This window comes from Rana temporaria, chromosome 9 (assembly GCF_905171775.1).
Source record: "Rana temporaria chromosome 9, aRanTem1.1, whole genome shotgun sequence".
NCBI lineage: Eukaryota > Metazoa > Chordata > Amphibia > Anura > Ranidae > Rana > Rana temporaria.
The window spans coordinates 112,219,966-112,796,681 of NC_053497.1; the positions used below are offsets into that span (position 1 = coordinate 112,219,966).

The 576,716-nt window shown below is 44.4% G+C and overlaps 5 protein-coding genes, 1 long non-coding RNA gene and 1 other non-coding gene across 16 annotated transcripts; 3 read left to right on the forward strand and 4 right to left on the reverse strand.

The window, feature by feature from the left end:
• Nucleotides 1-398: 398 nt before the first annotated feature.
• Nucleotides 399-109,613, reverse strand: SNAPC4 (small nuclear RNA activating complex polypeptide 4). 3 transcript variants are annotated; one of them, XM_040324149.1, is made up of 24 exons: nt 109,518-109,613; nt 106,616-106,750; nt 104,459-104,496; nt 97,283-97,414; nt 94,397-94,522; nt 89,974-90,052; nt 82,461-82,542; nt 79,327-79,431; nt 76,946-77,018; nt 74,677-74,841; nt 70,938-71,085; nt 65,406-65,512; nt 64,154-64,245; nt 63,059-63,153; nt 56,309-56,397; nt 54,984-55,454; nt 46,440-46,532; nt 43,648-43,849; nt 31,335-31,405; nt 30,473-30,595; nt 24,110-24,137; nt 17,278-19,523; nt 9,794-9,899; nt 399-2,689 (listed from the first exon to the last, which is right to left on the reverse strand). In XM_040324149.1, the coding sequence occupies exons 2-23, from the start codon at nt 106,740-106,742 to the stop codon at nt 9,801-9,803; spliced, it is 4,791 nt and encodes a 1,596-aa protein (XP_040180083.1). In that variant the 5' UTR covers nt 106,743-106,750; nt 109,518-109,613; the 3' UTR covers nt 399-2,689; nt 9,794-9,800. The 3 variants fall into 3 exon arrangements, with proteins under 3 accessions (XP_040180083.1, XP_040180081.1, XP_040180082.1); XM_040324147.1 differs by lacking the exon at nt 109,518-109,613 and adding an exon at nt 106,864-107,000; XM_040324148.1 differs by lacking the exon at nt 109,518-109,613 and adding an exon at nt 106,864-106,998 and having other exon boundaries at nt 17,290-19,523.
• A 197-nt stretch (nt 109,614-109,810) lies between these two features.
• Nucleotides 109,811-157,380, forward strand: STKLD1 (serine/threonine kinase like domain containing 1). The gene is made up of 19 exons (XM_040324150.1): nt 109,811-109,989; nt 111,459-111,545; nt 114,838-114,882; nt 117,567-117,641; nt 121,029-121,133; nt 124,470-124,540; nt 126,313-126,428; nt 132,265-132,377; nt 132,476-132,636; nt 132,898-133,028; nt 134,454-134,531; nt 137,944-138,054; nt 138,142-138,282; nt 141,630-141,758; nt 143,695-143,820; nt 143,905-144,033; nt 144,129-144,269; nt 148,896-148,975; nt 156,793-157,380. The coding sequence occupies exons 1-19, from the start codon at nt 109,975-109,977 to the stop codon at nt 156,847-156,849; spliced, it is 1,911 nt and encodes a 636-aa protein (XP_040180084.1). The 5' UTR covers nt 109,811-109,974; the 3' UTR covers nt 156,850-157,380.
• A 1,855-nt stretch (nt 157,381-159,235) lies between these two features.
• Nucleotides 159,236-167,689, reverse strand: REXO4 (REX4 homolog, 3'-5' exonuclease). Of its 4 annotated transcripts, none has more exons than XM_040324156.1 (9): nt 167,591-167,689; nt 164,723-164,965; nt 163,081-163,388; nt 162,310-162,462; nt 161,931-162,124; nt 161,566-161,654; nt 161,081-161,155; nt 160,795-160,869; nt 159,236-159,895 (listed from the first exon to the last, which is right to left on the reverse strand). In XM_040324156.1, the coding sequence occupies exons 2-9, from the start codon at nt 164,930-164,932 to the stop codon at nt 159,767-159,769; spliced, it is 1,233 nt and encodes a 410-aa protein (XP_040180090.1). In that variant the 5' UTR covers nt 164,933-164,965; nt 167,591-167,689; the 3' UTR covers nt 159,236-159,766. The 4 variants fall into 4 exon arrangements, with proteins under 4 accessions (XP_040180090.1, XP_040180092.1, XP_040180089.1 ...); XM_040324158.1 differs by having other exon boundaries at nt 164,723-164,963; nt 167,588-167,689; XM_040324155.1 differs by having other exon boundaries at nt 164,723-164,963; nt 167,584-167,689.
• Nucleotides 167,690-167,731: 42 nt separating this feature from the next.
• SARDH (sarcosine dehydrogenase) lies at nt 167,732-353,051 on the forward strand. Of its 3 annotated transcripts, none has more exons than XM_040324151.1 (21): nt 167,732-167,795; nt 178,461-178,788; nt 190,941-191,119; nt 197,888-198,067; nt 198,287-198,410; nt 210,312-210,412; nt 212,776-212,880; nt 215,323-215,452; nt 218,406-218,492; nt 219,901-219,991; nt 223,743-223,884; nt 227,745-227,828; nt 232,521-232,634; nt 252,145-252,283; nt 257,337-257,450; nt 263,419-263,566; nt 274,637-274,730; nt 304,730-304,892; nt 315,482-315,650; nt 316,908-317,043; nt 352,060-353,051. In XM_040324151.1, exons 1-21 carry the CDS (start codon nt 167,763-167,765, stop codon nt 352,183-352,185), a joined length of 2,787 nt encoding a protein of 928 aa, XP_040180085.1. In that variant the 5' UTR covers nt 167,732-167,762; the 3' UTR covers nt 352,186-353,051. The 3 variants fall into 3 exon arrangements, with proteins under 3 accessions (XP_040180085.1, XP_040180086.1, XP_040180087.1); XM_040324152.1 differs by lacking the exon at nt 167,732-167,795 and adding an exon at nt 171,462-171,587; XM_040324153.1 differs by lacking the exon at nt 167,732-167,795 and adding an exon at nt 175,645-175,664.
• An 11,038-nt stretch (nt 353,052-364,089) lies between these two features.
• DBH (dopamine beta-hydroxylase) lies at nt 364,090-522,127 on the reverse strand. 3 transcript variants are annotated; one of them, XM_040324160.1, is made up of 12 exons: nt 521,904-522,127; nt 470,794-470,940; nt 469,609-469,866; nt 466,898-467,074; nt 454,390-454,492; nt 440,728-440,894; nt 426,569-426,712; nt 425,505-425,543; nt 407,718-407,777; nt 384,743-384,870; nt 378,270-378,429; nt 364,090-365,466 (listed from the first exon to the last, which is right to left on the reverse strand). In XM_040324160.1, exons 1-12 carry the CDS (start codon nt 521,991-521,993, stop codon nt 365,332-365,334), a joined length of 1,608 nt encoding a protein of 535 aa, XP_040180094.1. In that variant the 5' UTR covers nt 521,994-522,127; the 3' UTR covers nt 364,090-365,331. The 3 variants fall into 3 exon arrangements, with proteins under 3 accessions (XP_040180094.1, XP_040180095.1, XP_040180093.1); XM_040324161.1 differs by lacking the exon at nt 521,904-522,127 and adding an exon at nt 518,838-519,208; XM_040324159.1 differs by lacking the exon at nt 521,904-522,127 and adding an exon at nt 512,637-513,042.
• Nucleotides 507,228-508,453, forward strand: LOC120913858. The gene is made up of 3 exons (XR_005743579.1): nt 507,228-507,613; nt 507,868-508,050; nt 508,142-508,453. It is a non-coding gene; the product is annotated as an uncharacterized LOC120913858 (long non-coding RNA).
• On the reverse strand, nt 520,966-521,069 carry LOC120914786. Its single transcript, XR_005743793.1, has one exon. It is a non-coding gene; the product is annotated as a U6 spliceosomal RNA (small nuclear RNA).
• Nucleotides 522,128-576,716: the final 54,589 nt, after the last annotated feature.

The window sequence follows — 576,716 nt, forward strand, 5'->3', positions numbered from 1 at the left end:
TTATTAATTTATATGTTTACCAGCGATGAATTTATGCATATACTCTAAAGTTTCATATATCTGTAATTACACTTTTTCTGGTTTTTGCTTGCATACTGTACGTCACTTTAGACAAGCTTAATTTTTTGCTTGCATACGTCACTTTAGAAGAGTTTACTTTACTTGCACTTTTATCAGAGCCTTCATACAGCTCAGTATCACTTTAGAAGAGTTTATTTATTTGCACTTTACCAGAGCCTTCATACAGAGTAAGGGTCACCCCATCTGTGCAATATTTTTGAACAGCGCCACTTCCCTTCCCTTGAGGTTTCTATATATCTATAATCAACTTCATGAAACTTGAGACCAGTGAATCATGCTATAAAAAAAAAAAGGAAGGACGGACCAGGCAACAGGTCTTGTGTAACTGAGAAAATTAATCAGCCCTTTAATTAAACAGCTGTGCAACTTCCAGGTACAAAACAAACAAACAAATCTTTTCACCAGCCAGTGCTGCAGAATTTCTCTTTCCAGACTCTGCCTGAAAACAGTGAACGGTGAACATATGGAAATATTAACATTAACAACAGAAACAGTGTCACACAACAAATACAATTATACCTTTGTCAGGTAAGCAAAGCATGAAAACTGGTCCATAACATAACGGACTTGATGAACTGTATAGCCAACGGACCTGTTCCTTTTTTCGTTTATTTTTACTATATAAAGAACAAAAGAGAGGCTCAGTTCTGAAGCACTAGAAAATCAACATCAGCTGCATAAAGCATACCTGTCAAAAAATAAAAATAAACAAAAAGGTTATTTTGTGCATGTTTCTGATTTAACTGAACTATGGTCCCACCATTTCAGACTTTTTGTGTAAGCTCCATCTACTAGGGCCAGGCTCCATCTGTTTGCTATCCCAGAATTGAATGAGGATGGTAAGAGGGCAATCAGTGGATGCTGTAAAGCATTGGGCTTGGAGTCAGAGGAAGAGGCTAAAGGCCACAAGTAGGCAAGTCCAGCAATAGTGAAGCAGGATCAGAAAACAGCACACAAAAAGCCTTATTGACTAATGCAAAAGTGGGTACCCATTGATTCTGCTCTTAGGAAGGAATTTTCTTTTTAAAGTTATTTTAATTTTTTTGGGCATAAATATGGGGTACCTAACTAGTCATAATGGACCATAATACATCATGCTGCTGCCCTGAAAGAAAACACCACCCTGGCTGGCGAGACAGACTAAACAAATTGTATAATTTTATTGGTTGACCTGAGGCTCATGCCCATGTATTAGCACTGTGAACTTCCATATCGATAATCACAAGAATGGTTTACCAGACACAACCCACTTCCCCTAATGTATGCCCTTATCCCAATGACAGGCTATCTCAGCATGGTTGTCAGGTTGCAGGATCACCGACAGCCACCCTGATCTTAGGAAATGGACAAAGCTACCATCACAGCCAAGGTTGGCCCTATGTGTTGCAGTTTGAATGTACAAGCTCTTGAGAGATCTAAAAGGAACTTGTACAATTAGATTCTTACATGTGTGGTCAACTTAAAAAGTCCCTCTTTCATTTATGCATTTCTTCACATAATATAACTATGGCTGGTGATCCTCTGTTTCAGTCAAAGAAATACTTCACTTTTAGTAATAAAAGTTTTTTTTCCCTGTGGTGTAAATCTCTGACTTTTCTTCCTTACTGACTTATGTTCTGCTGTTTAAGTTGCCTATCAAAAGAAAGCGCTAGTTACATGTGAGTAACATGGGACATTGTGGTAGCTGCAAGAGAATAAGAACCAGTTTCTATGGGCAATTTTAATCGGGAACCCAAGAATTGGATGTCGAATTTCTGTAACGGTCTCCTAAAAGAGGTTGCTTCAGTTCATTCAGATCATCATTTAAATTTAATTTAATAGAACTGACATAAAGATAAACTAACAAAACATAATATATACATTAGCAACACAAAATAAACATTTCTTCTTTTTTTTTTTTATGTGTACTCAGAAATATGTAGACCCTGCCCTCTGAAAATGATGGTTGCTTTAGTACTCTGCATTTAGTATTTTCTGAGATAGTGACCCAGAATACATATGCAGGTAATGAGATCTTGAAACCAGACACAGTAAGGGACTTTGCATTTCCAGAATGAGGTCAGCAATTACAAATTACATGATCCCTCAGTCTAAGCTTCCTTAGAGAACTGTCAGAAGTGCAGCATTTCCAGTAAGCTGCCATTTTGTGGCATAATGTCTATGCCACAGTTTATCAGAAGCCACTATCGTACTGATGTTCCTAACATTTCAGGCAATGGGCAGCTACTTGGCTGCCAATATTCAAGGGACGCTAGACCTGGTCACCCTTAGGGCTGTCACTGCTCACAGCAATTAAATTCTCTTTTAAAAAAGGACAGTTCTTCCTTTAGTAAATTTCGATGACTTGGTCTTCTGTGTGCCAGTGATGTCATTACTTCTTAAATTGAAAAGGTGACAGACTTAGACCTAGTTCAGTCCCATTATGGCTGTTGGCCCAGGCAAACGTCAAAAGTGTCAAATGATTCAGCTTCAGTCAACAGACTGCACTCCAGCAGAAATACAATGAGCTTAAATTGCTGGTGAATGTAACTCCAAAGTAATCATGATGTGTCCAGCCCACTCAGTCTGCAGTACGACTACACCATACAAAGCCTTCCTTTTTTGTTTCCTACAAAAGAGCAAATAAAAAAAAACATAAACAAGCACCCAAACTGTTCAAAGTAGGCTAGACTAGACTAAAAAGCTAAGCATCAGCCCTATCTCTATCAAGAATGAAAATCAAGCTGACATGCCCAAGTAAACCTGCAGTGGAAGGACAAAAACTAGGACTCATTGATAGACATTGCATGTAAGCCCTGGTTCACGCTGGTGTGATTTGACATGTCAAATCGCATGTCAAATCAGTGGCATTTGCCGGCAGTGACACCGGTCTAATCAGTACGTCGCCACATTGGCGGCACTGCACCGATTTCAAAAAGTTGTTTCTGTACTTCTTTTTGCGATTACGTCATGCAATTTACATTGACATCTTTGTTTCTGCACAGATGTCTCTGTACTCGCTGCAGAAATCGGGACTGACAGCGGGAGTGAAATCCTGCAAGTTCAGCTGAACTCGTACGGCTTCATTTCCGCAGCCCAGTGTGAACCTGGGCTAAAGGTTTGTTTCTCCCACATCAACCTGAGCCCAGATGTCACTCTGCAATCTTCTACAGAAACAGGACATCTAGAATTTGACAGGCTGTCATAATACAACTTTTTATTTGGGCAACTTTTTACAGATGGGCAATTTATAACAAAGCATTTTTGCAGAACAGGTGAATGCAGAAAACTACACACAACTGCTGTGTAACAAAAACGTTAAGGAAAAAAACGGTCTGCTCTCACTACTCTTTATAATTGCCCCTAAAAGGTAGCAAAACATGAATTGCATCTAAAGAGCCAATCCCATGGTGGCATCAAGTCACGTGACTAATGGCCAAGTTCACACCACAATTTCTGCATTCAGTATATGTTTCTACATGCATGTTTTTGATGCATTTATCTGGTGTGTTCCAGTGCCTTGATGCGTTTTTCTGTGTTCAGAAAAAATGCTGCATGTTCTATATTTATTGACTGCACTGGAAACGCACTGCACTGGTGTGAACTAGGGCCATTGGAATACATGGAAAACACTGTGAATGCGTTTTTGATGTAAATTAAAAACACTTTTTAGCTCAACATATTTGTTCAGCTTCCCAACGTGCCTATGGTATATGGCCAAACATATGTGAACAACCCTTGGAGTAAGAGAAGAATGGCAAATGGAAAAAAAAAAAAAAAAACATACATAATATCCTAGGTGGATGAAGCATTGGTCCGACGCTGCATCTGTCCCCTGCTGATTTGAAGACTGAAGAACTGAGCAATCAAAGACCGATGATTGAATATAAAAAAGTAGTGCTGAGCTGTTGATAAATTTATATGCCAAATATAAAAACACACAAGAATTAAAGCAATGATAATAAGTGCAAAATAATGTGCAAGTGGCAAACTAATTAACGTACCAAACACTAGAGTGTCAAAATAAACCTCAAATGCTGAAGAGGTATATAACGCAATGCAAAAGAATCATGGAAAAAATGTCAAATAGTACAGAATCACATCTGCTGTGTGCAAGGTGATGGCTTCTTCAGTGCCTTCTACCAAGTTGCAAATGTGCAGAGTGATGGCTCTTAAGTGCCTTCTGCCAAGGTAAATGGATGGCCCATCACTCTGCACATTTGCACCTTAGTAGAAGGCACCAAAGACGACATCACCTTGCACACATCACTTTTTATGTGCGATTGCACATTTTGGACTTTTTATTTTCTTAATTTTACTATCAATTGTATTATTTGAAGTTTTTTTCCATGATTATTTTGCATTGTGTTATACTGTATACCTCTTCAGCATTTGAGGATTATTTGGACACTATGGCCCAGATTCTCAAAGAAGCGCCTATCTTTAGGCGGGCGTAGCGTATCTCAGATACACTATGCCGCTGTAACTTACAGTGGCAGGTCCCGTATTCAGAAAGGACTTGCGCTCTAAGTTACGGCGGCGTAGTGTAAATGGGCCGGCGTAAGCCCGCCTAATTCAAACTAGGCTGGTAGGGGGCGTGTTGTATGTAAATGATTGGTGACCCCACGTAAATGACACGCATGCGCGCGAATGCTCAGTATCACGTCGAATTTTCAAAGTAAATTACGCCCGCTCAATGCTTAGTCGACGTGAACGTAACCTACGCCCAGCCCCATTCACAAACGACTTACGCAAACGACGTAAAATACGACGCTGTTCGTACGTTTCCGATGTCCATACCTAACATGACTTACCCCTGCTTTATGAGGGGTAACTTTATGCCGGTCCGACGCCTTACGTAAACAACGTATCTTGATACGCTGAGCGCACTTACGTTCGTGAATCGGCGTATCTAGCTCATTTGCATATTCAACGCGGAAAATATATATGGAAGCGCCCCTAGCGGCCAGCGTAAATATGCACCCCAAGATACGACGGCGTAAGACTTACGCCGCTCGTATTTAGGCAACAGTGAGGCGTATCTGATTCTATGAATCAGGCGCAAAGATGCAACGCCTCACACTCAGAGTTACGACGGCGTATCTGGAGATATGCCGTCGTAACTCCTTTGTGAATCCGGGCCTATATTGTTTGGCACTTTACTTAGTTTGCCACTTGCACATTATTTTACACTTTTCACTTATGATTGCTTTTATGCTTCTGTGTTTTTATACTTTTGAAAATAAAATGTATCAACAGCTCAGCACTACTTTTTATATTCATGCACACTTGGGTCTTGGTTTTACCTTTCAGTGTTTTGTAGCAGTTGATTCATAATTAATCCCTTCACAGCTGTCATTGAGCTGTTGCACAGTAGCGCATGAAAACTCTTTATATTTATAAAGACCGCTGATTGCTTTAGTTCTTGGTCTTCACTGAGCAGAGCCAATGACCGCCAGCCACTGGCTCGCTTTACCGTGCAGGGAGTGGGAGTTGCTGGCTTAATCCCCCAATGGCTTGCCGAGGGCTCATCCAACTGCCAGTCCAAGCATCTGGGAGGACCTCGACACTAAAGTAGGAATAAATCTAGCACCTAGACCGGTTGAGTGATGTCAACAGCAGACTTTAGCCCGCGGTCAAAGGAGTACAGAACAAAGTGCACTCCTGTGACCCACAAGAGAAGTAGGGCCAAAAGAGCTTTAATGCTACAGTATATAAATATAGTTTATATAATTGTGTGCATCCAACCTTTTGACACCAGTTTGCGGAAGGTCTTTCATGGTTTTAGAAAGACTGTGCCCCTGGCCACAAAGTCAGCCCCATAAAGACATGGCTTGATGAGTTTGGTGTGGATGAACTTGAGTGGTTTGCACAGAGCTCTGACCTCAACCCTAACATCTTTATTGTAAAAGTGGCAAGGCCACTTTATAGTACTAATATCATAATCTTTTAACAGTGTGGGATATACAGTGCCTTGAAAAAAGTATTCATACCCCTTGAATCAAAAACGTAAAACCTATTTTATTGGGATTGTATGTCATAGACCAGTGGTCTCCAAACTGCGGCCCTGTGGCTGAATGTGTCCCTTTGCCTGCCTTTACCCAGCCCTAGGGATACTACTCCTCCCACTTATTTGAGACCCTTTTCTGCCAACTGACACCAAGAATGAAGTGCACCACCTCCCACTGACACCAATGATGGGGCACCATTTCTCCAAATGATAGGGTACTATTCCTCAAAATGATAGGGCACTGCTCCTCCCCCTAAAACCAAATGTGGTGATGTTTACTCCTACTGATGCCAGGCAAATTTCCGCTACCACTGGCCCTCCTAAAGTCTGAAGGACAACTGGCCTTTGTTTAGAAAGTTTGGAGACCCGTCATAGACCAACACAAAGTGGCACATAATTGTGAAGTGAAAAAAAAATAAATGGTTTAATTTTTTTTACAAATAAATATGTGGCGTGTATTTGTATTCAGTCCCCCCCCCCCCCGAGTTAATACTTTATACAACCATCTTTTGTTGCAATTACAGCTACAAGTCTTTTTGGGTATGTCTCCATATGCTTTGCATATCTGGAGAGAGTGAAATGTTTGCCCATTCTTCTTTGCAAAATAGCTCAACCTCTGTCAGATTGGATGGAGAGTGTCTGAACAGCAAGTTTCAAGTCTAGCTACAGATTCTCAATTGGATTTAGGTCTGGAATTGACTGGGCCATTCTAATACATGTCTATGCTTTGATCTAAACCATTCCATTGTAGTGCTGGCTGTATGTTTAGGGTCGTTGTCATGCTGGAAAGTGAGCCTCTGCCTCAGTCTTTTGCAGACTAGGTTTTCTTCCAAGATGTTTGCTGTGTCGTCCACATGGTTTCTCGAAAACTGCAAACAGGACTTCTTACGGCTTTCTTACAATGGCTTGCTTCTTGCCACTCTTCCATAAAAGCCAGATTTGTGGAGTGCACAACTAATAGTTGTCCTGTGGACAGATTCTACCACCTGAGCTGTGGATCTCTGCAGCTTCTTCAGAGTACCCATAGGCCTCTTGGCTGCTTCTCTGATTAATGCTCTCCTTAACTGGCCTGTCAGTTTAGGTGGACGGCCATGTCTTGGTAGGTTTCCAGTTGTGCCATACCCTTTCCATTTTTGAATGATGAATTGAACAGTGCTTTTTTTTTTTATAACCTAACCCTGCTTTAAAAGCATCTCCATAACTTTATCCCTAACATGTCTGGTGTGTTCCTTGGCCTTCTAAATGCTGTTTGTTCACTGAGGTCACGCATGGGCCTGCAATAGCATCTTATAGAGCAGACGTATACCTACTGCAATTTGCGCAGCCGTGTCAACCTGCTGCAGTATAACTGCGGCGGCTGGTCGGCTCGCGGGTAAATACCACCAAAATAAAGCTCTATTCGTGTGAATAAAATGCTAAAAATTTCACATTGTTAGTATAGCATGACTTCAGCAATTGTCATTCAAAATGTGAAAGCTGAAAAATTGCCTATTTAACAAACATGTTATACATATCTGGCCTGTTACAGTAGTTTTGCACAGGGCAGCCTGGATCCTCCTCTTCTCTGGTCCTTCACAGCTGGCCCCTGCCTCCTGTCCCTAAAGCAGGCAGCTCGCTTTGGGGGCACCCGAGCCGAGTTGCAGCTCCATGTGTCCATTTAGACACGGAGATGCCGTTCAGCTTCACCCCCTCTCTCCCCTGACTGGCTAACTGATTGATTGACTGTGGGAGCCAATGGCGTCGCTGCTGGGGCTCAGGTAAGTATTATAGGGGGATGCTGCACACACAAATCTTTTTATTTGAATACATAGAATGCATTAAGATAAAAAAAAACTTCTGCCTTTACAACTCTTAACCTTTCCTAAGAGACATACCTACTGAATGTTCTAGTTGCCCTACTTTAATACTTTGAGTCACCGACCCATCACAAGTATGCTACTGTTAATGTCAGAGTAATTTAGGATTATTTTTTTTCTTATCCTGAAGCCACATGAAGGGTATAGCACAGCACATGGTAATAATGGTAATAAAAAGAAACAAATGGTGGCATGTACAGTGTCTTGCAAAAGTATTCACCCTCTTGGCTTTTTACCTATTTTGTTAAATTACATCCTTTAGTTCAATGTTTTTTTAATCTGAATTATATGTCACAGATCAGAACACAATAAGTTGGTGAAGAAAAATTAGAAAAATATATACAACTATTTTTCAGAAATAAAAAACTGATAATTGGCATGTGCATATGTTCTTCAACCCCCTTTGTTATGAAGCCCATAAAAAGCTCTTGTGCAACCAATTACCTTTAGAAGTCACATAATTAGTGAAATGTCACATGTGTGCAATCTAAGTGTCACATGATCTGTCATTACATATACACACCTTTTTGAAAGGCCCCAGAGACTGTGCAACACCTAAGCAAGAGCTACCACTAGCCAAACACTTCCATGAAGACCAAGGAACTCTACAAGTAAGGGACAATGTGGTCGAGAAGTACAAGTCAGGGTAATGTTATAACAAAATATCCAAATCTTTGATGATCCCTAGGCGCACCATCAAATCTATCACAATCAAATGGAACATGGCACAACAGCAAACCTGCCAAGAAATGGCCGCACACCAAAACACCTGGACCGGGCAAGGAGGGCATGAATCAGAGAGGCAGCACAGAGACCTAAGGTAACCCTGGAGGAGCTGCAGAGTTCCACAGCAGAGACTGGAGCATCTGTACATAGGACGACAAGAAGTCGTACGCTCCATAGAGTTGGGCTTTATGGCAGAGTGGCCAGAAGAAAGCCATTACTTTCAGCAAAAAACAAAATGGCACGTTTTGAGTTTGTGAAAAGGCATGTGGGAGACCCCCAAAATGTATGGAGGAAGGTGCTCTGGTCTGAGGAGACTAAAATTTAATTTCTTGGCCATCAAAGAAAACGCTATTTCTGGCGCAAACCTAACACATGACATCACCCAAAGAACACCATCCCCACAGTGAAACATGGTGGTGGCAGCTGTGGGGATGTTTTTCAGAAGTCGGAACTGGGAAACTGGTCAGAGTTGAGGAAAGATGGATGGTGCATACAGGGATATTCTTGAGCAAAACCTGTACAACTGTGTGCGATTTGAGGCTAGGACGGAGGTTCACCTTCCAGCAGGACAATGACCCCAAACACACTGCTAAAGCAGCGCTTGAGCGGTTTAAGGGGAAACATGTAAATGTGTTGGAATGACCTAGTCAAAGCCCAGACCTCAATCCAATAGAAAATCTGTGGTCAGACTTAAAGATTGCTGTTCAAAGTGCAAACCATCCAACTCGAAGAAGCTGGAGCAGTTTTGCGAGGATGAATGGGCAAAAATCTCAGTGGTACGATGTGGCAAACTCATAGAGACTTATCCATAGCGACTTGGAGCTGTGATAGCCGCAAAAGGTGACTTTAGGGGGGTGAATAGTTATGCACATTGACTTTTTCTGTTATTTTGTCCTATTTGTTGTTTGCTTCACAATAAAAATAAAATAAAAAAAACATCTTCAAAGTTGTGGGCATGTTCTGTAAATTAAATGATGCAAATCCTCAAACAATCCTTGTTAATTCCAGGTTGTGAGGCAACAAAACATGAAAAATGCCAAGGGGGTGAATACTTTTGCAAGGCACTGTAAGATTGCAGATCAATCCATATATTGTTACGTGTAGGTATATCTGATATAAGGCATCCCTGTTTATCACATACCAGAGTTTCAGGTTACCGGTCGGCAGTAAACACTTCTTCTGGTTACTATCCTTTCAGTGTTGTCAATGTTGCTTGAGTTTTCAGTACTGCAAATCAACGCTGTCTCCTGTTAGAAAAAGAATACACTTAAAAGCAGTTCATTGTACTTTATATAAAATATAACCTTGTGTAAATCCGTGCTAAATAAAAACTGAACAACAATTAAAAACAGCTGCTAGCACAGTTTAACAGATAAATAAATGTAAATAAATAGTGCAGGGCTCAAATGGTATAAAGTGACAGTCCAAGTATAAATCAATGCAGAGGAAAGTTGAAGACCTCCACCACAGCTTCAGTGTGCAGAACACACCACACCACCATGCTAATAATCTTCTTACCAGATGGTAAAGGCAACAGGAGTTGTAATCATACAATGCAGTGGGTTAATGGGAAAACGATATTCCAAACCAGATGGATCGATCAGCATAACATCAAGAAATTCCAAGACTCGGACAATGGATGGATATATTGTGCAATCATCACATGGAATTAACCAATGAAGAGAAGGAAAGCAAGAATAGTGAAGCCCGTAAGGTAAAACATACTAAAATGTATTGTAGTCTACTTACAGGTGTACAAAGATCATCATGACATAAAAAATATGCGGCTCTCAAAGTGCTTGTATCAGCCAGCCTGACATGTTTCATCCGAAGTTGGATATCATCAGAGACGTGGCCAATGACACAAGCACGCCCATATATATATGTAACATCCTGGCAAACCAAGTGCTTGTTAGGTCAGATTAGAACGGCCATCAGCTGTGCATATTAAAGCACAATCACAGGAGGAAGCAGGAAGTGATACAAGTAACTGGCAGGAAGTGATGCAAGTAACTGGCAGAAAATGGAAGCACCAATCCGATCTGCATGACAACATCCGGTGGGCGGGAACAGGCCGTCCATACCAGGAAATTATGTAATTTGGAATGCCGATCGGCTGTGCTTGCGTTCCAAGGAAGAAACCAGAACATCAACAAAGAGGGACTCACTGTCTGAACACAGAGCATCCATAGAAACTCACGACAGACAGCGTAATCCCCCATATGCATAATATAGCCCACATAATCAGCATTAAAAGTTTTGAAACAATATTTTTGCTCATAAAATGACGCTACAAGAACACAATAGGTAAATGTACTATGTAAAAGGGAAAATAATGCCCATTAAAATACATACAAAACAGCACCATCTAATGGGGAGGAAAGAAATTACTCATTTGCATATATAAATATACAAAAAATGTACATAAAAAGGGGGGAGGCCCCCCACTATGTGCTGGAAATTAGTGTAATGTTGAAATTGCGTGTAGACACTGCCCACTAGTGTCAACACCGCATATGACAGGAAGTATTTAAATAGTCATTTAATAAATCAACTAAGTTATTTAATAAATCAACTAAATTAACTATTATTAATAAAGCAGTTACACCCCTTTCGGCATGAATATCGACTGGGATGTTAACACTTAATATCGTATATGCAGCGAGTTTCAAGTTTAGAAATTTCTCGCTTGGACATACTTCCTCGCCAATGTGGAGTAAAACGATCAATGGCCACAAAAATGGTGCCCTTAGAATTTTTCTTATGGCATTCCAAATAATGGCGAGATACTGTATGTTTCGGAAAACCTTTCCTGATATTGGCAATATGCTCGTTCACACAAAAAAAAAAATGCCAGTTTCAATCTTATACCACTGGCAGGGTGTTTGACATCAACACTTTTATTACCTGCTCCTCCTTGAATGTTGTTTATCTCCTGATTTGTCCATGCGGCCTTCAATATGTGGGCCGCAGGACACGTGCTATGCACGTTTGTGTGAACGAGCATATTGCCAATATCAGGAAAGGTTATCCGAAACATACAGTATCTCGCCATTATTTGGAATGCCATAAGAAAAATCCTAAGGGCACCACTTTTGTGGCCATTGATCGTTTTACTCCACATTAGCGAGGAAGTATGTCCAAGCGAGAAATTTCCAAACTTGAAACTCGCTGCATAAACGATATTAAGTGTTACACCCCCTTTCGGCATGAATGTAAGTGTAATTCTGTATAAAAGGTTTACTTGAGCAGTAAAAACAAAAGAAATTACACTCACATTTCAGCAATAAAATCAGGCAAAAAATCTGTCAGCAATAGGATCAGTGGGAACCCGCTGATCCTATTGCTGACAGATTTTTTGCCTGATTTTATTGCTGAAATGTGAGTGTAATTTCTTTTGTTTTTACTGCTCAAGTAAACCTTTTATACAGAATTACACTATGTGCATCTCTGCTTTCTTTTATATTCCTTCTCCTTGAGCTGTGATTTTGAACCACTCATATGGGTCCAAGTCAATACACATCATAAGCTGCTATTTGGATTATCCTTTTCCTGGTACGGTCACTATATTGCACCGGATCTCTCCCTCCTGTCTACCATCTAGGACACCTCTGGAAGTCGGATACCATCTATTATAAGCTTATATGACCCATTAGGTGTAAACCTATTTGGGTCCACTAAATCCGGTAAGCCTCCAATCATTTCCTGGTGGTGGATACACTTCTGATTGTCACTCTTATGTGTATGAAGACAAATCACTTCACTGCTGATTGATTCACCAACTGTTGGGACTTTCTATTATCGCCTAAGAGACTTTACATACAAGTCTTTTTCTTTTCTTTTGTGGACTCACGATTTTATATTATAATATTACCTTGGGTACCTATCACTAGGTTTGATTTCCATCATCCCTTATCACACATATATTTAGCGCTACACTTTTTTGTTTTATTCTATCAACTTTCCCCTGCATTGATTTATACTTGGACTGTCACTTTATACCATTTGAGCACTGCACTATTTATTTACATGTTTTTGTTTGCTGAATCCACAGACTGTGCTAGCTGCTTTTTCATATAATACATTGGTTCACCTTTAGTTAGCGCAGATATTTGTTCACATAGTTTACAGTTTAACAGATACCAACCTACTCATACAAAGTGCAGTGCTTAAAAAAATAAAATAAAATTGATTAAATAACGTATTTAATATTATACACACACGCACCATTATATATATAAAAAATAAACAGTCCTGAAAAATTCATGGGTAAGTGATGTGTATGAAAAATAAAAAGTCCACAAATGTGCAAAAAGAATGGTGTTCTCCAAAATATAAGGCAGGACCAGTCTTTCAAGGAAGGTATAGTGCCCTCCCCATTATCTATGCGAAAAAATAAAAGCTCACAACTCCAATCGCGTACTGCGATCCACCAACCAAAATCTGCTCCAAATACCCAAAGCCAGATACAAGTCCAAGGGAGAAAGAAGATTCGCGGTTCAGGGTCCCAGACTATGGAACGCTTTACCAACCAGCATTCGGTTGGAGGAAAATCACCTAGCGTTCAGGAGAAAGATCAAAACTCATCTCTTTTGATATCAAAGGAGACAGGAACAACAAGCGCCCAGAGGCGATTTGGTTCGCATGTGCCACGCTATATAAGTTTTTCATTCATTCATTCATTCATTCATTCAGGAACGGGTTTTCCCAAACGTCTAATAGAGTTGGAAGTGAAGATGACTGCTTACCAGATGTCAAGGCTTTCAAACTAATGAAAAAAACTGAAGCACTTTAGGGGATAAACCCCAACCAAATTCACACTGTTTGGACAGATGACTCTTGGCTCCTTGACTGCTCTCTTAATATAAAAGAGGGCCTATATAACATAGAAGATCATAGTTTAGTATGTACGGATAAAAGTTTATTAAAAATATAACATGGTACACTCACATTTCAGAAGAAAATGACATACATATCTATCAAAAAAGTTGCAGCAAGTAAAATGTCGGCGACACAGCCCTTCCAGTCAGTGGCCGGCACTGACCAACTCTTTTCATCATACATTTAAAGTGGTTGTTAACCCACTTCTATTAAATTATCCCATCCTCTCTGCACCATTATCAGAAGCGTCCTTGTAAAAAGGGGTGGGCACATTGTATGAGCAGAGAGAGGAGGGGGAGAAGAACACAGGAGAAGAGCAGGATGCGGCTGACGTTATCATGCAAATAGACCACGGTATCAGGGGCTCAACAGCCATGATTATTGTGGTCCGTTTGCAGAGAAGAGAGCAAAGCTAGGCAGGATCAGCCAGGTAAAGGTTAAGGCCCCTTTCACACTGGGGCGGGAGCCGCAGTGACGGTATAGCGCCGCTATTTTTATACCGTTGGATTTGCAGCGGGATTCGGCCGCTAGCGGTGCGGTATTAAGCCCCGCTAGCGGCCGATAAAGGGTTAATACCGCTCGCAATGTGCCTCTGCAGGGGCGCATTGCAGGCGGTATTGCCACGGTTTCCCATTGTTTTAAATGGGAAGGAGCGGCGAAGGAGTGGTATACACGCCGCTCCTCTCACCGCTCCAAAGATGCTGCTGGCAGGAGATTTTTTTCTCTCCCGCCAGCGCATCGCCTCAGTGCAGGAGCTTTTCAGGAGGTATATCAGCGCTATTTTTAGCGCTGTACCGCCTGAAAAACTCAGTGTGAAAGGGGTCTAAGTGTAGCGCTAATTAAATATACGTGTGTAGATAGTTCAATAGTTGCATTAACAATATGTGAAAAAAAGTTGCATTTACAATACAAAACAAAGAATTAACTCTGTGTCCAAAAATGCACCAAGTGAAGATAACACCTCAAACAGTAAACATCATATTGTGCACATTGAGTACACAGATAAGTGGAAAAAAAAGTCCAAAAAAAAATGGATGTATTCAACAGACTTCATCTGAAGACTCCAACATAGATTTAAATGGGTTGTAAAGGTAAAAAAAAAAAAAAAAAAAATCCCTAAATAGCTTCCTTTACCTTAGTGCAGTCCTCCTTCACTTACCTCATCCTTCGATTTTGCTTTTAAATGTCCTTATTTCTTCTGAGAAATCCTCACTTCCTGTTCTTCTGTCTGTAACTAAACACAGTAATGCAACACTTTCTCCCTGGTGTGAAGAAAGCATCTTGAGGGGGGCGAGCAGGAGGGTCAGGACGCTCTCTACTTTGCAGAGAGCGGGCGCCCTGACATTCCTGCTCGCCCCCTCAAGAGGCTTTCTCCACACCAGGAAGAAAGCCTCACATTACGATGTTGAGTTACAGACAGAAGAACAGGAAGTGAGGATTTCTCAGAAGAAATAAGGACATTTAAAAGCAAAATCGAAGGATGAGGTAAGTGAAGGAGGACTGCACTAAGGTAAAGGAAGCTATTTAGGGGGAATTTTTTTTAACCTTTACAACCCCTTTAACCCTCTAAATAGAGACAGAAGTATCAGAAGCACCACCACCAATGATAGGGGGAGGCTTGCCAGATATCAAGGACCTGGAGAGGTGTATATTTCCCAAGTCGCAAAATGCTTATATGTCAGTCAACTCGATGGGTGCAGCTAATCCTGAATCCAACCGATAGCTTGGCCACAGCAATCACAGACACCAAATAGAACGAAAGACAAATGCAGTATTCTCATATGGGAGACAGAGGTTCAGTACCCAAGTGCCATATGCAATATAACAATAATTTTATATTTTTGGGTTAACAAATGTGTTAACATCCTCAGGAGTGAGGCTTTTTCCAGCATATATTGACCTCCCTCATTTTTTTTATTATATATACACTTTATATTTTTTTATTAAAAATGTATAATTGTTTTCTGTACCAATTTTGTTTTGCCACAAGATGGTGTTCTATTTGGATGCATTATTTATTCTTGACACGTGGGTTGATCTCCTGCTAGTCAGCCAATTAGCTGTATCTGAATCTAGTATGGGTCCCCCTTCTTATGACTAGGACAATAATGGCGTATGATGACTGGTATTACCCATTTTTTTTAATCAAAATTTACTCGCAACCGTTCTGGGCGGAAGGAACGGCACATTCATCTAATGCTCGCCATTTTCTAAATGACTTGCAGGACAATTTCATGGGTCAGATGGTAAAAGCACCAACAAGAAACAATGCGTTACTAGACCTACTGATTAACAATACAGATCTGATCATGGCTGTAGAAATACGGGACGACTTTGGAAACAGCGATCACAGGTCAATTATTTTTAGCATGAATCACACAAATAGGAATACAAAGACACTGAATTTCAAAAGAGCCAACTTTCAGAAACTACGCTAGACAATACTAAATGGAATAAAATCCTAGAAACAAAGAAAAAATTGATGTGCTTTAGGAGCATATTAAAAAAGGGTATTAACCAGTGCATCCCAAAGGGTAATACATTTAAAAGAGCAAATTAAAGCCCTGGGTGACTTAACGCTAGGGATGTCCCGATACCGATACTAGTATCGGTATCGGGACCGATACCAAGCATTTCCCCGAGTACTTGTACTCGGGGGAAATGCTCCGATGCCTCAGCCGATACCTGGGCAGGCAGGGTAGTTGCAAGTCTTCTCCCCCCGTGCCATCTTTCCCCCCTGCTGTGCTCTTTGCCCCGTGTTCCGTGCTGTGCTCTTTCCCCCCCAGTGTTCCGTGCTGTGCTCTTTCATCCCCGCGTTCCGTGCTGTGCTCTTTCATCCCCGCGTTCCGTGCTGTGCTCTTTCATCCCCGCGTTCCGTGCTGTGCTCTTTCATCCCCGCGTTCCGTGCTGTGCTCTTTCATCCCCGCGTTCCGTGCTGTGCTCTTTCATCCCCGCGTTCCGTGCTGTGCTCTTTCTTCCCCGCGTTCCGTGCTGTGCTCTTTCATCCCCGCGTTCCGTGCTGTGCTCTTTCATCCCCGCGTTCCGTGCTGTGCTCTTTCATCCCCGCGTTCCGTGCTGTGCTCTGGACTGGCCACACGGTATTTGTAACATCACCAAGATATATTTGGCAATTTCCAATTATTCTATTGATAGCATGTGTATGTCCATTGTAAGCAACCGATTTTGGCCTTAATTATCTTTGTAGACTGGCCACACTGTTTTTGTAACATCGCTAAGATATATTTGGCAATTTAATTATTCTAACGTTTCTTTTCTGTATAAATAAATGTAATTGTTTATTGTAATTGTTATTGCACCGTTATTTGTTTTTTTAATTTTAGCTGCAGATGTATGGGTTGCTTCTTATATAGACAAGGTTGTACTCACTTATTTGATGTATCACTAAGCATGTAAGTGAGGTAGGTAAAAGATCTCTAGGTCACTTACCAACTATGTAACTATGAAAATGCCTCCTACAAGCTTTAATAGGAACTGATACAAGTCACAATGCTGCGATATTCTGCTGATGAGAAAAAGGTATTTATCTGTTTATATTTACTAAAATAATTGCATTTCCATGTTCTGTGGATGACCAGATATAGTGAATGCAGGTTCTGGGTTTAGTAATAATTTAAGTAAAAATAGCAAGTATTAAATCAAGAAGAAACGCCAAAAAGGGACAACCATGAAAATCAATCCTGACCTTGGCACGTTTTTTGTGTTTTAAGTAAAAGTAGGAAATACCTTTAATCCTACCTGTTCTGCAAGCATTGGTGCGTCCTTTTCAGATATATTGCCCGATGAATCTCCTTCTGCAGCAGCATGATTCCCCTTATGTGTAGCCTCAACCATTGTCGTTTCACTGTTCATTAAATCCTCAATGTCCTCATCACTGTCCTCTTGCTTACTACTAACATGAGTTGGTGGAAGAACAGCTAGGAACCCAGGAATGGTAAACGCAGAGAGGAAACGCTGTTTAATAAGCTGGTAGGCCAAATTGTCCTTAAGCCCCTCTTCCACCATATCACAGACAGTCGCTTGCATTTGAGGTGAGCCAACCTCTGTGATATCTGAAAAGGGCAACAATTTAAAAGCGTTCTCTTCCAATGTTTTTTTCTCCAACAGAAGTCTTGAAAAAGTTTTGAGAGTGCAGATAGAAGGAGGCAAATAAGGAATTGTCATTGTTTGCTTTGGTACTTCCACCCCTTGCTTTCCCTGAAGCCATTCCTTCACGCTTGTCTCTTCTTCTAAAGAAATTAGTTTAAAATCTAAAATCTTTTGAGAGTTTGTGATCCGCTTAGAGATATTTGATACAGGATTGCGCTGTGGATCACTTGTCACATTTGCTGCTTCCTCTCTGGAAAGATTTGTTGGCAAAAGTTTGGCTAGTTTAACAATAGGATATTTTTGTGGCGTGAGTTTAAGCTGACTTGCCTTGTCAGGAAGCCCTGGAGAAAGGGCAACTTTTGGCAAAGTGCTTTCCGGCTGTGTTTGGCTTGTAACTAAAGAGGCCACAGAAATGCCTTCCTGTTTTGAGGAGCTTGTAACAGGCACCATCTGAGATAGCATTGCAGAAGGCTTGGATAGGGCCAGTATTGGCAAATGTGAACAGGCCTCCTTTTTTTCGCTCACATCCTGTGAAAATACTGTTGCGTCTACCTGTGTTAAAGAGCTGGATAAACCTGTGTTAGACGCACTGGATGGCGTAAGAGTTGGCAAACAAGAATCAGTCAGCTGTGGTTGGCTTTCAACCAAGGCATTCTTAGTGCCTTTGTCTCTTAAGGAACTTGTAGTGGGAGGCAAAGTTTGGGATAGCATCTTTGAAAAATCAGATGGGGCAGTTTTAGACAAACATGCTTCAGCCACTAATGGACTGCTATTAGAGGTGGCAGCAACATCTTCATGGCTTAAAGAACTTGTAATAGTAGGTACGGCAACAGGTGACATCTTGGAAACTTTGATTGGGGCAATAGTTGGCAAATGAGAATCAACCATCTGTGGTAGACTTCCAACTGAAGAGGCCACCACAGTGCCGTCTTGACTTAAGCGACTGGCAACAGCGGGCAAGATTTGGAATGGCTTCCTAGATGTTTCACATGGGACAAGCATTGTCAATTGATTGCCAGATGCTTGAGGGAAGTTAACAATGGAAGAAGATGTTACAATGCTTTGCTCGGTTTTGGAGCTAGTGGTGGCAGGCAAAGGTTGGGCTGGAACATACAAACTTTTTGATGGTGCATTTGTGAAGCTACTGTTGGACGATTCTGTTACAAAAGGCCCAGTGGCAGCAGTATTCAATGTTGTGCTTACAATTCGGGGGCTCTGGTTTCCAGATTGCTGGGTTAAAGTTGGTAGAGCTTGGGTTGGGATTGAAATCAAACCCTGAGGAGTAATCAGAATAGTCATGGGAAGTGCACTGAAGTTTGGTGCGGGGGACACTGCTCTGATTATTTGATTAGGCAATGGCTGAGGTGATGGTGGCATACCCGATAGCCTATTCTGAACATTTCTTTGAACATTCGCATTTTGGGGAACTGGAACATTTCCTGTAGGGCCTGCCACTAGTCTGCTAATGGGTCCACCACTGACTAGTGACATCCGATTGAAAGAAGAATTGTTTGTTACAACCTGGCATGTTGGCACAGGAGAAAAGGGCCTAATGGGCCAGGAGTTATTCTGTGAAGTAGTTGGAGACACAGGCAGCACCATAGTCTGGGGTTGTACTGTAGGGTTCACAGAATGTTGGAATTGTGGTAGAACCAGGATATTTCCAGACAATACTGAGGTGCTTTGAACAGTTTTGGTGGCAATTTTTTTTTGCATTCTTTTTTCTCTTAGCAATTCAGAGACTGTTTTCATCTTAGGGGCTGGCACATCAGATCTCACTCTGGTTGATTTGGAACGGCGACATTTCTGTAGGGGTGGTGATGTAATTTCTGTTGTAATTTGGGAAACCACAGGATTGGGCTTCTGGTCGTTAAAAGATTGTACTGCAATTAAAAGAATACAGCAAATATAAGAATGGTATATTTGTCTTACTGGCAAAAATAGGATTTTTGTACTCACCGTAAAATTATTTTCTCTGAAGTCCATGGACGGACACAGCTTGCTTATACTCTTGACTGTAGGGTTATGTCCCATCTATTAGGAGAGGACTAGGCAGACATGTTAATGGTTAAAACATGTGAACTTTAGCAAAGCTGAAACAGCCCTGCCCAGGGTGCAGTCCCTCTGGTCATAACCCCTCACACTGCTCTCTGAGCAGCTCAGTTCATCAAAAAGCAGTACAAACTCAAAAAATGGAGGGGTGGGTGCTGTGTCCATTCATGGACTTCAGAGAAAAGGATTTTACGGTGAGTACAAAAATCCTATTTTCTCTTTCGTCCATGGACAGACACAGCTTTCTTATACTCTTAACTGTAGGGACGTCCCCAAGCAGTGTCAGAAACGAGGGGTGGGAACAGCAACCAAAACTTAATCCCAACACACTATAGCTCCTCAACGGAGGAGATGTAACCTCAAACTGCTGCCTGCAAAACTTTGCAGCCGAAGCAGGCATCCACAGATGCACTTGCATCAACCTGGTAAAACTTAGTGAAAGTGTAAACAGACGACCAGGTCCCCGCCTTACACACCTGTGAGACAGACGCTTGATGTCAGAAAGCCCAGGTAGCACCAATTGCCCTGGTCGAATGCACCGTGACAAGAAAGGGAGGCTTTCAGGGCGTAAGCCTGAATCACGATCTGTCTGATCCACCGAGAAATGGTGGCCGACGAGACAGCCCAGGCCTTTCTTTGGACCAGACACCGATACGAACAGTGAGTCTGACCTCCGGAACTGAGCCGTAGAAGACAGATACATTCCCTAGACGTGGTACATGCTCTGCGGGTGTAACGCAACCTCCTTGGGATGTGACGGTCGAGGACATAAGGATGGAAGTAGAATGTCCTCATTCAGATGAAAAGCGGAAACCACCTTCGGAAGAAATGAAGGCTGTGGACGTAGCACCGCTTTATCTCTATGGAGGACCAAGTAGGGGGACTTGCAAGACAAGGCCGCCAACTCAGAAGCACATCTGACAGATGTAATGGCCACTTGAAAGGCAACTTTCTGAGAGAGCGTTAAGAGAGGAAAATCTCCGATGTTCTTAAAAGGAGGTTTCTGAAGCACCGAGAGCACCAGGTTCAAATCCCACGGAGGTAAAAGGTGGTCGAACAGGAGGAGCCACATGTCGAACCCCTTGCACACACGTACTCACCAGTGAGTGGGACACCAAGGGTCGTTGAAAGAAAACAAGCTTCGGATCCACTCCCTGCTGTAAAAACAGCAGGATCCAAGAAACAGAAAATGTACGTGGATGCCCCCCCATCTCTTCACACAGAGATGTAGGCCTTCCACGTGCAATGGTAAATCTTCAGAGAAGAAGACTTCCGAGCCCTCAGCATGGTGGAAATAACTGAATCCGACAGGATCCGGTCTCAGCACCTGGCTTTCAACAGCCATGTCGTTAAAGCTAACGACTGTAAAGCAGGATGGAGAATGGTACCTTGCGACAGAAGGTCCTCCCGCAAAGTCAGTCGCCAAGGAGCATCTGCCACCACGTATACTAGGTCGGCGTACCAGGGACGCCGAGGACAATCTGGGGCAATTAGGATCATTGGGATCCCCTCGGATTCCGCTCTGTGGAGCAGACGAGGAAGCAGTTTTAGTGGGAGAAATGCATATATCAGCCAATACTGTCTCCATGGGGCCACCAACACGTCTGTCACGTCCGCCCAAGGATCTTTTGACCTGGCCATGAACCTCTGGAGACTTAGATAGTCCGCTTGCCAGTTTTCTACGCCCGGAATGTACACATCCGATAGAGCCAGAACGCTCCGTTCCACCCACCTCAAAATGTAAGCGACCTCCGACGCTGCATCTGAGATTCTTGTTCCTCATTGATGTACGCCACTACTGTGGCGTTGTCCGACTGGATCCTGACCAGACGTGCCTGTAGGCTCTGCGACCATGAGAAGAGGCACAGTTCCAAAACATTGATCGGCAGGCGAGATTCTTCCTGTGTCCAGCGATCCTGCATCGACTGAACACCCCAGACTCCCCCCCCCCCCCCCCAACTGGTCAAACTGGCATCCGCCATGATCACTGTCCAATGAAAGGGAAGGAACGACTTTCCGGCATGAAGAGCCGGAGATCTCAACCACCAGACCAGGGAAGTCCTGACTAGGTGGCTCACCCGGATTTGACAATCCAGGGACCACTGAGACTTGTCCCATTTGGAGACAGGATCTCCTTCTGCAAGACTCAAGTGTGGAATTCAGCATACGGTACTGCCTCAAAGAAGGCTACCATGAGACCAAGGACTCGCATGAAAAAGCGCAGCGAAGACCACCTGCGGGACACCAACAGCTTCACCGCCGTCTGAAGAGTCTGCAACTTTTTCAGAGGGAGAAAAACTCTCGCCTCTGAGGAGTCTAGAACCAGACCCAGATACTCCAGGCGCTGAGTCGGTACCAACACCGACTTCTGGAAGTGCAGCACCCAGCCAAACTCTGAGGGTCTGACTGGCAATCGCCACATCCTCCTCCAATTCTGAGCTTGAGGAAGCTCTCAGAAGCAGATCGTCCAAGTAGCCTACGATAGCGATTCCTCGCTGTCTCAGCAGGGCCGAAATCGGGGCAAGCACCTTGGTAAAAACCCCTGGAGCTGATGCCAGGCCAAAGGGAAGAGCCACAAATTGATAGTGGTCTTCCTTTACCGCAAAGCGCAGAAACCTCTGATGCCCGACATATATGGAGACATGCAAGTATGCGTCCTTGATGTCCAAGAACACCAGAAATTCCCCTGGATGGAGCGCAGCGACCACAGAGCGAACTGATTCCATCCTGAACTTCCAAACCTTTACGAAGACATTGAGAGCCTTGAGGTTCAGAATAGGACGGACTCCATCCTTCTTCAGGATTACAAACAGGTTCGAGTAGAAACCCTGAAACCTTTCCCGCAGTGGCACGGGTATGATCACCCCACAGCTTAACAAGTCCTGCACTGCCCCAAAGAGGGCGTCTCGACGAGCCGGAAGGAGAGGAAAATAATCTGTTTGGTGGACGAGAATGAAATTATCTTGTACCATGATGAAACCTCTTTGCAGACCCACTGGTCAGAAATCAGGGAGGTCCACCGAGCCGCAAACTCGCGCAGATGTCCCCACACCCGAGAGTTGGGCGGGGGCAAATCTTCATGCTGTCGCAGATTTGTCCATAGGCTTGCGAACCCAGTGACATTTTTGTCCCCCAGCTGGCCCTTTGTTCGCCTGAGGACGCCTGTTTGCGGGTCCTAACTGACGAAAATACTGCTTTTGCGTGGGAAAAAGAGGGCCCTGGCCTGCAGCGCGGCACTCTTCCTTTTCTGGACTGGAGGAGGCGTGTGCTCTTACCCCCTGTGGCATTCTTTATGATTCCATCCAGAGAGGAACCAAATAGCCTCCTGCCCTGGAAGGGCAAATCCGCCAGAGCCTTCTTGGAAGCCTGGTCTGCAGACCAGACCTTAAGCCAAATCAGACGCCGCAGAACCACCGCAGATACTGAGGCTCTGGAGATCAAGGGAGCTGCATCGCAGACATACTTGAGGCCATGCACTAACTGGTCAGCCAGTTCCACACAGCCTGGAGGAGCATGATGCTCTTCCAACTCCTGGTGCAATAGTCTTGCCCATTCAGTAAGTGTCTGACACCAGCACCGTAGCCAAAATAGGCCGTAATGCTGAACCCAGCATAGAGAACATGGACCGAACTACCGCTTCGGACTTCCTGTCAACAGGGTCCTTAAGGGCAGGGGTTCCCTCAACCGGAATCGTGGTTGCCTTGTTCAACCTGGATACCGGAGGGTTCACAATCGGGGGAGATGCCCACTTTTTAAAAAGTTCCTCAGGACCATGGGCCCATAATGGAGCCAGGTCCTTCTCTACTAGGCAGAAAAAAGCTGAGCTGCTCAGAGCAGTGTGAGGGGTTATGACCAGAGGGACCGCCCCCTGGGCAGGGCTGTTTCAGCTTTGCTAAAGTTTACATTATTTAACCATTAACATGTCTGCCTAGTCCTCTCCTAATAGATGGAACATAACACTACAGTCAAGAGTATAAGGAAGCTGTGTCCGTCCTTGGACGAAAGAGAAATATAGATTTTGGCTGTACATACATTGATTTGTTTTTTCAACAATGTGAAAAAATAAGAACCTCTTGTAGCCTACAGCTAGCCACAGACAGGCTGATGTGTCTGAGCATTTGGAAATAAGAAATCCCCTGCATTACCAAAACCAGTATCTGCTTCTTGTGCAACACTTCCACTATAATGATGAATGGCAGGCCCTGTTAACTTCCTCTTCACTGGAAGAGGAAAATAGTGGCTCCATTACACTGGAAATTGTCAACAAGTTGAACTTTTATGTGCAATGAAGTGGTAGCTCCAAATAGCCTGATGATCAAGTAGCTCTCCACCACATGGCTCTGCAAGCTATACAGTACACTTGTGTCTCTGCCTCTCACTATTGACATATATGCATAAATAAAAAACACATACATACCCAGAATGCTCTTTGGCGACAACGGAGCCTAAAAAAAATATATATCAGAACAAATGTAATAAACTCTAGTGCACTGGAAATATAAAGGACAAAATAGTAATTTTAGCGGTATATGCTACAAATGTTTAACTGTCCGTCAAATGTTATTTGGTTTTAATAGTAGGACTGGTTATAAACCGAACCCCCCCCCCCCCCCCCCCAAACAGTAGAACCTACCTGATCCAAATTATAAAGAAATGGTGGCCACACAAACTGCATATACTTACCTTGCTTTGTTAGCCTGTGCTCTATTCAGTTGCCAGAAGCAGGGAAAGGAAACAACGTACAACCCCACATCACAACTTGGGTTTACACAAGGCTGAGCTTGCTCTCTCCACCCTCACATGACAGTGTAGACTGCTGGAGTCTACCACCAGGTTTCAGCGCTGTCATGTGGGAAGGAAAGAGGGTGAGTTTAATGCTCCTCATACCCAGAGGTAAGGAATAGTTTCTCTGCTCCCAGTGGCTTAAGTGGGAGGGAGGGCAGGAAAAGTGTGCTGCTGGTGGGGCCACCCTTAAAGGGTATCCGTACCGTTGCTCCGCTTAGCAAGGCACAGTTCATAGCTCGTTGTAGGGTCGGATGAGGGGAAGGTTAAGTGGTAAGATCTGCCTAAGGATTGGATTGAGGTTAGGGGGATCATGTTTCTTCTCTAGCGCTTTTCAACATTAAAAGCCCTACAGAGAGAACTATTTTGCATCAGGTTCCTGGTGCCTAAAACAAAACATAACAGAACGTATTGAACATATGACATAAGTGATAATGTAGCATATGGTATCAACTACAAAAAATAAATAAAAAAATAATTTACGTTTTCCTCATTGTATCAAAGAGTTAAAGTAAAATATCGGTGTACGAGAAATGGCTCTCAGAGGATGCCATGCCTATGTTCAATGAGGTGGGTAAATCTATACCACGTCAAACCCATGTGTTCATTGTAGCAGTTTGTAATACTTAGTACTGTAAAAGAGGGTTGTCACCAAATGCTCACGGATACTCAGCATGTAAGGCTTTGTTGTTTGGGTGTCGTTAAATGGTTTTAAGAATCCTCAGGTTGGAGGTAGGTGGGATCACATATTAGCAGGGGTGTATGCATAAGTCAGAAGTGTATAAGTGTATGGCACAGAATCCTATCCAAGGGTAAAGGATATGGGTGGATAGGGACAGGTGTTCCTGCCTTTTCCCTTGCCCTCTGGTTAGGGGTGTAGGCAGATGAATTTAAGTCAAGCATTTAATATAGTCGTTTGTCGTTCTAAAATGCTGCCAGCAAGACTAGGTTTTCCTGAACTTAGCCGGAGTGTCTCTTGCTTCGTGGATGAGTTCCTCCATATCAGCATTTTTTTGTATATTTGTGAACCATTCTGAACCTTTATTCCAACACACTCTAAAATTTCTGCAAGTGAATGGTAGAATCCGCCTGTAGGGTACATGGTTTACATTAAAATAAACACAAAATGAAAAACAGTCCGTTCAGCAATGTACGATGCAACATTTGGTATACTAGATGTGAACAGGACTTCCCACCCTGCCACAAGTTGGCTTGTAGCTGGTAGGAACATACTTCATAATACATGGCTGAGCTCATGAAGTGTGTGCAGGGTTGTGCACATCTGAGAAGTGAACCTGTGAAAAATGCAAAAATCTGACATGGGTTTTGCAAATAGACTATGCAGACATTTGAAGAACAGTAGTCTGGTTATATTTATTACCCTGCAGTCAAATTCTAGGGAGAATTACATCCGCACAGCATTCTCTGCAGCTCACACACAGAGCAAAAGTTGAAATGAAGAAGAGACAAAAGCATTGTTAGTTTTTTTTCCACCCAGTTGTCACAGGGACAGAAGGTGAGGAGAAATTATTTAATTGGGACACCTGTTCAGGTGACAACCAGAGAGGATTTTCCTTCCCTTGTGGAAATCTCCTTATTTTCTGTTGTGTCTCTGCTACTGGGAATGAAGGGAAGTCTCTCCTGTGGAACTAAGCAAAAGAAAACTTGACGGGGTTCTAACCATCTCTCTCTCTTTATCTACACACACACATTCCTTGTGTAAGGATAAGAGATGCTTTATTTCAGTGTCAGGACATTCTGTAGGATAAAGTGACCATATTTTTTAAATGAAATCCGGGGACATATTTTTTCTTTACTAGTAATGGCAACAATCAGCGACTCGCTGCCCGTCGCCGCCCGCCTCACAGCCTGTCAAGTCTTACTCTTCGGGCTGGATGGGGAGCGGAGGAAGATCAGTCCGCCAGGGAAGGCAAGGAGATAGGCATGTGGCTGGCCAGGATTTGAGCCAAGGCAGAAGAACATGCAAACGAAGCTGAATGGGCATGCGCCCAAAACTGAAGAAATATTTCCTCCGCTCCGACCAGCACATGATCATCAGAAAGGGGCACAGATAATGGGAAAAATACAACCCCCCTATGCTAGTAGGCACGGCGGAGCGGGGGTGTGTAATTCAAATTTTTCTATTTTAATTCTGCACTGAAATCCAATCTGGGGACAAAACCATTCACAGACTTGGTCCGGGGACAGTGTCCTCAATCAGGGGACTGTCCCCTGAAACTGGGGAATGTCTGGTCCCCCTACAGTAGGAGAGAAGAAATTACTGCATATTTAAAAAAAAGTACAGGGCCTAATCAGTGCCAGCATTAATATCAGTGTAATGCCTCGTACACACGGGCAAACATGTACGATGAAAACGGTCCGCCGGAACGTTTTCAGCGGACATGCCCGCCCGGAGATTTCTGTATGATGGCTGTACACACCATCATACAGAAATCCGCGCGTACACGATACGCGTTGACGAGGCCGCGCCGTCGCCGCGACGATGACGCGCGCAGCCCTGGAAGTTTAATGATTCCACGCATGCGTCAAAAGTCATTCGACGCATGCGAGGGATGGCGGCCGCTCAGACATGTACGGTAAGTCTGTACAGACGACCGAACATGTCCAACGGGCAGGATTCCAGCGGGCATGTTTCTAAGCAAGTTTAGAAACATTTGCCCGCTCGAAAACGGTCTGGCGGGCAAATGTACGCTGGAATCCTGTCCGATCGGCCGTACACACGACCGAACATGTCTGCTGAAACTGGTCCGCGGACCAGTTTCAGCAGACATGTTCGGTCGTGTGTACGGGGCCTTACTGTTACAGCTTTTGGTGCTCTCACATTTTGAATGACAAATACTCAGTCATACAACACTGGACCCATATATTATTTTGTCCTTTTTTTTCACACAAATAGAGCTTTCCTTTGGTGGTATTTAATCACCATTTTGGGAAATATGGGAAATACTGCCCCCAGAGGCCAAGTATGGCAGGACAGTCAGTAATATAATCTATTGAGGAAGATTGTCATGTGAACACTGATTGGTCCAAAAGCAAATGGGACTGGCAATGGGGGGGTTTGAATGAGTGATGACTGAATTTAGTAAAAAAGGTCAGTTTCAGAGAGCTCAGTCTCTTTTCACTGCAAAGCCTTGCCATGAGGCTGTCTCTCAGCCATTTTGGGAAATTTCTCTGACTGATGGCTTGGGTCTAAACTCCATGCGGCCCAGACCCCTTTTATCATCCAGAACCAGCCGAGTGATAAGTATCTTTGATGTTCTTTTGTATATATACTCTGCTGTTTAATGTGTGAAGTATTCCTATTTTCTTGGAAAATAAATGAAGTGTCTGTCTTCATAGTTAACATTATATCATTAGGCCTAGCATACTCTGGTAGACTAGCAGTTATAGGGATAGACAATGATACATATATGCAATAGCTATATAGGCTACAATAGAGTGTATAGCATTGCAACATTTTTACTTCATAAAGTTATGTACAGTTCATGCCAAAATGTCACATATTATATTATTATTGCACTACGTTCAAGCGTTGAGGTTTACTTTACCTTCTAGCATTACGGGGTTAAACTGATAGGTTAGGTGAGGTCAAATACAGATCTCACTCCAGTGGCTGGTCTACAAATCTCTATGTTTAACCACTTCAGCCCTGGAAGATTTTACCCTTCCTGACCAGAGCACTTTTTACAATTTGGCACTGTGTCGCTTTAACTGACAATTGCGCAGTCATGCAATGCTCTACCCAAACAAAATTTGCATCCTTTCCCCTTTCCCACAAATAGAGCTTTCTTTTGGTGGAATTTGATCACCTCTGCGGTTTTTATTTTTTGCGCTATAACCCAAAAAAAAAACACGACAATTTAAAAAACAAAAAAACTAATATTGTTTACTTTGTGCTATAATAAATATCCCCCAAATTTAAAAATAAAAAGGTCTTCATCAGTTTAGGCCAATATGAATAATTTTTTTTCTTTTTACCGGGAAAAAAAATATCGCAATAAGCGTATGTCGATTGGTTTGCGCAAAAGTTATAGCGCCTATGGGAAAGATTTATGGAGTTATTATTATATTTTTTTACTAGTAATGGCGGTGATCTGCGATTTTTAGCGGTATTGCGGACGGACAGATCAAACACTTTTGACACATTTTTGGGATTATTGACATTTATAGAGCGATCAGTGCTATAAATATGCACCGATTACTGTATAAATGTCACGGTCAGGGAAGTGGTTAACTGTGTGTTCTTTCACTGTGTTCCAACTGTGTGGGGATGGGACTAACTAAGAGAGATTACAGATTGTCGTTTCTACTTTGTAGATAAAATAAAATACAATACTTTGTAGAAACACTTGATCCGTCTCCTATCCTCTGACAGCACAGGGATTTGTTTACACACAAACAAATCCTCGTGCACACGATTGCACGTGGCTGGCAGCGATGGCCCCCCACACACACATCGGGTCCCCCGCTGTGCAGCAGGCATATATATATATATATATATATATATATATATATATATATATATACACATATACACACACACACACACACACACACATACATACACACACACATATACACACATATACACACACACACACACATATACACACATGGTATTTCGCACAGGAGAGGCATTCTGCCGCAGTATATCTGCGTGAGCCGGTCGGGAACCGGTTAACTGCTTCCCGACCTCTGCACCCCGATGTACATCGCATAAATGGCAAGGGTGCCCACAAAGACATACCATTATGTCCCATCTTAATCCCGGGGTAGCGGGTGCGTGCTGCCTTCCGGTGGCCCTGCGATCGCGACGAGGAGCGGCAGAACGGAGAAATGCCTATGTAAACAAGGAGCAGTGATCTCTGTCATGTCCTAGGTAGCCCATCCCCCCTACAGTTAGAACATGCCGAGGGAACACATTTAACCCCTTGATCGCCCCCTAGTGTTAAACCCCTTCCCTGCCAGTGACATTTATATAGTAATCGATGTTTAGCTCTGACCGCTGTATAAATATGTCAATGGTCCCAAAATAGTGTCAAAAGTGTCGCAGATAAACGCCATTACCAATAAAAAAAAATATATAATAAATATGCCATAAATCCATACCCTTTTGTGCAGCTATAACTTTTGCGCAAACTAATCAATATACACTTATTGCGATTTTTTTTTACCAAAAATATGTAGAAGAATACATAGCGACCTAAACTGAGAAAGACATTTTATTATATATATTTTTTGGGGATATTATAGGAAAAAGTTAAAACATTGCTTTTTTTTTTCAAAATTGTCATAAAAACCGCAGATCAAATATGACCAAAAAAAATCTCTATTTGTGGGGGAAAAGGGACATCAATTTTGTTTAGGTACAACGTCGCACGACCACGCAATTGTCAGTTAAAATGACGCAGTGTCGAATCTCAAAAAATGCTCTGGTTATTAAGGGGGTAAAATCTTCCAGGGCTGAAGTGGTTAATACAACAACCTAAAATATAAAAAAACTGCAATAATTGCTCAAAAAATTTGCTAGCTAGAAATGCTAATAAAATTCTCAAAATACTCTACATACACAAAATGACCCTGAGGAATTGACAGTCTAGGGCAGGCCATAGATGATGCAATTTTCTTTCCTGCAACCACGCATAGAACACAGTCAATGTTGGTGAATCCCTCCCGCAGAGCGATTGTGTTCTTCTAGCAGGGATGCACAGGGATCCATCCCAGCTGGGAAACCGTGATTATTGCTAGCAGCTATAGCTGCTGGCAGTAATTGCATGTAAAATCCAGCATTGTAGTTGTACCAAAGTAGATTGATAGATACAATCAGTCTGTCCATAGATGGCTCGAATCACATCCAGTCCCTGCTGAACTGAGATTCGAACCATCTCTGGCTGACTTAAGATGTCCATCTGTTATATAGGTAAATAGGTGTGCTTCTGACATGGTTTTTATTTTTCTGATGTGTGTCTTTGCTTACCGAGCCTGACATTTTTCTGGCTGTTTTTTTTGTAGAGTTTTTGACCCTTTTGAAAAACTCAGATTCTTCACGTTTCCGCTGCTGGATCATCTGCAGACAGCCTTCTGCATCTATCTGAAAATACTGTAAAATTAAGCCAAAGGTTTAATTTATTTCAGGTATTTATATGGCGCCAACAATTTTTGCAGCGGTTTACATATATATTGTGCATTCACATCAATCCCTGCCCTCAAGGAGCTTATAATTTAAGGTCTCTAACTCACATTCATACATACACATACTAGGGCCATATTAGACAGAGCCAATTAAACTACTCTTGTGTGGGGGAGGTAACCGGAGCACCCAGAGGAAACCAACACAGGCATAGTGAGAACATGCAAACTCCAAGCAGGTAGTGCTATGGTTGGGATTCAAACCAACAATAGTCCTACCATCTTGCTGTCCAATTCTTGAATATTTTTATCATCGATTTTCCAATCCTATAGGAAAGGCCTTCCCTTCTTCCATTTTTAACAGGAATTCATTTAAGATCTCCTCAGAGTACCAGGAGCTTATTGCAGCTTTATTTACAATCAAGTTTGTATTAGAGGAAAATACTGTATATATCTTTCAAAAAACAGCTGACTGTCCAGAAACTGTTAAAAGAATAGTGACATTTGTTACATTTTTTGAATCGGCTCAATAGTAACATGGATGGCAAAAAAAGAAGAAATCCTGACAGGGTTTCAGCCATTCCCTAATCTGTCCATAATGAAAATAAATAGCTATATGTGTAGTATAAGTGTGAAAAATCAACCTATAAAGAAGATATAAGACATGGAACACTTACAAAAACACAATAAAGATTACACCAAACACACACCTGAATGAGGAGGGTGAAAATCGGAGTGCTGGTCATAGTCACACAACTCAGTTTTTTATTGACCTCATCGGCTGTAAGAGAAAAAAATTCATTCAAGGTGAATATCAAGTTAAAAAAATAAAAATAAATGTGAAGTAAATATTTGCAACATATTCATATGCCCAAGTTTTATCCCCTGAATATCCTACAAGTACAGAAAAATACAAGTTGATTTGCTAGGTATGCACTCAGCACCTAAGTTGTAGGCTGCTAACACGCAGCAATTTTGTGAACCGAGTGGTGTGAGCCCCCCCAAGTTGCATTTTGCTAAACTACTCAACCACTCCCACTCTCAGATTTTCACAACATAAATGCTAATCTGCAGTCCTAAGTGCATTTTTGAGCCATTGAACCAGAGGGTGCTCTGTACGCGGATGACCTCCTCCTCTTATGACACAGGACCATCTTTGGAGGGTACCCTACAGGTGTTAAACACATTTGCCCAAATTACCGGGTTGAAGGTGAACTTGCCCAAGTCCCTCTTATTTCCCAATCGACCCAGCTGCCTGTGCGGGGGCCTCACCGGATCTTCCACTCGTATGGGTAGAACAGTTTCGATACATTGGAGTTGAAACATCTGGGAAAGCCACTGATTATAGGTCTCTGAACGTGTCCCCGATACTCCAGGGGGTTCGGCTAAAGCTAAAGGCATGGGAGTCCCTACCTCTATATCTGTTTGGCCTGTATTAACCTATATTAAAATGAAGGTTCTGCCAAAATTTACCCACCTTTGTCTGGGGCCCTCAATCCCCAAGGTACAAGTTAATCACACTGATGCGCCCTGCCTCTTAAAGGTGGACTGGCATTCCTAGACTTCCATAAATATTTCCTGGCCACCCAACTGGTCACTGCGGTGTGGTAGCTGGACCAGACCAATTTGGTAGTGCTACTTGAAGCGGCTGTGGTGCAGTCTCTCCAAGCTCTAAAATTTCTACTTTTCCGTGGCCCACTTGCCCCGTATGCACTAACCCCATCTATGACCGCTACCTTGCGGGCATGGGGAGCTGGTCTCAGACTTGAACGATATCCCGCAGAGGCACATTCTCCAAATGATCCACTATGGTGCAACCCCAACCTAGCTCAGAATACGATTCCTGAGCCCCAGGCCTGGACAAAATTTAATATAAAAATACTTTCCCAAATAATTCATGGCAACTAATTCCAATGCTTCTCTTACACTCTAAATGTAATATCCCAGAATCATATTTGTTTAGACATCTACAACTCTCCCATGCCTTCAGCTGCCAGTTCTCCCACACTAACCCCCAGCTCATACAAGCCTCTATTGAAGAGGCCCTGAGGCTGGACTGCACCAAAAAAATAAAATAAAAAAATAACTTCTCAGATATACTTGCATCTCCTAATGCCGCATACACACCATCACTTTATGTGATGAAAAAAAACGACACTTTCTGTGAAGTAAAAAATTACGTTTTTGAAACTTCAATTTTCAAAGACGAAGTTGCCTACACACCATCGTTTTTCTCACAATGTTCTTGCAAAGTGAGGTTACGTTCCACCACGTTTTACCATTGAAGCTCGCTTCATAACTAGCTTCTGGGCATGCGTGGATGAAAAAACGTCTTAGAAAACAACGTTTTTTGCTACACACCGTCAATTTCTGTGAAGTAAAAAGTGCACTTTTGAAAAACGACACATAAAATTGAAGCATGCTTCAATTTTTTTTGGTCGTTTTTTACAATACATAAAACAACGTTTTCCCCCGCACACAGTCAATTAAAGTGACGTTTTTAAAAACTTCGTTTTTTTTCATCACATAAAGTGATGGTGTGTACGCGGCATTAGAGTTTCACTACCAGATCTGGAGGAACTCAGAGCCCGATGGCTCTAGGACGTCCCGGAACTCGACCGGGATGATATCTGGGACTTTCCATTCCAGTCCTTGGTCTCCATTAGAGACCGCCTGATACAGTTTAAGCTGATCCACCGAGCGTACTTTACCCCCTATAAGCTACATAAATTGGGCTCCAATTTTTCCCCGGAATGTTGGAGATGTGGGGGAACCCCGGGGGACTTTACTCATATATTCTGGCTCTGCCCAGCTATCACCGAGTTCTGGAATGAAGTAATGTCATGCTTCTGTCTAATCAGTGCTATCCCCTTACAGCCTTCTGTATCAGTCTGCCTGTTGGGACTTGTCGAACAGTTGATTCCCACTGTCGCAGGATGCACCATGGTGAGTTTTATGGCAGAAAAAGACACCTACGATTTTTGCTTTTTGGAAGCAGCTGATGAACGAGAGCCTACCCCTGTACAAGGATACATACTCCAACAGAGGCTGTCCTAAGAAATACCAGAAAGTGTGGTCTAAATGGTTAGAGGAACCATCCATTGCATAAATGGGGGCAGTAGAATCTGAGTAAATAGCAGCCCCCATTGTCGGAACCCCTATATAGCAATACCTTCTCCACGAAGGTTCGTATTTGTGAGCAAGTTATGTTTTATGTCATTTGCGATTTGAACATATGTAGGAGCATGAGGTTGGCAACTACGCTAAATTTCACAACACCATTTGTGGGATCCACACCCCGTTTAGCGTAATGGTGACTGACGTTTGATTGAAATGTGAATATCTACCAATGTAAACTTATGTAACCCATGTGGGGGTCACTATTGTGACATTTTCTTGTGTTTGTGTTGTTCGCCTGTATGTGTCTTTAACACCAATAAAAATATATATATTTTTTTTAAGGGCATCTCTGAGATAACACAGGAAGCGTGGACAGATACAGGATATTTCTGACAAGACCAACAGTTATTTTGCACTTTTCAAACAAATATAACAAAATCATCCAATTGTATATTAAGGGGGTGGTAACCCCCCCTCCCCCCCCCCCTGCAAGACAAAGGCATACTAGCTCATTATGAAATAAAAATAATTACCTTAGACCGAAGTGCCCGCGGCGGTCGCCGTGGACAGCTCCGGCTGGCGATATCGCTCTGGGAGTTCTGTGATTGGCCAGAGCCACGATGACATCACTCCCGGCACTCTAGCTGAAGCAAGGGCATGAACGTGCCATTGCTTCAGTGCGCATGTGCTGATGACGTTGGCACATGCTAATACAAGGGAGATCTAAATCGTGCAGGTTTAGGAGATATCCTGGGTAAAAAGTGGTCTGTAATGGTTTACAACCACTTTAAACAGGCCACAAAAGGAGCAAGAAGAGAAGTTCGTTGTTAGTGTTTACATATACTTTCTATCCCTAGAGAACCGCTGTGCGTTTTTTTTTTTTGATGCAAACAGGTCCACTTGTTCAGGCCCCCACGACTTGGTGATAAACGAAAAAACTTCTGTATTCAAGCTCCACCCTGCTTCCTGAATTTTCCATCTGCTCAAAAAGTCTGCTACTTTGTTTAGTGCGTCTTCGAGATGGACCACTAATGAGGAGAGTAAATGATCCTCCGCCCACTCCAGGATTTCTATTGAGAGCAACTGAAGAGCCTTGCTTCTTGTGCCCCCGTTTGTTCAAGTATGCCATGGTAGTGGCATTGTCCAATAAAATATGCACATAGGACCCCTGGAGGTTTGGAGAGAAGGCAGCCAATTCTAAGGTGACTGCCTTTAACTCCTTCCAGTTTAAGGACTTTTCTTTCCTCCGTTCAAGACCAAACTCCTTGTACTAGATTCTGATTCCAGTGGGCCCCACCATCCCCAACTGCTGGCATTTGTTGTCACTCTTCTTTCGGTCAGGAAAGACCATAGTAAGCCTTTTGACAAAATAGACTGACCTCTCCACCTCCAAAGGGTCCTCTTGACCCTGGTGGGGAGCTTTACTTTTGTGTCTAAGGTTTCTGGACTGTGGTGCCAAATTCTTAAGGGAAACCTCTGGAGAGGCCTGAAATGTAGCCTTGCCCATTGAATGGCCAGCATTGTTGAGGTTAAGGTTCCCAGGGCTGACATAACCTTACAGATCCTTACCTCCTGATTTGTCTGTAGCATAGCTGCTACATTTATGACCTTGTTTTTCTTCTCTTCCGCAAGAAAGATTCTTTGCTCCACTGAATTTATTTGATAACCTAGAAATTAAACCTGCTGAGCCAGATTGAAGTTTGATTTTTGAAGGTTCACAATCCAACCCAAGGCTTCCAAATGACTGCAGGCCTTGCCCGGTTATTCCTGCAATTTTTCTCTCGGAAAAGGCAAAGAAGAGGCGCTTGTCCAAATAGGGGAATACCACAATTCCCTGAAGATAGAGCGGGGCGAGGGCTTCCGCCATTATTTTTGTAAAAATTTGTGGGACAGATGAAAGACCAGAAGGGAGGGCCTTGAATTGTAAATGCAGCACTTCATCTTTACTACCAGCCTGAGGAACTTTTGAGACTGAGAGGCTATAGGAACATGCAGGTATGCATCGCTTGATGCCATGAAGCATTCCTGACTGTAAAGATCGAGTCCATGCAAAATCTTCTGTATGGGACCGACTTGTTTATTGGTTTCAAGTTGAGAATGAGAGGGATGCTTCCAGATGGTTTCTTGACGTTCCTCTGGAGATACTCGTATCACAACCCCCTGTTGCATCAGATCCTTTAATAGGTTTTTCATAGCAAGGGCTTTAGATGTGTCCCGTGGTAGGTTTTTTACATGGTATCTTTCTGGAGGAGAATTTGAACACTCGATTTTGTATCCCTGGGACAGCATGTCTAGAACAGGCCTCGACAAAATCCGGGTGCCCGACCGCAATTGTGACCTGGCACCTGGGAATGCTTAAGCCTGCATAAGGCCACGGCCTCAATTACTGGCCGGCGCGGGGCACGATCGTGGCGGGCCCGCGCCTGCCGGTAATTGAGGCCGCGGCTTTGCAGCCTTCACAGAAGGAAGCTGAGGCCTGCAGAAGGCCACGGCCTCAATTACTGGCCAGCACGGTCCAGCCAGTAATTGAGGCCGGGGCATTGCGGCCTTCTGCGGGCCTCAGCTTCCTTCTGCGATCTGGCGCCATCTTGTGGTGGCCGTTAGCATTACAGGTTACATTACATTACAAGTAGCAAAACAGCAGTTTTTCACTGCCATCTCCTTCCCTCTAATTAGAACCCCCAAACATTATATATATATTTTTATTCTAATACCCTAGAGAATAAAATGGCTGTCGTTGCAATACTTTCTGTCACACCGTATTTGCGCAGCGGTCTTACAAGCGCACTTTTTTGGGGAAAAAATACACCTCTTTTAATTAAAAAATTAGACAACAGTAAAGTTAGCCCAATTTTTTTTTATATTGTGAAAGATAATGTTACGCCGAGTAAATTGATACCCAACATGTCACGCTTCAAAATTGCAAGAGAAAAAAAGAGAAAATTTTGCAAAGAAATATTTTTTCTTCAGAAATTTGGGCCAAAATGTATATACTCTTACATATCTTAGGTAAAAATAACCCAAATTAGTGGATATTATTTGGTCTCTGTGAACGTTAGAGTCTACAAGCTATGGTGCAAATCATTGAAAAATTATCACATCTGATCACAGCTGATGTACTGACGTCCTATAATTTCTTGAGATCCTAACAAGCCAGGAAAGTACAAATACCCCCCAAATTACCCCTTTTTGGAAAGTAGACATTCCAAGGTATTTAGTATGAGGCATGATGAATTTTTTGAAGTTGTAATTTTTTCCCACAATTCTTGGGAAAATTAAGATTGTTTTTTTTTTTTTTTTTACACAAAATTGTTTTTTTTTAAAGTTTTTTTTACGTTGTTTACGTAAGGCTTTTTCCGGCGTAAAGTTACCCCTGCTCTATGAGGCGTAGCCAATGTTAAGTATGGACGTCGGGCCAGCGTCGAATTGTGCATAGTTTGCGTAAGTCGTACGCGAATAGGGCTGTGCGTAAGTTACGTTCACGTCTAAAGCATTGACTATTTGTGGCGTAATTTGGAGCATGCGCACTGGGATATTTTCACGGACGGCGCATGCGCCGTTCGTTAAGAACGTCAATTACGTGGGGTCACGGCTAATTAGCATACAACACGCCCCCTACCAGCCTATTTTGAATTACGCGGGCTTACGCCGGCCAATATACGCTACGCCGCAACTTTAGGCGCAAGTTCTTTCTGAATACAGGACTTGCCTCTCAAAGTTACGGCGGCTTTCCGTATATGAGATACGCTACGCCCGCCTAAAGATAGGCAGATGTTTCTGAATCCGGGCCCTAATCTCTCAACTACCTGTTACACTTTTGAAGGCTCTGGAGCACCATAACAATGGAAACCCCCACAAAATGACCCCATTTTGGAAAGCAAACACCCCAACGTATAATCTATGAGGCATAATGAGTCTTTTGAAAGGTTCATTTTTTTCCAGATGTTTTTGGAAAATGTGGAAAAAAAATGAAAACGCATTTTTTTTTTTTACACAAAGTTGTCCATTTATAAGATATTTCTAACACATAGCATGTACATGGCAAAAATGACACCCCAAAATATATTCTGTTACTCCTCCTGAGTATGGCAATACCACATTTGTGAGACTTACACAGCCTGGCCACATACAGAAGTCCAACATCCAAGTAGCACCTCCAGACGTTCTAGGAGCATAAATTACACACACAAATTCCTGCCAACCTATGACATTGTTGAAGGTCCTTCATATTTCTAACCCATAGCATGTACTGTACATACCAATTACAAACCAAAATACATTCTTCTGAGCAAAGAAAAGATTACCTGCGGTCTTAGTAGTGCAGTGGTCCACAGAGGAGAGCATCGGTCCAGGTAGCAGGCAGATGTGGTCAGTAGCAACGGAAGGATCGTCCATGCACCATGCAGGAATACTGTCCATAGTACAGGCCGCAGGCAGAGATATGGTTAGTGCAGCCAAAGTATTGGTCCAGGCAGCAGGCAGGACCATCAAGTTTAGGGCCTCGGTCAGAAAAGAATGGGGACAGGGGTAGAGGCTTCTCTCACCCAAATGTGAGACCCCTGTGTAGCAGGGTGCAAGATCAGTCCAAGGGGCAGGCAAAAACATGGTCAACAAGCCGAGGTCAGTGCAACTAAAAAGGCAGAAATAGATGGTAGGCAGAGGCATAGTCGATACAGTCCAGGGTCAGTTCATGTGAAAGGCAGAAACATGGCAAATAAACAATGCAGATGGCAGGCAGAGGCATAGTGGATAAACAGGCCAGGGTCAGTTGAGTTGAGGCACTAGGTTGGTTGGTTGAGGCAGCAGGGAAATCAGCACAGAAATAGAAAAACAGGGAAGTGGCAGTCTATTAGAAATTTGAGTTAATAATTTTTGAAAGAGTGATAATCGCTTGAAGCATGGTGTCATACATAGGCCAGGTTGGGAGGGACAGTCGGGGCAATGGTAACTGGTGTCTTTTCTAATTCCACGTTTGCTGCACACCCGACATTTTTTTTTTGGCGTCTTCTTCCGGTTGCTGATGGTGGAATATTGTCAAGAAAATGGCGCTCATGCAGTCTGCTGACACAATCGGAGTGGATTCTTTGTGGGGCGGAGCCTTGCTGATAGATCAGGGCAGTGACAATATTTTCGATATATCTGATAAAGGGGATGGGCATTTCCGTTGAATTTTGACAAGTAACGTACGAATTATAAAAGGGCCATATGGAAAAAGTATATTGCAACTTTTTTATACCAGAAAATAGACTTTCGTATTGAAAGATAGGGCTGCATCATTTGATCGTTTAAATGCACCAATGCCCCCCCCCCCCTCCCCATGTACTTATTGTATTTGTTGATACAGCAAGGCTTTTGAACGGTACCGGGTCTCCTGTGAAGTTCCACTGAGGTGTCATTGTGGATAGTCGACATGATGTAAACATCTTTCTTATCCCTCCACTTCACGGCCAAAACTTTTGTTCCTCAGGCTTGCCGATTCCCTCCTTTGTAGCCTTGTGGTGACTAAACTCTGTGGGAAGCCTTTCCTGTTTTTACGTGCAGTACCACAGGCCAAAGTTTTATTCAGGAATAGCTGGCGAAAAAGGGGCAGACTGGTGTAGTAATTGTCCATGTATATGTGATACCCCTTTTGGAAGAGTGGGAATGCCAACTCCCATACAATTTTCCTGCTTATTTCCATATACGATGGACACTCAGGGGGCTGCAGCTTAGTATGAGTACCCCTGGGCATAGTATGATTTGGGGTTGTTTCGTATGTACCGACATGCAAAAAGATTTGTTTGGTCTATGATGCTTTGAAGGAACTCATCAGGGAAAAATAAATTAAATTAAAAAAATCGATTTCAGATAAATCTTCGGTGTTGGCCTGCACACCTGGCTGTGCTGTGAAAGGGGGGATTGTGGCTGACCCTGTGCTAGAAGGCAGGCACAACGGGTTGGCCAAGCCATCCAGAAGATGGGTTTGGGCCCTACTTCCTCGGCGTGGAATTCCAGAGCTTGTACTGGGCCTTTTGCTGATTGGCCACTGGGGTGTCCGGCGCTGCTGGTAGCTGCCTGGGGTTCAGACCGTGGTCTTTTTGGACTGACTACTTCCTCCTTCGATTCGGATGTACTGATTTCGGGGGGCTTGTATTCCAAACCTGAATGGAAACTGGAATCAGAACTGTAATGGGGCGGTGAGAGCTCCCCGCTGCTCTCATCGGTCTGGGTTAGCATTTGCTATGCCTCTTCTGGGGTGTATAATTTTCTGGACATGGTGGCTGTATGACAGGGCTGCACGACAGGGACTAATTGGCTGTACATCAGCTAGAAATTGGCTGCAGGGCTCACGGGTACTCCTGATGGGGGGGATGGGTACTCCTGATGGGGGGGATGGGTACTCCTGATAGTGGCAATGGCTCCTCCTGTATAGGCAAATCAAGGCTTACAGGGGAGGAAGGTACCGTGCAGGCACGGCTAGAGCCTTCTGTCTCCGGCGGTGTTGCTTTCTTGCTCTTAGCCCCTGAACCCTTTCTAAGGCAAGACATCTTTCCAAGCAAAAAGCCAAAAATGCATATACTACAAATGCATATACTACTGTGTTCTGCATTAAGTATGCAGAGCTGCTGGCCTCTGGATGCTTTCTGATCCCTGTGTGGGCGCCATTTTCAAACAAAGTGGCATGCTCGCGCCTGTGCACGCGCCAGACCTCACTCTCCTCCCCGTCAAAGTACGCCCCCGTGTGGGCGCGGCCAAAACCACAATGGCGGCTGCCTGGGAGCATAGCGGGCTTCCCCCTACTTTGCTGGGTCTCTTACCGGCGTCTTTCAGGAGAGGAGTGGAGTGGTGGCCATCCTTGCAGAGCTCTGCAGCTGGGGAAGTGTGCTTGTCCTGCGGATCTGACACTTGTACAGAGTGAGGTGAGAATAACTCAGCTCTTTACTCCCTCTAATGGCTGAAAATGAGAAGACAACCACTCTAATTTTGAAAAAGGTCCTATAGAACAAATCTTAGGCTCCTTTTTCACTTACCTTACCCCTGCCGCAGGTTTAACTGCTGAACTTTGCAGACAGTACCAATATTCCCCCATCTCAGCGGGTTTTGTGTGCCAACCTTCAGGGGGTATGGGTTCCTATTTAAAGGAGACCTCTTCCCTGGGCCTTGTAAAGGACTCTGACCAGGACTTTTAGCTGCTATAGCGAAGGTGCTGGACCTCAGTGCCCAGTCCTCCGAAGAGAGACATCACTGGCGACGCCTCATACGTGAGGCCTGGATCTCATCCAGTTTTGGCGTAATAATCTAGCGTCTTGGATGGACCCAAAGGCGTAGCTCCTTTTAGCCCTCAGGGGCCTTGGCCGAGCTTCCTTAGCACATTCTCCACGCGTCCACACCTTAGACACTGGCGAAAAAACTGAGGTACTTCCCTGATGGGAGGGGCTATATGGAGGGGAACTGTCTCTGATTGGTTGTGCCAGTGTCCCATCACCTCTGGTGACCATACAACCCATTATGTAATGACTATGGCTCTGTGTCCTGTGGTGTACGACAAAGAAAACATATTACACACAAGTATAAATAGCATTCTGGTTCATGTGCAACTTGTTATTCATTTTAGAAGACATTGAAATATTAACTAGTAAACTCCTTTTTCCTGGTCCATTTTTTATACATATGATTTAGGTTCATATCTCCCAGTTGCTTACCTACAATGGGAGATTATTGTTAATTATTCACAAACCATGTTGTTGCTTCTAATCGAACTGTTTATTTTGGATGCAAACCCTTTAGGCCGGTTCACACTTGTGCGTTGCAATTTTGAGCTCCGGTTTCTTTGCCAAGTTCTCAAACAGTTGTTCAGCGGTTCATTTGCGTTTTAGCTGCAGATTTGCTGACCTGGGAGAGGGGAGGGAAGTCTTGCCGCTGTTATCATGAGGGGGAACTCCACGCCAAATTTGAAATAATTTTTTTTTTTAATAAAAAAAAACGGCATGGGTTCCCCTCCATGAGCATACCATGTTAAATTAAAAAAATGGCGTGGGGGTCCCCCCAAAATCCATACCAGACCCTTATCCGAGCACGCAGCCCGACTGATCAGGAAAGGGGGTAGGGACGAGGGAGCGCCCCCCCCTCCTGAACCGTACATGGGGGGTGGGTGCTTTTGGGCAGGGGGCGCCCTGCGGCCCCCCCACCCCAAAGCACCCTGTCCCCATGTTGATGAGGAGGACAGGGCCTCTTCCCGACAACCCTGGCCATTGGTTGTCGGGGTCTGCGGTCAGGGGGCTTATTGGAATCCGGGAGAATAAGGGGGGCCCCCAGATTCCGGCCTCCCACCCTATGTGAATGAGTATGAGGTACATTGTACGTCTAACCATTCACCTAGTGGAAGAAAAAGGTCAATAAAAAAAATAAAAAAAACACACACTACACAGGTTTTTAAAGTAATTTATTAGGCACCTTCGGGGGTCTTCTTCCGACTCTCCGGCCTCTTCTCCTGCTCTCCAGTGCCTTCTCAGCGCTCTCTGGTTCTCCTCCCGCTCTCTGATGCTTTCTTCCTTCTGCCGGGCACCACCGTTATCTTCTTCCATCTCTTTTACTAGCGGGGGCCCGGTCTTCCTCATCGCCTTCTTCCCTCTTCTCGACATGTTGACTCAACGCTCTGTCCTGCTGTAATGCAGTTGCACAACGACTTATATAGGCATGGGGCGTGGTCACCGGGTGAGGTCACCCAGTGACCCCACCCCTTTATGTCGTCACAGTTCCGGGGCATGATGGGACTGTGATGCCATAAAGGGGTGGGGTCACCAGGTGACATCACTCGGTGACCACGTCCCATGCCTACATAAGTCGTTGTGCACCATGCAACCGGCATTACAGCGGGACAGAGCGGCGAGTCAACATCTCAAGAAGAGAAAAGAAGGCGATGAGGAAGACCGGGCCCCCGCTTGTAGAAGAGCTGAAAGAAGATAGCGGTGGTGCCCGGCAGAAGGAAAAAAGCACCGGAGAGCGAGAGGAGAACCGGAAAGTGCAGAGAAGGCACCAGAGAGCGGGAGAAGAGGCCGAAGAGTCGGAAGAAGACTCCCGAAGTCGGAAGAAGACTCCCAAAGCTGCCTAATAAATTACCGTGTAGTGTTTTTTTATTTACATTTTTCTTCCACCAGGTGAATGGGTAGGGGTATGATGTACCCCATATTCATTCACATAGGATGGGGGGCCGGAATCTGGGGGCCCCCTTATTAAAGGGGCCCCCCTGCCCGCAGACCCCGACAACCAACGGCCATGGTTGTCAGGAAGCGGCCCTGTCATCAACATGGGGACAGGGTGCTTTGGGGTGGGGGGGGCCGCAGGGCGCCCCCCTGCCCCAAAGCACCCACCCCCCATGTTGAGGGCATGCGGCCTAGTACGGTTCGGGGGGGGGCGCTCGCTCGTCCCCACCCCCTTTTCTGACCGGCCGGGCTGCGTGCTCGGATAAGGGTCTGGTATGGATTTTGGGGGGACCCCCCATGCCGTTTTTTCGGCATAGGGGTTCCCATTAAAACCCATACCAGACCTAAGGGCCTGGTATGCTCATGGAGGAGAACCCATGACGTTTTTTTTATTTAAAATTTGGCACGGAGTTCCCCCTCAGGATTCCTGTTCAGAACAGAACACATGTGCGAATCAGATGCGTGCCCACAGAAGATAATGGGCCTGAATTCGCACCTGAGCCGCACCGCAATGCCTAGAAAACGCACACGTTTTTAGGGCAATGCGCAGTGTGAATGCATCGCACATTATGTGAACCAGCCTCATTAAAATCAATGTATTTTATAATGTTATGCAAATTGGATGTGGTTTAAGCCACAGCCAATTCGCATAGATGGTGTGAACCCTGCCTTAAAAAGAATTAAAAAAAAAAAAAAAAAAAGTGTGTATTTAAGGGCTTACCCCAAGTTCTTCCTCTAAAACCCCTTCCACGGTTTGTTGAAATCGGAAGAAACACATTTCCTACCCAACGCGTCACTGCACAGAGCAGCTTCCGATCTACTGATGCTTTGTACAGACGTGTCACAGCCAACTGCGACAAAGACGTGCTGGAATCCTTGTGCTGATTACCATCTGAATCTGAAGGAGGCATTATTCTTTGGATCTAACAGATAAAAAAAAAAAAAAGGAGTTAAAGTATATGAAGCTTTTTAGTTTTGGATAGCATAGGAAACTTTTAAAACACCTGCGTTTTTCCTTTTGTGGTCTGTGTCCTATTTGGGAGATTTGCCTTTGCTTTCTGTCCCAAAGAGACTACAGGAAGTGAAAAGGAGATCTTTTCAATGTAAGGGAAATTTGTGCCTAGATTGTTGTCATTACGACAGGTCTTCTCATCGGAAAATGTGCCCTCACCTGTTCCAATGACAGCTCTATCTTTGTGGATTTGCCTTCTATTTCTGTGCTAATGATTCCCCCCTCAGTGGGAGAAAAGACAGCAATAAAAACCTAGCAGGGATCATAACTCTTCCCTACTCAATGCAAAATTTGAAAAAAAAAAAAAGTTTTTTTTGGTTTTACACACATTTGAAGCAATTAACAGCACTGAAAAACATAAAAACATGAGACATAAGCTGTGTCACAGAATAAAATGTAGCACTACCCCCAAGGAGCTGCTGGTTTAGATTTGGGCCTGCCTTTACCCTACTGTTCCATATGCTCGTTTCAGAGAACCTAATTGAAGAGTTGACCACAAAAATGTCGGCACCAAACACAAAGTCTCTTTCAAGGTTTTTATTGAACAAAGTCCAACAGAGGGCCAACAGAGGGGTAGAGGGATGGGGAAAGACTCAGGTATCTTTGCTTTGCGGATCACGGGTACAACTTAAATCCAGAGGATTAATTCAGTTCCACACTGGATTCAGCCACCACCAGATAGGCCTACTCTCACTGGCCTAGCAGCTGGTGCAAAGCTTGCCAAAGTCTCTGCCACAGACTTGATAAGTGTTGTCAGGCCGTTCCTCACGATCTTCTGCCACAAGATCGTGTAACCACTCGCACACTTTGTATAGTTCCAATAAAGTACACAACTCACTTTCAGCCAGGCCGGCAGCACCGTGAGGTAAATTTGCCAGGATACGTCCTTCAATTGAATACCACTGGTTCAGCTTCCTCCCGTAGGCAAGGTAGCGAAGGACCATCCTTGGATTTTTAGGTCCCAGAAACTCCTGGGTCTACTCTCAGTTGCGAGGCCTTGGACCAGCTGGCCCCGAGGCTACGATACTGCTCACACATCCCTGAGGCCAGGAGGGCCATCAGGTCAGGATCAAATACCCCGCCAAAACGGCATCTGTTCCTTAAGTACCCCTCCCCAGAATGTACATCGGGTTGACCACGCCCTCTGAGCTGCTTCTGGGAAAGAGATACCCAATGCATCCAGCCTGCTGCCTTTCCAACCTTGAACCGTGGTAACACCCACCGTCAAGGGGAAAATTGTGCAACCCAGCTGAACTGAAACAGAACCAACAATTTAGCATAATCCTTCCGAGCCAAACTACTGCTCAGACAACTAAAATTTAACACATAGCGCCTACTCAATGGGAGCATGGTGCTACAAAAACATGGAATAAAATGAACTACAGAGGACAACTTGTTCCTTCACACTTCTCTGAATTCCTCCTCTTGGTTTGAAAAATAGCACAAAGACCTAGGTATGCCACATCTGCCATCCATGTGACTGCAGTCATACTGTCAACCAAGGCCTTATGTACACTGCTGCTGGTAAATGGACGTTTAGGAGCAGTTAGGCATTTTTTTCAAACTGCTCCTGAACTCTCCTCTATGTTATCTAATCAGTACATGTACACAGAGTCGTTTACAGTCGTTTCTAGGTTGCAGAGTTTAGAGGCATTTCAAGCACCAAAACGCAGTAACTCGCGTTTCCTTTAATGGCGTTTTTCATTTTTGGCTATTTTGAAACGCTTCTAAATGTAAACACGCCATGTAAACGTGTCAAAACTGACGTTTTAAACGTGGGTTACCATCTGTCAAGTTAAATCGTTCAGGAGAGGTTGTAAAAATGTTCAGTGTACATGAAGCCTAAAGCCTCGTACACATGATCGGATTTTCCAACAGGACTTGTGTGATAACAGGCTGTTGGCGGAAAAAAAAAAACGTCCGTTTGTAGGATCCATCGGACAATTGTTGAATTTTTCACGGACAAATGTTGGACAGCATGCTTTCAAATTTTCCGCAAACAATTGTCTGTTGTCGGATTTTCCGATTGTGTGTACATAAGTCCGTTGGACAAAAGTTCAAAGTACAAAACACGCATGCTTGGAATCAATGCTCACCAAACACAACATTAGCATGCCCAAAGGGTGGAGCTAAAGAGCTGAAAAAACACATAGTTTTGTGTTTGTTGGCCGATAATTGTGTGCCGTTTGTATGCAAGACAAATTCCTGGCCAACGCCCTTCGGACAAAAGTCCTATGCTTTGTCTGCAGAAAATCCAATTGTGTGTATGAGACTTTAGGGTCACCCTGCTGCTTTTTTTACTGGTTCCAAAATGGCACATCTTACTTCTAAAATTGTATGTTTGACAGTTACTGAAGCAGTGCAGCCTGGAACCCAATATCAGACACTTCTAAAATAAAGATTTGTGAAACATTGGGAAGACGTTTGCAAACGAACACAATCTTGGGAGGACAGAATACCTGGTATAATTATTGGTGTGCAGTTTCTGTAGAGAGACCCACCTGTTTCCTTTCACATTCTTGTGTGTTCCTCATAAGAATTTTGATAAGATCTTCTTCCAGAATCTGCAGAATTTCATGTTCTTTCTTTTCTTCCTGGTGACAGAAAAGCAGTTCAATGAAAAAGTGCAATGGCTAATGAGTAATGTCTTAAAAAAGTATATTGTTTTTTTCTTAAATAATTTTTTTTAAAATACTTTGTATAAAACATTTTCATTGAATAGATATGTATTGCTAGGTGAACACCTGAACATAATCTAGAAAGCTAACTTTTCTAATAAGGCAGCACTGAGCCATCTGCATACTTTTTGGCAGCATGTGTATAACTAATTAAAATGTTTGTCTTTGGCCTGGTTCACACCAGGGATGGACTGGCCATTGGGACTACAGGGAGTTTCCCGGTGGGCCGATGGCTCAGTGGGCCGGCTTCAGTGACAGCGGCCTGAGAGTTTCTCACTTCTGCCTAATCTTGTCCCATAAGGGGGGGGCACCAAACTGATTCTTTGCCCTGGGAGAAATAATGTCTAGCTTCCCCACTGGTACTGCCTATAAGAGTACCAGTACCAGCCGTTCTACTCTAATAAAGTAAAATGGCTAGTGGCTAGTGAAGGGGTAGAGGGGGCTTGGGTGGCCGGGGCGGGCTGCGGGAGTTGTCCGGCCGCTGTGGGAGAGACCTGTCAAAGTGGGCCAGTCTGGATGAATTCCAGGGCCAAATTTTTGTCCCAGTCCAGCCCTGGTTCACACTGGTAAGATTTGAGATGTGAAATCGAATCTCAAATTGGCGGCATTTGCCGGCAATGGCACCGGTGTGACGGCGCTGCACCGATTTCAAAAAGTAGTTCCTGTACTACTTTTTGCGATGTCGGGCCGCGATTTACATTGACATCTGTGCAGAAACCTGCACAGATGTCTCTGAAATCGCGGCCGAAATCGGGACTGCCAGCGGGAGTGAAATCGTGCGAGTTTAGCTGAACTCGCACGGCTTCACTCCCGCAGCCCAGTGTGAACCTGGGCTTAGTCCTGGTTCACATTGCAGAGATTTAACATGTCAAATCGTATGCCAAATCGGCGGCTATTCCTGGCAATGGCACCGTCCGAAATCAATGTGACGCTGACTTTGCCGGCCGCACCGATTCCCAAAAGTAGTTTCTGTACTACTTTTAGTGACTTTGGGGTGCGATTTCAATAGACATCGGTGCAGAAACCCGCACAGATGTCTCTTAAAATCACCCTGAAGTCGGGACTGACATGCGGGTATAAAATTGTGTGAGTTAATTCCTGCTGTCAGTGTGAACCTGGGCTTTAGGCAAAAAGGAAAGGATTATGTCCCTCAGGAGTCAAAGAGAATACAGCTTGAATAATTGGTACATGTAAGTATAGTAAAGTATAACTAAAAAGGCAAAACTTTTTTTGGATAGATTGCAAAAGGGATTAAAACACCTGTCAGGGTTTTTTATTGCTGCCTGTGCCCCCATTAGGAAGGTTCATCATCTATTTGTCCGATTTACCATTTTTATTGAAGCTGAAAGTAAAAGAAAATCCCAAAATGTTGAATTGTCACCAGAACCGGAATAGAGGGGACATCTTCCAATGGAGAGACTAGTTTCAGTGACCCCAATGACAACCAGGGATTCCTTCACTTTGAATGGATTTCCTTTCACTTCCTGTTTTGGGACAGGAAGTTAAATGGAAATCTCCACAATGAGACACAGATGGCAAAATAATTGTCTGATGCTATACTTCCCCCTCAAAAGTTTGCCTTTGTTCTACTTTATTATGCAATATTTCAAATTTACTCAATGGAAAAAAAAATATGTAATTCATTGTACTGAGCAAAATAAAAAAAAAATGCATTTACAAAGGCTCCTTATTTTGATAGGACAGTTATCAGACAGAATGGCCTTGTGCCAAAAAACATTGCAACATAGGGGGTTAGTTACGAAAGGCAAATCCACTTTGCACTACAAGTGCAAACTACTAGTGCAAAGTGCACTTGAAAATGCACTGAGTGAGTAAAAAAAAAAATTATATAGTGCTGCACATGCGAACTGAATCGCCTCTGGGCGCTTGTTTGACCACTTCTCCTTTGACCTCAAAAGAGATGGGTTTTGATCTTTCTCCCAAAGGCCAAGTGGTTCTCCTCCAACCGAATGGAGGTTGGTAAAGTGTTTCAAAGTCGAGGGCCTTGGACAGCAAATCTTCTTTCTCCTTTGGACTTGTATCTGGTTTTGGGGATTTGGAGTAGATTTTGGTTGGAGGATCGCAGAACGCGATTGGGGTTGTAAGCTTTTATTTTTTCGCATAGATATTTGGGGGCATTTCCCAAAATACATTTATGCGTCAGACAGAGTGCTTTGAAAGTGATTCTGTCTTTCACTGGCAGCCAGTGAAGGCTTCTCAGTGAGGGTGAGATTGATTCCCACGTTTTTTTCCCAGTCACAAGTCGAGCGGCTGTATTCTGAACGACTTGTGATTTGGTACTTTGGGAGTGCGAGGTAAAGGGCATTTGCATAGTCAAGTCTGGAGTTAACAATTGTTCCCACCACGACTGCTATGTCTTCTTTAGGAATAAATGGAATAAGTCTGCGTAGTAGGCGCAGCAGATGGTGCGATCCGCTGACTACTGACCCTATTTGTGCATCCATTGTCATGTAGGTGTCGAAGATGACTCCGAGACTTTTGACTTTGGTGCTAGGGGTGATGATTTTTCCCAGAATGGGCGGAGGTGTCCAGGTTGTTGCCAGTTGATTCTTTCGATTGGCGTGAAACAGGAGAAGTTCTGTTTTCGAACCGTTGAGTTTAAGATAACTCTTTGTCATCCAGTTCTCTATCAAAGAGGCATTTCTCTAGACCGAGATGATGATCCTTTTTGTTGCAGATGCGAAAGTACAATTGTGTGTCTTCCGCATAAGAGTGGTAGAGCAGCTTTTGGCTGCTGATGATTTAAAAAAGACGGAGAACATAGATATTAAACAGCACCGGCGACAGAGGGGATCCTTGAGGGACTCCGCATGATACCGTGCGTTTTTCAGAGGTGAACGGACCCAGTTTCACTACTTGTGATCGGTTTTCCAAAAAGGAGGAGAACCAGGATAAGTCACATTCTGCGACTCTGGCTACTTCAGCTAGCCGAGTCAGTAAAGTTTTGTGGTCTACCGTGTCAAAAGCTGTGCTAAGGTCCAACAGTACTAGAAGACAAGATTCTCCTTCGTCTGCTGCCTCGAGAGCATCATCCCATATTTTGAGCAATGCTGTTTCCGTCCCGTGCCCTGGACGGAAACCCGATTGATAAGGATCGAGCAAATTATGGGTGTCTAAATGCTGTTGCAGCTGTTGTACCACTACTTTCTCCATTACCTTGGAGAAGACGTTCAGGCCTGTTAAGGAAACGACAATGTTCAGGGTCTTTGGGGTCAAGGGTGGGTTTCTTTAAGATGGGTTTGATTATACCTTGTTTCAACAGGGTGGGCACTATGCCTTCCCTGAATGACTGGTTAATCAGCTGCTTGATAGGTGGTGCCAGAATATCGGCACATTCCTTGAGCAGTTTGGTGGGGATAATATCATTAGGCGCTGTGCTATTTCGCAGGGCACTGATGATATTTTTTGTGGCCTCGATGGAGATGGGTTTTAGAGTAAACATTGTTGGTTGCGGCTGATTTCTGTGGGATTTGGGCAGTTGACTAAGGGGGGGATTGAGGGGGGTACCGTTTTGCTGAATGCTTTCATGGATCCTTTCAATTTTGTTAACGAAATGATCCGATAATTCATTGCAAAAATTCTTGTGAATCAGAATTGGGGGCTTCAAGACAGACTGGATTCATGGTCTGGGTGACAAGCTTGAAGAGTTTGCGGGGACGGTTTAGGGCATTGGTGATGATCTTGGAAATATGATTTTTTTGTCCTTGAAAATTTCTTTGTGGTATTTTTTTGTTATTTCCTTGTAGATGGCGTGGTTTTCGTCTGTAGTGCTTCTTTTCCAAGCTGCTTCCGCTCTTCTGCGTTCTTGCTTAAGCAACGACAGCTGGTCGTTAAACCAGCTGGAGTTGTATTTCCGGATGCAGGTTTTGTGTTTGGGCGCTACCAAGTCGGCTGACTGTAGTAGAGCTGTGTTAATGGCATCCAGGGTTTCAGTGGCTGATGTGAATGGAGTTCCGAATGGAGCTTCTTCTGAGATCTCGTCCAGTGCATTGTCACTGGTTTTGGTGTTTTTGTTAAAGGGGCATTTTTGGTAATCATGAATTTGATTACATGGTTGTCTGTCCATGGTACCGGTTCATTTTCCAGAATTTTTACTTCCAGATCTTGTCTAAAAATAAGATCAAGCGTGTGACCAGAAGCATGTGTGGGCCCACATACTAGCTGCTGCAGACCTAGTCCTTCCAAGTGGTCAATGCAAGCGACGGCCATGGGATCCTGTGAGGAGTTGGCCCAAAGGTTGAGATCCCCAAGCACTGAAAGTGCAGTCGCTGTAGATCCGAGGGTGACATGCAAGAAAAATTTTAAAAAAGCATTTTAGCTTGCACATGATTAGCTGATAAAATCAGCAGAGCTTCCCCTCATTTCAGATCTACTCCTCAGATTTACAGCGACTACACTTCCAAATGCACTTTCAGTGCAATTTCAAGTGCACTTTGCACTTGTAGTGCAAAGTGGATTTACCTTTCGTAAATAACCCCCATAGTGTCACTGAAAGACTTTTGGAGTTCGTACAGGCCAGAATATATTTTTAAAAGAGCTTCTTTTACCTAATCTCTGTACACAGACAATCAAATATGATTAGTAGAGGACAATGGGGGTTATTTAACTTAAGGAAAATCCACTTTGCACTTTGGAAGTGCATTCGCTATAGATCTGAGGGGAGGAGCTGATTTTATCATCCAATCATGTGCAAGTTAAAATTCAGTTTTTTATTTTCCTTGCATGTCCCCTTCAGATCTACAGGGACTGAACCTCCAAGTGCAAAGTGAATTTTCCTTTGTATTGTGTATTGTGGATCCAACAAGCAAATATACCCAAGCGATTTCAAGCACGATTTGAGGCTTCAGAAGAAAGTTTACAGCTCTCGACAATAGAATTTTTTATATATTCAATGGTGCTTGTTCACATCTGGGCATAGTGGTGCTTGAAGCATGTCAAAAAAGTACATAGGCCTCTTTTGGGGCAGAGTTGCGCATTTTAGCCCCAATGGACTTTAATGGGAGTACCAGAAAAAGCTAATTTTTCTTGCCTAGGGAGCCTAAACAAGGCTTTCCATTGGCTAAAAATAGTAATATAGTAATAAAAGAACTCAAGTCAGGAATATGCACACCAAAAAAATAAATAAAAAAAAGCTCAAAAATGTCTGTACAAACCCTCAAAAAAAGGTAACAAGCCATAAATACGACCAAAGATGATCAGCTCCAGTGTGCATGAAGCCTAAGGCTGCAGTTTATTGGCGTTTTGGCTTTTTTTTTTTTTAAAGCCCATAAACTGAACTCTATGTTAGCCTACGTGCCCAGGCTTTTTCTGAACGCCCAAAATTGGCGTTCAAAGTGCCATTTTTCAGCGGGAAAAAACGCTAAAAAACGCTCAAACACTGGCGCCAGGTGAGGGAATCAGGAAGTGAAGCGCTCCGGCTTCAATGCTCGATTCCCTATGGCAAATGCGCGATTCGCGCAGCGCCATCCTGACTGGTCCCCGTTGTGTTCTGGGAGCCGAGTGTTTCCCAGAACACAGCGGACGGGGAGTGACGTACTCCCCGCAGAGAGAGGACTCCCGGAAGTGGGTACAAATACCTGTCTTTGACAGGTATCTGAACCCCCCTCCCCCCTGAAAGGTGTCAAATGTGACACCGGAGGATTCCAATGAGCTATGGGGTGGAGCTCCGCTTTAAGACCCTTTCACACTGAACGCGCTGGCCGTTAGCGCTAAAGCGCTGCTTGCTTTAGTGCTGTTGAAGTGGCGCTTTTGGCCCGCTAGCGGGGCGCTTTTAACCATAAAAAAAATGGGTTAAAATTTCCGATGGAGGCTCTTTACCACGTGATCAGCCTTGTCCAATCATGGCTGATTACGATGTAAACAGGAAGAGTCGTTAATCGTCTTTTCCTCACTCGCGTCTGACAGGCGTGAGTAGAGGAGAGCCAATCGGCTGCTCTCCTGAGGGAGGGGGGGGTCTGTGCTGTGCTGTATGCCCATCCAGGACCGCCAGGGATGCCCATCACACTGGACCACCAGGTATGCCACCCTAGACCACCAGGCAAATGCCAATCAGTGCCAAGCCAACTGCCAATCAGTGCCCATCCCCAATGCCTGCCTGTGATGCCCATCAGTGATGCCCATCGTCAGTGCCCCTCACCGGTGCCACCTCATTGGTTCTACCTCTTCGGTGCCACCTTATCAGTGCCCATCAGTGAAGGAGAAAACGTAAAAAAAAAAAGAAAATCAAAAAGTGTCGGTCTTTTTTCATTTGTTTAGCAAAAAATTAAAAAACGCAGAGGTGATCAACTACCACTAAAAGAAAGCTCTATTTGTGGGAACAAAATGATAAAAATTCTGTTTGGGTACAGTGTAGCATGACTGCGCAATTGTCATTTAAACAGCGACAGCGCTGAAAGCTGAAAATTGGCTTGGGCAGGAAGAGGGTGGTATTGAAGTGGTTAAGGTTAAACCTCTTTTCTTCTAATTTTAATGAGTGACCAGATGTCTTGTTAAACTCCCTTCCGCCAAAAAGTTTTAGCCCTATTGTGGGGTCACCAGTATGGTATTTGTAAATTGAAATCATATCCCCTCTCAAGTGTCTCTTCTCCAGAGAGAATAAGTTCAGTGCTTGCAACCTTTCCTCATAACGAATATCCTCCAGACCCTTTATTAGCTTTGTTGCCCTTCTTTGTACTCTGTTTATTCTGTTTGCTTTGTTAGCAGCAGCTTGGCATTGCACGATTCTCTCCCACTGTCCTCTAGTTGCTCTCATGTGCCTTTCCTTCCAAGATCTTGTCACTCCTCCTGGATGTACCCGAGCCCCAGCTCAGGGTCCCCACACCCCCCAGACTTGGGAGCTCCCCGTGGGCCCCGTCAGCCTCCACGCTCTCTCACTCCAGCTTTTCCACCCAACAACTCCTCCCCAGCTGGGATGACCCCAGGTATTTAAGGAGGCCTGCAGGTTGGGGATTGGTCAGAACTCCCTAAAACACCCCAGGCAGTTCCACCTCTCCTTCCAGATCTTTCTAACAAGCTCTACAAAGAAGTGGGAGGGGTCATTGATGCTGCCTGTGAGTCGCCAGCTGCTACCCTGAGCCACCCTCAGCCCAGAATGAAAACAAAGGCCTGCATCAATTTACCTACTCTGCCAGAAAATCCTCACTCTAGCACCTACCGAACTAGAGGGTGCTACACTAATGCGAGTGTTCTGTTCTATTGACTTAATCTCCTGAAGTAGGGTTCTGCTTAATGTATAACTTATTAATACCAAAAGGCATCCAATGGTGTGGGAGTGGATCATGGTTTCAGACATCAGGTAGGACACCTAATATTTACAGAATAAGTACAATCTGCGTTTACCAAGCTCCTTTACGCTTAATTTTAACGCATTTGCGTGCAGGGGTATAGGAAGTCTGGGTATATAAAGCACTTCACAGTTGACATGCCAGCATTCAGATGTGAGGGAAGTCATAAGGTTGGTGTGCTTGGGCACATACCTGTCCAGCCTTCTGAACCCAGGGAATAACCTTCCCTTATTCCATTGCCCTTAAGCGGGATTTCTTTTACCCATCATGAAACTGTCCTAATCTACTCATTTCACAGATTTTCCGATTCCATTTTTAAAGAGTACTCCACATAGATCCTGCACCTGAAACGGAGAAGGCAGGGACATAAGTGGAGCAAACCTTCTGATCAGCCTCCTGATCCAGCCAAGTTACTCTTATCAGTCATAATGAAGCAGAGGAAAAACGGGCTGCAGAACATGGCATTTGGCACAAAGGTCTTGCAGTCAGTGGTACCGTCCCAAGGTAGGCCTGCCTGAAGATTACTTGATTATCCTCATGTGTTGCCGTCATGGAAGGTGCAAGGAGAAAGATGATGGTTAGACTTACCGGTAATGGTGTTTCTACGAACCTTCTAGGACAGCAGGCCTACTTCCTGTCCAGTAAGGGCGGAGGAAAGTGTATTCAATAGTTGGCAAGTACCTAAGTGATTGAAGACCCCTTGTGAATCGGTTGGGAGAATTACTTACAACAACTGAGGGACATGGGGAAAAGTGGGGCATTTCAACAGCTGTAAACCGATTGTCTTTCCTGTAGAGTCTTTCATCTCTCTCATATGTTGCTGTCCTGGAAGGTTCATAGAAACACCATTACCAGTAAGTCTAACCGTCGGTTTTTAAACGTAGAGCAGCTGCTCCTCCACCTCCACGCCATCGTAATCTGGTTTTGACTATATGTTCCACCGAAGATGAACTCCCCCACTGTGGTTAGCAGGGATATTAAAAGTAAGTAAATGATATATTATATAATTATATAGACCATAGATGCTCCTTAAAAGCCAATCTTGCATTTTAGCTAAAATTACCTCTTTCAGGAAGTCCTCAACGGTCTCAGTAACTGTGTCGGTGGATGGAGGATAGGCAATACCCTTCAAAATGGTGTTGAATTTAAAAGTGCTCTCTTTCCTCTTTTTCTTAGTTCTTGGTGGCTTTTTGTTATTAGAGGCAGCAGAGTAGACATGGAGGTTCTTGCCCTGCAAACCAGGGCTCCTTTTCCTGGGGATCCACAAATCCAAATCTGGAACAGACTGGAGCAAACTGGAGATCTCTCCTTCTCCGAATTGGTCCATCAGCTCCATGGCTTCATCCTCACTCTCGCTGCTGCTGATGACAATGCTTTCACTGCTACTGCTACTGCTATCAATGCTAATCTCCTCATCACTTGCCATCTCTTTTTTGATCGTATTTGCCTTTGGGGGCTTTTGTGGCTTTGGTGATTTTGGTGGGTTTTTTTTTCTCAGCCGTTTTAGTCTCGGCTTTTTTTTTCTCACCCTTCCCTGTAGAGAGCACAAGTAGAAATAGCAAACAAAAATGTAAGCATATCTAAAATCAAGAATAAAAATGTAATATATTGCAGCTTACCAGTTTTGTTATATGAGGTGGCTGCATTGTTTTTTTTCCCCTTCAGTCTTTTTTCTTAAAATTTTCCTGATGATCTTGTAACACTTCCTGTCCTAGGGTCACAATGTTCACTCACTGTGCCATATCTGCTATGGAACAACGTTGTCACTGAGGACAGGACTACAGAACATCTTCCCCCTTTTCTTAAAACCAGGAGGTGGGGAGGTGTTCTGTAAGCATAGGGGAAGAGGAAGAAGAGGAAGGAGGATTATAGTTAGGAATTACCTACATCAAGCAAGATCTGTGCTTGATTAGCTGCATTGGAGGGCAGGGGAGGGTATTGGAGGGCAGGGGAGACATGCTTTGTAACAAAGGGGCTTGTTAGCCCCCTTGCAATAGCGAGGAAGTTAAATGAAAAAAAAAAAAAAAAAGTGAAAAAAAAAAAAAAAAAAAAAAAAAAAAAAAAAAAAAAAGTAAAAGCCCCCATAAATACACATGTATGCAAAACACACACTTAAGGCCCGCACGTGTATGTAAACAGTGATTGTGCCACCCTTTGCTACAAGATTAACTCTAAAGTGATAACTTCTAAAGGCTTTTACAGTATCCCCTATTAAAAACTTTAGGTACCAGTCGATTTTTTTTGTCATTTTACAAGCACACACAATTTTGAGTCTTGACATGTTTGGCATTTTACCAATAAAATTCAAATAATTGTACTTTTGTCCTAAAAATATGAATTTTGTAAACAGCTCCCACAAGGACAGGCCAAAGGAGAAAATTCCCATACCTTAAAGTAGCCTATTAAATGCTTCCATTTGCTGAGACACTGTGATGAAGTCCGGTTTGGCACCCCCTTGCACACTTCTGCCCAGTGACCTGCGAGGGTAGAGGAAAAGCAAAAATAAACATACTTACATATATGTAATCAAAGTATATATCTACAGAATATTAAGCTATGTGTAACCAAAATGGTTTTATTTCAATACAGGCTGGAGGTTTAAAATCACTTAATGTGCATCTCGTTGTACAATTTTGAAACCGCTGAGACTAATTAACTCCAGGGCATGTGCTAAAGTAGCCATCAACCCAGTGCAGACAATCACTATGGCCAAAGATCCTGTAAGTGGAACAAGATCGGGCAAAGATGTTGGTGGCCAGTGAAGGAGCTCAAGCACTTCATATCAAATATTTGATAACACTGCTGCGCTACCTCTTGTGTAATCAATCTAATGTGCAACGAATTCTAAATAATTATAGGTTGCTGCAACCACTATTGTATTTCCACAATCACTAATGAATTAAATAAAGTTGCGATGCTGCACTAACCCTTATATAAATCAACTGTGCAAATATTATACCGATTTATTATTTCTTTGTACAGTACCACTACAAATCATATGTGCACCATAATAACTTGTTAAATAATATACACTCCAAAGCAAATATGTGCATCATAATAAATTGTGAACAAAGAAATACATAGAATAGGATTTTTATACTCAACGTAAAATCCATTTTTCTGAGTTCATGGACGGACACAGCAGCAATTGACCTTAGGGTGTTATCCTTCCTTCTAGGAGATTGACTAGGCAGAAAACAGCACTTTAAGTGTTAAAACACTTCTCACAGCACCTCCCAGGGGGCAGGTCCCCCGGGTACATCCCTCTCTCCGCCTCATGCAGCCCCAGTTCGAAAACAAGCAGTACAAACAAAGGAGGGGAAGGTGCTGTGTCGGTCCATGAACTCAGAGAAATGGATTTTACGGTGAGTACAAAAATCCTATTTTCTCTTCCGTTCATGGACGGGCACAGCAGCAATTGACCTTAGGGACGTCCCAAAGCAGTGTCAAAAATCAAGGGGTGGGAAAACACAGCAAACCAAACTTCACCCAAAACAAACCAGAGTTCCTCAACAGAGGAACTTCAACCTTAAACAGCCGCCTGTAAAATCTTGTGGCCAAAGGAGGCATACGAAGATGCACTCACATCCACCTTGTAAAACTTTGAAAAGGTGTGGACTGACGACCAAGTGGCTGCCTTACACACCTGTAAAACAGACTCTTGATGGCGGAAAGCCCAAGAGGCACCAATTGCCCTGGTCGGTTGCGCGGTAACCGGGAAGGGGGGCGCCTGCCCCTTTAGGGCATAGGCCTGAAGCACGACCTGTCAGATCCACCTAGAAATGGTGGCCGACGTACCTTTCGGCCCACCGGAGGATGTGCGCGACTTCCGTCGCTGCAGCCGAGCTCCGTGTGCCCCCTTGATGATTGACATATGCCACGGCCGTGGCGTTGTCGGACTGGATCCTGACTGGACGGTCCTGCAGACCCAGAGACAACTTGGAGAGGCACAGCTTGATCGCCCGGAGCTCCAGGACATTGATCGGTAGGCGCCCCTGGGCTGACTGGACACCCTAGACACCCCTCCAGCCAGAGAGACTGGCATCCTTCGTGACCACTGTCCAATGGCACGGCAGAAACGATTTCCTGGTCCGAAGTACCGGAGATGCAAGCCACCACACTAGGGAGGACCTGACCAGCCGGCTCACCCGGATCTGGTAATCCAGAGACGAAGGGAGCTTGTGCCAACGCGACAGAATCTCTTTCTGTAACACTCGAGTGTGGAATTGAGCATACGGAACCGCCTCGAAAGAGGCCACCATCAGACCCAGAACTTGCATGCAAAAGCGAAGCGACGACAACTTCTGGGTTGCCAACCGCTGCACCGCAGATTGCAGTGTCTGTAGTTTTTCCGTTGGGAGGAAAACTCTCGCCTCCGAGGAATCCAGGACCAACCCCAGATATTCCAGTCGTTGGGACGTTACCAACACTGACTTCTGGACATTCAGTAGCCAACCAAATTCCCAGAGGGTCTGGCAGGTGATAGACACATCCTCTTCTGAGAGCTTCCTCAAGCTCAGAGTTAGAAGAAGGTCGTCCAAGTATCCTACAATAGCGATGCCGCGCTGCCTCAGCAGGGCCAGAATCGGAGCGAGCACCTTGGTGAAAACCCATGGTGCCAAAGCCAGGCCGAAAGGGAGGGCCACAAATTGAAAGTGGTCCTCTCTGACCGCAAAGCGCAGAAACCTCTGGTGCCTTGCGCATATGGGGATATGCAGGTACGTGTCCTTGATATCCAAGGATGCCAGACTCACATCTTCGATCTCTACCTCTCTAGTGGCACCTTCCCCTCTAAAACATGTGCAGATCACTCACAAACTTAAAAAGCTCTCACTAGACCCCATCAACCTGAACAACTTAAAGACCCATCTTATTGCTTCCACTCACCTCTAAACTTTGTCTACAACCGTCTTAGCTCCTACCTCAGTGAAAATAACCTTTTTGACCCCTTACAGTCTGGCTTTCATAGCAACACTCCACGGAAACTGCCTTACTAAAACTCACTAACGATTTACCAACTGCTAAAACCAACAGCCAGTACGCCATACTCGTACTACTTGACCTCTCTGCGGCCTTTGATACTGTTGACCATCCGCTCCTTCTCAAACTCCATTCCCTTGGCCTCCAAGATTCTGCTCTTTCCTGGTTCTCTGCCTACTTATCGCAGCGCTCCTCCAGTGTTACTCTGTCTCCTCCTCTCCATTGCCCCTTTCTGTGGGGGTCCCCTTCTCTTCTCTATTAACACCTCTTCCCTTGGTCACTTGATAACCGCCCTCAGCTTCCAATAGCACTTATACGCCAATGACACCAAAATCTGTCTTCTCCTCACCTCACTCCTTCAGTCTCCTCTCGCATTACTAACTTACTAACTGACATATCAGCATGGATGTCGCACCACTTCCTTAAACGAAATCTCTCTAAAACTGAGCTATTAATAAACCCCCCCGCCCGTGCCCCCCTTCATGACTCTAACACCCCATTCACACCTCCGCGACAAAACGCCCGAAGCTCGTGCCGCTGGAGGGGAGAATTCCCATTGCTGTCTATGAGATGGTTCACATCTCATAGACGCCGTACGCCTGAAAAAAAGTCCCGGACCCTTTTTTTCAGGCGGCATTGGCGTTCGGCCATACAAAGCAATGGGAAGGATTTGTAAAAAAAAAAAAAAGTTACACTATTCGCGGCAAAATACGCCACGTACGCGGCGTTACTTGTCGCGGAGGTGTGAATGCAGCCTTAACAATTCAACCATCAGTCCCTCCCCTCAGGCCAGGGTACTAGGTGTAATCCTAGACTCTGACTTGTCATTTCAGCCTTAAGTCCAATCCTTGTCAAAAGTTTGTAGAATTCACCTTCGTAACACCTCTAAAATTGGCCTCTTAACAAATGAAACCACCAAGCTCCTCATTCACTCCCTTGTTATCTTTCGTCTGGACTATTGCAACTCCCTTCTCATTGGCCTGCCTCTCCATAGGCTATTACCTCTTCAGTCTATCATGAATGCTGCCGCCAGACTTATCCACCTTAAGAACTGATCAGTGTCTGCCAACCCTCTCCTCCATTCCCTACACTGGCTCCCAATCACAGCAAATAAAATTAAAAATACTCAAACATTAATAAAGCCATTAACAACTCTTTAACCCACAAGTCAAGTCTGACGCTACAGGTAGTATGAGGCTGGAGTAACAGTAGGAGGTAATTTTTTTCCGAGTCTACTCCAAGGAGAACATCCACTAAGTATATAGAATTTCCAAATTGGGACTGCAGTGCGTGGGGGAGCAGTAGAAAGCGAAACATGGAATTGCGCAGGTCAAAGGTTAGTTTAAGATCCTGAAACGATTAAACTCCTGCATTGTTCATTACCTGATGGAAGATATATAACCCCTTGGTTAATCCAGAGATCATTGTCTGGCAGGGTGAGCAGCTCTGGAAGGTTAAAATGATCCCAAAGTGGCGTGTGAGCCTGAATGGGGGAAGCCTTCAGCTGGCGCAGTGCCAGCGCCCAGATCCTGCAGTGGTGGTAGTAGACCAGTCCCCTACATCCCCCTATTTTGGTTAAATTGTGCGAGTCAATAAACAGGATCTGAAAGGGGTGTGCAACTTGGGTAGGGGCTGCAGAGCATGCCAATATGAGGTACCCAAGTTTGTCTTCCTTGTTAAAGTGGAAGTGGTGGGACAGTTGAGCATCCTGGTAATAAGCGTGGAGATCGGGTAAAACAGTTCCACCCAAATCCGTGGGAGTTTTTAGGATTCGCCGAGATAACTTATGATGGGAAAAAAAGAAAGAAAGAAAAAATAATTGCGCTAAACCAAAATTATTTGATTCATGTGAAAACCAAACATGTGTGGGCATCAGCCCAAATCGTGTATCATATATGACTGTGACAACACTTCAATAATATAAAACAAGTGTGCTAATGACCCAGAACTGGGAGGCTCAGACCACCCCAACTCTGAGTGAATGAGGTGTTATTGAACCCTAAGTATCACAACACCATAAGGTTCTCATAAACCATACCAGTTATAAACAGAACAGGTGTAGATGTAAAGTGCTTCAAACATAAAGCCCATAAAGTCCAGAACTGAGAAAATATAAAGTCCGTGAAGAATTCAAATGGAAAAAGACACCCGTGTAAATTCCAAGGAGCTGATCCTGAGCACCATATGTGAATCCACCACCAATTGCAAGGCTGCTTACCAGAAATCAGGGCCCTGCCGTACCACAATCAGCATATCGCTCCACTATGGGGGCTAGATCATGTTGTAACACCACCAATTGAAGCTGGAGATTGATGTATCCGTGACAGAGTAAAGGATCATACAGGGCTCAGCAGCGGGTATATAAAAGAAAACAAAGCTCCACATAGCATAAAACCAAGGCGATTTATTTTAAAAACTAAATGAAGCAGGTAAAAAACTCACATTTGAGTAGACATAAAAATGCATTGGCCTGTAACGCCGGCCGGTCGTTTCCAGGAAATAAGCCACTCGTATTGAGAGTACAGCGATTAGGGGGATGACGTCAGCACGTCGCTTGCTCCGTCCGACGCGTTTCGTGATAGGTCACTTCGTCCCAAGACCTATCACGAAACGCGTCGGGCGGAGCGAGCGACGTGCTGACGTCATCCCCCTCATCGCTGTACTCTCAACACGAGTGGCTTATTTCCTGTAAACGTCCGGCCGGCGTTACAGGCCAATGCATTTTTATGTCTACTCAAATGTGAGTTTTTTACCTGCTTCATTTAGTTTTTAAAATAAATCGCCTTGGTTTTATGCTATGTGGAGCTTGGTTTTCTTTTATATACCCGCTGCTGAGCCCTGTATGATCCTTTACTCTGTCACGGATACATTAATCTCCAGCTTCAATTGGTGGTGTTACAACATGATCTAGCCCCCATAGTGGAGCGATATGCTGATTGTGGTCCGGCAGGACCCTGATTTCTGGTAAGTAGCCTTGCAATTGGTGGTGGATTCACATATGATGCTCAGGATCAGCTCCTTGGAATTTACACGGGTGTCTTTTTCCATTTGAATTCTTCACGGACTTTATATTTTCTCAGTTCTGGACTTTATGGGCTTTATGTTTGAAGCACTTTACATCTACACCTGTTCTGTTTATAACTGTTATGGTTTATGAGAACCTTATAGTGTTGTGATACTTAGGGTTCAATAACACCTCATTCACTCAGAGTTGGGGTGGTCTGAGCCTCCCAGTTCTGGGCCATTAGCACACTTGTTTTATATTATTGAAGTGTTGTCACAGTCATATATGATACAAGATTTGGGCTGATGCCCACACATGTTTGGTTTTCACATGAATCAAATAATTTTGGTTTAGCGCAATTATTTTTTCTTTTTTTCACATGTTTTGTATATTTACACCTTAATTGCTGCTTATTAATCCGATCCCTGCATCTCTCTTAGCGCAGTTGTTCCCATATTTTTCTCGTAACTTATGATGGGAGTTGCCCCAACTGTCTGCAATTTTAGTTCATTTTGTATCAAGTCAACTGTATTTTTGGAGTATTAACAAGCCTTAAAATTACATTTTATTTGCATTTTTCCTTTCATTCCTGTCAGCTTAAAAGTATATAGTTGCAGAGGACTGCAGTGATGTGAACCATCTTTTTGACCTCAAAGCACAACTGTAAACAAATCTTTTTTTTCTTCGTTTTGAACAGACCAGGAAAGAGTGAGTTTTTGGATTGTGGTCTGGGTCCCTAGCAGAGATATCCATCTTCACTACTTGGTAACAGGTCAGTGTCACAGTGACGGGTTCATTCCCTGATGGCAATAGATACAGCAATACTCATTTAGTAGAGTGGAGAGTGGTTGGAAAGTCTGTCAGGTTTTAATTGCTTTCACTGTTCTCTGTATTTTTCTATCCTAATGACAGAGGCAGCCTTTCATTTCTTGTCGTTGTGTCACCAGGACAGGAAAAGAGTGATATTCTAAGTGGGGGCACAGACTACAACAAAAGTTGCCAGATTTTCTAACTCTTATCCAGTTGAAAAGGAAGAAAATGGTTTTGGCAGAAGTTGGACTTGTTTTATATTTCCATGTCCTGCAGCGCAAGCATTATTCTGCGGGAAACTGCACAAGTATGAACAGGCTGGATGATAAGGGACAGAAACTCACCAACACCATACTTGGCTGTAAGTTCAACAAGTTTATCCTTCTCCTCCGTGTCCCATCTACCCTTCTTAATATCCTTACGAAGCCCTTTGACGTACCTACAGGATTAAAAAATAAATAAATCAATAATTGCTATGGAAATGCCAGGAAAGCTTTAAGGCTTGCTTCCATCATATAAAGCAGCCTATTTTCTCCTGCTTCTATTCGTGTTCCACATGACTGCTTTTGCTTGAAGAGTGCAACTGCTGCTTTTTGAAGCAGCTTCCATTTCTCTATACACCACCCACAACATACTGTATATATAATTTAGTGCTGAACCTGTACTGAGAAAATGTGGCAATTGCTAGGCTTCTCCTAAAAATGCTACTTTCCTGTTTTTAATATTTTCTGATTCACTGAGGTAGAAAAAACATGCAGGTGGTGATATCAGAACAAGGGGCGTACCTACAGGGGGTCACAATTGCAACCCAATCCCATGCTTCAGGGGACTTGGGCGGCTCCCCTGTACACCTGGATAGGAGGTGTGGCATATAAAAGAACTGATCCTCCTCCCGGGAATGTGTCAGGATGGAAAGTGGTGAAGGGGCCAGTAAATATGTAATTTCACTATTATACGTGTCCATTCATTCTGTGCAGCTGAGACTGCATTCATGGAAATTAAGTGTCTGCAATCGCCTTTCTCTGCCTCAAAGATAAAACACCAGAGTTCTGTTTGAACCCCTGATATTTTGCCAGGCCCTCCAATGGTGCTCCCAATTTTTTTTTTTTTTTAAAAGATAATAAATTAAAAAAAAAAAAAAAAAAAATGCTGATGCCAGTGGCAGCACTACCAGGGTCGCAAAGTTTGCATTGGGCCCGGGCAATCTGCCACCAGGTTCGGAAGAAAGGGCCCAGCTGGGGGTCAGAGTGGTCATTCATGGTTTCTTGCATCGGGGTCATGAAGGTTCTAGTTACGCTTCAAGTAGGCGTTTGTTCTAGGTCAGTAACAAACAGTAAAAGGTGTCCCATACACACTGGCTCCTATCCATGTAAAGAGGAAATCTTAAAAAAGGTTACAAACATTACATGCCATTAATAATGTAAACGATTGAGTCTTACCTCTCCCGGCACTGGACATCGCTCCTTCCCGGAACATCAAATCGAATTTTGTACCATCTCTCACCATATTTAGCTACTGCTTTTAACAACATCTAAATTGGGGCAAGAAAATGAAAAACGTGCTATGGAGACCTTAACATTCTCAGAATTCATGCTCTTTTATTAAAGGAAAACAACTGCTTCTGCAATTCCAAGCACAAATGCAACAAATCAGTGAAAGCATAATGCTAAACAGTACACACTGCAACTGTGTTAGGATTAGAAACTTGGCTTGGTTTGCCATAATCTGAGTAATCTGTGATCCACTAAAAACTAAAATTCAGAGAGCATCTCACACAATTATTGTTTGTGCTGTGTAATGCCCTCTCTTCACTTTCTGAATCACTACTCACATTCAAACTTCCAAGGCAGGTTTGAATCTGATTAAAGTGGAGGTTCACCCGGAAATAACATTTTTTAACCTTAGATTCCTGCTCATTTTGTCTAGGGGAATCGGCTAGTTGTTTTAAAATCGAAGCTGTACTTACCGTTGTAGAAAGCGATCTTCTCCGCCGGTTCCGGGTATGGGCTGCGGGACTGGGTGTTCCTATTTTGATTGACAGTCTTCCGACGGTCGCATCTATCGCGTCACGATTTCCCGAAAGTAGCTGAACGTCGGTGCGCAGGCGCAGTATAGAGCCGCAACGACGTTCGGATGCGACCGTTGGAAGCCTGTCGGAAGACTGTCAATCAAAATAGGAACGCCTGAGCCGCACCGACGTTCGGATGCGACCGTTGGAAGCCTGTCGGAAGACTGTCAATCAAAATAGGAACGCCTGATCCCGAAGACCATACCCGGAAGCGGCGGAGAAGATCGCTCTCTACAACGGTAAGTACAGCTTCGATTTTAAAACAGCTAGCCGATTCCCCTAGACAAAATGAGCATCAATCTAAGGGTAAAAAAAAATTTATGGGTGAACTCCCGCTTTAAATTATATTCTTTGTACTGATGTTTTGGTACAATCGGGCTTAAACCAGATATAACATGATAAAACTGTAAAGAAAACGTTATTGCTCTTCCTTGAAATCACAATAAAAGATAGGGTTTTCCCAAAGTCCTTATTCGTTGCACAAGTTATTGACTCGCTAGCTCTGACAGAGGTCTGCACTACACTTCTGAGGTGGTATTAATGGCATCCCACCAATGTCATTTTACTTTCACATTCTACTTTAGATGCAAGAGTAATATGGCTGATATGATGGAGCTACTCACTTCATCTTCCTCTTTGGTCCATGGGCCTTTCCTCAAACTGGGATCCAGGCACTTTGTCCATCGATACAGGAGCTGCAAACCGTCTCGACCCTCCATAAAATAAGAGACTAAAAAAAAAAAAAAAAAAAAAAAAAAAAAAAAACTTACTGGATTTCATAAAAGTAAAAAAAAAAAAAAAAAAAAAGAAAAAAATCTAGACTACACGCTATTCATCGACTTGCCACCTCCAACTGTATCAGATGTACCTAACCACGGTTTGATTTTGTACATGTAATTTGGACCTGCCAAATAATCACCTGATACTGGAGGCAAGTGGCGGACTTACTCTCCTCTGTACTTTCCACCCTTGTCCAATTGATCCCACAAAATCTGTTTACTTCTCCTGTTCACTGTTGTATCCTCTCTATTTGAACTGAACTGGTTTCTTGACCCCTCTTCTCCACCCCACAATCTGTATATATTAAGGATTCACCAATATCACTTTTTTAGGACCAAGTACAAGTACCGACACATTTTTTCCAAGTACTCACCGATACCGATTACAGATCCCCTTTTTTTTAATGTAATGTCAACGTTTGTGTTTCTGTCCTTTTTTTTGTAAATAAGTAAATAAGTAAATATTTCTCCCTCACTAAATGTGCGCTGATGAGCACTCATGAGTCTGCACTGATGGGCGGGCACTGATGAGGAGGTACTAATAGGATTAGGTGGTACTGTTGGACACTGTTGAGGAGGCACCAATATGCAGCACTGAAGTGATAGGTGGCACTGATAAGCAGCACTGGTGAGCCTCGATAGGCGGCACTGACTGATGGGCAATTGGCTGGCATAATGGAGACAACTAATATTTAAAAGGATTCAATTCTGTAGTGCCTGTTCAGTCAGAATCCGCGACCCATCATATTCGGAGATGGAGCGACATTCCATCAGAACTCGGCAACGCCCATCTTGGCACACCCTAGTCGTAGTAAGCCTGCAGTCAGAAGGTAGCAGCATACATCTTGTTACACCCATGCCATGGCGTTAGTGAACTATGAGCTGGCTGTAACACAATGTGTTCTGCCTTCTTCTGACTGCAGGGGCCGAGTGCAGGGTTTACCAAGATGGCCGTTGCAGTGTTCTGACGGAACGTCACTTCCGTTACCGAATGTGACGGGTCGTCGATTCTGACAGAACACCGGGCATTGGGAACATAAGCTGGCCCTGCCCCGGCCAGCTTACCTGCCACTGCTACGAGTATGTTCACACCCTCTCCACCCACTGACTTCCGGGAGTGATGCCTCTTCTTTCTCAGGTATCGGGATTAAGCATCAGAGCATTTGCTTAAGTACAAGTACTTGTGCAAAGGCTTGGTATCGGCACTGATACTAGTATCGGTATCACCCTAGTATAATTTTACCCTAACTTCTGCCCTCTCCTTATTACTGCATTCATCACCTCCTCCAAATTCTAATCCCACATGCTAATAAAACCCCCAGGATGCTGAGACATGTCCTCTCATATAAATCACATTCTCATATTCCCTCCCTCACCCTTCTGCGACTCCTAACCTCCGGAGACATATCCCTAAACCCTGGGACTCCATCATTTAATTGTACCCAACACACCCATCACCCAAGACCCTCTGGCAGCAGCAGCAATCCACACAATTTAGATTCCATTCCTCTCATTCACAAAACAAGCCTCCCCTTCTCCTGCCCGCTCTGTCTGCAACAAACTCACCTCTGTTCATGACCTCTGTCACTTACTCCTTTAATCTACTTGCCGTTACCGAAACGTGGCTTCATGAATCCGACACAGCTTCTCCTGCTTCCCTCTCCCATTGTGGCCTTCTCTGGACTCGCTTCCCTAGACCTAGTGGACGTAAGGGAGGTGGAGTGGAAATACTCCTATCCCCACACATCACCTTCCATATAGGCTCACTGTATAGGTCCATTTTCTCCCATTTCATTAAGAATTGCTGTGGTCTACCGACCCCTGGACTAATATCAACTTTCCTTGATAACTTCTCTGCCTGGCTGCCCTACTTTCTCTCTTCAGAAATTCCCACAATCATTCTCAGTGTTTTCAACATTCCTGTTAATACTAACACTCCTGCTACTTCTAAACTTCTTAGTCTAATCACCTCAATGAGTACATGCTTCTACGAACTCTGGTGGCAACACCTTCAACCTTGCATTTTCCTACCTTTGCACTCTGTGCAAGCTCTCCAACAATCCTTTTCCTCTCTCTGATCGCCACCTTATTAAGTTTCACCCTCTCCCCGTCTTCCACCACCTCCCTTGCCAACCAACAATTACCCGTAGAAACTTTCGTCATTTCAACCCTTCCCTTCTGTATTCTGCTACTGACCACCTCTATAACACCCCTGTCCTGCCCCAATCTAGCCACTTGTGTCTACAGTAGATGCCTGTCCTCTGCCCTGGACAAGCTCACCCCCCCCCCTCATTACACACAGAATAAGCCCCCGACACCTACAATCCTAGCAAACAGATGCCACCAAGTGTCTCAAAAAACATAGCCGCGCTATTGAGCATCTGTGGTGCCGGAATACGTCTCACAAAGACTTCAACCAATACAAATCTGCCGTCCAAAATACAATGTTTGCCTAAATACTGCCAAGCAGACCTATTTTATCACTCTCATTAACTCCTCAACCAACCAGTCACCATCAACTCTTCTGTACATTTAAGGCTGGGTTCACACTGGAAGGGTTCACACTGGAACATGCAGAGGTGCCCAGCATAAGTCCGGTGCGTCTCCATTCACTGTTTCAGGTCTGATTTCAGCCCGAATTTTGGGCTGAACTCGGACATGAAACGGACCAAGATGCACAGGGCTCCTTTGCAATTTGCACCAGAGCCACTGCAGAGATGTGTGAACCCGCTCCATAGAGAGCTGGTCACAATCTCCTGCTATGCAAATTAAATGCGGGGAAAACCCCTGCATAAGTGTCAAACAAGCCCAACTCATTACTTTGCCCCCCACTGCCTCCACCAACTAACTCAATCACTGCCCAGCCAATCACTTTAAACATTTTTTTTTTTTTTTTTTTAATGACAGCTTACCTATAAAATCCTTTTTTTGGAGTACACCACGGGACACAGAGCCATTCATTACATAATGGGTTAAGGGTCACCAACGGTGATTGGACACTGGCACAACCAATTAAAGACAGTTCCCCTCCATATAACCCATCCCATCAGGGAAGTACCTCAGTTTTGTAGCAAGCAATAAGGTTCCCATAAGAAGGGGGGGAAATCTGTGTCCCGTGGAGTACTCCAAGAAAAGGATTTTTACAGGTAAGCTGTTATAAAAATCCCTTTTTTTTTTTTATCGTACACCACGGGACACAGAGCCATCCATTACATAATAGGACGTCCCAGAGCAATGCTCAATATGAACGGTGGGAGACACAGATCAAGGCTCGAAGGCAGGCTCCATTTCTTGGAAAACTTCTCCTCACACATCCAAAAACTTCCTCCCCATTGGCTTACATTTAAATAGGCCAGTTCCTCCGTTGGCTGCCACTCACGCAATGAATTAAATTAAAAATACTAACAACAACTTACAAAGCCATCCACAATTTGGCCCCCAGCTACATCACTAATCCCAAGACCTCCAGCTCTCTAGTACCCTTGTTACCTCCTCCTATGCTCGCCTCTAGGAATTCTCCTGAGCCTCTACCATTCCCATTCCCTACCCCAATCTGACAGACAGACAATCTCCAACACTATGCACTTTTAGGCGATCCCTGAAAACTTCTCTTTAGAGAGGCCTATCCTGCCTTCACCTAACTATACTTTTCATTTCTCCATTACCCATCCTTCACAGTTATTACCTTTTGTATCACTTGACCCTCCCTTTTAGATTGTAAGCTCTAACGAGTAGGGCCCTCTAATTTCTCCTGTATTGAATTGTATTGTAATTGTACTGTCTGCCCTCATATTGTAAAATTGTTGGCGCTATAGAAATTCTGTATAATAAAAATAATTAGACCTCTAGAAGAACTCTATCCTAGATACATGAAACACCATTTTTAGCCCGTAAATAATTGGCCTTAAATGGATGCAACCTGCCCCACCTCTGGTGTGTCAATGGGTACACGCAGTAAATCAAAGTATACCATGAAAAGTTTGATTTACAAACATAAGGGGTAGCCCCGGAAGCACAAAAAAATTATATATATATATATATATATATATATATATATATATATATATATATATATATATATATATATATATATATATATATATATATATATATATATATATATATATATATATTTTATCACTTTTATTCCTATTACAAGGAATATAAACATCCCTTGAAATAGGAATAGTGTGCGACAGGTCCTCTTTATGGATAGATTCGGGGTCAATAAGACCCCACATCTCTCCTCCAGGCTGGGAAGCATGAGATGGTAAAGAAAAAAATAAATAAATCACGATCTCATGGTTTCAGCCGCGATTGAGGCTTTGTTTACTACAGGGTAGCTGGACGTGACGTCATAGCGTCGCGCCCGGGCCTTCGACGGTCATAGAGATGACCGGTGACCATTTGGTCTCCGGAAATCTATGCTCTTCATCCGGCGGCGGCCGATTCGTTCCCTGGGCCTCAGATGGCACGAGAGAGCCCGGAGAAGCACTGGATGGTGGTGGTGGTGGGGGGGGGGTGTCCCCTCCTGCTGCCTATAAGAACGATCAAGCGGCGGAATCGCCAATATGATCATTCTTATAGTGCGCAGAATCGCCGCCTGAAAACAGTGATATCTGAATGATGCCTGTAGCTGCAGGCATCATTGAGATATTCCCCACTGAAGTCCAGGACGTCATTTGAGGTACTGTGGTATGGAAGTGGTTAATAAAAGTTGTTTTGAGATAAAAAAATAAAAAAAACACACCACACACACATCGCTGTCTGTAGTTGATAAAACAAAATATAGTGCAGCGCAATAAATAGTCCATATAAAATTATCCAGTGATGAAAACTTGTGTGTGAGAGCAATCAAAGAGAGCCTCCTTATGTGCAATGATGGATGACAGACAAGAAGTTAAAGCCGTGATTACAGCCCATCCACCACAGATATTCAAGCCTCTCACCTCACAGACTTGACCTGTAAAAGGTCACATAGCTTTTGACCCACACCTGGGGTACCGATCACATACGATCCAGCCGATGATCTCTCCAGACATGAGGGAAAAGAAAAATAATCTAATGCTCTCCGTTTTACAGGTTTATTTTCAATATAATAAGAAGAATCCTACTTACAAACATAGTACAGCCGAGTGCAGACAAACGAGCATTGTGCAATTACTGGTCTCTAACCAGGAAGATGGCCACACAGGAGTTTATCACCACTGGATAATTTTTAATAGACTATTAATTTATTGCACTGCACTATATTGTTTTATTATCCGTTGAGGATTATCCTCGAGTGTCAGCTAGCAATTCTATGTGTATTTAAATGTATTTTTTTTATCTGCGCTGAATATTTGATGTTTTTTTTGATGAACATTTAACACTCACTTTTTTTATAAGGGATGTGTTCCCCAACCCTCATTCGCTGGACAAAATGTTTCAACATCTCATCTTCCTCCTTGGTGAACTCACTCCGTTTAAAGGCTTTGTTATTGCGCTGGAATGTCTGGAGACACTGGAACGCTGTCCGTTGGGTCTGTAGGAAGGAAGACAAAGATTTACTGGTCTGTACAGTCTTATTTCTTTCAGGGACTACAGGGCTGAGATTATCTTATATCTGCTGAGCTCTCATCAGTGGAGTCCCTGGAAGATATAAGAAGGCTCCAAGTGATTCAACATTCCACATATTTCAGCAATTTTAAACTCGTTTAGGACACTTGACACGTGTCTACGAAAATGTCCTTCTGCCATGCTGCCGCGACCCCCTTCCAACGCCTCAGCAGATTTTGGCTCTGATTAAAGTGATTGTAAAGGTTCATTTATTTATTTATTTTTAAATAACAAACATGTTATACTTTCCTGCTCTGTGCAAAGGTTTTGCATAGAATGGCCCCGATCCTTCTCTTCTGGGGTGTCTGGGCGGCACTCCTTATTGAGTGCTCCCATGGGCAGAGCGGCATTCCATGTGGGCACTCATACAGGTGTGCTCCCGAGTCCTGCTGCTGTGCCCATTGACACAGACCGCAGGACTCTGCCCTGCCCCCGACTCCTGTATCACTGGATTTGATTGACAGCAGTGGGAGCCAATGGCTCCCGCTGCTATCAATCTATCCAATGAGGACCTGCGACAGCGGCTGGGCTCTGCCTCAGCGCTGGAACGAACGGGTTAAGGTAAGTAAAAGGAGGGCTCTGGAGGGCTGCTGCAGCACAGGTGTTTTTTCACCTTAATACATTCTAAAATCTTGAAACGTTATAACCTCTTTAAGTTGCTGTGTACATGGAGGATCCCTAGCAGCTGCTGCTATCAAAATACATTTTTAACCAAGACCCCTTTCACACTACTGCGACTGGAAATTTGCACGATTTTACAGAGATTTCGCGGCCGCTATTTTAGAAAATGCCTGTGTAAACTTGAGGTCTATGGTCCTCAAATTGCATCAATGTTGGACCAAAGTAGTACAGGGACTACTTTGAAGTTGTTGCGACTTGAAGTCGCACATATATGAATGGCACTCATTGGAAATCATGGGATACGACTTGTCATGCGGCCATAGCCGCTCACTGTATCACTCGGCGCTTCACTGGATGTGATTGACAGCAGCGCCAGCCAATGGCTGCGCTGCTCTCAATCCATCCGCTCTAGCCAATCAGCAGCCAGGCTGAGCGGCGAAGAGGATCCCGGGACCGCGCACGGGACTTTCGAGGGGTCAGATGTTTTTGCACCTTAATGCATAAGATTGCATCAAGGTGAAAAAACATTTTCCTTTACAACTCCTTTAAAAAAGGAACCTGTGAAGTAAGGAATAAAATAAATAAAATTTGCCTTGTCAACCCAAAAAAACTCCTTCTCTTCCCTAGTATTAAACACATAGGGGTTTATTTACTAAAGGCAAATCCACTTTGCACTACAAGTGCACTAGGAAGTGCAGTCACTGTAAATCTAAAGGGAAGATCGAAATGAGAGGAAACTCTGCTGATTTCCATCATCCAAATCGTGTGCAAGCAAAAATGCTGTTTATTTTCCTTGCATGTCCCCCTCAGATCTACAGCGACTGCATTTCCAAGTGCACTTGTAGTGCAAAGTGGATTTGCCTTTAGTAAATAAACCCCATAATTTCATTTGTAAATAACTTTGCAAAGCTTTGTACCAGAATCATAATTTTAGTGTCATTTAAAAAAAGGGATTTTAAAAGGCAATTCTTTTTTTAAAAACTTTAAAATAACAAACATGTCATACTTACTGTATATGCCCTGTGCAGGGTTTTAATCTTCCTCTTCTTGGGTTCCCCTGCCGGTGCTCCTGGCCCCTCCCTCCTGATGAGTGCCCCCAAAACAAGCGGCTTACTGTAGAGGGTCCCAAGGAGGCTCGCTCCCAAGCCACTGCTCTGCGTGCCCCACCCCCTCTCTCCCCTCATTGGCTTACTGGCTGTAATTGACAGCAGCGGGAGCCATTGTCTCAGCCAATGAGGAGGGAGAGTCCCCGAAGAGCCAAGGGCTATCCTGCACATGGCTGAATGGCGATGGGGCTCAGGTAAGTATTAGGGGGGCTGGGGGACTGCTGTACAGAGAAGTCCCCCCCCCCCCAAATATACATTTTTATTGAGGGCCAACAAAGGGAGAGACCTATATTTACAACCAATATATAGTTATCATGTAATTTACAGACACTCCATGCAGTCATTGATAATACAAAGAACATTGCACAACCGTATATTGCGAGGCATAAACTGCAGTTGGTGAACACCACAGAAAATAATGTGTGCCAATGTATGTGTAAGTGTCCAAAAGCAACAGGACCCCTCGACTTTTTCTCCTTTTCCTAAGAACTGCAGAATGAACAACATATGGAGAAAGAGGGGATAGAAACTAGAAAACAAAAAAGGGCCTTACATCTCTGACTAAGCCCAGGCAATGACAACTGATATTATCCCATTTAATGAGAAGGACCTTACTGGCCACTATAACATTGTCACTGAATAAGAGAATTGTAGTAATCAAGACTTAGCCCAGATTTCAGACACCAGTAACAAAAGGAAACCAGTTTCAGAGGGGTGCATGGAAGAGGCTTAGACAACTAATAAGGCTAATAGTATCCATCTTGTAAAGTCAGCTTTTAGGCAGAACTTTCAGTTTTAAAAGGCTTAAAGGATCACTAAAGGAAAACATTTTTTTTGCTGAAATGACTGTTTACAGGGTATAGAGACATAATAGTTAAAGTGAAGGTTCACCCTATAAAACATTTCTAACACTACATCCAGCGCCGTGCTGCACATAAAATGACACTGACCTTTATTTATTTTTTGGCGTAGATATCGTTTAGCCGTGGAATTCACTGCGGCTTCCGGGTAGGGAATCCCGCGGGAGTGGGCGTTCCTATTGACATGCCAATCAATTGGCATGCTAAACGACGGCGCACACAGCGCGTCACAACTTCCCAAAAGAAGCTCGGGTCGGCTCGGCTCTATTCGGCGCCAGTGCCGAATAGAGCCGAGCCGACCCGAGCTTCCTTCAGGAAGTCGTGACGCGCTGTGTGCACCGTCGATTGGCATGTCAATAGGAACGCCCACTCCCGCGGGATTCCCTACCCGGAAGCCGCGGTGAATTCCACGGCTAAACGATATCTACGCCAAAAAAAAAATAAAGGTCAGTGTCATTTTATGTGCAGCACGGCGCTGGATGTAGTGGAAGAAATTTTTTATAGGGTGAACCTCCACTTTAACTGATTCCTTTTAAAAACGATTAAAAATAGATAAAAATCAATCATATAATGTGCCTCTTAGATGCAAAAATGAAACTGAAAGTAGTTTAGTCTTTGCATGTTATTTTATGCCTCTGTGCTGGACAGTGCCATAGAGAGTCATGGCTAGGAAAACTAAACTCTCCCATGACTTTTTTCATACGGAGCCAGACAACCAGGAAGTGTCCAGAACAGAGCAGTTTTACAGCAACATCAGAGCAAAAACAAGCAAAGAGGACATGAAACCAGGACTGCAGTAAGGTAAAGGAAGCTATTTAGCTAAAAAAATTCAGTCTAGTTTGTTAAGCTTATCTGTGGAAAGAAAACAAACATATTCTAGTAGCAATCTGAGTGGCATTATATTTTTGTCTGTAACTGCTGAGCACTGACCCCCAATTCCTGTGCGATCACTTGCCAGTCAACAAAGTTATGAGCCATTGCTATCTCCTTCAATTTTTCGATCTCTGCTTCTGTCCAGACCTCTTTGTTGATGTGCGGGTGCTCATAGTTGTGCCAAATATTGCACAGTCGCTCCGGGGTGTGAACTCCTTCAAACTGGACAGGAATTATTGGGTGAAAAAAAAAAAAATTGTTACACAAAAGCACGGAAATTAAACCTATTGCTAAGCTGAATGAACTATTCTCAGACATCATCCAAAAAGCCATTCCTTTTGTCTTGACATTTCTGGGCACTGAGAGACCCTAAACCTGGGTAAAGCCCTGTATGCCATTTCTGACAGAGATGGAGCTCTATGATTACCACCCAGTATCTGAAAATGCAATGCGATTATCTTGGACACCAAAAAAAAAAAAAAGGAAGAGGTTGCACTGGGACACTGAATTCTAGGTAAACTTTATAGAACACCCAAGAGAAGATTGCCAGGAACAAAAGGAAATGGGAAAACATTTATGTGATCTTTATAAAAAAAGCTCCAAACCAGTTCCCTGCATGCATACAGCATTTTTTTTTTTTTACATTTCATACATACATTTGTATAGCCGAGATAACATTGCTCAAGCATCTTGGCACTCTTAGACCGGCCATAGACTGTGTTGATGGGGGAATCAAGCAAAATTTGCACAGACAGTATTGACAGGGGAATCCTTACCACCAAGCCACTGTATTCTCCCGACGGGGGAAGCCGTCCCCGCCCATCAGGAGATGGCGATTATTGCCAGCGGCTTTAACAGTCACTTGCAGTTATTAAATGTAAAATCAGACAGGCTGGTTGTACCCAAGTTGGTCGATCAATCTACTTGAGTACATTCAGCCTGCCCATAAATGGTTTGAATATTGTCCGGTTCAGCAAGAGATTTGAACCGTCTATTGCTGGCTTAAGCCGTTCAAATAATCTTCCTTCCCAAAGCAGATTACACAAATGTTCCTGCCACAGTCAGACACTATAATTATTTGGCAAGATATAGATTGTTATTTTTATTCCTGCAACCACGGGTTGCTCGACTCCTCGATTCCCCCATCAACACAGTCAGAGTTGATGGGGGAATCCCTCCGGTGAAACTATTGTGTTATTTCGGCGGGGAATCGCAGGGAGCCATTCCTGCCGGGAGAGCACAATCATTACACCCAGCAGCTATAGCTGCTGGCAATAATCGCGTTCTAAAAATCTGACATGCTGGTTTATACCATGGATCGTCCTGGGTACAATAAGCCTGCCCAAAGAAGAATAGAATCTCGGTTGGTCACTAAACTGAAATTCGATTAGATCAGATCTATCTATAGACAGCTTAAATCGTATTTTTATAGCCATTTAAAGAATACCAAACTATTTACTCAGGAGGCGTTTACATCTGAATATCAGGATTATAGTGGGACACAAACACACACCTGATCAAAAGCTTATGTTTTTGAATTGTTGCAGGGAACCAGAGATGTGTTAGAAGCTCATACCAATTTGAAGAAACATGCATACTCCTTGCGGATAGAACTCAAACTAAAAGAGACCCAAAATGCCATTGATGACAGACTCCAATACTGAACAATGAAACAGTTCTATCCTTTATCTTTCAAAGATGGACTTTTCTAGGCCCTTGTAAGCATTCCGATTTATACCAGCTGCAAAGCGGGTCCAGAGTTCGGGGGGAGGGAGTGAGCTGTGTGCAGAGTTCGGGGGGGAGGGGGTTAGCTGCGTGCAGAGTTCAGGGGGGGGTGAGCTGCGTGCAGAGTTCAGGGGGGGGGGGGGTGAGCTGCGTGCAGAGTTCGGGGGGGGGGGGGGCTGCGTGCAGAGTTCAGGGGGGGGGGGTGAGCTGCGTGCAGAGTTCAGGGGGGGGGGTGAGCTGCATGCAGAGTTCAGGGGGGGGGTGAGCTCCGTGCAGAGTTCAGGGGGGGGTGAGCTGCGTGCAGAGTTCAGGGGGGGGTGAGCTGCGTGCAGAGTTCAGGGGGGGGGGGGGTGAGCTGCATGCAGAGTTCGGGGGGGGGGGGGGTGAGCTGCATGCAGAGTATGCAGGTTTTAGCTCTTTCACAGGCTGTCCACTTACACCCCTCCCCATGAAATAACATGGTGGGCCACATTCAGCCCGCAGGCTGAAGAAATATTTTTCTACATGACTGGAAAATACAATGGCACGTCCTGGCGATGGAATACACAAACCCCTTTAAATGTTCAGTTAAAGAATAACACTTAACAGCAAGACCACTTACATTGATGTTGGAAATTTTGTCCCAATCGTGGGAATCGGTTCTTTGTCCCAGCAACACATCCTCCTTAAGTTGGCTAAAAATAAAAATAAATTAAGTGTTAAAGTGTTTGTAAACGATAATTAAAAAAATTATGGTTATACTTACCTGCTCTGTGCATCTTGGCTTCTCCGCTTCTGTGTGCCCACATAGAAAGCTGCTTTCTATGGTGGCACACCTGTTTGACCTCTCCCAAACTGGGCTGTGTGCAGCCATAGACACAAAGCGAGGCTTTGTCTCACCCCCCCCCCCCCACTCAAAGGCTCCCACTGCTGCTTCCGTGTCCTCTAAAGAGAGAATCATGCTGCTGCAGACATGCTACGCGTTACGTAACTGGTCACGTGACATAACGCGTAGGACAATCAGAGACTGGAAGTGACATCAATGCGTAAGTGAAGCCTGGGAATTTTGTATTGAGACACATTTGAAAGTTTTAAGTATTTTGAAGTGCATTGGATTTTAATAAAACTTTTAACCTAATCATAATGCTACACAATAAGAGGCTTTTTGATATCTCCCCATATATGAGAGAGGCATGTGGGTAACATGAATCTGATGTGGTCTTAAAGGCACAATACTCCCAAATATTAAATCCAGGAGGAGGAGGTATTAATGGAGAGCCCCCTAGCGGTACAGAGGAGGAGGTGGCAATTATCTGGGAGGATAATCATATGCATGCTCTATTACATCCAACTGAAGTTGAGAGTTATGAGAGGATAGAGCACCAGGGCGGCACATAGTGTGCGATGGTTTCAGGCACTTATTTGGAAACACAAAATGTGGATTAATTTACTGGATTTTTTTGCACTATTATATATGTATAATTTGATTGAATTACATAAATTATATATTACTGGACTTCATATTGAGATCTCACACCATTGAGTTGGATACAAGTATATATTTTTTAGTTATCGCATTTATTCATTTAATTTATTCATCTAATGGTGATACCATTTTTTATTGTTTATTTTGAGCACTGAATCTGAGCAGCGCAGCACCCATCATATTGTCACTTTATCTAAACCTAGTGTGGGAACAGGCATTGATGCTAGCAGCAGCTCCAATATAGTACACCACAAATCTCTATTAATACACTTCAGAGCTCCACACGTAATCTATAAGGTAGTGCAGGAGTAACATTTCCACTAATATAGAAGGATTACGAAGAAACACCTACTTTCCTTTAAGCGCAATTTAAAGTATAAAAAACTAAAATAAAAACAACAGATAGAAAAACAAAATGTCAGCACTGTAGAGTCTTTAAAAAATACATCTGCATACATCTATAGACCACTAAAATAGGGCTCCAACCATACACATTTCACTGCAAGTCAGTAACGTAGGGTTCTAGTTCTCCACCAGGTATTTCCTGCTGCTGAAAGGCCCACCAAACACATCCCTACTAAGGATGAGCTCCAGCGTGTTCGCATAGAACACGTGCAGAGCCCGCCAGGAAGTCTGCACAGCGCTGTGCTAATCACAGCCAGGGAGACATTTCCCGATGCTCGGCTGCAGAGATCGGGAAATGTCTCCCTGGCTGTGATTAGCACAGCGCCGTGCAGACTTCCTGGCGGGCTCTGCACACGTACTATGCGAACACACTGGAGCTCATCCTTAATCCCTACTATATATGAGGTCAGGGGACAAGACACAGAAGACTCATTGGAGGGTGGTTAAGCATGTCACATTGGTTGGAAACAACGCTTCCTGTGCCATTATAATGGTGCAGGAAGCTGGTGTGAGTGGTGAAAATGGTTTTCAGAGTGAAAACTAAAATGTAGGTTCCATACCAAAATGACAAAGTCATCCTGGCAATTTTCAGCATAATACACTGCAGCAGATGCTTCCCAAATTGTACATGGCATACAGGATGTGAACTGTCTTCCAGTAACCTGCTACATAGCTCACATGCCTCGCACTGCGCATGCAGGGAACATACTACATGGCAGAACACACATAGCAGCTGAGTGGCAAGGGGCCAGCAGAGTGAACTAAAGGAAACAGCTCCAATTCTCTTGCCCTCTATGCTGTGCCTGGACTAGACATGCCATTAAAAATGGACCAGATCGTTTCCAATTAACAAGAGGGCTTGTGCCACCTTTGTAAAATTAGGATCAATATCGGCTTTATTTTCTCAATCTAGAACAGTGGTGCAGGCTTTGTTAATTGCCCTCATTGTATACAGATTCAAGGAATTCTTCTTCATGGGTGGAAATGCTGACCAAGTGCTATGCCATCTTCCCAACCAATGTAGTTATGATCTGGAGATAATCCATTGCATTAGGCACATTGAAGTTTCAGTTGTGCTTCTAAGTAACGGAAAAAGTATATGAAATTCTCACTTGATATCGTCCATTTCACTCTCTGCCTCTTGGATCTGCTTTGTTAAAATCTTCTTCTCAATGTCGTTTTTGGTATTATCGTACTTCTGCTGGAGATATTCTATCCTGCAGAGAAACATTCCCAGTTAATTCTTACAAGAAATACATCTTAATTAAAAAACATATCAGTTGGCTAAACAAATAAAAATATGTTCAGTATGTTACACTTGAAAAAAAAAATCAAAAATGAATAGCTCCAGACATGACCAGAGGGAGTCTATAGCAGTATTAAACCCAACAATAATATATATATATATATATATATATATATATATATATATATATATATATATATATATATATATATTATATATATATATATATATATATATATATATAAATATAATATTTTACACACACACACAAATAAATAAAATAAGTAATCAGCTGCATTGGTTTTCTTTTTTCTAAGCATTTTCTCCTCTGTTTTCATTTGCCAATCTGGCCAGTAACACACCCACTGTATTCAAGTGCCCTCACTCTGGATGAAGAAGCAGCTGCAACAGAGACCATTTTTGACAGCAGCATTATCAGTCTTGGGTTGTGTTAATTTGCCTTAAAAAGTAAATATACCCCTCAAAAATGTCCAAATTTTGTCATGTTACAACCAAAAACTTGAGATATTTTGCAAAGAAGAATGGGAAAAAAATGTCACTCTCTACATGTGCAAAGCTGGTAGAGACATCCCCAAAAAGACTTGCAGCTGTAATTGCAGAAAAATGTGCTTCTACAAAGTATAGACTCTGAATACAAATGCACGCCACACTTTTCTGATATTTGTAAAAAAAAAAAAAAAAATGAAAACCATTTATAATTTTCCTTCCACTTCACAATTATATTTCACTTTGTGTTGGGCCATCACATAAAATCACAATAAAAGCCATTTACATTTTTGGTTGCAACATGACAAATCGTGGAAAATTTCAAGGGTGTACGAATATTTTTTCAAGGCATTGTAGATATATTAGCAAGTTTAGATACACTAACAAATTGAGGCCAAACTCTAGCTAACAGTCGTTAAGAAGTTACAGAAACAATTTTGTTCCTTTTGGGATAAAGGTTTTACATAATAAATAAATTCTGATCATTCTAAGCACCTCTGTTCTGTTGAAAAACTGTACACACGATCGGATTTTCCGCAGACAAAGCGTAGGACTTTTGTCCAAAGGGCGTTGGCCAGGAATTTGTCTTGCATACAAACGGCACACAATTGTCGGCCAACAAACACAAAAATACATGTTTTTTCAGCTCTTTAGCAACACCCTTCGGGCACATTCTGCTAATGTTGCGTTTGGTGAGCATTGCTTCCGAGCATGCGTGTTTGTCATTTGGACTTTTGTCCGACAGACTTGTGTACACGCTTGTAAAATCCGACAACTGACCGTTGTTCTTGGAAAATTTTAAAGCGTGCCATCCAACATTTGTCCGCGGAAAATCCGCCAATAATTATCCGATGGAGCGTACAAACGGTCAGATCTTCCGCCAAAAGCCTGTCATCACACAATTCCCATTTGAAAATCTGATTATGTGTACGAGGCTTTACTGACTAAATCACAGTGAAAATAAAAAGAAAGCAAGCCTAAGAAAACTATTGCAGTCACCACATCAAAGAATTGTTAAGCTGCAATATAAAAATGGTTTACTTTTGGGTTTAATACTGCTAAATAAAGGGATAAAGGGCAAAAGGAAGTAGCAATGATCTTAAAGAGGCATTCCAGGCAAACCTCTACTAAATACAATATTGAAATATTATATGGAAAACCTCCCTACCTTTTAAAGTGCTATAAAATGGTAGAAGGTTTTTTTCACCTTAAAGCATTCTATGTATTAAGGTAAAAAACCTTCTACATGCATTTACCCACATAGCCCCCTTATACTTACCAGAGCCGGATATCGATTCAGCAATGTTCATGAGAGTAGAGGCGGTGTCTGCTTTCTCACTCCTTATTGGCCATTGGCACCTGCTGCCATCAATCAAACCCAGTGACGAGGGAGCAGGGGTGGGGCCGAGTCTTGCTGTCTGTATCAATAGATGCAAACAGCAAGTCTCGGGAGCAGGCCAGCACGAGTGTCCCCATAGCAAGTGGCTTGCTATGGGGTCACAGGACATATTCCCAAGTGGCTTTCTAGGGGCGCACTCAGCAGGGGAGGGAGGAGCAAGGAATTTCGGTGGGGGACCTCAGAGGTGTGGGGCTACTCTGTGCAAAAACTATTCCACAGAGCAAGGAAGTTTAACATGTTTGTTATTTTAAAAGGAAAACAAAAATATATATTATGTTTATTATCACTTTAATTCTGTCTGGCTAGTACTGTAATTTACAGTCTTGGCATGTTAGTAGTTTCAGCTTTTTCCACAATAGTTCACACACCTACACACAAAAAAAATACTGTGCTCTAAAATACAAAAGGTTCCTCATATGTTATTTTGCCTATGCACATGTGACATGCTTTTCCGGTTTATGTATCTGTTGTGTCTGTATACTCGACATTGATATGTATCCTTGCTTGTGGTGCATGTTGCACCAATTATTCCCATGTATGTAATCCTTTTTTTTTTATGCTCATTAAACGTAGTTTTTGATTTAAAATACAAAAGGTAACCTGTGACTGGAAAACATATGTAAAACAGACAAACGATACATTTTTGCATTGGTTGGCGGCCCGGGTTGAGGGGGAAGAGGCCCTTCTCAACATGGAGACAAGGTATGGATTGAGGGGGTCTCTAATGGAATTTGTTTTATTTTTGGCTGAGATCCCCCCAAAATCCATACCAGACCTGAAGAGCCTGGTAGGGATTAGGAAAAACTTGAAAGCAGTTTATCTTTTATGTCGGCCCTTTCTTTTGTTTACATTCTGCTGTCGGTGGGGAATCCAACACTGACAGCAATAATGAGACATGGTTGTTAAGGACGCCAGTGCATGGATGTAAAAAAATAAAAAAATGGATGAAAAACTGATGTAAATTGAACTGAATAATGATGTAAACTGAATCTGTTTTTTCTTTGAAAAAAACTTGACTGAATGGTTGACGCCCATGTGAAAAGGAGCCATAGGTGGAAACACAATAGAATTATAGCTTTTATTGCAAGACTTACTTAAGCATTTTGGGCTGCAGCATCTTCTGTAATGTGTCGCTGAAAATAGCTTTTTTCAGTTCCAAATCATCTGTGGGCTTCCCTGGACAAGCAAACAAGTGTAGTATAAATGACACAAACATTTTATCAATGAAAAAGTGCATCTTATGTCTTCAGTTTTAGCATTTAAATGGTTAGAACTCCTGTTGGGTTTTTAAACAACAGTACTTTGAAAAAGTTTTAAGCTGGTGTGAAGAAATGCTGTAAAGTAAGAAATATATTTTTTAATCAATTTACAAAAATGTGAAGCGAGAGAACATAAGAAAAATCTAAATCAAATCAATATTTGGTGTGACTACCCTTTGGCTTCAAACAAGCACCAGTTCTTACATTCGCGCACTTTGTACACATTCACAAAGTCAGGGATTTTGTAGGATTAGAGTCAGGTGTATGATTAAAGCGGTGGTTCCCCCTTAAAAACAACTTTTTTTTATTCCACTGCCCCCCCACATTACAATCGAATTAAGGCTCTTATTTTTTTTTTTGCTGCTGTACATACCTTGATACAGCATCTTCACCCGTGCATCCGGGTTGCGAGTCCTGCGGGAGTGGGCGTTCCTCACATGCTGTTGATTGACGTTTTGCCCAAAAACGAGCTCTCCCCCCGTCGCGTAAGCCGCGTCACGATTGGCGAAAGGAGCCGAACGGCGATGCGCATGCGCAGTATAGCGCCGACTCGCCGTTCGGCTCCTTTCGCCAACCGTGACGCGGCTTACGCGACGGGGGGAGAGCTCGTTTTTGGGCAAAACGTCAATCAACAGCATGTGAGGAACGCCCACTCCCGCGGGACTCGCAACCCGGATGCACGGGTGAAGATGCTGTATCAAGGTATGTACAGCAGCAAAAAAAAAAATAAGAGCCTTAATTCGATTGTAATGTGGGGGGGCAGTGGAATAAAAAAAAAGTTGTTTTTAAGGGGGAACCACCGCTTTAACCATGTATACCAAGCAGGTGCTAATGATCATCAATTTCATTTGTTGGTTGAGGCTGGGTTCACACTAGTGCGACACGACACTGGTCCTACTTTGGATCAGACTTTGCCCTGCGACTTGAAGCGACATACGTCCGACTTTCAATGAACGGAGATCCGACTTGGATCCCCGCCAATACTAGGCACTGTTTGGTATATATCTTGTGGGGGAACTCCACGCCAAATTTTAAATTAAAAACCGGCATGGGTTCCCCTTCCAGGGGCATACCAGGCTCTGATATGGATGTAAAGGGGAACCCCCTACGTTGATAAAAAGACCCTTATCCGAGCACACAGCCTGGCCATTCAGGAAAGGGGGTGGGGACGAGCAAGCCCCCCCCCCGAACCGTACCAGGTCACATGCCCTCAACATGGGGGGCTTGGTGCTTTGGGGCAGGGGGGCACCCTGCGGCCCCCTAACCACCTTGTCCCCATGTTGATGAGGACAAGGGCCTCTTCCCGACAACCCTGGCTGTTGGTTGTCAGGGTCTGCGGGCGGGATGACGAGATCCTGGCCCCCCACCCTATGTGAATGAGTATGGGGTACATCGTACCCCTACCCATTCACCTGGGGGAAATAAGTGTCAAGTAAAAAAAAAAAAAAAACAACACACTATACAGGTTTTTATAGTAATTTATTAGGCAGCTCCGGTGGTCTTGATCCAAATTCGAGGGTCTCTTCTCCGGCTCCCCGGTGCCTTCTGCCGGGCCCCTCTGCCCTCTTCTTTCAGCTCTTTTACTAGCGTTGGCCCAGTCTTCTCCCCTCTTTTCTTCCGATGTTGAAACGACTCTCTCCCGCTGTAATGCCGTGTGTGCGCAACGACATAAATAGGCATGGGGCAGTGTCACTGGGTGATGTCACCTAGTGACCCCGCCCCCTATGACATCACCACCCGGGGGATGATGACACTGACGTCATAGGGGGTGGGGTCACATCAACCGGTGACCATGCCTAAATAAATTGTCAGCACAGCTGCCCGCCTTCCTTGTATACACAGCGTGTGTGAGGTAAAATCCGTGAGGTGCACTCCGTTCAGAAAGCCAGTGCTAGAGACTTCCCAGGAGACAGACCCCCCCCCCTCACAGAAAGCGGACCCCGGCCCCCCCCCCCGACAGGTACACTCCGATCGCAGCGGGCCCTAGGGCAGGAGGGGAAAGGCGACAGAGATCAGGGAAAGGGAGAACCCCTTAACCACTTCAATACAGGGCATTTTCACCCCCTTCCTGCCCAGACCAATTTTTAGTTTTCAGCGCTGCCGCACTTTGAATGACAATTGCACGGTCGTGGGACGTGGCTCCCAAACACAATTGACGCCCATTTTTTCCCACAAAAAGAGCTTTCGTTTGGTATTTGATCACCTCTGCGGTTTTTATTTTTTGCGCTATAAACAAAAGAAGAGCAGCAATTTTGAAAAAAAAAAAAAAAAAACACCACTGTATTTCCGCATCTGCAACAAAAAGGATCGTTCTCTTGGACTAGAGAAATGCCTCACTCTAATAGATAACTGGATGACAAACAGTTATCTTAAACTCAATGGTTCGAAAACAGAACTTCTCCTGTTTCACGCTAACCGGAAAAATCACCCCGCGTCAACATGGACTCCCCCACCCATTCTGGGTAAAACTATCACCCCTAGCACCAAAGTCAAAAGTCTCGGAGTCATTTTCGATACCTACATGACAATGGATGCACAAATAGGATCAGTAGTCAGCGGATCCCACCATCTGCTGCGCCTACTACGCAGACTCACGCCCTTTATCCCGAAAGAGGACATTGCAGTCGTGGTGGGAATAATCATCAATTCCAGACTCGACTACGCAAATGCCCTCTATCTAGGACTCCCCAAATACCAAATTACTCGTCTGCAAGTCGTTCAAAATACGGCCGCTCGACTAGTGACTGGGAAAAAACCATGGGAATCAATCTCACCTTCACTGAGATCCCTTCATTGGTTGCCAGTAAAAGACAGAATCACTTTCAAGGCACTCTGCCTAATACATAAGTGTATTCAAGGCAACGCCCCCCAATATCTATGCGAAAAAATAAAAGCCCATAACCCCAATCGCATTCTGCGATCCACCAATCAAAACCTCCTCCAGATACCCAAAGCCAGATACAAGTCCAAAGGAGATCGAAGATTTGCAGTCCAGGGACCTCGGCTGTGGAATGCACTACCAACCACCATCCGACTGGAGTCGGACCACTTGGCCTTCAGGAGAAAGATTAAAACCCATCTCTTCTGAGGTCAAGGGGTTCCTTACCCATGAAATGGATACAGCGCCCAGAGGCGATTCAGTTTGCATGTGTTACGCTTTACAAGTCTCTCTCTCTCTCTCTCTTTTTGATTTAATAAATATCATTTTTTTTTTTTTTTTTTTAATAAAATAATGTTCCTCAGTTTAGACCGATACGTATTCTTCTACATATTTTTTGGGGGAAAAAAATAAATAAAATCGCAAAAATTAATTTGATTGGTTTGCGCAAAAGTTCTAGCATCTACAAAATATAGAATAGAATTATGGCATTCTTATTTATTTTTTTACTAGTAATGGCGGCGATCTGCGATTTTTATTGTGACATTGCGGCAGACATATCGGACCCTTTTAACACATTTTTGGGACCATTCACATTTACACAGCGATTAGAGCTAAAAAAAACTGCACTGATTACTGTGTAAATGTGACTGGCAGGGAAGGGGTTAACACTAGGGGGTGCTGAAGGGGTTAAATATGTTCCCTAAAGTGTGTTCCAACTGTAGGGGGAGGGGATCGATGTGTGTTCCTCTGTACTGGGAACACACATCGGTCTCCTCACCACTGACAGGACATGGATCTGTATGTTTACACACACTGATCCATGGTCCCGCCGTGATTGCGGGCAATCGCGGGTGCCCGGCGGACATCGGGCACCGAGTCCCGAGCAATGTGGCGGGGGCGCGCGCGTGCCCCCTAGCCGCCCGGGAATGCAAGGACGTCATACGACGTCCACTCTAAAGGAGGAAGGGTTCTCGCTGACGTAATTTTACAATGACTCAGTAGGGAAGGTGTTAATCCCGGGAATGCCCAGCTGTTCCATCCTGCCGAGGCAGGAGGAACCATACTTACCTATCCTTGCAAGGACATGCTGGCGCGTCCCTGACAGACCCACAACCGATGGTACGGAGTAGCTGTCAGCCTGGTCCACTGTGAGAGAGACAACAAAACAGCCCAGTCATGTGTGGACCCTGGAGCAAAAAGCCCACCGGCCACCCCAGGAGTCATGAGGTATGTCATGGCAGACCCAGCGCTTAGCTAAGGTGTGCTCACGCTCGATGGCTGGACTGGGAAGACTACAAGGATCTATATATCCAGTCTGTCACCCAGCCTGCAGTTGATAGAACAATCTTAAAACAAAATAAAATAAACATTTCTTCAGGGCGCTGGACCCAAAAAGGAGCCACGTCCTTCTCCTCTGCTAGGCAGAAAAAAAACTGAGTCTGCATGCTGCACGGTGGAGGGTCATGTCCGGAGGGACCGCCCCCTGGGCGGGGCTGTTCAACTCTGTTAAAGTAACAAGTATTTAAATATCTAACATGTTCTGCCTAGTCCTCTCCTATGAACAGGAACATAACCCACTTGTCAAGACTTGAGAAGGCTGTGTCCGTCCATGGACGATAAGAGAAAAAGGGTGGAGCATATAACATGTTCAAAAAGAGAACTTATCCTTTAACCACTTCAGCCCCAAAAGGATTTACCCCCTTAATGAGCAGGCCATTTTTTGCAATACAGCACTGCGTTACTTTAACTGACAATTGCTCCCTTGTACCCAAACAAAATTGACGTCCTTTTTTCCCCCACAAATAGAGCATTCTTTTGGTGGTATTCGATTACCTCTGTGGTTATTTTTTGCGCTATTAAAACGAAAAAAACACCAATTTTGAAAAAAAAAATATAAAGAAAACAATATTTTTTACTTTCTGCTATAATACATATACAAAAAAAAAAGAAGAAAAAATATATTTAGATTTATGGCATTTTTCTTTATTGTATTGTTTTATTACTAGTAATGGTGTCAATCAGTGATTTCTAACGGGACTGCGACATTGCTGCGGCCAGATTGGACACCTAACTGACATTTTTGACACTTTTTTGGGAACCAGTGACCTTATTACAGTGATCAATGCTAAAAATATGCACTGACATTGTACTAATGACACTGGCAGGGAAGGGGTTAACATCAGAGCCGATCAAGGGGTTAAATGTGTTCCCTGTTTCTGTTTTCTAACTGTATGGGGGGACTGTATAACTGTGGAAACACACAGATCTGTCTTTCTGCTTAGCAGGAAGACAGATCTCAGTGTCATCCCCTGAGAGAACGCATATCTGCCTTGTTTACGTTGGCAGATCCCCGTTCTGTCTCTGCGGGGAACGATCTTGGCTGGCAGACACAGAGTCCGCCGGAACCGCTGATTGGCTCCCCCACTGGCCAATCAGAGCCCGCCCACGAAAGCTAGTGCACGAATCGCCGTACCAGTACGGCGATTTGCGCAGATAAGCTACCTTGCTGCAATACATCTGTGGCGGCTGATAGGCAAGTGGTTAAAGTGGAGGTTCCCCCTAAAAAAAAAAATTCTAACACTACATTGAGCTGACTGATTACACTGCGGGTATGCTGTTTTTTTTTGTTTTTTTTTGTACATACCTCGTTATCGCCGTTTCATCCCTCGGCTTCCGGGAATGATTCTTTTGGGTCTGGGCGTTCCTAGTTGATTGACGTTCCTCCGACCGACGCATACTTGACGTCACGACTTTCCGAAAGAAGCCGATCGTCGCTGCGTAGGCGCCGTATAGAGCCGACTCTATACGGCGCCTGCGCAATGATGTTCGTCTTCTGTCGGAAAGTCGTGACGCGCAGTATGTGACGGTCGGAGGAACGTCAATCAACTAGGAACGCCCAGACCCAAAAGAATCATACCCGGAAGCCGAGGGATGAAACGGCGATAACGAGGTATGTACGAAAAAAAACAAAAAAAAACAGCATACCCGCAGTGTAATCAGTCAGCTCAATGTAGTGTTAGAATTTTTTTTTAGGGGGAACCTCCACTTTAAGAACTATCTTCAGCATAAAGAACAAGGAGTCCTAGAAGTGATGGTTTGACCCCCACAGAGCCCGGATCTCAACATTAAGTCTGTCTGGGATTACATGAAGAGACAGTAGGATATGAGGCAGCCTACATCCACAGAAGGTCTGTGGTTAGTTGTCTAAAAATTTTTGGAACAACCTACCTTCCGAGTTCCTTCAAAAACTTTGCAAGTGTACCTAAAAAAATGTATACTGTTTTGAAGGCAAAGGGTGATCACTAAATATTGGTTTGTTTTGGATTTCTCTTATGTTTATTTACTTTTCATTTTAACTTATAAAAATAAACTATTAACACTTCTATTTCTAAAAGCATTCCTAATTTACAGCATTTTTTCACACCTGCCTAAAACTTCTGCACAGTAGAGCATGTCTCACTGGGAATGTCCCTTTACTTTCTGCCCTGGAGACTCAGCATTAAGTGAGCAGAAACTGGTGAGAAATCCTCTTTTAGACAGCCGTTACTGAAATAGGTGTCCCCATTGAAAGATTTTGCCTTCTTTCTGTTCCCATGGATTTGACATAGCTATTATTCTAGCTGAGAATGGTCACCAGGACAAATTTAAAGTGGCTGTAAACCCTTACAACTCACTTTATGCTATAGGTAAGCCTATATTAAGGCTTACCTGTAGCTACCCTGGATATCTCCTAAACCTGCACGGTTTAGGAGATATCCCCTTGTCTGCATGTGCCGAGGAGATCGTTGTGCTGTTGCTTCAGCTAGTCATGCCGTTACCGGCGGCTCTCGTGCGCAGGAGTGACGTAATTTAGGCTGCTGCCAATCACAGCGTCGGAACCGCAATACCCAGAAGAAAGCCCCGGGAGAGAAGTCAACTGCCAGGGGGGGAGGACGCTGTGGGGGCTCTCGTTTGGAGGTAATCCATAATGAGCTAGTATGCTATGCATACTAGCTCATTATGCCTTTGTCTTGCAGGGTTCTTTTATTGGGTTTACTTCCTCTTTAAAGAAGTAGGACCAAAGCTCTTTTGGCCCCACTTCTCCTGTGGGTCACATGAGTGCACTTAGTTCTGCACTCCTTTGACCCGTATTCAGCCGACAGAGGGCTAAAGTCCGCTTTCAGCTGACATCATTCAGCCACTCCAGACTCTGGAGGGATTCTGAATTTAACGTCAGGATCCTCAGTTTCCTGACAGCAAGGAGACAGAGAGAGAGATCTCTTCAGCTGTGACCATTGTATTCTGAACAATGACTGCATCTGCCCGGGTGCAGTGTTGTTCAGCAGACAATTTTCCATCCAGCGTCTTTGATTTTTTAGTAAGGGGATGTTGGGCAGGAGGGGCCAACAGGGTCCATCAGGAACCAGCTGAAATTTGCTCTGTGTATAACCAGCTTTAGAGGAGAGAAGGAGGGAATGTGTTACTTACAATTCTTGTGAACCAGTTCATTAAATGCTTTTACAATATGGAGACTTCTTTCTTTCATTTCCTGATTAGCTGGAGGCCCCTGGGAGGAAAGTTAAAGTAAAGCAATTCTAGAATTTACAGACCTTACACATATTTATCATTTGTATTTCACACACTTTATTATAGCAAGCCACATTCATTTTAAAGCGTTTATTACCCTAAATAAAATAAAAAAAGTACTTGTGCTGTGTAATTTGGCCCAGTGTAACACCTGAAATACCTGGCTGATCCTGCCTGGTTCTGACCTCCCATTTGTAAACTGACCACAGTTTATCATGACTGCTGAGCACTGACACAGTGGTCAGTTTACGTGCCTCTGTCATCTGCAGCTCTCCTGTCCTCCTCTTCCCTCTCCTCCGCCCCCTCCCTGTCTGTCAGCTCCATGTCCGTGCCAGGCCCATACCATCCTGCTACTAAAATTACAGTTCGCAATTCACACTATGGTCTCTATTTATTAATGTAATCTGCCAGTGTCTGTGCCTTCTAAAAAAATAAAATGCAGCTATAAACCTGATTTCAGAGCGCCACTCACGTGACAGTGGGGTTAATCTTGGCCCCGCCCACTGCAACTGTCAGGCTGAGAGGGGAGAGAGCCAGTCGATCACAAGCGGTGCTCTGAAATCAGGTATATAGCTGCATTTTTTTTTATAAAAGCACAGACACAGGGGCAGATTATATTAATAAACAAAAGTGTGGCGCCAAGTGAGCAAGTGAATAGCGTGTAAACCTGGAAGGATAAAATAGGCAATGCAAAATTTAATGTGAACAAAACCAAAACATAAAAGTCCACAGTCAAAAATGGTAAAGTATACAAAGAAACACCCGCATGAAGCGCTACACCATAAGGACGGTAAACCACAGTGTTGTCAGTGGTTAAAGAAGTTTCACTAAAACACAATCCGTGCAGCTGTCAACCACTAAGGAGACATGGGCAAAAAGCAAAAGAACAAAAACATACAGCGCACAAGGGTTAAGTGAATGTCACTTTATAGTTTGTAATGTGTGGAAAAACATATATGCATGAAAAATTGAAAAGTTGAAAAAAAATTTAAAAAATTGAAGTAGCCACAAATAGCACACAGGAAAATAGCACATTAAAATTTTTTAATTTTTTTTTAAAAAAACTAATAACAATAGTCCGCATAACATAAGCAGCAGTTCACGTGGAGATGGTAGAGTGAAAACACATACACTTCGGGGGAGATGTTAGGAATGAATCCAGGTAGTGTGCATACACTTGTATGCAGAGGTAAAACAATACCTCAATAAAAGCAGCCGCTTCTACGTCTCAATGCAGGGAGATGGAATCCGTTGGTGGGATGATGACAGCCACACTGGGAGCAGATGTAGAAGTTATATCCATGCAGAGATGGATACTGCCATTTAAAGACCACTAGCTCAGGGGCTGATGGAAAGGAAACCTTCCTCGCAAACAGAAATCTCCAGCAGCAGGGGAAGTCCTGGAGGGGAGCCACCAAGCCGGTTCAGTGACGCAGCCGCGTCACACGGGAGCGAGGAAAGGGGGATGGTAGCCTGATAGAGTCACACAGAGAGCAGGAGGTGTCCGGACACCTTCGATCCAGCGTCAGGTGACTCAAAGCACCAATCAGTGTGGGCAGAAAACGAGCAGTAGAGATGCTGGGGCTAGAAACTGAGGACTACATGACCCAGGGCCTTATTATGAAGACTAAATTTAGAGAGAAGGGGTACCCTCCAGAATTATTAGAAGATGCTTTTAATGCTAGTATCACCATCAATAAAATTAATAAGGTCAGTAAGGATAAAGTTGAGAATAATGTAAGGTTCATTTCGACATTTAACACTAAACATAAAAATATAATAAATATTATCAATAAACACTTCAATATTCTTCATCTTGACCAATATTTGTCTCCCATTCTTCCATCTAAACCTGAGATTACCTTTAGAAGGTCCCGGACCATCCGGAACATCATTGCACCCAGTGAAGTACCCAAGATCAACCCCACCCGCCCATTAGATATTCGGGCTTATTTTAACAATAAAACCGGCATTTTTAGATGCGGCAAAAGGGGTTGCCTTACTTGTCAGTCCATTCCAAAAGGTGGTCCTGATACTATTAAAACCAAAGATTGTGTGTTCCCGATCAGCCAATTCCTTACTTGCTCTACGGAATATATCGTTTACATACTACGCTGTCCATGCAATTTATTATACGTTGGACGTACGATCCGTACCCTACGCATACGTATCGGAGAACACAGACGCCTGATCAAAAAGGGCTGTGATAAGCATAGTGTCCCTAGACATTTTTTGCATGTCCACAATAAAGATTTTAAGTGTTTGGAGGTTTTTGCTATTGAGTCCATCCCGTTGGGTTCTTTGACTGAGAACGAAAGATTTTCCCTCCTATGCAAGAGGGAAACTTTCTGGATCTTTCGGCTGGGCACTTTGTCGCCCGGTGGCCTTAACGAGGAGTTGGAAATTCTCAGCATCACTAATTAACCTAGTACACTGGGTACACACACTATTTTTTCCTTTTATTTATTTTTTCTTTTTATATTTCTTTTTATTATTATTTTTATTTTTATTTTTACTTAATATATTTTTATTTTTATTATTATTTATATTTTTATTTTTATTTTACTTGATTTATTTATTTTATTTATTTATTTATTTATTAATTATTTATTTATTATTTTTTGATTTTTGTGGTATAGGCGGTATATATGGAGTGAATGTATGTATGTATAGTGTTTTATCATTATTATTTTAGTTTTATTCACCGTCATCATTATTATCATTCTTTTTCATTTTCTTTTCCAGTTTTTTTTTTTTTTCATTTATTTTCCCTTTATTATTAATTATTATTATTTTTGTATTGAAGGTATGTCAGACTATCTTCTATGTATGTACATATGTTCTTCCATGAGAGAGATTATTATATACATATATGTCGTGTTATACATATTATATATACTCTATTATATGTTTTTAAACGTTTTCATTAAAGTGGTGGTGATGGTAGGGTTAAGACTATGAATCCTCCCCCTCCCCCTCCCCGTGCTATTGTCCAATGGGATTATTCCTTCCCCTTTATTAACTAGATGGTGGAGCCTGTCCGTGACTTTGATAAAGCGTCCTGGCACGCGAAACATGTCAGTCACGGCTCACCAGTACAATCTTTGATGCCCCTATATGTTTGCAGCAAGCACACTGCAGCTGATTTGTAGTGCCGACACTCGGGAAATCCTCTCAGTGACACTAGCGCCAGCATCTCTACTGCTCGTTTTCTGCCCACACTGATTGGTGCCTTGAGTCACCTGACGCTGGATCGAAGGTGTCCGGACACCTCCTGCTCTCTGTGTGACTCTATCAGGCTACCATCCCCCTTTCCTCGCTCCCGTGTGACGCGGCTGCGTCACTGAACCGGCTTGGTGGCTCCCCTCCAGGACTTCCCCTGCTGCTGGAGATTTCTGTTTGCGAGGAAGGTTTCCTTTCCATCAGCCCCTGAGCTAGTGGTCTTTAAACGGCAGTATCCATCTCTGCATGGATATAACTTCTACATCTGCTCCCAGTGTGGCTGTCATCATCCCACCAACGGATTCCATCTCCCTGAATTGAGACGTAGAAGCGGCTGCTTTTATTGAGGTATTGTTTTACCTCTGCATACAAGTGTATGCACACTACCTGGATTCATTCCTAACATCTCCCCCGAAGTGTATGTGTTTTCACTCTACCATCTCCACGTGAACTGCTGCTTATGTTATGCGGACTATTGTTATTAGTTTTTTTTTTAAAAAAAATTAAAACATTTTTAAAAAATGTTAATGTGCTATTTTCCTGTGTGCTATTTGTGGCTACTTCAATTTTTTCAACTTTTAAATTTTTCATGCATATATGTTTTTCCACACATTACAGACTATAAAGTGACATTCACTTAACCCTTGTGCGCTGTATGTTTTTGTTCTTTTAAAAATGGTAAAGTGTTCACGCTTACCAGATTCGATGGACCCGTTTCACCCACCGTATAGCACGTGGGTGAAACGGGCACTCTTGAGGGAATGACCTCAAACAGGAACTCCCACCACTGGAAAAACGGTAAGAAAGGTTCTACCCAAAGTTGAATGAGGACTGTCAGATATCCATGATGGACTCCAAAACATGCTCACTTAGCGCCACACTGTTTGGCTAGTGACGTGTTGGCTGCTTATTTTGTTCTCTATGTATAATTTTTTTTTTTTTTACAGATTGCATTAACAGAGGATAGTGTGAATTGCAAACTGTTGGTTAACAACCCCTTTTAAGAGATGCAAAATGCAATTACATCTCACATTCTGATATAGGCAGCAATATCCCAGGTAACGCAAGTAGGTAGGTGGGAAATCCTTATAAAAACACCTACCAATCCACTGACTTTATCCTTAAAGTATGGTTTCATGAAATGGCCCAAAGCCAGATTTAATGGGTAGAGTTTATTGGTTCCAGCCCTTTGAGTCTTTCGACCAGCGAGTTCCCACATTAGCTCCTCCTGAAATGATAAGATTGATTTTCAGATCTGCTAATTTGCAAAAGTTTTATCAAAAAATGTTAACAAAAATACTTTATACAATGGAACGATGCTTGCTTCAACGTTGCATAAAAGAACATGGACAGGCAGAAGTCTTATGGCGAATAATAAAAGCCTTACTGACAGCAGGTGGTGAGAAATATGTCCAATCTGGGCAGACAGTGAGACACAGCTTATTAAGAACAGCAAACACTTCCTAGACTTTTCTTCAAAGAAATATAGAGACTTTTTTCTAGTGGTTGGTAGCACGCTAAAAGTGTAGAGCATTTGTTTGTTTGTTTTCTTAATAGCGATATAATGATAATCTGGATATTATTTGAAAATACAAAAGATTTCATGTTAAAAAAATATATATATATTTTTTTTTTAACAGAAAAAAAAAAAACATGTTTAATCTGCAGAAAAAGAATTGTAATATAGCACAACTATACAATTTTTACTATATTTGTTACAGTGATTGTAATGCAATTATTTTAGTTGAAGCTTTTGTCATTTGATCATCTTTCTTTATCTATTGGCACTTAGGCCCCTTTCACACTGGGGTGGGAGCCGCGGTGGCGGTATAGCGCCGCTAAAAATAGCAGCGCTATACAATCAGATTTGCCGCGGGATTCGGCCGATAGCGGTGCGGTATTAACCCCCACTAACGGATGATAAAGTGTTAATACCGCCCGCAATGTGCCTCTGCAGAGGCGCATTGCGGGTGGTATTGCTGCGATTTCCCATTGTTTTAAATGGGAAGGAGCGGTATACATACCGCTCCTCTCACCGCCACAAAGATGCTGCTGGCAGGAGATTTTTTTCTCTCCTGCCAGCGCATCGCCTCAGTGTGAAAGCCCTCCGGCTTTCACATTGAGGTTGCTGTGCAGGAGTTTTTCAGGCGGTATAGCAGCGCTATTTTTAGCGCTGCGCCGCCTGAAAAACTCCTCAGTGTGAAAAGGGGTCTTATGCATGTGGGTTTATTTTTGACAAATTGTATTAGCGCTTTAGTCACTTTTTATATACAATATGAAGACTTGCTGTAATGTCTGAAAAACCTTTAATAAAAAATGAAGTTTAAAAAATAAATAAAAAAAAAAAAAAAAAAGTGTAGAGCACTTATAGATTGACGATAGACCAGTGGTGGACAATTTTTTTGATATGGGGGGCCCTCAAGTGTGGCCTCTGATGTCACCAAAGGGCTGCCCATACCATTCAGTGAATATTTAGTGTCAGGGACAGCGGGTACACAGCAGGATATAGTCAGACTGCAGACATGCTACAGGAGATGGTCAGAGACTGCAGATATGCTACAAGAGATGGTCAGAGACTGAACAGGCTATAGGAGTTTTTGGAGACTGAGGACAGGCTTTAGAAGACTGTCCTAGACTGGAGACCCATTACATAAGGTTGGGCAACAGGTAGATAAAGAGGAAATTCATTTTGACCTTGCGCCCTTCTTTAGATCTGCCGGACAGCAGTTTGTACCAGATTCCTTAAAGCAGCTGTATTGTCCGCTTGGTCATTTTTTTACCTACAGCCAAGCCTATAATAAGGCTTAGCTGTAGGTAAAATGAATATCTCCTGAACCTGCACGGTTTAGGAGATATACACACCTTTCATGCAGCCGCTTACACCAGCTGCGCATGTGCGCTGAAGGTCCTGCGGCTCGTGTTGGAACGAAGGACTCATGCGCGCATGCGTGGGAGTAACGTTATGACGGATCCAGAAAGTCACAGCGGCAGAGCCCACGAACCCAGAAGAGACGCTGAGAGAACATATCGGCCCCCTCGGCAATGACCGGGGTCAGCTGCGGAAGCTTCGTTCTACTGCAAGTTTGCTAGTGTCTTGTGGGGTTTTTTTCCGGCAGTTTACTACCGCTTTAAAAGGCTCCGGTCACAAAACCTCATGCTTCCACTCAAATAGTTCCCTGTGCACTGGCTTATAGCTCACTGTTACAGTGAATGGAAAATTGTTAATTTTCCTAAATGATAATTGGATGATGTGGCCATGCTACATACTGAACATCAGAGCAGCACTATTGCCTTACAGTGCCACAGGTCCAAGACTAGCAAGGATATTGCTTGGAATACGCAAGTTCTTCCTGATTCTGTTTTGGTTTCTTCCCACAATCCAAAAGCATATTTATACTTTAATACATGTCTGAACAAACTGGCCCTAATGTTTGTCTTTGTACCTATAGGCGGCTATTAGGCTGTATGCTCCTTCATGTGCAAAGACTGATGTGAATGGTTTAGCGTACTCTGCTTTATAAAAATGCATTGCTACAAATCAGTAAAATAAGTATTTCTACAGCATGCAGATACCGCCACCCACTGTATTCAACTCTAATGTAATGTGAATGAAAGACTGGCTTCAAAACAAAACCCAGCCTGTCATGCCCCGTGATAGGTTTCACCCACATTGGGCTTAACGGTAGAGGTATGATTAGGCCCAATGTGGATGAAACAGAGGGCATGACTGATGGACTGGGATCTAAGCTAAAGCCAGTTTTTCATTCACCTTACATTGTAGCTGAATACAGTGTGCGGCAGTATCTGCATGCTATATTAAATTCTGGAGTGAAATGTGCTCTATTTCTGCCAGCACTTGAATACAAAGTGTAAACTTGGGAGACACACTGCAGTCTTGGTGCGAGCCAATCTGTTTTGGCGTTTGAAAGTATTTCTAGAATTATACATAAACGAATCCCTCTGTTGCCACCAATAACCCCCACAATACCTGCTGCTCCTTATTCTGTGCGATCAGCACTTCCAGTTCTTGCAGTTTCTCCTCTATTACGGCTTGGTACACAAGGTTCATCTGCAGGCACATCTCTGCCGAGCTCCCACCATCTTCCCAGGCGACATCATCCTAACAGAAGGAGGAAAAATGTCATAGAATCAGAGGCAGATAGAATGGGCAAGCAGAGCACTAAAAAGGAAAAATGTGAATCTGCGCTACAGAATATTTGAAAATAAGGTATATAATATAATAAGTGTGAGGGGCTGCCCCTGCAGAAAAATCCCCACAGAATGGAGAAAAAGTGTGAAATATGAGAAGCAGGTGGTGGCGCCAACCTTAAGTGTAGATTAAATATCAAAAAATAATGAATGTTGTATGGGTGGTATAATAAAGCCAAAACAAAAACAAAAAACAACAAATTAGTTGCGTGGTGATCCAAATAACAAACTGTTCAAAAAACTATTCAAGAAACAAAAAACTCAAAAAGTGTTCAAGTGCTGAAAAATCATTCCATCTCTGCTTCATGCAAAATTGAGTGAATCAATAAATATAAATATAAATATAAATATAAAAATAAAAATAAAAATAAAAATATAGTGCAGTGTGCTTTCAACAAACAGTTTCCATACTGTCAGTAAAAGAGTCTTTATGCAAAAAATCATGCAAAAATAAATAAATAAATAAAATATTAAAAGTGCTGTGTGCTTCTTCCACGTGAGAGCAACGTAGGTATAAATCTTCTGTGCAAAAAAACCGTGCTCGCTCCCTATGGTCCCGCACTCACCAGATACTTGAACCCCTACAGGGGTAACAGGCGTTCACAGTATAAATACTGACAGATCCCTGGATCTTCCCAGAATCTAAAATTCCACCGCTCAGAAGAGGAGGAGACAAATGGATTGCCCAATAGTGTGATATCGTTTTTAAAAAAGGAACAATTTTTATTCACATTATACAGGGTACTCACAATTTGGTAGAAAGGTTAATACACATAACATAAAAACGTGCTGTAGCTTAGAGTAGCGTCTGCTCTACCGGTTTCGTCGATCTGACGTCATCTGGAGCGCCAGATGACGTCAGATCGACGAAACCGGTAGAGCAGACGCTACTCTAAGCTACAGCACGTTTTTATGTTATGTGTATTAACCTTTCTACCAAATTGTGAGTACCCTGTATAATGTGAATAAAAATTGTTCCTTTTTTAAAAACGATATCACACTATTGGGCAATCCATTTGTCTCCTCCTCTTCTGAGCGGTGGAATTTTAGATTCTGGGAAGATCCAGGGATCTGTCAGTATTTATACTGTGAACGCCTGTTACCCCTGTAGGGGTTCAAGTATCTGGTGAGTGCGGGACCATAGGGAGCGAGCACGGTTTTTTTGCACAGAAGATTTATACCTACGTTGCTCTCACGTGGAAGAAGCACACAGCACTTTTAATATTTTATTTATTTATTTATTTTTGCATGATTTTTTGCATAAAGACTCTTTTACTGACAGTATGGAAACTGTTTGTTGAAAGCACACTGCACTATATTTTTATTTTTATTTTTATATTTATATTTATATTTATATTTATTGATTCACTCAATTTTGCATGAAGCAGAGATGGAATGATTTTTCAGCACTTGAACACTTTTTGAGTTTTTTGTTTCTTGAATAGTTTTTTGAACAGTTTGTTATTTGGATCACCACGCAACTAATTTGTTGTTTTTTGTTTTTGTTTTGGCTTTATTATACCACCCATACAACATTCATTATTTTTTGATATTTAATCTACACTTAAGGTTGGCGCCACCACCTGCTTCTCATATTTCAAGCAGAGCACTAAGTTGTTTCTAGCTGATGTAAACATACAGTCTCCAAATAATATGGACCTTTGTAAAATGCAAACAATTAAGCTTAAATTATAACTAATCAAGATTTATAAAGATTCACATTTTCCCCTAAATTAAGCAATACTCATTTTATCCGAGTCTTCTCTGTTTGACAGACACAGTGAGAATGTCACTTGAACTCTGACAGCTGTTGCCCAGTCAACTACACACCACCCCCAGCTCCTAAGAGTGCATAACAGTGTCAAATTAAAGAATGATGTGGACATGTCAATAAGTATGGGGCTCTGCCATTTGCTGATCTTATACACACTTTGAGACAATGTCTGAGGTCAGCGACTTGACACAAGCAGCAATAGCCAGATTCTATGTAACCTCTGACCCCCTGCCTCAAACTAATGAGGCTTTATCAAAGCACAGTCAATTATGAAGGCAAATATTCAACAGGAAGTGAGTGAAATCTCTCAAAAGAGAGGGTAACTCCCTTGTAAGACAGTTGTCACTGGAACAGGTGTCACGATTTCTCCTCAGCTTCTGTTCTGACGACAACTATACAATTCTGAATGGTCACCGGGACAAAAACCAGCAATAAATATCTTAGAGGGGTTAAAATTATAACAACATTTATACATAAATATATCTTTAGTAACCTCATGATAACTGAATATATCAAAGAGTGCTACAAATGCAGGAGGTATATTTATCCTGTGATTCCCATCCAGTAATCCAATAAGAAAAAAAAAAAACTTCCAGATGCCACCTATAAGCCACTAATTGTCTACTGGGCAGTCAGGCCTGGTTCACACCTATGCATTTTTTAGTGCATTTTCAGTTTTGCAGAAACACACTACAGTCCATTTACCATGGTTTCCTATGGGTCACGTTCACATCTGTGCATTTTATGGACCGGGGACTGTTTACTGGCTTTTGGTTCCATAGACTTCAATGGATCAAAAAAGTGTATTGAAAAAACACAAAATGCATATAGCTATTCTGGTCAACGGTTTTTCATTGTATCTGCAAGGTCACTACTGTAGCAGTGCCACTGTCAATAGACGTATGCATCTTAGGTCTAGTTCATTTGCTAACTACCTCCAGGGCATATTGTTTTATGCACACAAGTCCATACTCCTTAAATGGAAATCTCCCCAGGCACCTACATTAGTTTATTGGAAGTCTATTGTTGATAAAACAATCACATTGTACAAATTTACTTATGAACCTAGTGGATGCCCGCAAAAATTCTCCAAGGTGTGGGATATATAAACAGAGTCCAGGGATACTGTTAAGTAATCGGCAATGCCTCCAAAGAAAGTGTTGTCTTGCTTCTAAATATTTCTCTTGCCGGGTTTTATGCACTGAGGGACAATCTGCTTTGCATCTTCCAGCTACGTTGAAGTCTTCGTAGGCCTTGGTTGCCAAATACCTTGTGTTGATAGGTTATAATTGTGTTTTGTTTTTGTGTTTTGTTTTTGTGTCCCCCCCCCCTTTTCATAGGCTTTGTTGGTGTAATCTTTAAACTTTTTTATATTATATACATACATATACAGTGCAGACCAAAAGTTTGGACACACCTTCTCATTCAAAGAGTTTTCTTTATTTTCATGACTATGAAAATTGTAGATTCACACTGAAGGCATCAAAACTATGAAGTAACACATGTGGAATTATACATAACAAAAAAGTGTGAAACAACTGAAAATATATTTCATATTTTAGGTTCTTCAAAGTAGCCACCTTTTGCAGCAGACACATCTCTAGAACTGTTAAGAGGAGACTGTGTGAATCAGGCCTTCATGGTAGAATATCTGCTAGGAAACCACTGCTAAAGAAAGACAACAAGCAGAAGAGACTTGTTTGGGCTAAAGAACACAAGGAATGGACATTAGACCAGTGGAAATCTGTGCTTTGGTCTGATGAGTCCAAACTTGAGATCTTTGGTTCCAACCCCCGTGTCTTTGTGCGACGCAGAAAAGGTGAACGGATGGACTCTACATGTCTGGTTCCCACCGTGAAGCATGGAGGAGGAGGTGTGATGGTGTGGGGGTGCTTTGCTGGTGACACTGTTGGGGATTTATTCAAAATTGAAGGCATACTGAACCAGCATAGCTACCACAGCATCTTGCAGCGGCATGCTATTCCATCCGGTTTGCATTTAGTTGGACCATCATTTATTTTTCAACAGGACAATGACCCCAAACACACCTCCAGGCTGTGTAAGGGCTATTTGACCAAGAAAGAGAGTGATGGGGTGCTGCGCCAGGTCACTACCTCTTGAAGCTCATCAAGAGAATGCCAAGAGTGTGCAAAGCAGTAATCAAAGCAAAAGGTGGCTACTTTGAAGAACACACTTTTTTGTTATGTATAATTCCACATGTGTTAATTCATAGTTTTGATGCCTTCAGTGTGAATCTACAATTTTCATAGTCATGAAAATAAAGAAAACTCTTTGAATGAGAAGGTGTGTCCAAACTTTTGGTGTGTACTGTATATTAAAACGCAAAATGCACCTAGAATATGCAAACTGCAACCTACATAGGTGTGAACCAGGCCTTAACCACTTCTACACCGAGGACATCATACGACGTCCTCAACTTTTTTTCCTGCGATATCTGAATGATGCCTGCAGCTACAGGCATCATTCAGATATCACTGTTTTCTGCCGGCAATTCTGTGAACGATAAGAATACGATAAGAATATATATCTTATAGGTGGCGTAAGGGGACGTCCCCCCACTCCTGCCGCCATCCGGTGCTTCTCCGGGCTCTCCCGTGCCATCGAGGGACCGGAGAACTAATCGGCCAGTGCCGGTTTACGACGATAGAGATTTCCGTCATCTCTATGACCGAAGTAAACAAAGCCACAATCGCGGCTGTCAGCATGAGATTGTGACTTTTTTTTCACAATCTCATGCTTTCCAGCCTAGAGGAGAGATGTGGGGTCCTATTGACCACACAATTCTCCATAAAGATGACCTGTCACAATATATTCCATTCTTTGTAATAGGAATAAAAGTGATAAAAAAAAAAAAGAAGTAAAAAAAAATAATAATAATAATAATAATAATAATAATAATATGTAAAACGCCCCTGACCCCGGTAGCTCAGAAGCAAACACGCATGCAAGAACAGCCCACATATGTAAACGCCGTTCAAACCCCACGTGAGGTATCGCCATGTGAGTTAGAGCGTATGCAACAATTCTAGCACTAGACCTCCTCTAACTCAAAAATAAAAACCTGTAAAAATATTTAAAGCGTTGCCAATGGAGATTTTTAAGTACCGAAGTTTGGCGCGTGCCAATTTTAAAGCATAACATGTTAGGCATCTACTCAGTGCAACATCATCTTTCACATTATACAAAAAAATTGGGCTAACTTTACGGTTTTGTTATTTTTTAATTCATGAAAAAGGCGTTTGAAAAATGATTGCGCAAATAACGTGCGAGATAAAAAGTTGCAATGACTGCCATTTTTCCCCTAGGGTGTCTGCTAAACATATATATATTATATATATATTATGTTTGGGGGGTTCTGACTAATTTTCTAGCATAAAAAAATATGATTTTTAAATGAGGGAGAGAAGTGCCAGAATAGGCCCGGTGTTGAAGTGGTTAAACACAATATTAGGCAGAGCAATGTTAATTCAGCGCCACACATATTTTCCTATTTAGGTGTGATAACGCCTATAGAATACACATACACACACTACCTCAAAAAAGTGAGTACACACCTCACATTTTTGTAAATATTTTATTATATTTTTTTCATACGACAACACTGAAGAAATGACACTTTGCTAGTAGTGAGTGTACAGCTTGTATAACAGTGTACATTTGTTGTCCCATCTACATAACTCAATGCACAGCCATTGTCTAAACTGCTGGCAACAAAAGTGAGTACATCCCTAAGTGAAAATGTCCAAATTGGACCCAAAGTGTCAATATTTTGTGTGGCCACCATTATTTTCTTTAACCTTCTTGGGCATGGAGTTCACCAGAGGTTGCCACTGGAGTCCTTTTCCATTCCTCCATGATGGCATCACAGAGCTGGTGGATGTTAGAGACCTTGCGCTCCTCCACCTTCCATTTGAGGATGCCCCGCAGATGCTCAATAGGGCTTTGGTCTGGAAACATGCTTAGCCAGTCTATCACCTTTACCCTCAGCTTCTTTAGCAAGGCAGTAGTCACCTTGGAGGTATGTTTGGGGTCGTTATGTTGCCCCAGTCTCCAAAGGGAGGGGGATCATGCTTTGCTTCAGTATGTCACAGTACATGTTGGCATTCATGATTCCCTCAATGAACTGTAGCTCCCCAGTGCTGGCAGCAGCACTCATGCAGCCCCAGACCATGACACTTCCACCACCATGCTTGTCTGTAGGCAAGACACACTTGTCTTTGTACTCCTTACCTGGTTGCTGCCACTCACGCTTCACACCATCTCAACCAAATACGTTTATCTTGGTCTCATTAGACCACAGGACACGGTTCCAGTAATCCATGTCCTTAGTCTGCTTGTCTTCAGCAATTTGTTTGCGGCTTTCTTGTGCATCATCTTTAGAAGAGGCTTACTTCTGGGATGACCAATTTGATGCAGTGTGCGGCGTGTGGTCTGAACACTCACCGACTGACCTCCCCACTACCCCTTAAACCTCTGGAGCAATGCTGGCAGCACTATTTCCCAAAGACAACCTCTGGATAGGATGCTAAGCAATGCACTCAATTTTTTGGTCGACAATGGTGAGGCCTGTTCTGAGTGGAACCTGTCCTGTTAAACTGCTGTATGGTCTTGATCACCGCGCTGCAGCTCAGTTTCAGGGTCTTGGCAATCTTCTTATAGCCTAGGCCGTCTTTATGTACAGCAACAATTCCTTTTTTCAGATTTTCAGAGTTCTTTCCCATGAGGTGCCAGTGACCAGTATGAGAGACTGATGGCGATAACACCAAATTTTAACACACTTGCTCCCCATTCACACCTGAGACCTTGTAACACTAACGAGTCACGTGACAACGCGGAGGGAAAATAGCTAGTTTGGCCCAAGTTGGATATTTTCACTTAGGGGTGTACTCACTTTTGTTGCCAGCGGTTTAGACATTAATGGCTGTGCGTTGAGTTATTTTCAGGGGACAGCAAATTAACACCATTATACAAGCTGTACACTCACTACTTTACATTGTGGCAAAGTGTAAATTCTTCAGTGTTGTCATACGAAAAAGGTATAATAAAATATTTACAAAAATCTAAGGGGTGTACTCACTTTTGTGAGATACACTGTGTATGTAATTTATCTATACAATATACTACTTTATACACTCAGCAGAAAAAAAATAAACAGCTTACTGTCTGACAATCGCCATCAAATTGTTCTTCAAGATCATCTGCAAATAATGAATAACAAACAGGTAAATCATTCCTGTAAAAATAAAGTTAACCCCCAAGAACATCCATATACCACTAGTGTGCACAGAAACACAAACAAGAGAATATCAAACTTTCACTGCTGATGCACATTATATCATAAAAATGTGTAAATACCACAACGCTGCCCAGAAGGAGAGGGCAGCAAATGAGGGAGGATAATATAAAACATAACAACTGTCAGTAGAACAAGAAGTGACAAAATGGAGACCTACCCTGGTGACAACTGCCAAAAGGTGGAAATTTGGGGAGATTGGATTTTACTTCAAAATAAAAGGTATAACAGTGTGTGACTGTGGGTGGACATTAGAACGTAAGCTCCTTTGGTGCAGAGCTTGATGTAAATCGGTCAGCATTCTCTGTACAACACTGTGCAAGTATGATAAGCGTATCATGCAAGTATTATAAGCGTTATAATAAAAGTGTGACTGTAGAGGGGACAATGATGTATAAGCTCCTCTGGTGTAGAGACCGATGTAAATAGTAAAATGTTCTCTGTACAGCAGCACAGACTATGTCAGACCAATATAAACGCAGAACAGTGTGTGACTTTGAGGGGCACATTAGAGTGCAAGCTCCTCTGGACCACGGACTGCAATTGTAAGATGTTCTCCATACAGTAGCGCAAAATATGTTAGAAGTGTATAAATGTAGAATAATACTAGTGTGTGACTGTAGTGGGGACATTAAAGTGTGAGCTCCTCCCATTTACATTGCAGAGACCAATGTAAATGGTAAAATGTTCTCTGTACAGCAGCATGGACTATGTGAGAGCTATATAAATGAATACCAGTGTGTTTTAAGCGGAGTTCCACCCACTTTTGAAAAGTGGTCTTAAATAAAAAACACCCCTCCACCCCTCGTTTCGGGATATTTAAAAATATTTTTCTATAGTACCTTCCGTTGCAGCTGGGCCACGGCGCAGGATGTCATGGCCTCTTCTGCAGCGAGCCCCCCCCCCTCTGGGACCTGTGTCCCAGAAGACAAGCTGGCCATTCACAAAGTGCCACGCGACCCACGCATGCACAGTAGGAAACCGGCTGTGAAGCCGCAAGACTCATCTGCCAGTTTCCCTTAGGTAGAATTGCGGCACCTGCACCCAATCCAATGGACAGATCGGGCTCGGTGGGGGCGACATTGCAGGCTCCCTGGACAGGCAAGTGTACTTATTAAAAGTCAGCAGCTACAGTGTTTGAAGCTGCTGACTTTTTTTTTTTTTTTTTGTTTGTGGCTCAAACTCAGCTTTAGCCCAGGTTCACACTGGGTTAGATTTGCTTCGATTTGAGATGCGATTTCACATGTGAAATCGCATCTCAAATTGGCTGCATTTGCCGGCAATTGTCGGCAGTGACACCGTCCTAGTTGGTGCGACGCCGCATCTGCGGCGCTGCACCGATTTCAAAAAGTAGTTCCTGTACTACTTTTTGCGATTCCGGCCCGCGATTTACAATGACATCTGAGCAGAAACCTGCACAGATGTCTCTTAAATCGCGGCCGAAATCGGGACTGCCAGCGGGAGTGAAATTGTGCGAGTTCAGCTGAACTCGCACGGCTTCACTCCCGCAGCCCAGTGTGAACCAGGGCTCAAGGGGGAAATGAGTTTAAGCTCCCCTGACAGACAGACTAATTTACATGGTAAAACATTCTCCTTACAGAAGCACAAAATGCACGAGAGCTATATAAATGTATAATAATAACAACAACAGTGTGTAACTGTGGTTCAGACATTAGAATATAGTATAGAGAAACACCTGGAGTATCGCTTCAGCTCCCTTGGCATGGCTGCCCGGTACCAAGAATTGTAACTCACATAAAAAGCTCACCTAGCTTATAGGACTTTTACCAAGGACTTTGTCTTGATCCACACGGCACACCACATGCACTTTATTGTACATTATTATTAGAATATAGTATACTGCTCTGTTGAAGAGACTGATGGTTTGATGCTCTCTGTATAGCATCACAGTAGACGTATGATATATAAATGAATGAAACAAACATTCTTTTTGCTCTGCCTTACTGCGCCCTCTCGTGATTTTCCTTAATTTATAAAATACACAATACATTTAGTTTGCTCACCATCAGAATCGTCAGAGTCAGACACATCCACACTAAGTGCTGCAGCATTTGGACCCAAACTTCTCTCAAGTGCTTCAATCTCTCTCTGGATTTTATCCTTTTCTGCCTTCAGATCAAAAGCAGCCATGGTGCCTGCTTCAAAAATAACAAAACACAATTAAACAGTATAAAATGCACAATGCAATGCTTCTTTTTAAAGCAAGTTAGTTGAAGAGCGAGGACTGGGGGGTTTCCTGTAGCAGGCCTACCTTGCATACACTGGTGTGTGACTGCTTGAGCAGCACTGTGGCATTCTGGGTAATCATATGCAAATAACAGTGCAGTGTCAGGCTCAGCCAGCAGCATCCATGTGACTGAGCAGATGGTACAGCGTGCAGACGGAGGGCGTGGTCTGCTTCACAGATTTGCATACATTACCCACAAGGACTTGCAGTTTTTGCTGTCTCCTTCGCAGATGAGAAAACACATTACAGGCTGTAGAGAGAATAAGGAAGTGAGACTTGCTTGGAGATTCCCCCCCCCCCCATTTTTAAATCTTTTTTGAGGAGGAGAAAATAGTTATATATCTGCAAAGATCACAGCAAAGTTTAAGGCTGGATTCACACTTGTGCGGTGCGAATTTCAGCGCTGTTATCTCTGCAGAGAGATAAGAGGAGTGTTCAGCAGATCAGCTCCGTTTTAGATGCGAATTTAGAGACCCGAGGGAGGGGGTGGGGGGAAGTGTATTGAGCTGAATGAGAGAAATCCTGAAGAGAAATGAACACATGTGCGAATCAGATGCGTGCCCATAGAAGATAATGGGCCTGAATTCGCACCTGAGCCGCACCGCAATGCCTAGAAAACGCACAAGTTTTTTTAGCAATGCGCAGTGCGAATGCATTGCACATATGTGAACCAGCCTCATTGAAAACAAACAATGTATTTTATAATGTTATGCGAATTGGATGCCGCAACTAATTCGCATAGGTGTGAACCCGGGCTTGTTCACACCACATACGTGCATGAAAACAGATGAGAAAACTGCACAGACGTCAGTTTACCTCAATTTTCATGTACATGGACATCAGTTTTCATGTGCGTCAGCTATGTGCCCTGTTTTTTTTCTTCAAATGGAGTAATGTTACTATTTATATAGTGTGGAAGTTTAAATAAAGCTTTAAAAAAAAAAAATGCCCCTTTACACCAAGGTTGATGTCATGTCAGTTTTTTTCCCCCATGCAGAAAACTGCATACATGTTGCAGATTCCTGCGCGGAAAAAATCTGCACAGTGTGGTGTGAACAGAACACATAGAGAACCAATGTTTTTTTTGTTTAGCCCTTGCAGAACGCACGCAGAAAAACTGACGTCTCGGCACCAGGAGCTCCCTGGCACGAAAATATTCGAAAAGCGTTTACACTGTACTGGAAAACGTGCCTGTGCACATGAGCCCCTCCGGCTTGGTTCACACTGTGACATAGGATCCGACTTGTGAGACACAAAGGGGGTTGTTTACTAAAGGCAAATTCACTTTGCACTACAAGTGCAAACCACAAGTGCAAAGCGCACTTGAAAAACGCCCTCCCAAAAGCCCCTGCCCATTAAAAGGAATGGGGGGCGCTTCGGAAGCACTTTTTGTGTGAACCTCCGCTTTAAATACAGTGGGCTGGATTCAGTAAGATCAGCGGATCCTTCTGCTGGCGTAACGTATCTCAGATACGTTACGCCGCCGTAAATTTGGGCGCAAGTTCCGTATTCAGACAGCACTTGCGCCCTAAGTTACGGCGGCATAACGTATGTGGGCTGGTGTAAGCCCGCCTAATTCAAATGGGGATGTTGTGGGCGTGTTTTATTTAAATTTAACATGACCCCGCTTATTTTACGTTTTTTTGTGAGCGGCGCATGCGCCGTTCGTGAAAAAATCCCAGTTCGCATGCTCGAAATTACACCACAAGTCGTCATTGCTTTAGACGTGAACGTAACTTACATACAGTCCTATTCGCGAACGACTTACGGAAACAACGTAACAATTTCAAAACTCGGCGCGGGAACGACGTCCATACTTAACATTAGCTACGCCTCATATAGCAGGGGTAACTTTACGCCGGAAAAAGTCTAACGTAAACGACGTAAAAAAAAGCGCCGGACGTACGTTTCTGAATGGGCGTAAATACCTAATTAACATATTCCTTGCGTAACTATACGGAAGCGCCACCGTAAATATGCAGCCTAAGATACGACGGTGTAAGACACTTACGCCGGTCAGATCTTAGGGAAATCTATGCGTAACTGATTCTCTGAATCAGGCGCATAGATACGACGGCCCGCACTCAGAGATACGACGGTGTATCCGGAGATACGCCGTCGTATCTCCGTTCTGAATCCAGCCCAGTATTTGGAAATCGGACAGACTGTTTAGATGTTAAATTTTTAAAGCAGCAGCAAACCTCCTGACCTTACATGGTTGCTCATGTGACATAACACCTCTGATTTTCACATTTAACATGTAAACAGTCTGTCGGATTTACAAACACTGTATTTAAGCACATAAGCTCCATTTTGTGTTGAAAATAAGTGTGAAATATAAAACTCCAGTGGGTGGAACAAGATGTCCGCTTGCCCCCTTCACAATTTATCATTACTGTGCAGGAGTGTGGGGTGTAGCAAGATGGCGGCGACAGAATGTCACTTCCGGAGCATTCTGTGATGGGGAGCCGAATATGACAAGACACCGGCCTGGATTATGTGTCCGGGTTTTAGGCGGACTGAACCCTGGACACATAATTCAAAACCCGGACTGTCCAGGTGAATCCCGAACAGGCAACCCTCCTCCACAGCTTCACTGTTCACAGCTCACTTCTGTACCTCTTTCTTTATCCACCACAACCTCTGCACCCCTCACCCCCTTCATCCTTACAGCTCACCTCAACTTTTTCTGCTCAGTTCCAGAGCAAGACCACCTGGCTTTACCGCCTAAAGAGGAAGGGGTGGGGTCTATATTTCCACATACACAAGCACGTGAATGAGCCGCAGGATTTCTTTATTAATGAGTCGCGAAGCTTTACACATACCTCCCCCCCCCCCCCCCTCCTTCACGGCAATTTCTATGGTCAGTCACTGTTTCTTTATTTAAACGAGTAATAAAACAAACCACGCCTCCCTGAAATCTGTACCTCTTCTCCTTTGACGGTGAGAGGCTGGACAGCCTGTCAATCAGAGCGGCGGGGCGTGACATTTTTGCCAGTCTTCTCCAAGGTAACGACGGAACGCTCCGAGTCTGTGTGCGGCTGCTCACAACTGTTTCCATAGTAACGGGTCGACGCTACGTTCCACGGAGGCTGGTGAGGCCCAAGATACCTAGATTGTGATTAGTGATCGGCAATGGATAGATACAAGGTAATAATCCATATAATACATCCTGGGCTGAGCTCAAGGGAGGCACAAGCCAGAGTCTGCCTTCACCGCTGCTGTGCCTTTTCACTGTCTGCATGGTCCAGCTGTCTGCTGTCAGACCTCTTCCTCCTGATGTGTCCAATGGGTCCCCTTCTCACAGGATGGAGCCTACATTCTGTGTTCCCTGAGGATTGTGACCTCTGTCATCGGTAATCTCCATAGATGAGTCCTCGATCATTGGGCTTCCTACTCAGGTGGAGGGTGAACACTGAATCCTAACAACGAAATTCTTTGAAATGCTCCCTTTGGTCTGTTAAATACACAATTGAAAGGTTTTGTTACATCTGTTCAATAAGTGCAAAGGATACCTGTTGATCCTGCCAGAAATCCAGTGCTGTCCTGCGCGGTCTTATCTCAAGCAGTATTCTTAGCCTTGCCCAGGTCTCTTCCACAGAAGAGGAGGTGTTCTGTAGTCCTGACAGGCTTTCTGTTCTAGGGTGACAACACTGCTCCTTCATAGATAAAGGGGGTGAGCGTTGTCACCCTCGGACAGGAACTGTGGGCCAGATTCACGTACAAGAGCGCCGGTGTAACGTAACCCGTTTACGATACACCGCCGCAAGTTTCCGGTTTTAGTGCCCGACCCACAAAGCACTTACCTGGAAACTTGCGGCGGTGTATCGTAAAGACGTTCGGCGCATGGCAGGCCAATTCAAATGGGCGCGTGCCATTTAAATTAGGCGCGCTCCCGCGCCGGACCTACTGCGCATGCTCCGTTTCGCAATTCCCGTCGTGCTTTGCGTGCAGTGACGTCATTTTTCGAACGGCGACGCGCGTAGCGTAATTCCGTATTCCCGGACGGCTTACGCAAACGACGTTCATTTTTAAATTTCGACGCGGGAACGACGGCCATACTTTATACAGCAATACGATTGCTGTGTAAAGTTAAGGCAGGTCAAATAATGACTAACTTTGCGACGGGAAACTAGACTAGCGGCGATGTAGCGAACGCGAAAATCCGTCGTGGATCGCCGTAACTCCTAATTTGCATACCCGACGCTGGTTTATGACGCAAACTCCCCCCAGCGGCGGCCGCGGTACTGCATCCTAAGATCCGACAGTGTAAAACAATTACACCTGTTGGATCTTATGGATATCTATGCGTAACTGATTCTATGAATCAGTCGCATAGATAGAAACAGAGATACGACGGCGTATCAGGAGATACGCCGTCGTATCTCTTTTGTGAATCTGGCCCTGTGTTCCTAGCAGGATCGGCAGGTGATAATAAAAGAAAAAATAAAGTGAATTCAGCCAGCACAACTAAGGATATAGGTAAGCTGCAATATAGATTACATTGTTGTTCTTGGGTTTATATGCATTTAATGACCCTTTTTTTTTTTTTTAAATGTACATACTGTATTTACATATGCATGAGTCTTATATACCCTTAATCATTTGTGTATTAACAGGTGCTGGAGGAATGGCCGCCTGGAGCATTTGGGGTGACCTGTCTTGTGGAAGAGCCAGTGTCACAAAGGAAATTTGCTGTTAAAAAGGTTTCAAACACATCTATAGATAATATACTGACTTTCTGACTGCGTTCTTCAGGGATGAAGTAAACAATTTCACTTATGCTGCTTTCACACTGAATAAAAGATGAAAGAGCCCCTCCTTTCACTTCAGGCTCCTGCAGTCCCCTTCCAAGCTCCTCCCCCCCCTCTCCGTGCTCCTCCACCCCTTTTGTCCTAGATCTGTCAGGATGGAGAGCGGAAAAAGGAGCCAGTAAATATGTCATTTACCGACTCCTTCCTTTTCTGAATGAACAGTCAGTGACTCTGTCCATTCATAGCTGAGTATTGTAAACTGTGCTTACAATGCTTCAGTTTATGAATGGAGAGGAACCGCGGTCTCCTGTCCATTCATCTGCAGTGCAGCTTAGGCTACAGAGAAAGGGACTGGGGAATATCTCACCAAAGCTCCCCAACAGGGCTGATAAAAAAAAAAAAAAAAAAGAATTGTAACAAATATTTAAAAGGTTAAATTGTAAAAATAATAAAAAATAAAATAAAAAATACACTGACATTGTCCACTCCCCCCCCACCCCCCCCAAAAAAAAGGATTGGTAAAAACAAAAAAAATTTTTTAAAAACTACTGACACAGTCCACGCGTCATCAGTGCTGCATATTAGTGCCACTAGAAAGGGGGGAACTAAAGCGCTAGCCAATAACCCAAAGTGAAGAGTGGAAAAATAGTGACTTAAAATGAAATAATGAATAAATTAGTGCTGCTCAAATCTAAAATTGCAATAACAACAAATGAATAATATGAATAAAGGTGATTGATGAGCGCAAAAATTAATAGTGTAAAAAATTCAATAACAGTGAAACGTCCAATGAGGAATACCTCTAGTAAAAAGTAAACTCCAAAAGTGATGCAAAAATTAATACCACTTAGGTAACAAAGGTGACAAGTAAGCACAATGAATATAAATATTTTCAGTGTGTAAGTAAAATACTAGAAATTAAAGCAGATTGTGGTAAAAGTTCATGTGTAGCAATTCCAAAAAAACAGGAGTGATTAGAGATTCCAAAACGGTGACTGGATGTCCATGCAAAGTGATGACAACAATCCACAAAAAGCAGCTGAGCTCACAGTGCGCTTACCTCACCCACATGCAATAACAGCATGGTATATCCACAGATGGAATGTCTCCCGAGAAACAAATCCTCCTCACCTTTCCTGTAGTGACAGTAGCTGGAAGCCTGTGTGTTATGGAGATAGAGTCCTTCTGGCTATGTCTGCAGATGCGGTCTTCACAAAGATGGAGGCTCCGTGTGCAGAAACCACATTCAGATGACCCAAAATAAATGGAAAAGAGCTCCAATAGTGAAGTAATTCCAGATGGATTTAATAGCGTCCACAAAGTAAAAACAAAACAGGGTTCAGTTGAACAAAATCTGAACCAAACGAAACAGCGAGTGAAAACGGCTGTGTGATCGGGTGGATTCGACACTTCCGGTCACGTCTTACGTCACGTGACTTCATCAGAGGCTCTGATGCAATAACAGCATGTGGGTGAGGTAAGCGCACTGTGAGCTCAGCTGCTTTTTGTGGATTGTGGATTGGATTGGATTTTGTGGATTGTTGTCATCACTTTGCACGGACATCCAGTCACCGTTTTGGAATCTCTAATCACTCCTGTTTTTTTGGAATTGCTACACATGAACTTTTACCACAATCTGCTTTAATTTCTAGTATTTTACTTACACACTGAAAATATTTATATTCATTGTGCTTACTTGTCACCTTTGTTACCTAAGTGGTATTAATTTTTGCATCACTTTTGGAGTTTACTTTTTACTAGAGGTATTCCTCATTGGACGTTTCACTGTTATTGAATTTTTTACACTATTAATTTTTGCGCTCATCAATCACCTTTATTCATATTAGTGCCACTGTTACATGACATTAAAAAAAAGTATCAGTAATCGGTATTGGCGAGTACTTGAAAAAAGTATCGGTACTTTAAAGAAATGGTATTGTATCGGGCCAACCCTATTCAAAACGCTATCAATTTTTAATATTTTTCAAAAACTCCTATGGCACACCCGAAAATTTCATGCAGCACAATAGTTTGCCACGGCACACAGTTTGAAAATCACCGCTTTATGACTACAGTGTGCTCATCTTCTTCTATCCAGCAGGATAATGCACCATATCAAATATCACTACTGGTTGTCTTGAATAAGGATGAGCTCCGGCGTGTTCGCACAGTCCACGTGCAGAGTCCGCCAAGAAGTCTGCACGGCGCTGCGCTAATCACAGGCAGGGAGACATTGTCCCGATGCTCGGCTGTAGAGATCGGGAAATGTCTCCCTGCCTGTGATTAGCGCCGTGCAGACTTCCTGGCGGACTGTGCGAACACGCCGGAGCTCATCCATAGTCTTGAACATGATAATGAGGTCACTGTACTCCAATGGCCTCCACAGTCACCAGATCTCAATCCAATAGAGCACCTTTGGGATGTGGTGTAATGGGAGATTCGCATCATAGATGCGCAGCCAACAAATCTGCAGCAACTACGTGATGCTATTATGTCCATATGAAGCAAAATATCTGTGGAATGTTTCCAACACCTTGTTGAATCTATGCCACAAAAAATGAAGGCACGAGGGTCTCCAACCCGGTACTAGCAAGTTGTACCTAATAAAGTGGCCAGCTAGTGTACTTGCCAATAGATTTCAAGGGGCAAACCCTCTTCATCAGAGCATAGTTCCAACACTATAGCTCCTTGAAACACCTCAGAATGAGCGATGCCTAGGTCTTTGCTTAGGTATTCGTAAAGCATTTCCACACCTTGACCCGATTTTCACTTGGAACATGTTCAGGAAACATTTGATGCATCTTCTATAGTTTTGCCAGTGGTTTATTAGCTTTAAACTTGACACAGGTTTATTTTAAGGCACTCTTAAAGTATAACGAAAGGCACAACTTTTTTTTTTTATACTTTTGTATAGAGCAGAGAGGGATTTGTCTATACATTGGTTGCCTGTAAAATCCCACCACAAGAGGAATGTCAGGATATATAATAATAAGGGATGATAGCAATCACACCCCCAGTTATATGAACTTCTTTTTTCAGAAAAGAGGTCTGAGCAATTTCTTGTGACCAGCATTGCTGACGTGGGCCATATCTGATAGGGCATTGCAGCTTTAGATACTCATTGAACTGTACGGCTATCCGGTTCCAGGGCAAAGAAGCCATATGCTGATAAAGCCTTCTTTTTAGAAAGGTGATTTGCTTAATAATACATGTAATAACATAAAATCTTTTGTATCATTGACAGGTGGAATGTCTAGATGAGCAGGAAGGCAATCTTGCCCTAGAAGAGGTAATTTGCCAGCGGGGACTGTAACAGCTAAAACTTGTGTTTTTTTCTTTTAAGAAATGCCGCAGTCATTCATAAACATTTTGTAGTGAAACTGACATGACATTTATCTTGTACAATTGACAATATAAATCTATATGGTTGCCAGAATGGTTATTTTTTTTTGTCTGCCGTAGTCTACTTTTATAAAAAGTGCACTTATCAGTTTAAACCTCTCCAACCTAAAGTAACCTGAGTTGCAGCCGTAGGATGGCCGATCCTAGGCAGGATGCACGGGGTGCACCGCACCCAGGCGCCGCAAAGGTGGGGGCGCCAAAGCTCCAAAGTGCTCCCCTCCCTCCACCTTGTCTGTGTCCAGAGACGGAGAGCATGTAGCGGGTGCTGCGGTTCCCCATCCCGCTTGCTCTCTCTGCTGGCAACTGACAAGAGTGCATACCTCCCGCTGTCCCCAGAATCCGTGCTGGGTACCACAGCTGAGCCTAGTACCGAAACAAGTTCTGGTACTAGGCTTCACTAATTAATTCTGTCTGGTGCGCATGGAGCAGTCTCCTGTCTGCCCCACCCCCTCTGCGTGTGTCGGCTCTTCTCCCATAGGCAGTGTGATGAGAGGCTTCTGGGTTGGCCGGAGCTGCTGCCAATCATCCTGTGCACTCCCGGAAATGCTCTCCGAGTGCCACCCACCAAGTAACCAAAGATGCCACATATGCCCCGCCCCCCTGCAATGTGCTTCTGCTCCCCGTGCCCGAGCTACAGGGATCTATTGGACAAGTACTGTTCTATGGGGACACCTGCTGTGGGGGGGGGGGTCTGATTTTGACACCTGCTGTGGGGGGGCTCTGATGGGGGACACCTGCTGTGGGGTGGCTCTGATGGGGACACCTGCTGTAGGGGGGCTCTGATGGGGGACACCTGCTGTGGGGGGGGCTCTGATGGGGACACCTGCTGTGGGGGGGCTCTGATGGGGGACACCTGCTGTGGGGTGGCTCTGATGGGGACACCTGCTGTGGGGGGGCTCTGATGGGGGACACTTGCTGTGGGGGGGCTCTGATGGGGGACACCTGCTGTGGGGGGGCTCTGATGGGGGACACCTGCTGTGGGGTGGCTCTGATGGGGACACCTGCTGTGGGGGGGCTCTGATGGGGGACACCTGCTGTGGGGGGGGGCTCTGATGGGGGACACCTGCTGTGGGGGGGCTCTGATGGGGGACACCTGCTGTGGGGTGGCTCTGATGGGGACACCTGCTGTGGGGGGGGGCTCTGATGGGGGACACCTGCTGTGGGGGGGCTCTGATGGGGGACACCTGCTGTGGGGTGGCTCTGATGGGGACACCTGCTGTGGGGGGGCTCTGATGGGGGACACCTGCTGTGGGGGGGCTCTGATGGGGGACACCTGCTGTGGGGGGGCTCTGATGGGGGACACCTGCTGTGGGGGGGCTCTGATGGGGACACCTGCTTTGGGGGGCTCTGATGGGGGACACCTGTTGGGGGGGCTCTGATGGGGGACTCTGATGGGGGACACCTGCTGGGGGGGAATCTGATGGGGGACACTAATGAAGACTTCTTAGGGGAGCATCTCTGTGTTTGATTCATAGCCATAGAAACATTTGTAAAGGGGAGGAGTTAGTAAGATGACCATTTCTGCACCCAGGCGTCTGTGACCCTAGGATCGGTCCTGGGTGCAGCTAAGTATATGGGGTGGTGGAGGATGGGTAACTTTAGGTCAGGTGGCAGAAAGAATTAGTTGAGTTTTTGTGAAAGTACAAATATCCTTAAAAAATTAGACAGCCAGTATGTTCCTTGTTAGAAGAGTATGAGGGATAAATGTGAGGCAATTATGACCCTACAATATAAAACAATTACTGTATGAGAACAAAAATTGGGTGGGACTTTACATGTACAGTACCTTGCAGGGTCTAATAAATACGCATACCAAAAATGGTTAACCACTTCAGCCCCAGAAGAATTTACCCCCTTCCTGACCAGAGTACTTTTTGTGATACGGCCCTTCGTCGCTTTAACTGACAATTTGCGCGGTCGTGCAACGTTGCACCCAAACAAAATTGAAATAGAGCTTTCTTTTGATATTTAATCACCTCTGCGTTTTTTATTTTCTGCGCTATAAACTTAAAAAAAGCCACAATTTGAAAAAAAAAACAATATTTTTTACTTTTTGCTATATTAAATATCCCCAACAAATATATAAAGAAATCATTTCTTTCTTTAGGCCGATATGTATTCTTCTACATATTTTTGATAAAAAAAAATCGCAATAAGCGTATATTGATTGGTTTGTGCAAAGGTTATAGCATCTACAAAAATAGGGGATAGATTTATGGCATTTTTTTTTATTTTAATTTTTTTTTATTAGTAATGGCAGCGATTTTTATCATGACTGCAACATTATGGCGGACACATCGGACACTTTTGACACTATTTTGGGACCATTGTCATTTATACAGCGATCAGTGCTATAAAAATAAAATTTTAGTTCTCATTCAGTCTGTTCCTTGGTTACAGCATAACCCTCTATGGTTCAAAGATAGAAATACTGCACAGCCTAGAGACATGTGACAGGAACAATTTTGCTAGGAAAAATTGTGTGAAGCCTACTATATCATGAATATCTGTGCTTCCTAGGCATATATCAGTGCATATTTGGTTTACATTTTCTCTCTTTCTACTGTACAGACTCTGTCACTCCTGGAGCTTCAACACCCCAATATCTGGCCATATAAAGAGTTTTTCATGGTCTGGGATAATAAGGTAAGGTATTCACCTTACTGCAGATCATCCAAATAACGTCCTCCAGCTTTTGCTGTAAAGGCCTAATTCACACCATTTCTAGTTTTTTTTGCAGATTTGCACTACAGTATGTGTTCCATAAGAAAACCATGTTAACCACTTCAATAGCTTTCAGCGCTGTCGCACTTTGAATGACAGTTGCGCGGTCATGCAACACTGTACCCAAAATAAATGTTTAGAATTTTGTTCTCACAAATAAAGCTTTCTTTTTATGGTGTTTTTTTTAAATATAAAAAACGATCTGCACTGGTGGCACTGATAGGTAGCACTGGATAGGCAGCACTGATGAGGAGCTACTGACAGGCATTATTGAGTGGCACTTTGATGGGGCACTGACAGGCATTTCTGACAGGGCACTGATTGGAATATTTGTGGGCACTGATCGGCACTGACATCCGTTTATTATGGGGAGAGGCTGGCAGATGTTGGGCACTGATTGGCAGCTGATGGGAACCTTTTGATGGAGGCTGTGCTGATAATCATTGTGCTGATTATAAGCACAGACCCCCCCCCCCCTCTGACAGGGAGAGCCGACGATTGGCTCTGCCTGTCAGCATGAACCAAGGAAAGACATTTACCGGCACTTTCTGGTTCACGCGATGATCAGCTGTGATTGGTCAGAGCTGATCACGTGGTATGAAGCCTCTGTCAGAGGCTTCATTCCACGATCGGAGTTGCGGTGTGTCAGACTAACACACAGCACCACCGACTGATGCGCGCCCCACGGGCGCACGCCGGCTCTGTTATCCTGATCATGTCATATGATGTCCGATCAGGATAACACAACCACTTTTCCGCCGTCATTCTGCTATATGGCAGACGGCAAGTGGTTAAAGAGGTTGTATACTCCGCTTGGACATTTTTACCTACAGGAAAGCCCATAATATGGCTTACCTGTAGGTAAAATTAATATCTCCTAAACCTACACGGTTTAGGAGATATTCACCCTGCATGGAACCGCTGACGCCAGCTACGCATGTGTAGTGAAGGACTCCCGAAATGGAGGACTCCCGCGCGCATGCATACTAGCACATTATGCCATTGTCTTGCAGGTTTTTATTTTTTGGGGGTATTATTCTGTTTCTTTTCTGCAGAGCATTTAAATATTGGAGTGCTTAACCGCTTGCCAACCACCTCCTGCAGATATATGTCAGCAAAATGGCACAGCTGCGCAAAGCAACGTACAGGCATGTTGCTTTGAATTTGCTGCCGGCGGCGCCCGCACGCCCCTGCCGCAAGTTTTGTGACCGTGCCCACGGGACCCACAGACTCAATGTCCGCCGGTGTCCCGCGATCGTGTCACGGAGCTGCAGGACTGGGAGCTGCCTGTGTAAACAAGGCATTTCCCTGTTCTGCCTTGTGGCAGGACACTGATCTACTGCTCCCTGTCATCGGGAACAGTGATCAATGTTGTGTCACTAGTAGCCCAGCCCCCCACACAGTTAGAATCACTCCCTAGGACACACTTAACAGCTTCCTTGCCCCCTAGTGGATAACCCCCTTCCCTGCCAGTGTAATTTACACAGTAATCAGTGCATTTTTATAGCACTGATGGCTGTATAAATGACAATGGTCACAAAATAGCATCAAAAGTGTCCGATGTGTCTGCCATAATGTCGCAGTCACGATAAAAATCACAGATCGACGCCTTACTAGTAAAAAAAAAAAATTTGGGATAAAAATGCCATAAATCTATCCCCTATTTTTTTAGACGCTACAGCTTTTGCTCAAAACAATCAATACACGCTTATTGCGATTTTTTTTTTTTTTATATATATTTTTTTATACCAAAAATATGTAGAAGAATACATATCGGCCTAAAATGAGAAAGAATTTTTTTTTATATATATATATTTTTTGAGGATATTTATTATAGCAAAAAGTTAAAAATATTGTTTTGTTTTGTTTTTCAAAATTGTCGCTCTTTTTTTTTTTTTTGTTTATAGCACAAAAAATAAAAACTGCAGAGGTGATCAAATACCACCAAAAGAAAGCTCTATTTGTCCGGAAAAAAATACGTAAATTTTGTTTGAAAGCCACGTCGCACAACCACGCAATTGTCAGTTAAAGCCACGCAGTGCTGAATCGCAAAAAATTGCCCGGTCATTGGGAGGCCAAATCCTCTGGGGCTGAAGTGGTTAAACGGTGTAATTAATAGTGCAGCGCAATATAAATACAATTAAACCAAAGTGCAAAACACAGTTGTTATACCGATAACAAATTAATCATGAATGGTGCATAAATAATGCAAAAATCAGTCCAAAAAGTGAAAAATTCCAAAGGAATAGGGTGACAACCACTCCAAATCTTCACCGGTGACTTTAACTTTAAATAAGTGATCCCTCCACCGTTAAGAATGGCTACTCTCACCTTAAGGTATAGACCCCTGTTTTACCAGGCAGTCATACCAGCAGAAATCGATAGACAGATTGGTGCAGTATGTGGATAACAAACTTCTTATGCTCGGCAGCATTGAGATTGAGCATAAGAGAAAAAACAGATCCAAGTGCTCTCTGCTTTAAAAACGGCTTAGGTTTATTAAAAAGGCATTAACAGGCTACTCACATTAGCCCGAAAGGCAAAACGGCAGAAAAGAAATACACACAACATGTGTCTTCTCACAGATGGCAGCAAGCGACTTCAGGCTCCTTCCCCCGTACACGTTACGTTGTAGCAACTTCCTCAGCGGGGCGGGGCCACAACGTAACGCGTACGGGGGAAGGAGCCTGAAGTCGCTTGCTGCCATCTCTGAGAAGACACATGTTGTGTGTATTTCCTTTCTGCCGTTTTGCCTTTCGGGCTAATGTGAGTAGCCTGTAAATGCCTTTTTAATAAACCTAACGTATAATCTTGGGCTGTTTCAAAACTCTGATTACATCGCCAAAAAAAAACTGAAGCAGGTGGGCAATTTTCCAAACACTTTCTGCTGGATGACAAGTAGGAAATCTTTTATTTATTTTTTATATAGTCATGGCCCACGTCGTCTAATTTCATAAGATTATTTTGTTTTCTTATTCCAAAAAATAAAAATTGTTTAAAGAACACATTTCCATTGTAGTTTTATCAATTTTATTGCATAAAAACTTAAGAAACTTGCAGATTTAAAAGCAAATCCTCATTTGTGTGATTTACCAGACACATTTTTTAGACTTCTTTTGACCCAGTCTTGATATAAATAAAAAAAAAATAGGTGCAGAATTAATTTTTGGGCCTAAAATTACGCCAAAATCAAGGTTTCTGATTATTTTCTAGTCTCTTGCATCAAACGGTATTATTCAAATGTGTTTGAGAACTGCAAACTTGGTTGTAACATTTTGCATTAAAATGTATCTAATATGATCTCTTTAGAGCTCCTCGCTGTTTTTTTGTATGGTGATGGATTACTGTGGTCAGGATAATCTAGCTGATATTGTGCATCTGAACAGGCGACAGCAAAAAAAAATTAAGGACAACGTAAGTAGTTACATTAAAAAAGGATGTGCACTATGGTATTAATGAATGTAATTACAGTAGCTTTAATGGAAGATTATTCATTATAGTGCTTGGGTATTCTTGCTGTGAAATTAATGGGAATAGTCCCTGTGAAACAAGTGTCACTACATCACACAGCATTATTAAAGCAAATGATAAACTGTGGCACATTGTTTTTAAAGAAAAAAAAAATCACCTTCACTTTGGCAATAATGGAAATAAACTAAGTAGAATTTTAACTAACTGACATTACATGGATTTTATTGTGGGTTTGTACATATTTTCTGTATTATGTTCAGGACTCGATAAAAAAAAAAGAAGCAAAAAGGTAAATATAACATAATGCTTAATAATATTTGGTATTCTTACAGCCAGTCAACAGGTAGCACTTTAGTGTCCTTTTTACATGTTTTCCACTTTTTCATTTAGTAAAAAGCCTGTTGTTTAAAAAGAATAATAGCTGAAAGGTACATACACAAGTTATTGAATCAGAGTGATGATTGCAACTTTAAACTTTCAAAGGTTGTCAGAGGTTTCAATGAGACAGAATATCTGAAAGGATACAACTAGCACAGGGCTATATATATATATATATATATATATATATATATATATATATATATATATATATATATATATATATATATATATGTGTGTGATGTCTCATTATGTTGTGTACTATTTGCTGTGATGGTTTGGGGTGTGACTGTATTATTTTGCCTATTGTGGCTGTCTGCCTGAACTATTATGGTACGTGTAAGTGTCTTGCTGTGAGGAAAGAGGTAGGGGGGATTGTTTACTGATGAGAAGTTTAAACACACCTGACCTTTGTATCCATTGTCATTGGACAGTTTAACCCTCCCTGTTTTCCAAGGGTGGGGGGGAAGTGTTTTGAAGTTGTAGAAGGGACAGAACACATAAAGTGGAGAGAACATTGCTGCTCACCCCGATAAATGCAATAGAGAAATTTTCCCAGTTCGGTTTTTTTGGCAGCTCAGGTGGACAAAAAATGATTTCAATGTAGTAAAAAATATAGTATTTATTCACATATATAAAAATTCCTTTATCAAAAAAGTAGGGCAAAAAATGGGTTGCATGATAGAAAATGAGTTGCGGCATAACAAAGAGACATGATTTACATGTATTGTATTAAACAGTACACAACATTACATTTATACGGCTGATAAAATATGTTGTAGTATAAACTGTTCCTAACGCGTTTCGACCCTACTGGTCTTCTTCAGAGGTTTGTAGTGTTGTGACTGAAAGGGAACACATATAGATTAAACATCTCATAATCTTTAATTTAAATTTTTGGTTAAAAAAGTAAGGAACCCTTTAAAACCGCCCACCATTACATTCATATGGAAAAACCTTTAAATAAAGGAGAGAGGGGTGGAAAAATGGACATGATAATATAACTATACAATATGAGGAAGTATTTAAATTTATTATTTACCATTAGTAGAAATGTAAAAAAGGTCTCGATGTAGTAGCTCAATGTTGGATAGGGGTGTCCGATGGTCCCCCCAGGGCTGGTCCGATCCCCGGATATCATACACATGCGTCCGCACCGGGGAACCCCATTTGACACAACAGGGGGTCACCCCCTGAAAATGGAACCAGTGTGGAATGGACCGACAGAGGGGGGGAGGGGAACACAGCGGAGAAAGGGAAAAGATGACCTGCAACAGAATAATGTGTATTACAATTCTGAGGCTATGTATGTGTGTACATACATGGGGGATATCTATAGGTAAATGGAGGTGCCAAGGGATATGGGCCCTAAAATTGGTAAGTATTGGAAGGTAATTGGTAGGGTATAGCGAGGAGGATGCCTCCCTAAATAACCGGGTATGTAACACAAAGCACTCCCAAGGAGGGGAAAAAGGGGAGGGAAAAAAAAAGGGGGAAGAGAGAGGGGGGAAGAAGGGGGGGAAAAGGGGGGGAAAAAGGAGGAAGGTAAGGGAAAGAGGGGGAGGGAGTGAGTGTGAAAAGAAGGGGGATGTTAGTGGGGAAAGTGAAAAGGGGAGTGAAGGGATAAGGGAGTAGTGAAGGGAAGGAAGCAGAAAAAAGAAAGAGGAAGTGTGAATAAAAGACAAATGTGAAGGAAATAGAAAATATGGATTTAAATGGGGAATATGGAAGGAAAAAATGATAATAAGGGGATGGGGGATGTAGTGTGGGAAAGTAGTGAAGTGAAGGGAAAGAAGAAAAAACATATGGGAGGGAAAGAAAAAAGGAGAGAAGAAAGAGAAAAAGAAATTGAGTGAAAGGGATGGGGAGGGAAGAGAATAAGAAAGGGAAGAGGAAGGGGGAAGTGGGGATGTTGGGACAGTGAATGAAAGTTGGATCTTTATAACATGTGCTTGAATAAAGTAGTCTGTTGGTTTTTACCCTACACTGAGGTGTTGTCTGGTGACTAGGAGGAGGGGGGGGGGGGGTGAGAGCCTTGGATGGTGCTGGTTCTGGACAGAGGAGGCATTGACGGCAGGCCAAGTTTTGTTTGAGGACAGAGGGTTCGTCACAAGAGTTATCTATGTTTAAGAATGTAGTCCTAATGCCATTAATATGGGTAATCACTGTGGTAGCAATGGGAATATATGCTGTGACACAGGAGTTAAAGGGGAGTTCCACCCACAATTTCACTTTTTAAATATAAATACCCCTGTAATACACAAGCTTAATGTATTCTAGTAAAGTTAGTCTGTAAACTAAGGTCCGTTTTGTTAGGTTGTTACAGCATTTAGATGCATGTATGACTTCCTAGATTTCAGCTTTGCATATCTCGCACATGCTCAGTGCACAAGCAATGTAATAGGTTTCAGTCAGGTTTGCAAGGACTACTGGGAAACATGATGCCTATCCCAGAAACCCTTTCAAATAGCCTAGGCAAATAAGGAGGAGGAAGTAATGAAGGACTACAAAATAAAGATATTTACAAGCAACAAATTAAATAAAAATTGTCCATTCTGAACACTATGAGGTTAGAGCATGCAGCACAGACAAACATAAAAAAAATGGGTGGAACTCCACTTTAAATGACAATGACATTTATGCTAACAGTCCTAGAAGTGCCAAAGTATTAATATTGGAGTGCAGATGTGCACTGGCTGTGGTTATAAATATGGACAGTATCTACAGCATGTGAATATTGGTTTTGTGTCCTTCAGGTATGTTACAACTTTCATCTGATCTGGTAACAGTTACAGTAGTCTGCTATTGTATTCTGTAGTCAACAACTATACATTATAAATGAAAAATAAATGAAAACCATGAGTGCTGTTTTTTTGAGATCTCTCTTTTCTATCTTTACAGATTCTTCAGTGTTTGCTTGCTCAGGTCCTTGATGCTCTCATTTACATTCACAAAAAGGCTTTACCCCACAGGTACCCTTTTGGTTTTAATCATCAGAGTACTTCCTTGTATAATGTATAAGTCACCTGAGTTTAGGGAACCCATAAAGTGAATACTCCAAAAACAGACAAGCCTCAGCACTCCCTCCATCTTGCATCCTACGGTACATAGGCACTGTTCCAATTGATGCTGCTCTCCTTGAGCAGGGAAACGCCAAAGCACTACGAGGTAAACAAAGGAGAGCACAAACACCTAGTGCATTACCTTCAACACCATAATGATTTATTAAAAATCCAAAAACAGACTGTACTCACAAATATGAGGTAGACACAAGGATATAAAATCACAACTCCAGCATGGTGGATAACCAGATCACTGTAGTTGGAAACCTGGCACGTTTCTGGAGACAAGCCCCTTCTTTAGAGCTCAATGGTCAAGAGCTATAGCCAGGCTATGGACATTTAAAGCGGTTGTATACTCCACTTGGACATTTTTACCTACAGGTAAGCCTATAATGAGGCTTACCTGTAGGTAAAATGAATATCCCCTAAACCTACACAGTTTAGGAGATATTCACCTTGCATGCAGCAGCTGAAGTCAGCAGTGCATGCACAGTAAAGGTCTGGCGTATTGTGCCTGAAGTTGCTGATACTGACGTGGCCTCATCGCAACTGCGGCCACTCACAGCGCCGGAGCCTGTGACCCCAGAAGAAACAGCGAAGCAACATGTCAGTGTTGACCGGGTCGGGCTGCGGGAGGTTCCTTTCAAGGTATTTCATAATGTGCTAGTATGTGATGCATACTAGCACATTATGCCTTTGTCTTGAAGGTTGTTTTTTTTTCCCTTATTTTTTTTTTTTTTTCCAGTGGTTTACTACCACTTTAAGGCTTGTTCACACTGCCCGCATGCTAAATGCTCAGTTTGCGTATGTGAGCAGCTGTCCGTTTTTACCAGCAGTGAGGGGCCGGTGTGATGCATTGCTGTGCAGCGACATGCAGTGCCTTTCTGTGTAATGCAGTAAAATACTACATGTAAGCATTTTACCACAACGCTCTGCACCACACCTTCCTGCTGCAATGTAGTGTGAACAATTGTTTCCTATGTGCCCTAGCAGTGACTAGAGTTTATCCGGTGCAGAAAAAAACACCAGTCAGTGTGCTAAGTGTAAATGAGCCCCTAAATATTTACATATTAAAGCAGAGCTAAAGTGCCAATTTTAATGTCTGCAGTAAAATAAACCTTCCTGCTTGCTCGCAATCTATTTTGGAATGTACACAATTCTGCACAAGCGCAGCCCTGCACCCAAAAGAAGGGTATTAGATGCTGGCGCCAGCAAGGCATGTCAGACTGTTAAAAGAAGGGTCAACATAGGGACTTTAGTTCTGCTATAATTTTCAATGAGCTTTAAAACAAGGCCTAACTGGCCGGTGTAGCTGCATCCACTATGAAACATTGCTTCCTCAAATTTACCAGAGGTAGCACAGAAGTCATTCAAGTGGTTCTTAGCATCTTTGCTCCCCCATTCCAGAAGTTACTTAGCAGCTTTCCAGCCTTCTAGGGACAAAGACAGTTATAACAACCTGCAAGATGTACTCACCCTTTTCCCCATTCCTGTAACAAAAATGTTTTATTACTCTCTTTACCATATTGTAGACGTTTTGCTCAGTGACCACACAGGAAGTGAGGGAAAATCTCCCCAATGGTTACAAAAACAGAAATTGTTACCCTTCCTCACTCTACCCTAAACTAAAAATAAAAAGGGTTGAAGTTGTGCTCAAAATTTTTTGCTGTCTTCTGACCCAGAAACCTCAAACCCAGCAACATCTTTGCAAAAAACAAGGACACGTTTGTGATAAGTGATTTTCTTCCGGAAACGTTGGTGACAGATGAAGCAAAGGTGAAGATAAGAATGGATCCTGGTAAGAGCATTGCAAAAACACATAATTTTCCTTAACATCTGGCAGAGTTTTCTTAATGGGGCCCCATACCTCCAGGTAGTGGCGACTTTTTGGTTCTGAAAGACGCTTTTCAGAGAACTCCACTAACTGTATTTATAACAAAGGCAACAAATAAATTCTTATCATTTTAGATTTTTTTTTCGGTGAAAACAATGTTACTGTGTATGCTGCACCTGTCTGTTTGACATCTACATTTGTATTTTTTTGGTCAGTCCTACTTTCCAAATAAAATAACTAAGCAAGTGTAACCCAGAAATAACACTCAGCTTTTACGATCCATAGCAAGGCTTCAATGCTAAGTGTAAAACTGTACTGTTATTAAGAATTACATAGTGGAGGGAGTTGCCTGAAATAGTAGATATTTTAATAACAGCTTACCTGTAAAATACTTTTCTTTTAGTACACCATGGGACACCGAGCCTTAAGCCCTGTACACACGATCGTTTTGTCCGATGAAAACAGACCGATGGACTGTTTTCACCGGTCAAACCGATCGTGTGTGGGCCCCATCAGTTAAAAATCCATGCATGCTCAGAATCAAGTCAACTCATGCTCGGAAGCATTGAACTTTATTTTTCTCAGCACGTCACCGCGTTTGGACACAATGAGATTTTTGACCGATGGTGTGTAGGCAAGACTGAGGAAAGTCCGCTTCATCGGATATCCGACGAAAAAATCCATTGGATTAGATTCCATCAGATATCTGATCGTGTGTACATGGCTTTAGTCATTACATAATGGGTTGTATGGTCACCAGAGGTGATTGGACACTATCACAACCAATGAGAACAAGTTCCCCTCCATATAATCCCTCCCATACAGGAAGTACCTTAGTTTTTGTAGCTAAGCAGTAAGGATCCCATAGAAGGGGGGGACCTTTGAGTCCCGGGATGTACTCAAAGAAAGAGCTGCTAACTCCGATACCCTTCTAGCAGAAGAGATAGCAATCAGAAAGACCAATTTGCTGCTTAAAAGAATCAAAGGAATATGGCAGATAGGTTCAAAAGGCTGCTTTTGCAGAACTGATAATACTAAGTTCAAATCCCAGGGACACAACAGGGGCGACTTGACTGGCAGATTTATCCGCAGTACTCCCTTAATGAATGCCCGGACTAGGGAATGAGATGCCAATGGTCTCTGAAAAAAGACTGATAGAGCCGATATTTGACACTTGATGGTACTCAGGGCCAAATTCATATCCACAAAAGGCGAGAATCCTACTTATGGCATCCTCTGGAGTCACACCAGGAAACATATGCCTTCCAGACTCTGTAGTAGATTATCCTGGAGGCTGGGTTTCTCGCATTAATGGGTGTAGAAAGAACTGGACCCGAAAGCACTTGTTTCTTCAAAATGTGGGTCTCAGTAGCCAGACCGTCAAATTTAGCTTTTGTAAGGAAGGGTGGAACACTGGTCCCTGTGACAGCAGGTCGTGACGTAGTGGAAGCACCCAAGGTCTTCCTACCACCATTTTTATGATCTCGGCATACCAAGACCTTCTGGGCCAATTTGGGGCCGATATGAGTACTAGTATTCCCTCCTTCTTGATCCTGCACAGTAATCTCTGTAAGAGAGAGATCAGGGGGAATGCATAGATCAGTGAAAACTGATTCCAAGGAATTGTCAGATCATCCATTCTGTAGGCCAGCGGATCTCTCATCCTAGACACAAAGTTGTCCAACTTTCTGTTGAGCTTGGAAGCTAGCAGGTCTACATCTGGAGTCCCCCATCTCTGGCATATTGCCTGAAAGACATCGGGGTGGAAAGACCACTCTCCTGGTGACAGTTGCTGGCGACTTAGATAGTCCGCTTGCCAGTTTTCCACCCCTGGAATGAAGATTGCAGAAAGACAAGGAACATGTTTTTCTGCTCATATCAAAATCAGATTCACCTCTTTTGGAGCCTCCCAGCTCTGGGTGCCTGCTTGGTGATTGATATAAGCTACTGCAGTAGCATTGTTGGACTGAATCCGAACCGGGTGTCCCTGTAACCTGTGTGTATAGGTTATGAGAGCTAAGTATACTGCCCGAATCTCCAGTATGTTGATGGGCAGGCTCTCCTCGGTTTTGGCCCAGGTACCCTGGGCTGAAGCTTCTTCTTATACTGCTCCCCAGCCCAACAGGCTGGCATCCATCGACGCCACCTTCCAGGTGACTGGGAGAAAGGACCTTCCTTTCCGCAAGTTTTTGGTCTTTAACCACCAACTGAAGATTTGGCACAGGCGCATGGGTAGATCCAGGGCTTGGCTTCTCCTGTTCCAGACAGCCAGAATACTGCCCTGCAGTAGTCTCGAATGAAACTGGGCGTAAGGAACTGCCTCAAAGGAGGCCACTATCTTCCCTAATAGCCTCATGCAAAGGCGGTCCCTTCTTCGTCCTGACTTTGTGGATCAATTCTCTTAAGGACTTGATCTTTGGTTCTGGCAGTAATACCCCGCTTTGGGCTGTGTCTATGATCATGCTCAAATACTCTACCCTTCTTGGGGCTTGTAGAGAGGATTTCTGTAGGGTTATGATCCATCCTAAATGCTCCAGGTATCTCACTGGATTGGGCACTGCATGTCACCGTTATGCCCTGCGCTCTCAAGTTTGCCAACAGTGGGGCCAGAACTTTTGTAAAACACCCGGGGTGCAGTGGCCAAACCAAAAGGCAGAGCCACAAACTAAAAGTGGTGATGCTCTACCACGAATCTTAGGAACTTTTGGTGAGTGGGATAAATAGGCACATGTAAATAAGCGTCCTTGATGTCTATAGACGCCAAATACTCCCCGCCTTGTAGGGTGGCGACCATGGACCAAATGGTTTCCATTTGGAAATGGCGAATGTTCAGAAACTGGTTTAGATCCTTTAAGTCCAGAATGGGGCTGACGTCTCCATTTGGTTTTGGAACCACAAAGAGGTTTGAATAAAACCCTGCACCTTGCTTTTCTAGGGGGGGACTTCCTTGATTACCCCCTGAGACAGCAAATGATCCAAACCTCGGAAGAAAGAATCTTTTTCCTGAAAATTTGGAGACCCCTGAACTTCGGAACCGATAGGGTGGGGTCTCTCGAAATTCCAGCTTGTACCCCAGGGATACAGCAGAAACCACCCATTTGTCCTGGATCTCTGTCTGCCAAGCTGCTGAAAACTTCCGAAGCCGCCCCCCCAATCAGCGGGGGCGCCCCTTAATGAGGAAGATTTGGGGCTTTGCTTATTAGCTCTTTGCCCGCAGTGCTTCCTGTTCTTCTGGGCCTGGTCCTGGTCTTTAGCCTTCGCGGCTGTCTGAGAATGCTGTCGCCACTGCCTGAAGGCAGATGTTCCAGGAGCTGGGGAGAGAGAACGCTTAAAACAAGGACGTTTCTTTTTCTTTTTCTCCGGCAATAGAGTAGTCTTGCCGCTTAAAATCTTTTGGATAAACTTTTTCAAATCATCCCCAAAGAGGCGTTTACCATGGAAAGGAAAGCTGGTCAACTGCTTTTTGCATGGGGCTTCCGCTGACCAGTGCTTCAGCCAAAGAATTCTGCGCATGTGCACCAGCTGGAGCAAAAGGCGAGATGCTTGTTGAAAAGGAATCCCTGATAGCATCTACTGTGAAACATAGGCTCTAGGCGTATTCTCCCAAATTTGATCTGCTCCGGAGGCAGATATTTCAGCCCCTGTTTCACCTGATCTTTTAAGACCTGACACATACCCACTGCCGCCACAGCAGGTTGAGTCACTGCGTCCACCAGGAGAAAGGAAGACTTCAGTAAAGATTCCAACTTTTTCCTCAGAAGGATCTTGTCCACTGGACAAGTTAAGCTTTTATTTACACAAGAAATAGCCGCATCCACTGAAGGCAGACTCCACTTCTTGGTAAACTTCTCCTCAATGGGATAGAGAACTTCAAACTTCCTAGGAGGAGAAAAACGCCTAACTGAATGTTTCCAGTCTGCGTAAATCAGATTCTTCAATAAAGGATGAACCGGAAAGAAACATGCAGCCTGTGGGGATTTTAATGAACCCAGAGAGGAGACAGGTGAGTCAGTTAACTCAGAAGACGGTAACTTAAATGCAGAGCGTACTGTTTCAGTATAATATTGCACTTGCAATTTTAGAACCTGGGAAGCAGAAGGGAGATCTGAAGTAACAGAAGGAGCTCTGCTTCGCTTTATGTCCTTTTGCGAGGACTTTGCGATTTAATGAAGCGATTCTTCCTTCTAAACTGTTCAGGGCGACTGCCAAAGAGTCCTCAGTGACATATGCAGGCCCAGGCACTATAGGAGAGGCTGTTGCTCCTGATGGATTTAATGGCTCATCCTGTACAGGTGCATCATAAATTACCAGAGAGGAAAGTACCAAGCGGGCCCAGCTAGAGGCTCTCGTCTCAGGTGGCGATGCTTTTGTGTCTTTTTTAGTCCCTGTTTTTTTCCTTTTTGAAGACATATTACCAAGCAACACAGCCAAGGTACTATCAACTGCATATACTCCTCTGCTAGTTAAGCCTTTTACATACAGTATTCAACTAATCACACAGTTTCATGCCCAGTGGGTGTTCTCTCCTAGGGGTGCCCAGATAACCAACCACATAGAGACCTTACATGCCCTTTGTAAGCCACTGTGTTCCCGATCAGGGGAGAGCTCAGGTTAGAGAGGCTTTACATGTGCTTCTGCCTGCTTGAAAATGCTGTGGGATAGGTGCCCTTGCACGTGCACGCTCACAACCCCCCCCTTCCTCCTTGTCCCTATAAAGCACGCCCCTGTGCCTTAAGGGGGTATGGCGGTCTCCTGAGAGGCATAAGGGTCTCCTGCATTATGGCAGTGAAGAAAGAACCTGGTCGCTATCCATGGCAGAGCTCTTCAGCGGAGAGTGTGCTGTCTGAAAATGACCTGACACTGTCTGGAGCTCTGGTGAGTAAAACTAAACTCTTTACTCCCTCAAGTGGCGGAAACAGAGAAGACACCCACTCACAAGGAAAAAGTCTTTAAGATACTTTTTTCCTGCTTATCTTATCCCACCGCAGGTTTTGCTGAAAATCAGACAAAAGCCAATCTTCACCCATAACGGCAGGCAGGGATATGGGTTCCTACTTAAAGGATGCCTCTTCCCTGGGCCTTGTAAAAGACTCTGCCAGGACTTTTAGCATTTGTAAATAAGCGAAAATGCTGGACCCTAGAGCCCAGTCCTCCAAAGAGAGACATTACAGGCGACACCTCGTGCACTAGGCCCGGATACCATCCAATTGTGGCGTAATAATTTAAGCATCTTGGACGGACCCGAAGTAAAGCTCTTTTGCCCCAGGGGCCTCTATGGCAGAGCTTCCTTTAGCACATCCTAATCGCGTCCAATCTTCTTAGACACTGGCCAAAAAACTAAGGTACTTCCTGTATGGGAGGGGTTATATGGAGGGGAACTTTCTTATTGGTTGCGCCAGTGTCTGATCACCTTTGGTGACCATACAACCCACTATGTAATGACTAAGGCTCTGTGTCCCATGGTGTACGATAAAGAAACATAGTTTGTGAGGCTACTGGAGGAGTCTCTATTACATGCTATTCTATTGCAAGGAAAGTAGGTAAATCTATGAATTAATTGCATTTTGAGATTTTAGCTGCTTTTTTATTGCCTTTAAAAAGGGTCTGTCATGTTTTACCAAGCATACATAAGTATGGTTTCAGCCATGTTGGGCTTACCAGAGGTAGCCTGCTTGGTCAGTTAAAGAGATAACTGTATAGAAATGTAGCTGTGCGTAGGAAAATGTTTTCAGGACTATGGATGACACAGCCATGATTTATTTATATATTGACATTTTATTTATGCCACCTTTAATTACAGAGCAGAAGGTTTTCATGGCCCCGGAATCTGTCCATTGTATATACAGTGAGAAGTCGGATGTTTGGTCTTTGGGATGCATTTTGTTGGACTTGATGACGACTTCTGTCCAATCTGTATGTTCTTTAGAATCATTGTTTTCCAAAAATTAACTCCACCAGTCTGTGTTCCTAACATATCAATGAAATGCTGGTTTATTTATGCTCTGGCACAGGATCGAGACATTACTGATCTGCTACAGATGGTCAAGGTGAACTCGTCATGCCTGGGCACAGTTTTTGAGACACTTCAGGGGTTAGCTGGTTACCCAGAAGATCTTTGCTGCCTGTTGCAAAACATGCTAAAAAATAACCCTGAAGAGAGATCATCAACTAAGTGAGTATGGAATACTGAGACTTGGTGGGCAGTACAGGTTTGAATAATGGCCTTTCTCTGTCTGCATGGAGTTTGTATTCTCTGCTCATGTTGGTGTGGGTTTTCTCCAGGTGCTACAACAATCCAAAAACATATCAGTAGGCTCCCGACCACATTGATCCTATTGTATCTGTATCACCATGACAGAGGCATTCGATTATATACTGCATAGAGAACTGATCTTTCTCACCATACATGTACACTAACAGCTCTCATCCACAGAGATTTGGTGAATGAACCCTACATCAAGAAATGCTTGGCTCTGGTTGGCTCTCCGTTGTCTGGAGTGAAGAAGACACTGCCCCCTTCTATTTTAGATCAGCTTGAAGAAAACAACGTAGAGAGCACCCTAAGTAAGGCAGCAATAGAGGAATCTGTGTTCTGTACAGAAATAGCCAGCTGAAATTTCTTTAAAAACCAACTCTTCCTTGTTTCCAGTTCTGTTTGATGGGTTCTCCTGCTGACACATAATAACTTTCATTCATACTTAGTAACTACATGTGCATGGGCATCCGCTGAAATTCTTTCAGGGGGGGCGCGCTTCAGCAGCGGCGATACACAGTCGCATTTTACCCTTTCTTCAACTGCTAGCGGGGGTTAAAAGCGCCCCCCACGTTAAAATGTTAAAACACCCCACTGTGCCCCCTGCATCTTTCAATATCTCTTTGTCACTACTGTGTACCCCCTCTCCACAACTGCACCTCTGGACCCCTTTTTATTACACAGCACCTCACAGCTCTGGACCCCTTTACATTACACAGCACCCTGCACCACTGGACCCCTTTACGTTACACAGCACCCCACAGCTCTGGACCCCTTTACATTACACAGCACCTCACAGCTCTGGACCTCTTTACATTAAACAGCATCCTGCATCACTGGCCCCCTTTACATTACACAGCACCCTGCATCACTGGACCCCTTTACATTACACAGCACCCCTTTCCCTTGACTGAAACACTATACTATATTGACAGTATATTTATTTCAGGTCTAAAAGAGAAACCTTTTGGAATGAGGGACAAATGGATTTGATTCCAGAAGAGGGAAAGGCACTCTAAATAAGGGACAACTAGAAACTATGCCGTAGGCTACAACTCTGTGTTGTGTTTGCTCTGCGTTTCCAGACTTGCTAAAAACACATCAGAAAATAGTCTAGTGTTACCTGTGGCAACAGATGTTGGCGCAGACAAAGCACAGGCCTGGTAAACGATATAAAATGGCACTCCCCTCCCTCTGTCCTCTGGCGCTCGTATCGTGTGTCACAGAGCTGGGTCTGTGTGCAAGGTCCCGCCCCCCCCCCCCAGTTTGGCTCGTGTTATAGGCGGAACACTAGAAGACTAACAGATGAGCCAAACTGACATACGATACGAGCCCTGGAGGACAGAAGGAGGGGAGCGCTGCAGTCGCCGCCTAAAGCGGCCCCAGGGCCAGTTCGGCCCTGCTCCTGGCTCTCCCTGGTGATTCCAGGGGGGGCAAACGACCCCCCTTGCCCTATGGAGCGCACACCCATGTACATGTGTCTATTGGGCCAGTCATACCTGTTCACTATCTTAATTCTGCTTAGCAATGCTGAAAAGTGGTTGTGCCTTGCTGATATTTTCACATAAACTATATGAAATAATATAAATATTATATTATTAACTATATATAACAAAAAAATATATAAAATAGATCAAAATGTGTTGGTTCTTTGACTATGAGAGTTTCCATCAACACAAAACTTTAAAGTGCAAAAAAAACTGGCTAACTGGGAGCATATGTGATCTTTGTTCCAGAATTCATGCAAAATTATGTGGAGTTTGAAGAGGCCCAATTATCAGCACTAAGCGTGTTGGCCAGATATACCAAGGGTGGTAAGTGACCTCAGGCGTTTATAATACAGGGGGTGGGGGTCCAGGGAGTCTGAATACAACCAGAATTGATAAAAGTTACAATTAATGAAGTAACATTATATGCAGTAACAATCACAGCTGTGTAAGTAAAAATCTCTACAGTGGTACAGAAAATTAGACCTTAGACATCTATTTAACCTTTCAAAAATAGTCAGACCCTGTAATACGCCATGTTAGACACATTTGATAATTGTTAGATTTATTGGAATCCTAGGAAGGCAGTTGTTGAAAAAAGATTCCCCATCACAAACTTTTGTTTTGGATAGTGGAGAATGCTTAGAATATCTGCCAGGTTTGTATTACATATTGGTAAGATTTCCCCTCTCCTCCCGTCATCAGGACAGTAAATGAAGGGGAATTTCCCACACAAGGATACAGGTGGGTTAATTTACTAAATCTGGAGAGTGCAAAATCTGGTACAGTAACCAATCAGCTTCCGTTTTTTTTTTTTTTTTTTTCTTGTCAAAGCCTAATTGAACAAGCTGAAATTAGAAGCTGATTGGCTACCATGCATAGATGCTACATATTTCACACTCTCCAGTTTTAGTAAATCAACCTCAGGGAACAACGAAAACTTGACTGAGGTCCTCCACTATATAGAAGGGGCTGCTAATATACAAATTAGCTGATCACCCAAAACCAGGCAGGGAGAATAATTTGGTTTCTGTGTCCACCCTGCTTAAATTTCATTGGTAGTCAGTGGATGCATGGGGGCCGATTTACTAAAGTTGGAGAGTGAAAAATCTGGTGCAGCTCTGCATAGAAACCAATCAGCTTCCAGGTTTTGTTGTCAAAGCTTAACCACTTAAGGACCCCTCACTTTATATATACGTAATTTTTTTAAAGATGGATATCTCGGTAACGGCAGCAGCCGCTGCCACAACCGAGATATCCATCTTTTCAGTGAGCGGTCCTCTAAACAAAAACTGTGGTCTCCGCGGCGGATTCGCCGCAAGATTTAAGTTATCGGTGGCGGTGTCGCCCCTCTTCCGCGCCCTCCGCCGCTTACCGGAGCCGTCGGCAGCTGCGGAGGCGATCGGGTCCCTCCTCCTGCTCGTCTGGGATACGAGTGAGGGCAAGATGGCCCCCACCCGTCTCCATAGCATAGCAGGGCGGAAGCGACGTCAAAACGTCACTTCCGCCCATGCTTTTTAAAGGGACATTTTCTTGTTTTCATTTTTTCGAATGACAATTTTAATTTTTTTTGCATTTTAGTCTAAATATGGGATCTGAGGTCTTTTTGACCCCAGATCTCATATTTAAGAGGACCTGTCATGCTTTTTTTCTATTACAAGGGATGTTTACATTCCTTGTAATAGGAATAAAAGTGACCCATTTTTTTTTTGTGTAAAAATTAATAAAATAAATAAGAAAACAAAAACATTTTTTTTAAAGCGTCCTGTCCCGACGAGCTTGCGCGCAGAAGCGAACGCAAACGTGAGTAGCGCCCGCATATGAAAACGGTGTTCAAACCACACAAGTGAGGTATCACCGCGATCGTTTGAATGAGAGCAATAATTCTAGCCCTAGCTCTGTAACTCAAAAGATGCAACCTATAGAATGTTTTAAACGTTGCCTATGGAGATTTTTAAGGGTAAAAGTTTGACGTCATTCCACGAGCGGGCGCAATTTTGAAGCGTCACATGTTGGGTATCATTTTACTCGGCGTAACATTAGCTTTCACAATATAAAACAAAATTGGGCTAACTTTACACTTGTCTTATTTTTTTAATTAAAAAAAGTGATTTTTTTCCAAAAAAAGTGCACTTGTAAGACCGCTGCGCAAATACGGTGTGACAAAAAGTATTGCAATGACCGCCATTTTATTCTCTAGGGTGTTAGAAAAAGAAAATATATAATGTTTGGGGGTTTTAAGTAATTTTCTAGCAAAAAAAAATGTTTTTATCTTGTAAACACCAAATCTGAAAAACAGGCAAGGTCCTTAAGTGGTTAATTGAACAAGCTAAAGTTATGCCTCGTACACACGATCAAAATTTTTGATGGAAAAAGTCAGACGGAATTTTTTCATTGGATATTCCGACCGTGTGTATGCCCCATCTGACTTTTTCCGTCGGAAATTCCAACATGTTCTCCTTTTTTCCGACAGATATTCCGTTCGCCTGTATGGAACTCCGACGGAGAAAAAAACATGCATGCTCGGAAACAATTTGACGCATGCTCGGAAGCATTGAACTTAATTTTTCTAGGCTCGTTGTAGTGTTGTAGGTCACCGCGTTTTTGACGGTCGGAATTTGGTGTGTCAGTGTGTATGCAAGACAGCTTGAACGGAATTCCGTCGAAAAAACCCGTCGGAGTTTATTCTGATGGAAACTCTGATTGTGTGTACATGGCATTAGAAGCTGATTGGATACCATGCACAGCTTCTGAGTGTTCCAGTTTTAGTTAATTAACCCCTCGGTGTGTCTGTGCCCACCCATCATTAAAGCGGATCTCCACTCTAAAGTGGAGTCCCGCTGATCGGCACCCTCCCCCCCTCCGGTGTCACATTTGACACCTTTCAGGGGGGAGGGGGGTGCAGATACCTGTCTACAGACAGGTATCTGCACCCACTTCCGGCCCTACGATACGGGCAAAAGACGGGTTTTTCCCTTGCTTCCCGTCCGTCCCCCGTTGTATGCTGGGAACACTCGGCTCCCAGCACACAGCGGGAGCCAATCGGCGGGCGCAGCGCGACTCGCGCATGCGCCGTAGGGAACCGGGCAGTGAAGCCGGAGCGCTTCACTTCCTGGTTCCCTCACCGTGGATGGAGGGGGGAGCAGCAGGGTGACGAGCGATGGCTCGTCATCTGCTGCGATCGGCGCTGGACTCCAGGACAGGTAAGTGTCCTTATATTAAAAGTCAGCAGCTGCAGTATTTGTAGCTGCTGGCTTTTAATATATTTTTTTAGTGGCACATCCGCTTTAACAGCTACATCAGGCATAGGGGGGAAGTACCATGTATAGCTTCTAATGTTTCAAAACCTGCCATGTTTTATGGCTGTTTGAAGTGTTGTAAATTGAATTAGATTTCATAAATAGTGGTTATTACTTTAGTCCTGTGGTACTGAGGTCTTGGGATCAATTCCCGCTCTGCTTTGCATTTCATTAACATACTGCTAGGTTGATTTCCATCTCTGTAAACTGGCCTAAAATTAATTTTCTGTGGAAGAAAAGCCTGACGTCCGCTTTAAAACTGGCAAGAAACCCCAATGGGTAGTTCCAACATCTGTCCAAAGGGCTGCCACGACTTGACATTAACGCAAGACAGATGGTTTTTCGGGGAGTTATTTTTTAAATATTTTGCTACCTGATATGTTTTTATTGTGGATATTTCTACGTCACTACAGGGATTAACAAAGGTTTTCATCTTTCAGGGCCTCAGGGGGAGATGGTACAGCTAGTCTCACAAGTGATAACGACACACCGAGATTCTTACCATGTGCAGTTAGAAGGCAGCAGAATCCTCCATCATCTCATTTCACAAGGTGATCCATCCACAGTGTGAACAGAAATTGTTGACATTTCTGCAAAATTCTGTTACAAATGGTGACTATGGGGCTGTTTGTTTTCAGGGATGGAACAAGGAGACATCGAGGGATATTTGACCAGTGACCATTTTATCAATATGCTGGTGGAGACAGCAAGTCTTTACTCCCATGATGAACAGCTACTGTCTAAAATTCTCAGTCTGATGACAATGCTTACAGTCAGTGGTGAGCCAGACAATGTAAAATGATGAACACTATCAGCTATATTCTATAAGACAGTCAAGCGGCGTAACTTGATTTTTTATTTCTGTGTGTGTCTGTGGTTGTTGCTTCTGTTCCAAATGTCCAGTTACTTAAGTCATTGCCTTATGTTATGTTGGCTATGCTGTCATTCATCATGATATACTATGTTGGGGCACGTATATCAAGGTAGTATTCATAGTACAATGCCTGCTCTCCTATTGCATTTGTGCTTTGTTCATGCATCTTTTTCTCTACTTAGAACTGTTTTCTTCTGAGAGCAAAGAAAAGTATCAGCACTTATATGTGGAGGAGCAAGTAATTCACTCTCCTTCCTCTAGTGCAGGCATGTCCAAAGTGCGGCCCACGTTCCGGTTTTGATTGGCCCGCCTGGTTATTTGGACATATATATCTTTTGTGGCCCCCAAAGATCTCCCAGCACCGGGGCCACAAAACATGTATATGCCTTGGAGGGGACAGGGAGGAGGCGGGACGCGCCGTACACACATAAGAGAATTTCCTGTTTACGGCGGCCTCTGTAATAGGCGCTGCCATTGGACGACTGTTCTGTCCATCAAAGGAGGCGGGACTTTTTATCAAAGAGGCCGCCGTGTAAACAGGAGATTCTACTGTAGGTAATATTTGGCGCTCGTGAGTGCATTCCTGGTAATGGTGGGTGCTGCATTCCTGGCAATGGTGAAGCTACATTCATGGCAATGGTGGGTCTGCAGATGGGCACTTGTGAGGCTGCAGATTGTCACTGACCCTTATTTTGCTTCACAGTTTTTTATTTAAAATAAAAAAAATCCTGAAACTTCCCCCTTAAAATAAAGGTGCGCGTTATATGCCAATAAATACGGGATATCCAAATAATACGCCCAAGCTCATCTCTTTACTCACACACAGCCACAAAGGCAGGAGAATTATTGCTGGGCAGTGTATTAGTGTTTGAACGAACACACCTAGACCAAATTTATTGGTTCAAAGAATGTCAGGCAAAATGGTCGGCCCTCACGCATGTTCACTTCATTAAATCTGGCCCTCTTTGAAAAAAGTTTGGACACCCCTGCTCTAGTGTGGCAGTGCTAATGCTTGGTGGTTGGCCCAACACTGTCACATAGACCAGCCCTGTGTAAGCGCCAGTTAGGTTTAACTCAGAGCTTACACAAGTTTTTTTTTTATCCTTGGTCCTGGCAGTGAAAGAAAGTGGTAAGGATGTAAAGGGAAGGTAAGAGTGCAGGGACCAGCTTTAAAGAGTAACCCTACTTTTGTTGAGCAAAAAAAAATTGCTGTAGGGTAATCGTCGTACATTGCCAGGATGTTAACAAACCTTGTCGTAGAGTCCCAGGTTTTGTTGCTGTTCCTTCAGAAGCCATTAACCCTCGGGGGGTATCTCACCAAAACTTACATGTTTGTTGCAGGAGTCCCTAAAATCTGGCTTGTATCTGTGTGCAGACTTCTGGGAAAATCAGTGAGCCAGTAACACAAACAACCTAATTAAATTTTTGCCATATTGCATTACATTTTACACAAACTGACAGCACCGCAGACTGAAAAGGAATGGTCATTTTTTTTATAACAGTAAATTGCAACATAGCTTGTGTAGCAATTGTACATGCCATGTTGTTTTTTGTTACCCTTTAAAGTGAGCCTGCATGGGCAAAACAAAGGTTCACATTAAGCAAGATCCCTTATGTATATACCCTATGTTGTCAAAAGTATTGGGATACCTGTCTTTACACGCACATAAATTTTAATGGCATCCCAGTCTTAGTCTGTAGGGTTCAATTATCAGATGGCACACCCTTTGCAGCTATAACAGCTTCAACTCTTTTGGGAAGGCTGTCCACAAGGTTTAGGAGTGTGTCTATGCGAATGTGTGACCATTCTAGCAGAAGCTCATTTGTGAGGTTGGGCACTGATGTTCGACGAGAAGGCCTGGCTTGCAGTCTCTGCTCTAATTCATCCCAAAGATGTTCTATGGGGTTGAGGTTAGGACTCTGTGAAGGCCAGTCAAGTTCCTCCACCTCAAATTTGCTCATCCGTGTCTTTATGGACCTTGCTTTGTGCACTGGTGTGCAGTCATGTTGGAAAAGGAAGGGGCCCTCCCAAAACTGTTCTCACAAAGCTGGGAGCATTAAATTGTCCAAAATGTCTTGGTATGCTGATGCCTTAAGGCCCCGTACACACGAGGGGATCTCCGCTGAAAACGGTCCGCCGGACCATTTCCAGCGGAGATTTCTCCTCCGGATTAGGATCCGACGGCTTGTACTCACCATCGTATCAAAATCCGTGCGGAATTCATCCGCGGTGACGTGTCGCGCCGTCGCCGCGATGATGAAGCGGCGACGTGCGCGACGCCGGAATGTAAGTACTTCCACGCATGCGTCGCATCATTACGACGCATGCGAGGTAGGGGAGCGGACGGATTGATCCGGTGAATCTGTACAGACCACCGGATCAATCAGCTGGACCCGATTCAAGCGGATAAATTTCTTAGCATGCTAAGAAATTTATATCCGCTTGAAATGGATCGGGCCGAGGAATCTCCGCGGATAAATATCCGCTAGGCCGTACAGACGACCGGATTTGTCCGCTGGAACTGATCCGCGGATCAATTCCAGCAGATAGATCCGGTGGTGTGTACGAGGCCTATGAGTTCCCTTCACTGGAACTAAAGGGCCAAGCCCAACCCCTGAAAAACAACCCCACACCATAATCCCCCCTCTACCAAATGATTTGGATCAGTGCACACAGCAAGGTTCATAAAGACATGGCTAAGCGAGTTTGGGGTGGAGCAACTTGACTGGCCTGTACAGAGTCCTGACCTCCACCCAATAGAATACCTTTGGGATGAATTAGACTGCGAGCCAGGCCTTCTCGTCCAATATCGGTGCCCAACCTCACAAATGCTCTTCTGGAAGAATAGTCAAACATTCCCATAGAAACAATCCTAAACCTTGTGGACAGCCTTCCCAGAAGAGTTGAAGCTGTTTTAGCTGCAAAGGGTGAGCCAACTCAATATTGAACCCTACGGACTAAGACTGGGATGCCATTAAAATGCATGTGTGTAAAGGCAGGTGTCACAATACTTTTGACAATATAGTATATCTTATGTAGTTTATGTTTTAACTGTTGTTGTGTCTGTTTGTAAGCATGCAACTGTAATAGGAAAAAAGCTTTAGTGTTTTTTTTATCCTGCTATGGAAAAGCTGGAATTGTCTTGACTGAAAACACTTTTGTGTGACAACCAGTATCTTTATTGTTTAACTACAAAGTGCCATTTTCATAGTAAAGGGTTAATTTCCATAATGACATGCTGATTTCATTAGAGATGGCAGCAGAGATGTTGGCAAGAGTGGGATTCCTTCCAGATCTGATAAAGATTACAGAACACTCGCTGGAAAACAGGGAGCTGTGTGTGTCCTGCTGTGCCCTGTTCTGGAGTCTGGCTATGACTGGTGAGTAGAAAATGAATATCCACAATCAGCTCTAGCACTCTGGATCTATTCAGGTCCCAGCGCAAATCACACTTAGGTACTTTTTACAACGAGAAATGGCAAGCATTTCATCAATTTATGATCAATAAGAAAGACGCACATGGGAAAGGCAGTTCACAAATGAATTCAAAGACTGAATTACGTCAAAGTCAGATATATGCTTGCCCCAGCTGTAATGTATTATCCTGGACCTACTTTATTGATCTGTGTAGCAAGTTTTGTTAAGTTCATTTAATTTCTGTATGTGTGTGTATGTATGTGTGTATGTATGTATGTATGTGTGTATGTGTATATATATATATATATATATATATATATATATATATATATATTTATATGTGTGTATGTATATGTGTATGTATGTATATGTGTGTGTGTGTGTGTGTGTGTGTATGTATGTGCATACATTAGCTGTTTCTTTATGATTTTCTATATACAAATAGTTAACACAATTGGGAGCCTAGCCATGCCTACAGATTGAACCCAATAGGGGTAGGCTGGTACAGGCTACCAAATAATGTATTGTTATAAGAACAATCTTATGAACCAAGGTAACTCGGTTGGTTACTTAGGATTAATGTGACAATTTTAATCTGTACTGTTAAGTTAATACTTTCAATAAAAATCTATTGTTAAAAAAAAAAAATGAATTCAAAGACATTCCCCAGCATTCCACCCTGCTAGCAAAGGGGACCCAAGTCACAATTCTTATCCTGCTTCCAAAGTGTAATATATGTATAGATGTCCCAGGAGTATGCAGTAGAAGACATGCATGCTAATCACATATGGTACTATCAAAGTGCCCCTCCAAGTGCAGACCTATTGAAACTTATTTCAAGTTTTATAGGACGCAGAGAATGATTAAAACAGATTTTTTACTGTAACTCATTGGGGAGATATCCCCTCACTTCTGGTCCTGGGGACACAATAGGAAGTGAGAAGAAATCCCCTCAAAGATAAGAAAAATCCTCTCTTAACCACTTAAGCCCCGGACCATTTCGCTGCCCAAAGACCAGAGCACTTTTTGCGATTCGGCGATTCAGGGACTTTTTTCTGGTTTTTGGTTCCATAGACTTCAGTGGATGAAAAGCATGGATTGAAAAATGCAAAAATGCACCTGCAATATGCAAACTGCAAGCTGCATAAGTGTGAATCAGGCCTTAGGCTCGATTCACTCCTATGCATGTTGTTTTTGAGCCTTTTTGCAATGCTTTTTGCGGTGCTTGCTGCGGTTTTTGACGTGCGTTTTTACCGCGATTTGCATTTTTTTGCCAGTAATTTTTATTTTTTTTACATTTCCTTTAACAACCAGGTTAAAAAAAATGCAAAACGCAAATCGCGGCAAAATCGCGGTACTTGCGTTTTGGATGCAGGTCCATTGAATTCTATTACATGCAAAACGCTGCTTTTTGCAGGAAAAAAAAAGTCCCTGACCCTTTCCAAAAACGCAGAGGCACAAAAAAGCATTGATGTGAACATGTTCCATAGGAAACCATGTTAAAAAATGTCCCTGCATTTCTGCAAAATGCATCAAAACAAGCATTAGTGTGAATGGAGCCTTAGTGCTGCTGTGCAGGTAATGACAGGAGGCTGAAATGGATACAAATGCAAACACTTATACCAGTTGTATTTAGAAAAATAGGAAATCGCCATTGCAATACACACACACACATATATATATTTTTATTATTATTTACATTATTTATAGAGCAGAGAATCTGACATTCACCAAACATTCACTGCAGATGAATCTTCCTGGTGCATTTCATTTTAAATGACAGTGACTAATTCACCACCAATGCTGAAAGTCACATTCACCGTTTTATAAATGTGCCCCTATATCTTCATAGAATTCAGTTTTGCACCACTTTTATATACATCTTTTTTGCTGTCACAGAGATGGCATCAGATGATGGCATGAAAAAAGCAGTGCCACTAATCACAGCACTAATTCAGAAACATCCCAGCGATGGACAGTTGGTAGAATCGGCAAGCCCAGCCCTGTGGATTCTGTGCCTGAAAGGTAGGTTGGAAAAGCAGAGGGCACATTTGGGTAGAAATGCATTATTATGCCCATTCTACAAGTGTTTTGCCTAAAATCTTACAGGTCACGTGATGGAGGATCAACTTGAATCTGTTACACTATTGCTCCTGGAGTGCCTACAGATACACATGGAGCGCCCTATTCTCGCCAAAAATGTTTGCTTGGCATTGACAGGTCTAGTGATAAACTCAGGTACTGTACATACCATCTGTCTGTAGCATCTTCCCAGAATCCTTTGCATATGGGCTGTATATTCCACAGCGTGATTTTTCTTTTTGTTCTTAAAGAACTGGCTGCTTATCGTGTTCTGGTGCCTCTATCTGGGAAAAATGGTCTCTCTCTGATTAAGGAGCTCTATCTACACTACTCTGATGACCCAGAAATTGTAGAGAATATCTGTCAACTCTTTAACCAGATCGCTAATTACGGTAAGAATCATCTGTATTTAAAGTCGAGTTTCCATCCCAAATTTTTTTTTTCATTATTGTGCTCATTAGACCTAAAAAAGTAAAAAAAAAATCTGGAAATGCCTGTTGCTATGCGGTCCCACGAAATCTGCCTTTGAAATCACCTAGGATTCTGACATCATCTCCCTCTAATGCTCCTGGGAAATTTGTGTCATAATTTCCCAGGATGCAGTGCGCTGTCCAATTATCACTCCCCATCCAAGACTTCCAGGAAGTAAGTGCGTGTAGGCTTCACACTGCCCACAAGCAAAATGACAACGGTGTGGACATAGTTTTATAAACTATCTTTTTTAAATATCTATGCGGATCGGCGGCGGATTGTAAAATAGTAAGTGACCGGATTTATATTATAAAAACGCAAGATGAAAGGACATACATTTAAAAAATGCTAATTGTGGTTGGAACTCCGCTTTAATTTATATAAAATACCTGTGCAAGGAAAATGATAGTGTTGCTTGCATCAAGCAATCAAATGTGTGACTTTACTGTGATTAGAGAAACAAAATAGCAAGCACCTGATAGGTGCTACAGACAACAGCATTGTTATGCCGCGTACAGACGATCGGACATTCCGACAACATAACCGTGGATTTTTTTCCGACTGGTTTTGGCTCAAACTTGCATACACACGGCCATAGAAATGTTGTTGGAAATTCAGATCGCCAAGAACGCAGTGACGTACAACCCGTGCGCCGGCACTATTTAAGGGAAGTTCAATACCAAGCGTCTTAGTAGAAGTTTTGGTGAGAGACACTTCACGCTTTTCAGCCTAGTGCTTTTCAGTCCATTACAGTGTGACGAATGTGCTATCCATAGGTGTGTGCAGCCTATTGCATTAGGGTGTGCACCCCAGACCACAAACACACATGCATGTGTATCGGCAGAGCAGTGGAATGTTTTTAATTTTTTTTTATTATTTTTATAACATTTTTTTTAGGACCCCTGTTGGGAGGCTTTGGTGAAGTGTTAAGGGTTAAAAAAAGACCCCTAATGTCTCTCACTTTTGAGACAGAGAAAGGAATTGAGGACATAGATTCATCAGCCCCTTTCTCTGCAGCCTCAGCTGCACTGGACAGTACACGAACAGGAAGTGGCCTGTGCTGAGGAGCTTCCTGTTCATTCCCAAACTGAAGCATAGTAAACATAGTTTACTTTGCCCAGTTAACAATGAACACAAGAGCAATCGGTACAGATCACTCACTGTGTTCATTTAGAAAAGGAAGGTGCTGGTACATCAATATTTACTGGCCCCTTCCCCTGCACTTTATCCTGAAACATCCCCCGCAGCAGCCAGTGGGAGAGGAGAAGAGAGAAGCTGGAAGCACTTCAGGGTGGTAACAGGGGGCACCAGAAAGCAGGGGGGAATTGGCATCACACTTGGTGATTAGGGTGTGCCTGGGCACACCCTGCACACAATGTGCGCACGACTATGGTGCTATCTCCATTATGAACTCTAGTTTTACCAGACCAAGCTCTTCCGTCTTGTACTTTATTCAGCACATGGGTGGGATATTGTGCGTCGGAATTGTCCACATACGATCGGAAATTACAAGAACGGATTTTTTGGTTGGAAAATTGAAAACCAGCTCTCAAATTTTTGTTGTCAGAAATTCTGACAGCAAATGTCCGATGAAGCCTACACACGGTCGGAATTTCCGACAACAAGCTCCCATTGAAAATTTGTTGTCGGAAATTCCGAGCGTGCGTACGCGGCATTACTGGGCTGCAGTTTTTCTACCAGTACAGTATATAGGATAGCATCTGTGACTTTAATGATGTATTAAACACTAAACCAAAAATGTAAAATAAAAAATGGAATACCATTGCAGCTTACCAATTGATAAATGTGGTGGCTGCATTAGTTTTTTTCTTTTTAGGCTCTGTTTCCACACTTTCTTTATTAGAGTGCCCCCACTCTGGATGTAGGAGCAGAGCAGACAGCAGCATTGTCATTTTGAGGGAGGGTGGTGTTAGATATTCCAGCAGATTTAGATACACTAACAAATTGAAGCCAAACTCCAACTCGCACTGCAGTTACAGCAACTGTTTTTTTGGGGGGCATAATGTATAAATAAAAGCTGATCATTGTAAGCACCCCTGTCAGTGGTAAATGGATTGTCTCAACAGTGTTAACTGCTACATTTGCAGGAAAGCTTGTTGAAAAAGAAGAGACTTACTGGCTAGATCACCAGATAAAAATAAAGCCTAAAAAAGAAAACAAATACAGCCATCACATTTAAGAATTGGCGAAATGCAATCTAATAAATGTTTGCCTTTGGGTTTAATACCCCTTTAAAGCAGTAGTAAACCCTGCTTGGTCATTATTATCTACGGATAAAAGGCATTCCTGTAGGTAAAATTAATATCTCCAAAACGTGCGCTGTTTAGGAGATATTTACCCTGAATGCAGCCAGTAACATCACCAGCACATGCGCTCTGTGCCAGAACCGCGCATGCTTGGGAGTGACGTCATCGCAGCTCTGGCCAATCACATAGTGCACAATCCCAGAAGAAAAGATTGTGGGAAGATGTCAGCCCTCTCAGCGTAGGGTGACCACATTTCCAAACTACCATTCAGGGACACCCTCCCTTCCCAAAAATCAGCATGTGCTGTAACGAATCACAGCACAGTGATTGGACACAAGAGGCAGGATTTATGATTTCTCCAATCACAAGCAGGGGGCGAGGATTGTGCTCCTCCAGGTATTCCCGGCCAGGACAAGTACTGTCAGTGAGTAAAGCAGTGATGTGGTGGCCTTTTTTTGGGGCATCAGATTGGTCCGGGGGGTGGCTGTGTCAGTTTCATTCCGGGACACTGTATTGTACTGGGATGAAGGTGCCCGGGACAGACCTGCAAAATGTGAGACTGTCCCGGGCAATCCGGGACACGTGGTCACCCTATCTCAGCGGTGACAGCACAACGCTGGAAGGCTTCGTTCCAAGTTGAGTATTTCATAATGTGCAGGTGTTTTTTTTTTTCTACAACAGCTGTGGTTTACTACTGCTTTAACGCTTGTGAATCATGCTTTCTGAAGATTTTGGTACAAAAATGTATTTTCAAAATCAGTAATTGACCGTGACCAGCCATTGTAGTGCAACAGTTACTGTATTGTGCCAGTCACAGGAATGGAGAAGTTTCCTAATTGGAATTCATTTGTAGCCCCTCTGCTACCCTACATCTTCTATCTGTATCTCTTTACGTATTATAAAAGTTGTAGGGGAAAAAGTGGGTGTTGGGTGGTAAATAGCTTAGAAGGAGACCTTCGATACACTTTTTAGGAAACCTGTACTAACTAGCCATCTAGTTGATCCAATAGCTTCAATATTTTTTGAGTCACTAACCGAAACCCAGTGTGCAGATCAATAATTTTGAGAAAAAGAATAACCAATAGCGACCAGATTGATATTTCAACAAGAAAAACTCTTTAAGAAAATTGGAAGTGCTTTATCTCCCTATCTCATTTATTCTTACACAGTCTAATCACATTCTGTGAAGTCACATTGCAGACTTTTGTGAAGATTTCATGTTATCAAGGACTTAATACTATTTGGTGACTGTTGTGCTTACATATGCGTGCGCACAGGGTGTGCCGGGTGTGCCCAGGCACACCCTATTCACCCCATGCACATTAGTGTTATCACTCTGTGTAGCAGCAGGAACATGGGAAAGATCTCCCTCTTACTGGCTCTGCTATAAGAGAAGTGTTTATGCTCTTCTCTTTCACTATTCCGGCAGGGAGATCAATGTGCCGGGGTCATGTATATGTAGACACATACACACGCATGTGTTTTTGAGCTTAAGGGTGCACACCCTAATGCAATATGCTGTGCACACCTATGTGTGCTTATTCAGATGGGCAGCTAGAGAGGCAGCTGGACTGCATCGGATGCAACAGCACTCTGTGCTAGGCCACATACAAACTGGACAATTAGCTGTGTCCACTGAACCACTGTCCTTGGATACAAAGTGTGTGCATCCAGGGTTGGTCAAACTCTCCGGTACAGTTAAAGATGTTCAGCCTTAAAGGGGTTGTAAAGGTAAATGTTTTTTCACCTATGCATTAAGGTGAAAAAACATCCGACAATACCGAGCCCCCGTTTTACTTACCTGAGCCCTCAAAAGTCCCGTGCTCGCCCCCGTCATCCTCCTCGTTTCTGAGCCTGGCCGTTGATTGGCTACACTGGATAGATTGAAAGCAGCACAGCCATAGGCTTGTGCTGCTGTCAATCACATCCAATGATGTGGCGGGCCAGGGGCGGGGCCGAGTGATACAGTGAGCGGCTATAGCCGCCAGCTGTATCACGGGAGCTCGCCCGCAGGGACTCAACACCATACTCGCTCGCATGAAGGTGTTGAGTTCTTGCGGGGAGGAGCTGAGACAGCCGCTTAGGGACCCCAGAAGACCAGGTTCGGGGACACTCTGTGCAAAACGAGCTGCGCAGTGGAGGTAAGTATACCATGTTTGTTATTTAAAAAAAAAAACCTTTAATGAAAAACAACTTCAGCTTCACTACTGGTATAGATTATAGGACAAGAGCCAAAGTTACATCAGCAGTTACTACTCTGCCCTCTTGTGTCTCTTGTAGGAAGCACACACTCCGAGTTATGCTCACAACACATGAAGGAACTGCTGATGGAAATTAAAGATCAGTACGAGTCTGTGGAGGTAAGGAAATTTCAAGTGTAATGAAAGCATTATAGAACTGCTTTAAAGCAGAAATATGCCACTGTGGGTGCTTTTGAACAGCATACCTGAACACTATAGCAGACTTACCTCCCTCCAGCTATGTGTTTACTCTCAGCCTCATCACTCCACTCCTTTAGTCTTCCTCCTGGTCTTTAGTGTTATTTACTAAAGACAAATCCACTGTGCACTTGAAAGTGCAGTCGCTGTAGATCCAAGGGGGACATGCAAGGAAAATAAAAAACAGCGTTTTAGCTTGCACATAATTGGATAATAAAATCATCAGAGAACCCAGGTCTGAGATGTTTAGTAACATAATGGGGTTAAAAAAACAAAAATAAGTACAAAAAGAGCAAATAATCACTACTGTAAGGGGTTCATTTTTTTACTGTTGGACAGTGAAAGTAATATTTACAGTAGCGATTTGCTTTTTTGTAGGGCTAATTTTAGTTTTTTTTAACCCCATTATGTTACTGGTCGATTATTCAATTATGAAAATTGTAATTTCATAATCGATTAGTTGTCGATTGTTTCGGCCCATCACATAAAATCTCCAAAAAAGTACATTTACGTTTTTGGTTGAAAAGTGAAAAAATGTGGAAAACTTCAAGGGTTATGAATACTTTTTCAAGGCACTGTGCGTATTTATTTGCGCCTGCAACCACCTCACTTATTGCAATAATTGCTTCAGATGAAGAGGCGCTGCTGCTGGCTGTGTTTGTCATAGCCTTATGTAAAGTGGCAGAAGGTATATAACCAAGTTGCTTCCCCCTATGTTCTGCCTTTGCCAGCAATGGCTTTTAACACCACTTGCATACTTGGAAAACATGCAGGACTCTGATCACATGGTTGGATCTGAACCGATAACCCCAGGGAACTACTGCACGAGCCCCCGCCCAAAAATGTCCACTTGGACTGGGAACCCACGTTGCCTTTGGCAGTTCCTGTCAAGGGGGTATGCTACTTCCAGTCATGGCCTTTGGTAGGCACAGAAGGAGAAAGGGAACCAAGCTACCACCTTCTTCCGAGGAGTGGTCTTGGAGGGTCATCTTGCAGAAAATCCTACTAGCTGCTCCCAGTGGAGCCAAGTAGGTAAAGATGTGGGTGGAACAAAAAAAAAAAAAAAGAGATTTTTAATACAGCTTACCTGTAAAATCTTTTTCTTGGAGTACATCACGGGACACAGAGCGGCATTCATTACTATATGGGTTATATGGAGTACCTTCAGGTGTAGACACTGGCAATCTTCAAACAGGAAATGCCCCTCCCTATATAACCCCCTCCCATAGGAGGAGTACCTCAGTTTTGTAGCAAGCAGTATGCCTCCCAAAATGGTCCTCAAAAGAGGGGTGGGAGCTCTGTGTCCCGTGATGTACTCCAAGAAAAAGATTTTACAGGTAAGCTGTATTAAAAATCTCTTTTTCTTTATCGTTACATCACGGGACACAGAGCGGCATTCATTACTATATGGGATGTCCCAAAGCAATGCTTACAATGAGGGGAGGGAGAACATCTCCAAGACAAAAGGATTTAATTTAGAGATATACTCAAATCATAATAAATCCAACTTATTTGAGAAAAATAATCTTAAATTTTAAATTTAACTCAAAAAAAGAGGAGCCCCCGGAATCCGAGGGTCTCAAACTGCAGCCTGCAGCACTGCCTGCCCGAAGGCAGTATCAGTATTCCTTCTTACGTCCAACTTGTAGAATTTTGTAAACGTGTGGACAGAAGACCAGGTTGCCGCCTTGCAAACTTGAGCCATAGAGATCTGGTGGTGTGCTGCCCAGGAGGCGCCCATGGCTCTAGTAGAATGAGCCTTTAATGATACTGGAGGAGGCAACCCTTTCAAGCCGTAGGCCTGAGTGATTAATTGCTTAATCCACCTAGAAATGGTGGACTTTGCAGCTGCCTGCCCCTTCTTGGGCCCATCCGGTAGAATGAACAGCACATCTGTCTTCCGGATCTTCTTTGTAGCTTTAAGATAGGCCTTCATGGCCCTGACAATATCCAAGGTATGCAGCAACCCTTCCTTTCTGGAAGTAGGTTTAGGGAAGAAGGATGGTAATACCAAATCCTGGTTCAAATGAAAACTGGATATGACCTTCGGAAGGAAGGAAGGATGAGGGCGGAGAACGACCCTGTCCTTATGAAAAACAAGATATGGTTCCTTACAGGATAAGGCTGCCAGCTCCGAAACTCTTCTTGCGGAAACTATGGCAACCAAAAATACTAACTTCCTTGTCAGTAGAACCAAAGGAATATCAGCCAACGGCTCAAACGGTTGTTTCTGTAAACTTGACAGAACAAGATTTAAATCCCACGGACAAAGCGGGGATTTAACTGGAGGTCTAATACGTAAGACCCCTTGAAGGAAGGTTTTAACCAGCGAGTGGGTGGCCAGCGGCCGCTGAAACCACACTGACAGAGCAGAAATCTGTCCTTTGATTGTGCTTAATGCCAATCCTTTATCCACTCCTAGCTGGAGAAAACTTAATACTCTATCGATGGTAAATTTGCGAGAAAGCCATCGCTTGGACTCACACCAGCCTACATAGGCCTTCCAGACCCTGTAATAAATCACCCTAGAGACCGGTTTCCTGGCTCTGATTAGGGTAGAGATTACTTTCTGAGACAGACCTCTACCCCTGAGAATCAGGGATTCAGCTTCCAGGCCGTCAAATTTAGATGCCGTAAGGCAGGGTGGAGGATCGGACCTTGCGATAGCAGGTCTGGCCGTAGAGGAAGAGTCCAAGGGTCTCCCACTACCATCCTTAAGATTAGTGAGTACCATGCCCTTCTGGGCCATGCTGGAGCTACCAGGATGACTGGTATGTGCTCCACCCGGATCCTGCGCAGCAGGCGGGGTAGTAACTGGAGCGGGGGAAACGCATAAAGAAGTTTGAACTGATGCCAAGGGCAAACCAACGCATCGGTTCCGCAGGCCATCGGATCCCTTGAGCGGGACATGAACCTGTCTAGTTTCTTGTTGAGTCTCGATGCCATGATATCCACGTCCGGCACTCCCCATCTTTGGCAGAGTGCTTGAAAGACCTGTGGATGCAGAGACCATTCCCCCGGCCATAGAGTCTGGCGGCTTAAGAAGTCCGCCTGAAAGTTGTCCACTCCGGGAATGAATATTGCCGATATGCAGGGCACATGAGCCTCTGCCCATAGGAGAATCAAGCTCACTTCTCTCTGAGTGGCCTGACTCCTGGTCCCCCCTTGGTGATTTATGTATGCCACTGCCGTGGCATTGTCTGATTGAATTCTCACCGGGAGCCCCTGCAATTTCGACGTCCAAGCCCTGAGGGCTAGTCGAACAGCTCTGAGCTCCAAGATGTTGATGGGTAAAAGCTTCTCTGGCTTTGTCCAAATACCTTGGCGAGTGGAACCATCCACAATCGCTCCCCAGCCCGTCAGGCTGGCGTCTGTGGTCACTATCTTCCAAGCCACTGGGCTGAAAGACCTCCCCTTCAGTAGATTCTGAGGGTCTAACCACCAACACAGACTTTGTCGGACTCTTGATGAGAGAGGCAACGGGATATCCAAGGCCTGTGGCCTTCTGCTCCATGCTGACAGGATGGCTGCCTGCAGGATGCGAGTGTGGCTCTGGGCGTATGGCACCGCCTCGAAAGTAGCCACCATCTTGCCTAGTAATCTCATACATAGGCGAATAGTCGGTTCTTTCTTGCTTAGAACCAGTAGGATTAATTCCTTGATGGCTTTGACCTTCCTCAGAGGTAGGAACACCCCTTGTTGTTCTGTGTCTAATCTCATGCCGAGATATTCCAACTGCCTTGTGGGCTGGAATGCTGACTTCTCTCGATTTAGGACCCAGCCGAACCTCTCGAGGTATTGGACCGTGAGGGCCACTGCTCGTTCCAAGCCGGGAGACGAGTGGTCTATGACTAGGAGGTCGTCCAGGTATGCTAGGATCGTGACCCCTTGGATCCTTAGCTTGGCTAGGATTGGAGCTAGAACCTTCGTGAACACCCGGGGGGCCGTAGCCAACCCAAAGGGAAGTGTCACGAATTGGAAATGACGCGAAGCCACCATAAAGCGTAGATATCTTTGATGTGGCTGATAAATTGGAACATGAAGGTAGGCATCCTTTATGTCTATGGACGCCATGAAGTCGTCCTTTTGGAGTGTGGCAGCTGCTGACCGCACGGATTCCATCCGAAATGAGCGGATTTTTAAGTATGCATTTACCATCTTTAGGTCCAAAATTGGCCTGACATCTCCATTGGGCTTTGGGATGATGAATAGGTTGGAGTAGAAACCCAGCCCCTGTTCCAGGACTGGTACCTCCACTATCACTTCCTGGGAAAGTAGATGATCTAGAGCCGACCTTAATGCGGCTCCTTTCTCCAGATCGTTTGGAATCCTCGACTCCTGGAAATGAGGAGGAGGAAACCTTAGGAATTCTAGCTTGTAGCCTGTGGCCACGGAAGACCGTACCCACTCGTCGGGAATGCTGGCTTCCCAAATCTCCGAAAAGAGTCGCAGCCTTCCCCCCACCTTCGTGGGTGGGGGCGCCCCTTCATGAGGTAGACTTGGGGGCTGGTTTTGCCGGCTTGCGAAACCACTGCCTCTTGCCCCTAACAGCCTGTCCTCTTGATCTGCTGTTGAAGCCGAAGTTTGTTCTTGCAGGAGGCCGTCGATACTGCTTGGCATTAGAGGGCCCCTGCCCAGGGGAGGACTGTCGTTTAAACGCAGGCCCCTGAACCCTCTTCTTAGTTGGCAAGAGAGTACTCTTGCCGTTTGAAATGGTCTGAATGTATTTATCTAAGTCCTCTCCGAAGAGCCGTCCTCCATGGAAGGGAAACCCTGCCAGGAGCTTCTTGCATGGGGGCTCAGCCTCCCAGCTTTTTAACCATAAGAGTCTTCTCATATGGATAAGGGATAATGATAAACGTGACGCTTGTTGGATAGAATCCTTGATTGCGTCTACCGTAAAACATATGGCTTTAGGGACATCCGAAAATTCTTCTGCCTGCTCGGCAGGAATAAGTTCAAGCATTTGTTTAAATTGATCCGATAAAGCTTGAGCGACTCCAATCGCAGCCACGGCTGGCTGTACTACTGCCCCTGCAGAAGTGAAGGAGTTCTTAAGTAGGGCTTCCAAGCGTCTATCAACTGGATCTTTGAAAACCTGTACGTTTTCTACAGGACATGTTAACGATTTGTTAACACATGAGATGGCTGCGTCTACTGCAGGAGAAGCCCATTTCTTGGAAAACTTTTCTTCCATAGGATATAAGACAGAAAATTTCTTAGGTGGAAAGAAAACCTTGTCTGGTTTGTTCCACTCTTGGAACAAGACTCCCTCTAAGAGAGGATGGATCGGAAACACAGCCCTGCTTTGAGGCGCCCTCAGTGAGCCCAAAGCTGAAACCGTCGATACCTGGAGATCTGGTACAGGCAGGTTGAATGCCTTATGGACCAAGTCCGTCAAGCCCTGAATCCACCAGCTCTCCCTCAGGGAGACTGCCCCAGACTCCTCTGTATCCGGATCTTCGATCCCTGAACCTACTTGGTCTCTGTCCAAGAGGTCGTCCAATTCCCCAGAGGAAAGGACCTCCTCTTCCGAGGGTCCGCGCACGGGTGACGGAGATCTATTCCGCTTACTACCCCGCATGGCTGCGGCTATCATTTCTCCCATGCTTCTCCGCATCTCATTTAAAGAGGCGAGTAACACCTCTTCCGTGACCACCTTAGGGTTGGGTTGACTCGCGTCAGCTCTAGCCCCAGACCCCGATGGCCCAACGGCTCCCTGTGGGGAAAGCAGCGGCATAGCTCTATCCGAGACCTCAGACTCTGCGGGGGAATCCCCACCTTTTGTACCCTCTGATCTTGATGCCATAGTACAATACCGAGGTACACCTGCTACTTATTGGTACCTGGGACTTATAATAGTTAAATGCCCAAACACCTGTTTGGGGAATAAAAAATGTTTCCTCTACCCTAGATGACACCTTTTTTTTTTTTTTTTTTTTTTTCAAAGAAAAACTTTTCTTCTTTTCTTTTTTTTTTTTTTTTTTTTTTTCAATCTAGGCAAGAAAAAACATTCTATCCCCCTGAGTAGTATTGCCAAAGAAAAGACTATGAGATGGAAAAGAAAACCAGCCTATTCCTAGGCTAAACCACAATCTTCTGAAGACTGTAGTATTCTTTCTGGCCACTGTGTGTCCTCAGCGCCCGTGCTTCCCTCCAGTCCTTCCTCCCTTAAGCCAGAGAAATGAATGAGCTGTGGCATCTAAGGAAGGGCCGCCCCTTCCTTTAAACCACTGACCCGCCCTTCCCCCCCAGCTAAAACGGCGCCAAATGCGTCTATAACACGTGCACGCGCACCGCGCGCGCGCCCGCGACGGGGGGTTGGGAGGAAGGGCCTCTCTGTTCCTGCAGCCGCAGGCCTGTGAACACACGAGGAGGTCAGCGTTTTGCCTGCCTTGCAGGCATGAGGGAGAGGACTGGATAGAGCATCGCCTGGAGGCTTGCAGGTAAGCATAGCTCTCTGACACACACATACACTTGTACATAAAAGGCCCCACTCACAGCTTTTACAACACTACCAGGGAGGTCACTTTTTATGGGGAACTATAACATATAGAGCCATCCTATCTTCATGATATGTGACTGGTTTGCCAGATGCAATGCATAACCTTTAGGCATGTCCCCTGTGACCTCCCAGAAAAAACTTGCTAAGAGCCAAGCCCCGCAGGTTTTTCCCCTTACTTACCTGCTCCATGCCGCAGGACTTTGCCAAGCAAGAGGTCCAATCTTCCCCCATCTCCGTGGGGATGTCTAGACCTTCAGGCCCTGGGAACCTTCTTCTTCCATGAAGGATCCACTGTCCTGGGCCCATACAGCACCCTGGCAAACAGAAAACATTAGGCGCCCCAAAGGTTTCTAAGTTCTGGGCCCAGGGTCCAGCTCTCTTAAAAAGAAAGCATTATGGGCTATACCCCAAGGGTTTGGGGTCCGGTTACTGACCACTTTAGCGCGCAGGCTTTTTTGGACAGAACCGGTAGCTCACCTAATCCCAAGGATGCGGAGGCAAGCTAAACCATGACTAACACCTAAGACACTGGCGTAAAAACTGAGGTACTCCTCCTATGGGAGGGGGTTATATAGGGAGGGGCATTTCCTGTTTGAAGATTGCCAGTGTCTACACCTGAAGGTACTCCATATAACCCATATAGTAATGAATGCCGCTCTGTGTCCCGTGATGTAACGATAAAGAAAAAAGCCAGAGAACAGAGACCTCCCTCACCCAGATGATGCATCTCTTCCGTCCGGAGGAAACACCAAAAATTTACTAGTTAAGCAGAGGGACTGCCTTTTAAAGTGTAATGGTGATGCGTTTCCTGTTGAAAGCGGTGCTTCTCTCATGGGCTGTCTCGGAAGACAACTCTAAAACAGTGCAATTGGACACGGAGCCACACAATGAGGTTGAAGAAGTGGTTAACCTTATACTGCGCAATTTTTTTTTCACTATCAGGGCAATAAGGATGTGGAACTCTCTTCCATAATTGGTGGTGGCAGCAGGGAGTATGTATATTTTTAAGAGACTTTTGGATGTGCATTTTAAAGAACACAACATACAGGGATATGGCAAATGTGCACCTACACAGGTTGAACAGGATGTACCTTACCTACTGTGCAACATAGAAAGCAATTACCTGCGCCTCTGTTTTGTGTGGAAACTGAGAAACAGCACAAACATGTATGAGAACGGTTAATAAATTGTGATTCTGTAGTGCTGTGCCTCTTAAATTTTTTTTTTTTTTTAGGAGATTGTAACACTGGTGGAATCAACACTTTCCAAGATGGAGAAAACACTTACTTAAAGCATACAACCAGCTACTTTATGTGCAAAATATCCGAATTTTTTTTAATATGATTTTTTTTTTATGGGCTTGGTTGTACCCAAGAAGTGACATTTTGTGAGGATGTCTACTCTACTATTAAAGCCCAACTCCAGCCAATTATTTTTGTTTAGTTTTGTATAAAAGTAGAGAAAAGGGAGAGGCTCAGTCTGGTTTTTGTCTGTCTTGCCTCTTGGGAGGGTTTTTCTTTAAAGAAAACTATGGGAAATCTCTTCAGTGGGATTATAGATTACAACACAACAATTTTTTTTTTTCTGTAAAATGTAGAACAGTTTTACAATTTACTACTGTCCTTGTTTTCCTTTCCCAAGGGCAATTACTCGCCTCCTTTCTAGTCATTCTGTCCTGCAAAAGGATGACAATCTCAGAGTCATCAGTTAGTAAAACATTTTTATTTCACATAATACAATAGAAACAGTTATCAGCTTCTTTAAAAGGCACAACATCCACCTTCAGTTATTAAAAATATTTTCGCCAAGCTGTTCCCCCCCCCCCCCCCCCCAAAAAAGATAGATGCACGGTATTATAAGGATGTACTGGAATGTTGCTGCTTCAATAAAAATATGGCACCTCTTCCAACCCACTCTGCTGAAAACTAATGTTATAGGAACAGAACACCTGAAATTGGAATCTCAGATGTGTAGATGCTGCAAGCTGAATGACCAACCATTTGTTACATACACTATATATATATATATGGAATGAGATTGGTTTTCCAGCTCCAACCACTTTTTAACACCAATAAAAGGTATATATAAAGTCTGTGCTTTTATTTTATTTATTGTGAGAGAAAATCTTAACTTCTTAGTTACTTCTAAGTTACCGCCTTAACAATGGATTACACTTTTCGCAGTGACAACTGTCTAAAGCCTCGTACACACGATCAGTCCATCCGATGAGAACGGTCCGAAGGACCGGTGTCATCGGTTAACCGATGAAGCTGACTGATGGTCCGTCACGCCTACACACCATCGGTTAATTAACCAATTGTGTTAGAACGCGGTGACGTAAAACACAACGACGTGCTAAAGTTCAATGCTTCCAAGCATGCGTCAACTTGATTCTGAGCATGCGCGGGTTTTTAACCGATGCTTTTGCATACCAACGATTGGGTTTGACCTATCGGTTAGGCGTCCATCAGTTAATTTCTTAAAGCAAGTTCAAATTTTTTTGACCGAAGGTTAACTGACCGATGGGGCAACACACGTTTGATTTGGACCGATGAAAACAGTCCTTTAGTCAGTTTTCATTGGTTTTGACCGATCGTGTGTACGTGGCCTAAGAGGCAATTTACCTGACTTTGAAGAGATTGCCTCTGACTTACCGTTTAAGGACAGGAAGTGAAAGGATATCTTGTGAATAGGACACGCAAAATTTTATGTTACAAATCACGATTTAAAAACTGAACTTAAAACCAATTTTTTTGATTACGAACAGATGTCTGCAAGTGGAAGACATGATGGTGGAATGTGCAAGATCTGACAAGCTGTAGTTCCCTGACCATTGAAACGGCCCAAAACTAAAAGATAAATCTTCAAAGAAATCCAGGAAATTTATATAAATAATAAAAAATAAAAAAAACAATTTACAGAAGTCCACAAAAACGTGTTGTATATTGCTAGAAATTGGGAACACCTGAGACTTAAATGGGTAGTACATCCAAAACTAATATTTCAGTGTTTGGAGGATGCTGGAGTTTTAACCAACAGACAGTTTCTTTTTTCCTTTCTTTCTCTTTGGGATTTTGTTGGTGAGATCTCTGTACTGCATACATTGTAAGAGGTTCCCACCATCCCTGTTGGATTTTATTTAAATATTAAGACGATTATAGAAAGAGTTGAAACGCAACAAAAACTCATGTGGGCAGGAACAGGGCCAGAATGTATGTCAGGGAGAGCTCACTGTTAAATTAGGCAAAACACTTCAATTTATATAGAGTAAATGCCAGCGTTTTTTTGTTTTTTTTACCATCTGTGCCATTTGGGGGGTTGCATTTTGCTTCCTGTCCCATTACCAACACAGAAAATCCCTCCAAAGTGAGATAATCTCCCAGTCAGAATTAGTGTTCCCATTGGAAGATTTCCCCCCAATTGTTCTGGTGACAACCTAAAATTTTAGATTTTCTTTCACTCTCAGTAATAATGGTAAAACAGGACAAATAGAGAATTTAAACCTTGCCAACGGGGACACACAAATGGCAGGTTTTTCAATTACCTACAGTTTTCCTTAAAAATCTACAAGAAAAATAGTAAGCTAGGGGCTGACTTAGTCAAATAGATTACACTTACAAGTACAAATTCCAATTTGGGTGGACTGTCCCTTTAAAAAAATTAAACCGTGAAGCATGTAAATCTGAGGTTCTGCTATATTGTTACAGCGAGAAGAAAATACATTCCAAGATTCACTTGAGTGACATCTTACAAAGCAAATAAAAACACAGACACAATATGGAACTGTATAAGCTGTGGTCAGTATGTAGAAAAGAAGGTCTCACAGTCCGGTTCCTGATTGCAGCTGTTACTGCACATACTGAGTCTTCACAGTTTGTAATTTATATAATCCCAAAAATGGGCATTTCATAAAACATCACAAAACCCAATTCGTGAGTTGGCTGTGTTCTGTACATTATCTGTGTTAGCTAGGAAAGAGTGTGGTGTTGGTGTTTTTTGCCTCCTTGTTTCCTTTGATCTTTTAAAAAAAAACATTTGAAAAAAGTTCACTAAACATTTCTTCCATCACAAAATTCACAGGAGTGACACACACCCTTCAGATGTATCAGTTGTGAAAGGTGCAGCAAAATGACATAGGGGAAGAAAGATGGTGAGAGTCTAGCAGCTCATCCAAATGGGTCAACAGGATATAAACTGTCCAGCCAGAGCTAGTCAAGGGAAGTCTGTTCAATTTTTTTGGGTTCCACTTTAGTTTTGTTGTATTTTTCTTTAATTCCAGATTCCCAGTTCTTCTTCTCCATGGTGTATAACCTCATGGCAGCCTGCGCATCTTGCACCTAAAGCCAAAAATTAAAAAAACTGTATTTAATGGTGAACATCTATACACTTTCATTACAGTTTCCAGTTAAAAAAAATAATTATTAGCAAGGCAGCACAGTTTTTATTTTTGGGAAAGGTTTTGTCAACTACATATACATTTTGGAATTGTAACAAAGTTCCAACTTTAGCTTTTAGTGTTCTTAGATAGTTGAGAATACATCTGGCCCCAGGGATCCCCTGTCTAAAATCCTATATGAATCTAACAAAATAAATGTTATCAAACTCATGGGCTGCCCTCCTGTACTAATTTTGTAACTGTTACTGTAATAAAATTAAGAATACATATCTAATGGTTATTTTTGGGCTTTGTCCCAGACTAATAATCTTTTTGTATCTTGGTAAAACAAAAATAAAAACTTTAAAAAGGGGTTGTAAAGGTACAATTTTTTTCCCTAAATAGCTTTCTTTAACTTAGTGCAGTCCTCCACTTGCCTCATCCTTCGATTTTGCTTTTAAATGTCATTATTTCTTCTGAGAAAACTACTGGAGAGTCAGGATGCTCTCTACGTTGCAGATAGAGAAAGGAGCGGTGTGTTAGTGGGCGTCCTGACTCTCCTGTAGTCTAAGGGAGGGGGCGAGCACAACACTCCACACCGCAGAGAAAGCCTCGCATTACTGTGTGGAGTTACAGACAGAAGAACAGGAAGTGAGGATTTCTCAGAAGAAATAAGGACATTTAAAAGCAAAAGTGAAGGAGGACTGCACTACGGTAAAGGAAGCTATTTAGGGGAAAAAAAAAATAGTACATTTACAATCCCTTTAAATGCAAAAAATAAAATAGTTTAATGTTGTCAAAGCCACAGATTTAGCTTCAGCATTACGGGAGGGGGGCTGCAAGACCTGGAACTTGACTTACCGAGGAGTGTTCACCTGTCTGTACTCTGACATTGAGGATCTTTTCACATAGAAGTTTCAAAGATGGACGTCCACTCTAGCAGAGAAAAAATAAAATATTTGGAAGGGTCTGCTTTATACGATGGTCAATACTATTCATAAGAATACAGCTAGAAATGGTGACATCACTTTAATGTTTTTTTATAGTAAAATTTACAACTCCTTGCTGAACAAAACATCCCCCCATTTATGCTAAAAGTAAGAAAGCTAATGCCAACACACACACGTCAGTATATAGAACGACATACCTTGACCTCTTTTCTGAAGGGTTTGTACTTTTGGGTGTCTCTGGTGGCCTTTTTAGGATGATCCAAAAAGAGGATCTGAAACAAAGAGAATGCAATTACAAGATTACAAGCTACTAGCCAAAACAATATAGAAATTGTACTACAGTGGATTAGAACAAAGGTATCCAAGGACACAGCCTAATGAGCATGACATAAGAGCGAATTGTCCACAAATACACTTGTAGGTAAAGTACAAAACTATTCCCATTTGCCTGAATATATAATCAGGCAGGCCCCCACATATCATAGTTGTTGGCAGATCTAAAGGAGAGTGTACAATCATAAAACATGTCCGTTTAACTTTAGTAATGCAAATCCTATATGACCAACTTTTACGGTAAAAAAGTAATTTTTGGTAAGGTCTGTTATATTTGTTCAAACACACATATGTAAACAGTGAATCCAGTATTGAGGGATAACTTACTGAGCAGCAATAAACAACCCACCTTCAAGTCATTATGCACAGCATGACCAACCAAGATACGCCCCCTAAGGATTTCAGACACTTCTTTCTGTACAACCTTAAAATCTTCACCTGAAACACACAAAAAAAAAAAAATCTACTAGTTAGTATCTCAACTTATTTAGAGGTAAACAAGGACAGCCTCTCAAGTGTCTAAAATTAGGGTGCAGGAATACAAAGTCACAAATCACATTTGACTGTTTTTGCTTCAATGAACTGCTGAAAGGAAACACCCAAAAAATAAAAATGACAAGGTTTTTGACTAGTCAGTCATGGGCTACTTATTTACAATGAAATTGAGAATATCTATACCATGCAGCTTTCTGTCTAATGACCTAAAGTTCTTACCATTCTTAATATTCCCAGGCCGGATGCCACTGAACTCTGTCCTGTAGTCCGTAACACGTTCAGTGGGTCTGACATACTTATCATAAATGCACTTGCCAAACTGATTGACGATAGACACCCGGGCAACTATGCTTTCTTCACCATCTGTGCCCACACCAACCATCTCACAGTCTATTGCAACTGTCCTGGTAAGCCTGTGAAAAAACAAATGCAATCACAAGATGTTTGTCGCCAAGCACCTCACTGTGTATTCAACATTCACTGCTTGTTCTAGGCCAATGGTTCAGAAAATATGGAATCCAATGACAGCCAGACAACTAGCATTTTCAGGAGGTCAGCCCACTTATTGCTCTTAGTTCAGCTTTCTCCTGTAGCTTACCCCTCAAATGCTCGATCTTTCACCAGGATCATGTCTACTGCATCAGACTTCTTTTCCGGCAAGCCTTGCATCTTGCGGGCAATCTGACCAGCTTCTGGTCCCAGCGCTGCCTCTATGTCATCCGGATCCACGTCATCAAACCAGAGGTCAAGCCTATAAACCAAAGGCAGCACAGTGAGTAAAGTAGTTAACATTCTTGCAGCACCAGAGGTGCAGAGTTGGACCCCCAGGACAATGAGCACACTGACTTTGTATTGTCTCCCTCTGTGTGGCAAGTTAATTACCATTAACCCAAACTAGACCTAGTGTGTGTAACTGTGGTGGAGACATTAGAGCAGAAATGTCTCTGGTACAGAGACTGATGTGACTGGTTCAGTGTTCTCTGTACAGCACTACAAAATATGTCAGAGCTATATACAGTAAATCGAAATTGCATGAGACAGTGGTGGAACATTAAAGTGTAAGCTCACCTGAAGCAGAGACTGTTCACTGTTCTCTGTACAGCACTCAGGAATATCAGGGCAATATAAATGAATAATAATAATAGTGTGTGACTGTGGTTGGGACATTACAGTGTAAACTCCAATGGTGCAAAGAAGTTTAGTATTGCTTATAGAACCAAAGAATATGTCAGACATATAAATGTACAATTTTAATAGTGTGCAAGTGTGGTGGTGGCGGCATTTAAATATAAGCCTTCCTGTACATTTGGAAAATAAGCTTAGTTCAGAACTTAATGGGCCCAACCATTGTAATGAAAATAACACATACTTTGGTGTCTCCGGTATGCTTGTTTCAGCCGCTTTCTTCTTGTGATGTTTAGAAGGTTTTTCGTCCCCTTTTGCTTGCAACAGCCTTCTTTTCTCACTTCCCTTGTTTATAATCCCAGCATTCTCTGTAGCGCTCTTTGGTTTTCTGTCATCAGTTGGAACCTCTTTAACCGTGGAGACACTGGAGGCATTTTCTTTAATTAGTGGGTCAGCCTTCTGCCTTCCTAACTTTGGCAATTTTTCCTCCTTTTTAAAGGGCTTTGCTGGTGCCGATTCAGTAATAGTGCTGCTCTTCTCAGATGTCAGTAACTAAAATAGTAAATAAGAATAACACACTGAAATAACTTGTAAAGATAACCTGTTAGGACAGCAGTTACCTGGCACAATGGGGTCTCCCATCCCACGATGGAGGCCACCACTGCCAGGTTTCCAGAAATAATGCTAGTTCTGGGGAAGAGGGCACCACAAGCATTGGGGTCCTCCTGCACCTAATGGCAGCCTCTATCCTGGCAGGTAGCCTTGAAATAATAATCCCATTACACATATGTATTACTGCAAAAGTCATGAAAGCATTTTTTTCCCCCTAGTTCAGATAGTGTAAGCACTTGATATCTGTGCTCAGTTGCCACACACCCACACAAGGCTGGTATCAAGCTTACATAGGGAGCTCCCTTCTTCATTTCAAGGTGCCTTAAAAACAACAGTTAATCCTTACCAGCTCACTTACCTTATCAGAGCCATAAAAGGCAGATTATAAAGATTACAAATAATAAATCTAATTATGTATTATATCACCAGTTTCAGGGTATACATCCAAAATAGATTGTCAGTATGTCTGTGTAGGGACTAATGTATCCAGATCATAGTATAGCTAGTCACATTCAACTCGTCTTGTAATAAGTAGCAACATTTTGAGATAAACATTTCTTCTGTTTTACCAAACAGGTCCAGTTAAATGCGACTGACTACTACTAGCAACAGGTCCAATATGACTTTTTTGAAAGTAGCAACATTGTTAAAAGGGGTTTTAAAGGTACAAATGTTTTCCTTTACCCTAGTGCAGTCCTCCTTCACTTACCTCATTCTTCAATTTTGCTCTTAAATGTCTTTATTTCTTCTGAGAAATACTCACTTCCTGTTCTGTCTGTAACTCCACACAGTAATGCAAGGCTTTCTCCCTGGTGTGGAGTGTCGTGCTCGCCCCCTCCCTTGGACTACAGGAGAGTCAGGATGCCCACTAACACACAGCTCCTTTTTCTATCTGCAACTTAAAGAGCGTCCTGATCCTCCTGTAGTCCAAGGGAGAGGCCGAGCACGACACTCCACACCAGGGAGAAAGCCTTGCATTACTATGTGGAGTTACAGACAGAAGAACATGAAGTGAGGATTTGTGAAGTCTACATTGGGTAAAGTTGGGAAAACCTGGCCTGCAAGATCATAGAAACTAGTGTTCCCAGAACACCAAATGAGTGAAAACAAGCCGATTTAGGAATTGGGATGACCTTGGACATTACAGCAATTCCTGGATGAAAATTAACTCATAAAAGTCAAGACCTGCATGCATTTCAAGGCTTCATTTTTTACTTTAGCCAAGTTTAAATACCACTAAAATTATCTGTATAGTAAATATAGGCCATACTCACTGCCTGTAGTGCCTTCCAGTTAGAAGAAAAGTCTTCTGGCTTCTTTGGCGGAAGTATTGCAGAAATCTTTTTGATCTCAGCCTGCTGGGTGGCGATGGTTGGATTGTTCTTCCAGAATTTCTTCTTTTTCTGTTTTTTGGTACGTTTAAGTTTGTTTTTTTCCTGCTCCCCAGAAGATGGTTTGTCCTTTTTCACTTCAATCTTCCCCATCTCTGTCCCGTCATGGGTGACAGATTAATATCTGGAAGTTCAATATAGAACTGTCAGTCATAAAACTTTTAAAACATATTTATGTCTCTAGCTAGTATAAGCTGCAATAGGCATAACCCTCATACCTTCTGTTCCCCATTAGATGTAAACTGTAACTAAAGACACTCATAGCTCCTGTTTCCTATTAGATGTAAGCTGTAATAAGCAGGGCTCTCATACCTCCTGTGCCCAATCAGATGCAAGCTGTAATAAACAAGACCCCTATAACTCCCGTTTCATATTGGATGTAAACTACAATGGGCAAGACCCCCACATCTCCTGTTTCCTAATAGACCGTAAGCTGTAACGGGAAAGGTACATATAGCTCCGGTTCCCTATTAGATGTAAACTATAATAAGAAGGAGCCTCATTGCTCCCATTCCCCATTAGACTGCAAGCTGTCCTGAGCACAACCCTTATAGCACTTATTTCATTTTAGATTTAGCTGTAATGGGCAAGAGACTCATTATTCCTGTTACCTATTAGATGTGCACCAATCAGTCAGAACATGAAGACCACTGACAGTTTGCCCCGACTCACACCAGTGCTACTTCTTGTGAGACTTGACGGCTCAAAGTCGCATGACAAGTTGCACCCCATTTGCAGCAATGGAACCATTCAATTTTGCAGCAACTTTGAAAAAGGTTCCTGCACCTTTTCTGTGTGACTTGCATCGACATCTGTTAAATAAAGTCGCACGGATGTCATCAAGCTGCACATGAAATCACACTGATAGTCAGCTTTGAAGTCGCACTGGTGGGAACCAGGTTTTAAAGTTAACATTGATTATTTCATTACAACGGCACCTGAAAATTGGCGGGCAATATTAGGCAGCAAGTGAACATGTTGTCCCTGAAGTTGCATTGCCGCAGACCAGTCAGGGCACTTGTGCTGACCCCTGTCCACAGCGCAAATCACCTACAATAGACACGTGAGCATCAAAACTGGTTCACTGAGCAACGGAAGAAGGTGCTCTGATGAATCACAGATGGTCGGGTGTGTGCATCCTTTACCTGAGGAAGAGATTGCACCATGATGCACGATGGGAAGAAGGCACACCAGCAGAGGCAGTGTGATGATTTGGGCAATGTTCTTCTGGGAAATCTTGGGTCCTGTCAATTATTATTCATGTGGATATTATTTTGGAGTCCATGCTTTGACAAGTCAGGGCTGTAAACCAGTGGTGAATTACAGGGGCGGGTATTTTTTGGAAGCACCCGATTAGAGCCATAGGCTCCAATAGGTGTCAAAAATGGTAAACAGCAGGCGCCATGCTGGCCATTCGCTGTTCACTCAGCTGTGTGTTAGGAAAGCAAATAAATCGCTTTCCGAACACTGACCCGCCTCTCAGCCAATCAGGTAGCCGGGTCTGTTACCTGTCTCTTGATTAGCTGAAACAACAGGCGCTGTGATTGGACGCCGCCTATCAGGCATCCAATCATAGGAGAGAGAGTGGGCGGGAGAAGACATCTAGGAGACCACCGCTGCCCATCCGAGACAGGGTAAGTGGCGGGCAGGGTCCACAGTGGCAACAATTAATGGGCACTGCAAGGCTGCAATTGACGGGCACTGCAAGGCTGCAATTTATGTTTTTTTTTTTTTTTTTTCCAGAATGTTTCAGTTTGTTTGCGCCCCCCACAAATTTGGAGCACCAGCCGCCACTGCTGTAAACGGTCATAATATTATGGTGGATAATCATGTCATGGCCGATTGGTGTATACAGTAATATAAGGTGACCAGATTTTTAAAATGAAATCCAGGGACATATTTTTTCTTTACTAGTAATGGCAACAATCAGCGACTCTCTGCCCATCGCCGCCCACCTCACAGCCTCTCAAGTCTTACTCTTCGGGCCCAGGCTACTACTGGATGGGGACCGGAGGAAAATCACTCCGCCAGGGAAGGCAAGGAGTTAGGCAGGCGGCTGACTAGCATTTGAGCCAAGGCAGAAGAACATGCGAGCGAAGCTGAATAGGCATGCACCCGAAAACTGAAGAAATATTCCCTCCGCTCTGACCAGCACATGATCATCAGAAAGGGGCACAGATAATGGGAAAAATACAACCCCCCTATGCTAGTAGGCACGGCAGAGCGGGGGGGGGGGTGTCATTCAAATTTTTTTATTTTAATTCTGCACTGATTGTCTTTGAAATTGCCCCTGCCCCCTATTAAATCCAATCTGGGGACAAAACCAGGGACAGACTTGGTCTGGGCACAGTGTCCTCAATCAGGGGAATGTCCCCTGAAACTGGGGATGTCTGGTCACCCTACAGTAATAGGCAGGACGAGACCTTCTGTTCCCTATAAGATGTAAGCTGTAATGAGAAGGATCCTCATACAGCACTTCATACCCTCACACTGGAAATATTACAATTCAATGTCTCAAAATATGTAAAGAAACAAAAACTCCTAAAAGAAAAAGTAGAAATACCAGCTGATCAGAATAACACATACATACTGTACAGACACACACATGTAAAGCTCCATTCAAAGAAATTGCACCAACGAGAAACATTAGATGAAATCTAAACTCATAATAATAGAAATAGATGTAATATATAGAAGACACAATACAATATTCGGGTCCCCTGTGCAGTTTGCAGACATCTCACCTACAGTATGTGCAGCTCCTCACATTGCAGATCTACTCAACTTCCCAACAACACATGTGACATGAGAAGACCGGAAGCCGCCGGCCAAATCCCTCCGTGTACAACACGAGCTGCAGCAGTTCAGTTCCTCCAGCACTTTGGTATGCAGGAGACCTCTGCTGGAGGACTGAGATTACTGCATGCATTCTGGGAACCCCTGTTGGAGGAAAGAGGTAAGAGTGGACTACATATCTGGGAACCCCTTGCTGCAGGATACAGGTGATAGTGGGCTGGATATACTGGAACCCTGCTACAAAATGTGCCAAATCACACTGTCCAAAAACGTGCCAAAGTTGGCTTCAAACATGGGTAGAGGAGTTACTTTGGCGTGTTGTTAGTGCGGAGGGCAGCCCATATAGTTTAATGGTGTTGCACTAAAAACATGTCAAATAACCCGCAAAAAAAATACATGTTAAAAGGCGATACTCCTGTTTTCCTAGATGTGAGCAGGGCCTTAAAGGGGTTGTAAATAAGGATGAGCTTCAGCGTGTTCGCATAGAACACGTGCAGAGCCCGCCAGGAAGTCTGCACGGCGCTGCGCTAATCACAGCCAGGGAGACATTTCCCGATGCTCGGCTGCAGAGATCGGGAAATGTCTCCCTGGCTGTGATTAGCACAGCGCCGTGCAGACTTCCTGGCGGGCTCTGCACGTGTACTATGCGAACACGCTGGAGCTCATCCTTAGTTGTAAAGGTACAATTTTGTCGTGCTCGCCCCCTCCCTTGGACTACAGGAGAGTCAGGACGCCCACTAACACACAGCTCCTTTCTCTATCTGCAACGTAGAGAGTGTCCTGACTCTCCTGTAGTCCAAGGGAGGGGGCGAGCACGACACTCCACACCAGGGAGAAAGCCTCGCATTACTGTGTGGAGTTACAGACAGAAGAACAGGAAGTGAGAATTTCTCAGAAGAAATAAGGACATTTAAAAGCAAATTGGAAGGATGAGGTAAGTGAAGGAGGACTGCACTAATGTAAAGGAAGCTATTTAAAGCGGAGGTTCCGCCGTTTTTTTTTTTTTTTTTAAGTCCGCAGCTACAAATACAGGAGCTGCTGACTTTAAAAAAGGACACTTACCTGTTCAGCGGGCACGCGATGTCAGCAGCCGAGGGTGAGCAATCGCTCGGTCCTCGGCTGCTTCCGCCGCCATCCTCGGTGAGGGAATCTAGAAATGTAAAGCTGTTAGGCCCGATTCCCTACTGCGCGAGGATCGCGGCGCGCTGTCACTGGTCCCCGCTCTCTCCTGGGAACAGTGTTTCCCAGAAGACTGCGGGGGGAGTGACGTCACAGGCTGGATTCCCTGCGGGGATCAGACCCGGAAGTGGTGCAAATATCTGATCCAAAAAGCAAAGGTTAATTTTTTGTGTGAACCTCCGCTTTAAGAAAAAAAAAATTGTACCTTTACAACCCCTTTAACCTCTGACATCATAGTACATGCTGTTCTGGGTGGAAGTAAACAAAATATCACAAATTGTGCAATTTCCAGTTTATTTTTTTGCTGTACACCCTTGGTGCCAAACCTGTGGCCCTTTGGTACTTGTTGCGTGGCCCTGAGATCCCAGCAATAAGTATTTGTATTAGGGATGAGCTTCGGCGTGTTCGCATAGAACACGTGCAGAGCCCGCCGGGAAGTCTGCATGGCGCTGCGCTAACCACGGGCAGGGAGAAATTTTCCGATCTCTGCAGCCGAGCATCGGGACAATGTCTTCCTGTCTGTGATTAGCGTATCGCCGTGCAGACTTCCTGGCGGGCTCTGCACGTGGACTGTGCGAACACGCAGGAACCTATCCCTATTAGGGATGTATGAAAGGGATAATTGTGGTGAACTATTGCACCTTTCATATATAAGCTCACCCATAGGCATGCGCAAGGGGTGTGCCTGGGCATACCCTTATTACTACGTGCGGTGCCGATTCCCCTACTGCCCAGACTTCTCCCCACGTTGCCCTGCAGTGCTGCTTGGTTTCCCACCGGAAGCTGTGAGGGATAATTCAGGATGGAGAGCGGGGGAAGGGGCTGGTAAATATGTAATTTACTAGCCCCTTCTTTTTCTAAATGAAAACAGTCTCTCACTGTGTTCATTCATAACGGAAGCATAGTAAACTGTGTTTACTATGCTTCAGCTTGAGAATGAACAGGAAGCCGCATGGCACAGAGCATATCCCATTCATTCACTGTCCAGTGCAGTGGAGGCTGCAGAGAAATGCATGTGTGTTTGAGCTCACCACACACATTACAATCTGATTGTACAAACTCTTAGATTTACCAACAAGTATATAGTCAAAGAGCCTGTCTGATTAGATATAAGTTGATTAAATAAATGTAGGTAGGCTCTCATGTTGCATAGTTTTGGTAAATCTAAAGTACATTGTACAGTCAGATTGTATCGTTTATGGCAGTGATGGCAAACCTTGGCACCTCAGATATTTTGGAACTACATTTCCCATGATGCTCATGCACTCTGCAGTGTAGTGGAGCATCATGGGAAATGTAGTTCCAAAACATCTGAGGTGCCAAGGTTCACCATCACTGGTTTATGGTGAGCCCAAGCATCATTTAAAGTCTGCAGCCTAATGGCCCATACACATAATCCAAATATCGGACGAAAACGATTGTCTGAGGAAGAATCGTACGATTTTCGGATCGTGTGTACACTACTGTCGAGAGCCAATCACGACTGTTCATCCGATATTATTCAATCGGACAAGCACGAAAATTTTCCTCGTACAATGCCAGATCGTACGATTTTCGTTTAGTCAGTATAATACAATACAAATACATTACAACACATGACATCACTTCCGAATTTTTTTTTCTGTCGTACGAGAATTTTCGTGACTTTAATAACCTATTCAATTTCTACTTGCGACTATTAAGCGAAAAAAGTCGTACAGTCTGTTGTACGATATTCGGATCGTGTGTACGGGCCATTACATTGAGTTCTGCAGCATGTCTCCAGTCACCAACCAAACCTGTAACATCTTTACAGCCTCAGACCATCATTTCTGCTGCTTTTACACTGCTCCGTTGAAAAAAAAACCGCATCAAATGCATGTTTTTGGTGCGTTTTGAAGTGCGTTTTCTGGGTGCTTAATACCCAGCATGCACCTGTGAAACTTGGACATGTGACATAAAAAATGCACACGTGTTTTTGATGCGTTTTTGCCATGTATTTAATCCCTTTCAATTGGGACCTGCGTTTTTGGTGTAATTTTTTAAAACGCACCAAAGTGGCAGCATGCAGGACTTTTCAAAACACATCACACCTGCAGCGCAGTGGTGTGAAGAGTCCCATAGGATATAAAGGGATTGGGAGTGATTTACTAAAGGAAAATCCACTTTGCACTACAAGTGCACTTGGAAGTACAGTCACTGTAGATCTGAGGGGGACATGCAAGGAAAAAAAAAAAAACAGCATTTTAGCTTGCACAGGATTGGATGATAAAGTCAGCAGAACTTCCCCTCATTTCAGATCTTCCCCTCAGATCTACAGCGACTGCACTTGCAGTACACTTCTAGTGCAAACTAGATTTGCCTTTCGTAAATAACCCCCATTGTGTCTTTGAGAACAGTAAAAACGCAGCAAAAACACATGAGTGTGAAAGCAGCTTTCCCTCAGTATGTCTGCAGTCTCTTGCAGTCCTTCCTAGCATTACACATACTGGACATTATTGGTGAAGTCCAGAGCCACAGCTGAGGCCCCCTATGCCTCATAAGTTGCCAACCATTGATTTACACGGTGGCCTCTGACATGTTGTCAGCTTGTGCTCAAGGCTGGCTGTATACGTACAGGGCCACATCCTACTGGCTCACATAGGAGGGCCGGGCCCAGGGGTGGGAGTATTCTATTTAACCCTATACTGGAAGGCATTGGGCTTAGTCGACGTAGACCAGTCATAGTCGCATTCAAACCCTTTCACGTTGGTTTTGCAGATTCTGCTGTTTGGGGCTGTCGGCTTCTGAGACGGTATGTGAACCCCACACTAAGGACACGCACTGTTTAATCAAATCGCTAATGTGGTGGCTGCACAGGGCCAGGTCCGCTCAGTTGTGGGCTGCCTCGTGGAGACATCTGGTCTTACAAACATAGGAGGGGGGGAAAAAAGTTTGTCACTGAGAGCTACACACATAAGGAAATATTTTCTATTTGCCTGACATGTTGCATAGCATAATGCTTCCTAAAGCTGAACTCCAGGCAGATATAAAAGACACAAATTATTGCAGTTTTTTGTAATCATTAATACATCATTAAATGTATTTTTTTAAATTATATTAGTATAAGTGCCTGAATTTGATCTGGAATCGGCCCTTGTATAGCAGGTATGTGAATAAAAAGCATCAAGGGAAGCCAATTCATATGCTGACAAGAAGCATGCTGATAGGAGGAAAAAGCAGAGTGACAGAGCAATGAGCCCCTGCGTGCGCAGCTTCTCTTTTCACTGTCCAGTCACAGATTGGGGGGAGTACATGATGACCCGACTCAGAGGAAGTGGGTTTATTGATACTCGCTATCAGACTGGAGACATCTAGTGGTAGAAAAAAGTACTGCAGGGGAAATCTCTGTATTAAAGGTAAATATTGCAGCAAAAGCCGTTTTTTTTTTTTTTTTTTTTTTTTTTTTATATTTAATGGCCTAACTCCTTAGGGAGCTATTTTTCCCATCTGCAATTGCTACACCTTGCGAATAAAGATGTCAATCCAAATGATTAATAGGTTGCCTTCATTCCTTTGATTGTATTAGCAACCAAAAGCAGGTTGAAAGTGCCTGAAAATTGCTACGTTTGCAACACCTTGCAATCTTATCAACTGACAATGATGCAATACAAAGTTTATAATATTTTCCCCAAGCTTTTGAAAGGATGATATTCTCCCTATTAAAGCAGCTGAACACCAAAACTGTACTAGAATACTGTAGATTAAATGTATATAAAAAGGGTGCAGCACTGAACACTAGAAATAATATTAAATACTAAACAACACGTGCTAAACTTCAGAAATCACATTCCATAAACATTGTGCATATCCTGATCACGTATCAAAATCTTATATAGTAATTGCATGATATAAACTATTTACAAATAAAATAAATAAACTGTCCCAAATGTCATAGTCCTTTTGTACACTGTGACGACCATAATCCATTTGAAAAACTGTTATATTTTTCAGTCATAAAAGTGACGTGGACTACAGTACACCTCCTCCGCCTCTGCCTCTGTGCTGTTGCAAATGATCCTCTCTGTGCAATGCACCCACTGGATTTTCTTGAACCCTTAAAGAGATAGTAAACCCTGATGGGTTTTACTTCCTCTTTGGTTCTCTGCAAAATAAAACCATACAGGGCTAGTATGCATCCCATACTAGCCCCTAATGTGCCACTCATCTGAAAACAAAGCACATGATGTTCCTAATGTACCCGCTGGTAGCCACGTCCATCTTCACCCCTCTTCCTTCTGGGGCCGTGGACTCGGACTCTATGACTGTCCGGAGTCGCGTGACGTCACTCCCACGCATGTGTGCAGGAGCCGATGGTCATGGCACGGACCCTGTAGAAACGGCACTATCGTGTCCTTTCTTTAGTGTGCATGTACCGATGATGTCGACGCAAGCGTAAATGGTAACTATCTCTTAAACCATGGTAGTTAAGGAGATATTTCCAGTACCTACAGGTAAGCCTTTTTATAGGGTTACCTGTAGGTAAATGTGGTATGTAAGGGTTTACAACCACTTTAAATGGTCTGCAATAGCATTTTTTGCTATGCTTGTGGGCATACCCTGCCAACTATGCTGAGTTGTGGGCGGGACCAGGCGGAGACTTCGGTGTGCTATCCTTTGTCACTACACACTGTTGCCTGCTGTATGTTGCATTTAGGACAGACGCTGCCGAGCCCGTGCCCTGTCTACCAGTTTAGCGTACCTGTGTTGTTTTACTCCCAGTAGAAGAATGGGGTCACACTGTGCACCTAGAAGGGACCTCATGCGTGCACTTGTTAAAAAAGAAGTAAACTGTTTATTTTTCTGACCTGCAAAGTAAAGGCGTAATGTGCTAGTATACATTGCATACTAGCACATTATGTGAAACTTGCCTGCAAACGAAGCCACTGGTGCAATGTCACTGCTGGAGGCCGCATCCATCCTCACCCGTCTTTCTTTTGGGTCCGCAGACTCCGGCTGTGTGACTGGCCGGAGCCATGTGACGTCACTCCCACTCATGCGGGTGGCCTTTCCTTCAGAGTGCATGTGCCGATGTTGTCATCGGCTGCATATACAGTAAATATCTCCTAAACTGTGCATGTTTAGAAGATATTTACAGTACCCATAGGTAAGCCTTATTATAGGCTTACCTATGGGCGCATAGGTAACTCTCTCCTGGGCCAGCTACTAACTAAAACCATACTTCTGTAGGCAACCTGCCTACATGGTATCCCACTTCTCTCCTCCAACTCCATGTTTACAGTTGTACAGCCCCTTCCCTAAAACATCCAGGCTTCCTCCTCCAGCATCACCATCAGGAAACAAGATACCAGATATTCAACAAATGTGTAGTACCCTTTATTAGAAAAAAGTGCACACTTATATTAAAAAGTGCCTTAAGCCTCATACAAACGATCGGATTTTAAGCGGACAAAGCGTAGGACTTTTGTCCGAAGGGTGTTGGCCGTGAACTTGTCTTGCATACAAACGGCAAAGAATTGTCAGGCAAACAAACACAAAACTACGTGATTTTTCAGCTCTTTAGCGCCATGCTTTGGTTACCTTCTGCTAATGTCGTGTTTGGTGAGCATTGATTCCGAGCATGCGTGTTTCCGACGAACTTGTGTACACACGTTCGGAAAATCCAGCAACATACATTTGTTGGCGGACAATTTTAAAGCATGCTATCCCACATTTGGAAAATCCGACAACAATTGTCCGATGGAGCATACAAACAGCGTGTCTTCACACAATTCCCATTGGATAATCCGATCGCATGTACGAGGCTTTAATCCTGGCTGGCACAGCATACAAAGCTATTACAGCCGGTTCACACAGGGGCGGCACGACTTCGGGGGCGACTCGGCCAGGCGACCTGAAGACGACTTCCAAGGCGACTTGCAAAATGACTTCTGTATAGAAGTCAATGCAAATCGCCCCGAGTCGCCCCCGAAGTCGTACAAGAACCTTTTTCTAAGTAGGAGCGACTTGCGTCGCTCCTATTAGAACGGTTCTATTCACTAGAATGGGACGCGACTTGTAAGGCGGCTGCGTCGCCTGACGAGTCGCCCCAGTGTGAACCGGGTCTTAGGGAGCACGTCACTTTTATGACTGAAATATATACCGTGCTTTTCTACTGGGATGTGTTGGTAATAACAACAAAGGCCTAAATTATTAGATGTTAATTGAAGGGATTGCACCAAAGGATATTGTACAATCAGATGCAAAGTTTATTTAGCCTGAAAATTTAAAAGGCTGAATGGGCGCTTTTAATTGCTGGATTAAGCAGTCAGGATAGATGTAACCTGTACTTTAGGTACTGAGCCCCTCTGGTCTCTGTTGTGCACCTGTTACATAGAGCACCCTGGATCTGTACACTGATAGCCCTCTATTGCGACCTAAACTAGGTACATACAGTACATGCTGTGTTTGCAAATTTGTAGTTATACATCAACTAGTTTAGTGCTAAGGATCGTTCCTGTCCGATCTTACCCATAGGAACGGACACTCTAAAGTCCACACCACGGTCACACACCACTAGGGCCGGTGTGGGTGGAAGACAGTTATTCTATCAATAGGAATTTTTAATGTGAAGGGAAACCAGGGCACCAAAAGGATGCCCAGAGAAACATGGGGTGGGGGTTTCAAGCAGAGAGAACCCTTGAAGCGAATTGCAGCACTGCTAGCCACTAAATATTATCATCCTGATGAAGTGTGAATTCCTGTGCCACTTCCATACCCCAAGATATATAAGAACCCATTTAGTGAATTAACTTGGCAGTGAGCTTGCCATTTTGGGTAGACACTGTTTTCAGCAAACAATTTGCCCTTCGTTAGTACCATTTATTTACCTGTAAGTAATGTTTCATGTTGATTTTTAAATCTTTTCTTATTTGCTGTTCCATATTTTCATGATTGCATTTTATAGGTATGTAGATTTTCCCTCCTATGGTCATCTGTATGCCAGGTATTGTGGTCTGAAACCTGACTAAAGAATTGCTGTGACAAAATCAAGTCCACGCATTCTGTTTCCAGGCATTTGATTTGCAATAAAGGGCAGAATTGCTAAGCAAAAACACGGACTGTATATGTATCTGCACTGTATAGGTACTTATTTACTAACTGTATGTAGAATGATGCACACTGATACCATTATTAACCTCAAGTAAATCGCATGAATGGCTAAAAAAAGTTGCAGGTTCTCTTAAAGGGAATGTACATACATGCATAACTTCAAAGGATACTTGGCATTCAGCAAAACAAGACTCATGGCTGCCGCCACCATGTGCTTGTGTGTGTGTTTACCAGGGGAGGGGAGGGGCTGGAGACAATCCAATCAGAGGACATCCAGTGAAATGTCTCGCCTGATTACACAAGCAGGCTGATATGCCTTGCTGCAGGAGAACTACAAGCTCCAGCACTTAAAGCAAAATTACAGTTTTATGGCACAGGTTTAAAACTAAAAGGCAGGCTAGATAGCGAGTTAACAATTTTTAAATAGTACAGTAAAACCTTGGTTTAAGAGTAACTTGGTTGAGAGCGTTTTGCAAGACAAGCAAAATGTTTTAATACAATTTTCCTTGATATACAAGCGATGTCTTGATATAAGAGTAGCGTCACTTCACAACTGAGTATAAAAAAGAAAGGAGGAGTCTCTCTTGTAGCAATATGGTTACATTTAATGAAGGTACAACATTCAGCAACTTATTGCTACACTTAGAGGTGCCTCTCTTCTCTTTTATACCCTGTAAAAAAAATGCTTTGATATACAAGTGCTTTGGATTACAAGCATGTTTCTGGAACGAATTATGCTCGCAAACCAAGGTTTTACTGTATTATGCATATAATAGGTTTGTGCAGGCTTCTGAAATGCTTTAGAAAAAATGCTTCAGGCTAACAATAATGCATTTCCTGCATAGAAAGCTATTTGCCAAGTGTAGATGATTTGTAACAGAGATTTAAATATTTATAACCTTATGGAAAAAAAATGCAAATTCAGGCACATTTTCCTTTTAAAGCCCAAATGATCTGAACTTTATAAATGCTCCCCTATTTTAGCAAACATTATCTGAACATTTGCCACTGTACTCCTCCCTGACTATGACAGTATAACTTGTGCAGGAGCAGAGCGGGGTGAGCTGAGAGATATAATGTGAACGTGATTTTTTTATTTTTTTTTCTTGATTCAGACCTGTCCAGACTCCAGCTACAACACACAGAAGTGGAGGAGTGGAAATAGTCCACATGTGTACCTGGCTGATGGTGGCAGGTCAAGAAAAGATTTCCAACATGTTAATTGCTCACCATTTAATTATAAATAAGAATAAATACATTTTATTTACATAGTTGGGGCCCATTCATACCTGAGCGTTTTGTAGCCTGAAGCATGAAGCTACAAAACGCTAGAGGGGAAAAAATGTAACCCCTTCCCTTCCAGTCACATTTATACAGTAACCAGTGCATGTTTATAGCACTGGTCGCTGTATAAATGTGAATGGTCCCAAAAATGTGTCAAAAGTGTCAGATGTGTCCGCCGTAATGTCGCAGTCCCAATAAAAATCGCAGATCTTCTTAACAAAAAAAGAAAATCATAATTCGGCCCCCTATTTTGTAGGCGCTATAACTTTTGCGCAAACCAGTCGCTTATTGCGAATTTTTTTTTAACAAAAATACGTAGAAGAATACGTATCGCCTAAACTGAGAAAAAAAATCTTTTTTTTAAAAAAAATTGGGATATTTATTATTGCAAAAAGTAAACAATATTGTGTTTTTTTTATTTTTTTCAAAATTTACGCTTTTTTTTTGTTTATAGCGCAAAAAATAAAAACCGCAGAGGTGATCAAATACCACCAAAAGAAAGCTCTATTTGTGTTGAAAAAAGGACGCCAATTTTGTTTGGGAGCCACGTCGCACGACCACACAATTGTCAGTTAAAGCGACGTAGTGCCGGAAGCTGAAATTTTGCCTGGGCAGGAAGGGGGTATATGTGCCCAGTAAGCAAGTGGTTAATACATAAAAAAAGAAAAGAAAATAAACACCATACCCACAAAAAAAAATCAATAGAAACCAGAAATGTTTTGCAATTCTATCAGCGTGGAGGAGAATTCCAGTCCGAGAACCTAACAATAAAAGGACAGATTCACGCAATTTGGGTTAGTTTTAGGAATAACTAGCAGGTTAAACAATGGGACCTAAAAAAACATTTTATCATTTATAAATAGTGTTACGTTGTTTTATAATCTGGGTTAGGAATGTAGCGTTAATTATCTGTTGGAGGTCTACAGTAAGCTCACATTCTTCGTAGACATGGTGAAGAACATCCATGATCAGATGGGTTGTGTTGGCATAAGGGATGGAGGAGATGGCACTGAGCAGCAGATGGAATGTGCCAGGGTCACATGACTTCACTCCAGGGCAGATATCACGCTTTGAGGAAAATGACTGATTGCAAATCAAGGTTTTTATGTGCTCCAGATTGATCAGATTAGCTTCATAGAGGACTTCTGCAAAGGAGTATTCTACTCGTTCTATATAATCCTACAAAATTCTTCTGTTTTCTATGAATTTCTGCTTACTGTTGCCACATTGAAAAGGGCAATCCATGCATTTGCCTTTTTAAGGAAATAACATTGTTGTTATTATGTTTCAGATAGCCATGCGGTTACTAGGCAGAGCCGTACAAGCTGCAGCAAACTACCGGCTACCTGTCTGCTTTAGGTACAACCTACGAGGTCTCAGCAGCAACACCACCAGCCAGACAACAGATAAGAGCGTACCCTACACCACAACATTGAAGGAAGAAGGCGCTGCCAAAAAGGGACCAACAAAACCTTTACCTCAGTCTGCTGAAGTAGTGGTCATTGGTGGGGGCAGTCTAGGATGTCAGACCACTTACCACTTGGCCAAAATGGGTATGAAGAATGTCGTTCTGTTAGAGCGGGATCGGCTTACCTCTGGGACAACATGGCACACAGCAGGTATGGATTCTTTATAATTGCTACTAACAGGCAGCCATAATGGTTTAAGAAAGGATGTGGAACAATAGAGAGTGGTTTGTTCCATTTCTTATCATAAAAGAGGATATCTTTTCAAGCATAGCTGCCTTGCTGTTCACAAGTTTACCAAAGGATAGCGCAGGCAACCTTTTCCTAGCCTAAAATAGCTGAAAGAACAGACCACCAAGACTCATGATTGAAAGGAAGGATTGGCTTTTGCCTTTAATGAACATTCAAACTCTATTCCCCTAGTCCAGCCCTTTTCAACCAGGGTTCCTTGAGGTTTCTTCAGGGGTGCCTTGGCAAAATGCCCAGAAATTGCCCAAAAATGGATACAAGCCAGCAGATGGATCAAGCCTGCCTTTTAGTTATCTCTATAGAATTTTCTTGTTTCTCCCTCATCTACAGATCTGTAAACTTCAGCACTGTAAAGGCTTTTGTCAGCCTGCCTTCCTCTTTATTTGCGCCATGCCATCAAGGCTGGAAATGAAAAAAAAAAAAAATTAATGGAAGAAAGTGACATATAGTTTTTGAGACCAAAGGAAGGGGAGAGTTTTTAATAAGGCAGTGACTAGTCTGGGCTTCAACAAAATGGCAGCCCCCAGCAAGAAAAAACATTGGCAGCATAAATGTTAATGTGGAATGTGTGTTCTTTTGTTAACCTCTTTGTGCCCACACTATAGCCAAAAGAAGTCTACAGCGTGGGCCTAATTTGCTGGGAGGGCATCCATGTACGTCCTCCCATGCATGAACTGCCTGTGTGCCCCGCTGCTCCGTTATCAACGAGACTCAGCTGATCATAGATCGGAGAAGGGGGCTAATCCCGACCCCTTACTACGTAGTCAGCTAATGATGGTAAACAGAGCCGGTACTCGGCTTTTTTTTCCTCAGGAAAAAGGAGGAGAAAAAAAAAGCCAATCACTGACTTCTGTCAGAGGGACATTGGTCCCGAACACGGAGAGCCACTGCTGCCTTATCTGTGCCCTCCAGTGCCACCTACCTGTGCCCACCAGTGCCACTTACCAGTGCAAATTAGTGCCGCCTCATCAGTGCCCATTAGTGCTGTCTTATCAGTGCCGCCTCATCAGCGCACATTAATGAAGGAGAAAAATTATCTGTTTGCAAAGTTTTATAACAAACTATTTTTTTTTTTTTTTTCTTTTAAATATTCAAAATATTCTGTCTTTTTTTGTTTGTTTAGTAAAAAATTTAAAACCCTAGTAGTGATTAAATACCACCAAAAGAAATCTCTATTTGAAAATAATTATAAAAATGTAATTTGGGTACAGTGTAGCATGACCGCGCAATTGTCATTCAAAGTGCGACAGCGCTGAATGTTGACCTGGGCAGGAAGGGTGTTTAGGTGCCCAGAATGCAAGTGGTTAAAGAACATTGTTCTCAAACTATCATGGGTAAAGTTCTGCTTTAATAAAAAGCATGGTAATGTGACTTGACACAATAGAACAGCCAATTATGAGGAGGGGCCTAAGGGTTTTCTGTCTTCTTCTGGATTAGCTGCTTGTTAAGATTTTTTATTGTAGTTGAACACAACATATAAGTGTTTCTTTTATCCTGACTTATAGTGTAAATGTTTACAGGCTTTTTATATAGCTTTTGCTCTATCTTATTTTTATTATTGTTTTATGTGTAAAGACTTGTAGACGGGAAGGGAGCTCTTGTTAGCTCATTGCATTTGTGCTGTTTCTCTATTAAGTGAAACTCCAGACAGCTATAAAAAGACACAGATTAATACAGCTCTGTATTCATTAATACACATTTACATCTTTTTTTTTTTATTTGAAGCAGTGTAAGTACCTGAATTTGTCATGGTATCAGTCTCTTGCAGTCCCTGTACAGCAAAGACTGAGGAAGGAAAAAGCAGCAAGAGGTGCCAGTCATAGGGTTGCCACCTGTCCGTGATTCACCCGGACAGTCCGGGTTTTGAATCTTGTGTCCGGGTTTCAGGTGGACTGAAACCCGGACACATTATTCAGATTGGGCTGTGGCTCCCCAAGTAACCAAGATAGTCTCACACAAATCTGTTGCCATCCGGGAGCTGCGGGCAGCTGTCTGGGAGCTGGTTCAGCATCACTGGGGGGGCAAGGTGATGATGTCAGCAAAACAATTTGGCCACACCCACATTTTGCTTCGGCACGCTATGCGCACCACATTACTACTCTCCTTGGGGCACCCAAAGTGTTCGGATTTGGCTTGAAGAAAAGGTGGCAGCCCTAGCCAGTCAGTTGTGCTGCAGTGCTAGGAGTATGATGATAGAAGAGAGCCAAGGGACAGAGAGATGGCCTCATAACTGGGCTGCTTCTCCAATAGAGGCTATATACGTCCCTTTCCAGTGGCATTTGGGTTAAAATGCCACAAATACTACAGCTGCTGACTTTTAAAAGAAGGACACTGTAACAGTCAGGGGTTAACGCCGTTAACGATATTCCCTTCCACCCAAGACACGACACTATCCAGCAGACGAACACGACCCATAGGATTCCCCAGAAACGATACACACACAGCTCTGTTCTCTGGTTCAAACCAATAGATACTTTAATGGTAAACTCCAGGCTTCTTATATACAGTTTAGGAACCCCAATGAACAATGGCTTAACTCCACCCACAACATGACACAAGGAGCCCAATACACATCTTTAGTCAGACTTTTTGGCACCGAGATAATCTACATGAGCTAATTAGCTACAGCTGACAAGTCAGACATCAAGACTCCGACTTCTCTCACCTGCTATGCAATACACATTCCTTTAGTAAACATCTGACCTTTAGACTTAGCTAACTCACAACACAACTTATCATCAATAGAACTTCACACAATACAGTGTCAATTAGCATAACACAATGAAAAGGTCTTTAGAAGCCAGACTAAGGTTAGTTTACATCACAGTAGCAGACTTAATTACCCCCTTAACAGTCTGTGTTCCCACATGGATGAGTCACTCTTCTATTGACCTGTTGGGTTTAGAATCAACAACCTGTAATTAGTTCTTGCAGACATTCTTGAATATATTGTGGATTACAGACCCATGTTAAAACAATCCAACATATGTCCCTTATTTCCTGGCTCAATCTGTGTAAGAGCTTCTGGGTCCAACGCCCCTTCCGTTACAGACACTGAGGCCTTGTACTCACGACCGGATCTGTGCGCTGGAAACTGTCTGCCCGACAGTTTCCGGCGTACAAGGCTGATTTGTGTTTTGTTCCGCTGGCGTGTACACACCAGCGGACCAAATTCCCGTCGTACCGGAACGCGTGCACGTAAACTACGTACGACGTCACTATAAAGGGGAAGACCAAAGTTAATGGCGCCGCCCTCTGTTCCTCTTTTGCTAGTTACGTGTTTGCTCGTGTTAGTGAAGGTTTGGTTAGAGCTGATTCGCGCTTCTCGGTCTCCAGGCTTTGACAGCGTGTATTCACGGGTTCAGTGCGTGTGCTTGCGGTAACGTAGTTGTCATTCGGCTATAGGCAAGCAGGTTGTTTCTGCTTTAGCAGTTGCATCCTGTGCGCTCGTATCTGTTTGTCACGCGTTTGTCGCAGGTAGTGCTGGATTTGCGAGTGCTTTCTGTTTCAGTGTGTTCTTGACTGACCAGCCGGCCGGTTTGAAGCCATGATGGAGCAGCAGCGTCAATTTTCGCGAGTTGGTGCTGTTTATGGGATGGCTGCTGGATATGTTCATTTGTCCAGTACTTTGGCCAGAAACAGGGGGCGGAGGCGTTTCTGGACCAAGAATTGGTTGCGCCAGCGTGACCAGTTCTCACATATGCCTCTGCTTAGGGAACTCCAGGAGAATAATCCTAATGACTTTAGGAATTTTCTCCGCATGACGGACCCCGTATTCAACCGTCTGCTGGATCTTCTGTCCCCCTATATCACGAGGCAGGACACTGTGATGCGCCAAGCCATCACGGCCGAGCAGAGGCTTATTGCCACGTTGCGGTACCTGGCGACTGGGAGGAGCCTGCAGGACCTCAAGTTCTCGACAGGCATCTCTCCGCAGGCGCTTGGGGTCATCATACCGGACACGTGTGCTGCCATCATCAAAGTTATGCATGAGGAGTATATTAAGGTAAGTTTCCTGGCTCTAATAATGTGTCCAACTAACTTTATTTTTATTTTCCCAGATATGCTGTGTGTTTAACTAACGTTACCTTTTCTCCCTATGCATGTTGATATCAGCTTTACATGTTTTATTCTTGGCCTACCTGCATATTTGTCCATTACCCAATATTAACCTGTCCAGCATGCTATCCTAGGGACAAACCCACCTTGCCATTTTTTCTAACAGGACTTTTTGGTTTTTGTGCCCCCCCCCCCTTCAAACTTTTATTGTCCCCATCAGAGGGCTGTGGAGTCTCTTAATGAAGTGGCCCTATATATTTCATTTCCCAAATTCTCCATGCACATTTTTCTAATGCAATTTTAATACTGTGAACTGTCACAAGGATGCTTGTAGGATGTATTTGTTACAAAGTACTAAATCTCTAATTTTGTTTGTCCCCACAGCTACCCTCCACACCACAGGAATGGCAGTCTGTGGCTTCCCAATTTGCCCAGCGGTGTGATTTTCCAAACTGCGGTGGAGCAATAGATGGGAAACACGTCCGCATTGTGCCCCCACCCCGCTCGGGGTCGTACTATTATAATTACAAGGGTTATCATAGTATTGTGTTGATGGCGGTGGTGTCGGCACAGTATGAGTTTCTATATGTGGACGTGGGGAAGAACGGCCGGATGTCTGATGGGGGAGTGTTCGCACGGACTGATTTCTATGATCGTCTCCAAGCTGGTGGTCTGGCATTGCCACCAGATGAAGATAATGTGGAAGGACTTCCGTTTGTGTTCCTAGCGGACGAGGCTTTCGGGCTTGGTCCTCACCTCATGCGGCCTTTTCCCCAGAGGACCCTCACCTCAGAGAGGAGTGTGTTTAATTTTCGGTTGGCCAGGGCTCGGAGGGTAGTCGAGAATGCCTTTGGGATACTCACCAACCGGTTCCGCCTGTTCAGGACATCGATACATCTGGCGGAATATAAATTGGACACCGTTGTATTTGCCTGCTGCATTTTGCACAACTTTTTACGCAGGCACTCCCAGACGTACCTACCCGACATCGGTTCTGAGGCAAGACTACCCTCAGATCCCCTTCCCGGGCTGGACACTGGTCGCGCTGGCTTGGCCCCCCAATCAGCTCGTGAGGTACGCGACAAATATGTTGAGTACTTCATGGGTCGGGGGGCCATTGCTATGCCAGATCATATTTCTTTCTAATTCGGCCCCCAAAGAAAGGAATATTCTCAAAAATAATAAATAATTAGACCATTGGACTTTATACAGTTGTTTGTCATTAATGCTTTTTCTCTTTTTCTGTCTTCCTGGTTCTCTAACTAACTTCTTCAATTGTAATGCATAATTGATTTCTCCACTTTTAGTAACTAACCACATTTTGCACAGTATTCACTCATCTACAAACAGGGTATTGAGTCTAGAAATAAGAAGCAACTCCATTTGTAAATGTTGAGGTCAATTTTTTTTAATTTTTGCTTGTTCATGACCCCAAAAATAATTTTATATTTTTTTCATTACTCCCTGCTTTTGTACTTAGGAGTCGTCAAAATTTTTTTACAAATTTTTTTTTTTTTTCAGGTAATTCAACCAAAAATATTATGCAGATTATACATTTATTAACAAGTTCACTTTTTTTTTCCTCAAATATAGTTAGATTTATTGTTTACATATATATATATATATAGATTATATTTGGTGGGGTGTTTACCGCCTTAAATTTTTTTTGGCCCATATTTTTTAGGCACAAAAAACAATAATTTTTTAACCATTTTTTTTTTTTTTTGGTGTTTTTTTCTAAAAGAAAATTTTTAGGTGAGAATTTGGAGTCAAATCTCTACTTCACTAAATTCAGTGATTAGAGAGAATTATAATTCTATATATATATTTTAAAAATTTTTTGGCGTTGTTTATTCTTTATGGTCTAAACTTTATAGTATCCCAAAATGTTCAACATGGTCAAAAAGTAACAAAATCAAATTCCAAATATATAAAAACTCACAACAGCAGTCAGTCATGGTGTGCTTTCACACTGGAACACGCCAAAATTGGAAGATACACACATTCAGTGCAAACTCGCCAAATGTCATTGGTTCAACAGACAAATGGCCACATGTGCTATCTGACATCATGGGTGATCAATGTCTGTGTTTTGTGGGAGCAAACCCTTCCTCTCAACTACTTGAGGATGGAGGAGGGGGTTGGACCCACAAAGCACAGACATTAGATATTCTGTGATGGCAGATAGCACATGTTGGCACACTGTGTGTGTATCTTCAAATTTTGGCGTATTCATTATTCAAACTGTAAAAATGTTTGTGGGGGCGGGGGATGGGCGGGGGGTGTTTCAGTCTTTGACACGGCCCATCATGTCAATAATGTTCTTAAAATTAGATTCGATCACCATCATTCTTTGCCGCATATTGTCCATTTCCGTGCTGCATTCCAAAAGGACATTTGTTACATTCTGTTCCATGAGAAACATCCTTTCACGCATATTGTGCATTTCAGTGCTGCACTCCATTACCTGCTGAATAATTATAGCAGCACTTGCACGTGAAAATATTGGCACACCATCCTCCTCCCCTAAAACAAAAAAAAAAAATGGCATTTACAACATTATTTTTCGATGAGGCCTATCTACATATGTTTTTTTGAATCAAGCTAGGGTGACACTGACCTGATGGGCTTCTCCTTTCCACCTCTTCGACATCTTCTATCACTCCTCCTTCTTCCACCACCTCCCCATCATCTTCAATCACTCCTCCTTCTTCCACCACTTCCCCATCATCTTGGACTCCTCCTTCATCCATCAATCCACCTTCTTTCAATTCGCCAAATTGTTCTTCCGCCACTTGCCCTTCATCTGCTATGACTTCTAAGTCCAAAATTACTTCTTCCTCCTCTCTTCCTTCCTCCTTTCTTCCTTCCTCCTCTCCTTCCACATCCTCCTCTCCTTCCACATCCTCCTCTCCTTCCACATCCTCTTCTCCTTCCACATCCTCCTCCTCCTCCACATGTTGAGATGGAAGATTTTGGCCTTGTCTGGCCCTCTCTGCCTCCTCCAAATGCTGGCGACTTCTTTCCCCTGAAATAAACCAAAAAAAATGTAGACTCATCAGCACACAGATATTGGAGAGCATAAATCGCACACATTGCTTAGAAGGTGCTTTCATTTAGTTACTTTTATCTTTCACCAAACCTACATTTTGCAATTACTTCTATATGGCAAGCTCTGATCCTGCCCCTTTTTAGCAAAGTGACACACATGGATGTCCCCCCTAAACTGTATTTCTGGGAGACCCTACCAAAACCCATTTTTGATTTGGGGAGACACAGGTGCTCTGCATTGCAGATGTGAAAACATCTGCTTTATTACCACTGTTTTTAGAATGAATCCTGTTTGCCTTTCCCATTCTCATACTTTTTTTTTCTAGAACTAGCTTTTACACAATGTTTACAAACAAAGTTTTTGGCCAGTGAGCCATGTCCAGGTGTGTTGTTCCTGGAATAACCGAGCCTTTCTGATAAACTATGTGATGTTACGTTGTTTACTAAGAACACTGTTTGTAAATATGTAGTTATTTATGTCCTAAAAAATAAATGACAACATGTCTTTAAAATTACAAGCAGGCCAAGGAGGCAGATGGTGAAATATACATGGCAACACATTATTGCAGACAATCACCCCCCCCCCCCCAACCCCAATATATATTTACTTACTTTTACGCAGAATTTTAAGTATTTTCTTCATCTGATGTGGCTCCCTCAATTTTAAGTCTGACCATCGTTTCCTCAGCTGTTCCTTGGACCTGGTGATCCCAAACATCCTCTGCATTCTCCTCGCCACCTTGTCCATAATATGTGCCTTTCGGCGGTTAGGGGTCTTGTATGGCCCTAATTCACCATCATAGTCCTTCTTTCGCATGATGTAAACTAACTCCACCATTTCCTGGAACCGCATATTAGTGGCTTTATATCTTCTTTTCCTTGATCGGGACGTCCCTGCCTCTGTCCCTTCACTTGTGGCATGAGAGCATCGTGCCCGCTCGTGTGACATCGCCATCTTTCCTTTCCCACAGAGATTATGGGCGTGGAAAAGATGAATTCTTACGCCATGGGCGGAGAAGAGGGCGGCGTTTAATACATACGCGGAGTGTAGAGAATGCAAACAACGTGTTTACGTCCGTTACGCGGAGAATCTTCGAGCGCATCCAGAACATACACAGTTAACGCCATATTTCCTAAACTCATTGATTAGGGGCCTCGCAAAGGTGACGAGGGCGGGGTTTCATAAATACGCGGAGTGTTTAAAAGGTTTACGCCGTGATTACGCATCTTACGCGGTAATTAGGCGAGCGTGAGAAACGAGGAGCGAGAGACAGGAAGGTAAGGAAATTAAAAATGTGATCAGCAGAGGCCTTGAAAATGTAGACACATGGGATGGGGGTTTGGGCTGTTGGTTGCACCCTTTTTAAGCTATTCTGTCTATGGGGTACCACAATGTTATTTTGGTATCCAAATGCTTTTGGACACCTCACAAAATAGAGATGTGAACAATGCTGTACCTCATTGACAAGTTTTTGAATGGTGTATTCAGATCAGGCAAAGTATTGTTCAAGTGTTGGTTGTACAGAGGTCATTAGGAAGTGTCTTTTATGTCATCCATTGTCAGGGGCATGAGATTTACACATGAAAGAGTGCCTAGATGAAAACTGTCATTTGTAAGCATTGTTTAATTTAATATATTTAAAATATTTACTGCAATGTGAACAATGGCTCTGCATCTAGCAAATCAATGTTTGGTACAAGCAATGCGGCCGAGCTGCCAATCATTGTTTAAACAAGAGAGACTGTGTTTGGAATTAGATATAGGTAATAAATTTGAAGACACATATTAGATCAAGGTCAACGCTGATCCTTTGGAATATTTATGTTTCTGTGGTTTATGTTTTTGTAATCTAGACTCAAAAAGAAATATAATTTTGCTAAAATTGCAATGGACCTCCTACAAAGCAAGGAATCTATAGAGGCCTTACTTCAAAAATACCAGGAGACGCCCATCCTGTGGAATTCAAAACACTCGTTATATTGCAATAAAGAGGTACGAGCGGCAGCACTAGAAGAGCTAGCAAATTATATGCAAACTTGGGTGCCAGGATGCACTGCCAACATGGTGAAGGATAAACTTGCCAACCTCAGAAGCACATACAGGAGAGCATACAAAGCTAATAAAATCAAAAAATCTGGAGCAGCAGCAAGACAAGCAAAGGAACCCAAACTGTGGTATTATAAACAGATGGCTTTTTTGCGGGACGAAATGGAAGGCAGGAAAACGATGTCCAGTCTTTCTTCCAACCTTTCCTCCATGCTACCTTCCAGCGGACCTTCCCCAGATGACCACAGCCCTGCAGAGTCGGAGGAAGAGGGCCTGGCTGACAGAGATGCAGATCTGCCACCCTTCGATGAGGAGGTATAGTAGTTTCCTCTATATTTATGGCGTAAATAATTCTTGGTGGATTAATGATTAGATATTGTAAAAAAAAAACCAAGCTGGAAAAAAGCAAACAAAAAGGTGTACAGACAAATAGGTGTCAGGGATGACAACTGCAGGGGTCAGAAGTAGAGTGTATTCAAGTAATAATGAACAGAAAATACTGAACGAAAAACATGAAAATGAGTGTGGTTTTATTTAGCGAAATTGTAAATAAATTCTTTTTTTTTCCACACAGGAAGAAGAGATCAGCCAGGAGGTGGCAGATCCTCAGGTGTCTGTCAGCCAGGAGGAGGCCGGGGTCAGTGGCAGCCAGGAGGAGGCCGGGGTCAGTGTCAGCCAGGAGGAGGCCGGGGTCAGTGGCAGCCAGGAGGAGGCCGGGGTCAGTGGCAGCCAGGAGGAGGCTGGGCCCAGTGGCCTGCAGCAGGTCCACCCGGCCAGGAGAACCACCACCAGCCAGTCTTCTCCCCCCCAGGTGAGGCCATCAGGCCGAAGGAGGCAGTTGAGGCCTGTGGAGGAGGCAAGCCTCCGCATGATCCAGGAGGCAAGCGCCATCATGAGGGCCCCCCTCAACCCCACAGAGGCCTTCAGTGCCTCATTGGCCCATGATTTAAATGAAGGGGAGGAGGACCAGAGAAGACTGGCAAAGGCCCTGATGAACCAGGTCCTTTGGTGGATGCAGAGGGGCCTGCTGACCCCAGACACTGGGCTATGTGACCCGGCCCGGCTTGCGGAACACCATCCTCCTGCTGCCACATCAACCCCACCTGCAAGACCCCGTGTTCGATCCGCTGGAAGGCTGCCTGGAGGGAAGGCTGGAAAGAGGAGGAAACGTTGATTTTCTGCCTTCCATTTCCTTCCACATAAAGGACATCTTGTTTGTACTACCACAGTTTGGGTTCCTTTGTTTGTGTGCTGCTGCTTCATATTTTTGTGTTTGGCTCCTGAGGCTTGGAAGTTTATCCTTCACCATGTTGGAAATGCAAGTTTGCATATAGTTTGCTATCTATTCTAGTGCTGCCGTTCTTTTTATTTTTTGTGATGACATTTGCCTGAATAAAAGGCCTTTTGCTTTCATTTGAAAACATGTCTATTGTTTGATATACTGTGGGGATTATTAGGCAGCAAACCTTTAATAAATATACAATGGGTAATTTACAAAGGACACACTCCTTGGGGGGTGGGTACATTTGGTGTGCCAACATGGTTTAATATTCTCTAATGAAACACCAAAAAAAAAAAAAAAAAATTAAAAAAACATGTAAAAAAAAAATAGTTTAAATGGTGACATAACTAGAAACAAAAAAAAAAAAATTAAAAAATGAACATTCCTTTACAAAAATGACTACTCTAAATTATGGAGGACCACCAACCAAAACACACGTCTGGCATAGAAAACATTATTAAAGGATTACATCACAAGCAAGAAATGTGACATTTCAGTATGGGACAACTCTATTGAAATTGCATCAGCAAGAGAACGGGGTTATTCTAGCAAGAGAAGAATTAAGAAAACGAGGCTTTAAAATGTGGTTTAGTGCGCCTTTTTAAGACATTGTTCTCTTGCTAGAATAAAAGGTTTCTAATGACGAATGTGCCATATCCCAAAGAAACGCGAGTTTTACCTGAACGAGCGCTCCCGTCTCCTCATTTGGACTGAGCATGCGCGGGGTTTTTGTACGCTGCTTTTGTGTACAGACGACCGAACATGTCTGACGGACACGATTCCAGCAGACTGTTTTAAAGCAAGACCAGGAAACAGTTGTTCGTTGGAAAACGGTCTGGCCGACGATTGTTTGCTGGAATTCTGTACGTTACTGCCTACACACGAACGAACATGTCCGCTGAAACTGGTCCGCGGACCAGTTTCAGCAGACATGTTTGGTCGTGAGTACGAGGCCTGACTTGTCCAGGGGGCTCGCAATGTCCTCACCCGAAGCTGATCCGTTCCCTTGGCTCCAGGTACAGGCGCTGACATTGCTAGTAAGGCAATCGAGAAGTAAAGCCTTGCGGCTTCACAGCCTGGTTCCCTACTGCGCATGTGCGAGTCGCGCTGTGCGTTCTGAGTGGTCCCTGCTGTCTTCTGGGACCTGTGTATCCCAGAAGACAGACATGGCATAGATCATCGCAGATCCTGCAGCAATCTTTTGTCGGAAGTAGGAGCAAATACCTGTATTAGACAGGTATCTGCTCCCCCTGAAATGTGCCAAATGTGACACCGGAGGGGGGGAGGAATCCAGACAACGGAAGTTCAATTTTTGGGTGGAACTCCGCTTTAAATATAATCCTTTAGCAAGTAAAATGGCTCCCATATATGTATTTTATCTGTAATTTGCCTGGAGGTCAGCTTTAACAACTGCTGAGATAAAATCTCTGCCACACAGTGATTTCATTGTTTTCGGCAGACTCCAAATTTATCATTGTGAGAAGAAGCAGTAGAGCCCAACCGCTGAACAGCACTGTAAATATAATCTGAATGTTTCTCTTAAACCCCATGGTATTTTGAGTCCAGCAGGTGTAGAGGCTGCCCCTTGCATGACCCACAACTTTTTCTGTCTTTCAGGTCTCTTGTGGCAGCTTCGGCCCAGTGACGTTGAGGTGGAGCTGCTGGCGCACACACGTAAGGTAGTCAGCGAGGATCTGGAGCAGGAGACTGGACTGCACACCGGGTGGATCCAGAATGGCGGTCTGTTCATCGCCTCCAACAAGCAGAGGCTGGATGAATATAAAAGGCTCATGTCTGTAAGCATTTATAAAATCCTGCCAAAATGTATCTGCTGTAAAAGTCTTGTAACTACACCCAGTGCTGCAGATTGCTGGCTTATGGAAAAGCAGTGCCAAAATGAAGTGATTTGTGCGGAAAGCTTCTGAGTTTGGAACAATTATAAACTGGAGTATGTTGGTGGAGGAACTGGAGGTGCTCCAAACTAAGGAGTTGTCTCACCTTGTTTTCTGGGTCACTGGAGACACAAGCAAGAATTCCATCCTATATTTACTCTGGGAGAGCCCTTTCACACTGGGGTGGTGCGGGCATTAGCGGTAAAGTGCTACTAGTTTTAGCGGTGCTTTACCGCTGTTATAGTGGTGCTTTTTGGCCACTAGCGGGGCGCTTTTAACACCTCACTCGCGGCCAAATTAATAGCGCCTGTGTTGTGGCACTGCGGAATTGCTTTGCAGACGCTTTGGCAGTGCTTCACATTCATTTCAATGGACAGGGGTAGAGTAGGAGCGCTGTATACAAAGATGCTGCTTGCAGGACTTTTTTTTCCATCCTGCAAGCTCACCGCTCCAGTGTGAAAGCACTCGGGCTTTCACACTGGTGTGGCTTGAGAAGTGCTTTTCAGGCACTTTACAGATGCTATTTTGAGCGCTAAAATGCCTTAAAAGCGCCCCAGTGTAAAAAGGGATTAGGTCCAGAAAAACAGAAAAATACTCAGTCCTTTTCCATTTTTTTCTGGACCAGGATGGTAATAATGTAAAAACACACAAGTGCATTTAGGCCCCATGCACACGAGACGCTGGTAAACGCGTGTTCAGAGGCATTTGGACAGCTTTTTCAACTGCCCCTGAACACATTCAATGTTATCCTATGTGTCCATGCACACAGTCTCGTTTATTGCCGTTTTTAGGCAGTTGTGTTTAACCTCGTTTTTCCAGAAGCAAAAAAATGGGTTCAGACGCAAACGTTTTCCACAACTTGTGGCAGGTGAGGTGGCCAGGTGACATGGCCTGGTGACGTGGCCAGGTGATGTGGCAAGTGGACAATCCACAACTTGTGGCAGGTGATGTGGCCAGGTGACATGGCAGATGACGTGGCCAGGTGACGTGGCAGGTGACGTGCCAGGTGATGTGGCAAGTGAACAATTCACAACTTGTGGCCAGGTGACGTGCCAGGTGACATGGCCAGGTGACATGACAAGTGGACAATCCGCAACTTGTGGCAGGTGACGTGGCCAGATGACATTGCCAGGTGACGTGGCCAGTGGACAATCCACAAGTTGTGATGTGGCAAGTGGACAATCCACAACTTCTGCCAGGTGACGTGGCAGGTGATGTGACCAGGTGACGTGTCCAGTGGACAAGCCACAACTTATGGCAGGTGACATGGCCAGGTGATGTGGCAAGTGGACAATCCACAACTTGTGGCAGGTGATGTGGCCAGGTGACGTGGCAGGTGACGTGGCCAGGTGATGTGGCAAGTGAACAATTCACAACTTGTGGCCAGGTGACGTGCCAGGTGACATGGCCAGGTGACATGACAAGTGGACAATCCGCAACTTGTGGCAGGTGACGTGGCCAGGTGATGTGGCAAGTGAACAATCCACAACTTGTGGCCAGGTGACGTGCCAGGTGATGTGAACAGGTGACGTGGCCGGGTGACGTGGCCGGGTGATGTGGCAAGTGGACAATCCGCAACTTGTGGCCAGGTGACGTGGCAAGTGGACAATCCACAACTTGTGTCAGGTGACGTGGCCAGGTGATTTGGCAAGTGGATAATCCACAACTTGTGGCAGGTGACGTGGCCAGGTGACATGGCCAGGTGATGTGGCAAGTGGACAATCCACAACTTGTGGCAGGTGTCGTGGTCAGGTGACGTGGCAAGTGAACAATCCACAACTTGTGGCAGGTGACATGGCCAGTTGACGTGGCAGGTGACGTGGCCAGGTGACGTGGACAATCCACAACTTGTGGCAGGTGGCGTGGCCGGTGACGTGGCAAGTGGACAATTCACAACTTGTGGCAGGTGACGTGGCAAGTGGACAATCCGCAGCTTGTGGCAGGTGATGTGGCAAGTGACACGCTATATACAAGTACACTGCTGCTCTCTCAGCTGCTACTCACTCTGGTCTCACAAAATGGCTGAAATGGTTAAATAATACTGATTTTTGAGCTTAGGGAGGGTCTTATGATGTCTCTTAACTAAACACTTATAAACGCAAACACGGTAAAACTAAGCAAAATTTGCGGCTAAACTGGCATTTTGCATGGGGCCCTAATCCACCTGCCCATAGAGCTGCGTGGAGCTTCCAATCAGGTCCGCATGAAAAAACTGACAGGCTGACCTGATCGGAAAGCCTGTGTGAAAGGGCCCTAAAGGAATACTCTGGAGTTTATTTATTCATCAATCTTACCTTGGTCAGCTTAAAGAGAATGTGTCACTAGCAGGCATCTATAATAACTGGAATCTCCACCGCTGATCTGTGGTAATAGTGCAACATTTGCTCTTGTAGAATGCTGTGTGTGCTGTTTTCCACTTGTATTCTCTCCCTGTTAGAACAGACAGGTCAGGCAGCAAGACTCCTATTGTGTCTGACCTGTCTCCCCCGCCTGAGATTATGGCTTATGGCTCACACACACTATCCGGAGAGCTGGGAGAGGGTAAAACTGCCCATTAACGTTTTTTTTCATGTACTTCTGAGAACACCTTAATTTGACATTTGAGTGTCTGTAATCAGCATTGACCTCAACCAGACTATAGGACAGCCTTACAGCCTGACATTATGCCTGACATATGGCATGACATTTTCACTTTATCAGGAAGGACAATGCAAGAAAAGAACAAAAAATAAAGTCTTTCAATTTAAGATTTGAAACTCAAATTGTTACAGCTGTCCTTTTGGGGACACATTCTCTTTGAATTAGGCTAACCCACATCTATAAAAATGTATAAATAAAAAGCTTTGTAGATTCCCTATAAGGTAGTCGGAGACATTGGACCCTTATGTTGATAAATTGTATCAGGCAGCAGTTTGACTCCTAGACCAGCCTTTTTCAACCAGGGTGCCTTCAGGTTTTTTTAGGGGTTCCTTGGCAAAATACCTAAAAATTGTATACAAGCCAGCAGGTGGATGAAGCCTGTCTTTTAGGTACACAAGACACAGGTTTTCAATCTTTACATTACAACCTTCTGGTCACTAGTGTCATAACAACCAATGACGTCATGGGATAAGGAAAATCGTCAGAGCATCCTTGTTTGTACCTCTCCATCAGCACTAGGGTCACAATATCTGAGTGAGGGAGAAGAGAAACATTGGCACATTAGTCAGTACCAGTGTGCAAAGGTGTGTTTACTTTGCAAGAATAAATCATCTCTAATGTTGGGTGTATTATGGGGTAGTTTAACAAAGGGCGTCCTAACTTTGCGGCGGCGTAGCGTATCGTGTTTACACTAAGCCGCCGTAAGTTAGCGAGGCAAGTACATGATTCACAAAGTACTTGCCTGCTAAGTTACGGCGGCGTAGCCTAAAGCGGGCGGGCATAAGGGCGCCTAATTCAAAATCGGCTGATGGGGTGTGTTTAATGTCAATTTGGGTTGACCTGACGTGACTGACGTTTTTTTTTAACGGTGCATGCGCCTATTGGTTTCGACGTGGACGTAAATGACGTAGATCCCTATTCACAGACGACTTGCGATAGGACGGCGCAAGCCGTCGTATCTTAGATAGGTTTAAGTGTATCTCTGTTTGAGAATACACTTAAACTTAGGTCGGCGCAGATTCCGAGTTAGGTCGGCGTATCTACTGATACACCGGCCTAACTCTTACTGAATCTAGCTATATGTGTGTGGATGTGCCGCGATATGTAAAACTATTAGTTTTGTTTTTTATATTTCAGAATGGGTGCCTTGAGATGCACAATTTTAAAGGATGCCTTGACTGAAAAAAGGTTTTTAAACACTGTCCTAGACTGTGTTGAGCATGTTTAGCTGTTTGTGCATGTTTATACAGGGAAGGGAAATTGAACAATCTGGCGATTCAGTTCTGCATGTTTATAGGAGGTAGGCGTAAAAAAAAAAAAAAAAAAAAATCAGCAGTATTTCTTTGTCTTGATGATTGCTGCTGCATAAAGAAGCACATCTCCCTGTCTTATATGTGTGCTCTCTGGCATAATATAGTTTAATGCTGATATCACACTCGTGTCAGTTACAGATCAATCAAGCCGCTAATTGTTTACACGTTAGCTTCACACCCAGCTGAGCTGCGAGAAATGTTGTAAATGGCGTCATGTAAATTGCTACAGTTTCTCTGCACGGCGCTAAAAGGTCTCCTGTACCGCAGGTGTGAATTTTACTGTGAAATACTAGTAGAAATTAGTTTTAAAACAGCCCCTAGTGATGTGATGCAATATTTTATATACTGTGATAATAGCCAGAGCTATAACAATTGTCAACAAACACAAGGAAAATACTTTTCTCGTCGTCTTGCACGCACGTTCATGCGTGGTCCCTTGCATTTCGCTTTCGACAGCGCTACAAAATGCACTGGAACGTGCAAAAGGTCACAGTGGACTCGTTACTTTTGCAAATCACACTGCACAGACCATATGGTACTGTGGCACCATGTGATATGTTGGCCACAAAAGTGCTGCCTTTGCAAGGTGTGTTTGGGGTGCTTTTAACAATTAATTGGCACCCACACAGAACGCACCTTTCCCACATCACATTTCAGGGTGAATGGGCCCTTAGGGCGGGTTCACACTAGCGTGCTATGTGATTCACACCGCACTGCAGTGCAAATCACATGCGATGTCCGTGTAATGTGATTTCAGCCATACAGATAGTATGGATGAAATTGCATCGCATTTGGACTAAACTCACACAGGACCCTTTTTTTTTTGGTCCGCACCAGAATAGGTGTTCACATATGCGATCCGAATCATGTCTGAACTGACAGTTCGCAGTGCGATATGCGAGCTGAAATGGGGGTGTCATTAACAATGTATTGACACTCACCAGCAGTTTGCATATGGCAGTGTGAACTGTCGTGCGAGTCAAGTGCGATGCGGGAACCCGCAGTGGATTTGCAGGGTTCCCGCATCGCACTAGTGTGAACCCAGTCTTAACGAAATGTATGGATTCTGACATTGCTGACCTTGACTGAAAAATTTGCCTTTAGGCTGGGTTCACACTAGTGCGATGCGGGCACTCATACGAGCCGCCTCTGTGTGTCCATAACTGCACTCAGAAGGCTTTTTACCTTAATGCAGAGAATGCATTAAGTAAAAATAAAAAATACCTCAGCCTTTAGATCATGGAGTCCAGTGTTGCCTTGCTTGAGGCATAAGTAGTGTCTACATCTCTGTTCCCCAACACTGCCATCTTTCATGGGATCCAGTGCATGTGCAGACACACTCCAAGTCTGTAATGTCTACGGAACCTGGCAGAGGCCCTGCAGCATGTCTGCACATGCACCACACCCCCTGAGCATGCGCAGATGCACTCCTGGTTTCTGACAGTTCTATAGCATGCCATAGACTGTGTGGTGCATGTTTGAAAGATCTCTCAATCTGCTTCTGGAAGTCTTATGTTGTGTGTAGGGGTAGGGGTATGCATGAGAAGATTAAAACTCCAGGGAGGCACCGTCCCCGCAGAATATGAAAATTCAGTACAAAGTACAAAATAGGGTGGGACTTTAAATGTGCCTCGCGGGGTTTAGAAAAAAGTAAATGAGTATGGCCACACTTATGATACATCTGACCAGGATCTACACACACTGGACCAAAGTAACACTAATCCTGGTCAGATGTATCATAAGTGTGGCCATACTTATTTACTTTATACTAAACCCCGCGAGGCACATTTAAAGTCCCACCCTATTTTGTACTTTTTGAATTTTGGAAGTCTATGTCACACATCCCTGAAGGCACTTTACAAGATTTTGCGCATTTGCAAAAGATCTGTGGCATGTCTGCGCATGTGCCAGGCCCCACTATGCCGTTCTGGCCTAGACTGGGATTTAAGGAGCAAATATATAATTAAAAAAATAAAAGTAGATATTAAAAAATGTAAATAAGTAATTTAAAGCGCAACTCCACTTTTTTTTTTAAAACATTCTCCTCTGGGTGATCATGTACATTATAAGGATTTCAACAAACTTTGTTTCAGATTCCTACTTTGTTTTTATTTTACTTGCTCAGCGGAGATTGCTCCGCTGATCCCAGCTGAGCCGGCGGATGACAGGGCGGTCCCCGCCACACTGTGCAGGGACCGCCCTGTCTTTTCTCCTCTCTCCTCTATGGGGGGATCGGATGAACACGGACCGTCTGTAACTCCAATCACACAAGCAGAAAATTATGTTTTTTGGGGGGCGTTCTGTACACATTATTTGTACCGAACACCTCCAGGTAGCTATATTGCATTGCATTTTCAGAAAATTACAGTGCTGTAGATTGAAAAGAAATTGTAAGTTTTAATAACGTTCGATTACAATATGACTTGTGTCGCAATTGTATACGCTATATTATTTTTTCTTTATTTGCTAATTTTTTTCCCCATGGAAGTGGAGTTACCGTTTAACAAGCACATGAAAATATCCAATGTCAAAAATGGCTAATACTACCTGGTAAGAAACAAGTATGTGTGTAGGAACAGAGCATTTTGCCCACAGGACATACATTTATGGAGAAACCCTTGTTCTCCAGCTAACTCCGAATGTGGCAGCACAGTTGTTAAAATACTTTGTATCTCAAGAAATGTTTTGGGATTTTAACTGTCAGTTTTGTCATGTATAGCTGGGAAAGGTTTATGGCGTGGAGTCATACGTCTTGTCGCCAGCAGAGACTAAAGACTTGTACCCGCTCATGAATGTGGACGATCTCTATGGCACCTTGTATGTTCCAAAAGATGGGACCATGGACCCCGCGGGTACCTGCACCACCCTGGCCAGAGCATCGACCACCAGAGGCGCACAGGTATGATGTTGTGTGATGATGTCCTGTGTCTGTATGACTGCAGCAGTCATTGGCAGTCATTGGCATGAATGCAAGGCATTTTTAGAATGGACAAACTGCAGAGAGAGCAACCCACTGTAATCTGTGCACACCAGTCCTGCCCCTTGCTTTCCTTCTCCTAATCTAAGTTCTGCTGTACAGAGAGTGACAGAGGATTAATGTGACAATCTGCATTTCTAGGTCATTGAAAATTGCCCGGTGACTGGAATTCAAGTGAAAACAGATGACTTTGGTGTAAGAAGGGTTGTGGCCGTGGAGACGGAGTATGGAACGGTGCAGACACCCTGTGTGGTGAATTGTGCAGGTAATGGAAAGTAGAGAAACACAGTTGTAAGTTTATTTCCTTAAAACTGCCCACATTTGTTACAATCAGATTGTACAATCTACCAAGATTAATGCAGAAATCTAAATGCGTTTGTGTGATCATACTTATAACCCAATACAATTTATTTATAACATTTTGAGGGGTTTACAGTATATGAAAAAAGTGTTTGGATAAGCAAAGATTTTTTTCAGACACCCTAGCCAGATTTGTGATTTCGTTTTTCGTTCTGTCAGTTGTTTAATTTTTTTAACCATTCAGCCTTTACCCAGTAGATTGCACAGATTGCAATATGTGGCCAGTTTACTACAAAAATTTGGCCTAGTTTACACTTCTGCTTGGTGGCAGTAAAAAAAAGGTGGCTAATCCATGTTTTTACATAAACCAACCTTGATCCTCCTTGACTCCCCTTACAGCTGGGGGAATCAAGGATGGAGAAGAATTTAGGGGTACTAGTAGATGACAGGTTGTGCAACAGCATGCAGTGCCAAGCTGCAGCTGCCACAGCCGGCAGAATATTAGCATGCATAAAAAAGGGATAAACTCCAGGAACAAAACCATAATTCTGTCACTTTATAAAACTCTGGTCAGACCTCATCTGGGATTTTCAGTCCAGTTATGCTCACCAGTCTTCCGAAGGGATGTGCTGGAGAGGGTCCAGAGAAGGGCAACGAAACTAATAAGGGGACTGGAGGACCTCAATTGTGAGGAATGGCTGCAAGCACAAAATGTATTCTCGTGGGAGAAAAAAAAGACGCTTAAGAGGAGATATGATAGCGATCTAGGAAATAAACTATTTAGTCATAGAGGGCTAGATTCAGATAGGTTAGCGGATCTTTAGATCCGCTAACCTATGTGATTTACGTTACGCCGCCGCAATTTTTTGAGCCAAGTGCTTTATTCAGAAAGCACTTGCCTCTAAAGTTGCGGCGGCGTATCGTAAATCCCCCGGCGGAATTCAAATTCTGCGGCTAGGGGGCGTGTACAATTCAAATCAGGCGTGTCCCCGCGCCAATCGAACAGCGCATGCGCCATCCGCAAATTTTCCCAGCGTGCATTGCTCCAAATGACGTCGCAAGGACGTCATTGGTTTTGACGTTAACGTAAATTAGGTCCGGCCGTATTCGCGAACGACTTACGCAAACGACGTAAAAAATTCAAAACTCTGCGCGGGAACGACGGCCATACTTAACATAGGATACGCCGCACTTACCCCTCCTATAGCAGGGGTAACTTTCCGCCGGAAAAAGCTGAACGCAAACGACGTAAAAAAAAAGCGCCGGGCGGTCGTTCGTTTCTGAATCGGCGTAAATGCTCATTTGCATATTTGACGCGTAAAAAATACAGAAGCGCCACCTAGCGGATCTTAGGCATATCTATGCGTAACCTGATTCTATGAATCAGGCGCATAGATATGACGGATTGGAGGAGAAGCGGTTTAACCTTAAACTACGTAGGGGGTTCTTCACTGTCAGGGCAATAAGGATATGGAACTCTCTCCCACAAGTGGTGGTGACTGCGGGGAGTATGGGCATATTTAAAATACTTTTTGATGTACATGTTAACCACTTCAATACAGGGCACTTTCACCCCTTTCCTTCCCAGGCCAATTTTCAACGCGCTGCAATTTCAATGACAAATGCACAGTCATGCAACTCTGTACCCAAATTAAATTTTTATCGTTTTGTTCACACAAATAGAGCTTTATTTTGGTGGTATTTATTCACAAAAAAATGGAGAAAAAAAAACAATATTTTCTACTTTCTATTTTAAAAGAATTCCAATAAAATCTAATTTTGTCAGAAATTTAAGACAAAATGTATTCTGCTACATGTCTTTGGTAAAAAAAAAAAAAAAATCCTGTTAAGTGTATAATAATTGTTTTGTATGATCACAGACAGATGATCATGTACAGATGATCAGACATATGTGTGCAGATGATCATTGGGACATATGATTTTACTGGGACATATGTAAGGGACAGGTGTTTTTACTGTGTGAGGAGAAGAGAGCTGATCGCCTAGCAGCCGGCTTTCTATTTACGTCACATGGTGGCTGTGATTGGCCGTCCTGTGATCAGGAGGGCCAATCACAGAGCCATGCTATGAGTAAGCGCCAGTAGTTACGATGTGAAACATGTCAGCTGTTGATTGCATCTTTGGCTGTATGTTTTTTTACCAATAAAGAAATCGTTGTTAGAGTGCGGCCATCCGGATTAAATTATTTTCTATATGCTATTTTGCATACTGAGCCAGTACCATCATTTGAGGAGGAGACGTTTTTTGTGACCCAGACACCTGAAGCAGGTTCTTTTCCCACCGATGGAAAAAACAAGATGCGCTATACAAAAAAAGATTTTTTTTTTTAAAGGTCATAACATAGATCAGTGTCCATAGATGATCTAAAACGTAAAGAAAGTCCTGATCCCCAGTGAAGTGAAGGAAACAGAAGAAACAGTCTATAAGTGTTGATCTAAGGTTGTGGTGACGATCCAATAGATAGAAAAACCTCCACCATAAATCAATATGTCTGCTTACCAGATAACCAGCGGTCTCTTAATTAAAAGAAGACCCCAGAAGGCGTGTGGGTAAACACTATGGCAGTTGGAATGTAGAAAGACTGAATATCATGTACACCTCCGTCTCAAGCCAATCGATGGAAAATTGGGGTCCCGATTATCATGGAAGACACATAAGGGCCACAATAGTGTAATAACGTAGGTAACATTTATTAAAAAGAAGAAAAAAACGCACTTACATATAAACGATATAAAATAGGCATGTCAAATTTGGAGCTCCGGCCGGAAGCCAACCAAAAAGACCCGTCCAAGTAGGTAGGGAAAGGTGCAGTCAACGGGGGGTGATCCGATACGACACTCGTTCCGCCCGACCGGTTTCGCGAAAACTCGCTTCCTCATGGGGCACTTCCTCACAGTGCCCCATGAGGAAGCGAGTTTTCGCGAAACCGGTCGGGCGGAACGAGTGACGTATCGGATCACCCCCCGTTGACTGCACCTTTCCCTACCTACTTGGACGGGTCTTTTTGGTTGGCTTCCGGCCGGAGCTCCAAATTTGACATGCCTATTTTATATCGTTTATATGTAAGTGCGTTTTTTTCTTCTTTTTAATAAATGTTACCTACGTTATTACACTATTGTGGCCCTTATGTGTCTTCCATGATAATCGGGACCCCAATTTTCCATCGATTGGCTTGAGACGGAGGTGTACATGATATTCAGTCTTTCTACATTCCAACTGCCATAGTGTTTACCCACACGCCTTCTGGGGTCTTCTTTTAATTAAGAGACCGCTGGTTATCTGGTAAGCAGACATATTGATTTATGGTGGAGGTTTTTCTATCTATTGGATCGTCACCACAGCCTTAGATCAACACTTATGGACTGTTTCTTCTGTTTCCTTCACTTCACTGGGGATCAGGACTTTCTTTACGTTTTAGATCATCTATGGACACTGATCTATGTTATGACCTTTAAAAAAAAATTTCTTTTTTTGTATAGCGCATCTTGTTTTTTCCATTTTATGTTATTACTGTACAATATTTACAGGAAGGTGCAGCTTTATCTACATTGATTTTGTTTATACACGTGTATTATTTATGAGCATTAGTTTGTTCATTTTTATATCTATTAGCGCAGTTGCTCCCACAAATTTTTTTCTTTTCCCACCGAGCCCTCCTGCCGATCTCAGATGCGCCGTGTCCGGGTAAAGTTGCCACCTCATCCCTTTAAACCCGAACACATATGAATTACACAGGTTCTGAGGCTAATTTAATGCAGATAAGGCAACAAGTGAGTTTAATTACCACATTAATCGGCCACAGAACCTGTGTAATTAATATGTGTTCGGTTTTAAAGGGATGAGGTGGCAAACCTATGTCCGGGTGTCAAACGCAAAGGGATCTTGCGCACAATCTCTCTCCTTCTGAAGGACGTTCTTGAATGTCAGAAAACGCCCACCCGGCTGTATATGTGCAGTGGCCGGGTGGGAGGTGGTTAAAGGACACAACATACAGGGATATGGGAAAGCATTATAGACACTGATGCACATGCACCCACACAGATTGAACTAGATGGACTATTGTCTTTTCTTTATCGTTACATCACGGGACACAGAGCGGCATTCATTACTATATGGGTTATATGGAGTACCTTCAGGTGTAGACACTGGCAATCTTCAAACAGGAAATGCCCCTCCCTATATAACCCCCTCCCATAGGAGGAGTACCTCAGTTTTTACGCCAGTGTCTTAGGTGTTAGTCATGGTTTAGCTTGCCTCCGCATCCTTGGGATTAGGTGAGCTACCGGTTCTGTCCAAAAAAGCCTGCGCGCTAAAGTGGTCAGTAACCGGACCCCAAACCCTTGGGGTATAGCCCATAATGCTTTCTTTTTAAGAGAGCTGGACCCTGGGCCCAGAACTTAGAAAACCTTTGGGGCGCCTAATGTTTTCTGTTTGCCAGGGTGCTGTATGGGCCCAGGACAGTGGATCCTTCATGGAAGAAGAAGGTTCCCAGGGCCTGAAGGTCTAGACATCCCCACGGAGATGGGGGAAGATTGGACCTCTTGCTTGGCAAAGTCCTGCGGCATGGAGCAGGTAAGTAAGGGGAAAAACCTGCGGAGCTTGGCTCTTAGCAAGTTTTTTCTGGGAGGTCACAGGGGACATGCCTAAGGTTATGCATTGCATCTGGCAAACCAGTCACATATCATGAAGATAGGATGGCTCTATATGTTATATTTCCCCATAAAAAGTGACCTCCCTGGTAGTGTTGGAAAAGCTGTGAGTGGGGCCTTTTATGTACAAGTGTATGTGTGTGTCAGAGAGCTATGCTTACCTGCAAGCCTCCAGGCGATGCTCTATCCAGTCCTCTCCCTCATGCCTGCAAGGCAGGCAAAACGCTGACCTCCTCGTGTGTTCCAGGCCTGCGGCTGCAGGAACAGAGAGGCCCTTCCTCCCAACCCCCCCCCCCGTCGGCGGGCGCGCGCGCGGTGCGCGTGCACGTGTTATAGACGCATTTGGCGCCGTTTTAGCTGGGGGGGAAGGGCGGGTCAGTGGTTTAAAGGAAGGGGCGGCCCTTCCTTAGATGCCACAGCTCATTCATTTCTCTGGCTTAAGGGAGGAAGGACTGGAGTGAAGCACGGGGCGCTGAGGACACACAGTGGCCAGAAAGAATACTACAGTCTTCAGAAGATTGTGGTTTAGCCTAGGAATAGGCTGGTTTTCTTTTCCATCTCATAGTCTTTTCTTTGGCAATACTACTCAGGGGGATAGAATGTTTTTTCTTGCCTAGATTGAAAAAAAAAAAAAAAAAAAAAGAAGAAAAGTTTTTCTTTGAAAAAAAAAAAAAAAAAAAGTGTCATCTAGGGTAGAGGAAACATTTTTTATTCCCCAAACAGGTGTTTGGGCATTTAACTATTATAAGTCCCAGGTACCAATAAGTAGCAGGTGTACCTCGGTATTGTACCATGGCATCAAGATCAGAGGGTACAAAAAGTGGGGATTCCCCCGCAGAATCTGAGGTCTCGGATAGAGCTATGCCGCTGCTTTCCCCACAGGGAGCCTTTGGGCCATCGGGGTCTGGGGCTAGAGCTGACACGAGTCAACCCAACCCTAAGGTGGTCACGGAGGAGGTGTTACTCGCCTCTTTAAATGAGATGCGGAGAAGCATGGGAGAAATGATAGCCGCAGCCATGCGGGGTAGTAAGCGGAATAGATCTCCGTCACCCGTGCGCGGACCCTCGGAAGAGGAGGTCCTTTCCTCTGGGGAATTGGACCTCTTGGACAGAGACCAAGTAGGTTCAGGGATCGAAGATCCGGATACAGAGGAGTCTGGGGCAGTCTCCCTGAGGGAGAGCTGGTGGATTCAGGGCTTGACGGACTTGGTCCATAAGGCATTCAACCTGCCTGTACCAGATCTCCAGGTATCGACGGTTTCAGCTTTGGGCTCACTGAGGGCGCCTCAAAGCAGTGCTGTGTTTCCGATCCATCCTCTATTGGAGGAAGTCTTATTCCAAGAGTGGAACAAACCAGACAAGGTTTTCTTTCCACCTAAGAAATTTTCTGTCTTATATCCTATGGAAGAAGAGTTTTCCAAGAGATGGGCTTCTCCTGCAGTAGACGCAGCCATCTCATGTGTTAACAAATCGTTAACATGTCCTGTAGAAAACGTACAGGTTTTCAAAGATCCAGTTGATAGACGCTTGGAAGCCCTACTTAAGAACTCCTTCACTTCTGCAGGGGCAGTAGTACAGCCAGCCGTGGCTGCGATTGGAGTCGCTCAAGCTTTATCGGATCAATTTAAGCAAATGCTTGAACTTATTCCTGCCGAGCAGGCAGAAGAATTTTCGGATGTCCCTAAGGCCATATGTTTTACGGTAGACGCAATCAAGGATTCTATCCAACAAGCGTCACGTTTATCATTATCCCTTATCCATATGAGAAGACTCTTATGGTTAAAAAGCTGGGAGGCTGAGCCCCCATGCAAGAAGCTCCTGGCAGGGTTTCCCTTCCATGGAGGACGGCTCTTCGGAGAGGACTTAGATAAATACATTCAGACCATTTCAAGCGGCAAGAGTACTCTCTTGCCAACTAAGAAGAGGGTTCAGGGACCTGCGTTTAAACGACAGTCCTCCCCTGGGCAGGGGCCCTCTAATGCCAAGCAGTATCGACGGCCTCCTGCAAGAACAAACTTCGGCTTCAACAGCAGATCACAAGGACAGGCTGTTAGGGGCAAGAGGCAGTGGTTTCGCAAGCCAGCAAAACCAGCCCCCAAGTCTACCTCATGAAGGGGCGCCCCCACCCACGAAGGTGGGGGGAAGGCTGCGACTCTTTTCGGAGATTTGGGAAGCCAGCATTCCCGACGAGTGGGTACGGTCTTCCGTGGCCACAGGCTACAAGCTAGAATTCCTAAGGTTTCCTCCTCCTCATTTCCAGGAGTCGAGGATTCCAAACGATCTGGAGAAAGGAGCCGCATTAAGGTCGGCTCTAGATCGTCTACTTTCCCAGGAAGTAATAGTAGAGGTACCAGTCCTGGAACAGGGGCTGGGTTTCTACTCCAACCTATTCATCATCCTAAAGCCCAATGGAGATGTCAGGCCAATTTTGGACCTAAAGATGGTAAATGCATACTTAAAAGTCCGCTCATTTCGGATGGAATCCGTGCGGTCAGCAGCTGCCACACTCCAAAAAGACGACTTCATGGCGTCCATAGACATAAAGGATGCCTACCTTCATGTTCCAATTTATCAGCCACATCAAAGATATCTACGCTTTATGGTGGCTTCGCGTCATTTCCAATTCGTGGCGCTTCCCTTCGGGTTGGCTACGGCCCCCCGGGTGTTCACGAAGGTTCTAGCTCCAATCCTAGCCAAGCTAAGGATCCAAGGGGTCACGATCCTAGCATACCTGGACGACCTCCTAGTCATAGACCACTCGTCTCCCGGCTTGGAACGAGCAGTGGCCCTCACGGTCCAATACCTCGAGAGGTTCGGCTGGGTCCTAAATCGAGAAAAGTCAGCATTCCAGCCCACAAGGCAGTTGGAATATCTCGGCATGAGATTAGACACGGAACAACAAGGGGTGTTCCTACCTCTGAGGAAGGTCAAAGCCATCAAGGAATTAATCCTACTGGTTCTAAGCAAGAAAGAACCGACTATTCGCCTATGTATGAGATTACTAGGCAAGATGGTGGCTACTTTCGAGGCGGTGCCATACGCCCAGAGCCACACTCGCATCCTGCAGGCAGCCATCCTGTCAGCATGGAGCAGAAGGCCACAGGCCTTGGATATCCCGTTGCCTCTCTCATCAAGAGTCCGGCAAAGTCTGTGTTGGTGGTTAGACCCTCAGAATCTACTGAAGGGAAAATCTTTCAGCCCAGTGGCTTGGAAGATAGTGACCACAGACGCCAGCCTGACGGGCTGGGGAGCGATTGTGGATGGTTCCACTCGCCAAGGTATTTGGGCAAAGCCAGAGAAGCTTTTACCCATCAACATCTTGGAGCTCAGAGCTGTTCGACTAGCCCTCAGGGCTTGGACGTCGAAATTGCAGGGGCTCCCGGTGAGAATTCAATCAGACAATGCCACGGCAGTGGCATACATAAATCACCAAGGGGGGACCAGGAGTCAGGCCGCTCAGAGAGAAGTGAGCTTGATTCTCCTATGGGCAGAGGCTCATGTGCCCTGCATATCGGCGATATTCATTCCCGGAGTGGACAACTTTCAGGCGGACTTCTTAAGCCGCCAGACTCTATGGCCGGGGGAATGGTCTCTGCATCCACAAGTCTTTCAAGCACTCTGCCAAAGATGGGGAGTGCCGGACGTGGATATCATGGCATCGAGACTCAACAAGAAGCTAGACAGGTTCATGTCCCGCTCAAGGGATCCGATGGCCTGCGGAACCGATGCTCTGGTTTGCCCTTGGCATCAGTTCAAGCTTCTTTATGCGTTTCCCCCGCTCCAGTTACTACCCCGCCTGCTGCGCAGGATCCGGGTGGAGCACATACCAGTTATCCTGGTAGCTCCAGCATGGCCCAGAAGGGCTTGGTACTCACTAATCCTAAGGATGGTAGTGGGAAACCCTTGGACTCTGCCTCTAAGGCCAGACCTGCTATCGCAAGGTCCGATCCTCCACCCTGCCTTACGGCATCTAAATTTGACGGCCTGGAAGCTGAATCCTTGATTCTCAGGGGTAGAGGTCTGTCTCAGAGAGTAATCTCTACCCTAATCAGAGCCAGGAAACCGGTCTCTAGGGTGATTTATCACAGGGTCTGGAAGGCCTATATAGGCTGGTGCGAGTCCAAGCTATGGCTTCCTCGCAAGTTCACCATAGATAGAGTTTTAAGTTTTCTCCAGCTAGGAGTGGATAAAGGATTGGCATTAAGCACAATCAAAGGACAGATTTCTGCCCTGTCAGTGTGGTTTCAGCGGCCGCTGGCCACCCACTCGCTGGTTAAGACCTTCCTTCAAGGGGTCTTACGTATTAAACCTCCAGTTAAATCCCCGCTTTGTCCGTGGGATTTAAATCTTGTTCTGTCGAGTTTACAGAAACAACCGTTTGAGCCGTTGGCTGAAGTTCCTTTGGTTCTACTGACAAGGAAGTTGGTGTTTTTGGTTGCCATAGTTTCCGCAAGAAGAGTTTCGGAACTGGCAGCCTTATCCTGTAAGGAACCATATCTTATATTTCATAAGGACAAGGTCGTTCTCCGCCCTCATCCTTCCTTCTTACCGAAGGTCATATCCAGTTTTCATTTGAACCAGGATTTGGTATTACCATCCTTCTTCCCTAAACCTACTTCCAGAAAGGAAGGGTTGCTGCATACCTTGGATATTGTCAGGGCCATGAAGGCCTATCTTAAAGCTACAGAGAAGATCCGGAAAACAGATGTGCTGTTTATTCTACCGGATGGGCCCAAGAAGGGGCAGGCAGCTGCAAAGTCCACCATCTCTAGGTGGATTAAGCAATTGATCACTCAGGCCTACGGCTTGAAAGGGTTGCCTCCTCCAGTATCATTAAGGGCTCATTCTACTAGAGCCATGGGCGCCTCCTGGGCAGCACACCACCAGATCTCTATGGCTCAAGTTTGCAGGGCGGCAACCTGGTCTTCTGTCCACACATTTACAAAATTCTACAAGTTGGACGTAAGAAGGAATACTGATACTGCCTTCGGGCAGGCAGTGCTGCAGGCTGCAGTTTGAGACCCTCGGATTCCGGGGGCTCCTCTTTTTTGAGTTAAATTTAAAATTTAAGATTATTTTTCTCAAATAAGTTGGATTTATTATGATTTGAGTATATCTCTAAATTAAATCCTTTTGTCTTGGAGATGTTCTCCCTCCCCTCATTGTAAGCATTGCTTTGGGACATCCCATATAGTAATGAATGCCGCTCTGTGTCCCGTGATGTAACGATAAAGAAAAAGAGATTTTTAATACAGCTTACCTGTAAAATCTTTTTCTTGGAGTACATCACGGGACACAGAGCTCCCACCCCTCTTTTGAGGACCATTTTGGGAGGCATACTGCTTGCTACAAAACTGAGGTACTCCTCCTATGGGAGGGGGTTATATAGGGAGGGGCATTTCCTGTTTGAAGATTGCCAGTGTCTACACCTGAAGGTACTCCATATAACCCATATAGTAATGAATGCCGCTCTGTGTCCCGTGATGTACTCCAAGAAAAAGATTTTACAGGTAAGCTGTATTAAAAATCTCTTTTTTTCAGCTTTACCTACTAATGTACCTAAGTAACTTTTGCATATACCTTGGCTTTTTGTCTCACTGACAATGGCCACCAGTACAAATAAAGAGGATGAATCTCCCCAACAAGAACAGAGACAACAATAAAAGCTTGACAGAAGTTCAAGCCTTCTCAAATCCATCAAAAACTTTACAGTAATACAAAGGGAAGCTGAAGTGATGTGGTTTAACCACTTCGTTACCGGGCCTATTTTGGCACTTCTCTCCTTCATGTAAAAATCAAAATTTTTTTGCTAGAAAATTAATCGGAACCCCCAAACATTATATATTTTTTTTAGCAGACACCCTAGGGAATAAAATGGCGGTCATTGCAACTTTTTTTCTCGCACGGTATTTGCGCAATAATTTTTCAAACGCCTTTTTTTAGGGAAAAAAACTGTTTCATGAATTAAAAAATAACAAAACAGTAAAGTTAGCCCAATTTTTTTGTATAATGTGAAAGACGATGTTCCGCCGAGTAAATATATACCTAACATGTCACGCTTTAAAATTGCGCACACTCATGGAATGGCGCCAAACTTCGGTACTTAAAAATCTCCATAGGCGACGCTTTAATTTTTTTTACAGGTTACTATTTTTGAGTTACAGAGAAGGTCTAGTGCTAGAATTGTTGCACACGCTCTAACGCACGCGATGATACCTCACATGTGGGGTTTGAACGGTGTTTACATATGTGGGCGGGACTTGCATGCGCGTTCGCTTCTGCACGCGAGCGACTGGGACAGGGGCGTTTTAAATTTTTTTTTTAATTATTTAATTATTATTTTTTACTTCATTTTTTTTGTTTTTACACTTTTTTTGAATTTTTTTTTTTTTGATCACTTTTATTCCTATTACAAGGAATGTACACATCCCTTGTAATAGGAATCACTGTGACAGGTCCTCTTTATGGAGAGATGTGGGGTCAATAAGACCCCACATCTCTCCTACAGGCTTACAAGCATGAAATCGGTGAAAAAAAAATCACCGATTACATGCCGACAGCTGCGATTGCGGCTTTGTTTTCTTCCGGGTACCGGGCGTGACGTCATAACGTCGCGCCCGGTCCTCCGACGGTAATAGAGATGACTGTGACCGTCTGGTCACCAGTCATCTCTATGGTACACCAACGAGCGCCGGCCGATTCGCTCTCCGGGCCCCCGATGGCACGGGAGAGCCCGGAGAAGCACCGGATGGCGGCGGGAGGGGGGGACGTCCCCTCCCGCTGCCTAGAAGAACGATCGAGCGGCGGAACCGCCGCTTTGATCATTCTTCTGGTGCACAGAATCGCCGGCTGAAGACTGCAGGCATCATTCAGATATCACCGCACAAAGTCCAGGACGTCATTTGACGTCCTACGGGTCTCAAGTGGTTAAAGATGGCAAAAAACATCAGTTAGTGTAAAAAGCTCATCTGCAACTTATTACAGAAATAATGACAGAATTCCAGATGACAGCATTTTATTTACAAATGGCAGAGAAGAATTTAGAGAAACAGAAGAAAAGATCCAAACAGCGGGTGTAAACTGCTATATTGGTAAGGTCGGGGATGTGTCTATGAGGTGGCTATTCTTGCAAATTTCCCAGAAGTGGATTTACATTATATATGCTATATATGTATATTTATATTTTTATCTCCTAGGAGTGTGGGCCAGAACTCTTGGACAGATGGCTGGAGTGAACGTCCCCCTGGTTGCTATGCACCATGCCTACGTGGTGACAGAGAGGATAGAAGGAATACAGGTCTTGTGCTGTCTTTATTTGTGTCCTCTCGTCCTAGTTCTACGTTCTGTGAGAAATATGAGCTGTCATTATGTCAACACACCAGAAACTACGCTGCTCAGTTATGTTAAAATTATAACCAGAGATGCTCCTTTAATTAGGTCATCACATATCGCCTGGACATTTATCAATACCCACAATGCACTTGTTGAGGCAGAGTGGCAGCCATGTTTTCAAAATTTAAAAAAGGCCAGACAGGAGACTGAAAGACAGGAAAATGTGTCACATGGACAGACAAAGAGGCAAAAAGAGTGATATTAAAGGCCAACATGTTTCTTAGATGTGTGTGGAGTGGGGGAGGGTTGGAATTCCTGTCAGTTTCCTCACTGGGGAGATGTACCCTCACTTCCTGTCCCAGTTGAGTTTCACCAGGAGGAAAAGTAATGCTGTTTTTCTATTTTGAGGACAGAATCAAGAACAAATGTAAATAAATTTAGTGGAGTGAGGAGGTGTTGGCATATTTGTCAGTGTTTTTTTTTTTTTGTTCTGTGTACCTTCCCTATTTCTTGACCCGTATCACAGAACAGGAAATGAGATGAAATCCAACCAAGAAAGAAAGAAAGAAAGAAAGAAAAAAGGAAAGAAAGAAAGAAAGAAAGAATTTGAGAGAAAAAATATATATATAATTTTTTATTGACTGGGGAGAGTGTATATCAGGGGTGTCCAAACTTTTTTCAAAGAGGGCCACATTTGATGAAGTGAACATGCTCGAGGGCCGACCATTTTGCCTGACATTCTTTGAACCATTAAAATTGTATCTAAGTGTGTTTGCCCGAGCACTAATACACCGCCCAACAAGAATTCTCTTGCCTTTGTGGCTGTGTGTGGTGAAGAGATGAGCTCAGGCGTGTTATTTGGATATACTGCATATATCTCTTTTGTGGCCCCCAACGAATCCCAGAGCCCTGCTCAGGACTAAGGTTGAGCTTGGGCGTGTTATTTGGATATACCGTATTTATCAGCGTATAACACGCACAGGCTTACCATTGCCATGAATGCAGCCTCACCATTGCCATGAATGCAGCCTTACCATTGTAATCAATGCAGCCTCACATGTGCCATGAATGCAGCCTTACCATTGCTATCAGTGCAGCCTGATCGATGCCCATCTGCAGCCGTCTCTGCAGGAGGGGAGGGGGAGGGACAAGTGCCGTCAGATTACAAACAGGAGAATTTCTTGTTTACTCGTGGCCTCTTTAATACAAAGTCCCGCCTCCTATGATAAACAGAACAGTCATCCAATGGCATCCCAGGAAACTGGACTTACTATTACAGACGCCGCCGAGTAAACAGGAGATTCTCTTTTTGTAATCTGACGGCGCACGTCCTGTCCCCTCCGAGGCAGCGCCGATAAATACGGTATATATCTTTTGTCCCAGGGCACATGTGAGGCTGCAATGGCTATATATATATACACACACACACACACAAATCCCCAGGGGGGCCGCAAATCGTGCCTGGTGTATATATATGTATGTGTGTGTGTGTGTATATATATATATATATATATATATATATATACTGTATATATATATATATATATATATATATATATATATATATATATACACACACGCACACTCTTCCTAGTCGAAAAAAGGGGGCATACCCTAATCCAATAGGCTGCACACATCTGGCCAGATCACTATGTGAGAATAAAAGGAAAAAAAACGAATGCAGTCATCACATTTAAGAATTGGTAAACTGTAATATAATAGATGTTTGCTTTTGGGTTCGATGCTGTTTTATGAATTCAGTGCCAACTCTCAAACATCAGTCATGACAGGGTCTCTTTAATCTGTAATATCTATCCACCTGGATGCCCCTACATTTGAAGGATGAAGACCTTTTAGAGCAGTGGTCATCAACCCTGTCCTCAGGGCCCACTAACAGGCCAGGTTTGTAAGATAACTGAAATACATCACAGGTGATATCATTTGCTGCTCAGTGATTGCAGTATTCTAGTCTGCATCTCCCCAAGGTAATACATAAAATCTGGCCTGTTAGTGCGTCTTGAGGACAGGGTTGATGACCACTGTTTTAGAGCATGCACTGTTAATAACAAGTCACCAGTACCAGCTCTAATTTCTTATCAAGTTCCCTTTAATCTGTAATATCTACCCTTCCCAGATGCCCCATGTCGTTCCGCCAGTTTCCACCAGCTGCTTGCGTTACATTCGCACCTCAGCCATTGCCTCTGTCTTGCAAGTGAAGCTTTTTATTTACCGAATTTTCCTAGGTTGCGATGTTTGGGAAGCTCTCTGCAGATTACAACCTGTCTAAACTCTTGTTCTTCAAATCTCTTCCTGCTGTCTTATTTTTAGAACATGCCAAATGTGCGGGACCACGATGCTTCGGTGTATCTGCGTCTCCAAGGTGACGCTCTGTCCGTGGGCGGCTATGAGTCAAATCCGATATTCTGGGAAGAGGTGAGCTGATGGCTGTCACATATTCGAGATGAAGAGGGCTGAGGAAGTGCGAGTCGTGCCGCTGCTTTCTGTGCAGTCAGCGACATTTCGTATTATTATCCGTTATTACCGTATGACCGGTCTACACCTCCGGCCCTGCCTCGCATAGATATTCCTCTTCACTGAGCAATGCCATTTTTATTACTTTAGTAAATTGTGGTCTCATTTATCATTGTGGAAAAAACAGACCTCAAATGCAGAATTGTTTTCCAACAACAACATAGGATGTAAAGCCAAAGCTGTAATGAACTGTATGGAAAGGCAGAGAGGCTGAAGCAAACATGTGTCCACTGCAGAGATCACCTGAGTGATACTGATTGTTCCAGCATAATTATGCTTTTCAATTCAGCACTTAAAGTGCAAATAATATGTTTTTTGGACAGTTTTATTGTACTTTTTAAAGTTTTACCTGTTTATAAACTGATGTTAGGAATTATTTTTAAACTTGGTTAAAGGCAGAAGTTTTTTTTAACTTAAAGTGGTTGTAAGCTCTCAAGGTTTTTCACCTTAAAGCTGTCTAAGCATTAAGGTGAAAAACCTTTTGTGCTGCAGCTCCCCCCCAGCCCCCTCCCCTTTTTTTATTACCTGACCCAATTTGATCCAGTAATGTGCATGAGTTACAGCCGCTGTCAGTCTCCTCATTGGACAGATTGATAGCAGCAGGAGCCATTGGCTCCCGCTGCTGTTAATCAAATCCAGTCATACGGAATGGGACGGGGCAGAGTTTCGCTGCCTGTGTCAATAGATGCAGCAGAAGGACTCTGGAGCGAGCCCACACAAGTGCCCCCATGGAAAGTGTCTCTCCATGGTAACGTTTGATGAAGAGGAGGAGCATGGAGCGCCGACAGGGCACCCCAGAAGAAGAGGATCGGGGCTGCTCTGTGCAAAATGATTGCACAGAGCAAGGAAGTATAAACACTTTTATTTTTTTTTTTAAAGCAAGTGTGTACAACCCCTTTACTGCAGTCTCTGCATCCATTTGTATGCAACCCCCCCCCCCCCTCTTTATACTTACTTGAGCCTAATCTCTATCCAGAGCAGTGGCTCTCTCCTCACTGTACAGAGAGGCAGCAGCAAGAGCTTTTTGCTCCTGCTGCTGTCAATCGCAACCAGTGAGCAGAGAGAGGAGGCGGGGCTGAGCCATGCTCTGTGTGTCAATGGACACAAAGAGCACGGCTCAGGATTGAGCCTACACGTGTGCCCCCAAAGCAAGCAGCTTGCTATAGAGGCACTCAGAAGAGATGGAGCCAGAAGCCCTGGCAGGGGACCCGAGAAGAGGAGGATCGGGTTGCTCTGTGAGGGACATTGCACAGAGCAGGTAAGTATAACATATTTGTTAAAAAATAAATAAAACATTAGGTGTACATTCAATAATAGTTTAGGTCTCATGCAAACTGTAAAAATTGCATTTCAAAGCCTTTTTTGTTTACGGAACTGAATGCAGGCAGGTTTATTGTTTATGCACTTCTCAGTGTATTCTCACATTGGAAGCAAAAGTGGGAGGATTTGAATTTCAATTTCACATTATAAAAACATATCTTAAGGCAAGCATTTTACTGAATATTTATGCAGGAACTTTTGTTCCAGAAAAACTTTGCCTATATGATCAATAAAATTATTTTGACCGCAGGCATGTAGCTTCATACTATATCTGTAATTTTACAAAATGCATACTGGAAAGCACATTGGGAATTTCAAACAAGAACCTGGCACTGGCTGAAAGTTTCTTAGCAGCCTGTGTATAACTGACAAACCTAGATAGATCTACTTCTTGTGTTGGGAGAAAGGGAGGTAGATATCATTCAGCTGCGTGTGGTATGATCTTTCCTGCATTGACATTTATTACACAGCTCTAGGAAGTGTAAAACTGGTGCTTTGAACTTAAACTCCCATATACTGTATGTGTGCTCCTTATTCACTTTTTAATTAATGTGACCTCTTCTGCACTCCATGAACTTCAGTGTCTTCATCAGTGTCTTCCCTACTGCAAGGCTGAACCTTCTCCATGTTATTTGTGTATATTCTTTTCTGCACCCCCTGCCCCCCCCCCCCCCCCAATGTCATCAGTGCATGTACTACTGAACCCCCTGCACCTTCCCCTTATGTTATAAATATGTCCTCTCCTTCATAACCTGCTCCTTCTCCCCATGTTATTGGTGTCTCCTCTACTATACCCCTTCACCTCCCTTCCAGTGGTCCTATACTGCACCCCCTTCACTATCTCTCCAATATCAACAGTGTATCATTTGCTGTACCCCTTGCACCTTTTTCCCCAATGTCTATCGATGTCTCCTATAAGTTACCCCTTGCACCTTCTCATCAATGTCATATTGGTGTCTATTCTACTGCACCCCCTGCTCCATCATCTTAGTGACAAGTAATTACTCTGTTTCCTCTTGATAGGTCTCTGACAGTTTTTCCTTTGGCCTCTTTGATCTGGACTGGGATGTCTTCATGCAGCACATTCAGGGGGCTATCAACAGGGTTCCTGCCTTGGAGAAGACTGGAATTAAGTCTACGGTGTGCGGCCCAGGTGAGTTACAGCTGCTGTCAAAATTGACAGTGCACCATTTTCAAACAAAAGTCTACTTGTGTGTACCCACTATTAGAATTTCTGTCAATGTTTTAAAGCTTTTTGTGCCCCCCCCCCCTTTTTGGTAGCAGCAGCAACCCCCACTTCTGCAGACAAGACCTTTGGCAGAGGGGCAGAGCTAGCTTTCCCGTACTACACCTGGGCCCACAAGCTCAGCAAGGGGCCCAGGGACAGAGAGGGGACTGTTTAAATAGCTTTGGGCATATGCGGGCTGTAGGGGGGGGGGGTGCGCTGTCAAGCGAGCTGCATGGGGGGGCCTTATCAGGTGGGCTGTGTGAGGCCCCCGCAATTTTTAATGGTGGTCCCCAACTGCAGGCATCACAAGAACAGGAGGTAAAGAAAAATCTTCCCAATGGGGTACAGACAGATATATGAACCTGGCAGAATTGTTATCTCTTCCCCACTGCATCCAAAACCTCCAAAAATGTTGTGTTCATTATTTTTTTGCATTGATGGTGTTCATTATTCTAATCTTGATGTTATTGCGAAGTGTCAAGAATGTCATTGGTGCTTTAAAGGCATGCTGACCCTGAGAGCCAGGACATTTTGGAATAAAGAAATGGAACTCAAAGGAGCAAAGTTAAAGACTTGTATTTATTTCCTCCAAGGTGGACTGAAACCACCAAAACTCAGTCAGGAATTATGGCAGAGAGATCTTATTGCTGAAGTATCCTTATTCTATAATAAGACATGGGCTGACATAGCCCACCGAGCTTCACCTATAGATAAAATTCTACTTTTGACAATTGACCCATCAGCCCTCACCTACCTGAACCATTAGCACTATTAATGTATATCATACCTGTAACATGTTAAATGTTTGGGGCTGAAAGAAAATACACAAGAGGGCAGTATTTCACTGGCGAATTTCAGGGATCACAGCAATCATTCGAACAAACTAAGCACATAAACTAAAGAGAAAAAGTTTTAAGGTTCAGTTGCAGAATTGTGAAGAGTATGGAGGGCACTTGACTTCTAATTCTGAAAGCAGGAGCAAGAATGGTGTGTTGATCCGAATGCCTGACATTGGGAATACTCTTTAAACCTCTGAAAATGCTTAATGTTTCAATGGAAAGATTGCAGTGTATGGGTATATTTGCTCTTCATAGTTCATATAGAAGCTCTGTTACATTCGAGCCTGCCTGGTGACATTACTCCGATCATCCATTTATCTGTAAATGCTATTCGTTATTTTTGCCAGTCGGAGAGGAGTTCTCCCTTGGCTATGCCTTGCAGGCTTATTTTCTGTCTCGGTCACCAATATGTAGGTCACATTTCTTTTTCTAACAGATGCGGCCTGACACGTACATGGGAAGTGCTCTTGTCCAGAAAAGCACAGTGTTACCGCTGATGGAGGTAATGCAAGAGCTAGGAGACAAAGGTCTTCTGTGTATGTGTCTGTCCGATTCTTCAAAAAAAATCTTCTGCTGCATTTGTCTAAAGCAGCCTTTCTTAACTTTTTTTAACATAGCGGAACCCTTGAAATATTTTTCATGTCTTAGGTAATCCCTGCTAAATGATTACAGTTATGCATAAAACAATAAAGAATGTAGTGTTTGGGGGCCCCTCAAGATAGAAATAAATAAAATTAAATAACAAAAAAGTGAACTAAACTTAATGATAAACTGCATCTGTTCTAAAAAAATATATAAGGTTCCAAAGAAGACACTTGTCTTTTTTTTTGTTTTTGTTTTTGACTGTAAGAATACATATTATTCAGGTAATTGGAACTGGGAAGTCATACATCAGTTATGCATCACACTACAATATTTACAAAAAGTCTTTCTTTACGCAGTTAGCATTTGCAAAATCTTTACCAGCAACTAACTCATCAAACTGAATCATTTTGAAGACACTGCCACCTGACAGCCAGTAGGCACAGGACACTTAGTCTTTCATGGGTCATCGTGGTTCTCAGATAATTCTTATTCAGTGCTAGTTTTATATTTATTACTTTTTTTTCTATAAAGGAACTCTGGGGCCCCCTCTGTTGGTGGGGCCCTGGGCCATTGCTAAATCTTCCAAGACTATCAGCTCGCCTGGCACTGTCCATGACACCAATATAGGGGCACGTATACAAAACATAAAAGACATTAGGACCACTGTGTGAGCATGCCTCCTTTTGCCCCCTTATAATTTCAGCACTGCAAACAACCATGTGGTGGAAGTGTCTACCTTGTGGGGCATATACTGCATGGATTGTTACAAACAGTTGTTGGTAAATCCAGATGAGATTGTACAATTAGATTGTAACCTGAATGATGAGCTGTAGTCCAATTTAATTATCTTAAATTTGAATTTTGGGATACAAAAGACTTTTTCTTTTTGTACAAATGAATGAAATGAAATATGAGAAAAATAACTTTTCTTGTTGACTAAATTGATAAATATAAAATCTGTCTAATTATCCCAAATTAATGACTAGCCCTAGATAATCCCTAACCTACATACTAATCACTAACTGCATATGAACACAGTGTTTTATTCACATGGTTCAGTCCTGATGAGCTATGGCTTGCTGTAGAGGAGGCATGCTCACACAGTGGTCCTAATGTCTTTTATGTTTTGTATACGTGCCCCGATATTGGTGTCATGGACAGTGCCAGGCAAGGTGATAGTCTTGGAAGATTTAGCACAGGAGAGGGTGCAAAAAGAGCAGGACTTGCAATTCATGCTGCTGAATCAGTTCACAGCTCATGTTTTGGTGAGAGGGGGCACTTTGACCTTGGGTGCTTGTCCCACCACTGATCTTGGCAACCTTGTACACATAGGTGTATTCTTCAGTCAGGTCAGTAAACATTCAGATATCGGAGCTAGAAGGAGAAATGAAATTGTAGAAAAATGGACATAAACCAAATATGTTAAGTAAGCCATACTATGCTTTATTTCATAGAATCCTTCACTGCTGACCACAAGCCTCTCCTAGGAGAGTCCCCCGAGGTGCGAGGCTTCTTCCTGGGCTGTGGGTTTAATAGTGCAGGTAAGTGATAATGAGGAGCCCCCAGGTTTGGTTCTGCAGGACAAATGCACATGGCACTCTTAGCCCCAGTCAGTCTTGCTGGTATGTAATCCCCAACATAATGTCAGTGAGTCTTAAAGTTGCCACACACAGTAACTACACTCACCCATATTCATTTGCTGCACCAAGTATTACAGGCAGTTCAAGGTTCTTGTGGCAGTGAAGCTGAACTTATCCATCATTTCTCTTTCCTGCATTTAGACTGAAGCACATGGGTAAGCAAATGGCTGATTTTTTTCTTTCTTTCTTTATTCTTTTTTATATAGAGGGGAAAAATGTATTTTGATTAAATGATCAATAGAGAGAAAGCCAACCTGTTTTGGTGTTTGGACAACAGGGATTGTGTATTGTAGAATCTGTGAATGTGGCTGGACTAAACTGAAAAGCAACATTAGTTATATCTACATTTTTGGCCACTGGCTCCAGGCTGCACAGACTACCGGTGGCAGAACTTTGTTATATAATTTGTTCTGTTTCCTGTATACTTGGCTGTGTCTAAAGACCCAACTTCCACCTACTGATGGTATTTCTGAGTATCCTAAGCTAATCAAAGCAAAATAGCTTGATCAAGTGGATGGTTTTGACAATAATAGAAGATTGAGCTCTTTTGTTTGAAGCTTTTATTGCTGTCTGTGTCCCCGTTGGGGGACACCCTTTTTAACTTTGTTAAACGTTGTAACTGAGGCATGAAGTGAGGATAAATCTCCTTGATGGAGGCACAGACTAAAATATGTTAATTAAAAAATAATCCTTCCACACACTACCCAAAAAAAAGGTTTTCATCTGAAGTTTGGACCTCCTGAAAATAATAGTTGCATGTACCTGGGAGAAATATTTTCAGGCACTGACCTGTAACCAAGTATGCAAAGGAGTTCTAAATTTGACGACTGCGTACTTGTTTCGGGTGAGTGATTCCAAAAGTATTTGCGTCAGAGACAGCCTGACAGCTAGCATTTTCAGATGGAGGTTGACAATGGCATATGAGGGTTTACTGCTAAAGTTTTGTACATCTGAGTTTGATCACTCAGCCCCTCAGAAGAATGTTGTAAAAAGGGTTTTCCGTGGGTATTAAGCTCAAGTCCAAAGTGCCAATCATTAAGGCAATACATTTCCCAGCTACGCCTTGGGACTTTACTTCCAGCTCCCTCTGCACTGAACTAGTTTTACCTGCAGCATGGCTTATAGCTACTGAGTACAAAATGGCACACACAGAATCTGATTGGTTGATATCAGCAATGCAGTTCCTGTAAATCGGCCACATTCTGCACAATACTGCTTACCATATTTTCTTCTAGAAGTGCCCTTGAATCAGTTTCTCGGAAATCCTGTTAGGATGGATTTTCTCTGACAGCTCCTGTGGTCTCCACAGGTATGATGCTGGGCGGTGGATGCGGGAAGGAGCTGGCGCACTGGATAATTCATGGCCGCCCAGAGAAGGATATGTACGGCTACGACATCAGGTGGGGCATGTCATCTCCGCAGGGCTCATGCATCTTACAGGAGAACAATTGTGCAACAATGCATGATTGCTTAAAAGAATAGTTCTCCTGTTCCTAAAGTGGACCTTGCATCAGACATTTTTTTTTTCATGTTATGTTTATGTGTGCTTAATAATGTGTAAGTGAAAGACTTCCATGTATTTATCACCTTTCACAGCACTCTCACTGACATTGTTTTTATCCGTTGTTCTCTCAAGGAGAATGGCATCATCTTTCTTATGGCATATTCAGGGGTGAAATTCTTGAACTGGGATGGTGGCTCAGAGTGACTTTTTACTTTTTGGCTGTGATCACAAAGATCTGATATAGATCAGCCCCTGCTGCTGCCTCACTCTTTGTAACTTGAGACAAAGTTACTATGTTGCCATCTGATCAGTGGGTAAGAGAAGAATGTGGAAATACTTTCTCCTCCCTGCAGCAGAGGAGAGGTACTTTCAGTTAATCCTAAAGTATACAAATGGGCTCCAAACCACAAAGTATGAGTACAGAGTGCCTTTAATTGTTTGTAATACAGTCACATATAAACACCAACACGTTTCAGGGACAACAAAACTTCCCCTTCATCAGGGTTCTGTCACACCATCAGCATGACTAGGCCTCACTTTGAATAATTCCCAGTGTCTTTATTTGATGGCCCGTTGTAGGCCAGGGCCTGCAGTACCCCTCTGTGGCAGCAACCGATTCACTTGAGAAGATTAAATATAGGCGGACTACTGATCCCAATAAGTCCGATTGCAAATCCTGCCCACCCTCCTGGCTGCAGCGACTTGACACGAACTCCCACAGTCTCTCCCTCTGGCATCCAACTCTCCTGGCATGTCTCTTCCAGAGCTTTCCACTGTGCTTTCCACTCACCGACACCTGCCCTGGATCCTTCCTGAATGACTTTACTCCGGATGTGCTGACCAACTGTCTCCTCCAGCTCCGTTTCAGGACAGCTCTCCATGTAAGGAGAGGCTCCCTCCCAGCTTCCCGCCAGAAAAGGGGGTTTCCTCAGACACTAAAGTCTAACACTCCATCATCCAGTTCACCCAGCCGACTACTCCTCCTCCAGCAGGCTGACCATGGGTATGGGTAGGAGGCCTGCCCCCTGCCATTCCTAGTTGGGGATTGATCAGAGCTCCTCACAAGCACCCCATGTCACTCCAGCTCTCTACCCTGCCCCTTTTCCAGAACCCTCTCCCTTGAAACAGAGAAGGGGCCCAAGAGCTGAGGCACATGTCAGTCACCTACTGGTACACTAAACCACTCCCCTGCCCCCAGATCAAAACGAACAGGCCTGACTCGCAGTATAGGCCTGCCTAAATTTACCTGCGCTGGCAGCTTGCACAAAAAACTACACTAGCACCTACCTACCTAAGGTAGAGGGTGCTACAGATACATATATACTGTATATAAATAAAATATATCATTATCACATAAAATGAACTTTTACATATAGTAAACCTCTACTATTCATATCACCCACACAAAACGCTATATTTGCAAATATAGCTTTTTTTTTTGTATGCTAAATAGCTGTTTTGCAGTGTGATGTTATTGAAGATGACCTTTCTGTAATATTTTTATTACACCACCAAAATTCCCTTTTTATTTATTCTGAGCAGAGGAGCTTGTAAATAAGAATCCACAGAGCAATCTTCCACCTGTTTCTGTTGTTGGCTCACTGCCTCTTCCACAAGTCAGCACATAGAATGAGTTCTAACTACATGCAGCTTGTTATGAGGAATATGACATCTCCTGCAATGTCGTTAGCTGTCCTACTAATTTAGTCTTTGATATAAATGCACAAGACCACTAGGGAAGGGCAACGTTCTTTACAGCATGTGATCATTGAAAGGGCAGAATCCCTTGCTTAACATTGGCACGTGGTATACTTTTCTCAGTATCTACAGAACAGAACTGTTGTTTTGGTGCGCCATGCCTCAAACTGACAGATGCAGTTGCATACATTAGACATGTGCCATTTGTTTCGGTCCAGATATGCATTCAAACAATTTTATGGTTATTCTGAGAATCGGATGTATCCAAATCTCCAAATGAAACAGTAATGAATTTCATTAAAATTCATTACATTTCATATATTCATTTTCTAACGAATTCCAAATTTGGATTTCGACCAGAAACCCCACACCAAATAATAAAAAAAGCGCATGATGTCCCCCCCCAATTTTCATACCAGTCCCTTATCCGAGCATGCAGTCTGGCAGGCCAGGAAAGGGGGGGGCGAGCAAACCGGGGTGCTTTTGGGGCAGGTGGGCTTTGCCCCTGGCTATTTAAAAACTGGCAGACGGCGGAACTGGCAGACGGCAGAAGCCTTTATCGGAACCAGAGGTTTTTTTTCCTTCTGGGCGGTGGGCATTGTAATTTGTGATTGACGATGGATCTTTACCGGGGGACATTTATTTCTGACTTCTTAATAAAAGGAATTGTCAAAACTATGTACCCCATACTCATTCACATTGGGGGGGGGGGTGATCTGGGGGGACTTCCAGATTCTGATAAGCCCCCTGCCTGGAGACCCCCACAACTACCGGCTAGGGTTGTGGGGAAGGCCTAGGCCCTTGTCGTCATCAACATGGGGACCAGGTGCTTTGGGAGGGGGGTTTAGAGCCCCCCCATGTTGAGGGCATGTGGCCTGCTATGGTTCAGGAGGGGGGGCTCGCTCGCCCCCCCCCCCTAATTTTCTGGCTTGCCGGGCTGCATGCTTGGATAAGAGGAAAATCAGGAAAGTAAGGGAAAAGTTGTTGGGTATTATCTGTAGTGATTTCCTTTAAAAAAAAATGTTTTTATGTAATACTTTAAAACCCAGAAAAGTTGGATTGATTTACAGATAATAATTGCAGCTGCCAATTAACTGACAGTTAATTACCCCGGAAATCACACTCATCCCTCGCTATGCACATTTAGCCCCTGATCTCTTCTTTATTGCGCAGCCTTTATTAACGCCCTTCTCCATCGGCTGGACGGTGCTCAGCAATAATCGCACAGCACAGTAAAACTTATCATTAAATCTATTTCTTCCCTAGAGAAGCACTGTCTAATTATGCCATAGGCTAATGATGGAGATGAGGGAATTAAATGTGGGAGGTGTAGTCGCTGGATGGATGTCCTTTCCTTATTTGCAATTTTCGCTTATACGCAACACAAGACAATGCTCAGGAATTTCTGACGAGGCCAGAATTCAGGAGATGTGACAGCCAGGGTCATTGGTGACTCCCAGAATGCTTTGTACCACCCTCGAATGCCTTTGTTTGGTCTTTGGAAGTCAGCGAAAGCTACAGTCATAAATAATGATAATTACCATTAATGATACTCTGTAGGAGAGCGCAGTATACTGTATTATAAAGCCTGAGCGCACAGACAAAAGATTCACAAACCAATTTAGAATGAATCACACTGAAAGGTTGATTTTATTATTTTTTATGGGTTTATATAAAAGGACAAATGTTAAACTGTAGTTTACTTATGTAATCCTTTTAAAAAGTCATGACATTGCTTTTTCCAGTTCAGCTACTGAAATATCAAAATTCTGTCTATAGATTGTGTTTCCATATACCTTCTAAAATTTTAAATCAAGGTTTCAATGGAATTACCTGTTCTAAAATCTGATGAAGGTACCAGGCCAAAATTTAGGGTAGGCATCATCCGTGTTCTGTGTTCTGTGCTAAGTGTATGGAAACATGACTTCTTCTATATTTATGTTCTTCAGGAGATTCCATTACTCATTGACCAATCACAACCGCTGGATGCGAGAACGCAGCCACGAGTCCTACGCTAAAAACTACTCTGTCGTTTTTCCGTATGATGAGCCTCTGGCTGGAAGGAATATGAGGAAAGATTCTCTGTATGAGGTAAAGAAGAGAAAGTGAACAAAGAATATATATTGGTTGAGCACTATTGGGCTTGCAATCTTTACTTGCAGAAGGTACCAAATACTTTTTGCCGCAATAGACATTAAAGGGTCAATCCACACAAAACTCATATTTTAGTGTGGTAGATGCTGGAGTAATTGCCCCATCAAAATAGTTTTGTTTTTGGAAATGTAGAGAAGGAATACATCCACTGTCATGTTTTAACTGCTGTTTAATTGGTTAGAGAGATTTACTTGTCCTGGTAAAAAACTGTTTCACTGGACAGGAAGTGGGGTAATATCTCCACCTGCAAGATAGACAGAAATTGCTGCCGGTGTTCCTGTTGTACAGTAGTTTTTCCCTCAATTCTTGTCCAGGGAAACCAATGTCACCTTGATTTTTATGGGGGGACAGAGGGGGATATCTCTCTAATGGAGCCCCACATGTTTGTATAAACTTGTTAGTGACTCTAACTTTTCTACACCCTATCCAAAACCCCCCAAAAAAATGTGGATGGATACAAACTTCAAGGGCTCATTCACATTGTTGCATTGTGGTTACCGCAACACATGCATTCTGGTGGGTTGCAATGCCATTTTTATTTAATGCCACCCCAATGTATGTAACCAATGCACCTCCAATAACTACTGTGCATTGTAATGTGTTGTATCATAAAAAAAATTGTACAGGTCTGGTTTGGGGTATCTTAATGCAACTCGCATTAACGCACGTCATGACACATGCTAGCGTGCATTTTTATTGCACCACAATACAGCAGTCATTTCTAAGTGGGTTATAAATCACCTGATTAGAGATTTAGAGATATTTCTGTGTTGAATTCCAGCTGGGGCTGTGGCCATTATAAAGGGCTCCCTATAGCCCTGGTGGATTTTTTATTCTATATGGTGGTGATGCCAGCAAGTGACTCAGCAGATCAGACTCCGGCTTTATCACTTTTGAATAAACAAAGTCTGATTAATGAAAACAAATTTATTGCTTAGTTGTAATAGTTGCAAAATGTATGTTTATTATGTTTTAATCTATTTGTATACCAGTTGAGAGGCTAAGACAAACCACTGTCTGGTATCGGCCCCATAATTTAGAACAACAAAATCCACTATGGAACAGGGAGAAAAAACAACAGGACTTTGTGATACCAAAAGAATGTGTGGCACATGTATTAAGCATAAAAAACAAGTATTTATTGAAAATTGTTAAGTGACCCCTATAGACTACAAATAAGGGGAGATATCTAAAATTGTCAAACACTTTGAGCATTGAAAAAAAACGTCATAAAGCATAGTAATGGTCCTGATCGCAGGATTCCGGGGGGCCCTGGAATCTTACGATCCGCACTATTACTATGCTTTTATGAAGTTTTTTCAATGCTCAAAGTGTTATATAAATTTGTCAATCTCCCCTTATTTGTATACTATAGGGGTAACTTTAAAAAAAATTCAATAAATACTTGTTTTTTATGCTTAAAGTGTTTGTTAATCCATATTATAAAGTCTATGCCTCTATTAGAGCCTGGCATAGCACACGGTACCTGTCTTTTTTTAAATGATGCTTCTAAATACTTGTTTAGAGCTTTCTTCAGGCCGGTCACATGACCTGCGGCCGCTGTACAGCTCCAATGGATGGCTTCTGCAGGAGTGGCCGAGATCTCCCTCTGACGTCAGAAGGGAAAATCACATGGCTGCTCAGCCCTTCCTGCAGTAGCCCTGGAAACGGGGCGAGAGTCATGTGACCGGCCTGAAGATCAAGCTATCAGTATTTACAAGCCTCGTTTTATATAAAAGATTGATACAGTGTGCTATGCCTGCCTATTATAGAGGGGCTGGCAGTGACAATTTTAAGCTTTTTTTATTTTTATGTAAAGCCGGGGGGGGGGGGGGGGGTCGAGACAAAGACACAGGCACAGAGATGACGGGCAGGAAGGAGAGGGTGAGGGGGAGAGATGAGAGCAGAGAGGTCAGCTGCGCATGAGGAAGGGACGTATTCTGACCACAGGAAGCGGAGGGATCAGAAAGTGGCAGATTACACTGCACAAGCACTGTGCTGTTTAATCTGCTTTAAGGGACCAGGATCTGTATTTTAAAAATTTTTGGGGTTAACAAACACTTTAATATACAGTATGTGCCATACATTATTTTGGTATTGAAAAGTCCTGTTGTCTCCCTCAGTTCCCTTGTGGATTTTATTGTTATTATGTTTTTTATAATGTATCACACGGAATTAAATTGGGCCTCGTACACATGATCGGACTTCCATCAGACAAATCCGTGGATTTTGGTCCAAAGAGCATTGGCCGTGAACTTGTTCTGCACACAGACAGCAGAACTTTTTAATCAAACATACACCAAATCACGTGGTTTTTCAGCTCTTTACCGCCACCCTTTGGGCAACTTCTGCTATTGTTGTCTGATCTTTAGCATTGGTTCCGAGCATGCGGATTTGTACATTGGATTTTAGTTGAACGGATTTGTGTACACATGATCGGATAATCTGAGGTAACAGATTTATTGCCAGACAGTTGGTGAGCATGAACAGCAACAATTGTCTGATGGAGCATACACATGGTCTGAATATCCGACACAACACGTCCATGAGACAATTATTGTCGTAAAATTGGATCGTGTGTATGGGCCTTTACAATGAAAACTTTTAATTCAACTTCAATGTGTAACACATAGGAAACACAATTCTGATCATTTACTTTCCCTCTCTGCTATGCTTATGTTTAGCTCCTTGCATCACAGGAGGTGTGTCTCACAAACAGGCATATTTAAAGGCAGGGTTCGACAAAATCTGGGCGCCCGGTCACAATTGCGACTAGAATTGGCGACCTGGCGCTCGGGGAAGCGAAGGCCGCGGCCTTAATTACCGACCGGCGCGTCCCGACGCGATCGTGCGGAGGGGAAGGTGGGGTGCACGGAGACACAGGATACCCCATTTTTTATTCTAACACCCTAGAGAATAAAATTTAGTTGTCCTCAGCATTATAATAATAATACAAACAATTATATTTGACAGTCCGCACAGTAAAGTCTGGACACCGTAGTTGCAGAGGCAGTAGAAAAGACTTGGCAAACCCTGATACCCAACTGTTATGATACTCTATCAAAATAGAAAATTTGGGGGAAAAAAATCACAAACCTTAAATTTAAACCATAGTTCCCAGTTGCTTTGATGAACTGTAATAATCACCAAATCCAACCAAATATTTATTTTACCTAAGTTCCTTTAGTGTGGGAAAGCAGTCTTTATGAAACTTGACATCCTGAAAAAAAATTACTGTGTCCCTCCCCCTTTTTTTACATCATACTGAAGGAAAACCAAACGTTGCATGGAGCACAATATGGAAAGGTCCTACTGTATTCTAAAAGCTAAGAATTTTTGTTTTTAGTTGCACAGCTGTGCATGAGATATGTTTCTGGCTGTTAGAGACATGAAAAATCCTATAAATGTTTTTTTATCACTTGCTTAGATCCTTAATGTTAGGTTTTGAATTTGTGTGTGCTTGTTAACTGAGTCGCATGACCATACAATATTTTAATAAAGCCACAAGATGTTTTTATTTAGTGATCATTTTATATAGTAAAATAGTCTTATGTAAAAAGTCATCCTTCCTAAAACACAGAGCAGGATAAGGCTGTCAAAGTAACAACCCAGTACTGCTTATTGTACTGGGAAAAGGGGAATGGTAAGACCATGGCTCCAGCCACTATTTCTTTCCTCTAAAGCCCAAGTCGGATGCCTTATCTGCCTTCTATATCAACCTTGCCTGACTTTTAGCCATTGTATTCTTTATCTCAATATCATTCCAAGTAACACCCTGTATAATGTGATCTCCACAGGAGCTGCTTCATCAGGGCTGTGTATTCCAGGAGCGCCATGGCTGGGAGAGGCCAGGATGGTTTTATAGAGAAGGGTTGGCTCCGGTAAGTTAAATGTCTGGTGCAACTGCATCTGCTGTGTTTTACTGCTGACAGATAACTGCTTTTAGGTTGAATGCCTAGAAGATGTAATCATTGGGGATGGGCTGAACGGGCCCCTGTTTGGTTTGGACCCGAACGTTCGAACACCACAAAAGTTGGGACCCGAATAACGAACCTCATTAAAGTCAATGGGACCCGAACGTTGAATATCAAACGTGCCCATTTTGAAGGCTTAAATGCAAGTAATTGGGCATACAATGGTTATAGGGGTTCGGGTCATGCCCTGGGGTATCAATAAAAAAAAAGTTTGTGAAAAACGTCATTTTTAAATGAGCAGTGATATTTTTTTTTATTTTTTTTTTATTTAAAGTGAAAGCCCAAAAATGAAAAAAATCCTTCTGATATAGTGCCTGGGGGATCCCCTTAGTCTAACTGTAAAGTGGCAGATCTGTATAATGTCTGGAATCTGCTGCAGCAATAATTGAATTTATAAAGCCAAAAGCAATTACATTTTTTTCTGCACGCTGCCTTTATTTTGCTCAGCAACAGCTGGGGAGCCAGTGTGTATGATTAGGCCACAATGTAGTGCACTGGGAACAAGATTAGAGATTTTTTGGATACATTCTGATGTCACTTTGACTAAAATTGGTCTTTGGGTGTCGTGGCCAACGCTGTATCCTGGCTTAGGCCAACAAGGCCCAGGCCTAGGGCAGAACTTTTCAGGGGGGCAACACAGAAAGAGTCCCCACCGGCTTGTGCTACACTGTTAGGCCGCATACACACGGTCAGTCCATCCGATGAGAACGGTTAACGGTTAACCGATGAAGCGGACTGATATATGGTCTGATGTGCCTACAGTTAAAAAAACGATCAAGTCCAACGCGGTGACGTAAAACACAACGACGTGCTGAGAAAAATGAAGTTCAATGCTTCCAAGCATGTGTCGACTTGATTCTGAGCATGCGCGGGTTTTTAACCGATGCTTTTGCATACTAACCGTTGGTTTTGACCTATCGGTTAGGCGTCCATCGGTTAAATTTTAAAGCAAGTTTTAAAATTTTTGACCTAAGGATAACTGACCGATGGGGCCCACACACCATCGGTTTGGACCGATGAAACGTTACTTCAGTCCGTTTCCATCGGTTTTGACCGACCATGTGTACGCGGCCTTAGTGTAATGCAAGCTGCTTCTAATTTTGACTGTTCTATCAGCTTGGACAACAAACCTTCCTCACTGTGCTATATGATTTCTGCTATTCCATTGGCATGGTTATATCTTCTTAGTCCTCCTCCTCCATAAAATTATCAAAAAAGTAGAACTATAGACAACACTTTTTTTTTTTCATTTTGGATGGAGTAAGGGGGGGGGGGGGGTTTATAGCCCGTCAGTTTATTTTTTACCATTCCTGTCCCATTGCAGAGATTTCCCTTCACTTCCTGCCCGATAGCTAGGAAGTGAGAGGAAATCTATGCAAATTAAGGGAATCCATTGCCCCCCCAGGCCCTAAGAACTAGTGTCCCCACTCAAAAATTTCAGGGCAATCTTAAACAGAAAGGGATGTGGCATTGACAGGAAGGGGTGGGTCTTATTTAAATTAGGGAGTGCACGAGTTTAGTCAGGCCTAGGGCAGCACAAAACCTAAATACACTATTGGTCGTGGCGCCTTCCCACAGTAACCCTATAGAGATAATCTTGATGAAAGCAAGAATTTGCCTTGCTGTAAAAAATTGCTATGATATGCACCTGTTAGACAGGTACTATAAAATTGGTCTTTGACCACCACGTCCACCTTTGCCTGTGGACACATTTGTTGCTGGCCCCATTACAGTGCCAAGGGAACGTCTGCCTCCCCTTGTTGTCCTCCCAGACATTATTGGGGTCGAAGGGGGCAGTGCTTATAAGCAAATGTAAAGGAGAAGTTGAAATCTGTACGTAGATGCACTTTAATTAATGTAAATAGGTGTTTGTTGCCCTTTAATTTGAGTGCTCACACTACACTGACACACTCCATGGATGCAATATAATATACTGCAATATAATGCGCCAAACATACAGTGACCAGAACTATATGGCGTTAAACTGGCAGTAATGCACAGAAGTAAATGGCGTTAAACTGACAGTAACGCAATCCAACAGACAGTGTTCAACCGTCACTACACTGACGCTATCTGAACTGTCCCTACCCTAGCTATACACTAATGTCAATATTACTGACACAGTCTCACTACACTGAAATTATCTGAGCTGTCCCTACTCTATACTAATCTATGTATAAATGACACAGTCTCACTACACTACAGTGAAACTATCTGAGCTGTCCCTACTCTAGCTACACACTATGCAAAGCTGAATGATGGTCCTACTCACTACACTCACACTATCCCTAGACTAACACTAAACTAATATTCTACACTGACAATTGAAGCAAAATAGCACAGTAACTAACTAATGGCACTGAACAAAGCCCTGTTCTATCTCTCTCCATGCCAAAATCACACTGATAATGGCTGCAATTGCAAGAATACTTTTATACTTCGGGGCGGGAATGAGCCATGATTGGATAAAGTCATGATGACAGTGTCCAATCATGACTCTGACAGTGCTCTGTGCCCCGATTGGTTGAAGTTTTCACTGCTTCAGCCAATCAGGGCTTGCAATGCACTGTTCAGCGCCGCAATGCATTGCGGTCGGTTCGGGGGAAAGGGGCGAACAAACGGTTGAACGTCCCGAAAGTTTGGCTGTTTCCTGAACAACCGAACAGCGAAAGTTCGCCCATCCCTAGTAATCATAGTACACCTCCAATGATCTGTGTTTGTGGTTCCTATACATTTGCTTCCATTGTTCGGGATACAGGTTTAGAGCAACAGTGTAACTGTTGGCCATATCTCTCTTAGAATCTGCTATCTTCAGCTGCAAAGCTGAAGCACTGCAAGGCTTAAGTCTAGTACACACCACAAGTTTTTATTTTTTTTGTTCGAACTGCAAAAAAACTGACAGCTCATGTTGGAGCCACTGTACTAACAATCCAATGTCAGTACATCAATCTCCCCTGCTGTTCTATTGTCTTCTGACAGTATACGGCGCCCCCCGCCAGAACTCTCCGGTCAGCTCCCTCAGCCATTATCTGGTCGGAAGACTTTTTTCGGTCATGAACCTTCGACAGAAGCCAGCAGGCTTCTGTCGGGCGGTTTCTATTGAACCTCCAGATGCCAACATTCGGTCTGTGTGTACTAGGCTTTAATCTGACAATGTTTAGGCCATTTCACCTGTAACAACTAGTCAAATTGTACTGTGAATTTTCTGATCTGCACTAGAAACATTGAAGGAGGAGTCCACTGCAAGAATTCCACTGCCAGCTGTATATCCTACAGTCATCTGATTGCTATGATCACTAGGGCTCTTTCACACGGAGCGGACCGTTTCTGGGTCCGCTCCGTGTGTCTCCATCGGCTCAGCGGGGATCCCCGCTGAGCTGTCAGTGGATAGGGCGGTCCCCGCACACAGTGCAGGGACCGCCCTGTCTCAGCTCCGCTCTGCCCTATGGGGAACCGGATGCAGACGGACCGTCTGTCCGTCTGCATCAGTTCCGTTCCGCCGGACGGAAGAAAAATAGGGTTTTCTTCCGTCCGAAAACCGGATCCCGACGGATGCGGACGCTAGTGGATGCTCCATCCGCTAACGGACGCGATCCCATAGGGATGTATTACAAGTCCGTTAACGGATTGTAAAAACGGACAGGCGGAGTGGACGTCTGAAAGGGGCCTAAAAAGGATTCTGGTGGTCTACAGCAGGGGTCTCCAAACAAGGTCAACAAAGTCCAGTCTCTGTTGACTTCCATCATCCAATCATGTCCAATCATGTGCAAGTAAAAATTCTGTATTTTTTTATTTCCTTGCGTGTGGTTGTGTATACCTTTCAAAGTGAAGCTTTGCCTTGTTTGCTATACTCTGGAGCAAATTTCCTTTACACGGTTTGTTTTCCTTTAGTAAATCAACCCCTTTGTATCTAAGCTAAGATGCAATTGAGCAGACATAACTTCTGGCCATCTTGCTGTGTCTGGGCCCAGCCTCACCTCTACATCATCATGACTGCATGAAGCACAGGAAGGAGAGCTCTCAGTGGTTCGCTGGTTTGTTTAAATTTTGACCTACTGAAGATGGGGAGAGGCCTCACACACATCTGCAGTTTCAACTGTTCTGCATGTGAATGACTGTAGAGGCACAGGGACAACAAACACAATCAGTGTTTTATCCTTCATGTTTTTCCCAAATTAGCTTATTATTCTATAGCAGCGGTCTCCAAACTGCGGCCTGAGGGCTGGATGCGGCCCTTTGCTAGCCTTTATCCGGCCCTTGGGGCACTATTCTGCCATATGATATGAGGTACTATTCTTCCCACGGACACCAACAATAGGGCATATTTCTTTCGCTGATACTAGTGATGGGGCACTTCTCCTTATCCTATTGATTACTAACATCAAGGCCATGTTTACCCTTACCGATGTTGGGCCAAGGAAATTTTCTACCCCCAATGGCCACAATCCGGCCCCCTTAAAGTCTGAAGGACAGAAAACTGGCCCTTTGTTTGAAAAGTTTGGAGACCCCTGATCTATTGTAATGTAGTAATTATATAAACAGCTAATGCTTTTAGTTATTTTTTAAGTCACTCTTTAATTTTTTTTTTTCTCTCTGTAGGTTCAAGATTATGATTATTATGGAGCATATGGTGTTCAGCGAAACAAGGATTACACATACAGCACACTTCTGGAGAAAGAGTATACGTTTGACTTTCCCCCACACCATGATGTGGTAGGTGGGAACAGGGGTCTGGGAAAGTGTGTATGTGTCGGGAATGCGTATTTAAAATACTGGCCACATTATGGGCTCAGTAAACAGAGATGACCCAAGGATGGGAAATCGGAAATCATCCTATAATTCCTTAATTCTCACAGAGCTGTCAGTCATCTATTTAAAGCAGAACTTCAGTATTTTTTTTTTAAACTTTCCATCTATTAAATCTTCTGCCCTTGTTGTTTTAACTTTGGATCGTAAAACATTTTTTTTCTGACAGTAAATACCTTACACAGCCCTCCTCTGCCAGGAAGGGAGGAGGGAGGGCGAGTCATAAGAGAGCCAATGACAGCTGCAGAGCTGAAGGTGTGCCTCTGTGTGTATGTGTAAATCCAGGAAGTGAACAGGCAACAGTGTCAGCTGCCCACAGTTAAAATGGTTGTAGCTAGACTCAGTGGAGGGAGATTTCTGCAGCAAGTACAGAATCAGTCTATATAAAATAATATACAAAGTGGTTGGAGGGAAGCTTCAGAATGACAAAGATGTTTTTATTACAAATTATGTGAGCAGACTGCAGTTCCTCTTTAAGGAATCCTAGCTGTTTGTTGTCTTCTTTTCTTCCTACCTCTTAGGCCCCGTACACACGATAGAATCCATCCGCTGAAAAATCCCAGCAAATGGGTTTCAGCGGATAGATCCTATGGTGTGTACACTCCAGCGGATCTGTTTCCGCGGATATTTCTCCCCTGGGATGGATTCCAGCAGATCGAATATTTGCTGACATGCCAAACAAATCCATGTGCTGGAATCCATCCCAACGGATGGATCCGCTGGTCTGTATAGACTCACCAGATCCATCCGTCCGAAGGGATCCCCCGCATGCGTCGTAATGATTCGACGCATGCGTGGAATTCCTTATATGACAGCGTCGCCGCGTCATAATCGCGGCGACGGCGCGACACGTCTTCGCCAGAGGATTTTGGCGCGGATTTCAATGCGATGGTAAGTACACTCCATCGCATTAAAATCTGCTGAAATCCTCGAGAGGATTTATCCGCGGAAGCGGTCCGCTGGACCGTATCCGCGGATAAATCCTCCCGTGTGTATGGGGCCTTAGAGACTTAGGGCCAGATTCTCAAAAGAGATACGCCGGCGTATCGCCTGATACGCCGTCGTATCTCTGAGTCCGCCCGTCGTATCTATGCACCTGATTCATAGAATCAGTTGCGCATAGATAACCATTAGATCCGACAGGCATAAGGCTCTTACGCTGTCGGATCTTAAATGCATTTTTTTTTCGCCGCTAGGTGTCGCCGACGTCGTTTTCCCGATCGAGTATGCAAATTAGCAAAATTCGCGAATTCCCGAACATACGCCCGACCGACGCCGTGAAGTTACGACGTTTACGTAAGTTTTGCGACGCGTAAAGTTGCCCCTGGGTATATGAGGCGCAGTCAATGTTAAGTATGGCCATCGTTCCTGCGTCAAAATTTGAAAATTTACGTTGTTTGCGTAAGTCGTCCGTGAATGGCGCTTGAACGCCATTTACGTTAACGTCGAAACCAATGACGTCCTTGTAACGCAATGCACGTTGGGAAATTTTAGGGACGGCGCATGCGCAGTACGATCAGCGCGGGAACGCGCCTAATTTAAATGATCCACGCCCCCTACCCGGATCATTTGAATTAGGCGGGCTTGCGCCGGAGGATTTACACTATGCCGCCGCAACTTTACAGGCAAGTGCTTTGTGAATCAAGCACTTGCCCGTAAAACATGCAGCAGCGTAACGTAAATGTGATACGTTACGCCGCCGCAGATTTGCGCGATTATACGTGAATCTGGCCCTTAGTAGCCTGGGAACCCATTCTCCTGAATGAATGGGCTGTAAAAACAATAGCTCCAATGGGCGTGGAAAAGCAGACCAGGAGCAATGCTGACTGACAGTCAGCATCACTCTGCTCGGGGAGGAGTGAGAACCGAGCCATCGGCGGTGTTCGGTTCTTAGTGTAGAGACGCCGGGGGACAGCAGCCGCATCGGTCTGATTCTCTATCCACCGAGGTAAGTAGTATTAGCAAAAACAAAAAACAAAAACATCCTTCTCTTTTAATAGTGTCAGATGGAGAAAAAGTGTCCCCTAGGACCAGATAAAGGCAAGCAAAAGGGCTGCATCTTGCCCCCAGGACACAGTTTGGAAACCACTGGCTTATATTATAACATGTTTTATATTAAAACAAACATGTAAAAAAAATCTAATCACAGCAAAAACATCTGAAAAAATGCACTCTGATAATACACTATTCTTTCTCTTTAACCCTTTACTTAACCCCTGAACTGAGACGCTAACACCTATCCCTTCTCAGGCATAATTTTAACCACGACAATAGAAGTGGAAAAGGTTTCCCTTATGATGAAAGCGTAACACAGCTTGTGGCAAACTGTCAGCATCAAAATCTTGGCCTAAAAATGAAATGAACCAGTGTTGATCCAAGACAGGAATCCTTTCTTTAAAAAGCAGTAGCATACATTTGTAAGTCTTTTTGTAACTTTTCCAAGTGACCAGCTGGATACGGTGCATTCTTGCTGTCGCGCTTTCCTTGCTGGCGCTGTCTTCATTACCCCTAAAAATAGCTTTTTCTAATTATTCCATTCCTTGTTAATTTAAAGCAACGACTTCCCCTCCCCACAGCTCGCAGATTGCCGAACATTTGGCCTGCTATTTTTTCCTGCCTGACAGTTTTGTTTCGGCATGGGAAAATTAAACCTCTGAAAATTGTCACTAATTGTCGTCACATTAATAGAGTTCTGTGACCTGCTGAAAATCATTCAGCCTGCAAACGAAAAAGGATCGGTAAAGCTGAAATGACAGTTACATTACATTATGCAGAGGAGCTGCTGATAACATTTAATGCATATAAAGTTTCTCACTCGACAAAAGGAAAGGAGCAATTTGGCATGTATGGCCTTTTTCTATTCCATCCATTTGTTTTACATTTTCTGCCATTTTAAGCTAAATGAAGCATAAGGCCTGGTTCACACCTATGCATTTTTAGCGCTTTTTGCATTTGGCATTTGGCAGATTTGCAGATTTTACAGAATGTGTTCCATAGGAAACCATTTTAAACGGACTGTAGTGCAAAAGGCACAAAAAATGCATAGGTGTGAACCAGGCCTAAATTACACCTATCATTAGAAAGGTATGAGCCATTGATTGGTTCCTCCTGAAAACCTAATTTGGCTAGCCTTGCTAGTCTGGCTTAGATATCTATTTGAATTGAATCACAAACCAGGAACTGAGGCTAAAGTAGCCTCAGCAGATATGGGATTACTATACAGGAACTAGAATAGAATAGAATAGAAATAAAATAATAAAATAAAATAGAATGTTTGTATAATTTGGGAACCTTTTTAAAGGATGCTATTAAAGTAAATGGAGTAAAAAAGTACAGAGACTGCATTTGAGATGAAGAGTAAAGATTTTGGGCCCCCCAAACCCTTGCTTGTGATTTATTACTGTAGCACTTAACCCCACAGGAGCCACTAATGATGGCGGGTTCTCTTTTTTTGCCACAGATCCCTTAATTGCTCGATATCTTCTGACACACTTGGTTGTAGACTGATCCCGCGTACACAAGATCGGAAATTCCGACAACAAATAATCGATGTGAGCTTTTGGTCGGAAATTCCGACCATGTGTAGGCTCCATCGGACATTTTCTGTCGAAATTTCCGACCACAAAAAATTGAGAGCTGGTTCTCAAATTTTCCGACAACAAAAGTTCTTGTTGGAAATTCCAATCGTCTGTATGCAATTCCGACGCACAAAAATCCTACGCATGCTTGGAATCATTGAACTTAATTTTTCTCGGCTCGTCGTAGTGTTGTACATCACCGCGTTCTTAACGTTCGGAATTTCAGACAACATTTGTGTATGTGTATGCAACACAAGTTTGAGCCAACATTCCGTCGGAAAAAATCCATGGTTTTGTTGCCGGAAATTTCGATCGTGTGTACGCAGCATAAAGGTCGTTTTTACACCTGTCTGACCTAATGCCGCGTACACACCATCACTTTATGTGATGAAAAAAAACGACACTTTCTGTGAAGTAAAAAATGACGTTTTTGAAACTTCAATTTTCAAAGACGAAGTTGCCTACACACCATCGTTTTCTCACAATGTTCTTGCAAGTGAGGTTACGTTCCACCACGTTTTACCATTGAAGCTTGCTTCATTAGTAGCTTCTGGGCATGCGTGGATGAAAAAACGTCTTAGAAAACGACGTTTTTTGCTACACACGGTCAATTTCTGTGAAGTAAAAAGTGCACTTTTGAAAAACGACACATAAAATTGAAGCATGCTTCAATTTTTTTTGGTCGTTTTTTACAAGACATAAAACGACGTTTTCCCCCACACACAGTCAATTAAAGTGACGTTTTTAAAAACGTCATTTTTTTTCATCACATAAAGTGATGGTGTGTACGCGGCATTAGAGTTAGTAAGCCACCACCAATAGCAATGCACAAAAATAGACCACAAGCAACTTGGAGGTAAATTAATTAGATGTATTAGGCAATGCAACTAAATGAAGCCCAAATCAATAGTTCATTATACCAACTCAACAACACTATAATAAAGGGACGATCAATGGCCCACTAATTGGCACTCAAATTACTATACCCAAAGTAAACTGAACTATAACAGGTGTAACTAGAGTCTCTAGACCGTATCGGCTAACTCTGAGAAATACCAGGGTCCAAGTGTGCACTGTAGGATACTCTATCAAGATGGCAGAATGTACCTGGCTCCTACTAGTTCATGTTGCTTGGCTTCTGGTGGGGCCCTTCTTTAGGTGATGCACTGTCTCTTTAAGAGTGTTGGTGGTGAATGAAGGTGTGCGGCTGAGTGGTCTCTGTGGTGTTAGCTATGTGGGGTGAGTTAAGCTCACCACTCCTGGCAGATGACTGGTCTGGTCCCAAAGACTTTGCAATCAGCAGGTTGCAACAGTCAGGTCCCACAGGGTACAGTCTCTCTGCTTCTGGATATGCAATGACTCTCCCTCTCCAGCTCAGTCGGCAGACACAGAATGCAGATCCGTCCTCTCTCCCCGATGCAGGTGGACAGGCACAGAAACATTTCCGCTTGGCTTCCCTCCTTGGCTTTGGTCCATCAGGCTGAGAGCACAGACCCCAACTATAGGTCCACATTTTTATCTATCCTTGCTGGACTGTCCTAGTCTGGATCAGATGGCATGTGAAAACTGTGACGCTCTCCTCCTCCAGGTGCAGAGATGTGTGGAAATTGTAGTCCACCACCTGTTAGCCCTCATTGGCAAGTGTGGTGTAGCATTCCTTTAACCACTTAAGGATCCCTTCACGCTGATTTACGTCAGCAGAATGGCATGGCTGGGCACATCAACGTATATGTACGTTGCCCTTTAAGCCCAGCCGTGGCCGCGGGACTCGCGGACCCGATCGCCGCTGGAGTCCCGCGACCGGTCCCCAGAGCTGAAGAACGGGGAGAGCTGTGTGTAAACACAGCTTCCCCGTTCTTCACTGTGGCGCCGTGATCGATCGTGTGTTCCCTTATATAGGGAATCACAATCGATGACATCACACCTACAGCCACACCCCCTACAGTTAGAAACAGACATGAGGTCACACATAACCCCATCAGCGCCCCCTTGTGGTTAACTCCCAAACTGCAATTGTCATTTTCACAGTAAACAATGCATTTTAAATGCATTTTTTGCTGTGAAAATGACAATGGTCCCAAAAATGTGTCAAAATTGTCCGAAGTGTGCGCCATAATGTCGCAGTCACGAAAAAAAATCGCTGATCGCCGCCATTAGTAGTAAAAAAAAAAATTTTTATAAAAATGCAATAAAACTATCCCCTATTTTGTAAACGCCATACATTTTGCGCAAACCAACCAATAAACGCTTATTGCGATTTTTTTTTTTTACCAAAGATAGGTAGAAGAATACGTATCGGCCTAAACTGAGGAAAAAAAATGTGTTTTATATATTTTTGGGGGGTATTTATTACAGCAAAAAGTAAAAAATATTGCATTTTTTTCAAAATTGTCGCTCTATTTTTGTTTATAGCGCAAAAAATAAAAACCGCAGAGGTGATCAAATACCACCAAAAGAAAGCCACGTCGCACGACCGCGCAATTGTCAGTTAAAGCGACGCAGTGCCGAATCGCAAAAACTGGCCGGGTCCTTTAGCTGCCTAAAGGTCCGAGTCTTAAGTGGTTAAGAACTACAATTTCCAAAATCCATGTCATCTGCACAGCCAGTCCTCCTTCCCCCTGATTGGCTCAGCCTTGTTGCAGGAGGAGGGGAATAGGGCGAGCAGGGTATTTACACAGAGCCCCATAAAATGCTGCCAGTGTGCCCATCAATTGTCGCCACTGTGCCCATCAATTGCCGCCACTGTGCCCATCAATTGCCGCCACTGTGCCCATCAATTGCCGCCACTGTGCCCATCAATTGCCGCCACTGTGCCCATCAATTGCCGCCACTGTGCCCATCAATTGTCGCCACTGTGCCCATCAATTGCCGACACTGCGCCCATCAAATGCCGACACTGCGCCCATCAAATGCCGACACTGCGCCCATCAAATGCCGACACTGCGCCCATCAAATGCCGACACTGTGCCCATCAATTTTCGCTACTGTGCCCCATCAATTTCTGCTACTGTGCCCCATCAATTTCTGCTACTGTGCCCCATCAATTTCTGCTACTGTGCCCATCAATTTCTGCTACTGTGCCCATCAATTTCTGCTACTGTGCCCATCAATTGCTGACACTGTGCCCATCAATTGCCGCTACTGTGCCCATCAATTGTCGATACTGTGCCCCATCAATTGCTGACACTGTGCCCATCATTTGCTGACACTGTGCCCATCATTTGCTGACACTGTGCCCATCAATTGCTGACACTGTGCCCATCAGTTGCTGACACTGTGCCCATCAATTGCCGCTACTGTGCCCCATAAAATGCAGCCACTGTGCCTATCAATTACTGCCAGTGTGCCTATCAATTACTGCCAGTGTGCCCATCAATTACTGCCAGTGTGCCCATCAATTTCAGCTACTGTGCCCATCAATTACTGCCAGTGTGCCCATCAATTTCCACTACTGTGCCCCATCAAATGCTGCCAGTGTGCATCCCCCGCCCGGCACTTACCTGCTCGTGGGGCAGCGGGTCACAGCAGTGTCCTCCACGCTCCTCTATGTCTTCTGCTGTCCTCTCTTCCCGTCCTCTGCTATGATTGGACACATGATAGGCATCCATTCACAGTGCCTGTCATTTCAGCCAATCAGGTGACAGGTAACAGCCCTGAGCACCTGATTGGCTGAGAGGATGTTCAGTGTTAGGAAAGCAAATATTCACTTGCTTTCCTAACACAACGCTGAGTGAACAGCGAGCGCCCAGCATGGTGCCCGCTGTTTACCTTATTGGACGTCTATTAGAGCCTAATCGGGTGCTTCCAAAAAATACCCCGCCGCTGTAATTCAGGTGTCCGTAGCCGGAAAGGGGTCAGGCACCTGAATTGGGGGGGGGGGGTGGCTGTGGCAACCATAGATAGATTAATGCAATGCATCAATCTATCTATGGTGAGAGAGAAGTGGCAGTAGAAAGGGGGCAGCGCCCGCGTGCTCCTTATGGACGCACGGCCACTGTGCTGGGGTGGGGGACATGTTGAACTGCTGGAGAGCCAGCCCGTTGCTTTGTTGTTGCTTTGTTGAGAGCGCCACAATGTGATTCTCCTATGTGCTGCCAGCACAGGGTATTTTAACCACTGTGGCAGCATGTAAAATGTTAAAAAGTAAAAGTCAGACTACATATCCCGTTACCCGTTTCAATCAGGATTCCGTCCGGGTCACGGAACAGAAACGGCGCTGCTCAAAATATGGGATTACGCTCTAGAGGCCGTAGACGAAAGAGGATCTTGTCTCCTGATACTGCTGGACCTAAGCACGGCTTTTGACACTGTAGACCACGGACTACTACTGGCTAGGCTAGCTGAAGTAGCCGGAGTTGCTGAAGGTGTTTTACCCTGGTTCTCCTCCTTCTTGAAAAACCGATCACAAATAGTGAAACTGGGGTCTTTCACTTCTGAAAAACGTACGGTGTCATGCGGAGTCCCTCAGGGATCTCCCTTGTCGCCAGTATTGTTTAATATCTATTTTCGCCCTCTCTTTGAAATCATCAGTAACCAGAAGTTACTTTACCACTCCTGTGCAGACGACACACAACTGTATTTCCGCATCTGCAACAAAAAGGATCATTCTCTTGGACTAGAGAAATGCCTCACTCTAATAGATAACTGGATGACAAACAGTTATCTTAAACTCAATGGTTCGAAAACAGAACTTCTCCTGTTTCACGCTAACCGGAAAAATCACCCCGCGTCAACATGGACTCCCCCGCCCATTCTGGGTAAAACTATCACCCCTAGCACCAAAGTCAAAAGTCTCTGAGTCATTTTCGATACCTACATGACAATGGATGCACAAATAGGGTCAGTAGTCAGCGGATCCCACCATCTGCTGCGCCTACTACGCAGACTCACGCCTTTTATCCCGAAAGAGGACATTGCAGTCGTGGTGGGAACAATCATCAATTCCAGACTCGACTACGCAAATGCCCTCTATCTAGGACTCCGCAAATACCAAATCACTCGTCTGCAAGTCGTTCAAAATACGGCCGCTCGACTAGTGACTGGAAAAAAACATGGGAATCAATCTCACCTTCACTGAGATCCCTCCATTGGTTGCCAGTAAAAGACAGAATCACTTTCAAGGCACTTTGCCTAATACATAAGTGTATTCAAGGCAACGCCCCCCAATATCTATGCGAAAAAATAAAAGCCCATAACCCCAATCGCATTCTGCGATCCACCAATCAAAACCTACTCCAGATACCCAAAGCCAGATACAAGTCCAAAGGAGATCGAAGATTTGCAGTCCAGGGACCTCGCCTGTGGAATGCACTACCAACCACCATCCGACTGGAGTCGGACCACTTGGCCTTCAGGAGAAAGATTAAAACCCATCTCTTCTGAGGTCAAGGGGTTCCTTACCCATGAAATGGATACCGCGCCCAGAGGCGATTCAGTTCGCATGTGTTGCGCTTTACAAGTCTCTCACTCATAAATATAAAGGATTTATTTGGGCTTTATGGTTTTTCTATGGACCCCTACACACAGTTTCACCCTCTGCTGTAACATATTTAAACAGTCTATAACAAAGTTATATCTGTTTTCCTGGTGCCTCCATGGCAGCATACCTGTGACAAGCTCCGCCTTGGCTCCTCCCTCAGGATTAGTGAATATTATAAAAGAGTTGGTGAACACCACCCCCACATTCTCCTTTTTTTCCTCAAACCTCATGGCAGTGAATTTGGTATCAAACGTCCTTACCTTCTGCATTCGGCAGCGTCCATCCGGGTTCAGCCTCTCCCGGATGCGGCCCCTTCTCTTGGGCAGCTAAATGCGCTTATAAGGTTGGGAGTCCCTTCTGTAGGTTCTTTTGGGACAGGCAGTTTTAGCTCTTAACTAAGAGCGCTATCTGCAGCATTTCCCAGGCATTGGCGCTCCATGGCTCAGAAGCAGCAGCTATCCCTGCATCCTTCTCATATATCTCTCTCTCTCTCCTTTCGTGTGCTTTATTTCCTTTTCCTTGTTTTTGTTCTTTTTCCCTTAGGCTTCCCTCTGGCCTCTCTCCATTTGTCTCTACCTCCCTGCGTTCCCCGTTCCCCCTTCCCCGTCATTTCGCCCCCCCCTAGGGAGCGCGCGCGCTGTCCCTGGTGGTTTTTGTATACTAGCGGCGTCTTCTGCCGCGTTCTGCGCATGCGCCGGTGGCCGGGACTTCCGGGTTCTAGGGCCGCCAGTTCGCGCATGCGCGATGGACGCGGAGGCCGCGGTGGCCATCTTTGTTTAGGGCAAAGTGGTGTTCTTTCGCCAGCGCCTCTCAGAGTTCATGGAGGAGGCGTTTTTCCGACAGGTGGATGCTAGTTTAACTACCTGGCTGTCTCAGAAGGGTTCTGAGGCTGTCCAGGGAGGATCATCCGCGCAGAGCTCCAGAAGGCATATACCTGTTGTCTCAGGTATAAAAAAAAAAAATAAAAAAAAAAAAAAAATAAAAAAAAAAAATGTTAAAAAAAGGGGATTTTAAAGTAAAAGGGTTGGGAAAGTTCTTAGGGGTACCCCCCAAAAAAAAAAAAAAAAAAAAAAGGGGGGGATAAAATTTATATATAATATAGGGAGCCAATAGGCACCCCGCTGAGCGGGGTTAGAACTGGATCGTTAACCCTTTCTTTTTTTATCTGCTCTTTCTTTAGCTGCTTCCTCTGTTAAGCCGCCAAACATGAGCCATTCGCCGCCCATACAAGAGCCTACTCCACACCTGAGGTAAGGACCTACGTCCAGGTAAGTTTTTACGACTTAAAAAAAAAAAAAAAAAAAAGAGTGCACTGAGGCGGGTACCCTTATGTATGGCAGCCCTGTACGCCAGAAGACGTCTAAAAAGACCTCAAGGCGGCATGAAGACTCTGACTCTAGTTTCAGCAGAGGCAGGTCCTACAGGCGTGAAGACCATGGGAGTGGCAGGAAGTCATCGGCCAAAAAGCGCCATCACTCACGCTCCCCGAGACCAAGATCTCCAAAATGTCAGGCCTGTGGGGCCACCCCACTTCCACATAAGCGGCTTTGCCGAGACTGCCTGAAGGACTATGCGGCGGACAGAGAGTCTGAAAGCCTGCAGGTGGCGGACCTCCTTAAAAGAAGCGATAAGGATTCCTTGCGGAATTAGTAGCCACAATGCCACCACAGTAGCCGGCGTCTCCTCCTCAGGAGCAACCGGCTGAAGAGGCCATCCCTGGGCCTTCCACACAAGTGGAATTTCTCGCCCAGCGCCTGCTTCCTCGAAGCATCAAGAAGAGAATGACGCCTCAGGGGACCCTAGAAGCCTCTGGCTTTGCTTTCTCCATGGTCCAAGCAATCGGCTGGGATGAGCCCGAGACAGAGGTCAAGAGGTCTAAAGCCTTTTTTTCCCTATCTCAAACGTCATATTTCCTTTTTTTTTCCTCCCATGGATGAGATTAAGGGCGTGATTGAGGAGGAGTGGAAGAGAACGGAGAAAAGGTTCTCCCTCAATCGCCTGGGGAAACTATACCCCCTCTCAGAGGCCGACTCCGCAATGCTTGAGGGCCCTCCAGCAGTTGATGTAGCCGTGGTAAGGTTAGCAAAAACGTTACACTACCGAGGGAAGACTCAATTTCATGCAAAGATCCTCTTGATAGAAGATTGGACCTAGATCTAAAAAAAGCTTACCAGATGGCAGACAATGCCTGTAAACCGGCAATAGCTCTGACATCAGTATCCAACGCGCTACGTGTCTGGATGGATAATATGGAGTCGGCAATCCAACAGGATGTCCCGAAGGAGGACATTATCAAAGCCTTAGACAAACTAAAACTTTCAGCAGACCTTATTGGAGAAGCTGCTATAGATTCAATTCGATCCTCCGCAAGATCAATGCTCCACACAGTATTGGCCAAGCGGGCCTTGTGGCTGAAGCCTTGGCCAGCAGATATTGCGTCAAAACAGGATTGGTGCAAAATACCGTTTTGATGGGAAAGCCCCCTTTGGGGAGAAACTAGATAAAGCCATCTCTCGCGTCACTGGTGGGAAATTGGGCCTATTAGCCCAAGACAGATGACCCAGGTGCTCCAGGTCTTTTGCGCCTAGATTCCAATATTCCAAGAATAAGGACTATCGACAACCCAGGCAGGGAAAAGGCTTCAGGCAAAACTGGAGAAGCACCCAGTCCACCTTCCTCAAAAAAAAAAAAAAAAAAAAAAAAAAAACGTAGACAGTCCCTACTCCACAGGATCCTGCTAAGTCTTCTTGACGCCAAGCCGTTCCAAGCAATCCTTGTGGGGGCCAGACTCCAACACTTCTCAAGGATCTGGGAGCAAGAGTGCAAGGATCCGTGGGTAGTTTCCACGTTCAAATACGGGCATTTTTTGGACGTTTTTAAACAAACCCCCCAAAGACTTCTTCTCTCCGACAAAGGTGTCAAAGTCCCCTCAAAAAGCGGAGGCACTGCAACTGTATCTTCTCTCCTTGCAGGATCAGCAGGCGGTGGTTCCCGTACCTCCATCAGAAAGATTTTCAGGTTTTTATTACACCCTGTTTCTAGTTCCCAAAAAAACTGGTGGTTGGAGACCATAGCCATAGACCTAAAAAAATCGCTACATCTTACTAGAGAAATTCAAGATGGAGTCACTACAAACAATCATTCGGGTAGTCCAACCTGGGGACTGGATGTTGTCCATAGACTTGCAGGATGCTTACCTGCATATACCTATACTCCCACCTTTCCGGAAGTATCTGAGGTTCGCAGTAGGCCAGGTACATCTCCAATTTCGCAGTCTTCCCTTCGGCCTCTGCACATCTCCAAGAGTCTTCACAAAGACCCTGATTGCCTTCATAGCCCCTTTAAGGGAACAGGGGCTTCGAGTATACCACTATTTAGACGACCTTCTTCTCCTAGCGAAGGATCCAGCCCAGTTATTGGGACATAGGGAAGTTCTTTTGACAGCGCTAGTGGAATTCGGTTGGAAGGTAAACCAGGAGAAGAGTCACCTTTCTCCAACCCAGGAAATGATTTATCTGGGGGCACTGTTCAACACAGAGCATGGTACAGTATCCCTTCCCCCTCAGAAGGTGAGGTCCATTATTCGGCAGATGAAGAGTGTGAGTGCCAAACCCTATCTGACTGCCACAAGCTGTCTGAGCCTGATAGGCAGGATGGCGTCATGTATTCCGATGGTCCCTTGGGCCCATTGGCATTTGAGATATTTCCAACTGGAGTTCTTGAGGCAGTGGAACAAACGATATCTAGCTCAATCCATACACCTGACGACCCTGATGCTCAGAAGCCTCCATTGGTGGATGAAGAAACAAACGCTGATGAAGTCACGTTGGCTAGGGCATGTCAATTGGATCACAATTACCACCGATGCCAGTTCAGCAGGCTGGGGAGCACACTGCAATCAGATTTCAGTACAGGGGAGATGGTCCTTTCATGCGACAGGCCTGGTGTCCAATATCCTGGAAATCCGGGCAACCTACCGTGCATTTCTACCCTTAGAGATCACAGGGAAACCAGTTCTTCTGCGGATGGACAACAGAGCTGCTGTATCTTACGGACACCGACAGGGAGGGTCGCACAGCAGATCACAGCAGATCCCTGCTGAGGGAGGTGGAACCCATAATCCTTTGGGCAGAGAGAAATCTAAGAGTCCTAAGGGCAGTTTACCTGCCGGGACGTCTCAACTCATAAGCCGACCTCCTATCTCGCAGGTTCGTAGATGCCAACGATTGGTCTCTGCACCCCAACATTTTCGACTGGATAGTGAGCCAGTGGGGGCCTCCCGAGCTGGACCTATTCGCAACAGCATGCAATACCAAGCTTCCAAGGTTCATCTCGAGTCTACCGCATCCCCAAGCAGAAGCAGTGGATGCTCTCGCAGCCCCCTGGACATGCAATCTGGCCTATGCATTCCCTCCACGACCTCTAATCCCAAAAGTCCTGGCGAGGATCATGATTGAATCCACAATAGTGTTAGCGGTTCTGCCATACTGGCCGAGATGTCCTTGGTTTCCTACGGCAATGTACCTGGGTACGCGGCCTCCAGTCAGCGTTCCGCAGATACCCTTCCTCCTGTCACAGGGGTATCACACCCATCCAGATCCAGGCAGGCTGAACCTTCACATCTGGCAGCTGAAAGGCAAAGGTTCGAATCTCTAGGTTGCTCCAGCGAAGTGATTGCAACCCTCCTCAAGGCTAGAAAGCCATCCACAAACAGTATATACGGTAAAGTGTGGAACAAGTTCAGGTCTTTCATGTTTGGCAGAAGCTGCGGTCCGGAGTCTCCATCATCCTCTCAAATACTTGATTTTTTGCAGGCAGGCCTAAGCGTGGGTCTTGCCCTAAGTACATTAAAGGTACAGGTAGCAGCAATTTCATCGGCAACCAGGAAGAAGTGGGCCGAGGCTCCGCTTATAGTCCAATTCTTCAAAGCTGTCAGAAGGATCCGGCCGCCAACTAAGCATTCTTTTTTCCACCTGGGACCTCGCTATCATCCTAGAATCCCTAGTCAATCCGCCTTTTGCCCCTTCGGGCTCAGCATTACTGTGGAATTTAACCTTGAAGCTTACCTTCTTGATAGCCATAACCTCCGGCAGACGGGTTTCAGAGCTCCAAGCTCTAGGAGCAGACGACAATCATATCGTATTCTACCCCGACGGAGTGGAACTCAGAACAGTACGAGGGTTTATCCCCAAAGTTGCATCATCCTTATCCATGTCGGAACCCTGGGCACTTCCAACGTTTTTAGAACAGGACTCAGGTTCTTTTCACGAACTGGACATTGCTTCCACTCTGAAATGTTATCTCCAGGCCACAGCGTCTTTCAGAGACTCTACCAGGTTACTCATAATCCCCTGGGGGAAAAGCAAAGGCAAGGAGGCGTCAGCAAGAACAATCTCCTCATGGATCGTGAAGCTCATCCACAAGGCGTATAGGGCAAGAGGTCTGGATCCCCCTTTGACGGTCAGGGCGCACTCCACTAGGGCAGTCTCTGCCTCTTGGGCGGCAAGAGCAAACGTGTCAATCAAAACTATTTGTAGGGCAGCGACATGGTCGTCCCAACACACGTTTCTGAAGCATTACCGGGTAGACCCAGGAGCTCTCTCATCGGTAGAGTTCGGCAGACAGGCTATCAAGTCAGCCGTCGCCTCCTCTATTTATTAATATTTGAGAATAATGTCCTTGTAATAAACTTCTAAGCAGTATCCCACCCATTTCAGCTAGTTATTTGTCACAGGTATGCTGCCATGGAGGCACCAGGAAAACGGAAAATTGTATCATACTTACCAGTAATTTTCCTTTCCTGGTGCCTATCCATGGCAGCATACGCTCCCACCCTCGGTTTTCTATATTACGGAGAATGTGGGGGTGGTGTTCACCAACTCTTTTATAATATTCACTAATCCTGAGGGAGGAGCCAAGGCGGAGCTTGTCACAGGTATGCTGCCATGGATAGGCACCAGGAAAGGAAAATTACTGGTAAGTATGATACAATTTTCCGTTTTTGCATTGCAATTCATTTGACAGCAGTTTTACTTATTTTTTTGCTCATATCTAGCCCAGTCTAGTTTTTATTTTAGTTTTATGTGTGAAAAAGGAGGTGATACTGATGAGATTCGACCTACCCCTTTGACAAATTGCACCTCTTGCTGAGGAGATGCTGTGTGCCGCCATTCAATGCTGCGATTAATCCTGGAAGCTTTGCTTGGTTAAGAATACATAGGTTCTATTCTGTGCCACATGCTTTGACAAGATCCTGAGATCAGGAACAATGCACGTTAGCGGGAGAAATTCCACATGACAGCCTGACAATCTCTTAGCTGTGTGGATGGATTCCCATTATAATTAGAAATCTGCAGGGTTTTCACCTACGTTGCATCTGGAGTACAGCAAAGGCTTATTTATTAAAGCAACATGAAGAACAGCTGTGATGCTCTAAGCACGGTATCCCGCAAAAGCCAATCATTTTAAAAGTTTACCCATTCAGGGCATCGCGGTCACAACAGGGAACATCAACTGCTGATTAGTTCCTATTGGTTAACTTTGGACCTAGCATCAGATATATTTGTATTTATTATTTCTCACAGAAATCGCAGTATTCCCCAAAAGCCTTCATGTGCTTTTCTGATCCGTAGTATGGTGCCAAATTAGTTCAGATTTTAACCCTGGCCAGCATCTACAGTGCCTTTAAAATAGTATTCATACCCCTTGAAATTTTCCACATTTTGTCGTCATGTTACAACCAAAAAAGTAAATGTATTTTATTGGGATTTTATGTGATAGACCAACACAAAGTGAAAGAAAGAAAATGATAAATGGTTTTCAAAATGATTTGCAAATATCTGAAAAGTGTGGTGTGCATTTGTATTCAGTCCTCTTTACTCTGATACCCATAACTAAAATCTAGTGCAACCAACTGCCTTCAGAAGCCAACTAATTAGTAAATAGAGTCCACATGTGTGCAACTTAATTTCAGTATAAATACAGCTGTTCTGTGAAGCCATCAGAGGTTTATCAGAGTACCTTAGTGAACAAACAGCATCAGGAAGGCAAAGGAACACACCAGACAGGTCAGGTATAAAGTTGTGCAGAAGTTTAACCACTTCAGCCCCAGACCCTTTGGCTGTCCAAATTATAATAATAGGGGGTAGTTTTATGGTATTTTTTTTTTTTTTTTTTTTTTTTTACTTGTTATGGCGGCGATCTGCGTTTTTTTTTTTTTTTTTTTTTGATGACTGCAACATTATGACGTACACATCGGACACTTTTGACACTATTTTGGGACCATTTAAATTTTATACAGCGATCAGTGCTATAACAATGCTCTGATTACTGTATAAATGTGACTGGCAGTGAAGGGGTTAACCACTAGGGGGAGGGAAGGGGTTAAGTGTGTCCTAGGGAGTGATTCTAGGGGGTGTGGCTTACTGTGACATGTCACCGATCGCTGCTTCTGATGAGAGAAAGCAGACTATCAGTGACATGTGGCCAGGCAGAACAGGGAGATGCCTTGTTTACAAAAGCATCTCCCCATTCTGATGTTCCGTGATGCGATCGTGGGACACTGGCGGACATCGAGTTACAGTCACGAAGACAGCGGCGGGCGCGCCCGCTAGGGGGAAGGTTTAATGCAACGTATATATATGTTGCTTTGCCTGCCCGTGCCATTCTGCCGACGTATATCTAGCGGAGTTAGGGTAGGTTATAAAGCAGGATTAGGTTATAAAAAAAAAATACCAAGCTTTGAACATCTCACAGAGCACTGTTCAATCCATCATCCGAAAATGGAGAGTATGGCACAACTGCAAACCTACCAAGATATGACTGTCCACCTAAACTGACAGGCCGGGCAAGGAGAGCATTAATCAGAGAAGTAGCCAAGAGGCACATGGTAACTCTGGAGGAGCTGCAGAGATCCACGGCTCTGGTGGGAGAATCTGTCCACAGGACAACTATTATCCCCCGTGCACACTTTTCCCATCGGAAATTCCAACCGTGTGTATGCCCCATTGGATTATTTTCATCGGAAATTCAGAGGAATTCCATTGGAGTTTAGATAGAGAACATGTTCTCTTTTACTCCAATGGAATTCCGATGTGATTTTGGTCGGACAAAGGTCCGACCGTGTGTACGGGGCTTTAGTCGTGCACTCCACAAATCTGGCCTTTATGGAAGAGTGGCAAGAAAAAAGCCAGTGTTGAAATAAAGCCATAAGATCTCCTGTTTGCAGTTTGCGAGAAGCCATGTGGGGGGCACAGCAAACATGTAGAAGAAGGTGCTCTGGTCAGGTGAGACCAAAATTGAACTTTTTGGCCTAAAAGTAAAATGCTATGTGTGGCGGAAAACTAACACTGCACATAACCCTGAACACACCATCTCCATTGTGAAACATGGTGGTGGCAGCATCATGTGGGGATGCTTTTCCTTAGCAGGGACAAGAAAGCTGGTATACAGACCTATACAGGTCTATACAGACCAGTGGATCCATCCGTTGGGATGGATTCCAGCGGATAGATTTGTTTAGCATGTCAGCAAATATTTATCTGCTGGAATCCATTCCAGGGGATAAATATCCGCGGAAACAGATCCGCTGGAGTGTACACACCATAGGATCTATCCGCTGAAACCCATTCGCTGGGATTTTTCAGCGGATGGATTCTATCGTGTGTATGGGGCCTTAGTCTGCAAAAGTTTTGAGACTGGGGTGGAAGTTCACCTTCCAGCAGGACAACGACCCTAAACATATAGTCAGAGATACAATGGAATGGTTTAGATCTAAGCATATTCATGTGTTAGAATGGCCCAGTCAAAGATCAGACCTAAGGCTCGATTCACATCTATGCATGTTGCTTTTGAGCATTTCTGCAGTGCTTTTTGCGGTGCTTGCCGCGTTTATGGACACCAATTGCCGCGATTTGCATTTTGCGTTTTTTACACTGTATATAGCTGGTTGCTAAGGAGGCAAAAAAAATAAAAAAATAGATGAAAAAAACTGCGTGGGGTCCCCCCTGGTCCATACCAGGCCCTTGGGTAGAAACAATGGCAGACACTCCAATCAATAGAAAGCCCAAGACAGCCCCTTCCCCTCTGTATGTTATATATAATTTACCATTTTCCAAAGTCTTCAGGCTGGTTAAATGACACACAAGGTCCTCTTCTTCCCATTTTCTCCCAGTGGTCCTTGATGATGCACAGGGTGGCTAAGACCAGATGAAATTTAGTTTTGCTCTCTGCATCATTATACTGTGGATGGCCACCATGGTGTTTGCTTAGTGTTTTGGCTTGAATAACACTGGGCATGTACATACTTACACTCTTCCTGAGTGTGGAGTCATTCCTGACCCTTTAAAAACTAGGCATCTGTCACCTGTCCTCTCTTTTAGATCCTGCAGAGAGAGCACAGCTTATGCAAAACCGACTGAAAGAATCTTTCTCCACATCACGGGAGCTAAACTCACTTGCTTATTCAGATCTGCTCAGCCATGTCATGCTAAAGAGGAGGAGTGGCCGCACACAGCAGCCAAAATTCAAATCTGCGTATGAGCACCCGCAGTTAGAAGCAGCGCAACAGCATAAGTAGTATGAGAAAATTGGATATTTTATATTCAAACACAATGCTGTGGTTTGTTTTGAGGCCAATTCATACACAAGCAGTACCTAGTACTCCATGGAAATATAAAAATAGATTGATCACAAATTTTCAGAAAATCGACTGCTTTCGTCAAATTTGTCTGCACATATATATACACAGCACAGTCTTCAGTCAGCAGAGATGATATCATTCAATTAAAAACAACACTCTCCAGTTGCAAAAGGTCATTCTTTGCGGTCATCCAATAAATATATACGCGGCTGATTGGCTTTACACAACGCAGTCCTTCCACAATGTGTCACCATAGGCCATGTACTGTATCTTATGAGATTGCTACCCAGAGAAAAGATGTAACAGACCCACTAGTGACAGGTCAGGGAGCATTGCTATATCATGCTCATGTACTTTGCCGCATTTGCAGCTATACAGAATTTATTTCAATGGTTTATTCAGCGCCTTGCCTGATATTTACAGAGGGGAAAAAAAAAAAGACAAATGGAACAAATTTTCTAATTCAAATCTCGCTTTGCTGGTAGTACGGAACAGTGCAACATGCCAGAAAAGAGTTGCAATTTATTTTTAGTAACCTTTCTGTATCTTTATCACCTGACAAAAAGTTCAGAATGACTCATTTTTTCCTTTTTTTTTTTTTTTTTTTACAGTTTATTTCCATCTCTGCTTCTCTTGCTAAGTGTTCAAAGCTCCCAATCTCTTCTGTCTTCCCCTCCCATCAATGTTCATCTGTTGTGTTTGACACGCTGTCATTTTTAGATCAGGAACGAGTGCCTTGTGTGTCGGAACGCCGCAGCTGTCTTCGACATGTCCTACTTTGGAAAGTTCTACCTTGTTGGACCAGATGCCAAGAAGGCGGCGAGTTGGCTCTTTACTGCAAATGTTGACAAGCCCCCAGGTATTCTCTGAGGATAGCTAGAAGTGTGACGCTAACATCACTGTACAAACGTGTGCCAAAGAGACAACCTTACTTTTGTCTCCTAAATTACGAGCTGGATTATGTGAAAAAGCTTTTAATAACGTTCATGTGTAAATCTTTCAGGGAATAATAAAAACAAAAAATATTTATAGAAGACCAGGCAAGCAGATAAATGCACAGGTCATTTAGAGGTATATGTTAACTGTCTTATCAGTGAGCAAGCTTTATCGCTTTACTTTAGTGAAGCACAGCTGGCTGTACTGTCTGACAGGAGTCCATGATCACCCAGCTGGTTGAACAGAATTGTGATCCAGAACCCCTGTCAGACAGTACAGCCATGTATACAGCTGGCTCACTGATCCCCCCCAAACCCCAGCCTGTAGATTGGACAGTAAAGAAGCATCACCACACTAATGAGGTCATCAATTTACATATCTCTGTCTATCTGTCAGCCAGCACCCTGTGTTAGATTGACAGCTCTGTGCAATTAAACCTCCAGTGCTTGCCCAGCCTCAACCAAAGCTGACTCCTGCTTTGCAGGCATTGCACAAATCTAGAGACGATTTTCAGGTACGTATGTTACCTGTATTCATAAATATGTTTCTAATCTATAAATGTGCATAAATGCATTCTTTGTGTTCCCCCACTAAACTGTTTGGCCACCCAGAGTGAAGAGAGAAGCCCTGTATATGCTCAATTTTCAGCAAAACACAGGTTCCCTTTCCAAAGAAGATGGGGGTTGAACAATTGGTTCTGAAAGTGAGCTTATTCACTTAGTGTAATGGGTTGATACTGCGCTGGTCAGTAATAGTGTGGAATTAATTGATCTAAATAATGAAACAATACCACAAATAATATAAATAATAGTGAAATCAATAACATGTGAATGCTGCTGCAGCCAAAAAATGTTAGATAGAACATCAAAAGACAATATAAATGGAATTAAGCTGCGCTGCGCTAATGGTGTAATGTAATGTAATGCTTATTCACTTGCAGTACTTGGTATGCAGTTTTGTATTTTTTAATCTTTATTCCCGTTTACGCTGGTGCCGTGACTTCTTCCCCCGTGGTTGCCTATTTCAGGTGGCTTCTTTCTCTTGCAGCATCCTTTTCGAGCCACCCTTGCATGCAGGGACTCGTATTGTGTCTCCCTACATTGTATGCATCACTAGAAACACACAGCCTCTTAGCCTAGGATGGCAAGCTGCTCTCATGCTCCTCCCTCTTCCTCTCAGCTAACAGACTGGCTTTAGATTGCTCTGTTCATTGTTTCCTGTGAAAACTGGAAGTTCAGAGAAGGAGCACTGAGTGCGCAGGAGACGGCAGCATTGATAGTTGAAAATTGCAAGTACTGGCACAAGAACTCTGGGCCAGATTCACATAGAAGAGCGGCGGCGTAACGTATCGTAGATACGTTATACCGCCGCAATTTTTCATCGCAAGTGCCTGATTCACCAAGCACTTGCGATGAAAACCTACGCCGGCGGCCTCCGGCGCAAGGCGGGCCAATTCAAATGGGCGTGTGCCATTTAAATTAGGCGCGCTCCCGCGCCGGACCTACCGCGCATGCTCCGTTTCCGAACTCCCGCCGTGCTTTGCGCGAAGTGACGTCATTTTTTCGAACGGCGACGCGCGTAGCATAATTCCGTATTCCCGGACGGCTTACGCAAACGACGTTATTTTTTAAATTTAGACGCGGGAACGATGGCCATACTTTATACAGCAATACGATTGCTGTGTAAAGTTAAGGCACCAAAAAAACCGACTAACTTTGCGACGGGAAACTAGACTAGCGGCGACGTAGCGAACGCGAAAAACCGTCGGGAATCGCCGTAACTCCTAATTTGCATACTTGACTCTGGTTTACGACGCAAACTACCCCCAGCGGCAGCCGCAGTATTGCATCTTAAGATCCGACAGTGTAAAACAATTACACCTGTCAGATCTTATGGCTATCTATGCGTGACTGATTCTATGAATCAGTCGCATAGATAGAACAACAGATGCGACGGCGTATCAGGAGATACACCGTTGTATCTGCTCTGTGAATCTGGCCCTTTAACACAAAGTTCACTAGGGAATATTTATTAATGTTCTATTTTGTGCTTAATTTGTTAAGCCAAAAAATGCTCAGGGTTTACTACTACGTTAATCATTACAAAATGAATGGAAAACAATATGTGGGATTTGTATCACTGTACTTGGGATACAAATACATAGTTAGACACAGTATTTCAAAAAAGTAAGTACACCCCTCACATTTTTATAAATATTTTATTATATCTTTTCATGTGACAACACTGAAGAAATAACACTTTGCTACAATGTAAAGTTGTGAGTATATAGCTTGTATAACAGTGTAAATTTGCTGTCCCCTCAAAATAACTCAACACACAGAAATTAATAATCAAACTGCTAGCAAAAAATGTGAGTACACCCCTTAGTGAAAATGTCCAAATTGGGGCCCAAAGTGTCAATATTTTGTGTGGACACCATTATTTTCCAGCAATGCCTTAACCCTCTTGGGCATGGAGTTCACCAGAGCTTCACAGATTGCCACCGGAGTCCTCTTCCACTCCTCCATGACGACATCACAGATCTGGTGGATGTTAGAGAAGAACTTGCACTCCTCCACCTTCCGTTTGAGGATGCCCCACAGATGCTCAATAGGGTTTAGGTCTGGAGACATGCTTGGCCAGTCCATCACCTTTACCCTCAGCTTCTTTAGCAAGGCAGTGGTTGTCTTGGAGGTGTGCACATATACATTACACTCTAAGTACAGTTTGACATGAGTGACCAGCAAACCATAAACAAAAATTAATAAATATGTGAAAAACAAACAAAATTGAAAATCCTAAAGGTCAGCGTTGAAATGACCATGTGAAGAAAGTCTAAAACAAACAATGAAGGAGTCCATCCATATGTGTAATACAAAAAGACACCCGTTTGTATCCAAACAGCTAAACTCTGTGACGAGATTTTGAAGCCAAAGTGATATCCACCACCATGAAGAGGTAAACTGCTTACCAGAGCCAATGGTCCATAGAACCTAATCCAACATGTGTGTATTATTCAGCGAGCCACTGACAGCAAACCAATCCGTAGTATAGAAGACCTCAGATGGATCCCACAGCTTTCATACTCATTATTCGTTGTACCATGTAAGGAAACAAATGCCTCATATAGTGTAAAACCAGTGGTGTTTATTTGGTAAAAACAATAGTAAAAACTTAGTTAGGTTAAGAAAAAACAGCCTTAAGTCTGTAGCGCCGGCCGGACGCTAACAGGCAAACCCATCCGTATGGAGATCAAGCAGATGGGGGTGATGACGTCAGTGCGCCGTGGAGCGAAGGAGGGGATCATGCTCTGCTTCAGTATTTCACAGTACATTTTGGCATTCATGGTTCTCTCAATGAACTGTAGCTTCCCAGTGCCAGCAGCAGCACTCATGCAGCCCCAGACCATGACACTCTCACCACCATGCTTGACTGTAGGCAAGACACACTTGTCTTTGTACTCCTCACCTGGTTGCAGCCACACACGCTTGACACCATCTGAACCAAATAAGTTTATCTTGGTTTCATCAAACCACAAGACATGGTTCCAGTATTCCATGTTCTTGGTCTGCTTGCCTTAACAAACTGTTTGCAGGCTTTCTTGTGCATTTAGAAGAGGCTTCCTTTTGGGACAACAGCTATGTTGACCAATTTGATGCAGTGTGTGGCGTTTGGTCTGAGCACTGACAGGCTGACCCCCCCACCCCTTCAACCTCTGCAGCAATGCTGGCAGCACTCATATGTCTATTTCCCAAAGACAACTTCTGGATATGATGCTAAGCACATGCACTCAACTTTTTTGGTTGACCATGGCAAGGCCTGTTCTCAGTTTAACCTGTCCTGTTAAACCGCTGTATGGTCTTGGCTACAGTGCTGCAGCTCAGTTTCAGGGTTTTTGAAATCCTCTTATAGCCTAGGCCATCTTTATGTAGAGCAACAATTCTTTTTTTTTTTTTTCAGATCCTCAGAGTTCTATGCCTTGAGGTGCCATATTGAACTTCCAGTGACCAGTATGAAAGAGTGAGAGCGATTAACACCAAATTTTACACACCCGAGACCTTGTAACACTAACGAGTCCCATGATACGGGGGAGGGAAAATGGATAATTGAGCCCAATTTGGAAATTTTTACTTGGGGGTGTACAGACGTTATTAATGGCTGTGTGTTGAGTTATTTTGAGGGGGCAGCAAAGTTACACTGTTTTACAAGCTGTACACTCACTACTTTACATTGTAGCAAAGTGTCATTTCTTCAGTGTTGTCATTTAATAAAATATTTACAAAATGTAAGGGGTGTACTCACTTTTGTGAGATACTTTATATACATAAAGTATAATTTAATAATACAAATAAATATTTTAAATATTGCACAGATTATCACATAAAACACACATGCCAATGTTTGGTGCATACAACAAGATGTCTTGTGTATGTTGCTTTTTACCCAACACATAATACATTTTGCCGCATACTGTATATCGTGGGTGCTCAACCTGTGTCCCTCCATCTGTTGTAGAACTACAAGTCCCATCATGCCTCTGCCTTTGTGAGTCTTGTCTGTAACTGTCAGCGGCTTGCAATGTATCATGAGACTTGTAGTTACGCAACAGCTGGAGGGCCACAGGTTGCGCACCCATGCTGTATATAATACTGTTTCAACATGGCCAATGCGTTTCACGTAGATTTTCTGTTTGAGTAATTGGTGGAGAGCAGGAAATATAAATGGTGGTGCAGAAAGAGGGCAAATGCCTCTCACTCTTGTAATTCCACAGAACAATTGGCTGTACCAAAGTGTCAAATATCTAATTTCCTGCCCAGGAGAGGAAACCTTTATATAACAGTAAACACAAAATAATAATAAGGTTTGGATAATTATAATAACCATTACAAAATAGTAAATGTTCTTTCACCTAAGGTATTTTTTTTTTTTTTAAAGTTTGCTATAACTTTAAGCCAGTGATCTTGTTGCCTGTGCAGGTTCTACTGTATACACCTGTATGTTGAACAAGAATGGTGGAACGGAAAGTGATCTCACAGTGAGTAGGATAACCCCTGGGAAGTCGCCCTCTGCCCTGGCACCTGACTTTGAAGGTATGTATTAAGGTAGATCATACCTGTAGTAATGAGAATTTAAATATACATTCTGGTCAGATATGGCTCAGGGGACAAAGCTTGCCTGATGATTGACCTGCATTTTATTCAGGGCTTACCTGATTTTCTTGATTTTCTTGAGTTGCTTGCATTCTCATCTGCTGCCATAGAGCCATCTGACATAGTGGATTTGATTTACTAAAGGCAAATAGACTCTGGAGCAACTGCACTTGCAAATGAGCTAAAGCTTCACTGTGCAAACCGTACTCAATCACGTGCTAGGAAAGTAAAAAACAAATTAAAAATAGCATTTTTTGCTTGCACGTGATTGGATGTTCGAAGTAAGCAGACCTTCTGCTCATATACCAAGCTCTGGAGCAACTTCCATTTGCAAAGTGCACAGTCGATTTGCCTTTAGTAAATCAACCCCAGAGTGTCCTCTTGTTCCAGCATCAACCAATGCAGTCTTCAGAGATGGAGGCTGCTCAGTAAAAAATGGTGGAAATTGTGGTGGAAATGAAAAATGGGAATCATGTGGCTGGTGTCCAAAGGCCTGCCCACAGTAAACAGTCCATGCAGCGGTTCTGACTACAATGGATTAAAGAAGCTGAGATTTAATCTGGACTGATTTATTTTTATAATCTTAGTTTACCTGGGATATTTCTTGGTTCACAAACAATAACATAAAACAACAGCAAATACCATCTGAATAGTGGCGGATTAGTAGGATGGGAGCAGACTTTCCCCCCTCACCTCATTCCCCTTCCTTTCTTTAGTATACTCATTCCTATCCCCACTCTTATTTCTTAATTATTTAACATTACAGAAAACTAAGCTCTCACATTATTATGTTTACATGAGCACATTAGCCTATACCTATGCCACTTTTTTCACAAACGGCATATAATTTGGTACAACCTCAAGGCTTGGCTATGTTGCTACCTTACCCCAAGATTGTTCTCCTCTCCTCTCTTGTTTGACTGGTTTCAGGCGGCACTCATCCACATACGATATCCTGAGCTCAATTTACATTCCATGATCATTGGGTCTGATTTTACAACATGTTGTAAGTTAATGAGCACTGAGCACATTCTTGGATATTTATTATCTACTTTTACTTGGTTCATTGTATATTTTTGCTGCTGGAATTTACTACTGTTAACTTTCCCTTTCTTGGTGAAAATTATAATAAAAATGATTGAAATAGAAAACAAGGGCAACAACAAAAACAGGAGACACCCTACTAATCGCAGAAAATAACCCACCTAATCTCTTATTTGCATAAATTCACAAATAACGAATGTGGGTTTGACTTTGACTTTGGACTTCATGGGTACAGCCTGCCATCTGGCATCTTCTTCTTCTGTCCAAAGACCATGCTCTTACTGGTCACCAAAGCTTTCTTAGTAGACATTGAAATTGCAGATGGCAGGATTTAGCAAAAAAGTCAGGGGGAGTCGAGCTCTAGTAAAAAAAAAAAAATAATCAAAATCAGAGAGGAGTATAGAAGAAACTTTTCTGAATGATAACAATAATGAAAGGTACCATGGTGTGGTGTCTGCACTCAACAACATTTTACAACGCAACTTTAAAATGGAGCAGAAGTTAAATTGGGAGCAAGCTTCTCCTGGAGTTACCCCAATACTACCTGATGCATGCTACATAAGGACCTCAGACACTGCGAAATGCAGCTTAAGACTTTTCACATACATGTAATAAAGAACTGAAAAATGAGTTTAAAACCGCATTAGCATTACAGTGCCTAATTGAAATTGCTGCCTGGATAGGCCCTTTAAATCAACCAGTCAGAAACTGTACAGATTGCTGCATCTTGTTTTTCAGTGACCCTGGTCAACCGATTCAAGCAGCTATTGTGTTTATTGCCCAGCTCCAGCAGAGATGAGGGACGCTACATATCTTACTGATGTTCCCTATTGTCTTGTTCTAGATACCGCCCCAGGCAGTGGAGTTAGCGGTCGGCAAGAATCGCAGACAGCTATGTGCCAAAGGCACAGCAGAAACATTTGTCTTTACAAGTTAACTCATTCAAGTGGCATTCCAAAACTGAAAGCAATTCTGATTGGATGCACACAGATGTGACACACATGGCCAACTCCATGGGGGCTGCTGATTGGTTTTCCATTATCCTGACTAATGCATGTATAGTGATTACTCCATAGGGAGACACTGGAAATAAGTGGGCTCTCCTACCTGTCCCATGGCTACCTGCCCTATGTCTGGATCTAATAGATCACTGACAAACCTCTGACAATAATCAAGGTCCAGGCACTAGGGTCTTTTTAATATTTACTGCAGTTGTCAAACTGGAGAACGGCTTTAGGCATGCAAGATACCCAACAATCATGCAAAAAGGAGGACAGATATACTGAATCAGCAGTAAGTCCTAAAGTAGATGCCGATAGAGGACAGACAAAAAAATATGTAACTTCTTAAACCAGCCACAGTGTTTCCTTGCTCCTGAATCTGACCCCTGTCCCTCTAGAAGTAGCCCAAAAGATTCCTTGTGCAAAGAGCCCTCTTCCAAGGTCCATTTGCAGCTTGCCTCCCAGCTACTTTGTGAACCACTTTAGTCAAGTGCAGATAGATATACATGCATATAGATATACATGCATATAGATATACATGCAGATAGATAGACAGATAGATAGATATACAGATAGATAGATAGATAGATAGATAGATAGATATACATATAGATAGATATACAGATAGATAGATATACAGATAGATAGATATATAGATAGATAGATAAACATACAGATAGATAGATAGACATACATACAGACAGATACATACAGAAAGATGAAGGAAACAACTAACGTTTCAGCTGGTGTTCCTCTTTAATCCTTGCATGGTTTAATTATCACAACTGCATGCTTTACTGGGCTATGTATCACATCTTCAAAAATCTGCCAGCCAGAAAATGGTTATTTAAATTGTTAAAAAAAAAAAAAGTACACAAAATTAGCAAAATATATTTCATTGTGACGGAGAATAATCTGGATAGTTGTTTCCTATTTCAATCTCTAACATACTAAACCTAAATTCTTTGATTTATTGTTCATATACTTCAAATCTTTTTGCAGTTGACCTGCCAAGTTGTTCCATTTAATCAATGTTATATGAAAGCATTGTGGGGGCACAGATTTGTAGAACACTGAATGATATATATTCCCCATTAGTGTGCCTATCTCTGGCAATTCCCTGCACGCAGCCATGACCTCGACCCAAGGCTCTCTGTTCCTTCTCTGGCTTTGAAGCTTTCATTCTAATCTCTGATGGGAGCACAGAGTGGTGCTCGGTTCAAGGGCTACGCTGCATGACAATTTGATATTTTTACTCTAAAGACCATCTGATGTTTCTGCATGTCCTAGATTCATCCCTAAATGTCTATATGCAATACTAGACTTCTTTTACATGGGTTTGTGTGCCTCTGTATTTTATCTATCCTGTATTTATATCTTGGATGTCTTTCCGCAATAATTCTCAACTATGTTCCTGTGCATCTGGGCATTTTAGGTTACAACTAAGAGGGGATTTCCCCATACTTAAAGTGTATTTTCACTTTTGCAGTCAGCTTTGAGAAACTCCAACTATGTTTTGTTACCATTCATATGCACACATAAAAAGCATTTAAAAATATATTTAACTTTCTAGTTGTTTATGAATAGGACTGTAGGAAGCTTGGAATTGTTCACAATAGCTTATAATATGCTATTAGTTGGCAGATGTAGGGACAGACATTTTTTTAAGAAAACAATAACATACAATATCACCCACGTCTTGAGAGCCTTAAAGTGGTTCTAAAGGCTCAAGACTTTTTACTTCAATACATTCTATGCATCAAGTTAAAAAACCTTCTGTTTGCAGGCCCACCCCCAAAATACTTACCTGAGCCCTATCTTGATCCAGCGATGAGCATGAGGGTCTCTCTCTCCTCCATTAGCTCAAATAGCAGAAGAGAGAGTAGGGGGCAAGGCAGAGCTGAGCTCCGTGTGTGTGATTGGACACACAGAGTACAGCTTGGGAGCGTTGCTGCTCCAGTGCCCCCATAGCAATGGGCTTACTGTTGGGGGCACTTGGCAGAGAGGAGGAGCCAGGACTGCCAGCGGGGACCAGAAAAAAAGAGGATCAGTGCTGCTGAATGCAAAACCATTGCACAGAGCAGGTAAGCATTACAGGTTTTTTTTTTTTTTTAAGTCTTTCCTTTAAAAACACTTTAACCCTTTATTAGGACAGACTGTGTGATCGTCTTGTTTACAACTGATAGTGAGATCTGCCAGCACAGTACAGGCAGGGTTAAATATGGTAACTGTAACTCCCCAGTTCACCCATTTACATTACATAGAAGGGTAATGACACACGGATAATCATTAAATACAACAATCTAATTTTGTCTATTTTATATACTCTGGTCACCTGAAATCTGTAACTTGCTCTCCACCACACAGTACGGTCTGGGGGAGGAGCAATTGAGAACCCTCTGATGAAGGCGCCTGAGGTGACTGGGAGGACATGCCATTTAATGTGTTGGTGATGCTCCCTTAGGTGACGAAGGAGTCAGAGGCCTCCAGTGCAGGGCCGGACTGGGACAGAAATTTGGCCCTGGACTTCATCCAGACTGGCCCACTTTGACAGGTCTCTCCCATGGCGGCCGGACAACTCCCGCACCCCCCCCCCCCCGGCCACCCAAGCCTCCTCTCCCCCTTCACTAGCCGTTTTATTTATTAGAGTATAATGGCTGGTACTCTTATAGGCAGTACCAGTGGGGAAGCTAGACATTATTTCACCCGGGGAAAAGAATTAGTTCGGTGCCCCCCCTTATGGGACAAGATTAGGCAGAAGTGAGAAACTCCCAGGCCATAGCTGTTGAGTCAGCTGTCATGCTCCTCTGTCGTCCCCCCTGCTCCTATGCTCCTCCCCATGCTTCTTTGTTCCCCCCAGGTGAGTGCTGTGGGGAGGGAGAGGAGGTGAGCTCTGTGGGAAGGGAGGCGGTCCGCTGTCACTGAAGCCGGCCCACTGAGCCATCGGCCCACCGGGAAACTCCCTGTAGTCCCAATGGCCAATCCATCCCTGCTCCAGTGTAAAAAAAATAGGAAGAAAACTGCTTCCTCTATGTAAACTTGAGGAGCATGCGCACTAAGAGAGGCAACAGTGCACCCACAGGAACTGGAGCAATTGCATTGCAGCTAACATTAAAGAAGCCAATATAAATGGCAGGATCAATCAGGTATTTTCTAAGGAAGTACTAACATAAGCAGCATCTTTTTAAAGTTATGTTGTGTGAATGGGAACACGTACCAAATGCAGTGGAAGTGAAGTAGAAGTGGAAATACACTCTGAGAAAGATTCTCCTGTTGTGCCTCCAAGTTAGGTATAGATTGAAAATCTCCATAAAAGGTCACAAAAAGCAAAAAAAAAAAAAAAAAAACATGGACAGAGGTTGCAACAATTCATCATTCATAGTCTAAAACCGAAAGAAAAAAATAGCCTTGCCATATACATTTAGGCACACTGCATGTGTTTTTAATACAGCTGCAGCATTTCTCACTAATATTAGAAGTTTGCCAGCTGCTTTTACTGTCCTTGATTGGCCAGTGATCTTAGTCTACTTTCAATCAGATTTTATCCCTTGCTGGAAGCTTCACCATACAATTCTATACAGGACAGCCACATAGGGGTTTATTTACTAAACCTGGTGAGTGCAAAATATGGTGAAGCTCTGCATAGAAATCAATCAGCTCCCAATTTGTTTGTCTTTTGGTCGAAGCTTAGAGGCTGATAAGCTACCATGCATGGCTGCACCAAATTTTGCACTCTCCAGGTTTAGTAAACAAATCATATATTTTCAGAAGGGGCAGATATCAGTAGGTAACTGGTGGGGCACAGAACAGATATTTTGCACAGAACGGATATTTGAACTTTTACTGACTGGAACATTTTACAGGGGATGGATTCTACCTGGCAATTGGAGGAGCAGTCGCTCAGCACAACTGGAGTCATATCACCACTGTCCTTCAAGATAAGAAATTTAACTGTAAACTTATTGACTGTTCAGAGGACTTGGGGATGATCAGCATACAAGGGCCTGCCAGGTAGGGAAACTAGAAGGATCATTGTATACAATGAGTTGTATTGAGTTATACATTATGCATTTGGGGTCCTATGCATTCAGGGACGAATGCAAATTTCCTGGGGTCTAAAAGGGTAGCACAAATTACAATCTGATCAAATCTTCTTTGAATTAAAGAGGGGCGAGGGCCAGCTTGATTGGATAAAAATAAAATGGATTGTTGGCAGATTGTATACTGTATAATTACATTGTACATGGATTCCAAAAATCCTTAAAATTACAGGAGTGATTCTCTTTTAAAACCAGATCCCCATGTCCCTCTTTCCTATTAAAACGGAACTAAACTTAACAAAATACTCACCTCCTCATTGTAGCAATGCGGCAGTTAAATTCCTCGCTGGTCACTGTCATCTTCTCCCCAGTTATTTCTGGGTGCCAAGTGTGATGGACCGCCTGGCACCCAGCCTGGGTGCCCCACCAAGATACAGCTTCCTCCACTTTGGAACCAGGAACCTGGTATTATAGCTGAGAATTGAACTCAAGAACTAGACAAGACTAGCTTAGGTGCAACCTGAAACTGACTCTTTATTGTAAATTAGCACAGAATATATAGCACACAAAATCAGGTAAGAGCTTGATCACATTACCCTAAACACTGCAAACTGTAAACATTAATATCAGTACAAGGGGCCCCTGGGTTACGAACCTGTTAGGGACTTTCCTCCGGTTTGTAGATCGGAAATGTTCGTAAGTCGGCCGCGCATGCGCAGACCGGCAATTACGGACATTTCCGATGTTTTCCAATGTTCCGCCGAATGCCGTTCTGCGCATGCACGGCCAATTTCGGACATTTACGACATTTCCCGAGGCTCCGTCTGGCCACGCATGCACAGAACAGCAGACAGTCCGCCCAAAGCGGCAGAGGGTCCCTGCAGCGTCCGGTTCATAAGGAGCAGTTCGTAACTCGGGCGTTCGTAAGTCTGGGACCCCCTGTACATCTAACAGTACATCAAATGAACAGCTACCATAAACATATACAGTAAGCTAATTAACCTAAACATATAAATATCCCACAATAGTTTGGTAACAAGGTAAAGTGGACACAATGCTAGTCAAATCTCCAAGTTGAATAGCAGACAGACAGAAACAATAGGTGACACAATTAACAATAGAAATTCATACCTAGTAGGCACATGATGGGGAAATTATACTATGAGAGAAAGACACCTTAGTAAGCGGATTATAGCAGGAGATCCTAGTATCAGGTTGTTTTTCGAGCTGATTGTGTTATCATTTGCTCTGAGTCTAAGTCAGGGGGGGATTGAAGCAGTCAATGCTGGTTTGGGCATAGAGGCCCCAAATCTGTATCCAGGTCCTAGGTTCCTAGAGTCTTTTTGTTTTGGGGAGACATGGACCTGAATCCAAAGCAATACCACTCCAGGCACACAACATTCAGAGAATAGAGCCCCCTCAAAAGCCAGGGCCCATAGTCAGTAGGCAAGAGTCTACCCTGCAGTCCCTTCCAAAAGCCCCTGTTGGGTCTGTCACGTCAGGTTTTCGGCCTCTTGATTGATCAGTCCTGGAATAACATTATTCCGTGCACATTTTAGAGAGTCCATAATTTCAGCACAGCTGGAGTGGGCCGGGAATGCACACTGAGCTGCGCATGCAATAGAAGACTGTGAGCAGGTAGGCAAGTGTTGCCTTTAATACAATAGCTGACAGTAGAGATTTCTCAATCAATGCTGTTGGTGTGGATGGGGGCTTTCTTTCATAGCGCACACAGGCTGAAATTTGACTTCTGTGCATACTCTCTATCTCCCTGCTTTGAGCAGCATAGTGCATGCTGGTCTCATGCAGTCCTTACCATACAGGCAGGTGCCACCACATGTACATAACAATGAGCAAACCTTAGAAAAGCAGGCAGAGCCAGAAGAACGCTGTACTGTACACTGTAGAACCACAGGAGCCTAAGCAAATCAATGGACAGGAGATTTGCCTAGGGCCATTTCACATCTGTCTATTTTGGTGTGCACATCATTGCAATGTACCATACTAGTATTTGCATGTTGCGCAGCTAATGTTTTTTTAATGTTAACGTATGGCAACACACCTCTGACTCGCATGCATTACAGTGCACCACAATCCACGATGTTGCACTACTGTACATTGTGATGGACTGCATCAGAGAAAATACTGCATTTATTTGAATGGACATCCTAACACACGTTAACACAAGATATATTGCATGACATAAAGAAACACACCTGGGCAAACAAGACTGAATGGGTCATAAACTGTACACAGGGGACCCAGCACACATTCAAATTAGCCTTTCTTGCTCATACTTCACAGGACACAGAGCCTTTAATTACTTCATGGGTTATGTAGTCACCACAGGTGATTGGACACTGGTAAACCCAATTAAAATTGAGTTCCTCCCCTATATAACTCCTCCCAAATGGAGAGTACCTCAGTTTTTTCACCAGTGTCTAAGGTGGTTGGTCACGTTGAACATGTGCTAAGAAAAAAAAGCTCTTTTGATGGTCTTCTGCGGAGGCCTAGGAGCTATAACCGAATCCATACCTCGGGCCGATATCAAAAGCTTAAGATGGGTGGTACCTGGGCCTCGTGTAAAGAAGAAACAAGGTTTGCCTGTAATGTCTCTCTGCGGAGGTCTGGGCTCTGGGATCCAGGCTTTGGTGTACTAATACAACTGTGGCACGAAAAGTTACTGGCGGAGTCTTCTACAGGTCCAGGTATGAGGTTCCTCTAAGTAGGAACTCTTGGTAAACTTGAAGGTTGGCAAAACATACCCTCTGTGATGGGTGAAAGCTGGATCTACTTTTTAGTAGCTTTCCTGCGGCGTGGATAAGGTAAGCAAATTTTTTAAATAAATGTTATCTTCTGTGAGTAGGATGTCTTTCCTGGTTTTAACCACTAGAGGGATTAAGTACATACCTGGTGTATTCTTACATAGCCATCCAGGACACGCTCAGTGAAGTCAGTCAGTTAAACACCACTCACCTCCTCCGCTGCAGGCTCTGCCACAAAAAACGCATACAGGGGTCCCACAAGAAACCCCAGTGATCTGCTCTTCATTCCTCTTCACCATGGGCGCCGCCATTAAAGTTGGTGCGCGGGAGCATGCTTCTTGTACTCTCTATGGTCAGATGGAGTGGTTGCTTGTGCCCGTGTGCAGGCACGGTGCATCTGTGTGCAAATGCCAATAGGCTGATTTAAAGCCCAGCACGCCAGAAGCCTTCTGTAAAGCGCCATGGACATAGAGCTGTGGGCTGTAAGCATCCCTGTGGATTGAACCAGGCAAACCTAAGACTCCTTCTCGGCATCAGGTTGTGCAGTGAGCTGATATTTGTGTATTGTAAGCAGGGCCACCATCAGTAATTTTGGGGGCTCCTTACACAGCTTCAGGCATGGGCCCCCTGGAGCAGAGAACCAGGGGGGGGGGGTTGTGCTGCCGCAAGTTGAGAAGCCAGGGGGTGTCACAAGTTGAGAACGGGAAGGAGCGTTGCAAGTTGTTGAGAAGCAGGGGGCAACACAAATTGAGTAGCTGTGGGCGCTGCGGCCACAAAAAGAAAAGGGGTATGCCTTAGGCCCCATACTCACGAGCAAACATGTCTGCTGAAACTGGCCCGCAGGCCAGTTTCAGCAGACATGTTTGCTCGTGTGTGGGCGCGAGCGGGCCGAATTCCAGCAAACATTTGCCCGCCGGGCCTTTTCCCAGCGGGCAAATATTCCTGGACTTGTTTTAAAACAGCCCGCTGGAATTCAGCCCGCTCGGACATGTACGGTCGTCAGTACAGACCTACCGTACATGTCCAGGCGCCCGCCGTCCCTCGCATGCGTCGAATGACTTCGACGCATGCGTGGAAGCATTTTAAAGGCGGGCCGCCCACGTCGCCGCGTCATTGTCGCGGCGACACCGCGTCATCGACGCGGCGACACCGCGGACACGCCCCGCGTATTGTTTACGCGCGGACTTCTGTACGATGGTGTGTACAACCATCGTACAGAAGCCCTCTGGCAGACATGTATGGTGAAAACGGTCCGACGGACCGCTTTCACCATACATGTTTGTCCGTGTGTACCCGGCCTTAGAGGTCGGGGGGGCTTTGGGTGCTGACGAACAAAAACATGTTTTTTTTTAAAAAAAAGGGGATGCCATTTGTGGCCCTGGGGACCACCGGGCCCCTTAGAGGTCGGGGGGGGGGGGTTGGGTGCTGACGAAAAAATAAATAAAAGGGGGGGATGTCATCCGGGCCCCTAGGGACTACTGGGCCCCTTACAGGTGTACTCATTCGAGGCTGTCCCTTTCACCCAGTTTCACGCAAGGCCGTTACAGGGCAGAATTCTGTCCGCTTGGAACAAAGATGTTCAGGCCCTGGACCTTTCTATGATCTTATCTCCAAAGGTTCGCTAGAGCCTCAATTGGTGGTTCCCTCAAAATCTGTCAAAAGGAAAATCCTTTACTCCGGTTACCTAGAAATTGGTAACCACAGACGCCAGCCTTCTTGGCTGGGGGGGGGGGGGGCAGTTCTAGAGGAGGCATCTGCCCAGGGGAAGTGGTCCGGAGCTGAAAAACTCCTACCCATCAACATTCTGGAGATCCAGGCAATTCATCTGGCCCTCTGGTCTTACAGACTGCAGGGTTGTCCTGTTCGGATTCAGTGCGACAATGCTACATCAGTGGCCTATATCAATCACCAATGAGGCACCAGAAGTCTGGATGCTCAAAGAGAGGTGAATCACATGGCCTGGCCTGGTCAGAAAGGCATATTTCTTGCCTATCTGCGGTCTTCATTCCAGGAGTAGAAAATTGGAGTCCAGGAGAATGGTCTCTACACCCTGACATATTTCAAATCATATGTCAAAAATGGGGTACCCCAGATGTGGACCTGTTGGTTTCCAGGTTCAACACAAAGCTGGACAATTTTGTGTCAAGACCAAGAGATCCTTGTGCTCAAGGGTCCTATGCCCTGACAATTTAATGGGATCGATATTCTCTGATTTATGCATTCCCTCCAGTTCCGCTTCTCCCACGATTCCTTCAGAGAGTCGAGAGGGATGGAAAGCCGGTGATTTTGGTCGCCCAGGAGACCCTGTTACGCAGAAATATAAGGATGGCAGTAGTTCTTCCACTATGCTTGGATCTACTAACACAGGGTCCAATATTCCATCCTGCCTTAAAAAGTCTAAATTTGACGGTTTGGCTGTTGAGACCCACATTCTGAGAAAATGTGGGCTCTCAGGTCCAGTCCTGTCCACTCTGGTCAATGCTAGGAAGCCGTCCTCCAGGCTCATCTACTACAGAATCTGGAAGGCATATATTTCCTGGTATGAACCCAGAAGGTGGCATCCTGGGAAGTATGCCATTAATAGGATTCTTGCCTTTCATCAGTTGGGCTTAAAGGGGTTGTAAAGGTAAAAAAAAAAATCCCTAAATAGCTTCCTTTACCTTAGTGCAGTCCTCCTTCACTTACCTCATCCTTCGATTTTGCTTTTAAATGTCCTTATTTCTTCTGAGAAATCCTCACTTCCTGTTCTTCTGTCTAACTCCACACAGTAATGCGACACTTTCTCCCTGGTGTGGAGAAAGCCTCTTGAGGGGAGAGGGGGCAAGCAGGCAAGTCAGGACACTCTCTACTTTGCAGATAGAGAAAGGAGCTGTGTGTTAGTGGGCGTCCTGACACTCCTGCTTGCCCCCTCCCCCCTCAAGAGGCTTTCTCCACACCAGGGAGAAAGTGCTGCATTACTGTGTGTAGTTACAGACAGAAGAACAGGAAGTGAGGATTTCTCAGAAGAAATAAGGACATTTAAAAGCAAAATAGAAGGATGAAGTAAGTGAAGGAGGACTGCACTAAGGTAAAGGAAGCTATTTAGGGAATTTTTTTTTTACCTTTACAACCCCTTTAAATATGAGGTTGGCTTGAACACTATCAAGGGCCAAATTTCGGCCTTGTCGGTATTCTTTCAAAAACCGCTTGCCTCTCATTCCATAGTCCAGGCTTTTGTTCAGGGAGCACTACGCCTAAATCTGCCGGTTAAGTCCCCTGTGTGCCCATGGGATTTGAATTTGCTATTTTCTGTTTTACAGAAATTACCCTTTGAACCATTACACCATGCTTCTTTAACTCTTTTAACAAATAAATTGTTGTTTTTCGTAGCCATATCCTCAGCAAGGAGGGTATCAGAGTTGGCGGCTCTTTCATGTAAAGAACCATATATGATTATTCATGATGACAGGGTGGTGCTGCGTCCTCATCTGACTTTCTTACCTAAGGTGGTTTCAGGATTTCATCTGAATCAAGATATAGTCGTACCATGTTTTTTTCCAGATGCACAGTCTGTGAAGTAAGAGAGTCTGCACTCTCTAGATGTTGTAAGAGCGGTAAAAGTTTATCTGCAAGCTACGGCTCAGATACGAAAGACTGATCGTCTGTTTATTCTGCCACATGGCCCAAGGAAGGGCCAGGCAGCGTCGAAATCTACTATTGCATGTTGGATTCGACAAGTCATTATTCAGGCCTATGGTTTAGAAAAGAAGATTCCTCCTTTTCAGGTGAAAGTGCACTCGACTAAAGCAGTTGGTGCTTCATGAGCAGTGCATCACAAGGTCTTCATGGCTCAGATCTGTAAGGCTGCTACTTGGTCTTCAGTCCATACATTTACTAAGTTCTACCAGGTAGATGTGAGAGAGTACGAGGATGCCGTCTTTGGGCGTAGTGTAGGCAGCAGTATAGATCCTCTGGCCCGATGGCAATCTTATTCTGATCTGCGTCTCCCTATCCTCAATTTTAGCATTGCTATGGGACATCCCATTGATTGATTAAAGGTTCTGTGTCCCGTGATGTATGAGCAAGAAAATCTGATTTTTTAATACAGCTTACCTGTAAAATCATTTTCTTGGGAATACATCATGGGACACAGAGCTCCCGCCCCTCTTCGGAGTTAAACTTGGGACACTTATTGCTTTGCTACAAAACTGAGGTAAGCTGTATTAAAAAATCCTATTTCAACTACTGAGTTTGTTTTATTAATTCACTGCCTGCCAAGGCACCTCTGATAAGTGTGGTCACTAACCCTAAACTTTGATTTTCCCAACTGTGGGACATATATATCAATGCACAGAGAGAAGAGGCAGCCTTTATCCCCTTAGGGCCTCTTTCACAAGGGTGACAGTGCTAACAGCCCTTTGGAAAATAACCAGAAGCAACTGTGAAGAGGTTTGCAGGTATTAGGGAAAGATACTGCTGTCTCCCGAATGCTGATTTATTTTTTATTTTTTGGGCTGTTTTTTATATTTTTATACCTAAAGTGGAATTTTGCAATACTGTGCCACAACTGCAAGTCCCATCGACTTCTATGGGCAAGTTTGACAGGCAGTGACCTTTGTCAAACTTAACATTTTAAATTGCATTTGCACAAACCTCTGGCTGCCATGATAAACGTTTAGGTGGGTGGTTGGAACAACAAAATGGAACTGGAACAACAAAAACACCTGTTTTTTACCACCCCTTTGCTGTCCATGTGAATGAAGTCTAAAGATACAGCAACACACCAGAGGCCCAGACATCACCAGGTAGCTAAAAACTTCCTGTGCACCAAATCCAAAAAGGCAACGATGGCAGACACTGAAACTGGCAAAAATTCCAACAGCACAATTTCAAGCTAGCCAGAAAAAGATCTAACTACCGTATTTATCGGGGTATTGCGCGCTCCGGCGTATAGCATGTACCCCTAAAGTGGACCCGCATTCCTGTGGAAAAAGGATTTTTGTACTTAAAGTTTTGGTGTCTTGCGTGGCGTCCATCGGCGGCCTCGTCGGGTCCGGCGTCCGTCTGCGGCTTCGGGTGTCCTCTTCATCGGGTCCGGCGTCCTTCTGCAGCGTCCTCCCCGCTCGATCCCCACTTTCCCGCGCCGAGTTTCAAACTCGGCGCGTGTATCGGCGTATATCGTGCACCCACGATTTTGCCCTGATTTTCAGGGAAAAAAAGTGCGCGGTATACGCCGATAAATACGGTAATTAGTTTCAACTACTCGGGTTAAAACAGAGGTTTTAAATGCATACATTTGGAAGCCACACTGAATGGGTCTTGAGGCTTCATGCACATTGGTTTAGGCCCCTTTCACACGGAGGCAGATCAGTAATGATCTGCCTCCGTGTGCTCCGTAAGCTCAGCGGGGATCGCTCCGTAGATCCCCGATGAGCCGGCGGATGACAGGGCGGTCCCTACACACTGTGCAGGGACCGCCCTGTCTTTTCTCCGCTCTCCCCTATGGGGGAATCGGATTAACACGGACCGTATGTGAAAGGGGCCTAAGGCTCCATGCACACTGAAGCAAAAAAAAAGCTATAAAAAAACGCCAGTAGCTTTGCAGGAGCCTTTCAACGTTTTTTTGCGTTTTTGCAATAGCTTTAATCAGCGTTTTTCAGAGGATGCGCGCGTTCGGGACATTCGTGTCCCTTCATCAGGCAAGTGATGTGACGTCAGTAACGCAGCACACCTGGAAACCAGCTCCCTTCTCCTTGGTTCCGAGGGCGCTTGGCCCCCCGCCGACGCCGCTGCCTGTGGCAAGGAAGTCTCTGCTATCCAGAGCGAGTGATGATCACCACCACCCAGATCCCCGCGGATGACAGCACTCATATTCCCATGCTCGTTTTTACACCTGCTTTATGAGTAGGTTTTTTATATATCCTCATATGTTTTAAATAAATTACTCAACTGCTACGATTAGAAGGCGCCGCTTTGTGTTCTTTTCAGTGTGCATGGAGCCTTATTGTGAATGCTGTGTCTCCTGACGGGAGAAAATCTGCGTATAAAAAAAACTCACCAAAGCTGAAATTTTTCAAACAAGTTTAGGTGAGTTTAGCAGCATGTTGGGGGTTATTTACGAAAAGGCAAATCCACTTTGCACTACAAGTGCAAACTACAAGGGCAAAGTGCACTGAAATTGCACTTGGAAGTGCAGTTGCTGTAGATCCGAGGGGGACATGCAAGAAAAATAAAAAAACAGAATTTTAGCTTGCACATGATTGGATGATAAAATCAGAGCTTCCTTTCATTTCAGATCTACCCCTCAGATTTACAGCGACTGCACATCCAAGTGCACTTTCAGTGCATTTTCAAGTGCACTTTGCACTTGTAGTGCAAAGTGGATCTGCCTTTCGTAAATAACCCCCATTGTGTTTAGGGAGTTTGTTTATTTCAGTGGCCAGAATTTGTATTTATTCTGGCCAATGAAATTATTTAATGCTGAAGTGCTAAATGAGCCTATGTGCGAGTTTAGGTGCGTTCGGACGCGTTTATGCGCGATTGGCGTTTTTTATGCCCAAAAGCTCCTCTCCTGAATGCGATTATGAGTTCAGGAGAATAACTTGACTGCCTCTAAACTTTGCTGCTCTTAAATGTGTGCATGGGCACATAGGCTTTTATTGAGTTGGGTTTTAGGGCTTTGGCAAAAACTGCCAAAAACGTGAGTTTAAGAGCAGCAGTGTGCATGAGGCCTAAGTCACAGCACAAGTCCTAGATCGCTGAACTGGTAATGGGCAATGTTCTCAATGTAGGCTACCCGTATAACTGACAGGACCTTTATATAATAATATTACCAAAAGTGCCTTTCCACCTTGACGGTTTACAGCATTCTACGGTAAATTGTCAGAATTCACCCGCCTTCCTTAAGGTCTTTCTGTACAACCTGCCATGTCTGTTTAAAATCAACAAGCCCTCTCTCTCTCTTGTCTGCCCCCCAGTATGTATTCCTTTCAACTTGTATCAATCTTTAATGCGGGTGGCTTACATACTGCAGGCGCGTGTGTGTGCGCAAGCCGAGCACCATGTGACAGGCCAAAAGCAAATATTGCATTAACTCCTAATAAAATAAATCACTGCAATCCTTATTGCCACATGCAAAATTCCTGGAGAGCTTGCATATCTAGTTAACTTCAGAGGGGTGTTAGAATAGTGTAAAACCAAAATTGCCACCTTTTAAAATAGCTAAATTAAAATGTAAAATAAATTATTAGTTAGTGGCATTAACACTTTGACATGTGTCACTATAGAAACGTAGAAACTTGGGGCCGGATTCACGTAGCACTTACGCCGACGTATCTACAGATACGCCGCGTAAGTGTCAATGTGCACCATCGTATCAATGCGCCGTGCCCATAGAACTAGATACGCCTGAAAATAGGCTTCATCCGACCGACGTAAGTTTCCTACACCATCGTATCGTGGGTGCATATTTACACTGGCCGCAAGGGGCGCTTCCATTGATATACAAATTGAATATGCAAATGATGGAGATACGCCGATTCACGAACGTACTTGCTCCTGGCGCATTCATGTACGCGGTTTACGTAAGTCGTACGTCCGGTGTAAAGTTAAGCCTCATAAAGCAGGGGTAAGTCATGTTAAGGTATGGACCAGGGAACAGCCGTTGGATTTTACGTTGTTTACGTAGTAGTACGTGAATAGGGCTGCGCGTAGGTTACGTCACGTCACGTCACGTCATAGGCAGTGATTCGACATATCTTATGGAGTATTTTAGACATGATTCTGAGCATGCGCACTGGGATGTGTCCACGGTACGGCGCATGCGCAGTTCGTTCGGCCCATCATTTGCATGGGGTCATGCTTCATTTAAATGGATCACGCCCACCTTCCACCTACTTTGAATTCCCTGGCGCAACGTAGGGAGCAAGTGCTTTGTGAATACTCTGCTTGCCTCTCTGTGTTACGTCGGCGTATAGCATATGAGATGCGCTACGCCGGCAGAAAAATGCGCCGATCTACCTGAATCCAGCCCGCAGTCACTATATCTGTGCACTAAAAATTTAAAAGAAGAACCCAAAAGTCAGGGTATTATAGATTAACTCACTATTTTACCCATTTACCACCTTTCCTTGTGAAGAGAGAAAAGCTAATACACAAACCCAGGACTTGACACTCCAACCAATTATGTGCTCATGTCTGTGCTTCTCTACTACCTGACTGCTAACCTAACATGATTGTACATGAAAGTCCTGTCCCTGTCCTTTGCTGATAATGTTTTATATTCTTTTCCTTTCCAGTCGCTCGATTCTGCAGGAAGTTCTGGATGAAGATTTGAGCAATGAAACTTTTTCATTCTCCACTCACAAAATTGTAGCTGCAGCCGGATTCAAGGTACATGGGTTAATTGAAAAGGTTTGCAATTGTTTCATCTGTGTCTGAGATGCTTTGTACAAAAATGTTTACCAGTGGATAGAGCTTTAGACTCCTTTCCTGTTGTTTTTAAAAGAGCTAAACAGCTCAAGCTGACATACACACATACCAGTGAAGAAGTCAGACTCTTCTCCTCTCTTCTTCTCCTTCTTCTGTCTAGTCAGAGATTGAGCATTTGAAAAGACATAACTGCTGCTGCTGCACTCTTTTCTATATCGTACACCACGGGGCACAGAGCCATATTCATTACATAATGGGTTGTATGGTCACCAGAGGTGATTGGACACTGGCACAACCAATCAGACACAGTTCCCCTCCATATAGCTTCTCCCATCAGAGGAGTACCTCAGTTTTTTTGTCAGTGTCTAAGAATTTGACGTGTGGAGATGTGCTAAGGGAAGCTCGACTACAGAGCCCTCTGGGGGCTAAAGGAGCTAGACCGTCGGGTTCATCCAGGACGCTAGAGTATTATGCCAAAAATGGATGGGATCAGGGCCTCACGCATGAGGCATTGCCTGTAATGTCTCTCTTCGGAGGACTGGGCTCTGAGGTTCCAGCACTTTCGCCATTGCAGCTAAAAGGCCTGGTCAGAGTCTTTTACAAGGCCCAGGGAAGAGGTCTCCTTTAAATAGGAACCCATATCCCTGAAGGTTGGCACACAAACCCTGCCGAGATGGGGGAAGATTGGTACTGTCTGTAAAAACAGCAGTTAAACCTGTGGCGGGGATTAAGGTAAGGGGAATAGGAGCCTAAGATTTTTCTTAAAGACCTTTTTCAAGTATTTTATAGGGGTGACTTCTCATATTTGGCCACTAGAGGTAGTAAAGAGTGGAGTTTATTAACCTCACGCCAGAGAAGTGTCAGACCACAGGCACGCTTTCTGCTGCAGAGCTCTGCTCACATTGTGCTGTTCCCTTCCCTTCAGAGACCTGATAAGAGGTCTGTTGAGGCAGGAAGAAGCCCTCCATGCTTCCAGGCATGCTGCCCCAATAAAATTTAGCTTTATCGAGAAGGGACAGGAAGTAGCCGGGAGCGCGCACGGGCGTGCGCACGCCCGAAATTCGAAAGATAGCGCTCAGACAGAAGCTATAAAGCAGCCAGAAAGCCAGCAGCTCTCCCTTGGGACACAGCAGCAGTTTTTCGTGGGACACGTAAGCTCTATGTGGTTGGTGAGGGTGGGTGGTATCCACTGTATCCCTAGGGTACAAGCTGGAATTTCGAGAGATCCCATCTCAGTTACGAAGATCAAGGCTCTCCAAAGATCCTCTGAAAAGGGCACCCTTCTTCAAGGGTTTGGATCACTTGCTGTCCCAAGGTGTGATCACAGAAGTACCCTTAGGGAGCAAGGTTCAGGTTTTTATTCAAACCTCTTTGTGATCCCAAAACCCAACAGAGACATCAGACCTATTCGGGATCTGAGATCACTAAATCAGTTTGTAAACATTCGCCATTTCCGAATGTAAACTATTCGTTCAGTAGTCGCCACCCTACTAGGCGGAGAATTCATGGCGTCGATCGATATCGAGGACGCCTATTTACATGTGCCTATCCATCCCGCTATCCAAAAGTTCTTAAGGTTTGCGGTGGAACATCGCTACTTCCAATTTGTGGCTCTGTCTTTCGGGGTGGCCATCGCACCTCGAGTATTTACAAAGGTACTAGCCCCTCTGCTAGCAAATCTCAGAGCACAGGGCTTAGTGATAACAGCCTATCTGGACGATCTACTTGTGATGGATCAATCAGTGGCAGGGTTAGATCACCCGATATCCACTACGATAGGATACCTGGACAAGTTAGGATGGATGGTAAACCTACAAAAATCCTCACTAAAAGCCCAAAGAAGGGTAGAGTATCTGGGCATGATCATAGATACAGCTCAAAGCCGAGTATTTCTACCAGAGTCAAAGATCAAATCACTAAGGGATCTGATCCACAAGGTCAACGCAAAGAAGAGACCATCCATTCGCCTTTGCATAAGGCTATTGGGGAAGAGGGTAGCCTCCTTTGAAGCTGTCCCTTACACCCAGTTTCATTTGAGACTGCTTCAAGGCGATATTTTAGCTGCCTGGAACAGAAAGATCCAAGCTCTGGATTTACCCATGCGCCTGTCTTCACAGGTGCGCCAAAACTTCAGTTGGTGGTTAAGGACCAAGAACTTGCAGAAGGGAAGATCCTTTCGCCCAATCACCTGGAAGGTGGTGTCAACAGATTGGAGCCGTATTGGAAAAAACTTCAGCCCAGGGAACCTGGACCAAAGCTGAGAGAGACCTACCCATCAACTTACTGGAGTTACGGGCAGTATACTTGGTCCTCAGAACCTGGACAAGCAGGTTACAGGGTCACCAAGGAGGCACCCAGAAGGAGGTGAATCGCATTTTGAGATGGGCAGACTATTTGAGTCGCCAGCAGCTATCACCAGGAGAGTGGTCTCCCCACCCCGAAATCTTTCAGGCCATTTGCCAGAAATGGGGGCCCCCAGGTGTAGATCTTTTAGCTTCCAGGTTCAACAGGAAATTTGTGTCCAGGACAAGAGATCCTCTGGCCTATGGATCAGATGCACTGGTAGTGCCGTGGAATCAGTTCTCACTGATTTATGCCTTTCCACCAATCTCCCTTCTACAGAGACTAATTTGCAGAATCAAGAGGAAAGGAATTCCGGTAATCATAGTGGCCCCAGATTGGCCCAGAAGACCTTGGTACGTCAAGATCATAAAGATAGCAGTGGGAACACCGTGGAAGCTTCCGCTTCGTCATGATCTGTTGTCACAAGATCCAGATTTCCATCCTTCCTTACAAGGGCTGAATTTGACCGTTTGGCTGCTGAGACCCACATTCTGAAGAAGAGAGGGCTCTCGGGTCTGGTACTTTCTACGCTTATTAATGCCAGAAAGCCAGCTTCCAGACGAATTTACTACAGAGTATGGAAAACATATGTTTCATGGTGTGAAACTAACAAATGGAATCCTCAGAGATATGACATAAGTATGATTCTTGCTTTTTGCCAGCCAGGAGTGGATATGAAATTAGCCCTTAGTACCATTATGGGTCAAATATCAGCTCTATCAGTCTTCTTTCAAAGACCACTGGCATCACATTCCCTAGTGCAGGCTTTCATTCAGGGGTTACTGCGGCTCAATCCGCCAGTTAAGTCTCCCTTGTGCCCATGGGATTTGAACCGCATCCGCAGACAGCAGAGGAAAAATTATTACACTCTCTAGATCTAGTGAGAGCTGTAAAGGTGTATCTGCAGGCAACCGCTCAGATACGCAAAACAGATGTTTTGTTTATTATGCCAGATGGTCCTAAGAAGGGATAAGCAGCATCAAAATCCACTATATCCAGGTGGATTCGACAGACTATTATTCAAGCCTATGGTTTAAGGAACAGAACTCCTCCTTTTTCTGTTAGGGCGCACTCTACCAGGGTGATAAGTGCTTCATGAGCAGTGCACCACCAGGCTTCGGTGACTCAGATCTGTAAGACTGCAACTTGGTCTTCAGTCCACACATTTTCTAAATTTTATCAGATAGATGAGAGGGGACATGAGGATGCCGCCTTTGGGCGAAGTGTGCTGCAGGCGGCAGTATAGAACTTCTTGTCCATGGCGGTCTGCTTGATCTGTGTCTCCCCCCCCCCCCTTCATATAGGGCATTGCTTTGGGACATCCCATTATGTAATGAATATGGCTCTGTGTCCCGTGGTGTACGATAAAGAAAACAGGATTTTTTATAACACCTTACCTGTAAAATCCTTTTCTTCGAGTACACCACGGAACACAGAGGTCCCCCCCTTCTTGAAGGGAACCTTATTGCTTTGCTACAAAACTGAGGTACTCCCCTGATGGGAGGGGCTATATGGAGGGGAACTGTCTTTGATTGGTTGTGCCAGTGTCCAATCACCTCTGTTGACCATACAATCCATTATGTAATGAATATGGCTCTGTGTCCCGTGGTGTACTCCAAGAAAATGATTTTACAGGTAAGCTGTTATACAAATTCCTGTTTTTAGAAATTCACAGTGCTCTGGGAATCCTCTTTCATGTTTTCATGGTTCAAACCTGTTGAGCCATACCATACCTAAGACCACTGTTCTAACAATTCAGAACATTTTAATTTGCCTACACATGTCTGACAGAAACATGGGAATGCTGAACTAATTCTAAAAATAAACATTTACATTGTGCAGAGGACTATGCATTTATTAAATAATGGGGTCATTATATAATCACCATGACTATCCTGGCTGTTGCCGTTATCTTTCATACTGCATAGACTCCTACAACACAAGGACTGGTAGCAAGTTTTTCATTTATTTAGGTGGGTTAACCTAGTGTTGGTTGCACTTTCAGTTCACTTTCCCTGCATTCCTATTCTTGGTGCGCAGGTGCTGTGATTGCGCAGTGACCCCCGGCCCTCTTGCAGCTGTGTTTTCTTAAAAGCCTCTACTTTTTCCCATAACCCAGATAGTCTGTGAATCCTCCCCGGCTATCTTCTCCTTGCCTGACTGATCTAATGCCATAATGGAGGAAAGAGCTTCTGGGCAGTCTAGCAAGCGGCCCCCCTGTGCAGTGGAGCTTCAGCCGCTACGCCTCTGACACAATCTGAAGGATTGAAAGACAACTTAGGGGCATCATCTTCAATCTACAGCAGCCCGGCACTTTCTCTCACACACCGTGAAAGATTGTGGCATTTTGTACTCCATTTAACATCGCTGGAAGATGATAGCAAATCTTTTTCTTAACTCCTTGCTTCCAGCTTTTCTGAAACTTCTGAGTGCCGGAGATGGTCTAAAAGGATTACTGATAAAAAGTCTCTCTTCTGGATCGTTAGAGTTACAAAAGTGCAACTTGTTCCCCCAGGAAAAAATTGGGGGAAAAAGGGAAGTTTAGACATACATTTTACTAGCAAAGCATGCCTGTTCCTTGAACAGCTAATGCGGAATATTGTATTTTTTTTTTTTTTTAATTGTATGTGTCATCAGTTGTGTGAATTATGTAATGTTTTCTAACTCTTCTGCTGAAACAGAAAGGGGAATTTTAATAAAACATTAGTGACACTTTTCTGGCCGTATGGCTCTTGAACGGGTCCTGCGCTGAATTCAAAAAGCCCTGGTACCAGTTTAAGTAGCTTTACCGAAACATGAGGCAATTTAAACCACTTTCTAATATTGCCACTTTAATAGAGTGGCACTATTGCTGCACCAAATTATATACAATTACCTCCAGATCAAAGACAACAAAAATGGAGGAAATTAAAGTGGAGGTTCACCCAAAAAGTTAATTTTTAACATTAGATTGAGGCTCATTTTGTCAAGGGGAATCGGGTGTTTTTTTTTTTAAATCGAAGCAGTACTTACCGTTTTAGAGAGCGATCTTCTCCGCCGCTTCCGGGTATGGGCTGCGGGACTGGGCGTTCCTATTTGATTGACAGGCTTCCAACGGTCGCATACATTGCGTCACGATTTTCCAAAAGTAGCCGAACGTCGGTGAGCAGGCGCCATATAGAGCCGCACCGACGTTTGGCTTATTTCGGCTACTCGTGACGCGATGTATGCGACCGTCGGAAGCCTGTCAATCAAATAGGAACGCCCAGTCCCGAAGACCATACCCAGAAGCGGCGGAGAAGATCGCTCTCTAAAACGGTAAGTACTGCTTCGATTTAAAAAAAAACACCCGATTCCCCTTGACAAAATGAGCATCAATCTAATGTTAAAAAAAAAAAATTCGGGTGAACTCCCGCTTTAAGACCAACTCTAAGTTGGCATACAGAGACAGGTAGGGTGCCTTTCTCTGTACGTTGTGTGGCATGTTTGTCACCATCACCTCTTCTTATCTCCCCTCCAGTCACTTGTTGTTTAGGACACTGTCAACTTCACACTTGACAGGCTCTTTGCAATCAGTGGCACTAACCATGTGCGAAGCCTGATGGGGAAGCTGAAAAACGAGTTTCCTATCAGGTCCAAGCTCTCCTTGTGATAGGCAGATAATGAGTGGATTCTCCAGCCAATAGCAGACCGTCTGTTGACCCTGGATCTGCCCACTGCTTACTGTTAATCACAAAGGGAAGTGGACCTGATGGGAAACTAATGTCTCTGTATTCCCATAGGCTGCAGCGACGGGAGGGAACTCGGCTTCATTAAGGATGGACAGCCTGTATGGAACACTACAGCCTCAGTGCATTGGGTACTTTCCCCAAATCCATGTGCATGTTTTCAACATCAATTTTTTTGTGCAGAAGCATTGCAGAATTCTAAGGAATGTTGGAGACACTCTATGAATTCCCCTGAGTGTTTTTAGTAAAGCTTTAGAAACCTAGACCGTATCAGTGAAAGACAGTACTTCTGAAACCGTACAGAATCACCAAGCTGTATTTAATGAGCCATGTGCTTTGGAACACATAAATTTCACTAGCATGTAGGATGTGCACACATGTTCAAATAACATTTTTTATTTTTTCTAAACGATTTTTATGGCCACATGCACATAATTATACTATAGAACATTTGAAAGATGGCATATTTCAAAATACAGGACAAATATACTTTGAACAGAACAAAAAAATACTTACAATACACAATTCAAAGTCATTTTACACAGTATGAGCTAGATTCAGGTAGCTCGGCGCATCTTTTGGCCGGCGTAGCGCATCTCATAAGCGCTACGCCGACGTAAAATAGGGAGCCCAGACCAGTATTCTCAAAGATCTGGCGCCGTACGTTGCGCCGGCGTAGTGTAAATAGGCCGGCGTAAGCCCACCTAATTCAAAATAGGCAGGTAGGGGGCGTGCTTCATTTAAATTAGTCATGACCCCATGTAAATGAATGGCCGTTCGTACGTAACCTACGCACAGCCCCATTCACGTAACACTTACGTAAACGACGTAAAATTTGACGGCTGTTCCAACGTCCATACCTTAACATTGGCTGCGCCTCATATAGCAGGGGTAACGTTACGCCGGACGTAAGCCTTACGTAAACGGCGTAGCGGGCGCAAGTACGTTCGTGAATCGGCGTATCTAGCTCATTTACATATTCTACGATTAAATCTACGGAAGCGCCCCTAGCGGCCAGCGGAAATATGCACCCTAGATACGACGGCGTACTAAGACTTACGTCGGTCGGATGAAGCAGGAATTCAGGCGTATCTAGTTCCCTGAATAGCGCGCATAGATACGACGGCGCAACTTTTAACTTACGCGGCGTATCAATAGATACGCCAGCGTAAATCGTACTTGAATCTAGCTCTATGTGTACTCCATCAAAGCTGACCTTCCTAAAAGGTTATATTATGAACACTGCAACCCTATATAGAGTAACCAGAGCATCATTTTCATAGATGGCATTTAGTATGATTATATATGTAAAAAAACAAAACCAACAAACTACCACCAAACCCCAAAGCACATACCTGGGTAAGATGAACACAACAAACAACCCTACCGGAGTGAACCCCACCCCCAATCCCCACATCTAAATCCAGAGTTGCACTAACACCTTGGTGTACACCTCTACTATTTTCTATGGGTTATCAGTCACTATTTCAGAAGAATCCACCCACCTGTACCATATATTTTTTTTAAAATGTAGACACCCTCTAGCCTCATATGTCATCTCATAGTGTGATATAGGAATTAACCATTTTCCCAAGTCGTCTTCCAGGAGAACCCTTGAGAGATGGAGCTCCCCACCTGGACAGGAAACGCATCACCTCCAGCTCTTTAAAAGGCGGTCCCTCAGGCACCTGGTCAGTTTTTTGTGTTTCCTCAGTCGGAGGAGACATGTTACATGAAGGAACCGTCTTTTAAAGGGGAGATGGGTCCAGGAGAATATCCATCAAACAAGGGCTGGAGCAGCCGAGTTTTTCCCCCTTACCTTTTAAACCTCTCCATGGCCACGGGTTCCCTCCGCATGTGTATGGAGTTCCCCATTCCCCCCTTCTCTCCGGAGCTCGGCAAGGGAGTGGGCAGCATTGATAAGCATGGCTGCGGCGTCGGCAGCAGGAGAACTCACTCTCCTTGCGGTAGACGCCGTGACCCGGAAGACGCAGAGCGTCACCTTCGGCAGGATGCGCGTCATCGCTGTGCGCCGGAAACACTGGTTCCGGTTTCTGGAGCAGAAAATGGGGGAAGGCCGAGGCAGCGTTTTCGAAAGGCGACAGCATAGGCTGAGAATCGCCTAAGAACGGAGCACCATGAAGGCATCCCAAGCTTAAAGGATCACTAAAGGAATTTTTTTTTTTAGCTAAATAGCTTCCTTTACCTTACTGCAGTACTGGTTTCATGTCCTCATTGTTCGTTTTTGCTTTGAAGTTGCTGTAATTCTGCTGTGATCTCCACACTTCCTGCTTGTCTGGCTCCTTATGAAAAATATCATGGCAGCTTTTCACTGTGGTCCAAGCTGTGTGTCTAAAACTCCTCAGAATCAGATTCATTTTAAAAACAAAACACTGCCCTGGATGTGTTTGTTTTTGTTCTGTGGGTCTCTTTACTTCACAGAAACATGAAACCAGTTTAAAAACGAAAGTGAAACTGCAGGTACATTATATGATTGAATTTAATCTATTTTTAATCATCTTTTATGTCTCTATACCCTGTAAACAGTCATTTCCTTTAGTGACCCTTTAAGGGGAGTCTAACGCCGGCTCTTCACAGGTAGGCTGGCCTGGCCAGAGCCTCTTTTCCTGTGTTATTTCACCTGCATAGAAGGGGAGCTAGGAAGTTCAGGGAACTATTCAGAGCTCCGTGGGCACCTTAGGACAGGGGAGCGGGCAGACACTACTGGATGAGATGCAATCCACCTTCCAATCCTTCAGAAAACGTATTGCAGATACGCAAATTCCAGGCTTTACTGTTAGGCAGCAAGAGGTGCCCACCTCTCCTACTCCAGTAGATTCAGGATCAGGAGAACCTGTGGAGAATGAGGAGATTTCTCTTAGAAATTCTGACCCGGATTCTTCCCAGTCAGATTCTGGGCAGGAAAACAGTCAGGATCACTCCCGCACCCCCACCCGATTCCAAGAGGAAGTAGACAAATTGGTAGGGGCCATTCATGAAACCTTAGAGTTGAAGGAAGAAAAAACCTCACTCTCACGACATGATAAAAAGTGCCAGGGTCTAAATAAAAGAAAACCAAAGCTATTCCCAGTACACAAACAGATTTGGTGCTCAGGGAATGGGAGGAACCTGATAAAGGGCCCTTCTTTTCAGGTGGACTGAAAAGAAGATTTCCCTTTTGATGAGGACCCCAGTGCAGTTTGGAACCAGACCCCAACCTGGACTCCCCCCCCCCCCAGGGAAGGTGTCAAAGCATTCAGACCTAGTCTTCGACGACATGGGACACTTAGCTGATCCCATGAATAAAAGGGGGGATGTAATCCTCAAAAGATCTTGGGACACAGCTATGGCCAACCTTAAACCAGCACTAGCAACCACCTGTGTAGCCCTAAATTTCGAATTTTGGCTAAAACAATTACAGAATCACCTGACTGCGGGTACCCCTAGGGCAGAGTTGCTAAAATCCTTCCCCATGCTTTTTAAAGCAGTATGATTTATTGCAGATGCCTTAACAGAATCTGTAAAACTTTCAGCCAGGGCGGCTTCGCTGTCGGTGGCAGCCAGGAGAACTCTTTGGTTCAAAACCTGGCCGGGATATACTGCCTCAAAATTGCACTTATGTAGCGTCCCCTTTTCAGGTAAATTCCTGTTTATCACTCCGCTAGACGAAGCTTTAGAACGCACAGCGGATAAGAAGAAGACTTTTCCTGAAAAGAAAAAGTCATTCCCCATGAAGTTTTTTCGTCCCTATAAGGGACAAAAGAAAACACAAGAGAAAGGGAAGCTAAACAAACCCTGGTCGGCACAAGGAGGAAAACAAAAGGCAAAAGTGCTCTTTTACCCTCCTGACAAAAATCCCAAGCCGCAGTGATGCCAACATCCAGGTGGGAGGAAGGCTGGGGGACATCCTTCCACAAAAAACTGACCTCCAACAGTTTTATCAGGGGAGTAATAGAAAAAGGGTATGCCCTGGAGTTCAACCAAAAACCACCAGCAAGATTCTTGGTTACACAACTGGCGAGGGACCCAGCAAAAGTGCAAGCATTACAACAACACATCGCCTGATCTTCAATCTAAAACCATTAAACACAGTCATACAGTACAAAAAATTCCGGATAGAATCAATATATTCTGTCAAAAATGTACTCCAAAAAGACCTGATGGATGCCTACCTTCACATCCCCATCAGGGAAAGCTCCCAAAAATTCCTCCGCATAGCCATACGGATAGAGAAAAATTTCTACCACTTTCAAAGCCAAGCCCTCCCCTTCGGCCTCTCTTCTGTCATGAATATGCATCAAGTCTGTCTGCTTACCTGATCTCCATGTGTTCATTAGAGGCTGACCCTGTTCTGGTTTCCCTTTTTATCACTTCCTCTTCCTGTATGGCTCCACCCTAGTCCATCCCAGGAAGCCTATATTAACCGTTGCTCTACAGGTCTGCAGTGCTGTTCAACAGTGTTCCTATGCTTAGTTCCTGTCTGCAGTGTAGTTTGCTAGTTCCTGTTTGCAGAGTGCTACGATCATCTTTCCGTGTACCGTTTTGGCTTGTCCCCGACTTCCTTGTCTGCCTGTGCCCCTGACTATTTGCATGTCCCACGGTTATCCTTGTCTGCCTGTTGCCCTGACCTCGGCCTGTCCATCACCACTGTTTGTCCTGCTGGCTGCTTCCCCTTTCTCCCTGCGGAGTGTGACTTAAGGAACCCCGGGAACGCGACCTGGACCCAGTTGCGGCCAAGACCATCCTTACCATCAAAGGCTCTGGTGAATACAAAACTGGGTCTTAGACTCTGCGCCCTGGGTGATCTTGGGTTACGCTTCCTCCCTGCCAGCAGTAGTCGGCTATAGGGTTCACTTCCCTGTGGTGCATCCCTGACCCCTACGGGGTGCACTTGTCACCTGGCCACAGGTGACCTGACATCTTCATCTCCGAGGATCTTTACCAAAATCCTGGCAGAGACTTTAGCCCCACTAAGACCCCAAGCCATAACAGTCATTCCCTACTTGGACGACTTGCTGTTCATAGCACCAACAAAGCAGAAACTACTAGAAGATCTAGTGGTCGCCCAACAGTGGTTAACCTAGTTGGGTTGGATCATCAACAGGAAAAAATCGAACCTCATTTCCTCACAGGAGATCCTGTTTTTGGGCTACATAATCAGTTCAACAGAACAAAAAAACATACTCCCGCAAGACCAAATCGATCGTCTGGGACAACGGATAGCACAAATAGAGACAAATCTCCCAATTACAATAAGGGAAATAATGTCAGTCTTAGGACTCATGACAGCCTCCATCCCAGCAGTCAAATGGGCCAGATTCCACCATTGGACCACTTCAGTCATTTCTCCTCCAAAATCTAGTGGGAAAAGACTTGGAGGACAAGGTGTACCTGCCAGAGAAAACAAAACATGCCCTCTGGTGGTGGAGAAACCAAAACAACATGCAAAAAGGTCTGCTATGGAACCCCCTGACTACACGCATCCTAACTACGGACGCCAGCAACCAAGGATGGGTGGGGAGCCCATCTGGATGGACAGTGGGCGCAGGGCACTTGGAGTCGCCTAGAGAAGAAACGCTCGTCCAATTACAGAGAATTAAAGGCCGTAGCCAAAGGTGTCTCAGCTTTCCAAAGTCAGCTCAAACACCAACACCTACAGGTCAGGTCGGACAACATAACCTCGGTAGCATACCTAAACAAACAGGGAGGAACCAGGAATCCCACCCTGATGAGCATAGCATAAGAAGTATTTGCATGGGCAGAGGAAAATCTGCAATCGCTGTCAGCAATCCATCTCAAAGGGACACAGAACAATCTAGCCAACTTTTTGAGCAGACAAATAATCTCACAAGAAGAGTGATCACTAGATCTGGCAGTATTTGCGTAAATAGTTGCCAAGTGGGGCCTTTTGGAGATCGACCTATTTGCCAACAGAGAAAACACCAAGCTACCAGAGTTTTTCTCGCTGAACCCAAGGGATCAACCAGTGGCAGTCGATGCCCTCCAGAATGCATGGACCTTCAGCCTGACTTACACCTTCCCACCTCTACATCTTTTACCGAGAGTCCTCTCCAAGTTCAGGACAGAGAAGACTTCTCTTATCCTAATGGCCCCTTTTTGGCCAAAAAGGGCATGGTTTTCACTTCTGCTATCCTTAGTAGATCGACCACCTTGGATGTTAACGTGCAGTCAGGACCTGTTATCCCAAGGTCCAGTACGGCACCCCAATCCAGCCATGCTAAAACTAGCGGCCTGGTATCTGAAGTAGACATCCTGACATCCAAGGGTCTATCGGACAGAGTGATAAAAACTCTGTTACAACGTCGTAAATCAAATACCAGAGCCATATACATAAAAAACTGGAGGAAATTTAACCTCTGGCTAACAGAAAATGGTAAAAGAGAATAAGATTCTCCAACAATATTGAAGTTTCTACAAGAGGGCATTGACAAAAAGTTATCTTTAAGCACAATTAAAGTACAAATTGCAGCCCTATCAGTCTATGTACAGCGCTCGTTACAGCAGGACCCGCTTATAAATAGGTTTTGTAAAGCAGTTGCTAAACAACGCCCGGCCCCATGCAGAGTTCCAACATGGGACCTGTCAATTATGTTAAAAGCAGTCATTATGGATCCCTTTGAGCCAATATCAGAGGCATCCTTAAAGTGGTTGTAAACCCACTTTTTCCACTTTTGCCTACAGGTAAGCCTATAATAAGGCTTACCTGTAGGTATAAAGAATATCTCCTAAACCTGTACGGTTTAGGAGATATTCCCCTTGCGATGCACCGCTGATTGCAGCGGCGCATGCGCAGGGGGGATCCTCGGCTGAATGGCCGGCCCCGCCGACCCATGCCGGAAAGAAAATCTCCCGCGCGCATGCGCGGGAGTGACGTCATCGACGCTCCAGCCAATCACAGCGCTGGAGCGGCGATACCCGGAAGACACGCCTCGGCTCGGCGTGGACCAGGTAAGTTACCTACCTCGTTCCGAAGTAAGTATTTCATAATGAGCTAATATGCGGTGCATATTAGCTCATTATGGCTTTTCCCTTGCAGGTGTAGAAAAAAAAATGATGCGGGTTTACAACCGCTTTAAGACTGATTACCTTAAAAACAGTCTTTCTAGTCGCTATGACTTACGCTCGCAGAGTCAGCGAACTCCAATTATTTTAAAGACTGACCAGTCATTTTATTCCTAAAGTTGCTTCTTCCTTTCACAAAAGTGAGAACATCATACTACCTTCCTTCTGTAATAAACCTGCAAATAGCAAGGAGGAACAACTACACCGGCTAGACGTCAGAAGATGCCTTCTAGGCTATCTGGAAGCGACGAAAAACTTTAGAACATCAGAGGCCCTGTTTGTCCTCTTCTCAGGAAACCAGAAGGGAAAACAGGCTTCCAAAGGAACAATAGCCAGGTGGTTTAAGATGACCATCATGGAAGGTTAAAAAACTTTGCACTTGGACCCTCCACAATGCTTGAAGGCACACTCTACAAGGGCGTTGGAGTCGGCGCTACCCCGGAGCAAATATGCAAGGCCGCCACATGGTCAAGCATGTCCACATTCATTCGACACTATTTATTGGACATCTTAAGTGATCAAGATCAAGCCTTTGGGAGGAAAGTCCTCCAAGCAGTGGTCCCCCCCCCCTAAACTGGTGAGTGCTTGCTCATCCTTTCAAGGGCTGTCCTGAAAGATGACTTGGGAAAATCAGAGTTAGACTTACCGGTAACTCTGTTTCCAGGGGTCTTCCAGGACAGCACGTTCCCACCCAATTTTTGAGTATGTATATGTACATAGATAATAAATTGCATGTACGGTATTAACTATATTTCAGCTCTGTCCTTCGGTTCTTGGATAAAACTGACCAGGTGCCTGAGGGACCACCTTTTAAAGAGCAGGAGGTGATGTGTTTCCTGTCCAGGGAGGAGCTCCATCTCTCAAGGGCTGACCTGCAAGACTCCTGGAAACAGAGTTACCGGTAAGTCTAACTCAGATTTTTTTTCCAGGCTACCAGTTCAAGATCATCAGTATGTATCCAGTTTAATGATATTAATTTTCTTGCATAAAAGAACAGGAGTCTCAAAAAAAGCTTAATAGCAGTATCAATAGTTTCATCTTCAAGCACCACCAAAAAAAGTCAAACCAGAGGGCTACATATGTTAGGAAAATCAAACTTAACTTGATTCTGTAACAAATTCTGTAACTTTTGACCACAAAGGCTTAACTTTAGGACACACCCAATTTACAGGGCCGATCCTAGGGTCACAGACGCCTGGGTGCAGAAATATTTTGGTTGCCCTCCACGTGGGCGTGGTCATCTTACTAATGCCTCCTCTTTGCAAATGTTTCTATGGCAATGACTCAAACACAGATATTCTCCCCTAAGGAGTCTTTGTTACCCTGGGATCCTCCCACGATCTCTTAACAATAAACAAGATGAGATGGTCAGAGACTGCAGATATGATACAAGAAATGGTCAGAGACTGCAAACATGCTACAGGAGATGGTCGGAGACTGTAGACATACTACATAAGATGGTCAGAGGCTGCAGATATGATGCAAGAAATGGTCAGAGACTGCAGACAAAATACAAGAGATGGTCAGAGACTGCAAACTTACTACAGAAGATGTTCAGAGGCTGCAGATATGATACAAGAAATGGTCAGAGACTGCAAACATACTACAGGAGATGGTCAGAGACTGCAGATATGATACAAGAAATGGTCAGAGACTGCAGACATGATACAAGAAATGGTCAGAGACTGAAGACATAGGGCCAAATCCTCAAAAGGGATACGCAGGCGGAACTGCTGTTCAGCCAGCGTATCCCTGTGCCTATCTTTGGAACTGATCCTCAGAAGCAGTTTTCCAAAGATAGGCAGAAGATCTGACATCTGTAAGACACTTACACTGTCAGATCTTAGGATGCAGTACCGCATCCGCCGCTGGGGGCATTTCGCGTATGCAAATGAGGACTTACGGAGATCCACAAAGCTTTTCAGCTTTGTTTTTTCTGCGTAAGTTTACGTTTGCATACGTAAAATTAGGGCTGCTTTTACAAGGTGTAAACTGTTTACACCTTGTAAAAACAGACCTTTTTTTCGATCGCCGCAATTTTTTTTTAAATTTGATTTTTTTTTTTTCGCCGTATCTTTTTTTTAACCCGTCGCAATTTTTTAACCCGGCGCGATCCTCAAAACTCGGCGTATCGTAAAAACACGCGATGCACGTCGGGAAAAATGACGTCACAGGCATGCGCAGTACGTCCGGCGCGGGAGCGCGCCTCATTTAAATTGTAATCGCCCCCTGGAGAAGAGGACCGCCTTGCGCCGGGAGAATTTAAGTTACACGGCCTGAAATTTCTAGGTAAGTGCTTTGTGGATCGGGCACTTAGGTAGAAATTTTAAGGCAGTGTAACTTAAATGGGAAAAGATAAGTTAGGCAGGATCTTTGAGGATTTGGCCCATAGTATAAGAGATGGTCAGAGACTGCATACATAGTACAAGAGATGGCCAGAGACTGCATACATAGTACAAGAGATGGCCAGAGACAGCATACATAGTACAAGAGATGGCCAGAGACTGCATACATAGTACAAGAGATGGCCAGAGACTGCATACATAGTACAAGAGATGGCCAGAGACTGAATACATAGTACAAGAGATGGTCAGAGACTGCAAACATACTACATAAGATGGTCAGAGACTGCGGACAAGATACAAGAGATGGTCGGAGACTGCAGACATGATACAAGAGATGGTCAGAGACTGCATACATAGTACAAGAGTTGGTCAGAAACTGCAAAAATACTACAGGAGATGGTCAGAGACTGCAGACATGATACAAGAAATGGTCAGAGATTACAAACATAGTACAAGAGATGGTCAGGGGCTGCAGATATGATACAAGAAATGGTCAGAGACTGCAAACAAGATACAAGAGATGGTCAGAGACTGAAAACATACTACAGGAGATGGTCAGAGACTGCATACATAGTACAAGAGTTGGTCAGAAACTGCAAAAATACTACAGGAGATGGTCAGAGACTGCAGACATGATACAAGAAATGGTCAGAGACTGCAAACATACTACAAGAGATGGTCAAAGACTGAAGACATGATACATGAAATGGTGGAAGACTGCCCAATCAGTGCCCATCAATGCAACCTCACCAGTCCCTATAAGCTCAGCCTCATCAGTGCCCATCAATGCAGCCTGATATGGGGGGTCAGCTGTGTCAGGGTCTCTCCCCTCAGACATGGCAACTCAGCAGATCCTTGCACGGCCTCCTGGGGGGCTGATGCTCCTGGTCCTGGGGTCAAGTTGTTGCAAACCAGCGCCTAGCCCCACAACCTGAGCCAGTCACTTGCATCACCACTCCCTGGTGTGCTCTGCCTCTGCCTGCCTCCAAGACTCTCGGAGTTTCCTCTGCATTTCTCTCAGTTCTCCACCCCCTCCCATTCTGCACAACTCCCCCTAGTCTGTTCAATTCCTCCTACCCCCAGTCTTCCCCCCCTGTCTGCCCAATCCACAATACCCCTAATCTGCACAAACCCACCTCCCCCCAGTCTGCACAATTACCCCCCCTCCCCTAGTCTGCACAAAACTACAAGTCCCATCATGTGGAATGGAAGAGCTCTCGCGCTATCGGTGCTATAAACCTAGGGGGCACTGCTGCGGTCACCTGAAATCTGTCCTAGCCAGAAAAGAGTGAATGAAATAAGTAATAGTGCCTGCGCTGTGTGACTGGGGAAGGGTGGAAACAAAGAAAAAAAGGAGGATCCAAAAGAAAAAACAAAACAAAATACAAGTGAAAGTCTAACATGCAAGGGAGGGTACAGTTTCAGGTGGACTGTAGACGGTTATGTAGTGAAGAACCACACTCCAGTGTTTAGAAAAGGACGAACTTCGGTGCAGACACCTCTAGTGGCTGAAATGCTCACCTCAAGGCCATAGCACGGACAGCCTGAAAGAAACACTTTAAATATATTCAATAGTCCAGCAGGGCTTGTGGCTGGGTGTAGGCTCCGCGTCAGGTGGTCATGTTGAAAAAAGATGAAGGAAAAAGGCAAAATGGCATAATACTGTGGGGATAATCTGGAAAGTAATGGATTACATGCACATGCACTCACATGGAGGCCGTGAACAGTGGGCCTATCTCCACGAACAATCTTCTTATAGCCTAGGCCAGGGATATGCAATTAGCGGACGCCCAGCTGTTGCAAAACTACAAGTCCCATCATGCCTCTGGCTCTAGGTGTCATGCTTGTGGCTGTCAGAGGCTTGCTATGCCTCATGGGACTTGTAGTTCTGCAACAGCTGGAGGTCCGCTAATTGCATACCCCTGGCCTAGGCCATCTTTATGTAGAGCAGCAATTATTTTTTTTCAGATCCCCCGAGAGTTCTTTGCCATAAGGGGCTATGTTTAACTTCCAGTGACCAGCATGAGAGAGTCAGAGTGATAACACCATATTTAATACACCTGCTCCCCATTCACACCTGAGACCTTGTAACTCTGAGTCACATGACACCGGGAGGGAAAATAGCTAATTGGGCCCAATTTGGAAATTTTTCACTTAGGAGTGTACTCACTTTTGTTGCCAGTATGTGGAGTTATTTTGAGGGGACAACAAATTTACACTGTTGTACAAGCTGTACACTCACTACTTTTACATTGTAGCAAAGTGTCAACACTTTTCAAGTGTTGTCACATAAAAAGATATAATAAAATATTTACAAAAATGTGAGGGGTGTACTCACTTTTGTGAGATACTGTGTATATACTAAACTACTGTACCTTCATGCCACTAACTAACCTGCCTAATCTAGCTCAAGTTCTCTCAATCTCCTCCACGTATCGCCACCTTGTAAGCAACCTTATATAGTGTGGGGTGTGGACTTAGCCCCTGAGCCATGATTGGCCAAAGGCACCCTGCCTTTGGCCAATCATAGCTGTCCCAGCAGATAGCGCTGTGATTGGCCAAAGCATGCAGGTCAGGTGCATGCTTTGTCCAATTGGCAGCTGTCAATGCACTGTGATCTCGCGGCGCTCAAATTCTCCACAAACGCTCCATATGTTCAGTTCATCTGCGGACAAACGAACACACCGATGTTCGAGTCAAACTTAGGTTCGATTCGAACATTGGGACCATCAAGAAGCAGATGCATCAGAAATAACATACTGCACATTAAACAGAGACCACTATGGCTGCCTAAAGAGTTGCTCCTCTTTCTCAGCTGCAGTTTCCTCCAAATGTGCCTGTTTTATAAAGTAGATGTTAAGGAAGCACATCAATCTCCTTTTATGTGCTACCTGTCTAATTTCCTGGATAATTCTTCTGCGTTTATACATCCAATTTCAAGCCTGCGCGGCTTTTATTGATATTTTGCATCCAGGGAATCTAATTGGCCCAAAATATGACAAATCTCACTGTTAAAAGTCCCCGTTTATCAGATGACGGGGCCTGCCGTGTGAACGCCATCTCCTGGGGAAGATGACAGAGTTCCCAACTATTATCCGTAAATCTCTCTGACTAAAGCTCTGTTACGTGTCACTGGGCCTCTGGGAACTGCTCCCATGTTCCATTAATCAGCAGACCAGCAAACGCCACATGGGAATCGATAATGAAGCAACTTAACAAATCTCTTAGCACATGTCTGGCCTTCAATGCCACGCTATTTATCAGATGCTTGCTCACTTTTATCTTAAACAATGACAGAAAAAGATCCCACTCTTTCACATAGGCAACACTGTCCATTTTTGCACAGCTTGAGCCAAAATATTTTATTCTGGTTTTGACCTTACAGCACGTTGCAACAAATTGTAACACATTGGTCTGCATGTAATAAAGAATGACCTTTTTTTTTCCAATGGAGCACATTGAAAATAATGTATTTTCCATGGTTAATATGTTGCCCTTACTTCATCCAAACAGCTAAATACACAGGTCAGGCACATACACTGGAACAGCTTTACCAGCCAGAAGATACAGTATATAAAGTAAACATTCTGTGTGGCATAAGGAGGATGACAGTGCTTTTTCAAAACTTGCAGTTTTGACAAATATTCACGGGCTGCAAAAATCAGTAATTTATTAACAAATGAATACATTTAACTGGATGAATACATTTTACATTGATCTTTTTTGTAATCGGCATGATATGATTCTGAACAAAAGAGAAAGAATTTTAGTAAAATTAAGAGTGGACAGTAAAAATAAAATTTTAGCCTTTTGAAACAGAACCCCAAATGGGTCAGGGGTTAGCGCAGTTTAGGATATTCCATTCCCGAACACAAGGCAGCTATCGACACTCCACAATCCGGCAAACATGAGCCATACGAATTCCCCCATTAACGAGACACACAGCTCTGTTTGAGGTTCAACAGGAATAACTCCTTTATTGAGAAATACAGCTCTTTATATACAGTTTAGGATACTGCAGTAACCAAATGAACAATGACCCAACTCCACCCACAACATCACAGAATGGTTCCTAACGAGCCCCAATACACATCTTTTAGTAGACATCCTGACCCCGGCTCTGACCAAATTAACATGAGCTAATTAACTACAGCTGATGATTCATACACCTGACCTTTAGGCTGTCTGTTAACTCACAATACACCTTATCATCAATAGACCTTCACACAATACAGGGTCAATTAGCACAAGCCACAATGAAAGATCCTTAGAAGTTAGTCTAGATTCAATATGCATTTATCACAGTAGCAGACTTAATTACCACAATAGAATGCAATCACGCCAAGCTTTATAGTACACTACAGCCAACACACAATGTATATACAATATATACCGCATTAAATCTGACTAGCCCAGACCATAGTGGGGTTCTCATTCACCCTGTGCCTCTATTAGAGACACCGGGTGATCTACACATAAGAGGCATCGGGGAGCTTCTGGGTCCCACGGCCCTTCCGTTACATCTCTCCCCTTTCGGCAAGAGACTAACACAGGAGGAGACCCCAGACGGGTTGACTCGGAAGTTAGTCCATAGTTCCATTCCTCTAATGCTGGTATCCACACAGTACCCCAAATAATTTGCTCCAAACAGAGCATTACTCACCCAGCCAACCTCTGCCTCTCTGAGAACATGCCCGCCGCTGGGGAGAGGCCTGGACTCGCCCTTCTCCCTGGAGTCCTTTCAGCTGCTGGAGAAAAGACAGGGTGACTGGGCTCAGTTCGTCATGCTATTAGGCATCTGGGCCAACTGCTCCCCATCCCTGGGGTATACAAGTGGAGACTGAAGTCCCATCCACTACCACAGGAACTCCCTCTCCTGTTAGTTGAGAGCAGAGGCCCGTGGCACTCTGCTCTGTTGCCAGCTCTTCTGCTGGGTTGCTGTGAGTGGAGACCACAGTCCCATCCACCGATATCAGCTTAAGCTGCAGTTGTGTGCAGCGGCTAATAGTATCCTGCCCTGCTGCCAATAATTCAGCTGGGAGTAAAAGCTTTACAACCTCAGCTTGTTGCTGGAGAGAGGGGCCAACCGCTCCTTGGAACTCCACAGTTGGTTCTGGTGCTGGGCAGAGATTTGTAGCACTCTGCCCTGTTGCCAGTACTTGAGCTGGCGATGCATAATCCATAACATCCTCTGAACAGTCCATTAAGTCCATACATTCTGTAATCTGTGGCTGGGGAGATGCAACAACTGCCCTAGCCCCCTGGAACTCCACATCATCCGGGATGGCAATCTTCAGATTTTCCACTGCCTATTCATCAGCCAGGATTTCAGAGTTGTCGGCTGATATTTCCTGATGGTCCCAGGCGAAGGGAGCCCCACCCTGCGCAGAGTCTAGCAGCTGTCTGTAGGCGATCTCCAGCTCCCATTCCTGAACGGCCAGAAACTCCAAATCTACCTGTGCCCAGTGCCCTTCCGAGACATTCAATTTTTCCTCTCTGTGCTCCATTGTTTTTTCCAAGCGCCACTCCCAATCACTCCCAAAGTCAGGGTCACTGGACAGCTTCCAATACAACAATCCCAGGCCATCATAGTCAAAGCCTTCCGTGGGGCTGTCATCCGCTGACCACGGGCACTCTTGGGCTACATACCACTGGAGGGCTCTCGTCTAACCGCATCTCTGCCCGGATCAGCCTGCTTAACTCGGCTGTCCACTCCTGCTTTGGTTGTTCCCCCAATAACGGCATTTGTACATCATACTGCGACCAGTACCTTACATGGATGGAGAGGAGGACCTTTCCCTGGTGTTGCTGCTCGAAAGCTAGCTCTTTCTTCCAGAGTTCGTAACGGATCAAATCGGTCCATCCCAGCAGGACCTCCTCTGATACTGGTCCTCTGTGCTGTATCTGCATCTCTTGTAACCTTCTTTTGAATTCCTCTTCCATGGAGACTGGTATCTGTAGCTCGCCTCTCCCTTCAGTTGGTGCTGCTGTGACTTCTGCTGCTGCAGCACCTCTTTGATGCAGCCAAGTTGCATCCACAGCAGCTATAACTAGGTCTATGATTTCTGCTGGAGGGTTAGGACCATACTGTGCCAGTCTTAGTTTAACAGCCCGATCAAAACTTGCCTCTTCGAGTGTTCTGTCTGTTACGCTGGGCCTTTCCGTTATGTTGGGTCTTTCAGCTCTATTCATTTCGACTAGTTCTGCGATAATGTCCCTTTTCTTACCATTGTTAGCCGGTCTGCCCCGGTTCTCCAGTGCCTCCATTGTCCCGTGTCCTCTTGTAGCTGTCCTTCTGGCGGTGGGAATCATACCACTGCCTGGCAACAATTGTAACAGAACCCCAAATGGGACAGGGGTTAACGCCGTTTAGGATATTCCATTCCCGAACACAAGGCAGCTATCAACACTCCACAATCTGGCGAATACGACCCATACGAATTCCCCCATTAACGAGACACACATGAACAATGACCCAACTCCACCCACAACATCACACAATGGTTCCTAACAAGCCCCAATACACATCTTTTAGTAGACATCCTGACTCCGTCTCTCACCTAATTTACATGAGCTAATTAACTACAGCTGATGATTCATACACCTGACCTTTAGGCTGTCTGTTAACTCACAATACACATTATCATCAATAGACCTTCACACAATACAGGGTCAATTAGCACAAGCCACAATGAAAGATCCTTAGAAGTTAGTCTAGATTTAATACACATTTATCACAGTAGCAGACTTAATTACCACAATAGACAATAGAATGCAATCACACCAAGCTTTATAGTACACTACAGCCAACACATATAATATATACCGCATTAAATCTGACTATCCCAGATCATAGTGTGCCCCTATTAGAGACACAGGGTGATCTACACATAAGAGGCATCGGGGAGCTTCTGGGTCCCAGGGGCCCCTTCCGTTACACCTTTTATTAAGGCTAGGTTCACACTTATGCGAATTGCATCCAATTCGCATTACAGGAGAGTGTGCCCGGCTCTCAATGGAGCCGGTTAACACATCTCGGGGGCAGCCGCAGAGCGCATCGCACTGGGGTCCTGTGCGTCTTTGACTCAGTTTTCAGGTCCAAATTCAGGCAAAAGTTTGGGCTTGAATCGTCCCTGAAACAGAACAGTGACACACCAGACCACCTGCTGTGAGCCACATCCATATTAGGTGTGAACCCAGCCTAAAGGGTGAAAAAAAAATTCAGTCTCCGCGTTCAGTCGTGACCCCATCAAATTCCCCTTTTAGATCTTAATTTCTTGACTATATGTGGGATGTGCTAGAAAAACTAAGTTCAATCTATGGAATCCCCACCTCGCACTCTACAGGACTTAAAGGATCTGCTACAGGCGGCTTGGTGACCGATACCATAGCATACCTTCAGAGTTCTAGTGACATCTATGCCTCGATGGGTCAGGACTGTTTTGGCAGGAGAAAAGGGGGACCTACTCCAATATTAGGTGGGTGATTATAAAGTTGTGGCTGATCAATGTATACTAGCTATATTCAGGGCTTTTTTTCTCAGACAATAGGTGCAGGAACTCCCCCTTTCCGAGTCACCCATTTTCTCCGCCCCCTACCCACCTCCCAGTACCGCCCCTTTTAGACAATATAGAACCAAGTATCATTTTGTGGTGCTAAGTAATTTATATGGAATTTGGTAATGATATCAAGAAAAACAATAAAATAGATCCCCTGCAGCCAGCAACAAAAGATCCCCAGAACAAAAATGGACCACCCACAACAAAATGTCCCCGCCAGCAACAATAGACTCACGGCAGCATCAACAGATCTCCGTACAGCCAGCATTAATAGACTCTCTGGCTGCCATCAACAATAAACCCTCCCCCAACAGTAGATCTCTTTCAGCAATAACTGACCTCCCCAGCAACATAAGACCCCTCTAGAAACAACAGGTCCCCCACCAGCAACAATAGACCCCCCCTGCAAAAATATATCCACTGCAGTGAGCATCAATACCCTGCAGCACACCCCAGCATCCCTTGCCATTACATACAGTCAGTTCAGAAGGTGCCGGAACTGCGTTCCCCCGCGTTCCCACTGAAAAAAAGCCCTGGCTATATTTATATTTAAACTATGTATACATTTTCAAAATTACTGTATAACTGCATGAAATGGTGTGCCTGTTATATGTGCCCAGTTTTTTATGTATTAAAGTAAATAGAGTGAACTTTAGCACAGTTGCTGTATGGTATTAACAGCTCATTTCACTTGTTGGCTAGACTTGCTCATTACTACACATTGATATGACTATTGACTCTACATCTGATCACATTCTGAAATGCATCTAAAAAGAAGACCATAGATTGCCATTAAGTTCATATTATTGCAGCTCCTTCGACTCCTTTTGGCTGTCAGTCTGTGCTGAGAAGTCTCCTGGTAATTAGAACTGACAGGTGAGCAGTCTTGGGGCTCACATTGTGATAGAGCCTTGGGTCTTTGTAGAGGAAATACAGAACAGCTTGCATTTCACTTTCGCACTGACAGACTTTCAACTGGCGGATTGAGGACAGATAGACAGCCAATACCCGGAGTGCGTCATATACGGTCAGGCAATGAGTCGGTTGACGAAGGGAACTCTGTTTTTATATATGTGGCATGCCTCATTATATTCCCCCCAGGGTAGTGCTCCCACTGAGCTGTCAGTGTTCCTACCTGTATGACAAGGACATCCCGCTATAAAAATCTGAGCTAATTTAACTGCAGGTCTTCAGAATGTTCCTGTGAAAGTAGCGATTATGAGTCACACTAAAGGTGATCGCAGCCTCATACGAAATATGTGTTGCAGCCTATTTATAAAGAGGGGTGTAGCAGTCACACTTCTTTTTCCCCCTACCTGACATTAGATATGGAAAGTAATTTAGAACCAGAGAACTAATAAACCAAATGCCGAAAGGGGGTAAAAAAACATTGAAACACAGAGGGATGTGATGTGAGTTGCAGTTTTTGGTGGCTAAGGCCTCGTACACACCACCAGATCTATCCGCTGGGATTGATCCGCGGATCATTTCCAGCGGACAAATCCGGTCGTCTGTATGGCCTAGCGGATATTTATCCGCGGAGATTTCTCGGCCGGATCGATTTCAAGCGGATATAAATTTCTTAGCATGCTAAGAAATGTATCCGCTTGAATCGGGTCCAGCGGATTGATCCGGTGGTCTGTACAGACTCACCGGATCAATCCGTCCGCCCCCCTCCCTCGCATGCGTCGTAATGATTCGACGCATGCGTGGAAGTACTTACATTCCAGCGTCGCGCACGTCGCCGCGTCATCATCGCGGCAACGGCGCGAAACGTCACCGCGGATGAATTCCGCGCAGATTTTGATCCGATGGTGAGTACAAGCCATCGGATCTAAATCCGGAGGAGGAATCTCCGCTGGAAACGGTCCGGCGGACCGTTTCCAGCGGAGATCCCCTCGTGTGTACGGGGCCTTAGTGTGGAGGACAAATTGTGGCTTGGGATTACTGTAAATTTTTTCTAAGACTTTTTTTTATTGCTGTCGGCATTATGGAGATTTCCTATAACTTCCTGTCCAGGTGTTAAGTGTCAAGAACATGGAGAGCGGAAATTCTCGTGTGTGGACATTTAAAACCTGACCGGGATCTAACTCTTCCTCACTCTATCTTTTTAACTTTCAATCTTTTTTTATTGTGTTTTTCAAAAGAGTACAGAAAACAAAGGTTTAACGATCATAGCTGTTTGTACAGTCAGAATCATAACAGTGACAGTTGGGGTCTAACACCATTCAGACTGTTAACTAAGCCCTTAGAATCCTAGGGCGAATTCCAGATAATTTTGAATAAGCACCAAAGTAGTAAAAACAGAAGAATCTCCTAATTCGTTGTCCGTCCCAAATGGCAAGCAAGCATCCCACTCTATATTTAAGTAGAACTAAACCCTCCTATCCTTTACAGCCAAGGAAGCAACCATTTTAGCCTCTGTTTGATCTGCAGTTGCCATGATGCTGCACATGTGATCAGTTATGAAATCAGCCATTTGATGGCTTGACAGTTCAGTTGACAGCACAAGAATCTGTGACAGTTATCATTCACTGCATGCATCACAGGACATTTTTGAGGAGTGGAATCACCTAATCCAAAAATTAATACATATATGCAATTATTTAAATACCTTTTCATAAAAAAAGCAAGCCAGCTATTAAGAAGTGCTAGCTTGCTTTATGTGGAGTAACTAACATGATGTGTGGCAGCTGTTTTTGAGTCAAAGATGGTGCACAAAAAAAGGTTTCTGTTTTTCTGGCCAGTAAATGTACATTGCTCTGGAGCTGCCTTATGTTGCAAGTGGGAGGATGTGTATGAGAGGAGTGACATACGGCCCCACATTAGTGCCAGGATAAAAGGGATTTAAGCGCTTTTGCTCCAGGCCTTCCCTTAGGTAAACACTATGTGCTGGACTGAGAGCTGGCCTCTGGTGGAAGAGATATCTTAGTGAAATTCCATTCTGTGGACAGATTTTATTCTTTTAACTCATGTCTTTCCACAATCAAAGAAGCCATCTTCAAAGGGGAAGGATTTGAGTTTGTCAAATCAAGTTGTTCAGTGTTGCAAGAAGTGGTACATTTGCAGGTTTAAAAATAACAGAAGTCTGTGCCTTTAACAGATAAGAGCATGGTAATTGCACATAGTTATTAATGGTCAGGGTCTTAATGCCAGGTGCATTAGCAAGCATTCTACCTACTGTTTTAGCTACAGTTATGTTTTATTTTGCCCTACGCAAATACTACTTTTGGTTCCACGGCTGACATGGATTTCCCCTGCAGCTTCATTCCACATAGTAAACTGACCTAGTAGTTCTGGTCCACATTGCCCACCTCCCATGCTAATAATAAATTGAATTAGGAACTCATATTTTTTGAGAGGCCTTCTGTGCAAGTTTGGATCTGTAATGTGTCACTGTACCTGTAGAAAAGATATATGCAAAAATAGGCAAAATATAGCTCTGGACTTCTCTTGTAGCAAAATTAGTAGCTGGCTTTTTAATAGTAACCAAATGGCACAGGTACCTCCATAATCATGAGCAGTAAGAACTTCCTAAGACAGGGGTGCCCAACCTTTTGAAGTGTGAGGGCCACTTAAGCGACTTGGTAACCGGTCACGGGCCACAATAAACGGAGCAGGCGGATGGCAGGTCCATGTCTGCTCTGCAGAGCAGACAGGGACACAATACTTCTTTTTTTTTTTTCGGATCGGATTGGAGGTAGGACACAAGTCGGTTTACATCTGCCACTCCTTAGAGGTGAATGGAGGGTCCAATTGGGTCGGACTAACCGTGTGAAAGGGTCTGCTTTCACACTGATGTGCTGCGGTTTACCAATGCAGTTTACCGTTGGCTTTCCTGCACTTTGCAATAGACTTCTATTATATTTTGGTGCATTTTCAGAAAGCTCACCAAACTCGCAGGTAATAACAGAAGTATATGGCTCAGTGCAGTTAACCCGCAGGTGTGCTGCTCTGCATCTGCTGGTCAGTTTGAGAGCAGCCCAGTAATCACTGCGGAACAGATATGCACTGTGATTTTGGTAATAAACTGACCTTTAATCACAGTATTCTATTCTAAACCATCCCAGAGCAGGAGGTCGCAGGCCACATCAAAGGGCTTTACGGGCCACATATGGCCCCCGGGCCGCTGGTTGGGCACCCCTGTCTTAAAATGTCCACTGAAAGCATCTTCTACCCAGCTCTCCAGGATACTCTTTAGCATACCGTGTTTCCCCGAAAATAAGACCTACCCCGAAAATGAGACCTAGCATTATTTTCCAGTTGGGCTGCAATACAAGCCCTACCCCGGAAATAAACCCTAGTTTAAAATGCTTGCAAAATCCTATAATCAACTCTATTACAGTATTATATAATGTACAATGTGTGAGTTTCTGTAATATAATTGCGGGGAAGAGATCTCCGGTGGGTCACAGAAGCGCAGAGCAGCACTATAACAAAGGTATTTGGCACTATTATATTACAGAAACGCACACATTGCACGTCATATAATACTGTAATAGAGTGGATTATAGGATTTTACAAGCATTTTAACTCCGTTCACACTGGAGATTCCTGTCAGGCAGGGAGAGATAGGGGGAGAGAAGACAGTACGTTTCATGGTAAGAACTACCCTGAAAATAAGCCCTACTGTGTCTTTTGTTGCCAAAATAATATAAGACCCAGGCTTATTTTCGGGGGCAACATGGTAGAAGCCTGCTCCATACATTTAGCCATGCTCTTGCTCTGTTTCCTCAAAGTACCAGCAAAATTCATCAAGACCCAGGCCAGCTTCTGCTTTCTAAGGCCCATATATCTCCAACATATTCCACAGTGCTGTACTTGGCACTGACATTTTCTTCAGTGCTGTACAGAGCGACTAAGCCATTTCTATTGGCAATATTTTTAGTGCGTTAACCGTCTTTGATGTTGGCAGCTACTTTTTTAATTTTGTATTTATTACCATTATCTGGTTTGCGCATTAACCCCCACATACTCAAGCCATTTCTATAAGTCTCTGCACTAGAGAAGACTACATTCAAATGTCCTCACCACAATCGCACACTTTTCTTTTAATGTACATTTATATAGCTCTGACACATGCCATAGTGCTGTACACAAAACAGATTACAGCTGTCTCTACACTGGAGGAGTTTATACTCAAATATTCTCAAAAAAGTCACTTGTTTTTATTAACATACACTTAGTGGTGTACCTTAAGTAGGGCAGTGCAGGTGCACTGTCACTGATACAGCCAGCTGCAGGGTGCCTTGATAGTGCAGGCAGAGCTGGGCAAAATGTTATCTCATCCTGCGGTGCCTGCATTACTGCATAGTTTGGTCCTTAATGTCGCTTGGCAGAACCAGTGGTGGGAGTGCAGTGATCGAGGGAAGAACGCCCCTTAAATCGATAGTCTGTGGGAAGAAGGATGCTCCTTACATTGGTGGTCAATGGGAAGAAGAATACCCCTTACATTACTTATTACTGGGAGGAAAAATGCCCTTTTACATTGGTGATCAATATTAGAAAGAATGCCCATTACATTGGTAGCCAGTGGAAGAAAGAATACCTTTTACATTGGTGGGCATGGAATGAAGAATACCCCTTACATGGGTGGTCAGTGGGAGGAAGAATTCTCTTTACAGTAGTGTTCTGTGCGAGAAAAAATGTCCTTTTACATGAGTGGTCAGTGGCAGAAAGAATGTTCTTTATGGTGGTAGTCAGTGGGAAGAAGAATGCTCTTTTCATTAATGGTCATTGGGAGGCAAAATACCCCTTACATCAGGGGTCTCAAACTGGCGGCCCCCCAGCTGTTGCGAAACTACAAGTCCCATCATGCCTCTGCCTGTGGGAGTCATGCTTGTAACTGTCAGCCTTGCAATGCCTCATGGGACTTGTAGTTTCGCAACATCTGGAGGGCCGCCAGTTTGAGACCCCTGCCTTACATTGAGAGTGAGGGGAAAGAACATTGTCCCTTACATTGGTGGTCAGCGGGAGGAAGCATGTCCCTTTTATTGGTGGTCAGTAAGAGAAAATTTGCTCCTCGTGTTGGTAGCCAATGGAAAGAATGCAGCATTGTTCTTACTGCCCACCAATATAAAGGGGATTCTACCTCTTCAAATGTAATGGCCATTTTCCTACTGGCGACTGATGTCAGGAAAATTCTTTCCACTGACCACCAATGTAAGGGACAATATTTTACTGATATGGTTTCTTCCTACTGATTGGACTCAAGATATTGTCACAGTTGTCTTATTATCATTACCTGCGTATTATTGTCATGATTAGTTGCACATATTGTCACAATTGCCCCTTTATTGCATGCATAATGTCATGATTGCTTCATAGTTGCCCATGTACTGTCACAATTGCCCCTTTGTTGCCCACATGTATTGCCAGGATTGCCTTTTTATTTGCCTGCACATTTAGTCAGGGCTGTTTGTTTAGAGGACAATATTACTACTATAAATTATTCCCAGGCCGGTCAATATCAAAGCACTGCGCTATTATCCCCACAAGGTGCACTACATTTGAACTTTATATTTTACTCTATATTGTGTATTCAACATTTACACAAAGGACATTTTCACTGTCTCTGTTTCTTTTCTTGCCATTATTGGTGCTTTGTTTATTTTTATGATTATTAATGAAAATAACTTGACATCTAGCGAAGAAAGAAAACTCCACCCAGATCAGATACACTAGATACACCACTGCACTACAATAGTCTTTTTGCACAAACCATAAATTACTGCAGTCAGTTTAAATTACTAGATTAGGTACTACAATGGTTCAAAATGTGAGTGTTCTGATTATCTGATTGGTTTCTGGTTGTTCCAGTCTGCTAAATGCAGGCGCACAATATTCAATAATTACATTTCAAAGCACTTGAAGAACATTTTGAATCAACAGTCCCAAACAAATTCTTCTTTGTGTTATTCCAGGTTCGTGCCATTCGCCTGTCCTTCGTGGGAGAGATGGGTTGGGAGCTGCATATGCCTAGAGAAGCCTGTGTACCCGTGTACCACGCAGTCATGGCTGCCGGTGCAAAGCATGGCACTGTGAATGCTGGATACAGAGCCATCGATTCCCTCAGCATTGAGAAAGGTAATATCCTACTTGGACAGAAAATACACTAATATGACCTTACACCTTGGCTTGTGTACATACAGTATGTGCTGTCATAATACATTGGTAACATCCAGCATACGGAACAAGGCAAATGCCACCATGCATATAGAATATAGAATAAGAACACATACTGGGAATTACACCCAATTTACAGAATAATAAAACTGCTGCTATGCAGCATTCCTACATACCAAACAAATACACACACTGCACATTATATCCAGCATACACAAAAAGGGAGGTAGTAATGTGCAGTATCTATACATACAGAATAAGAAAAAAAACCTCAGAATTACACCCAGTGTACAGAACAAGAGAAGTGGTAATGTGGGGAACCCAGGGAGAACATGCCAAATTGTGCCCCGATTAGGATGTATGATTTTATGTGTCAGCAAAATTCTCCTCACAAAAACACTGAGAACTAATCTGCATGCTTAACCCCTAAGCTAAATTCTCCCTCAGTACAAATCTGCCCCCCCCCCTAAAAAAAACCCTCTTAGCACAAATCATCTACCCCTAAAATGTTCCCTCCTTATACACACCTCTTCTACCCCCCACTTCAGATCTCTCCCTACCAGCATAAATTCCCCCCTCCCAACACAATTCCCCCTAGATCCACCACTCTTAGCACCCCCCCCCCCCAAATGTCCTTCTAGAACAATACTTACCCCCTGCCACATTCCAAATTCCCCCTTCCAGCACAAATCCCCCCTTCTCCTTGTGGAATCATCCACCTCACTGAACCACAGTGCCCAGGGCATCCCTCCCTCCTGCACACCCCTTGTCCCGGCCCTGGGGGTGCCCATAGATAGACAATAATAACTGACCTGAAGGATTACACCCAGCATATAGGACAAGAGAAGTACCACTGTGCAGCATCCATACACACAGAATAGGTACAAATGCTGGGGATTACATCCAGCATATATTAAAAGAGAAATTGTACTGTGAAGCATCCATACATACTGAGATTAAACACTCAGAATTACTTCCATCCTATAAAATAAGTGACACTAAGCCGGTGCTATACAAAATAATGTATAAAATGACAATTTTAACACAAGTACTGGAATCTGGGGCAGAGCTCCTACTTTACTCATTTATGAATCTTTCTAAGTGAATTGAAGTTTGAGTTCTCATTAGTCATGAACAGATATTGACTTTTGTAAATTGAGACAAATTGGCTCATCTTACAGCAATCCTCTTTGTCAGAACATTTTTCTTTCTTCACTTTGACATGTTAACTGGAGAAATCTATACCATTCCTCAAAGGAAAACTGCTTTGGTCTAAACGTCAGATCACACGGGAAACATTTGTTCATCGTTGAACAGACGTTCTGATTTAATGAGATTCCCTCGGCAGAGTCTTCGTCTAATGCGATAGCAGTGACTTCTGGTATGTGGCGGGGAGCTTGGTGACACCTCCTATTAGAGGCAGATGTGAATTAACAAGCGCCGCTTTCAGTGTGGGAAATCATAAACGATGTTCGTTGAAATTGACACTGCTAATTTCTGCAATATTCCCTTCTGCCGCCTTTGAATTAGAACGAACATGGTCTCAATTTCTGAATACTAAAGCTGGTTACTTTATCTTAAACAGATATTCAATGGGAATTTCTGAAGGTTGATTCCATGTCTTGCCAAAATATCAGATCTATTACTAAGGCCGCGTACACACGATCGTTCCAAACTGATGAGAATGGTCCGACGGGCCATTTCCATCGGTTCACCGCTGAAGTGGCCTGATGGTCTGATGTGCGTACACACCATCGCTCCAAAAACCGATCGGGTCAGAACGCGGTGACGTCAAACACACGACGTGCTGAATAAAACGAAGTTCAAGGCTTCCAAGCATGCGTCGACTTGATTCTGAGCATGCGCGGGTTTTCCGAGGGGAAAAAAATGCACATGCTCAGAATCAAGTATGAGACGGGAGCGCTCGTTCTGGTAAAAATAGCCTTCAGAATGGAGATAGCACATTTGTCACGCTGTAAATTATTGCCTCTTTTAATGCAGCGCATTTTTTTCTTCTTCATAATGCTACAATAATAAACTTATTTTGCTGCTGATATTCACAAACTTGTTTTTTATTATTTCTCAGGATCTTATGAATAATCTTTTTTGTTTTAAAGCCAGATCTCTAAAAAAAAATGTTTTTTAAATAAATGTTAACCACTTAACCCCCGGACCATATTGCTGGTCAAAGACCAGGCCACTTTTTGCGATTCGGCACTGCGTCACTTTAACTGACAATTGCGCGGTCGTGCGACGTGACTCCCAAACAAAATTGGCGTCCTTTTTTCCCCACAAATAGAGCTTTCTTTTGGTGGTATTTGATCACCTCTGCGGTTTTTAGTTTTTTTGCGCTATAAACAAAAATGGAGCGACAATTTTGAAAAAAATGTATATTTTTTACTTTTTGTTATAATAAATATCCCCCAAAAATATATAAATAAACTATTTTTTTCCTCAGTTTAGGCCGATACATATTCGTCTACATATTTTTCGTAAAAAAAAATCACAATAAGCATTTATTGATTGATTTTGCGCAAAAGTTATAGCGTTTACAAAATAGGGGATAGTTTTATGGCATTTTTCTTAATATTTTTTTTTTTGCTAGTAATGGCGGTGTTCAGCGATTTTTTTTCGGTACTGCGACATTATGGTGGACACTTCAGTTTTGACACATTTTTGGGACCATTGGCATTTTTATAGTGATCAGTGCTATAAAAATGCATTGATTACTATAAAAATGCCACGGGCAGGGGTTAACACTAGGGGGCGAGGAAGAGGTTAATTATGTTCTCTGGGTGTGTTCTAACTGAAGGGGGGTCTACTAACTGGGGGAAATGACTAATTGCTGTTCATACATTGTACGGCATTTCTCCCCTGACAGGACTGGGAGCTGTGTGTTTACAGCTCCAGGTCCAGTCTGTAACGAGCGATCGCGGGTGCCCGGCAGCAATCGCGCCCGCCGGGCACGCGCACCGGGATCAGGGACGAGCGGGGGGCTCGCGCGCGCCCCATTGGCTGCTGGGAGAGATGACGTATAGCTACGTGATCTCGCCCAGCTAAAAAATATGGAGATCAGTCTAAAAAGATCTTCATTAACTGCTTGCCGACCAGCCGCCGTATACGGCGACTGGTCGGCAAGCAGTTAACGAAGATATTCATTTTTTTTTTATTGTTGAAAATATTTTAGACTGATCTCCATATTTTTTTTATTTAATTTTAGTGTGTCAAGTTAGCACCACAACAACATTATTTTTGTTTTTAATTTTCCCTCAAGGAGGTTGGTTGGTGTCCCTTGTTAATTTGACATTGTATTTTTGAAATGTCCCTGCCTACTCAAAAGCAAACTTTCCTTTTTGAATCAAAACACATGGTCAAATATTTACTCTAAACATAAATTCCATTTATTCTGGCTCATAATAAAACAAATTAAAGATGAAGGCAATGCTGGAGAACCTGCTTCAATGTGTGCATCCTTTTGACCCCAAGGCACACATCAAATAATATGAACACAAAATTGGGATTTGGAGAAGCACATATAGTTGGGAGCCCAATCTGGTCCTGGACTCCCAGAGGTTAGGAACAGCAGCAGGTGAGATATATGTCCCCAGTCTGTGGTACTACAATAGCCTGTGCCTTCTGTGAGACCATCTGGAAGCAAGGCCATCCCTTCCTTGTCTTCCTTGTAACCTTCCCTCCAGCCTTCTCTGTAGCCTTCCTTCCATGCTTCTTCGGAGGCTGTGCCTCTGGGGGTGAGCTTGGGCCAGGAGGAGAAGGAGGAGTGACCTCCGCATGGTCTGTGTATTGGGTCAGCTGGCCCATCAACCCCCTGTTAATGACCTTGCAAATGAGGGTCTCACTCAAGAGACGTTGGCCCATCTCCATTTGTGTCATTTTGGCTGCCATGAGGGTGCAATAGCCCTCTTCAGTGGTGGGGGCTCTCTGAAGGCAGCAGTAGCCTCCCTAATGAGGGCAAGTGTTTCCTCCTCCATCTGCCTACCCCTCATGGCCCTTCTGGTTTGAAGGCGGAGGGGAGGAATCTGGGATCTAGTGCTGGGCCCTGCCACCTCCTGGCTGCCGCTTGGCCCTGCTACCTCCTGGCTGCCACTGGGCCCTGCCACCTCCTGGCGGCCACTCACCGCTGCCCTCCTCCTGGCTCACAATTTCTCCACCCTCACCCTGGCTGAGCTCTCCTTGTGTAAAAAAAAGGGACATATATTAATATTTGGCTTCATCAATCACACACATTTTTCAGCCACATTTTTCATGACTGTTGCAAATTAAGTGTAAATAGCAAAGAGAATCATTCTGACCCCAGCATTTTTCCTTCTTGTCCCCCTCATTTTTGTCCACTACTGTCTATTGATATGTCAAACACTTTTTTTCAAACAATAGTTTTGGAGCAAGCGTAACATCTATTTTACATTATTTTTTAAGTACAAGTAATTTACTATACAGGCTCCATATCTCCAAATCCTGTTCTTCCAGGATCTCAGGTTGTTTCTCCAAAGAAGGCTCTGCTGGGGTGGAGTGTTGGCAGGAGGGAAGGCTGGAGGGACGTCTGGAGGGAAGGGTAGAAATGGATTCCCTGACTTCTAGATGGTCATCAAGAAAGCTAAATTTTCTGTAGTACCACAGACTGTGTACATATACATTCTCTGCTGCTGCTGCTCCTGACCTCATTGATTCCAGGACCATATTGCACTCCTTCCTATATGTTCCCCTAATGGTCCCAATTTTTGTGTTCACATCATGGATGGTGGCTGTGGGAATCCTTGTTCAAGTTCAAATTCAAGCAGGGTCACCAGTGCTGTCTTCCTGGCTCCTTTTTTTAATTTAATTTGTTATTTGTTTCCCACAGAGCAGGCAGCTCCCTCCACCTGTCTAGGAACTTGTACAGAAATTCATGCTCCTTGAAGCAATACATTATTTCTGCAAGCCAAAACGCAATACTAATGTCAGTCAAGACTTTCCTAATCTATATCACCATATAAAGGCCACAACCTCAGCCACTGATGAGTCAAGTAAAAATGTTACCTTTTATCTCATGTTCGTTGCTTACTCCTTCTTGCGCACACTGAGCGTAGTTACGACATATGCGCCTTTCTTTTATATACACTGCGCATGCGTGAAACTCTGCACGCTTTGCCCACCCCTGACATTTGTTCGAGAACTTTTGCTCATCGCAGTGGGAGACAACAAGGGCGGAGAGACAAAAGGTGGCTGTTATCAGTACCTCCAAGGAGGAGGAAAGTCCGGAGGAACCAACGCCCCAATCCCGGAGATGCAAGGCCTCGAACATGGCTTTCGAACAGATGGTGGAGATGGTCTCCATTTTGAAGATGGCGGATTATGACTCAAAACACGGGCCGTACAAAACACCAAATCTGTGCAAGGCCAAAATGATGGAAAAAGTGCTGAAAACTATTCACAAAAAAATTGGGGTGCACAGATCTACAGAACAGCTGCGGAAACGGTGGTCTGACCTCAAGCTCAGGGAGCCGGAGCAGTACAGGAGGATAAAGAAAGTTCTAGGAAAAAGTAAGTAATTTTCCTGTTTTACTATGATTATTATTACTTTCATGTTGCTGCATGAGCTTTTCTGGAATGTTGGACAGGTATTAAAGATAAGATATTAAAGATGGCAAATTTCATGTTTGTGGGCACAGTAATCGGTCGTAGTAAACATCGTTCGGTCGCTCACTAATAATACAATCTTTTTGCCAGATACAGGGTTAACTAAATTTTCACATGCCTATTTATTGTAGAAGATTTTTTGAACATTGTTGTCGAGATGTGTTGGTTACTACATTTAAATGCTATAACTGGATTCAGTTTAATGTATGTAGAGAATGCTCAGCAGCTGGTTACACATCTGAACTCATGAGCACTAGTGTGGGCCACAAGAATATCGTTTTTATGGTGTTTCACACACAGGTGATCCAGTGGATACTTGGGGTGTTTTAATGTGTGAAACTTGACCAATATAGATAAATGTGCCAGCTTTGAAAAGGGATACAATCATGTGTTCAGCTTGGAACTCTGCCCAAACAGTCAATTGTCCCACACTTGCAAAGAATGATTCCTATTCCTCTTTCTGGCCTCAAATATCATTTTCATAGGGCTTTCATTCTTATAGGGCTTCAAAGAGCTTCTACCCTGGAGTCCAGGAACCCCACACCTCCAAAAGACCCCCAACCGTGGGATGTGGAGGAAGGAGAGGTGGAGGAAGTGGTGGAAACTGGCACCACAATAGGTCAGTGTCATACACCACAGATTTTGGTAATAGATGTATGCCTGCATATTAATAATACATGGTGTGTTTTTTAATTTTAGGTGATCTGCTTGTGGACCAAGAACCTACCCCTTTCACAAGTCATAGTGCACAGATCATAATACAGGACATAATGGTCTGTCGTGACTTGGACATTATCAAGGAAATAACCAAGCAGATCGAGATCAAACTAAAACAGGATCGATGTTCTTGGGAGGATAGAATCATTTTTTTTTTAAACAAAATCCATGTTTTTTTTTTACGCTATAATCATTTTTTGGAAAATTGTGTAAATTAAAAAGCCACATTTTGAAGATGCAAACAGTGGTGGTTATTTACAAAAATCAAATCCACTTTGCACTACAAGTGCACTGCAAGTGCACTTTAAAGTGCAGTCGCTGTAAATCTGATGAGGGGTAGATCTGAAATGAGGGGACGCTCTGCTGATTTTATCATCCAATCATGTGCAAGATAAAAAAAAACATTTTCCCTCTTGCATGTCCCCCTCGGATCTACAGCGACTGCACTTGTAGTGCAAAGTGGATTTGCCTTTCGTAAATAACCCCCACTGTGTCAACATGTGCTATCTGCCATCAGGGGATATCAATGTACGTATTTTGTGGGTGCAACCCCTTCCTCGCAACTGAAGAAGGTGAGAGGAAGGGGTTGCACCCCCCAAAACACATCCATTGATCCCCCATGATGGCAGATAGAACATGTTGACATGAGGCATGGTATCACAGGCTGGAAAGCCCCTTTTTGATACACCATGTTTTAGGCATCTTTAAAATTTTGGCTTTTTTAGGGGTGACATCACCCCATCTTTTCTGTAGGCAAGATACATTTTAAACACAATAGAATGTCTGATCTTGTCTACAAATTGAACATGTTTTACTTAAAGTGGAGTTCCACCCATAAATACAACATTACATCAGTAGTTTTAAAAAAAATGTCATTAGTCCTTTAAGAAAAATGTTTTTTTTTTTAGATGCCTTCAAAGTGTTGTTGCTAGGCAGAATAGTTAATCTTCCCTCTTCCTGCACCTAGGTGCTTAAGCTTCCTAACCTACACCGCACAGACTCCTGGTAATGTAGTGGGTGTAACTTTCCAGGAGTCTGTGCACTCCCCAGTCTCGAAGAATCATGTGACTTGGACAGTACAGGTGCTGAAACCTGATCTGAAACCTATTACACTGCTTGTGCAGCACTGAGCATGTGCGAGATCTGCAAGGCTGAAATCCAGGAAGTCATACAGTCTGGCTTCATGATGCCCACACTTAAGATGGCCCCAGTCAATTTCTATTTTATAAAGTGTCTAAATGCTGTAACAACCTAACAAAACGGACCTTAGTTTAAAGACTAATTTTACTAGAATACATTAAGCTTGTGTATTACAGGGGTATTTATATTTAAAAAGTGAAATTGTGGCCGGAACTCCGCTTTAATAAGTTCCAGAGTTTTAAATGTTTTTTGGTTTGAAAACATGCGTGTTTCTGCGTTTTCGCAAAAAAATTGCATTGACAAATTTTAATACATGTTATATTTTTTGTTGTATGTTACAAAAAATTACACACAATTTGAAATGTGCAAGGAGTAAAATCTTTTGGACTCAACAATGTGTGGCTTCTTACATACATTTCTAAAATAATTGTTTAAGGTTATTTTGTGGGTTTAGACACTGACAATGGTGGTTACCGACATTAATCGGCGTATAACACGCACAGGCGTATAACACACACCCTAACTTTAAGAGCGAAGTTTCAGGAAAAAAATATATCCACAGCCCCCTTCGTATAACACGCACGCACAGTTTACCCTCTATTTTCAGGGTAAAAAAGTGAGTGTTATACGCCAATAAATACAGTAATTACTAAAGAAAAATACACGTCGCTGCAAGTGCACTAGGAGAACCTTGAAAACAGATAAAAGAAACACAAGCAAAAAATAACATTCAAGAATTTTTCAGAAAACGCATTTTCAACCACTCTTCTGGCTCTGGCCAGCTGGTAATTGAAGACCCTCCTCTCAGGGGTGAGGGTCCTTTGGGGAAATGGCCTCATAAGATTGGGTCCAAGCGCAAAAGCCTCATCTGCGACGAACACAAATGGTAGTACCTTTACGTTGTCTGACAAAGGTGGCAATGCCAGCTCACCACTCTGTAGACGGAGGGAGAACTCTGTCTTAGAAAAGACTCCCCTATCGGACAACCGGCCATTTTCCCCCACGTCCACATACAAAAATTCATAGTTCGCCGACACCACTGCCATCATCGCAATACTGTGGAACCCTTTATAGTTATAATAATAAGATACCGAATGGGATGGTGGGACGATGCGAACGTGCTTCCCATCTATTGCCCCTCCACAGTTGGGAAAGTCCCACCGCAGGGCAAACTGGGATGCTACATTCTGCCATTCCTGTGGCGTAGAAGGGAACTGTGGAGTCAAACAAGAAAAGAATAAAAAAAATAATTTTACACATAAACTTTGCAAGCAAATTATAGACAAAAACATTCTTGGACAACATCAGTATAACATTTTGTTGGATGAAGTATTTTAAGACCAACAGAAAATGTTCAGTTAGCAGATTCCTCACCCCCTCTGATGGCCCATCAGAGAGGGGGGGGGTTCTAGATGAGTTGGGAACCTCACAAATCAAGCCTAGAGAACTCTGTCTGAATTTAATGAAAACATTTGAAGACATTTTAGGGGGGGGGGGATTAGGATAAAGCACTACAATGGAGCAGACAAAATACATTGGGAAGTGACTAGGCTAGGTGTTTGGGCACAGGATAGAATGCTGGAGAGGTTATAGTGAAGGGAAATATGCATGTGGGATAATGAGGCCCAGAGCCTGGGGGGAGATGCCTGTTGAGAACTTGAGGTCCTGCAGGCTTTTCTCCCTGTCGCCTGGTAGCACAACGTGGCGACTAGCCTCTGCTCAGCAGTGATGGCTTCCCGCATAACAGTGTCCTGCCTGGAGATATAGGGTGACACCAAAGCCAACAGATGCTAAAAAACGGGGTCCGTTATCCGGAGAAAATTTCTGTAGTCATCGGGGTTATTCTCCTGGATCTCCCGCAGCAGAGGCATGTGACAGAACTGGTCACGCTCAAGCAACCAATTATTTGTCCAGGAACTCCTACTCATTCTGTTCATGTACTGGACTTGGGTTAAAGCATGAAGCCCAACACCAAGCACAGCACAAACTCGGCGACGAGAACGTACCCGCAACATGGCTAGAAAACGGTCAGCCGGTCAGAACGAACTAAAAGAACGCACTGAAGAACAGCAAGGCCTATGAAGAACGACCTGAAAATCAGTAACGAGCGGACAAGATCGCACTGAAAAAACAGATACAAACTCACTACACGATCTTTAAACCATAAAGACTGAAAAGCGCGAATCGTCTCTCACCAAACTTTTACTAACACGAGGATCAGCAAAAGCAGCCCAAAGGGTGGCGCCATTTGAAAGGAACTTCCCCTTTATAGTCCTGTTGTACGTCACCGCGCTTTGGTCAGACGTTTTTTGCATGAACGTGTGTATGCAAGTCAGGCTGGAGAGGAATCACGTCGTGAAAAACTACGGGTTTTTGAACGACAGGAAAACTGATGGTGTGTACGCGGCATCAGAAATCTGCTTTCATCATTCTGCCTGTCATGTGGGAGAGGTCAGACATAAAAACATAGGGCCAGATTCACAGAATAGATACAACGGCGTATCTCCTGATACACCGTCGTATCTCTTGTCGTATCTATGCGGCTGATTCATAGAATCAGTTCCGCATAGATAGCCCTAAGATCCGACAGGTGTAATTGACTTACACCGTCGGATCTTAGGATGCAATACTTCGGCCGCCGCTGGGGGGAGTTTGCGTCGTATTCCAGCGTCGGGTATGCAAATGAGGATTTACTCATCTGAATCTGGCCCATAAATCTTAATTTTTCCTTTTATGTCACGTTCCTCTTTGGAGGCAGCTGGAAGGTTAAGTGTCTACAATTTGTGGTGATTCTGTTGCCACAATTCCATTCCATTCCCATTCTAAATAATTGGCTAGGGCCAGAATGGCACAGCAGAATTGTGATAAAGGGGAACCGACAAAGAAAATGGCGTATGCATAATAAATCTATAACACACATTTCATATATTTGCATTTTAGTATATCGTACAAATAGCAATACAATCAAAACATATTGTAAATACACTATATAATAATTTATTCAATATATAATTTAAAAAAAATAATTGTCTATAGGTAGTATTTATGTCATATTTTAGGCTACCGTCACTGGCATGCGGACTTGCGCCCAGATGACACACCCCTGGAAGCGGGGCTTGGATTCACCTGCAAGCTGAAATCTAGCACCCCATTCTTAGGACGAGATGTTTTGGAGGAACAAAAATCTAAAGGCGTGACCAAGCGTCTAGTGGGCTTCACTATTAATGAGTGAGTAATTCATTCTGATCAATCCAAATAAAAGTCCAAGATTAATGGTCCTATTTCTTCTCTCCTTTTTTGAAACTTTTTATCTTTCATTTTTTCATCTGAGTCTTTCTTCTCTAACTGAATTCTGCGTAGTGTAAAGCCCCATACACACTATTAGATTTTCTGAAGATTTTTCCAAAACCTTGTAGTGCAAGGGCCTGCCTGATTGCATACAAATTGAAACTCTTAAGGTTTGACCTCATATTATATGGTTTTGTTAAATCCGAAGACAAAAATCTGCAGAAAATCTAATCGTGTGTATGGGCTCTAAGATGAATGAAAAGTTTGACATGGGGAGTGAGACCACATGGGGAGTGAGACCAGGTGCTGCACAGGAGAGGAAGTGGGAACTAAAGTGCAGAGACTTTGTCATGAGAAGCTAGGAGGTGATGACTCAAAGCTGAAATTTAATTTTTTGCTTTGGTGCATCCATTAAACTTCCTTGGAAAATAAAATAAAAAAACATCATCTAGAGCAGGTGTTGGCACATGTTTTTTCCAGGTCAGTAACTCAGTCATCCAGACTTCAGGATGAGGATGACTTCTCTAGTGCCCGGACACCTTCAATAATAGGTTAGCAGTGACAATTTCAGTATTTATTTCTTAATGGGTTCTCACACAAATAAACAGTGTATTGGGTCAAGTGGTCTTTGTTTTTATGTCCTTTGTTGACTATGCAAAGGCAGGATGCTGTTAAGTTATGTGCAATGTATTTTCCCTAGTTAAAAACACTTTATTTATTTTTGTTGTTTTTTTCAAAGTTACTAAAATCATTAAATATTTTAATTGGTTAACACTTACCTCCTTAACTTGCACTGGTATAATATAATATTAAGTGTCAAAATCAAATGCATATTCGTCATTAGTGCATGGCACCTGTACAAACTATGGGTCTCTGCTCAACAAACTAGTACATCCTGTTGAGTGATGGTACATTTCCTGCAACAAAGGTGCTGCCAATTTTTTTGCATCCTGAGAGATGAGGTTTTCTTTTTATAGTTCAGTTGTTCTATTATGACATACTTTATATATAAAAAAATTACAATTAAATAAAAGCTATGCACATGCACCTGGCTGAAAAAGATACGTGGAAACCAGTAAAATTAGAATTTATTTTACGGAGTCTGTTGTAGTTTATTTTTATACAGTTAGAATGGTATTATGCTCTGTGGCATACAGTTATTTGCATAATCCGTACTATGATCATTTTTCTGTTCAGGAAAGTCCCACTTTTTGGTCTGGAAGCAATATGGCGGAATGGCATTGCAGTAGGACACATTCGGAGGGCCGACTTTGGTTTTGCCATTGATAAAACCATTGCTTATGGCTACATCAGGAACCCTGAGGGGGGGCCGGTAAGTCCCACATGACTATTTTACCTGGAATGCTGTAAGAAATTTGAAAATGCACAATCACTGAAAACAGACAATAGGCATTGAAATTTTTAGTATGGGAACTGTTAGCAATTGATGCCAGTAGTTTCAGAATGTTCAACAGGCTTAAAGTGGAGTTCCACCCATAAATATAACATTACATCAGTAGTTTTAAAAAAAATGTCATTAGTCCTTTACGAATTTTTTTTTTTAGATGCCTTCAAAGTGTTGTTGCTAGGCAGAATAGTTAATCTTCCCACTTCCTGCACCTAGGTGCTTAATGCTTCCTAACCTACACCGCACAGACTCCTGGGAATGTAGTGGGTGTAACTTTCCAGGAGTCTGTGCACTCCCCAGTCTCAAAGAATCATGTGACTTGGACAGCACAGGTGCTGAAACCTGATCTGACACTGCTTGTGCAGCACTGAGCATGTGCGAGATCTGCAAGGCTGAAATCCAGGAAGTCATACAGTCTGGCTTCATGATGCCCACACTTAAGATGGCCCCAGTCAATTTATATTTTATAAAGTGTCTAAATGCTGTAACAACCTAACAAAACGGACCTTAGTTTACAGACTAACTTTACTAGAATACATTAAGCTTGTGTATTACAGGGGTATTTATATTTAAAAAGTGAAATTGTGGCCGGAACTCCGCTTTAACTCACTAAGCTTTAATAATCAATTATTTGTCATAACAACCATTTATTTATTTTTTATTTTTTTGAGCAATGAGATCTAACAATAAAACATATGTTGAAAAAAATGATCATTGTATCAAGTAACGATTGAATTGAACTGGACCTGTTAGCTGGCATTAGACTTTAAATTAGCAGTTCAGTTAAAAGTGCTCAGTTTAGCCAAGCAGTACAAGGGATTGCATTGTATTTAACATTTTGAGATCTCCCTTGTGGACCATATACTGGTTATAAATGGAGTAGCTTGTCAGGTTTTCCTTTGAATTGTTGGGGGTCACACCTATGACAGGTCTGGAGCTGCACTAAAGAGGGATACTGAACTTCTCTCACCTCTAGCCTCCCTTCCTGTTCCTAGTTGACAACAAATGGATGAAACATATTATTTTGTTCATATTCAAAATTCAACATTTTTCAGAAATGCAGACTTTATTCTAAATCCTTGCCTGATGCTCTTTGGGTGTATACTATATGTTACAATGCCAAACAAATGCATTGAAAAAAAAAAACAAGAACTCACATTACATTGAAAAATTACAGTTTTTAAAGAAGCAGAGACATTAGAAAGTCTGCAATAATTTTCGCAGAGCTTGACATAACGTACATTCACATCAGTCCCTGTCTGCAAGGAGCTTACAGACAGGGACAAATACATACAAATACTTAGGTCAATTTTGACAAGAACCAATTACCTACCAGCATATATGATATAAAATGATCATCCATAAACGGCTCTCTTCTACCCTCAATGTAGTGCCCACTATCACTTTCATGATGTTTTACGCTAACTATTGGAAGTGTTCATTACTGCTTACATAGATTTTTCAGTTTGCATGAAATTATCTTCGTGAATGGTCTAATTAATATCTTCTCAGTGGCAAGCGAGAAGGAAGATGTGAACCAAGGGTAGTAAGCAAATCACAAGATGTGACTTACCCTGGCACAATAGAGGATAGGCAGATGTCATTGTGATCTTCATGGGGAGTTATCCTCCCATCTATTGGCAAACTTTCATACTAGGGATTTTTTTCTGTAATGGACACTTCTTCTTTCATTTTTTAAATCCTTTCACAGAGTGAGAAAAAGCTTTGGCTGGAAAATCACAAAATAAGCACTTTCAGTTAATTGCTCATTTAAAACGTGGTAATTATGTCATTTTCTTGATTTAAATACTTCAAAAAAGGGCTCTCCAGCACACGACTTGTAATTTAGTCATTTAGAAACTATAGCTCATTAAAAGCTTGTTTTATTTCAATGACTTATCAACCTTTTCCAAGTAATTGAACTTCCATCAAAATGTACCAGCCTATCCATGAAATGCCTCAAAATTTGAGGATTATTGTTTTGGTCCTGTGTTTTAGCCATGCCCCCTAACATCATGTCATACCTGGTGGCACACTTGTCTTTTTATGATTTTTTTGTACCTCCAACTGCATGGTCTATGTAATAGAGCTTCTGCCCAATATGACCAGAAATTTATTTAGAGCTACCTGGGTGCGAAAAGGCAGTCGAACAGCTGCAGTGAACAAGGCCTGGAAGGATGAAACGCGTTTACATCTGCTGTCTGTGTCTTTTATGAAGAATCAATACATTTTGAAGATTTTAAAGTGCAAGCAAGGAGTTGCGCACCATCTTTTTCTCATGCATGGTCCATGTAGTTCACTTTAAAATTTAACTCATGGTTGTAGCCAGTTCTGCTCCTGCATGAGATGAACTGTCATTGAGCATTGTATAGAGGTGAAGAAGACTCTGTTATTTACTTTTAGAGGGTGCCAGATACATATTTTTTTAAATACCAGCATCAAAAAAAGTTATTGATTCCTAAACTGCTTTATACATTTCTGCAAAATTGTTTCATCACATGGGCCAGACTTTATTTTAGCCTGCTTTCTAAAAATGACACTTATTACACCATACGTCATTAGGAACCTTGAGGGTTAATTCCGGCTGTAGGAGATATGTATAGAACAGGACCCATTAAGCCAATTTGGTAAATTACAGTGCCTTTAAATGCACACGAAGCTCAGTTTTGTCTCTAAACTTGGAATAAGTGACGTTGACTGAAGTCTATTTATAGCAATGGGCCAGCATCAAACTACTTTAACTGAACAGTTTCTGACACAGTACATGGGCTGGACTCAGGAGTGGTACAGAAAAGAGAACCTTGTTCCCGAGGGTCATAAATGCACATTGTTGGGCCCCAGAGCATAACTTTCTATGTGCCCCTCCCTCTCTAATCTCATTCTCAAAGACTATTCCTTCAGTAATATTGATTTTAATATCCATTTTATAGAGTTTCCCAAATGACACATACAATAGTTTTTATCGTTTTTTTTATTCCTTAATTGCAAAATGCTATTGCTTCCTGCATAAATCACTGTGTAGCTGGACATTTCATAGCAGTCACATGGTTTGCAATGGCTATAATTATGCCCTTTATGAGATGCAGTCTATGAGATTGAACTGGATGATGACATTGGACTCTGTATATGTGTGTGCAAACATCATCATTATTAAATGATTTGCCAAGCTAATTGGAGATTTTTGTGTCTATCTTCAATTCTAGGTATCTATCAGCAATTGCCAAAGCTAGCCAGGAAATACTACAGCTGTGGTAAAGACTAAAAGTTAAAATTTAGTATTTAGTATCTAAAGTTACATTTTTTATTTTAGTTTTAGATTAAGTTGGCAAGGGTTAAAACCTCTCTTCTTTCCATTCAAAACGATTTCCTATTGCTCCATGTCCCAGAAACACAACATGAAGTGAATTTTTTTTCCAAAGCCAAGGTCTCTTAACCACTTAAGCCCTGGACCATTATGCAGCTTAAAGACCAGGCCACTTTTTGCGATTCGGCACTGCATCAATTTAACTGACAATTGCGCTGTCATGTGACGTGGCTCCCAAACAAAATTGGCGTCCTTTTTTTTCCCACAAATAGAGCTTTCTTTTGGTGGTATTTGATCACCTCTGCGGTTTTAATTTTTTTGTGCTATAAACAGAAATAAAGCAACAATTTAGAAAAAAATTCAATATTTTTTACTTTTTTCTATAATAAATATCCCCAAAAAATATATAAAAAAACACTTGTTTTCCTCAGTTTAGGCCAGGGGTGGGGAACCTGCGGCCCGCGGGCCGTTTGCGGCCCGCGGAATCATTCCATCCGGCCCCCCTGTGCCACTGAGTGTGTGTCTGCGGAGCTGTCAGAAGGAACCAATGTTTACCTTGTAGTTCCGGCTCCTTCTGACTAGGGGTGCAACGGATCGTCACTATTGGGGGGGTTACTGTCTGAGGTCTGCACTATTGGGGCGGTTACTGTCTGAGGTCTGCACTATTGGGGCGGTTACTGTCTGAGGTCTGCACTATTGGGGCGGTTACTGTCTGAGGTCTGCACTACTGTGGGGGTTACTGTCTGAGGTCTGCACTATTGGGGGGGTTACTGTCTGAGGTCTGCACTACTGTGGGGGTTACTGTCTGAGGTCTGCACTACTGTGGGGGTAACGGTCTGAGATTTTTTTTTTTTTGCTGATCCGAAAAATTATCCGATCTGTGACTCCTGATCCGAGGAATGATCCGAACCGTGAGTTTTTTGATCCGTTGCACCCCTACTTCTGACAGTGTGAGTCACAGCAGATTGTGTTTTGGGGATTGGGGGAATCGCATTGTGGGGATTGTGTTTTTGTATCTACCAATACTAATATAACAGGCTAATTTTTAAGTTCATAATTTTGTACGGCCCCCGAATGATGTTACAAAAATCCAAATGGCCCTTGGCAGAAAAAAGGTTCCCTACCCCTGGTTTAGGCCGATACGTATTCTTCTACATTTTTTTGGTAAAAAAATCTCAATAAGCGTTTTAGTGATTGGTTTATAGCGTCTACCAAATAGCGGATAGTTTTATTGCATTTTTATGAATAATAATTTTTTCTAGTAATGGTGGCGATCAGCGATTTTTATCGTGACTGCGACATTATGGCAGACACATCGGACACTTTTGACACTATTTTGGGACCATTGTAATTTTTACAGCAAACAGTGCTATAAAAATGCACTGGTTACTGTAAAAAATACACTGGCAGTGAAGGGGTTCACCAGGAGGGGGCGCTGTAGGGGTTAAGTGTGCCCTAATGTGTGATTCTTACTGTAGGGGGGCATGGCTGGGCGTGTGATGTCACTGATCGTCGTTCCCTATGATGGGGAACAGACGATCAGTGACAGGCTCGCTAGGAAGCACAGGGACAGGTTTGTTTACACTTACCTCTCCCCGTTCTTCCTCTCTGTGACCCGCTGTTCCCGCTGCGACGGTCACGGAGAAGAGGACCGGGTCGCAACCGCCCGTTCATGACGCTGGGGGTGGAGCCTTTGGACCCTTGTGGGCATATCTGGACGTTCAGCACGGCTGGGACTCTGATTCACAACTTGATGGTCGGATAGAGCGGTTACATCTCTAAGAACAAACTGACAACCTTTTGGATATTTTTCACTCCACTGAGGTACAACCTTTTCACTATGACACCTATTTAGTAGCGTCAAGAGTTTTTTTTACCCAAACTCTGCTGCTCCTGGATGCACTGGCAGTGTTTTTTTTGTTTTTTTCCTGTCTCCGAAATCCCCTGACACTAAATGCTACTAAAAGCTTACCTCCCAACTGTCCCTGATTTCGAGGGACTGTCCCTGATTTGGAGCAATATCCCTCTGTCCCTCATTCCCCTTATTTGTCCCTCATTTTGGTCTGATCTATACAGATGTATATAAAATGCACTTTTTATCTATCAAAAAGTGTTTCCCAGTGCTAAACCTTTCATCTGATTTCTAAATTGCTCCATTTGTAAATTCCAAAAGCCAATATAAAGAAATAGTAGTGGTAAAAAAAGCACTTGTGGGTTTAATCAATCGTATTTTTTTGTACAATTCTCCTTTAAGGGGGCGTGGCAAGGGGTGTGTCCTATGCCACATTAAAATCTGTGAAAGAATAATGACTTTACAGAAATTGCTCTCAGTGACAAATGTAAATTTTTGGAATATTATGTAAATGTTTTAGAGTTTGTCAGATTCGAAGATATTTTTATAATAAACTAGAAAATGTGTGTGTTTTTGGTGTAATTCAAAACACACAGGTATTCATTACTGTCGACGTGGACTGTATTTTAGGTGGCTATCTGGGCAAGTGTGCCATCTAATTTGGAATAGTCATGGGGGGAAGAAAAAATGTAAACTGATAATGGAGCTACAAGAACATAGAAGGCAGAGAGGGACTGTTCATGGACTATAAAGGAGTAGGGAGGCAGAATGTCAACTGGTGGGTGACCAGGGAGGAACAGATGAGACAAAAAGGGAGCTAATTATGGATCATGTGTAAAAGAAAGGAGACAGAATGCCAACTGGTGGTGGACCAAGGGTGACATAGGGAAGGTAGAGTGGGAATTAATCATGGTAGGGTTAAAGGGATCAATAGCTGGTCATGGAACATTAGTGTATGAGATTGCCATGATTTAAACCAGGGGTGGGGAACCTGCGGCCCGCGGGCCGTTTGCGGCCCGCGAAACCAATCCATCCGGCCCCCCATGGGTTTGTAAAACAGCGCCGCCGATTGTCACATCCTATTGGCTGGAGGCTGGCGCCGGCTAACGGGGGCGGGCCGCAGGAGCGGAGTAAATGTATTGCTAAACACACTGACAATGAATGAATGATCATGGCGATCATTCATTCATTGTCGGTGTGTTTAGCAATACATTTACTCCGCTCCTGTGGCCCGCCCCCGTTAGCTGGCGCCAGCCTCCAGCCAATAGAATGATTGCACTGCAGCTGATGAGCTGCTCCCCTTGGGATTACCATTCATGGCTGGGAGGAGCATAGAGAGGACGAGCCAGCGCCACCGACGAGGAACCATTTCTACAGCAGCAAGTAAGCCATAAATATGCTGACCGGATCATGACATACGGCGTATTTTTTTTTAATATGCAGCATAGCGGCGGGGGGAGGGGGTAAATGTCCTGCACAGTGCACAGGACATTAATACATAACTTACCATGACCAGTGCAGGACATTTACCCCCCCCCCCCCCACATGCTGCATATTAAAAAATGCAGCATGTCGGGGGGGGGGGGGTAAATGTCCTGCACTGGTCATGGTAACTTATGTATTAATGTCCTGTGCACTGTGCAGGACATTTACCCCCCTCCCCCCGCCGCTATGCTGCATATTAAAAAAATCACAGACAGTCATCAAAGTTAATAATCTTCAGACTGCATCATTCTGTATGCAGTCTGAAGACTATTAACTGTGATGACTGTCTGTGATTTTTTTTAATATTCAGCATGGCGGCGGGGGGAGGGGGTAAATGTCCTACCTACACAGTTGCACTGGTCATAGTAACTCATGTATTAATGTCCTGCACTGTGAGTTACCATGACCAGTGCAGGACATTTACCCCCTCCCCCCATGCTGCATATTAAAAAAAAAATCACAATGTCATTAGGGGAAAGTTCTTATCTTTATTCCGCAGTTCTGAGTCCCGACAATCTAATCTCCCCACGTCCTCTTCTATACAGATACCCTGTCTGAGTAATGTAATTGCCGAGAACCTCTGCACAAGGATTACTCCGCCTGAGCCCGAAAATCATCAAATAGTCCATGCAGAGTAATCCTTGTGCTGCTGATCCCAGCAATTACATTACTCAGTGTATCTGTATAGAAGAGGACATTGGGGCTCAGATTAAATTGTCCGAACTGCTGTATAAGGATAAGAACTTTCCTCTACCAACTTTAACTACTAGTGTTCTTCCACCAGCTAAGCCACAGTACAGTTTGAATCATGTGTTCGGGTTGAAGGCGGAAGGAGACCCGGACACATGATTCAAACCCCGTACTGTCCGGGTCAATCCTGTACAGGTGGCAACCCTAGGTAAATGTCCTGCACTGGTCAATGATCATGGTAACTCATGTATTAATGTCCTGCACAGTGCAGGGTGCTGTGTAGTGTAAAGGGTCCAGTGACGCAGGGTGCTGTGTAATGTAAAGGGTCCCTAGGTACAGGGTGCTGTGTAATGTAAAGGGATCCAGTGATGCAGGGTGCTGTGTAATATAAAGGGGTCCAGGGATGCAGGGTGCTGTGTAATATAAAGGGGTCCAGTGATGCAGGGTGCTGTGTAATATAAAGGGGTCCAGTGATGCAGGGTGCTGTGTAATATAAAGGGGTCCAGTGATGCAGGGTGCTGTGTAATGTAAAAGGGTCCAGTGATGCAGGGTGCTGTGTAATGTAAAGGGGTCCAGAGGTGCAAGGTGCTGTGTAATGTAAAGGGGTCCAGAGGTGCAAGGTGCTGTGTAATGTAAAGGGGTCCAGTGATGCAGGGTGCTATGTAATGTAAAGGGGTGCAGAGGTGCAAGGTGCTGTGTAATGTAAAGGGGTCCAGTGATGCAGGGTGCTGTGTAATGTAAAGGGGTCCAGTGATGCAGGGGGCTATGTGATGTAAAGGGGTCCAGTGATGCAGGGTGCTGTGTAATGTAAAGGGGTCCAGTGATGCAAGGGGGGGGCACGTTTAATCCCCGCTAGCGGTCGAAGAAAGGGTTAAATGCGACTGTGTATCGCTTCTGCCGAAGCACCCCCCCTGAAAAAATGTTTGACCAAATATAACAGGCTAATTTTTAAGTTGATAATTTTGTACGGCCCCCGAATGATGTTACAAAAATCCAAATGGCCCTTGGCAGAAAAAAGGTTCCCCACCCCTGATTTAAACAAAGAAGAGACAGAGCATAAGATGATCAAGTACCAGGAAAAGTGAAAAGGAAAAAACGAAACAGCAGATGATCATGGATTAGGGAAAGGGAGAGAAAAAAGTGAGGAGCCTGCTGGTAACCTGATCATGAACCATTTGGAGAATAGCTAGAGAGGGGGGCTTCATGGCTGGAGAGCCTAGAGCAAGGTGATAGTAGCTAGGGTTAAGTAGGTAGAGCAAAAACTGATCAGACAAGGAGAGGAGGCAAAGCAAGAACTGAATTTTTTGTTTCTTTTAAAAATGCAGCCTGAGAATGCTGTTTTTTTTTTTGTTTTTTCAGTGGTTCTTTTTCTTAAAGCGGGGGTTCACCCTATAAAAAAAAAAAAAAAACATTTTTTTTTCTTCTAGCATAAAATTAGGCATAGTAGCGCGAGCTACAGTATGCCTGTCTTAATTTTTTTATCCCCGTACTCACTGTGTAATCGTACATAGAAGATTCCGACTGCCCACGGGGATTGTGCGTTCGAATCCAGACGGAAGGTGATTGACGGCCGGCTCTGGCGCGTCAGGCTTCTCCGTAAATAGGCGAAATAGGCTTGGCTCTTCACGGCGCCTGCTCATAGTCTGTGCGCAGGCGCCGTGAAGAGCCGAGACCTACTCCGGCTGTCTTCTGGGAGCGTGACGTGCCAGAGCCGGCCGTCAATCACCCTCCCTCTTGAAAGGAACGCCCATTCCCCGTGGGCAGTCAGAATCTTCTATGTACGATTACACAGTGAGTACGGGGATAAAAAAATTAAGACAGGCATACTGTAGCTCGCGCTACTATGCCTAATTTTATGCTAAAAAGTTGTTCTGCAGGGTGAAACACCGCTTTAAGTGGTATACACCCCAAAGCAAGCATTTATTATATTGCAGCTTTTAGTCTAGGTTCACACTGGGCTGCGGGAAGGAAGCCGTGCGAGTTCAGCTGAACTCGCACAATTTCACTCCTGCTTGTCGGTCCCGATTTCAGACGCGATTACAGAGAAATCTGTGCAATAAGTAGTACAGAATGGCATGTTGGGGAAATGTACCAAAATTGCATTGTAAAATCTTTTATACCTTACAAAAAAAGATTTATTAACCAAAAAATAATACAGAAATGACTTTTTGAAATTGGTGCAGCGGTGTCGCACTGATTAGGGCAGTGCCATTGCTGATGTCAAATCGCATTTCAAAACGCAGCAGTGTGAACCAGGGCAGAGGGTTGAAAAAATCCATTTAACACAAAGTTTCTGTAACTGCTTTTAAAGTATTAGCTGGAGTTTGGCTTAGCACTCTGCTCCCCCCAGACTGACAATGCTGTTCTCCAATAGTGTCATCCAGAGTATAGGCACCGTAATGCAGGAGGTGTATTCCTGGCCAGAAAAATCTCTTCTAACATAAGTTCCCCTTGACTGTTGGACAGCTAATATTGTACCTATCGACAAGAAGGGCAGCAGGGTAAAAGCTGGCAATTAAAGGCCAGTGAGTTTAACATCGGTTGTAGCCAATTTAATGGAACCACTCCTGAAAAGAAGGATCATTGATCACGTAAAAATACACAACTTTCTGGACGCAAGGTAGCATGGTTTTAGTGAGGGCAGATCATGTCAGACTAATCTGATTGAATTTTTTGACTGTTTTACCAATGCTTTGGACCTAGGGTGACCACGTGTCCCGGATTGCCCGGGATTGTCCCTTAATTAATGCTTGTGTCCCGTGTCCCGGGCACCCTCATTACGGGACAATACAGAGTCCCGGAATTGGCCTGGGCAGATCTAATGCCCCCTAAAATAGCCTTTGTATACATCCTTTCTGTCTCAGCCTGTGGTGGACCCCTAGCTGACAGAGTGAGACCCCTATTCACCACCGCTGGCTCAGTGCCCAAACTGGTTGCTACCTGCCTCCCGCTTGGCGTGTAGCAACCAGTGACGTCAGAGCAGGAGAGAGGCAGAGACCTATCACAGCGGATGAGAGTTTAACTTCCTCCTCCGCGCCTTCTGTTAAGCTCCACCCACCTCCTCGTGTATGTTCTGGAGTCCACCGGCAGCCAGAAGAATCATCAGACTCTGAGACAGACTGCAGGGTACAACTAAGGCAAGTAACATTGCAAAGCACTGACCAGCATTAAAGATCCATCTGTGTTATAATCCTGTCAGCTCTCCCTCAGCAGTCAGAGTTCAGTAAGAAGCTGGAGTGTTTGCACAGTACACGCAGAGGCTTGCTCCAGGCTGAGTAAGCAGATAAGGGTCGGCAGGAGAGGACACATGACACCCTGGATGGAAGGAGGAAACATCCTTAGATATCAGGGCAGGGTTCATGCTGGGACTTGTAATCCTTCACTTTTGGGGATGTGACCCCCCCCCACAAAAGTGAAGAACTACAGGTCCCAGCATGAACCCCTCAGAGCTGAAGATGTTTCCTGCATCCCTGCACACATGATAACTCCTCACACCCAGTCCTGTCCAGCTTCTTAAAGCGGTTGTAAACCCAATATGATGACTTTTCTTCCTATGGACAATTGCAGGTTTTATAATTATTTGCGTTGGAAGAATGACTCCTTACCTGCTTGCCTTGCGAGTTATAGGTATATTTGTGGCCAATGACGTAGCCTGCGCATGCGCTATATGCCGAGATTTTCCGGCTAGCGGAGACCCGGCCGGATTAATGCAGTGTATAGGAAGGGGCTGCGTCATTTCCTCTTGTCGACGTCAGCCCCGACGTCAGCCTCGACATCATGTGATGCTTCCAAGTAAGCGAGCAACAGGAGGCTCTGATTCGCCCGATGTTTGTTTCCGTAGTAACCGGAAACGAAAAAGAGGCTTGGATACGGCTATCAGTGCGCATGCACGGAATTACAAAGAGGAAAATTCAATGCGGGCGGAAGTATATTAGAATACAGACACGGAAGACCACAGTTGATATGGCGACGGCTGTTACAGAGCAGCAGTGTTTCTAATATAGAGTGTTTTTACAGTAAGAATGATTTTTGGGCTTACTCTTAGTGCCCATTTTATTCAAAATAAATACTTAGATTGTTTTATTGGTTAAATCATTTTTCTTTTGGTGAGTTTACAACCGCTTTAATGTCTCTTCTCTCCCACTACTTGTTTGCCTCTCACTGCAGCCCCCTCCCCCCTCCTCTTTCGCTCTCAGCCTTTCATGTTCTGCCACCTTTTCACCTACTAGTCTTGTTACCCCCTCTGTATATCAAGCAATCCTCTCAGTAGTGGCTCATCAGCAACTATCACAACCTCAGAATCCTGCCAGCATTCCATTCATTGCTCCTTCAAACTGCCAGAAATGTTTTAGTTACTCCACTGCAGCGGTGTAACTACAGGGGGCGCCATTGCAACCCAGCCTCATACTCCAGGGGGTCCATGCAGCTTCCCTCTAAACCTGGATAAGAGGGGCGGCATATAGAGGAACTGATGCCCTCCATGTTCTTCTTGCAGCCACTGAATGCCTGCAGGAGGTAAAGGAGGAAAAGCGGGCATTCAGTGGCTACAAGAAGAACAGGGAGGGCATCAGTTCCTCTATATGCCACCCCTCCTATCCAGTTTCCTTCTGCTTCCCACAGGTCCCTCAACACTCTCCTGGCTGATCTTCCCCAGTAACTTCTCTGCGAGCTCCCACCTCACCCCCCATTCTCCAACCCCCTGCTGTCCTCTGGTCCCACCTGTGCTGTTCTTCAGTCCCCCCTCCTGTGCTGTCCTCTGGTCCCACCTGTGCTGTTCTTCAGTCCCCCCCCCTCCTGTGCTGTTCTTCAGTCCCCCCTCCTGTGCTGTTCTTCAGTCCCCCCTCCTGTGCTGTTCTTCAGTCCCCCCCTCCTGTGCTGTCCTCTGGTCCCACCTGTGCTGTTCTTCAGTCCCCCCCTCCTGTGCTGTCCTCTGGTCCCACCTGTGCTGTTCTTCAGTCCCCTCCTCCTGTGTTGTTCTTCAGCCCCCCCCCTCCTGTGCTGTCCTCTGGTCCCACCTGTGCTGTTCTCCAGTCCCCCACCTGTGCTGTTCTTCAGTCCCCCACCCCGTGCAGTTCATCAGTCCCCCCCTCCTGTGCTGTCCTCTGGTCCCACCTGTGCTGTTCTTCAGTCCCCCCCTCCTGTGCAGTCCTCTGGTCCCACCTGTGCTGTTCTCCAGTCCCCCACCTGTGCTGTTCTCCAGTCCCCCACCTGTGCTGTTCTCCAGTCCCCCACCTGTGCTGTTCTCCAGTCCCCCACCTGTGCTGTTCTCCAGTCCCCCACCTGTGCTGTTCTCCAGTCCCCCACCTGTGCTGTTCTTCAGTCCCCCACCCCGTGCAGTTCATCAGTCCCCCCTCCTGTGCTGTCCTCTGGTCCCACCTGTACTGTTCTTCAGTCCCCCCTCCTGTGCTGTCCTCTGGTCCCACCTGTACTGTTCTTCAGTCCCCCCCTCCTGTGCTGTCCTCTGGTCCCACCTGTGCTGTTCCTGATTTGGAGGAACTGTCCCTCATTTAGAGCATTTTCCCTCTGCCCCTCTGTTCCTCTTTCCTCCTTGTTTGTCCCTCAAGGAGCCAATATAAAAGAATAGTAGTGGTAAAAAAGCACCTGTGGGTTTAACCAGTTTTTCTTTGTTTATAATTCTCCTACATATTTTTGCTAATAGGTGTCCTTCATTCCCATCTCAGAAAGTTGGGAGGTGTGCCTCTATCCATCCCACTGCCCCTCTGATTACTCTGTGCCCCCCCCCCCCCCTGACCACTCAGTTGTTTTTCTTGATGCCTAGGGCCCACTTTTAATCTTGCACATGGGCCCGCTGATTTCATACGCCCCTGCCCCAAAAATCTGCAAAAAAAATGTGGGGGGGGGGGGGGGGTGTCCCTGAATGGCAGTTTGGAAATGTGGTCACCCTATTTGGACCATGGTGGTGCTTTGAGCATAGCATATCTTGATTTCAGCAAGGTATTTGATACAGTTCCATGGAATGATTTAATACAACAGTTGTACAAGCTAGGACTTAACCCTTGGGTGCTTCAGTAGATATGCAGTTGGTTAAAGGATAGATACCAGAGTGTGGTTGAAAAAGAACAGAGTCTAGTCACTAGTGGTGTACCACAAGGCTCTGTACTAGGTTCTGTTCTATTTCATCTACAGTAAAACCTTGGATTGTGAGCATAATTTGCTCCAGAAACATGCTTGTATATCAAAGCAAATTTCCCCATAAGAAATAATGGAAACTCAAATGATTAGTTCCACAGCCATTTATTCATAGGTCCCTCAGTTTATAGTCCATATAAAAATATTATAGCAATGTGATTTGTGTAACCATAAAATGTCCATCCACAAATGGAAACCGCCACAAGGGGAAGCAAAATCCAGTGGGAGCTACAGAGTATTAAAAAAAAGAGAGGTGCTTCTAAGGCCCCTTTCACACTGAGGAGTTTTTCAGGCGGTACAGCGCTGAAAATAGCGCTGCTATACCGCCTGAAAAACTCCTTCCCAGCCTTCTCAATGTTCAAGCCCGAGGGCTTTCACACTGAGGCGATGCGCTGGCAGGAAAGAAAAAAATCTCCTGCAAGCAGCATCTTTGGAGCGGTGAGAGGAGCGGTATGTATATCGCTCCTTCCCATTTAAAACAATGAAAAACCGCGGTAATACCGCCCACAATGCACCTCTGCAGAGGCGCATTGCGGGTGGTATTAACCCTTTATCGGCTGCTAGCGGGGGTTAATACCGCACCGCTAGCGGCCGTATCCCGCAGCAATTACGACGGTATAGCGCCGCTATTTTTAGCGGTGCTATACCGCCACCGCACCTCCCGCCCCAGTGTGAAAGGGGCCTTAGTGTAGCAATATGTTGCTAAATGTTTTACCTTCATTAAATGTAACCATATGGCTACACTTAGAGGCGCCTCTCTTCTCTTTTATACTCAGTTGTGACATGACGCTACTCCTATATCAAGTCATCACTTGTATATCAAGTCAAAATGTATTTCAAAATTTTGCTTGTTTTGCAAAACGCTCTCAAACCAAGGTTTTACTGTATATGTAAATTACATAACTAAAGGTTTGTTGGGCATGGTATCTGTTTTTGCTCATGATACAAAGGTGTGTGATTAAAGCGGAGTTCCACCCAAAAATGGAACTTCCGCTTTAAGGGAAGGTGACCCCCTGACATGCCACATTTGGCATGTCATTTTTTTGGGGGGAGCGTAAACACTCTTTTTAGAGGGTTTTCGCTCCCGCTTCCTCCCGGGGGGAACCGCGGCGCCAGAAGGAAGTTCACCTCTCCCCCCCCCCTCTGCAATCATCTGGGACACGTCACAGGTCCCAAATGATTGCCTGGCTAGTAACAGTGCGCGGCTCGCGCATGCACAGTGCGTGCCAGGCTGTGAAGCCACGGCCGAGCGCCCATAGTAGTGATGCCGCGGAGCAGGGCTTTATTCCCCCACATCGCTGGACCCTGGGACAGATAAGTGTCCTATTATTAAAAGTCAGAAGCTGCAGTATTTGTAGCTGCTGGCTTAAAAAAAAAAAAAAATTCAGTCGGAACTCCGCTTTAAATCGATATGCCCGGAGGTGTCTTTAACATGGAACATCATTTGGCATTGCTGGAGGATTGGTCAACGAAGTGGAAACTGTTTCTAAATGTAAAATAATGCACCTAGGGAAAAAGCTTTAGGGGTATTATTTGAGATTATTGCAAAATGAGCAAACAGTGTGATCAGGCAGTGGGGAGAGCGAACAGAATTCTAGGATGCATCACTAAAGGGGTCACTAGCAGGAGGAAAGTTCTTATTCCCTTTATATAGACCTCATTTAGAATACTGTGTTCAGTTCTGGAGACCTCACTTACAAAAAGATATTGATAAAATAGAACGAGTCCAGAGACGGGTAACACAAATGGTGAAAGGTCTGCGATAAAACACATCGAGAGTGACTTCAGGATCTTAATATGTAGTCTGGAGGAAAGAAGGGAAAGGGGGAACATGGTTGAAACATTTAAATACATCAAGGGGGTGAATAAAGTTCAGGAGGGACATTTTTTCAGTATGAAACCAAAATCAAGAGCATGGGGACATGACCTCAAATTAACTGGAGAAAAGTTCAAAACTAATCCTAAAAAGTATTATTTTACTGAAAGGGTAGATGATGCTTGAAATAAACTTCCAGCATAGGTACTGAGCCAGTCAACGGTAAATGGCTTCAAACATGCTTGGGACAAACATACACCTATACTCAGACAAAAAAAGGAACAAAAAAAAAAAATACAAAACGTGTATATATAAAAAAAAAAACTGCCATACTCGATGGACTACTGTGTCTTTTCTACAGTATGTGATTAGTAAGCAGCATTATATTACATTTTTGGTTTTGGGTTTAATACCGCTTACAGTTTACTGGATAAAAAATGTCAGGGGGCTTAAAGACAGGACATAGTTTCCATAGTTAGCTTTATGTGTAAAACATAATAAAACAGGTCCTTGGCACATTGAAAGAATGCACAAACAGGAACAGTAGCTCTACAATGTCATTAATCAGATTCAGAGGTAATATTAATTTGACATTGTATATCAATGTTTTTTTTCTTAATATACTTCCACTGCGACAACAACCAACAGCAGAGTTGCCCAATAGCTAACTGCCCATTAATCTAATTTTATAGTACATCAAATAAATTGGTTCAGTGCAGGACTTGGGATATTGATTTGAAGATTTCCTCTGAAAGTCAAGTTTTAAATCTATAAAAATGAAGGCTCTTGCCAATTACAGACAGCCGAGCATTAAGAAGGGGATACAGACGATTAGACTACCCCCCCCCCCCCGAGGTACAGAATAGGTGTCCCTTTCTATTATCACTGCCACTTATCGCTATAATAAATTCTGTACGGGGTATAGACAGTTGATCATCAGTTCTGTAGCAGCTGTTTTCTATCTCATTAGTTAATGAGATATTTTACAACTGTAATCCTTTTTGTAGGACCCTCTAGAGGACAATATTAGGTGATGCTGGTTTATTGGTGACTAAGGATTGTAAAACACAGGCCAATAATCAATGGTTGATGGCCTAGGCTCAAAGAACTTCTACTTGGTTAAAATTAATATATAGGCCCGGATTCACATACATTGATGCATATTTATGCCGGCATAGCGTATCTAATATACGATAGGCCGACGTAGCGCAGAGAGGCAAGCACTGAATTCACAAAGCACTTGCTCCCAAACTGTGCTGGGTTCCCTCGGCGTAAGCCGTCGTAGGTGGAAGTGGGCGTGAGCCATGCTAATGAGGCGTGACCCCATGCAAATGATGGGCCGATTGGCATCCAAGTACTTAAAACGAACGGCGCATGCGCCGTCCCGTGGACGTATCCCAGTGCGCATGCTCACAATCACGTCGGAACTACTCCCTAAGATACGACGGATCACTGCCTACGACGTGAACGTAACCTACGCCCAGCCCTATTCACGTACTACGTAAACAACGTAAAATACGACGGCTGTGTTCCCTGGGCCACACCTTTGCATGGGTTGCTCCTCATATATGGGGAATAACTTTACGCCGGACGTACGACTTGCGCAAACCGCGTATATTATGCGCCTGGCGCAAGTACGTTCGTGAATCGGCGTATCGCCCTCATTTGCATATGTGCATAGAAAATCAATGGGAGCGGCAAATGCGCCCAGCGTAAATATGCGCCCACGATACGACGGCGTAGGCAAGTTATGTCGGTCGTAGGAAGCCTGGGCAATATTCTCAAAGAAGTTACGCCGGCGTATATGGAGATGCGCGGTGTAAGTGTAAAGATTCGCCGTCCTATCTATGCACCGTAGTCACAGAACCAGATACGCCTGAAACAAGGCTTCTCCCGTCCGTCTTAACTTGTTTAAGTTTACGCAGCGTAGGCGCATATTTCCGCTGATGGCATCCTACGCTGCCATAGAATTAGTATTCAAATATGCAAATGATGTAGATGCGCTGATTCCCGAACCTACGCACGAATGGCCGGCCTAAAGTTACCCCTCATAAAGCTGGGTTAACTTTGCTCCAGACCTGAGTAAGTCAGCTTGAAAGCAAATACAGCAGCACCATCCCGGACGAGCTGAGCAACCACACTTATAGGACAACACATTCGTATGCCAGGGGCAGGCGTGGTCTTAGCACTACTAGTGTGTGCAGAGGCAGAGGCGCGTAGAAGGAGGAGGGCACGTGAGAGGATATACCCACCACGCATTAGCCTCTTTGGCATGGCTGATCTGGAGATGTATCGCCGTTTCAGATTCAGCCCTGATGCCATCCTGGAAATGACCAGAGCCCTGCAAGATGACATCACCAGACCAACACACCGCTCACATGCAGTGCAGCCACTGGTGAAGGTCCTGGCAACATTGCATTTCCTTGCCACTGGTTCTTTTCAAAGAACAAGTGGAGACGTGGCTGGGATATCACAAACCAGCATGAGCAGATGTGTGCACCAGGTTGTCCCTGCAATCCTCAGACGCATGTCCCACCACATCATCAGACCCACCCAGGAGGACCCGCGGCTGAAGGCAATGCGTGAGTTCTGCCAAATTGCCGGATTCCCACGCACCGTGGGGGCCATTGATTGCACCCATGTGGCACTACAGCCCCCCCATGAGACAGAGCACATATACCGCAATAGGAAGCACTGGCATTCCATCAATGTACAGGTGATAGTGGATGCCCAAGGCCTCATATGGCACGTCCGTGCCAAACACCCAGGATCCAGCCATGACAGCTTCATATACCGTCAAAGCGACATCCCAAGACAATTTGAACAGAATGTGTATAGGGACAGCGGGCTGGTTGGTGAGTGACATGGGTGTCAGGTATGACTGTCCCCCCCCATGATGCAGACATCACGAGGGGCACATGCACGACTAACATTATCCTGTCTTTTCCCTTCCAGGTGACTCTGCATATGCACTGGGACCCCATCTTATGACTCCATACCGGAACCCCCAAACCCCAGGAGAGGAAAACTACAATGCTACACACATACGTACCCGTGCAGTGGTGGAACGCACATTTGGCATCCTGAAGTCCCGTTTCCGATGCCTGGATAAGACTGGGGGCACCCTGTTGTATTCCCCAAACTTCGTGTGTCAGATCATCGCTGCATGTTGCGTGCTGCACAACTTCGCAGTGAGAAAGGGCCTGGAGATTGACATACGTGATGACCTGACCCCCGAACCCGACAATCCCCCCCTACATGAGGGTACCCCATCTGCTGATGGTACAGCAGTCAGGAGATGTCTCGTGGAACAAATCTTTGAACGTTAAAAACACACATTAAACATGGCACAAGGAGAATGCATGCATGCACACCACTGTGGTCCCTAGCACACACACCCCACATGCACATCCCATTGGATTAGACCGAAGTACACCGCACGGTACTAAGGAGCAGCAACGCCGCGTCAAGGCCCCAATGATGTTGCTGTCCATTCATACGTCATTCATACGGACCTGGGGAGAACTTATCCCCAGCGCCCGAGGGTGACACCCCTTACTGGCAGGAGTGTCACCCCCCCACATTCACACACCATTCACACTGTACTCTGCACTACTGCCTGTGTGCAGCACCCAAAAAAAAAAACTCTTAACCAGAGCAAATAATAAAAAAACTCAAACATAAAATCCAAAAATAAATCACTGGCCCTGGCGCGGGCTACGCCTGGTGCCCAGGTTCCTGGCCCTCACTTGCCTGGGGGAGCCTCAGTTGGGGGGGGGTGGGGCATCAGGTGGAGGAGCATCCCCAGGTGGAGGAGCATCCCCAGGTCCCTCCCTGGCTGCCTGTCTGCCCTCCAAAGCCACCGCTATGTGGGTGAGCAGGGCCTCCTGGGAAGCTGTCTGGGCCTGAACAGCCATTCGCAGGCACCTGACCGCCCCCACAAGTTCAGCTGTTGTATTCTGCAGCTCACCCAGGCTGGTGACTGTGGCTGCGCTGTTTCCAGCCACATCTTGTAGAGCATCTGGTACTGCTCCCGAGGAGGACAGGCTGTTGGACAGGCGCCTCAATTCCACCACGATTTCCCCCATATGGCGGCTCTGCTGGTCCTGCTGCCTGGCCAGATTTTCATGCAGCACTCCTGCCACACCCCTTGTTTTGTGGGTCACCTTCCTGGGGACAGGAGTGGCTGGGGCCCTTGCATAGGGGGAGGACCTTGAGGGGCTGGAGATGAGGGGGATGGGACGGGAGGGACTGGAGAGGGTGTTGGAGGACCCTGAGGGGCTGGAGATGCGGCCACATGAGACTCATCCAAAAAGAGGAACACCTCCTGATCGGTGTGGACCACCTCTTCATGGACCACCTCCTCATGGCTGACCTCCTCAACCACCTCCTGCACGGAGGACTGCCCACTCCCCTCCACCATGCCTGTTGGCTTCCCAGGGGGTCAGCCACAGAAGCAGGATGCTCAGGGGATGATGGTGTGTGACGGCCACTGGCAGCATCAGATGGCCCAGCTCCCTCCTGCACACCTGTGGATGACACAAAACATTCACATGTTGGTGGACCCACACACTTGTCACATGTCCCCCCCCAAACATGCTACACACCAGATAGAAGATAAAACACACTTACCTGTCCTCATGGGCGGCTCACTTGAATCGTGGCCCTCCAGGCCCTCCACCTGCTCCCTCTGAAGGCATCTGGCAATCACCTGCTCCTCATCAGTGAGCCGAATAGTACAGGGTGGCCCCCCTCCAGTGCCCCTGGCATGCTTAGTAATGGTGGCCATCTTATTCCTGACCACACCACGCAGGTCATTCATCTTTTTCTGAATATCCTGGGGGGGTCCTGACCTCATGGCCTAAGGCATTGACCTGGGCAGCAACTCTCTTAAGGATCTCCTCCTTTTTGGTTTTGCTGGTGCTGCCACTGTCTGCACCATGGAGGCGAGAATCATATCTCTCCATAGCAGAGACAATAATGGCCCTCTCATCATGGCTGTAGTTTTTTTTCCTTCTTTCCTTCCTGGGTCCAGGCATTGCAAAGTGAAAGCTCCAAATCTCACACCACCAACAGAAATAAATGGAGTCACTTTGCACTCGTTGGGCGCATGTGGTGGCGCTTTTATGCACTGGGCCGGCCCAACTCAGCGGGAAGTTACGCCTAATGTTGGTTTGCGCATGCGCAGAGGGCGGGGCACGTCCGGCGCATGCTCAGTTCGGACTGGACATCATTTGCAGTCACGGTTCATTAGAATGCTTCACGCCCACATCCCTCCTACCGTCACTTGCGCCTGCTTACGCCGACACATTTAAGTTGCGCGAGCGCATCGTAGGACGCATGTGGTCCGGGAATATGGGACAGCTCTCTCCAAGTTAAGCCGGCGTAGAGCATCTGAGATGCGCTACGCCTGACTAAATATGCGCCGATCTACGAGAATATGGCCCCCTATTTTTAGGCGTATCTCAGTTTGTGGGCACGGCGCATATTTACACTTACACGGCGTATCTCGAGATACGTCGGCATAAGTGCTTTGTGAATCCAAGCCATAGTCTTTTTTCATATACTGTATACTGTACGCATATGTTATGTGCTTGCTGCAAATAATATTATTTACATATATTACTAACCCATGCTCTCAAAGTAACTATTAGCCAGATTCAGGTAGATAGGCGCATCCTTGTGCCGGCGTAGCGCAGCTCATATGCGCTACGCCAACGTAACATAGAGAGGCAAGTACAGTATTCACAAAGCACTTGCTCCCAACGTTGCACCGGCGTAACGTAAATTTGAAGGCGTAAGCTGGCGTAAGTGGAAGTGGGTGTGACCTTATGCTAATGATGGCCTGAGCGAGGAGCAGTGGCTTACGCCCGGTGTATCATCAACGGAGCATGCGCAGTGACGTGGACGTATGATCGCTCCCCTGTGCGCATGCTCACAACTACACCGGCGCAACTTCCTGGGATACGCCGGCCCACCGACTTACGCCGGGCGCATGAATACGCCCAGACATGCACCCGTCCGACGCAAAAGTACATCCTGCTTTTTTCCCCCCTGAAGCAAGGTACTTTTGCTGTGCGATGACTGCTGTGGATTCAGAGAAGGACAGGAAGAAGAAGAACTTCTCTCCAGAGGAGAAGGCAGTCCTCATCTCTGCCATAGAGAGGTTTGACGTCTTCCTCCATGGTGCCCAGAGTCGCCATACCAGCCGGGCCAGGAAACAGGTCATCCTGGAGACCATCGACAGTGATGTCAGTGCCCTTGGCAATGAGTCCCGGACATACAAGGACATTAATAAAAAAAATTAATGACCTGAGGCGCCATGTCCGGGAGAAGTTGGCCACCATCAGGAAGCACCAGAGGGGCACGGGGGATGGACCACCATGTGATTTGAGCTTGACCCTCGGAGGAGGAGGTGATTGCACGGTGTCTGGAGAGGGAGCAGTTGGAGGGCCTGGAGGGCTTTCATTCCCTTGATCAGGCCTCAAGGACAGGTAAGTGCTTTAAATCCCCCATTCGGTGTGTAGCATGTGAGGGGGGTGGAAGGGAATATGTGACAAGTGTGTGGGTCCACCAACATGTGAATGCTTTGTGTCATCCACAGATGTGCTGGAGGGAGCGGGGCCATCTGCTGCCGGTGGCAATCCCACGACATCATCCCCGGAACATCCTCAGCCTGACCCCCTGGGAAACCAAGATCCAGCGGTGGAGGGGAGTGGCCACACCTCTCCTCTCGAGGTGGTTGAGGAGACGGTGACCCTTGATCAGGGTTGCCTCTATTTAAAGGAGTCCGCTGTTTTGCCTGGGCCCTCTCAGACCTCCCCCCCAGCAGGGCAAGACCCTCAGGCTCAGCCCCCAGCAGGGGAAGCCCCTCAAGGGCCTCCCCATACTCACGGTCCAATGCATCTTCTGCCCCCAGGAAGGCGACGCGGAAGACCAGGGGTGTTCCGGATTCCCTGCAGGACCAAATTGCAAGGGACCAGGCCCGGCAGACCCGCCATATTGGGGAAATAGCCGGGAACCTGCACCGGGTGGCAGACAGCCTGGCCTCCTTGGCACAGATTACAGATGGCCTGCAGGATGTCAGTGGCAATTGCGCTGCAGTGGTCACCTGCCTTGGGGAGCTGCAGGCCACCACAGAAACCTTGTGGCAGAGGTTAGGATCCTGACTGTGGCGGTACAGGCCAACGCGGCTGCCATCTAGGAGGAGGGGAGGCAGAGGCAGCTGTTCCTCAGCCGCATTGCTGTGGCATTAGAGGGCAGGCAGCCTGTGCTCATACTGTGTTGTGCTCACAGTATGAGCTTTTTATGTTTTTGATGTGCTCAGGTCGTGAGTTTTTTTATTTTATTTATGTGCTCAGGTCATGAGCTTATTTATTTTGGTGTGACTGGTGTGTGAATGTGGGGGTGACATACCTGCCAGCAAGGTGTGTCACCCTGGGTCGTCGGGGAGAAGTTATCCCCACGACCGTGTGAATGTGTTATGAATGGACAGCGACACTATTGGGGCCTTGGTGCGGCGTTGCTGCTCCCAAGTCCTGCATGGTGGACTTGGACTAATCCAATGTGAGGTGGATGTGGTGTGTGTGAGCTAGGGACCACAGTGGTGTGCATTGTCCGTGTGCGTAGTTGTGTAGCATGCAACATGCACCGATAATCTGGCACGCAAAGTTTGGGAAATACAACAGGGTCCCCCCGGACTTATCCAGGCATCGGAAACGGGACTTCAGGAGGCCAAATGTGCGTTCCACCGCTGCACGGGTACGTATGTGTGAAGCATTGTATTTTCTCTCTCCTCTGGTTTGGGGATTCCGGTATGGAGTCAGGAGATGGGGCCCAAGTGCATATGCAGAGTCACCTGGAAGGGAAAAGACAGGAGGATGTTAGTCGTGCATGTGCCCCTCGTGATGTCTGCATCATGGGGTCGGACAGTCATGCCTGACTCCCATGTCACTCACCAACCAGCCAGCTGTCCCTGTACACGTTCTGTTCGAATTCCGTTGGGATGTTGCTTTGACAGTATATGTAGCTGTCGTGGCTGGACCCTGGGTGTTTGGCACGAACGTGCCATATGAGGCATTGGGCATCGGCTATCACCTGTACGTTGATGGAATGCCAATACTTCCAATTGCGGTATATGTGCTCTGTGGCACGGGGGGGGGGCGTAGTGCCACATGTGTGCAATCAATGGCCCCCACGGTGCATGGGAATCCGGCAATCCTGTAGAAATCCTGCATTGCTTTCTGCCACAGGTGCTCATGGGTGGGTCTGATGATGTGGTGGGACATGCGTGTGAGGATTACTGGGACAACCTGGTGCACACATCTGCTCAGGGTGGATTGTGACATCCCAGCCACTACTCCACTTTTATGCTGAAAAGATCCACTTGCAAGGAAATGCAGTGTTGCCAGTACCTTGACTAGTGGCTCCACTGCTTGTGAGCGTTGTGTCTTGCTGGTGATGTCATCATGCAGGGCTGTGGCTAATTCCAGGATGGCAGCAGGGCTGAATCTGAAGATGCGATACACCTCCGATTCACCCATGCCAAAGACGTTCATGCGCGTGTGGTATATGCTCTCCCGTGCCCTCCTACGTGCCTGTGGACACATTAGTAGTGCTATGACCATGGCTGCCCCTGGCATGTTGGCAGACAGATGTGTTGTCCTGCAAGTGTGGTTGCTCAACTCGTCTGTAACGGTGCTGCTGTAGCTGCTCTCCAGCTGACGTGTGCACGTCTGGTGCTGAGATAAACCAGCTTTTTGATGGACTAACTTTAGGCTGGACGTACGACTTGCGCGCACCACGCGTAGCCTGCTTCGGGCGCACGTACATTCATGAACCGCCGTATCTCCTTCATTTGCATATTTGAATAGGAAATCAATGGGAGCGCCATATGCGTCCAGCGTAAATATGCGCCCACGATACGCCGGCGTAGGAAAGTTACGTCGGTCGGAAGATGCCTATTTTCAGGCGTATCTAGTTCTGTGGGTACGGCGCATAGATACGACGGCGCATATTTACACTTACGCGGCGTATCTGTAGATACGTCGGCGTAAGTCTTTCTGAATCCGGCTATATGTGTTTTTTTTCATAATTAGTATGGTTGAAAAAAGACAGAAGTTCATCTAGTTCAACCAATAAAAGGGGAAAAAAACTATTTGCTTTGATACCGCAAATTCTTTGAACTTAAATGAAGATGCTTTTGCTACAGTTTAGCGTGAAAGATAAAGGGAAACTATATGGACCCATTCATGCCTACATGTCTGTTACCATGAGCGCTGTGTGCAAACAGAACCATGTGAATCCATTCTCAGACAAAATAAGCATCAAGACCCACAGCCACTGAAGTACTGTCTGTTTAGCTATTGCATAGTGCTCTGGGAATTTTTTTTATTTACTGTAGACAAATAAATAAGTGGATAGCCAAAAGAAAAATATATAAAATCGTTTCCCCCCATTTTTCACATAACATGCTGCACTCACACAGCATGCAAATATAATGCACATTTTAATGGTTTTATTTATTTTTTGAATTCGTTTTTTTTCAGTCCTCCTCCATTTGTACAAAAAAGACATAGACCCATTCTTCATTGCATCACTTGAGCAAAAGAATGCCAACACTCAATAAATGATAGTGGCACATGTGTGAATGCTCTGCAAACCTTTTTGTCATTGAAGGGAGAAGGATCAGTCACTGCTTTGATAGAGATTTTAAAACAACTTGAAATATCGCTTGCATAACCATAGGTGTGCACAGCCTATAGCATTAGGGTGTGCACCCCAAAGCTCAAACACATATGTGTGTGCATGTGTTTATATACTGACGATGTCAGTAAAGCAGTGGATGGTGTCAGTTTTTATTTGTGTAGCTCTTGGTTACTTTTCAGGACCGGTGCTAGTGTAAATTTAGAGGAGGTCAGAGAGTTAAGTGACTCTGACCATGTTGATCAGTTCAAATTTGAGCCTCTGTCTCAGCTTTGGCTGTGCTGTGGGTTCATGCTGTAGTTTCTGGGGTGTGATGACACCCCAGGCCGACAGGTGGCAGCAGGAGAGTCAAGGATTTGGATATTTCTTTCCAGCAGCCTATCAGGAGGAGGTTTCCTCGCTGTGCATGCTAGAGAGGGGTATTTACCGTATTTATTGCAGTATAACGCGCTCCCGCGTATACCGCGCACCCCTAATGTTGCCCCCGAAATTCCTGTAAAAAAAAAAGTTATATGATTTTATTACTTACAGTTTTGGTGTCTTCCCAGCGGTGGTGAAATATCAGGAGTCTAAACAGGGGGAATCTGTGCCACACAGGGTGATTGGGGTTTGCCCTGGCACAAGTTGTGCGCACACCTATGTGTATAACATACTTGGTTTCACTAATCAGAGTCCTGCTTTCAGACTTGCACAGCTTTAGGCCTGGGCCCCCCTCCCCCCAGCCCGACTGCCAACATTACCCAGAGTCCAGTCCTTCCGTCATTGAAATCAATTGGCATCGCTGCCGATGCACCTGCAAAGTGCTTCGGCAGTGGTGCTTTGCGGGCGCTTTTAACCCTTTCCTCAGCCACTAGCAGGGGCTAAAAGCGTCCTGCTAGCGGCCGAAAAGTGCCACTATAACAGTGGTAAAGCGCCGCTAAAATTAGCAGCGCTTTACTACTAACGACCTCAGCGGCGGCGCAGCAGGTGATAGATTAATTTCTTGTGCTGCTGCTTGGGCCCTGGGCAAACATTTTCTTGGGGCCCCCCCTCCATTTACTGCAGCAGATCACGCAGCGATTGCAATTGTTTGCCAGCTCACTGGCTGGTTGCTAGAGGTTACAACAAATAATTTCTGCTTGCCGATTGGTTGCTAGAGGTTACTGCACATTATTAGCGCTCACTGATTGGTTGCTATAGGTTAAAGCACATCATTACCACTCACTGAGCAGTGGAGCAATCCCAAAAAATTAAGCAAGTAAAGCGGCACATTAATACATATACTACAGGAGAGGGTCAGAGAGTGCAGACATACTGCATGAGATTAACAGAGACTGCGGACATACTGCACAAGATTACCAGAGACTGCGGACATACTGCACAAGATTACCAGAGACTGCGGACATACTGCACGAGATCACCAGAGACTGCGGACATACTGCATGAGATTACCCGTGAATTGGGGCCCCGATGATGGCTTTGCAGAGTGCACAGAGGACACTGGAGGCTGTATTCACGCACTAGCCAGCAGAGAGGGGGCGGGACCGGGAGCTCCACTGACACGCTGACCCCACCCCATGTAGCCTGTATGCTCGGAACAGAGTGGCTGAAGTTACAGCAGTGATCGGAGTGGGTGCGTCAGTGAAGCCCACAGACCTCTGTATTCCACAGCCAGTATAGAGGGGACATGGCAGGGGCTCCATTAACGTGCCCACTCCGATCACTGCTCCAACTACAGCCACTCTGTTCCGAGCATACAGGCTACATGGGGCGGGGGTCAGCGCGTCAGTGGAGCTCCCGGCCCCACCCCCTCACTGCTGGCTAGATTGGGAATACAGCCTCCCGTGTCCTCTGTGCACTCTGCAAAGACATCATAGGGGCCCCAATTCATGGTCTGAATCAAGTACGAGACAGAAGCGCTCGGTCTGGTAAAACTAGCGTTGGCAATTTTGATGGCACATTTGTCACGCTGTAACGGACTGAAAAGCACGAGGCTGAAAAGCGCGAATCGTCTCTCACCAAACTTCTCCTAACACGACTGGTATTGAACTTCCCTTTAATCGCTTTCTGACCGCCGCACGACTGTTTACGTCGACAGAATGGCACGGGCAGGCAGATTGACATACATGTACGTCCCTTTGAATCTGCCGCCCAGCAGGAGCGTGCACCCGCCGTGTGCCTCGCGAGTGCGGGCGCGGGTCCCGGAAACTCGATGTTCCCGTGAGTCCCGCGATTGCGGTCGGCAAGAGCAGAACAGGGGAATGCCTTTGTTAACAAGGCATTCACCTATTCTGCCTAGTGACACTGTCACTGATGACCGTTCCCCGTGATCGGGAACGGTCATCAGTGACGTGTCACGTGTAGCCACGCCCCTAACAGTAAAAATCACTTCCTAGGGAACACCTAACACCTGCAGCGCCACCTAGTGGTTAACCCCTTCACTGCCAGTGTAATTTTTACAGTAATCGGTGCATTTTTATAGCACTGATCGCTGTAAAAATTACAATGGTCCCAAAATGGTGTCAGAAGTATCTGATGCGTCCGCCATAATGTCGCAGTCTCGATAAAAATCGCTGATTGCCGCCATAACTAATAAAAACAAATTATTAATAAAAATGCCATAAAACAGTCCCCTATTTTGTAGATGCTATAACTTTTGCGCAAACCAATCCATAACCGCTTATTGCGATTTTTTTTTTTTTTACCAAAAATATGTAGAAGAATATGTATAGGCTTAACCTGTGGAGAAAAAAAAACGTTTTTTTATATATTTTTGGGGGACATTTATTATAGCAAAAAGTTAAAAAATATTGTTTTTTTTTTATTTTATTTATGCTCTTTTTTGTTTATAGCGCAAAAAATTAAAATCGCAGAGGTGATCAAATGATGCCAAAAGAAAGCTCTATTTGTGGAAAAAAAAATGCGTAAAGTTTGTTGGGAGCCACGTCGCACAACCGCGCAATTGTCAGTTAAAGCGACGCAGTGCCGGAACGCAAAAGGTGGCCTGGTCTTTGAACACCAAAATGGTCCGGGGCTGAAGCAGTTAATAGTCCCATCGTACGTGTTGTACATGACCGCGTTCTTGGCGATCAGAATTTCCGTCAACATTTGTGCGACCGTGTGTATGCAAGACAAGTTTTAGCCAACATCCATCAGAAAAAAATTCACGGTTTTGTTGTTGGAATGTCCGAACATCTACGCGGCATTAGGCTCCTTTTACATTGGAGCCTCCATGGAACGGATTATGTTTGATCAACGGGGGATCACTCCGCTGATCTCCAATGAACAAGCGGATTACAGGTCTTGTCCACTCCACTGTGCAGAGCAGACACAGACCAAGTCCCGTCTCATACATGTTTAACTCATAAAATAAGAAATTATTCTGGGAACAGAGGTGATGCCAGCAGAGGGATGCTACTTTGGGCAACAAAGGTTGTATGTGGGTCTATTGACAGGAATGCGGCCCTACAGAATGTGCCTTATTGCCTCAAGCTGAATTGGGAGCATGGCTTGGATGCATTCAAAAGAGGCTGGCAGTCACCTTTTGGTGCATAAAATATAATACAGTGAAACCTTGGTTTACGAATAACGTGGTTTACGAGTGTTTTGAAACACAGTTGTTTTTTTTTATATTTGTCTTGATATACAAGTGCTGTCTTGATATATACGGGCAGCAGGCAGGGATACTGTCCATAAGTCCAGGGCCATTGCAGGCAGAGATATTGTCAGCAGTGCCAAAAGTATTGGTCCTGGTAGTAGGCAGGAACATGTGGTGTGTTCAGTGCGATAGGCAGAGACATAATGACAGTAAGTCCTACAGGCAGCAGGCAGAAGTAGGGCCTCGTTTAGGACAGAATGGGGACGAGGGTAGAGGCTTCTCCCACCCAAATCTCTTTGAAGCCTCCGAGTCTCCAGACCCTAATCTAGGATGAGAAAACAAAACAAATAGTTTTCTTCATCCAGAAAAACAATTCTGGAGCCCCTCACATATGTGAGACCCCTGTGTTGAATCCCACTAGTTCAGTAGCAGGGTACAAGATCAGTCCATGAGGCAGGAAAAAAAAACATGGTCAAACAGTCCAAGGTCAGTTCCAGATCAGGCAGAAGTATGTACAGAATTGGCAGACAGAAGCGTGGTCAAATAACAAGCCAGGGTCAGTTACAGAGCAGGCAGTGGCATAAGGGGTGTGAAGGCAGGAACTGAGGATTACGTTTACCATTTACCATATTTCACTAATAATTTAGTGAACTATGGTAACGGAGAAAACAGTCACCTATGCAGAGGCCTAGTTGGGAAGGACTTTGGGCACAATAATAAGATGTGTCTTTTCTGACTCCTCCACTGGTACACACCTTAAATCTCTTTTGACGTTGTTGGTCTGGGAGAGATTTTATTGGGAAAGTGGCGTTTGGAGAGTCGACTAAGAACATCTGATCGGATATTTTCTGGTGGGCCGTTCGAGAATATAAGGGAAGTGAAAACGTCCTGGTAGCTAAGGAAGCGTTTGGGATTTTGGGTGGAGTTGCGGTAAATGATATATGAGTTGTATATAGCCAATCGAAAAAAAATTATTGCAACTTTTTTATACCAATGGTATTTCCGTCTTGTGGCAAGGTAGGGTTCGAGCATTTGGTCATTGAAGTCGACTCCCCCCATGAACAAATTGTATTCCTGGATGCATGTGGGCTTTTGGATGGGGCCATTCCTGGGGATTTCCACAAAGGTATTATTGTGGATCGAAGACAACATGTAGACATCCCTTCTGTCCCTCCACTTCACTGTCAAAATCTCCTTGTTTCGCAGACTTGCCGATTCTCCTTTTCTTAACTTCTTATTGACAAGACTTTGAGGAAAGCCATTCCGGTTCTTTCTTATAGTGCCACATGCTGGCGTCTTCTTCTGGTGAAGGTTGTGAAACAGGGGAAGAGATGTGTAGAAGTTGTCTAGCTTTTCTCCAGTAGGGGGTATATGAGGTCCCAAACAACTTTCCTGCTTGATCCCAAGTAGTCTGGGCAATTGGGGGGGATGCAGCTGGGTGTCCTTCCCTTCGTACACTCTGAAGGCATACAGGTGCCCTGTGGCTCAGTCACATAGTTTGTATACCTTCACCCCATAGCCGCCCTTTTGCTGGGGATAAATTGCTTGATTTTAAGGGACTCATCCACACATGTTTGTTGGTCCGGGGTAAACAGCTGGGGGAATATCTCTGAAAAATAATTTAGTAAGAGCCAAATTTTGAAAAGCCTGTCATAATTTGCGTAATTTCGGGGAGGGCATTGGGTATTATCATTGAAATGGAGGAACCTCATGATCATGAGGTATCTGGTTCTGGGCATTGCCTTGGAGAAGATTGGCATGTGGTAGATGTGGCGGGTTGACCAATAGGAACGCAAAGTGTTTTATTGTTGAGTCCCATACAAAATGTGAGGCCCAAAAAAACCTTCAACTCCTGCACCGTTAGGTCTCTCCACTCGAAGGGACGGACATAATAGGATGTTGGATTATTTGAAAAAAATTGTTGTGCATACAGGTTGCGCTGGGCCACAATTCTAGATAGCATGTCCTCAGTAAAAACTAAATCCAAAAAATTAATTGGGGAAAGATTTTCTGTGTCCACCTGGACACCTGGCTGGGCAGTGAAAGGGGAAATGTTGGCTTCTCCAGAATTAGGAGGAAACCACAAGGGGTTCTGGAGGGCATAGGGAAGGCTGGCATGGGTCCTTGGCCTTTCTTGCCGAGGTACTGCTGTGCTGGTGGATGGCACTGCGATGCTGGTGGATGGTACTGCCTCCTCACCAGAACGCCTTCGTTTGGCGAGCAGATCTTCCTCCTCTGAGTCGGTCATCTAAGTCCGACTCAGAATTTGAAACGGGATCCGAAAAAGGGAGCTCCCCGTTGCTCTCGTCAGCCGTGCAAAGTATTTGGTACGCCTCCTCGGCAGAAAGGCATCTTTTGGACATGGTTACTGGTGGTGATGCGACTACACAGGTGTGTGCTAAGCCTGCACTGATGAGGCGGCAATGATGAGCACAGATGAGGTGGCATAGAGGGGCACTGATGAGGCAGCACAGATGTGCACTGATTCATTACACAGATGTGCACTGACAAGGTGGCACAGATGGGCACTGAGGAGGCACAGATAGGCACTGATTGCACAGATGTGCACTAATGAGGCGGCACAGATGTGCACTAATGAGGCGGCACAGATGTGCACTAATGAGGTGGCACAGAGATGCATTGATGAGGCGGAACAGATGGGCACTGATGAGGCGGAACAGATGGGCACTGATGAGGCAGAACAGATGGGCACTGATTGGTGGCACAGATGGGCACTGAGGCGGCACTGATGAGGTGGCACAGGTGGGCACTGAGGTGGCACAGGTGGGCACTGATTGCAAAGATGTGCACAGATGGACACTGATTACTGATGGCACAGGTGGCCACAGATTGGCATAGGTGGCCACAGATTGGCACATGTGGGCAGATTGGCACAGATCCCTAATAGGCATTGTGGTACCAATGTGGCACTGTATGGGCACAGTTAACTCACAGATCACTCTCCCTCCTCACACGCGGTCTCTGTGTGAGGAGGGAGAGCCGGCAATGAGAGATGATCTCATATGTTTACATTTGAGATCATCTCTCATTGGCCACGTCGATCGCATAGTAAATGGCCACTGTGATTGGCCATTTACTGTGATCTGTGATTGGCTGTGTCCAAGGGAAACGGTCAGCACAGAAGTTCTCCGATGCGCGCTCGGAAACAAGGAAAGGGGAGGACGTCTATTGACGTCCTTCCGGCATTGTAGGTCCGTGCTGTAGCCGTCATTCTGGTATAGCGCGGGCCCCTAGTGGTTAATGAAGGTACAACATTTAGAAACTCACATGGTTGATGATTGAAACAGACACATCTAAGTATGCAGGCATCCGGGGTAAAACTGTCCACAAAGACCATCCTCCTCACCACCATTCATGTCGTCCCTTCCACGAGCGGTTCAAGCCTTACTTTTTTAGATCGCTCTACTGCAGGGTAGTCTTCCCTGTTATGATTGCAGACTGACAGCGGTGAGAGCCAGTGGTGTGGGGACAGTCTATGTGGACAGCTTGACCCCGGATGCCTGCATACTTAGATGTGCCTCCTTTTTGATCATCAACCATGTGAGTTGCTAAATGTTGTACATTCATTAAATGTATCCATATTGCTACACTTAGAGGTGCCTCTCTTCTCTTTTATACTCTGTAGCTCCTGCTGGATTTTGCTTCTAATCCCCTTGTGGAGGCTTCCATTTGTGGATGGACATTTTATGGTTACTCAACTTATCACATTGCTATAATCTTTTTATATGGACTAAAGACTGAAGGACTTATGAATAAATGGTTGTGGAACGAATCATTTGAGTTTCCATTATTTCTTATGGGAAAATTTGCTTGCTTGCTTTGGATTACAAGCATGCTTCCGGAACGAATTATGCTCTTAATCCAAGGCTTTACTGTATTTATTTTTTATTATTAAATATAAAATATAATGTATAGAAAACATAATATTTAATTTAAAGATATGTCCTCCCTCACGTGCCCCTTCCCCTGACTTATTTGTCAAGATCAGTGGCACAACCATCAACCCGTCCCCAGGCCCAGATTTACTCCCTTTGCCGCCCTAAGGTCGTGTCCTTCAATGTCGCCGCCCCCGCCCCCCCCACACACACACACCATCACATAAGGGGCTTCTGAGCCCCCCCCCCCCCCCGCCATGTGATAGAAAATAGGTAAAAAAAAATAAAAAAATTCAGTTACATTAAAAATCCCCCGCCAAATTCTATAGTGAAATACAGTACTTAGAACTCCATCTGGCTCCGTCCGTCTGACTGTTTACATGTTGAATTTTAAATACAGCGGATTTCTGTCAGATTAGCAAACCTGTGAGATCAGCAGGCTTGCCGTTGCTTTTAAAATTCAACATTTAAACAATCAGATGGAGTTATAAGTACTGTATTTCACTATAGAACCTCAGTTTACTGTAATAAATAAGTGTAAAATGTAAAACTCCGGGGGGTGTACAAACATGTCCGATTGTCCCCTTCTCACTGTATCCTTAGGGTGGAGGAGTGCAGAGTGTAGCAAGATGGCAGTAATTCGGCTACCCATCACGGTTTTAGTGTGCTGTTTTGTCGTAAAAGTGTGGCAACACATATGGCGGCGTCGCGCATGCGCAGTGCAAAACTTTTTAGTGGAATGTCACTTCCGGAGCAAACTATGATGGGTAGCCATTTGTGACGAGACAAGGGGCGGATGCTTTTCTCAATACAGACCGGCCGGTGTTCTGCTGATGAAGGTCCTCCGGCGGATAAGAACCCCCCTGTACTGCGCAGGCATGGCGCTTGCTCAGTGCAAATCTCAATGGAGCCGCTGAAAATAGCCGAAGATGTAGAGCTGAGAGTCAGCTCTACACGGCGCCTGCGCAATGACTATGACACATGCCGCACACTCCCAAGGCTAGTGCTACTCTGCAAGGGGAGGGGGTGATTTTAGCAATAAAATACACGTCTGTTAAAACAAATGGAGGCCGGGTTTTGCAATGGGGTTAAGTCATAAGCATAATAAGAATAAACTGTGACAAGTATTGAATTTGCCCATCAACATTGAGCTACTCGCCCTTATCTCTGTCCATCATTTTAAAATACCGCCTCTTTTGTGAGTTAAATAGTTTGTGCAAATCTGCCCATCAACATTGCAAAATCCGCCCTCTATTTGTTTTAACACTCCCCCTAAGACGTGTACTTTATTGCTAAAATCACCCCCGCCTCTTGCAGAGTAGCACTAGCATCGGGAGCGTGCGGCATGTGTCATAGTCATTGCGCAGCCGCCGTGTAGAGCGGACTTTCAGCTCTACATCTTCGGCTATTTTCGGCGGCTCTGAGCTGTGCCTGCGCAGTACAGGTGGTCCTTATGCACTGGGGGGACCTTTTTTGTCAGGAGACCGGGACGACAGGGTTTTTTCACCCCCCTGTTGCCACGGCGCCGCCCCGAGGCCTGACCTCGGTGGCCTTGTCAGGAATCCGGCCCTGCCCATCACAACATGCCTGGGCGCTAGATGTTATCCTGGACTCTGAACTCTCCTTTCAGGCCCACATCCAATCACTTTCCAAAGCTTGCCACCTCAACCTCTGTAACATCTCCAAAGTACACCCCTTACTAACCAATTACACTACAAAGCTCCTAATTCACTCCCTGGTTATCTCTCACCTCGATTACTGCAACACTCTCTTTATTCGGTATGAAGGGTGCCGCTCCAGTATTCAGTCTATCATAAATGCTGCTGCCAGACTCCTCCACCTTACAAACCTCTCAGCATCTGCAACCCAACAAAATAAATTCAAAATACTAACAAAAACTTAGAAAGCCATCGACAACTTGGCCCCCCAGCTACATCACTAACCTAGCCTCAAAATATCAACCAAATCATTCCCTTTGTTCCTCCCAAAACCTCCTGCTAATTCCCTTGTCATCTCCTCCCATGCTCACCTCCATGACTTCTCCTGAGCCTCTCCCATCCCTTGGAATTTCCTACCCCAATCTGTCAGACTATCTCCTACTCTATCCACTTTTAGGCGATCCATGAAAACCTTTCTCTTCAGAGACGCCTATCCTGCCCTCGCCTTACAACTGTTCTTTTATTTTCTCAATCAGCTCCTCCCCCGCAGTTATTACCTTTTGCATCACTTGACCCTTCCTTTAAGATTGTAAGCTTTAACGAGCAGGGCCCTCTGATTCCTCCAGTATTGAATTGTATTGTAACTGTACTGTTTGTCCTAACGTTGTAAAGCGCTGTGCAAACTGTTGCCGCTATAAAAAAAAATTATGATCATAATAACAAAATCATACCTCAAAATGTGCTTTATATCTCCATGATGATATACATGACTGTACATAAACTAAATATATATATTCTCTCTGCACAGGTAACGCTGGATTTTGTACGCAGCGGTGAGTACACCCTAGAGAGGATGGGGGAGACCTATGCTGCCAAAGCCCACCTGAAGTCTCCTTTTGACCCAGACAATAACAGAGTCAAAGGCATTTATTGACACAGACCATCCCGGTGTATTGAATTTAGTTTTGCTAGTTCTCAAATGTAACATAATGACAGAACACATTGTTTTAAAATTACAGAGATCTGCTAAAATCACAAAATGTTCCCCTCCTTTTTACAATGGGAGAACAGCTAATGTACAGTCATGGGGCTTATGTAAGAAAAGTGTGCTTACAAAAAAATTCTTATGGCCCACAGCACCCAGTCAGTACGCACTTAATTTGCATGTTACATGCAGAATTATTTTCAAACTATTTGCAGAATGGCCCACATTTCTTCCATTGTATTAAGCAGTGGAAGGGAATGTTCCTGTAGGCATATGGTCGCTGAGTTGTTTTCCTTGTTCACGTTGAGAAGGAGTGGTGGACGCACAGAAGGAAAGATTACATTTTCTACAGATGTACCCTGTGCTAAAAAGCTTTTGGTTCAATGAAATGAATAGCGACAAATAAGTGCCACTTTTCTGAAGTGATTGCAATGCTGAATTGTTTAAGGATCTGCATTGTTCCTTTTGGATTCTGAGAATTGCTTTATTATCTTGAAATGCAGATTATGATGAGAGAAGTATTTTGGAGCAGAGAACTTGCTATATACTATGAAATGGATCATATTTAAAATTTGGAAGTGAGCTGTACAAAATCTGAATTTACAACAGTACAATTCTGCAAACGGTCTATGTTTTCACAAAATATAATTTTTCTTTTTTCACTTTGTGGAACAAATAGGCTTTTTTTTAGTTTTGGACTGGGTAGGGAAAGATTGGAGCCTCTGTTATTTTTACTGTTGTCTTGTCCTTATCATGGTATAAATGAACATATTGGAATGCAGAATGAAAATAAAGCTATTCATACCAACTTGTTACATAGTAGCCAAAATTTGATATTTATTGTCCATCCCAGTGCAGTAAAATTCTGTTTTTGTGTCTCTACAATACATTTCCAGTTCTGAAGGGAAGTAATTATTTTGACTGTGTAAACCAGATCAGCTTGATGTATTATATGTTATTATTTTGTGCTACTGTTTAAAAAAAATGTTTCTATGTAGGCTTTGTAATCCTTTACGTACATGTACATTATTTGCTCATTATGTACTCATAAGGGTTGTGTTTTTCTGCATTCTCTACACCAGCCTTTTTCAACCAGGGTGCCTTGAGGTGTCTTCAGGGGTGCCTAAAAATTGCCCAAAACGTGTTTTAAAGCCAGTGGGTGGATCAATCCTGCCTTTTAGTTACACAAACCACAGGTTTTCATTATGCATCATTACGACCTTCTAGTCACCGGCATTCTAACAACCAATGACGTCATCAGTTGGTAAGGAGGATGTTGGTCACCTACACAGCATCCTTGTGTGACCATCCCCTGCACCTCTTCGTCAGCAATGGAGTTACATTAGCTGACTGATGGAGAGAAACTGAGAGGGAAGAGAAACATTGGAATACTAGTCAGTACCAGTGTGCAAAAGTGTATTTGCTTTGGAAGAATAAATCACCTCTAACATTTGGGGATTTATTTACTAAAGCTAGAGAGGGAAAAATGTGTCACAATTCTGCAGAGCAACCAATCAGCTTCCAGGTATTATTACTAAAGCTTAAAGTGGAGGTTCACCCTTCCCAAAGGAAGTTCGGGTCGGCTCGGCTGTATTCGGCGCCTGCGCACCGGTGCCGAATAGAGCCAAGCCGAGCTTCTTTCGGGAAGTTGTGACGCGCTGTGTGCGCCGTCGTTTAGCATGCCAATTGATTGGCATGTCAATAGGAACGCCCACTCCCGCGGGATTCCCTACCCGGAAGCCGCGGTGAATTCCACGGCTAAACGATATCTACGGGAAAAAATAAATAAAGGTCAGTGTCATTTTATATGCAGCACGGTGCTGGATGTAGTGTTAGAAATTTTTTATAGGGTGAACCTCCACTTTAAACAAGCTGAGATTAGAAGCCCATTTCATTTCTCTGCAGAATTGTGACTAATTTTGCCTTCTCTTGCTTTAGTAAATAAATCCTTGGGTGTCCTACATGTGTGGGTGTTGCTGAATTATGAATAACTATTAGAATAATTTTTTACATTTTAGAATGGGGTGCCTCAAGACTGCCCTTCTAATGGGTGCTTGTCTTTAACTTTAAGGCTAGGTTCACACTATTGCGATTGGATGCCAGTTTCTCCGTATCCAAGTAGCATAGCAGGAGATTGTCACCGGCTCTCAATGGAGCCAGTTCACTCATTTCCGCAACACCAAATTGTACAGGAGCCCTGTGTGTGTTTTGGTCCATTTCAGGTCTGAATTCAACCCAAAATTTGGTCCTGAAATTCAGCCCTGAAACAGTGAATCGAGACACATCGGACTCCTTCTGCTGTGATTCGCTGCAATCTCTAGTATGAACCCAGCCTAAAGGGTGCCTTGACTGAAAAAAGGTTGAGAAACACTGCTCTACACCTAACCGAGTTGCAGACCCACCGAAAGCAATACACGCTTGCAATTCATAACGTATCTTAATCTTTGTTAAGATAAAAAATGCTCCTTCTAGTGGCCAATCTACAAATCTCTATATTCAATAGGATAACAAATATGGAAAAACAAGCATGTAAAAATGTTGCATCAGAGCAACTTTAAAAATAATAATAACTCGCTGAACATGTACTATTTCTCGTAAAAACCTTTTATCCTAAAGTCACTGCAGGAAGTAAGAAAATGAAAGAATAAAATGCCTCATACAAAGTTCACATTGCAAATAATTTTGGTACTACAGTCTGTGTGAATAGCCTGGCTAACGCCCCCTCTATTCGTATAAACAGCGGCGTTATTTTGTAAAGTGTCATCGGGTCAGGATAAAAGGAACATTTTCCCAGCATTTCTTAGTATTTGAACGTGCAAACACAATTCAGCTAAATACACAATTCAGGTTTGATGCATTGTTCATGCACTGTGGGGGCTGATGGGAGTTTGAAAAACGTGACTTCTCTGTGATTATGACATTGAAAGAGCAATACCTGCATGTGCTCTGTGACTGGAGGAAGAATCTTCCTCCTAACAAAAGCTTATGCTAAAGGGAAGGATTTGGGGGGGGGGGGGGGGGCAGCTTTGTTGTGCTTTTTGCAAAAAAAATACAATTCACAATAAAAGGCCTGTGGTTTTAGTTTCTAATAATTTCAAACCTACCTGTAACTTTGTCTAATTAAAGCCTACAGTATGTGTAACTTTTTCTTCTTAGTTTCTTCCCATAATTTGTTTATTTTTCCACATTTTAATACAGTGGTTGAAATAATTATTTGATCCCCTGCAGATTTTGTAAGTTTGCCCACTTACAATGAAATGAAGGGTGTATAATTTTTTTATCATAGGTGTATGTTAAATGATAAAGCCAGAATTTGTACCAAAAATCCAGAAAACAAATGCTATAAATTAACTTGGCGATATGTTTTGTGTTATTGTCATGCTGGAAGACCCATCTACGACTCCTCTTCAGTGTTCTGGCTGAGGGAAGAAGGTTCTCATCAAGATTTTACAATACATGGCCCCATGCATTGGTCCCTCAGTGTGGCAAAGTCAGCCTGTGCCTTTAGCAGAGAAACGGCCCCAGAGCATAATGTTTTCACCGCTGTGCTTGACTGTAGGGATGGTATTCTTAGGGTCATAGTCAGCATTTTTCTTCTTCCAAATACAGCGAGTTAAGCCCAAAAGCTCAATTTTGATCTCATCTCACCACAGCACTTTCTCCCAATAATTTAGATGTTCATTGGCATGACTGTACATGTGCCTTCTTGAGGAGGGGGGCTCGCTGTGTTTGGAGAAAGAAAAATGCAGGAGTGGGATGTTAGGTGCAGCTAGAAAGCAAAGGACCCAGCCCCTGGGCCCAAAGGGTGGTTTCTGCAGGGCAGAGAGAACCAACTTGAGATTCCAAGGCATCTCAGGGTGCTGAAAGGAGTGCTTAATGTGAGATGCACATGGAAGAAAAATATTTACAATGGAGAGTGATGCCAGAGGTCTTTAAAAGAGAATGGACAATGCTGAGCTCTGTCTTTTCCTGTCTGTAGAAGGCCAAAATGTGAGGCACAGAGCAGTGGCGGCTGGTGCAAACTAATGCCATCTAACCCCCTGGGGGGTAGATAAACGGGAAGGTGGTGATTGCCACAAGCACCTTTCTCCCGGCGTTAGATGTACCAGAGCACGGCGGCGATCCACCGCCACCCCCACGCGTGAGACTGACCTTGACTTAGGAGGTAGGGGGAGCCAGACTTATGCTTCTCCTCCAAGCTGAACAGGAAATGTGTCCTGAGACCCGATTGGCCAGGGAGTCCATAATATGGTAGGCAGATTATCAGTTATCCCAAGCAGAAGAACCAAAGGATCTGCAATAATTGTAACTTCGCCAATCGCATTAACGTCAGCAACAATCGCTCCGCCATAAGTTCTGTAGTAGCAAGCCCATCTGTATGGATGAAGTTCCTCATTGCTTATCTACATTTGGGACAGATATCATCATCAGTATAGTTAATGGCAGATAATATCTGAGGTGTATAATACACTCTATGAAGACATTTTAATTGGCCGAAATGGTCTCTAGCTGAAATCATAAGTGGAAAATACTGTTGGAGGCCCTCACTCCAATCCTCATCTATCAAATTTGGTATATCTTGCTGCAAGGACGTAACTAGAACCTTCAGGGCCCCTATGCAAGAAACCATGATGGGGGCCCCCCTGACCCTCTCCTTCCATCCAACCCTCGGGCTTCCAATTGTGAGAGGGTGTTCTTGGATATCCTCCCAGAACGCTGCCTCCTGTATGCCAGCAATCACGGCAGCCCTTTTACCATGTGATTAGCTGATCACATGTAAACAGACTTGCTGGGTATCGGCAGCCCTTTCCTCTCACGCTGTGTCTGTATAGGGAAAGAGGAGGTGTTAATTGCCAAAAATGTCAGTAAAATGGTTTACACTGATGACTAGTGCTGACTATGAGGGCTCATTAATGCCTATCAGTGACACCTATCAGTGCTCATCAATACCCATCAGTGCCACGCTACCTATCGATGCCACAGACCATTGCTCATCAATGCTACCTATCAGTGCAACATCGCCTATCCATGCCACAGATCACAGATGGCCATCAATGCCTCCTATCTGCACTATGCAGCTGGTCAGTACTCATCAATGACACAGCCAATCTGCTCCTCCCCCCCCCCACCGGTCTCCTGTATGTGTACCACGGGGGGTGTGAGCTTGTTGGCTTCACACTTGACTTCCTGCAAAGCACACACAGGAGATGGGAGCGGGGAGAAGGTTGAGATCGGCTGTGTCATACCGTGTGAGAGAGGAAGGAGGAGGGAGCAGCGAGAACTGTCGGTTTCAAATTCACCGCCGGGTTGGAGTGGTCTCGAGCAACCACCATCTCACAGTAACAAGAACAGACGCCCAATAAAATTTCTTAAAACATGGCAGCGCCATACCTCCCTCAGACAAAGAAAGCTGTAATGTGGATCTAGCCACACAGGGCACTGCCCAAACAAAGGAGGTGATGGCCTGATCTAATTTAACAATAAATGCATTCAAGATCGGTACAGGGGTATGACAAAATATATACCAACATTTTGGGTGATTTAATCAGATTCACCCTACCCACCGGGGTCAATGGCAATGATTTCTAAGTGGAGCTTTTTTCGATAACCTATACCCTGTCCTGCTACAGTTTATGTTCTAATTTAGAATTTCAAATCTTTCTGAACGTAAACTCCAAGTGTGTAACCCAATTACCTGGGTCAGGGAAAACAGAATAAATTTATCCCAGTTCACCTTGACCGAAAATTAACCAAAACGATTGATAATCATCCGCAATGTTAAGCGTGGATGGAGGAATCTGTTAACGTTCTTGCACCCAGCTGTCATGCTGGCCATCACCTTCCACAGCTGAAGCTCCAATTCCGGTGCTGGAAGTTTCCACTGTTTTACTCCTTTAAACGGCACTACTTCCAGGGCAGATATCTAGAACACCACATTCAGGAGCTGAGTTATGGCTACGTCCTGAGTTGGCTTGCTGCCTCATCTGTAACAGAAAACAGTATTCTGACATCTGACAGGTTCCCTTTAATTTGCCAGCTTGTGTGCCATTTACCTTTTTAGGGCTTCATTAGCTGTTCAGTGAAATCCGCAGGGAAATTGTTACGCTGTCAGCTGTCTGTATCCCTATTTTCATTTATCATTGACATATCCAAACAAAAATATGGATATAAATTAGTTGCCCGCAGTCAACATAACTGAAAGTGTTTCCTATAGCTTATCTTTTATTTTTTTTTAAACTACTGAGCATAAATTTTGTCAGTCTCTGCTGGCGCTGGCTGACAATTCCCCACACTAATTTGCAAACCGACAAAGGTAAAAAGTCTGCTGAAGGTAAATATGACTCAGTCTCTGGGGACAGTTCCTTTAGAAAGGGGAATTTCAGGAGTCTCGGGACCACTGAACACCGGCGGCCATTGCATAAAGGGCATTTCTCAGGAAATATTCACTTGAAAAGCAGCTTACGCAAATATATGACATTGATATATATCAAAAGGCAGCTTATAAATTAGCAAAAAAACATACATAAAATAATTGAGGTTTATATTTATTTAAATAAATATTCTGCAGGGTACACAAGACCTGACTTGCATAATTGCTACCTATTTTCCTGTTAACCTCCTGTGTGTTGATTTTTTTTTCCTTTCCTCCCATTTCTCATGTTGGGAAAAAAGTGTGTGTTATACGCCGATAAATACGGTATTTTTTTATTATGGTGAATACACCATAATACAAAATTACCGTATTTATCAGCGTATAACACACACTTTTTTCCCCTTAAAATCAGCGGGAAATAGTGGGTGCGTGTTATACACCGAACAGCTGCCTCGGAGGAGAAGGAGGGAACGAGCGCCGCCGAAATAGACAGTGCCGAATCTTCTGTGTACTCGGCTCCGCTCGCAGTCACGCCCAGTCCCGCCTCCTATCATTTACATCCGGTCATTGGACCGGTGTAATGTCCATCATAGGAGCCGGGCCAAGGGGCGGGACTGCTAGACAAGCCAAGTACACAGGACATCCGGCTCTGTCTATCTCTGTGGCGCTCGTTCCCTCCTCGGCAGGGGAAAAACTGCAGATGGGCACTAATCATGTTGCAATGATGGGCAAGGCTACAGATGGACACTGATAAGACTGCATTGATGGGCATTTAAAACGTAGGTTTTTTTTCCCTTAAACTTCCCTCCTAAAATTGGGGTGCATCTTATACGCCAATAAATACGGTATTTAAAGTGGATCTCTTGCTAAACTTTTTTTTTTTTATAATAATTTTTGGGATATTGTGGTGACAGATTAGAACCCATGTTGGGTATTTTTTTGCTGTCTGAGTACCTGCTGGGGAGAATCTCTATTTTTTCTGATGAGTATGGTCATTGGGATGGAATGTGGTAAGAAATCAAAAATTTTACATCTGTCATCAGAACAGGAGACAAGGGAAAATCTGACAGTGGGGACAGCTGTTTCAGCGAGAACCGTTTCAGTGTACAGCATTTCAGTGTACAGCTGTCTTTGGGTCAGGAAACAAAGGGACATCTCCCCAAAAGGACACAGCCAGAATACAAAAGTAAAGGGATCTAACTATTTAGTACTCAGTCCAAAATATATCAAATGGTTTGGGAAATATACACTTTAAAGATCCTGTAGAAAGTTTGTGAGTCTCTTATAATCAGTATTGCCAACCTACCAGATTGAAATTTACTGGCACGACACCCAAAATTTACTGGCACAGCCAAGTTTTTACTGGCCTTTCCAAAAGTTACAAAATTACAGTATTTAGGCTACAATATGCAATTAGCAATATGATTTAAGGTAGATAATAAGGCAAAAAACATTTTCTTATTTTATTTTCGATATAATAAGTATTTCAGGAACAGGACTCAAGAGGGCAAGAAATTAGAATGGGCGGCACACACACATAAAACTAACTAACTGACAGCAGTGTGCAGCAGCACAGATGATGATGTGATGAGACCTCACCGACACAACACATTCCCTCCCGAGTCACAGAGACAGTCTCTCTCCAAGCCAAGTGGTTTCTCCAGTCCACTCCAGTGTAAACAGCACTGATGGTCCGGGTCCTAGCCTGCCTTGCTCCCATACTGCAGACCCGCACACAAAACTCTGGCCGCTCTGCTTGGCTCCATTGCACCATGACATCACATGACATGCTCAGGCACCACTTCTGCCAGAACCGTCCGATCACACTGTAGCAGGCATTCAGATGGTCTCAGCCATCTCCCGACCAAGCTGAGAGTCACTGCCATATGTTTTACTGGCAACCTTGTACTTTTACTGGCAGGAGAAAATTGCCTGTTTTTCACTGGCTGCCAGGAAAAATACTGACGTTTGGCAACAATGCTTATAATGGCTACAGCAGGTGTACATACAAACTCGGCACATGAATCTCAACAAAATCCCTGACAGATGGAAGACATTTTGGTTATTTAGCTCCTTCACTAGTAAAATACTCTATTGCTAAAGTAAATTTCCAACAATGGATATTCCCAGAATTAACTGAATATTATTATTATAATACAGGATTTATATAGTGGCATCATTATGCCTAGCCACAGCTCTTTAAAAAATAAAGGGACACAGCACAGTTGCAATACAATTTGATAGAAGATGGCCCTGCTCGTCGAGCTTACAATCCAAAAAAAAAAAAGGGACATGTGTTAAAAAACACATTGATTTTGAGGGATGAGCTGAGCTTTCAGTAGTTGGTAGGGGAAGAAAGCTGGACAGTAAAGATCTCAACATAAACTGTATCAATTTTGTATTTTTTTTTTTTTTTAATTGATTGGGCAGTCAGTAAGTTAGTGGGTGGAAGCAGTGGGGATAAAGGAGAACTTTAACCACTTAAGCACCGGACCATTTGGCAGCCTAAAAACCAGAGGACTTTTTACAATTTGGCACTTTCTTTTGATGGTATTTAATTGCATCTGCGATTTTTATTTTTTGCGATATAAACAGAAAGAGACTGAAAATGTTGAAAAAAAATTATATTTTCTACTTTTTGTTATAAGAAAAATCCCCCCCCAAAAAAATGTTAGTTCTACATTTAGGCCAAAATGTATTCAGCCACATGTCTTTGGTAAAAAAAAAAAAAATGTCAATAAGCACATATTTATTGGTTTGTGCAAAAGTTATAGCGTCTACAAACTAGGGTACATTTTCTGGAATTTATACAGCTTCTAGTTTATGACTATGCCTATCTAATTTGTAGACCAGTGCTAAAATGGCAGTACAAAACACCCCCCCCCCAAATGACCCCATTTTGGAAAGAAGACACCCCAAGGAAATTGCTGAGAGGCATATTGATTCCATTGAATATTTTTTTTTTTGTCCCAAGTGATTGAAAATGACAAAAAATAAAAAAAATTACGAAAACTTGTCACTAAATTATATATTGCTCACTCATGCCATGGTTATATGTGGAATTGGACCCCAAAATACATTCTGATGCTTCTTCTGAGTACTGGGATACCACATGTGTGAGACTTTTTGGGAGCCTAGCCGCGTACGGGACCCCGAAAACCAATCACTGCCTTCAGGATTTCTAAGGGCATACATTTTTGATTTGACTCCTCACTACCTATCTCAACAAAATTTTCCAAACTTTTTCCAAACTTTGTGACAAAAAGCGAGATCTGCAAAATACACAACATGCCTCTCAGCAAATAGCTTGGGGCGTCTACTTTGGGGTAATTTGGGGGGGGGGTTTGTGCAATCTGGGCATTCTATGGCCTACAAAACTGTGAGAGGCAGTGAGGAGTGAAATAAAAAAATGACACCCTTAGAAAGCCTGAAGGCTGTGCTTGGTTTTCGGGATCCCGTACGTGACTAGGCTCCCAAATGCATTTTTTGGGAAGAAACACACTTTTTTTTAATTTTAATGCACTAAAACACACTATATTGCCCAAATGTTTTATTAAATAAAAAAAGATGATCTTAGGCCGAGTACATGGATACCAAACATGACATGCTTTAAAATTTCAGCAGCGGCGACAAACTACATACATTTTTAAAAGCCTTTACAGGTTACCACTTTAGATTAACAGAGGAGGTCTACTGCTAAAATGACTGCCCTTGATCTGACCTTCGCGGTGATATCTCACATGCATGGAGCAATTGCTGTTTACATATATATTTTTTTATAATTGATATTGTTATCTCAGGGAATGTAAATACCCCCTATGATAGCAATATGTAGTGACAGGTATTCTTTTTTGAAAAAATTGGGGTCTATTAGACCCTAGATCTCTCCTCTGCTCTCAAAGCATCTGACCACACCAAGATCGGTGTTATAAAATGCTTTCCCAATTTCCCAATGGCGCTGTTTATATCTGGCGAAATCTAAGTCATGAAATGCTCGTAGCTTCCGGTTTCTTAGGCCATAGAGATGATTAGAGCAGTTCTGGTCTCTGATCAGCTCTATGGTCAGCTGGCGGAACCACCGGCTGCATTCTCATGTTCCTTATCGGGACAGGAGAGCCAGAGAAAACCATGGAAGAGGGTGGGGTCATTTACTCCCACTGCTTGTAAAAGAAGTCTAGAGGCTAATTAGCCACTAGGATTGCTTTTACATGTAAGCCGACCGCTGGCTGAAAAGAATGATACCAAGATGATACCTAAACCCGCAGGCATCATTCTGGTATAACCACTCAAAGTCCAGCAACATACCAGTATGTTGCTGGTCCGTGTTCGGCATATATAGTAATCTTTTTTTTTTTTTTTTCTTTCATGCAGGCTGAATGAAAAAAATAGATTGATCGGTGGGTATGCCCAGCATTAGAATACCTCCCTTCATCGAGCCACTTCTAATGATGGGCATACATGCACCATTTATATACGCCAGGCATCTGCCCACAAAAGTTAGGAGCAAATCCCTCCTCCACCCCTGCTGCCCCCATGCTTAGGGATATATGCTCTTTTTTTAAACTGTGGTGGTGAAATCACCTCCTACAGCGTTGGAGTCAAGGCTTTATGTATTGTGGGAGCAAACGCTGTTGCTGTCAAGATAAATAAATCTGCGCTGCAACTGAATGGCATACCTGCTAAGCAAATGATTGTTAACAATAAAACAAAGTAACATTACAGTATAACAGTAAGACCTTACCATACCTGCAAAGCAAATACAAAAAAAAAAATAGTAAAAAATATATATTTTTTAAACGCAACCTGTGCCTAAAATATATATATGCCGAAGCAGGGGGGCATCCACCTGCAAAAGTTAGGAGCAAATCCCTCCTCCACCCCTGTTGCCCCCATGCTTCAGCATATATGCTCTTTTTTTTTTTAACTGTGGTGGTGAAATCACCTCCTACAGCACTGAAGTCAGGGCTTTATGTATGGTGGGAGCAAACGCTGTTGCTGTCAAGATAAATCAATCTGCGCTGCAACTGAATGGCGTACCTGAAAACAAAAAAATGGTTAACAATAAAACACAGTAAACAGTAAAGTATAAAAAAAATTACATACCTGAAAAGCAAACATGATAAAACATAATAACAATACAACACTGCGGAATAGAATACAGTAAAAAAGAGCAGAACAATAGAGAGAGAGAGAGAACAATAAAACAACAACTATTTTATTTTTTATTTATTTTTTTACACTTTTTTTTTTGTAACTGTAACGGTTCGGTTCCAGATTCAAATCTCTCAAAATGCGATGGCATCTTTCTTGGCAGACCCTGTGAAAGTGTGTCCTAGCCTAGTGAAATGCTATACCCTACGCTAAAACTGCACTAGTGTGGTAGCGTTCAAAACATTCACCAATGCAAAGACCAGAATTGTCAGGACAGCGTGGACAATAACGGGTGTTTTTTAAAAAGACACACACATGACTGAACAACCTAGGTTACACATGGATTATAAGATCACTTTAATATATTTATTTTTCCAAATAAAATTGTAAAACCAAACATTACAAGGTATACACATTTACTGTTAGAGAAGAGTGAGCTGATTTGCTGCAAATGTTATGACAGACAGATATGATTTTCCAACCACTTAGCATGTAAATACCAATTTATAAAATCATCAGAGAATCGTAACAAATTCTGCCCAATACTTGGATGCTAAAATTCTTTATGGATCATGCAAACTGGCACTCGCATATTTAAATGAAAAGGGAAGGTTGTACTTGGAAAGCTGCTAATTTGCAATTGGCAGAGGGTGGTGAATCTGCCATCTTGGCTTGACATCCGTGCGGATCTTTAATTTAAATTATTGTGTTAAAGATTTCAATAACTGCAGTATTTAAAACTGTCAGTACATCACATTTTCTATTTGCATAACAGTAATGCACAGAATTCAGTAACCCAAAAAAAACAATCGGAGCTTGTGTAATATATGATTGTTCCTTTTTCCAATCAGAACTGTTTTCTCTGTAACTGGATTAAAAAGGCTGATTTTATATCTATGCAAGCAGTCAGTGCTACTGGGGAGCAGGACCAGGGCGGCCCCCCGCCCACAATGCAACCCCGCCTCCACATGGACAAAGAAGTGATAGGTACCGATCGCTCACCCTGTTCATTCAAGAAAGCAAGGGGCTGGTAAATATGACATCCATCCTGAAGCCAATCCCCCTGTGTGCCTGCAGCAGCTGCTGGCGGGAGAGAAGGGAAGCCAGCAGCGCTGCGGGGGGCACACAGGGGGGCCAGACTGTAGGCAGGGGTGATCAGAGCTGTGGGAGCACAAGTACTAGAACTGATACCCCTGCAGCGCAGCCAGAGGGAGGGAGAGGAGGAGAAGCCAGAAGCACTGCAGGGAGAGACAAAAAAACACCAGTGTCAGCAATATGGAAGTACAGCCGGCCCTCCTGCTTGGCAGGTGCCCAGGCCTCCCTTTTGAACAGATGGAGCCCAGTACAGGAGGGGCCAGCAGTACTGCTTAATCAGTGGCCCTGCACTCCCAATCCTGGCACCCTAAGGTGGCTGCCTAAGCAGCCTTAGACTTGCTCTGGCCCTGCTAGGGAGCAAATCACTGTATGAACATGGTGTGACAGAAGAGTGATGGTGTAGTGTTGGTTGTGTGGTGTATGTTGGTTGTTAAATATTTCTATGATACAGAACATTTGCAGTGTCTGGCTGGTCCTCAAGAACCATTATACTTGTTAATGCTTACTAACACTGGTGTCAGAGAAACTGGCTCCTCAGGAGTAGGACAAGTTGTATCTGCTGTGGGCAGGGTTTGTGTAATCTTCGGCAAAGACTGCCTCTCCCAGTCGCCCTGTAGAAGATAAACAATAATAAGCTGAAAGTTTTAAGATATACTGCAGTCAGAATCGAAAACAAAACTTTGAATTTTAAATTCTGTATAGAGTAGGAAAAGGTTAACACTCCTGTGGTTTTTTATATCTCTGTGTTTCTACTGAGGAGATTCCCACTCTCTCGTTGTCCTGGTGACCATGTCAACAAGACATAAAGTACATGGAAATTCAACATTTTGCAGTTGTCAACAAAATGGGATGTGAGGGGAAATTTTCCAATTGGGACAACTAGTGACAACTTTTCTAGTGATAACTGTCTAAGAAGAGATTTCTGTGCCATATGTAACAGTTGTCCAATCTTTTGCTCTTGAGAGCCCCCAGACGAAGACCCTTGCGTCGAAACGTGTAGAGGTACCAACGATTCTTTTTGGGATCTAGAGCCATTTCTTGTTATGAAGAAAGTCCTATTATTCTGTGAAAAATGTGCATTCACTGTTGCATGTATTTTATTATTGTCTTAAGATTGTATTTATTAAAACTACAGTAGAAACTCAGATTACGAGCATAATCCGTTCCAGGAGAATACTCGTAATCCAAAGTAATCGCATATCAAAGCGAGTTTCCCCATTGAAGGCAATGGAAATTAAAATAATTTGTTCCGCATTGACTTCAATGGCGTGCAATACCGCATGCGGCCAGAGGTGGGGGGGCGTCGGAGAGCCTATTTTCGTGTCTTTTCGAACAGCGCCGAGCGATGCCGATCAGCTACGATTGGCGCCGTTCGGCTCTGCTCGTCTCCGGCACCCCTCCACCTCAGGCCAAACATGGTACTGCACACCGCTTTGGCCTGAATCCCCCTTGTTTTGCGAGACAGAACTCGCAAATCGAGTTAGGATTTTTTCAAATACAGTGCTCGTATTGCGAAACGCTAGTTAACCTCATTACTCGCATTCCGAGGTTCCACTGTATATTTATATTTTTTTATATTTGTCATGGTGATGCCTTTCTAAAAGTTCCTTCCATAAACCTTCTTTCTGTAACTGCATTGACAACTTGTCAAAACATTTTCTGTATACGTTTTTGTAAACCTTATAAGAATTCTTTAAAAAAATAAAGTTTACTAAAAAGGAAATAAAGGGGAAAATTAAAACGAACTGACAGGGTTTTAACCCTTCTCTATTCTATCTAAAACTAAAAAAGAGAATAAAAAGATTTAACAGCTGAAATGCTGGATTAGCATTAGCCAGAACTTTCTGTTTGATATATTAAATGCTCGAAGACTTTGAAAGTATAGGTTTCCAGATAAATTGTTTATCTTTGTTGTACCACTTACCGTCTGCTTTCTGGATTACTAGTGATGCCCACATAGAACTCTCTACAACCTGAAAGCCTGCTTAAGTAACTCCACCTCCTATGCATCAACTTGTGGAGCAGGTATTACCATTGAAAGCCTGATTTCACCCATCTCAGTATAAAGAGTGATTTTAAGTAGTTACACTGTAATGACTTCATGACATTCAAATGAATGTAAGTTAACAAAAAGAAAACCTTATACATTGGACTGGTTCTATTTTAAATGTTATTAACAGTCCTGTCATGTAGCGAGTACTCCGCTCCGCAGATACAGAATCAACAATGCAGCCAGCTGCACCTTCCATTCATGCGGCAAAGTCACCAGGACAGTCTGACTTCAATGTTCTGGGCAGGTCGTCACTGCCATTTTGAAGTACTATTTATAGAAGTGAACACATAGTGCGGCCTGTGGAGGGGAAGGTTGATCAATTGTAACAAAATGATGATCCAGAAAAAGAGGTGATGTGAGTGGGAAGATTTTCTGCATTCCAGAAATCTGACACTGCCATAGGAGTAGTAGTAAATACATTGCAATGATCCCAGCTGAGGTGGCAAGACTCAATTTAAAGGGGTTGTAAAGGAAACATTTTTTTTTCATAAGCATCCTTTACCTGCAGACATTCCTCTTTTCACTTCCTCATTGTTCGTTTTTGCTCAGAAGTTGCTCTATTTCTTCTCTGTTATGTTCACTTCCTGCTTGTCTGATTGTTATGCCCCGTACACACCATCACTTTATGTGATGAAAAAAACCGACGTTTTTAAAAACGTCACTTTAAATGACCGTGTGTGGGGGAAAAACGTTGTTTTATGTCTTGTAAAAAACGACCAAAAAAAATTGAAGCATTCTTCAATTTTATGTGTCGTTTTTCAAAACGTCGTTTTTTACTTCACAGAAATTGACCGTGTGTAGCAAAAAACGTTGTTTAAAAAGACGTTTTTACACCCGCGCATGCCCAGAAGCGAGCTTCAATGGAAAAAGTGGTGAGAACGTAACCTCGCTTTGCTAGAACATTGTGAGAAAAACAATGGTGTGTAGGCAACTTCGTCTTTGAAAATTGAAGTTTCAAAAACGTCGTTTTTTACTTCACAGAAAATGTCGTTTTTTTTCATCACATAAAGTGATGGTGTGTACGGGGCATTACTCACCGCTGTGAAGGGAGGCTTTACTGCGGTGGTCAGTGACGTGCTCACCCCCTCCTGGGAACTACATCTGTGCGGCAGGATGCTCTCTACGTGTTAGAGACTTCAAGGAGGTGTGAATTACTGGGCGTGCCGCAATGCATACTGGGAAATGTAGTTCTTACATGAATGAGCGCCGCAAACCAGGAAGTGAATGAGAGAACAGAAACTAGAACGCCGGAGATGATATAGATGAAGGAATTTAATAGGTATTAACTCGTTTTTTAACAGAATCATTACACTATTCTGTCTGTCTACCTTGCAGACATTAATTTTAGGCAAAACATTGTTTTCCTTTACAACTCCTTTAAGGAGAAGCATACTTAAAGTGGTACTAAAGTGAAAATGTTTTTTTACCTTAATGCATTCCCTGCATTAGGATAAAAAATGCCCCACTGCCTGTTCTACCTACCCCCATCCCTAAACACTTTCCTGCCTCCTGTCACTGATTCAGCCCTGTCCTAGCTGCAGCTCTGCTCCCCTCACTTGCTGGTTTTGCAGGAGGCCCCTTTCACACTGGGTGCGGGAGGTGCGCTGGCGGTATAGCAGTGCTATTTTTAGCTCCGCTATACCGTTGTTTTTCCTGCGATATTCGGCAGCTAGCGGTGTGGCTTTAACCCCCGCTAGTGGCCGAGAAAGGGTTAAAACCGCCCGCAATGCACTGTATAGCTGTGCTGTCCCATTGATTTCAATGGGCAGCAGCGGTAAAGGAGCAGTAAACACACCGCTCTTTCACCGATCCAAAGATGCGGCTAGCAGGACTTTTGGAGCGGTCCTGCTAGCGCACCGCTTCAGTGAGAAAGCCGTTGGGCTTTTACACTGAAGACTGCAGGGCAGGATTTTTTTAGGCGCTATTTTTAGCACTATAACACCTGAAAAACTCATTGGTGTGAAAGGGGCCTAAAAGCAGCAGGAGCCATGGGCTTTTGCTGCTGTCAGGCAAGCTCCAGTGAGGAGGGAACAGGGTCACAGCTTGCTGGTGCTGTGTGTGTGTGTGTGTGTGTGTGTGTATGGATGCACACAGCCCAGCTCATGAGAGCAAGCACTTGGGTGTCTCCATAGCATATGGCATACTAAGGAGGGCACCCAGAGGAGGGAGGGGTGGACAACACCAGTGGGGGACTGTCAAAGAGGCAGTAAGGGGCCAATATCATTGCACAGAGCAGATCAATATAACATCTTTTTTTATTTTAATCCCCCAAAAATGTATCTTTTAGTATCACTTTAAAGCATGACTCCAGCAAAACTTGTTTTCTTGTTTTGGGCAAAAGTTGCTGAGAAATGAAAGGCTAACTGTGGCTCCACTGGGAAGATTCACCTTCTGTATTTGTTCTGTTAACCATTATTGGAGAAATGACAAAAAAATTAGGGTCAACAAAGTAGAGAAGGCGCTTCTAAGTGCAGTAATAAAACACTTTAATGACAAGGAAGGATTAAAAACACTTACAAGATGAAAGTGAAAAACGGGCATATCAATGAATCCATAACGTTCAGCCGGATGCCTTCTGGAAAGTAACGACAGCTGCAGGTAGTAGGTCCAGCTGATAGAGAGCCGTGCTGTCAGGGCCAGTATTGAATACAAGCAGCTGGAAGTGACAGAGTGGGCAGGACATGTTTCAGAGCATGCCCAGTTGCTCCTTCTTCAAGCCATTGGAATAATGCAAGTGGAAGGGGTTTATATGAGATTCAGGGGTGGGACAAATAAGGACTGATAAGGACTGCCAGATCATTACATGGCAGTATGCAATGGAATAAAATACAGTAAAATTAAGTAAAAAACTTGCTGCAGTAAAGGTAAGGATACACAAGACATAAACACTGACTAGTAGAACATGAATTAAACTAAAATTATTTTAATGCATTTTATTCCATAGCATACTGCCATGTAATGATCTGGAAGTCATTATCAGTCCCGCCCACCCCCTGCCCATTTGTCCTTCCCCTGACTCTCATATAAACCCTTTCCACTTGCATTACTCCATTGGTTTGAAGAAGGAGAGACTGGGCATGCCCCAAAACATGTCTAGCCCACTCTGACATTACTTCCGTTTGCATGTATTCCACCCTCACCCTGACTGCATGGCTCTCCATTTTGGATCAGAGCCACAGTGTTTACCACCACTGGTCGGCTGGAACTTCCACCTGCATCTGTCTTTATTCCCAGGTGGCATCCCGATGGACAATATGGATTGATTAATATGCCTGTTTTCACTTCCATCTTGTAAGTGTTTTTAACTCTTCCTTGTCATTAAAGTGTTTTATTAGTGCTCTTATAAGCGCCTTCTTCTCTGGTTTGTTTTTCCTATAGTGTGCTTCCCTCTTCTGAAGTGCTGCTGTGGTGCATTAATCACATTTCAAGAATCAGTCATGTACTGTTTGTTAAAAAGGAAGAAAACCCTGATGGGTTTTACTTCCTCTTTAGCCCCCTGCAAATTAAAAGCATTATGGGCTAGTATGCATTGCATACTAGCCCATTATGTGACACTAACCTGAAAACGAAGTCCGCGCTGTCCCCTGTGCAAGCCGCGTCCATCTTTGCCCCCTCTTCCTTCTGGGGCTGCGGACTACGGCTCTGTGACTAGCTGGAGCCATGTGCGTGCGGGAGCCGTCAGTCAGGGCACGCAATGGTGAAGAAACGACACGGAGGTCCGTTTCTTCACAGCTCATGTGCCGATGATGACATAGGCGCACACTACAAGTGAAATATCTCCTAAACGGCACAATATTTCCACTACCTATAGGTAACCCTTATTCTAGGCTTAAAAAAGAGAGAAGCTGCGCTACAGAGTCCCAATCAATACAGAGAAGGGCATATTAATATTCCTTGTTAGGGAAATGAATCCTCTTCTCAATAGCACCACCTTAAGAAAGACCTGCTTACCAGATGGCAAGCAAAAAAGGCATGTGATTATAATCCAGCCAAGGCCTTTAGCTTGCAATGATGATCAAGTAGTGAAACCCCAGTGATACAGGCCCCTTGTCACCGTCTATAGAGGCCATGGCCATGAACACAGCAAATGACCCAGAAAGAAAAGACTGACCATAGCGTAATACAGTCTAATACATTTTAATAAAAAAGGAAGTATTGCACTTATATAGATACGATAAAAGTTAGCATAATAAAATGGAAGCCAGTCCGCAAAACAACCGGAAGCTCATCCTCCTAGTAAACAGCGTGGTGATACATCTCTGTTAAAAAAAAAACAGCGTGGTGACGTCAGCACGTACCCTTCTTTAGATGCATTTCATTATATGTGACGTTGTCAATAGGTTCATGTATGATAAAACGTTTCTGGAGGAGGATACGTGCTAACATCACCACGCTGTTTACTAGGAGAATGGGCTTCTAATTGTTTTGCCGAGGATTCATTTCCCCAACATGGAATAATAATATGCCATTCTCTGTATTGATTGGGACTCTGTAGCGCAGCTTCCCTCTTTTCTGTTTTATTCGTATTGTATGTATCTCACTTAAAGCTGCTGCTTCATATTTTGTTTTGTTTGATTTGGTTTATGGTAGACCTCTAGCGCGGTTTCTTTTGCCTAAAAACTGTTATTCTAGGCTTACCTATAGGTAGAAGTCACACAAAAGACTTTACAACCACTTTAAAGTCTACTTGTTATCCACAGTGCCATATTCTCCACATTCCCTACAATTTTAGGGTTGTGACTGGACCAGGATATAAGAATTAATTTTACAATGGTGACATCTGTTCTGGTAGTGTGCTGGATAGAAATATGGGAGCCGTCATTGCTGCCCCCCTTTTTTTTTTAATGGGCCAGGGTTGTCCTCCTGATCCTGCCTTCACTACATGTAGGATGGGGTCTAGACTTTTTAGACCTTACTGGGTGCATATTTTTCTCACGAGTAGCAAAAAAATTGCTAACACTCCCATGATTCTAAATGCCAGCTCACAGGCACTTACTCCTTCGGGGTCTGTTCTTCCCACACACTGCTCAGCAAGTTCTGTAACTGCACACCACTTCCAAACATAAAATCAACTTTATTGCTCAGAAATCAGAACACGCATTTAATCATAGAGAAAACATGATTACACTCTACAAATAATTCCCAGTAGGTGGCGAAATGTGTCAGTGGCAGGAACCTGGGAGATTGTCAGTTCTTGTTCTGAACAATATAGTTGATTTTTATGCTTGGAAGTAGTGTGTGGCTCTAGAACTTTTCCTCTGTTTAATTGACTTACAAGGTAGTGAGGTCAGGTTGAGGATAACAGAATATTCAACTGTCCGGCAGGCAGGGTATTAAAACGTCACTCTTTTGAAAAGTTCAGTGCACCACTGCTGCCTGACCCTTCCGGGTGCCCCTTGCTGGTGCTGTGGGTACTCCACATAACTAAAAGACACGGACATAGGGGTTGGTAGGGGGAACCACAGCAGCCAGCAAGCTTACAGACACAGCCAGAAATGTGTAATAGCAACGGCTCATGGGGCTCCTCAAGGTAGTAAAGTTTCAATGCACCATCCAGTGGCAAAGCGAGTATTTCTCTTCTTCTTTTGCAGGGTACTTTAAAATTTGCTTCAGTAAGAGACCAACAGGGGTCCTCTTAAAGAACAAGTCATAAATTGTAGATTCCAAAATGTTATCCTCACATAAGTTAAAGCACTAGGAAGCACTAAAGCTACTCTTTCTATAAATATTTTTTTGTTTTTTAAACTTTTGACTTGATACAGCGTGAAATCTTTCATTCAATTCTCTTTAAACACACCTCCCCGCAGAGCTCAGTGAAAGAGCTGAGAGAGAATAAGTTGTTTCTATTCTAAACGGAGGAAAAAAGGTAAAGCCTTAGAAATTCCACCCCCTCACCAAAAAGAAAGAGCAAAAGAACGTGTGTTTATTCTCTCTCACTTGCTGCGTGGGTGAGAAGCGTATTAGCGGTGTTTATCCCAAAAAGATTACTTGTTCCTTCCTTCTGGGGAAACATTTCACCCAAAGCGGAGAGAAAACAAATCCAGAATTGCTAGAGAACGCAGGAAAATGCAGTATAGAATTGCAGCATTTACAGATTAGGGAATTATAGGTTTCTGTGTCTCATGGGCTATACTGGAAGGGGCTCAGTGGAGCTGATCCTTATTTATATAATTTGTATACTTCAGAGCTCTTTAAAACAGCGTAAGCCACAACTGCTGAATATTGACTCGAGCCCTAATATAATAGCTGAAAAAACTAAGACAAAACAGAAAAGTAGGTGAGAACTGCAAAGTTCATGAAATTAAATAGCAAGAGGAGATGGTGGTGCAAGCCTAGAATGGGGTGCTGGGCCTGATGGCACATAATCCCAGGCATGATAAATCCCACTCTGTCCACTACCCAGGGCTACCATCAGGGGGGAAAGCCCATACACATGTAGGGGACCCAGGCTGCATAAGGGGCTTGAGCCTCGGGGGGGCCCATGCCCCAACCAACAGGGCCAAGTTGGTTCTAGGCAAAGCATGAGGGGTTGCAGGGGGCCCTTGTGGCCTCCCTGCCTTGTTCAGCTGGCTGTTAGTGCATCCAACATCATGGGTGTCAGTGCTCAACCTGTCCAACTGGCCAGAGGAAATTGTGTGCCCCACGCTCCGCTCCCTCCACCCCGGGCAGTAGTAGTTTTGGAGTGGCCAGTAGTGTAGGCAAGCTTGGCTGAGAAGTGCTGGACCATGCTTCTCCATGAGGACAGAAAGAGTGCCCGAAAGTCCTCCATGATTGGACACTGCTCGGAGACAGTGGAGGCTACACAGAATAGAGAGCTCAAAGAGAAGAACTGATATTACGATGGGACCAATGCTTTCTTCTGGTGAGCCGCCTCACACAACCTATCCTGACCAGTACCCAACCAGATATCCCTCTTAGACCACCTAGTGAAAGGCTGCTGTAGTACTACAAGTCCCAGCATGGGGGACTGTGGCTGACTCTAATAAATGGCGGAGCTGCAGTCCCTAGCAACAGGAGTTCCCGGAATTAATGGTTCCTAGCAACCAGTAAGATGTCTCCTCTGTTCAGAGTGGTTGCTATGGCTGAGGGCAGAGAGCTCCAGGCTTGTGTTGGTTGTCTTCATTCAGAGTCTGTACATCACCCCAGTGCTGGATTCTATATCCTCTGTAGCTGAGAGGACAAACCCTAGAGCACATTGTGGCTGTATTCTCAACCAGCATTTTTTTGCTGAAAAAGATAAATGGCTGGGTTGGCTTCTTAATAGAAGACCAGCCCCAGTGATATCTGAGCACATAAATATGTACACCTAGCCTATAAGAGTATGCATTCCTATATGGCAGGGCTCAAAATTTGTGGTCGCCTCCTCGCATTTGGCGAGGAGTTTTATGTCCCGTGCGAGCGCCGCTCAGACACACACACATTGCGGCCAGTCTCTTCACAGGCTGGCGCGCTGTCCCTTCACATGCTAGCACAGGCTAGCAGCTGATTGGACACAAGCGCCCACCCGGGCCCCCCCCTATTCACCTCCCATAGGCCAGTAAAAACTTTACCATGCCGCCCGGGACCGCCTCTTCACCGCCCACTGTCCAATGGAAATGTGCCTCCAACTCCTGCCCGGAACCGACCTCTCACAGCGTTACGATACTAGACGCCGCCCGGGACCGACCCTCTCCACCCCGGACCGCCCCCCTCCACCTCCCAGGCTCCCACACATCCAAGGAAGTGCACCGTGCAGTAAATGGTATGTTTAAAACAGATGTGCGGTGTGATGTGATGTTCTGGAGGCACAAGGAACCTATTTGCTGGAATGGGGGGGTGGTGTATTGGTAATTGCAGATTAACACTAAATCATCCCCCCAATCCATTATACCTATGCCCCCAATTCTGCTCCCCCCAATCTATCATGCTTATGCCTCCAATTCCGTCCCCCTCCCCCCATTCTATCATACCTATTCCTCCAATTCTGCCCCCCCCCCATCTATCATACCATATGATAGATGGAGGAGGAATTGGAGGCATAGGTATGATAGAATGGGGGCAGGGGGACGGAATTGGAGGCATAGATGTGATAGAATGGGGGCAGGGGGACGGAATTGGAGGCATAGATGTGATAGAATGGGGGCAGGTGGACGGAATTGGAGTTTTTGGGGGGGCGCAAACAAAAAAAAATTGCAGCCTCACTGTGCCCATCAAATGCAGCCACTGTGCCATCAATTGTCACCACCGTGCCATGCCATCAAACGCAGCCACTGTGCCATCAATTCGCACCACTGTGCCATCAATTGTCACCACCGTGCCATGGCAAACACAGCCACTGTGCCATCAATTCGCACCACTGTGCCATGCCATCAAATGCAGTCACTATGCCATCAATTCGCACCACTGTGCCATGCCATCAAATGCAGTCACTGTGCCATCAATTGTCACCACTGTGCCATGCCATGAAACGCAGCCACTGTGCAATCAATTATCATCACTGTGCCATGCCATCAAATGCACTCACTATGCCATCAATTCGCACCACTGTGCCATGCCAAACGCAGTCACTGTGCCATGCCATCAAACGCAGCCACTGTGCCATCAATTGTCACCACTGTGCCATGCCATCAAACGCAGCCACTGTGCCATCAATTGTCACCACTGTGCCATGCCATCAAACGCAGCCACTGTGCCATCAATTGTCACCACTGTGCCATGCCATCAAATGCAGCCACTGTGCCCATCAATCATCACCACTGTGCCATGCCATCAAATGCAGCCACTGTGCCATCAATCATCACCACTGTGCCATGCCATCAAATGCAGTCACTATGCCATCAATTCGCACCACTGTGCCATGCCATCAAATGCAGTCACTGTGCCATGCCATTAAACGCAGCCACTGTGCCATGCCATCAAACGCAGTCACTGTGCCATGCCATCAAACACAGCCACTGTGCCATCAATTGTCACCACTGATCATTTACAAGGGCGTGTTTAAGGGGCGGGGCAAGGTAGGGTTTGGGTGGGGCAACAGGTGGCTAGTAACTTTAAGGCCTGGCTAGTAGCTCAGGACTTGAAATTTTGAGGCCTGCTATATGGGATAGCTGATGGCCACATAAACATGCACTATTGGCAGTAAAGGTGTTATTTTTTTTATGGAGGTACAGTATCTCCCAAAAGTGAGTACACCCCTCACATTTTGGTAAATATTTTATTATATCTTTTCATGTGACAACACTGAAGAAATTACACTTTGCTACAATGTAAAGTAGTGAGTGTACATCTTGTATAACAGTGCAAATGTGCTGTCCCCTCAAAATAACTCAACACACAGCCATTAATGTCTAAACTGCTGGCAACAAAAGTGAGTAAACTAAGTGAAAATGTCCAAATTGGGCCCAAAGTGTCAATATTTTGTGTGGCCACCATCATTTTCCAGCACTGCCTCAACCCTCTTGGGCATGGAGTTCACCAGAGCTTCACAGGTTGCCACTGGAGTTATCTTCCACTCCTCCTTGATGACATCACAGAGCTGGTGGATGTTAGAGACCTTGCACTCCTCCACCTTCCAACTGAGGATGCCCCACATATGCTTAATAGGGTTTAGGTCTGGAGACATGCTTGGCCAGTCCATCACGTTTACCCTCAGCTTCTTTAGCAAGGCAGTGGTTATCTTGGAGGTGTGTTTGGGGCCGTTATATTGGAATATTGCCCTGATGCCCAGTCCCTGAAGGGAGGGGATCATGCTCTGCTTCAGTATGTCACAGTACATGTTGGCATTCATGGTTCCCTCAATGAACTGTAGCTCCCCAGTGCCGGCAACACTCATGCAGCCCCAGACCATGACACGCCCACCACCATGCTTGACTGTAGGCAAGACACGCTTGTCTTTGTATTCCTCACCTGGTTGCCACCACACACCCATGACACCGTCTGAACCAAATACGTTTATCATGGTTCCAGTAATCTTAGTGGAACCTGTCCTGTTAAACCGCTGTATGGTCTTGACCACCGTGCTGCAGCTCAGTTTCAGGGTCTTGCCAATCTTCTTATAGTCTAGGCAATTTTTACGTAGAGCAACAATTCTTTTTTTCAGATCCTCAGAGAGTTCTTTGCCATGAGGTGCCTTTTGAACTTCCAGTGACCAGTATGAGAGAGTGAGAGCGATAACACCAAATTGAACATACCTGCTCCCCATTCACACCTGAAACCTTGTAACACAAACGATTCACATGACACCGGGGAGGGAAAATGGCTAATTGGGCAATTTGGACATTTTCACTTAGGGATGTACTCACTTTTGTTGCCAGCGGTATAGATATTAATGGCTGGTGTGTTGAGTTATTTTGAGGGAACAGCACATTTACACTGTTATACAAGCTGTACACTCACTACTTTACATTGTAGCAAAGTGTAATTTCTTCAGTGTTGTCACATGAAAAGATATAATAAAATATTTACAAAATATTTATGTGAGGTGTGTACTCACTTTTGTGAGATACTGTATATGATGAGGGCATAAACATATGCACTTGGCCTATATAAGTATTCATGTTTATATAGGGGTATCTGATGAGCACATAAACATGCAAACCTGGCTGTTAGTGACTGTCTCTCTCTTTGTTGGATTGGGCTATCTCTTTGCTATATAGGGAGTATCTTTTGCTATATGGGTTTCTCTCGTTGCTGAATATATGGGGATGACTCTTTGCTGGATTGGGCCATCTCTTTGCTGAATATTCAGGGATGTCTCTTTGCTGGATTGGGCCATCTCTTTGCTAAATATAACGGGGTGTCTCTTTGCTGAATATTTAGGCTTGTCGCTTTTCAGCTTTTTGGCCAATATATAATACCTTACTATTACATATTGAAAGCATGACTTGGAATACACTTTTTATTTTCATATATTAAGTTGTAAGAGTGTTAAAATAAAAGTGGGTGCATCGAAGGATTTGGTGGGATGGCCAGTAGGCAAATTCATTGGGACAGCCAGCGGGTGGGCCCTGGGGAACGTTGGTGGTCAGGTACGGGGGGAATTGGCCTAAAACTTTTTAAGGGGCCCCAAAATCTTTAACGGCTGCCCTGCCACTACCCACCAGCTCTAAAGAGCTGTGAGCATGGCTATGGAGGACCAAACCCATGCTCCAACTATGTGTTCTGTCTCTATGAAGATGGTGTCCATAATTTAAACCCTAGAATTACATGAAAGGATTGCCAACCACTTTGCCATTGTAATGTCTAGTACATGACATCAGACCATACAAACTTTTTTTTTTCCATATTAGTGTTGGCTTGGAAGCCCAGTCATTATGTGTATTTTGTAGTTGTGCCTTTTTATGTATGTTGTTTGATATCTTGCTGATATCTCTAGCCACTCACCGGAAAGCGGACAGCGGAGGATCTGTTGCAATGCATAGAGATGGGGGAGTAAGCATACAGGGAGTTAAGGACTTCGCTGGTAAAGGAATTCCAGGGCACTTCGTTAAACTGCATAGTGACAGCTGCCTGTGGGCAGGTGCAGACTTCCTCCCCGCTGAACCTGCAATGACAAGAGTTCCAGTAATACAGTGACAATGACAGTGCCTAGAGACACATAATACAATGCTTCTATTACAACAATAATGCAGCACCCTATTGGAGATCCTGATGACCAGACACCTGTCTCAATTACTACAGACCTGGTCCAGCTATCCCTTTCAAAGTAAACCATACATTTTATTTTGACCACTGCCAAAACAAAATGAAAGATTAGAAAATAAGTTGTACCCCTTCAAGCAGGCTCACTCTTAATCAGTTGGGCACAGGTCAGCAGAACCAAATGACATTATTATTTTATAATGAATAAGTAATCTTTTTTGCCTTGAACTAAGGATGGTGATGAGTGGTCACACTCTCTGATCGTTATGCAATGGCGATGTAGATGGTGCAGCTATATATCAATAAAACAAAAACAAAAAATTATGGACTTTACTGGCAAGAAAAGGGAACTCAACAATAATTCCTAAAATATAATGTTTATTTACAACCATGTGTCACAAGCTAAGGTTCCAATTAAAAACAAAATACACATGGTTCTGAAGTAAATACAACTGCTGACTTACTATACACACTAATTATGGAGTTGTGAGTCCTCATGAGTCAACGTGTTTCTCTGTTAATTGCTTCATTAGGACACACAAGATTACAGCAGAAAACAGCAATTTTTTTTTACATAATATATAAATACAGCACAACATAAACAACAATAGGAATAATAATAACCATTAATGTGTAACCCAATAGAGGTAGAGCACCATGTTAATGTGCGTCTAGGTGGCATAAAGGCTCCCCTGAGACAGGCACCTAAGCGAAAGAGAAGGCCAGATGGGTAGCAGTTGGTGAGACAACTTGTCCAAAAAAGGTGGAAATAAGACATGCAGATCATAGGAGGAGTTACAAGCATCAGTCCATAATTAATATTTGGCCGGTTAATCACCTTGGTAATCTATATATGTGTCCATCTTATAAGAAAATGACCTGGCCATATAGTGATGGATAATAGAGTACAAATAAATTCCAAGAACAATAATTTGGCCAAAGTGAAATTAATGGCCTGGTAAAGGTGGTATTTGGATACTTTGTATGCAAACCCTCCATATGCCATCCAGGGGAGATTACTTATCAATGGTGCATCTATATACTGTTCCTGAGTTGTGATGACTTCAGATACAGACTTTCCCTTTTTGCTGGCATCCCAAACGACTAGATGCTGCCACAGAGGGCCACACTCTCCCTCGTTCCAGCGCCAACTGCCCTGAGCTGTCCCAGGTAGTCTAATATGGATTTATCTGCCACTCCCCTTAGAGGTCCTTTGGCTCCCAGGGAGTTGTAGTCATCTTTCTGTTTCATACAGTAGAGCCCACAGTACTCATTTCCAGGGACTACATGTCTCAGAATACCACTTGTGCTTATGTATTTGCTTTGGCAACCCTTGAGTTTAACAGCAGGGGAAGGGGAGAGGAGTAGAGAAAGCGAGCAGGCATAACTGAGCCCTGCCAGCACCAGGTTACACACTCACCCCACTAAAACTCTTTGGTCCCTCAAAGAAGAAAAAGTTTTTACAGCACAAAGCACCACAAACAATCAGAAAACTCGTACAACAACCAAAAAGATTAATTAAAGTGATTGTAAAGGTTTACATTTTAAAGGGGTTGTAAAGGTAATTTTTTTTCCTAAATAGCTTCCTTTACCTTAGTGCAGTCCTCCTTCACTTACTTCATCCTTCGATTTTGCTTTTAAATGTCCTTATTTCTTCTGAGAAATCCTCACTTCCTGTTCTTCTGTCTGTAACTACACACCGTAATGCAAGGCTTTCTCCCTGGTGTGGAGAAAGCCTCTTGAGGGGGGAGGGGGCGAGCAGGAATGTCAGGACCCTCTCTACTTTGCAGATAGAGAAAGGAGTTGTGTGTTAGTGGGCATCCTGACACTCCTACTCGCACCCTCAAGAGACTTTCTCCACACCAGAGAGAAAGCCTCGCATTACGGTGTGTAGTTACAGACAGAAGAACAGGAAGTGAGGATTTCTCAGAAAAAATAAGGACATTTAAAAGCAAAATCGAAGGATGAGGTAAGTGAAGGAGGACTGCACTGAGGTAAAGGAAGGTATTTAGGGAATTTTTTTGTTTACCTTTACAACCGCTTTAATTTTTTTAAATAAACATTTGCACAGAGCAGCCCCAATCCTCCTTTTTTGGGACCCTGGCTGTCACTCCTCCCCCTCCTGAGTGCCCCCAAACAAGCTGCATGCTATAGGGACACTTGTGCATGCTTGCTACCAAGCCAGCACTGTGTGTCCATAAGACTCACAGAGTAGGACTCAGCCCCACCCCCTCTAAGGTAAAAAAAATCTGTCTGCATGCAGCTCCCCTTATACTTACCTGATCTCAATCCAGCGATATTCACAAGAGCAGAGGCTCTCTCAGTATTTCAGATTTGAGGAATAATGGGCCTGTTTCTTGGGCTTGGGCCATAGCCAGTCTATGTACGTCCTTCTTACTCATTATATTTTTCATCAAAACGTACCATGGTCACAATATGTCTGCCCCAATGTTGTTACTTTTCCGTGGAAAGAGTCCCTAGAATATCCAGTAGAGTGCAATTGAAGCATTAAAGCTGGGGGCCTACATGAGGGTGATAGGGGGTTGTTCGGATTTTTGGATGCCCAGCATGTCTAACAGTCTTCCACTTTCAAAGTGTATTCCCTGATCGTAATAAATACACTGGGGCAGGCCGTAATGAACAAAGAATTTTTCCACAAGGACTTGGCTACTGGTGAGGCTTGTTGGCTCTAGTTGGTAGAGTTTTCTGCTGTATGCATCTTAGACATCAATGACAGTAACCTTCGACTTAAGCCCTCATGCAGGGAGAATAGAAGCTGTCCTTATGAATGTCCTTATGAATGCTAATAACACAGTCTCTCTGTGTTTTTCAGGCAAGAACAGCTGGCATCTATCATTTGACTGTGCAATGGGCCCCTTCGGTAGACCCCAGCCAATCCCACTCGTTGTAAACTTTTAGTGTCAGCTGACAAAGGGAATCTTCCTGTTGGTCTCTCCACAGATCCTTCTTTGACAGCTGGGGTAGACCATCACCTTTAATCTGGGTTAGAGTAATGCCCAAGGACACCAACCGCAGCAACTCCAATGACTTTGGCTCCTATTGCCCCTTGGTACAAAGCTTGTATCCCTTCTGGAGTCAGTTGCATCCAGTCTGTAGGTGGGGGTGAATAGCCCTAGCAGAAGAATTGTCTATTATGGGAAAGCAGTCTTCCCACTAGGTTAGTGTTGGCTCCTATCAGGGGGGCAGGGACACATGACTACCAAGGTAATAAAATTCTGTGCTTTCTGACCACAGAAGGACTGAACATTGGTCTGACCGGTAGGTACCCATCGTATGGGAACTTCTTCATGCCAATACCCCAAATCTCTAAATCCTCCAACTTCTGTAATGGTATATGCTTCAAATGCTTGTCGTAAAAATGTTGCTACAGTAGTGAAATACAGTCATTTGAATAATCAAAACAGTAATCACATTATGCATGCATCTGCTGGATGTCAAAATCAGCAGACCAGCGAAATATAATAAATAAATAAATAGTCCAAAAAAAAGTTCATCAGGAAAAAATCTAAGTGAGAATTTTTCTGTGTTCTAGTTTGGCTGTATTGCACACTCACCATATGGACAGGCTGCTCACTTTAAACGTTTGTTACTCCAACACTTCATATTCTGTATATGTGCCTGCTGTGCTATGTACTTGTATGATAAAGTATCCTGTTCTCTTTGTATTGTTTCCTTTATGTGAATTCCCTGGTGTTCCTGCCAGTCTCTCTGTTTTCCTATTAAAAACTGAACACACTAAGCAGGACCATGGTCAGCTCCCTAGCTGTGCTAGGAACTCAGTATTCTCTCCTCCACTGATCAGACATGTCCTGATATGCGCCCCCCCCCCCCCCCCCACACACAGCTATTTACTGGGAAGCTTAGTGTGCTGCTGCTTCTACTTCTACTTCTCCCAAGGAATGTGATCACGTATAAAAAAAGATAAACGCATATAAGCTATTAATATTGAAAACAACTTCTGACGATTCAAACCAGTCACATGAATTCTTTAGGAGCTATAACTCAGGAGAAGAACGGTATCTAGCATAATACTGCTAGATAATATCAACTCCACACCAGCAGTCTGGGAAGGGTGATCAGGGGCTCAGGTTCTAGAGGATCCCTTTATGACACACGGAAGACATCCTTCCTGAAAGCACGGATGCAAGAGTGAGGACAGCCGTAGCAGGTCAGCATGTCCAGGAGAAGTCAGCCGGGTGGGCTTGCGAGTATGCAGCCTGGAAGGACTGTGGGAAGAGTGTCAGTCTGTGAGGACTGAGGAGAAGTAGCCAGAAGGGATAGTGAAAGGGATAGCTGCAGCCAGGTGGGCTGGCAGTGCCTGAAGAGGTGGTGCTGGGATCAGTAGCTGAAAGTAGCTGTAAGCTGGACACTGGACTTTGCTACACAACCAAAGGGGCCCGGGGGCCCTGCCTGTAAAGGGCTCTTGTTTTGATCTGGCTTTGCCAGAATTACCAAAATTGTCTCAGCTAATTCAGTTTTTTTTCAAGCAAGTAAAGTGCTGGAGGAAGAGAAAGGAGTGTGCAAAGACTGTATATAGGAGAACATCCCATAACACCCCTACTCCCCATCCAAGTTTTATCCCCTCAATAAAAATACAAAAACAAGCACTGGACTGTTTCCTGACTCAAGTGTGCCTGTGGTGTTAGTTTGCCCCCCCCCCCCACAATATATTAAGCACTGGCCGCCACTGAGTACAGCACCACAAAACCCGCTGGGGCAGTGCCTGACACCCAGCGATAGTGTTCTACCAGAGAGATAAACACTAAATCAGATAATAAAAGGTAACTTAATGTATTGTGAACTAGGTGAATAGATAACTAGGTAAACACAAAATAGATTGTGCATAGTAATAACATTGACTGGCTACAGGGTATTGTTAGCAGAATATAAACCGCATTTGTATTTGACCTCCAGATCAGCATAAACAGTAACAAAGCCTCCAGAAGTACAATAGTGAGCAATGAATAGATTTGAACTACTAATGAATGGGCTATACTGCTAACGTGTACTTATGGAAGCTAAGCTAGACCTAAACTGACTGGATTGGCCAAGACCATATCAAAATAATTGCATACTTAAAGGTCTCTTCAAGTATGCAGTCAATTTGATATGGCCTTGGCCAATCCAGTCAGTTTAGGCCTAGCATAGCTTCCATCAGTACACAGGGTGTAGCAATAGTAACAGAAGGGGTAGTCTCTTATATGGGTCTTCGTCCAGGTACCGTTGGGGCCCATTTAAAAATGTTTGTGTACTTGGTGAAAGTCTCATTTGAGAATCTGCAGGTAGTGGATAAGCAGTGAGTACCGCCTTGTTTCAGCATACAGCATCTCACAAAAGTGAGCAGACCCCTCACATTTTTGTAAATATTTTGTTATATCTTTTCATGTGACAACACTGAAGAAATTACACTTTGCTACAATGTAAAGTAGTGAGTGTATAGCTTGTATAACAGTGTAAATTTGCTCTCCCCTCAAAATAACTCAGCACACAGCCATTAATGTCTAAACCTCTGGCAACAAAAGTGAGTACAAGTTAAAATGTCCAAATTCTGCCTTGAACAACACCTCCCAAGATTCTCAGTGTCCTGCATCTATAAGTTTGCTTGGCTTTAGTTCTGCTTCTACTAACTGTAGAAAAATGGTGCAGCATAGCTTCAATCTCTCAGGAAAGGGGGCCAGAATAAAAGCAATATCTTGATCTTCATATTACGGTAGCCCACAACCAGGCTACATTCGTTTTTTATTAAAATTTAAAAAAAATGAAAATAGGATTACATTTGAAGAGTATCAGGCTAAGTACAGAACAGGGCTGTAAAAAATAGCATTGAAAAAGGAAACTGGTGCGAGACATAACGTTTCGGGCTAATATTAATGAGACAAAGGGTCAGAAGTTTCTGTTTTTACCACTGGCAGGATTTTTTCCTTCTGTAACCATTTTTTGCACCAATTTTTTTCCGTTTAATGGAAAACGGTTCTGCCATTGGCAATTATGCTGATTCAGATTTCATTAGACTAAAACTATCCTTATCTGCATACCTACCCCACATCAGTATCGCAAAGTGTTGAAGCAAAACAGCTAGACCGACAGCTAGGAATTATAGCATTTGCAGAAAAACAGGCCAGCAACAGTAGCCTTCAAATATTTCTCAAAACAGGTATCCTTTATGGATTGCTTGCTCCCACTATGTCACTCACCTGTTCACCAAATTGAAATATCTTCGCAGATATCCTAGATCCACGTGACTCTTGCACACTTCCAGTTCGGTGCGAGGGTAATAATGTATATAATTCACACACATCTCATCCGTTATACTGAATCCACCCTGCAGCACCAGAAACAAAATTACAGTGCATAACATTCACATACGCAGTCAGGGAAATAACAAAACCAATGTAATATTAGTTTAAGCTCTTTGATATTGTTATAAGGTCAGGCCATCAAAAATAGTTAATTTAGCTTTTGGCAAATCTTGGAAAAACTAGGCTGGTAAAATGTTAAATTTTTTAGATAAGATATACATATGGGGTCTAAAAAGGATAGAAGCAACTCTGAGGGGTTACAGCATTTCTCACACTGCAGAACTTGCTTCAAAGAAAAAAAGACAGGAAGAATACCTTAAATACTTCAAGTAAAACAAAAGCTACTTTACACAAACAACTAATTTTATAGCTGGGGCTATAAAATTGTTCCTTTCCTCAAACTTACCAGACCAAATGGTCCTAAATTACATATTCTTAAAAGAATAGATCCCAACCTCCAAACTAGCACCACCAGCATGAAGTCCATAGTTGGAACATTTGAGTGGTACTATGCCCACCTTTATGCCAATCCAACCTCTGAACCACTCCTACTCCAGCAACTGATTGACCAAGCTAGATTATCCAATGTAATCAATGTGAGCAACTTTATTCCCCAATTACTGCTTTGAAAATCCAACAGGCCATTAAATGTTCAGCTAACCATAAAATGCATGGATCGGATGGCTATCCAGCGGATTTTTTAAGCTCCTATCCACAGAAATATCCCCAGTACTCATGGATCTTTATACTTCTATTCATGTCTATAATATCCCCTATCCAGAATTGAATGAAGCACACACTACCCTAATTTTAAAGCCTGAGAAAAATCCTGAATTCTGTAATTTTTACCAATCCATATCATTTCTCAACACATACTATAAGTTATTAGCTAAAATCATCTCAGATCGTATCCAAACCCACATCTCAACATTATTTACCCCTCACCAGTTAGGTTTCCTTCGCAATAAACACTATATAGGCATCAGAACAGCAATTGCAGCTACAATCTAAGCCAAACAACACCCCTCTTCTCTCCTTCCCTCCTGAGCCTTGATGCCGAGAAGGCTTTTGACAAAATAGACTAGTCTCTCCTGAATCACATTCTTTCTACTAGGGCCTTTGTACATGTCTTTTTTTTTCCATACAATATACTGTATTTAGCATAACCCCCATACCAAACTAATTATCAAAAAAAACAACTTTCTTCTCTAATGCCAATTTCTGGAAGCACGAGGCAAGGATGCCTCCTTTCTCTTTTTAACCTCAGGCTAGATCTTCTCTTTCATCTATAAGGCTTCATTTCCATGGACGTTTTTACAGCCACTTTCTTTAGCCTTTTTTACAGCTTAAAACGCATGTCCATGTTATTTATTATTATTTTTTTTTTAAGCTGGAGCTTAAAAACGCAGAGGTAGCATTTTTGAGCGTGTTTGCGTGTTTTTAAAGCGTTTGAGCGTTTTTTAACGTCTGCCGTTTTTACAGCTCTACTCTGAAGCTTCAGAACGCACTGGTCCTGTTTTTTTTTTGCAGCTTAAAAACGGCTCAGCCATCTACAGTTCAAAAACGTCATGGTGGGCATGAGGCCATAGACTAACATGGAGAGCTGTTTTTAAGCTGCAAAAAACGCTCAGAAAAGTGGCTGTAAAAACGTCCATGGAAATGAAGCCTTAGAATCCCAACCTACTTTACAAATCCCTATAATCTACCCAAAGTTAATATTCCTCCTTTGCTATGCTCTCGAAAAATATTCCTTGCTTTTTGGACACATTTTAACGATTCATATATGGGCAGAATAAGCTTGATAAAAAAGGCAGCCTTTCTCAAACTTTTTTTTATACTATACAGGTCCTCCCTCGTTCCTTAAAGGGTCACTAAAGGAAAAAAAATTTTTTGCTGAAATGACTGTTTACAGGGCATAGAGACATAATAGTTAACTGATTCCTTTTAAAAATTATTAAAAATTGATAAAAAAACAATCATATAATGTGCCTGCAGTGTAGTTTCGTTTTTGCTGTTGTTTGCTGGTTCTCTGATGTACAGAGAGCCACTAGAGGGCAGTCAGCCAATAGAGAGCAGTGATACTTTGTCTAAAACTCCTCAGCACCAATCCAGTTTCGTTTTACACACAATAATCACATTAGTGACCACCGTGAGAAATCTCCCAGCACTGTGGTTATCAGGAAACAGGCAACCAGGAAGTGTCCAAAACAGAGAGGATTTACAGCAACATGAAAGCAAAAACGAACAATGAGGACATGAAACCAGGACTGCAGCAAGGTAAAGGAAGCTATTTAGCTAAAAAAAAAAATTCCTTTAGTGACCCTTTAAGCACTCTGATCTCAAACATTTATATAGAAGTTCTGAGAATTCCCTGAGGCAGCAGGAGAGCAACAATAGGTTTACAGGTTTACGTACGTACCTTACAACAACCTCCCAGTAATGGAGGACTCCATTTTCCTGATTTAGTACTGTATAACAGCATCTCCAACCTGCTATATTGGATACATGGCACCTCAATGTAAATGAACACTGAACTTGACCAAAATATGACCCTTTGAAATTACTTGTTCCTCATATACATAAAGTATTCCTAGCCACCAAGGTGTCATTGAATCTCTTGTTATACATTACATGTTTGGCATGGCACAAAATACGAATACACTGCATGCTAATCAAACACGCATTTCTTTTCCTCGCCTTATGGAACAACTCAGATCTCTTAGAATCTTTGGTAGATGTTGCAAATAAGTAACTATTCTCCTCCAATACAGCCCAAGAGAAAACTCCATGCTTCATTAATAATCTGTTCCTTTTCCTAAAAGTGAAACCTCTACCATTAAGAAATGTTCTCGAAAGGACTGGGAAAATTAAAGTGAATGTAAAGTCAATTTTTTTTCCTATAAAAATAACAAACATGTTATACTTACCTGCTTTGTTGCAGTGGATTTGCACAGAGCAGCCCGGATCCTCCTCTTCTTGGGTCCCTTTCCTGTGATCATGGCCCCTTGCTCCTGTTCAGTGCCCCCTCTCTCTCCTGATTGGCTAACTGACTTTGATTGGCAGCAGCGGCAGCCAATGGCACCACTGCTGTGTACCAGCCAATTAGGAGTGAGAATGTCGGACAGCTGAGACTCAGGTAAGTATTAGGGGGGCTGCTGCACACAGAATGCATTAAGATCAACAAAAACTTCTGACTTTACAATCCCTTTAATTGGACATGCTTGCAAGATATCCTAACCAAGGTAAAAAAAACAATCTCCGCTTTATACAAACTGTAGTCCAGCAGCTGCACTTTTTCTTCTCTCCCTCCAGCCAGCTGCAGCAGGGAGCAGGGAGGGATCACAAAAGATGTAATATTTACCTTTCCCTTCTTTTTTTGAATGAACACAGTGAGCAATCGGTAACGATTGCTATTGTGCTCATTCATAACTGATGCGTAGTAAACTATGTTTATTATGCGTCCATTTGTGAATGAACAGGAAGATCGCTTCTTATTCACTCATGTCCAGTGCAGATTAGGCTTCAGAGAAACTGAGAAATCTATGCCCTCTGTCACTTTCTCTGTCTTAAAAGTAAGACATCAGATGTCTGTTTATACTCCTGATATTTAACCAAAGCCCCCCCCCCCCTCAGATTGGAGGTAGATGGGCGTAAACGGACATCTGTCGCTCTGTAGAGGTGAATTAAATTCGGTCAGGCTGATTGTGTGGAAAGGGCCTAAGATTTTCACACTGATGTGCTGCGGTTTACCCAGCTGTGTCTATCCTGCTGGTTAGCTGAACTTTGCCATAGACTCCGCCTGTGGCAAAAGCCGGCGCTGTAGAGGAAGCTTCAGCTTATGGGGCTCTGCTCCGCAGCCGCTTTCTTCCTTTACCACCAGCTTCATATCACAACACTGATGCTGTGGTATGGCGGGTCGGTAACCTGCGATCTTTGCATGCCAACCCGCCATTCCAGAGCAGGAGGTCGCGGGCCACATCAGAGGGCTCCGCGGCCCACATTTGGTCCCTGGGTCACTGGTTGGCCACCCCTGACAAACAAATCTCTGATTTATGCTGCATAGGCCACAGTGGCCTGTGAGGTAGTCTGTGATTTCTAACAGCAGCCCTGCCTCTAACCCTTTAATGGGCACGTTTTGGCCTAATCAACATCCCAGGTATTCAAATCTCAAGAGCCTCCTAACAACTGCTAATTAGGATCGAGCCAGTTGTTTGAGTCGAACATCAGGTGTTTGTTCTAAAATGAACCGAACATATGGGGTGTTCATGGAAAATTTGAGCGCCGCAGAACGCGCCATAATGCACCGCGAGATCGCAGTGCATTGCTGTATGATGTTTGGCCAAAGCACGCACCTGACCTGCATGCCTTGGCCAATAACACAGCGCTCTGCTGAGAGAGCCATAATCGGCCAAAGGCAGGGTGCACCCAGTCCACACCCCATACTATATAAGGCTGCTTACATAGCAACCGTGTATAATGTGTGGACAGAGATAGATTGAGCTATATTAGGCAGGCAGGTTAGTTTGTGGCAGTGTATTTGATATATATACAGTGAGGAAAATAAGTATTTGAACACCCTGCTATTTTGCAAGTTCTCCCACTTGGAAATCATGGAGGGGTCTGAAATTGTCATCGTAGGTGCATGTCCACTGTGAGAGACATAATCAAATTTTTTTTTTCCAGAAATCACAATTTATGATTTTTTAACTGACGGATGGTGTCCTGGGGTAGCTCCTCCCAGATCTGGACCAGAGCATCACTAAGCTCCTGAACAGACTAAGATGCAACCTGGCGGCACCGGATGGACCGAAACATAATGTCCCAGAGGTGTTCTTTTTGGATTTAGGTCAGGTGAGTGTGGGGGCCATTTAATGGTATCAATTTCTTCATCCTCCAGGAACTGGCTGCATGCTCTCGCCACATGAGGCCAGGCATTGTCGTGCACCAGGAGGAAACCACTGCACCAGCGTAGGGTCTGAAAATGGGTCCAAGGATTTCATCCCGATACCTAATGGCAGTCAGGGTGCTATTGTGTAGCCTGTAGAGGTCTGTGCGTCACTCCATGGATATGCTTCCCCAGACTATCACTGACCCACCACCAAACCGGTCATGCTGAACGATGTTACAGGCAGCATAAAGTTCTCCGCGGCTTCTCCAGACCCTTTCACATCTGTCACATATGCTCAGGGTGAACCTGCTCTCATCTGTGAAAAGGATGGGGCACCAGTGGCGGACCTGCCAATTCTGGTTGTCAGGGAAATGGGTGCATCCCTGTGCGTAATGGTGCAGGGTTGGCAAACCTGCATAGGCAAAGGCACTGTCAGGGAACCAACAGCAGGAGAAGGGCTTTAGGACCCAGCATCTCTACCAACACTTATGGCAGGAGAAGGACTTTAGGACCCAGTATCTCTGGCAGGAGAAGGACTTTAGGACCCAGTATCTCTACCAGCAGGTCACATGGGCCTATATAACGAAGTCTGCTAGTGAAGTCTGCTAGTGCATTTGCTGGTTGATCTTCAGCTCCCCCCGTGTTCCTGAATCCTGAATTTCTTTTTGATCTGATCTCCTGTGTACCGACCCAGCTTGTTCTGACCCGCTCTTCCTGATCCTCTGGCTCGACCCTTGGCTTGCACCTGACCTTCTTCTGCCTGCTCCCTGCATCTGACCCTGGCTTGTCTATTGGACTCTGCTTATCCTGCTCCCTGTACTAAGACTCGGCTCACCCCTGGTCATTCTGATTACGGACTGTCTTCCTCTGAATAATTCTCAGCCTGGCTCCCGGCTCAGCTTTCCAGTTGCTCCACTGGTCTCTGTCTCCTGGACCACCCAAGCACGTCTGTCTTCAGCAACCAGGCACCCGTGCTTCTGTGGGCACCACACCTGCTGTGTCACCTTCAGTGGTGTGCTGCACGCAGCCGCAAGGGGAGCCCTCTCAGCATCTCGGCCTCCTACCAAGTTCCTGACACTGGTGTTCAATGGAAAATGCTAATCGAGCTCCACAGTGTCCGGCAATGAGCACAGAGCACACCCTCATGAAGTCTGTTTCTGATTTCAGAACCGGTCTTGTGCCTACCCAGCATGACCATATTCTCAGGTTAATTATAGGAAATGTATTATCTGTTGATTCAGTAATTATTTTTTCTTATTTTCTGTTTTTCTTTTGTGCTTTACGGTGTTTCTACTTAGAGTGCACTGAATTTATTGGTACCCCTAGATGGGACAAAATTAGATAATTGGCCATTATCCAGCACAGGTCTGCTGCCAACATGACAGGGTACTGTGGCAAGGAATGGGAGGGTTTTGTAGCGGACGTTAGGAAGTCCAGAACTAAGGATGAAGCATCCGAAGAGGATGTTAACCTCTTCTTTCTGGGACTCCAACGATTAGTTGAGAAAAAAACAAGGCTTTTTTGGAACAAAGATTTTTTTGAGCAATATATAGCCAATAAAATAGTGCCCTGCGGGTTACGTATTTAGATTTTTCCAAATGTTAGGAAAGTAGAGACCAAGATCAAAGAAGTGTGGGAAGCTAACTTACAAGCTTGTTCCATTCAAATGATGCAAATTCAATGCGACCAATGGCCCAGATTATCGTACGAGTTACGCTGGTGTATCTCCAGATACGCGGTCGTAACTCTGAGTCTGAGCCGTCGTATCTTGGCGCCTGATTCAAAGAATCAGATACGCCAGAATTTGTATAAGATACGACCAGCGTAAGTCTCCTACGCGTCGTATCTTAACTGCATGTTACGCTGGCTGCTAGGGGCGTGTACGCTGATTTACGCCTAGAAATATGTAAATCAGCTAGATACGCCAATTCACGAACGTACGCCCGGCCGGCGCATTACAGATACGCCGTTTACGTTAGGCTTTTCCCGGCGTAAAGTTACCCCTGCTATATGAGGAGTAGATGAGGCGTACCAATGTGAAGTATGGACGTCGGGCTAGCGTAAAAATTTTCACGGTTTACGTCGTTTGCGTAAGTCATTCGCGAATAGGGCTGGGCGTCATTTACGTTCACATCGAAAGCTTTGGCTTCTTGCGGGTTAATTTGGAGCATGCGCACTGGGGTACTTTCACGGACGGCGCATGCGCCGTTTGTAAAAAGTGTCATTTACGTGGGGTCACATTAAATTTACATAACACACGCCCACATCTTCCACATTTGAATTAGGTGGGCTTACGCCGGCCTATTTACGATACGCCGCAGCAACTTTGGTTTGAGAATACGGCACTTGCCTGTCAAAGTTGCGGAGGTGTAACGTAAATAGGATACGTTACACCCGCACAAAGATGCGCGCTTCTACGTGAATCCGGGCCATTATGTACAGGACATAAAGCAGGTAGACGTAGAAATAAAAGAATGGCTAGAAAACAATGGGAATGTGGCCACATATCCGGGGTATAATACCTGTGAGAAACAATTAAAAGATCACCTGACCAAATATGCGATGACCCTAATCAAAACAAAAGAAACCAAATTTCAAAGAGATAAGCGGGCATAGGACAATGCCCAAGCTTATAAATGGACTAATACTAATCAACAACGTAATAACATTAAAAATACATCTGGGAACAAAGAACCTCCCTCTAGAGAGACAGACAGAAGAGAATCAGACACCTCTTTATGTTATCAGCGTCTTATGTTCCGATAGGTCGTCGGACCGAAACGGACAAAAAACACAAAAAATGACATGGATAGTAGCTTGCAAGAGATCTCTAGATCACAATTTCCTCTTAAGGACAAACGCCTGCGTCCTTGAAGAACGCGGAGATCACAACCCTCTAGTGTCAATACTAACAGTATACATAGTAATACTTTGGTCGTACTGTCATCACCGACACCGACCTTTGTATTACAGGTTACTAAAGCGATTGAAAACACCAAGTGGAAATCAGGTCCTCCTCCTAACATTAGTCCCACTTTGAAAAAAGCCATCAACAATCTGCGCAACAATGACGACATAGTAGTCAAGCCCTCTGATAAGGGTGGCAATATCATCATTTTGAGCAGAGTCGGTTATGAAACAATGTGTCATGATATTCTTAAAAACAAAGATTGGTACAAGCTGGTTCCGGCCTCCTTTGTTGCCCGCAGTATTGGGCAATATCGTGAGATCTTAAACCGGGCACACAGAATAGGCACCATTGACGATAAGGCCCCGTACACACGATAGAATCCATCCGCAGATAAATTCCAGCAAATGGGTTTCAGCGGATAGATCCTATGGTGTGTACACGCCAGCGGATCTGTTTCCGCGGATATATCTCCCCTGGGATGGATTCCAGCAGATCGAATATTTGCTGACATGCAGAACATATCCATCTGCTGGAGTCCATCCCAATGGATGGATCCGCTGGTCTGTACAGACTCACCGGATCCATCCGTCCGAAGGGATCCTCCGCATGCGTCGTAATGATTCGACGCATGCGTGGAATTCCTCATATGACAGCGTTGCGCACGTCGCCGCGTCATAATCGCGGCGACGGCGCGACACGTCATCGCCAGAGGATTTCGGCGCGGATTTCAATGCGATAATGTGTATACAATCCATCGCATGAAAATCCGCCGAAATCCTCGAGAGGATTTATCCGCGGAAACGGTCCGCTGGACCATATTCGTGGGTAAATTCTATCGTGTGTATGGGGCCTAACACTTTACAGTTTTTGAATATTGAACATCCCACAACCCCTACCTTCTATGCACTTCCCAAGGTGCATAAAGGAGTTATTCCACCCCCAGGATGACCCATAGTCTCTGGATGCGGTTTACTGACAGAAAATGCCAGTAGAATTATAGACGAATATCTTTACCCTCACGTACAAGGCCTTTTCTCACATGTAAATGACACCATTGAAATCTTAAAGATCGGGGGGCGTGTCCGGACGTGAAGCAGGGAGGACGTGTGGATGCTGAGCTCCACGCAGGCAGAGAGAATCCACTGCCATCCTCGCCTCAAATCCAGCCTAACTCGGCAGCTACTACGCTACCTACCTTCCATAGCTGACTGTGGCCGGTCCGGCTGGTTTGGAGGCACATCCACCGAGAATCCCGGGTTACAGCTGTGGAGTGACCCGCTCCGCGCCACCGCCATCTTGCGGCCTGTGCCTCCTCCGGAGCTCGTGGCACTTGCATCCCGGTCGCAGGGAGAGGAGCCCTTCCTACACCGCCAGCCGGGACATCTCCGGAGGCATCCACCTGCCCGCTCTGCTAGGGGGAAACCCCCTAATCTCCGGCCGGGGACCGCAGAGCTCCGCGGCGCCATCTTGCGGCCTACTGTCCGGATCCCTGCAGCTATTAGGACACTGTGAGTAACGGGCCTAGGCCTCTCCCCGACCGACTGACATCCCGGGCTGTCACCATCCAGTAGTCTGCTCTGGGGACACGATTGCAGCATAGGGGGGGGACACCAGGCCTAACTATTACTCGGCCGGCCTCCCCTCTCAGGAAAGACCGTGGCTTCGGCCTACTCCTGGAAGTCGGCGGCCATCTTGCTGCTCCAACTACTCCTGGCCTTCTCAGGCATCCTACTACCCCTCAGCCCTGATTAGTGCCTGGTCGGTGTCACCTACTTATCAATCACTACTTGCTGCCTGACCTTGCTGCAGAAACAATTGTATATAGACCACTGTCCCCTTTGACTGCCCTGGGGCACATTACCCCGTGAAATGGACATTATTCTGGGGGGCGCATGCGCGCGAGTGATGGAGATGCCTGCCTGATTCCTTAGCTCCGCGCCGTCGGGATCAACAAACCAGCCTAACGTAGCACAGAATCAGCGGGGGCATTAATTACTCACCTCCGGGAGTTTGTGAGTACACGGGGCAGCCGGTGGTTATGCACCGCGCCGCGAAGAACAAGCAGAAGCGGCAGCCCGGTAAGCTTTCCCCGGCCTCGGGTAGGGGCCGAAATAAGATGGCGCCTGAGCCTCCGGAGCCTGATGAGGAAACTCGGCTCTCAGCTGCTAGTTCGGGATCCCCTGCTGACAGTCTCCATCTGTTTCCCATGGATGGGGAGAGCACTCTCCCTGCAGACTCGGAGACTTTGCTGGCCAAATTTCGCAGCATTGTGAGGGATGAAATCACCACTGCCTCTCGTAAGCTCTCCTCGGACTTTGTGCGGGGTCTTAAAGAAATAGGCCATCGCACCAACCAGTTGGAGCAACGCATGGATTTGGCCACCACTGTGTTAGACGGCCATGAGGAGGAAGTGTGCAGGTTGTCAACTGAGCTGGAAACACTACGGGACAAGTTGGAAGACGCGGAAAATAGGGCCCGCAGAGACAATCTGCGTGTCCGTGGTATCCCCGAGGTCATCACCGACTTGCAGGGAACAGCTACTGCTTTCTTCCAAGAATTGGCTCCTGGCATACCGGCAGACAGGCTCGAATTTGATCGCATTCACAGGTCCTTGGCCCCCAAGCCTTCTGAGGGGCCCCCGAGAGATGTGATTATCAAGTTCCATTACTATCGTACTAAGGAGAAGCTTTTGCAGTCTGCTAGGGAACGTCAGGATCTTTCATTCCAAGGTAATCCCCTCCAGCTATTCGCTGACCTTTCGCCGGTCACAATTGCCAGGCGACGGGGCCTCAAGCCTTACCTTCAAATCCTTCAGTCCCATGGGATAAAATACCGATGGGGATTCCCGTTCAAGTTGTCTTTCTCTCACCTGGGTCGCCACTACCAAGCTACCTCCCCTGCCGATCTGAAGCGCCACTTCCTGGATCTTCAACTGGGCCTCCCTTCATCCCAGCATGATGCTCCGTCTTCATCTTCCAGGCCCGGACCCTCCGGACCACCCCGTCAGCTCTCCCGGGCTTCTCAGGGCTCTCAGTCTGGATCCCAGGCCCTGCGAGATTTGCAGGCCCAGCGTTTTCAGCAGTCCAACAATGGCTGAACTTGCTTGATTTTTTCTCATTTTGATTGCACCCAATCTTTGTTTTTTGTTTTTTTTTTCCCTTCAAAGCTACCCGACCCTGTGTTGCACCATCTGGACGTTGCTCTCTTTTTAGCTCCACACATGGATCGGGATGGCGGATTTTGGTTTGTGTCCCCCTGCTGTTACTTCGTCCTGTTTTGGCCGTGACTGCGTGGCCGGGGGGGGGGTTGCCCTGCTGACCGCCCCGCTTGTGAGATGGTGGTCCGGGGCACTGATTGCTCTCCCTTTGTTGCCACGCGAGGCCTTGACCTAAGTGTGCCTTCCTGCCCCTCCTCCTCTGATGTCCCCCCATTTTGCCCGAGCGGGTCGGGCTGTGAGTTTACTTTTATTTTAGTTTTTTTTTTCTTATTTGTTAGTTTTAACTATTTCTGTAATTTTCTGGGGTGTTGCGGAGGGGGGAGGGGGTGCATTTGGGGTGGGGGACGCTCCCGCAGTTTGCCGGATTGGGTGTGTATAGGGATGCCGTGCCGCGGCCCTCCGCTCCTGCCCTGTGGGGCTGGGGGGTTGTGGCTATGGCTGTGGTGCTTCGGTCCCTCTTGCTTCCGGGAGTTGACGGCCCTATGTTGGTCGTCTCTGGGGGCTCGGGGGACCTGCACGTCATATGTTTCAATCTGTTGACTGCCTATGGTAGTCGCCATTTTAGTCATTGTTTGAACCATGTTTTTTCTTTTTGATTTTGCCCTGTTTTTTACTGATGTTTTAGTTTCTGTGCTGATGTTATTTACGTTTTATAGTAAAACAATAGGCTGCTGGTCCCGACGGACCACTGTTCCCCTCATGTGTTGGCACCTGACTAGGACGGCTGTCTTAGTCGTGGTCCCACCCCATTGTGGGCTTCAGAGCCCACGTCATGATGCATCTATGTACTTAGTCTTTGCTCTACTCCGAGCTCTATTTTGTTTTCTTTTGTCTTCTATTTTTTTCTCCCTTTCTTCCGCTTCTTTTTCTTTTCTTTTCTCCCCCTTTCTTCTTTGGTCCCCGGGGTGCGTGAACGGAGTATATTGTAGAGATATTCCCCTGATTCAATGACCCTTCGCTGGTTGTCCCTGAATGTCCAGGGCATGAACTCCCCTCAAAAAAGAGTCAAGGTTTTCAAATACCTTAAACAGCAAAACATTGATATAGCATGTTTACAGGAAACCCACTTCTCCACTTCTTCTTGTCCTAAGTATTTTGCTTCAAACTACTCCCAAGTTTATTTAGCTAATGGTCCTACTAAACAGAAAGGTGTTCTTATTGCCATACGAAATTCAGTTCCATTTATTTGCAGTAAACAGATCGCTGATCCGGATGGCAGATATCTCCTCTTGCAGGGTGCTGTTCAGGATAATGAGGTAACTATCATGACTTACTACGCCCCGAATGATAATCCGGGACCCTTTCTGACCCACGTCTGCTCCCTGTTAAGGACCCATCAGAAGGGCACACTTTTACTTGCTGGTGACTCCAATGTGTCGCTGAGCCCCTCGCTTGACAAGTATCCATCGGAACACAAGTCCCCCTCTCCCGCTGCTAAAAAGTTCCTTCAGGCTTTGCGTAATCATGACTTGGTGGATCTCTGGCGGGAGTTTCATCCCCTTGGTAGGGACTATACCCACTATTCTCACCCTCATCACTCCCATTCCAGGATCGACCATATGTTTGTACTCCGGAAACACCTTCCTTTGGTCGACTCTGTTTCCATTTTAGCGGCCCCCTGGTCGGATCATGACCCTGTTTTGACAGTATGTCACTCTCTTCTCAACAAACCGCAATATGCCCCCTGGGTCATGAACGACTCCCTCCTGTCTTTTAAATCGATTCTTAATGATATTCACGAAGCTTCTAAGGACTATTTTAACCTCAATACGGGGACTGTCTCATCTCCTGTGACGTTGTGGGAAGCATATAAAGCGGTCCTTCGGGGTCATGTGATTCGCATAGCGTCACAGCGCAAGAGAGAGCGTACTCAAGCTCGTCGGGCTCTGGAGCAGCGTTTGGAGGTCTTGTCTTCGGCCTTCAAGCAGACTCCCTCCCCGGCGAATCGCAGACTTTTAGATGCGGCCCGTACGGACTTAGATTTATGTTTAACTGATGAAGCCGAACGCACTTTGCGTTGGGCTCGCCAAAAGTGGTACGCCAAGGCGAATAAACCTAATGCGATGCTGGCTAATAGACTCCGAACCTTCGCCCCTAAATTTGCTCCCATAAACCTGCGCACCCGCCACAATGTCCTCACGGGTAACCCACAACGGATATTGGATGAATTCCGCTACCGTCTCACAAAGCTCTATTCTCCCCCTACTCATTCCTCTACTCAAGGTCTAGATACCTTTTTGTCTAACTTATCCTTGCCTTCTCTATCAGACGCACACACGTCTTTGATGGATCGAGATATTCAGGTCCAGGAAGTTCTTCAATGTATTAAGGACTTGAAGGTCGGAAAGAGACCGGGCCCGGATGGCTTCACGGCCTTGTATTATCGGAAGTTAGCGGACGTCCTGGCCCCACATTTGGCGGCCATGTATAATTCCATAAAGAAAGGTCAGTCGTTCACGCCTGATCTGCTAACCGCTAACATTGTGATGATCCCGAAGCCGGATAGGGACCATTCCTCTTGGGCTAATTTTAGGCCAATCTCATTAATTAATATCGATATGAAAATCTTGACTAAGATTTTGGCCAATCGATTGAATTCTTTTCTCCCACGCCTGATAAAGAAGGATCAGGTGGGCTTTGTCCCTTGTCGACAAGCGGGGGATGCAATTAGACGGCTTCTCCAAATTCAACATATTGTACATGCCAGGTCCCTGGAAACGATGTTTTTGTCCCTCGATGTCAATAAGGCCTTTGACACATTGTCTTGGCCTTATTTGACACAAGTCCTTAACCATTATGGCTTCGGTACTTCTTTTTTGGGCTGGATTTCGGCTATTTATGACTCCCCTCAGGCCAAGGTTCGGTACTATGGATTTGAGTCGTCCACCTTCCCCATTAGGAGGGGGACACGGCAGGGGTGCCCGCTTTCCCCGCTCCTGTTCGTCCTGGCTCTGGAGCCTTTGGCAGAGGCCATTCGATCCCATCCGGACGTGTCGGGGGTGGAGGTGGCGGGTACTTCACACAAATTGTCACTGTTTGCAGATGACATTCTGTTGACCATCACCAAACCTAGAATTTCTCTCCCCAATTTGTTGTCCCTTTTGGATTCTTTTGCTTTGTTCTCAGGCTTAGCAGTTAATCAGGCAAAATCGAAGGCAATGTCTATCAACCTTTCCCCCTTGGATTTAGACTCCCTACGGTCGGCGTTCCCTTTTCAATGGTTGACCTCATTACCCTATTTGGGGATTAAGCTTACCTCGAAGTACTCCGAACTGTATCAGGCCAACTTTCCTTCTTTGTTTGGCAATTTGTCAGCTATGCTCGCCTCTTGGTCCACTCTTCCGCTCTCTTGGTTCGGGAGGGTGGCGACGGTACGTATGACCTATCTTCCAAAACTGCTCTATTATTTTCGGGTTTTACCTGTCCAGGTACCCTCTCATATCCTTAGAATACACCAACGTAAACTTATGCAGTTTATCTGGGGCCATAAGAGGCCCAGGATTAAGAGGCAGGTGCTTTTTGCACGCAGAATTAATGGTGGCCTGTCGGTTCCTAATTTGCTTGCTTACTATACTGCGGCGGGTATCGCTCCATTGTCTCGTCTCCATGAGAAACAGCAAATGCCATTGTGGGCTACTTTTGATTTGGTGGACTCCCACCCGACGCCTCTAGCCTCTCTTCCATGGCTCCCTCGAGCACATCGCCCGCCTTCTATAGGTCCTTGTCTGGCCCATTCCCTTCGGTTATGGGATTCGGTTAAATATTCTGCAGGACTGATCTCCCCTCATCTTCCGTTGCTTCACCTTCTTCATAGCCCCCTATTCCCACCAGGTAGGGATAATCCCTTACAGTTTGCATGGTGGACTGAACATGGCTTCGTAGATGTTCATTCTATGCTTTCTCCAACCAAGATTATTTCTTTTTCACTCTTACGTTCCTCCCATGATATTCCCCTCAGGGAACACTATAGCTACTTACAACTCCGACATTTCCTTCAGCGCCTTCTCAGATCCCAACCTACCCCCTATATCATGACCCCCTTCGAAAGCTTATGTAGATCGCGCCCCCATTCCCCGGGTCTCATATCTCTGATTTACACAGCGATTATCAACTCTAAGAGACCGCCTTTGAGACCTTATCACCTCCAGTGGGAGGCTGAGCTTGGGAAGCAACTCGATCCGGAAGATTGGCAGGCTATGACCATGGCATTGTCTAAATGTTCTACAAATGTTCTCTTTCAAGAGAACGCTTATAAAGTGTTCTATAGGTGGTACTATACCCCGACCAAGCTGGCGAGTTTCATACCTTCCTACTCTCCTTTGTGTTTCCGTGGATGCTCTCAGGAGGGTACGATGGCACACGTCTGGTGGACCTGTCCCAGGGTATGCAGATTGTGGGTTAGAGTTTATGCGCTGCTCCGCAACCTCTTTGATACCAACTTGAAGAGGGACCCCTTTGAGGCCCTTTTATGGAAACCGATCACGGAGCTTCTCCGCCCTGAACGCCAGTTGGCGGCGCATGTTTTTACTGCAACTAAATTGATCATTGCAAGGGCCTGGAAGACCCCGGTTCTCAGCTTCGAAGCAGTTAAAAACTGCATTAATGATATTATGGTTAATGAGAAACTTACTGCTGTGTTGGCAGATACCCACGATAAATTCCTCCGGGTGTGGCAACCCTGGGTGGCTTACAACCACCCTTCACGGTTTGACCCAGCACTACTTTCTCTTTGATGAGCCTCCGTTCCCCCCACCCCGTGGACCCCTTTCCTTCCTCTTTTTTTCTTCTATCTTCTTTTATTCTTTTTACTTTCTTCTTGCTGTTCTTTTCTATTTCTATTCCTCTTTCCCTTCATCGCTACTTGTTCATGCTACTTTTCTAGCTGGCTTTCTTTCTTTTCATCCTCCCTTTCTTTCTTTGTGGCTCGGGCCCTCAGGCTTGGTCCTGCTGGCCTTGGACACAGGATGCATTTTTTCTTTTACAAATTGGAATACTGATTTCTTCTGTTATGTGCCTGCTTGAATTTTATATGTATATGTGTATATATATGTATATATATATATATATATATATATATATGTTTATATTTATATATTTTATTTTTGTCACATCATTTATTTTTATATATATATGTATATATTTCTATTTTTTTTTTTTATATATATATATTTTTTTTGTAAGGTTGTGTATTGTATAACAACTGTGCTTTTAAGTTTTACATTTACCCCGGTGTGATAACCGGAATGTTACCTAAGCCAGCATTAGGTCACTCTAGCAGGCCACTTGAGTTGAGGACATTCTATAGCCGGCCTTCTGGATTCGCTTTCGGATCCCTAGGAGCGGGACTAACCTCAGGTTTACGGACTATCTTTTCTGATATTTGATAAGCTTATGGTGTGTCCTCCACTGCCTTTTTTTTTTTTCTTTTGTATTCTCTTTTTTTTGTTTGATTGTTGATGTGTTTTTCAATAAAACTCTTTTGTACAAGAAATCTTAAAGATCACAGACGGTTTATCAATACCCAAAAATGCCTGGCTGGTTGCCATTGATATAGAAGCCCTGTATAACTCTATCCCCCATACACAGGGGATACAAGTTATAAGGAGCTTCCTTAGCGAGCGTGACAAGGATTCACGCAAGTATAATAATTTCATTGTTGAGATGCTAGAATTCATCTTAACCAGTAACATCTTCCTTTTCAATCGCTCCCACTACCTCCTGGTGCAGGGTGTGGCTATGGGGGCAGGTTGCGCCCCCTCATATGCCAACCTGTACCTGGGGGGGTGGGAGCGCGACCTTTTCGGTGGGGATGGCAATGATATATAGCTTGAACACATACTGACATGGCACAGATATATTGATGATGTATTTATGATTTGGGCAGGATCAAGGGAAAGTTTAAACATTTTTTTGGATCAATTACAAATTAATGCGTACAATTTAAAGTTCACCCATAACTGTAGCCAGGAGAGGATTACCTTCCTAGACGTGGAACTGTACGTTGATACAGGAGGTAATCTCTGTTCAACACTGTACAGGAAACCCACAGCGGATAATAGTTTGTTACATGCATCCAGCTCACATCCTAAGTCTTTGATTACCAGCATTCCCTATAGCCAGTATTTGAGACTGAAACGTAACTGCTCGCAGGAGCAAGACTTCTTGAACAAATCCAAACAGCTGTATGCTCGCCTCAGAGCTAGAGGTTATACTAAAAGTTGCCTACGCAAGACTTTCAACAAAGTAAATATACAGGATAGGAATGCATTACTAATACCACTAGAGTAATTACTCAGTATAACCGGCAACATACCAAGATTAGAAAAATCTATAATCAATTCTGGTATTTACTAACGTCAGATGACAAAATCAGTAGATTTATTAACACCTACCCTGAAATCACCTTCAAGCGATCTTGCTCTATACGTGACAGTGCCGTATCAAGCCACTATGCAACCCAGACAATCCCCAGACCAACACAAACAGGTACCTTTCCCTGTACTAAGTGTAATTTCTGTAGGTTGAGATGTAATTGTGGAGCCTTTTACATAGGGAAGACCAAGAGGAATTTTTACTGCCGTATACGCGATCATGTGTCAGCCGTATCTAAAAAGTTATTAGAAACACCCATCAGCCGACATATGGGCCTAGTCCATGGCCACAATTTGAAAATTATGGGTTTCTTTGCCCTTGCACATATTCCTTTGAATGAGAGAGGTGGAGAAGCTGACAAACGCCTCCTTCAGGTAGAGGGTAAATGGATATATACTCTCAAGGCCACTCAAGAACCAGGCCTGAGCGAGAGTATTAGCTATAAACCGGTTTTGTAAATGTCATGGCCTCCCATACCCGAGTTGTTGGACGTTATTCTGTGACTTTTTCCAGCAAAACCTACTTTCGCTTAACAAACCTTCCTAGAGAATTGGAACACATACCATCTACATGTTCTAACCATCATCTCCCTTGCCCCCTCACGGCTATCACAGTGCCTATCTGGTATTCCTTGATGGCCCTTCCCGATTGTGGTCATCTGTTCCCTCTTTTCGCAGCAACAGCGATTGGGGACGTTCGATCACTCCGGGAGGGTTCCATCAAGGTGGCCACATAATATCAATTTACGCTATAAATACATATTCTAATAACTAATGTTGTTAAGACACAGAATATCTGTGTCTATTGTCTTGAAACTAATTAATTGTTTTGATAATTGATAATGAAGGGTTTCTTATAGGCGGCTATTTGCTGTCCGTGTAACTTTATTATTTCATTTTGTTTCTGTTTGTGCTTTTTTCTTGCAGGTGTGGAGCAATGTACATGTGCCCCCGGGTGATCGTCTGGGTTCCTCCAATTCTATACAGTTCACCTGTACCACAATGGTTCTCATGCGTTTCTTCACATGAGACACTCTCTCTAGTTGGCCAGTTTAACATCCTTTGTGCCACCCAATCTCATGCGATCACACTTAGCCTGTCAACCCTTTGAGTGAGCGCCCAGGGAGAATCACCAGTAGCTGTCATCCAGCACTGAATCACAGTGGAGGCTCTGGTGTTGTGGTTGCCCTATCCCTGTGTCACTCCCGCGGTAAGGCCAATCTGCACCGAGGTAATGCCATCTTACACGCGCCCCGCCCACGGGGCGTGTCTCCATGCCGTGCATGCGGCATACGTGCACTACGGCGGCGGGATTCGGAGGAAGGCATACCACACGCACCTCCTCTGGCACACAAGCCGCGCCCACTCACGCGTCATGACGCCTTCTATGTCATACGCCAGTGCCCAACCACCACACGTGTGAGGATCATATATAAAGCGCCTGTCAGCATTCCACGCTGCAGAGGCCATTCCGGGGAGCACTTCATCTGGACAGTCTTCAATTAGGTAACTCTAATATGCCTCTTTGGCCTGACGTAGATGCTTGTACTTGTAAGCAGACCCACTGGGACTAGGCTGTTTAACCTATGCACCTTTGTGTGCATGTGTTCTTTCTTAATGCAGATATTTCTCTCTGCCTCATATCGAGGAACCAAGATTCCATCTACCGCTCCTCTGGGAGTGTTTTATTTGGAGGTAGCTTATGGTGTTTAATACACCATTTATATTAGATACAATTTGTTCAACCTGTCCTAGTTAACCGGTCTCACTATATATACAAATTTCTCCTTTCTTTTGTTTTTCTTTTTTTCTTTTGTGATTTTACCTCACGCCATCCTAGATGGTTGTTGTGGTACAATCACCTCAGCGTTCAACCATACCTTCCAGTGAAGACAACCATACCTTCCAGTGAAGACTACACCATCTTCCCCAGTCCTCCCCGGCATTAGTGGGTCACAGCAGTATTAACATGTAAGTTTTGCTCAGCTTCTCTATACCACGGATCAGGAGCATCTTGGTGATATAATTTATTTATTCATATATCTTGATATATATCCTTACATTATCTTATGATAATTATCAGAATATAGCAGGCAATGTTATTTTGCCCCTATCTAACTAAGAATATTTTACATGGAGACCTAAGGTCCTTTTGCAGAATATCTTGATATATCTTTATTCTATTACTATGCTCTGCACAATACCAGCTCCATAGGAATTTTATTTACTCATTTACCTATATAATTTCCCCCTATAACCCACTCTTTGTATACTCCTCACATAGGTTCACAGGCTCACCTTGGTCTACATGAGTCACTTGGGTTGCAACATATGCTGTACCTAACACCGCACATATCTGCTGTAGTTGATCTGTACACATTTCGCCACTAGTGGACGATCCGCGATCACTTTGGAGGTACTTACATGTTCCTTACCGATGCAAGATTTATGTCAACGATGTAAATTATATAAAAACTTTTGCTTTTTGTGTTCTTGTTGTATATATGTTTATCTAATTAATTTATTGCCCTGCATGGCTATTTATATTATGCTTAAAGACTGATGTATCATGGAAAAGTTCTTTATGTCTTTTTATGAAATTTTTATACTCATGTGTCCCTGAAGAAGCCCCAATGGGCGAAACATGTAGGACCACCTGCATGGGACATGTATATAAGTCTCTTTATGATGTCATTAATCTCATTCATGTGATCATGTTTTTATAGTCTTTTGTTAAAATAGATTGCAATATTAAACATTTATATTTTTATAATTTTAAGTTTTTTTGAATGATTTCTGTGGTTTCAAAGTCACCAATATGACTTCTACTTGAATTGTTATTCCCCGTATTCCCCGTATTATCCAATTTGCATTCGTAAAGTCCCACGCCCCATCCCGTCACCGGGAATTTATATATATCCGTTTCTGATTGTTTGGTCAAAGACATCCACACCAGTGGCCTGCTGGATGTCATTTTGTAGGGCTCTGGCAGTGCTCATCCTGTTCCTCCTTGCACAAAGGAGCAGATACAGGTCCTGCTGATGGGTTAAGGACCTTCTACGGCTCTGTCCAGCTCTCCTAGAGTAACTGCCTGTCTCCTGGAATCTCCTCCATGCTTGTGAGACTGTGCAGGGAGACACGGAAAACCTTCTGGCAATGACAAATATTGATGTGCCACCCTGGAGGAGTTGGACTGCCTGTGCAATCTCTATAGGGTCCAAGTATTGCCTCGTGCTACCAGTAGTGACACTGACCCTAGCCAAATGCAAAACTAGTAAAAAAACAGTCAGAAAAAGATGAGTAGGGAAAAAAAATGTCAGACACCTCCACCTGAAAAAACATTCCTGTTTTGGAGGTTGTCTCATTGTTGCCCATCTAGTGCACCTGTTGTTAATTTAAATTAACAGCAAAGCAGCAAAACATTGATTAACAACCCCCTCTGTATACACCCCTCACCCTCTGCTACTCAACTGACCAGATCAATATCCCAGGAGTTCTGATTCAAAAGTGTTCCCTTAATTTTTTTTGAGCAGTGTATATATTATATAAATATATATATATACACACACACACACACACACACATATACTCTGAATTCAGTGTAGCCTATATTTTCAGTGTACACTTTATATTCAGTCAATGCAGGCAGTGTAGTTTATATAACACAGTGTATTGAAGTGGTTAAGGGGAACCCTGCCCCAAAATCCATACCAGGCCCTTCGGGTCTCATATGGATTTTAAGCGGAACATGCCCCAAAATGTAAAAAAAAAAAATGGTGTGGGAGCCCCCCAAAATCCATACCAGACCCTTATCCAAGCATGTAACCTGGCAGGCCACAGGAAAAGGGGGTGGACGAGAGTGCACCCCCCTCTCCTCAACCATACCAGGCCAAATGCCCTCAAAAGCACCTTGTCCCCTTGTTGATGGGGACAAGGGCCTCATCCCCACAACCCTTGCCTGATGGTTGGGGGGTCTGCGGACAGTTCCCAGCCCCCCTATGTGACTGGGTATGGGGGTACATTGTTCCCCTACCCATTCACCAAAAAAGTAAAAAGGACAGGACAGGACAATTTGACAATTTTGACAATTCCTTTATTTAAAAAAAAAAAGTGTTGAAGTGAAAAGACGGCAGTCGTCGGGACGCCCTCCATGCTAGCGGGGGTTGTGTTTTTTTTTTATCGGGACTGTTGGCGGCGTGATTGACTTTTTTAATAAAGGCATTGCCAAAAACTGTCTCCTGTCGTTTTAACTTTTTTTGAAATTTTTTTGGTGAATGGGTAGGGGAACAATGTACCCCTATACCCAGTCACATAGGGGGACTGGGAACTGAGGGCCCCCTTGTTAAAGGGGGCTTCCAGATTCTGATAAGCCCCATGTCCGCAGACCCCCCAACCATCAGGCAGGGGTTGTGGGGATGAGGCCCTTGTTCCCATCAACAAGGGGACAAGGTGCTTTGGGGGAGGAGAGGATTGAGGGTTGAGGAGAGGGGGGTGCACTCTCGTCCACCCCCCTTTTCCTGTGGCCTGCCAGGTTACATGCTTGGATAAGGGTCTGGTATGGATTTTTGAGGGCCCCCCACGCCATTGTTTTTTTTTTACATTTTGGGGCGTGTTCCGCTTAAAATCCATACCAGCCCCGAAGGGTTGGCTTTGAACTTGGTATGCATACAGACGACAGAACTTTTTCCACCAACATACACAAAACTATGTGTTTTTTCAGCTCTTTAGCGCTATCCATTGGGCAACTTCTGCTAATGTTGTGCTATGGTTAGCATTGGTTCGGAGCATGCGTGTTTGTACTTTTGATTTTTTTCCGATGGACTTGTGCACACACGATCGGATAATCCAACAAGACACATTTGAAAGCATGCTATAAAACATTTGTTGTCGGAAGTTCCGACAACAATTGTCCGATGGAACATACAAATGGCCGGATTTTCCAACAAAACACTGCTATCACAATTTTTTGGTCGGAAAATCCGATCGTGTGTACGAGGCTTAAGTCACATTCTCTGCTTTATAAATATACCCTATAGTGTTCCAGAAGGAGATGATAGAACAATGTATTAACAAAATATATTGGTATTAATTTAAAAGAAAAGTCTACTGTGAAAATTATTGAGATAAACATTTGTAATAGTAGTTTTGGTAATCAGATATACAGATATACAGAGTAAACCATTTTGTAATGGTCCCTGCTGGCTTTAGATGCAAGACATCAAATGTATTGTTCAAGAGATACAACCAAGTAAAACGTATCCAGGAACAACATAATGAACTCTACATATCTAACAAAAAAAATGTAAGAATATGTAACCCAACATTTCATATTCCTGATAGAAGAATAACGAGCAAAAAAAAAAGAAGATCAAAACAGCAAGCAGAGCTGAAATAATCTGACAATAACCCAACATAGTTCTTTGCTCTTGATCCCCAAGAGGGTGACAAGAAAATGTTTTATGATGTAGGCATTGGGCTCTTACCACTGTGACCCGACTTCTGTCTTCTGTGTTGTAAGAACAACTAGTGATTAGCAAATCCCCCTGTGAGGTCAAAGAAAACACACTGTGAAACACATATGACTAAATGCTACTGTCCCATCGGCAAAGATGAGACTAACCAGAGATACAGTTCATAGCTACATTGACTGTACTACAATGTATTTTACACATATTTCTGGGGCTTGCAGGTTTTTCCAGCTTGAATATGGCTCAAAAGAGCTGTGGAGACATTTGATAAATGTGTACATATTCAGGCTGCATGTGCAGTAAACATCAGCAGTTCTGGATGTATGAGTTGAATAAATAATTCGATATTTATGCTGTATCTAGGCTATAAACCAGTGGTTCTAGATGGATAGATGGATAAAATGCTTCTATATGTAGGCTGTATTGGTGTTAAAAAAAAGTGTTTTTGCAACTATAAATTTTTTATTATATCAATAAAATAGTACATACATACAGCAAAAGCATAAATGACAGAGTTGCAGTACAGACAAAACAGCATAGATATAATCAGATCTGTAAAGGCTGTGCTTGTAAACATGGTACGGGCCTTGATGACCTAGACCAGTCTACCCCAACTGGGTTCTAACTGTAGGACTGGAAGGACATCACGATAAGTAATGGTACAGCCTGTACTATAGAAAGAGTAAAAATAAATAAATAAAGATAAAAATAAAAGTAAAATAAATACAAACAAAATATCCACTATAAACTAGTAAAATATTCATTGCTCTACACCTGCATACTGCTTAATACTAAGCATAAATGTTTTCAAAAACTTAAGTAGAAATTAAATATTGCAATCTTTTAAATAGGCGGAGGCTCTATGATGTGTTAGCCATGTTTTCCATTTTTTCCTAAAAGAGGGGAATGTGTGGTTTTTATAAGCTAGCATCAGCTCGAATTGAGCTTGGGTATTCACTCTATTTATAACTGTGGAAATATTAGGTGCTTCTGTGGATTTCCATAGTTTAGTAACAGTTAGTCTCGAGGCTATCAAGATATGGGTCACGACAGTTCTATAAATGGTAGGGTATATCTCCAGGCCAATGCCCAGTAAAGCTGAGGCAGGTGTAAGCGTAAGCAGGTTGCCTGTGAAATCTGCTATGAAGGATGATATTGAGTTCCAAAAGCTTCTCAGTGATTTGCAACTCCAAAGAGTGTGTAGGAGGTTTCCAGTTTGTTCTTTGCACCTCCAACAAATGTCGGACATTGTAGGGTAGATTTTAGATAGCCTGTAGGGAGTTAGATACCATCTATTGGTAATTTTTTGGGCGTTATCCCAATGTTCGATGCATGAAGATGCATTTTTAATTGTCTGGAATGATTTTTTCCATTGATCCCAGGAAAAGGATACGTCTAAGTTTTTTTCCCATTTTATCATATGAGTGTTTTTTTCAACTGGCTGGGATGAAAGTATGTTATAGAAGTATGAAATACCTTTTTTAACGTAATCCCTTTGTTGGGATAAATAATCCCAGATTAACGATGGTATCTCCATCGTATTTTCCGGGTTAAAATCCCTGAGACGCTTACACCTTCCCAGCTTGCACAAAGTGACATTTTTATAATTCAGGGGGAGGTTAACGTAAAGATAATATCCCTGTTTGATCCAATCGTCTACTGACATACGGATTTTGCAGTAGTTAATAATTTCTGTAGGGAGGTATAATTTAGATTTATTTCCTAAATGTCTAGATTTAGAAAGTATGTATTTCCATGCAAATAGTGTGGCCTTTATACTTAATAGATTGGGATTGACTACTTTTGGGAGTACAATATTAGCTAATGCTAGGGTGTATAAATCGGAGGCTTTGGTAGAATCTTGTTCTATGTTCAACCATAGTTTATCTTTCTGGGGGGAGAACCAATATTTCATTTGATCTAGTATTGCTGCATAATAGTAATTCCTGATGTCAGGTAAGTTCATACCACCATGAGCCGTAATGGAGGTAAGAATGGAAAAGGCTACCCTTGGTTTTTTTTTATTCCAAATAAACTGTCTCAGTTTAATGTTTAGTTGCTTGAAGAATTTAGCCGGAATTGGGATAGGAAGGCATCTAAAGTAATATATGATCTTTGGTAATGTTTGCATTTTGAATGCAGCTATTTTCCCGACCCATGATAATTGAATTTTCTGCATTTTCGATAGGTCGCCACTAATTTGTTCTATGAGGGGGGGGAAGTTAACATCATAAATTTTGGCTGGCAGTGGTGCAAGTCGAATTCCTAAGTACTCTACCGAGTTGTTATTCCATATGAATCCAAACTTTGATTTAAGGCTGACTGTTAATGGAGTAGGGATATTTATGGGTAATATGTAACATTTATTTATGTTGATTTTGTAGTATGAGACTTCCTTAAATTTTTCTAGTGCAATAATTACTGAAGGTAAGGATAATTCAGGATCGGCCAGAGTCAGTATAATGTCATCAGCGAAAAGGCCCAACTTGTGTTCATCCTGACCAATCGCAATGCCTTTGATATCTGGGGAAGAGCGAATATATTCCGCTAGGGGTTCTATTGCAAGGGAAAAAATCAGTGGGGATAAAGGGCACCCTTGTCTGGTCCCGTTGGTTAGTGTGAAAGTTCTAGAAAGCATACCTGAGGAAAAAACTTTAGCAGTGGGATGAGTATATAATGCCATAATAGCAGAGTGTATAAATCCTTCAAGGCCAAATTTAGATAAAGTGTGTGAAATATATCCCCAGTGCATTCTGTCGAATGCTTTTTCTGCATCAAGTGTTAAAAGTAGGGCGGGCATTCGATCATTATGTATTCTGTTAATAATATTCAGCATTCTTCTAGTGCTATCGGGAGCTTGTCTACCTTTAACGAATCCTACTTGATCGGGTCTAATTAATGAGGGGGTGATGTCAACTAATCTATTTGCTAGGACTTTCGCATAAATTTTAAGATCGGAATTTAGTAAAGATATGGGTCTATAATTCAAGGGAGAGTCAGGATCTTTGTCAGGTTTTGGAAGTGTTATTATTACAGCTTCTAGAAGTTCATTTGGGAAAGTTTTTGAATTTGCTGCTTGATTGAAAAGTCTGGATAAATATGGGGCTAAAATATCCTTAAAAACCGAGTAATATTCACCTGACAGTGTTTTTGGATATACAGTTGGATAAATTGTTCTAGATTTAACTTGTATATATGGTATAAACCAACAACAAGAAGAGAGGCGCCTCTAATGCCGCGTACACACGACCATTTTTAATGGTCTAGAAAAAACTATGTTTTTTTCGTTGTGATTCTTGTCAAGCCTGCCTTGCCTACACACGATCGTGAAAAAAAAATGCTCGAGCAAAGCACAGTGATGTACAACACATACAACGGCACTATAAAGGGAAAGTTCCATTCGGATGGCGCCACGGGGGGTGTTACAGAAGTAAAAGCTGTAGATGGAGGGGGAGATGCGGGGGTGAGAGCTATGGATAATGGTGGGGGCTAGGTACAGAGGTGAGAGCTGTGGATGGAGTAGGAGGGTGCAGAGGTGAGAGCTGTGGATGGAGTAGGAGGGTGCAGAGGTGAGAGCTGTGGATGGGAGTAAGCTGTGAAAGAACAGAAATTGGCTGTGGACAGGGGGGGGGACAACGGTAAGCGATGGAAGAGGGGTGCAGAGGTGAGCAATAGGTGGTTACATAGTGTGTAGTGCTATATACAGGCAGGTGTAGTGGTCAGGAGTATACAATGTACAACACAGCAAACAGATTGTGGCAGTCGGGAATATGTAACATGCAGTGTACATTACACTCTACTGTATGCTGTAATGGGGTACATACATTTTAACATTTTACTGTTGTGTTTTACACACTTGGTTGCTGCGCCTGTACTATGTACTGTACGTTACATACCTTTTTCAATTTAGAGTGCATAGGAGTGCCTCAGGTCTTTCACAATCCTACCAACACCTCTGCTGCAGCTCACTGTGCTACAAAGACAGGAGAGGTACTGCAACATACAGTGTAGAGGTTGCTGTACCCTGTGATACAACAAGGGGATTCTTATATCTCTCAAAGACTCTAGTCGCATCGTACACCAATCACAGTTCCCAGTTCCACAATTTCTGTGGCTACAAAAGAAAAAACGTGTGTGGGTAGATCTCGGTGGAGTCTCCGAGAGATATATGAAGGCAGTGGGTGCTTCAGACCACAGATGGACGTATCAAGCATTTTTGTTACAGTAAGAAATTGGGATTGGAAAATATATATATATATATATATATATATATATATATATATATATATATATATATATATATATATATATATATATATATATATATATATTGTAGGGATTAGCTCGGTAGCAGGGGTGTGTGACCCCTGGATGGGTTCACTACACACTGAACGATACAGAGAAAGAGAAACAGCCGAAGACGGTTGAAAACAAAGAATTTGGGGCCAGATCCACAAAGCAGATGCGCCGACTTAACTCGAGATACGCGGCATAATTAAAATTTACACGGCGCGTATCTTTGCGCCTGATCCTCAAAACGAGATACGCCTTAAAATCATGTTTTTCCGTCCTACCTAAAATAATTACACCGGCGCTTTTCCGTGCGCAAATTACGCTAGACACGCCGCTGTTTTGATAGGCAAAGATGCAAATGAGGGAGATAGGGCGATCCACAAAATTAAGTGTGTGCGCCGTAGATTACGCCCTGTGCGCTTCTGTTAGTTTCAATGTGTAAATTTACACTTTATAAAAGGTGCCCTAATTTTACACATGCCGTGTAAAGGTCAGCTAAAGCAACACCATTAAGGAAGAGCTGAGCACACACACTTGCTGGACTACAATCTGTATGCCAACATGCCAGGGGCATCCATGTACATAGCTAGACTAGTGACTTCAGTGACCGAGGGTACCCCCTTCTTCTGAGGGAACAGCAGTCAGGAGACGCCTCGCAGAATGCATCTTTGCACAGTAAACACACACATTAATTATGTCACAAAGAGAATGCATGAATGCACACCACTGTGGTCCCTAGCACAGACATATCACATGCACATCTAATTGGATTAGATCCAAGTACCCCCCCCCATTGGTACTTGGGAGCAGTAACGCCACGGCTCCAATTCTGTTACTGTGCATTCATACACCATTCATGGACCTGGGATCACTTCTCCCTGGTCCTGGGGATCCCTTCTCCACCAAAACTGAGGGTGACACCCTTATTTAATCAGGAATGCCACCCCCCCACATTCACACATCATTCACACACATAAACCAAATCAAAAGGCATCCTCCGATATTGGAAAGATCCGTCTGGAGTTACAAATGCTGTTTTTTTCCTGGCCGACTCAGAGAGGAATTTGCCAATAACCCTTCGTCAGGTCTAATGTCGCCAGTACCTAGGTGATCAATCATTTCATCTATGCGGGGCATAGGATAGGTGTCAAACTAGGTGATTTGATTCAGGTGGCAAAAGTCATTACAAAACCGCCAACTTCCATCTGGTTTGGGCACTAAGACAATGGGACTGGACCAATCACTATTTGACTCTTCTATCACCCCCAGCTTAAGCATTTTTTTTACTTCCTGGCGAATTGCCTCTCGCCGGGCTTCTGGAATTCTATAAGGCTTCAACTTGACCTTATCCCCTGGTGTGGCGATAATGTCATGTTCAACTCCGGAGACCTAACCTGGCAGGTCTGAAAACTTATTACGGAGCACAAATTCTTTAACCTCCTGTTGCTGAGTTTTGGATAGAGTCTCCGCTATCCCAACTTCAGGGACAGCCAGGTTAAATGGAGCAGAAAATCGGGTAGTCTTAGCGACCAAGGACTCTCTATCCTTCCATGGTTTCAGCAAGTTCACGCGATAGAGCTGCTCAGGTTTTCGTCTTCCCGGTTGGCTAATTTTACAATTCACCATCCCCATTTTCTCCAACACTTCATAGGGAACCTGCCATTTGGCTAGGAATTTACTTTCGACCGTGGGGACCAGCACCAACACCCCATCACCAGGTGCAAAGGAACAGACCTGGGCCCCACGATTGTAAATCCTTTGTTGAGCCAATTGGGCTTAGGCTAAATGTTCCTTCACAATCGGCATCACTTGGGCAATTCTATCTTGCATTTGGGCCACATATTCAATCACACTTCGATGAGGGGAACTCTCACTCTCCCATGTTTCCCTGGCAATGTCCAGTAGGCCCCAGGGGTGTCTCCCATACAGTAGCTCAAACGGAGAGAACCCTGTGGACGATTGAGGAACCTCTCTTATGGCAAACATCAGATAAGGGAGCAGATAATCCCAATTTTTGTTTTAAGGTTTTATTAAACCTTTCCACTAACCCGTCTGTTTGAGGGTGATATACTGATGTACGTAATTGGGTCACTTTCAAGAGTTTACAAAGTTCTTTGGTCACCCTAGACATAAACGGGGTGCCCTGGTCAGTTAGGACTTCCTTAGGTAGACCCACACGACTGAAAACCTGAAATAACTCTTTGGCAATGGTTTTAGCAGAGGTGTTTCGGAGAGGAATCGCTTCTGGGTAACGGGTGGCATAGTCCATTATTACCAAGATGTGCTGGTGCCCTCTAGTGGACTTCAGTAAGGGGCCAACCAAGTCCATGGCGATCCTCTCAAAAGGGACCTCGATAATGGGCAGGGGTACCAACGGACTGCGGAAATGTGGCATGGGTGCAGTAATCTGACACACTGGACAGGAGTACAATTCCACTTCCTTAGTGATCCCAGGCCAATAAAACCTCTGGGTGATCCTCTCCCGGGGTTTTTCTGCTCCCAAATGTCCCCCAAGAATGTGCCCATGGGCCAGTTCCAAAACCATCTTGCGGTACAGTTTAGGCACTACCAGTTGCTCAATGGTGTCCTCTATCCTCTGTGACACGCGATATAACAGGTCCCTTTCAATAATGAAGTAAGGGAGGGCAACCCTCTCGTCAGGGTTAACTAACTCCCCATCTATCTTTACTACATTCTCCCGGGCTCTTAGCAATGTGGGGTCCCTCAATTGCTCAGTGATGAAATTTTCTCTGTGCACCTCGAGGTCATCAAACCCTATCGGCCGCTGTTCCTCTTCTGAGGTAGCAGGCTCCTCTCTAGGGACTGGTGTTTCCCCTGCTAAGACTGAGAATGGAAAGTCAGGAGAATCCTCACAGTAAGAGGTTTCTGGAGTCGATGTTTCAGGCTCAGAAGAACCACCTACTGGGGAATCTGGGCAGTCCCAGAGTTCCCAGAACTTTGGGAAATCTCTTCCCACAATGGCATCATGTGGCAGTTTGGGAACTAAACCCACCTGGTGACACAAGTTACCAAGGGAAGTTTCAAAGGAACCCGTAGTCACCGGATATTCTCGAGTGTCCCCATGTACACAAACTACAGCCATTTTCCTAGGATGCAAGGTTTTTCCCACCACTAGATCACTTTTCACTAAGGTGACCAGGCTACCTGAATCCAACAATACCACAACATCTTTACCATCTAAGCACATTCTATATAAAGGTTTCTCATTTCCCTTTACTGCAGTGCATGTGGTTGCAAAAAGTGACTGTCGTCTCTCTGTCAGAAAGTCACACTGCATGGGTTCATCACCCGCTGGGCTAACCGCTGCTACATGTCCCTCTTCCCGGCAACGGTAACAAATCAACCTTCTGGTCCTCTCCTGTGGGATGGGTCTTCCAGGCCGCTCTCGCCAAACATTAGCAGTAGTCCAGATAATTCCTCTAGTTTAATTCCTTTAGTTGCTCCTTGGTACCTCTCTCCACCCCCATCCCTTGATGCAGTCTTACCTATAGGTGGGGAGGGTCTGGTCTTGGAGTGGAAAGTCTGTGCGTCTCTGGTGGAAGAGGACAAATTCTCTGTTAGGTACCTTTCGACCAGGTCTACAAGTTTGTCTGCGGTTTCCGGACCACCATGGTTCACCCATTTCTGCAGGGTGTTAGGAAGAGACCTAAGAAATTTGTCCATGACTACTCACTCCAAAATGTTTGGTCCGGACAGAGTTTCTGGCTGCAGCCATTTCTTAGCCAAATGGATGAGGTCATACATCTGCGACCGAGGTGGCATCTTCAGCTGATAACTCCAATTGTGGACCCGCTGAGCACGGACATCCAGGGTTACACCAAAACGTGCCAATATTTCCTCTTTTAACTGATCATAGTTTTTTGCGTCTGCAAGCTCCAAATCAAAATATGCCTTTTGGGCTTCTTCAGATAATAGGGGGGCCACTAGTCCAGCCCACTGTTCTTTAGGCCAACCCTCTCTTTCCGCTGCTCTCTCAAACGTGGTCAGAAACATCTCCGGGTCCTCATCTGCAGTCATCTTTGGCAATAAGTGTCTTACACGAAAAGTCGGTATATTACTGGCCTGACTCCCAGCCTCGGTCTGCTGTCTCTGAAGCTGTGTCACGATGGCCTCCATTTGCTGCTGGTGTCTCTGTTCCAAGCCTGCAATGCTCTCTTGGTGAGCCTGTTGTTGAGCTGCAATGCTCTCTTGGTGAGCCTGTTGTTGAGCTGCAAGGCTCTCTTTGTGAGCCTGTTGTTGAGCTGCAAGGCTCTCTTGGTGAGCCTGTTGTTGAGCTGCAAGGCTCTCTTGGTGAGCCTGTTGCTGAGCTGCAAGGCTCTCTTGGTGAGCCTGTTGTTGAGCTGTGTGAGCCTGTTGTTGAGCTGCAATGCTCCACTGCAAACCTGCATTTGTCTGCTGTTGATTTGCATTTGCTATAGCCAGCTGTTTCAGTATCTCCTCCATTTTGGGTTTACTTTAACTGCCCGCGGCACTCCACCATGGGTAAGGGATTAGCTCGGTAGCGGGGGTGTGTGACCCCCTGGATGGGTTCACTACACACTGAACGATACAGAGAAACAGCTGAAAACGGTTGAAAACAAGAAATTTGGTTTATTCTTCCATCTTGCTGGAAACAATTGCAAGCATCCAAAACAAAACAAATAGTCTTTTTGATTTTTATCACACAGAAAAATCAACAGCACCTCACCTCTTCAGAAGTATTTCTGTTCACTGCTCTCCTTCACTCAAAACGCCTCAGGATGCAGCAGTTGGTAGTAATCCTCTGGATTACTTATAGAGGTCTTAATTGCCTCATTCTGAACAGCTGAAGTTTTCCAACGCCCTTAAACCTTTCTGGCTACTTCTGCAGCCGACACCTAATAATAAGTGGTGTATTGTCTAAACAAGGCAGAAATGTATCTCCCGTCTGTAACAACACCCACAGATTTACCTGACTTCCTGTCACAATTATATATATATATATATATATATATATATATAGAATATACAGTATCTCACAAAAATTAGTACACCTCTCACATTTTGTAAATATTTTATTATATCTTTTCATGTGATAACACTGAAGAAATTACACTTTGCTACAATATAAAGTAGTGAGTGTACAGCTTGTATAACTGGTCTCAATTTGCTTTCCCCTCAAACTAACTTAAAGTGGTGTTTTCCGGGGAAACATAAATAAAACATTAAAAGCCAGCAGCTGCTGACTTTTAATAAATGGACACTCCTGTCCTCGATGTCGACACCGCAGCTGATGTTACCATTAGCTGTCGGGTGCTGCCGCCGCCATTGCGGAGAAGGGTACCCGGCAGTGTAGCCTTCCGGATTCAGCCAGGAACCCTACTGCGCATGCACAAGGCCTCTCTCCTCTCTCCTATTGGCCCGACAGCCGGGGGAGGATGAGGTATCCTGTCCCCCCTCCCCCCGAAAGGTGCCAATTGTGGCACCAGAGGGGTGGAGGAATCAGATGAGCTCCTATTGGCTCGGCAGCTGGGGAGGATGAGGATGGAGCCCCGTGTTGACGTCAAAGGCCGCTGGCCACGGCCAGGCTCCCAGAAGTGGGAAAGGATATCTGTCAAAGACAGGTTTCCTGTTCCCCCTACCCCCCCGAAAGGTGGCAATTGTGACACCAGAGGGGGGAAGGAATCAGATGAGCGGAAGTTCCACTTTAGGGTGGACCGCCGCTTTAACACACAGCCATCAATGTCTAAACCACCGGCAACAAAAGTGAGTACACCCCCTAAGTGAAATGTCCAAATTGGGCCCAAACTGTCAATATTTTGTGTGGCCACCATTATTTTCCAGCACTGCCTTCACCCTCTTGGGCATGGAGTTCACCAGAGCTTTACAGATTGCCACTGGAGTCCTCTTCCACTCCTCTATGACGACATTAGGAACCTTGCGCTCCTCCACCTTCCATTTGAGGATGCCCCACAGATGATTAATAGGGTTTAAGTCTGGAGACATGCTTGGCCAGTTCATTATCATTACCCTCATCTTCTTTAGCAAGGGAGTAATTGTCTTGGAGGTGTGTTTGGGGTTGTTATCATGTTGGAATACTACCCTGCGGCCCAGTCTCCGAAGGGAGGGGATCATGCTCTGCTTCAGTATGTCACGGTACATGTTGGCATTCATGATTCCCTCAATGAACTGTAGCTCCCCAGTGCCAGCAGCAATTATGCAGCCCCAGACCAAGACACTCGCACCACCATGCTTGACTGTAGGCAAGACAAACTTGTCTTTGCACTCCTCACCTGGTTGCCGCCACACACGCTTGACACTATCTGAACCGAATAAGTTTATCTTGGCCTCATCAGACCACAGGACATGGTTCCAGTAATCCATGACCTTAGTCTGCTTGTCTTCAGCAAACTGTTTGCGGGCTTTCTTGTGCATTACCTTTAGAAGAGGCTTCCATCTGGGGCGACAGCCATGCAGACCAATTTGATGCAGTGTGCAGCATATGATCTGAGCACTGACAGGCTGACTCCCCCCCCCCCCCCCACCCCTTCAACCTCTGCAGAAATGCTGGCAGCACTCATACGTCTAATTCCCAAAAACAACCTCTGGATATGATGCTGAGCATGTGCACTCAACTTCTTTGGTCGACCATGGCGAGGCCTGTTCTGAGTAAAACCTGTCCAGTTAAAAAGCTGTATGGTCTTGGCCACTGTGCTGCAGCTCAGTTTTATGCTGGATTCACACTTGTGCTGTGCAAATTCCAGCTCTGTTATCTCTGCAAAGAGATAAGAGAGCTGTTCAGCAGATCATCTCCGTTTTAGCTACAAATTTGGAGACCTGGGAGGGGAGGGGGAGGGGGGAAGTGTATTGAGCAGAAAGAGAGAAATCCTGATGAGAACTGAACAGATGTGCGAATCAGATGCGTGCCCATAGAAGATAATGGGCCTGAATTTGCACCTGAGCCGCACCGCAATGCCTAGAAAACGTAAAAAAGTTTTTTGGGCAATGCGCAGTGCGAATGCATCGCACATATGTGAACCAGCCTCATTAAAATCAATGTATTTTATTTTACTTCAGAAGTATTTCTGTTCACTGCTCTCCTTCACTCAAAACGCCTCAGGATGCAGCAGTTGGTAGTAATCCTCTGGATTACTTATAGAGGTCTTAATTGCCTCATTTTGAACAGCTGAAGTTTTCCAACGCCCTTAAACCTTTCTGGCTACTTCTGCAGCCGACACCTAATAAGTGGTGTATTGTCTAAACAAGGCAGAAATGTATCTCCCGTCTGTAACAACACCCACAGATTTACCTGACTTCCTGTCACAATTATATATATATATATATATATATATATATATATATATATAATATACAGTATCTCACAAAAATATGTGAACCAGCCTCATTAAAATCAATGTATTTTATAATGTTATACGAATTGGATGCGGTTTAAGCCGCACTCAATTCGCATAGGTGTGAACCCGGCCTAAGGGTCTATGCAATCTTCTTATAGCCTAGGACACCTTTATGTAAATCAACAATAATTTTTTTCAGATCCTCGAAGAGTTCTTTGTCATGAGGTGCCCTGTTGAACTTCTAGTGAACAGTATGAGAGAGTGGGAGCGATAACACCAAATTTAACACACCTACTCCCCATTCACACCTGAGACCTTGTAACACTAACAAGTCACATGAAAATGGCTAATTGGGACCAATTTGGAAATTTTCACTTAGGGGTATACTCACTTTTTTTTTCAGAGGTTTAGACATTAATGGCTGCGTGTTGAGTTATTTTGAGGGGACAGCAAATTGACACTGTTATACAAGCTGTACACTCATTACTTTACAATGTAGCAAAGTGTAATTTATTGTGTTGCCACATGAAAAGATATAATAAAATATTTACAAAAATGTGAGGGGTGTACTCACTTTTGTGAGATACTGTGTGTGTGTGTATATATTTATAGATCTGATATGGCTCATAAAAATGTGGTTCCTCCTCTACCACCCTCTGTTGTGTATCTTTAGAATGATCTTGAATCTATACCTATGAAGATGCGTTCAAAGTAAAGCTGTGCAGGGCAAAGCTACAGCTTTATATAAAAGCCTGCCCTTAGCTGCTTATAGCTGCCTTCCCTCTTCTTTCCTGCTGCTCCGATTGCCCACTTGATGTGAGAGTGAAGGTACTAAGTATGGGTAGCAGTTGACTCACTTCTATGATGGAGCACTGGCTAGTAGCACTGAAGTCAAGGGGACAGTGGTGGACATTACTGGGGGTGTGGGAGTGAATGGGACAGAGGTGGACATTACTGTGGAGGGAGGTGAAGAGGGAAAAGGACATTACTGGTGGGGGGAGGGAGTAAAGGGGACAGAGGACATTACTGCGAGAAGGGGGAGTGAAGGAGACAGTAGTGGACATTACTGGGGATGGTGTGGGTGATGGGGGCAGAGGTTGACATTACTGGAGGGGAGTGAAGGGGACGGTGAAGGACATTACTCGGGGGGGGGGGGTGAAGGGGGCAGAGAAGAACAGTGCTGTTGGGGTAAAATCTTGGGTGCGTTGCAACACTTTTTTACCCAAGACTTGATCCCTGCTGGTGATCTCATTGGAGCTTACACATGACTTTTACTCTTTGCTCCTGTGAGAAAACAGAGTGGCTTGGAAACTAAGAGAAAGTGTATGTATATAGCATAGGAGGAGAAATGCATTTATGTTAGTCTGTTACTTTACTATGCATGCACAAAACACAGGTTCACTATATGTGTTTTTCTGGTTTAAAGTGGAGTTCCACCCATAAATATAACATTACATCAGTAGTTTAAAAAAAATGTCATTAGTCCTTTAAGAATTTTTTTTTTTTTTTTTAGATGCCTTCAAAGTGTTGTTGCTAGGCAGAATAGTTAATCTTCCCACTTCCTGCACCTAGGTGCCTAACCTACACCGCACAGACTCCTGGGAATGTAGTGGGTGTAACTTTCCAGGAGTCTGTGCACTCCCCAGTCTCGAAGAATCATGTGACTTGGACAGTACAGGTGCTGAAACCTGATCTGAAACCTATTACACTGCTTGTGCAGCACTGATCATGTGCGAGATCTGCAAGGCTGAAATCCAGGAAGTCATACAGTCTGGCTTCATGATGCCCACACTTAAGATGGCCCCAGTCAATTTCTATTTTATAAGGTGTCTAAATGCTGTAACAACCTAACAAAACGGACCTTCGTTTACAGACTAACTTTACTAGAATACATTAAGCTTGTGTATTACAGGGGTATTTATATTTAAAAAGTGAAATTGTGTCCGGAACTCCGCTTTAATGACCAACCTTCCACTGAGCCTATTACAGTCCCACCACAGCACTGGAATATGAGAAAGAGGTTATGTAAAACCATGTGACTGGAGGCTGCAGTCCCACAAGCACTGGTCACCCAAACATGCTTACGATGCTAAATATAATTAGGAGGACCTTTTGATTTTAACACAGATGTGTGTAGGCAGGTGGAGTCTACTTTCTCCACTGTAGGTGTCTCTCATCCCCAGTGGCATTGCAGTTGGAAAGGAAGTCAAGAGGAACATTGTTCCTCCCTACGGCTGAAACTCAAAAAATTCAAATATCGTGCAAAAGTTCATTTATTTTACTAGTGCAACTTAAAAGGTGAAACCAATATATGAGATATAACCATTACATGCAAAGCAAGGTAGTTCAAGCTGTGATTTGTCATAGTTGTGATGATTATGGCTTACAGCTCATGAAAACCCCAAATCCACAATCTCAGAAAATTAGAATAATATTGTGAAAATGTGCAATATTCTAGGCTCAAAGTGTCCCACTCCAATCAGCTAATTAAGCCATAACACCTGCAAAGGGTTCCTGAGCCTTTAATCGGTCTCTCAGTCTGGTTCAGTAGGAATCACAATCATGGGAAAGACTGATGACCTGACAGTTGTGCAGAAAATCATCATTGACACCCACCATAAGGAGGGAAAGCCTCAAAAGTTAATTGCAAATACAATTGGATGTTCCCAAAGTGCTGTATCAAAGCACATTAATAGAAAGTTATGTGGAAGGGAAAAGTGTGGAAGAAAAAATTGCACAAGCAGCAGGGATGACCGCAGCCTGGAGAGGATTGACAAGGCCATTCAAAATTGTTGGACTTTCACAAGGAGTGGACTGAGGCTGGTGTCAGTGCATCAAGAGCCACCACACACAGACGGATCCTGGACATGGGCTTCAAATGTCGTATTCCTTTTGTCAAGCCACTCCTGAACAACAAACAATGTCAGAAGCGTCTTACCTAGGCTAAAGAAAAACAGACCTGGTCTGTTGCTCAGTGGTCCAAAGTCCTCTTTTCTGATGAGAGCAAATTTTGCATCTCATTTGGAAACCAAGGACCCAGAGTATGGAGGAAGAATGGAGAGGCACACACTGCAAGGTGCTTGAAGTCCAGTGTGAAGTTTCCACAGTCTGTGTTGATTTGGGAAGCCATGTCACCTGCTGGTGTTGGTCCACTGTGCTTCATTAAGTCCAGGGCCATCACAGCCGTCTACCAGGAGATGTTGGAGCACTTCGAGCTCTATGGGGATGCTGACTTTTTACAGCAGGACTTGGCACCTGCCCACACTGCCAAAAGCACCAAAACCTGGTTCAATGACCGTAGGATTACTGTGCTTGATTGGCCAGCAAACTCCCTGACCTTAACCCCAAGAGAAAGATGAGAGACATGAGACCAAACAATGCAGAAGAGCTGTGGGTGGTATATTGTAAGAGGGCGCTAAAACAATATATGTTTTCTGGTGGTTTTGGTGTCCGACTGTCCTCAACCAGATTTATCCTTTGGCTTCGGACTGATGCTGGCACTGCCAAACTGGTGTTGGTTTTCTGCTGCATGTTTGGTGGGAATGTCCCCTCATCAATGCTTTTTGGGTTCTCCAAACTGTTATTATATACTGTTACAGACTCTACGGTTCCCAATACACTGCAGGTTGTATTGCTTTCAGTTCTCTCAGGCTCTTGTATAATGTGTATAAAAAGGTGTATTTTACATCATTGTTTGATGGCTGCCAGAATGGTATTCCCCGCTATTGGCGTATGGCCCATATTTTGTCTTTGGTGGACTGGGTGGAGGAGATTAACCACATTGACGCATGGAATTTCTCCTGGCACAGAAACTGGGCACCCTGAAATATGTGCAGAGAATCTTCGGAGCTTCTAAACCTACTAATGGGTTGAAGGCTGTCTTGCCTTTCTGGTCCGATTGGCGGTTCATCTCTGCACCTAAGGGCACGCTTTTTCTAGTTTTCTGCTTCCCTCCCTTCTCCTCTCCATTTTTTTTTGTCAATGTGAGGCTTTGGTTAGTTTGGTACCATCACATCTGGCTTTTAAGCTTACTGTGGATGGAGATATGCGGTTCAGACATCGTTTATGGACTGTATATACTGCATCTGATAATTATAACATGGGTTGCTGTCTGACACTGGTCATTGTGTATCTGTTCAAGCTCCGCTACATTGGACTGTATATCTTCGGTACCACCCTTGCCAGCCCCTGGGAAACGTTCCTAATTTTGAATATTGCTGTATTTTGTTTTTTGTTGTTTCCTTTTTCTTTTTGTACTTGCCCCAGATTGTCGGAGCTATGTCTGGAGTTTTAATAATCTGTATTTTAAACTTCTAATTTCTGCAAAAAATGTAATGTGCATTTCCTTGTATTTTAGACCTTTAAAAATGCTTAAAAAAAATACCTTAAATACATGTTTATTCTGTCAGAAATTCAATGATCTCTTACATTTGTGTAGTGAGCTGACAATATGGGAGGAACATTTTCAATAGTGTCCTAATTACTGTGGGTGCTAATCTGTTGCTTCTTACACAGTTGCATAGTTAGGGCTCTTTCACACGGAGCGGATCCGTATTGATCCGCTCCGTTAGCCCGTTTGGCTCAGCGGGGATTCCTCCGTTAATCCCCGCTGAGCTGTCGGCGGACAGGGCGGTCCCCGCACACAGTGCAGTGACCGCCCTGTCTCTCCTCCGCTCTCCCCTATGGGGAATCGGATAAATACGGACCGTGTGTCCGTATTCATCTGATCCGTTCCGCCGGACGGAAGAAAAATAGGGTTTTCTTCCGTCCGCAAAAGCGGATCTTTGCGGACGCGGATGGTTGCGGACGTTAGCGGATGCATCATCCGCTAACGTCTGCAATCCCATAGGGATACATTACAAGTCCGTAAACGGACTTGTAATAAACGGACCGTTTGTCCGTATGTGTGAAAGGGCCCTTAGTCTGGTTGAAAAAAGACACCAGTCCATCCAGTTCAAACAATAAAAAGGGAAAAATCAAAATGATCCAATCCTATATATAAAATCCTATAGCAAAAATTGATCCAAAGGAAGGCAACCCCCCCAACAAAGAACAATCCAATTTGCTCCAGCAGGGGAAAAAGTTAATTTCTGATCCCACAATAGGCAATATGATATTCCTTGGATAAATAGCCAGTTATATTATGCCCATTTAGGAATTATTCCATGCTTTTTTTTTTTAAAGCAATCTACTGAGCTGGACAGAACCAGCTCTTGAGGGAGTCTATTTTATATTTTCACAGCTCTTACTATGAAGAAACCTTTCCATATTCACTATATGGGACACTTATGTATTTATACATGTTGGTCATATCCCCTCTTAATCTCCTCTTCTCAAGAGGAGATCGAAGATTTGCAGTCCAGGGACCTCGCCTGTGGAATGCACTACCAACCACCATCTCTTCTGAGGTCAAGGGGTTCCTTACCCATGAAATGGATACAGCGCCCAGAGGCGATTCAGTTTGCATGTGTTGCGCTTTACAAGTCACTCACTCACTCACTCAAGAGAGAATAAATTTGGTTCCTCTAATCTGTCCTCATAGCTAAGCTCCTCAAATGCCTCTTATCAGGTTGGTTGCTCTTCTCTGCATTTTCTCCAGTTTCCCAATATCCTTTTCGTGAACTGGTGCCCAAAACTCAACTGCATATTGCAGGTGAGGTCTTACTAATCATTTGTACAGGGATAAAGATGTCTCTCTCTGGAGTCTATACCTCTTTTAATACAAGAAAGGATTTTGCTTGCTTTGGAAACCACACCATGGATTCCCCCAGCTGTACCCCCCTAGTATGTATAATGCATGCATACTCTTAGCCCCCAAGTGCATGAGTTTACATTTATCAACATTAAACCTCATTTGCCACATAATTGCCCCATTAAACAGTGCATAGCTTGGTGTTATCTGCAAAAACTGAAATTGTACCTTTAATCCCAGACCCTATATCATTTAGAAATATATTTAAAAGTAATAATATATTTTATATCTTAAGTTAGAGGAATCCTGCAATCCAAGTGGAGAACTGCGCAGAGCAGTGTCACCTTCCCTACAACAATCTTGTGAAATACAGTAATGTTTAACAGTGCAGAAAAATATTTTTCTAAATTTATTTTTGTATCCCACTTGTGATTTGTTTTTAAAGTAATATGAAAGAATGTAGCACAATAGAATCTGACTTACTGGCAAGACTTGGACGGGCTTCTTTAGCATCCTGATTTCCTGTTGGCAGTAAAATAAAATGTGTGAGGGCAAATTAATTCACAGTGAACAGAATTTTAAAATGGTCTGCGGAATGCCAGTGCGTAGTATATAATCATTATCCATCATTGTTTTGTTTCAGAAAATAACTCCACTTTCAAACTTTTTCCCAAATGACTTTATTGCACATTTCAGGTCATTTCTAAAGATGTTGTACCTGTTCTCATATGCTGTTCCATGTGAGGCCTCTGAGAGTTTAAATATTTAAATTCTGAATGCAAATCCCATAATACCACTCTTTCAGTAAGTGTCGCATGTGCACATACTCATTGTCAGTTAAACGATGAACTATGCTATAATAGAGATGGAAAATTGGAGTATCGTGGTTGTATAGTCTATATGCTACAAAATTGGATGTTTCTACTTATCTGTAAAATGATTTTCCTGTAGTACATCACGAGACACAGAGCAGGCTATAAATCATGACTACCTGGGTTAAATGGACACTGGCAAAAACAAACAGACAGGAAGTCCTGACCTATATAACCATTCCCATACAGGAAGTAAATCAGTTTTGTAGCAAGCAATGAAACCCCAGAAAGACAGATGGGACCACAAAGCATTTTCACCCTGTGACTGAGGACTAAAAGAAGGACCTAAAGAATATTTTGACTAATGACGGTTCTCAGAGAAAGACTCCAGTGTCTGACCTTCTTCAAGTTTTACTCTGACCATCTCCACATCAAAATCCATTCATTTTTCCTCCACAGTCAGAAGGGGATCTGGAAAAAAAGGACCTCTCCCGCTTCTTACCGCCATTTGCCCTTTAGCTGAACAAACCAGAAATGTTTCTTTCCAGCCCCCGAATGCTACAGCCAAGTCATCCTTAGTGACACTGGCCGAGTTTTGGGCCCCTCGCACTGGCCAAAATACCAGATGGATGCAGTGGCTCAGATGCACCAGTCACTTCTGGTCTATCAGCAGATGCAAAGGGAGAGTTCCCTCACTTCCTCTGTAGTCGACCAGGCAATGATGACAGTTCTTACCTGAAAATGTGGACTGAAATGTTTATCTATATTGACAATCCCAACTTCTTTGCCGTCCCGGACATTTACGGTGGTCACTGTTCGCCCAGTTAGGTGTGTGTGGAGCTGAGAAGCAAATATTTGAATTCCATCTGGAGGAAGTGCCTGCAATCAAAATTGGCAGCCATTGTTAAATAGAACAACCTGACATTGTTTTTAACACTTCCCTAAAATATGTTGTTACTGTTACTGTCTGGTGAATTTCCCCTTCTGTCCCAGGAGCCATATAGGAAGTGAGGCAAAATCTCCCTATGGAAACTAAGAGAAAAAAAACTAAACAGACCCTTCCTTGCTTTATTAAAACAGCATATTTTAGCTGGGGGTTAGGCTTTAAACCCTTTGAGGACCAAAAGATTATCGTCATTAATATACAAACAATTATATTTTTTTCCCCTTGAGAATGTATTTGAACAATAAATAAAACCATTTCCACATTTTTGGGGGAGGAATTATGACACAGGACAAAAAAAGACATCCAAGTGGGAATTAAGACCAGGACTACAACTCTGTAGATGTGCTAACCACTTAGTTCTTTACTGATACAGTTACTGAGTGTTTCAAATTAAGCTGGCACCATATTATATAGAGTCTGAGGCCTTGTAGACAAGGCCAGACATGTCCGATGAAAATGGTCCACGGACCGTTTTCATCGGACATATCTGCTGGGAGGTTTTGGTCTGATGGTTGTACACACCATCAGACCAAAATCCCCGCGGACAGAGAACGCGGTGACGTATACGACACCGACGTTCTCTGACGCGGAAGTTCAATGCTTCCACGCATGCGTCGAATCAATTCGACAAATGCGCGGGATTTCGCGTGCATGCCAAGAAACTTTTGTCCGCTGGAAACCTGTCCGCTCGGCCAGGAATCCGGTCCGGTAGGCCCTACACACGGTCGGACCAGTTTCAGCAGACATGTTCGGTCGTGTGTACGAGGCCTTAGGGTCAGGTCAGGTGACATGTTAAATTCCAAGCTACGTTCATTGGGAATCTAACAGGTTAACTTTTACTCAAGGAGCCCCAAATTAAACTTGTTGCGATTCTTCCAGTTTTCAAACCGTCTGCGGCAAACATGTCAGTCTGCTTTAAACACCTGACTATAATTATAACCTTAAAGATGAAGAAAAAATAAAATTTGTGTTTTCCCTATGCTGCTCAATAATTAATGCCTCACCGCTTCATTTAAATGTTGTTTCTGCCTGAACGAACAAGGTGGGCCGATCAAGAAAATGGGGAAGGATATGGAAGCTTTCTTTGCAGAAAAAGAATTTGGTTGTTCAGCAAAGCCTCAGTTATTAAATATCCACCAGCAACTCAGCAGCTATTGTGGAACTAAACGACTCAGCAGAATCTACTAGTCAAGACAATCAACTGGCTATTTTCTAGATGTTAGATGTTTCTAGATGCGTATCTGCTGATACGCCGTCGTATCTCTGTTTCTATCTATGCGACTGATTCATAGAATCAGTTACGCATAGATATCCCTAAGATCCGACAGGTGTAATTGTTTTACACTGTCGGATCTTAGGATGCAGTACCGCAGCCGCCGCTGGGGGGTGTTCGCGTCGTAAACCAGCGTCGGGTATGCAAAATAGGAGTTACGGCGGATCCACGACGGTTTTTCGCGTTCGCTACGTCGCCGCTAGTATAGTTTCCCGTCGCAAAGTTAGTCGTTGTTTTTGGTGCCCTAACTTTAGTCAGCAAGCGTATTGCTGTCTAAAGTATGGCCGTCGTTCCCGTGTCGAAATTCTAAATTTAACGTCGTTTGCGTAAGCCGTCCGGGAATACGGAATTACGTTACGCGCGTCGCCGTTCGAAAAAAATGACGTCACGCAATGCACGACGGGAGTTCGGAAACGGAGCATGCGCGGTAGGTCCGGCGTGGGAGCGCGCCTAATTTAAATGGCACACGCCCATTTAAATTGGCCCGCCTTGCACCGGAGGCCTCCGGCGTAGGTTTTCATCGCAAGTGCTTGGTGAATCAGGTACTTGCGATGAAAAATTGCGGCGGTGTAACGTATCTACGATAAGTTACGCCGCCGCTCTTTTATGTGAATCTGGCCCATAGACATTAAAGTGGATGTAAATCCTCTCCTAAAGCCAGTGAAGTGAATAGCCTCAGATGATACACAGAGATTATACAAATCTCCCTACATACATTTTATTTGTATATCTGCTGTCTTCAGCTTTATATACTGTACTGTTTAGAAAGTGAACATGGTGCTAGAATTTTTCCTTCATGTTTCAGCTGTGGGAGTAGAGTCTTGGCATACACTGTGTGACAGCTGATTGGAGGAAAGACACACACCCCCCCTCCAAATAGGCAAAGGAACGAAGATACTTGCAACGCTGTGCTGTGAATAGACAAGCTCTCTGCTATTCTATTTATAGCACCCACCTCACAAATTTCCAGCTGCTTTTATCTCCCCAGTCAGAGAGCTTGTCAGAAGTTATCATGCTGATACAAGAAGAACGGAGCAGCATAAAGACTTGGGACTTAGGGCTTTGTAGAGAGATAAGTAAACACTATAGATGTATGTGCCCAGGTCAAATTTCATGAATCGGGGTTTACATCCACTTTAAGCTGGTTAGTGATTTGTTTTATGTGTATACGTGTAATCCTTATGTATGTAAGGATTAAAAACAATTAGTCATTTAGGATTACCTCAATACTTCAGTAGTCATTCTTAACTTATTTAAATATGCAGGATTAGTTATTTTTCATATGTTTCCCTTACCTAGTTTAAGGATGATTCTGAAGACTGATAGTCAATTCTGAGAAACCCCCTAAGATTGGTATATATTGTTCCGTTAACCTCATTATCTCATGTTGATTACATATGCTGCCTCCCAGCTCATGAGTTTACATAATAGAATCAAATCACAGAACCGAGCCATACAGTGTTTTACAATCTTTCCCAACCATGGAAAGCTATTGTTATCAGCAAAAGATCAGAAAACAGACTACAGCAAGTGTCGACCTCAGCTCTCACTTTTAGCTCCAGAGTTTTCATAAAAGATAGGGAAAACCACATAAGGGGCAAATATGAATCACTGGTAAGTAAGCCTACACATTTATATTAGCTTTAGGCTGAATATTCAGGTTCTCGTAGAAGCTGAATCTTTATTATCCAGTTCAAATGTACATAGGCTTAATGTCTGTATTTTGAAGCAAGGAGTTGGCCAAACTGCAGGTCTGAGGCTTTACGAGTCAGGGAGACCTCTCAGCAAGTATAACAATGTAGTGCATAAGCAGAGAATACAGGCCGCGAGTCTGGCAGTCCCCAGGTGTAGGGTGACCACGTGTCCCGGATTGCCCGGGATTGTCCCTTAATTAATGCTTGTGTCCCGTGTCCCGGGCACCCTCATTACGGGACAATACAGAGTCCCGGAATTGGCCTGGGCAGATCTAATGCCCCCTAAAATAGCCTTTGTATACATCCTTTCTGTCTCAGCCTGTGGTGGACCCCTAGCTGACAGAGTGAGACCCCTATTCACCACCGCTGGCTCAGTGCCCAAACTGGTTGCTACCTGCCTCCCGCTTGGCGTGTAGCAACCAGTGACGTCAGAGCAGGAGAGAGGCAGAGACCTATCACAGCGGATGAGAGTTTAACTTCCTCCTCCGCGCCTTCTGTTAAGCTCCACCCACCTCCTCGTGTATGTTCTGGAGTCCACCGGCAGCCAGAAGAATCATCAGACTCTGAGACAGACTGCAGGGTACAACTAAGGCAAGTAACATTGCAAAGCACTGACCAGCATTAAAGATCCATCTGTGTTATAATCCTGTCAGCTCTCCCTCAGCAGTCAGAGTTCAGTAAGAAGCTGGAGTGTTTGCACAGTACACGCAGAGGCTTGCTCCAGGCTGAGTAAGCAGATAAGGGTCGGCAGGAGAGGACACATGACACCCTGGATGGAAGGAGGAAACATCCTTAGATATCAGGGCAGGGTTCATGCTGGGACTTGTAATCCTTCACTTTTGGGGATGTGACCCCCCCCCACAAAAGTGAAGAACTACAGGTCCCAGCATGAACCCCTCAGAGCTGAAGATGTTTCCTGCATCCCTGCACACATGATAACTCCTCACACCCAGTCCTGTCCAGCTTCTTAATGTCTCTTCTCTCCCACTACTTGTTTGCCTCTCACTGCAGCAGCCCCCTCCCCCCTCCTCTTTCGCTCTCAGCCTTTCATGTTCTGCCACCTTTTCACCTACTAGTCTTGTTACCCCCTCTGTATATCAAGCAATCCTCTCAGTAGTGGCTCATCAGCAACTATCACAACCTCAGAATCCTGCCAGCATTCCATTCATTGCTCCTTCAAACTGCCAGAAATGTTTTAGTTACTCCACTGCAGCGGTGTAACTACAGGGGGCGCCATTGCAACCCAGCCTCATACTCCAGGGGGTCCATGCAGCTTCCCTCTAAACCTGGATAAGAGGGGCGGCATATAGAGGAACTGATGCCCTCCATGTTCTTCTTGCAGCCACTGAATGCCTGCAGGAGGTAAAGGAGGAAAAGCGGGCATTCAGTGGCTACAAGAAGAACAGGGAGGGCATCAGTTCCTCTATATGCCACCCCTCCTATCCAGTTTCCTTCTGCTTCCCACAGGTCCCTCAACACTCTCCTGGCTGATCTTCCCCAGTAACTTCTCTGCGAGCTCCCACCTCACCCCCCATTCTCCAACCCCCTGCTGTCCTCTGGTCCCACCTGTGCTGTTCTTCAGTCCCCCCTCCTGTGCTGTCCTCTGGTCCCACCTGTGCTGTTCTTCAGTCCCCCCCCCCTCCTGTGCTGTTCTTCAGTCCCCCCTCCTGTGCTGTTCTTCAGTCCCCCCTCCTGTGCTGTTCTTCAGTCCCCCCCCTCCTGTGCTGTCCTCTGGTCCCACCTGTGCTGTTCTTCAGTCCCCCCCTCCTGTGCTGTCCTCTGGTCCCACCTGTGCTGTTCTTCAGTCCCCTCCTCCTGTGTTGTTCTTCAGCCCCCCCCCTCCTGTGCTGTCCTCTGGTCCCACCTGTGCTGTTCTCCAGTCCCCCACCTGTGCTGTTCTTCAGTCCCCCACCCCGTGCAGTTCATCAGTCCCCCCCTCCTGTGCTGTCCTCTGGTCCCACCTGTGCTGTTCTTCAGTCCCCCCCTCCTGTGCAGTCCTCTGGTCCCACCTGTGCTGTTCTCCAGTCCCCCACCTGTGCTGTTCTCCAGTCCCCCACCTGTGCTGTTCTCCAGTCCCCCACCTGTGCTGTTCTCCAGTCCCCCACCTGTGCTGTTCTCCAGTCCCCCACCTGTGCTGTTCTCCAGTCCCCCACCTGTGCTGTTCTTCAGTCCCCCACCCCGTGCAGTTCATCAGTCCCCCCCTCCTGTGCTGTCCTCTGGTCCCACCTGTACTGTTCTTCAGTCCCCCCTCCTGTGCTGTCCTCTGGTCCCACCTGTACTGTTCTTCAGTCCCCCCCTCCTGTGCTGTCCTCTGGTCCCACCTGTGCTGTTCTTCAGTCCCCCCCCCTCCTGTGCTGTTCCTGATTTGGAGGAACTGTCCCTCATTTAGAGCATTTTCCCTCTGCCCCTCTGTTCCTCTTTCCTCCTTGTTTGTCCCTCAAGGAGCCAATATAAAAGAATAGTAGTGGTAAAAAAGCACCTGTGGGTTTAACCAGTTTTTCTTTGTTTATAATTCTCCTACATATTTTTGCTAATAGGTGTCCTTCATTCCCATCTCAGAAAGTTGGGAGGTGTGCCTCTATCCATAAGAGTAGCGTCATGTCACAACTGAGTATAAAAAAGAAGAGAGGAGCCTCTAAGTGTAGCAATATGGTTAAATTTAATGAAGGTACAACATTCAGTAACTTATTGCTACACTTAGAGGTATCCTCACCAATTACACTCTGGGAGGCCCACAAAGCCACCGTTTGTGGACACCTAATCTAAAATGCTTTGCTCAGAAAGCTCAGTGTGAACAGAGGATTTGGGAACTGTCACACTTGTTAGCACAAGCAAAATACTGGGTAAGTACGAAAATCTCAACCTAGGCCCTCTAAATGCTTCTGTGTGAAAATTACGCCATGGAGTTGGATCTTTTTTTTACGCAAATAGTTGAGAAGGCCTTAGGATGGTCTAGGCATACACATTATTCTTGTGCAAATAAACTTGGTCTCATTTTGCCCAAGAGGCTTAACAGGAGGCCCTCCTTCCCTATCAAACCGTAGACTAGAAATGGTGATCATACTGCTAATCCCTCCAAAATTGTTTCAATTTTTGCTGATTCCCCTCTTCCTTATATAGCAACCCTTCCCCTTTTATATTGACAGAGCCAAACAATTTGTCTGACATTTGTGGCTACCTGCTCTTTCTAATAATGCCCATGAGGCCATCAATCAAGTCATTTCAGAAGCTGAGATTTCCCTAGCTATTAAATCACTGAAACCATTAAAAACACCTTAGTCAGATGGTTTTTATTTTAAAAATATTGCTTGCTTTCAGTACCGCACTTTACTCTTCTATTCAATGCCCTTAAAACAGGAGCCTGCATCCCCTTTTCTTGCTTGCAGGTGCACATGATTATAATATAACTATAATTCTTGAAGGTACACGACATTGGACCCACAACAGTTACTGTATGTCTAATTTACTTATTCAATAGTGTGTACAACCCTTCCTATGGTTTCACTGGGGCATGTACCATTCCCTTTTTGTGGTAGCTTTTGAGCACTTCTGTTTTTTTTTTCTATTTTCTCTCTCCCTTCTCCTGTCTTGTTTTTCATTGCTGTTAGATTTTAAATTCATTAATATTTTTATGAATTAAATGTTTCTGAATCATTGGTTTAAACATGGTAGCTTTTAAGGACAAGGTCAATATAGGACGACAGAACAGCTGTTGTAGTGTAGGCCACATCTATTCTTGAAAGTCCTACGTCAAGAAAGAGGGTGGAGATGTTACTTAAAAATACATAAGTGGGAGTTAACGTTCATCACAACCTTCCATGGAGATAATCTATATATGAATTATCCTAAGTTTGGCTTTTAAATCAGTATATAAGAACACGTGGTGAGTGTAGTGAGCTAGGAACTCCAGGGTCACCCGACCCGACGGAAGCTTCAGGGTCATCGGACTCTGCAGAAGAGATGGGGGTGGGGAAGGGACCCTCTCTCAAGAGAGAAAGATCAAACCATCGTAACATCTATTTCCTCCTTCTGTAACTTTCTAAGATTACAGCTTGGTAAAACATCATGGCAGAGGCAATCAATGTAAGCATTAACTACCAGCTGTCATATCTGTGGAATAATAAACATCGTATAATGAAGTAAACCTATGTCTGTATTTTGGGAACCAAGAACGCCTGGAGAAGGAGAGTTTGAAATATCGCATGACACGTGTTAGAGGAATATGTCCCCTCCGTATTCTCTGTCTCTCTATCTATATCTCCCCCTTTTCCCCCATTCAACAATTGCCAAATCATTAAAAAAGTTACTGTACCTCCCATCCTGATCTATTTTATTATTTTGTACCGTTTTTTGGGGTACTGTATAAAATCATCTTTTCGTGTATAGTCCCCATTGACGGAATGATTTATTATGGAAAGCCTTTACATTTATGTCCTTATCTATGTAAGTTTGTACCCTGGTATTTGTTGAATAAAAAGTTACTTGACTCTAATTTTCTTATTGCATGTGGACCTAAAAGTGATGGGCAAAGTACTTGTTTCCTGGATCAACAAATATCTTCAGTCCCTCATCCACAGGCACCAAGTGGTTATTGTCCCTGAATGTCAGACTGGTGATAATATCCAAAAAACTATCTATCCTAGTCACCTCCTGCATCAACACAAATTCCCAGGTTTCCTGTGATATTTAAAAGGAGTTCAATTGTTCTGGAATTATTTACGTGTTGTATACAAAAAGGTTCACATTTCATCTGTGCATAAAAATTTGTGTGATAAAAACACATTTTCCGTGGCACCCCAGTGCTTATCGTTGCAAGGTACATCTGCTGAATTTGAGACTTTACACTTTGGAGTGGCCACGTTTTTTCTTGAAATGTTTCAACCAAACAGGTCTCAGGATAAATAAGAAAAGGTAAGCCCTATCATACAGTGGGAGTGTACGGTCAAATGAGCAATGGCACATAGCTTATAAGGGGGACAGGAATTGTGTTTGTACATTAGTTGCTTTCCTATGACATGAAAAAGAGCTGATAATGTTAATGGTAATTAGTGTTAAATAAATACAGGAGTTACCATAAGTGACCCGCTTTGCATAATCCTAGCTGTCTGGCTGTCTTTGACTTTGGTATTTTGATACTCTGACAATCATGCAACAAATGGAATCAATGGCATTATTATGCCTGCTTGTTTCAAGTCATTGAATCAGGAACCATTGATCACTGGATCAGCATGACAGCTAGGCAAATTGTATATTTAGAAGAACAGGTCAGCAACGGCAGCTTGCACACATTTCTTTCAGTTAGCCTAGGTTCAAACTGAATGGCGGGTTTGAAATCTGAACTCGCACGATTTCAAACTGTTATTTCAGTCTGACTTCGGTGGCGATTTGAGAGACATCTGTGTGGGTTCATGCACAGATGTCTATTGAAGTCGCCAAAAGTAGTGCAGGAGCTACTTTTGGAAATCGGTGCGGCACTGCAAACTCAGGGTCGCACAGATTCGGACAGTGCCGTTGCCGACCCAATGTGAACGTTGGCTAAAGGTTCCCTTTAAATGTAATTTTAAGACATTCACACGGCTTCTTATTTTAAAATAAACAGTTATTTTTTAATCAGCGCTGCGCAAACTGTTGGCGCTATATAAATTCTGTAAAATAATAAAACTGCAGCATAGTTTTCCTTTAAACTCCACAATATTTCCAAGTGCATTTGCTTCTGTGTGACAACAACACACTGTGTCTGACTCTGCAATTAATTGTTACAGGGAAAGTTTTCTGTTCCAATAAAGAGATAAGTCAAAGCCATCAAACAACAAACAGATCTGCTATGTCCCGGCATGAATACATATCAAAGATTCATCACCGCTTGTGTTTCATGAGCAAGAACTGCAATCATCCGCCAAGTATTCCCTGTCAGCTCGCATTGGTGTAAATATGCAACTTGTTCGGCTCTGCTGCAGGTGGGGGGGGGGGGGGGATTAACCCCATGTATGACAAAACAAAGCAGCTCCTTAGAACTTAGCTCTGCCACTCCAGTAAAGAGGATCAGGTGAAATTGCTGCTAAGAATTAAAGGGGTTGTAAAGGTTCGTTTTTTTTTTTCTAAATAGGTTCCTTTAACCACTTAAGGACCCCTTCACGCCGATTTACGTCGGCAGAGTGGCACGGGCGCGCAACCAGGTCCGAAGCTCCGTGACCACGGAACTCGTGGACCCGATCGCGCTGGAGTCCACGGAGCTGAAGAACGGGGAGAGCTGTGTGTAAACACAGCTTCCTTGTTCTTCACTGTGGCGCCGTGAGCGATCGTGTGTTCCCTTATATAGGGAATCACAATCGATGACGTCACACCTACAGCCACCCCCCCTACAGTTAGAAACACAGATGAGGTCATACATAACCTCATCAGTGCCCCCTTGTGGTTAACTCCCTAACTGCAATTGTCATTTTTACAGTAAACAATGCATTTTAAATGCATTGTTTGCTGTGAAAATGACAATGGTCCCAAAAATGTGTCAAAATTCTCCGAAGTGTCAACCATAATGTCGCAGTCACGAAAAAAATCGCTGATTAGTAGTAAAAAAAAAAAAATAATAAAAATGCAATAAAACTATCCCCTATTTTGTAAACGCTATAAATTTGGCGCAAAACCAACCGATAAACGCTTATTGCGATTTTTTTTACCAAAAATAGGTGGAAGAATACGTATCGGCCTAAACTGAGGAAATTTTTTTTTTTTATATATTTTTGGGGGATATTTATTATAGCAAAAAGTAAAAAATATTGCATTTTTTTCAAAATTTTCGCTCTATTTTTGTTAATAGCGCAAAAAATAAAAAACGCAGAAGTGATCAAATAACACCAAAAGAAAGCTCTATTTGTGGGAAAAAAAGAACGACAATTTTGTTTGGGAGCCACGTTGCACGACCGCGCAATTGTCAGTTAAAGCGACGCAGTGCCAAATCGCAAAAACTGGCCAGGTCCTTTAGCTGCCTAAAGGTCCGGGTCTTAAGTGGTTAAGCTAGTGCATTGTTAGTTCACTTACCTTTTCCTTCGATTTTCCTTCTAAATGTTTTTTTTCTTTGTCTGAATTTCTGACTTCCTGTTTCTCCTTAGTAAGCTTGTCTCTGTCATCCGAGCCGTTCTGGCTGGGAGTTAGTCAGCCAGAACATCTTACTGAGGAGGAACAGGAAGTGAGAAATTCAGACAAAGTAAAAAAAAACATTTAGAAGGGAAATCGAAGGAAAAGGTAAGTGAACCAACAATGCACTAGCTCAGCGTTTCCCAACCAGTGTGCCGTGGCAAAATGACCCCCAATCAGGCGCGTCGTTAGGGGTGGGCTAAGGAGGCTGGAGCCCCGAATGTGCCGCGGAAAAGCCCCGAGTCTCGGGCATGGAGTATTTAATTACGAGCCCCGAGTCAGTGCAGCCGAGCAGGGACCATTCCCCGATCTCGCCCGCCATGTTTGGTGTCCTACTCAGGCGCCCTGTGATTGGGCGTATGGGGGTCATGTGCGGCGTGGGGCTGGCCTGTCTGCGCTCGTCTTGAAGTCCCGCCTCCGCACATGACCGCTGTACGCCCAATCACAGTGCGACAGGGAAATACGTATCGTGATGGCGGGAGATGAGCACTGTGTGAGCCGCCGAGACTGCCTGCGAGGCGAGCTATCTTCTTCCCCTCCGCTTCCCCGACTCGGCTGGCTCGGTAGAGATCATCATGAAGGTGCAGCGCCATGGAGCGGGCTGCGGGTGGATGGCGCTGGCGGGAAGTCGGGACAGAGACAGAGGTAAGGAGGACGGATTTGCACCGAGCCGTGGGAAGGGGGGTGTGTGAGTATTGCAGGAAGTTGGACGCTTACTGTAGGTGTTGGGGGTCAGGTGGGTCAGTGTAGGTGTCGGGGGTCAGTGTAGGTGTGGGGGGGGGGTCAGTGTAGGTGTCAGCCAGGGGTCAAAGAAAAACTAAATCAGAATCCAAAAAGTGAAGATAAAGTTTGGTGAATAATAAGTTCCAAAATACTCTGGCAATACCATGGTTTATTTTGGGACTTATTATTCACCAAACTTTATCTTCACTTTCTTGGCAAGCAATGTGTCTTTTTTGGGGAGTTAACCCTTTACGGATTTGCTTTTGGAATTAACTCTTCACAGACTATGTTATGTTCTTTTTGGACTCTGCAGTAGTTTTTCTTTGAATACATTTTTCACGTATCATTTGTTTACACTTCTAGGTATAACATTTATGTCACACATGGTTTTAACCACATAGCGCTGCACTCTTTCCATGTTTTGCTATCTATCCTAACTTTTTTTATTTTTTTGTAGTGAACGTAAATGCCAGCTGCTTTCTCATACACTTTATCATCATTTTTATTTTTTTATTATCTTCTTAAATTAGTGCAGCGTTTGCCTTAGGGCTTCTTTTTTTCTAATGTCACATGTGTTGCAGGGTAAAGTGGTTCAGGGCGCGTAGTGCGGGAGCGTCAACAATCCTTGCACCAGCCCTGGTGGTCAGTGTGCAGTGTGTGGGTTAGTGGTCAGTGTGTGGGTCAGTGGTCAGTGTAGTGGTCAGTGTGCAGTGTGTGGGTTAGTGGTCAGTGTAGTGGTCAGTGTGTGGGTCAGTGGTCAGTGTGTGGGTTAGGAGGGAAAGGGAGCTTTGGCCACGGGATGGTTGGAAGGCCAACCATGGAACCTTAGACTGGCCTGACATACACACACACACACGCTGACACACACACACACTGACATGTAGGTCAGTGTGTATGTGTGTCAGGTAGGTCACACAACCCCACTGCCCAGCCAAAAAACCCAGCACCACTCCACCGCGCCCCCCCCCCCCCCCCAGGCCGGCTTCGGGCTGAACCCCCTGGTCTTTTTGCCACCTAGCAACACCCCTGCCCCCAATATAGGCAGCTATCTGATAGCTGTGCGGGCCTCCCGACCGCGTCTTGCCAACCGAATACGTCATCGGTTGCTATGGGAGGGTCGGGCGCACGCACTGTTACGTGTGACGTGAGAGCCGCGGGTACAGGAGAAGACTCTGCCTGGCGCGCTTTTCCCTGAGAGGGAAGAAGAACGAGTGAGTAATAGAGGTGAAAGTATTTGTACCTGTCACTATGAATGTGAATGTGAATAGTTTTATTGCAGGCATGGTGTGTATAAAAAAAAAAAAAAAAAACTACATAACACTTGGCACTTTCACAGTGACTCACTTCATTGCAGGCATGGTGACTTTTTTTAAATGTAATTTATTTACATGGGCTATGTGGGTTATTATTGATAATGATAACTGTATAATTTAATACTGCAGTTTGGCCGCAGTGCAGGTGTAGCGCAGTGTACCTGCGATTTTCATGTGGTTTCTCAGACTTATATTATGTCCCTCATTTTTGGTGTGCTTTCAAAAAATGTACCAAAAATTAATAGACATAATAGAAGTTTATGAGAAACCACATGAAAACCGCTACACCTGCGCTGCGGCCAAACTGCAGTATTGAAGTATACAGTTATCATTATCAATAATAACCCACATAACCCATCTATAATATATAAAATAAATATTAAATCACCATGTCTGCAATGGAATGAGTCAATGTAAAAGTGTAACAAGTGTTATGCAGGTTTTTTTTTTTTCACAAGAGCACAAAATTACAGATTTTAAATTGTTTGCCTGGGGTTATGGCTGAAGATATCAGCCATAACCTTGGTATTGTTTTTTTTACAGACAGTGGCTGGCTTTCTCATGAAAACGTTCCGAGCGGCTCTTGAGCCACTGGAACGCTTTCAGAAGTGTCGGGAGGGGATGTCCCCCCCTCCCACCGTCTCGTCTGAGAAACAAATAAAAATAAAAAATCTTTTGCTTTTAAAGGTAAAGGAGAGAGATGAGGTCTTTTTGACTTAGATCTCTCCATAAAGAGGACCTATCATGCTTATATCTATTACAAGGGATGTTTACATCCCTTGTAATAGAAATAAAAGTGATTTTATATATATATATTTTTTTTTAAAGGGACAGTGAAAAGGGAAAAAAAATTATAAATAAGACAACATTTTTTTTAAGCACCCACCCCATCCCTACGCAAGTTAATGCGCAAGTCGCACACGCATATGTAAACAGTATTTGCACCACACATGTGAGGTATCACGGGTTTGGTGTGCCTTGAGATTCTGACAGATTTTAAAGGGTGCCTTGGTTAAAAAAAGGTTGAAAAACACTGGGTTAGAGGATAGTCAGAAGTCTTTATCTGTATGCTAGTTTTAGGTTAGTGATGTTGGAAGCATTAAAGGATTTAGATCAAGATAACAGTCATAAAAATTGCATTTTATTAGGGAGAGCTGTACTGTGAACATTAGTGCAAGGTCTTGTGTTCACAAGCTTTGGGCTTTGTGTCGCTAGCATCAGTTTGACATCATTGTTGAAATGCTTCTAGGATCATTCAGAATTTACTGACAGGTGCATTTGATCTGCAGTTGACCTCCTTCTGACCTGCATTTTACCTGCTTCAAGTGGGTTTTGCATTCATATAGACATGTGACATGCAGGATGGCAAGTCAGGAACTGTGGCAATGTTACACAAAGCCAGCAACCTATGGCAATGATAAGCAATGACGGCAAAGAGAAACTGGTCATGATCCGTAGAAAATAACTGCTTCTGTTACCATGGATACATGTGCCATTAATACACAGGATCATTCTGATAAACAATATTGCTGTCTATGGAAACTAGCATATCAAACTTGATTTTTTTATTTTTTTTATTTATTTCCCAACTCTGATCAAACACCTGAAATACAAACATGTAAACTGTCATACCTACTACTAAAAAGTTACTTTTCTGTTCAAGCAGTTTTGAGATCCAGGTACCCCTGCTGGGCAGAACTGACAATCCGTTTGAAGTTCAGCTTTATTTCAAGTAAAGGCAGAGTTTTTAACTTTTAATTGCCATTTTTCACCTACAAAGAATATGAATGGAATTCAGAAACTGCACTCACCATCTCTGTGCATTTATCCGTACAGTATCCAGTGAGGTGGAATGACTTTTGCCGTGGAGGAATGGCCATCACTGGTGTATACACCAAACCTAGCTCCATTATGCCAGCATCAAACTTTCGTAAAGATGGCGTATAATGCAGACGGATGCCTGATGAGTCATGCAGACCTGAGGGAAGATGAGACCAAAATTGGATTTCAGATGTTTATATACTAGTGATATCAAAGATTCCAGTCAATCCATGTTCCAGTCAAACATAAAGTTATGCATTTAAACTGAGAGTAAGCACAACTAGTTCTAACCATGGTCCTATCATTCCTCTTCTGCACCTGGCTGCATCACTAGCTGAACTGAGCTATAGTTATGTAATTATTTGACCTAATAAAGTGCAGCCAGTGTACTCCCTGGTTTCTGGCTCCACCCTCTGTAGGGGCCGTACATCATATGACCAGTACAGGGACAAGGTCATCTAGAGCCCAGGGCAAACATGCCAAACTGTGTCCCCCCCCCCCCCCCCAAGATGTATGAGCATTGTGTGTCAGCAAAAAACTCCCAACAAAAGCACTAATCTACAGGCTTACCCCCTCAGCACAAATCTTTGCCCCTCCATCCCCCAAATCCCCCAGTTCAACCTCCCCCACTCCACAAAAAGAAAAATTACCCTCCCTAGCACAAATCCCCTTCTAGTACATATTTTCTCCCCTCACTTCAAATCCTCCCCTCCCAGCACAAATTGCCCCAAGTCCATTCACCTAGTACAAATCTTCTTCCCCCATTCCCCTCTCAACACAAATCCCCCTAAAAAAAAATCCCTCCGAAAACAATACTTATCCCCTGCAGCCCCCCAAATTCCCTATTCCAACACAAATCCACCACACCTCACATGATATCACAGTGCCCAGGGCAGGCAAATACAGATTGACATCAAATTGTGTAAATTCTGCTTGGAGTTCAGCTTTAAGATTTTTTTTTTCAAATTATACAAGAACTCAGACACATTGTAGTGATTTACACCTCTTTCTGCCCCTTTTTAATTAGGGGTCAGATGGATAGCGTTAGTTCATGGACAGATTTTACTTGTTATAATTTCCTTTTGCTGTAATTGAAAGAGGATTCATAGATATCTTCATAGCATTTCTGAAATACTCAGAAAGGGCCAAATCAGCTGGGCCTAAAAGGAGTGGACAACACTGATACTGTTACAGAAGTAATAGCAGTATTTTCAGTGATAAGAGGAAGACAGGTATGAAAAATCACTTTGTTTCGTAAAGCTGAACTCTCCAGTGACCAAAATCTATAAATAACTCAAGAATGCCAATGCCAACGCTTTGTGTGTCTCTCTGTATTGAGCGGGCAGGGAGGAGCTTGGCACTATCAGCTGTGTGGCACCAGACAACCAGAGAAACCCACATCGCTCGCTGCTGCTATCGCACACTCAGGACCAGAGATCTACTAATGAGCTTACACCTTGAGGTGGTAGTAATTAAATGAGACTGGTTGGCAGAAAAAAAATAAAAATTCACCAAGCTGATATATGACAAAAGGGAAAAACTGGATCGTTGAACAGCAATCATTGTGCTGTTAGATTTCATGAACATCCAGCATCAGAAAGTACTGTGGAGGATAGGTACTGTGAGCCAATCAGGTGGCACTACACTGCACAGTGCTATCAATCTACCATGTTTTAGGAATTGGGGGCCTAAGCTATTTATGCAGTTTACAGGAGGGGGAGAGTTTAGGAACAAGCTGGCATGAGGACACTTACCCACTTTATACTGAAAGCTGGAGGTGAGGGGCTAGGGGTATTAAAGGATATAGTGGTGCAAATCTTTTGGCTATTTAGAAGGGGCGTGTAAATGAAAAGAGAATTAGAGATCCTTCAATAGCTGAAACAATACCAAAATAGAATCACATTGATATATTGCATACAAATGACGAATATGTATTTAAGATGCAAACTGCTAAAAGTGATTATGGAACGAAATCTAAAAAAAGAAAAACATTTAAATATCTGTGCTCACCCTGAGATTGTATATATACACCCCAATGGTCAACTGCATTTTCTTGTGTTTCTGGGTGAAATAATTCCTGCGCCACGATATTTGGAGTAATGCAAGAGTTAATTTCCTATCTGCTAGATTACATAAAGCACTGTCATTTTCTAAAAGTGTATATGCAGAGGGTTGCTAGGTATTGCTGTGCCGCTATTGATAAACCCATTATACCACTATCTTATGTAGAGACAGCTTATGTTGGGGTTGGAGATTTTTTATTAATTTTTTGTTAAAAAAAGGACCGATTTTCCTCCTCCTGAACAATTTTTCAATCTGCTTCAATGTCATCAGCGAAAGAAGACTGACAGCTCAAAGATGAAATGATCTGCAGAGCTTAGTGGGAATACCAGCAGGGGGATAGGATGCTCTGTGGGTACTATGAGGTAGCTATTAAGGAAATACAATGCTCTGCAGGGTGATGTAAAGTAAACAGTCTGGACTTGCAGTGTTTGTAGGGTAGGGTAAGGAAAGCAGCCAGGACATACAGTGCTCTGCAAGCTACCATAAGGTGAGCAGCCAAGACATAATGCAGTCTAGCCACTTCAGCCCCGGAAGATTTTACCCCCTTAATGACCAGAGCATTTTTTGCGATTCGGCACTGCATCGCTTAACTGACAATTGCGCGGTCGTGCGATGTTGTACCAAAACAAAATTGTCATCCTTTTCCCCCACAAATAGAGCTTTATTTGGTGGTATTTGATCACCTCTGCGGTTTAAATTTTTTTCGCTATAAACAAAAAAAGACTAACAATTTTGAAAAAAGAAAAAAGATTTTTTACTTTTTGCTATAATAAATATCCCCCAAAAATAAAATAAATAAAATATTTATCAGTTTAGGCCGATATGTATTCTTCTACATATTTTTAGCAATAAGTTTTATATTGATTGGTCTGCGCAAAAGTTATAGTGTCTACAAAATAGTGGATAGATTTATGGCATTTTTATTATTATAATTTTTTTTTATTAGTAATGGCGGTGATCTGCAATTTTTATCGGGACTGCTAAGAATAAACACTGATTACTGTGTAAATGTCACTGGCAGGGAAGGGGGTTAAACACTAGGGGGCAATCAAAGGGTTAACTGTGTTCCCTCATTGTGTTCTAACTGTGGGGATGATGGGCTACCTAGAACATGACAGAGATCACTGCTCCCGATGACAGGGAGCAGTAGCTCCCTGTCATGTCACTAGGCAGAACAGGGAAAGGTCTTGTTTACATAGGCAATCGGCCTCTCCTCATCGCGATCGCGGGCCACCGGCGCCCGCTAGCCTGGGATTACGAAGGGACGTACAGGTACGTCCTTTTGCCCACACGTGCCATTCTGCTGATGTACATCAGCGTGCGGCCATCGGGAAGCGGCTAGAGGGTATTGTAAGGTGAGTAGTCAGGATATACAATTGTATCGCTACCCTTGAAGGAGCCACTGGTTAAGATGGGTCCTCTGTTTTCTGCCACAATCTCCCAGAGGCCTCACCCCTTCTAAAACACCAGGTTGATAGAGAAAGCAAGCAAAAACTGTGAATATTCCCCTAAAGCGGATGTGCCATGAAAAAAAAATATTAAAAGCCAGCAGCTACAAATACTGCAGCTGCTGACTTTTAGTATTAGGACACTTACCTGTCCTGGAGTCCAGCGCCGTCCGCAGCAGAGGACGAGCGATCGCTCGTCACTCTGCTGCTCCCCCCGCCATCCTCAGTGAGGGAACCAGGAAGTGAAGCGCTCCGGCTTCACTACCCGGTTCCCTACGGCGCATGCGCGAGTTGCGCTGCGCCGCTGATTGGCTGCCGCTGTGCTCTGGGAGCCGAGTGTTCCCAGAGCACAACGGGGGGAGGACGGGAGGTGACGTTCTGCCCGCAGTTTACCCGAAACTGTGTGGTCGGAAGTGGGTACAAATACCTGTCGTTAGACAGGTATCTGCACCCCCCTCCCCCCTGAAAGGTGTCAAATGTGACCCCGGAGGGGGGGAGGGTTCCAATCAGCGCGAGTTCCACTTTAGGGTGGAGCTCCGCTTTAACCCCAATATTGAGAAAGGCATCAAAGCAGTTGGTAGAGGTGAACCTAATATATTGTTACTCGGAATGGTTGATGACTGAACAAATACAAACATAACAACATTCATGGTGACACAGTCCAGCAGACTGAGTAGTGAATGTAAAAAAAAAAAAAAAGTGGGGTTAGCCATAAAAAGGCATAATACATCCAGATCAGCATAAACGGTAGAAGTGCCATGCAGGATACAAAAAAGGCAGTGAACAGAACTTAATTTAACAACACAGGAACTATACTGCCCGTATGCTCTAACAGTGGACACAGTCAGCATTGAACAACACAAACAGTGTAAAGGAACAGTGGGAAGGGGGGTTGGTACGATTAAAGTGTTACTAAACCCAAAACAGTAAAATCAGTCTGTATATAAACCTAAGGAGTTAATCTTCTGCATTGTCTAAAAAAGCTGTTTGATCCTGTCTTCTCCAAGCCTCCCCTGCTTCCATGGTCCCCAACCCATCTCCTGTTAGAACAGAGCCTTGGGGACAAGCTGCACAAGCTCAGTTTGGTGTGTATTGCTGGAGAGTTTTTTTTCCTCGGAAGAGTGCCTGTGATCAGCACAGGGCCAATCAGCACTGTCTAGAGTAGACAGAGGGTCAGGGATCCTGCAGCCTCATAGGACAATCAGCCTGCCTTGCCCAAGCAATATTGTGTGTTTGGCTATACTTACAAAATGTACCTGTTCCAAATTACAAACAGATTCAACTTAAGAACAAACCTACAGTCCCTGTCTTGTTTGGATCGCCTGTATACTGCTGTTCAGAGTATATAGGGCCTGGGGGCCCCACGCCTTTTCTTTTTTTAATTTGTTTGCGGGCTCCCCCTTAATATCCATATACGACCCAAAGGGCCTGGTAATTGGCTGGGGGGGGGGGGGGGTATCCATGCCGTTTTTCTCAATAATTTTCATCCATATTGCCGGGACCCACCATTACATTACAGCCGCAAGCAGTTTTAAATGACCTTTATTAAATACAATTTTGTCTAGGGACTGTTCTTAACACGGGAAACACACACTACTTTACAGGCATACTATAGACACCACCCAGGTACGATATTTAAAGGAATATTTCACTTTAAGCATTATTAATATCCTTGCTCACGAAAAAACTGAAGTTTTTAAAACATTTTCGTGCATTGATACAATAACTTGCATATTAGCCTTTAAAATTCACACTTTTGATTTAAAAAATTCGGGTCACATAGACTTTAACGGTGTTTGAATGTTCCCGCAAACTTTCGGTCCGTTCGCATGTTCTGCCGCGAACCGAACTGGGGGGTGTTCGGCTCATCTCTACTCTCTATCCTCCAGTAAAAAAATGGAAAGGATATACAAAAAGTTAATACAAAGATTGGCTGCCAACACAGCTGTAGACAAAAAGCAAAATGTGAATATGTAAAAGTGTAGCGCCAATTTTTATATGTGAATATAAATGTTAGCAACACATGGTTTAGATGTAATAAACAAAATATATAAATGTGTAACTCATCAGTTAAATCGAATAACACCACATAACTATATACAGCAAATCTCACTGGATATAATAAAAATACCACCTGCCAGTGAAAAATACTGTATAGTTAAAGAAAAGTGTCATGGACATGCAATAATGTCTGGCAGCTTACCTTCTCCTCCATGTGTCCATTAGAGGCCTGACTTTCTTTCTGGCTGCCTTTTATCACCTTTCCTCCCTGTATGGCCCACCCCAGGCCATCCCAGGAAGTCTATATTAACTGTTGCACTGCAGGTCTGCTTTTCTGTTCAACTTTGTTTGTTAGCTTGTGTTCCTGTCTGCCGTGTGCTACGTTAACCCTTCTGTGTACCGATTTTGGCTTGTCTCTGACTACTTCTGTTTGCCTGTGACCCTGACCTTTGGCCTGTCCCTTGGTTACCTTTGTCTGCCTGTTGCCCCGACCTTGGCTTACCCATCACTATCCCTTGTGTCCTCAGTGGCTGCTTCCCCTCTCTCCCTACGGAGCGTGACCTGGGGGACTCCAGGGGCCGCGACCTGGGTTCCGTTGCAGCGAAGGCCATCCTCACCACTAGAGGCTCTGGTGAACACCTGCTGGACCTTAGACTTCATGCCTTGGCGATTCTTGGGTTCACATTTCCTGTCCATCCGCAGCAGTCTGCTATTGGGTTTACTACCTTGCGGTGCACCCCTGTCTCCATCGGGGCACATTTGTCACCTGGCCACAGGTGACATGACAAAAAGGAGGTTGAGTCCCAAAAATTTAAGATAACAAAAGCTGACAACAGTCCAAATGTGTAGAAGTAATCTGACAAATCAAAATGAAGAATCCATCACAGGTGCAACCCTCTAGAAAGACAATAGTCAGAAGCACCGCCACCGGTAGTAGGAGGAGGCTTACTGGATGTCAATGACTTAGTAAGGCATATACCACCCAAGTCACGAAAAGCTTATAAGGTCGGTCAGCTCGATGGGTACAGCTGGTCCTAAATTCAACCGGCAACTCGACACCAGCAATCCACAAAGTCAATGTATAAGGAAAGATATATAGCGTATGTTCTTGTTGGGGACAGAGACATGGTATCCATATGCCATTCGTAATATAATGAAAGAAACTCATATAGCGCGATACCGTTTAGGAGTAGTATTTATTAAAAAATATAAAATACAAACTCACATTTTAGGTGGTCATCATAGACTTATCATAAAGTACAGGCACAAGAGCGATGTATGGAACTCGACTCGTTTCAATTAATGTTGCCATCTGGGGTGTGGATTCCCCACATCTACATCGCTATTTAAAGATAAAATCCCTACTTTTTATCCTCCAGTAGCCTAATGCGAGCAAGAGTTGGGAGACCCTGGAGGCCGCGACCTGGAGCCAGTTGCAGCGAAGTCCATCCCTATCATCAGGGGCCCTGGTGAACACCTGCTGGCTCTTAGACTCCGCGCCCTGGGGAATTTCATGCTCCAGCTCCCAGTGTGATCCGTGTTGGTGCACCAGAGGACCTTCTTTCCTGAACTACCCAGAGCTCCATTAAAAGCAGTCAGCTGTAGGGTCCACTACCTTAGCGGTGCACTTCTGACCCCAATGGTGTGCATCTGTCACCTGGCCTCTGGTGACCTGACAGCTACATACTGCCGATGAGAAGAGTTCCATGTTCTGTGTACTGCGGGAGACCAGATACTAAACCCAGGACCCTGCATTCATTGTAACACTTTAATGAAAAGTGCAGTCTCTAAGAGAAGTCTTCTGCCGGCTAACATTGTGGTCCTTTAAATGACCATTTGTGCACTTGAGATAGACCTCCTATCCAGCAAGCAGTAGGATAAGAAGAGATGTACTTCTTTCTAAGGCAAGGCAAAAACGAAGCAAGTAAAGGGTGTGCAATAAGGTTGAAGTATGACAGCAGCCCTGAGATGGCAAGCATGCAAAATGGGCTTAAGTGGCAAAATACCAGATTGCTATGGTTGGATGCTGGTTGATGAATACTATGAGTGTCCTGCTCTCAGTGGCTTGTCTATCGATAAAGGTACAAGGTTGGCTGGTGGTCCCCTCACCAACTCCTTGGCACAGCAATGAAATCTCATGATAAAAAGGGACCCTTTTTTGGTCCAGTTCCTTTGTAGTTGTGACTTGGATGACAGTGCTCTAATCTCTTGGCAGCAGCCCCTAAAGGTGGCATTGTTTCCGGTCCTCGTGTAGCACTACCCCCGAAGGAGCTGCTGGTTTGTTTTGGGTGGCATGTTACCTCTGTATCTCCGCCATCTAGGGTACTTGATGAGAGTTGTAGTAAAGGGAATGTCCACACGACAGGTGTCTTTTCTGTGCTTTTATTACCCAGCCGGGTAAAAACGATCAAACAGTAGAAAGGTGACGGGATAGCAAATAGGAGACAGCAGATTCAGTTAACTGCATACGGGGAAACAGTCCTGCTTCCGACAACACTTTACTTCGCCACTCCAGCCAGAATGGGTGAAGCGCACCTGGACAGACCTCACCAGCCTGGCAGCCAGAGTGTCACCCGAACTTAGGATCAAGTCTCTGCCACAGACCATCCCAAAAAGAATGGAGACAATTGTGGTCCAGAATCCTCTCTCAGTAGATTCAGCACCCAGATCTCCTTCAGGTAGTTTTGCAAATTAGCGGCTGACAGGCGACCAACATCCAGCCTGTCAGATCCCGGGTAGTCCCCCGATCAATGGACAGACCCCTCCTGGAACACCAGCCTCGTGCTTGGTATCCTTCAGACAGACTCTTCATCGGTCAGCTTCCTCCAATTGGACGGACAGCTCAGGACCCCCTCCAGATTGAGGACCCAGTCGCACAGCAGATCGATTGCTCCAGGCCAACGTGGTCCCGAAACCAGGAACACTGCTACCCACGCACACCCCAGCCAGGAGGGCCATATGCGGAGGTGTCGTGGAACGGCTACCCCAATGGTGGGCGCCACACGAGAAAGAAGAACCTCGAGGCAATGGTGTCTGCCCCCTTTATACCCCTCCCCAGCATGCACAGCTAGGCGGCCCACACCTGACTGGCTGCTAAGGAGTGGCACTCAGAACACTTGACCACACTGCCGCCACCTGCCATCCGGGGGTGACGGGAGTCCCCGAACAAAAGGTCAGCCCACAGCACAGCCAAGCTAGATCAGAGACCCAAATTTAAACAGTCAAACTAATTCAGAGCCAACTACTTCTCTGAATTCTCCCCTAAATTTAACATAACACCGGCCCTGGAAGTAGCCAGGCGCTACACTAGCGATCTCCAGTCTACTCCCCCAGGCTTTCCTCTCATGGCTTGTCCCCTTCGCTTGCTCCAACAGGTCTGGATACTCGGACTCCCACAGCGCCAAGAGCCCAGGCTTTTTCAGGCAAAAGAATATAAAACCCTTCAGGCTCCTTCTGTACCACACAGGCTGTTGGGATCTGTAGTTCAGAAAGACAGTCGTTTCATTACTTGCCTGCCATCTTGAACTACACCTCACAGGACTCCAGGTGTTCTACATTGAGGTCTATGAGCTTGTTGTGACTTGGCTCTTCTCCTGCTATCTGGAGGAAAACTGTGCAGCAGCATTAGCAACTCAGCAAAGTGGAGAAGAAAAGTATAAGAGGGTAGGGGGCGCTATAATTAAATAATAGTATGTGGATATAATCATTAAATAAATGACATGATTATAACGATAGTAATCACACAATCAATCAAGTGCTGTGCAGATGGGTGGTGTGACAATGCCCAAATTGAACACCAACAAACTCAAAAAAATGAATAAACAAAATCAAAGTGCAGCAGTGCAGTTCATTATTGTGGTAGATACCACTGATATAAAAGTGACTAATTGAAAGTCCTTTAGTAAAGTGCTGTGTGCTCAAACAGTAGCCTTCAGATCCACTGTAGATATATCCACTTTCACCGACTGTGAAAAATCACCCAAAATGTGCTCAAAATGAGGATGGCGCCTTACCAGATGTTGTTGACCCTTTTAGTAAAAAAAAGAGGTCAATCACAGCTTTTATGACAGGTGTATGGCTTCATATAATACTCGGACTCCTTGGATTCGACCAAACTCCGATAACAATACACGGTATGAAGGGAAGAAACCACAATAGTATAATTCAGTTTTTATTAAAAGAAATATAAAAACAAGGTGCCAAATGGCTGCTTACTCTTGTCGGTGCCTTAGACCCGGCACTAAGGCTGAAAAACGTCTCAATAGTGGAGAGATGGCCCCTAGCGCTGGGGAGGCTGGCGTGCGTTCCACCTCCAAGATTGGTGAACCAGCGGGACCGGAAGTTGCGTAGCTGTATGTGACCTCGGGAGCCCCAGTGTTGGGATCAATTTCCCTGTATACTAGATGCACAGCATTCCCCCTTCTTTCACCGAGAATAACAAGGTGCTTTTCTGCAATGGCGTCCCTAGGGGGGGCCAGAGGGGGCCCTGATCCCCCCCCCCCAACATTATGTTGTGCCCCACCATGTGCCCCCCCCCCCAAAAAAAAAACATTCTTTTTTTTTGGTATTTTGTTCAGGCCACTGCTAGATTAACACAGTCTCTGCTGAGAGGGAGAGCGTCCCCAGTAAGCTTCTGCGGGGGATTCCTACCCCTCCCTCTGCTCACCGACACTGCACAATGCGAGCGCTCACACAACCACAGCCGCCCGATCTGCTCCTTCCCCTGTATCCTCATTGGCATGGAGAAGAGCGAGTTGCAGGAAGGACTCCACGAGCTCTGTGGGGGGGGGGGGGCCCAAGCCTTCATCTCAGTTACTGAAAAAACAGACTGATTTCTTCCATCCTTAGGACAGGAGAACCAGCCTGTAAATTCCGGGAGTGGTGACTGCAAGCTGAGCCGAGTGTCAGTTTATGACACTCTTTCACAGCCCAGTGAGTCCAGCCACCCCCCCCCTCACTCTCCTCACATACGAGCAGGGAGGAATACAGCTATCACTATCCCGGCATGCTGTATCTGGAGAGAGGGGATGTGTGGGCGAAAAATATGAAAATCAGCAGCAGTCCTGGCTGTGTGTGAATGATACCGGAGATTCTAGCCTGTACAGTGGGTAAGTGTGTGCACTGCAGACTGCAGTACACTGTAATCACTGAACTGCATTATCTCCATCCCTTCTCTCCCCTATCTGTCTCCCTCCCCCTCTCCTGTTCTTTCAAGACATTCAAAATGTACTTTCACTTTCAGTTAGGCAGGTAATATATGGTGCAAATTTCTTTCCTGCATCCACAGATTGCAGGAAAGAAACTTGCATGATTCCCCCATCAACACAGACAGTGGTGACAGGGGAATATCCCTCCTGCCCAGCAATTGTATTCTTCCAACAAACGGTGATTATCACTAGTGGCTATAGCAACCACTAGTGATAATCATAAGAGAATCTGCTCATTAATGGTTCAAATCTCAGCCAGTTCCTGCTGAACCAGCTGAGATTTAAACTGTCTATGGCTGGTCTTAGCTCTTAGGCAGCCCATGCATTGATCACTTTTTTTCATTCAACTATTAGGTTGAATGAAAAAAAAAAAAAGAAATGATCCAATTCCCCCATCTACACATTATAGGTGGATGGGGGAATCCTCCCAGTGTGGACCAGTGCTGGAACAACCAGAGTTGCTGTCCTGTCCAGGCTATTCACAGCGCTGGTCTCTGCCTCCATGGCAGCGGCGGCAGCATATTGGAATCCAGTGCTGGTTACTTTATGGGGCTGATGTACAGGAGGGCCAGCACAATTTGTTGTTAGAAATGGGCTGGGCATGTTCAAAATTCCACATGCCAGAGCCTACCAGGAAGCCCACACTGCACAGCGCTAATCACAGGCAGTGAGAGATTTCCCGGTCCGCAGCTGCACAGATCAGGAAATGTCTCACTGCCTGTGATTAGCACTGTGGAGTGTCGGCTTCCTGACGGGATCGGGCATGTGGGATTTCAAACACACCCAAGTCCATCTCTAATGGTTGTAGACAGTTGAGCTCCCTGCAGGTTGCTTAGCAGCAGTGGACCCTTCTCTGACATGCTGATCGTGATGCAATCCAGGTGATGCTCCTATTCAATCCTAGTGTTAAATATCAGTGATTTTATTGATCAAAGCCCTCACTTTACAGGCATAGAGACCACATGGCTAAACATACGGTTGATTATATATATATTTATATATATATATATATATATATATGTGGTTGTACTCTTGATGCTAATAAATTCTGTGATTATTAGATCTGACTGGGAGCATCACCTGGATCACATCCCGATCAGCATGTCAACAGAGAAGGTTATACAGCATTACTGCTGCCAGGTGACCAGCTGGGGGCTCGGCTCTCTAAAACCAATAGTGCCAGCCTTCCTTTGCATGCACCCATAATGTCACCAGCACTAGGTCCTAATAGACTGCCGCCACTGCCAAGGAGACAGATGCCAGACCAGCGCTGTCAATAGCAGGGACAGGACAGCTGGGCAACCCCACAGTGGCAGAACACCAGGGCCCGGTGGCAAGACAACCTTTGCAACCCTGATAGTTCTCCCACTACTTTGGACCCTTATATTTTCTTGGTGTGCTGGTGACATATATCTCTTGTTTTCTGCCACCCTAGGGGGCCCCAGTATAGTAGGAAGGGAGCTCACTGCAGAACATGTGAAAGGGCCCATTGTGGGATCGTAGTAAAGGGCCCCAGGATATATATATAATTGCATTTTATAGTTGGCCCCCCTACTTTTGTCCATGTTCCCCCATGTGCCCCCCCTGAATATGAAAGCTGGAGACGCTGCTGCTTTTCTGTGGTATACCAGTCTCTCTATGTCCCAGACTAGCTGTGCCCAGCCGGGCTTGCTCCCAGATGTCACTCTTACCCCCAGGTGTACTAGTACTCATCTCAGAGAACACTTAGCCTGGCCTAAAAGACCTTTTGCATTTCACTCACAGTCCGACTGTAAACAAAAAGTTAGGGCGACTACAGCTGGTTAATCTGGGTGTTAAACTACCTCATACAGTTTCAGCCCTGTAAAGGGCCCTTTCATGCAGCAGCAGACTGCGTTCACATGACTCTGGGGTGTGTGGCTCCCATGCCCCATTTCACTGGACTCCTCCCATCCTGGCACTTATATGGGCACTAAGTCTACCCATTACATCACTACAGAAAGACTTTGTCTGAAAGGGGACATAGCACCAAATTACCTAATTCCCTCTATCATACTATTTTGTGACAGAGCCAGGACATGCAGTGCTCTGCAGAAAACTGTAAGGTGTGCAATCAGCATACACAGTATTCTGTAGGGTATTGTAAGGTGGGCAATCATCATACATTTCTGCAGGGTCATGTAAGGTGGGCAAATAGGATATACAGTGTTCTGCTGGGTACTGTAAGGTGGACAATCAGGATATACCATGCTCTGCAACGTAATGTAAAGTGGGCAGTCAGGACATACAATGCTCTGCAGGGTACTGTAAGGTGGGCAGTTAGGACATATAGTGCCTTGCAGGTACTGTAAGGTGATAGGTCAGGACATACAATGTATGGGGAAGCTGCACATGTGTGATTGATCACTGCAAGATGCTACTGTATGTTACCTGTGTAGCTTACCCCATTGGTAAACATCTATCTCATTCGCTTAGCTGCTGCTGCTCCAAATAATAAGTTGCTAACAGTTTTAGTCTTACAACTGGCAACTGAAGATCTTCTGTGCAGCTCTAGCCTACTGATGTGACTGACAGCAGGTGGATACATCTTAATATCAAGAGACTACAATCACCCATGTACAGTAGCTTAGCCCTCATTGGTACTCTATAAAGATCTTTGTAATATGTTGGTGCTATATATCACATAAAAAAAGCTTTCTATGAGAAATATAGATCATGTGTCACCTCCACTCTAGCATTGGAATCACAGTGATATTTTATTAATGCAATATACTGTAATATGAGTATAAACACCCACCCCAATAGCTCCTGCTGGACGACAGGTACTGTCTAATACAGAAGCTCTTTTGTCAAATGCAAGAACTAGCCCCAGGTCACCAACGTGTGCTGCACACATTCCACCCCAACTTCCAACAACAGACAACATCCAAAATATGAAACTAGCAGGGTTCACCTTTCAGCTCCAAAGGATTGTGATAATGAACCTCAAGCCGTAGGAACCTTGAAGACCTTGCTCCCCCAAATGATAAGCCAACATCTTGTGGGTAGTAAAATGGCTGAAATTGTCAAAAATAACTAGTGTTAGGATCCAGTTACAAGAGAAGTTTGTTAAGTTTACACACAGTTAAAGATAGTCCGTCATAACTGAGCATATATCATTATATTACTATAATTATGCAGGCTTAATTAGGAAAAGTTTGCATTTGCTAGTTTAAAGGGGTTCCCTAAATATCTTCCTTTACCTTAGTGCAGTCCTCCTTCACTTACCTCATCCTTCGATTTTGCTTTTAAATGTCCTTATTTCTTCTGAGAAATCCTCACTTCCTGTTCTTCTGTCTGTAACTACACACCGTAATGCAAAGCTTTCTTCCTGGTGTGGAGAAAGCCTCTTGAGGGGGGAGGGGGCGAGCAGGAGTGTCAGGAGGCCCACTAACACACAGCTTCTTTTCTCTATCTGCAAAGTAGAGAGTGTCCTGACTTTCCTGCTCACCCCCTCCCCCCTCAAGAGGCTTTCTCCACACCAGGGAGAAAGCCTCACATTACGGTGTGTAGTTACAGACAGAAGAACAGGAAGTGAGCATTTCTCAGAAAAAATAAGGACATTTAAAAGCAAAATCGAAGGATGAGGAAAGTGAAGGAGGACTGCACTAAGGTAAAGGAAGTTATTTAGGGAAAAAAATAATTCCTTTACAACCCCTTTAGGATTAAGTAATAAAATTCAGATGCAACCTGTTCAAAAGTGTGACCACCACACCAAGTGAACACAGGAAATAACTAAAAATATACAGGACTTTCAGTGGCACCTAATACATATAAGGATCAATAAAAATTCAATACTTTTTTTTAAAGTCTTTAAAAAATTCTTACTAAAAGAATCAATGTGATAAATTGTGTTGCATTGTCCAACTGACAACATTCGCCAAATGTATGTAATATACATAGCATGGTCTCGCAATAGTTTGAAGACCCTATTAAATTACAGGGTTCACAAAGTTGTACAGTCCATTAGTGATGATAAAGGTTATTATTACCCAACACATTTCGCAGATAGACTCTGCTTCAGCAGGAAATGTAGTAGGGAGCATAGTCATGAATGCAATCAGAAACCAACACTCACTGTGCCCATGCACATCCCTAAATGCCTCCAAAGGACCACAGGGGAATGAAAACATATCAAATACACAAGTGGTGCAGCACAATAGTAGGATACTGGGCAATCAACAATATTATAGAGTAATTGCCACAGACAAAAGAAAGATAGTCATATGGCTAGCAGCAAGTATCAATAATAGGATAATTGTATTAGTCTAAACCAGTGGTCTCAAAGTACCGGCCCGCGGGCCATTTGCAGCCCGTGGACTGGTTGAAAATGGCCCGCAGGCAGGGCGGGGGGGTGCCGCGGAAGTGGGGGGGAGTAGATTTCCTTCACATGCAGAGTAGTAGCGCAGGAAGCGTCTCTGTCATAAGTTCACTTCTCAGTCTCACGCTGCGGCTGCTCCCCGCCCCCCGGCGCCCCCCCTCTCTTCTCGTCCAATCACATTTGCTTGTGATATCACCTGGGATGGACGAGAAGAGAGGGGGGGCCGCCGGGGGGCGAGGAGCAGCCGCAGCGTGAGACTGAGAAGTGAACTTATGACAGAGACGCTTCCTGCGCTACTCTGCATGTGAAGAAAAAAACATAAGTAAACGCTGACATGTGCCGTGATTGTGCCCCATGTACCCTGAATGTGCCCCCTGTACCCTGAATGTGCCCTGATTGTGCCCCCATGTACCCTGATTGTGCCCCCATGTACCCTGATTGTGCCCCCATGTGCCCCCATGTACCCCGATTGTGCCTCCATGTGCCCCATGTACCCCAATTGTGCCCCCATGTACCCTGATTGTGCCCCATGTACTCTGATTGTGCCCCATGTACTATGATTGTCCCCTATGTACCCTGAGTGTGCCCCCATGTGCCCCCATGTACCCCGATTGTGCCCCCATGTACCCCGATTGTGCCCCATGTACCCCGATTGTGCCCTCATATGTCCCATGTACCGTGGATGTGCCCCATGTACCGTGGATGTGCCCCATGTACCGTGGATGTGCCCCATGCACCCTGATGTGCCTTAATGTGCCCCATGCACCCTGATGTGCCTTAATGTGCCCCATGTACCCTGATTGTGCCCCCATGTACCCTGATTGTGCCCCCATGTGCCCCCATGTACCCCGATTGTGCCTCCATGTGCCCCATGTACCCCAATTGTGCCCCCATGTACCCTGATTGTGCCCCATGTACTCTGATTGTGCCCAATGTACTCTGATTGTCCCCTATGTACCCTGAGTGTGCCCCCATGTGCCCCCATGTACCCGATTGTGCCCCCATGTACCCCGATTGTGCCCCCATGTACCCTGATTGTGCCCTCATATGTCCCATGTACCGTGGATGTGCCCCATGTACCGTGGATGTGCCCCATGCACCCTGATGTGCCTTAATGTGCCCCATGCACCCTGATGTGCCTTAATGTGCCCCATGTACCCTGATGTGCCTTAACGCGCCCCATGTACCCTAATGTGCCCCATGTGCTCTGATGCGCCCCATGTACCCTGATGTGCCCCATGTGCTCTGATGCGCCACATGTACCCTGATGTGCCCCATGTGCTCTGATGTGCCCCATGTACCCTGATGTGGCTGATGTGCCGCATGTACCCTGATGTGCCCCGATTGTGCCCCATGTGCCCTGATGTGCCCCATGTACCCTGATGTGCTGGGCTCTGTACCCTGATGTGCTGGGCTCTGTACCCTTATGTGCTGTGTCCTGTACCCTGATGTGCTATGCCCTGATATGCCATGTGCCTTGTCCTGATGTGCCATGCCCTGTACTCTGATGTGGCCTGTTGTGCTGTGCCCTGATGTGTTGTGCCATGATGTGCTGTGCCCTGTACCCTGATGTGCGCTGTGCCCTGTACCCTGATGTGCGCTGTGCCCTGTACCCTGATGTGCGCTGACTTGCAGAGCAGGACAGACGGATAAACTGAATGCAGGGTCAGAAAAGCCAGGTCAGGAACAGATAAAAGAATAAACGGCAGGCAGAGAATTGTCAATGTGCAGGCAGAGGTTGGCAACAGGATATAAGGCAGATGAAAGATATAACAAAGTCTTAAAGGCAAGCTAAGGTCAGGATAGGTGAAGAGCAAGCATGGTCAGAATGAGCCAGTTCCACAGGAATCAAGCAGAGATCAAAGGAACGGGTATACAGATAAAGCTGCAGATCAGACACTAGTGCAGCTGCTACCCTTATTTAGGCCATTTGGTGGCAGCATCAATGGTGAACATGTGCGCGCATGCACATATGCATTCATCTGTGCATGCTAATATTTTTGTTGGCATGTGGATAGGCGTTCGCTTATGCATATCCTCTGTCTCTACCTCTGCCTTGGAACTTCAGCTTTGCTTTGGCCAGTAAGTCCCTGACAGAGTGGCCATAAAGGGATTACTTTGACACAGTTGGCCAACTTAAACATGTATTGCAATATGTGTGCACTAAAAATCCCTGTTTTTTATTGCAAAGTTTGCTAGAAAGGGTATATAGTGTAGAGGGTTCATTCAAAATTTCTAGTTTAACCATGTGGTCACACCCCTTTAGCACCTGATGGATTCTATACATGTACAAGCTATTGGGATCTGAGCACAGGTATGCCTATTTTTTGTTGCACTGCAGGTCAGTGGCCAGAACCTAGTGTCTGTTTGCCCCATGTTGGCATTTTGTTCACTGTAGCATTTGCATTTTCAGAGCAGGTTAGGGACTAGCCATAGAGGGATTACTTTGATGCATTTGGCCAGCTTAAATATGTATTGCAATATGTGTGAACTAAAAATCACTTGCTAGAAAGTTTATGTATCACACTCTGTGTGTGCTAGAAGTGTAGTGCTATGTTTTTTTGGAAAGAGTAGGTACATTTCGGTGTTTTGATTTGGGTTTGGAGTGACTCAAAGCAGAGCTGGATGACTCATAGGAAGCATCAAGGCCTCCCTCTTCTTACCAGAATGTTCTAGTGTTTTCTGGAAATGAAGGAGGAGAGGGGAGGTGGTGCTGTCTGGGGTGTTCTAAGGAGCCCTGACCAATCCCCAATCTGGATTGGCACAGGGCAGGCCTCCTTAAATACCTAGGGTCAGCCCAGCTGGGGAGGAGTTTGTTCGGGTGGAAGCTGAAGAGAAGTGTTAGGCTGTCGATGGCCTTTGAGGGAGCTTCCCAGTCTGGGGGGTGACCTTGGGCCTTGGGCTTGGGTGCAGACAAGACCCTTCTCACGACACACGGAGGTGTCCTGGACAGGTGGCACGGGAGCAAGAGAGGACAGTGGGAGAGCACTGCCAGTCAAAGTCTCCCCAGGAAAGGAACAACAGGTCACAGCCAAGAGGGCTGGTGAGTTACACACAGTCAGGAGAGGACTGGGGAGGCACGCCTTAGAGGACTGGGAGATTAAAGTCTGGGATGGGTGCAGAGCCAGTGGAGTGGACTGTGGTGGCATGGGCAGTGGAGAGAGGCAGCTGCAGCCATGAGGGCTGTCAGGGCCTGAAGAGGTGGTACTGGGAGAAGTAGCCACATGGACAGCTAGCACTGGGATTACCTACCATTTTGCTACACTAAAGGGGCCTGCAGTCCCTGATTGCAAAGGGCATTCACCCTAGGCCTGGCTGAGCCAGGCCTACAAATCAGTTCTAGCTGGTCGTGCGAGTAAGTGATGTGCTGGAGGTGTTGAGGAGAGATAGTCTGCAAACAAGTGATGAGCTTGAAGATCATATGGTGACCCACTGTTTAGTGTGAACTTTAAAGCCCATGAAACCAGTCTAGTCAAAATTGCAGCTGCATGTTATAGATAAAGATCTGGTGCACCAGCCCCCTCCTTTGGATTTAGGGAGAGATAGAATGGTTCTATAGAGTCATGGCTTCCCTTGACCCCGTGTGTGAATTTAATAAAAGCTGTTTGCAATGTTTTAAATAAGGTTCAAAGGGCTGTAATGTGAAGGGGTTGAAATATGTAGAGGAATCATGGAAAATGTTTACATTTTTAGCATGTCAATCCTGACAAACCACAAATATAATTTACGATCATAGGTTTTAAAATAATTTAGGGGCAATTGTAAGAGAGGAAGATAGTTCAAGGTAGATAATTGAGATAGAGATTTTTATACCCAAATACTTAATTGCAAGCAAACAAAATTTAAATGAAGTCTGGAGAAATACATTAAGAATATTAGGCTTGGAAAGAATAGCCCTGAAATTGCTGAACAGCCCAAAATTGTTAAATTCTTGCAAAACAGAGGCCATGAACAAATGGGGGTCAGTGGTATAAAGTAAGAGTAAATCCACAAAGAGAAATCCTGGTAGGCGCTTTACGCTCCACAAGGTCCAGAAGGCAGAAATGTATTATCTTCAGAGATAGGCCCCTTTCAGACGGACGGCAGTTTTGCCGCAATTAAAAGCATGTACATTTTCAGTGAAATTCAAGGCTCTGGGCACTGCGATTAGCTGCATTTGTACATTGCGATTACGTGCGGTTACATTTCCATAAAAACCCTTTTTATTTTTTTTGATTATGGATGTGCTTCCTGTTCTTTTTTTTTTTTCTCACGCTGCTATCCGCAGTTGACACAAAAGACTGCGATTACCTGCAGTTAAGTGCATATAGCTGCGCTAAATCGCACCTGGACACATTCAATTCTATTTTTTCTATTCACACCAAACCGCATGCAACAAAATCGCAGCTAAACGTTGTGTGTGAATGGGGCCATAGGAAAGCATTGAGTGTGGTGTGTGGATTGCGCTACCCTGGTGGTTAATCTAAATCCACCTACTTATGGGTACTATTTACAATTATTAGCCCCATTACCTATCACCTCTATTGACAAACCACTGAATATATGTGTATATATGTGTACCAAGTGCTTATATACAAATTTTCTACTCAGAAAAAAAGGGATTTTTAATACAGCTTACCTGTAAAATCCTTTTCTTGGAGTACATCACGGGACACAGAGCGGCATATTCATTACTATGTGGGTTATATGGAGTACCTTCAGGTGATGGACACTGGCAATCTCAAACAGGAAGTGCCCCTCCCTATATAACCCCCTCCCATAGGAGGAGTACCTCAGTTTTGTAGCAAGCAGTATGCCTCCCAAAATGGTCCCCATAAGAGGGGTGGGAGATCTGTGTCCCGTGATGTACTCCAAGAAAAGGATTTTACAGGTAAGCTGCATTAAAAATCCCTTTTTCTTTCTCGTACATCACGGGACACAGAGCGGCATATTCATTACTATGTGGGATGTCCTAAAGCAATGCTTACAATGAGGGGAGGGAGACATCTTCCCAAGACAAAAGGATTTAATTTAGAGATATACTCAAATCATAATAAATCCAACTTAGTTGAGAAAAATAATTTTTAAATTTAACTCAAAAGGGAGCCCCCGGATCCGAGGGTCTCAAACTGCAGCCTGCAGCACTGCCTGCCCAAAGGCTGTATCAGTATTCCTTCTTACGTCCAACTGGTAGAATTTTGTAAACGTGTGGACAGAAGACCAGGTTGCCGCCTTGCAAACTTGAGCCATAGAGATCTGGTGGTGTGCTGCCCAGGAGGCGCCCATGGCCCTAGTAGAATGAGCCTTTAATGATAACGGAGGAGGCAACCCTTTCAAGCCGTAGGCCTGAGTGATTAACTGCTTAATCCATCTCGAGATGGTGGATTTTGCAGCTGCCTGCCCCTTCTTGGGCCCATCCGGTAAAATGAACAACACATCTGTTTTCCGGATCTTCTCTGTAGCTTTAAGATAGGCCTTCATGGCCCTGACAATATCCAAGGTATGCAGCAACCCTTCCTTTCTGGAAGTAGGTTTAGGGAAGAAGGATGGTAATACCAAATCCTGGTTTAGATGAAAACTGGATATAACCTTCGGTAGGAAGGAAGGATGAGGGCGGAGAACGACCTTGTCCTTATGTAAAATAAGATATGGTTCCTTACAGGATAAGGCTGCCAGTTCCGATACTCTTCTGGCGGAAACTATGGCGACCAAAAATACTAACTTCCTTGTCAGTAAAACCAAAGGAATTTCAGCCAACGGCTCAAAAGGTTGTTTCTGTAAACTTGACAGAACAAGATTTAAATCCCACGGACAAAGCGGGGATTTAACTGGAGGATTAATACGTAAGACCCCTTGAAGGAAGGTCTTAACTAGCGAGTGGGTGGCCAGCGGCCGCTGAAACCACACTGACAAAGCTGAAATCTGTCCTTTGATTGTGCTTAATGCCAGTCCTTTATCCACTCCTAGCTGGAGAAAACTTAATACTCTATCGATGGTAAACTTGCGAGAAAGCCATCGCTTGGACTCACACCAGCCTACATAGGCCTTCCAGACCCTGTAATAAATCACCCTAGAGACCGGTTTCCTGGCTCTGATTAGGGTAGAGATTACTTTCTGAGACAGACCTCTACCCCTGAGAATCAGGGATTCAGCTTCCAGGCCGTCAAATTTAGATGCCGTAAGGCAGGGTGGAGGATCGGACCTTGCGATAGCAGGTCTGGCCGTAGAGGAAGAGTCCAAGGGTCTCCCACTACCATCTTCAGGATTAGTGAATACCATGCCCTTCTGGGCCATGCTGGAGCTACCAGGATGACTGGTATGTGCTCCACCCTGATCCTGCGCAGCAGGCGGGGTAGTAACTGGAGCGGGGGAAATGCATAAAGAAGTTTGAACTGATGCCAAGGGCAAACTAACGCATCGGTTCCGCAGGCCCTGGGATCCCTTGTGCGGGACATGAACCTGTCTAGCTTCTTGTTTAGTCTCGATGCCATGATATCCACGTCCGGCACTCCCCACTTCTGGCAGAGTGTCTGAAAGACCTGTGGATGCAGAGACCACTCCCCCGGCAATAGTGTTTGGCGACTTAAGAAGTCCGCCTGTAGGTTGTCCACTCCGGGAATGAATATAGCCGATATGCAGGGCACATGGGCTTCTGCCCACAAGAAAATCAAGCTCACTTCTTTCTGAGCGGCTTGACTCTTGGCTCCCCCTTGGTGATTTATGTATGCCACCGCCGTGGCATTGTCCGATTGTATTCTCACCGGGAACCCCTGCAGTTTGGACGTCCAAGCCCTGAGGGCTAGTCGGGCAGCTCTGAGCTCCAAGATATTGATGGGCAACTGCTTCTCTGCCGCTGCCCAAGTGCCCTGGCGAGTGCAACCATCCAAAATTGCTCCCCAGCCGATCAGGCTGGCGTCTGTGGTTACTATCTTCCAGGTCACAGGACTGAACGTCTTTCCCTTCAGGAGATTCTGAGGGTTTAACCACCAAGATAGACTTTGCCGGACTCTTGGTGAGAGTGGCAAAGGAATCTCCAAGGCCTGAGGCCTCTTGCTCCATGCTGACAGGATGGCTGTCTGCAGGATGCGAGTGTGGCTCTGAGCATACGGTACCGCCTCGAAGGTGGCCACCATCTTGCCTAGTAGCCGCATACATAGGCGAACAGTTGGCTTTCTCTTGCTCAGAACTATTTGTATTAGCTCTTTGATGGCCTTGACCTTTAATAGAGGTAGGAACACCTTCTGTTGTTCTGTATCCAATCTCATGCCGAGATATTCCAGCTGCCTTGTGGGCCGAAATGCTGATTTGTCTCGATTTAGGACCCAGCCGAACCTCTCGAGGTACTGAACCGTGAGGGCGACTGCTCGTTCCAGGCCAGGAAACGAGTTGTCTACAACCAAGAGGTCGTCCAGGTAAGCTAGGACCGTGACCCCTTGGGTCCTTAGATTGGCTAGGATTGGAGCTAGGACCTTCGTGAATACCCGGGGGGCCGTAGCCAACCCGAAGGGGAGCGCCACAAATTGGAAATGACGCTGAGCCACCGAGAAGCGTAGAAATACCTGATGTGGCTGAAAAATTGGCACATGAAGGTAAGCATCCTTTATGTCTATGGACGCCATGAAGTCGTCCTTCTGGAGCACGGCGACAGCTGACCGAATAGTTTCCATCCGGAATGAGCGGACCTTTAGGTACGCATTTACTCCCTTTAAGTCCAAAATTGGCCTGACATCGCCGTTGGGCTTTGGGATGATAAACAGGTTGGAGTAGAACCCCAAGCCCTGTTCCTGGACTGGTACTTCTACTATCACCTTCTGGCACAGCAGATGATTCAATGCCGCCATCAACGCGGCTCCCTTCACCGGGTCGCCTGGTACTCTTGACTCCTGGTAATGAGGAGGAGGGAATTCTGAAAATTCTAGTTTGTAGCCCGTGGCCACGGAAGACCGTACCCAGCAGTCGGGAATGCTGGCCTCCCAAACTTCTGCAAAGAGACGTAGCCTTCCCCCCACCATCGTGGGTGGGGGCGCCCCTTCATAAGGCCGACTTGGGGGCTGGCTTCGCAGGCTTGCGGTACCACTGCTTCTTGCCCCCAGTGGCTTGGCCTTGTGGCTTATTGTTAAAGCCTGATCTTGCAGGAGGCCGTCGATACTGTCTGGTATTAGAGGGCCCCTGTCCCGGGGAGGGCTGGCACTTAAACGCGGGCCCTCGGGCTTTCTTCTTGACTGGCAAGAGAGTGCTTTTGCCGCTTGATATAGTCTGAATATATCTATCCAGATCTTCTCCGAAGAGTCGTCCTCCATGGAAGGGAAACCCTACCAGGAGCTTTTTGCATGGGGGCTCAGCCTCCCAACTCTTCAACCATAAGAGCCTTCTCATATGGATTAGAAATAAGGATAAACGTGATGCCTGCTGGATGGAGTGCTTGTTAGCATCCACCGTAAAGCGTATAGCCCTCGGTATATCCGAAAATTCCTCTGCCTGCTGGGCAGGGATAAGTTTAAGCATTTGCTTAGTCTTATCTGATAATGCTTGGGTAATTCCAATAGCAGCCACAGCAGGCTGAACTATCGCCCCTGCTGAAGTAAAGGAGGCTTTCAGTAATGTTTCCAAGCGTTTATCAACCGGATCCTTAAACACCTGTACGTTTTCCACCGGACAAGTTAAAGATTTGTTCACATAGGAGATGGCTGCGTCCACCGCCGGGGGCGCCCATCTTTTGGAGAATTTCTCCTCCATAGGATATAAAACAGAGAATTTTTTAGGTGGTAAAAAGACTCTATCTGGCTTAATCCAATCCTGAAACATGACCTCCTCGAGTAGAGGATGGATCGGGAAAACTGCGTTGCTTTGAGGCGTTCTTAAAGAGCCTAAAGCTGAAACCGCCGATACTTGAAGTTCTGGTATGGGTAACTTAAATGCCTCATGGACCATGTCCGTTAAGGTCTGAACCCACAAACTTTCCCCTTGGGAGGCTGAACCAGACCCCTCAGTATCCAGATCCTCGATCTCTGAACCACCCTGGTCCAAAGCGTCAAGTCTATCCAATTCCCCTAGGGAAAGGATTTCTGTGTCTGAGGGTTCTTGCTCGGGTGACGGAGACCTAGTCCGCTTTCTACCCGATATAGCTTTAGCTATCCTTTTTGCCATTCTTTTCTCTAGTTCACCTAAAGAAACAGCAAGAACTCTCTCAGTGACAAAGCCGGGGTTGGACTGACCTGGATCAGCCCCAGCACCAGATCCCCCAGGTCCCATCAAGGCGTGCCCCGATATGTCCTGTGGGGAGAGCAGCGGCATAGCCGTGTCTGAGCCCTCGGATTTTGCGGGGGAATCCCCACCCTTTGTACCCTCTGACCCAGAAGGCATGGTACAATACCGAGGTACACCTGCTATCACCCAGCCACAGACGTAGCTAAGGGGATCTGTCGGTTTGGGAGCGATAGAGACTAACGCCCAAACTGAGAAGGGAGATCAGCAGTTCTTTCCCTTCTTCTCTTTTTCTTTTTTCTTTTTTTTATTTTTTTTTTTTGAAGAGGAAAAGAAACCACTCTGTCTCCCACTAAGTATTGCCAATAGCCATCTGCTGAAAAAAGGAAAAGAAAACCTATCTGTAGGTTTGACAGTCCTTAGAAAAAACTGCAATTCTTCCTTTCGCCACCGGGTGTCCTCGGCGTGCTCCGCTCTGTGTCCTCCTCTCCTCTAGCTCAGGATGACACTGAGCTCTTGGCAGCTAATGGAAGGACCTCCCCTTCCTTTATTTGTGATTCGCCGCCCACCGGGACGCGCCCCCACCACGGAAACGGCGCGAAAATCATTTATATCTCGGGCGCGCGCGCCCGTCGGCGGGGGCCATCACACGTGGAGGAGGACGGAGCAGCGCAGGCACCCAGGCAGGTAAGCCCTTTAGGTAGGTCACAGACCTCCTTTTAGCATGGGAAAAGACTCCCCTCTTACAGAGATCCCACACCTAGCGCCAGCAGCCCAGCTAAACAACACTTACCAGGGAGGTCACATATTACTGGGGAAAAAAGATTGAATCATCCTGTCTCTGTCATAGACATAGTGATTCCTTGCCAATGCAGAGCATACCCAGGCCTGTCCCCCTGTGCACCCCCTGTAGGGAACCTGCTAAGAACCAAGTTCCGCAAGCTCCCCCAATACTTACCTGCTCCATGCCGCAGGACTTTTGCACAGCAAGAGGTCCAATCTTCCCCCATCTCCGTGGGTGGCGTCTAGACCTTCAGGCCCTGGGTTCCTATGAAGGAGCCACTGTCCTGGGCCCATATAGCACCCTGGCAACAGAAACATTAGGCCCCCAAAGGTTTCTAAGTTCTGGGCCCAGGGTCCAGCTCTCTGAACAGAAAGCATTATGGGCTACACCCCAATGGTTTGGGGTCCGGTTGCTGACCACTTTAGCACTGAGGCCTTTGGACAGAACCGGTTAGCCCACCTTAATCCCAAGGATGTGGAGGTAAGCTAAACCATGACCAACACCTAAGACACTGGCGAAAAAACTGAGGTACTCCTCCTATGGGAGGGGGTTATATAGGGAGGGGCACTTCCTGTTTGAGATTGCCAGTGTCCATCACCTGAAGGTACTCCATATAACCCACATAGTAATGAATATGCCGCTCTGTATCCCGTGATGTACGAGAAAGAAATGTAGAAAACACATACATATCTGTGCCATATACGTATTGAATAGTGCTCTTAAAAAACGTACATTCCTCTATATCAAATTTAGGGAATCCTTACCACAAAAACAAACAACTTTTGCAATAACCACAAAAAAATATATAATGTATATGTGAAGAAAATGACAAATATGTGGAGGATTTCTCGGTTGATCCTCTTCCCTTTAGAGTCCCAATATGATGACTTTTTTTCCCCAAAAAGTGTGCTTTTAAGACCACTGCGCAAATACGGTGTGACAGAAAGTATTGCAACAACCGCCATTTTATTTTCTAGGGTGTTAGAAAAAAAATTATATATAATGTTTGGGGGTTCCAAATAATTTTTTAGCAAAAAAAAAAAAATGTTTAACTTGTAAACACAAAATCTCAGAAAGAGTGGTTAACACATCTTTCCAGAAATACACAACCTAATCAATGGATAAAACACTAACCTTTGCCCCCATTGCCCAGGCAGCCAGGACATGCCTGCAGTGATTTAGCTTTTCTGGCTTCATCTTGGAATCGCAGGGCCCGCTGTAGTGGGGGATAGTTTCATAGTCTTCAGAACACTGGAACACCTCAATGTGATGGACAATTGCCTCATGTCCTTTTGTAATTGCTGGCTCATACTGCAAGAAAGATCACTTTTATTAACGTCTTATAGTGACCACAGAAGTTCAGTCACAGATGCCCAATAGGCTTCTCTGTCTGTACACCCCACCCCCTCGTCATTGGTCCCATCTGGAATTCTGTGTGTCAGTAAAGGTCTTGTGACCAATGCCTAGGCAAAAGCCATTTGACCAGACAGGAGCCAATACAGGACTTCCAAGTCTACCAGTCAGGTCTGACTAATTGATAACAACAATAAACGTTCTTTGAGAACAACATTTTCTCTTCAGTTGTTGTTGATCAGGGGTCCAAGTGACTGCAGTAAAACAAAGGTAGATTGTTGATGGAGAATTTATAAAGCAGTATATGCAGTGTGAGCACTGACAATACATTGTGACTTCCCTTTAAATCTTATAGTCAGAACCTGTCTTTAGGCATTTGACTATAACAGCAATTTAATGGCTAATTAAAATGGATGGTGGAATTTCAGATTGGCCGCCTGACATCTGACAGGGACGTCCAACTGCCACCAGGATTGGTGAATTGTTAGATGTGGGATTCACACCTTCAAGCCTTTTTTAATTTCTTGAAATAATTTCTTATGGCTCTGCGAGAACATGTGACAGGGAACTCAGGTCTGCCATCTTCCATCCTGCTCCTGTAATTATCAGACTAATTAGAATTCTGAGTCAACTGGGCGCACACACCAAGTGCTGTCACTGTACTTTCCCCATGGCAAAGACTAATTTTAAATACCACTCTGAGGGGCGGCTTTACCGTGACTTGGCAAATTATCTGTAAGGCAGCACAAAAATGATTGCTCTAGTAATCTGCCTGGCTGGCTTCATATCGACAGTATATTTAAGAACCCAGATTTTCATTACTCACTATGTTGCTCTGCCTAGTCTAGCCCACTTTTTTCATTTTAGTGGATTTCATGAGTGGCCTGTAGAGAAAACAACCCGAGAATTTATGGTTATCTGATTGTAACTTCTTGTTGTGCATAGCTCATGCTGAATTATTTTATATAAAGCTTTTTTATTTTAAGCCCCAACAACATAATAACCAAACCAGGGAAAAGCATATATTGTAAATTCTGTAAAAAGTTAGAACAATGTAAAAATAAAGTGGTACGTATTAAATGCATGATACAGATAAATATTATATAAAGTATGTGAATGTACTGAGGATGTGGCACATGCTAGCTTAATTCGCTTTAATCAGCTAAAAGATCAATTTGATCTGACTGACTCCCATAGTTTTAGATGCTTACTGGCAGAGCTCGTCATGCCTTTCAGACGCAGTATGGTTTGGGGGGCTGCGATATTCAGGTGCCTAGGTTTGAGCTCTTGTTGAAAGGGGATTCTCGGGAGAACCTCTATCCAAGGTCTATTTTTTATGTGACACAGTCACTGATTAGATGTAGGGTGATGTGGCAGGTTGTTCCAGATTTGGATGCGGATGACTGGGCCGAAGTCTGGGACTATCCATTTACGCATCTTATCTTTACAAGAGATAGATTGATCCAATATACATTTTTGCATAGAATATACTATACCCCAGAGAAGTATTTACCACTCCACTATTCCACTTTCTCCCAATGCTGGTGCTGTCCTGCTTCTCCTGATTGCAAAGACATACATATATTTTGGGGTTGTCCTACAATTTCTGTGTGCCTCGTGGACCTTGCGGAGCGTATAGGGCTTACCAGGGTCTCTAGAACTTTACTCAGCCTTCCCACAAGCTAGTTATCTTCAATTAAAAGAAATATGAGCCACTCACTCTATCCTCCAGCAGGAAACATGTTAGTTTCTTCATTGCACCTTTAAAAGCCAGCTTATGCCAGAAGAGGATGTCTAAAAAATTATTTAGTTATGGTAGTTTGCTGGACTTAAATTATTCCAAATAATTGATCCTGGTTACGTGACCTTTTTGGAAATATGGAGGACCTCGAAGGCAGTACGCTTAATAACCATAACTGGGGTTTTGGGGGTAATTATTTTTTTTCTACATTTGTCCTAACACAGTATCGACTTAGGGGAGAACATGACACCCTGCCATCATTGAGGGGAATAGGATGCTTACTACCAGCATCAACCTGCACCTTCCCTGTTTTTTTAGGGGGGGGGCAGGGGGGCAAGAGTGCAATTATTGATGCATGAAGATGTAATCTGGTTCCCGGTGGTTCATATGAGACTCACTACAGTTTGGGAGAGGGGGGGGGAGGTCAGGGAAGGGATTGTTTGTCTGTATTTTTCTGTTTTACTTGCCAAAGGTGCTACTCAGTGGCCAGTGGCAGTGACGCTTATATATTGTACAGTGTATCGCATGGGTGTATAGTGTGCGATCATACATGTGCTTTGAGGGTAGTCATGTTAGTTCCTTACATATGCATACTTGGCTTTCTGTTTTGCAGTGCTGCACATTAATCATGCTTTATCAATTTCCCCTTGGCCTACCTGTCTGGATTCGCTGAATAAAAATACTGAACCTTCTAGTGACTGATCTGTTAATACACTTAGGTTTCATTCTAAAGTAAAAAAAAAATTGTTACCATGACAATGTGATGTTTGAGGAAGTGTTGCGGTAATTCCGTGATGTAGCACCAGTAAGTTGTCTCCTTATCTGGAATGACAACATCCGGAGCAAGAACGTCCATGGTCAGGACATCATCAGGGAGAGGAGGTGTACGGATCTCTGGTTTCAGCAGCTCCACTCGCTGCAGCCCATGGTGGAGGGTGGAGATATTGATGGCTGACAACGACTGAAAGGGTTTATCCAGCAGAGCGTAAATAAGGTGTACTGTTCCATCCTGAGAAGGAAGATTACAAATGGTGAAGATCTGAAATTAGGACCTATGAAAGGATTTAAGCACGTTAAGAACACTCATCGCTTCACAGATTGGAGACAGCTATTTTGTAGGTGAGATCTGACCTTCGTGCCTCACTCAAAAGAGTTACAAAGCTGTATGACCAAGAAAAGCATCAGCTGGTAACCAACAGTGGCAGAGCTTGTAGAAAATTCTTAGGATAGATGCTGTATAGTTTCCAATATTTTTGTATAGTTCCTGGGTGACGTTTTGCTGCAGAGATGGTAACACCAATAGAGCTGACCATGCACATTACAACATGCAATTAAGGATAATCTATTGTTCAGGCCCTCATATGCAATATAGGCCTGTCTAAACAATTTGGCTAATTTGCATCCATACATGTAGGCCCTATACTACAATGATGCAAGCAAATCTAAAAAAAAAAAACCCTGCACAATCTGATTGCTAGGTGTATCAAGGTTTACTACTTGTTCCAAAAATCACCTATTCTGATTTTTTTTTTGTCTGTGTACCATGGGGTAAATTTCCCTTCACTTCCTACTCCAGAGATGCAACAGGAAGTAAATTAAAATCTCCTAATGTGGTATTGCTCTCTTAGATAGTTGTCCCTGTATTAAGTGTCCCCATTGGAAGATTTCACCTCATCTCTGGTTCTAGGGACAACTCTTCGCCGCTCTAATCAAAACAAAAGTTTTACCTAGAGTTATACTTTACTTATGATAAATTTGATTAAAGTAGAGCAATGAACAGAATAGTTTGTTAACTGTGGAAAGACCTTTTGACATTGCATGCAATACCCCTAGCTTGGCAGGCATATTTTCCTCGAATAGTGGAAACCCCTTGAATAGTGGAACCATTTATGGTGCCCTGTAGGCTTTGTTTTTCATTTTGTAATAAAGACAGTACCTCAATGAGGTAATCTTTGGTGTCACATGTTATGAACGGTCTTTTGAAGACAAGGTAGAGACCCTCTGGTGTCTGTCGGGCTGACAACAGCTGGTAGTCTTGGTGGGAGTCAATGTGAAGTTGTCCCTCTGCATCACTCCAGGCATCCTGGGAATAAAATATGAATGTTAAACAAATACAACATATTTAGATTGGACCTATAGTCAAATAATAAAATACAATCAATAATCTAGCTGGGATGGAGATTTAAGCAACCAAGGAAGAGGCAGGGAGTGAAAGCGTTACAGATTTTTTATTTTTTTGCCAATGACCAGTCCACCTATAGGCAGCAGTATAACACAAAGGTTTAAGACTTAAGTGGTTGTAAACCCCAGACATGAAATATGAACAAAGCATATCCCTCTATACTGTGTACTTTCCTCAATTAAGAGCATTAAGTGTCATTTATGTCTGCTGCTTTGTTTTTCTGATGTCAGCATGAATCACTTCTGACAAGTTTTCCTGACACCAGGAGAAACAGGGGAGGGAGCTCCAGTTGATTGACAGCCTCAGCTCTATTCCTGTGTGCTGTATGAAGGTCTCCTCACTGAGCTTTGCTGAGTGTAACTTCAGCTCTCCGACCCATTTATTCTGAACTATCAAACAAGCTTTAAAATGTAGCACTTTGAACAGACGTAGAGAAGAAAGGGCTGGAGATATACAGGTACAACTTTTGTAGGAGAATTGGTTTCATCTCACATGAGGCCAGTCACGTCACTGGATATATGGAAGGGTTTACAACCACTTTAATGTATCCCTCAATGAACAGAAAATAAATGGATTTGTTGCCAGATTTAGATTATTACCGCTTTACAGTAACATTACTTCTCCCGCTTTATAAAGGAGGCAGACCTTCCACTTATCCGCTTGTCCTCTATTTATAAATAGCTTGTCATTCATGGAACCTAGAGTACAGATTCTATGAATGGGTGAATAGGGGAGATGAGTGGAAAGGGTGAGCATAGTCAGCACTCTCGATGAATGCATATGACGGGTCCCTCGTCTCATATTACCCCCACAACACTGGAAGACTGAAGCTTTGGGCTATAGGAAGGGGGAAAGAAAACAGAGGATTTCAACCCTGAAACATTAAATTAAATGTGATTACTGTCCCTTTTTAGGCCTCATGCAGAGCAGGAACAAAAATTGTCTCTGGACAGCCGCACTCTGAACAAATTGTAGCCTTTATTAAAAGAAGGACAGCACTACAAGTCACAGCAAAATAAAATAAAACCTGACCACTGACGCATTTCGCACTGAAACTAGTGCTTAGTCATAGGCCTCATGCACACTGGACATTTTTACAGCTGCTGTTTTTGGCTTCAGGCGTTTTTTTCTGCAGCCAGTAAAACTTCCCAGCATGTTATCCTATGTGTCCATAGGCTGTTATCAGCGGTTTTTGGCAGGGGCGTTTTCTGGCTGAAAAAAAATCACAGAACTAGTGGGTTTTGATCTGAGTTTTTCAGCGGTAAAAACGCTCTAAAAAAAGCTAAAAATACATTTTTTAAGCACATGATTAGAGCCTGAGGCTCTAATAGGCTTCAGAAAAGGGTGAGCACTGTGCCCTGAGCCCACCCACTTGTGTGACAATACCGAATTAATATTCGCTATTGTCTTCCTGATTCTCCTCCCAGCCAATCAGGAAGCGGGTCCTGAGACCTGGTTGGCAAGGAGTCGTAGGACTCAGTCAGGGGGAGAAGCAACGGCCTCCGAGCGAGGAGCAGCAGCCCTATCATCTGCCTTCTAATTTAAGGAGGCCTTTCCGGTCCATCTCTCGTGTGGGGTGGGGAGGTGATTGCCGCCTTCCCGTCCGTGTCTCCGACCACCAATCGTCACTGGTTTCCCCTTAACTTTGGCTTTAGGTATGACCAAGTGTCAGTATTTACCTCTTGGGCTGAGATACTGTATCAAAGATGGTACAACCTTGTCAATCTGTTTAGTTCTTGGCTGTGTTCACAAGTGTCTGACACGGATCAGCCTCTACTGCTGCCTTTCACCCTGTGACTTGCTCCAAAGTTATAATTTACAGCCTGAGTGATCACTAGAGGAGAAGAGACTGAGGAAATGCTTCTGAATGATTCCATCATCTCAGTCTGGACACCAAGTAAATCTCAAGTACAGCAATTTGTTTATATATGATACAGCTTTTATTAAAAATTATACTGTTGCTATATATTGTTACATTTTAGGAATTTTTTCATACATATAAAATATGCTATGATGGAACTGTGAGGCAACACATTTCTAAGGATAATACTGCAAAGCAGCAACTTTACCAACAGTGTTTTTTTTATTCAATATGAACTTCTTTGTGTATGAAAAAAACAGATTCACGAGTTTATGATACAATGCAGTCCAGCATATGATACAGATTCTCACATCCTACTCATTAATGTACCTGCCATATTGTTCTGGCACCTGTCCGCCCACTTGGCCCTCTCTATTATGTAACTCTAGTATGCTCTAAGTTACGTTTATAAAGTTTTGAGAGTTTAAAGCAGAGTTCCACCCAAAAGTGGAACTTCCACTTAAACCACTCCTCGCCCCCTTACATGCCACATTTGGCATATAATTTTTTTTGGGGGGGGGAGTGGGGTCTTCATTAGGAGTGGGACTTCCTGTCCCACTTCCTCCTTCTGCCCAGGGACCGCTTAGGCGACTCATCATATCGCTTCAGGCGGCCCCTCCCTGTAGGCGATCACCTGGGACACGTGACAGGGGTCCCAGGCGATCGCCTGTCCACTCCTAGAGCGCAGCGTGGCTCGCACATGCGCAGTGAGTGCCCGGCCGTGAAGCCGAAAGCTGTCACAGCCAGGTAGAGAGGGGGGTGAGGAGCGACGCTCTGGGTGGCCGATACGCTGGACAGTGGAGCAGGTAAGTGTCTGTTTATTAAAAGCTAGCAGCTACACTTTTTGTAGCTGCTGACTTTTAATAAACAGAAATAAGGCTGGAACTCTGCTTTAAGACTATGGTTCTGCAGGGCTGACAGTGAAATATAAATAAAATAAAAATAGATATGAAAATAGACAAGGCTATTCAGCTAGGAAAAAAGAACAGTAAAGAGATTAATAAGCATTAATGGGGCCCATTTATCGATTGCCTTATTCATTAAAGGGGTTGTAAACCTTTGTGTTTTTTTCACCTTAATGCATCCTATGCATCCTATGCATTAAGGTGAAAATACACCTCGCAGTGTCCGGCCCCCCAGCCCTCCCGTTTTACTTACCTGAGCCCCGAAATTCCCGTGGGTGCGTCTCCGCCATCCTTCTCTCCATGGAGTCCCATCTTTGACTGGATAGATTGATAGCAGTGCAGCCATTTGCTCCCCTTGCTGTCAATCAAATCCAATGATGTTGGTGCCGGGGGGCGGGGCCGAGTCATACACTCGGCATCTATGGATGCCGAGTATATGACTCAGGAGCACACCCGCAAGGTAACCCCCTCGCGAGAGCGCTTCTCCTAGATGTTATCTAATGTGGGGAGGAGCCGCGAAAGCCGCCGAGGGGCCCCAGAAGAGGAGGACCAGGGCCACTCTGTGCAAAATGAGCTTCACAGTGGAGGTAAGAATATGTTTGTTGCTTTAAAAAAGAAAAACAAAGCTTTAGTATCACTTTAAGTAGCAACCAATTCAAATCCATCCTTAAGTAGTATGAACCCCGACTGGTTGCTATAGGTAATATAATGCCTACATTGTGTCAATTTGTGCTACCCATATAAATCAACCAGAATATCAGTTTAAATTTTAGAAAAATGTCTTACAGGAGTTCCCTGAAAAACAGGTAGCTCTTATGACAATAATAAGAGGCCTGTTTCAAGAGGAATGGGTGAAAGGAGAGAGGAAATTGTTTTTAACTAACAGGTTGCAGAAATTGTATCTTGGACTGACCAAGAATGTGACACTTCCAGTGGAAGACTCCTCCTCCTTTCAGGATATCTTAGATAGACGCATTAACTCTGACTTAAAGCGGAGGTCCGCCAATTTTTTTTTTATTAAAGGCCAGCAGCTACAAATACTGCAGCTGCTGACTTTTAATAAATGGACACTTACCTGTCCAGGGTGCCCGCGATATCGGAAGTTGAAGCCGATCAATCGCTTGACTCTCGGCTGTCCCCACTGCCATCCTTGGTGAGAGAATCAGGAAGTGAAGCTTCACTTCACTTCCCAGTTTCCTACTGCGCATGCATGAGTCGCGCTGCGCATCCTCACTGGTCCCTGCTGTCTTCTGGGACCTGTGTGTTTCCCAGAAAACAGTGGGGGGAGGACAGTGTAGGCTCCGGACATGGCGTAGGTCACTGCGATCACCGTGGTGACCTATGCCAGGAAGTGGGAGCAAATACCAGTAATAGACAGGTATCTGTTCCCCCCTCCCCTCTAAAGGTGCCAAATGTGACACCGGAGGGGGGGAGGATTCCAAAAAGTGGAAGTTCCAAGGATTCCAGAAGAGGTTTGGAGGGGTACGCAGTCAACCTTTCTTAGATCACAGAAAGCTAAAGCCCCTGCGGCTCCCTCAGGTACCCAGATGCCAGGGGCGGCGGTTGGAGTCAGACTGCTCAAATTTGTCCTGGTCTGGAAAGACCACTACCAAGATCAGTGGGTGCAGTCCACAGTAGCGCAAGTCCATTATTGGTGGTTCAAACGGAAGCCTGCAGAATACTCTTTCACCCCCATCAAGACAACCCAGTCATCCCCAAAGTTAGCTGTTCTTCAGGAGTACATCAACATCCTGTTAAAAGTATTCCAACTATAAATAAGACAAAACTGTCCATTCAAGAAATAAAATACAAACAGCGCTGATGTTGAGTGACAGAAGTGGCCAACACCACCATAAATTATGTGATAGATGAGAGACACAATATAAGTGTTTCTAATAATGTCCAAAGAGGAGTCCTTAAAGAGAATAGCAGCGTGCACCTTCCACCTCACTCTTCTAATCCACCACGTGTGAACACTCGCCCCTTCGGGGTTCAAACTCACCAGAATAAAATGAATTATTGGCGTTTCAATGAATATCAATCCATTAACCATGAACCTCTGCATGCTGCATGTACCAAGGAGCCATTTGCAAGGAGGGAGCCTCAGATGAAACAAATAAAAACAGAGGAAGCCAACATAGCGTAATCCTGTTTTAATTGTAAAGTAGCCCCTCACACCAAGCTCCCCTATACATCAAACGTACATTCAATTAAAAATAATGAACATTGAAAAGATCACCAGATCCTAGATGCGATCGGCATCTCCCGTTCAAGCCACAGGTTGGTTCCAGGTAGTACGATGCTCCCTAGTCCCGCTCCGTGGAACGCAGGAGTCTTTTCCAGCGTGTCGTGAAGACTAGGGAGCATCGTACTACCTGGAACCAACATGTGGCTTGAGCGGGAGATGCCGATCGCATCTAGGATCTGGTGATCTTTATTTTTAATTGAATGTACGTTTGATCCCAATGAATGTTCATTATTTTTAATTGAATGTATATTGATCCCAATGAATGGTCCCTTGACCCCCAAGTGTTCAAACAGATCATCCACGAGTGGGGGTGTCCGCAACTGGATATCTCTGCCTCACCAACAAATTACAAGGTAAGCCAGCTCCTCTCAAGCTACCCTCATCCATTAGCCACGGGGACAGACGCCTTGACCCATCTTTGGCTTGCACAGCTGGCCTATGCCTTCCCTCCAATTTCTCTAATTCTGAAGTTCCTGAAGAGATTGTTGGCAGAGAATCTGACAGTCATTACAGTATTACCTTACTGGCCTCGTCGACCATGGTTCTCTCAGCGTGTGCCCACTGGTCATTCTGCCGGAGACTCCTCGTCTCCTGTCACAAGGAGATATCCTACATCCGCAACCATCACGACTGGCCTTAGCGGCCTGGAGATTGAAAGGCAGGGGTTACGAGAGTTAGGATGTTCTCCAGAGGTTATCAGGACTTTACAGAATTCCAGAAAGGGGTCAACCAAGGCCATCTACCCCAGAATATGAGATAGATTAACAAGCTTTGCAGCTGGACGTCAGTTCGACCCTAGTAACCCGAATGCGTTTCAAATCCTGTCTTTCCTGCAATCCGGACTGGATTGGGACTTAGCCTAAGTTTGCTTAAGGTGCAGATTTTAACCATCTTGGCTTTTTTCCAGTAGGTGGAACGCTTTATGAGAGCGATGCATAGACCATGCCTTCCAAGAGAGATAGATGCCTCAATGGGACCTGACAGTAGTCCTAAATTTTCTAGCTCTGACAGAAGACTGTTCACTATGGGATATCACCTTAAAGATGGCATTCCTAATAGTCATAACTTCAAGGGGAAGGGTGTCAGAACTCCAAGCATTGGGGGCAACCAAACCTTATAATATTCTTCCCAGACAGGGTTGTACTGAGACCATTGGATCACTTTGTCCCAAAAGTGGCATTGATATTTCATCTCTCCAGCAAATGGGTGTTTCCAGCCTTCCCAGCGGAATCAGATGCTGATCTGCACGAGTTGGACATTCCAAAAGCCCTCAAAGCCTATCTCCAGACTTCTTTATTCAGACGTTCTGACAGACTTTTCATCATACCTTCTGGAAAATTTTAGAGGAAAGAGGCCTTGGCCAGAACCATCTCGGCTTGGATTGTAATAACTATTCACCAGGAATATACAGTATAGGAGCGGCAGGAAAGGATCCTCCAGAGGTGGTTAAAGCTCACTCAACCAGGGCAATGACTTCTTCTTGGGCAGCACGCATGGGCAGGAGTGTCTCTGGAGACAGTATGCAAAGCAGTTAGCTGGTCATCCCATCGCACGTTCCTGAAACACTACAGGGTGGATGCAGCAGCTCTCATTAAAGTAGAGTTTGGGAGGAAAACTATCCAAACTTCTATGTGTATTGTTAATTAAATAAAGACTAAGTTTGGAGCATTAAACTCTCCCTCTCAAAAGCTCATTTATCATATGTATGCTGCCATGTTGGAGTCAGGAAAATTGTATCAAATACTTACCGTAATTATCCTTTATTATGTATTGGCATCAGGAAAGAAAAATTACGGTAAGTATTTGAAACAATTTTCCATTTTGTGTACTAATGATGCAACTCAGAACACATGAACAGTCCATGAAACACACAAAATGGAAGTTCACCCAGTGTCGAGACATTACTTTAAAGTGGTTACACCTGTTAACGATGTCCTTAAATTACTAACCCAAAAAACACACTCTCTAAACATGGCCAGAACAATCCAAGTGCGGTTCACACACAAAAAGCACAAAATATAAACCAAAGTTCCTGTGCATGCCCAGAACAACCCAAATGCATTTCACACACCAAAAACCACACACATACAAAAATAAATAATTCGAGGAGCATGCCCAGAACAATACAAATGCAGCTAGCACAAAATAAGCCACCCCTGTCCAAAATTAAGCACATCATCCAGCATGCTACAAAATTACAGATGGGAAAATACACCTCTTGGTCCATGGGAGCAAACAAACAGCCTAACATGGGCAAAAGCTATACAACAAACACAAATGCAGTCTATGGGAACTGACCTGTTAATGTCACCAATTTTGACTTCCCCAAAAACAAAACAAGAAGAAGTGCCTTAAAAAATGCCAAATTGCTTAAAAGCAAGTAACTTGGGTGGATGGAGGGAGGGGCTTACTCTGCCTGTAAAGTGGTGCATATGTAGCATTTATACAAAATGCTGCTTCAAAGATGTATGGCTTTAAGGAAACTTAAAAATCTACATTGCAGCTGTAAAATCTTAGGGGGACAAGGGGCCTCTTCCACACAACCCTAGGCTGGGCTTATGGGGGGCTGCAGACAGGGGGCTTTACGGAATGTGGAAAGCCCCTTTAACCACTTGCCAACCTCCTCATGTAGATATACGTCAGCAGAATGGCACGGACAGGCACATGTACGTACCCGTACATCCTCTGCTTGACGTGGGTGGGGGGTCCGATCGGGATTCCCCCGCTACATGCGGCGGTCGGTAAGCAACGGGGAGCGATCCGGGACGACGGCGTGGCTATTCGTTTATAAATCGCTTCCCCGTGCTTCACTATGGCGGCGCATCGATCGAGTGATCCCTTTTATTAGGGAGACTCGATCGATGATGTCAGTCCTACAGCCACACCCCCCTACAGTAGTAAACACACACTAAGTGAACACTAAATGTTACAGCGCCCCCTGTGTTTAACTCCCAAACTGCAACTGTCATTTTCACAATAAAGAATGCAATTTAAATGCATTTTTTGCTGTGAAAATGACAATGGTCCCAAAAATGTGTCAAAATTGTCCGAAGTGTCCGCCATAATGTCGCAGTCACGAAAAAAAATCGCTGATCGCCGCCATTAGTAGTAAAAAAAAAAAAAATGCAATAAAACTATCCCCTATTTTGTAAACGCTATAAATTTTGCGCAAACCAACCGATAAACGATTATTGCGATTTTTTTTTACCAAAAATAGGTAGAAGAATACGTATCAGCCTAAACTGAGGAAAAAAATGTTTTATATATGTTTTTGGGGGATATTTATTATAGCAAAAAGTAAAAAATATTGCATTTTTTTCAAAATTGTCGCTCTATTTTTGTTTATAGAGCAAAAAATAAATACCGCAGAGGTGATCAAATACCACCAAAAGAAAACTCTATTTGTGGGGAAAAAAGGACGCCAATTTTGTTTGGGAGCCACGTCGCACGACCGCGCAATTGTCTGTTAAAGCGACGCAGTCCCGAACTGTAAAAACCCCTTGGGTCTTTAGGCAGCATATTGGTCCGGGGCTTAAGTGCTTAAACTAGTGGGTATAGGGGGCTTTGTGGTTAGTATTGGGATGAGAATATAATTGCGCTAAACCAAAATTAGTGCTGACAATACAAATAAATCAGATGCACACATAGCCCAAATGAATGAACCGTGTGTCCCAACTAGTGATAATTGTGAGCATCAGTGATGATACAAAATAAAGAAAATAAATCTAAATCAAACGTAAATGCAATTCACCACAGTTTGGCAGTTGTGACACTACCGACATGCAAAATGAATCTACAATTAATCATAAATCCCAATCCATCTAGTGGATGGGTAAGTGATATAAGATATTAAGAGTTCAGATAAAGTCCCAGTGGATAAAGAAGTCCATAGGTGAACAGCTGATTATACACCCGTGCACACTCCAACGGATTAGATCCTGGTGATTATAATAAGCCTGCTGTGAAACCGCCACCTATGTTCAAAGTGTCTGCTTACCAGATGCAAAAGGTCCTCATGGACCAAAACCAGCATATATATCCAACAGGAAATTGCTACTGTGTCCAAGATCAGGAGCGCTCCAATACATAGCATGGATCATGTAAAAAGAAAGGCCTCACATGGCATAAAATCAGGGGGAAAATGTATTAAAAAGTAGGCATAAGTATAAAACTCACATTTGAGAAGAAAATTTCAAGCCTCAAGCCTGTAGCGCCGGCCGGACGCTAACAGGCACCACTCGTGTAGAGATTCTGCGATAGAGGGGGATGACGTCAGCACGTCCCTCTTTCCGCCCGACGCGTTTCGTGATAGGTCACTTCGTCTCGGGGCACGAGCGGCATGCTGGGTCGTCCCTTCTTATAGACAACAAACAATACAATTCAACCAAGCCTCGTTCCGGATGGCAGGCGCATGCGCATAGCTTAACTCGGGAGTATCAAGCCTCGTATGCGTTCCACTGAAGAGACAGCCTCCTGTCTCATTCACCAGCACCAGAAGCCGACCCAGAAACGGGAGGACCAATGGCGCCAAGGAACAAGCGCCAGCCCCCGGAAGTTGTCATGGTAACTTCATGTCCCAGATGCAACATATACAACAATATGCTGTGGGGACATACACTAAAAATATCTGCTGGCTTGAAATAATAAAACCGCACTGAAGCATGATTATTAAAAAACACTTGCCAGCATAAATTCACACCATTAAAACACATTGTTAAAAATTATAAAAAATAGTAAACATATTAAAGGGCATTATTTAAACAAATATTGGTTAACAAAAATAATTGCCTGTCAAAGTACCGGTAACACAGGGGTAAGACACGGTGTAGCCTCAAGTGGTGCAAAGACAGGACGCCAACATGATACAACCCTGGCTGAACCTGTACCAGCCGCACACACATTGCGGCAAGCCCCTGAGTGGGTAACACATCCGAGGTTACATCCCACATCCCCCCCTCCTATTCCAACACTAGAATGTGATCCCCAAATGAAGCAATAAATTGGTTCATGGGACTCATCAGGCCCCGTTATCTGAGGATCACAAACCAACCATAGGCAATGGATGTTGGTTCCAAATAAACCCAACGCACGTGCACATGTATAAACCTGAGCACACACAGTCACAAACATCCCCATTGTTGAATAAATTGAGAGGGAAGAGAAACTGAATTTTACCATCCCTCTTTTAACCTAGGAGTTGTTGATAAAGGCGTTTATATCAGTGTTCACATTGAGTCCATAGGGAAGATAAGTTCTTAACCTATGGATCCAGGACATTTCTGATCTGGATATTTCCCTAACAAGGGAACTCCCCCTCCAGTGCGGCTTGTACTTATCTATGCCGACGAACAGGGTACCAGAAGGATTCCTATCATGAGCGAGGTCATAGTGCCTGGATACTGAGTGGTTGGGGAAACCCTTTCTAATATTGGCTATATGCTCATTAAGTCTGATCCTCTATTCCCTTTTGGTCCTCCCCACATATCAAAGATGCATATCTACATGTGCCAATATTCCCCGCTCACCAAAGGTTTCTAATGTTTGCAGTGGATCAGCTTCACTTTCAGTTTGTGTCCCTTCCTTTAGGGCTGGCTACAGCACCTCTAGTGTTCACAAAAATACTGGCACCGGCCCTAGCAAGGCATAGCAGTAACAGCCTACCTGGACGATCTGTTGATCATAGATCAGTCCGTCGCACGCTTGGGCCACAATGTGCACAGCACAGTGGAATATTTAGAGTACCTAGGCTGGGTCCTTAATCTGAAGAAATCTTCCTTGCAGCCTCAAAAAAGGCTTGGACATGATTATAGACACGTCCCTAAGCAAGGTAGTACTTCCCAAGCCAAAGGCAAAAGCCATAGGCAACTTGGTCCGAGTGGTAAAGGCAAAAAGAAGACCTTCCATCCATCTATGCCAGCATTTCTCAACTCCAGTCCTCAGGGCGCACCAAGAGGTCATGTTTTCAGGATTTCCCTCAGATGAAACGGCTGTGGTAATTACTAAGGCAGTGAAACTGATTAAATCACCTGTGCAAAATAATGGGAAGCCTGAAAACATGACCTGTTGGGGCGCCTTGAGAACTGGAGTTGAGAATCACTGATCTATGCATGAGTTTATTGGGAAAGATGGTAGCCTCATTTGAGGCTGTCCCTTACGCCCAGTTTCACTCAAGACCGTTACAGGGCGGAATTCTGTCCGCTTGGAACAAAGATGTTCAGGCCCTGGATTTTCCTATGATCTTATCTCCAGGGGTTCGTCAGAGCCTCAATTGGTGGTTGCTCCCCAAAATCTGTCAGAAGGAAAATCCTTCACTCCAGTTACCTGGAAAGTGGTGACCACAGACGCCAGCCTTCTGGGCTGGGGGGGCACTGCTAGAAGAAGCATCTGCCCAGGGGAAGTGGTCCGGGGCCGAAAAGCTCCTACCCATCAACATTCTGGAGATTCGGGCAATTTATTTGGCCCTCAAAGTTTGGTCTCACAGACTGCAAGACTGGCCTGTTCGGGTTCAGTCCGACAATGCTACGGCCGCGGCCTATATCAATCACCAAGGAGGCACCAGAAGTCTGGATGTCCAAAAAGAGGCGAATCACATCTTGGCCTGGGCAGAAAGGCATATTCCTCGCCTATTGCGGTCTTCATTCCAGGGGTAGAAAATCGGCAGGCGGATTTTTTAAGCAGCCAGCAACTGAGTCCAGGAAAATGGTCTCTACACCCTGACATGTTTCAAATCATATGTCAGAAATGGGGAACCCCAGATGTGTACCTGTTGGCTTCCAGGTTCAATGCAAAACCCGACAGCTTTGTGTCAAGAACAATATATCCCTATGATCAAGGGTCAGATGCCCTGACAATCTCATGGGATCAGTATTCCCCAATTTATGCGTTCCCTCCAGTTACGCTTCTCCCACGATTCCTTCAGGGAGTCAAGAAAGAAGGAAAGTCTGTGATTTTGGTCGCCTAGGCTTGGCCCAGGAGACCCTGGTACGCAAAAGTCGTAAGGATGGCAGTAGGAAGACCTTGGGTTCCTCCATTACGCCCAGACCTACTATCGCAGGGTCCAATATTCCATCCTGCCTTACAAATTGGATTTTTTGTACTCGCTGTAAAATCCTTTTTCTCTGAAGTCCATGGATGGACACAGCTTCCTTATACTCTTGACTGTAGGGGTTATGTTCCGTCTACTAGGAGAGGACTAGGCAGACATGTTAATGGTTAAAACATGCAATCTTTAGCACAGTTGAAACAGCCCCGCCCAGGGGGTGGTTCCTCTGGTCATAACCCCTCACACTGCACTAAGCAGCTCAGTTCGTCAAAAAGCTGTACAAACTCAAAAAAAAGAGGGGTGGGTGCTGTGTCCGTCCATGGACTTCAGAGAAAAGTATTTTACGGTGAGTACAAAAAATACTATTTTCTCTTTCGTCCATGGCCTAACACACCAGAACTCCTCAACGGAGGAGATGTAACTTTAAACTGCCGCCTGCAAAACTTTGCGGCCAAAGCAAGCATCCCAAAATGCACTTACATCAACCTTATAAAATTTAGTGAAGGTGTGAACTGACGACCAGGTGGCCGCCTTACACAACTGTGAGACAGACGCTTGATGTCGGAAAGCCCAGGAAGCACCAATTGCCCTGGTCGAATGCGCCGTGACAATAAAGGGTGGTGCCCGCACTTATAGGGCATAAGCCTGAATCACGATCTGACTGATCCACCGGGAAATGATGGTCGACAAGACTGCCAGGCCTTTCTTTGGACCAGACACCGAAACAAACAGTAAGTCTGACCTACGAAACGGAGCCGTAGCAAACAGATACACCCTTAGAGCACGTACCACGTTTAGGGAATGTAACGCAGCTTCCTTGGGATGTGACGGCCGAGGACACAAGGATGAAAGTACAACGTCCTCATTCAGATGAAAAGCTGAAACCACTTTCAGAAGAAAAGAAGGCTGTGGGCGTAGCACCGCTTTATCCCTATGTAGGACTAAGTAGAGGGACTTACAAGACAAGGCCGCCAACTCAGAAACCGTCTGAAAGACGTAATGGCCACTCAAAAGTCCACTTTATTTTTTTTTTATTTTTTATAAATTCTTTATTTTTAAATCTTTTCTTTCACAAAGATAACAAAACAACATTTCATATAGTACAGCTATACAATGATTCTTTTATTTTACTCGTAACATCTTCTCTTTGTTTATATTGCTTACTCTGAGCCAATCATCAGAGTCACAGCTACTGAGACAATAATAAAGAAAATATATGTACACGAATGGTCATCAACATTCCACCTCCCTACTTCCTCCTTCTCTCCAATTGTAACCATATCCGATAATTGTATCGTTTTTACTTTTAATACTTTTATCTTTGTTAATTTCATTTTTATTAACCTGGGACCCCCCCCCCCCCCCCCTGGTTATCCCACCTCCCTTCAAAAGCTTGCCCCAAGAATTTGGGGGTAGGACAGGACTTTAAAAGAAAAAGAGAAACGAAAAAAAAAAACACCTCTAACAATCTCCTCCACCCCCCCCCCCCCCCCCCCCCCCCGGTATCCCAGTTGCTGCCTATATATAATGTAAGGGGCCCAAATTTGTTGGTATTTGTCCTCCTGTTCTTTCATAATCATAGTAAGGTTTTCCATTTGTTGGATTTCTGATATCTTACTGAGCCATTGTAGTCTAGTTGGCCACTTTCTGAGAGAGTGTCAGAAGAGGAATTTCTCTGATGTTCTCAAAGGGAGGCTTCTGAAGAACCGAGAGCACCAGGTTCAAATCCCACAGAGGTAGCGGTGGTCGAACCGGAGGAGCAACATGACTCACCCCTTGAACGAACTTACTCACAAGTGAGTGGGATGCCAAAGGACATTGAAAGAAAACAGCCAAGGCTGAAATCTGTCCCTTAAATGGTGCCTAAGGCAAGTTTCTGATCCACACCACGCTGCAGAAACAGCAGGATCCTAGAAATCGAATATGTACGAGGATTACACTTCATCTCTTCACACAAAGAGGTGTAGGCCTTCCATGTGCAATGGTAAATCTTCCTAGAAGAAGATTTCCGTGCTCTCAACATGGTGGAAATGACCGAATCCGACAGGCCTCGGTCTCTCAGTACCTGGCTTTCAACAGCCATGCCATTAAAGCCAGCGACTGTAAAGCAGGATAAAGAATGGGACCTTGTGACAAAAGGTCCTCCCGCAATGGCAGTCGCAAAGGAAGAATCCGCCACCAGTTTCACCAGGTCGGCGTACCAAGGATGCAGAGGCCAATCTGGGGCAATTAGGATCATCGGGATCCCCTCGGAAGCAGTTTCAGTGGGGGAAAAGCATATATTAGCCAACACTGTCCCCATGGGGCCACCAACACGTCTGTCACGTCCGCCCAAGGATCTTTGGACCTGGCCACAAATTTTGACACCTTTCGATTGATTCGAGAGGCCAGGAGATCCACGTATGGCTTGCCCCACCGTAGGCAAAGTTGGTGAAAAACATCCATGTGTAGCGACCGTTCACCTTGGTCCAGCGTCTGGCAACTTAGATAGTCCGCTTGCCAGTTGTCTACGCCCGGAATGTATATGGCTGAGAGAGCCGGAACGCTCCTCTCTGCCCACCTCAAGATGCAAGAGACTTCTGAGGCTGCCCCCACGCTTCTTGTTCCTCCTTGATGGTTGACATACGCCACCGTCGTGGCGTTGACTGACTGGATCCCGACTGGATGCCCCTGTAGGCTTTGCGACCATGTGGAGAGGCACAGCCAGATTGCCCGTAGTTTCAGTACATTGATAGGCAGGCGAGATTCTTCCTGTGTCCAACGACCTTGTTCGACTGAACACCCCAGACTCCCCAACCGGTCAGACTGGCGTCCTTCGTGATCACCATCCAGTGGAAGGGAAGGAACGACTTTCCGGCATGGAGAGCTGGAGATCTCAGCCGAGTCCTCGAAGGAGGCTACCATGAGACTGAGGACTCGTATGCGGGAGACCAACAGCTTCACCGCCATATGAAGGGTCTGCAATTTTTCCAAGGGAAGAAAAAGACTCCGAGGAGTCTAGAATCAACACCGACTTCTGGAAATTCAGCACCCAACCAAATTCTCGGAGGGTCTGGCTAGCTATAGCCACATCCTCTAATTTATAGCTTAAAGCAGATCGTCCAAGTAGCCCACGATAGCGATTCCTTGCTGTCTCAGCAGGGCCAAGATTGGAGCAAGCATCTTGGTAAAAACCGTTGGTGCCGATGCCAGGCCAAAAGGGAGAGCTACAAATTGGTAGTGATCGTCCCTGACTGCAAAGCGCAGAAATCTTTGATGCCCGACATAAATGGGGACATGCAAGTATGCATCCTTGATGTCCAGGGACACCAGAAAATCCCCCAGATGGAGTGCAGCGCCCACAGAGCAAACCAATTTCATCCTGAACTACCGAACCTTTACAAAGGCATTGAGAGCCTTGAGGCCCAGGACCCCATCCTTCTTCGGGACCACAAACAGGTTCGAGTAGAAAACCCGATACCTCTCCCTCAGTGGCACGGGTATGAATACCCCGTAGCTTAACAAGTACTGCACTGCCCCAAATAGGGCGTCCAAGACGAGCCGGAAGGAGGGGGAAGGTTTGATGAAAAGAACCTGTTTGGTAGACGAGAGAGAAACTCTATCTTGTACCCTGATGAAACCACTTTGCAGACCCACTGGTCGGAAATCAGGGCGGTCCACCGACCTGCAAACTCATTCAGACGTCCCCCCACCCGAGAGTTGGGCGGGGCAAACCTTCATGTTGTCATAGATTTGTCCGCAGGCATGCAAACCCAGGGACGCTTTTGACCACCAGCAGGCCCTTTGTCGGTCTGAGGGCGCCTTCCTGTGGGACCCAAATGATGAAAACACTGCTTTGAGTGGAAAAAGAGGGCCCTGGTCTGCGGCGTGGCTCCTTCCCCTTTCTGCATTGGGGGGGGGGGGGGAGAGTGTGCTCTTATCCCCAGTGTCATCCTTAATAATGTCATCCAGGGAGGAGCCCAAAAGTCTCCCGCCCCGGAAAGGCAAATCCACCACAGCTTAAGCCAAATCAGGCGCTGCAGAACCACCACTCTCGAGATAAAGGGAGCTGCATCCAGTGCAGCGTCGCAGACATACACGAGTCCATGCCCTAACTGGTCAGCTAGTTCCACACAGCCTGGAGAAGCATGATGCTCTATCAGCTCCTGGTGCAATAGTCTTGCCCATTCAGTAAGTGTCTGAGACACCAGTGCCGTAGCTAAAATAGGCCGCAATGCTGAACACAGCATAGAGAACAGGGACCGACCCACCGCTTCGGACCTCCTGTCAGCAGGGTCCTTAAATGCAGGGATTCCCTCAACCGGAATTGTGGTTGCCTTGTTCAACCTAGACACTAGGGGGTCCACGGTCAGGGGAGAAGCCCACTTTTTTAAAAGGCTCTCCTCAAAAGGGTAACGGACCGCCAAACGCTAAGGCCGGGTACACACGGACAAACATGTATGGTGAAAGCGGTCCGTCGGACCGTTTTCACCATACATGTCTGCCAGAGGGCTTCTGTACGATGGTTGTACACACCATCGTACAGAAGTCCGCGCGTAAACAATACGCGGGGCGTGTCCGCGGTGTCGCCGCGTCGATGACGCGGTGTCGCCGCGACAATGACGCGGCGACGTGGGCGGCCCGCCTTTAAAATGCTTCCACGCATGCGTCGAAGTCATTCGACGCATGCGAGGGACGGCGGGCGCCTGGACATGTACGGTAGGTCTGTACTGACGACCGTACATGTCCGAGCGGGCTGAATTCCAGCGGGCTGTTTTAAAACAAGTCCAGGAATATTTGTCTGCTGGGAAAAGGCCCGGCGGGCAAATGTTTGCTGGAATTCGGCCCGCTCGCGCCCACACACGACCAAACATGTCTGCTGAAACTGGCCTGCGGGCCAGTTTCAGCAGACATGTTTGGTCGTGAGTATGGGGCCTTAGAGACCACAAATGTCCCCGGCGGCCGTTTCCATTCCTTGTCTATGAACTTATCAAAATGGTCACATAAGGAAACAACTGCTTGTGGGACCCAAAAGGGACTGACCCATTGGCAGAAGTACCAGCAGTATCCTCTATTTTAAGAGTATCCCGCACTGCAGTGATAAGAGCTCCAACTAGTGCCTTGTCTTGCGCTGACCCGGACCTGCAGTCTTCACTGTCTGAAAAGTCTCGGTTCGCATCCTCTGATACCTCAGAACTAGGGCCCTGGGCCGCAGCCGGGCCCAAGTCAGAGTCAGAGCTATCCATGGGAGACGATGGGGGAGGGGGCATTTTTTTTTTTTTTTTTTAAATTTTTTATTTATACAAAATAGAAGACCGGCCCACAAGGACCACAGCAAATAAACAGTACAACAGTTGTCATATGGAGGCATACATATAAGACATGGCAGTTACATGAGAGGAAAGTTTCGTAAATACTCTAAAACTGTCCGTGGAAACATCTCCCCCGGCTGGGTGTGGCAGCGCACGGCACGGAAGGCTATATGCCACCCGCCCCGTATCACCGCCCCCAGTTCCAAAGCTAGCCCCCCATCTCCTTCTGTGCTTCCGTGGTGTCTTTCTGCTGCCGGGAACTATGGAACCGTGTGCCAGTCCTCCACCATTTCCGTTTTCTAAGTGTAGTAAAGTATAGGAAAATAGAAATAGAGATCTGGGTGCTGCTCAGCGAGCAGTCCCGAGACAAAGAAGGGAGAGATAGAAAAGTACAGGGGTAGAGGGTGAAGAGAGGTATAAGGATAGGTATTTCAGTATTGGATCAGGGAGTGTGGGGGGGGGGGGGGGGGGGGAGGTTCGCGAGCATGGACCAGCATCTCTGTCCATCGGTTTCTTTTTGTCTTGGCGGTTTTTGCCGTCAGGGTCGCGTGTCCAGGTGTGAGGGCAGGCTCTGATCAGGGGGTGACAGCGGTTCTCCTCTGAGGGCCTGGCCCTCTTCGGAGTATTTAAATATAGCCCATAATTGCCAGGTCTGGGAGTAGAGTTCACCCCTATCTTGTTTTGACAGGACTAGATCTTCCATCCGCCCTATCTCATCTACCTTCCGCAGCCACATGGCAACCGTCGGTGGATTGGAGGATTTCCAGCATAGGGGGACACAGGCCTTAGCTGCGTCTAGTAGGTGGCGCACCACCGACTTTTTGTATACCTTCGCTGGGGTAGAGGTTGCATGGAGTAGGAAGTACGCTGGGTCATCTGGGACCTCGCGTTCCGTGAATCTTTGTGTAATTCGTCTTACTCCCTCCCAGAACGACTTGAGGAGTGGGCAAGACCAAAAGATATGCATTAGTGTCCCCTTGTCTGATCGGCACCTCCAGCAGAGGTCCGATGTGTCCGGAAAGAGTTTGTGCAGTAGGTCTGGTGTTCTGTACCACCTTGTCAGCAGTTTATAATTGGTCTCCTGGACTTTGGTGCAAATTGATGACTTATGTGTAAATGTGAGTATCTGCTGTCTCTTAGCGGGTGTTAGCTGATAGCCCAAGTCTTGTTCCCATCTGTCAAGGCTAGGAACCTGATACCCTTCTACGGGGGTCACCAGCAGCGTATGTAGTAAGGACAGGGCGTGGGGTAACACTCCTGACTCCTCGCACAACTCCTCCAAAGTCGTAAGAGTCTGTCCGGTGGGTGGTGGGGGAATGGTTCTGAGGAAGTGGTCCAGCTGGCCTGCTCTCATAAAGTCCAGCTGATATTGACCAAACTGGTCCATCAGCTGGGTTGACGACTTCCACCTACCCATCTCACTGAAGTGTGCGGCCTGAAAAGTCCCCGAGTCACGGAGTGCAACAAATTTGGCGTCTCTGAGTCCCGGTGTAAAGTTTGGGCTGCCCAAAATTGGGCGTAGCAGTGAGGTCTCCGTTGTCAGGTGGTACTGCTCTAACAGCCTCGCGCATACCTTGATGGTATTCCCTATCAGTGGATGATGCTGTATGTCGGTTTGTTGTCGGGCACGGCACCACGGAGCACGTCGTAGCATGATGCTACTTTGTGCCTGCTCTAATTGTGGCCACAGTTTGAGCGAGCTGTGTCGGTTCCAGTCTATAAGACGGTTTAACTGTGCTGCATGATAATACGTACGTATGTTTGGCATGGCAAGGCCACCACATAATTTAGGTAATGAGAGGACAGCTTTGTTTACTCGGGAACGCTTCCCTGCCCACAAGAAAGTCCCAAACGCGGCCTGTGTTTGCTTAAAAAACTCTGAGGGGACATGCACAGGTAGGGCTTGCAATAAGTACACAAATTTGGGCAGAATGGACATCTTCAGAATGTTGCACCTACCGAACCAGGAATGTAATCCAACGGTCCAGCGGTTCAACAGTTGTTGGACTGTCTTAAGTAAAGGAGGGAAATTAAGTTGGAATATGTTAGATAGTCGTGGCGGGATCCTTGTTCCTAAGTACGTTAGTGCTGTGTCCGTCCATTTTAGGTGAAAGCTTTGTTTGAGTCGGGTCAGTAGTGGTTGAGAAATTCCCACCCCCATCGCCTCTGACTTTGACAGGTTAATTTTTAGGTTCGACAGCTTGCCATATGATTCAAATTCACACATCAAATTTGGAAGGGACGTCGACGGGTTAGTCAGGGAGAACAGCATGTCATCAGCATAGGCTGAGACTTTGTATTGGTTGTTTCCAATCTCTATTCCCGTGATATTTGGGTTCCGCCGTATTTGCCGTAGGAAGGGTTCCAGCGTCAGGGCGAATAGAAGGGGTGACAGCGGGCATCCCTGTCTGGTCCCATTCGCGATCGGAAACGAGTCCGACTGCGTTCCATTTGCTCTTACCCTGGCCGTTGGTTTTGTATAGGCCGCTGTAATCCATCTCATCATTTTCTGACCTATCCCTACGTGACCCAGGGTGGCGAACAAGAAGCTCCAGCTCACCCGGTCGAATGCCTTTTCGGCGTCTGTTCCTACAAAGACACAGGGGACTTTTGTTTTATTAGCCACGTGGAGTAGGTTCAATACCTTGGTCGTATTGTCCCTGGCCTCCCTGGTTGGGACGAATCCCACTTGATCCAGGTGAACAAGACCAGGGAGATACTTCTGAATTCTCGTGGCGATCACTTTTGTGAATAGCTTTATGTCAGTGTTTAGCAGTGAAATGGGTCGATAACTGCCGCACTGACCCGGGTCTTTACCCTCTTTATGGATCACTGCTATTTGCGCCTGCAGAGTGGAAATATGGAACGCGCTCTCTGACCCCAAGGTATTGAACAGGCTCACCAAATGGTTCCCCAGAGATGGCAGCAGGGTCTTGTAGTATGTGGCCGTAAGGCCGTCTGGGCCCGGGGCCTTCCCTGGTTTGGAGGATTTTAGTGCTATCTGTATCTCTGATAGGGTAATTGGCTCCTCCAGCTCTTCCCTCATTTCTGTTGTTAAGGTCGGCATGCTGGAGGAGTTCAAATACTCCCTCGTCTGGTTCGGGTCAAGTTCTGGGATTGGGCCTGGGAGGTTATATAGGTTTGTGTAAAAATTTTTAAATTCCTGGGTAATCTGTTGAGGGGTGGAGACCTTCCGACCTTCGCGTGTAACTATGTGCGGTATGTATGATGTTGCATTTTGTGTACGGAGCGCTCGCGCCAACATTCTTCCGCATTTATCGCCCGATTCGTAGCCATGTCGCCTACATATCTGTATCGCCGCTTTGGCCTTGAAATGTAGCAGATCCGTGATCTGTGTGCGAGTGGTGTTTAGTTCCGAGTTCGTTTGGGGTGTCTGGGACTGCTTATGTCGGATTTCTAGTAGCTTTAACTTATCGAGCAGTTTGTTGAGTTGGTCTGTTCTCTGTCTCTTCAGTCTGGCCCCATGTTTGATTAAAATCCCCCTTACGACCGCCTTGTGGGCTTCCCAGATCACTCCCGCATCACTGTCTTGTGTGATGTTAGAGTCAAAATAATGCCTCATCTCCTCCACTACCTCTGTCATGGTATCAGCATCCTGTAGCAGGCTCTCATTAAGTCGCCAGGGACGTGTCTGGGCCGTCTGTGCGTCTGTCAGGGCATATACTAGCGTGACCGGTGCGTGATCGGACCAAGTTATCGATCCTATCGACACCTCCTCCACCGCCGAAAGATGTCTGTGGGGTATCAGGAAGTAGTCAATCCTGGAATAGGATGTATGGGGTTTGGAGTAGAAGGTATAGTCCTTCTCTCCAGGGTGGAGAAGGCGCCAGGCGTCCACCAGCTGTGCCGAGTGTAGCGTCGTGTGTATGCGTTTACGGGAGTCTCTAGAGGCAGAGGAGAGTCCCGTCGAGGTGTCCTCTTCAGGAATTAAAGGAATGTTAAGGTCGCCTCCTATAATTATTTGTCCCTCTGCGAATCTTATTAACTGTTTTAGTTGTCTGGATAGGAAAGTATCTTGGCGCTCGTTTGGGGCGTAGAGGTTCGCTATAGTGACCTGAACCTGTCCAATTCTGCCCTTCAGGAACAGAAATCGTCCCTCCGTGTCTAATCTAGCATCTTCATACGACCAGGGAACTCTAGCTGAGAGCATTATGGAGACTCCCCTGGATTTTGCTGCCGCGTATTTTGAGTGGTACACAGTGGGATATTGCCTGCTTTTCAGTATAGGCACGTTCCCTTCCTTAAAATGCGTCTCCTGTAACAATACCACGTCTGCGCCTAAGCGACGCATATCACCTAGGAGCATTCTCCTCTTTTCTGGGATGTTCAGGCCTTTGGCGTTTAGTGACACCACTGTCAGCCTGTCCATGCTCGCGAACTCGGAGGGGGGTGTGTCCCCCTGGATCTGCGGGGGGTAGGGAGATGTGGGGTGGGGGAGTGTCCCCTCTGGTATAGGGGGGTAGGGTGTAAAGGAGTACAGTGAGGGTGGGGGGGAGTAGGGGAAAAGGAAGATTCAAGTTAGGAAGCCACCTACAGAGTGTGTGGCTAAAGAGAAAGAGTCTAAGTTAGCTTAAACAGCTAAAGGCGCTCTCCAGCTATAAGAAGACTGGGAATCGAACGCAGGCCTAAGTGGGTAGGTGGGTAGGACAGTGTCTGTAGAGGCGAGCTCCCGAGTCCCCGTCCCCCCCCCCCCCCGACCATAGTTGTTGTTGGGGCCCAAGTTGACAGTGCAATCTAAGTCATCAAACATTTCAGGTGCAATACAACAACAGAGTATTCATAATATATTATAACCAAGCATAACGGAACAACACAGCACCACATGGATCATAGCAATTCAAAGATAACAGAGCATTGTATTCCAATCCTCAGCACGAAGTGATATTAATCCCCTTGTGAGGGGGGCCCCTCTGGTGTGCTCTATGTACATGGTGCTGTTTCTAACTAGAACTGGCATATTGGTGGTGATCCATGCCATCTCCCCTCCCCTTTATTTTAAATAACACTACCTCTCCTTCTCTCCTCGTCCCGTCCAATAAGGCACAGGGAGACCACCGAGGTATTCTCCCCCCAGTGAAAGATTCCCCCACCAGCTCGAGCAGCCGCTCAGCATTCCCTCTCCCAGCTTCCGAGCGTTCCCCGGTGTCATTGTGTCCCCCTCTCATCCTTCAGGTCCCCCCCGCTCACCCCCGTATGGCTTTCGCCCTGGCCACTAGAGGGCTCAGCTACGTCTCTGCATACCCGTTGGTCAGAAGGCGGGGAGCCCCCTCCCCCCCCCCCCACCGGGAAGCAGCTTCAAGTGTCACTGAAGGGGAGACTGTTGTGTAGTGTCCACTTGTCCCGTTACCAACATGGGCGAGTCGTTTCACGACCCCCCCCGCGGGGTGGGAGTACGAGGGAGCACCCGTCCCCCCGCCGGGGGCATAAGGGTGAGAGGATCTGTTTCCTCAGCAGGGGAGCGCCAATCTCCAACCGGTCCGGGGGCCCCCTCACATTGTGTATGTGCATGTGGCCTACAAGGGTTGGTTGCCTTCCCCCACCCCCCGCTTAACATCAAAAATCGGGCGTGGGTTCAACATGGGGGGCCATTTCCAGGACCAAGCAGAGTCCATGCACTCCCCCCCTCCCCCTCGGACCTACTTGGCGCGGGGGGAGGAAAGAGAATCCGACAGCCAACCGGCCCCGGCAGTTCGGGCTCATGTCCAGGGAGAAGGGGGTCATGTGTCAAAACGACATTCCGGGCCCGCTTACAGCCAACGTGCCCATTAGTGGGGCGGGAGAGTGGGGGACACCCCGTTCGTCAGGTGGGGATAGGAGGGCGAGTGTTCTCATCACCTCGGCAGGGGATCCTCAGCTTCAGGTCAGGCAAGGGGTCTCTGCAGCCCGGGCATATTTGTGTGGCCTACAGGGGTTAGTTGCCATCCCCCACCCTCCACTAAACATTGAACAACCGTAGTGGGATCTGAGTGGGTGAATGGGTAGGCCTCAACAATGTCTATGGCCGTTCCTTCTTTGCCCAGGGCCGACTACGTGGATGGGAAGAGAAGTATGCCTGGCTGAACATGGTAGTTAACAGTCAGTTTCATGGAGAGGAGGGGTCAAACAGTGGGTCATCATGCAGGGTCTACTCACGCTATCCCTGCAGCTCGTTCCCCGATGGTGCTCTTTGCCGTCGTCTGTTCTGTCTACGCTGTCTCGGCTGTGCTGCTGCTCTGTAGTTGGAAGGCCCCGATCTTCCGATCGTACGCGGCAGGATCTGCAGCCAGTCCGGCACCGATACCGGTTCAGCTCCCAAAAACCGGAACAGTCCCGGTAGGTCCGCCGGAGTCATCAGGGTGTAGGCCGTACCTTCTTTCCGGAAGGTGACAGATAGTGGGTAACCCCATCGGTAGGTAAAACCGAGCTGCTTCGCCAGGTCCAGGACCGGTCTGAGCATTGCCCTGCGTCTGAGTGTTGCCCTGGATAGGTCCGGCAATATCGTGATCCGCGCTCCCTCCACCGTCACCTCCTCGTGTTCCCATGCCCCTCGCACTATGCGCTCCTTCTGGGCATATCTGAGGAGCCTGCAGATCACGTCTCGCGGCCTGTCCTGTTCCGCCATTCTGGGGCCCATAGCGCGGTGTGCCCTGTCGATCTCGATCTCCTCCAGCGGCTCCCCCAGCACCTCTCGGAACAGCTCCTGGAGTTTCCCTTCAAGTGTCTCCGCATCCACCGTCTCTGGTAATCCCCGTAGACGCAAATTGTTGCGGCGGCTTCGGTCTTCCACATCTTCCAGGTGGAGCTGCAGGGCGACCGCCGTGTCCCTATGATGATCTCTCGCCCTCTCCAGGCCCGCCACCCGCTGCTCCAAGGCCGTGAATGATGCCTCGCCCGACGTCACCCTCTCCGCCAGGGATGATACGTCCGCCTTTACCTCCTGGAAGTCCCGACGGTGTGTCTCTTCTAGTTTGAGGATCAGCGCCTCTATGTCTGAGCGCGTGGGCAGGGCCTCAAGCAGGGCCCGGATTTCTCTCTCCACCGGGGAGCCCCCCGGGGAGGAGGACGGGGATTCCATTCCAAGGTCCGCAAGGCTCAGTGGTGCTCGAGAGCCTGAAGGTAAGTCCGGTGTCGGTGGGTCTAGAGACCACTCTCCACGCTCCAGGGTGTCTGTGCGGGCTGCAGGCGCCGCACCGCGTGGCGCCGTTGCTCTGGCTCCCGGGGATATCCGCTGTTGGTGTTGGAAGTATCGGTGCAAATCTCCGGACGGAGCGCTGGATCTGGTCACCCGAGTAGTAGCTTTAATGCTACGCTTTTTGGCCGATTGCATGCCTAATATAGTGGTGTTTTGGCCGGTATAGGGGAGGACAAGGCCGGGAGCTCGATGAAGAAGCAGCCTCACTCAGCCATGTCCAGGCCACGCCCCTCGAGGGGGCATTTTTTACCCCCCTTGAGCGCACACATCGCTTCCACCCTGGCAACAAAAGATTCCAGGACCACTGACCAAGTGTCCACAGGGACTGCAGGAGCAGGGGCACCGGTTGTTACCAGTGGAATGTCTGGGAAAGAAGCGCCAGCTTCTGACGCCATACTGACCCGCTCACCAGACCGCCCTAGGGACTATAGTCAAGGTACAAGGTACACAAATAAGAGAGGCCCACCCTCCTAGCTGTACTGACCAAGAGGGGTATCCCAGGAAACTCCCCACCCTGACCAAGAGAGCTGCACAGCGCCGCGGTCCACCCTCCAGTAGTATACAGTGAGAGTCTGAGAGTCTGTAAGGTAAACTGCGCTGTTTGTGCCATTTTTAAGGACACTGTAGCACTAGAGGCCGAGGTCTTTAGAACAAAACCACTCTAAAATGGCCGCCGGCCACCTCAGACAAAAACAGCGCAAGCTCCTGGAAAATAGACGCCCGCATTAGCTGCCTGCGCAATGGCGCGGCTACAAGAAAATGGTCGCCAGCCACTTTCTAATAACAGCAGCGCGGCCACAAGAAAATGGCGCCAAATTATGAAAAAAACTGCGCCGAGGAACCCTGAGGCGGAGGAGAAGGATGGAAAACGTAGTGGCCCCAGCATGGAGGACCCCCCTCATGACAGACCCCCACAGAGATAGCAGACCCAGGACACCCGGAAGCCCCTAGACAGGATAGTGAAAACAACTCCCAGGTCAGTCACAGTAGGCCCATGCAAGGGAGGGAGGGGAGGCACAGGAAGGGAAGAAAGGGAGGACCAGAAAAACCCAGATGGACCCCCCTCAGGAAGGCCCAGCTGTTCCATCCTGCCAAGACAGGAGGAAAGGTACTTACGCGCCCGTGCGAGGACTGCTGGCACTTTCCTAACAGACCTACACCCGAGCAGTAGGGAGTAGCTGCCGGCCACGGCTCACTGTGATGCATGCAGCCTGGGCATATGCGAGCCCTGGAGCAAAAAACGTTTACCGGCCACCCCTGGAGCAATGGGGTATGTCGTGGCCGACCCAGCGCGTAGCTAAGGCCTGCTCGCGCTCGATGGCCGGACTGGGGGGACAAGGATCTATATTATCCAAAATACAATGTGACAGATTCAGGAAAATAAACAACATATATGTGCAAAACAATTGTGAATAAAAAACAATATTCAAAAAGTGGGCATATAAAATTGTATAAATATGCACAATCTAAAAAAATGCATAAATAAGTGAACGTGATAATCAACTGAAAATAAAAAACTAAGAATAAAGTCCCAATAATCCACAACTGAATGTGTATAAATCAGAGGAATTCTTCTTGTGTAAATATTGTGCAGTGAAGCCAAAACAATTTATACTCCTTCCACCAAAAAGATCACCAAAGTGTTGTTGATGCAGTCTCCTTACCAGAAGCTGTGACCACGGTCAGTGGTCAGTATGTGCATGGGGTGTTTAACGTCTCCCTGAAGACTCAAGGTTTGAACTGGACGTATATAGACGATCTAATCAATATTATTGACAATGCAGAGGCTGCTCCTGGCTTTGCCTCTGCATTGTCAATAATATTGATTCGATCGTCTGTATACGTCCAGTTCCAACATTGAGTCACAATATTTACACAAGAAGAATTCCTCTGATTTATACACATTCAGTTGAGGATTATTTGGACTTTATTATTCGTTTTTTTATTTTCAGTTGATTATCACGTTCACTTATTTGTGCAAATTTATACAATTTTATATGCCCACTTTTTGAATATTGTTTTTTTATTCACAATTGTTTTGCACAAATATGTTGTTTATTTTCCTGAATCTGTCACATTGTATTTTGGGTATTATCAATATTATTTTTTTAGCGCCGTACCTCATATTTAAACATTTTTCCAATTTTGTATCTACAATTTCTTGGTACTGGCAGCAATTTTTTCAATCACTTTGTTTGGTTCAGCGCAGTATTTTTTCCAAAAATATTTTTTGGTTTGTTTTTCCTATCTATATTATCCAGCCTGTCGCCCAGCCGGCAGTTCATAGAAGATCTCAGGAACAAAAATAAAGTAAAATAAAAAATAAAGGTTTAAAATAAAAATTTCTGTAGGACCACGGGCCCAAAGGGAGCCAGGTCGTTCTCTACTAGGCAGAAAAAAACTGAGCTGCTTAGTGCGGGGCTGTTTCAGCTGTGCTAAAGATTACATGTTTTAACCATTAACATGTCTGCCTAGTCCTCTCCTAGTAGACAGAACATAACCCCTACAGTCAAGAGTATAAGGAAGCTGTGTCCGTCCATGGATGAAAGAGAAAGGCCCCGTACACACGATAGAATCCATCCGCTGAAAAATCCCAGCAAATGGGTTTCAGCGGATAGATCCTATGGTGTGTCCACTCCAGCGGATCTGTTTCCGCGGATATTTCTCCCCTGGGATGGATTCCAGCAGATCGAATATTTGCTGACATGCCAAACAAATCCATCTGCTGGAATCCATCCCAACGGATGGATCCGCTGGTCTGTATAGACTCACCGGATCCATCCGTCCGAAGGGATCCCCCGCATGCGTCGTAATGATTCGGCGCATGCGTGTAATTCCTTATATGACAGCGTCGCGCATGTCGCCGCGTCATAATCGTGGCGACGGCGCGACACGTCATCGCCAGAGGATTTCGGCGCGGATTTCAATGTGATGGTGAGTACACTCCATCGCATTAAAATCTGCTGAAATCCTCGAGAGGATTTATCCGCGGAAACGGCCTGTTGGACCGTATCCGCGGATAAATCTTCCCGTGTGTATGGGGCCAAAGTCTAAATTTGACAGTTTGGCTGTTGAGACCCACATTCTGAGGAAACGTGGGCTCTAAGGGACCAGTCCTAACCACTCTGGTTAATGCTAAGAAGCCGGCCTCCAGGCTCATCTACTACAGAATCTGGAAGGCATATGTTTCCTGGTGTGAGCCCAGAAAGTTCGCTATTAATAGGATTGTTGCCTTTCTTCAGTTGGGTTTAAATGTGAATTTGAATATATACCATTGAAATGGGTGAAGGAATTTAAATACCTTGGCATAATAATATCCAGACAAGTTGAGGATTTCCGGGCACTGAATTTAGACCCGGTGATACAGGAACTTAGGAGGAAACTAAAGATTTGGATAACGTTACCACTGTCCTTGTTAGGACGAATAAATTTGGTAAAGATGAAGATTCTTCCTAAGTTCCTGTATATACAGGGAGTGCAGAATTATTAGGCAAGTTGTATTTTTGAGGATTAATTTTATTATTGAACAACAACCATGTTCTCAATGAGCCCAAAAAACTCATTAATATCAAAGCTGAATATTTTTGGAAGTAGTTTTTAGTTTGTTTTTAGTTTTAGCTATTTTAGGGGGATATCTGTGTGTGCAGGTGACTATTACTGTGCATAATTATTAGGCAACTTAACAAAAAAAAATATATACCCATTTCAATTATTTATTTTTACCAGTGAAACCAATATAACATCTCAACATTCACAAATATACATTTCTGACATTCAAAAACAAAACACAAACAAATCAGTGACCAATATAGCCACCTTTCTTTGCAAGGACACTCAAAAGCCTGCCATCCATGGATTCTGTCAGTGTTTTGATCTGTTCACCATCAACATTGCGTGCAGCAGCAACCACAGCCTCTCAGACACTGTTCAGAGAGGTGTACTGTTTTCCCTCCTTGTAAATCTCACATTTGGTGATGGACCACAGGTTCTCCATGGGGTTCAGATCAGGTGAACAAGGAGGCCATGTCATTAGTTTTTCTTCTTTTATACCCTTTCTTGCCAGCCACGCTGTGGAGTACTTGGACGCGTGTGATGGAGCATTGTCCTGCATGAAAATCATGTTTTTCTTGAAGGATGCAGACTTCTTCCTGTACCACTGCTTGAAGAAGGTGTCTTCCAGAAACTGGCAGTAGGACTGGGAGTTGAGCTTGACTCCATCCTCAACCCGAAAAGGCCCCACAAGCTCATCTTTGATGATACCAGCCCAAACCAGTACTCCACCTCCACCTTGCTGGCGTCTGAGTCGGACTGGAGCTCTCTGCCCTTTACCAATCCAGCCACGGGCCCATCCATCTGGCCCATCAAGACTCACTCTCATTTCATCAGTCCATAAAACCTTAGAAAAATCAGTCTTGAGATATTTCTTGGCCCAGTCTTGACATTTCAGCTTGTGTGTCTTGTTCAGTGGTGGTCGTCTTTCAGCCTTTCTTACCTTGGCCATGTCTCTGAGTATTGCACATCTTGTGGTTTTGGGCACTCCAGTGATGTTGCAGCTCTGAAATATGGCCAAACTGGTGGCAAGTGGCATCTTGGCAGCTGCACGCTTGACTTTTCTCAGTTCATGGGCAGTTATTTTGCGCCTTGGTTTTTCTAAAAGGTTCTTGCGACCCTGTTGACTATTTTGAATGAAACGCTTGATTGTTCGATGATCACGCTTCAGAAGCTTTGCAATTTTAAGAGTGCTGCATCCCTCTGCAAGATATCTCACTATTTTTGACTTTTCTGAGCCTGTCAAGTCCTTCTTTTGACCCATTTTGCCAAAGGAAAGGAAGTTGACTAATAATTATGCACACCTGATATAGGGTGTTGATGTCATTAGACCACACACCTTCTCATTACAGAGATGTACATCACCTAATATGCTTAATTGGTAGTAGGCTTTCAAGCCTATACAGCTTGGAGTAAGACAACATGCATAAAGAGGATGATGTGGTCAAAATACTCATTTGCCTAATAATTCTGCACTCCCTGTATATATATATATATATATATATATATATATATATATGAACTTCCCACAATGGTTACCTAAAAGCTTTTTTGTACAACAACATGGAATGCTTTCTACATTCATATGTGCAAATAAATAAGTTAAATTAAATTAAATTGAGTACACTTATGAGACCGGCAGAACAGGGGGGGTTGGATTTTCCAGATTTTCACAAGTATTATTTAGCTACACAGCTGGTGACGGTGGGGAGATGGTTGAACCCTGACGTGTTTGATTCCGCTACTATGTCCAATCAGTAGAAGCACTGCAGGGACTATTATATAGGGGGTTAAAATCGAGGCAAGAATTAACCCCTTCAATGAGAACAACAGTTAAAATATGGAAAGCGGCTATGGTAAATGAGGGATACTTGAAAACCAATCTATCCCCAAATACCCCACTATGGAGAAATCCTGAACTACCGCACCTTGGACTAAATATGGGGTAAAAAAGTTACCTCAAATAATACAGGGGGAAGGGTTTTCCTCATTTACAGAAATGAGGGAGATCTAGAACATCCCGGAGAGTTATTTTTTCAGATACAGGCAACTTATTCATGCGTTATTTGCCCAGTTTCCGGGGGGAACTCCGCAAATAATGGAAGTAGGCCTGGAACAAATGGTAAAAAGTGGAAAAGGGTCAACTTCAACTTTGTATAAGCATCTATTGAGAGATACATTATTAGATACAAGTAAATTAAGTGAACATTGGAGAAGGGATGTTCCAAATTTGGTGGAGGAGAACTGAGAGGAAGTATGGAAGTCTCCATTTCAGATATTGGTATCACTTCGAGACAAATAATACAATTTAAAATAATTCATAGGAGTCATTATACACCAGGGGTCTTGAATTCAATTTCAAGGAGGTCCGGTCACTAAAATTTTCTTTGGGCCGAGGTCCGAATCTCAAGTCCCCATTTTTCCCCATCACAGTGCTTCTTTACATCAGGTGTTCCCATCACAGCGCCCCTTTACATCAGGTGTCCCCATCACAGTGCCCCTTTACATCAGGTGTCCCCATCACAGCGCCCCTTTACATCAGGTGTCCCTATCACAGTGCCCCTTTACATCAGGGGTCCCCATCACAGCATCCCTTTACATCAGGTGTCCCTATCACAGTGCCCCTTTACATCAGGGGTCCCCATCACAGCATCCCTTTACATTAGGTGTCCCCATCACAGCATCCCTTTACATCAGGGGTCCCCATCACAGCATCCCTTTACATTAGGTGTCCCCATCACAGCATCCCTTTACATCAGGGGTCCCCATCACAGCATCCCTTTACATTAGGTGTCCCCATCACAGCATCCCTTTACATCAGGGGTCCCCATCACAGCATCCCTTTACATCAGGTGTCCCCATCACAGCATCCCTTTACATCAGGTGTCCCCATCACAGCATCCATTTTACATCAGGTGTCCCCATCACAGCGCCCCTTTACATCAGGTGTCCCCATCACAGCATCCATTTTACATCAGGTGTCCCCATCACAGCGCCCCTTTACATCTGGTGTCCCCATCACAGCATCCCTTTACATCAGGGGTCCCCATCACAGAATCCCTTTACATCAGGGGTCCCCATCACAGCATCCCTTTACATTAGGTGTCCCCATCACAGCATCCCTTTACATCAGGGGTCCCCATCACAGCATCCCTTTACATCAGGTGTCCCCATCACAGAATCCCTTTACATCAGGTGTCCCCATCACAGAATCCCTTTACATCAGGGGTCCCCATCACAGAATCCCTTTACATCAGGTGTCCCCATCACAGAATCCCTTTACATCAGGGGTCCCCATCACAGCATCCCTTTACATTAGGTGTCCCCATCACAGCATCCCTTTACATCAGGGGTCCCCATCACAGCATCCCTTTACATCAGGTGTCCCCATCACAGAATCCCTTTACATCAGGTGTCCCCATCACAGAATCCCTTTACATCAGGGGTCCCCATCACAGCATCCCTTTACATCAGGGGTCCCCATCACAGCATCCCTTTACATTAGGTGTCCCCATCACAGCATCCCTTTACATCAGGGGTCCCCATCACAGCATCCCTTTACATCAGGTGTCCCCATCACAGAATCCCTTTACATCAGGTGTCCCCATCACAGAATCCCTTTACATTAGGTGTCCCCATCACAGCATCCCTTTACATCAGGTGTCCCTATCACAGTGCCCCTTTACATCAGGGGTCCCCATCACAGTGCCCCTTTACATCAGGGGTCCCCATCAAAGCACCCCTTTACATCAGGGGTCCCCATCACAGCGCTCATTTACATCAGGCATTCCCATCAGAGTGCTTCCTTACATCAGATGTCCCCATCAGAGTCCCCCTTAACATAAAATGTGCCTATTAGCGTGCCCCTTAACATAAAATAAGGGTCACGCCGATGGGCACATTTTATGTTAAGGGACACTCTAATGGACAAGTTTTATGTTAAGGGACTTCCTGATGGGCACATTTTATATTAACATAAAATCTGCCCATCAGCACGCCCCTTAACATAAAATAAGGGTCACGCCGATGGGCACATTTTATGTTAAGGGACACTCTAATGGACAAGTTTTATGTTAAGGGACATCCTGATGGGCACATTTCATATTAACATAAAATCTGCCCATCAGAGTGCTCCTTAATACAAAATGTGCCCATCAGTGTTGCTCTTAAAATAAAATATGCCCATCAGAGTGCCCCTTAACAAAAAATGTTCCCATCAGCATGGCCCTTAACATAAAATAAGGGTCACGCTGATGTGCACCTTTTATGTTAAGGGGCACTCTGATGGGCACATTTTATTTTATGGGGTACGCTGATGGGTATATTTTTAATGGGTACACTAATGGGCATATTTTATGTTAAGGGGCACTCTGATGGGCACAACAAAATGTGTCCATCAGTGTGCCCCTTAACAAAATATGCTCATCAGTGTGCACATTAAAAATATACCCATCAGAGTGCCCCTTAAAATAAAATTCGTCCATCAGAGTGCCCCTTAACATAAAAAAAAGGTGCCCATCATCGTGACCATTAATGAAATATGCCCAGCAGTGTACACAATAATAAATATGCCCATTAGTGACAACTAATTAACTTGTCACATACCTTGCATACAAGATGGGCGAAAGCTGTGCGATATAGCGAGCCCGGGACCGCGAGTAGTAGGGGGGCGGGGCGCGCACGGGACGTCACGCCCCAATCTCACAAAGAGAGCCAGGAGTGGACCCGCAAGCTGCAGGGGGCGGGGCACGCACGTGACGTCACGTCCCATCGTGAGCGCAAGCCTGTCTTCTCCGCTCTCAGCGTCACTGGTTGCTGGGGAAACCCGCGGCCCCAGCAAACCAACGCTGACATTTAAAATTATACTGGCGGCATGGCGGTCCGGGCAGAAGCGACACCCGGGCCGGACTCGGACCGCGGGCCGCCATTTAGTGACGGCTGTTATACACCATATAAGCTATATAAGATCTCCCCATCAAACCCTCAGAACTGCTGGAGATGCACAGATATCCCAGGAAATGTTATGCACATATTTTGGTTATGCCCAAAGATAGTGGTATTCTGGAGGGAAGTCCTGAGAATAATCGCCACAGTAACATCAATAACCTTGGAACAGAAGGCAGAGATCTGCCTATTGGGATTGGTAGGGAAGGAGATTGTTCCGACAGGAAGGAGAATACAGGTGGGCCTATCATTGGAAAATGGAAAATTTATAAAAAAAAAAAATATGAAGTTGGCCTTGAGCACTATCAAGGGCCAAATCTCGGCTTTGTCTGTATTTTTTCAAAAACCGATTGCCTCTCATTACTGCGGTTGAATCCGCCAATTAAGTATCCCGTGTGCCCATGGGATTTGAATTTGGTGTTGTCTGTTTTACAGAAGCTACCTTTTGAACCTTTACACCAAATTTCTGACACAGAAGCTGTTTTTTTTTTAGCCATATCCTCAGCTAGGAGGGTATCGAAATTGGCGTCTCTTTCGTGTAAAGAACCGTATATGATTATTCATGAGGACAGGGTGGTGCTGCGGCCTCACCCGAATTTCTTACCTAAGGTGGTTTCAAGTTTTCTTCTGAACCAAGATATAGTCCTACCGTCTTTTTTTCCTAATCCGCAGTCTACGGAGGAAGAGAGTCTACACTCTCTAGATGTTTTAAGAGCGGTAAAGGTTTATCTGCAAGCTACGGCTCAGAGAAGGAAGACAGATTGTCTATTCATTCTGCCCAAGGCCCAAAGAAGGGCCAGGGAGTGTCAAAATCCACTATTGCAAGGTGGATTCGACAAGTCATTATTCAGGCCTATGGTTTAGAAAGGAAGATCCCTCCTTTTCAGGTGAAGGTGCATTCGACTAGAGCAGTTGGTGCTTCATGGGCAGTGCATCACCAGGCCTCCATGGCTCAGATCTGTAAGGCTGCTACTTGGTCTTCGGTCCATACATTTACTAAATTCTACCAGGTAGCTGTGAGAGTTTACGAGGATGCCGCCTTCGGGCATAGTGTGCTGCAGGCAGCAGTATAGATCCTCTGGCTCGATAGCGGTCTTATTCTGATCTGTGTCTCCCTCCCCTCAAATGTTAGCATTGCTATGGGACATCCCATTAAGTAATTAAACAGTTTCCTGCACATGCTTCATTTAAAGTCCCGCACTTGTTTCTCTTTTCTATACCTAATTAGGGATGGAGGTAATTGACCCATTACCTCATTTAAAGTCCCAACCAACCCTCCCCCCGCCCACTTTATATACCATAACTAGGGATGGAAGCATGTATTTTACGGGACTACATTTTTGTCTTTTTTTTTTTGTGTTAATATCCAGTACTGCATTATTGTTGTTTTTCTAAGTGCTAGCAGCAATGTGCTTACAACTGTTTCATTAGTATCTGTCACATTTTGAGTACGGCTGGGTATTTTGGGCCATTCCACATCTGTTCACAGGTTCCCTGGCGCTGTCTGGCCAAGGGTGTTGGCATCTCCGGCCCCCTGTGGGTTGTGGTCCCATCCGGGGGCAGCAACACTCACTGCACACGCTCTCCGTCCTGTGCTCCAAAGACGCACGGACGGATGGGCGGGCAGTGCGTGTCGATGTCACGCCTCCATCACCTGACACGGAACTAGGTCTCCGTGCGGTGTATTGGTATACCATCCACGAGGGGTTACAGGAGTCAAACGGCGCCGCATCATTGGGCGGTTACCCCGCACCAATGCAGACGCCTCCCTTCTCCTCCCCCTCGTATGCGTGTCTCTGGGCGGGTAACATTGGGGGGGGTGGTCCCTATAAGAGGGTGTAACCTATGGCAGGTACAGGCATTTGGCTCTTCACATGTCATCACTCCATGCAGCACACTCGGAACTCACAGGTGATCCTCTTCCTCTCTCCTATACCTCACCACACCCAGTACCTTCACCTCACTTTACTATCTTTATATTCCCATTTCTCTTTGTCTTTCTTCCCCATCCCTGTTTTTTCTCCTTTTTTTTCTCTCTTTCCTTTTCTTTTTTCCTTCTCCTTTGCTTGTTTTCCTCCCCCCTTCCCCCCTTTTCCTTTTCATCATATCTCCATATCCCATTCAAACATAATACATTCTTCATTTATTTCCAATACAGCCATCATTCCTTACCGACCACAGTGCATTCAATACACCATGCCTCATGCCTGTGCCACCTGGGTGCGCTCTCCTGACGGGCCCTGCACCCCTCATTCTCCAGCCCTAGTCCCCGGCAGTGACCACCCCAATCCTGGGGTCCATCCAGAGCTTCACTCTAGTGCCAGCGGCAATCGGCAATCTGGTGAGTACCATCTGGGGCTTTTTGATGAGTCCTCAGCCCCCACAAATGTTGGATGCCCCGTTTAACCAGCTATGTGCTTATGTCGTTCCAGATAACCAATGTAATGCATGCCTGCTCCTGATGAGCGACCAACAGTCGCGAAACGCGTAGAGCTCTATACCTCATGCATTAATGTATTATCACTGCAGTGTCATGCGATGTAATTTCCATTTTAATATGTGATATCTATTTTATGTCTCAATAATATAGTACAGCTCGCTGTACTCATTGCATTTATATATTTGGGTCACTGGCCACGTACCTTGTCCCCCAACTAATCTGTGAAACATATATGTTTATCTATTTCTTCAATAGTGCAATATAGTCATGGACGGTGCATTATGTGAAAGTAATAAAATATTTAAACCTATTCCAGATTTATTATCTTTGATTCATTCCCCCCATTTATTGTAAACAGTTTCCCGCACATGCTTCATTTAAAGTCCCGCACTTGTTTCTCTTTTCTATACCTAATTAGGGATGGAGGTAATTGACCCATTACCTCATTTAAAGTCCCAACCAACCCTCCCCCCGCCCACTTTATATACCATAACTAGGGATGGAAGCATGTATTTTACGGGACTACATTTTTGTCTTTTTTTTTTTTGTGTTAATATCCAGTACTGCATTATTGTTGTTTTTCTAAGTGCTAGCAGCAATGTGCTTACAACTGTTTCATTAGTATCTGTCACATTTTGAGTACGGCTGGGTATTTTGGGCCATTCCACATCTGTTCACAGGTTCCCTGGCGCTGTCTGGCCAAGGGTGTTGGCATCTCCGGCCCCCTGTGGGTTGTGGTCCTATCCGGGGGCAGCAACACTCACTGCACACGCTCTCCGTCCTGTGCTCCGAAGACGCACGGACGGATGGGCGGGCAGTGCGTGTCGATGTCACGCCTCCATCACCTGACACGGAACTAGGTCTCCGTGCGGTGTATTGGTATACCATCCACGAGGGGTTACAGGAGTCAAACGGCGCCGCATCATTGGGCGGTTACCCCGCACCAATGCAGACGCCTCCCTTCTCCTCCCCCTCGTATGCGTGTCTCTGGGCGGGTAACATTGGGGGGGGTGGTCCCTATAAGAGGGTGTAACCTATGGCAGGTACAGGCATTTGGCTCTTCACATGTCATCACTCCATGCAGCACACTCGGAACTCACAGGTGATCCTCTTCCTCTCTCCTATACCTCACCACACCCAGTACCTTCACCTCACTTTACTATCTTTATATTCCCATTTCTCTTTGTCTTTCTTCCCCATCCCTGTCTTTTCTCCTTTTTTTTCTCTCTTTCCTTTTCTTTTTTCTTTTTTCCTTCTCCTTTGCTTGTTTTCCTCCCCCCTTCCCCCCTTTTCCTTTTCATCATATCTCCATATCCCATTCAAACATAATACATTCTTCATTTATTTCCAATACAGCCATCATTCCTTACCGACCACAGTGCATTCAATACACCATGCCTCATGCCTGTGCCACCTGGGTGCGCTCTCCTGATGGGCCCTGCACCCCTCATTCTCCAGCCCTAGTCCCCGGCAGTGACCACCCCAATCCTGGGGTCCATCCAGAGCTTCACTCTAGTGCCAGCGGCAATCGGCAACCTGGTGAGTACCATCTGGGGCTTTTTGATGAGTCCTCAGCCCCCACAAATGTTGGATGCCCCGTTTAACCAGCTATGTGCTTATGTCGTTCCAGATAACCAATGTAATGCATGCCTGCTCCTGATGAGCGACCAACAGTCGCGAAACGCGTAGAGCTCTATACCTCATGCATTAATGTATTATCACTGCAGTGTCATGCGATGTAATTTCCATTTTAATATGTGATATCTATTTTATGTCTCAATAATATAGTACAGCTCGCTGTACTCATTGCATTTATATATTTGGGTCACTGCCCACGTACCTTGTCCCCCAACTAATCTGTGAAACATATATGTTTATCTATTTCTTCAATAGTGCAATATAGTCATGGACGGTGCATTATGTGAAAGTAATAAAATATTTAAACCTATTCCAGATTTATTATCTTTGATTCATTCCCCCCATTTATTGTAAACAGTTTCCCGCACATGCTTCATTTAAAGTCCCGCACTTGTTTCTCTTTTCTATAAGTAATTAAGGCTCTGTGTCCAGTGAATGTATGATCAAGAAAATAGGATTTTTTAATACAGCTTACCTGTAAAATCCTTTTCTTGGGAATACATCACAGGACACAGAGCTCCCACCCCTCTTCGGAGTTAACGTGGAACACTTATTGCTTTGCTGCAAAACTGAGGTACTCTCCATTTGGGAGGGGTTATATAGGGGAGGAACTAAATTCTAATTGGGTTTGCCAGTGTCCAATCACCTGTGGTGACTACATAACCCATTAAGTAATTAAGGCTCTGTGTCCCGTGATGTATTCCCAAGAAAAGGATTTTACAGGTAAGCTGTATTAAAAAATCCTATTTTTTTTTATGTAAGATAATCAAACCATCCAATGAAATATGCATTTATTCTACTTGAAAGCTTTGTTTGGATACTGACACTGTCCTGCGTACTCTTTTTGAATGAATTGTTCCTGTGACAATCTGATAATTTAATAAAACAGCTGGTCAAGTCTGGCAAGCGCTGTTATATGTCTTTGGCTTATGTAACTAAAAAAACAGCAAATGCAAGAAAACATTCTGACATTTTGTGTGAGACTTAAACAGTAATAAAAATGTTTTGCAGGTTTCGGACACATCTTGCTGTATGCAAAGAGCAGTAACTCAAAGCAACCAGACTCCTGCTATGTAGTACAAATAGTTAATTTGTTAATTTCAGATGATTTCTGATTGGTTGCGTTTGCTTACTGAACTTTGCACATAGCAATGGATTTTTATTATAATACATAATTTACTGTATACAGTTTGCACAGTGCTTTACAACATAGATTACTGAATGATGTTCTTAAATATACAAAATACAGTGCCTTAAAAAACTATTACACATTTTGTCATGTTACAACCAAAAACCTAGATGTATTTTTTGGGGATTTTATGTGACAGATCAACACAAAGTGGCACATAATTGCGAAGTGAAAGGAAAATGATAAATGGTTTTCAATTTTTTTTACAAATAAATATGTGAAAAGTGTGGTGTGCATTTGTATGCAGCCCCCTTTACTCTGATATCCCTATCTAAAATCTAGTTAACCACTTAAGGACCGCCTCATGTACATATACGTCAGCAGAATGGCACAGGCAGGCACATCAACGTATATATACGTGCCCTGCTTGACGTGGGTCGGGGGTCAGATCGGGACCCCCCCCCCCCGTACATGCGGCGGTCCCCGTGGCTTCAGGAGCGATCCGGGACGACGGCGCGGCTATTCGTTTATAGCCGCTCCGTCGCGATCGCTCCCCGGAGCTGAAGAACGGGGAGAGCCGTGTGTAAACACGGCTTCCCCGTGCTTCACTGTGTCGGCGCATCGATCGCGTCATTCCCTTTATAGGGAAGACACGATCGATGACGTCATTCCTACAGCCACACCCCCCTACACTAGTAAACACACACAAAGTAAACCCTAACTCCTACAGCGCCCCCTGTGGTTAACTCCCAAACTGCAACTGTCATTTTCACAATAAAGAATGCAATTTAAATGCATTTTTTGCTGTGAAAATGACAATTGTCCCAAAAATGTGTCAAAATTGTCCGAAGTGTCCGCCATAATGTCGCAGTCATGAAAAAAATCGCTGATCGCCGCCATTAGTAGTAAAAAAAATAAAAATGCAAAAAAACTATCCCCTATTTTGTAAACACTATAAATTTTGCGCAAACCAACCGATAAACGAATATTGCGATTTTTTTTACCAAAAATAGGTAGAAGAATACGTATCGGCCTAAACTGAGGAAAAAAAATGTTATATATGTTTTTGGGGGATATTTATTATAGCAAAAAGTAAAAAATATAGCATTTTTTTCAAAATTGTCGCTCTATTTTTGTTTATAGCGCAAAAAATAAAAACCGCAGAGGTGATCAAATACCACCAAAAGAAAGCTCTATTTGTGGGGAAAAAAAGACGCCAATTTTGTTTGGGAGCCACGTCGCACGACCGCGCAATTGTCTGTTAAAGCGACGCAGTCCCGAACTGTAAAAACCCCTTGGGTCTTTAGGCAGCATTTTGGTCCGGGGCTTAAGTGGTTAAACAATTTGCCTTCAGAAGTTACCCAATTAGTAAATAGAGTCCACCTGTGTGTATTTTAATCTCAGTATAAATTCAGCTGTTCTGTGAAGCCTTTAGAGATTTGTTAGAGAACCTTTGTGAACAAACAGCATCATGAAGGCCAATGAACACACCAGACAGGTCAGGGATAAAGTTGTGGAGAAGTTTTAAAGCAGGGTTAGATTATAAAAAAATATCCCAAGATATGAACATCTCACAGAGCACTGCTCAATCCATCATTAAAAAATGGAAAGCGTATGGCTCAAATACAAACCTACCAAGATACCACCTAAACTGACAGGCCGGGCATTAATCAGAGAAGCAGCCAAGAGATCCATGGTAACTCTGGAGGAGCTGCAGAGATCCACAGCTCAGGTGGGAGAATCTGTCCACAGGACAACTATTAAACGTGCACTCCACAAATCTGGCCTTTAAGGAAGAGTGGCAAGAAGAAAGCCATTGTTAAAAGAAAGCCATAAGAAGTTCCGCTTGCAGTTTGCGAGAAGCCATGTGGGGGACACAGCAAACGTGTATGAAAAGTACTCTGGTCAGATGAGACCAAAATTGAACTTTTTGATTTTAAAGCAAAACACTATGTGTGGCGGAAAACTAACACTGCACATCACCCTGAACACACTATCCCCACCATGAAACATGGTGGCGGCAGCATCATATTGTGGGGGTGCTTTTCTTTAGCAGGGACAGGGAGCTGGTCAGAGTTGATGGGAAGATGGATGGAGCCAAATACAGGGCAATCTCAGAAGAAAACATGTTAGGAGTCTGCAAAAGACTTGAGACTGGGGCAGAGGTTCACCATCCAGCAGGACAACGACCCTAAACATACAGCCAGAGCTATAATACAATGTTTTTTTTAGATCAAAGCATATTCATGTGTTAGAATGGCCCAGTCAAAGTCCAGACCTAAATCAAATCGAGAATCTGTAGCAAGACTTGAAAATTACTGTTCACAGATGCTCTCCATTCAAACTGACAGAGCTTGAGCTATTTTGCAAAGTAGAATGGGCAAAAATGTCACTCTCTAGATGTGCAAAGACATACCCAAAAAGACTTGCAGCTGTTTTTGCAGTGAAAGGTGGTTCTACAAAGTATTGACTCAAGGGGCTGAATACAAATGCACACCACACTATTCACATACTTATTTGTAAAAAAAAAAAAATTGAAACCATTTATCATTTTCCTTCCACTTCACAATTATGTGCCACTTTGTGTTGGTCCATCACATAAAATTCCAATAAAATACATTTACGTTTTTGGTTGTAACATGACAAAATATGGAAAATTTCAAGGGGTATGAATACTTTTTCAAGGCACTGTAGCTTCCAATTTCAGAGTGAAAATATATCTACAATTACTTTTGATTTGGTAAACATCCATAATTTTTTCCATTATTTCATATTTTTGTGGTAAAGAAAATCATTTAAATAACAAAACGCTACCTTGTATGTGATTATCATATATCGTTCATATGTGTTCATATGAAAAGGAGTATAAATAAATAGCACTTTAAGACAAAAAATATATTTTATAAGCCTAAAATACACACAATTTTCCACAGCCGATTACTCAGTAAAAACATGAAATAAAATCTTAAAACCGACATAAACTGTTCCATAACAAATTCTGCAACAGCCACATTCTGCTGCATGAGTGACAGATTCACAAGCAAATGTTCTCTAGTTTTTGTGGACAGTGCAGTGTGTATGCTTGGACTTATGGTCCCATAGCACCTGCAGAGCCGCATAGGAGTGAATGTATGGAAAGACACTGTATAAGGAATATTCTATTATATAAGGGAGCACGCTAGTCTCTAATAGACATACTTCACAGCAAGGTTTTACATGTAATACTTTTTAGCAGCATTAAAGGAGGCACACAAGGGCAATGTTTAAGGACATGCTCTATTGAAAATGTATCAGCAAACCAGTCAGTGAAAGTACCCCTGCCTACAGAACCTATAAAAGATAATAAACAGTCGCTTACGCCAAAGAAGGAGTTCAGTCCATCACTCCATAAAACGGCCATATCGGCTCCTTCAAACTCCCCCCGGTCGGACATCCCAAAAATAATTCCATATTTCAGATCCTTGAAAAGGATCTGGAAATACACCACTTTTTCTGAGTAGCTGACATTCCAAAAAAGACGGAGCGATCCTTGAGGATCCAGGGGGACGCTGTAGGGAAAGGAGCTGTCCACAGGGGCTGTTCCATGGAGGGAGACCATGAGAAGGGCTAAAAAAAGGCCAATCATGGTGAAAGAGATGGGGACAACCTTTCTGATCTGCAGGTGAGACGGGCAGGAAAGCTTCCCGGTCGCCATCAGTTAAGATACAGAGGCAGACCATAGAAGAGTGACTTTTTATACCTCAGTGAATCTGTGCTGGTGTGGTCAGCGTAGTTCTGTAATCACATTGGCTGTTCACAAATCTCATTCTGCATTTGGGCCCTCAGGTCATGCAGGCCTCATTGGCTGCCACACGCTGCTAGGCTTTAATTGCCTTGGCAGGTTTAAAGTGACTTTTTGTGGTTGAACTGGATGGACTTGTGTCTTTTTTCAACCTGACTAACTATGTAACTATGTTATAGGCTGTGATGTCTCTAAAAGACAGCTGCTGCCAAAATTCACTTCCTCACCTGGTTTTAGTTTAATGTCAGTCTGCAGATGAGTGTTGTCTAGTTTGACCATTTTCATCTGAATCTGGTGTCAAACATACGCCCAAAACTCCAAAGTGTCTCTAATCTGGAGGGACTGTCCCCCATTCCTCCTCAAATGTCCTCTCTTTTGGTGTACAGATCTAAATACATACATGTACTAGTTAGTACTAAGCATCTATTGAGAGATACATTATTAGATACAAGTAAATTAAGTGAACATTGGAGAAGGGATGTTCCAAATTTGGTGGAGGAGAACTGAGAGGAAGTATGGAAGTCTCCATTTCAGATATTGGTATCACTTCGAGACAAATAATACAATTTAAAATAATTCATAGGAGTCATTATACACCATATAAGCTATATAAGATCTCCCCATCAAACCCTCAGAACTGCTGGAGATGCGCAGATATCCCAGGAAATGTTATGCACATATTTTGGTTATGCCCAAAGATAGTGGTATTCTGGAGGGAAGTCCTGAGAATAATCGCCACAGTAACATCAATAACCTTGGAACAGAAGGCAGAGATCTGCCTATTGGGATTGGTAGGGAAGAAGATTGTTCCGACAGGAAGGAGAATACAGGTGGGCCTATCATTGGAAAATGGAAAATGTATAAAAAAAAAAAATATGAAGTTGGCCTTGAGCACTATCAAGGGCCAAATATCAGCTTTGTCTGTATTTTTTCAAAAACCGATTGCCTCTCATTACTGCGGTTGAATCCGCCAATTAAGTATCCCGTGTGCCCATGGGATTTGAATTTGGTGTTGTCTGTTTTACAGAAGCTACCTTTTGAACCTTTACACCAAATTTCTGACACAGAAGCTGTTTTTTTTTTGTAGCCATATCCTCAGCTAGGAGGGTATCGAAATTGGCGGTTCTTTCGTGTAAAGAACCGTATATGATTATTCATGAGGACAGGGTGGTGCTGCGGCCTCACCCGAATTTCTTACCTAAAGTGGTTTCAAGTTTTCTTCTGAACCAAGATATAGTCCTACCGTCTTTTTTTCCTAATCCGCAGTCTACGGAGGAAGAGAGTCTACACTCTCTAGATGTTTTAAGAGCGGTAAAGGTTTATCTGCAAGCTACGGCTCAGAGAAGGAAGACAGATTGTCTATTCATTCTGCCCAAGGCCCAAAGAAGGGCCAGGGAGTGTCAAAATCCACTATTGCAAGGTGGATTCGACAAGTCATTATTCAGGCCTATGGTTTAGAAAGGAAGATCCCTCCTTTTCAGGTGAAGGTGCATTCGACTAGAGCAGTTGGTGCTTCATGGGCAGTGCATCACCAGGCCTCCATGGCTCAGATCTGTAAGGCTGCTACTTGGTCTTCGGTCCATACATTTACTAAATTCTACCAGGTAGCTGTGAGAGTTTACGAGGATGCCGCCTTCGGGCATAGTGTGCTGCAGGCAGCAGTATAGATCCTCTGGCTCGATAGCGGTCTTATTCTGATCTGTGTCTCCCTCCCCTCAAATGTTAGCATTGCTATGGAAAATCCCATTAAGTAATTAAGGCTCTGTGTCCAGTGAATGTATGATCAAGAAAATAGGATTTTTTAATACAGCTTACCTGTAAAATCCTTTTCTTGGGAATACATCACAGGACACAGAGCTCCCACCCCTCTTCGGAGTTAACGTGGAACACTTATTGCTTTGCTGCAAAACTGAGGTACTCTCCATTTGGGAGGGGGTTATATAGGGGAGGAACTAAATTCTAATTGGGTTTGCCAGTGTCCAATCACCTGTGGTGACTACATAACCCATTAAGTAATTAAGGCTCTGTGTCCCGTGATGTATTCCCAAGAAAAGGATTTTACAGGTAAGCTGTATTAAAAAATCCTATTTTTTTTATGTAAGATAATCAAACCATCCAATGAAATATGCATTTATTCTACTTGAAAGCTTTGTTTGGATACTGACACTGTCCTACGTGCTCTTTTTGAATGAATTGTTCCTGTGACAATCTGATAATTTAATAAAACAGCTGGTCAAGTCTGGCAAGCGCTGTTATATGTCTTTGGCTTATGTAACTAAAAAAACAGCAAATGCAAGAAAATATTCTGACATTTTGTGTGAGACTTAAACAGTAATAAAAATGTTTTGCAGGTTTCGGACACATCATGCTGTATGCAAAGAGCAGTAACTCAAAGCAACCAGACTCCTGCTATGTAGTACAAATAGTTAATTTGTTAATTTCAGATGATTTCTGATTGGTTGCGTTTGCTTACTGAACTTTGCACATAGCAATGGATTTTTATTATAATACATAATTTACTGTATACAGTTTGCACAGTGCTTTACAACATAGATTACTGAATGATGTTCTTAACCACTAGCCGACCGCCCACCGCCGTTATACGTCGGCAAGTGGGCTCGGCTGGGCGAGAGCACGTAGTATGACGTCCTCTCTCCCGCTCGCCCCCGACTCCCGTGCGTGTGCCCGGCGGGCGCGATCGCCGCCAGGCACACGCGATCGCTCGGTACAGAGCGGGGACCGGGAGCTGTGTGTGTAAACACACAGCTCCCGGTCCTGTCAGCAGGGGAAATGCTGATCTTCGGTTCATACAATGTATGAACCGAGGATCAGTGTTTCCCCTAGTGAGACCACCCCCCCCCCACAGTAAGAACACACCCAGGCATACTTAACCCCTTTCCCGCCCCCTAGTGTTAACCCCTTCACTGCAGGTGGCATTTTTATAGTAATCCAATGCATTTTTATAGCACTGATCGCTATAAAAATGCCAATGGTCCCAAAAATGTGTCAAAAGTGTCCGAAGTGTCCGCCATAATGTCGCAGTACCGAAAAAAAAAACGCTGATCGCCGCCATTACTAGTAAAAAAAATATAATAAAAATGACATAAAAATACCCCCTATTTTGTAAACGCTATAACTTTTGCGCAAACCAATCAATAAACGCTTATTGCGATTTTTTTTTACGAAAAATATGTAGAAGAAAACGTATCGGCCTAAACTGAGGAAAAAAAATGTTTTTTTATATATTTTTGGGGGATATTTATTATAGCAAAATGTAAAAAATATTCATTTTTGTCAAAATTGTCGCTCTATTTTTGTTTATAGCGCAAAAACTAAAAACCGCAGAGGTGATCAAATACCACCAAAAGAAAGCTCTATTTGTGGGAAAAAAAGGACGCCAATTTTGTTTGGGAGCCATGTCGCACGACCGCGCAATTGTCTGTTAAAGCGACGCAGTCCCGAATCGCAAAAAGTACTCTGGTCTTTGGGCAGCAATATGGTCCGGGGGGTAAGTGGTTAAATATACAAAATACAGTGCCTTAAAAAACTATTACACATTTTGTCATGTTACAACCAAAAACCTAGATGTATTTTTTGGGGATTTTATGTGACAGACCAACACAAAGTGGCACATAATTGCGAAGTGAAAGGAAAATGATAAATGGTTTTCATTTTTTTTTACAAATAAATATGTGAAAAGTGTGGTGTGCATTTGTATGCAGCCCCCTTTACTTTGATATCCCTATCTAAAATCTAGTTAAACAATTTGCCTTCAGAAGTTACCCAATTAGTAAATAGAGTCCACCTATGTGTATTTTAATCTCAGTATAAATTCAGCTGTTCTGTGAAGCCTTTAGAGGTTTGTTAGAGAACCTTTGTGAACAAACAGCATCATGAAGGCCAATGAACACACCAGACAGGTCAGGGATAAAGTTGTGGAGAAGTTTTAAAGCAGGGTTAGATTATAAAAAAATATCCCAAGATATGAACATCTCACAGAGCACTGCTCAATCCATCATTAAAAAATGGAAAGCGTATGGCTCAAATACAAACCTACCAAGATACCACCTAAACTGACAGGCCGGGCATTAATCAGAGAAGCAGCCAAGAGATCCATGGTAACTCTGGAGGAGCTGCAGAGATCCACAGCTCAGGTGGGAGAATCTGTCCACAGGACAACTATTAAACGTGCACTCCACAAATCTGGCCTTTAAGGAAGAGTGGCACTAAGAAAGCCATTGTTAAAAGAAAGCCATAAGAAGTTCCGCTTGCAGTTTGCGAGAAGCCATGTGGGGGACACAGCAAACGTGTATGAAAAGTACTCTGGTCAGATGAGACCAAAATTGAACTTTTTGATTTTAAAGCAAAACACTATGTGTGGCGGAAAACTAACACTGCACATCACCCTGAACACACTATCCCCACCATGAAACAGCATCATGTTGTGGGGGTGCTTTTCTTTAGCAGGGACAGGGAGCTGGTCAGAGTTGATGGGAAGATGGATGGAGCCAAATACAGGGCAATCTCAGAAGAAAACATGTTAGGAGTCTGCAAAAGACTTGAGACTGGGGCAGAGGTTCACCATCCAGCAGGACAACGACCCTAAACATACAGCCAGAGCTATAATACAATGTTTTTTTTAGATCAAAGCATATTCATGTGTTAGAATGGCCCAGTCAAAGTCCAGACCTAAATCAAATCGAGAATCTGTAGCAAGACTTGAAAATTACTGTTCACAGATGCTCTCCATTCAAACTGACAGAGCTTGAGCTATTTTGCAAAGGAGAATGGGCAAAATTTTCACTCTCTAGATGTGCAAAGCTGGTAGAGACATACCCAAAAAGACTTGCAGCTGTTTTTGCAGTGAAAGTTGGTTCTACAAAGTATTGACTCAAGGGGCTGAATACAAATGCACACCACACTATTCACATATTTATTTGTAAAAAAAATAAAATTGAAACCATTTATCATTTTCCTTCCACTTCACAATTATGTGCCACTTTGTGTTGGTCCATCACATAAAATTCCAATAAAATACATTTACGTTTTTGGTTGTAACATGACAAAATATGGAAAATTTCAAGGGGTATGAATACTTTTTCAAGGCACTGTAGCTTCCAATTTCAGAGTGAAAATATATCTACAATTACTTTTGATTTGGTAAACATCCATAATTTTTTCCATTATTTCATATTTTTGTGGTAAAGAAAATCATTTAAATAACAAAACGCTACCTTGTATGTGATTATCATATATCGTTCATATATGTTCATATGAAAAGGAGTATAAATAAATAGCACTTTAAGACAAAAAATATATTTTATAAGCCTAAAATACACACAATTTTCCACAGCCGATTACTCAGTAAAAACATGAAATAAAATCTTAAAACCGACATAAACTGTTCCATAACAAATTCTGCAACAGCCACATTCTGCTGCATGAGTGACAGATTCACAAGCAAATGTTCTCTAGTTTTTGTGGACAGTGCAGTGTGTATGCTTGGACTTATGGTCCCATAGCACCTGCAGAGCCGCATAGGAGTGAATGTATGGAAAGACACTGTTTAAGGAATATTCTATTATATAAGGGAGCACGCTAGTCTCTACTAGACATACTTCACAGCAAGGTTTTACATGTAATACTTTTTAGCAGCATTAAAGGAGGCACACAAGGGCAATGTTTAAGGACATGCTCTATTGAAAATGTATCAGCAAACCAGTCAGTGAAAGTACCCCTGCCTACAGAACCTATAAAAGATAATAAACAGTCGCTTACGCCAAAGAAGGAGTTCAGTCCATCACTCCATAAAACGGCCATATCGGCTCCTTCAAACTCCCCCCGGTCGGACATCCCAAAAATAATTCCATATTTCAGGTCCTTGATAAGGATCTGGAAATACACCACTTTTTCTGAGTAGCTGACATTCCAAAAAAGACGGAGCGATCCTTGAGGATCCAGGGGGACGCTGTAGGGAAAGGAGCTGTCCACAGGGGCTGTTCCATGGAGGGAGACCATGAGAAGGGCTAAAAAAAGGCCAATCATGGTGAAATAGATGGGGACAACCTTTCTGATCTGCAGGTGAGACGGGCAGGAAAGCTTCCCGGTCGCCATCAGTTAAGATACAGAGGCAGACCATAGAAGAGTGACTTTTTATATCTCAGTGAATCTGTGCTGGTGTGGTCAGCGTAGTTCTGTAATCACATTTGGCTGTTCACAAATCTCATTCTGCATTTGGGCCCTCAGGTCATGCAGGCCTCATTGGCTGCCACACGCTGCTAGGCTTTAATTGCCTTGGCAGGTTTAAAGTGACTTTGTGTGGTTGCACTGGATGGACTTGTGTCTTTTTTCAACCTGACTAACTATGTAACTATGTTATAGGCTGTGATGTCTCTAAAAGACAGCTGCTGTCAAAATTCACTTCCTCACCTGGTTTTAGTTTAATGTCAGTCTGCAGATGAGTGTTGTCTAGTTTGACCATTTTCATCTGAATCTGGTGTCAAACATACGCCCAAAACTCCAAAGTGTCTCTAATCTGGAGGGACTGTCCCCCATTCCTCCTCAAATGTCCTCTCTTTTGGTGTACAGATCTAAATACATACATGTACTAGTTAACTGCCACAGAGGTTTGTATTCCAGTAAACTTTCCAGACATCCTGCAGATTACTTTATTTGTTATTTTTAAATGCCAACATAAAGGAAATTTGTTTTTAAAAAAAACCCTAGTAGGAATAAAGCTGGCCATACACACATAGATGTTTCTCTTTCAGACTCTGGGCTGAACAAAAACAAATCTAACATATTCCTCCATGCATGCCAAATAGTCCAGATGGATGAATGTTCCACTGTATTATGCTACTGTATTCTGGGAGCCAGTGCCACTGGTTCTCAAAATACCCATACAGTTGCTGCATCTGATTGGATGCAGGTGCTATTTAGCTGGCAATTTTCCACTCAGTTGCTTCAATTTTTCAATTGAAGGATATCAGGCGTAATGGTGCCAACAGGAGACGATATTTGCTCTTTAATTTGTAATGGTTTGATTGATTGGGGTGTGACAATGGTGTGTCCTTTCTCTAAATATCCTGTGTTAAAAAGAGGCTCCTTTTTTCCATCTTTTAAAATTGTAAGGTATACCTATAAGTACCAGCAGATGCCCCTGGTCGACCAGGAACATTTGAAAAATGAATTGATCAATACTGTAACTCCTACCAGTATGTCTTCCCTTCTTCATAGAATAAATATACATGCTTGGGTGACCCAAACATCTACTTTTATGTGTAACGATCCAGAAAATGTCCTCCGTCAAATATCTGATTGTCAGCTGAGGTCTATGGTTTAAAGATAGTCAAAACGGTTGGATAATGTAATGTCTGTATGTCCTGCCCATTATCGCAGGTTGACCACTTTCAGAAGTATAATGCCCCATACACACCAGCGGAATTTTCGCTAGCAAAAGTCTGATGTGAGCTTTTCAAAGGAAATTCCGACCGTGTGTATGCTCCATCAGAATTTTGCTGTCGAAAGATTAAGAGCTGGTTCTCAATTTTTCAGAGGGAAAAAAATCTAACGTCTGTATGGAATTCCGACCGAAAAAAAAAACACTCATGCTTGGAAACAATTTGAACAATTTGCGTCAAATTGAACAATTTGACGCATGCTCGGAAGCAATGAACTTCTTTTTCTCGCCTCATTGTACTGTTGTACATCACTGCGTTCTTAATGCTCGAAAGTTCAGAGAACTTTTGTGTGACCGTGTGTATGCAAGCCAAGCTTGAGCGGAATTCCATCGGAAAAAACATCCAACTTTTTTCCGTCGGAAATTCCGCTCGTGTGTACAGGGCATAAGAAAGCTGATATAATCACTATTATTTTCTGTGATAAGCAGCAGCTGTAAACTCTGCCAGTGATTTCAGAACTCTTTACAAATTTGCGTGTCATCGCAGGGGCCATGCTAATCTTCTCTGTATCATTCCAATTTTAGTACCTGATCCTTGCTTCGGCAGGACATAAGTTCTAATACTAAAAATATGTTTTTAGAAAGACTCCTGTGAGTGTACTTCTGGCCCCTCAGATTTAAAAAAAATCTAGTCATGCACAGTGCAACTTACAGCAGCCCCTCAGGAGCAAATACTGAAAGAATATGTAAACCCAACATTTCATATCTACAGACACCTTATCTTCTGCAGTGAGTGATCAGTTTCAGGATGGGAATGGCTGCTAGATATTGATACTCTTACCTACCCGGATATGTGAGTGATCAAAATGACCTCCTTACATGAATCCTTGATTCTTTAAACTTGGAAACGACACATGTGTCCCTGTGAACAATGAACCTGTAGAGATAACCCACATTGGATTTGACCTGACTACAGAATTAAGTGGGATACACACATATGAAGGAGGAGGAACAGTGTGCTGCTGTTCCTCCTCCTTCAGATCTCTGACCTCCTAATGCAGATTATGTGATCATTATAAAAAAAGTGGGAAAAAAGTAGAATGTTTTTTATATCTATACACAAATGTTTTGCCTTTAATTTTTATTTGAAACTGAATGAGTTGTTTTACAAGGTGATGGTTTACATAAACCCAAGAATTTTTTTTTCCGTCAATGCTAAGCCTCACCCACACAGAATCTGAGAGATACAGAATCAAATATGGAATGACATGAAAAAGAGGGAATTTTATACCTTATACTGTATATACACACACGTTAGAGAAATGTTTGTTTTTTTGGGAGTGTAAGGGTTATATTTTATTTTAAGGCCTACATAGCTAGTAACGGCAATCAGATGTTCAGCCCTCCACTAAGTCAGGAAATTAGATAAGGCACAATAGACGCACCTGCTTGTCTGTGATTGGACTGACTCCCTGTCCAGGCCTCGTTGCTCCAGGCCACATGACATTTAAACTCTGCTGATATCCCCTATTCATTGGCTTGATTCAATTTACCTGCTCGGTCCTTGGATAATATAAGTCAACACAAATGCATAACCCCGAGGGGAAAAGAGAGTAATTGTGACAAGTCACCAACGCCACGTACGAGCAAGAGAGCATCTGGAAGGAAAAAAAATTGATCAATTTGTTGGCAGGACTAAGTAATTCATTGTTTTTTTTTTTTGCAAAATTGGAAGGGTTAAAATATTCATGAAATTTATTCTGCTGCCTGGAGTAGGGAGAAAAACATATGATGCAATGTGTCAATATTTTAGCAAAAACTTCCAGGGACTGAGCATGGTATAGCAAGGAGAGACAGGGTTGCAAAACATTATCTACTCAACAAAAACAATATGTTTGTGGAATACTGATGCTTTTTTTTATAGTTTTAACAACTTGCTTACTGGACACTTAAACCCCCCTCCTGCCCAGACCAATTTTCAGCTTTCAGTGCTGTCGCACTTTGAATTGCTGTCATACAACACTGTACCCAAATTACATTTTTATAATTTTCCCGCAAATAGAGCTTTCTTTTGGTGGTATTTGATCACCTCTGCGGTTTTTATTTTTTGTTCAAAAATGTTTTAAAAGACAGAATTAAAAAAAAAATATATATATATATATATATATATATATATATATATATATATATATATATATATATATATATATTTTTATATTTTGTTATAAAATTGTGCAAATGGGTAATTTTTCTCCTTCATTGATGTACGCTGATAAGGCTGTACTGATGGGCACCAATAAGGCAGCACTGGTGGGCACTGATAGGTGGCACTGGTGGGCACTGATAGGCGGCACTGATAGGTGGCACTGAGAAGTGGCACTAATAGCTGGCAGTGATGGGCACTGATAGGTGGCAGTGATGGGCACTGATGAGTAGCAATAATGGGCACTGATAGGCAGCATTCCTAGGTGGCACTGATTGGCATCACAGGTGGGCATTGGTAGGTGGCACTTGTGGGCAGTGATAGGTGGCACTGTGGGCATTGATAGGTGGCACTGCAGGCATCGATAGGTGGCACTGTGGGCACTGTGGCAGGTGGCACTGGCAGGCGGTATTTTTGGGCAAAGTGGAGGCAGATGTGCCTCCTTCCTCTTTGGGACAGATGTCCCTTGTGAACAAGCTAGGGATGTTTTTTTTTTCTCCTCACGCTGATATCGTGAGAAGAAAAAAAGCAGATTACCGATCCCTTGTTTATTTCATGTGATCAGCTGTGCATGATGTGTACATCATGTGATCAGGGGGCGCGCGTTGCGCGTGCAAAGGGGAGGACGTCTATTGATGGCCTCCCGGATTTTCAGGCCCATGCCGTAGCCGTCATTTGACTAAAGCGCGGGCCTCAAGCGGTTAAAGATTCAGTTAACAATGCTTGGTGAAGTGATTTGTAGTCCCTGACAGTTTCTAATATCTGTCAGGGTCTCTATTGGTGATATCTCTGAGCTGACTTCCTGGGTCTGCATGCCTGCTGCTGCCAGTATAATGGGCTCCCACCATCCTTGCAGGATCTTGTAATAATTTTATAATATGGAAAAATAAAAAGAATAAGCTAAGTATGTCTATTTACTTTTCAGTACATGAATGACTTGGCACCCAAGTTACTGATGCGTTTCCATCATCTGGAACCACTCTGTCCGGTCCCCGTTGACCTCTGACATCAACAAGACATTTTCATCCACACAACTGCCACTCACTGGATATTTTTTTCTTTTTCGGACCATTCTCTGTAAATCCTAAAGATGATTGTGCATTAAAATCCCAGTAGATCCGCAGTTTTTGAAATACTCAGACCAGCCCCTTTGGCACTAACAACCATGCCACATTCAGAGTCACTTAAATCCCCTAAATTCCCAATTCTGATGCTCGGTTTGAACTTCAGCAAGTTGTCTTCATCACACCTAGATGCAATGAGTTGTTGCCATGTGATTGGCTGATTAGCAATTGGCATTACCAAGAAATTGAACAGGTGTACCTAATAAAATGGCCAGTCAGTGTATAGTGAGAATCATTTTTACTTTTGGATGTGGGCGGGTGTTGGAAGATGTAAAAGTTTTCATGGAAATAATACTGTCATGTGTGTTAATATTTAAGCAATTACTTGTTTATAGTTTTTCATCAAATACCAAGTACTAGCACTAATAAAATTCAACTGAAATGAATAACCACTTCAATACCCGCCCATAGTCATTTGACATCAACAGATGGGATCTCTCATCCTGGGTGGACGTCATATGACGTCCTGGGCTTTGTGGGGGGATATCTGAATGATGCCTCTAGCTGCAGGCATCATTCGTTAGTGCCGGCGATTCTGTGCAACATTCTGTGCAACATAAGAACGATCAAGCGGTTCCGCCGCTTGATCGTTCTTATAGGCGGCGGGAGGGGACATCCCCCCCCCTCCCGCTGGTGCTTCTCCGGGCTCTCCTGTGCCATCGGGGGCCCGGAGAAAGAATCTCATGATTTCCAGCCTGGAGGAGAGATGTGGGGTCTTATTGACCCCACATCTCTACATAAAGAGGACTTGTCACACACATTTCCTATTACAAGGGATATTTACATTCCTTGTAATAGGAATAAAAGTGAAAAAAAAAAAAAATGTCAGAAAAAGTGTAAAAAAAAAAATAAGTAAAAAAAATAAAAATAAAGTCCGGCCGACATATGTAAACGCCGTTTAAACCACATATGTGAGGTATCGCCGCGTGCGTTAGAGTGCCAGCAACAATTCTAGCACTAGCACTCCTCTGTAAATCTAAACTGGTAACCTGTAAAAAAAATCAAAGCGTTGCCTATGGAGATTTTTAAGTACCGAAGTTTGGCGCCATTCCATGAGTGTTGCGCAATTTTAAAGCGTGACATGTTGTTAGGTATCTATTTACTCGTGTAACATAATCTTTCATATTTTCCAAAAAAATTGGGTAACTTTACAGTTTTGTTCTTTTTTTAAAGCGGGGGTTCACCCTATATATAAAAAAAAAAAAAAAATTTCCCTCTAGCATTAAATCCGGCATAGTAGCGGGAGCTACACTATGCCGGTCTTAATTTTTTTCCCCCGTACTCACCGTTATATCCTACTTAGAAGATTCCGGGGAATGGGCGTTCCTATGGACAGGGAAGGTGATTGACGGCCGGCCGTGGCACGTCACGCTTCTCCGGAAATAGCCGAAATAGGCTTGGCTCTTCACGGCGCCTGCGCATAGCCTGTGCGCAGGCGCCGTGAAGAGCCGAGACCTACTCCGGCTGTCTTCGGGGAGCGTGACGTGCCAGAGCCGGCCGTCAATCACCCTCCCTCTTGCTAGGAACGCCCATTCCCCGCGGCAGACAGAATCGTCAATGCACGATATAACCGTGAGTACCGGGATAAAAAAATTAAGACCGGCATAGTGTAGCTCGCGCTACTATGCCGGATTTTATGCTGCATTGTTCTTAAGGAGGGTGAACTACCGCTTTAAGTCATGAAATATTTTTTTTCCAAAAAAAAAAGGCGTTTGAAAAATTATTGCGCAAATACCGTGCAAGATAAAACGTTGCCATGACCGTCGTTTTATTCCCTAGGGTGTCTGCTAAAAAATATATATATAATGTTTGGGGGGTTCTGCTTAATTTTCTAGCAAAAGAATGATGATTTGTACATGTAGGAGAGAAGTGCCAGAATAGGCCCGGTATTGAGGTGGGTATAAAAGCCCGGTGGGTATAAAAGCCTAGTGCGCATTCATGATGGAACAGGAAAGGGCCATCCCCAAACTGTTCTCACAAAGTGAAGAGTAATGGAATTGTCTAAAATGTCTTGATATGCTGACACCTTAAGAGTTCCCCTTACTGGAACTAAGGAGCCAAGCCCAACCCTTGAAAAACAACCCCACACCATAATCCCCCCTCCACCAAATGATTTGGACAAGTGCACAAAGCAAGGTCCATTAAGACATGGATGAGCAATTTCTGACTGCAACCTGATAGAAAACCTTTGGGATGAATTAGTGGAGACTGCGAGCCAGGTCTTCCCATCCACATCAGTGCCTGACCTCACAAATGCGTTTCTTGAAGAATGTTCAAATAATCCAATAGACATACTCCTAAACCTTATGGACAGCTTTCCCAGAATAGTCGAAGCTGTTTCAGCTACAAAGGGTGGGACAGCTCAATATTGAACCCTACGGACTAAGACTGGGATGCCGTTAACCACTTAACCCCTGGACCATATTGCTGGTCAAAGACCAGAGCACTTTTTGCGATTCGGCACTGCGTCGCTTTAACTGACAATTGCGCGGTCGTGCAACGTGGCTTCCAAACAAAATTGGCGTCCTTTTTTTCCCACAAATAGAGCTTTCTTTTGGTGGTATTTGATCACCTCTGCGGTTTTTAGTTTTTGCGCTATAAACAAAAATAGAGCGACAATTTTGAAAAAAATTAATATGTTTTACTTTTTGCTATAATAAATATATAAAAAAACTATTTTTTTCCTCAGTTTAGGCCACTACGTATTCTTCTACATTTTTTTTCATAAAAATAAATAAATAAATAAATAAAAAAATCGCAATAAACGTTTATTAATTGGTTTGCGCAAAAGTTATAGCGTTTACAAAATAGGGGGTAGTTTTATGGCATTTTTATAAAAAAAAATGTTTTACTAGTAATGGCGGCGATCAGCGATTTTTATCGTTACTGCGACATTATGGCGGACACTTCGCACACTTTTGACACATTCTTGGGACCATTGTCATTTTTAGAGCGATCAGTGCTATAAAAATGCATTGGATTACTATAAAAATGCCACTGGCGGTCAGGAACGAGCAGGGGCACGCGCCCCTAGTGGCCGCTTCGCGAGGCGACGTATAGCTACGGGCTCTCGCGCAGGGGAGCCGACCTGCCGCCGTATAGCTGCGGCGGCTGGTCGGCAAGTAGTTAAATTTCATGTGCATGTTAAGGCAGGCGCCCCAATACTTTTGGTAATATAGTGTATACCGAGATAGCTCACTACCGATAACGGCACGACTCCGGCGTGACATCAAGGGCTCAGCTCCTCCCTGTACTGTCTGATCAACACAACCTTAAGGCTTGGTTCACACTGCTACGCTGCAAATTTGTCCTGTTTTTTTGTCCTGTGTGAGGTGCGAATTTCAGGAGTTGGACATACTGCAATTGATGTTCTAGCCAATGGAATCATAATGTAAAAAAAAAAAAAAAAGGGTTAACTGCCTGTGTACTTCTTTTTTTTTTTCTGGAGAGTAGTGTGGTGGAATTCACACATATGTGAGCCATCAATGCGATTCCAGAACGATTTACATTGATGTCTATGGAGACTAAATTTGCAACGCAACGCTGTAAACTTGCACAAGACCCTTTTTTTAAATTGCATCGCATTCGTAGAGGAATCGCAATGCATGTATGTGAATGACCATCATTGAAAACAATGACTTTATGGATGACATGCGAATTTAGAATGTTTTTGACGCATCACATTCGTTATGAACTCTCATCAGTGTGAACCGGGCCTTAGTGAGTAAAAATGTACTAGTATAACAATATGATGCTATACATTGTTAAGATTAGTCAGGTCAGTAATGATTTTCACAAAGGATAATTGAAATGCCTTTAGGGTAAGGACTGATGGAATAGTTATGTGTAAATAGGAATGAGAAAATTCTATATTTTGAAACCATGCAGAACCTGTAATAATAGAAGGCAGAACACGGCTTCCTCCTCACTGCCGCCTTTGTTTTACTGTCGCCGGGTTGGCTGCTGCGGAGTTAAAACGGAGGATATTTGCAAGTCAAGCAAAATAAAATCTATCCAGTCCCTTGGAGACAGATAATGGCGTGTGCTGCTTTGCCTTATTAATTCAGATACAGTTATATCCTTCCAGCCAATCAAAACCATTTCAGGAGAAAGGCAACAGACAAAATGATTTGGCAGCAAAATTTCTTTCTCTGTGGCAAAAGCGTGAGAACAAGACTGTGGGTCAGACTTCTCTTCCCGGGGTAAAATAAATAAGATTGCTTTCTCGTTAATTAGTAGAAGTGGCTTTGTGCAAAGTTGTTTGTGTTCCTTTTTTGGCAGCTCAGCTTGTACATAATAATATAACTGGGCATTTTCTACATGTTTTTTTCCTCCGTTATGTAACATGAAACAAAGACTCAATTTAGACAGTGCAACAGCTAATAATTTAGTATTCTTCCCTTTCAGCACTAGGAATTCGGAGTTCAATTCTGAACAGGGACAATAAATTCCTGAAACCTCAGAGTTATCTCTGTGTTTATTTCACCTCACAATCCAAAAACATCCTGGTAGGTTGAAAGGCCATTACATTAAAGCATTTTAAATGTATTACCCAATTGAGCTGCTACTACCCTTTATATACAGTAGTGATGACATGCCCAGGGTAAAGATAGTTCTTTACCCATTAAAACCAAAGCCACCAAAGGCTCTCGTATTTTCATTCTTTAAAGCAGCATTCATCAACTTTTGTTTCAGTTGCCACACCCTCTAAAAATATGCAAAATTTCAAGGCACCCAGTCTAAAATATAAAAAATTTAAATGTTACTTATTAATGGAAAGAGCTACCCCCCCATCTCATCAGGGGTCCCCCTATCACATCAGTGTCACCCCTATAGTACATCAGAGGCCCCCCTATAATTAAGAGTCCCCATTACATCAGAGTAACCCCTGTACATCAAAGGACCCATATACACGAGTCCTCCATCATATCAGAGCCTCCCCATCATATCAGAGTTCCCCCATCGCAGAGACCCCCAATTGCACAGTTGCCCCATTATATAGACCCCAGCACAGAACCCCCAATCACAAAGACCCTCCATCACATAGCCTCCCAATCACAGAGCCCCAGAATCACACATTTCCACCCTCTACATCAGAGCCCTACCTTTCAGCTCCAGCAGTGCGGAGGAGTGGAGGTGGTTTTCCAACTTCTCCTGAGCAGCCTGCATGGCACCTGCCTTGGATCAGAGTTATGCATTGTCATGATGCAGGTAAGCTGGTCACCAGTGGCCCGCGGAGCCCTCTGATGTGACCCGTGACCTCCTGCTCTGGGATGGCGGACCTGCCATCCCAGAGCATCAGTGTTGTGAATTAAGCCAGCGGTAGGGGAAGCACTATACCTGCAGCATATAATAGAAGTCTATGGCATGGTGCGGGTAGCCTGCAGGAAAGCCACAGGTGCACTGCACCCTCGGTGTGGGTAAACCCGCAGAGCATCAATGTGAAAGCAGCCTTAAGCCCTTTTCACGCAATTGGTCTGACCCAGTCGGACCCTCCATTCACCTTTGATGCGAACTGCAAAAAAAAAAAAAAAAAAAACAATAAACAAACAGAAGGGGATCCGTCCGGGTGAATCGGAGGGCCCATAGGGTAGAGTGGGCTGTGTTTGTGTTCTGTCTGCATATGCAGAGTGCACATCGACCTGTCATACACCCGCTCTGCATATTGTGGCCGGCGACCAGTTACCAAGGCGCCTAAGAGGCCCTCGCTCTTCAAAATGTTGGGCATCCCTGCTCTGGAGCATCATTGTTTGGTATTGTGCTGGTGGCAAACCTGTCCACGCCATAGCAACCATTACCCGTTGGGTCCCGGGCTTGCAGCAGTCTGGGAGAACCAAGATATCATTCGCAGGTGCTGCAGCATCCTGGTTGAGAATAGGGATGAGCCCGTGGTTCCAGTCGAACGTAAGTTTGACTCGAACATCGGGTGTTCGTTTTTGTTCTAAAACAAACTGAACATATGGGGCGTTCTTGGGAAATTTGAGCGCCGCTGAACACCACATAATGCACTGCGAGATCACAGTGCATTGCTGTATGATGATTGGCCAAAGCATGCACCTGACCTGCATGCTTTGCTTTGGCCAATCACAGCGCGCTCTGCTGAGAGAGCCATAATTGGCCAAAGGCAGGGTGCCTTTAGCCAATCATGGCTATGGGGGACTAAGTCCACACCCCACACTATATAAGGCTGCTTACATAGCGGCCGTGTGTAGTGTTGGCATAGACAGAGAGATGGCTTGAGTTGCATTAAGCAGGCAAATTATTCAGTTAGTGGCAGTGTATTTGAGATATTTATATATGTTAGTCTAGTATATATAAAAATATATATACTCTGCATTTAGCATAGACTTTAGACTTTATATTCAGTGTATACTCTATATTCAGTCAGTGCAGGCAGTGTATTAACGATGTGGTCATCCACAGCCTAGATTGGGAATCGCACCTGCTCCCTGTACAAGCGGTGATAGATTCCCTTAGGGAAGCAAGTCTCACTGCCAATCCAAAAAAATGTGCTATGGGCCTGGATTATTGGTCAGGGAGTTATCAAGCCACAGACCAATAAGGTAGAGGACATTCAAATATGGTCCCAACCGATCAATAAAAAACAAGTGCAGGCCTTCCTGGGCATTACAGGTGCTTCATACCCAACTTTGCCACCATTGCCGCCCCTCTGACTGACCTGACGAAGGGTAGAGGGTCGGTCATGGTTCAAGTGGAATCCCAAAGCCAAGGAGGCATTTCAGAATTTAAAGTAGGCCCTTTGTGTATTACCGGTACTAGTGACCCCGGACTTCACAAAGGAGTTTGTCGTACAGACGGATGCCTCTGAGGTGGGCCTAGGAGCTGTACTATCACAGAACAGGGATGGTGAGGAGCACCCAGTTGTATACCTGAGCCGGAAGCTGAACAAGCATGAAAAGAACTATGCCATTGTCGAAAAGGAGTGTCTCACCATTAAATGGTCCTCAGACTCCCTGAGGCATTATTTATTGGGAAGGTCATTTAAGCTGGTCACCGACCATGCTCCCTTAGGGTGGATGTGTGACAACTGGGAGAAAAATGGCTGCATGACAAGGTGGTTCCTGGCCTTTCAGCCCTTTAAATTTACGGTTGAACACAGACCAGGCAAGCTCCAAAAAATGCAGATTGCCTCTCCCGCGTGCACTGCATGGTTGGGTCAAATGCTTAGCCACAGGGGCTTGAGCAGAGGGGGAGGATACATATCAATGGTATGCGAGGTGAGATACTTTATAATCACTACATCTCACCTCACATTCGTGCCATTGTAAGGGACTGAACCGGTCCGGATGTAAAGATCCAGAAGGAGAGCACAGCAGGGCTCTGTTTTTGAGACTCACGAGGGAATCTGAGTAAGAGGAGCTCAGTTTGTTTGGATTGGAAAATATATGGCTTCCTTTACCTTGTGTTTTGTGGGTGACGGGGACCAGCCCTGCACTGTATAGAGAGCAGCTCTATGTTTAGTTTAGCACCGGACTGCAAGGATTTGATTTACTGTTTTGTTTTTTGCTTTTACTTTGCAAACCTGTAAATAAAACTGGCATCCGCCAGATGTTAAGAGCCTGTACGCTGACCTTCATTCAAAAGAAAAGGTGATCCCCACGAGCTAATCTCCCACAAATTATATATATATATATATATATATATATATATATATATATATATATATATATATACATACACACACACACACACACTAGACTGTGTGTGTGTGTGTGTGTGTATGTATGTATGTATATATATATTGTACAGGACACCGGGGGTGGGTCCTGGACGGGTGCTATACGGCACCACTGTTTGGACTATGGTCCATTTAAATAGAGGTAGAAGGTTCAGGGGGTCACCCAAAAGTGGGTGAAAAGTTCCAGGCAGGCGCTAATTCAGAGAGGACTGGCTCGCAGTCTTCTCTATCTTAATAAAGTAGTTTGGGGCCTGGAATTTTGGAGGCTCCAAAAGTGTTATTTGGGTGGGATGGAGCCTCCACTCCTAAACCCTGGAAGCCAGCGCACAAGGGGTTAAAATCTCACAGACAACCACCCATTAAAGCAGGAAGTGATGCTGGAGGGAGTGAGTGAGTTGGGAGAGTGCACCTGTGAGGACAAGATGGAAGTCTGCTAGCTGCTCAGAGAGGACTTTTGAGTAGTTTGGAAGTGAAGCTGTGTCTGCAGGGAAGGTCTGGAGGACTTCTTACTAAAAACGTATGTGCCTTTCTTTTGGTTGTTTTTCTGAAGAAAGACTTTTTCCTAATTTATGCTGGAAACAAGCAGGACTTTTGTTGTGACGTTTTGGATGCTGAAGAAAAGCTTTATTTTGTTTTGTTTGGTCACCAATAAAGACCCTTTGCTTTACTGACACGGTTTTACGCACTTGTCTCGCGGAGCTTAAAGACCCCCAAAGTTTACAATATATACACACACATATATACACACACACACATACATACATACATACATATACACACAGTCTAGTGTGTGTGTATGTATGTATATATATATATATATATATATATATATATATATATATATATATATATATATATATATATATATATTTTTTTTTTTCTCTACATTCAGTGTAGCATATATATAAAAATAATGGGCCAAATCCTCAAAGGAGATACGCAGGCGGAACTGCTGTTCAGCCTGCGTATCCCTGTGCCTATCTTTGGATCTGATCCTCAAAAGGATTTTTCCTAAGATAGGCAGAAGATCTGACATCTGTAAGACACTTACACTGTCAGATCTTAAGATGCAGTACCGCATCCGCCGCTGGGGGCATTTCGAGTCGAGAGTATGCAAATGAGTACTTAGGCAGATCCACAAAGCTTTTTAGCTTTGTGTTTTCTGCGTAAGTTACGTTTTGCATACGTAAAATTAGTTCTGCTTTTACAAAGTGTAAACTAGTAACACCTTGTAAAAACAGACCTTTTTTTCGATCGCCGGGATTTTTTTAAAATTTCGATTTTTTTTTTCCCGGCGCGTAACTTTTTTTTTACCCAACGCAACTTTATTGTCCCGTCGCAATCCACAAAGCCCGACGTAACGTAATTTTTCACGATGCACGTCGGGAAAATGACGTCACACGCATGCGCAGTACGGCCGGCGCGGGAGCGCGCCTCATTTAAATTGTAATCGCCCCCCGGAGAGGAGGACCGCCTTGCGACGGAGGAACTTAAGTTACACGGCCTGAAATTTCTAGGTAAGTGCTTTGTGGATCGGGCACTTAGGTAGAAATTTTAAGGCCGTGTAACTTAACTCGGAAAAGTTAAGTTACGCTAGTTTTCTGAGGATTTGGCCCAATGTGTGTATTCGGTGGTGTATAGTTTCTTTTTTTTTTTAACAGAAGGAATATTCATTGATATAATCAAGCGATTATAGGCTTACATATTACAAGTGATAGAGTCATTCACCAGCTTTTGCCAGAGGGACAACCCAGGTGGCTCAGCAGCCTTCCACTGAAGCAGGATTGCTTTCCTAGCGTAAAAAGCCGAGTAAAAGACAAACAGCTTCTTGTGAGTTGAGGTGGGAAAATTGTCAGCGATACCCAACAGCAGGACCAGCGGGTCTAACGCAACAGCCACGCCACTAATTGAGGCCATATCAGCCACCACCCTCTGCCAAAACTCCTGAATTTGCGGGGAAAGCCAAACCATATGTATGAAATTCCCAATTTCTAACTTGCATCTAGGACATTTATCTTCAGAGGTGTGGTAAATCACCGCCAGTCTCTGTGGTGTATAATAGACTCTATGAATGAATTTCAACTGGATAAAACGTTCCTTCGCTGAGATCATGAGGGGGGTGCTGCATTCCCTCCGACCAGTCCTCCGACGTGAGGGCCGGCAGATCGCGCTGCCAGGCCGAAAAGGCTTGCGACGCACCAGGGCCCGCTGCACACGTCAGTCTGAAATATATAGATGAAAGTGTCCTGTCCATCAGACGCGAGGTCAGGAGCCGCTCCACCGAGTGGGGTTCCACCCGAATGGGATCCGGGAACTGTGCTCGGACCGCATGCCGGAGTTGGAGGAATCGAAAGAACATCCAGGGGGGTGGCCCAAATTTACTCTTTAATGCACCAAAAGTAAGCAACCGCCCCTCCGGCATGATGTCTCGCAGCGTTTTGATCTCATAACGTGCCCACAGCTGTGGGTCCGGCACAGTTCTCAGATGGGGTAGAGATGGATTCCCCCATAAGGGGATGTGGGGGGGGGGGGGAGAACGTTAAGGGCTCAGACAGAAGCCTCGAAACCTGTCCCCACACCGTCACCGTGGTCTTCATGAGCGTGGTAGTCAGGGGGTTAGCTCTGGCACCCCGGTAAACTAGATTGCTCAATTCGGCATAGGACCCTAGAATAGCTGCTTCAAGGGGGATCGCCGGATTAGTATGATCTTGCGTGAACCACCACCGCACTGATACCAAGACTGCCGCCCAATAGTACTTCCTGAAGTTGGGGAGGGCCAAATCGCCCTCTGACAAGGGAAGCTGTAGTATAGGCCTGCCCACCCTCGGAACCGAGGCCTGCCAAATAAATTAACCAACCGCCTGATCAAGCTTAATAAAGAATGCCCTGGGAATAGGGCTAAACACGTACAAAAATTTACCTAAATTGACTCTACCTACCGGTGTAAGGGGCAGGGTTTTCCAGGCCGAGCACTTTTGGAGAAACTTCTGAAAAATTGGTTGTACATTAGTTTCAATATAGTCAGGTAGATGTCTCTGAACCCAAATGCCCAAATATTTAAAGCCATCAACCCACTGGAGAGGGGCCGGCAGGTCAGGAGGAGGGGATGACCCATTCAGAGGGAAGAGATCTATCCCAATTAATCCTAATGCCCGAGAATCTACCAAATTCATTAATAAGGAGTAGGGCAGCTGACAGGGAACTGTGAGGATCATTAAGGTAAAGGAGAGTGTCGTCCGCATACATAGACACCTTCTCGACAATGGAGCAGACCAGTATACCAGCAACCTCGGGGGAGGACCGGAGCAACATTGCCAGGAACTCGATGGCAAGGGCAAATAACACCGGGGAGAGGGGGCACCCCTGCCTCGGCGGAGTGGGAAAGACGCAGAAAGAAGGCCATGCGTCCGAACTCTGGCGGATGGGTTGACATACAGCATCCGAAGCCAGGATATGAACCTCAGACCCAGGCCGAACTTCTGAAGAACCGCCCATAAATATTCCCACTCCACCGGGTCAAAGGCCTTTTCAGCGTCCAGAGAGGCAATCACCTCCTCACCCCCCCCCCCAGCCACCCGGTCAATAACTGTAAACAGTCTCCGCAAGTTGATGTACGTCCCCTTGCCCGGCATAAAGCCAGTCTGGTCCCCATGAATCAGAGAAAGTATCACCACATTTAGGCAAGTCGCCAAGACCTTAGTAAAAATCTTTGCATCCCAGTGGGGCGCCCGGGCAGGAGTAGATGACAGCAGTATATATAGGAATACTCGACAGGGATATATGTGTAACTATCTCTCAGGTCTTGTGAGGGGATTCATGTTATGTTATGTTTAATACCGTGGAAAGTGTCTGTCTACTTCAGGGTAGTCCGGCCCGCCCGATGTGGGAGGACCGGTGCCCGCTTTCTTTGATGTCTGTCAAAAATTCTAATAAAACTTTTATTGAACGTAAAAATCTTTGCATCGACATTCAACAGCGAAATTGTCCGGTAAGATGAGCATAGGGTAGGGTCCTTTCCCGGCTTGGGGATCACAACCACAACAGCTTGCTGCATGGAAGTAGGTAGAGAGTGCTCCTCAAGGGAGGACAGAAGCGCCCCTCTAAATCGCGGCAGCAAGGAAGCGCCATGCGATTTGAAGAACTCAGCCGGTAAACCGTCATCCCCAGGAGTCTTCCCTGCCTGCAGGGAAGCCACCGCCATCTGAATTTCCTTCAGGGTGATCGGAGCATCCAGTGTGATGCGGGCCTCCTCTGATCGAGCAGGAAAGTCCAGCCTATCTAAGAAAGAATGCAGTTTCCCAGGAGAATAATCTACTCTAGAAGAATAGAGCTCCTCATAGTAAGCTGCAAAGCAGGCATTAATTTCCCCCGGGTCGGATAACAGCTCACCGAACCTACCGCGAATGTGAGCTATAGGAACAAAACTCGCAGGATCTCTAGAGATCCAAGCCAGTAGGCGCCACATTTTCTCACCCTGCTCAAACACCCTCTGCAATTGATAAAGGAGCTGTTTCTTAGCCGCCGCCAGTCTAAGAATCTGAACCTCCCGCACTGACACCATTAAATCCCCTCTCTGCCGCTCCCCGCCAGTGTCTACAAACTGCGCCTCCAACGACTGGGCCCTTTCCTCCGCCTGGGCTGGCGAAGCCCGAGAGGAAGCGCGTACCGACCGAATAAGTGACTGATCGGTATGTTTAACCTGAAGCTTAAAACTCTCCCAGCGACCCGGAGACTCCTCTCCCGGGAACATCAGGGGACCAGTGCGCCGCAATAAAGGACTCCATCTCAGGCTCCACCAGCTCGTCCGACACCCAGAACTTCGAGAGGCGCCAGGGGCCCTCCCAGTATGTAACCCAAGCAGAATGGGATCGTGGTCCGATATCCCCCTGGGAAGCACAGAAATATCCTGCACTTTGGCGAAGATCGGGCTGCTGGCATAAATGAGATCAATTCGTGACATGGCCGTATGCGTGGCTGAGCTACAGGTATATCCCCTAACCCCTCGGTTCCTCCATCTCCAAACGTCCGTGAGGCCAAAAACCTCAGCCCAACGGGAGAATGGAGAGTCAATTGCTAAACTAGAGGACATTCTATCTAGGTTAGGGCAGGGTACCATGTTGAAGTCTCCTGCCAGGAGCACCGCACTGGTAGAGTAGGACACCACCATCTGCGCTATTTCATTAAGGAGCCCAACAGTAGCAGGAGGCGGATTATAGAGGCCAACCAGTACCATTGGCATATCAGCAAACTCAGCATGAAGTATGATATAATTACCCTCCGGGTCCAGATGCAGGTCTAGCAGTGTAAACAACAGGGACTTGCGGACAAGAATGCTAACCCCACTGGCCCTAGTAGAGTGAGTGGCGTGGTAATAGTGTCCCACCCAAGGTTTACGGTTTACAGAGGCTGAGGACCCTTCTGCCCACAAGGTGCGTTTCCTGGAGAATGCAAATGTCCGGGGAATAGCACTGGAGAAATTTAAAGACTAGCGCCTGTTTGATTTTGGAATTAAGCCCCCGGACATTCCAAGATATCACAGATAGGGAAGTCATATGGAAGGGTAGGAGAATAGGACAGGAGGAGCACCCAGACCCACATCTGGAACCCAGAGTGCAACCGCCTCGGGAGGCACCACCCGAGGGCAGTGCCCCCCACCACCTGAATCCACCTACATAGATCTTGCATCACATACAATTGATATTCCTTCAAACAGTAGTAAAACATAGAACAAAAACAAAAGAAAAAAAAAACACAAAATCAACATTCCCAACTCCCCCCACCCTGTACATTCTACATAACCAGAATGTACCTGGATCCTCCCAACAAAGGTGGTTATAAACCACATAGGGTCGTGAACATCAGTCAAGTAGGCAAGGTAAATCTGAGCACTAGGTGCATAGGTACATAGCAGGGGTGTCGCCAACAGAGCGGGACTTAAGAGAAAAATCTGCAATCACCTGGCATAGCCAGGGGCACAAGTCTTAATGGTGTCATCCAACACCGAGTAGCACGAGATCAGGATCCAGGACAACCGCATGTGGACAGGCACTACATGGGCATGTCCCGGCCCAGAACCCCGACAGCAGGACCAAGAGTGGTGTAATGTTCCGGCCATACAGGTGGGACAGTTCAGCATTAGCCGCCACCATGCGATGGTACAGCTAAGCAACAGCCCCTCCTGAAAGCAAGTCCCAGGGCCTACCAGTCCCCAAAGCATTCAGGAAGCGCCAACAGGGCGCCAAAAAAAAGGGGGAGTAAACTGGCTGAGGTGTCCAATCAAAAGGGGGAAGGATGAGAAGCAAGCCCCAGCACAACAGTCCCCAAGCTAGGGATAGAAAAAAAAAGGGACGGTACGCAGGTCAGGAGGGGACAGGCAAGGCAGCACAATGCTGGGGAACACAAAACAGTCCCAAGGCCTAAGTAGAAGGGAGGCTCCGGCTACTCGATTCTCATCCCAAGAGGCAGGATCAAGAGCAAACAGGAAAATGTCCTAGCAGGGTATTACTCACATGATCCACGGTACATTCGGCTCATTCACGGGGCAAAGTGTTGATCCACCGAGCAGCTTCCTCAGGTGCAGTAAAGAACTGAACGGTCTCGCCATCCACCACCCGCAGGCGGGCCGGGAACATCATGCTGTACTTGTTCCTGGCACAGAGAGACTGATTCACCTAATCGAAGGACTTCCGTCTCTTTTGTGTATCCACCGAGAAATCCTGAAAAAACATGAGCTTTGTAGCCTCGTATCGGACAGTATCAAGCTTTCGGGCCTCACAAAGAACCAGGTCCCGGTCCCGGAAATTTAGCAAACTTGAAAATGAAAGTGCGTGGGGGTGGGGCTAGCGGGCAGAATGAGGGGTGCCCCAGTCAGATCAGAATAGGTATTCAGGATGATATCCCCTCTGTCTCAGCAGAGCTCCTCTCCTAAACGTCCAGCTTGGTTGCCATCTTGGCCACGCCCCCTGGTGTACAGTTTCTAATACACTTCAGCCAGTGTACACAATATATAATACAGTGTAGTGTGGTGTTGCAAAACAAAAAAAACTTAATGTCCAGAAGGCCACCAAGGAGAAGCAGATGCTTACAGGCCACTAAAAGGGGCAAGCAGCCTCTGTGTCTACAGTTAACAGTGGTGGTTGTGGACATGGTGCATCCTCTGCAGGTGGCCGTGGGGCATTCTTGTCCTTTTTTTCTGCTGCTGGCCGTGTTATTGAGCCACAACATGTAGAAGAGTTGGTGGAGTGGATAACAAGGCCATCCTGATCCTCCTCATCACCCAGGCTCAGAGTAGTATGCCTTCCAAACGCAGCTTCCAAAGTGGCCTATTCCACCGGCTCCTTGTCCACAGTCACTCCTTCCGTAGCTCCACCATCATACATGAAGGAGTCCCCAGAATTATTTGACCAAGTGTCGGTTATATGCTACTAGAAGACGTGCAGCGATTTGAAGGCTCTGATGTTAGTTCACAGGTTGAGGAAGGAAGTATTGTGAGCCTAAAAAAAGGGGGTGCCACAGAAGGACAAGAAAACTGGCACTCCTGTTCCCCCGGCTGCAGCATACTGCCAAGTTTGCTTCAGTGACGAGGAGGGAGGGGATGATGAGGCCACTGACTGTACTTGGGTGCCTAAGAGAAGAGAGGAGGCACAACTCCAATGAAGCAGGATGTCCTCTAGGGGGCAGCTTAAGGGCAGCTACCCTATTGCATCACACCGCAGAGCTCCGCAGGTGCTGCTGATTCCCCGCTGACTTTAAAAAGTTCCTTGGTGTGGGCCTTTTTTGACACGTGTGCAGCAGATCGCACCATTGCTGTTTGCAACCTATGTCTAAAGCGGATCAAGTGTGTCCAGAACAGCATCCGCTTGGGCACCACATGCTTGACCAGACATAAGCCTATCCCACACTCACCTAACAACTGTCCCCGAGCCACTCCCATCAAATCATTCTCTGCAGCTATTACCTTTTGTACCACCACCCCCTCACTTTAGAATGTAAGCTCTACGAGGAGGGCCCTCCTGTACCTTTTGTATTGAACTGTACTGTAATTGTGTGGTCCCCCCTATACATTGTAAAGCGCTGCGTAAACTGTTGGCGCTAAATAAATCGTGCATAATAATGAGACAAAATGCCTTTCAGTCCATTGGCAACAGCACTTGAAAGACCCACATCATGGGTCTTCTCCTTGCTCCTCATCTGGGATGTCCAACCTTACTAGAGGAATGAAGGTATAGCAATAGGTGTCCCAAGTACTTGCAGCCAATCTGCTAGCAGTACACCACCAATTGATTTTAGCAGAGAAATTTCCTTACCTCAGTTGCTGAACCGTAAAAAGTAATATGGTCCCAGCGTCTAAATGCTAGCTTGGACAAAATGCTATATTTTTGATATTTTGATATAATATTTTACAGCAGGGCCTGTTCCTGTGCCCAACAAGAGTAACTGTGAGGGGTTACAGTATTCTGGCACCACCAAGACCAAGGCCCAATTTTTTTGCAGATTATATAGGGCAGGCTGTATAGTATATATACTGCTGTTCAGAGTATATAGTGCCTGGGGGGACCCCCGCACCATTTTTTTTTTGGTGCGAGGTTCCCCTTACTATCAATACCAGACCCAAAGGGCCTGGTAATAGACTTGGGGGGGTGGGCCCACACAGTTTTTTTAAATGATTTTTATCTATATTGCCGGGATCCAACAATACATCATAGCCACGAGCAGTTTTAAAATTAAATGTTTTCCTTTAGAAATGTAATTTTGCTGGTGTACTATTAGAAACATGGGGAAGATACGCTACTTTACAGGCAGACTAACGAGACCCCCCCAGGCACGATATTTAAAAAAAAGATTTTGTTTTTATTGTTTCACTGCTCACGAAAAATGTCAGTTTTTAAAACAGTTGTTTTTCGTTGATACGTGGCCACTGGGGCAGTACCCGGGTCCCCAAACACTTTTTATGGCAATAAATTGCATATAAGCCTTTAAAATGAGCACTTTTGATTTTTCACGTTCACGTCCCATAGACTTTAAAGAGGATGTCCGCTGAAAAAAAAATATTAAAAGCCAGCAGCTACAAATACTGCAGCTGCTGACTTTTAATATTAGGACACTTACCTGTCCTGGAGTCCAGCGCCGTCCGCAGCAGAGGACGAGCGATCGCTCGTCACTCTGCTGCTCCCCCCGCCATCCTCAGTGAGGGAACCAGGAAGTGAAGCGCTCCGGCTTCACTGCCCGGGTTCCCTATGGCGCATGCGCGAGTTGCGCTGCGCCTGCTGATTGGCTCCCGCTGTGTACTGGGAGCCGAGTGTTCCCACCACACATCGGGGGGGGGGGTTAAGGGAGGTGACGTAATGCCCGCAGTCTGCCCGAGACTGTGTGGCCGGAAGTGGGTGCAAATACCTGTCTTTAGACAGGTATCTGCACCCCCCCTCCCCCTGAAAAGTGTCAAATGTGACACCGGAGGGGGGAGGGTTCCGATCAGCAGGAGTTCCACTTTAGGGTGGAGCTCCGCTTTAACAGTTTAGGCATATTCGCACAAATTTGTTTCCTGTTCGCATGTTCTGCTGCAAACCGAACCAGGGTTTTTTCGGCTCATCCATGGTTGAGAAACACTGCTTTAAAGTGCACTGATCAGCCATTCTATACTTCTAAAAGTAAAAGTCCTTCCTAAAAGCAGACACTAAAAGATATTCATTATAAGCTTTAAAAGAAAAAAAACAACATTTTTTAACGGGTGAAAGACATATATATACTAAATTTGTTATGTTAAGGACTGCAAAAAGTAACTTTTTCTATTTCCTTTTTTTTTTTTTTTTCCAAAATCTTTTATTCATTTTTTTTATACAAAACAGTACAATTAATACAACATAAAATCAATATACAGACTAACATATATGGTCTCCAAATGTACCCTTTCCAATGAAAATTGAAAATATATTAAAGGCTCTATCTTCTTCTACCGATATTATGTACTACTCCTGGATTTCTCCATCCTTCCGCCCCAGTGCCTATCCCTCCATTTCCACTCTTCAAGGGAGATACCCAGGAATAGGACCCCACTACCTATACCTACAGTAAGTGGAGGGGGGGAGGACGTATATAAAAAAAATAAAAAAGGGAGATATGAGAGCGAGAGAGAGAGAGGGTAGGAGGGAGATATGGAGAGAGAGAGAGAGAGAGAGAGAAAAAAAGACAAAAAGAAAAAAAAAAAAAAAAAAAAAAAAAAAAACACCACGTCCTACTAGAATATAGTGAAAAGTATCGGGGTAATTCCCCTTATTGTGTATTTACATAAGTGTAGAAAACCACAAAGAAGTTGAATAAAAAAAAAAAAAAAAAAAAAAAAAAAAAAAAACACACTGAATCCAACTAGGATATAGTGAGAGGTATAGGGGTTAACCCCCTTATTGTATGTTTACATGAGTGTGCAAAAAAAAAAAGAAGGAAGAAGAATAACTCTAAGTCTCTCTAAAATACAGTGGAAAAAATAGGGGTTAATTCCCCTAATTGTGTATTTACTTAAGTATAATAACAAAAAAGAAAGACACTACATCCTACTAGAATGTAGTGAGTATTGTGTATTTACACAAGTGTACAAGTGTTTCTATTTCCTTTTAAATAAGATCTCTATAAACTTCTCCTTTTGGCTCCTTTATGATCAGTTAAATACATAATTGAACGTGTTCATTTATATCTGTAAGGTTCTGAAAGAGTACCCCTTTATGTTTTTAACTAGAATAAATTTGAAATCATTTATTTGTATGCCTACATAGAGAAGACCGCAGAAGAATGTGTAGATGGCATTTAACTTAGATTGATAAGATTGTAGCCTGCAGTTAGCACCATAAACATAACAAGAATGTGTTTGTTATCAGGAAATACCTGATTATCTGAAGCTAGTGTATCATTACTGAAGACAATAGAATTACCTGCAGGCAAAATAGTATACATGTTGTTTGAAACCTAACATGCTATTGTATTGTGTAAACATCGTGTCCTGCTGTAATTGGTTGCACCGCAGGGGGGGTTTCCTAATGATGAATGCATAAATATGCTGTGTGACAAATAAACCAGTGTTAGTTGAAATCCACCATAATACAGAGTGGCTTTTAATTATCCGATGCGCATCAAAGGTTCTTCCACACACCCAAGAGTCCAAGCCGGGTTCAGAGGAACACCATCAACCTCACAATATCTGTTTGATAAGTGCAAAAGTATACCTACTGATCATCTCAGAAAATCAGAGCTGTCCTGTGGTTTGTGCACACTTCCCATGTTATCTTAAGTTGTCCTCCCAGTTCTTATCTTGCCCTTACAGGGAAGTCATCAAAAACTGTGGGGCCAATTACACAGCTTTAGGCCTGCCCCCCCCCCCCCGAGACTGACCACCGGCCGCCCCACCGAATCCAACCACTGGCCATCCCACCAAATCTTTCATTGCCTCAGCCCCCCTCACACTTGTACCCTCTCAGCCCCCCTCACGTGTATATATGGCACACACACAGGCATGTAAACACACACAGACACCCCCCCCCCCCTTACTTGTACAACAGCCCTTATGTGTAAGGTGGTCTTCCCAGTCCCAGCTCTTGTTTCCACATGTGGCTTAGACACAGATAGGAGCTGCAGTCCAGGATATATTACACTGAGTACAGGCAGCTCACATGAGGGGTGCACATGCAGGAAATGCCCAGAGATGGCAGCAAAGAGCCCAATGTGAGCTCAATGACACAGCAGCGGCTGTCGACTCACACATACAGAAGCATTCATGGAACCCCTCTGCACCCTCGAACCCGCCTTCTCACATCCCTGCCAGTCAGCCAAGCCCATCCAGGCGCTCAGGCCCCTTATGCTTCATGTACACTGCTGCTGGTAAACAGACGCTTAGGAGCAGTTGGGCGTTTTTTTCAGCTGCCCCTGAACTCTCCTCTATGTTATCTTATGGTTCAATAAGATTTTTATTAAGAATTTTTTGACAGAAGTAAAAGAATAGAAAACATAGGTCGGTCACCCAACATCGGGCGGGCCGATTGTCAAAATTTTAAGCAGAAACATTTCACGTCATAAAATTCAGTACAAACAAACTTCAAAATGTAACAAGAACATTTATTCAAGGATCCCTGCTATTCATTGTTCAACCACTAACAAGCACCTCTTCCGACCTGGGCGCCCCTTTGGGAGCCTGCTGCGCCCAAGGCCAGGAAGAAGCGAGAAGAGAGGCTAATAAGTGCAGGGGTGCCACTCAGAGCTAGAAAACCAGTAAGTTTATACATCTACTATAACTTCAGGCAGGCCAAAGAATTCGGATCCTACCAAAAGAAGGCACAGGGTGGCCATGGCTAAACCAACCCATTTAGTGGAAGACGAAATAGGGGGTAGACCAGGTAGAAACGGTATAGGACAGGTGGAAAGACAGGAAGAGGAGAAGAAAGTAAGAGGGGGAAGGGGCGGGGAGGGAGAGGGGGGGTGTGCCCGAGCTCCTAGCGCCCCGTATCGAATTCTTGTGTTTAGGTCCCCTTGGGCCCCTTAGGGTGACGGGACTGGTGCGGGGTGGCAATCTGTTTTTGAGTTTATCTGAGGAGGAGTAATGCCTCCAAACTCCCCACGTAAAGGATAATTTAGCGTGTCGTTCTAGGGCCTTAGCTTGCAGTTCTTCCATGAGCATAACTCCATTCATTTCATTAACCCATTCAGCCAGGGACGGGGGCGAGGGAGACTTCCAGTGCCTAGATATCAACTGTCTGCCCGTACTGAGGCAGAATCTGAGGAGGGTGTGTTTCTGGAAATTAAAGGTGCCAGGGAGGATAGACAGAAGTGCGACATTAGGTAAGGGGGTAAGGGGCTTATCATAAAGATCTGAGTAAGCCTGGAAAATCTGGTTCCAGAACGGTCGAATCACTTCACAGTCCTACCAAATGTGACGGTATGTGCCAATGGCTGCGTTGCATCTCCAACATGAGTCGGGAGCTGAGGGGAACATAATCCTGAGGGTGGCCGGAACTCTATACCACCGCGACAACACCTTGTAATTTTTTTCCCGAGCATAACTCGAGACTGAGGATTTGTGGGTATAGAAGAAGACTTTCTGCCATTCCGCCTCATTGATTTATTTTCCAAGATCCCCTGACCAAGCTGTGGTGAACTTAGGGAGAGAGCTATGTGTGTGGTCCAATATCATCTTGTACAACAGGGAAAGGGTATGGCGGGGGTTCTCCTGAAGCAAGCATAGTTGCTCAAATTCTGTTTGGGGTCTATGGATCTGTCGTGAGTCGTGAATTTGCTTGCAGTAGGCTGTTAGGTGGATGTGTGTGAGCCAAGTCACTTTGGGTAGGGAAGAGGTTTCATCTGTCACCAGAGTTCCTAATGTGGGGCTTACGAACTGTCGTGCGGTGGGCCACTGGTCCCTTCTGTATCCATTAAACATTTGAACAAGTTTACCCTCCGGAAGCGCAGGGTTATCAAATAAGGGGGTCATCGGGCTTGGGTCAGTGGTGAAAGCGAAAGTCGCCCTCCGCCGATACCAAACCGCCAGGGCATCTCTGGTTAGAGGTCCACGAGGGTCCTATGTGTCCCCTTGTGGCCCCAAAGAAGGGCCCGGAGGTCCACAAGGGACAAATCCTGCTCGACCAAGGTTGCAACCTTCTTCAGCGGGCGAGGGAACCACTCCAGTAGCCGTGAAAATATCACCGCAGAATGATACAATTCAAAGTCAGGGAGACCTGTACCCCCCCTAGTAATAGGGGAACAAAGGAGCCTATGCTTCAATCTCGGGCGGTTCCCCTTCCACACATACCGTATGGCCATTGTGCGCAGGGCTTGAAAGAAGGCCGAGGGAGGAGCTATTGGAAGGGCCTGGAAGATGTATAATAACTTGGGCAAGATATCCATTTTCAGGGTGTTCATACGCCCAAACCATGACACAAGCAATCAAGCGATCCTCGGTGAGGCGTTTAAGCTTGGTCAGAAGTGGGCCATGGTTCAGGGCATACAACTCCGAGAGGTTAGCTGGGATCTCTGTCCCTAAATAAGTGACAGATTTAGTCCGCTATTGAAAGGAGAAGTTAGACTTCAGGACTGTTAGGACTGGTTGTGGCAGCGAAACATTTAGGGCTTCCGTCTTAGACAGGTTAAGTTTATAGTTACTCAGGTTACCAAACCGGGTAATCTCAGCTAGTATAGACGGAATGGTGATGTGCGGGTGAGTGATGTATAGTAAGAGATCATCTGCGTACAGTGAAAGTTTGCAATGTGACGAGGGGGTTTGTATCCCTTGTATGCTAGGGTTCGCCCTAAGCGCCTGTGCCAGATGCTCTATAACTAGAGCAAATAGGAGAGGGGAAAGGGGGCACCCCTGCCTGGTTCCATTCTTAATTGAGAACGTCTCCGATGTGACGCCATTAACCAACACGGAAGCGGAGGGGTTGGAATACAGGGACATAATGCGTGAGAGCATCTTAGGGCCCATGCCCAACTGGGCAAGGGTGGACCGAAGGAATGGCCAGCTAACTCTATCAAAGGCCTTCTCCGCGTCGCAGGAGAGAAGGCAGGTCGGGATGCGGTTACGCTTGGCATATGCGATCAAATGGATCGTCTTAGTGGTGTTGTCCCGGGCTTCTCGGCCCGGGACAAAGCCCACCTGATCCCAATGAATAATTTTGGGAAGCAAGGGAGAGAGGCGATCCGAGAGAATTTTAGTGAACAATTTCAAGTCCACGTTTAACAGGGAAATTGGTCTGTAATTGGGACAGTGCGATTGGTCCTTACCAGGTTTCGGGATCACCACAATTTGAGCATGTAGGAAGCCTGGGGAGGGGGAGAGGGTCTCGTCAATAGCATTAAATGCCTTTGCCAATAAGGGAGATAGCTGGGGGGCGAAGATCTTATAAAACCGGGGGGTAAACCCATCTGGGCCAGGGTTTTTGCCGTTTTTAAGCTTCTTGATTGCGTGTTGGAAGTCTGCCTCTGTCAGAGGCTCCTCCAGCTCCTCAACCTCCGCCAGCGGTATGGGCGGGAGGGCGGTTTCCTGGATGTAGGAAGATATGTCGTCCAGGGATCCAAATCCCTGGGCCTGGGGCCCTGCTACCTTGGGGGGGAGGTTGTACAATTCCGCATAAAATCTCCGGAACTCTTCCGCAATTGCTGAATTGTTCTGGACCTTTCCCCTACCGGAAGAGACAATGAAGGGGATATGTTTCCGCGCCTGAAGTGTATTCGCTAAGAGCCTACCACAGTTGTTGGCTTGAGAGTAGTGCGTGTACCGCCCATTATCCCGGGCCACTAGAGCCCGGTCTGCAAAGATTTGCAGGAGGTCCCTCCTAGCGTTGGCCAGGTCCACTAATGTGGCGGGATCTGGGGAGCACTTGTGCAAGTCTTCTAAAGTGGCGATATTATCAAGGAGGCGAGCTATATCTATAGAACGGGCCTTCTTAAGCCTAGACCCGTGTTGGATGAATTTGCCTCTGAGAACGCATTTTAGGGCTTCCCATTTCGTCAAGGGGTTGGTCTCGTCCTGAGCATGGTCCGTATTAAAGTGGGCGATTGTCTGAATAATGTCAGCAGTACAGGCCAGGTCCGACAATAAGTTGTCATTGAGTCTCCGGGACACCCTGGGCTTGAAAGAAGGGATCCTCCCCAGGGTTAAGTGGACCGGGGCATGATCAGACCATAGCTTAAGGCCAATAGAGGCCGATGGGGAAAGGTCCAGAAGGGACTGTGAGATTAGAAGGTAGTCTAGTCTACTGTACAAGGAGTGTGCAGGGGAGTAGTACGTGTAGTCTCTAGCGGAGGGATGCAGGACTCTCCAGATATCCGTGAGGGAGAGGTCAGAGAACAGGGAGCGCAGCTTGGTCAGGGCAGCCAAAAACAGTGAGGACTTACCCGTTGATGTGTCTATGCGGGGAGCCAGAGCAGCATTGAAGTCACCACCCAGGATCATATTGGTCATGCCAAACTTCCTCAGAAGCGAGGTCACGGAGGAGAAGAACTGCAGCTGGTCCTGGTTGGGAGAGTAGACGTTAATAACAGTGTAGATTGCATTTCTATAAGACAGCTTAAGCATTATATACCTCCCTGAAGGGTCTATGTAGGTGTCCAGAACGTCTGGCATGAATGAGGAATGAAAGGCTATAGAGACCCCCTTAGACTTAGCCAAGGGGTTGGTGCTATGGAACCAGGTGGGGTAGTATTTACTAGTAAGTTTGGGAAGTGAATCGGTTCTAAAAATGGGTTTCCTGGAGAAGGAGGATTTGAGTTCGTAGTTTGTGAAAATTATACAGGATCTGCCTCCTCTTCTCAGGCACATTGAGGCCCCTGCAATTCAAGGAGAAGACCTTTAAGGCGGCATCTGTAGCCATAAGACGGGCGATGGGAGGGGGCAAGAGGGCATCCGGGAGGCACGGGCACACTAATTCAGGGAGTTGGGGGGGAGGGACAGGGTTGGGCTAGAGGCCCGGAGGAGGGGGAGAAGAAGAGGAGGAGAGGAGAGAAAAAGAAAAGAAAGACAGAGAGGAAAAATCTTGGCCTCAGGGGCCATACTAATGTTGTTGCAAGCAACATTCCAGCTAGTACCAATACGGCAGCTGAATAGCCTAAGTGGGGGAACACGGTCATCGCATAGCGAGATGCCCGCACACACTGCAAAAAATTAACAAAAACATAGCTAAATAAACAATATACATTAACGGCAGAATGACTATTCTAGGACCCCCCTGGGTGGCAAGGAAGGAAACACCAGGCATTCATAGCAGGAGGAAATAAATCCCCTGCTTGCGGCTCAGGAACTACGCCACCCGAGGGGCCCCAGGCAAGACTAGTATACACACCAGGGACAACCCTTGTACATAATAAAGACATATTCCAAGTCATGGGGGATGGAGTGGGGGGAGAGGAGACAGGGAGCGCCCTCTCAACCTAGAGGACCTAATCTGACCCCGGGGGGTAAAGTGCAGAGCAAACATGGTGGGGAGAAATCACAGGGAGCATATAGACATTTCAGGATCTAACCAGTGAGAAAAGTCACTGCAAGGGGACTTCACAGAAACAGTCAGTAATACTATGCTCTAACCAAACTTGATCCAAGTAAACGTCCGGGAGTCAGCTCCGTCTTCCATGACCCTGTATAAGGGAACAAAAAGTGAGAAAAAAGGAGGGGAGACACAAGGAGGACTCAATCTGCAGGTGGCATGGGGGCCTCCGCTCTGGAACGCCTGGGCTTCTTGGATTGTCTCTGCCAGCCGGAGGAGAGTTGGAACCCTGGGGTTGCAGCCCGCAGTGGCCAGTCTGGTATGGATATTTGTGACAGTTCAAAAGTTCCCAGGAACTTGGGGAGGTCTTCGAGGGTACGGAAGATGGCCGACTTTCCATCATGGGACGCTGAAAGTTGGAAGGGGAAACCGACACCGGTATCTGATCTGCTTGGCTTGTAGTGCACCAGTCAGGGGTTTCAGGGACCTGCGGAGGTCCAGAGTCGGTTTAGAGACATCTGGCAGGAGGTGGATATGGACCTCATTAAAGTGGATGGATTCCTGTGTGCGGGCTGCCTGCATGATGGTATCCTTGACACCATAGAAATGTACTCTGCAGATCACATCCCGGGGGTAGTCTGGGTTGGGATTCCTGGGCCCTGTGGATCCTGTCTAGCTCAATCGGGTCCTCTTTATCCTTTTGGAGCAGTTCATTGAATATGCCAATAACCACAGGAGCCAGGTCTTTGGTTTCAACTGTTTCAGGGAGGCCTCGGACACGTATGTTATTGCGTCTGGCCCTGTTTTCCTGTTCATCTTGGGAAAGGATGAGCTGCTGGATCTGGGCAGTGTGTTCATTAAGGATGGCTTCATGGGCCTGTAGCGTGGAGACGGTTTCCTCCACACTGTGTTCCACCTCTTCCAATCTATCCGTGACATCCCTTCTCAGCTCAGAGATCTCCTGCTTGTAGGAGCGCTCCATCCTCTGCACACAGGCCTCAAAATCATGCCTGGTCGGCAAGGCCTTGATGTAGGCCTCGAGGTCCCAGCCTGCATAGGAGTGGTGGGATTCTGGTGAGTGACAGGCCAAACGGGTCGAGCCAGCCTCCGACTCTGGGGGAGAGCTGGCCCTCTGCCTGGTTCTCATGGCCGAGGAGGATTTCTGGGATGAAGAGCCATGGGGGGTTGAATGCGTCCCCGAGGAGCGGGCTGCCGCCATCTTGGACAGGAGGGAGTCACGCTGCTCCGGCCTGATTTTGTGGAAAAAAAACGTCTATTTCACCATCTCTGCCTGGATCGGGGGTATGGTGAGGTTCTCCCCCTCCCTTCCTGCTCATTACCGACCTTGTGTCTGGCGTGTGGATGGAGAAAAAGCCGTTTGTCTGTGCGGTGTGTGCGGGAGCTCCCAGAGAAGCGTCTTACTCCGCCATGCGCTAAGCCACGCCCCCTCTATGTTATCTTAACAGTACATGTACACAGGGTCATTTATAGTAGTTTCTAGGCAGTTGCGTTTAGAAGCATTTTTTGGAAGTTAAAAAATAACGCATTCAGGACAGATGTTCAGAGGCATTTTAAATGCCAAAGGCCTGGAACAGTTTTTAAAAGGCCCCGTTTCACTTACAGGCATTTTTCATTATTTGCAAAAAACGCTTCTAAATGCAAACGCGGCTAAACGGAAGTTTTTAAACGTCGGTTACTATCTGTCAAGTTAAATCATTCAGCAGAGGTTATAAAACGCCCCGTAATACATCGAGCCTTACAAGTGTATGGTCTGTACCCCCTGATGGTGGCCCTGCCTACTTACTGGATCACCACTTGATAACCTGCTCACGTACATTTACTGCGGCAGGTCGGCTCTCCTGCGCGAACCAACGTACCTGTACATCGGTCCGTGCAAAAAGGATAGTGGGCGCACCTGTTATGGGAGCATGCCCATGGGTCACACGAACTCGATGTCTGCCAGCGACCCGCAATCGCTGTGGACAGAGGCAGAACAGGGAACAACAAGGTGATTCCCCATTCTGCCTAATGGCATGTCAGAGGTCTTCTGATCCCAGTGATTGGGAACAGTCATCTCTGTCATGTCCCAGTGAACTCACCCCCCCTAGATCCCTTTCACACGGAACAGATCAGTAATGATCCGTTCCGTGTGTCCGTACAGCTCAGCGGGGATCTTCCGTAAAAAATTCCCGCTGAGCTGGCAGCTGACAGGGCGGTCCCCGCACACTGTGCAGGGACCACCCTGCGTTTCCTCCGCTCTCCCCTATGGGGGATCGGACGAACACGGACCGTATGTCCATGTTCATCCGATCCGGCAGACGGAAGAAAAATAGGATTTCTTCCGTCTGCAAATTCGGATCTTTGCGGAGGCGGACAAATTACAGGTGTCAGCGGATGTTCATCTGCTGACACCCGTAATCACATAGGGACCCATGTATGTCCAGTTTTCATCCGCAAACGGACAGATGAAAATGCGGACATATGGTCCGTACGTGTGAAAGGGCCCCTATAGTTATAACACACCCAGGGAACACAATTAACCCCTTTATTGCCCCCCTAGTGTTAACCCCTTCCCTGCTAGTGTCATTTTTACATTGATCAGTTCATTTTTATAGCACTGATCAATGCAATAACAACACTGGTCCCCAAAAAGTGTCATTTGGGTAAGATTTGTCCGCTGCAATGTTGCAGTCCCGCTAAAAATTTGCAGATTGACGTTATTACAAGTAAAACCTATTAAAAAAATAAAAGTCCCTAAATTCTATCCCATAGTTTGTAGACAGAAGGGGAGTTTCCGCTCAAGGCAGATACGTCTTTGTGATAATCCTCCTCACAGAAACCACAGGTCCAGGCAATGCATATAGCAAGGTGGAAAAAAAGGAAATTTTTCTGGACAGCTGCACTCCAAACAATCGTTGCCTTTATTGGTAAAATCAGAAGACGCACTACAAGCCACAGCAAACTAGTGCGGCTGTCCAGAAAAAAATTCCTTTTTTCCACCCATAGTTTGTAGATGTGATAACTTCTGAGCAAACCAATCAATATACCCCTATTGCGATTTTTCTTTTTTTTTTTTACAAAAAATATGTAGAAGAATATATATTGGCCTAAACTGATGAATACAATTAGTTATTTCATATTTTTGGGGGATATGTATTATAGCAGAATGTTAACAAAAAATATTTTTTCAAAATTGGCGGTCTATTTTTGTTTATAGCGCAAAAAATAAAATCCGCAGAGGTGATCAAATACCACTGAAAGAAAGCTATATTTGTGGGAAAAAAAAGGACGTCAATTTTGTTTGGGTACAGCATCGCACGACCGCTCAATTGTCAGTTAAAGCGATGCAGTGCTGTATCGCAAAAAATGGCCTGGTCATTAAGGGGACAACTCCTTCCGTGGCTAAAGTGGTTAAAGGATTAAAAGACTTGAAATGCACATGTATTACATAGATGTACTACATAGCAGTGAAGATGCAGGTTTAAGATGTAGAACCAGTTCTGATCTATAGGGTACCGGCTCTGGGGCATAGATGTTGAAACCAAGCGTAAAAAGCCTCCCGATGTTCCAAAGCATGTACACTGTACATCTTCCCTCTGCTTCTCAATTCCTCCAAAATTATGGCAAGGAAAATTGTGATACATTACAGAACAGAATAAGGTCAGCCACCTCTCGTCCAGCAGTGAAGATAGTTGGAAACACAGACGGGGACAGAACAGAGTCTGAAGATTGGCATGAGCACAGCAGTCTCTTGGGGAATCAACAACAAATCACCAGTAATGTAACTGTGGTACATGGTACACTCTAACAGCTACAGGTTCACTATGGCGTACACCTAATTCCGTGGGACAAACTGATCAGAGACGATATCCCCTTATTCCTTACAAAAAAAAAAAATAATTTAAAGAAAGTCTACATAAATATTTAATCAATGATCACTTTAACTTGCATTTCTTAAATATGCTAACCAAGCTCCTCACACCATCACAAACTATATGCGAATGTCCAGCCCACACATGCTGACTGCTCAGCTTAGCCTTAAAGGGGTTGTAAAGGAAAAAAAAAAAATCATAATAAGCATCCTTTACCTGCAGACATTCTTCTTTTCACTTCCTCATTGTTCGTTTTAGCTCATAAGTAGCACTATTTCTTCTCTGTTCTCTTCACTTCCTGCTTGTCTGATTGTTACTCACCACCGTGATGGGAGGCTTTACTGTGGTGGTCAGTAACGTGCTCGCCCCCTCCTGGGAACTACATCTGTGCGGCAGGACGCTCTCTACGTGTTAGAGAATTCAAGGAGGTGTAAATTACTGGACGTGCCGCAATGCATACTGGGAAATGTAGTTCTTACATGAATGAGTGCCGCAAACCAGGAACTGAATGAGAGAACAGAAACTAGAACGCCGGAGGTGATATAGATGAAGGAATTTAATAGGTATTTACTCGTTTTTCATTACACTATTCTGTCTGTCTACCTTGCAGAAATTAATTTTAGGCAAAAAATGTTTTTCCTTTACAACTCCTTTAAGCAGTCCACAGAAAATTCTCAGTGAATCATGGGAGCTAAATTTTGATTGCCTTCTTCTGATAGAATGCTAGTTTATCTATTGTGTTACTTCTCTCCAAACTGTAGTGGTTAGAAATGTTAGAGACATTTTGGGATACTGCCTAAAACCCCAGAAAACCCATTTCTTTATGGCTGCCCCACACAGTGGATGACACCATTTTTTGAGCTTGCAATTATTTGTTTGTTTGTGTGTGTGTGTGTGTGTGTTTGTATCCCAACAATTCCTCCTGCCGCCCCTAAAACATTAAGGTTACCAATGTGTGAACACTACCTTTTGTTTTCTGAAAATTCGCTCATTTTAATTATTTCAGGTGGTGGATCATGGGAAAGTCTTTCCCTCCCTTGTTTTTTACTTTTCATGTATAACTACTGCTATAAAATTGTGTGCTTTATTCTTAATAAAGACAATAAATATATTGAAAGTGAAGGGTTTTAGAAAACAAAGCTGAATTCCGGGCACAAAGCAAATTTAGATCCTCTCCCTCTGCAGAGGCTGCCCTATAGGTTTTGCCTTTTTGCCCTATAAGGTCATCACAGGGCTCTACCTACAGGGTAGGCTTACACTGTAAACATTCTAGATGCTGGTGCATTGACAACGCTGGCCTGCTCTTGTCTGATACTATAGCTGACCATATATGCATACATTTATTTTATTCAACCTGCAGGCTGAAGGAATGAAATCTAGCAGGTATGTCCATTTACCTTAAACAGCATTAATAGATGAAAATCCCCTGCTGTCCATTATATTTTGACAGCCAGACAACTAGGGCTCTCAGAATTCCTAGACAGTGGCTGCATCTGACTGGATGCAGTCGCTGTTTGGCAGACAATTTTCCACCCGTCTTCTTAAAAAAGTTGATTTAACAATTGACTTTTGTCGAGTCGGGATGTACTGAACGAGGCACCCACAGCTTGAATTTCATCTGATTAAGTCAAGATTGTGTTGTGAAGAGTAATGAGACCGTAGGCCACACACCCAACTTTTAACACCACCCATAAATTCTAAAATAACCACAACACCTTTTGGCAAAATATTTGGCCGTGGCACCTTTATTGGTTTTAACATTTTAAACAATTTACTTTATTCAATAAAATTATCAAATATCAAACCATCAAATTACTGCCCAGTTATCAGAACTCGGGCAGCCAGTAAACTAACCAAACAATCCCCATCACCCGGCTTGCCTCAAGCCCGGCCCACCACCGCAGCCATTTAAATTCCAGACTGTAAATCCAAATGAAATAAGTCCACACATACATCTGAGAGGTGAACCCTGTCATCCCTGTAAAACCTGGGAATACCGCCCTCCAAATCCACATGCTGATATGACAGACCGCCAATGCTGGGCATGTTCATCTCCATGGCCCTGTTCACCCTCTTCCTCTCCATCACTCTCCTCAGAGGCGAGGACAGCCATGAGAGGCGCGGAATTATCTCAGAAAATACGATAGTCGTATCTGGGGAAGAAATATGGAAGCGGTGAAGATCCTGCTTGATCAAAAATAATAAATCTAAAGTCCTGATATGTCCTAAATCATTCCCACCTAAATGGACTACCAAGACTGCTGGTGGAGGCCACACCTGAAATAACAAATGAAAATATAATTGATACCATAACAGGCCTCGCACACCCTTCCAAAGCACCCTAAAGGATTCCAGCTGTAAAGACAAGTTCATAGAATAAGAACGTGGAGACGCTCTTTTACGCGCCCAGTGTACAAAGGAATGTCCCAGAATCCATACCGTTCGTTGTAAGTCTAGAAATCAAACAAATTAGGTCTTATTAGGACTTATATACAATCTAAAACATTCAGACCTCCACCTCCCCATTTCCTTAATGGCCGAATCCTCCAGACCCCTTCTGGCTGCTTCCGAAGCTGCCCCTATCCGAAAGGAGAGGGAAAAGAATTTCAGGCCCTGCAAACCTAAGGCATTTTTGTAAGATAAAGTTAAACTGCTGGGCTGTCTTATGGGCTGTATGCTCTGGTGCAGCCTCTCGCTGACAGACGGCTCGTACACCCACTGGCCTGCACTTCTCCTCTGTGAAGCTGCACCTCCAGTCTCACCATCTTCCTCGCTGCCTGTGGCTGTCTCCAAATAGCGCCGCAGCCATGCTTCTCCTCCTTCCCCACCATCTTTCTCCAGGAATTGCTGCACCAGCGTCTCCGTGTTCACAGATATGATGCTCAGGTCTGGAAAAATCCGGCAGTACTTCTGCTTCCAATCCGGTCCAGGGGGGGGGGGGGGATAAGCCCCACTACAGCTGCCTTTTCTATAGGCTGACCAGGCTTCCAGACTTTCCCAGCTATCCCATTGGACCTCCAGAACCTGACAGTCATCCTAATACATTCCCTAGCTATCTAAATTGTCCCAGGTGTGCTGGCCAGTCTCACGCAGGTGGGCCCCAATTAGTGTCCCCCTTTGTCATTAAAGTGCAGTTATCTCCACTTTCATCACTAGAACACAAATTGGCATGTTGTCGGTTTACTTTTGTATATGCCAATCAAAATATATTTAGTTTTGGGCAGAGTGGGAATAGATTTGAGCATCTGGCATATTTTAATTGCCATCTAGGCAAGGACAGGATGTGATCGGAAACCTCTCCAATAAGGACAGTCAAAAGCAAAAGGTATTTTGGCGGTGTCTTACCTGATTTTGCTTTGCAGAAGATGTGACAGACCACTGCTATAACTTTTTAAAAGCTACAGGTAGTTGTAAAGCCAAGTGGGATGTTCTGCTACTATAAATCCCATCATTTTAACAAAAGAGAACTGTAGGGGGAAAAAAAAAAAAAAACTGACACAAGCAGGAAAAGAGATTTATATACACATACACAGAACTCCTCACTCCTCCAGTGTTGGCATAGTTGCAAGGAATCAGCATTAAAGTTATTTGACAAATTTGAAAAATGACAGCTGCCTGCAGGTTATAAATAAAAAGTATTATTTAATAACATTAAATGAAACAATATCTTGTGTTTTAGTGTAAATTTTTTCCCAAAGTGGAGTTTTCCCTTTAACCACTTAAGCCCCGGACCTTTAGGCAGCTAAATGCCCAGGCCAGGTTTTGCGATTCGGCACTGCGTTGCTTTAACAGACAATTGCACGGTCGTGCGACGTGGCTCCCAAACAAAATTGGCGTCCTTTTTTCCCCACAAATAGAGCTTTCTTTTGGTGGTATTTGATCACCTCTGCGGTTTTTATTTTTTGCGCTATAAACAAAAATAGAGCGACAATTTTGAAAAAAATTCAATATTTTTTACTTTTTGCTATAATAAATATCCCCCAAAAACATATATATATAAAAAAAAATTTCCTCAGTTTAGGCCGATAAGTATTCTTCTACCTATTTTTGGTAAAAAAAAAAAATCGCAATAAGCATTTATCGATTGGTTTGCGCAAAATTTATAGCGTTTACAAAATAGGGGATAGTTTTATTGCATTTTTATTATTTTTTTTTTTTACTACTATTGGCAGTGATCAGCGATTTCTTTTCGTGACTGCGACATTATGGCGGACACTTCGGACAATTTTGACACATTTTTGGGACCATTGTCATTTTCACAGCAAAAAATGCATTTAAATTGCATTGTTTATTGTGAAAATGACAGTTGCAGTTTGGGAGTTAACCACAGGGGGCGCTGTAGGAGTTAGGGTTCACCTAGTGTGTGTTTACAACTGTAGGGGGGTGTGGCTGTAGGACTGACGTCATCGATCGAGTCTCCCTTATAAAAAGGATCACTCGATCGATACGCCGCCACAGTGAAGCACGGGGATGCCGTGTTTACATACGGCTCTCCCCGTTCTTCAGCTCCGGGGAGCGATCGCGACGGAGCGGCTATAAACGAATAGCCGCACCGTCGTCCCGGATCGCTCCCCGAGGGAATCCGCCCGCCGCACGCAGCCGAGGGGGTCCCGATCGGAACCCCCACCCGCTAGAAGGCAGGGACGTATATATACGCCTATCTGCCTGTCCGTGCCATTTTGCGGACGTAAATAGTCGTGCGGCGGGCGTTAACAACGATACCATATTGTTTAAAATGAGTGTTACCATTTTAAATATATATTTCATATCTTTGCCTGTGGATTACTCTGTTTCTTTTGGACTCTTCAAAAATAAACAACCTGCAGGAGAGGTGTGCATAAGATCACTTGGCCTGGTACACACGTGAGCCGCTGTACTAACCATGCAAGGTTAGTCCAGTGATCTGAGCTACTACAATTACTTTTCCATCTGTAAATCCATACAGGTTTTTATAAGATTCTTTTTTTTTTTTCATTCAAATTTATGTTTATTTTCAATAAAAGTACATACATTTGTACTAAAACAGCAGTATACATTTCAGTAATACACAGTAAATAATAAATCCAATGCATTGCTTTACATAGAAGATGGTCTTGTCATAGAAACTGACTATCATATACAGCCATATCATATGCTATCACCATACGGTGAGAGTATAACAGATTGTAATAGTTAAAAAGAAAAGCTAGGTATAACCAATAATTAATAATTAAATAAATAAAAGGATATTTCTATATACTATATAATTCCTTAGGCTTATTGTTGTCACACAATAAAAAACCCCATGTGTGTACTGGGTCTAATTTCATGGAACTAATAAAGGACAGGATTTCTGTATAACAAAGACTTCTCTGACACCCCCACTGGGAACAGTCTGTGTCCAAGAGGTTAAGCAAACCTTTAAATCCCCCTTCCCTCCCTCCAATAATTATCACCAATACCACCCAGTCACTGTAAATATATATTTTCAAAACCCTTAACATACCTAACATCCCCAAAAATTTGGTGGAATCTTTTGATAACCCAAACATAGGCTAATACAAATGTTTATATATATCTTTTTTTTCTAAACATAACACTCTGAGAATGAGAAATAACAAAGATGTTATCCTCGTGTAAAAAAAAAAAAATTATCAAATCAAATAACAATCAATGAAAAGAAGAGAAAAAAAGAGAAGAAAAGAAAGAAAAAAAAAAAAAAAAAAGAAGATCAGGGGAAAGTAAAAGGAAAAAGAGATGGCAGCCTGCCTGTCAATGAACACCGTCCTAAGGATATAAATATCACCACAGCCTTTATGGGATAAAAGATATTCCCATAAATTTCATCCACGGTTCCCATATTTCATGGAAAAGAGTAGACATATCCAACATGGAACAGACCCTCTTTTCTTGTTCCATAATCCATGTAACCTTTTGTTTCATATACCGGATGGAGACAGTAGATTTTTTCCACGCAGCTGCAATTGTGATCCTGGCACCTGTCAGAATGTATAGGATGAGTTTTCTAGTAACCTTGGAGGTTTGGGGTAACATCCCGTTAAGTAAAGCGATAGTGGGGGATTGATGCAAATTACAGCCTGTGACACGTCTTATTATGTTGAACACCTTATTCCAGTATCCACGTATTTTGGGACATTCCCACCATATATGTACCATAGACCCCAATCCCTGACAACCTCTGAAGCAAAGGGGCGAAATTGACGGATACATGGAAGCCAGTTTAACGGGAACTAAATACCACCTAGTATAAATTTTTACATTAGCCTCTACAAGGGATATATTCACAAATCCTTTAATGGATCTAGTATAATTACTGCACCAGTCAGATAAATCCCAGTTGTTATTAAGTTCCCTTTCCCAGGCCAGCATATGAGGTAATTTGGTGCAATTATTAGCAAGCGATTGATATATGATTGAAATATTCCCCTTCCTGAACAAACCCTGATCACAATTACTTTCATAAGGTGTCAATAGTCCAGAGATCGAGCCACTATCCCATAGGCTTTGTGCATAGTCATGTAGTTGAGAAAATCTTAATTTTTCTGAGACAGGAAGACCTAGCTTGTCAATGAAGTGTTGTTTAGGAAGTGGACCCGAGCGCGAAAAAAAAACGGCCTATACGATACAACCCTTTGTCATGCCACCATTTGAACGAATCTACTTCAATTTTAGAAACAAAGAGTGGGTCTAGAAAAATACTCGATAAAGGTCTGCCTTTAGAAATTAGAGAGGGATTGTTTTTAAGTGAATCCCATAAAACAAAGGTTTGAGAAAGAGTCGGAGATAAAATAGAAGGCCTATTCTTGGTAGGACTCCACATTAATTCCTCTATCGTTAGATTCGGGGTCGCCTGCTCTTCTATATCTAACCAGTCAGGGCGTTCATGTTTAAGAAAAGTTTCCGATAACTGTGCCAATCTTGCTGATTGATAGTACCATAATAAGTTGGGTACCCCCAGACCCCCCTGTTCAGGCAAGTTATAGAGAGTGCGAGATGGAAGGCGTGGACCCTTATTGTTCCAAATAAACTTGATAATCTTTCCTTGAAAGGATTTTAGATGACTTTTAATTATCGGTATGGGTAATGATCTAAAAAGATACAAAAGCCTAGGGAGAAGAGTCATCTTAACCGAGTTAATTCTACCAATCCAACCTATATTCTGAGTCCCCCAATCTCTCAAATCTTTCTCAAGTTTTCTATACATAGGTGGATAATTGGCCAAATACAAGTTTTGGATGTTGGGAGTCAAATAGATACCTAGGTATTTGATATAAGAGGTGTCCCATTTGAATCCATAATTTTCCTTTAGTAGAGAAACCGTGGATTTAGAAAGAGAAACATTGAGGGCCCTAGACTTGGCCATATTCACAGTTAGACCTGAAACTATAGAAAATTTGTCTAAAAGAGAATATAATTCCGGTAGGGATGTATCTGGAGCGGTCAAAAACAGTAAAAGGTCATCTGCAAACAAGGCACATTTATGTTCCGTTTTGGCACATCTAACTCCTCTGATGTTTGTGTTCTCACGAATAGCTATAGCCAAGGATTCCATAACTATTGCAAACACCAGGGGAGACAGAGGACAACCCTGCCTAGTACCCCTATGAATCTCAATAGGTTCCGAAAAGATACCCTGAAAGCGTATATTAGCTTTAGGATGAGAGTAAAGTGCAGATAAGATTCCAAGAAATTTCGTGCCAAACCCCCAACGTTTCATCACTTCTAACATGAATGGCCATGATACTGAGTCAAATGCTTTCTGTAGATCAATAGAAAGAAGCATTCCCCTTTGATTAGTATCACCAGTCCAACCCGAGTTCAAAATGGAGATCAGATCCACAGCCCTCCTAACCTGATCAGGACCTTGCCTTCCAGCGATGAAGCCTACTTGATCTTTACTAACATACTGGCCAATGAAAGAGGACATTCTATTGGCCATTACCTTAGTGAGTATCTTAAGATCGTTGTTAATGAGGGATATAGGTCTATAGTTTTCCACCAGGCTATGGTCTTTTTCTGGCTTTGGGATAACCGAAATATAAGCTAAATTAAGTTGCCTGTCTATGGGAACTCCACCGGTCATGTGGTTGAAGAATTTAACCATGTAGGGTGTTAAAATGCTCGAATATGTTTTATAATAAGCACTTGAAAACCCATCAGGGCCCGGGGCTTTATCTAATTTTAGGTTTTTAATTACTAACAATACTTCTTCAGCTGATATGGGAGACTCCATCATTTCTCTATGAAGTTCAGTCAATTGAGGTAGAATCAAATTGTCTAGAAAATCATCCATTCCCTCTGAAGAAGAATCATCAGTGGATGCATAAAGCTTAGAAAAAAAATCATGAAAGGCCTCCATTATCTTCCTAGGATTCAGGGTAAGAGAACCATCAGTCATCCTTATTTTAGGGAGAGACCGCGATTGAAATCTGGGTGAGAGTTTATGAGCTAGCATCGGGCCTATTTTATCTTTAAATTTATAGAAATTAGCTCCAGTCCATTTCATATCTTCCCCAGCTTTGGTGGTAAGTACCAAGTTTAGGGCAGATCTAGCTGCATCAAGTGCCTGAGTAGGAAAGTTAAGAGGATCAGATTTATGTTTTTTACGTAGCTCTATATAGTTGTTTTCCAGCTTCCTTATGTCTATGTTTCTTTGTTTCTTGAGGCCAGCGGCCACTTGTATAATTTTGCCTCTGATAGAAGCCTTGTGGGCAGCCCACAGAGTTTCAGGGGACACATCTTCTGTATCATTATGCTTAAAGTATTCTAGAAGAGATCGCTCAATATCCTTCATTAGGACAGGGTCCTTCAAAATAGACTTATTTAGTGTCCAATGAGACACTTTAGGAGAAGTGTCCTCTCTCCTCAGTGACAATAGAACCATCGAGTGATCTGACCAAGAAACATCAACTATATGAGACTTAATGGCAGCTGGGACGTGATGGTTAGAGATTAATATATGATCTATACGCGAATAAGAGTGGTGAGGGTTAGAATAGTGAGTATAGTCCTTAATTTTGGGGTTCATCTCCCTCCAGATGTCAGTTAATCTAGACTGATGTAGAATGCGTGCTACTTGTAGACTAAGTTTAGTCGGTCTGACGATTCCCTTGACAGAAGGTTTGGACTTATCCAATCCCGTGTCGAAAGCTAGGTTAGAGTCTCCACCCATAAGAATGATCCCCTCCATGAATGGTCGGAGGGTATCAAGCATCTGTGAGAAAAACTTTTTCTGACCTCTGTTAGGAGCATAATAAGAGATAAATGTGTATAGTCTGCCATCAAGGGTACCTTGTAACAATAGAAACCTACCTTCCGGATCTCCAAATTCTTTAGTCAGGTTAAAATTACAATACCTAGAAAACAAAATGGCCACACCCTTAGTTTTGTTTTCTGCTTTAGCTAGGTAAAACAATGGAAAGTGGGCATGCATAAAGGAAGGGTTGTATCGTTTAGGAAAGTGGGTTTCTTGAAGGAAAACCACATCCACACGGAGAGACTTGTATACTTGAAAGGCTTTGCGCCTCTTAACAGGAGAATTCAACCCCTGAGTGTTGTGAGTAACAACACTAAGGGGTTTAGATACATCATTCGATCCAGCCATAAGTCTTTTCTACATCTATGAACATGCGGGACCGTACAGATATCATCAATAGTCTCGCAAATACGAACAATGGCAGGCAGGCTGAAGAAACGAAGAGAGTATGAAGAAGAAAGAAAAAGAAGTGAAAAGGAGAGATAAAAAGAGAAAAATAAAAAAACATATGGCACAATAATCTATTAGATCGTGCAAGGTCAATTCGTGACCCAGAATGGGGGAAGAGAATGATTCTCCTTCCCTCATTCAAACAAGAAATTTTTGTATAGTCCCAGAAAAGGACTATATTCTTACCCATTGGGTCGACAAAGTGTCGACACAAGAGGTAAGTTGAGGTTCAATACCTCACCGTCGTCAGTTGCCGACAGATTAAACATTACACCTTAAAACAAGTTTAAGATAAAAGGCAAGTGAATCATAGGATGGCCCAAAAACAGTAGGAGAATAATCTAAAGAAAAACGGCATTAAACTAGACATGTAAACCCGGAATCTTCTTTGTTTTTAAAAAGCATCCGGGATAAAAATTCATCTGAATTAAAGATTAAGAGATACGTCCTGGATAAGTCTATTCAATATCAGGGTGCTTGGTCCCCTCCAATTTTCCTGTACTTGACCTTGTTCCAAGGATTTTGAGTCGGACTAGTAGGTGTGTTCCTCTTGGCAGATGGAAGTTGAGGCGGATTAGTGTCCATGACAGGATCAAGAGATATCATTTTCAGATCATACAGAAGTCGTTCACCTTCTTGGAAATTATGTATTATATGGTTTCTACCATTATAATTGAATTTTAAGGCGAAGGGGAAAGCCCATTTATACTTGATGTTTTTGTTGATGAGGGCAGACAATAACGGTTTCATTGCTCTTCTTTTCTGAATGGTATATGGTGAAATGTCAGAAAATATTTGTATATTAGTACCTTGGTATTGAAGATTCTCCTGTTGTCTGGACCGTTTCATAATGTCTTCTTTGGTGGAGAAATAATGAGGCTTGACCACCACATCTCTGGGCAAACCATCTCTTCTCATTGGACCTAATGATCTATGAGCCCTATCAATTTCCAATTTTATATCAGGTGCAGATGGAAGGAGGATTCTCATAATGTCTCGTATTGCTGAATGAACGTCCATAATGGACTCAGGAAGACCCCTAACCCTGAAGTTTTCTCTTCTTGACCTGTTTTCCAAATCGTCAATCTTAGTTTGAGCAGCCTCCAGTTGTTCTTGTAGGAAATGGATATGATCATCATGTTGTTCAGTTTTAGAGACGTTAGTGTCCAATTTATGCTCAACTGAGTCTATCCTGTTGCCAAGACATTGGAAGTCTGCCCTAATATCTTTAGTAATTTTCTCAGCCGTGTAAGCTAAACCCCTTTCCAGCATTTCAGAGATCCTGTTATAGAGATCAGCAACATTGAAAGAAACTTCTGGAGCAGTTTCAACGTTAGTAGTTACTTGTATAGGGTCATGTGATGGAGAAACCATAGGAATCCCATGATCAGCCATTATAGGTGTTATACCCTCCCTTACTACAGATGAAAATAAAGCTGAAGATGTAGTAGAACTTAAGGTAGGAGGTGATGAGGAGGGTGTCACATGAGACGAGAAATGTTCAGTAAACTTAGGATCCACCACAGGTACCTGAGGACTTGTATGAGGAGGGGTGTCCATATCAAAAAGACTCTCCTTGATAATTGAGTTCTTATTTTTTTTGCCCTGTTTCCCCTTCATATAAAATAAGTGTTATAGTGAATTCTTATCAGCAGGGGTAGAGTTGTTCTATATCGTAAAAACAACAGTTCACTCCTATATCAGCTCCTATAGGCATAACAGTCTTATAACCACCATCTTACAGTGGGTATTGCTTATGTGAACTGACCAGGTCCAGATTTGAGCCTTTACAGTAAGTATTGTGAAAAGATCAGCATCATAAAAATGTCTCAAATTACGTATCATGCAGGTGTCATATTAGTGGATAGGTCTGCAGCTATCTTCGACTAACATCGGACGGTGAGTAGGAACCCCTCAGTAAGTTTCCATTGCAGGAATAATCATAGGATAATCCGATATTGTATAACACAGGCCCTGGGGACCGTATCGAGTTGGTAACCAATCTCTGACTACTGTGATTAGTCTATTATTGCAGTCAGGTATCCAGTGTACAAAAAATTACCTCAGTGTAGAGAAGGAATAAATATAATAAAAATTCCAAATAGTGTGATATAATGGATTATTTAGGTTGCAAGATGTTACGGTGAACTGGGGATAAAATCCATCTACACTCTATCAGATCCTCGCAGTAGTTTTGCAGGATAATGGTCACAAGTCACCACACACTGAGTTTTAGTCACTGAGGTGGATTATAAGAGAAAAGTGTTTAATTTCAGCAGTTTTCGCCTCAGAAAAGCAGTTACACTTTTTTTTTTTTGAAATCTGTGGTAATATACTTGTAGGCCACAAGATGGCGGCGTTGCCTCCGCAGTTTAAATATATATCAAGTCTGTGTTAATAAACTTGCAGGCCACAAGATGGCGGTGTCACCTCCGCAGTTGAATTGCTTATGAATTCTGTGGTAATATACTTACAGTCTACAAGATGGCGGTGTCACCTCTGCAGTTTAGTTATAAAATCTTTCCAAGGTATTTCATCCAGTTCTGAGGTGATAATTTGACACCCCACAGGGTGTAAGGATCACTGTCACAGTTTTAGCTTTCAATCCACATAACGATCGGAAGCTGTGTTCGTTTAGCCCGCTGTCACAGTACTTTAGATCAAGGGGTATAATGTTTACTGGGCCCCAAAATGGCGGCAGGTCTCCAGGTTAAAGATCTGCTCCCGGACCTAATAACCGCTTCAAATCGCCGCTCAGGCTTATGTCTCTGGGCCACCACGTAGATCGCTACACATATGAGGAGGATGACACTATGATTGTGTCTTTTTCTGCTGTTTTTACCTCACTTGAGCACGGCTGTGATCAAGGCTTCATAGGCCCCAAGATGGCGGCGGGACGTCTGCAATTGAACTCTGTCACGGACTGATTTACACCGCCGGCAGACCATCAAAAGGCACAATAATGGTATGGGGCTGTGCAGGGAGATTCCCCGAGTCAGGATGGAAGGGTTAGAAGTTTAAATTCCCGAACCTCGGTACCGGATGGCTTCGGATTCAGTTCAGCTAGGACGGAGCTCCCTCAGAGAGCATCCATTGCCATCAGCCGTCTATGTGGATTTTATCGTTTTTATAAGATTCTATCCAGTATCCTGGATGAAATATCATTAGCTCCCGAAGAAGCGGTTTTCCACGAAACATGTCGAGCTTGGTTGTGATCTACTATGTATGCTAGTCATCGTATCTCTTCTGAGATCCTATTGATGTCTCTTCTGGATCATTATTGGTTAATTCTGACCCTTTGCTGTTTAATACAGTTGTTCTGTGTTAATTCTTCTTTGTTTTTAAAGATGTGGTTCACCCGAATTTTTTTTTTTAACATTAGATTGGGGCTAATTGTGGGAAGCACAATCGGGTGTTTTTTTTTAAATCAATGCAGTACATACCTTTTTAGAGATAGATGTTCTCCGCGGCTTCCGGGTATGATCTTTGGGACTGGGCGTTCCAATTTAATTGACAGGCTTCCGACCGTCGCATACAGCATGTCACGCGTTGCCGAAAGAAGCCGAACGTCGGTGCGGCTCTATACGGCGCCTGCGCACCGACGTTCGACTACTTTCGGCAACTCGTGACACGCTGTATGCGACGGTCGGAAGCCGGTCGGAAGCCTGTCAATCAATTTTCTTTTCTACATGATATATTTTTACATAATCCCCATTAATCATGATTAGACTTGGCAATATATCATCCTTTGGTACAAATATATGTCAAGATTTCGTGAATCAACTATGCACAATATATAGAATTTGAGACATATCTTTAATATACGACGTTTAAATCTAAGAAGTTATGATAATTCTCTTTATAAACTCTTATACATATGCTCTGACCCAGCTTTCATGCATTTGTACCATTTTGGAATGTTGATATAATCTAACAATGTCTGGATGTGACCCATGGACTATATATTTCTATACATTAGAACTCCTGGGCCTCTTATATGTATATTTGTATATATTTATATTCCTCTTATACTGCCTTATCTCTCAACAGAGGATTTTCTGTTTCTTTCTTTCCCCCCTGTTCTGATGTTTATCTTCCGCTTTTTCAAGATAATATCAAAAGACAAAATTTCTGTATTTATACCTTTTATATGTGGAATCTATATAAGCCAAATTAGTACTAAATACCACATATCTATAGGCATTTCATGTGGCGATTCCTTCCTGATACATTATTACTGTCTTCACTTTCTTTCTCCTCCCCATGTTTGTTATTTTCACCCATTGAGATATTTCTCTCCATTTTGATACAGTGAACGGCCGCTCATTACATGTCTCCATTATGGAGATATGTTATCGCACCACTAGATGGAGTCTTCCGTCTGGGAGCGATACCTCTCATGCAGTACGTTGCTCTATCATTGCGACGCCCACGCATGCTGAGGAAAGACGTGGCCACTGCGGATAACGTCACACGGATGCGCCGTGGTGTACGCCCTCCACTGTGAGCAGGGCTCTACTTAAGCTCCCACATGTGAGACGCTAGTTGCTGCAGTCTCTCGGGAGACTTGTGGAGGAGCTAGTCGCTGCAACTCACTACCCAGGTATGCCTTTTCTACCAGGGACATCGATGTCCGTAATCTCCGCCCCCCCCCCCCCCCCCCTACTGGCAATTATACTTACCTTTCCCTTCCTTTATATGTTTTATTTCTACCAGGTGTATTTGTTGCTCTTGCAGCCTGTGTTAAGGCTGCTATTAGGGCATACACATGCGGTGCAATCTCCTTTACCAAGGAATTCATTACCCTTTGAGGTCTGACGTTTTAGAAACTTTTGATTTTCTTGTCCTCCTCTTCAACTTAAGCCTTACTCTCCTCCATTGAAGGTAGACTGCCTCTTTTCTTTATCCTTATTAGCTATTGAAAGCCATTCGCTGCTTATTTGCGATACATAATGTGACCTTAAATTACCAAAATGTTTGTTCATTATTCTTTAGAAATTTTCCTGTATTCTTTGGGTTATCTGAATACCCTTCAAACTACGTCCAGCAGTCCGGATATAACCTACTCTTTTTTGATAAGAAATTTCTTATACGCACTACCTACTAAACTTTTTGGATTTTTCCCTTTTGCTTTAAATACTTTTGTGAGTATATTTACCAACATCCCTAAATATTCTATTATCCCTGAGCTCTACCGTACCTCCTTATATTTTAACACTTTATATCCCTGCTCTCACTGTACCATAGAGGGAATGCTCTCTGGTTGAACATACACTCTTCCCTCATGGTTTCCCCCTTCCCCCCCCCCTCTTCCCATTCCCTCCCCATACCCTTTCCCCTCTCCCCCTTTTTCTCCCCCCCCTCCCCCTCCTTTCTTTCCCCTCCCCTGTCCCTCTTGCTCCCCCCCCCCTTTTTCCTCCCTTTGCCCTCCCCTCCCCCCCCCTCCCCTTTTTTCCTCCCCTCTTTTCTTCCCTCCCTGCTGCATTTTTCTCCTTTTTTCTCTCCCCTCCCCCCTTTTACTTCCCCCCTCCCTATACTTTCAGTATTCAGGTTGTGTGTTGCTCTATGTTTGCCTATTTATATGTTTGTAATTTTTCTAGCTAAACTAAAAATATATAATTTTTTGATTTTTATTTTCATTGTCTTTTTTGTCTATGTTCAATGTTGTCATACAGTCAACCACACTAAGACTCCGTGAGGAAGCGCTGTGAAATAGCGTGAAACCGGTCGAGTCAGCTAACTAAGCAAGCCAGATCATCGCAGACATCTTTTTGACTGCATCTCCATAAACATACAGGATTTTCAATTATAATTATAGGTTGTCTTTCGTGCTTTTGAGAGTTTTGTTCAACCTGATTTTCTTGATATATTATCACTGTTTACTATTCCTGTCAATGTATTTGGAGAAACTTGCCGAATTAGCACTTTAGGTAGTCTTTAATGCAATGGCAATCTCCTTTTAATATGTACAACTTTTTTCTATTGTTGTCTTAATAAATTGAAATAATTTTTATAGAACAACATTTTCTGTGTGACTATATCCTGATCAACCAACCGTGCCTAAAAAGTCCAACAACTAGCCCCTAGTTATCTCCTTTATCATATATATCAGGACGCGGCACATCCCTACATTTTAATATCCACATGTACACTACATGTGAGGATATTTTCATTCCCTTCTTTAAATCAAATAGGAACGTCCAATCCCGCAGTCCATACCCAGAAGCCGCGGAGAACATCTATCTCTAAAAAGGTATGTACTGCATTGATTTAAAAAAAAAAAAACACCCAATTGTGCTTCCCACAATTAGCCTCAATCTAATGTTAAAAATGTGTTTTTTGGGTAAACCCCCGCTTTAATGTGCTTTTTATATATGTATTTACTGTAATGTTGGTCCAAAGTTTAGCAACAGAAAAACCATACTGACCACAGTGCTCTCTCTCACCCACTGGCAATAAATCTATGCTGCTGCTTCATGAATGACTGACAACATTTTTGAACACCTGTAGCAGTGTGATGGAAATGGAAAGGTGCTGATTTCAATAACATATGTGTGATTCATCCTTTGTGGTCCTCACATCTACTTTTTACAACATATCTGTTACAGAGTGTGTCACCTTTGCTTTGCTTTAAAACAACTTGAACAGGAAAATCTATTTCCTCAAATTTAAAGCGGAGTTCCGGCCACAATTTCACTTTTTAAATATAAATACCTCTGTAACTGTAATACACAAGCTTAATGTATTCTAGTAAAGTTAGTCTGTAAACTAAGGTCCGTTTTGTTAGGTTGTTACAGCATTTAGACACTTAATAAAATATAAATTGACTGGGGCTATCTTAAGTGTGGGCATCATGAAGCCAGACTTTATGACTTCCTGGATTTCAGCCTTGCAGATCTTGCACATGCTCAGTGCTGCACAAGCAGTGTCAGATCAGGTTTCAGCACCTGTGCTGTCCAAGTCACATGATTCTTTGAGACTGGGGAGTGCACAGACTCCTGGAAAGTTACACCCACTACATTCCCAGGAGTCTGTGCGGTGTAGGTTAGGAAGCATTAAGCACCTAGGTGCAGGAAGTGGGAAGATTAACTATTCTGCCTAGCAACAACACTTTGAAGGCATCTAAAAAAAATAAAAAAATTCGTAAAGGACTAATGACATTTTTTTAAAACTACTGATGTAATGTTATATTTATGGGTGGAACTCCACTTTAAGTTTCCTTTCATTAAATACATGGTTTTTACAATTGGACTAACATGAGGATGTATATGAAATCAATTAAGTGTACTCAATAATTAAAGGCGTCAAACTACCCATCAGACTGTACACGAAGACATAATTAGACGGGTGAAGTCTCAATAATTTATCTCTCACTGTGTAGATTTACAGCGACTATTTTAATATTCAAGTAATTAATAGTTAATGTGTTTTGCATCATGAATCTATGGATTTCACCAGGGAGGAGAGTGCAAACAAAATAGTATCCAGTGTAATTAACAGGAAAACTTCACAATATTATTACAATTCTTTTATTTTAAGGAACACAACAGGATTGTTCAAAAACCTCCTCTTGCTTCTTAGGTTTTCAATCTCCCAATCTCATTTATGAAGAAATTAGATTTTTTACATTTTTTATTGGATATGTTTTATAGCAGAAAGTAAAACAAATAAAAATGTTGGTCTTTTTTGTTTATATCGCCCAAAAATAAAAACGGAATGGTGATCAAATACCACCAAAAACCCCAGTTAGACTTACCAGTAACGGTATTTCCAGGAACCTTCAAGGACAGCTACTTGAGATGATTGGCTCCGACCCTCTACAGGAAACACAAATCAGATACAATTTAAAAGGCCCCTCCCTTTCTTCTGACCCTCAGTTGTTTAGAAGATCAAGCAAACCTCCACCACAGTGCACTCGGCAGAGGAAAAAAAACACAGGAACATATAAAAAACCACCACCACCAGGTGAACCAGGTTGACCAGTGAAAAGTAGAACAGGGTGGGAATACAGAAGCTGTCATGGAAGGTTCCTGGAAATACCGTTACCGGTAAGGCTAACGGGGGTTTTCCCCTCTCACCTTTCAGGACAGCTGCTTGAGAGGATAAGCAAGATTCTATACCTTAGGGAGGGACAACAGCCTGAAGCACTTTTCTACCAAAGTAGAGGTCCTGGCTGGAAAGCATCTGAACTCTAAAATGTTTGACAAATGCATGAGAGGAGGACCAGACGGAAATTTCTGCCCATGATGCCCCTCGCTGTTTCTGCCCATGACGTAGCCATGAATCTCGTTGAATGAGCCCTAATTCTAGAAGGAGGGTACAACCTGACGCTTTGTATGCTTCAAAAATAGCTTCCCTAATCCACCTAGCAATAGAGCTTTTAGACCCCTTCTTGGGGCCACTGAACAATACTAACAGCTGGGAGGAACTCCTAAACCCACTGCATTACTCTCGGTAAAGCAGAAGACATCTCTTTACGTCTAGAAGACTAAATCTTTCCTCCGCATTCTTGGGAGAGGTACAGAAACTAGGCAAGACTACTTCCTGGGACCTATGAAAGTTTGAAGATAGTTTGGGCAAATAGAAAGAATCAAGCCTAATCACTACCCTGTCCTCTAGAATCCTCAGGAAGGGGTCTTTACAGGAAAGGGACTGCAGATCAGAAATCCTTCTCCCTGACGTAATAGCCAAAAGGAAGGAAATCTTCAAAAAAATTTATTTCAAGGAAGCCTCATGCAAAGGCTCAAAAGGAGCCCTTGTTAGAGCATTTAACACAAATGACAGATCCCAAGGAGACACATGCTTGACGACCCTGGGAGCATGTCTAGATCTGGCTGAAAGGAACCTCCAGACTAAAGGATCTTCCGCTAGTCTCTTGTCTGAAAACACAGACAGGGCCGTAACCTGAACCCTAAGGGTGCTGACAGATAGTCCTTTTTCTACTCCTTTGTGCAAAAAATCCAATATACAGGGAGTGGAAAAAGAATCTAAACCGGATTTCCATTGGAAATAAAAAGTTTTCCAAACTTTCCCATAGATTTTCCTTGTGACCAACTTGCGGCTGTCCAGGATAGTTTGAATAACTTTCTCTGAACACCCCCCTCAACTGTAAGATGCGCCGCTCAGTCTCCAGGCCGCCAAATGGAAGGTCTGAGGGCTTGGATGCAACACCGGTCCCTGATGGAGTCGATCCTTCCGATCCGGTAGGGGCCAGGGAAAATCCACAAAGAAGGCCTTCAGAGAGGAAAACCGACTCCTCCTGGGCCACCAGGGGGCAATCAGAACCACTCCTGCCCGATCCTGAATAATTTTCCAAACGACCAGAGGTAAGAGGGGAAAAGGAGGGAAGCTGTAGGCCAGAGCGAAATCCCACGGGAAGGAGAGAGCATCCGTCCCCAAGGACCCTGTCTCTTTTTTTCTACTAAGAAGAACCTTGTCAGTTTTCTGTTGACACCGAACGTGCCTTGATGCAGCCTCCAACAGCTAGAACTGACGCTCACTCTGCTTAGATAGTCCGCCAGCGTATTCTCTGATCCCCTGATGTGGACTGCCCTGATTGAGGCGACATTGATTTCTGCCCAGGACAGAATCTGCTGTGTCAGCGTCTGCGGGAGCAATTTGAAGAAGTTTTAAAATGTTCTCCTTGGGAAAAAAAAAAAATCTTCTGGGCAACAGAGTCTATTAGATAACCCAGAAAAGGTATGCTATGGGAGGGCACCAGACAAGACTTCTGTTGGTTGACTTTCCACCCCAGTTTCTGAAAGGTCCGCAAGACCAACTGCAGATCCCGGATAAGGGACTCTGTCTCGGGCAAAGTTTCGAAAATCGTCCAGATATGGGACGATCGATACACTTTGCATCCGAAAAAAGGCCATGACTTCGGTCATGATCTTTGTAAAAATTCTGGGTGCCGACGAGAGACTGAAAAGGAAGGGCATTGAACTGCCAATGACTCGGCCCGTTGTCCATGAGCATCGCAAATCTGAGTAACCTTCGGTGGCTTTGGCAAATTGGAACATGAAAAAAATTACATTTTTCACGTCATAAAAAACGGTTGTGTGTACGCGGCATCATACTTACCTTGTTCCTCACTCCTGCAAGATCCTCCAAGAATGCCTAGAATAATGACTTGCTACTGGTGTGAACTAGTCCTAATACCGAAGGGCATTAGGGAAAAGGGGGTGATAACATCCATTTTTTTTTGGTAAACTAATTTGACATTTTCCTAGCTTGTGACGGAAAATATTGATTATATGAAGACAGGAGGCGAGTATCTTATGCATTATCTTTCCTTTATTAATGCTCACAGCAGAAAGTGTTTCTAAAAACATTCAGTGTAAAAAACTTAAAACAACTACCACCCCCAGCAGTCCATATAGTCACTAACCACGCCCCAACGGGGGACTCCATAAAGAGGGCTGCTTGTGGTGGATCCTCCTCTTTCTTGATGCGACGCTTACTAGAGTAGAACGGCACCGAAGGAGAAACAAAAGTGTAGCCTTGAAGTCTAGACCGGCCGGTCGACGTCGGGCATCTTCTGTGGAGAAGAGGCAACTTTTCACCATGACCCAACAGGGGTCAGGGAACGAACGATCCCAACGGGGAAACTAAACCAGGTTGTGTTTCAGCCATCGGACGGGATTCCGTCATCCTTTAAACTGGATAATCCGTCTGCCAAACGCAGTTTGTCGGTCAATAACCTGTGAAGGAGAGAGAACAACCGTAATAGGGAGGGCAGGGAGGGAAGATACTCGCCTCCTGTCTTCATATAATCAATATTTTCCGTCACAAGCTAGGAAAATCTCAAATTATATATCAGACAGGAGGCTCATATCTTATGCAAGTTCAAAGCTAATGTAGCAATCACAAAATTAACACAATATAAGATATCCTTTAAGAGAGAACTGATCTAGAGATGTGGTCTGGAGGTCTGAAGTAAAATTGGCGGAACGTGGTCTCCGAGGACCAGTCCGCTGCTCTCAATAAATCGTAAAGAGAGCCTCCTGAGACGAGCACCTTTGTGGCCATGGCACCCCTGGTGGAGTGGGCCCCAAAAAGTGTGACGTCGATCCCCGCCATGTCCATGGCGGTCCTAACCCATCGCGCCAAAGAGGCGGGGGAGACTGGAAAATGGGGTTTTACATAAGACAGAAGGAGCTGGGAAGAGCCCGCGGAACGCAGAGCAGAGGTCTGGGTTTCGTATGTCTGAAGACAACGAACGACGCAGAGAAGCGGATGATCCGGAAAGGAGGGGTAAAAAACCGAGGTAATGCCGGTTTTAGTCCTGCGTACAATGGAAAATTCAACCCCCTGTGGGGAAAACCGTCGCCTGGAAATGTCCAGGGCTCTAACGTCTGACACTCTCTTGACGGAAAGGAGACAGAGAAGGACCGTCAGTTTTATGGATAAAAGTTTAAGCGAAAGGTCTGTGTTGTCCCCCCAACTGGCGAACATATCCAGCACCTTGGAAACATCCCAGGTCGCTTGGTATCTAGGCCTGGGGGGACGTTGGAATTTTGCACCTCTCAGAAGACGGCATACTAGTGGGTGTCTGCCAATGGGTAAAGAATCAACAGGTTGGTGATATGCTGAAATAGCTGATCGGTAGATATTAATGGAGCTATACGAGCTACCGGAATCGAAGGAATCAGCCAGATAGTTGACCACTAGAGGCAAAGGGGCTTGCACGGGATCAACTTGCCGTTGATCACACCAACGAACCCATCGTCTCCAGGCTGATCGATATGTCGATCTAGTCCCGGGGGCCCAGGCCAGGGCGAGGAGGTTCCGAGCTGACTCTGAAAGTATTCTATCAGGGGTAGGGATCCCGATACTAACCACGCGAGAAGTGGGAGATTGCCCTCTAGAACCAGGGGATGAGGTTCCCCGCTCGGGTTGGTGAGGAGATGAGAGGATTGTGGGAGATGTCTGGGAGAATCCACAGACATTGCTAGTAACAGAGGGAACCAAGGTTGGGTCGGCCACCATGGTGTAATCAGTACCACCGTTGCTCCCAGGTTGGTTATCCGAAGGAGAAGTTTGGAGAGTATCTGAAAGGGGGGAAAAGCGTAGTGTGTCCCCTCCGGCCAAGGTTGGCGGAGAGCGTCTACTGCATAAGCCTCCGGATCTGGCCTCCAGCTGAAGAAGCGGGGTAGCTGGCGATTGAGCCGAGAGGCGAATAGATCGAAGGATAGCGGACCCCAAAGCCTCTGCAAAAGGAGAAAAATTGATCGATCTAGTCTCCAATCGCTGGAATCTCGAAGATATCGCGAGTTCCAGTCGGCCACGGAGTTGAGGATTCCCGGGATGTACTCCGCTATAGGAGTGATGTTGTGGGCCAGACAAAAGTGCCAGAAATCTTTTGCGATATAAGCCAAAGTTTTGGACCTGGTGCCCCCCAGGCGGTTTACATACTGCACCGCCGCCACATTGTCCATGCGAAAAAGAATACAGCATGCTGGAGAATGAGGCATGAAGCTCCTGACAGCGAACAGGGCTGCCAGTAGTTCCAGTGCATTGATATGTAGGGATGATTCTGCTTGGGACCAAGTCCCCCCTGTGGAGGCTACGCCGCACCGTGCGCCCCAGCCCAAGCAGCTGGCGTCCGACTCTATGACAACGTCTGGGCTGGGATTGAATATAGTTCTGCCGTTCCACTCGACGGCATGGTGTAGCCACCATTTCAGTTCCTCGGTGGTCTCCTGACATAGGGGAATCTCGTCTGAATATCCGAGGCCTTGCCTCAGATGCATGATTTTGAGCCTCTGAAGGGCCCTGTAATGCAGAGGGGCCGGAAATATGGCTTGGATAGAGGCAGCCAGCAAGCCCACCAGTCGGGCCAGAGTGCGTAGGGAGAGATATCTCTTGCGAAGTGCAGAACGAATCTCCTTGCGGATAAGTGCAAGCTTGGATTTGGGGAGGCTGAGGGTAGATTGGACGGTGTCCACCGTAAAACCTAAAAATTCCATCTGTCGGGATGGGGTTAAAACCGACTTGTCGTGGTTGATTATGAATCCCAGTTTCTGTATAAGGGACATAGTCCATGACATGTGTAGCAGGGCTTGGGACTTTGAATATGCCATGATGAGAATGTCGTCCAGATAAATAATCAGACGCACCCCTCTGCTCCTTAGAGCTGCCACTACGGGTTTCATAATTTTGGTGAAACACCATGGGGCGGACGATAGGCCGAAGGGGAGGCAAGTAAATTGCCACATCTTGCCTTTCCACGGGAAACGCAGCAGATGCCGAGAGTCCGGGTGTATGGGTACCGTCAGGTAAGCGTCCTTGAGATCTACTTTCACGAGCCAGTCTCTGGGTTGGAGAAGGTCCCGTAGGAAATGAATTCCTTCCATTTTGAAATGCCGATACTGGACGTGTTGATTCAGGCCCCTGAGATTGATCACTGGGCGGTAGCCCCCCCCTTTTTTGTGTACTAGGAAAAGGTTGCTCACGAAACCTGGGGAAGAAGGGTCTACTTCTACAATGGCCTGTTTGGTAAGCAGGTCCCTCACCTCCTTGTCTATGAGAAGACAGTTTCGTTTTGCAAATCGAATGGGAGGGGGAATGATATTGAGTAGAGGAGGGGTAAGTATGTCTATCGCGAACCCCTCTACAGAATTTAAAATCCACGCGTCTGCCGTAATCGCAGACCAGGCGTGGGTAAAATATCTCAGACGACCCCCCACCGGAGTTTGATCGAGTGTGGTGTAAGGCATACTCACCGGTATAGGGTCTGGATCGAGGGTAGCCGCGTCCCCCGCGTCCGCGCCAGGGTCTGCCTCTGGGAGGAAAAAACGGTGCTGGTTGAGCCACCGGGGTGGAGTAGGTTGGAGCCTGGTACTGGTACTGGGTAGAGTTCCTACCTTGTGGCCTGTAAAAGGTAGCGCGGCCGGCAGAACGGCCTCTACTTCTGCCGGCCCTGTTGAAAACCTTATTGGTTCCGGTACGTCTCAGAGAATTCTGAGCTTTGTCTAGGCTGGAAAACAGGCCGACAAACTTGTTAATATCCTTAATGACCGTATCCCCAAATAGCATGCCTTCGGCCGATGGGCCGGGTTCAGTCTCAGCCAGGTGTGAGAGCTGGGGATCCAGGCGCATGAGAATGGACCTGCGCCGTTCTACGGAACATGCCGTGTTGGCAGTGCCCGCTAGGCATAGGGCTCTTTGCGCCCAACCTCTCAGTTGTGGTAAGTCAACTGCTTGCCCCGAAGTTGCTGCTTGTTCGGACAAGTTGAGGATTTTGGTCAGTGGACCTATAAGATCCAGAACTCGGTCTTGTATTGACCGGAAGGACCTCTCAATGCCCTTCTTCTGAAATTTACCTGTTTTAATTAGGTACTTTGTGAGGACCGGGTCTACCTCCGGGGTAGCCACCACTTTTTTGGGCAATGAGGGTCTAGGGCATTCGGCTCTCAGTTTGTTACGGGCCGTTCTGTCCAGGGACTTCCTGGCCCAAAGCTCTACATATTGTGCCACATGTGGCAGGGGTGTCCACTCTCCGGAACGCGGGTGAGTAATCGCGTCCGGGTGGAAAAATGGTTCCCCTAGAGCGTCCAGTAGGACATCGTCCTGCGTGGCAGGATTGGCGACTGTGTCGGTCGCCGTGGCCCCAGCATCGTGATTGATAGATTCAGAATCTGATAACTCTGATCCCTCAGAAAAGTCAGCCGAGTCCTCAGCAGAGGAATCCTCGTAAG

Bases quoted from the DNA above. Each gene is read 5' to 3' on its own strand.
- SARDH (XM_040324151.1), top strand. From the start codon at position 167,763: ATGCATTCTGGGAACCCCTGTTGGAGGAAAGAG. The intron at 198,068-198,286 runs GTATGATGTTGT...CTGCATTTCTAG, and splicing joins CGACCACCAGAGGCGCACAG to GTCATTGAAAATTGCCCGGT. The intron at 315,651-316,907 runs GTGAGTAATTCA...TTTTCTGTTCAG, and splicing joins GTGGGCTTCACTATTAATGA to GAAAGTCCCACTTTTTGGTC.
- STKLD1 (XM_040324150.1), top strand. The intron at 144,270-148,895 runs GTAAGAATCATC...TGTCTCTTGTAG, and splicing joins TAACCAGATCGCTAATTACG to GAAGCACACACTCCGAGTTA. The intron at 148,976-156,792 runs GTAAGGAAATTT...TTTTTTTTTTAG, and splicing joins ATCAGTACGAGTCTGTGGAG to GAGATTGTAACACTGGTGGA.
- DBH (XM_040324161.1), bottom strand. From the start codon at position 519,173: ATGGCGACCGGGAAGCTTTCCTGCCCGTCTCACCTGCAGATCAGAAAG. The intron at 440,895-454,389 runs GTGAACCCTGCT...ATCTTCCCTCAG, and splicing joins CAATCCTTTGGAGCTGAAAG to GTCTGCATGACTCATCAGGC. The intron at 365,467-378,269 runs GTGAGTGGCTAG...TATCTTCTACAG, and splicing joins CCTCCGCTGTCCGCTTTCCG to GGCGACTGGGAGAGGCAGTC.
- SNAPC4 (XM_040324147.1), bottom strand. From the start codon at position 106,960: ATGCTGCTGGCTGAGCCTGACACTGCACTGTTATTTGCATATGATTAC. The intron at 74,842-76,945 runs GTAAGTGGTCTT...ATTCCTGTCCAG, and splicing joins ACAAAATTTCCAACATCAAT to TTTGAAGGAGTTCACACCCC. The intron at 65,513-70,937 runs GTGAGTGTTAAA...TTTTTTTTTTAG, and splicing joins ACACATCCCTTATAAAAAAA to TCTCTTATTTTATGGAGGGT.
- REXO4 (XM_040324156.1), bottom strand. From the start codon at position 164,932: ATGGGGAAGATTGAAGTGAAAAAGGACAAACCATCTTCTGGGGAGCAG. The intron at 161,655-161,930 runs GTAAGAACTTTA...TGTGTGTTTCAG, and splicing joins GCCTGGGAATATTAAGAATG to GTGAAGATTTTAAGGTTGTA. The intron at 161,156-161,565 runs GTGGGTTGTTTA...TCTTTGTTTCAG, and splicing joins CTGTGCATAATGACTTGAAG to ATCCTCTTTTTGGATCATCC.